The following is a 576716-nucleotide window of genomic DNA, read 5'->3' as shown; positions in this document are numbered from 1 at the left end:
GCCTAGTCTGTGGTATTCTGTATGGTAGCCTGAATGGTCTAAGACTACCGATTAGAATAGCTAAAATCCAGAACACCAAATGAGGTGTTGTCACCTTGCCTCCACCTGGTGAGAATGTGGAGCAATAGGAGCTCTTATTCATTGCCAAGGGGGATGCAAAATGATACAGTTCTTTGGAAGATAGCTTAGCATTTTCTTACAAAACTAAACACACTCTTAACATAAAAATCAGCAATCATGCTCCTTGGTACCTACCCAAATGATCTGAAAAGTTAGGTCCACAGGAAAACCTGCACATAGATGTTTATAGCAGCTTTATTCATAACTGCCAAAACTTCACAGCATGCAAGATATCCTTCAGTAGATGAGTGGATAAACAAACTGGTGCATCCAGACGATGGAATATTATTCAGCTAAGAAATGATCTATCAAGCCATGAAATGACATGGAAGAAACTTAAATGCATACGACTAAATGAAAAAAACTCAATTTAAAAAAGCCATATACTGTATGATTCCAATTATTTGACACTCTGGGAAAGGCAAAACTATGCAGACAGTAAAAAGACCAGTGGTTGCCAAGGGGTTGAGAGAAGGGATAAATTAGTGAAGCACAGGAGATTTTTAGGACAGTGATAGCTATTCTGAGTGATACTGTAATGATGGATACATGTCATTATACATTTGTCAAAACTCATAGAATGGACAACACAAGGAGTGAGCCCTAATGTAAATTATTAACTTCAATTAATAATAATTTGTCAATATTGACTCATCAGATGTAAGATACATACTACATCAAAACAAAATATTAGTAACAGGGGAAACAGGACTTTCAGTTTCTAGTTCCACATGTAAGGAGCTTGAGAATTACCTCTCTGTACTAGCAATAAAGAGAAGGCAGTGGCACCCCACTCCAGTACTCTTGCCTGGAAAATCCCATGGATGGAGGAGCCTGGTAGGCTGTAGTCCATGCTAAGGGTCGGACACGACTGAGCAACTTCCCTTTCACTTTTCACTTTCATGCATTGGAGAAGGAAATGGCAACCCAGTCCAGTGTTCTTGCCTGGAGAATCCCAGGGACGGGGGAGCCTGGTGGGCTGCCATCTATGGGGTCGCACAGAGTCGGACACGACTGAAGTGACTTAGCAGCAACTAGCAATAAGCAAAAAAGATGAACAGCCTGAAAATTTAGCAACTCTACTTGGATCTGTAAGAGAAGGGAAGACACCAGGCAACTGCTGGCTTCAAGACTGTGGAGACAGACAGGCAAACATAGGGAGTCGTGGCTTTGCTGGAGCAGAGACTCTGGAGTGGAAACCACCAGAGGAACCTGAGCTGAGGTAGGAAAGCCAGAACTGCAATGGATGAATTACTGGAGGCTCAGTGTAGACAGCTCTGAGCGTAAAAACTCTAGAAGGACGCGGTCAGGGTGGGCCCTCCACAATTTCGTGAGGTTTACCTCCAGGAGCTTGACCAGGTTCCTACAGTAAACACTGGAGAAAAATCCCCCATGCTTTCATGGGGAAAGGGAAAAGAGACTATTCTGAAATATGCCAGAATATTCTCTCCTTCTTTAAAAAGCTACCATATGACCCAGCAATCCCACTACTGGGCATATACTCTGAGAAAACCATAATTCAAAAGCACACACGTATCCCAGTGTTCATTGCAGCACTATTTACAGTAGCCTGGACAAGGAAGCAACCTAAATGTCCAACAACAGATGAACGGATAAAGATGTGGTGTACACATACAATGAAGGATTACGCAACCATAAAAGGAACAAAACTGGGGCATCTGTACAGATGTGGATGGACCTGGGGTCTGTCATACAGAGTGAAATCCAAAGTGAAAAACAAATATCATGTATTAATGCAAATGCATGGAATCTAGAAAAATGGTACAGAGGAACCTATTTCCAGGGCAGGAGTAAAGACAGAGATGTAGAGAATAGGAGTGTGGACATGGGATTGGGGGGAGGGGAGGGTGGGACAAACTGAGAGATTAAGATTGACATATATACTCATGTGTAAAATAGAGAGCTAGTAGGAACCTGCTGTAAAGCACACGGAGCTCAGGTTGGTGCTCCGTAATGACCTAGATGGGTGAGACAGGGGGTAGGGTGGGAGGAAAGTTCAAGAGGGAGGGGATATATGCGGTGTCTGTGTGTGTGTGTGTGGTGTGTCTTTGTGTGTGTGTGTGTGTGTTAGCTGACTCACTTCTTACTACAGCAGAAGCTAACACAACATTGTAAAGCAATTATACTCCAGTTCAGTTCAGTTGCTCAGTCGTGTCTGACTCTTTGCGACCCCACGAATCGCAGCACACCAGGCCTCCCTGTCCATCTCCAACTCCCGGAGTTTACCCAAACTCATGTCCATTAAATCGGTGATGCCATCCAACCATCTCATCCTCTGTCGTCCCCTTCTCCTCCGGCCTTCCATCTTTCCCAGCATATATAAAATAAAATAAAAATTGAAACTAAAGCTTGCCTTTGGGAGAAACTAGTTAATCAGAGCCTAGGCTTTCAGGGTTTCTTAACAGCCTAACTGCCCTGGGAAAGAAAAATAACTCCAGTCAACTCTAGCCTTTCATGTGGGAGTAGGGAAGTAACCAGTCCTTAGGTGGGAAGGATGTCTTGATTACTGTAGCCTTATAGTAAGTTTTGAAGTCAATTACTGACAATCCTCCAACTTTGTTTTTCTCCTTCAACATTATGTTGGCTATTCTAGATCTTCTGTCTCCAGGTAAACTTCAGAATCAGTTCATCAATAACAACAAAATTACTTTCTCAACTTTTGATTCGGATTTCATTAAATCTGTGAATCAGACTGAGAACTGACATCTTGACAGTGTTGAGTCCACTTATCCATCAACATGGAATAATATCTCTCCATTTATTCAGTTCTTTGATTTCTTTCATCAGAGTTTCATAGTTTTCCTCATATAGATCTTGTACATATTTTCTTAGATACACTATTAAGTATTTCATTTTAGGGGTACTAATTGTAAATGATATTGTGTTTTTAATTTCAAATTCTACTTATTCATTTCTGATATAGGAAAACAGTTGAGTTTTGCATATTAACATTGTATTCTACAACTTTGCTTTAATCACTTATTAGTTTCAGGAGATTTTTAAAAATACTTTCAGATTTTCTGCATAGACAGTTATGTCATCTGCAAATAAAGACAGCTTTAGTTTTTGCTTTCAACCTGTATTACTTTTATATCCTTTTCTTGTCTTATTGCATTAAACAGGACTTCCAGTACAATGTTGAAAAGTGGTGGTATTAGGGGAAATCCTTGCCTTATTTCTGATTTTAGCGGGAAGGCTTCAAGTTTCTCACCATAAAGTATGAGGTTAGCTGTAGATTTTGTATATATTCTTTATCAAGCTGAGGAAATTTTCCTCTATTCCTAGTTTATGGAAGGCTTTTTTAAAATCATAAATTCATAATGTATTCTGTCAAATTATATTTCTGCATCTATTGATGTGATCATGTGATTTTTCTTTTTTGACCTGTTGGTGTGATAGATTACATTAATTTGATTCCATCACATAATTGATTTTCAAATGTTGAACCATTATTGCATACTTGGGGTTAATCCCCCCTCAATTGTGATGTGATCTATATTCTTTTCATGCATTGTTGGATTTGATTTGGTAATAAGTTGTTGGTGATTTTTGCGTAAGAGATATCAGTCTATAGTTTTCTGATAATATCTTTATTTGGGTTTAGTGTTAGGATAGTGCTGGTCCCATAGAATGAGTTGGGTGTGTACTCTCTCTGCTTCTATCTTCTGAAAGAGATTATATAATTGGTATAATTTCCTCCTTAAACTTTTGGTAGAATTTATTAATGAATTTATCTGGGCCTGATGCTTTCTGTTTTGGAAGGTTATTAATTATCCACTAAAAAAATTTGGTTCCTCCCTTTTTTATTATAGGTTAAAACAAAGATCACGGCACCCAGTCCCATCACTTCATGGCACATAGATGGGGAAGCAATGGAAACAGTGACAGTCTTTATTTTCTTGGGCTCCAAATTCACTGCAGATGGTGACTGCAGCTGTGAAATTAAAAGACACTTGCTCCTTGGAAGAAAAGCTGTGACCAACCTAAAGCATTTACTAGAGACAAGACTTTGCCAACAAAGGTCTATCTAGTCAAAGCTATGGTTTTTCCAGTAGTCATGTATGGATGTGAGGGTTGGACCATAAAGAAAGCTGAGCACTGAACTAATGCCTTTGAACTATGTGTTGGAGAAGACTCTTGAGAGTCCCTTGGATTGCAAGGAGATCCAACCAATCAATCCTAAAGGAAATGAATATTCATTTCCTAAAGGTTGTGAATATTCATTGGAAGGACTGATGTTGAAACTGAAACTCCAGGACTTTGGCCAACTAAAGAAGAGCTGGATCTTTGGGAAAGACCCTGATACTGGGAAAGATTGAAGGCAGGAGGAGAAGGAGAAGGTAAACAATGAGATGGTTGGATGGCATTACCAACTTGAGGGACACGAGTTTAAGCACTCTCTGGGAGTTGGTGTTGGACAGGGAAACCTGGCATACTGCAGTCCATGGGGTCACAATGAGTCAGACACGACTGAGTGACTGAACTGAATGGAACGGATGTTATACAGTAGGTCCCTGTTGTTTATCCATTTTTTATATAGTAGTGTGTATATGCCAAACTCTTAATTTATCTCTTTCCCACCCTCTGCTATGTTCCCTTTGATAACCATAAGTGAGTCTACTTCTGTTTTGTGAATAAGTTTATTTGTGTCAGTTTTTTTTTTTAGACTCCACATATAAGTGATATTCCAGTTGAGCTATTTCAAATCTTCAAAGATAGACATCTCGACTGAGAGACTGAACTGAACTGATAAGTGATATCATATGGTATTTCTCGTCCTGTGTCTAACTTACTTAGTGTGCTAAGCTTTAGGTTATCACACTTTAGGTTCATCCATGTTGCTGCAAATGGCATTTCTTCATTCCTTTTTATGGCTGAGTAATATTCTACTGTCCTTTATCCATTCACTTGTCAATGACCTTGAGGTTGCTTCAATGTCTTGGCTATTCTAAGTAGGGCTGCTACAAACATTGGGGTGCATATATCTTTTTGAGTTGGAGTTTTCCCCAGAGCCCTCCATTCTTCTTTTTTCCTGCAGATAGTTCTCAGCCCAAAGACAAGCTAGAGCAGAATTTCTTGGGTTGAGATGAAGGGTAATGGTAGCCTGGTACTGCCATCCATGTTCTCAGGTACCTGCCACATGTTATCTGAGGCTTGTAGTATCTCATCAGTGTCCTCCAGGTGTGCCCCTCTCACACTGCCTAGATACCTGTCTTTCCCTACTTTGTTTTAAGATTTGTAGGAGATGGGTTCTCAACTTTTTCACTGTTCCTCTCAAGCTCCTAGCCCATCATAAATAAACAGCAAATGTGGATTAAGTGGATGGATGAACTAAGGTTTCTGGAAGCCTCTCTTTGCAAATGTTTTGCTTAGGGTCCTTGCCTTTGAGAACTCCACTGTATTTGATGTCATCCAGACCACCAGCACTGAATAGATGGGAAATCAGCTCAATCAGTAAAAAAAGGTAAAAAAGATTCAATAAATGTGGAATATTTCTTTCCTAAGGGCTGTGCTACTCCCTCTGTGTGTGGGTGGGTTATTCAGTGAAAGTTGTAATGTTTTGCGTAAACACCTGGCCCTCCTCACAAATCCATTTCTTTCAAAAAAAAATAATAAATTAGGTTTTGCTTTTCTTTGTGGCCACACTGGGTCTTTGATGTGGCAACAGAGGGCTAATCTTCACTGCTGTGCGTGGGCATCTCTTTGCAGTGGTTTCTCTCGTGGAGCATGGGCTGTAGGCATGCACAGGCTTCAGTAGGGCAGCTCATGGGCTCTAGAGCACTGGCTCAGTAGCTGTGGGGCAATGTGGCACGTGGGATCTTCCCATCAGGGATCGAACCCATGTCCCCTGCCTTGGCACTTAACCACTGAACCAATAGGGAAGCCCACAAATACATTTCTTTTGCCAGCTAATTCCCACTCCACTTCCAGGTTCAATTTAAGTGTCACTTCTGAGAAGCCTCCTCTGTCCAACTCAACCCTCGCTGCTGCTTTTCTGCTGCACATCACCATTTTCCATATTTTTAAAATTTAAAATTTATTTTTTAACTGAAGGATAATTGCTTAGAATTTTGTTGGTTTCTGCCAAACATCAACATGAATCAGCCATAGGTATACATATATTCCCTCCCTCTTGAACCTCCCTCCCATCTCTCTCCCCATCCCACCTCTAGGTTGTTACAGAGCCCCAGTTTGAGTTCCCTGAGTCACACAGCAAATTCCCATTGGCTATCTATTTTACATACTGTAATGTAAGTTTCCATGTTACTCTCTTGATACATCCCCCTTCTCCTCTTCCCCACCTCTCATGTCCATACGTCTATTCACTATGTCTGTGTCTCCATTGCAGCCCTGAAAATAATTTCTTTGGTACCATCTAGGATAATTTCTAGATTCCATATATATGTGTTAATACATGATATTTGTTTTTCTCTTTCTGACTTACTTCACTCTGTATAATAGGCTATAGATTCATCCACCTCATTAGAACTGACTCAAAGGCGTTCTGTTTTATGGCTGAGTAATGCAGCCATGAAATTAAAAGATGCTTACTCCTTGGAAGAAAAGTTATGACCAACCTAGATAGCATATTCAAAAGCAGAGACATTACTCTGCTGACTAAGGTCCGCCTAGTCAAGGCTATGGTTTTTCCTGTGGTCATGTATGGATGTGAGAGTTGGACTGTGAAGGCTGAGTGCTGAAGAATTGATGCTTTTGAACTGTGGTGTTGGAGAAGACTCTTGAGAGTCCCTTGGACTGCAAGGAGATCCAACCAGTCCATTCTGAAGGAGATCAGCCCTGGGATTTCTTTGGAAGGAATGATGCTAAAGCTGAAACTCCAGTACTTTGGCCACCTCATGCGAAGAGTTGACTCATTGGAAAAGACTCTGATGCTGGGAGGGATTGGGGGCAGGAGGAGAAGGGGAAGACAGAGGATGAGATGGCTGGATGGCATGACAGACTCGATGGACGTGAGTCTGAGTGAACTCCAGGAGTTGGTGATGGACAGGGAGGCCTGGCTTGCTGCGATTCATGGGGTCGCAAAGAGTCGGACATGGCTGAGTGACTGAACTGAACTGAATATTCCATTGTGTATATGTATCACAGCTTCTTTATCCATTCATCTGTCAATGGACACCTAGGTTGCTTCCACGTTCTAGCTATTGTAAATAGTGCTGCAAGGAACATTGGGGTACATGTGTCTTTTTAAATGTTGTTTCTTTCTATATTTTGGTTTCTTCTAAATTTTGGTATTTTCTATGTTGAACTTATCACAACTTATAATCATATATTTATTTGTGAATTCATTCTTTCCAGTGTCTCACTGCCCCAGGAGACTGTAAATGTCAAGACATTGAGAATCATCCTTGCTTTGTTAACACCTTGTCTCTAGGACCTGGCACAGAGCCTGCAACATAGTAAGAGCTCATTTGTCATAATGGGATGAATCTTGTGGCTTAGCTGAAAGATGTGCTACTGGGGTTTCCAAAAAAAGGGGGTTTTGACATCAGAACTCTTTTCATTAAATGAAGTTGTTTAGACATCTTTATATAAACCAACTTATTTCTGTGGTTAAATTGGGGGGGGGATTAACTAGGGGATATCTGCTTGCCTTGTCCTTCCTGCTCCAACAGGATCTCTGAGGCATCTTGCAGACTGCCCCTTGGCAAGCTTTCCTGAGCTGTCCCTTCCAAAATGCCAGAAGGTTCTCTTCACCAAGGAGGTTCCTCTTTGTAGGATAAAAGGCTTAATGATGCTGCCTCTTCTCCTAGCTCCCTGCCTAAGCCCCATGGAGCACTTTTTCAATAGAGCCATAAATGCCCCTCTAAATAAGCATCCTGATTTGATTTGCTCTTCAGATGACCTCTTCCTGGGGAAAATGCTATGCCTTCCCTGAGTTACAGCAAAGACTCCAGAGTTCTGTCCTACCTCTGCCATCTAATAGTCTCATTCCTCTCCAATTTATGTCTTGTCAGGTCTTCAGGCAGCTCCCACTTCGGCATAGCTAAACCAGTAGCAATATTTACTTGTAGCATCTTGCTCAGACACACACAGGCTTCCTTGCTGAGGAGGCAGCCATCTCAGCCCTGTCATCTCCATTAGCATCATCAGGGCGGGAAGGACAAAGCATCAGAAGGCACAGCAGGTGTGGCTCCCACAGCCAATGATGCTCTCCTTCTTGGCCTGAGCATGACTGTTTCCCTGCTGAGAAGTCTCAGGATAATTCCTGCCGCCTGCCCTTGGCCACTGCTTCCTGCAGGGTCTCTGATGTCCCTAAACTCTCCTTCTGGAATGCTGGCTTGTTCATTCCACGGCAGGTCAGTTGTAAACTCCTTGCTTTGAATTTGACTCCAAGAGTGGCAAAAATGGAACTGGGTGTACTTTTCCTGGCCTCTGTAATGGACACAGTTGCATTCTCACACCACATTCTGTCTTATTACCTTGGGCAGAAAGAGAAAACACACACACACGCACATTTTGCTTGTCATGTCAAGGAACTGACAGAAGCTGTGACGTCCACCCTCTAGCCCCGTGTTAAAATGTGATGGGCTAGACGAAACTTGAAAATAACCTACAAGTCCATCAACTGGCAAATAGACAGATGTGCTAAATCCGTATGATGGAATACTGTTCAGCACTAAAAAGGAACCATCTATAGACAATGCCATGAAGTAGACGAACCTCATAAATATTACGCTCAGGAAAAGAAGCCATAAGCAAGAGACCATACATTGTATGTTCTGTCTGTAGGAAGTATTCAGAAAAGGCAAAACTCTGAAGACAGATAGTAGATAAGTGGGTGCATGGGGCGGGATAGGAACGACCAGTAAGTGTGCATGGGGGATCATGTTGGAGTGATGAAATGCTATAAAACTGATTTATGGCGACGGTTGTGTAACTTGGTAAAAATACAGGCATATCTTGGAGATATTTTGCACTGGGTTCCTGGAGATATTTTGTGTTGGGTTCCAGACGGCCACAATAAAGTGAATATCACAATAAAGTGAGTCATACAGATTTTTTGGTTTCTCAGTATGTGTAAAGTTTGTGTTTATACTCTACTGTGGTCTATTAAATGTGCCATAGCACTATATCTAAAAAAATAATGTACATTACATACCTTAATTTAAAAGGACTTTAATGCTTTTATTATTCAGTGGGGAGTGTATGATTGTCCTAGGGGTTGGAGGCATAATGGGCTTTCAGATGGAGTGGGTGGCGGAGTTAGAAGTCCCAAAACCTACAAGGAGTTGCAAAAATATAAGTATTTCAGGTTATTGGGTCAATATTCTCTCTCATGCATACTTCATGCTGCTAATGCTGTGCAGAAACATTGTAGGGCGTCCCTGCCCCCAACACCTTTATTTTAAAAGAAATACGTCATTGTTACAACATGCTAACCATCAATGGAGCCTGCAGGCAAGTCTTAGCAGTGACATCAAAGATCACTGACCATAGATCACCATCATACAATAACAATGAGAAAGTTTGAAATATTATGCAAACCCAAAATGTGACACAGAGACATGAAGTCTCTTTGGAAAAAATGGCTCTAAATAGACTTGCTCAACACAGACTTGCCACAAAACTTCAGTTTATAAAGAACACAGTATGTGTGAAGTGCAGTAAAGCAAGATGTGCCTATATGTACATGTCTCTCATGGGCTCTGAGAGGGCAGTATGAGATGCAGGCATGAAGGATTGAGGAGTGAAGGGTCATGAGGGCAAGCACTTTCAAATTGTTCAGCCTATGCTAACAGCTCGGTCAATATCTATGTGTGTCTGTGTGTGTGTGCGTGTGCACACACACATGTGAAGTTGCTTCAGTTGTGTCCCACTCTATGCAACCCTATGGACTGTAGCCCACCAGGCTCCTCTGTCCATGACATTCTCCAGGCAAGAATACTGGAGTGGGTAGCCATTCCTTTCTCCAGGGGATCTTCCCCATCCAGATATCAAACCCAGGTCTCTTATGTCTCTGGGATCCGCAGGCAGGTTCTTTACCACTAGGGTCACCTGGGAAGCCCTGTCAATATCTGTATCTATATTTAAAGCTGTGTTAGTTTCCTGTCAAGGCTGCAACAAATTGCCACAAACTAGAGTTGGAAAAAACAGCAGAAATCTACTTTCTCATGGTGCTGGGGACCAGAATTCTGAAATCAAGATGTTGACTTCAGATGTTAGCAGAACCTTGATCCATCCATAGGCCCTAGAGGAGACTCCTTCCTTGCTTTTTCCAATTCTGACGTCCTTTGCTCTCCTTGGCTTGTGGCCACATCATCCTAATCTCTGCCTTCACTTTTCCCTAATAGCTCAGTTGGTAAAGAATCTGCCTGCAATGCAGGAGACCCTGATTGGATTCCTGGGTCTGGAAGATCCATTGGAGAAGGGATAGGCTACCCACTCCAGTATTCTTGGGCTTCCCTTTGGCTCAGCTGGTAAAGAATCTGCCTGTAATGCAGAGACCTGGGTTCGATCCCTGAGTTGGGAAGGGAAAGGCGACCCACTCCAATATTCTAGCCTGGAGAATTCCAAGGACTGTATAGTCCATGGGGTTGCAGAGTTGGATGCGACTGAGTGACTTTCACTGCTGCTGCTTCCCCAATGCACCCTCTCTTCTGTCTCTGGGTCCCTTTTAAGGACACTTCTCATTGGATTTAGGGCCCCCTGGATAGTTCAGGATGATCTATGTACCTTCAGATCCTTAAGTAAATCTGCAAAGAACTTTTCTGAATAAGGTAACATTCACAGCTTCTAGGGATTTGATATGGTTCTATTTGGGGGGAAGGGTTTACAATGGGCTTTCCTGGTGTCTCAGATGGTAAAGAATCTGCCGGCAGTGCAGGAGATGTGGTTCCATCCCTTGGTCAGGAAGATCCCCTGGGGAAGGGAATGGCTACCCACTCCAGAATTCTTGCCTGGAGAAGTCCATGGACAGAGGAGCCTGGCAGGCTACAGTCCACAGCATCTCAAAGAGTCAGCATGACTGAGTGACTAACAGAGGGCCAAAACGGTATCTACATCTGTAATTGATATTATCTACATCGACTTCCCTGGTGGCTCAGACAGTGAAAGCGGCTGTCTACAAAGCAGGAGACCCAGGTTCTATCCCTGGGTCAGGAAGATCCTCTGGAGAAGGAAATGGCAACCCACTCCAGTATTCTTGCCTGGAAAATCCCATGGACGGCGGAGCCTGGCTGGCTACAGTCTGTGGGGTTGCAAAGAGTTGGACACGACTGAGCAACTTCACAACCAACCAACCAATATCTATATCTGTATCATTTATGTCTTTATTATCTACATCTATAGACTGATGGAAAAGTAAAGATATCAAAATGCTAACAGTTTCTAAATCTAAGTTGCAGGTATATAGGTACTCATTGTAGATGTATAGAATTCCTTATCCAAATCTTGTTTTTGAAGTCTGATGTTTCCAGATTTTAGAAAGGCATTCACGTACATGCACTGTATATTACTTCATCACACCCTTAATGGGGACCTAGACAGTACCTTATAATAAAATATATTAATATGTCTGCAGCGATATTTTTGAATAGTCACACAAAGTGAATTAAATAAAGACATGGGTAATTGCATTCTTATTTGAGTCAGGTTTTTGCTACCAGGTGAGTTTTAGCATCAAATGTATGATAAACTTCTGGATTTCAAAGCTTTTTGAATTTTAAAATAAGGGAGAGTGGGGGGCCTATGTTATTCTCTCTCCTTTTTCATATGTTAGAAAATTTTCATAATAAAACATTTTGGAAAATGCAACTGTGCATGCAGCATGCTCAGCCCAGTGCCTGGCACATAGCAAAAACTCAAAAATGTATAACCATTAAAATTAATTGTATTCTTAATGGCAGTGTTATAAGTCAGGCAGTTACGAGCTGTTGAAGATTTTTATGCAGGGGATTGACTTGCTCAGGGGAAAGAGAATCCAGAAGAATCTGTAGACTTGCGGTGCAGGAGTGGATTGGATGGGGCAGGGATGGGAGGGAGAATGGTTAGGAAGCTCTTGTATGGTCCAGACAGGAGATGATGAATGAAAGAGAGGAGAAAAGCTTGAATCAACCTGGTAGAGCCTGGTGAACCTTCTGCAAGAGCAGGAAGGATTCTTGTCAGCATCCCTGATAGGCTCTGAGTGACAGCAGAAGAGAGACATACAGGGTGTTCTGTGCATTTAGGAGGGAAAATACGCATCAGTCAATTCAAGAACAAGTCATGGTGGGACTTCAGAGCTGAATCAGCCTCCCCTTCTGGATGATAACCGCAGGAAATAAGAGCAACATTTTCAATTGTAAGGGTTAATTTGAGGGAGTGGACTTGATTATCAGGTCCACTTGGACACAAAGCACCCAAGGCCAGCGCTTCTCTACAGAGGAAATGGTACCTTAGACTTTCCTTCTTTTAGCCCTGCAGATGATGCCACGTGGGTTATAGAGGCTAAGGCAGGGCTTCACGATGCACACTCTGCATTAGAATCACTTGAAAGACTTTCAAACACTCTCCACTATAGGAATTCCACTAATGTTATTAACTATACCATTTGTATTTTGCTTGTTTCGCAAGATTATTATTTCTTGTATTACCAAGTATATGACTGAGCCTTCAACGGAAATGATGACTAGACTTGAAGCAGTTGATCAAATGTATAGTTCGATATATGATCAATGATTGTAATAGTGTAACTCTAGAAGGCAATGGCACCCCACTCCAGTACTCTTGCCTGGAAAATCCCATGGACGAAGGGGCCTGGTAGGTTGCAGTCCATGGGGTCTTGAAGAGTCGGACATGACTGAGCGTCTTCACTTTCACTTTTCACTTTCATGCATTGGAGAAGGAAATGGCAACCCACTCCAGTGTTCTTGCTTGGAGAATCCCAGGGATGGGGGAGCCTCGTGGGCTTCTGTCTATGGAGTTGCACAGAGTTGGACACGACTGAAGTGACTTAGCAATAGCAGCAGCCACTGTAGACAAAATAGAGTCTTTGGGAAGGGGGTCTTGGTATCATATTTTTAAGAAACTCTTCCATGTGATTCCAAGATGCAGCAAGGATGGAGACCACCAGGTTTCAGTTTCAGAAGGAATGATGCTGCCACCCTGAGTGTCTTTGGTCAGTATGGAAACAGTGACCAACTGGGAAATGATTTGAAAAGTGACGGGGGGCAGGAGGGAGAGAAGGCTAGCTGAAATTGGATGATTCATTAAACAAGCAGGAAAGCAACACTGTCAATGGTTCCTATGGTGAGCATTATGAAGTATCCCAAAGACACAACTGTAGCCTTGGGGGTGATGGAGACCAGAGGAGGACGGAAAGGACAAAGAGTGAGATGGTCTAAACAGTGAGAGCGACTCTTCCTCAGCATGCATGGAGTGAGTGTATGCTGGAGCTGGGATTAAGATGTTAGGTGCATGACAAGGGGTGGGAAATACGCTGCTGTTGTAAGAACTATGGTTCCTGGGAAATTACTTTGCAGCCTCTACAGCATCTCTGGAGCATCCCTGAGGGCTCCCGTGTGGAGAGCTGTGAAAAAGCAGGTTCCGTGTCTTCACATTTCTCACAAAACTCAAAAACAGCTTCCAGTTATTTTCTTTAAAATGGTTTGGTTATTTAAGAAAGCCATATTTTCCCTAGAAGAACTTGAGACATACAGATAAGCAAAACAAGACCAAAGCTACATTCAATGGTCACTCAGAAGACCATCACAGCAATTTCTTTCCTGTCATCTTTCTTCTCCTTCGAGCATATATTTTTTGCTTTTTAGACAAAAAGATCATACTAGATCTAGTGTTATAATTTTTGAAATTTAACAATAGCTTGGCAACATTTTCCCTATGTTTAAAAAAATCTACACTGTCCTTTTTAAGCATAATGTTTCAACACTACTCCGTTCTCTCTTAGTAAGCATATAGGCAATTTCCAGTTTTTCACTTATAATCACCATTGCAGTAAAATCCTAGAACATCCATCTTTATGCTGATTTTTTGCTTTAGGATAAATTGCTCAAAGTGGAATTGCTGTGACAAAATGCATGTACATTTTTAAGTTTTTTGATAAATAGCACTTAAACCACCTGCGATGGGCCCTTCCTTTGACCAATCAATTCAAACTACTTTATATATCTTAACGTCTTACCACCTTCAGGCATATTGTCCAAACAGCAAATTCACAAAAGCAGCTATTCCATCAGCTCAAAGAAAATAAGACTCCTTTCATGTGAATAGTCTTCCCTGCCAATGCACAGTTTAAATCATCACTTTCAGACAGTTTGTCTTGTAATCACGAGACCTAATAAAAGAAATTTCCTAGAAATTAATCAGCTGAGGGAAAACTGCAAAGGTTTGGTTTGGTTTTGAGTGTCCCATGGCATGCAGACTCTTAGTTCCCTTACTAGGGATTGAATCTGCGCTCCCTGAAGTGGAAGCATGTAGTCTTAACCACTGGACGTTCTTAAAAAGTTCTTAAAAATGTACCCATTTTAAGTGTGTAGTTTAATAAGATTCAACAGTGAGAATATAAACCGTTTCTATCTCCCCAAAGATTCCCTTGTACTTCTTTCCAGCTAATCCTTAACCCCCTCTTTCTTTTTTAAAAATTAAATTTCCAGACCTTTCACAAGCCCTAGTGAATTTCACATCCTTTGACCCTTGTTTTATACCAACCAGAGGCTGAGCTCAGGGCTGCAATCTACCTAACAAACCTCACTCCCCTGCCCTCTAAGTCTTGGCTTACAGGGGGCCTTTCCTCACCTGCGATTTCCTTCAGGTAGGGTTGCTAGATTTAGCAAATAAAAATACAGAATACCAGTTCCATTTGAGTTTCAAGTAAATAGCAAATGTTTCTAGGGATTCTGCCAGTGAGTATTCTATTCCAGTTATGCACTCAGCACTGGGGAAATAACCACAGCATGGATTCAGGGGCTTGCTGGACCCACTGTGAAATGGACCTGAGCTAAACCTTTTGACTGAGAGCCTGACCTCCATAAGCCCCTGCTCTGACTGATGGACCAGAGTGGTGCCTTGGAACTAGTCTCAGTTCAGAACCAGTCTCCAGTGCCCCACAAAGGGGACACAAATTTTTTCCTTTTTCTGATACACAGTCACCTTGATAAAAGCCCGTAAATCCCTTTGGGGAAGGCTGGGAGGAAGGTTAACCATATAAATTTTTGGCAGTGTAGCATGGTCCTTCCTCAAGGGGACCCAGCCTCAAGTGTTCTGGACCTATTAACCGACTCAAGTCTGGAAGTAGCAGTTGCTTAGTGGGCCATGACTCTGTTTCAGTGATTCAAGTTAGACCCCTGTAGTAGATTGCCCATCTGTTTATTTACTAGTTACACTGTGATCAGCTGGCCAACACCATACATCTCTGTGAGCCAGACTATTCTGATTTCTGTTTTGACTTTCCTGTCCATTACTGTAACCATGCCCACCTGGCCTTTGGTGATTAAGTGCTGCCACATGGCCCTGATATCCAAGATCCAATTATCCCCATCGCATCTAGGGATCACAGCTTGATAGCTGTGGTTCCCACTGTGATTTCTGACACAGAGAAGGGTGACTGCAGAACTCAAGGATACTTGGCGCCCTCCTCACAGATTTATTTCTCACAGCTGTGGTGACCCTCCCAGGGAGGATGAGAAAGCCTTACGTGATCAGTCAATCTGTCTGATGTTCCAATCTCCTGAAGCCTTTGAATGCTGTCCTCTACCATCTTCTGCAGTATACCAAAGCAGACTCAACATTTCAACTTCATTTACTGTAGGCCACCTTTTGCTCTGTGTTTCAACCAACCAACCAAGCAGCCAACCAGTCAGCCAGGCAACCAGCCCTCTAACCAACCAGTGAACAAGCCAACTTGCCAACCAACCAACCAACCAACCAACCAACTAACCAATCAAAGAACTAGACCCCTTCCTAACCAACCACCCCGAGCTGCAACATTAAATCCAGATGCTCTACTTAGCAGACTCCTATAAATAAACTTGGTCTGATCCCCAATTTCATATTCCTTCTACTATTATCCCACCCCTCAATATCCATTCTTACACACATCTCCCAGATTTCGGTCTATTCATTGTAAAAGGCATAATTCTTTGTAGGTCACATTTTGTACCTTACTCTTTGTAACCTGCTGGCACTTGAATCTACTTAGAGGTCTAAAAGCAAAGATGAAGGCAGGTCTTGAGGAGAATCAACAGTACTTTGCAAAGTGACTACCTCAGGGGAGATGGTTACAGGTTCTTCTAGCAAAGAAGGGTTAACCTGCTCAGACAGGATGCGGTGCAGCAGGTGGTTGTTGCTGTGGGGGAGTGGGTAGGAAAAGGGGAAAGGACTGTATCACTGGTAAAGAAGACTTTGCACATGTCCTCAGATGCATTGGGATCTGCTCACATGTCCCCATTCCAATTTCCGGGATTCCCTTCCTTTCTAATCAATGCCTCACTCTAATAACAAATGCCCATCAGGCTGTGAGTTAAATTTGTGTTGCAATTCAGCAACTCTCCAGACAAGACTCTGCTTGGTTTTGAGCAGCCTCAGCCCTATAGGAGAGATAGATAAGTGTTTCTTTTAGGGCAGATGCAGAAGCTTGCAGGTCGTTTATGGAGAGACTGAGCTGGGACCTTGGTGTCCTGAGCTCATCCTTTTCTTTCCCCACTTTCTCCAGCTCAGTTGGGAGAAACCAATCTCATTTTACTCATCAGTTTGACTAAAATGTTCTGAAGTATCAAATACATGGTCCCAAGACCTTGCCTTTTTTAAGTATTTGATTAGGCATGTCCAATATTTGGGAGAAGGCAATGGCAACCCACTCCATTACTCTTGCCTGGAAAATCCCATGGATGGAAGAGCCTGGTAGGCTGCAGTCCATGGGGTTGCTAAGAGTCAGACACGACTGAGGGACTTCACTTTCACTTTTTACTTTCATGCATTGGGGAAGGAAATGGCAACCCACTCCAGTATTCTTGTCTGGAGAATCCCAGGGACAGAGGAGCCTGGTGGGCTGCCATCTATGGGGTCACACAGAGTCAGACACAACTGAAGCGACTTAGCAGCAGCAGCAGCAGCAGTCCAATATTTGGACATACCAAACAACTATTAGTTGTTTATTTGAAATCTAAATTGAACAAGGCATCCTGTATTCGATATGGCAACCCTACCTAAGGAAACCATCTTGTGCTCCAAAATGGAAATAAAATGCCACATTCTCCACAGGTTGCCCTGGAGAGCAGTTGTTTGGTTTCACGTATTTATTCACACCATTTATTGATGCACCATGCACTGCTCTAAGTGCTTTACATGGACGGTTTCATTTAAAGGTGATCATAACTCAGAGGTAGATACTATTATTCTTCCCATTTTACAGATGAAAGCACTGAGCCTCAGAGAGGAAGGATAATTTGTGCAGTAGCTCACAGCTAAACGGCAGTGAAGTTTGGGATTATGCTCCACACAGTCAGGGCTCACAAGGATGACCACAGATGACACGATACAACTCTGTGATCTCTTCTGCTGGAAGCTTCCATGGGGCTGTGTGTGTGCGGCTTCTGGGACCCTTACCTCGTTGTGGTGTGCTGGTACTACGAGGCTGTATAGACTGTTGGCTGACAACAGAAATTTATGTTTTCTGTTGTTATCATCAGGGTTATGTTATCATCACCCTCCCAGTGTCAGGACACTTTAATTTATAAAGTTATTCTTATTATTCAGCCTTAAAAAGAAATGAAATTCTGAAACATGCTACAACATGGCTGAACCTTGAAGAAAATTAACACAGACCAGAAAGAATACTGTATGACTCCACTAATATGAGATTCTTGTATTAGTCAAATTCATAGAGACAGAAAGTTAAGTGGTGATTTCCAGGAGCTGATGGGAGAGAGGAATGAGGAATTATTGTTCAAAGGATATACAGAGTTTTAGTTTGGGGTGATGAAAGTTCTAGAGATGGTTGGTGGTGAGAGTTGCACAATAATGTAGGAGGACTTAGTGCCACAGGACTTAATGAACTGTATGTTTAAAATGGTCACTTTTATTCTGTGTATGCCTGCGTGCTATGTTACTTTAGTTGTGTTTGACTCTTTATGAGCCTATAGACTGTAGCCCACCAGGCTCCTCTGTTCATGGGATTCTCCAGGCAAGAACCCACTGGAATGAGTTGCCATGCCCTCCTCCAGGGGATATTCCTGACTCAGAGATGGAACCCAAATCTCATTATGTTTCCTGAATTGGCAGGTGGTTTCTTTACCACTAGTGCCACCTGGGAAGCCCGTGCTATGTATATTTTACCACAGAGAAGTTTCAGACATTATGGAGAACAGCAGCCTCAAAAGACTACATAAAGAACAACCATATGATCCAGCAATCCCACTTCTGGGATATATCCAAAGGAAACGATGGAATCAGGATCTCGATGAGATGTCTGCACCCCCAAGCTCTTTGCAGCAGTATTTCACAGTAACCAAGCTATAGAAACAGCTCAAGTGTCTATTGATGAACAAATGTATGAAGAAAATATATTACATACATACAGTGGAATGTTACTTAACCATAAAAAATAAAGAAATCCTGCCATTTTCGATGATGTGGATGAACCTGAATAGCATATGCTAAGTGAACAAAGCTAGACACAGAAGGACAAATACTGCATCATCTCAATTATATGTGGAATCCACTAAAGTCAAACCGATAGAAACAGAGAGTAGAATGGTTGTTACAAAACTGGGAGGTAGATGAAGTGGGCAGATGTTGGTCAAGAGTACAAAGCTTCAATTACACAAGATGAATAATCCTATACACTAATGATGAGAAAGTAGAAAAAGAAATTAAGGAAACAATTCCATTCACCATTGCAACGAAAAGAATAAAATACTTAGGAATATATCTACCTAAAGAAACTAAAGACCTATATATAGAAAACTATAAAACACTGATGAAAGAAATCAAAGAGGACACTAATAGATGGAGAAATATACCATGTTCATGGATCAGAAGAATCAATATAGTGAAAATGAGTATACTACCCAAAGCAATTTACAAATTCAATGCAATCCCTATCAAGCTACCAGCCACATTTTTCACAGAACTAGAACAAATAATCTCAAGATTTGTATGGAAATACAAAAAACCTCAAATAGCCAAAGCAATCTTGAGAAAGAAGAATGGAACTGGAAGAATCAACTTGCCTGACTTCAGGCTCTACTACAAAGCCACAGTCATCAAGACAGTATGGTACTGGCACAAAGACAGAAATATAGATCAATGGAAAAAATAGAAAGCCCAGAGCTAAATCCACACACATATGGACACCTTATCTTTGACAAAGGAGGCAAGAATATACAATGGAGTAAAGACAATCTCTTTAACAAGTGGTGCTGGGAAAACTGGTCAACCACTTGTAAAAGAATGAAACTAGATCACTTTCTAACACCGCACACAAAAATAAACTCAAAATGGATTAAAGATCTAAATGTAAGATCAGAAACTATAAAACTCCTAGAGGAGAACATAGGCAAAACACTCTCTGACATAAATCACAGCAGGATCCTCTATGATCCACCTCCCAGAATTCTGGAAATAAAAGCAAAAATAAACAAATGGGATCTAATTAAAATTAAAAGCTTCTGCACAACAAAGGAAAATATAAGCAAGGTGAAAAGACAGCCTTCTGAATGGGAGAAAATAATAGCAAATGAAGCAACTGACAAACAACTAATCTCAAAAATATACAAGCAACTTACGCAGCTCAATTCCAGAAAAATAAACGACCCAATCAAAAAATGGGCCAAAGAACTAAATAGACATTTCTCCAAAGAAGACGTACGGATGGCTAACAAACACATGAAAAGATGCTCAACATCACTCATTATCAGAGAAATGCAAATCAAAACCACAATGAGGTACCACTTCACACCAGTCAGAATGGCTGCGATCCAAAAATCTGCAAGCAATAAATGCTGGAGAGGGTGTGGAGAAAAGGGAACCCTCCTACACTGTTGGTGGGAATGCAAACTAGTACAGCCACTATGGAGAACAGTGTGGAGATTCCTTAAAAAATTGCAAATAGAACTACCCTATGACCCAGCAATCCCACTGCTGGGCATACACACCAAGGAAACCAGAATTGAAAGAGACACATGTACTCCAATGTTCATCACAGCACTGTTTATAATAGCCAGGACATGGAAACAACCTAGATGTCCATCAGCAGATGAATGGATAAGAAAGCTGTGGTACATATACACAATGGAGTATTACTCAGCCATTAAAAATAATACATTTGAATCAGTTCTGATGAGATGGATGAAACTGGAGCCGATTATACAGAGTGAAGTAAGCCAGAAAGAAAAACACCAATACAGTATACTAACACATATATATGGAATTTAGAAAGATGGCAATGACAACGCTGTATGCAAGACAGCAAAAAAGACACAGATGTGTATAACGGACTTTTGGACTCAGAGGGAGAGGGAGCGGATGGGATAATTTGGGAGAATGGCATTGTAACATGTATACTATCATGTAAGAATCGAATCGCCAGTCTATGTCTGACGCAAGATACAGCATGCTTGGGGCTGGTGCATGGGGATGACCCAGAGAGATGTTATGGGGAGGGAGATGGGAGGGGGGTTCATGTTTGGGAAAGCATGTACACCCGTGGTGGATTCATGTCATTGTATGGCAAAACCAATACAGTATTGTAAAGTAAAATGAAGTAAAAAAAAAAAGAGTACAAAGCTTCAATTACACAAGATGAATAAGTCCCAGAAACCCTTACCATGGTTAATGATACCTAACTATATACTTTAAATATGCTAAGAGAGTAGATTGTAGTTATAACTATGTGGGGTGGCGGATGTATCCATTAGCTGGGTTGTGGTGAAGTTTTCACAATGCGTATGTATGTCAAACATCACATTGCACACCTTAAGTGTAGACAATTTTTGTTTTCAATTATATTCCAAGGCTAAAAAATTTATATTTAACCTAACACTAGAAGCTAAGAGCCCAGGCTTAGAGTTCAGGTCAACCTGGGTTAAAATGTGGCTCAACCAAGTGAGGTAATTTTTGTCACTTCAATTCAGTTTCATCAATAAGATAGGGATGGGTATTAGGTTAGTTGTGAGGACTGAATGAGATAAATTCTGCAGAGCCTCCACCCAGTGGTTTGCATACCTGATTGCACAGTACAATCAGCTAGGGAAGGTTTCTCAGTCTATCGATGCCTAGATTCTCACAGGCCAATTAAATCAGAATATCTGGCATCATAACTTTGAAACTTCCTATTATGAAATATTTCAAATGTGCACCAAGTAGTACAATTCCATACATCCATCATACTGATTCAATATGTATCATTATTTTATCACTGGGCTAAAACTTTTTTAAAGATCAAAGAATATTGGGATCACATGATGCTTGGCACATGGTATTACTTGTCCAACAAATTTAGCTATTACTATTACTTTTATCTTCCTTCTGATTATTGAATTTTGTTGTTCAAGTAACTTGATTTTGTAAAGGGTGCTCTGAATGGGAGAAGCGTCTACTGATTTCACTGGCAGTGTATGACCTCTACTTGAATTTTACTGAATTTTCTTCTGTGCATCGCCCTTGAAGCTTTATTGGAAAGAAATCAACTGAAGTAACAGTTAATTTTATTTTTGAGCTTCCATGCAGCAGTGGATCAGATAGGAAAGTAAGATGGAGAGAAACAAATAGCATGCGGAATATGGAGAGGAGGTAGAGATTTCCAGCCTCTGGAAAAAGGTTTTTTCCTCCAGAGACATTCAGTTCTGACCCTCCCCACCCACATACCCAGGGCAGACATTACTAATCAGTCAACACTCTCTTCCCACCAAACAAAAAGCTGCATCAGAATCCTTCTTAAGTTGATGCTCCAGGCACCCACCAACAATCAATAAGAGGTGACATAAGAGAAGAGATCTGGTTATTATTCCTTTTATACCCTCTTACTGTGCCTCAGGTAAGCAATACTACAAACTGAGAAAGAAGAAAGAAATTTCTGAGACAGAGAAAAAAACAGCTGTCTCTGACTTCCTCAAAATCTACCATAAAAGACAATGAATTTCCCAGGAGATTATGTTAGGGCCACAGGTCATTCTAAGATGTGAATTCTTAGAAGCCATCTGCACGCAGCAAAAGGAAAACTGTGAAGCTCCAGGTCGGCCTGGCTTGCTGCTCTACATTGGCAATTGGTTTGAAATAAAGTGTTCCAACACTCTTATGGTTACAAAAAATTAGTTTTGACTCATGCTGCCAAGTAGCTCTGAGTCTCGAATGTGTGTTTTTCCAACTTTAAGTTGAAGCAATATTAAAAAAAAAAAAAAAGAAGAGAGCCAGCTCACAGAAGAGAGTAAGAACAAACAGGGTACATGGACTTAGGTCAGGGAGGGTCTGAAGACGGTAATAGTAACACCAATGAAAATTTACTACGTATTTTCTATTTGCCATGCCTTTGTGCCAAGGTGAACTGTGTCTGTTTCTTCATTTTCTCATTACAACCTTTCAGGTGGTACTATTATTATGCCTTTTACAGGTAAAAAGCCTGGAAGCCCAGAGAAGTTAAGTAACTTGTTTATGGTCACAGAGTTTGCAAGTTGTGAGGCTGTGGGATTTGAACCCAAGTACGTCCAATGTAATAAACCGTACTCTTGAATGAATTCATTTGCATTTCAGATCAACAAAGTCTTTTCTCTCAGAGTGAAAAGAGGGTCATTTCAAGTTTTAATGATCTCTCCTACCACCTCATTTTTTAATAGCTTCTTTTTTTGAATCTCAGTCAAATATAAGGAATCATGGACACATGAGATAAGAGATAAGACACAAATGAAAACTGAACTGGCAGAGGGCCTATTCATCTTTGTATTTCCTATTGCAGAGCACAATGCCTGGCACATGGTCCGTTCACATTTGGCTGAGTTAATATTTGGTTCAATTTGAGGCTCTCCCGTTCAGCAGCTGAACTCTGCAGAACAATCACGGGTTCTCCCAAATCTTCTATTGCTTGTTCCAGAGCTGGGATGGGTTTTGTTACAGTGGCCGTGTCGCTTGTACCATTGATGCATGCATGCAACACATAGTTTTTGAGCACCTACTGTGTGGTAGGCAGTATGATAGCAGGACTGCCGTGAAGAAGACAGACCCTGTCTCAGCCTTTAGACCTGTAGACTGCAGGGAGAGACAGACTTAAGCTAAGAAAATTCAAACCCAGAAATGTTAGGCAATGTCCTCAAGTAATTGGCAGAGCTGGACTCAAAGCCAGCCTGTGACTGCAATTCAGCCTCTCTCTTGATCTACTGCTTGGTCTTTTTTTCCAGTGAGAGCTGGAAAATGAGGTGGAGATAGCTGGAAAAATAGGGAGAGAGGACTGTTCAAGCAAGAGGGAGTGGCAGCTGTGAAACCCAGACTGGACAGGAAGGGAGGAGAGAGAGGTGAGCAGAAGTCAGAGCTGAAGGCTTTGTAAGGCCCTGCCAGGGAGTCTAGCTTTTATCTTGAGGGTGTGGTGAACTGTCAGAAGATGGGCAGAATAATGATTCTGGCTATTGAAGAGGCTAATGAGAAGAGAGGTTGGATGCTGGAGATGGAGGGAGGAACCATTTGGGCTGGGACTGCAATGAGCAAGTTGGGTGCCCAGGGCAACTATACAACCCCAAGAGTCAGGGTTCCTTCCTTTAGATTTTTGTGTCCCGGGTCCCTCGTTGTCTCACCCTAATTTCTGTCCCTGATACTTAGGCAGCTGCTGTGAGAATTGAGGCCAAGGTCGCATAAACCAGACCTACAAAGGATATCAGGGAAGTTGCAAACTCCTAAAAATGGAAAAATCTCTATTCCCTCTTGGGTATTTATATTCACTTTTGACTGTTAGCTCTTATCATTGCCCAGTTCATTTTTGCTTTGACATTAAAAAGGGTGGAAAGTTGTACAGGGTGGAAATCTTTTCCAGTTTCAATTGTTCTTCTTCTTCTTTTTTTTAAAATTGATAGTAGAGTGAGAGGAGGCAGGGGAGAGAGGGGAGAACAGTGGATAGGGAGGGGGTGGAAAGTATGACACAGGATTAAATTTTAAAAAAAACAAAACAAAATGCCTTCTTTGTAAGAGTGGAACCAAAGGATAAATAATAAAAGCAAATTCCAGCAGAGTGGAAAGAAAGCAAAAACGCTACCTTGAAATGAATGACCTGTTCTAAATGTGTTAACTGCACTTTCTCAACATTATTACAGTGTGTTTGAGGTCCTTTTGTGAAAGACACAGTTCACTAACTAGGCTTTAATCTTTAGCCACATTTAATCCAAAGGCCTTAGGAACCTGTGGGGTTTGCTGGGACTCAACCAACTTCGATGCACTTTTAACAGAAAGGACGATTGACGTGGCATGCTGTAAGCCCCAGGAAGTCCCTAAAAATCATAAAGATTAAAGTGCTTTTGAAGCTGATTTTAAATACACACATCAGGAGAGGTAGGAGCGTGTACAATAGAATGTAAATAAACTACTCTTTGGAGCTGCTGAAGTGTGTGGGTCTGTAATCTGGGATTCTGAACTGTGGAAGCTTCCAGACCATGAGTTTCTTAGAAAAATCTATACACTCTGTGTGTGTGTGTGTGTGTATGTGTGTGTAATACTATGTGTAAAATAGTTCGTGGGAAGCTGCTGCATAGCAAAAGGGAGCTCAGCTTGGTGCTGTGTGATAACCTACAGGGATGAGCTGAAGGGGTGGGAGGAAGGCTCAAGAGGGAGGAGATGTATGCCCACACGTAGCTGATTCACAGTTTTCCTTGGTAGCTCAGACGGTAAAAAATCTCCTGCATTGTATGAGACCTGGGTTCAACGCCTGGGTCAGGAAGGTCCCCTGGAGGAGCTCATGGCAACGCATTCCAGTATTCTTGCCTGGAGAATCCCCATGGACAGAGGAGCCTGGCGGGCTACAGTCCCTAAGGTCTCAAAGAGTTGGACACGACTCAGCAACTAAGCACACAGATGTTTCACTTTGTTGTCCAGCAGAAACTAACACAACATTGTAAAGCAATTGGGTGCTGATCTTGCCCCTAGTTTACTTTTGTTCTTCTGAGCTGGGTCCTGAGATTGACCACATACCTGACTGAACTAAGGCTCAGTCAACTGTCTCAACACACACCTGTATTTTCAAAAGCAGCTCTTGCCTGGGTCTGCAGTAACACTGATCTGGGTTTGAATCCAGCTCCATCCATCACGTTGCATCTCTGAGAACCTGAACAAGTTTCTCAATGTCAGTGATGTGAAAGGGGGATAATTTGATAATGAGTTCCTGGGCTGCTGTAACAATTCATTTATCCATGAGACGGTGCACGCTGAATGCTTAGAACCTGTCCTGGCATGTGCGAAAGGCTCAGTGAATGCCAGGTTTTAGTGTCATTAACTGTTGGCCAAATTTAAAAAAAACCATAACGTGGAGGCTTCGCTTTTATAAATTAAATGATTAAATATTATGTGGTACAAAATAATAACTTTTATTAATGCATAATAAATGATTAAATGATATTAATCTATTAAAGTTGATCAATGTAAACAATTAGATTCATTGTCATAAATTCATCATTATAAATTTATCTCTGATGTTCAAGAATTAGATACTAAATGATTAAATGGGTTAAATGAAATTAAATGAGAAAATACACATAAAGCAGTTAGTGCCCAACACATGGTGAATACTCCATATACTAGGTATTAGTTTTGAAGTTCTGAAACATTTGACTTACTTGGGGTGACTCCTTTAAAATCAAACCATTTTAGGATGATTTGCATTTCTTTATTTTAACAATTAGTCCTCAATCCATATTCTGTCTATATTCTCAATCCAGTTTTTTCTGTTTTTCTCTACTCTTCCTCCATTGGTGTTGGTCCTAAAGAGGGAGAAAGAACCCAGAGGTTAGCCGAGGTTACACCTGACGGTATAAGTGCTTATCATGCCTTATTTTTTGTATAACTTTTAATTTAGCTGTAATTTCAAGTTTGCAAAACAGTTGCAAGAATAACACAAAGAACTTTGATTGTAGCCTGTATCCTGACTCACCTATTGTTCAATTTCGCTTCATTGGCCTTTTCATTCTCTCTCTTCATGCATATGTACACGTGTGTATTTTTGAAGTGTTTGAGAGTATCTTTTTATCCCCTGAATACCTAAGAACAAGGTCATTCTTTATTGTAGCCTTTGTTCAAGTTATCATGTTCAGGAACATTGATTATAATACTATTGTCTATAGCACAGATTATATTAAAATTTCACCAAATATCAAATGTCTTTCTTCACTTTACTCTCAGTCCAATATTCAACCTACAATCACAGATTCTATTTACATGTGTTGTCTCTTTAATCTCCAATAATCTGGAAAAGTTCCTGGTTCTTTGTGTTTCTTGGCCTCAACATTTTTAAAGAGCACAACCAGTTATCTTGTAGGATAATTCTAATTTTGAGTTTGTCTAATGTTTCTTTGTGGTTAGATACAGGCCATCCATTTTGGGCAGAATTACTACTGAAACCTTGTCTATTGCTTTTATAAAGCATCTTAGAGCTTGTATCAATAGGGATTGCATTTGGCTGCAAGTCAAAGTGAAAGTGAAAGTCGCTTAGTTGTGTCCGACTCTTTGCGACCCCATGGACTATTCAGTCCATGGAATTCTCCAGGCCAGAATAATGGACAGGGTAGCATTTCCCTTCTCCAGGGGATCTTCCCAACCCAGGGATCAAACCCAGGTCTCCCACATTGTAGGCAGATTCTTTACCAGCAGAGCCGCAAGTTTTATATATACATACATATATATAGTAAAAGCTGTGGTTTTTTCAGTAATCATATATGGATGTAAGAGTTGGACCATAAAGAAGGCTGAGCACTGAAGGATTGATGCTTTTGAACTGTGGTGCTGGAGAAGACTCTTGAGAGTCCCTTGGACAGCAAGGAAATCAAACCAGTCAATCCTAAAGGAAATCAGTCCTGAATATTCACTGGAAGGACTGATGCTGAAACTCCAATACTTTGGCCGCCTGGTGTGAAGAGCCAACTCACTGGAAAAGACCTCGATGCTGGGAAAGATTGAGGGCAGGAGGAGAAGGGGCTGTCACAGGATGAGGTGGTTGGATGGCATCATTGACACAATGGACTTGAATTTGGGCAAACTCAGAGAGACAGTGAAGGACAGGGAAACCTGGTGTGCTGCAGAGAGTTGGACACGACTAAGTGAATGAACAGCAACAGCAACAAAAGACTCAGTAAATAGTGGTTAAAGAGCAAGTCTGAGCCAAGCAGATCCAGGTTGGACCTGGGTTCTTTCTATTTTCTACTCTGCTGTCCTCTGCCCGTTGCTGTCTATGGCAATATGCTAACTGAAAATGACAAGAGGCTTAAAGAAAAATGGAAGAATAAAATTATTCTTATGTTCATCTTAACAAGGTCAACTTGTTTATTAGAATGAGAATGAATCTGTAATTAATATGCCAATATATTTTACTCCTACACGTAACTGATAAGCTGATGGTTTTGAGCTTGCCCCCCACCCTTAGAAGCAGAACCTGAGACAAGGTTTTGGGTGCAAGAAGATTATTTGGGAAGGAACCCAAAGCAGCACTAATAAGGAAGAGGGCAGTGAAGCAAGGAAGCTTCAGGAGCCCGTACATGATGTGTAGCTGAACTGATTCCTCATGTGAGCATGAGGGCCCAGTCCCACTGCGACCCTCGAGGAGCCACTTAGAGACATGGCTCAGCATCACACAACCAGAAGGTCAGAATCCAGTCTCTGCCAGCCATTGGCCTAGGCTGCTCTGGGCACAAGCTCAGGTTGAGCACAGCTGGGGAAATCTTCAGATACAGAGTCAGTGCTGGGACTTCAGCTTCTGACTGCCTATGGGAAGAGGAAAGAATGCGGGCAGTGGGTGGAGACATGTCTGCTCTTCCTCCAGCTCAAATGGACACTCTTTAATTAAAAAAAAAAAAAAAACTTTTTAAATTGAAGTATAGCTGATTTACAATGTTGTGCTAATTTCTGCTATATAGCAAAATGATTCAGTTATATATATATATACACACACACACACATAATATGTAGTCTTTTAAAAGTTTTTTTCACTATGGTTTACAGGATATTGAGTACAGTTCCCTGTGCTATACAGGTCCTTGCTGTTTATCCATTCTATAGTCAATGTTCTGCATCTGCTAATCCCGAACTTCTACTCGGTCCCTTCCCATCTCCCCTTCCGCTCAGTAACCACAGTCTGTTCCCTGTTAGGCCTCTCTGGTACAGTGGGAACACATGGCTGCCCTTTGGAAATTAGCCGGTTTTTCCTGAGGGCTGCCGCTTCTGTGGCCACAAGTCTGAACCACGTCTGTTCTCTTTGTCTATGGGTCTGTTTCTCTTTCGTAGATGAGTTCATCTGTGCCGTGTTTTAGGTACCACCTCTAAGTGATATCATATGGTACTTGTCTTTCTCTTCCTGGCTTACTTACTATGATAATCTCTGGGCCCATCCATGGTGCTGCAAACAATACTATTCCATTCTTTTTCAGGGCTGGGTAGTATTCCGTTGTATATATTTACCACATTTTTGTTACCAAATGGACACTCTTTACATGAGCACAGAGCTCCATCTCTTGCTTCCTTGTTCATACCCAGCTTCCATGAGGCGACTGTTTATCACTGTACATGTTGAGCCCTTGTTTTTTTCCCTTCATGATTTCATTCAGACTCTGTTTCAACACTGTCACTTAAAAGATGTTTGTTCACACTCACCTGCCGTTTTGGTGTTTCTGCTGTGAAGGCAGCACTGCTTAGTGGCCAGTGTGTGGCCGGTGTGAACACGATCAGGCTACCACCACCTTTCTAAGCCTCAGTTTCCTCATACACACGTTTATAAATGACCATGAAAATACCACTTTTATTTTGGGGTTCCAAATATATTTTAGTGAGTAGGAAAATTCACAAACACAGAATCCATGAATAATGAGGGTTGGCTGCACAACCTTGACTCAGATGAGTAAGTCAAACATTTGTGGAGCATTTGCAGTGGAGTATGGAAATATAAGGCTCATCTCTTGTGGGCTTTGCTTGAAATATTACTCTTTGTTTCATCTTACTTTCCTCCATTTTTAATTTTTAATGTAATTAGTCAAGTAACTTCATGAATATATGTTCAATGCAAAAAGCATTAAAATGACACACAGCTCCAAAGAATTAAAAAATAATAAAATATATTTTTCAATTTATGTTTTTCACTAGATTCTGTTTCTTTCTCCAGAGGTAACCATGATTAAGAGTTGGTATGATACTTTTGAGATTTAAACACACATGTACACATGTGCAAAAGCACACTATTTTCAAAAGTAAGTGAGCCATGTGAAAAACAGGATGTTTATAGCAGCTTTATTCACAACTGCCAAAAATTGGAAGCAACCAAGATATCCTTCAGTAGATGAATGGGTAATAAATTGCTGTATACCAGACCCTGGAATATTATTTAACACTAAAAGGAAACAAACTAACAAGTCATGAAAAGACCATGGAGAAAATTTACATGCATATCACTAAGTGAAAGAAGCCAGTCTAAAAAGGCCACATGCTATATGGTCCCAACTACATGACATCCTAGAATAGGCAAGATTATGGAGACAGTAAAAAGATCCATGATTGCCAGGGGTTAGAGAGGAGGAAAGCATAAATGGGCAGAGTATGGAGGATTTTTAGGGCAATGACACTACTCTATGTGACGCCATAACAGTGGATACACGTCATTATACACTTGTCCAAGCCCAAAGCATGTACACCTAAGGATAAACCTAAGACAGATTTTAGACTCAGGTGATAGTGATGTGTCAATGTGGGTTCATCATTTGCAACACGTGTACCACTCTGGTAGGGGATGTTGATAACAAGGGAGGCTGTGCATGTATGAGGGTGGGCCTATATGAGAAATCTCTATATCTTCTGCTCAATTTTGTGTGAACCTAAATCTAATCAAAACTAAAGCTTATTGTTAAAAAGTAAATGGGATTACAGTATACATATAACTTGCCTGTTTTTCCTTAACATGTCTTGAAGTTCTTTCCATTTCAAAACATGAAGACCTATATTGTTCTTTACTACAGCTGCATAGAATTTCACAGCATGGCCAAACGTGATCCCTTGTTGATGGATTTTTAGGTGGTCCCCTGTGTAACAGGGGGACTTCTCGCAAGCCATTCAGTGATGGACAACTTCGTGTGCACACCTTCGTGGCACTCTGGTGAAAGGTAGCACTGGGCAGGGGTGGAGAACTGACCCTCGGTCATCCCGCAGTCTGGGCTGGAGTTCTAGTTCACCTACTTGCCGAGTCAGTAATTTTGTGTCAATTAGTTATCCTGTCTACATGTCCTCTTTCTCATCTGCAAAATGGGGAAGTTAATAGTCCTTATGCCTGGAGGAGGGCATGGCAACCCACTCCAGTATTCTTGCCTGGAAAATCCCATGGACAGAGGAGCCTGATGCAGTACAGTCCATGGGGCTGCAAAGAGTCAGACACGACTGAAGTGACTTAGCATGCAATAGTCCTTATAGGATTTTAAGATGTGAGCAAGCTTCAGGATTTGGTGATGGACAGGGAAGCCTGGCATGCTGCAGTCCATGGGGTCGCAAAGAGCTGGACACGACCGAGTGACTGAAATGAACTGAACTGAATCCTTATGGGGAGTTCCCTGATGGTCCTGTGGCTAAGACTCCACACTCCCAATGTAGGGAGCCCAGGTTCTGTCTCTAGTCAGGGAAATAGATCCTACATGCCACAACTAAGACCCAGTACAACCAAATAATTTAAAAATGTAGTCTTTCCAGCGATATAAGCATTTGTGAGAAAATCCACCCCTTAGCACTGTGCCTATGCATAGAATGTCCTCAGCGTTGGATAACATGCATAATTTTCAGGGTACAGTCCAAGGGACAGGTTAGTATAATAATGAGAATATAGACTCCATAAACTGCTTAGAACAGTGCCTTGCCACCTCCTAATCACTATGTAAGAATTTTCTATTATTACTAGTATCATAGGGGTAGAATTGCTGCTGCTGTTGCTAAGTCGCTTCAGTCGTGTCTGATTCTGTGCGACCCCATAGACAGCAGTCCACCAGGCTCCTCCATCCATGGTATTCTCTAGGCAAGAGCATTAGAGTGGGTTGCCATTGCCTTCTCCAATGCATGAAAGTAAAAAGCGAAAATGAAGTCGCTCAGTCATGTCCGACTCTTCGCAACCCCATGGATTGCAGCCTTCCAGGCTCCTCCATCCATGGGATTTTTCCAGGCAAGAATACTGGAGTGGGTTGCCATTGGTCAAAGCATATATGCATTGAATATGTTAGTACCTACTGCCAAGTCACAAACCCCTCATCCCACCCTTCAAAACTCTCCAGAGGAAAGGCTGTACCAATTTCCATCCCCACCAACACATGGAGACCGTTTCCCCACAACCTTGCCAGTACTGGGTACTACAGACTGGTTTACTTTTTGCCAAGTTGTTGGCCTCATTTTCCTTTGCTGAAATGCTAAAAACTGGATCCTGTCATAAAATCAGGGTATATAGGCCTGCAAGAAGGCTGTTGGTGAATGCAAGCAAGAGGAAGCCTCCCTCTAACTTGTTACAAGCTCATTTAGGCTCTTTGGAGTATTCACAAATGGTTATCAGGGTAATTTTGCAAAGAAGTGGGGGCAGAGATCTTCCAACAGAACCTCATGGTTTCTAGGGGGGCTTTGATTTGGTTGGCTGCAGGACCCCTTCTGCCAGATGTCAGCAAATCACTGACATTCATCAAGCTGAAAGCCAACTCATTCAGCCTTTCTGGGTAACATATTCAGACTGAATCCAGCAAGTTTAACTCAGGGTGGTGAAATAAATAGGACTTAATTTATATTTTAAAGTCTTTTATCTCTCTTTAAGCCCCTGTGCCTTGCTGAAATAAAATTTGATGGAGATGGAGAGAGGGAAGAATGCAGCTTTAATAATGCATGATCTGCAATCTTGGCCCTTTCTTTCTTCACCTTAACATTTTGTTGGAGGCTTGCCATTTCCCTGCACTTTCCCTGCATGATTCTTGAGTGACAGTCTTGTCCCTCTTCTAAACCATATTGCCTCAGTGTTCAGATGGTTTCAGGTGGGACTGGCAGGTTTGATATCTGCTTTGCCCAATGAGAAACACTGGGGGCAAACTGGGGTCCTTACCCTTCTCTCCACGAGCCACTATCTGCCAGTCAGCCGCCATATTGATAAGATTAGCTGGTAATTAACAGCCCAGCCTAGCCAAGCAGAGGAGATGACTCAATTAGCAGAATGTCACTGCATCTAATTTACTTTGCTTATCAGAGATTTATTCTCTAATGACTACAGGAAGAAGAGCAGGGCATCTTCAGTAGAGGGATCTGAGGGGTTTAAAAGCTTAAATGTTGTCTAACCTCTCTCTGTCTACTGGTTTGCCTGGCAGTAAGGAGGCTTCTAATGCCAGTGCAGAAAAGTGACTGCACTGATATATGTGCCTGGAGCTTGAGATAAAACAGACTGAATGACTCTCAGCATGAAAGTTGGTGCTTAGTTTACAAAGTCTTTCTTCCTTGTTTGTTGTTTAAATCCCTTCTCTGTTTTTAAAGTTAAACTTGTTTATCATGTTTATTTTATTAAAAAACCTCTTTCCATGGCTTGTTAGCTTTGGTTATAGTTAATATTAGATAGCAGTAGCAAAAAAATTACTTATGATAATAATAGAAAAGATATTTATCAAATTCTTCAGCTATACCAGCATTGTACTCAACCCACCACATTGGATGGATTGCATTTCACCTTCTGAACCAGCGGGACTGGCAAATCTTTTCTTAAAGGGTCAGTGAAGTGAAGTCTCTCGGTTGTGTCTGACTCATTGCAACCCCTTGGACTGCAGCCTACCAGAGTCCTCTGTCCATGTGATTTTCCAGGCAAGAATACTGGAGTGGGTTGCCATTTCCTTCTCCAGGGGATCTTCCCAACCCAGGGATAGAACCCAGGTCTCCCGCATTACGGGCAGCCGCTTTACCAAGGGCCAGAGGGTAACTATTTTAGCTTTGCAGATGAAGATCTCTGTGATGACTCCTCAAATTTCCCATCGTATTAATATCAAGAAAGCAGTCACAGAATATATGTAAATAAACGAACACAGCTGTATTCCAATAAAGCTTTCTTTACAAAAAACAGGCCCAGTTTGAACCACTGGCCACAGTTTGCCAACACTTCTTCCAAAGCAGTGTTTCTCAGACTTCAGGTTGTGACCCATTAGTGAAAGAATCAATCTGCTGCTGCTAAGTCACTTCAGTTGTGTCCGACTCTGACTGTTTAAAAGCATGAAACAAACCAAAATAGAACAAAAACTATGTGAATGTATCATATCAAATATGGATGAGCCTCTATTCGGAAATTTAAATTTCATATATGTGCATATATATGCACCCATGTGTGAGTATGTGGAGCTTCCCAGGTGGAGGGCAGAGTATTAGGGGAAGAGCAAAATGCACAGGCTAGTCTAACAGGTATTTTATTCTAAGATAACAGCCTTTGAGATAAGCTTTTTCCCTTGCTCATTTTGGAAATGTTAGTAAACAGTCAAATGGTTAAAATTCTTCCCAGTGGAAGAAAAAGAAAAGAAAACAAGGGCCGGGCATACTCCACATATAGAACGATTTCCTGCTGAAATGAACTGAATGTCTTTTTTTCCTTCCTGGTATTTGCACTGCAATTGCTCTTTATCACAATGTATTTTTCCCCTAACATATTTTAGAAAGTCAGTTGGAATTGATTTGAGACTCTAAACAGTCTTGTGGATGAAAAAAAGGCAAAGTGTAACCCATTCAAACAGCCCCTCTTCCTTAATCTAGTAACGTGTGAGATGCAATTTAAATGATAATGTTAACCAAAATGGGAGAAAAGCAAGGCTACAGTAGAAGAGTTTTGTTTTTTGTTTTTTTTTTTTAACCCCCACTGAAAAGACAAATGGCTGAGACATTTATATCTACAACACTTATTAGGTAGGAAATGCTCAACCCATTAATTTTATTGCTGTGGTGCTGAATATGGAGTGAGAATGAAGTTCAGAGCTGTTATAAGACTCCAGTGGCTCATGCAAGATGGAGACGGGCAGAGAGGGAAGCTCCAGAAGAATCCAAGGATTTTTCAGAACGTTCTCCCCTAACTTCCATCCTCGTGTTGCAAAACGAGTGATTCTCTAAGTGTGACTCCTTGGAAAATTTTCTCTTAAATTGAGACTTTAGAGCCACTTTGTAAGTTTTTGTTTTTAAGGCAACCTTCCATAAGATGTTTGCTGATTAATTTAAAGATAGGTCTCCCTAGCAACCATGTTTTACTCGGGTGGATTATGCAAGCAGAAAATAGAACTCAGAGTTATCACAAATAATGTAAGTAAACGCTAGTTTCAGCAAGGAAAAAAAAATAAAAGCAAAGGAAAGCAAACATACTAGAATTTTGTTTTTAAAAAAGTATTCCTAAGTTTGAAGACATATGTAGGAAATAAGGAGGAAAATGAATTACGTGCTGCAATGCTACCTTACAAGGCTGCCATTACTATTTTGTAATGGCTTTTTTCCCCCAGACTTTTATTCCTATATAACTTGGTTAAGAAAGTTCACAACTCCCCATAGTTACCATCTTACTAAGTAAAACAAAAATATAAGATGAAAAATGTAGCTATTTGCACTCGATTTTACCTTGTGCCCTTGTGCTCCAGAGTCTGCTACTTGGGTTCAACAACTAGGGATCCCTAGAAGAGGGTGTCCTAACTGCCTCCACCCCAAAGCTTCCTCCAGAGCTTTTGGGGTATCAATACCACACTGTCAGCCTCTTACATGTGCTTTGCAGGCTTTTGCATACCAAGGTTTTCTTGGCAATAACTCCCAAACTAAGAGACCCCCACTTAGTGTATTATTCCCAGGGCTATCCCTTCAAGTGTCAAGCTTTGCTATCAACAACTTCTCATTATCCAACAAACTCAGTTTCTCCCACGGCTCGGGGAAATTTAAAACTCCCTGTACTATGCATGCCTGTTGATGGATTTTTATATATACATATACACATGCACATGGCTATTCACATACACACATATTAACTTGTATATGTATATATCATCATATATATAAACATACACACGTGTATGATGAAAGTTTTATGTGTTTTCATTTAAGGAATTGATAGGCAGGAAGTTAACTGAGAGCACTAAGTGGTGACCTGTTCAGCTAAAGGTCCAACAGCAGCCTAATCCCACCAAGCAATTTACCAGCCCTGCCCCTAATACACCCCCACCAGGACTCCAGAAATAGGGGCCTGGAAAAATCCACCACCAGTCCAGATGGGTGGGACTGTCCCTACTCTAGCAGATGCACACACCTCAAACTAACCTTTGGGGGGGCCATTGAATGCATTAACTACTCATAAATATTCCACAAATACACACATTTTATTATAACAGACTGAATTATGGGAAGGACATGCCCAATAGAGCATATTGTTATATAACCTGCATCTGTCAATCAAGGCTTTCAATCAATGATCCCACCCCTGGATTATGCAAATGACCCTGCCTTAAAAACTCTGTACCCCAGTCCTCCAGGGCCATTTGCCTCCCTTGGCATGGCCCACCTCTCTCTCGAGATAGTCTCTCTTTTCTTTCTTTGTGTGTGCTCAGTTGCTGAGTCATGTCCAACTCTTGGCAACATATTCTTTCCTTTCTTATTGCTCATAAACTTTCTTGCAATGGGTAAGACTTTAGAGTCTTCTTTGCATCCTTACCAAGAACTGAGGCCCATAGAAGGAAGGGTCTCCAGACTCTCCTTTCACCAACAGAAACATTGATGTTGTTCAGTCGCTAAATAACGTCCGACTCTTTGTGATCCCATGGACTGCACCACGCCAGGCTTCTCTGTCCTTCACTACCTCCCTGAATTTGAGCTAACTCATGTCCATTGAATCAATGATGCCATCCAACTATCTTATCCTCTGTCACCCCCTTCTCCTCTTGCCCTCAGTCTTTCCCAACATCAGGGTCTTTTCCAGGTGGCCAAAGTATTGGAGCTTTAGCTTTAGCAGCAGTGTTTCCAATGAATAGTCAGTGTTGAGTTCCTTTAGGATTGATTGGTTTGATCTCCTTGCTGTTCAAGGGACTCTCAAGCATCTTCTCCAGCACCACAATTCAAAAGCATCAGTTCTTTGATATTCAGCCTTATGATCCAACTAGCAGCTCACACTAGTCAGAATGGTTATTACTAAACAGTCTACAAATAATAAATGCTGAAGAGGGTGTGGCAAAAAAGGAACTCTCCTACATTGTTGGTGGGAATGTAAATTGGTGCAGCCACTATGGAGAACAATATGGAGGTTCCTTAAAAAACTAAAAATAGAGTTTCCGATCTGGGTAAAAAGCTCTCTATCTGTTTTCCCAAATATCCTGATGTTCTTGGGTCTTCCGAAAGAGAACCTTTTCCAATGAATCGTAATGCATGGAACATTTTATTTTTCAACGTTTATCTCAAATAAAGATAATTTTTAAAAATTAAAAAAAAATAGAGTTTCCATATGACCCAGCAATCCCTCTTCTGGCTTTGTATCCAGACAGAACTATAATTTGAACAGATATCTTTACCCCAATGTTCATAGCAGTGCTATTTACAGTAGCCAGGAACATGGACACAATCTAAGTGTTCACTGACAGATGAATGGATAAAGAAAATGTGGCACATACATACAACGGAATATTATTCAGCCGCAAAAGAGAATGAAATCGTGATACTTGCAACAGCACGGATGGACCTAGAGACTGTCATATTAAGTGAAGTAAGACAGAGGAAGACACATATTATGATATCATTGAATCTAAAAAAATGATACAAATGAACCTATTTACAAAACAGAAACTGACTCACAGACATAGAAAACAAATTTATGGTTACCAGAGGGGATAGCAGGGGTGGGGGGTGGAGAGAAATCAGAAGTTCTGGATTAACATACATATACTACTATATGAAAAATAGGTAAACAACAGGGCCTATTGTATAGAACAGGGAAATATATTCAGTATCTTGTAATAATCTATAAGGGAAAAAAATCTGAAAAAGAATATATCATGCTCAGTTGTGTCTGACTCCAGGCTCCCCTGTCCATGGGGTTTCTTAGGAAGAATATTGAAGTGGGTTGCTATTTCTTACTCCAAGGGATCTTCTCGACCCAAGGATTGAACCACATCTCCTGCATTGGCAGGCTGATTCATTACTACTGAGTCACCTGGGAAGCTTCCCTGGGGGCTCAGCACTAAAGAATCTGCCTGCAATGCAGGAGACGCAGAAGATGTAGGTTCAGTCCTTGGGTCTGGAAGATCCCCTGGAGCAGGGCATGGTAACAGCCTCCAGTATTCTAGTCTGGAGAGTCCCACGGACAGAGGAGCCTGGCAGGCTGTGGTCCATAGGGTCACAAAGTCGGACATGACTGAAGTGACTTAGCACATAAACATGCACACCTGGGAAGCTGCTGTTGTTATTTAGTCACTGAATCATATCTGACTCTTTTGTGGCCCCATGGACTGTAGCCCCCAGGCTCCTCTGTCCATGGCATTTCTTAGGCAAGAATACTGGAGGTGGGTTGCCATTTCATTCTTGCAGGGACCTTCCCAACACAGGGGTTGCACTCAAGTCTCTTGCACTGCAGGTGGATTCTGTACCGCTGAGCCACCAGGAAGCCCACATATATACCTATATACACAGACACACAGACACACACAGACACACACACACACACATAACTGAATCACTTTGCTGTACACCCAAAGCTAACACAACATTGTAAATTTACTGCATTTCAGTAAACAAAACAAAAACAAAGGTATTCTGCTGCTAGTTTAAAAAAAAGGCAGAAACTTGCTTCCCTTCATTCACGTCTTCCCATTTCCTTCCTTTCAGAGGTAACCTCTATTGACTCTTCCTGTTGATTGTTTTGGGACCTCCAGATACCTAAATAATCTGCTTATATTGTTACATACTGATTTGTCATATTTAGGCATATTGGTTATTTCCTTCAAACAAAATGAGAATTTAGCTCTCTGGTTACCGCCCCCCCCCCCCCCCGCTTTCACCACCACACACACTATACACACGTCCTGTCTCTGAATTTCTCAATGATTTTTGATAGTTTAATATGTTTTTTTTTTTGCAACATCATGACCATGTCAGTTAGCTTCCACAGTTGAATATAATATGTATTCTATGACTTTTTCCTTACTACATAAGTTCTTATTTTTCTTGAAGTTAATACTTGTTTTTTAAAAGCTTGTGCAGTCTGGATCCCTTTTATTTCTTTTTCTTTTCTGATTGCTGTGGCTAGGACTTCCAAAACTATATTAAATAGTAGTGGTGAGAGTGGGCACCCTGTCTTGTTCCTGATTTTAGAGGAAGTGCTTTCAATTTTTCACCATTGAGGATAATGTTGGTTATTGAGGAGGAGGGCAGGATAGGGGGAGGGATAGTTATGGAGTTTGGGATTGACATGTACACACTGTTATATTAAAAGTGGACAACCACCAAGGACCTACTGTATAGGACATGAAACTCTGCTCAATGTTATGTGGCAGCCTGGATTGGAGGGGAGTTTGGGGGAGAATGGGTACATGTATATATATGGCTGAGTCCCTTTACTGTCCATGTGAAACTAATACAACACTGCCAATATACTCCAATATAAAATAAGTTTTAAAACAACCAAAATAGCTGACTATTATCTAAAGTTGGATATATGCTTTCATGTTTTATGAAGCTTCTAAAAGATGACTATCATTGACCCTTTGTTATTTTAATAAATGTCAATTAATTTCAAGGCTGTGAATTTAGCCTGAAATTTCCAAAATAGGCAGGTTTTTTTTTTAAATCATTTATTATTTTTTCTTTTCTTTTACTTTACAATACTGTATTGGTTTTGGCATACATTGACATGAATCCACCACGGGTGTACATGAGCTCCCAAACATGAACCCCCCTCCCATCCCCCACCCCACACCATCTCCCCTGCCTAAGCCCCAAGCATCCTGCATCCTGCATCGAACATAGACTGGCGATTCGTTTCTTACATGACAGTATACATGTTTCAATGCCATTCTCCCAAATCATCTCACCCTCTCCCTCTCCCTCAGAGTCCAAAAGTCCGCTCTACGCATCTGTGTCTCTTTTGCTGTCTTTCATACAGAGTCATCATTACCATCTTTCTAAATTCCATATATATGTGTTAGTATACTCTGTTGGTATTCCCATCTCTTTCAGGATTTTCCACAGTTTATTGTGATCCACACAGTCAAAGGCTTTGGCATAGTCAATAAAGCAGAAATAGATGTTTTTCTGGAACTCTCTTGCTTTTTCCATGATCCAGCAGATGTTGGCAATTTGATCTCTGGTTCCTCTGCTTTTTCTAAATCCAGCTTGAACATCAGGAAGTTCACAGTTCACGTATTGCTGAAGCCTGGCTTGGAGAATTTTGAGCATTACTTCACTAGCATGTGAGATGAGTGCAATTGTGCAGTAGTTTGAGCATTCTTTGGCATTGCCTTTCTTTGGGATTGGAGTGAAAACTGACCTTTTCCAGTCCTGTGGCCACTGCTGAGTTTTCCAAATTTGCTGGCATATTGAGTGCAGCACTTTCACAGCATCATCTTTCAGGATTTGAAACAGCTCAACTGGAATTCCATCACCTCCACTAGCTTTGTTCGTAGTGATGCTTTCTAAGGCCCACTTGACTTCACATTCCAGGATGTCTGGCTCTAGATTAGTGATCACATCATCATGATTATCTGGGTCATGAAGATCTTTTTTGTACAGTTCTTCCGTGTATTCTTGCCAGCATATTCAAAAGCAGGTACATTACTTTGCTGACTAGGGTCCGTCTAGTCAAGGCTATGGTTTTTCCTGTGGTCATGTATGGATGTGAGAGTTGGACTGTGAAGAAGGCTGAGAGCCGAAGAATTGATGCTTTTGAACTGTGGTGTTGGAGAAGACTCTTGAGAGTCCGTTGGACTACAAGGAGATCCAACCAGTCCATTCTGAAGGAGATCAACCCTGGGATTTCTTTGGAGGGAATGATGCTAAAGCTGAAACTCCAGTACTTTGGCCCCCTGTGTGAAGAGTTGACTCACTGGAAAAGACTCTGATGCTGGGAGGGATTGGGGGCAGGAGGAGAAGGGGACGACAGAAGATGAGATGGCTGGATGGCATCACGGACTCAATGGACATGAGTCTGAGTGAACTCCGGGAGATGGTGATGGACAGGGAGGCCTGGCATGCTGTGATTCATGGGGTCGCAAAGAGTCGGACACGACTGAGCGACTGAACTGAACTGAACTGATACTGTATTGGTGTTTTTCTTTCTGGCTTACTTCACTCTGTACAATCGGCTCCAGTTTCATCCATCTCATTAGAACTGATTCAAATGTATTCTTTTTAGGTTGGGGCGTTCAACCCATTTACGTTTAAGGTAATTATTGATAAGTATGATCCCATTACCATTTACTTTATTGTTTTGGGTTCGGGTTTATACACACTTTTCGTGTTTCCTGTCTAGAGGATATCCTTTAGAATTTGTTGGAGAGCTGGTTTGGTGGTGCTGAATTCTCTCAGCTTTTGCTTGTCTGTAAAGCTTTTGATTTCTCCTTCGTATTTGAATGAGATTCTTGCTGGGTACAGTAATCTGGGCTGTAGGTTATTGTCTTTCATCACTTTAAGTATGTCTTGCCATTCCCTCCTGGCCTGAAGAGTTTCTATTGAAAGATCAGCTGTTATCCTTATGGGAATCCCCTTGTGTGTTATTTGTTGTTTTTCCCTTGCTGCTTTTAGTATTTGTTCTTTGTGTTTGATCTTTGTTAATTTGATTAATATGTGTCTTGGGGTGTTTCGCCTTGGGTTTATCCTATTTGGAACTCTTTGTGTTTCTTGGACTTGGGTGATTATTTCCTTCCCCAATTTAGGGAAGTTTTCAACTATTATCTCCTCAAGGATTTTCTCATGATCTTTCTTTCTGTCTTCTTCTTCTGGGACTCCTACAATTCGAATGTTGGAGCGTTTCATATTGTCCTGGAGGTCTCTGAGATTGTCCTCGTTTCTTTTAATTCGTTTTTCTTGTTTCCTCTCTGATTCATTTATTTCTACCATTCTATCTTCTGCTTCACTAATCCTATCTTCTGCCTCCGTTATTCTACTATTTGTTGCCTCCAGAGTGTTTCTGATCTCATTTATTGCGTTATTCATTATATTTTGACTCTTTTTTATTTCTTCTAGGTCCTTGTTAAACCTTTCTTGCATCTTCTCAATCCTTGTCTCTAGGCTATTTATCTGTGATTCCATTTTGATTTCAAGATTTTGGATCATTTTCACTATTAATATTCGTAATTCCTTCTCAGGTAGATTCCCTACTTCTTCCTCTTTTGTTTGGTTTGGTGGGCAACTCTCCTGTTTCTTTACCTGCTGAGTATTCCTCTGTCTCTTCATCTTGGTTATATTGTTGCGTTTGGGGTGGCCTTTTTATATTCTGGTAATTTGTGGAGTTCTCTTTATTATGGAGCTTCCTTACTTTGGGTGGGGTTCTATCAGTGGCTTGTCAAGGTTTCCTGGTTAGGGAGGCTTGTGTTGGAGTTCTGGTGGGTGGAGCTGGGTTTCTTCTCTCTGGAGTGCAGTGGAGTGACCAGTAATGGGTTATTAGACATCAAAGGTTTTGGAATAATTTTGAGCTGCCTGTATATTGAAGCTCAGAGGAGTGTTCCTGTGTTGCTGGAGAATTTGAGTGGTATGTCTTGTTTTGGAACTTGTTGGCCCTTGGGTGGAGCTTGGTTTCAGTGTAGGTATGAAGGCATTTGATGAGCTCCTATTGCTTAATGTTCACTGAATTCAAGAGTTCTCTAAGGTTTTCAGGCTTTGGATTTAAGCCTCCTGCTTCTGGTTTTCAGTTTTATTTTTACAGTAGCCTCTAGACTTCTCCATCTATACAGCACCAATGATAAAACATCTAGGTTAAAGATGAAAAGTTTCTCCACATTGAGGGACACTCAGAGAGGTTCACTGAGTTACAAGGACAAGAGAAGATGGAGGGGATAGTTAGAGGTAACTGGAATGAGATGCGGTGAGATCAAAAGAGGAGAGAGCAAGCTAGCCAGTAGTCACTTCCTTATGTGCGCTCTATGGTCTGGACCGCTCAGAGGTATTTACGGAGTTATACGGGGAAGAGGAGAGGGAGGAAGTAGACAGAGGTGACCAGGAGGATAACAGAGAGGAATGAGAAGGAGAGAGACAAATCCTGCCAGTAACCAGTTCCTTGGGTGTTGTCCACCGTCTGGAACACACAGAGATTCACAGAGTTGGATAGAGAAGAGATGGGGGAGAAAAGAGACAGAGGCCACCTGGTGGAGAAAAAGGAGAGTCCAAAGGAGGAGAGAGTGGTCAAGCCAGTAATCTCACTCTCAGGTAAACTTGGGTAGTGAAGTTTGGGTTTTTAAATGTACAAAATTGACAACAAAAACTTAAGAGCAAAGATTAAAAATCTAGAGTAGAGGTTGGATTTTCAAAAATACAATATTAAAGAAAAGAAGCAGAAGGAAAAAGGAAGAAAGAAAAAAAATAACAAGAATTATTGAAACAACAACAACAACAAAACAAAAACAAAAAAAAAACACAAAAAACCACCAACAACCATCCAAAGACTATATATGGTGTTTGCCTTAAAAAAAAAAAAGTCTTTTTTTAAAAATAGTAATAGTAGGTTATAGAAATAAAAATTAGAGGAGAAATAGAAGACTTAACAATTTAAAAAAAAGTTAAAAAAAAGAAAAAACCAAAAAAAAAAAAAGGAATGATTTTAAAAATAGTAAAAATGTTTCTGGCCCTTCTCTGATGTTGTGGGCCGTGTGGGATCACTTCCAAGGTGGTTCCCTCTGTTTAACTTCTTCTGTTTGCTGGTTTTTTAGGCGTACTAGTTCAGTCGCACTGTGGGGAGGGGGGATGCTGCAAACAAATAGCACTGTCGTGTGCACACAGTATCTCTGCCCCGCTTGACCTGTCCCTTCTCGCGGCGCACAAACCGCTCCGGCTCTACGATGCTCAGCCAGGAACCATCTGGGGCCGGCCCTAGGCTGCGTGCACTTCCCCGGTCCAAGCCGCTCAGGTTCGGTGCTCAGGCAGCCCTCAGAGGCACAGATTCGGCTGGGACTGCGCTTTGTGCCCTTCCCAGATCCGAGTAGCTCAGGAGTTTGGCGAGCGCGATCGCCGTGGCTTGTCACCTTTTCTGCCGCTGCTGCTCAGCTTTCTGGGTGGACCTCTGGCACACCCCGTGAGGCAGATGGTGACTGTCCAGCACCCCCAGAAGTCTTAGCAAAGGAGCCTGCTTGCAGTTAGGTAAGTAAAGTCTCTCCGGGTCTGCAATTGCCCCTTTCCAGTCCTTACGGCTCTGGCTGCCTGTCCCCGGTGGGGGATGGTCTGCAGCCGGCTTTTTCCGTTCCGTCCTTTGTTCTGTGCTCGGTCCTGGCGGTGTCTTATGTTTGTGCTTTTCGCGTGGTAGCTATCCCACAGTCTGGTTTGCTAGCCCAAGTTAGGTCGTTCTGGTTGCTCGTGGGGCGTTCCTGCCCGATTCTTACAAAGCACTGCAGCCCGCGCCTCCCGCGCGTCCCTGCCCTGCCCCCACTTCCCACTGGCGGATGCAGGCGTCTGTGCTGCTTTTCCGCTGGGGGAGTTACTGGTGGGCTTGTAATCTCTTGGTTTTAATTATTTATCTATTTTTCCTTCCTGTTATGTTGCCCTCTGTGTTTCCAAGGCTCGCCACAGACTCGGCAGGGAGAGTGTTTCCTGGTGTTTGGAAACCTCTCTTCTTAAAATTCCCTTCCCGGGACAGGCTTCCCTTCCCGGGACGGAGCTCACTCCCCACCTCCTTTGTCTCCCTTTTTGTCTTTTATATTTTTTCCTACCTGTTTTTGAAGACAATGGTCTGCTTTTCTGGTTGCCTGATGTCCTCGGCCAGCCTACAGAAGTTGTTTTGTGGAGTTTGCTCGGCGTTGAAATGTTCTTTTGAGGAATTTGTGAGGGAGAAAGTGGTCTTCCCGTCCTATTCCTCCACCATCTTTTTCTGAATCCCAAATGTATTCTTTTTAATAGCTGAGTAATACTCCATTGTGTATATGTACCACAGCTTTCTTATCCATTCATCTGCTGATGGACATCTAGGTTGTTTCCATGTCCTGGCTATTATAAACAGTGCTGTGATGAACATTGGGGTACATGTGTCTCTTTCTATTCTGGTTTCCTCGGTGTGTATGCCCAGCAGTGGGATTGCTGGGTCATAAGGCAGTTCTATTTGCAATTTTTTAAGGAATCTCCACACTGTTCTCCATAGTGGCTGTACTAGTTTGCATTCCCACCAACAGTGTAAGAGGGTTCCCTTTTCTCCACACCCTCTCCAGCATTTATTGCTTGCAGACTTTTGGATCGCAGCCATTCTGACTGGTGTGAAGTGGTACCTCATTGTGGTCTAGATCATACACCATGACCAAGTGGGCTTTATCCCAGGGATGCAAGGTTTCTTCAATATCTGCAAATCAATCAAAATAGGCAGTTTTATAGTATAATTTTTCATGATATTGTATATCATATTTTGCTCTCTATAATATAACTGGACTGACAGAATCATGCTTCTGAGAGAATTTCGATGTCAGAGGACCAGAATCTGTTCATTGGTTACTTCCTTGGTTCTACACAAGTGGTTTTTTTTTTTTTCCTATATTCCATTATGGATTTGTTTTTATTTCCTCAAAAGAGCAACTTTTCTGTGTGTGTTTGTTCTCGCTCTTTCTGTTGTTACTTTTGATGCCAAGGGTTTTCCTTTTTTACCAGTTTGTATAAAATAATTACTTACATTTTTATAAAGAGTTCACTTTATTCCATTAAAAAGAAGCTTGCTCAACTTTCCACATTCTCGTCATTAATTCAACCTCCAATGTTTGGCTGGTAATCTATTCTCATCAGATATGCTATCAGTTTTACCTTCCAGGAGTTCAAAGTCTTCAAACCTGCACCTCTGGTCCTGATGGGGTCACTGGCTCTTACTCTGCATCTCCCCCCACCCACCCCTACCCCTACTGCCCACGGCCATCCCCCTTGTCATCCCCTTTGTCCTCTAAAGTGGCTGTTCTATTGCTCATAGCCCATGTAGTCAACTTTCCTTAATTATTCTTTCAGCTTAGTTGAGCACTTCTTTCAACAGGTTTCTGAAAAAGGAATTATTGTTATTATTTTGGAGATGTTACACACAAATGTAGGCTATAGAATCTGAGCTTGGAAATCACTTCCGTCAGAATTTTAAAAACATTACCATCTTCTAGATTTTAGAGTTGCTACTGAAAAGCCACCCTATTCTGACTCTTGGTATAGAATCCACTCTTTTTCCTGGCAATCTTGTGAAACTTCATTGAGTCACCCTTTTAAGATTCAATGACAGTGTTTCTTGGCCATTGTTCAGGGCCTTTGGAGCTGGAAACACAAACTCTTTAGTTCTGGATAATTTTCTTGAATTATTTAATGAGTTATTTCTTCCTCCCCATTTTTTTTCTTTTTTTCCCCCTTTCTTTCTAAAACTCATGTTAGTTACATGTAGATTCTCTATTCAAAAACTAGTACAGCCACTTTGGAGAACAGTGTGGAGATTCCTTAAAAAACTGGAAATAGAACTGCCATGTGACCCAGCAATCCCCCTGCTGGGCATACACACTGAGGAAACTAGAACTGGAAGAGACATATACCCCAATGTTCATCGCAGCACTGTTTGCAATAGCTAGGACATGGAAGCAACCTAGATGTCCACTGACAGATAAATGGATAAGAAAGCTGTGGTACATATACACAATGGAATATTACTCAGCTATTAAAAAGAACGCATTTGAGTCAGTTCTAATGAGGCGGATGAAACTGGAGCTTATTATACAGAATGAAGTAAGTCAGAAAGAAAAACACCAATACAGTATATTAATGCATATATATGGAATTTAGAAAGATGGTAACGATGACCCTACGTGTGAGACAGCAAAGGGGATACAGATATAAAGAATAGACTTTTGGACTCTGTGGGAGAAGGCGAGGGTGGGGATTTGAGAAAATAGCATTGAAACGTGTATATTACCATATGTGAAATAGACGACTAGTCCAAGTTAGATGCATGAAACAGGGCACTCAAAGCCGGTGAACTGGGACAATGCAGAGGGATGGAATGGGGGAGGGAGGTGGGAGGGAGGTTTTGGATGGGGGGGACACATGTACACCCGTGGCTGGTCCATGTCAATGAATGGCAAAACCCACCACAATATTGTAAAGTAATTAGCCTCCAATTATAATAAATAAATTACTTTAAAAAAGAATGTAATTGGTAATAATACCTCATCACTATGAGGTCTCCCAAGGAAATGACGGTGTGTCAGAGAAACACCAAAAAAACATGGATTATGACAAACTCCCTGAGGTCCAATCCTACCTTTGATGTGCTCTCAAGGTGTGAACCTTTTAATAAATATCTCAATGCTGTGTACATTGGTTTCCTCATCTAATAAAAAAGGAGATTAATTTTAAAAAGTTTCTTTCTTTTCTCCTATTTTACATTTCTTTGTCTTTTTACTCTGTTCTGGAAATATTTATCAATCTAATCTACTAACCCTTTCATACTTTCCAAAGTATTTCTTTGTGCTATCGCATCTTTTACTTCTGAGGGACCTTTTTTGCTCTCTGAAGGCTCATGTTTTAATAGCAGGTGGAACAGTCAGTGCAGCACCCTAAACATGTTAGTATAACAGCAAACAGGGTGTGCTGCCTAGAATACAATGGAAAAGGGTGAGTTCAGAAAAGTTATGGAGATAAAAGAAGCTCTTTTGCCCCTTTCCTGTTTGCCCATGTCTATTTCCCTCTAACCTTGAAAGGAGTAATCTCATTGGAATGAGATCACTAGGCAATTTAAGCTCCTGGCTTACGTGCTTCTGAATGCATGCCATGCTTTGCCTAACCTGTTGATTCCTTCCCTAGCTTAAAAGAAGGAAAAGTGAAGAATTAAGTAGTCGAAGAATGACTAGCTCTCTACCCCAACAGCCCACTTAGTAATCCTGAAGGCAGATCATATGGGCAAGATAACATCTGAAGAGAGTGTCAGTCAGTCTTCATGCAGTTGAGAAGGCTATAGATCCTGCCTCCATGATCCACTGAGATTCTTCCTTGCCACCCTTTTCCCTTTAAACATTGTCATGACTGAGCAGAGTCTTTGTCGTTGGTCTCAGGACACCAGTCCACCTTCTCCCCAGATTGCTGGCTTTTCTGGTTAAAGCGACATTCCTTTCTACTGACACTTGCCTCTCGAATTTTTGTCCTTTGAGTGATGAGCAGACAAATCTGAGTTTGGTGACAGAGAGGCTAGTACTAGGTTAGTCATTCAGTTGTGTCTGCCTTTTTGGGACCCCATGGACTGGAGCCCGCCAGGCTTCTCTGTCCATAGGGTTTTCTAGGCACGAATACCGGAGTGGGTTGCCATTTCCTTCTCCAGGGGATCTTTCTGACTCAGGGATCAAACCAGGGTCTCCCACATTGCAGGCAGGTTCTTTGACTGTCTGAGCCACCCAGAACTCCTCGACAGAGAGGAGGGGGACACATCACGTGGGGGCTCATGGAACCCTGACTGAAAGTCACAGAAGCGGGCATCTGAGCCTAGCTTTGTCCTTTATTTGGAAAACTCCACTAGTCTCTCTGAGCCTTCATTTCACCATCTGTAAACTGAAAGATTTAAATCTCTGAGGAGCCTTACAACTCTAGTGTTCTCATGGGTCTTTAACTACATCAATATTTTTTCCCCAAGGGAGAAGAATCATAGTACTTACATTTGCGTATATATACTTTATGCTTTTCAAAATGCCCATGTATATCTGATTTTCATCTCACCCAAGAATAGAACTTTGACCCCTGAGGCAACTATGGATTTATATTTAAGTTACTTGCCTGGAGTTCAGTTCAGTGGCTCAATCGTGTCTGACTCTTTGCAACACCATGGACTGCAGCATGCCAGGCTTCCCTGTGCATCACCAACTCCCGGAGCTTGCTCAAACTCATGATGCCATCCAATCATTTCATCCTCTGTCATCCACTTCTCCTCCTGTCTTCAATCTTTCCCAGCATCAGGGTCTTTTCTAATGAATCAGTTCTTTGCATCAGATGGCCAAAGTATTGGAGCTTCAGCTTCAACATCAGTCCTTCCAATGAATATTCAGGATTGATTTCCTTTAGGATTGACTGTTTTGATCTCCTTGCAGGCAAGGGACTCTCAAAAGTCTTCTCCAACACCACAGTTCAAAAGCATCCATTCTTTGGTGTTCAGCTTTCTTTATGGTCCAAATCTCCATCCATACATCCTACTGGAAAAACCCTGGTTTTGACTAGATGGACCTTTGTCGGCAAAGTAATGTCTCTGCTTTTAAATATGCTGTCTAGCTTTGTCATAGCTTTTCTTTCAAGGAGCAAGCCTCTCTTAATTTCAAGGCTGCAGTCACCATCTGCACTGATTTTGGAGCCCAAGAAAATAAATTCTTTCATTGTTTACCCATCTATTTGCCATGAAGTGATAGGACCAGATGCCATGATCTTAGTTTTTTGAATGTTGAATTTTAAGCCAGCTTTTTCACGCTCCTCTTTCACTTTTATCAAAAGGCTCTTTAGTTCCTCTTTGCTTTCTGCCATAATGGAGGTGTCATCTGCATATCTGAGGTTATTGATATTTCTCCCAGCAATCTTGACTCCAGCTTGTGCTTCATTCAGCTTGGCATTTTGCATGACGTACCCTATATATAAGCTAAAGAAGCAGGGTGACAATATACAGCCTTGTCATACCCCTTTCCCAACTTGGAACCAGTCCATTGTTCCATGTCTGGTTCTAACTGCTGCTTTTTGACCTGCATACAGGTTTCTCAGGAGGCAGGTAAGGTGGTCTGATATTTCCATTTCTTTAAGAATTTTTCATAGTTTGTTGTGATCAAGTCAAAGGCTTTGGCATAGTCAACAAAGTAGAAGCAGATGTTTTTCTGGAATTCTCTTGCTTTTTCTGTGATCCAAAGCATATTGGCAATTTGATCTCTGGTTCCTCTGGCATTTCTAAATGCACCTTGAACAACTGGAAGTTATTGGTTCACAAGTTGTTGAAGCCTGGCTTGGAGAATTTTGAACATTACTTTGACAGTGTGAAATGAGTGCGATTGTGTGGTAGTTTGAGCATTCTTTGGCATTGCCTTTCTTAGGGATAGGAATGAAAACAGACCTTTTCCAGTTCCATGGCCACTGCTGAGTTTTCCAAATTTGCTGGCATATTGAGTGCAGCACTTTCACAGCATCATCTTTTATGATTTGAAATAACACAGCTGGAATTCCACCACCTCCATTAGCTTTATTCGTAGTGATGCTTCCTAAGGCCCACTTGACTTAGCATTCCAGGATATCTGGCTCTAGGTGAGTGATCACACCATCATGGTTATCTGGGTCATGAAGATATTTTCTGTACAGTTCTTCCGTGTATTGTTACCACCTCTTCTTAATATCTTCTGCTTCTGTTAGGTCCATACCATTTCTGTCCTTTATTGTACCCATCTGTGCATGAAATATTCCCTTGGTATCTCTAATTTTCTTGAAGAGATCTCTAGTCTTTCCCATTCTCTTTATATTGATCACTTAGGAAGGCTTTCTTATCTCTTCTTGGTATTTTTTGGAACTCTGCATTCAGATGGGTGTGGCTTTCCTTTTCTGCTTTGCCTTTTGCCTCTCTTCTTTTCTCAGCTATTTGTAAGGCCTCCTCAGGCAACCACTTAACTTTTTGCATTCCTTTTTCATGGGAATGGCTTTGATCACAGCCTCCTGTACAATGTCTTGAACTTCCGTCCATAGTTTTTCAGACACTGCCTATCAAATCTAATCCATGAATCTATTTGTCACTTCCATTGTATAATCATAAGGGACTTGATTTAGGTCATACCTGAATGGTCTAGTGGATTTCCCTAGTTTCTTCAATTTAAGTGAGAATTTTGCAATAAGGAGGTCATGACCTGAGCAACAGTCAGATACCAGTCTTGTATTTGCTGACTGTATAGAGCTTCTCTATCTTTGACTGCAAAGAATATAATCAATCTGATTTCAGTATTGACCATCTGACAATGTCCACGTGTAGAGTCCTCTCATGTGTTTTTGGGAAAGGGTGATTTCTATGACCAGTGCGTTTTCTTGACAAAACTCTGTTAGCCTTTGTCCTGATTCATTTTGTACTCCAAGGCCAAACTTGCCTGTTACTCCAGGTATCTCTTGACTTCCTACTTTTGCATTCCAGTCCCCTGTGATGAAAAGGACATCTTTTTTGGTGTTAGTTCTAGAATATCTTGTAGGTCTTTATAGAACTGTTCAACTTTAGCTTCTTCGGCATTAATAGTTGGCGTATAGATTTGTATTACTGTCATATTGAATGGTTTGGCGTGGAAACAAACAGAGATCATTCTGTCATTTTGAGATTGCACCCAAGAACTGCACTTAGGACTCTTTTGTTAACTATGAGGGCTACTCCATTTCTTCTAAGGGATTCTTGCCCACAGTAGTAGATATAATGGTCATCTGAATTAAATTCTATTCCTCTCTGTTTTAGTTCACTGATTCCCGAAATGTCGATGTTCACCCTTGCCATCTTCTGTTTGACCACTTCCAATTTACTTTGATTCACAGACCTAACATTCCAGATTCCTATACACTATTGTTCTTTACAGCATCAGACTTTACCTCCATCACCAATCACATCCACAACTGGGCACTGTTTTTGCTTTGGCTTCATCTCTTCATTCTTTCTGGAGCTATTTTTCCACTCTTCTCCAGTAGCATATTGGGCAGCTACTGACCTGGGGAGTTCATCTTTTTGCCTTTTCATACTGTTCGTGGAGCTCTCAAAGCAAGAATACTGAAGTGGTTGGCCATTCCCTTCTCCAGTGGAACATGTTTTGCCCAGAGTTACACAGGTGTTAATGGCCAAGTCAGATTGGAATGAGGATCTTTGGTCTCCCAAACTGAACTCAGATGCAGAAACCATGAGTAAGTCAATCCTCTCAGCATGACCAAGTAGAAACTAATTCATCAGAAGGAAAATGTTGAGTCTGTCTTCTGAGTCCCTCCAAGTAAGCCTGCTATATCCTTAGCTGAGGCTTCCCAGGTGCCTCAGTGGGTAAAGAAAGTGCCTGCAATGCAGGAGACACAACAGATACGAGTTCGATTTCTGGGTCAGGAAGATCCCCTGGAGGAGGACATGGCAACCCACTCCAGTATTCTTGCCTGGAGGATCCCATGGACAGAGGTATCTGGCGGCTACAGTCCATAGGATGCAAAGAGTTGGTCATGACTGAAGCAATTGAGCCCACATGCATGCACCCTTAGCTGAAGGAAAGGGCAGAGATGGGAGTTACACACCAGAAATACAGCATTCCTCAGCCAGGGGCTGACATTATATGAATGTCATACATGCACAGTTACTGGAGTGGATCTCATGAAGGACAACTTCTCAACCAGTGTGGGTTTTACAGCCACGTGAATGTGGAGGGCTAGACACTTGGCAGTTCAGCTTTTCTGCCTTTTAAGGTGGATTTGTTGTACCAGGAACTAACCACTGCAGGATCCTCTCCTTTGAAGGACTGTCCTCTCTAAATTTATCTAGTTGATAATGGGCTTCTCTGGTAATTCAGCTGTTAAATAATCTGCTTGCATGCAGGACACCCCAGTTTGATTCCTGTTTTGGGAAGATCCACTGGAGAAGGGACAGGCTACCCACTCCAATATTCTTGGCCTTCTCTGGTGGCTCAGATGGTAAAGCATTCACTGGCACTGTGGGAGACATGGGTTCGACCCCTTGGTTAGGAAGATCCCCTGTAGAAGGGAAGGACTACCCACTCCAGTATTCTTGTCTGGAGAATACCATGGACGGAGGAGCCTGGCAGGTTACAGTCCATGGGGTTGCAAAGAGTCCTACTTGACTGAGTGACTTTCAGTTTCACAATGAGAGCAAAGAGGACCAAATTGTTAGCACACAAGTCTATTGGACAGAGATCAGAAAGTTACAGGAACACTATAATTTGCATAATTAGAAACTATTGTTTTAAGGGAACAAGGATCAGGGTTTTTCAGAGTTGAAAATGTACCTGATTAATTTCCTGCAGCCTATTCTTTAATGATATGAAAAGTAATCAATAGAAGTAATCAAAGTATCCTAAGTACTTTAATGTAATGTTGACAGTAACACCAAATGACAGCAATAACCAGAATTATATTTCACTTGTGCTTTTTAAAGCTATGTGTCAGACACTGAGTTAAGTATGTCAAAGCCTATCTTATTTCACACCCGTAAAGCATTGTGAGGTGGGGACCAATATTCTCTGCGTTTTACAGGCGATTTCAGGCGAGTTGCTTGGAGCTTAGCTCGATGTCCAGAGTCACATTGCATGGAAGGGCAGAGTCAGAATTTGAACTCAGACTATCAAAATGCAAATTCCAACACTCTTAACTGTTCTGCTATATTGCCTCTTAAAGAAAGCCTTCTTAACTATTGTCAACTTTGAATGTCATCTCGAGTACAGGAGAAGAAGTTTATCTTTTCTTTCCAGTCAGCAGGAAAAGTAATTTATTTTGCAATTTTTAAAATGTGGTAAAATACACATGACATAAAAATTTACCATTTTAACTGTTCTTAAGTGTGTGTCCAGTACATCCACAATGATGTGCAAACATCACCATCATCCACTTCCAGATCTTTGTCATCATCCTAAACAGAAGTTCCTATTCATTAAACACAAACTCTCCATTCCCAGAGGGGGCCCCAGACCCTGGAAACCTCCATTCTGCTTCCTATGTCTATGAATTTGCCTGTTTTAGGTAAATCTTGTCCGTGGAGTCATATAATATTTGTCCTTTTGCATCTGGTTCCTTTCACCTAGCAACTATTTCCAAGGTTTGCCCATGGCATAGCATGTATCAGAATTCCATTCCTTTTCATGCTGAATAATATTCCATTGCATGTATAGATTACATTTTGTTCATCCATTCATCTATTGATCCGTGTTTGGATTGTTTCAGCCTTTTGACTACTGTGAATAATCGGTGCTATGAACAGTATTGTAAAAGTATTTGAGTCCCTGCTTTCAATTCTTTTGGATATTTATGCAGAAGTAGAATTACTAGATCATATGGTAATTCTAGTTTAAGTTTTTGAGGAGCCACTAAATTGTCTTCCATAGTGACTACACCTTTTTTCATTTCTACCAGCTAGTAGCTCAGACGGTAAAGCATACGTCTGCAATGCAGGAGACCTAGGTTTGATTCTCCATGCAAAGAGCCCCTGGAGAAAGAAATGGCAATCCATTCCAGTATTCTTGCCTGGAGAATCCCATGGACAGAGGAGCTTGGCGGGTTACAGTCCATGGGGTTGCAAAGAGTCGGACACAACTGAGCAACTAACGCATACACACCAAGCACCAGGGTTCCAATTTCTCCACATTCTCTCCAACATTAGCTATTTTCAGTTTTTTAATAATAGACACACTAATAGGTGTGAAGTGGTATCTTGTATTTTCATTTGAATTTTCCTCGTGAAAAACATCTATTTCTGCTTTATTGACTATGCCAAAGCCTTTGACTGTGTGGATCACAATAAGCTGTGGAAAATTCTGAAAGAGATGGGAATACCGGGCCACCTGACCTGCCTCTTGAGAAATCTGTATGCAGGTCAGGAAGCAGCAGTTAGAACTGGACATGAAACAACAGACTGCTTCCAAATAGGAAAAGGAGTATGTCAAGGCTGTATATTGTCACCCTGCTTATTTAACTTATATGCAGAGTACATCATGAGAAACCCTGGACTAGAAGAAGCACAAGCTGGAATCAAGATTGCCGGCAGAAATATCAATAACTTCAGATATGCAGATGACACCACCCTTATGGCAGAAAGTGAAGAGGAACTCAAAAGCCTCTTGATGACAGTGAAAGTGGAGAGTGAAAAAGTTGGCTTAAAGCTCAACATTCAGAAAATGAAGATCATGACATCCGGTCCCATCACTTCATGGGAAATAGATGGGGAAACAGTGGAAACAGTGTCAGATTTTATTTTTTGGGCTCCAAAATCACTGCAGATGGTGACTGCAGCCATGAAATTAAAAGACGCTTACTCCTTGGAAGAAAAGTGATGACCAACCTAGACAGCATATTGAAAAGCAGAGACATTACTCTGCTGACTAAGGTCCATCTAGTCAAGGCTATGGTTTTTCCTGTGGTCATGTATGGATGTGAGAGTTGGACTGTGAAGAAGGCTGAGCGCTGAAGAATTGATGCTTTTGAACTGTGGTGTTGGAGAAGACTCTTGAGAGTCCCTTGGACTGCAAGGAGATCCAACCAGTCCATTCTGAAGGAGATCAGCCCTGGGTGTTCTTTGGAAGGAATGATGCTAAAGGTGAAACTCCAGTACTTTGGCCACCTCATGCGAAGAGTTGACTCATTGGAAAAGACTCTGATGCTGGGAGGGATTGGGGGCAGGAGGAGAAGGGGACAACAGAGGATGAGATGGCTGGATAGCATCACTGACTCGAAGGACGTGAGTCTGAGTGAACTCCGGGAGTTGGTGAGGGACAGGGAGGCCTGGCGTGCTGTGATTCATGGGATCGCAAAGAGTCAGACACGACTGAGCGACTGAACTGAACTGAACTGAACGATGGTGAGCATCTCTTCATATGCTTAGTGGTCATTTGAGTATATTTTTTAGAATAATGTCTACTCAGGTTGTAAACTCTGCTCAATGTTATGTGGCAGCCTGGATGGGAGGGAGATTTGGGGGAGAATGGATACATATATATGTATGGCTGAGTCCCTTTGCTGTCCACCTGAAACTGTAACAACATGGTTAATTGGCTATACTCCAAAATAAAATAAAAAGTTACAAAGGAAAGGAAAAGTGTCTACTTAAGACTTTTGTCCATTTCTGAATTGGGTTGCTTTTTTGTTGTTTTTGAGCTGTAGGAGTTTATGTTGTTGCTGTTTGTTTGTTTGTTTTTTTTGTATATTCTTGACTTTAATCCCTAATCAGATATATGATTAACAAACAGTTTCTCTCATTCTATGGGTTATCTTTTAATTCTCTTGATAGTGTCCTCTGATGCACAAACATTTTTAATTTGATGAAGTCCAATTCATGTGTTTTTTCCTTTCGTTGCCTGTACCTTAGGTGTCATAAGTAAGAAATTATTACCAAATACAATGTCAAAAGATTTCTCGCTTTGTTTTCTTATAAGCATTTAAAAAGTTTTTAGCTTTGAAATCTAGGTCTTTAATTCATTTTGAGTTAATTTCTGTATATGGTATAACATTAAAAGCCCCACTGTATTCTTTTTTTAACGTTTGCTTATTTATTAAATTTTAACTGTGCTGGGTCTTCGTTGCTGTGCTGGCTTCTCATTGTGGTGGCTTTTCTTCTTGTGGAACATGGTCTTCAGCGTTGAGGCACGTGGGCTCAGTAATTGTGAATCCCTGGCACTAGAGAACAAGCTCACTAGTTGTGACACAGAGGCTTAGCTGCACCATGGGATGTGGAATCTTCCCAGACCAGGGATCAAACCATATCTCCTACATTGTTAGGTGGATTTTTTTTTTTTTTTTTTTACCACTGATCCATCAGAGAGAGGCCTATACTTTTTTCTTTTGCCTGTGGATATACAGTTTTCCCAGGACCATTTGTTGAAAAAAACCCTGTTTTCCCATTAAATAGACTTGGCATCCTGGTTGAAAATCATTTGAACATATAAGTGAGGGTTTATTTCTGCACTCTTGGTTCTATCCTATTGGACTATGTCTATTCTTATGCCTGTAACCCACTATTTTGATTATTGTTTGTAGGACAGATGAGCCTGGAGGTCTATAGTCCAGGGAGTTGGAAAGACTTGGATGCAACTTAGCAACAGCAACAACAAGAGCTTTGTAGAAAGTTTTGAAATCAGGAAATTTGAAACCTCTAGGAAAAGTCACTTTAATTCACATGAGATGAAAATTAAAATGCGGACTAGCCTAAGATCAGATAATGCAAAGGAGATGGCAATCAAACTAGTCTGAAGACCCACATTTCTGCTGGCATTATGCAAACTTTAAACTTCCTCAGAGGCTGTGCCTACCATTTTTTAGTCTTCTTAATGGAGGAAGGGAGTAGGGGTGAAGACCAAGGATGGTGCCGGCAGGGCTGTGAATTAACCCAAATGTTTTGAGGAGCATTTGGAAATAAGAATCATAATCCTTGGAAATGGGCTACCATAAGCCAGGAACAGGGTTTTCGGTAGATTAATAGTAAATGGACTTAACACAGAAATTTGCCTGCAAAACTATTCAACCCAGCATTGTTACCATAGTGATAACCAACAACAAAAAATTGAGTGGAGCTGGTTAAATTATGGCACCACCATACAATGGGATGCCAGGTGGCTGTTAGAAACATCTTGTTGAATCATATTTGTAGACATGAAAAGACGGTAATGATAACAATTTAAATGAAAAACAAATTATATGTACCATGCAATTTCACAGTTGTCAGATTTGGAGATCATAAAGCATCCAAACACACACACACTCACACACATATAATGGAAGGATAGATGCCATTATTCATTGTCCTTTTGTTAGGTCTGGCTCTCCAGAAGCAGATCCTGAGAAGAATTTGTGTGCAATAGATTTACTAAGGAAATGCCTCAGGATAAACTGGTAAGGGAATGGGGGAAGAAAGACAGAAAAGGGGAGAAAGTCAAGCAAGGATGCTACTTTGGGCCAAACCCCACGGAGGATAATTCCAGCCTGATCCTCCAGAGAAACTCTGGGGTGTAAATTACACTTCAGGCTTGTTCTAACCTAAGAGCTTTCAAATTCCCTCAGCCAGCAATCACTGGTCAAAGACCACCCTAGGGACTCTGGATAAAGCCACTTCGTAGGAGAGTCCCCTTGAGACAGAGCCACATGCATGCTTGCTAAGTCACTTCAGTCGTGTCCGACTCTTTGCAACCCTACGGACTGTAGCCCACCAGGATCCTCTGTCCATGGGACTCTCCAGGCAAGAATACTGGAGTGGGTTGTCATTTCCTCCTCCAGGGGATCTTCCCAACCCAGGGATTGAAACCTTGTCTCTGACATCTCCTACATTGACAGGCAGGTTCTTTACCTCTAGTGCCACCTGGGAAGCCTAGAGCCACAGGGTACCAAAATTGAAGAAGTCTGCAGAAACACGAAAAGGGATTCTGGGGTACATAAGTAGAGCAGGCCATTTAATATTCTCTATACTTTTCTGGGCAGAGAAAAGGCAGTATTTTTGTAATATCATTTTTGTAATAATGTTATTAAATATATATGTAGAAACAAATAGCTTTCAAATTCCTTTGCAATTTCACATCTTTTTCATAGAATTAGGGTTACTACAGTGAGCCTCCTATGCACTAACCTTCAAGTTGAGAACTTTCAAAGGTGGAACATGTGTGCACATGTCCAATCACATGGTTCGCTCACATGTCTGGTGTACATTGTCATGTGCATGCGTCCTCTACAAGTGGGTGTGCTTTTGTGTACTTTACTGGACAGTGTAGGGTGCAGAGTGCAGTGTCTTTATTTCAAGCCCAGGATGTCTGGAAGCAAGTGTAAAGGCAGTGGTGATGTAGCTGATAGAGTACTATCCAGACATCCCCGGATCATTTTTTCAAGAGGGTAGATAGAGCTGAATCCATGCAGAAACCAGAACCTGCGCCATCAATATCAGCCCTAAGTGGAATTGCAGCTTGCCCTCAGGCTCCCATTGCTGACGGTCCTTCAGTTCTACCATCCCCCGCATCCTCTCCCGCCCCTAGTCAGTAACTCCTCTTGCCTATCCACTTGGTGCCAGCCCCTATCCGCCAGCTGTTGTAGTACTGCTGGTGTTCAGTCACTAAGCTGTGTGTGATTCTTTGTGACCCCATGCACTATAACATGCTGGGCTCCTCTGTCCTCCACCATCTCCTGGAGTTTGCTCAAATTCATACCCATTGAAGCAGTGATGCTATCTAACCATCTCATCTTCTGCCACCCCCTCCTGCTTTTGCCTTCAATCTTGCCAGCTTCAGGGTCTTTTTCCAATGAGTCGGCTCTTTGCATCAGGTGGCCAAAGTGTTGGAGCTTCAGCTTCAGCAACAGTCTTTCCAATGAATATTCAGGGTTGATTTCTTTTACAATTGACTGGTTTCATCATTGACTTTTACAATTGACTGCTATCATTATTGTACTGTACTACTATACTTTCCAAGGTACTGTACTATAAGATTAAAAGTTTTCTTTATTTTTTGTTTGTTTTTATTTATTATTTATGTGAAAAATATTATAAGCCTACTGCTACTGCTGCTGCTAAGTCGCTTCAGTCGTGTCCGACTCTGTGCGACCCCATAGACGGCAGCCTACTAGGCTCCCCCGTCCCTGGGATTCTCCAGGCAAGAACACTGGAGTGGGTTGCCATTTCCTTCTCCAATGCATGGAAGCGAAAAGTGAAAGTGAAGTCGCTCAGTTGTGTCCAACTCTTAGTGACCCCATGGACTGCGGCCCACCAGGCTCCTCCATCCATGGGATTTTCCAGGCAAGAGTACTGGAGTGGGGTGCCATTGCCTTCTACAGAGCAGTAATACATAGCCAACTGTGTTAGTTGGGTACCTAGGCTAACTCTGTTGGACTTACAAATAAATATGACATACAAATGTGCTCTTAGAATGGAACTCATTTTATGTAGGGGACTTACTGTATTCAGTGACAAAAGACTCTAGTGCCCACCCTGCACTAGCTGTTCTGGCAATATTTTAATTAAGCTTTAAGTCTTTAGAATCCTCATTCCAGGGACAAAATATTTGCAAACCATATACTTGACAAAGGGTTAATATTTAGAAAATACAAGGAACTTGTATAACTGAATAGCAAAAAACTCAAATAATCTGATTTTTAAATGGACAAAGGACCAGGATAGACATCCCCCCCAAAAAAAAAAGACATATTAATATAACTGGCCACATCTACATGAAAATGTACTCAGTATTACTAATCATCATGGAAATGCAAGTCAAAACTACAGTGAAATATCACCTCATATCTGTCAGAGCAGTCATCATCCAAAACACAAGAAAAAACTCATATTTAAGATGATATGGAGGAAAGGGAACACTTGTACATTGTTGGTGGAAATGAAAGTTGGTGCAGCCACTATGGAAAACAGTATAGTGTTTTCTCAAAAATTGAAAATAGAGCTACTATACAATTCAGCAATCCCACTTCTGGGCATATAGCTAAAGGAAATGAAATCACTATCTCAAAGAGCTATCTGCACTCCTATGTTTACTGAAGCATTATTCACAATAGCCAAGATGTGTAAACACATGTCCATCAACAGATAACAGATAAAGAAGATGTGGTAAATATATGCACACACACACACGCACGCATGCACGCACGCACATGCACACACATACACACAAACACACGCACACACACGCACACACGGATGCATGCACACACACACACGCGCGCGTGCACACACACACACACAGGCCCTGGTAGCTCAGGTGGTAAACAACCTGCCTGCAATGCAGAAGACCCCGGTTCGATTCCTGGGTCAGGAAGATCCTCTGCAAAATGGATAGGCTACCCACTCCAGTATTCTTGGGCTTCCCTGGTGGCTCAGACAGTAAAGAATCCCCTCCCATGCAGGAAACCTGGGTTTGATCCCGAGGTTGGGAAGATCCCCTGGAGGGAGGGCATGGCAACCCACTCCAGTTTTCTTGCCTGAAGAATCCCATGGACAGAGGAGACTGGCAGACTACAATCCTGATATTTGGGACAACAGAGATGGTCCTTGAGGACATTATGCCAAGTGATATAAGTCAGACAAAGACAAATGCTGAATGAGTTCACTGATATGTGGAATCTAAAAAAAAGCTGAAGTCATAGAAAGAAATGGTAGATTAGTGGTGGTTGAGGGAAATGTTACGTGTTGGTCAAAAGGCATGAAGTTCCGGTTATAAGATGAATAAGCTTTGAGTTGTAATGTACACCATGGTAACCATAGGTCACAATACTGTGTTGTATTCTTGGAAGCTGCTATGTGAGCAGATCTTCAATGTTCTTGCCACCACCACTGCAACAAAGTGACAATTATGTGAAGTGAAGGATGTGTTAACTAAATTTATCTTGGTAAATATGTTATAATAAACATGTATCAAATCATGTTGTACATCTTACACTTATATAGTGTTATATCTCAATAAAACTGGGGAAAAATCCTCAATTCAGGGACCAACATATAACATTAATTGCAGTGAAGATAATGATAACCACAGTAATGACTTTTGGAACCATCCTGTACAATAATGTTAGTGATAATATCGAAGCTCACTATGGACTGGGTCCTGATGAAATATTTCATTCATTAGCTCATTGATTCTTCATAATGATCCTATGGGTTAGGTACAACTGTTATCCCTATTTCCCAAATGGGAAAACTAAGGCCAAGAGAAGTTAAAGAATTCTCTTCAATAAAAATAGTAAAAGACAGAGCCTGGACTCAACCCAGGTTTGTCTGGTGCCAAAACTCACATTCAGAATCATTGCAGTGTGCTAAATCCATGTATTTCTCCTCGTATTTTAAGAAACATGCCTTGAATTCTGATCATGGGCCCGTTCTTCTGCTGTTATATTGTGTTCCTTTTAATACACAATCCTGAGAATATTTCTCTGTTCGTTTTCCCAGCCTCTTTGGACAAGCCATTTTAGCTTCTTTCTGTTCGTAATCTCTTGGGAGAAGGGCTGATGTATTTGTAAAATTATGAGCAAACCCATCATTATCCATGGAAAATACCTGCCCCAGTGCATGCTGAGTTGAGCATTTTATAATATTCAAATTTCAGTCATTGCATTTACTAAATGATAGCTTTCTCTGATCTAAGGGGAAACCTTACCTTTTTGTCTGCTGCAAATATACATGGTAAAAATGGATAGAGGCCAAGAGGCATATTATAACATCAGAAAAGCATTTTTCTAGGACAGTAGAAAAAGACTGATAAGTTTAGAAATTGCCAAATAGGATAAGTGGGTGGCTTCCTTCTTTTCCGTAACAGTTTTCCTTTCATCATCAGCTTAAGTCTAAATTCTGGCGTAAACTCTGCATGACACAGGCTGAAAGAAACAGGTTAAAAGAAATAGAAACAGATAATTCAAAAGAAACGGAGAGGATTTCGCTGACTCTTGCAAGTTAAATTTCTATCCAAAGATCATTTGCTTGTACCATACTTGTAATTTTCCAGATTTTTGTTTACTTATGTATGGGGGCGGGGTGGGGGTGGGGAGGAACAACCAGCTCAGCTAGGCTGAATCTAGCGATTAGTTAAATTACTCAGACATCCATTATTGAGAAACCTCGATTCCACTTGGGTTTGTTTAGTGCCGCCTGATAATAACTTTCTGCTTGACTGATGGCTACTAATTCTGATAGCAGTACAGGAATGTCAATCACAATGGAAATAGACATGCAAACTCCCTAGTATCCATTAAGCCAGTCGCCATGATCGCATTCCCAAACGTGTGTTGATTCAAAATCTAGGCTAAAGAGATTTAGCTGCATTCTGGATGGGAAACATTTATGCTTTGAGCTTGCTGTTTGAGGCATGCAAAAGATAGGGGAGGAGGAAGGGAAGTGGAGGGGCCTCGGGGGATCAGGAGAGCTTCATGCCCTGCTGACAGGTGCAGAGAACAGACCCAACATCTGTGGAAGGAAAGCTGAGGACTTAGAAACAAAGTGGTAGGAAATTAAAGCACTAGAGATGGTTAAGATGCTCAGGGAAATAGGCTGGGAAACTGATTGTATTGGTCTCAGTCGGGAGCTGGCTGCATCTCAAAATAAAGCTTGGAGCCCACCAGTCTTCACTTTCTCCCTTTTCTCTGAGTCCATTGGTACTGGTTTGGTCTTAAAGTATGGAAGGAGTCCTCACAGAGCCCAGCTACACGTCGCGCAGTGAAAATGAGCACTTAAAATGTAAACAGTTCTCCCAACCGCATGTGCTTCAGGCAAATGGGTTTGAAAAAATTACACCCACTGTTCTCATGGAGTGCCTGCTCTGTAGGGTACCTCTGGGACCAGCTAGGCTGGGGTTTTCACTATCTTTTTTTTTTCCAGAGAACCAAACTGAGGTTTAGAGAGGGCAAAGAATTTGGGTAACAGTCTAATGTTATCAAGCAAATGGGTTCAAAACCTGGATCTGCCACTTGGCATATCACTGAGTGATTTGAGCCAGTTTACATCTCTGTAAGCCCCTGCTTGTTTTTCTGTAAATTAGGGATGAAGACAGGAATATTGATGCCATAGCATGTACTCTTAGGACTTACTGGGAGAATGCATGTAAAATGCATTCTATTTATTTCATGTAGATTTATTGAGCACCTTGTATGTCCCAGATACTGTTCTAGGTGCAATATAACTTTGCTTTTTGCCCTTGGGTAGCAAACATAGCTAATAGGGGTAGAGGGTGACTTTTCTCCAAAATCTACTGGGTGCCAAGGTCCCATACTTATCTCTTAAACACGTTTCATTTGATTGGACAGCAATCCTGAGAGGCAGGTACTATTTTTATCTCCATTTTGTAGATGAGGAAACTGAGATTAATGAAAGGAATCATATAACATGCCCAAGGTCACATATATAGTGGGGGGAGGGGCTGAATTGGGATTCATTCAACCGACCCTTTCAATAAATATTTGTTGAGCACCTACCATTGTGTTAGAGGCAGGAAACGCAACAATGGACAAACAGAACAAGTCCTAATGGTGCTTATATTCTAGTTGAGAGGCAGCTAGCAGCTAATTGCTCAATGATTTAGTTCTGACTGATGGCTTTGAGGAAGGAGATATGTGAAGGCAAAGAGTGGGATCTGACCTGGTTTTAGGGGGTGACATTTAAGCTGAGATCTGAAGGGCAAGCAGGATCCCTGAGCAAAATGGGGAAATGTAAAGAACATTGCAAGCTAGAGGCCATTTTCATGGTATCGTTGCTTCTCATGCTCAACCTCAGTCTATTAAAAAAACAGTACTATATATAAAGTATTAGATAACCAACGAGAACCTACAGTAGAGCCCAAGAAACTATACTCAGTATCTTGTAATAATCTATAATGGAAGAGAATGTAAAAAGGAATATATGTATAACTGAATCATTCTGCTATATATCCAAAAGTAACACAACTTTGTAAGTCAACTATATTTCAGTAAAATTAAAAAAAGAATAGTGTTAGCTCCGACTGCAGTTGTGGGAGACTCCCGTTCCATGTTTTCCCAGCTCACTTGACAGCCCTGAGTCCTGGCAGATGAGTCGTCTCTGTAAGAGGGGTTGACATCATTTCTCAGAATGAATCTTTTCCCTGAGTGAAGGTTTGTGATTGGCCCTTGGCAAATTGCAAGACGAAAGCCAGTGTATGTGTGTGTGTCTTGTAGCTATAAAAAATGCCGTCTTCAATTGTATCTCTTAACCATCCCAATTCTAGCCCTTTTTCAGTGGGCAAGAAGTAAAGATGGCTGTTTTGAGTGACAGAGAATCTGAAGAGCTCTTGGCAGTGAAACCTGAATGACCCCTCTACCTTCTTGACCACAAACAGAGGAACCCACAATGGAGGCATCAGGGCTGAGGAACAACGAGTTGTCAAACCTGCCTGGGAGACTGACAGGCCACTTTCATGATTTCTCTTTGAGGAGGAGGTGAGGACAGGCAGTAAACTCAGACCCAGAGGATTCTGAATTAAAAACAAGGATGTGAGAATTCTTCTCACATTTTTTCCCCCATTTAATTCTATTTAAACATTTTGTGACTCTTGGCTCAGAACTAGAGACTCAGTAATTTAAAAGGTTTCTCCTCCCCATCCTCCCAGCCCTCTAGGAGCTCTTCATCTAATGCAGGAATCAGCTGTGTTTAAACAAACAATTTTAATATGAACTAAACTGCTCAGTGTCCGCCGCAGTGCCTGCCCCGCAATGGTACCTAAAAAGGTTTTGCTGAATGATTGCGTGTCTGCCTCCGTGAATGAATGAATGAATGAATGCATGTGAAAAAGCGCAGTGTGCAAAAGCAAAGTGCATTGTTGAAATGTGCACCGAGAATGGGGGTTGATGTCTGTAGGATTTGACTGGATGAAGAAGAAAAGGAAAAGGAATGATATATAGAGTCGTGGGAACACCTTGATGTTCAGGTTCAGGGATCTGATGTTAAGTTTGACTGTGTCTCTGTCTTAGAATATTGTGGTGGTCATATTGTATTCTGCAGTGCTGCTCAAACTTGAGTGTGGATTGGACCCGCCTGGAAAGTTTGTTGCAGCCTGGATTTGGGGACCCAGCCACAGTTTCTGGCATAGTAGTTCTGGGGTGGAGCCTGTTTACTGAAAAAAAAAAAAACCTCTCTATCTAAATGTCATGTTTTATTTGGGGAACTTAGTGAGGACTTAGAGCCTGGGAGGCACCCTCTCAGAAAGCTCTGAGGAGCTGTTCCAAAGAGATAAGGGAGAAGCCAAGACATATAGGGGTTTTTGCGGAAAAAATATATATATTAAACAGCACTGCTAATCACAAAAAATAGACATCTCAAGTTAATGAGTTTAGCATTTTTCTATGTGTGGGAAGATGCAAGAATCTTAGCTCATTGAAATTATTCCTTAGATATGCATTTTATCTACAGCCAGTATCCAAAGCATGTGTGTGCATGCGTGCAAGCTCAGTCATGTCCAACTTTTTGTGACTCCATGGACCTCCTCTGTCCATGAGGTTATCCAGCCAAGAATACTGGAGTGGGTTGCCATTTCCTCCTCCAGGGAATTTTCTCAACCCAAGGATCAAACCCGTGCCTCCTGCCTCTCCTGCATTGGCAGGCAGAGTCTTTACCACTGAGCCAGCTAGGAAGCTGCCATCCAAAGCATATGTCCCTGTTTTTCTACATTTTGGAATGGGGGGTTGGGAGGGTGGAAGGGGGACAGCTGCAGTGGCTGATGGCTTGATGGCATTCCTTGTTTACTGGAATGGCAGGAGACATATTTTGTTTACTGGAGTAGCAGGCATTTTTTTTGTCCACAGCACCTCCTCTTTGTCATAAATTTGACCGAGACTTGGGAGGCCTCTCTTGCCCAATTTGTCCTACAGCACTATGAATTCTCTTTCTTAGTAAAGCCAAGAACTTCCCATTTCTAGGCATTTCCCACGTGATAATGATGATGCTGGTCCTGGGACCACACTTTAATAACCACAGGCAGAAGCCTTAGAATAAGAGCTCTGGATTCAAACCAGCCAAGTTTAGGATTGCCAGATGAGAAACAAGATGCTCAGTTAAATTTGAATTTCACATAAACAACAAATGGTTTTTGAATATACGCGTGTCTCATGCAAGAGACATTCTGTATTTTTATAGGCTACATCTGCAACCCCATTGGGTTTAACTCCCAGCATTTCGGCTCTGGAGCCTTGTTATTTAGGGAAAGTCATTATGGGATTTGTGCTTCAGTTATCTCCTTCTACAAAATGGGGTGGTAAGGATGCCACCTGTCTCCTAGAATGCATGAGATGATGAAATGATCATGTAAGGACTTACTGCCGAGCCATGCCTGTAGCAAGCCCTCAGTAAATGTCAGCTGTTATTATTCACCATTAACCTCCGGCGAGTAACTTTTTAAAGGAAAAGAAAACTTGTGCAGAGAGTGCTTTGCAAAAGGATTCTATGATTCAGCCTTTTACATTTTAAATGAAAAAATATTTCTGTTCTTTGAAAAGGTCCTTTGAGCTGCCCCCCCCCCCCCAGTTCTGTTAGATTATAAAAAATGGATTGACTGATTACATCTAGAAGCTCTCCTTCCAACAACTCCTACTCTGGCTCAGGGCAGGATTTGGCTGTCCTTTCTGTTGTGCATGAGTGGTAAATGTCTCAGGAGCTGGCAAAAGAGGACTTCAGGGGCAGGGTTAATTCCTGCCTCTGGGGGATAGATACAGTGCCTGGCAATGTGCTGCTTGCTAGGGAGAGAGGGAAAGAGAGAGGAGAAATATGAAGATGCGTTAAATGTAGATTAAATTTGAATGTGACTCAATCCCCTGGAATTAAACTTTTCCCCTCAATTATTCCAAATTAATATCTATCTGGTTAAGAACATAGTCTTAGCATCACCAAAAAGCAAAATTAGAAGTGGTCTTAGCTGTTACCCACTCCTATGGCTTCCATGAAAAAATGTGTGTGTTTATTATGCATATACATGTTAATCAAAAGCTATGAAAAGCCTGAGATGCTGATTGCCCCTGTGCTGCATGGAATCCTGGTCCATTCTGGAAGCAGCAAACCTGGTGAGCCTGAAAAGCCTGAAATGGTCATGGGTAGAGTGAGTGATGCAGGAGGCCCAGTGTGGGACTAAAACGTCTGGAGATTTCACTGGTCTTTGGTAAAATAAAGTCAACTAGATCGGCAGTTACAAACCTTCGGGTTGTAACCTGTAAGTTTGTTAGCTACTCAGTTATGTCTTGGAGAAGGAAATGGCAACCCACTCCAGTACTCTAGCCTGGAAAACTCCGTGAACTGAGGAGCCTGGCGGGCTACAGCCCATGTGGTTGCAAAGAGTCGGACATGACTGAGCACTTTCTTTCTTTCTTTTCAGTTATGTCTGACTCTTGTGATCCCATGGACTGTAGCCTGCCAGGCTCCTCTGTCCATGGGATTCTCCACGCAAGAATACTGGAGTGGGTTGCCACGCTCTCCTCCAAGGGATTTTCCTGATCAGGGATCAAACCCACATCTCTACTGTCTCCTGCATTGGCAGGCAGAGTTCTTTACCACTAGCGCCCCCTGGGGAGCCTCTTGTTATATATACTTGCTAGCATTTACTGAGCATTTAATATAGGCAGGCATGCTTCAAAGTACGTCCATTAATGAGCTCTTTTAACTCCTACAACATGTGGGAGATAAAATTATGTTCTCATCCCCATTTTCAGATAAGGAAATGGAACAGAACAATGTGATGGGCTTCTTGAGTTTACATGGCCTACAGAATTAGGATTCAAATCCAGAAATTCTGGTTCCAGATTCCTTGAGTCAGCACATCACAGTTTCCAAAGTCTGGTTTTGATGGTAAAGTATACACAATGTAAAACTTGCCCTTTCAGCCCTGTAAGTGTAAAACTTGGCGGCATTAGAGATATTCACATACGCACAAGCATCACTACTATCACTTTCCACAGGCTTGACTACATCTTTCCACCTCTCCTCCACCCACCATGAACCTTTCATTTCTTTCCTGTCTCTATGAATTTGCCTCTCGTATATAGATATTTCATATAAATGGAGTGATATAATGTGTGGTCTTTTGTGTCTGGCTTCTTTCACTTGTGTGCGTGCTCAGTTGCTTCACTCATGTCTGACTCTGTGTGACCCAATGGACTGTAGCCCGTCAGGGATTCTCCAGGCAAGAAAACTGGAGAGGGTTGCCATGCCCTCCTCCAGGGAATCTTCCTGACCCAGAGATTGAACCCACGTCTCTTACATCTCCTGCATTGGCAGGCAGGTTCTTTACCACTAGCATCACCTGGTAAGAAGTCCCTTCTTTTACCTGGTATATTTTTATGCTTGTCTATGTTGTAGCATGTACCACTATTTCATTCATTTCAGCCTATGATTGGACCACATCCTGTTTATCCATTTCTGTTGATGGACACTTAGGGTGTTTCCACATTTTGACTCTTGTGAACTATGCGACTAAGGATCCCAAGTTTCTTCACACAGATGGTGGAGAAGGTCACCGAGAACAGAAAACTAAGATTGTTCTGGTTTCAGATACTGAGCCCTGTCATCTCATGGATTATTATATCACTTGACCATCATGACAACCTATGATGCTCGCCCATTTTTATACATATGAAGAAGAGAGAAAGTAAGTCATCTGCACAGGGCCATACAGCCAATCAAAGCACATCCTCCTCTGTCCCAAAGGAGAAAGTTGTATTTATCCAACGCAGCAGAACTCTGAACACTGGCTGCTTGCTGGAGTAGGAGCTGAACTTCATTCCCATCTGCACAAAATTTGTACTAAATTATGGTGGGGAAAATTCCCTCACTACTCATATTGCACTGATTCCAGGTGCTAAAGCATTTGTGAAGAAGAATATGGGAATAAAGAGTTTTCATTGTCAAAGAAGAAAGCTATTTTTTATCCCTAAACCGCAGTATCATAATTTCCATTCCTTCTCTGTTTGGTGAGGCTTCCTTCAGTTTATTCATTCCTTCAGTGTGGCTGAGGGCCTACTATGTGCCAAACACTGCTCCAGGCATGGGATATGGCCGTGAATAGGACAGATGAAGTACCCCCGGAAACCCCTGGGAGAGTCCAGGTAGTGAACAAATGAGCCAACACAGGAGCATATCAGACACTGATAAGAGCAAAGAGTTACATTTTGCTCTTTATTTATTTTGATTTTACTTCACTTTTAAATTGAAGTATAGTTACTGAGCAACATTATATGTTATAGATATACAATAAAGTGATTCACAATTTTTAAAGGTTATCCTCCATTTATAATTATTATATGGCTTCCTTGGTGGCTCAGGTGGTGAAGAATCTGCTGGTAATTCAGGAGACCTGGGTTTGATCCCTGGGTTGGGGAGATCCCCTGAAGAACAGAATGGCAACCCACTGTCCATCGACAATTCCATGGACAGAGGAGCCTGGCGGGTTACAGTCCATGGAGTTGCAAAGAGTTGAACAAGACTGAGGGACTAACTTATTGACTATGCCAAAGCCTTTGACTGTGTGGATCACAATAAGCTGTGGAAAATTCTGAAAGAGATGGGAATACCAGACCACCTGACCTGCCTCTTGAGAAATCTATATGCAGGTCAGGAAGCAACAGTTAGAACTGGACATGGAACAACAGACTGCTTCCAAATAGGAAAAGGAGTACATCAAGGCTGTATATTGTCACCCTGCTTATTTAACTTATATGCAGAGCACATCATGAGAAATGCTGGGCTGGAAGAAGCACAAGCTGGAATCAAGATTTCTGGGAGAAATATCAATAACCTCAGATATGTAGATGACACCACTCTTATGGCAGAAAGTGAAGAGGAACTAAAAAGCCTCTTGATGAAAGTGAAAGAGGAGAGTGAAAAAGTTGCCTTATAGCTCAACATTCAGAAAACTAAGATGACAGCATCCGGCCCCATCACTTTGTGGCAAATAGATGGGGAAACAGTGGAAACAGTGGCAGACTTTATTTTGGGGGGGGCTCCAAAATCACTGCAGATGGTGATTACAGCCATGAAATTAAAAGATGCTTACTCCTTGGAAGAAAAGTTATGACCAACCTAGGCAGCATATTAAAAAGCAGAGACATTACTTGCCTATGAAGGTCCATCTAGTCAAAGCTATGGTTTTTCCTGTGGTCATGTATGGATGTGAGAGTTGGACTGTGAAGAAGGCTGAGCACTGAAGAATTGATGCTTTTGAACTGTGGTGTTGGAGAAGACTCTTGAGAGTCCCTTGGACTGCAAGGAGATCCAACCAGTCCATCCTAAAGGAAATCACTCCTGAATATTCATTGGAAGGACTAATGTTGAAGCTGAAACTTCAATGCTTTGGCCACTTGATGTGAAGAGCTGGCTCATTTGAAAAGACCCTGATGTTGGGAATGATTGAAGGCAGCAGAAAGGCACAACAGAGGATGAGATGGTTAGATGGCATCACCAACTCAATGGACATAAGTTTGGGTAAACTCTGGGAGCTGGTGATGGACAGAGAGGCCCGGCGTGCTGCGGTTCATGGGGTTGCAAAGAGTTGGACACGACTGAGCGCCTGAGCTGAACTGAACCGAGGGACTAACACTTTCACTTTTCATAGTTATTATAAAATATTGGCCATATTACCTGCATACACATTGTAGCTTATTTTATACCTAATCCTTTGTACCTCCTTATCCTCTACCCTGCTATTACCCTCTACTTCCTTCTCCCCACCTGTAACCACTAGTGTGTTCTCTGTTTTTGTGTCTGTTCTTTATGTTATAATCGCTAGTTTGTTGTATTGTTTAGATTCCACATGTAAGTAATATCATGGAGCATTTGTCCTTCTCTGTCTGACTTATTTCACTGAGCATAATGTCCTTCAAGTCCAACCATGTTGCTGCAAATGGCAAAATTTTATTTTCTTTAATGGCTGAGAAGTGTCCCATGGTATATGTACGACATCTTCTTTATTCACTCGTCTTCTGATGGATGCTTAGGTTGATTCCATATCTTTACTGTTGTAAATAATGCTGTGAATATTGGGGTTCATGTATCTTTTTGAATTAGTGTTTTTGTTTTTCTCAGAATAGGAGTGGAGTTGCTAGGTCACATGTACACCTTGCTCTTTAAACGTCTGTATAGAATTTGATGATAAAAATCTGTGCATAAAAGAGGGTGCTGAGCTCAAAGGCTGGTGAGAAAGCCTAACTTCCTCAACTTTCAAACTCACCATGTTTCCTGAAATGACAATGAATTTACTGAAAGGAATTGAAAATAGCATCTTCCTTGATCCTTAGGGTCCCTTTGGTGGGAGGAATAGAGACTAAAGTGGACCTGTTCACGCCCTGCTTTTTCCATTCACTTTTCTGGAGTGCTGCTGGTTTAGGAAAACACTTTCAGGGTTCAAGGTTATCTCCTAAATCAAGAATTAGCAGACATTCTTTCTAAAGGGTCAGATAGTAAGTGGATTAGTCTTTGCAGGTCATACAATCCCCACTGCCGTCATAACATGAAAGAAGCCAGCGGCAATACACAAATGCATGGACATGCCTGTGTTGTAATGAAATTTTACTTATAGGCCTTAAAATTAAATTTCACATAATTTTCATGTGTCAGAAAATTGTTGAAAAAGCTTTACCAATCATGTAAAAATGTAAAAACCATTCTTAGCTTGTGGGTGGAGGGCTGGATTTGGCCCAGGGGCCGTAGATCATTGAGCCCTGCTCTGTAGCATCCCTCATGAAGGATCCACCAGCCTCTGAACATCCCCTGTTCTACTCCAGTCAACTGACTACATCTTCGGGAAAATGAGTCCATTTTCAGAAAGGTGTTGTTTCTAGAAAATATCAGTCTTGTTTTGAGTGGACATATGCTTTCTTGTATCATTCATTCAACAAAAATTAAAAAAAAAAAAAGTAGGGAATTCCCTGGTGGGCCAGTAGTTAGGACTCCAGGCTTTCACTGCTAAGGGCTCAGGTCTGATCCCTGATAGGGAGGGAACAATGTTCCCACAAGCTGCACAGCATGCCCCCCAACCAAAAAAAGTTGACTCAGTCTGATGGAAGTTTAGAATATACATGAAGCTAGAGAGAATAGTAGGATGAATTTCCTCACACCCACCCCCCTCCCAGCTGTGCAATTATTAACATGTGTCTAATCTTGCATCTTCCAGCCTCACTCACTCCACTGTCTTCCATGAGCCTTGCAAAGAAAATCCCAGAAATCACACCACTCCATCAGCTACTCATTCAGTATATACCTCTGAGAGAAAAAGACTGAAAAATCTTACCAAGGGGCCATGATAAGAATTCAAAAATTAACCCTTGTTTCTTAATATCATTTATATCTGGTCAGTGCCCAAGTTTCTCCTACTTGTTTTCCTTCTGGTTGATTTGTTTAAATCCAGATAAAAATAAAGTCCATGTCTTGCATCTGGTAAATCTCTTAAGTCTCCTTTTTAAAAAGCAGGCTTATTGAAGCATAATTGGCACACAATATACTACACATACTTAAAGTGTACACTTTAATCAGCTTTGACATATGTATGTAACCATGAAACTATCACCACAGTCTAGACTATGACTGCTCCTCTCATCCTTTGAATTCCTTTGTTCCTCTTTCTAATCTCCCCTTGGCTTGTCCCCACCCCAGCCACCACCCTCCATTGAAGTGCAACTGCTAATTTTCTGTCTGTCGTTATAGATTAGTTTATATTATCTAGAGATTTATATAAATGGAATCATAGAGCATGTACACTTTTTTGTGCAGTTTCTTTCACACTCATGATGAGCTTGAGATTAATCCATGTTGTCGGGAGTATCAATAGTTTATTCCTCTGTTGTTGTTAACTAGCATTCTATTGGTTGAGGGGTGCCATGATTTATTTACCCACTCACCTATTGATGAACATTTGAATTGTTTCCAGTATTTGTCTATTTCAAGTAAAGTTGTGAAAAGAATGAAAGATGAGCCATAGAGAGAGTGAGAAAATATTTGCAAAGCATGTATTCAGCAAAGGACTTGTACCACAGAAGTGAAAGTGAAAGTATTAGCCACTTAGTCATGTCCCACTCTTTGCAACTCCATGAACTTATAGCCCACCAGGCATCTCTGATCATGGAATTCTCCAGGCAAGAATACTGGAGTGGATTGCCGTTCCCCTCTCCAGGGGATCTTCCTGTCCCTGGGACTGAACACAGATCTCCTGCATTGCAGGCAGATTCTTTACCATCTGAGCCACCAGGGAAGTCCAAGATTGGCACTTTCTGGGCCCACAGAAAAGACCCTCATATTTGAATAATAAGAAAACAACCAGGAAGGGGAGGGAAAGATGGCGGAGGAATAGGACGGGAAGATCACTTTCTCCCTCACAAATTCCTCAAAAGAACATTTCAACGCTGAGCAAACTCCACAAAACAACTTCTGTAGGCTGGCCGAGGACATCAGGCAACCAGAAAAGCAGACCATTGTCTTCAAAAACAGGTAGGAAAAAATATAAAAGATGAAAAAGGAGACAAAGGAGGTGGGGAGGGAGCTCCGTCCCAGGAAGGGAATTTTAAGAAGAGAGGTTTCCAAACACCAGGAAACACTCTCCCTGCCGAGTCTGTGGCGAGCCTTGGAAACACAGAGGGCAACATAACAGGAAGGAAAAATAGATAAATAATTGAAACCAACAGATTACAAGCCCACCAGTAACTCCCCCAGCGGAAAAGCAGCACAGACACCTGCATCCGCCATTGGGAAGTGGGGGCAGGGCAGGGACGTGCGGGAGGTGCGGGCTGCAGTGCTTTGCAAGAATCTGGCAGGAACGCCCCACACGCAACCAGAACGATCTAACTTGGGCTAGCAAACCAGACTGTGGGATAGCTACCACGCGAAAAGCACAAACATAAGACACCGCCAGGACCGAGCACAGAACAAAGGACAGAAAGGAAAAAGCCGGCTGCAGACCATCCCCCGCCAGGGACAGGCAGCCAGAGCCGTAAGGACTGGAAAGGGGCAATTGCAGACCCGGAGAGACTTTACTTACCTAACTGCAAGCAGGCTCCTTTGCTAAGACTTCTGGGGGTGCTGGACAGTCACCATCTGCCTCACGGGGGGTGCCAGTGGTCCACCCAGAAAGCTGAGCAGCAGCGGCAGAAAAGGTGACAAGCCGCTGCGATCGCGCTCGCCAAACTCCTGAGCTACTCGGACCTGGGAAGGGCACAAAGCGCAGTCCCAGCCGAATCTGTGCCTCTGAGGGCTGCCTGAGCGCCGAACCTGAGCGGCTTGGACCGGGGAAGTGCACGCAGCCTAGGGCCGGCCCCAGACGGTTCCCGGCTGAGCATCGTAGAGCCGGAGCGGTTTGTGCGCCGCGAGAAAGGACAGGTCAAGCGGGGCAGAGATACTGTGTGCACACGACAGTGCTATTTGTTTGCAGCATCCCCCCTCCCCACAGCGCGACTGAACTAGTGAGCCTAAAAAACGAGCAAACAGAAGAAGTTAAACAGAGGGAACAACCTTGGAAGTGAGCCCACACGGCCCATAACATCAGAAAAGGGCCAGATATATTTTTAATATTTTTAAAATCATTCCTTTTTTCTTTTTTCTTTTTTTTGCTTTTTGCTTTTTTGTTTTTTTTTTCTTTTTTTTCTAGCTTTTTTTTTAATTGTTAACTCTTCTATTTCTCCTCTAATTTTTATTTCTATAACCTATTATTACTATTTAAAAATAAAAAGACTTTTTTTTTTTTTTAAGGCAAACACCATATATACTCTTTGGATGGTTGTTGGTGTTTTTTTTTTTTAATAATTCTTTTTTTTCTTTTCTTTCTTCCTTTTTCCTTCTGCTTTTCTTTAATATTGTATCTTTGAAAATCCAACCTCTACTCTAGATTTTTAATCTTTGCTCTTAGGTTTTTGTTGTCAATTTTGTACATTTAAAAACCCAAACTTCACTACCCAAGTTTACCTGAGAGCGAGATTACTGGCTTGACCACTCTCTCCTCCTCTGGACTCTCCTTTTTCTCCACCAGGTGGCCTCTGTCTCTTTTCTCCCCCATCTCTTCTCTATCCAACTCTGTGAATCTCTGTGTGTTCCAGACGGTGGAGAACACCTAAGGAACTGGTTACTGGCAGGATTTGTCTCTTTCATACTCATTCCTCTCTCTTATCCTCCTGGTCACCTCTGTCTACTTCCTCCCTCTCCTCTTCCCCGTATACTCTGTAAATACCTCTGAGCGGTCCAGACTATAGAGCGCACATAAGGAAGTGACTACTGGCTAGCTTGCTCTCTCCTCTCTTGATCTCACCGCATCTCATTCCAGTTACCTCTAACTACCCCCTCCATCTTCTCTTCTCCTTGCAACTCAGTGAACCTCTCTGAGTGTCCCTCAACGTGGAGAAACTTTTCATCTTTAACCTAGATGTTTTATCATTGGTGCTGTATAGATGGAGAAGTCTAGAGGCTACTGTAAAAATAAAACTGAAAACCAGAAGCAGGAAGCTTAAATCTAAAGCCTGAAAACCTTAGAGAACTCTTGAATTCAGGGAACATTAAGCAATAGGAGCTCATCAAATGCCTTCATACCTACACCAAAACCAAGCTCCACCCAAGGGCCAACAAGTTCCAAAACAAGACATACCACGCAAAGTCTCCAGCAACACAGGAACACTCCCCTGAGCTTCAATATACAGGCAGCTCAAAATTATCCCAAAACCTTTGATGTCTCATAACCCATTACAGGTCATCCCACTGCACTCCAGAGAGAAGAAACCCAGCTCCACCCACCAAAACTCCAACACAAGCCTCCCTAACCAGGAAACCTTGACAAGCCACTGATAGAACCCCACCCAAAGTAAGGAAGCTCCATAATAAAGAGAACTCCACAAATTACCAGAATATAAAAACGCCACCCCAAACGCAGCAATATAACCAAGATGAAGAGACAGAGGAATACTCAGCAGGTAAAGGAACTGGAGAGTTGCCCACCAAACCAAACAAAAGAGGAAGAAGTAGGGAATCTACCGGAGAAGGAATTCCGAATATTGATAGTGAAAATGATCCAAAATCTTGAAATCAAAATGGAAACACAGATAAATAGCCTAGAGACAAGGATTGAGAAGATGCAAGAAAGGTTTAACAAGGACCTAGAAGAAATAAAAAAGAGTCAAAATATAATGAATAACGCAATAAATGAGATCAGAAACACTCTGGAGGCAACAAATAGTAGAATAACGGAGGCAGAAGATAGGATTAGTGAAATAGAAGATAGAATGGTAGAAATAAATGAATCAGAGAGGAAACAAGAAAAATGAATTAAAAGAAACGAGGACAATCTCAGAGACCTCCAGGACAATATGAAACGCTCCAACATTCGAATTGTAGGAGTCCCAGAAGAAGAAGACAGAAAGAAAGATCATGAGAAAATCCTTGAGGAGATAATAGTTGAAAACTTCCCTAAAATGGGGAAGGAAATAATCACCCAAGTCCAAGAAACACAGAGAGTTCCAAATAGGATAAACCCAAGGCGAAACACCCCAAGACACATATTAATCAAATTAACAAAGATCAAACACAAAGAACAAATATTAAAAGCAGCAAGGGAAAAACAACAAATAACACACAAGGGGATTCCCATAAGGATAACAGCTGATCTTTCAATAGAAACTCTTCAGGCCAGGAGGGAATGGCAAGACATACTTAAAGTGATGAAAGACAATAACCTACAGCCCAGATTACTGTACCCAGCAAGGATCTCATTCAAATACGAAGGAGAAATCAAAAGCTTTACAGACAAGCAAAAGCTGAGAGAATTCAGCACCACCAAACCAGCTCTCCAACAAATTCTAAAGGATATCCTCTAGACAGGAAACACGAAAAGGGTGTATAAACCCGAACCCAAAACAATAAAGTAAATGGCAACGGGATCGTACTTATCAATGATTACCTTAAACGTAAATGGGTTGAACGCCCCAACCAAAAGACAAAGACTGGCCGAATGGATACAAAAACAAGACCCCTCTATATGCTGCTTACAAGAGACCCACCTCAAAACAAGGGACACATACAGACTGAAAGTGAAGGGCTGGAAAAAGATATACCACGCAAATAGAGACCAAAAGAAAGCAGGAGTGGCAATACTCATATCCGATAAAATAGACTTTAAAACAAAGGCTGTGAAAAGAGACAAAGAAGGCCACTACATAATGATCAAAGGAACAATCCAAGAAGAAGATATAACAATTATAAATATATATGCACCCAATATAGGAGCACCACAATATGTAAGACAAATGCTAACAAGTATGAAAGGGGAAATCAACAATAACACAATAATAGTGGGAGACTTTAATACCCCACTCACACCTATGGACAGATCAACTAAACAGAAAATTAACAAAGAAACGCAAACTTTAAATGATACATTAGATCAGTTAGACCTAATTGATATCAATAGGACATTTCACCCCAAAACAATGAATTTCACCTTTTTTTCAAGTGCTCATGGAACCTTCTCCAGGATAGATCACATCCTGGGCCATAAATCTAAACTTGATAAATTCAAAAAAATCGAAATCATTCCAAGCATCTTTTCTGACCATAATGCATTAAGATTAGATCTCAATTACAGGAGAAAAACTATTAAAAATTCCAACATATGGAGGATGAACAACACACTTCTGAATAACCAACAAATCACAGAAGAAATCAAAAAAGAAATCAAAATATGCATAGAAACGAATGAAAATGAAAACACAACAACCCAAAACCTGTGGGACACTATAAAAGCAGTGCTAAGAGGAAAGTTCATAGCAATACAGGCATACCTCAAGAAACAAGAAAAAAGTCAAATAAATAACCTAACTCTACAACTAAAGCAACTAGAAAAGGAAGAGTTGGAGAACCCCAGAGTTAGTAGAAGGAAAGAAATCTTAAAAATTAGGGCAGAAATAAATGCAAAAGAAACAAAAGAGACCATAGCAAAAATCAACAAAGCCAAAAGCTGGTTCTTTGAAAGGATAAATAAAATTGACAAACCATTAGCCAGACTCATCAAGAAGCAAAGAGAGAAAAATCAAATCAATAAAATTAGAAATGAAAATGGAGAGATCACAACAGACAACACAGAAATACAAAGGATCATAAGAGACTACTATCAGCAGTTGTAGGCCAATAAAATGGACAACGTGGAAGAAATGGACCAATTCTTAGAAAAGTACAATTTTCCAAAACTGAACCAGGAAGAAATAGAAAATCTTAACAGACCCATCACAAGCACGGAAATTGAAACTGTAATCAGAAATCTTCCAGCAAACAAAAGCCCAGGTCCAGACGGCTTCACAGCTGAATTCTACCAAAAATTTCGAGAAGAGCTAACACCTATCCTCCTCAAACTCTTCCAGAAAATTGCAGAGGAAGGTAAACTTCCAAACTCATTCTATGAGGCCACCATAACCCTAATACCAAAACCTGACATAGATGTCACAAAAAAAGAAAACTACAGGCCAATATCACTGATGAACATAGATGCAAAAATCCTCAACAAAATTCTAGCAATCAGAATCCAACAACACATTAAAAAGATCATACACCATGACCAAGTGGGCTTTATCCCAGGGATGCAAGGATTCTTCAATATCCACAAATCAATCAATGTAATTCACCACATTAACAAATTGAAAAATAAAAACCATATGATCATCTCAATAGACGCAGAGAAGGCCTTTGACAAAATTCAGCATCCATTTATGATAAAAGCTCTCCAGAAAGCAGGAATAGAAGGAACATACCTCAACATAATAAAAGCTATCTATGACAAACCCACAGCAAACATTATCCTCAATGGTGAAAAATTGAAAGCATTTCCCCTAAAGTCAGGAACAAGACAAGGGTGTCCACTTTCACCGCTACTATTCAACATAGTTCTGGAAGTTTTGGCCACAGCAATCAGAGCAGAAAAAGAAATAAAAGGAATCCAAATTGGAAAAGAAGAAGTAAAACTATCACTGTTTGCAGATGACATGATCCTCTACATGGAAAACCCTAAAGACTCCACCAGAAAATTACTAGAGCTAATCAATGAATATAGTAAAGTTGCAGGATATAAAATCAACATACAGAAATCCCTTGCATTCCTATACACGAATAATGAGAAAGTAGAAAAAGAAATTAAGGAAACAATTTCATTCACCATTGCAATGAAAAGAATAAAATACTTAGGAATATATCTACCTAAAGAAACTAAAGACCTATATATAGAAAACTATAAAACACTGATGAAAGAAATCAAAGAGGACACTAATAGATGGAGAAATATACCATGTTCATGGATCGGAAGAATCAATATAGTGAAAATGAGTATACTACCCAAAGCAATTTACAAATTCAATGCAATCCCTATCAAGCTACCAGCCGCATTTTTCACAGAACTAGAACAAATAATTTCAAGATTTGTATGGAAATACAAAAAACCTCGAATAGCCAAAGCAATCTTGAGAAAGAAGAATGGAACTGGAGGAATCAACTTGCCTGACTTCAGGCTCTACTACAAAGCCACAGTCATCAAGACAGTATGGTACTGGCACAAAGACAGACATATAGATCAATGGAACAAAATAGAAAGCCCAGAGATAAATCCACACACATATGGACACCTTATCTTTGACAAAGGAGGCAAGAATATACAATGGAGTAAAGACAATCTCTTTAACAAGTGGTGCTGGGAAAACTGGTCAACCACTTGTAAAAGAATGAAACTAGATCACTTTCTAACACCGCACACAAAAATAAACTCAAAATGGATTAAAGATCTAAATGTAAGATCAGAAACTATAAAACTCCTAGAGGAGAACATAGGCAAAACACTCTCTGACATAAATCACAGCAGGATCCTCTATGATCCACCTCCCAGAATTCTGGAAATAAAAGCAAAAATAAACAAATGGGATCTAATTAAAATTAAAAGCTTCTGCACAACAAAGGAAAATATAAGCAAGGTGAAAAGACAGCCTTCTGAATGGGAGAAAATAATAGCAAATGAAGCAACTGACAAACAACTAATCTCAAAAATATACAAGCAACTTACGCAGCTCAATTCCAGAAAAATAAACGACCCAATCAAAAAATGGGCCAAAGAACTAAATAGACATTTCTCCAAAGAAGACGTACGGATGGCTAACAAACACATGAAAAGATGCTCAACATCACTCATTATCAGAGAAATGCAAATCAAAACCACAATGAGGTACCACTTCACACCAGTCAGAATGGCTGTGATCCAAAAATCTGCAAGCAATAAATGCTGGAGAGGGTGTGGAGAAAAGGGAACCCTCCTACACTGTTGGTGGGAATGCAAACTAGTACAGCCACTATGGAGAACAGTGTGGAGATTCCTTAAAAAATTGCAAATAGAACTACCCTATGACCCAGCAATCCCACTGCTGGGCATACACACCAAGGAAACCAGAATTGAAAGAGACATATGTACCCCAATGTTCATCGCAGCACTGTTTATAATAGCCAGGACATGGAAACAACCTAGATGTCCATCAGCAGATGAATGGATAAGAAAGCTGTGGTACATATACACAATGGAGTATTACTCAGCCGTAAAAAAGAATTCATTTGAATCAGTTCTGATGAGATGGATGAAACTGGAGCCGATTATACAGAGTGAAGTAAGCCAGAAAGAAAAACACCAATACAGTATACTAACACATATATATGGAATTTAGGAAGATGGCAATGATGACCCTGTATGCAAGACAGGGAAAGAGACACAGATGTGTATAACGGACTTTTGGACTCAGAGGGAGAGGGAGAGGGAGAGGGTGGGATGATTTGGGAGAATGACATTCTAACATGTATACTATCATGTAAGAATTGAATCGCTAGTCTATGTCTGACGCAGGATGCAGCATGCTTGGGGCTGGTGCATGGGGATGACCCAGAGAGATGTTATGGGGAGGGAGGGGGGGCGGGGGTTCATGTTTGGGAACGCATGTAAGAATTAAAGATTTTAAAATTTAAAAAATAAAAAAAAAGAAAGAAAACAACCAAAGTAAAAAAGGAAAATAAATTTACACAGCCATTTCATCAAAGAAGATATACAAATGACAAACAAGCACATGAAAAGATATTCAGTATCGTTATTTGGAGAAAATGCAAATTAAAACCAGAAATGAGGTATCTCTGCATACATATTAGAATGGCTAAAGTAAAAAGGTCTGACCAAGTATGGGCAAGGATGGGGAAGAATTAGAACCCTCATATATTATCTGTTGGTGTAGCTACATTTGAAAACACTGGGCTGTTTCTTAAAAAGTTAAATATATGCTATTGTAGGCAACATAGTTCCCTCCCCACACTCCACCAGATGACCTCATGCTAATTCCTGGAACCTGTCAGTTACCTTAGGTAGGAAAAGGAACTTTGCATATATGCTTAAGAATCTTGAGATGGGGAAAATTATCCTGGATTATCTGGGAAGCCCAAGGGTCCTTATAAGAGAGAGGACAGTGGGTCAGAGAGAAATGTAAAGATGCTACAGTGTTGGCTTTGAAGAGGAGACAGGAATACAAGTAGCTTCTAGAAGCTGGAAAAAGCAAGAGAGTGCATTCTTTCCTAGGACCTACAAACTCAGATCTGCTGACACTTTAATGTTATCCCAGGAAAATTCATTCCATACTTCTGATCTCCAAAACTGTAAGATAATAACTTCAGATTGTTTTAAGCCACTAAGTGTGTGGTAATTTGTTACAACAGCCATGGCAAGCTAATTCATACAAACTAACATAATCTGGCCATTCCATTTCAGGTTATTTACCCAAGAGAAAAGAAAACATATCTACATGTGTATACACAGGTTCTTAAATTTTTCTCATTCTGTGAGAGTTGCTTCTCCCTCTTTGGCTTCTGCCATTTATAACAAACATTGAGGGCCTACTGCTTCCCTGATCCCACTCTTTAGGAATAAAGGGTAAATAACACTTATATCTTTCTTTATGGGGTACCTGATAGGTGTTTCCAGGCCTTGGAGTTCTCTCACTGGCTTCTGGTTTAAACAAATTCTGTTCTCTTTATCTCTTTCTCTCCCACTTTTTAAAAATTAAAGAATAGTTGATTTACTATATTATACTAATTTCAGGTGTACAGCATAGCAGTTTAGTAATTTTACAGATTATACCCTATTAAAAGTTACTACGAAATAGTGCCTATGTTTCCCTGTGTGTGCTAAGTTGCTTCAGTCATGTCTGACTTTTTGCGACACCATGGACTATAGCCCCTAGGCTCCTCTGTCCATGGGATTTCCCAGGCAAGAATACTGGAATGGGTTGCCATGCCCTCCTCCAGGGTATCTTCCCGACCCAGGGATTGAACTCGCGCCTCTTTCGTCTCCTACACTGGCAGGCAGGTTCTTTACCACTAGCACCATCTGGGAAGCCCATGTTTTAAAATAGGTGAGCAGCGTTTCCCTGTGGCTTATCTGTTTTATTCATAGTAGTTTGTAACTCGTAATCCTATACACCTACTCCTCCCACCACCTCCTTCTCCCCACTGGTAACCACTAGTTTGTTCTCTACATCTGTGGGTCTGTTTCTATTTTGCTATATACAATTGTTTGTTTTATTTTACAGCTTCCACATGTAAGTGATATCATATGGTATTTGTCTTTCTCTGACTTATTTCACTAAGCATAATAATCTCTAGGCCCGTCCGTGTTACTGCAGATAGCATTCTTTTTATGACTGAGTAACATACCATTGTACATACATCACATCTTCTTTACCCAGCCATCTGTTAATGGGCACTTGGGTTGCTTCCAGCCTTGACTCTTGTAATCAGTGCCGTTGTGGACATTGGGATCTATTATCTTTAGATCCATTTTTCCACGCAGTCTTCATCTGATTGTGTGGAAGCCTCTCATGAAGTGCTGTGATCCTGAGACTCATATTCAGAACCCTGGGGTGGTTTCTTGGGGTGTGCAGGGTAATTCAGGATAGGATGTGTAGTGAACATCTGTTATTTTTCCTTCTCAGGATCCTTCAACTTCTTTGGGTAAAGATACCTCAGTTTTCATTAAGGGCACCATCCCCTCTCTCTTTCTAGATCATGTGGCTTTGTTGGGACTTGACTGACCTTACTCTTTGGTAACAGGGAAGCATGTGTCCCGGGCTTGTCCCTCACCTGGACAGAGGACTGTTCAGGAATGGGCACTTGGCCTAAGCTGGTCCTAAGCTGGGTCACCGTGGAAACACTTAAGCTGTCAAATCACTCGTCTATTGGTTTCTGGTGAACATGAAATCAAGGAAAAGGGAATCAGGTTATCTTCAAGGATGTTAACTCATGCCGGGAGGATGAGATGGCAGGGAATCAATCTCGAGAGATGCCGATGATGTGTTTCTCACTTGAGGACATTTTTGAAGACATCTGGGAAGAGCCTGGCAACGTTGGTGGCTTCATTCATGTATTTGGTCAGTGCACAGAGACACGTCGACCTCAGTGTATTACTTAGCTGGGCTACTGGTGATGGTTGGAATTGGCTTTCAGCTCTGCTTAGATTTCCAAGCTGTTTGATCCTGATCCAACTTTACCTGTACTTCTATCCTTTTTCTCCCTTGAAAGGAGATCTTCCTGCCTAATTCAGACCACCGTCCAAGCCCTGCTCAGCTTCTCATTTTCCACTGAGAGTCTTCTGACTTTTCCACCTCCCGTGGCTTCCTCAGTCTTCCAGCCAAACTACAGCTAAAGACAAAATTATGGCAAATGCTTATTTCTGACTATTCCTGATCTTTCTAACCACATTTCAGGAACTTTAAGATTAGATGTACCTCTTGTTTGTGTAGAGATCCTGACAGTCCTTTCATAAATATTCACCATGTACTGAAGATTACAGATAGACAAGGTCCCTGTCTTCACAGAGGTGTGATACAGTGGCTGGAAAAAAATAATCAATAGGCAAATAAATAAGAATATGTCTTATAATGATGAAAATCAAACAAGGTAGTGGAATAACGAGTGATGGGAGGAGGGACCACTAATATATTGTGAAGACGGCTGCTTTGAAAAGGTGGCATTTGAATGGACACTTAACCAATAGATTTACTCCTTTCCCTTTTTTTTTTGGTCTTAGCTTGGTGGTTTGTGGCAAAAACAGTGGCTAGCAGAATCTCTAACTTCCTTTCTTCTTGTGCTTTTGCCAAATTCCTTCTAAATATCCTGAAATGACCCAACAGAGTTTGGCAGACAGCCTGGAAAGGGGCCCCTCAAGACCACCGCATCTTGGTCTTCATGCCCTGGTGTAGTTCGCACCCCTTGAGTGTTGGCTGGACATGCTGATTTTCTTCTGACAAATCGAGTATAGCAGAAATGGTAGGATGTCATTTCCAAGTCTGGTTTATACAATGACTGTAGCTTCCATCTTGGTCCCTCTCTCTCTCATCGCTCACTCCAGGTGAAGCCAACTTCCCTCTCAGGGGTCAGCTCTACATAGAAATCCACACAGCAAGCACTGTGGGCCGTGATCCGGGGAACATGGATCCCCCAGAAGCTGACTCTTCAAGTGAAACTGCTGCCCTGGCAGAGAGCTTGAGTCAGACGTGCTCAGCCAGGATACTATTCAGGTTTCTGAGAAACAGAAAGCACGAGGTGACAAATATCTGCTGTTTCAAGCCGTTTAGATTTAGGTAGTTTGTGATGCAGTGATAGATAATAAATAGTCAAACAGGTGTGATCATCTATGTGTCAGTCTGAATTTGCCTCTGTCTACTGGTGAGTGGGGCAGATACCATTGTATCCAGGCAAATATTCTTCATTAGACTAAGTAGCCATTCTGAGGAACCCCTACGATGGCCTTTCAATCCTTTTCACACTGCATTTATAATTGTTTACTTAGGGTACTATTTATATTACTTTAATAGAAGCATCACAATAAATTTGAATGTTTTCTTTTCTTTCATTATCGTAGTTAACATGCTGAGAATTGAGAATGCTAACTTTTTAAAATTTTATGACAACCCTATGAGAAAAAGTATTATTTCATCATTTTGTAGATGGAAAACCAAGACAGAAAATAGTTAAGTTGTCTAAATTGACAGCTACATGTAATTGGAGGAGGCAGGATTTGAACCCAGGCAATGGGCTTCAGTGCATGCATGCTCAGTAGCTTCAGTCGTGTCCAACTCTTTGAGACGCTATGGATTGTAGCCCGCCAGGCTCCTCTCTCCATGGGGATTTTCCAGGGATGAATACTGGAGTGAGTTGCCATGCCCTCCTTCAGGGGATCTTCTCGACGCAGGGATCTAACTCGAGTCTCTTACATCTCTTGCATTGACTGGAGAGTTCTTTATCACTAGCGCCACCTGGGAAGTCCCCATGGCTTCAGAGTTCTTAACAACCATTTGTGTTTAAGTAAGGAAAGGAAACTGACCTGTGACTTCTGAGTACTGTCCCTGGGAGCTAGATACCTTCATTTATTTTTTTGTTGGTGTCTATAGCCCCTTGAGTATTATTTATTGTCAATATGCATGCATGCTAAGTCACTTCAGTTGTGTCCAACTCTGTGAACCTATGGACTGTACCCTACCAGGCTTCTCTCTCCATAGGATTCTCCAGGGAAGAATACTGGAGTGCATTGCCGTTTCCTCCTACAGGGGATCTTCCTGACCCAGGGATCAAAGCCATGTCTCTTATGTCTTCAGCCTTGGAAGGTGGGTTCTTCACTACTAGCACCATCTGGGAAGCCCTGTTATCAACATCATACAGTCCAATTTTGTTGGGCCATTAGTATTTATTCTAGAAGCATCCTATGCCCCTTTTCATCTTTCTGTTCATTTTGCTAAGCTCTTCACAGAAGGCTAGGCTTTCCTCTATCTTTCAGAGTTGTTTATATTTTAAGATACTCTCTTCACCAGGCATGTCAATATGTGAATTGCAAGCAAAGCCTCTCAGAGGCAAATTTTTGAACAATTATCACTTTAAGGTATCAGGTAACAGCAAACTTCTCTGTAAACAAGTCAGAAGGTCTCATAGCAAAAATCTTTAAGCTCATCATTTTATTGAAGACTCTCATGGGGCGTCTCTGGCTCTGGGTTGCCAAACTGAGATATTTCAAACACAGAGTCTCATCACTTTGGTTGCTGAGGCCCAGACTTCAGAACAGATAATGTGGCTTCATGCCAGTTCTGTAGGAATGTGCCTGGAAAAGGATGATTACATAAAAAAAAGAAAAAAAAGAAAGAAAGAAATGGCATCTCTCACCCTACTGTGGCTTAATTTGGGTTGTGATGTAAAAGAGAAGCATGGAAGAAAATTTTCAATAAAAAAATTTGACTCACTCTCTATAATGTCATCTGGGCTTGGTTTGGCCTTGATGAATTCAGCACTCTAAAGGGTATGTCAACACAGTAAATTTTATGCCCTCAATAAAACTTGTGAGTGAGCTCTGTGAGAAATTCCAAGGTCTGGGAAGGCAATTAATGTTTGAAATATATATTGAGTTGTTTACAGCAACATTTTATGTGGCTACAGAGCTGTACCCTGGGATATCATGAGGGAAGAATTTCCCTAGGAAATGCGAGGTTTGCTTTTCAAATAACATTGACATGTCAGATTGCTCCCTGAATATAGAGGAATGTAACCACATCATGCCATTCTCCTTGTTTTTCATCCCACTGGCCTTAATCTCCTGGAGGGTGCTTGTTGTTAATGTCTTAGCAACGTAATTTCATTGGACCTTTTGTACCACTGCTGCCGTTCTGTACGTGTGGGGACTGTTTTCTTAACTGACTTGAGTTCAAGCCCCAGCCCTATCTCTTACTCAATGTGAGAGTCATATTACCTCTCAACTTCACTTTCTGCTGTGAGAACTAAATAAAACAGTATAATATATATGTAAATTATAAGATGCCCTGTTAATTATAACATGATTTATGATTTAGGAAATTACTATTCTTTGAGTAGGATCAACAAGCTCTTTCTGAGGATGGCATGTGGAGTGAGGGAGGTCCTAAAAATAAAAGTTGTATGGATTAGGTGTGTTAGCGCTATGTGACAAACACCCTCAGAATCTCATTGGTTTACAAGAGCATTTTAAAATTATATATTATTTTATTTTATACATTTATGTATTTTTATTTATTCCTTTGGCCCGTTGGTCTGCGGCTTGGCTGAGACAGCTCTGCTTTACAATGCAAACTGAGTTTAGGTCTACTCTACATGGATGATGATGATAGCAGTGCAAGAAGAGTGATCAGAAACACAGGATGCCTCTAAGTCCCAGGTCCTAAACTTGTACATATTCGCTCACATTCCACTGGCCAAAGCTAGTCATATTAGCAGTCTACCTTCAACGCAGCTAGGAAATATACTCCATTGACAGTGACCCATTTCAAGACAGAAGGGAGGCTTGGGCAAATAGAATATCATCTACCAATGGAGAAGAAGTGGAAACAGTGAAAGGTTTTTATTTTCTTGGGCTCCAAAATCATTGCTGATAGTGACTGCAGCCATGAGATTAAAAGATACTTGCTCCTTGGAAGAAAAGCTATGACAAACCTAGACAGCGTTTTAAAAAGCAGAGACATCACTTTGCTGACAAATGTCCCATGGTCAAGGCTATGGTATTTCCAGTAGTCACGTATGGGTGTGAGAGTTGGACCGTAAAGAAGGCTGAGCACTGAAGAATTGATGCTTTCGAATTGTGGTGCTGGAGAAGATTCGTGAGCATCCCTTGCACAGCAAGGAGATCAAACCAGTCAGTCCTAAAGGAAATCAACACTGAACATTCACTGGAAGGACTGATACTGAAGCTGAGGTTCCAATACTTTGGCCAGCTGACGTAAAGAGCCAACTCATTGGAAAAGACCCTGACTGGGAAATATTGAGGACAGGAGGAGAAAGCGGTGACAGAGGATGAGATGGTTGGATGGCATCACTGACTCAGTGGACATGAGTTTGAGCAATCTCCAGGAGATAGCCTGGCGTGCTATCCATGGGGTCGCAATGAGTCAGACAGGACTTAGTGACTGAAAACAGCAACAAAGAAGTAAGAATCTGAGGTCATTAATATAAACAAAAGACACCTAAGAAATGTTTTGTTTTCTCTCTTTTATGTTAGAGCCTCAAATAATTTGAATTTACCTTCTATATTACAATCCAAATAAGAAGTGAGTTCCTCCCTTTCCTTGCATTTGATGAAATTATAGATTCTGTTTCCATCAATGACTTATTTTTTCTTTCAGGAAGTCATGTGTTTATTATTCAAGTTCTCTGAAAACTCTTCGGCTAACTGTGAAACATCGATTTCATCAGTTTCATCTTTAAATGTCATGACCAGTCAAGAGAGTGAAGACTTAAATGTTCACTCAGTGATTTGAATCAAGGGGCTCTACACTGTGCGTGAGACCAGGCATCAGGACAAAATCCAAAGTTCAGGTTCCAGCTCTGCCACCAAATCTGGACAAGTCTGTGATGTTCTCTCAGGATAAGCTAGGAGAAAAGGAGTGGGGAGGCTCCAGGGCAGATCATTTTATGATGCTGGCTCTTTTCAGTCATCTCTCCATGCAGAAGTCGTTGTCTAAATAAGCATTCTTTTCCAACTGCAATCTAACCAACCATTTTGCCTGAAAGTTGGCAGATGTGACTTGCCCCAGGGTGTGAACATCTTAAGGAGGATCTTCTAAATGTAGTGTTTAAAAAACCTATAACAATTATGCAGGGGTTTTTTAAAGTTCATATAACAATTTTGCTGCTTTTTGCTCATTAAATATTTCTGTCTTTCTCATTGTTGATCCAGTAATTTCACTTCTGAGGAAATAATCAGAGATAAGGAAAGAGGTTTATGTACCAAAATGTTCACTGGGACGCTTAAAAAAAAATTAAAGTGAAAAATTGGGCAGAACCTAAATGTGTAATAATAAGGGACTGATTGGGTAAATTATTGTAAATCTACTTAATGGACTATAATGCAGATGTTAAAGTAATGTTTTAAACAATTTTAATGACTTGAGAACATTCTCATGATATAATATTAGATGAAATATGTAAAATAAGAAAACCATAATATTGTATAACCATCAATTCTTCAAAAATGCACACAATAAGATTATAAGGAAATTCAGAAAAATGTGAATATGGTTTCTCAAGATTGTGAGATTGTTAGCATTCTTCATTCACTTCATTATATTTTCCCATGTGTTCTGGTTTGGGCAATACACATTATATCTTTTTTTTTTTCATTTTTATCAAAGTAATACATGTACATGTTTAAAAAGCAAAAAATCTTAAAAGGCCAAGAGTGAAATAGATCAAGTCTAGCTTCTCAGAAATTACTGTTAAATCATTTTCAGCTATTTTTTGGGTATTACCTTCCATATGTTTATTTAATATGTTTCTCTTTCTATTACTGAAATAATGAGTTTTAGAAATTCCCTATTGGCTTCTGATTATGTTGGTTGAAGGTTTAGCTCTTTTCAGTAAACTTCACCACTTTCTCTCCCCACACTTCATTGTCTCAATTTACTATGTTTCAATTTAATCATATAAAAATATTTGGTTAAATCAATAATAATATTTTTGTCATTATGTTGTTGGTCAGTTGCTCGGTCGTGTCCGACTCTTTGTGACTCTATGGACTGCAGCACATGAAGTTTCCCTGTCCTTCACTGTCTCCTGGAGTTTGCCCTAACTCATGTCCACTGAGTCAATGATGCCATCCAACCATCTCATCCTCTGTCTTTCCCTTCTCCTTCTGTCTTCAATCTTTCCCAGCATCAGGGTCTTTTCCAATGAGTTGTTCTTTGCATCAGGTGGTCAAAGTATGGGAGCTTCAGCTTCAGCACCAGTTCTTTCCATGAATATTTAGGATTGGTTTTCTTTAGGATTGACTCATTTGATCTCTTTACCATCCAAGGGACTCTCAAGCGTCTTCTCCAGCAACACAATTCAAAAGCATCAATTCTTGGGTGCTCAACCTTCTTTATGGTCCAACTCTCACATCTGTACATGACTACTGGAAAAACCATGGCTTTGATTATAGGACATTTGTCAGCAAAGTGATGTCTCTGCTTTTTAATACACTATCTAGGTTTGTAATAGGTTTTCTTCCAAGGAGCAAGTGTCTTTTAATTTCATGGCTGCAGTCACCATCCACAGTGACTTTGGAGCCCGAAAAAATCAAGTCTGTCAGTGTTTCCATTTTTTTCCCCATCTATTTGCTGGAAGTAATGGGACCAGATGCCATGATCTTTGTTTTTTGAATGTTGAGTTTTAAGCCAGCTTTTTCCCTCTCCTCTTTCACCTTCATCAAGAGGCTCTTTAGTTCCTCTTCACTTTCTGCCATTAAGGAGGTGTCATCTGCATATCTGAGGTTATTGATATATCTCCCAGCAATCTTGATTCCAGCTTGAGCCTCATCCAGCCCATTTGTCATTATGACTATGTAAATTTTGTTTATGACATATAAATTTAGTTTCCTCTGAATGCATTTCTCTTTTATTCTAAATTTCCCCACTACTCGGTTAATAGCAGTCAATGATTTTCCAAATATACAGACACAGTTGTCCACATTCTAAAGGTTCTGTCTTTTTTCCGTGATGATCAGCATGTTCCTGATCACTCTCATTGGATGACTCCTTAAGTCCACAGCTCAAGGTTCTGGGACTTACTATCCCTGGTCTGTCACGTTGGATTCCTCAGATCCTGTTTCTTCCTCTTCCTTTATTTACTCTCTCCTTTTGGTGGAGTACATCCATCCAGTAGCTTCCCAAGAAAGAGAGCATTTTGGGTTCATCTATGTCTAAAAATGTCTCTTGCAGCATTTTCTCTCAGACATTTGAAGAACTTCCCATCTCCTAGTACTCACTGTTGCTGTTTAGAAGTGATGAGCTTATAGGTCCTGAGTCATCAGGATGCAGGCTCAGTGGGACAGAGAGGAACAGAAGGACCCTGGGGCAAGAGTCTAGCTGGAAGGAAGATGATGACTACACACAGAAGAACCACAGAAACTCAGCAAATCGCAGAGGTCAGACTCCAGTGTTAAGGATGAAAGAAACAGGCAGGGACTGCTATGAAGCAGGCAAGGAGTGTAGCTCAGAGAAGCCAGCTCAGGGATGCTCCACAGTCCCTGCAGCCTAGGTTCAGAGTTCAAACTGTCGCAGAAGCAGAAACTTCTACGTGGCCGGACAGCTGAGGTGAACTCTGATCTGAAGAGCAGCTCTGGGCTCAGGTTTTTATTCTTTGCTGGACACGGGCCTGTCTTCAGCTGGTCACTCCCAGAGGGAATTCAGAAGACTTTGGTGAAACTACATCTGATGCAGACAGAGACAGGTAGAGCTCCTGGGAGCCAGGTAGAGGCTCGGAAATTGATCTTGATATTACAAAAGTACTCTACATCCCTCGCTCTTTCCAGCAACATTTCCTTGAATTCCATTTGGAGGAAAAAAAAAACAAAAAACAAAAACACTGGCTTTAGACACAAGGCCTCCTGCAACTTTCAGATCAGAGCCATCAGTGTCTGTAGGGAATAGTCAGCTCTGCAGGGTTGCTGATGGCAAGGGTTATACACACCCAGAAATCACCACTGTGATCTCCATTGAAACAGCAGTGCCCCCAGAACCTGTCCGTCTGGCCTAATTCTCACAGTGACATACAGGGGAGACAAACTTATAAATAGGTTTGGGTCTGAGGTCACATGTGGTTTTCATGCTGAAAGTGATTTTGGTGGAAAGGAAACAGCTTAAAACCTCCTGATGTTCTTTATTGTCTTCAAACAGCCTAAACCAGACATGCAGGAAATACAAGCCCCCTTTTTAGAGCACTGACCTTCTTTCAAATGAGTTTCCCCAGAAGTTTAAATAAGGAATCAATGGGAAAAGAAAATGATTTGGGATCACCATTGAATGGTGGGCAGTTTTTCAAAGCGTTTTATTGTCTTGCAAGAGTGGATACGCTTGACTGGAGCTGGCGGCTGTCTGCCAGGGAGGATTTCAAGCTCTAGAACTAAGCACTTCTCTCTTTCTAAGGTTTCATCCACACTAACGTATGTGTATATATATATATATATATATATATATATATATATATATATATATATATATATTTTTTTTTTTTTTTTGCCACAGTCATTGCCACGCTTTATAAGATGATGTGATGATATAGTGTGACTTGCAAATAAGTTATTGGCCCACAGAAGAGACTTTTTGTTAACCAGTTCCAGCTTCTTTTGAGGATAAACCCAGGTACCAAGATAAAATGAAGGTAAATGAAGCAGCATTTCTTTGTTTCCTTAATGTGCTGCTCAGGTTTAATGAGAGACTTTAGGAATAGATTTTAATTTTATTGAGTCCTGTTATGTGCTAAATTATTGAGAAGATTATCAAGGATTCTGAAGATGGTCTTAGACACTAGAAACTTATGAGAGAGAGAATAAAGCTAGAAGAAGAGTCTAGAAAATATTACCATTAGTACTACTACCACCACCATTAATCCTACTGCTTTACTACTATGAGTACCATGACCAGCATGACTGAGTTATTACTGCTGCCATTACTATTTTACTACTCTTACTACTGTTGCTGCTGCTATTGCTATTACTACTATTGATACTATCATCACTACTACTCTACTATTATGACGGCCACCACCACGATTACTATATTACTATTATTATGACTATTTTACCACTCTTACTACTGCTGCTGCTACTATTACTACTACCACTACTATTCATACCACTATTACTACTTCTAGTATTACTACTTCTATTATTACTACTTTACTACTACAAGTACTAGAAGCACCACCACCCTCGTGACTGCTATTATCGCTGCTATTACTATTATATTACTTGCTCCTGCAGCTATTACTGCTATGACCACTAGCAACTGCCTTTCTACCTTCAGGACCTTCAATGTGCATACCACTGGATATATCTGATGAAACTTAATACTCACAAAAACCTACCAAGGCAAGGAATGTTGACTCCACCTTACATAGGAAGATCCTGAGGCTCTAAGAGATTAAGGTAAATTGTTCAAGATCACCCAGAGTGAGTGGCAAAACTGGGGTTTGAAGCCAGATCTCTGACTCTATTTATTAACCACAATGCCCTGCTGAAAACACACACACACATAACACACACACACAGTTAACCAACAGAAAAGTCTTCTGCCTGTTATTTGTATTCTCACGAAACAGTGTGAAATCCCAGAAGGAGGTTCTTGGTTTACGGTCCTGGCACAGGGAAACCCATCCCTTCAGAGCTCCCTAGCTGAGTCTCTCTCTTTCTTTCTCTCACACACACTCACACCCAGAAACGTGCATAGAGCATCTTTGACTGAGAACACAATTTGACTTAGCCAACCTGTTTTATTGTAAAAAGAAAATGAGCGAATGCCCTAGATTTCGGAGAAGACTGACAAGTCTCCGTTTATCTTTCCACTCACTGCTCTCATGCTAAACCTCAAACTCAAGTGGATAGTTTTTCTTCTTAATAGGCTTGGGGAAAGGAAACCTGGGGGCTCCCATCTGCTGTCCCCCTCCTCCTTTCCCATCCTGCTCTCAACATTTGCACACAGTACATTTGCTGCCAAGCAGAGTCCACAAAGGGAGGTCTGTTAATGATTCCATTTGATAAACATGCTGATTGAGCACCTAGGAACAATAGCTAATACCTACTGTGCTCTTACTGTAAACCCTTTACACACCTAACCTGTCCATACCACAGTCTCAGAAGATCAGCACTCTGACAAAGGGAGGACAGTGAAAGCTCAGACGAACTTCTCCAAGGTCACTCAGTCTGAGCAGTAGAATGATGACTTCACCATAGTGTGTGTGTGTGTGTGTGTGTGTGTGTGTGTGTGTGTGTGATTGTGAGCCCCCATTCATTCAGTCATCTCTGACTCTTTGTGACCCCATGGACGGTAGCCTGCCAGGTTCCTCTGTCCATGGAATTTTCCAGGCAAGATACTGGAGCGGATGGCCATTTCCTTCTTCAAGGGATCTTCCAGACCCAGGGATCAAACTCATGTCCCTTTTGTCTACTGTATTGGCAGGTGGGTTCTTTATCAGCTGAGTCATTAGGGAAGCCTTCACCATATTATGCAAAATAATTATATTTTGGTGGGAATAGTTTTGTGAATGTATGGGAAAGGATATACAGATAAATGAAGTTCAACTCCTCACTTTAAAGTTTCTTAAAACCTGATTATGGTAAAAGATGGGGACCTAGATAAATAAAAGCTTGATCAGAGGACAAGAGTGGGCTAGTCAGGGAAGAATATGAACCTGGGCCACTGAGTCTGGGCTGAATATGAAAGTAACCAACTTCTAGGCCCCAACACATGGGTCTAGGACTCAACAGTGGGTCATAGTGTTGAGAGACCACTGGGTTGAATCTGACCTGGGAGGTAGAGGCAGGCAGGCTAGAGGGTTAACTGACTGATTGCATGGAAGCTGCTGCAGACAGAGTCTCAGGAGTCCATCGTCACACTTCACCCTAGGAGCTGTTTCTCTTCTGTGTGAAAGAAGTGTTTCCCATGCTCCTCTAGTGAGGAGAAGTCACGGGCAACACTCTTTGTCCCAGTGCCAAGGTCTTGGGGTCTCAGCCCTGGGAAGAGGCAGTCCTTGGGAAGAAGGCATTCACATGGGTCCAATGTGACACTCGTTCTGTGCTTGCCTTTTTCTAAAAAAAAAACCAGAAACAAAAACAAAACACTTATAAGATGATTCAGCAGATTTACTGTACAATGTAAGGCTGACACATAACATTCTTTTTTAAAGTAAATTATTATTATTATTATTTTACTGATGTATAGTTGATTTGCTGGGGCTTCCCATTAGTGTATATATATATATATATATATATATATATGTTTGATTTTGCATTTTTTCCCTTATAGGTTATTATGAAGTGTTGAGTGTAGTCCCCCGTGCTATATAGTAGGTCCTTGTTGGTTAACTGTTTCTATATGCTAATGTGTATGTGTTAATCCCAAGCTCCTAACTTATCCCTACTCCTTCCCCCTTTCCCCTTTGGGAACTGTAAGTGTGTTTTCTATGTCTGTGGCTCTATTTCTGTTTTGCATAAAAGTTCGTTTGTAAGACTTGGCAATCTTGTCGCTGTTTTTCAGTCACTAAGTCGTGTCCGACTCTTTGCAACTCCATGGACTGCGGCATGATAGGCTTTCCTGTCCTTCACTGTCTCCCAGCGTTTGCTCAGATTCATGTCCATGGAGTTGATGATGTCGTACTCTTCACTTAAAAATTTGCTAAGAAGGTAGATCTTATGTTCTATGGTTGTACTGCTGCTGCTGCTAAGTCACTTCAGTCATGTCCGACTCTGTGCGACCCCATAGATGGCAGCCCACCAGGCTCCACCATCCCTGGGATTCTCCAGGCAAGAACACTGGAGTGGGTTGCCATTTCCTTCTCCAATGCATGAAAATGAGAAGTGAAAGTGAGGTCGCTCAGTCATGTCCAACTCTTCGCGGCCCCATAGACTGTAGGCTACCAGGCTTTTCCGTCCATGGGATTTTCCAGGCAAGAGTACTGGAGTGGGATGCCATCGCCTTCTCCGATGGTTGTACTACCAAAGAAAAAAATGTTTAATTGAATAGATAACTAGAAATAAGAGATAGGAGGAAACTTTTGGAGGTGATAGATGTCTGTGCTCTTTCGAGGTTTGAGTAAGAGTTAATCCAGTCAAAAGGGAGAGTTGCATCCGACCGCAGAAACAGAAAGGATAACTCTCGTCTCTCATTATTTCCCCTATTTAGGGAATGGCACCTTCCCCTTCCTCTCTTATTTCGCCTACCTCCAGTCCCTCCACACCTACCTGCCCTGCCTTCTCTCTGCTTCAGGGCTCTTTGTGGGCATGGAATGCTGACTGCATCCATCAGAGCAGGAGATCCTGTTTACTCAGGGGTGGGGACACTGTCTTTAAAACTCACACCTAAACTAAGTCAAATCAAACTCTTTCTTGCAGCCTGGTCACAGAAGGGCTGAGAGTTTAGGTCATTGAATGTGAGGGCATCTTACAGCCATGCAGAAGGGCTGAAAATCTGCGTACTAGCTTCAGGCTTAGCTGGGAGGTGGGGGCTCCCAGCATATGCATCCTCAGCCTCAGCCTCACGGGAGCCCTGCATGCAGGTCACCTGGCTGAGCCATTGATAACGTGGGGGTGGTGCTTCGACACATCTGCAAAGCTTCCATCTCTGGCTCCTCCAGGAACATTCTAGGGGTGGTGAAGCTCGTTGCTTGGCTGGCAGGGATTACTGTCCACAGCATGTTAAAGTCTCACCTTCATTTCCAGCCGTCCACCTGTTCTCAGCCCTATACCTTCACTTACTGTTTCTTCCTCTGAACTGTCATTCTCTGCAACCTGTGAGTCTAAATTCAATGTAACCTTCAAGGTTTAGCTCCTCTACCGTTTCCTATTTTCCTGACTAAAAAAAAGTTAGCAAGTACCCTCTTTAATGGCACTCTTTTGTAACTTCCTCTGTTCTTGTCAGCTCCTTGACTGGTCTGCGGGTTTTCGAGAATGGGTCGTATGCATCTGATTCATCTGTTTGTGTCCAGTGCTTAGTGAACTAACAGGTAGTAATTACTTAAGTAAGTAAATAAAGATTTCAGGGTGCCTTCTGTGTACCACAGGCTGTGTTAGATTCTGGGACTACATTGCCATAATCCCTGTCATAAGAAATGTATAGTCTAGTGGGAAAGACAGAATCAGACCAAGTGGAACTGACAGTGAAAGTACTCAAGCCTTTGAAGCTGTTAATTAGGGGAGGGATAATGTTGGTGTAAAGAAACAGGACCCTTCCCTTCCCCTCACGTCCTCTGCCTGCTTTTTGTCTGCATAAAAGCTTAAGTCAAGGAATAAATTTAATGAGGAAAGTGAGAAAATGTGAAAAGAAAGGAAAACAGTCAAGCAAGACAAAACAATAATAGTTTAACTATTAAACAAAGTCAAGGACACTTTAGTTCCTTCTCAAGGGCTATAGATAATATTTTAAGCCATATCCCTGAACTGTTTGGCAGATACTGAAACCCACACCAGTGGGAAAAAGTTAATCACATGCTTCCCACAAGCACATAGACCCCAAACCAGTTAGAGCCAGAAGGTTGGTGATGCTGACTCCTGGTTACCTCACCACCAACCAATCAGAAGAACATCCATGACCTGACCATACCCTGCTCCTTGAACACTGTAAGACTCCTCACTACTCCCTCCAGGGTGGACACACAGTCCTAAGGGTATTATATTAGCCCACTGTGGCACCCTTTGCCTGGCAAAGCAATAAAGTTATTTATATTTCACCCAAAACTCTCTCTTTGAGGTTTAATCCGGCTCTGGTTTACAGAGGCTGAATTTCAGCAATGTTGGGAGGGTTGGTGAATGCTGAGGATGACGTGATGTTAGAGCTGAGGTCTGCAGGTAGAGTGGCCTCGCCCAGGTGGCCACAGAAGGTAGAGGAAACAGTGTGCAAAGGTTCAGAGCAGCGGGATGTTAGTACAGCATGTTGAAGGAAATGAAAGTAAATAAAGACCAGTGTGGCCAGAACAGACTGTGTTAGAGCCAGAGAGAGAAAGGGGAGGCTGGAGTAGACAGGGGCTGGAATTTGTGGGCCAGGGTCAAGAGGTTGGTCTATATCCCATGTGTTTGGGAAAGACATTAGGAGCTCCTCCATTCGGGCAGGATGGAGAATTTGGTCCTCTGCACAGGAAACCTGACCCTTGTCATCTGACAAGAGTGTGTGCTGATGAAGTGGGTATCCTTCACAAGTAAGGGATCCCTCTGTAATATAAGGATGATATGGTATAAACAGAAAATTCAGTGACAATGTCTTTCATCTATAGCCCGCCTTGAGGGAGGGAAAGGAAATGGAGTCTAGAATTGGAATGTCTTCATTTCCATAAGCAAATATAGAGGAACTTCAGCGGGTCAGGACATCTTCAATATTGTGCCCATTTTTATGATAATGAAGACAGTCTCAGCTGATTGGATCCTTGTCAATGAGTACAAGGTGTTCCGTCTGGCAGAAAAGGGAACTCACTTGCAGGACCCTCTTATGGACTAATATTTCCAGACCAGCCATCCAGACATTTTATGAAGAATTTTTTGGTCTCGCTTCTGATCTCTGATCAGTGGGGCAAGAAGAGGCTAAGAGAAAGGGTGGAACTGAGGGTGACCTTCCTGATTGGTGTTAGGTGACAAGTGTCGCAGACACAGGAAGAGGGGATGTGGAGACTAAATGGGTAAATTCAGTGTCTGACTTATTTGGTTTGTCTGAAGGACACTTGGCTGGACACCAGAAGGTAGTTGGAAATATGGCCCTGAGCTTAAGAAAGCAGAAGATCAAGAAAAGTGGAAGCAATGTCTTCTACGAAGCCTTCTTGTGTAAACTGTGCCCTTGCCCCCTCTTGCCCACACTCTCCCAGCTCCACCCCTCAGACAGCTCCAAGTGAGACTTGCCAGCATTGTTTCCCTATGATCCTGAAGAGAGAGTCAAGCAATCTAAACAAGAGTAATCCCAGCTGCTTCCACACGATGCTTTCCCCTCTTCCCTGACTATGTCATCAAGTGAAGCAGGGAATGATTTTTTCCACCAATAGGGTTCTGGTCTTCAATTCCAGTGTGTGTGTGTGTGTGTGTGTGTGTGTGTGCACGTGTGTGCGCGCTCATGTGCCTCATGTTGATAAACAATTCTCAGACACCAGCTGGGTGTCCTACAATTTAAGTCGATTCTGACACTATCTGTATCAGATCCTATAAAACTACCCCCCCCAAGTCCGTGTCCCTCCTTCTGCTGGCAGGCAGAAGCCCAAGACCGTCAACTTGTGCTTCTGATCAACTGGCTTGAGACTGGGGCTTCCAATGGTTCCCTCGTTGGGTTTGTTTAATTTTCCAGAGTGACTCACAGAACTCAGGAAAGTATTTTCCTTATTAGACCACCAACTAATTATGAAAGGTTATAACTCAGAAACAGCCAGAGGGAAGAGATGCACAGGGCAAGGCATGGAGCAAGGGCACAGACTCTGCCCTCCTCAGGAGTATCACCCTATGTGTTCACCAACCTGGAAGCTCTTTGAACCTGGTCCTTTTCACTTCTCAGGGAGGCTTAATTACTTAGGCTCTGTTGAGTCACTGAAAACCTGGCTCTACAGGAAACCAGCCTCCATCTTCAAGTAGTTTCCATAAGTCACCTAATTAACATAATAAAAGACATCTTGATTACTCTATGTATGTATGTATCTGAAAGTCACCCAGTCGTGTCCAACTCTTTGTGATCCCATGGACTATACAGTCCATGGAATTCTCCAGGCCAGAATTTCCCTTCTCCAGGGGATCTTCTCAACCCAGGGATAGAACCCAGGGGTCTCCCGCATTGCAGGTGGGTTCTTCACCAACTGAGCCACAAGGGAAGCCCTTGATTACTCTGCTCAACCACATTTAGGATTTCAGGAGCTCTATGCTTAAAACATGGAGAAGGTGATGGCTCCCCACTCCAGTCCTCTTGCCTGGCAAATCCCATGGACAGAGGAGCCTGGTGGGCTGCAGTCCATGGGGTCGCAAAGAGTCAGACACGACTGAGTGACATCACTTTCACTTTTCACTTTCATGCACTGGAGAAGGAAATGGCAACCCACTCCAGTGTTCTTGCCTGGAGACTCCCAGGGACGGGGGAGCCTGGTGGGCTGCCATCTATGGGGTCGCACAGAGTTGGACATGACTGAAGTGACTTAGCAGCAGCAGCAGCAGCAGCATGCTTAAAACGGGCTTCCCAGGTGGTACTAGTGGTAAAGAACTTTCCTGCTAATGCAGGAGATGTAAAAGATGTAGGTTCGATCCCTGCGTCAGGAAGATCCCCTGGAAAAGGACCTGGCAACCCACTCCAGTATTCTTGTCTGGGGAATCCCATGGACAGAAGAGTCTGGTGGGCTATACGGTTCATGGGGTCACTAAGAGTTGGACGCAACTGAAGTGACTTGGCACTCATGCACCTGTCTGAAACAGGGATGAAGGCCAAATATATGTATTTCTTAGTATAAATCACAATATCATGCTCCCTGATTCATTGTTGATTTCAGTTTTCATAACTTCTTAAAAGTTTCTGGTTGTTAACAGTTCATGAGACCTCCAACTGTTTCATTCATTCAATATTGTGTGCAAGTCACTGATGAATAAGACATACAAAATCTTAACTTAGATCTTAAGGAGAGGGAGACACACAATTAAACTAATAATAATAGACAAATAATCATTCACATTTGGATTTTTCATAAATATCATAACAAAGAAGTATGTCTCCCAGTCTGGAGGACATAGCCATCTGTTATGGACCTCCAGTGGCCTTGGCCTGCAGTGGCTTGAAGCACGGTTTCAGTTCCCGGCCAGACATTGAAGTCTAGGTCACAGTGAGAGGGCTGAATCCTAGCCACTAGACCACCAGGGACTCATGATCAGTGACAAGGCCCTGGCCTGTCAGCTGTGTGGAAATGAATTTCCACATAGAGATGGAAAGTAAAGTGTTTATTAGGAGAAAAAAGAGTACATGTAGATTGGCACATGGGTATGCTGAGAGAGAGGAGCACCCTTGTGGCAGTTTGAATTATATATATATAATTATATATAATTATATATATATAATATATATATATATATATATATATATATATATATATATATATATATATATATGGTGTTTCTTCCAGGTTTCCTCTGGCCAATCAATTTGCTTTGCCTGGTTCTGAGTCCATATTTGGTTTATCTTGGGGTCCTCCCTTGTGCACGTGTGCATCTCTTAGCCAAGTGGATTCTAGCAGAGAAGCCTATGGGTAGTTGACGTCACTTACTATGGGGTGGCACTCCTCCTGTTTTGACCTCCAAGGAGCTCTTCTGTGCATGTGTAGTTGGGGAGGTCTCCTTCAAAGAAGGAGGAATATGTGGTCTTTTACCTCTTATCTGGGCAGGGCCCAGCTTCCTCCATTATCCTGCTATTATGGAGTTTCTGTCCACAGAGCTGGAACTGTTCAGCCTGGGATCCATTTATCTCCTGCCTCAGTCTCAGTGCCTGGGTGGAGAGTGATGCCATTTTCTGAGAAGGGAAACTCAGGAGGAAGATCAAGCTTGGGTAGGGCTTTGGGGAGGCGAATAAAACTCAAAGGCATATGAAGCTCACCTTGGACTGAACACTGTTCTAAGCAGGTTACAAACGTTCACCTCCAGCAACCTCTGAAGGAAGGGGCATCATTACCCCCACTGTACAGATGGAAGCCCAAGGCAAGGAGGGTTGAGTGACTTTTCTAAGGCCACACAACTTGTGAATGGTAGAGCCAGAGTTTCAGACCCAGACTGGCTGGCTCCAGAATCCACACTCTACCATTTCAGACAATGCGGACTCTCATCAAACTTTATTTAGACATGTTCAGCCTAAGATTCTGGTAGGACAAGTGAGTGGCAAATTGTTAAATAATTTCTTTAACATGTAAACCAATCTGAGTTGGAATTTCTGTTACTGTTGGCAAAAGCATCCTAACACATAGAGACATGAATGATGATCTGAAATTGCGAAATTCAGGAGAGAGGGCTGGGCTGGATGTTGAGTCTGGTGATACCTTTAAGTTCTACTTCTGGCAGTGCATTTTGGGCTCTCCCCTCCTCTCTAGCATACATGCCCAGTCACCAGTCGTGTCTGACTCTGCAACCCCATGGACCATAGCCCGCCAGGCTCTTCTGTCCATGGGGTTTTCCCAGGCAAGAATATTGGAGTGGGTTGCTGTCCCCTCCACCAGGGGATCTTCCCAACCCAGAGATCGAATACACATCGCATCTCCTGCATTGCAGGTGGATCCTTTAATATTGAGCCACCAGGTAAGCACCCCTACTTTCTCAGGGGTTCCTAATCCTTATAGGACTTGCATGGACTGTAATGTCTTCTGGGAGATAAGGACACATAATGGATATTTTTTCTTTCTAAAATTAAATCCAGAAAGAGTGTCTGCCTGCCATGTGGATAGCAGTATCCACTCACATGTTCTGCCTTCATGTTCCCACCTGCACAGATACACATAAGCCCTAAGACCCTCAGAAATGACTTTGTTGCATGTAAGCCAAGTTGGACATGGTGATGGCTGTGAAAACTGGCAAGTCTGAAGGGCGGAAAAAGCAAGTAGAGCGGAAACAGCTCTCTGAGAATTGGAGGCAGGGTGCTCAGGTTGCCTGCCTTGGGCATCTCACCCCACTTGTCTTGTTGCAAACATTGCACCTCTACCTTGTTTGAGAATGACGAAGCCTGATTAAAACCCTTTAAATGGCTCTTGTTGACAAGATTTGCTAAAGAACATTTTAATGACTAAACAAAATTATGGTGCAATTTCACTTGATTAAAGACAAAACCCAAACCTGTGCAATTTCCAGTGCATGATGTTAAGGCAGCAACTGAAAAACATCTTTAAAGAATTCAGAGCCTGGATTCCACAGGAGAGAAGCATGACAGGGGTGTGGAAGCGTTGTGTGTGGATTTGTTTCTCTTTACCATGGCCTCCTGGGTGGTTCTCTTTCCTTTGTCCTACTGGCTTTGCATGTTCACAGTTGTCTAGATAGCTTGAAGGTGAGCAAGAAAACCAGATTCTATCTGCAAGTAGCATGCTATTTTGAGATGCTTTCTGAACTTCACTCAATGCCAGACTTGTGACATGTGTTTGTCACTTTCTCGTTGAAATTCTTTCCATGGCTCCAGTCTGAAACTTCCTCCTCGTATTGTTAACCGAATCAGGTCTGGCTGCTCTTCACTCAAAAATTAGTACTTGAGTGAGACAGATGTTGGTAAAAAGGAAAATTGCTTCTAATCAGAATGCCGATAATCTGGGGAGATGGCGGATTCAGTGTCACCCCAAAACCATCTCTGAAGATTCTGCTTAGCCAGAAAAGTTTTTAAAGGGAAATAATCACTGTTAATCATTGAGATGGAAGGGGTCGGAGTCATCACATTTGTTGACATCTCCCACGGTGTGCAGGCTTGTGGAAAGGCTTGTCGACTTCTGCCATTTTTCTTTAGATGCTAGGTTTTAATTTTAACTTTTTATTTTGTATTGAGGTATAGCTGATTAACACTGTTGTGATAGTTTCAAGTGAACAGGAAAGGGACTCAGCCATACATCTACATGTACCCATTCTCTCCCAAACTCCCCTTCCCTCCAAGCTGCCACGTAACACTCAGCAGAGTTGCCTGTGTTATACAATAGGTCCTTGTTGGTTACCCATTTTAAATAGAGCAGTGTGTACATGTCCATTCCAAACTCCCTAATTATCTGTTCCTCCAAACCTCCCCCTCACTCCACAACCATAAGTTTGTTCTCTAAGTTTCTGAGTCTCTTCCTGTTTTATGTTCATTTGTATAATTTCTTTTCAGATTCCCCATATAAGAGATGTCATATAATATTTTTCCTTCTCTGTCTCACTTCGTTTTCTCAGTGTGACAATCTCTAGGTCCAAACATGGTGCCAATGGCATTATTTCATTCTTTTTAATGGCTCAGTAATATTCCATTGTATATACGTATCACATTTAGATGCAGTTTTGGTCACAGTTTGTTTGGGACCTTTTTGAAGGGGAAGCTAGGGAAGAGATCTGGTCATCTGTTCATTAAATGATTCTCCATTTCTCCTTCTTTTATTTGTGGAAACAACCAACAGATTAAGCAAGGTATTGTGAGGTTGATATTTCTCCTGGCTATCTTGATCCAGTTTGTGACTCATCCAGCCCAGCATTTCACAAATAAGCAGGGTGACAATATACAGCCTTGACATATTCCTTTCCCAGTCTGGAAGCAGTCCATTGTTTAATGTCCAGTTCTAACTGTTGCTTCGTCCTACATACATATTTCTCAGGAGGCAGGTAATGTGGTCTGGTATTCCCATCTCATTAAGAATATTCCACAGTTTGTTGTGATCCACACAAAGTCTTTAGCATAGGCAATGAAGCAGAAGTAGATGGTTTTTTGGGGATCCCCTTGCCTTTTCTATGATCCAGCATATATTGGCAATTTGCTCTCTGGTTCCTCTGCCTTTTCTAAATCCAGCTTATACATCTGGAAGTTACTGGTTAGCATATTGCAAAAGCTAACTTGAAGGATTTTGAGCATAATCTTTCTGGCATGTGAAAAGAGTGCAATTGTATGGTAATTTGAACATTCTTTGGCATTGTCTTTCTTTGGGATTGGAATGAAAACTGACATTTTCCAGTCTTGCAGCCACTAAGTTTTCCACATTTGCTGGCATAGTGAGTGCAACACTTTTATAGCCAGCCCCATCTTTTAGGATTTGAAATAGCTCATCTGGAATTCCATCACTTTCACTAGCTTAGTTCGTAGTAATGCTTCCTAAGGCCCACTTGATTCCAGGATGCCTGGCTCTAGGTGACTGATCACATCATCATGGTTATCTGGGCCATTAAGAACTTTTTGTACATTTCTTCTGAGTATTCTTGCCACCTTTTCTTAATCTCTTCTTTTTCTGTTAGGTCCTTGCTGTTTTTGTCCTTTACTGTGCCTATCTTTGCATGAAATGTTCCCTCGGTATCTTCAATTCTCTTTACGTGATCTCTAGTCTTTTCCATTCTATGATTTTCCTCTTATTTCTTTGCACTGTTCACTAAAGAAGTCTTTCTTATCTCTCCTTGCTATTCTCTGGAACTCTGCTTTCAGTTGAGTATATCTTTCCCTTTATCCTTTGCCTTTTGCTTCTTTTCTTTTCTCAGCTATTTGTAAGGCCTCCTCAGATAACCACTTTGCCTTTTTGCATTTCTTTTTCCTGGGGATGGTTTTGGTCACCACAATGTTACAAACCTCCACCCACAGTTCTTCAGGCATTCTGTCTACCAGATTTAGTCTCTTGAATCTATTTGTCATCTCCACCGTATAATCATAAGGGATTTGATTTAGGTCATATCTGAATGGCCTAGTGGTTTTCCCTACTGTCATCAATTTGAGCCTGAATTTTTCAGCAAAGTGCTGTTGATCTGAGCCACAGTCAGCTCCTAGTCTTGTTTTTGCTGACTGTATAGAGCTTCTCCCTTTGGCTGCAAAGAATATAATCAATCTGATTTTGGTACTAACCATCTGGTGATGTCAATGTATAGAGTTGTCTCTTGTGTTGTTGAAAAAGAGTGTTTGCTATGACCAGTGCATTCTCTTGGCAAAACTCTGTTAGCCTTTGTACTGCTTCATTTTGTGCTCCAAGGCCAAACTTGACTGTTATTCCATGTATCTCTTGACTTCCTACTTATGCATTCTAGTCCCCTATGATGAGACTACTCAATATTGGAAAAGGAGTACATCAAGGCTGTATATTGTCATTCCTGCTTATTTAACTTATATGCAGAGTGCATCATGTTAAATGCCAGGCTGGATGAATCACAAGCTGGAATCAAGATTTCCAGGATAAATATTAGCAACCTTAGATATGCAGATGATAATATTTTAATGGCAGAAAATGAAGAGTTACTAAAGAGCCTCTTCATGAAGGTGAAAAAGAAGGGTGAAAAAGCTGGCTTAAATCTCAACATTCAAAAAATGAAGATCATGGCACCCAGTCCTATCACTTCATGGCAAATAGATGGGGAAAAAGTGGAAACAGTGTCAGATTTCATTTTCTTGGGCTCCAGAATTCCTGTGGATGGTGACTCCAGCCATGAAATTAAAAGACACTTTCTCCTTGGAAAAATAGCTATGACAAACCTAGACAAAGTATTGAAAAGCAGACATCATTTTGCCAACAAAGGTCTGTCTAATTAAAGCTATAGTTTAAAAAAAAAAAGCTATAGTTTTTCCAGTAGTCATGTATGGATGTGAAAGTTGGGACATAAAGAAGGCTTAGCACTGAAGAATTGATAGTTTCAAACTGTGGTGCTGGAGAAGATTCTTGAGAGTTCCTTGAACAGCAAGGAGATCAAACCAGGCAATCCTAAAGGAAATCAGTCCTGAATATTCATTGGAAGGACTGATGCTATAGCTGAAGCTCCAAAACTTTGGCCACTTAATGAGAAGAACTGACTCATTGGAAAAGACCCAGATGCTAGGAAAGATTGAAGGCAGGAGAAGGCGGCAGCAGAGGATGAGATGGTTGGATGCCCTCACTGACTCAATGGACATGAGTTTGAGCAAACTCCAAGAGACAGTGAAGGTCAGGTAAGCCTGATGTGCTGCAGTCTGTGGAGTTAGAAAGGGTTGGACAAAACTTAGCAACTGAACAATTGTGAGGTCAAAAGATTTGAAAGGTTTGTTAGGGCCAGAAATGAGTAGAACATGGGGCTGCCTAGTTTAAGGTTAATAACAAGACAACGAGGCCTCCTGCAGAGAGCTTTTTCCTTCCAAAAGCTGCTTATAATATCACCAATAGAACCAGTTGAGAAGACAAAGTGAGTTTATTGCTTATGGCTCTAATGAAGAACACCACCTTGCAAAGTGATAGCAAAGTCCCTTCAGGGAAGGGAAAGTCACAATTTAATGGGAACTGGAGGTTTGATTTAAGATGGAATCTCTCAAAGAAGTGGCTTTGTTAGGATTGGTAAGGATCATGATGCAACACTTCAGGGTTTGTGAACACACAAAGGTGTGGATTTTGAGGAAAAGGATTAAAAATCTCTGGAGTATAAACTGTCCATGTTTTCCACTGAAGAGCTGATGAATCTTTTTTCTCAAGTTCTTGTCATGAATGTCAGGTCATTTGCCTGAGTGGGAAACTCCCAGAAACAAAGAAAGTCATGCTAATGAACTCAGAAGAAAAAGCCAAAATCATGTTCATGTAGATAGGAAGTGGTTTTGGTTACCAGAGTTCTCATCTGTGGGTAGATGATGTCCCTTCTCACTTTGCAAGGTTGGAATTCAGGATACTTAACATGTTCTCAGGGTCCCATGTGACCCACCCTTTTCTTACCTTTTCAATCTCCATCATATCTCACACTCGGCTTACACTATGCAGTTCAGCTCTACTGGCCTGCTACTTGTTCCTTGTTCTCCCTCACCTCAGGGCCTTTGCACATACTATATTCTCTGCCTGCAATACTCCTTTCCCTTGTATGTTTGGTTAGCTTCTCCTTATGGGCTAAAACATCACCTCTTCAGGGGAGCTCTGTCAATTCTGAGTCCAAGTTATGCTCCTCCAACTTTTTTGACATTCCTTACAATTTGGAAATTGAAAATACATTTATACACCTAACCTACCAAACATCATAGCTGAGCCTAGACTACCTGAAACATATTCAGAACACTTACTATGTTAGCCTACAGTTGGGCAGAGTCACCTAACACAAAGGTTGTTTTAAAACAAAGTGCTGAATATCTCATATAATTTTTTGAATACTGTTACTGTTGATTAGTTGTTAAGTTGTGTCTGACCCTTTCGCATCTCTAGGGAATGTAGCCTGCCAGGCTCCTCTGTTCGTGGGATTCTCCAGGAAATAATACTGGAGTGGGCTGCCATGTCTTCCAGGGGATCTTCCCAATCCAGGGATCAAACCTCTGTCTCCTGCACTGGCAGATGGATTCTTTACCATCTGAGCCACTTGGAAAGTCCACTAAACACTGTTCAAAAGCAACATACCAGAATCACTCTCTGCATGCAGAATGGCTTTAGGTATGGGTTGTTCACCCTCGGGATCTTGCAACTGACAGGAGCATATCCACAACTCATCTTCACGAGAGAGGACTGCATCATATATTGGTGGCCTGGGGAAAGATCAGAATTAAAAGTTTGAAGTAGTTTTTACTGAAGGTGTACCATCACTTTTACACCATCATAATACTGAAAACTCCTAAGTTGAAGCATCACAACTTAGGGACCATCTGTACGGAGGAGGAGTTGATGAGGTCAGGAGTACAGGAGGTGGATTAGAGGGGTACCAAGGCCAAGACAGGGCTTCCCAGGTGGCTCAGTGGTAAAGAATCCACCTGGCAGTGTAGGAGATGCCAGAGACTTCGGCTCTATCCCTGGGTCAGAAAGATCCCCTGGAGAAGGAAATGGCAACCCACTCCACTATGCCTGCCTGGAAAATTCCATGGACAGAGGAGCCTGGCAGGCTGCAGACCATGGGGTCACAAAGAGTTGGACATGACTGAGTGACTGAACGTGAGCATGAGAGGCAAAGACAGAGAAAGAATAGGCACAGAGAGACCAGAAATCAGGATTTAAAGTGAGATTCCTTGATTTTTAAAGATAACCTAGTAATTTAAAGAAATATTAATAAATACTTAATTTAAATATTAATAAATACTTAATACAGTTAAAAGCAGTGGTTCACTACTGGCAGCCTCCCAGGGGATGATGGCAATGTCTCAAGACATTTGCACTTTCATATCTGGGGAGAGGGGTATTAGGGGCATCTAGTAGATAAAAGCCAAGGATGTGGCTAAAATCCTTCAGTGTATGGGACAGTCCCCTAAAGAGAGCATTATCCAGTCCCAAATGTCAGTGATGCCCAAGTTGGGAAACCCTGAACCAAGGAGAAGGAGGCTTATGCCCACGGATGGGGTCTGTTGATGTGGTCAGCAAATTTCTAAAAAGGAACAGATGGGCCAGAAGCTCAAGGATGATCCTCTTCCCTTCAGGTCTCCCCAGATGCCTTCCTATTTCCTGTATGCTTCAGCAGAAGTGATTTTCCACCACTTGGTTAACACTCCTCATTAAGTAATCACCACCCACAGGCCCTCATTTTCATGTCTGTAATCACCCCAAGTACAAAAGATGCTCTGTTCACCAGAGGCAGATGGAGATCAGTCATTACAAGGCTATTAGACTAAACTCAGGTGTCTTCCTTAGCTCATCTCTACGGGCCACCTACTTCAGCTTGGTAGGCACTGAAGCCGCCTGTTCAGCCCTACAGTCCAATGACTTCCCAGCCTGGTTCTCTAATTACTGCTGGTAGAGCACAATTTCCAATTCTAACCCTAAATGTTTCCACTGATATTTTTTAAGCAGCAGCAAAATCCACTCTTTTGCATACTGTATTCATAGCTGATTATATGAATCTCATTGCAATACAATGAGATGAAAGATAAGTAATTTTGGATAGACCTTTGTTGTTAGGCAAGAGTACGTTTAGAGCAACTGCTTTTGGTTAGATAAATCAGACGTTGCAAACTCAAAGACGCCCAGGGAGGTATTGAGAAGGCAGGAAGCAAGTCATGAAAACAGAGACTGGTGGAACTGGAGGGCGTCACCCAGGTTGGAAGGGACATTTGTCCCTCATGTCCAGCCAATGCTGCAGAATGGCAGTTGGGTCCAGTGTGGCAAGATCTTTTGATGCTTCAACAGAGCTAGAAATCAGAGTTTTAAAATGACTTTGTCTTAAGAGACTCTGTAGGATTTCTCCGAAACCATTTATGTTGCCTAGATGTGGCTTGTGAGTTATCAGACAGTGATTGCTACTGAGATTCTTAGGAGCCATTTGCTTTCTGCATATAAGAGCAAATCTGTTCAGAAAGTTATTAACGGGCCACGTTAAGAAGGAGGGGATGGTGGATTCTAGACTTGGAGGAGGAAATGGTTTTCCTACCCCTAAAGCAAAGCCTCATCAACCTCATCAGCATCATAACGGTCACTTGTGTGCTGGGCGTCCTACTAAGATAGGACCTTATCAGGGTGACCTCACTTATTTTTTAGCCTTTAACTTTATATCGCAGTATAGCCAGTTAACAATGTCGTGATGGTTTCAGGTGGGCAACAAAGGGACTCAGCCATACATGTACATGTGTCCATTCTCCCCCAAACTCACCTCACATCCAGGCTGCCATATAACATCGAGAAGAGCTGGATGTGTATATAGTAGGTCCCTGTTGTTTATCCACTTTAAATATAGCATTATGTGCCTGTCAATCCTCGTATTTGTTTTACCGCAGCCTAGGAAATATTACCTCTGATTTGAAGGTGAGACGCCCAGGTCTCAAGAGAAGTAACTGCTCATGATCACACGATAATAATGACTGCTTACTTGACAGTATTTGAGCCTGGGTCTATGTGAGCTTTTTAATCCATTACTGTCTATTTGATCATAGATGTTTGGAATTGAGGATGAGGGTTTTTGAACTTCAGAAGGCATTTTTGTAGTTTTTGACCATATCCACTACAGTCCATGGGGTCACAGAGAGTCGGACAAGACTGAGCGACTTTCACGTCCATTCATTTCTGCAGGTAGAATGGAACAAAGTTAATTGGATGATCAAGTGAGAATTCTAGGTTCCTGAAATACAAGATGACAACAAAGACAGAGTTGACCAATTCATCATTTTCCTGTGGTGGTGTGTTACTTGCTCAGTCGTGTCCAACTCTTGCGACCCCATGACTGCAGCCTGCCAGGCTCCTCTGTTCATGGAATTCTCCAGGCAAGAATACTGGGGTGGGTAGCCATTCCCTTCTCAAGGGATCAGACTGGGTGTCCTGCATTGCAGGCAGATTCTTTACCATCTGAGCCACCAGGGAAACCTTATCATTTTCCTGAGCAGCACTCCATATATGCCTGAAGGAAATTGGTGTATAAATACCTCAGTTCCCTCACCGTTGTCAGGTACCTATTTCTACACCATCATCCAGGCTTCCCAGCAGGACTGGGCTTTGGGTGTCAGTAGGGGGAACTTGGTTTATACCTTGTGTTGGCTTATTTCCCTTTCCAATCTCACTACTTTCCTTGCTTTTATCTCTCAAATCAGCTATGCATATATGAATCTTTGTCTTGAGATCTGCTTCTGGGAGCACCTCAAGTTCCTTTGATTTTGCAAAACTCAGATTATTTTTTTTTTTTTATTAATCTTTTGGATATTAACCCAGCCCCAAGTTTTTGTTTTTTTTTTTTTTAATTTTAAAATCTTTAATTCTTACATGCGTTCCCAAACATGACCCCCCCTCCCACCTCCCTCCCCACAACATCTCTCTGGGTCATCCCCATGTACCAGCCCCAAGCATGCTTCACCCTACGTCAGACATGGACTGGCGATTCAATTCTTACATGATAGTATACATGTTAGAATTCCCATTCTCCCAAATCATCCCACCCTCTCCCTCTCCCTCTGAGACCAAAAGTCCGTTATACCCATCTGTGTCTTTTTTCCTGACTTGCATACAGGGTCGTCATTGCCATCTTCCTAAATTCCATATATATGTGTTAGTATACTGTATTGGTGTTTTTCTTTCTGGCTTACTTCACTCTGTATAATCGGCTCCAGTTTCATCCATCTCATCAGAACTGATTCAAATGAATTCTTTTTAACGGCTGAGTAATACTCCATTGTGTATATGTACCACAGCTTTCTTATCCATTCATCTGCTGATGGACATCTAGGTTGTTTCCATGTCCTGGCTATTATAAACAGTGCTGCGATGAACATTGGGGTACATGTGTCTCTTTCAATTCTGGTTTCCTCGGTGTGTATGCCCAGAAGTGGGATTGCTGGGTCATAAGGGAGTTCTATTTGCAATTTTTTAAGGAATCTCCACACTGTTCTCCATAGTGGCTGTACTAGTTTGCATTCCCACCAACAGTGTAGGAGGGTTCCCTTTTCTCCACACCCTCTCCAGCATTTATTGCTTGCAGATTTTTGGATCGCAGCCATTCTGACTGGTGTGAAGTGGTACCTCATTGTGGTTTTGATTTGCATTTCTCTAATAATGAGTGATGCAAAACTCAGATTATATTTCCTTCTGTTGGAACTAGGCATGTCACCAAGCGTTAGCTATTTGTATTTATTATATGAAGTCTCATGTGATCATCAGTTCAGTTCAGTTCAGTTCAGTTGCTCAGTTGTGTCCGACTCTTTGAGACCTCATGAATCGCCGCACGCCAGGCCTCCCTGTTCATCACCATCTCCCAGCGTTCACTCAAACTCAACGTCCATTGAGTTGGTGATGCCATCCAGCCATTTCATCCTCTGTCGTCCCCTTCTCCTCCTGCCCCCAATCTCTCCCAGCATCAGGGTCTTTTCCAATGAGTCAACTCTTCCCATCAGGTGGCCAAAGTACTGGAGCTTCACCTTTAGCATCATTCCTTCCAAAGAACACCCAGGGCTGATCTCCTTTAGAATGGACTGGTTGGATCTCCTTGCAGTCCAAGGGACTCTCAAGAGTCTTCTCCAACACCACAGTTCAAAAGCATCAATTCTTCGGTGCTCAGCTTTCTTCACAGTCCAATTCTCACATCCATACATGACCACTGGGAAAACCATAGCCTTGACTAGACAGACCTTTTTTGGCAAAGTAATGTCTCTGCTTTTGAATATGCTATCTAGGTTGGTCATAAGTTTCCTTCCAAGGAGTAAGTGTCATGGCTGCAGTCACCATCTGTAGTGATTTTGGAAACAGTCTGACACTGTTTCCACTATTTCCTCATCTATTTGCCATGAAGTAATGGGACCAGATGCCATAATCTTCATTTTCTGAATGTTGAGCTTTAAGCCAACCTTTTCACTCTCCTTTTTTCACTTTCATCAAGAGGCTTTTTAGTTCCTCTTCACTTTCTGCCATAAGGGTGATGTCATCTGCATATCTGAGGTTATTGATATTTCTCCTGGCAATCTTGATTCCAGCTTGTGCTTCTTCCAGCCCAGCATTTCTCATGATGTATTCTGCATAGAAGTTAAATAAGCAGGGTAACGATATACAGCCTTGACGTACTCCTTTTCCTATTTGGAACCAGTCTGTTGTTCCATGTCCAGTTCTAACTGTTGCTTCCTGACCTGCATACAGATTTCTCAGGAGGCAGGTCAGGTGGTCTGGTATTCCCATCTCTTTTAGAATTTTCCACTGTTTATTGTGATCCACAGTCAAAGGCTTTGGCATAGTCAATAAAGCAGAAATAGATGTTGTTCTGGAACTCTCTTGCTTTTTCCATGATCCAGCGGATGTTGGCAATTTGATCTCTGGTTCCTCTGCCTTTTCTAAAACCAGCTTGAACATTTGAAAGTTCATAGTTCATGTATTGCTGAAGCCTGGCTTGGAGAATTTTGAGCATTACTTTATTAGCATGTGAGATGAGTGCAATTGTGCAGTAGTTTGAGCATTCTTTGGCATTGGAATGAAAACTGACCTTTTCCTGTGGCCACTGCTGAGTTTTCCAAATTTGCTGGCATATTGAGTGCAGCACTTTCACAGCATCATCTTTCAGGATTTGAAACAGCTCAATTGGAATTCCATCACCTCCACTAACTTTGTTCGTAGTGATGCTTTCTAAGGCCCCCTTGACTTCACATTCCAGGATATCTGGCTCTAGGTGAGAGAGTGTGATTATCTTGGCCGTGAAGATCTTTTTTGTACAGTTCTTCCGTGTATTCTTGCCACCTCTTCTTAATATCTTCTGCTTCTGTTAGGTCCATACCATTTCTGTCCTTTATCGAGCCCATCTTTTCATGAAATGTTCCCTTGGTATCTCTAATTTTCTTGAAGAGATCTCTAGTCTTTCCCATTCTGTTGTTTTCCTCTGTTTCTTTGCATTGATCACTGAGGAAGGCTTTCTTATCTCTCCTTGCTATTCTTTGGAACTCTGCATTCAGATGCTTATATCTTTCCTTTTCTCCTTTGCTTTTTGCTTCTCTTCTTTTCACAGCTATTTGGAAGACCTCCCCAGACAGCCATTTTGCTTTTTTGCCTTTTTTTTCCATGGGGATGGTCTTGATCCCTGTCTCCTGTACAATGTCACGAACCTCATTCCAGAGTTCATCAGGCACTCTATCAGATCTAGTCCCTTAAATCTATTTGTAAATTCTACTGTATAATTGTAAGGGATTTGATTTAGGTCATACCTGAATGGTCTAGTGGTTTTCCCTACTTTCTTCAATTTAAGTCTGAATTTGGTAGTAAGGAGTTAATGATCTGAGCCACAGTCAGCTTCCAGTCTTGGTTTTGCTGACCGTATAGAGCTTCTCCATCTTTGGCTGCAAACAATATAATCAATCTGATATCAGTGTTGACCATCTGGTGATGTCCATGTGTAGAGTCTTCTCTTGTGTTGTTGGAAGAGGGTGTTTGCTATGAGCAGTGCGTTCTCTTGGCAAAACTCTTAGCCTTTGCCCTGCTTCATTCCGTATTCCAAGGCCAAATTTGCCTGTTATGCCAGGTGTTTCTTGACTTTCTACTTTTGCATTCCAGTCCTCTAAAATGAAAAAGACATCTTATTTTGGGATGTTAGTTCATAGGGTGGAAGATAACAGAATTTAGCATTAGTTTTAACTCAAACTTACTAGTAGAACAATCAAAGAAATGGGAGGGGAGGGAAGATATAAATCAAAAGGATTTGGCCACAAAGAAGATTTTTGATTGCTGTGATCTCTGCCATGTTCCCATGGTTTTCAGTGTGATTGATTGTCTACAGTGCACCATTTCCAATGATAAGAGGCCCTTTTCTTTATCTTTCTGTTTAATCTTCTAATGATTTAAAGGAAGAACTCTTTGGCACTGAAAATTACTTTGGATTGTAACAAGAAAGATGCAGAACATTTTTTCTCTTTCTTTTAATGGTCATTCAGGGACACAGTGTAATTGAATTAAGACACTTCCAGGAGGTGAATCATAGGATAATAATTCAGACCTTTCCATTTAATAGGAGCTGGCCTGTGGCCGTGAGTCCACTAGATCTGAAGGGGTGAATTACTGCTCCGTAACTCACAAGGTCCCACTTAAAGAGACCCTGGTTAAAGAGAATTAACATCAAGAATCAAATCTGGCAAAGGCAACACAAGATCTAAGAGTGAGGAATGTGAGGAACACAGAAATGAGTTTGGAAACTTGGCTTCTTACTTCAAAGAAGTCAGACAGCAGAGAATAACAGCAGGCCCTTCATAAAAATGAAGGCCACTCAGCCCAGCGGAGTTCTGGCTATTTTTCGCCAAAGCCCTGACACACACGTGTGAACGTTTTGAGCACCCCAACTTTGCAGAACTGATAAAGTAACTAGCTTTATACTGGGCTTCCCAGGAGGCGCTAGTGGTGAAGAATCTGTCTGCCAGTCAGGAGACATGGGAGACGTGGATTTGATCTCTGGGTGGAGAACCCCTGGTGCAGGAAATGGCAATCCACTCTCGTATTCTAGCCTGGTAAATTCTGCAGCCAGAGTAGCCTGGCAGGCTCCATGGGGTCTCAAAGAGTCAGAGCTGACTGAGTGACTAAGCACACAAATTCAGTCTACAGGCGCATGAGGAGAAAGTAACTAACTGGGCTTTAAACCTAGCTAGGGCACAGGCCAGGTGTCGTCCAGCAGGTATGTGCATCCTGAAGGCAGAATGGACAGCTACATCCTAGCATACCCAACGTATCTCTTCTGGGAGTCACCACAAGCCTTTTTCTCACTGATGCCTGAAATTTCTTCATTCACAATTCGTTTGGGCTCAACATTTATACCTTTCTGTTTTCTCTTTTTTAAAAGCAGTTGGCGTTGTTCGTAAATAAATGTGTGGCACTTAACTCACAGACAGATGTGAGCTCGTATCTAAACTCCACAACTTACAATCTGTCAAATCTTGGGGAAACTGCTCGCCCTCTCTCTCTTTCAAGTTTCTGATCTGTAAAATGAGGCTTGTAACAATACCACCTTCTTAGGACTGTCAGGAAGATTAGATAAAAGAGTGAACACAATAATGCTTAGCAAAATGTCTGACATAGACATTTTGATAAAGAATAAACATTATTGAAAAATATCCTTCAGAGAGCAATGTGCATGCCAAGAATCACTTAACTGTGTTCTCCTTTTAAAGTCTGGAATGTGAATATTGTTTCATATAAGAAAAAAAGAAGGATCACTAATTCAGTAAAGTTCATAAATACTTTTTTTTTTCTGATATGATACTAATTGGTAGTTAGCCACATCTAAGGTAAATCTAAGTTTTGGAAATTTCTAGAAACCTGGAGGAAAACCATCTCAACTCCAAAATTTCCATCCAGTTTAGGAGGTCAGTACCAGATGACAGAACCTGCGCCATCTTCACTCCCTCCAAGACCTCTTGCCTATCATTGGCCAACCGTCTGCTATCTGTCCCAAACTTTTACCTACAGATAAGAAGAAAAAGCTTATAATTCACTACAGCTCATTAAAATGAAAATAAAAATTTATTTTGCATCAAAATGAAAAATGACTCATTTATTCTTAGCATATAAATAGCATTTTTAAATGTCACTCTGCCTCAAAATCACTTTCATTTTCAGTGATCATAGCACACAAAATTAATCTTTGATAGCCTTTTGTGATTTGGCTGAAAATTCTTATTTCTTTTTGTGCTTTAAACAGCAAACTGTATCCACTGCTATTCATAGCAAATTTTAGATAATGGAGCAATTAAAAATACATGGATTTAAGATCTTATCTCATTTTTCCTTTGGCCTATTTCTGCTTCATTATTCATGAAGGGATATGTTTAATTCAGAGTTAGTAATTGCAGATATATCTGGTATAAATTGTGCCTCATATTCTTTACCCATTTCAATTTATTTTAGCAAATAGATCTCTATTTGAAAAAAAGTAGTTGAGAGCAGGGAGCGTATGATAAAAAGCAGAAAGCTATACGTGTGTGTGTGTGTGTGTGTGTGTGTGTGTGTGTTGACTGGCATGTCCAAACAAGATTTCAGAAATGTTAATAATCACATTACCTGAGGATTTACCTGTGCTGAACAATTATGTATGGCATTTCATTCAATCCTAAGAGTAATCTTATCAGGGAGGTGCTGTTAGTGCTTCCATTTCTTAGATATGGAAACTGAGGCTCAGAGAGGTTATAAAACTGAATAAGAGGTCATTAAAAATGACAGAGAAGCAAGATTAGGACCTAGTTTATCTGCCTCTAGAGCTTGTGTGTCTAACCATCCATTACACAGTTTCCTGTGTCCTGGGGCTACACAGTTCTGAACCACAGATAATTTGTTAGAAGCTTGAAATCATCTTGCTGCTCCATGTAGGAGCATCCTTACTCCATAAAGTTGCTGGTCTGAGGAGCTTGTCACTTATTTTGTTTTCATGAACCTTAAATATGTTTCAGGAATTTATCCTAGGGAAGTAATAGAAATGGTACGTGTAGTTCTTGCAATGTAACTTGTTCCAGGGTTTTATGTACCAATAAAAAAGAGAAGAAGAAAAAAAGAAAAGAAATGAAAAAGAGAGAGCAGAGGAGAAAATGAAACAAAATAAGAAAATAGTCTTAAAATGTTCAATTACAGTTTAAATAAACTCCAATGCATTTACTCAGTATTTTTTATTATTACTCTGGAGCCATTGACAATGATGATGAAAGTTTTAGGTTACTGAAATCCAAGAATTTTCATGGTATAAAAGTAATAGGCTTATAAAACAATATGTATAATGCACTCCTTTTTAATGAAAACAATACATATGTATATATGAATGTGTGTGGGCATAAGAGGAGAGAATCTAGACAGTACTGTCCAGTAGAAATATAATGTGTCACAGATGTAATTAAAAATTTTCTAATAAGCACATTAAAAACTAAAGCCAAAGGGTAGCATTAATTTTAATAATACTTTATTTATCCCCCAATACTCAAAATGTTATTATTTCATTCTTTAACCAATCTAAAATTATTACTGTGATATTTTACATTTTTTTGTTAAGTGTTTGTAATCAGGTAAGCCTCTCATACTTATGTGCGTGTGTGCTAAATGGCTTCACTGGAGTCCAGCTCTTTGTGACCCTATGGACTATAGCCCACCAGACTCTTCTGTCCATGAGAGTCTCCAGGCAAGAGTATAGGAATGGGTTGCCGTGCTCTCCTCCAGGGGATCTTCCTGACCCAGGGATCAAACCTGAGTCTCCTATGTCTCCTGAATTGCAGGCAGATTCTTTATGCACTGAGTCACCTGGGAAGCCCAAAGGAAAACTCACATTGGCCAAGAATTGAACCCGAGTCAACTGCTTGGAAGGCAGCTATCCTCACCACCATACCACCAACGCAAAAGGTGAAAGCTGCGTCATTCGGTTGTGTCCAACTCTTTGTGACCCCACGGACTGTAGCCTGCTAGGCTTCTCTGTCTAGGCAGAACGCTGGAGTGGGTTGCTATCCTCTTCTCCGGGGGAACCTTCCCAACCCAGGGATTGACTCCAGGTGTCCTGCATGGCAGGCAGATTCTTTAACATCTGAGCCACCAGCGAAACCCAATTGTAATGTGCTTTCAGGGAAACTGAATTGAAATGTGCTTATACTTACAGCATATTTCAATTCAGACTTGCTCCATTTCCACCACAGTGACTGCCGCATAGCCCAGGACAAGTCTAGAAGGATATGCACAAACTTATATACAACTTCTGGGTCTTGGGGTAGTATCATTATGAAGTATTTTTCCTCTGTTCAGTATGCTTCTCTGAATTATTTTTTTTAAGACAAAACAGATCATTAATAAAGCAATACAGTTATTCTCAATCTGGGAAAGAAGGGTCTCTCTGGAACACGTAAATAATTTGTCCAATGTCAGCTAAGATTTTGTGGCTTAAAGATCCCAGTCTGCAGTCCAGTTTCAGAGGCCAAGTTCTTTGGCACCATCTATGCTACTTTCCAAGAGGAGCGTGTGTCTTGGGAATGTCCCTGGCTTTAGCCTTTCTTGCCGATTCAGGTCCCTTAGGCATTCACACCACATCGTCTGCTCTAACTGCCAAATCACAGCATCCTGGTCCCTCCCTCCGCAGGACTGATCCCAGCTCCTTCTCAATCCACTGCGGATTTTTGCCCACACCATGAGTTTTCCTCAGCTGTAATGCAATCCATGCCTTGCCTTCTCTGTAATGGCAAAATAGCATCCTAAATACTTAATTACATTGTAAAGTGGTCATGTTGCCATTGCTACTGGAAAGAAAACTTGAATTCAGTGGAAAGTGTCTTCAAGGATTTTTTTTTTATTCTAACACATTGCATTGATTTCTGCTATGTATTCCTCCATTCCAGATTCTAGGGATACATGCGAGAACAATTAGGCAAGATCACCACGAATTTCATGGAGCTTGAGTTTCCAGCATGAGAGACAGCAAAAAAACAAAACAAAACATGCAAGCAAGTAATTATGCAACATGGCAGGTGTTGTTGAGAGCTACAGAGGCAGATAAAGGAGGAAAGGGGAGACTGAGGTGTTATTATGTTGGATGATTGACAAGGTAACACTAAGCAGAGACATGACAGAAGTGACTGAGGGATTCATGAAGCTGTGTGAGAGAAAACCATCTAGCAAGCGCAAACGTCCTGAGGCAGGAGCAAACTTGGTCTGACTGAGGAAACACGAGGGGCCACAGTGGCTGGCACTGAAGCTTACTTTGCCAGGTTCAAGGTATGAAGTAGAGGCTGAGAGACAGGAGTCCAATACACTTGAGCTATTTGGCATACAATTTTAAGATGTTGGCATTACTGTGCTAGAAATCCTCTTAATCACCCCAAAGTGAGGATGAGGACAAGGTCAAATATATTGGACAGTTTGAGAAGCATCAGCAAAAGAGGCTGTTACTCTCTGGGTCCATGCTGTACAGACAGAATAGCCTTGAGAGAGAAAATGTGACCCACAGGAGAGGAGGAGGGGAGCAAGGACTTGGAGGCACAAGTAATCAAGAGGAACACAGACGCTGGAGAATTCACAAAAGTCTCGGGAGAATGTTAGGCTCACAGGACTTGGGATTGGAGCTCAGGTCAAATTTATTCAGAACTCAAGGAAGGGGTCAGGACCCTGTTTACATCTGGGTTGAATATATTTAGGATACAAAATATTTGGAGAATCATATAATCTTAATTTGGTTTATTCTTAGGAATACACCCAATGATTTAAACCTGATTTTCAAATTGTTTTAAAATTTTTATTTCTTTGTGACTGCTCTGGGTCTTTATTGCTGTGCATGGACTTTCTCTAGTTGCAGTGAGTGGGGCACACTCTCTTATTAGGGTGCACGGGCTTCTCACTGGGATGGTCTCTCTTGTTGCAGAGCACGGATTCTAGGTACACGGACTTCAGTAGTTGTGGCATGAGAGTTTAGTCGCCCCTAAGCATGTGAAACCTTCCTGAACCAGGGATCAAACCCATGTCCCCTACACTGGCAGGCAGTATCTTAACCACTGAGCCACCAGCGAAGTCCTCAAAAAAATGTTTAACGTCTACATTTAATATTAAATAGATTAACAGGTGAAACACAAAAGGATTTCTCACTAGTGGGCTTTTTCAAAGAGTATGTTTCCTTGGCACACAGAAAATGTTATGTGGGGTGGAAAAAAGTCCCATTTATGAAAATCCTGTTTATGCCACAGTGATGCAGAATGAAGGGCTGTTGGCACTGCCGTCCTGGCATGCAAATGACCATTTCTAGTAATTCTTTAGAGTGCATGTTTCTAGGCTGCAGAGAGCATTGTGTCCAAAAAATAGGTAGGATTCACTCTGCATGCCAACTGTTACCCTGCCAGAAAGCCATGCCATCTGGATGTCATCCTAATATACTCCCTCCTTCACCCAGAGTAAACCTCTGTCATGATGAGTAAGCATTATAACATAATCTCTGGGCTCCAGTCCCGTCTGGCCACTGGCTAGCTTGGGACGGTGGCCATAAATCCTGAGTCTCAGTTTCCCTGAATGGAAAGGGAAAATTATTATTAGAGTGAGGATAAATTTGTTTGGGGATCAAGAAAGAGAAGGCTTAGTAGAGAACCTGACCAATGACAAACTCTGAATAAGGTTAGTATGAAATAAGCGAAAACATCTAGACGATCAACAGACAGCTACCTGTATTTTGTTTTTCCCCCACCCCCCGCTTTTGGAGAAAAATGACAAGGACTCACTTTCCAAGAAATTACACTATGTTTGATGCCTTCCCATCAAGAGCAGGCAACGTTCCATATCTGGCCATTGGTAAGTATCGAATGGGCTCATGTCAGACAAGGCATGGCTTTTAATCTCCCTTTATTTGCCGTGTCACCTGTCAGTGACCTTGACTGTTGCAGAACTGCCTCGCGTTCTGCAGGTTACTGATAACTGTGTTTACCGCTTTTGAAGTCATGTCTGCTGAAAACCACATCTGGTTCACCGCCGCCTCAACAGACACAATGATGTAGAAAGGCTAATTCTGAGGTGTACACAATCCGTGTCTGTTTTCCCAGAGGATTCCTGATGGAGTGAACTCATCAGAGGCAGTTCCTTGAAGGCTGGCGATCCCGGGGAGCGGCGAGGACAGGGTGGGACTTGAAATCCTCAGTGAACTGCCAGGGCACTGTGACCTCAGACACAGGGATGAGAGAGGGTGCTCTTGCCCCAAGGAGGGTTGCAGTGCTTTTCAGAGTCCTTTCCCTGTTAGTCTAGCAGCCACCTTTGGTGTAGACCAGATTGAGATTTCTCAAATGAAGGAACATTTCCCAGCTTAGTTGGAAAACATTAACACGAATATTGATCTTGGGAGAAAGTCTAGGGCCATAAGCGGGAGAGATGTTTTATATTTTATTAGGGGGCTTTCCTGGTGGCTCAGACTGTAACGAATCTTCCTGCAAAGCATACACCTGGTGCTGGAAGATTCCCTGGAGAAGGAAATGGCAACCTACTCCAGTACTTTTGCCTGGGAAATTCTATGGACAAAAGAGCCTGACGGGCTACAGTCCATATGGTCGCAAGAGTCATACATGTCTGAATGACTAATACTTTCATTCAGGGTATGAAAAGCTATGGTTTTTTCCAATAGTCATGTACAGATGTGAGTAAGTAAGTAAGAAAGTGAAGTTACTCAGTCATGTCTGACTCTTTGCGACTCCATGGACTGTAGCCTACCAGGCTTCTCCATCCATGGGATTCTCCAGGCAAGAATACTGGAGTGGGTTACTATTTCCTTCCCCAGGGGATCTTCCCAACCTAGGGATCGAACCCAGGTCTCTCATGTTGGAGGCAGACCCTTTAACCTCTGAGCCACCAGGGAAGATGAGAGTTGGACCATAAAGAAAGCTTAGCACCAAAGAATTGATGCTTTCAAACCTTGGTGCTGGAGAAGACTCTGGAGAGTCCCTTGGACAGCTATCAAACTAGTCAGTCTGAAAGAAAATCAACCCTGGGTACTCACTGGAAGGACTGACACTGAAGCAGAGGCCTCCTGATGTGAAGAGCCAACTCAATAGAAAAGACCCTGATGCTCGGAAAGATTGAGGGCAGGAGGAGAAGGGGACGACACAGGACAAGATGGTTGGATGGCATTGCCAACTCAATAGACGTGAGTTTGAACAAACTCCAGGAGATAGTGAAGGACAGAGAAACCTGGCATGCTGCAGTCCATGGGGTTGCAAAGAGCTGGACACGACTTAGCGACCATCTTTATTTAAAAGCCTAGTAAAAGTATCAGCCACTGTTTACTGAATGTCTACGATATGCCAGGTGCTGGTCTTAGATACTGTTCTTGCCTGGACACAGTTCTGTGAAGTAGCTATATGCGTTTTCATGTCCATTTACAGATGTGGAAATTAAAATTCAAAGAGGTATCGTAATTGACTCAACGATGGTCAGTCCTTTCGCACTTGAGTTGTTTTGTGTTTTTGATCACTTGCCTGTATCTCACTGATGTTGAGTATATGCCTGGCAGTTTAATTCCTGTCACAGGCTATGCAAATGTTCACTTCTAGACCATTTTACAAAGTCATTATATCAATCCAAGGAGCAGAGCCAAGTCTGAAAGGGAGCCTAGCTGATTTCTGCCCTAATACTTTTAGATACAGCCATCTAGCCTATCAAAGTGCCAGGTGCAAATAATAGAAACTTTCCATGAACCTTTGCTCCTGGCAAGTGGAGAGTTTTTATTGTGGTGGTGCTTTGCTTTATAAACATTGTAATTAACATGTAACCATAACATACAAACAATGTGGATAAGTCTCAAGCAAAGAGCATGCTGAATTTTTTAAAATTTTATTTATTTTTCATTGGAGGATAATTGCTTTACAATGTTGTGTTAGTTTCTGCTATACAACAAAGTGAAAAAGCTGTACAGTTCAGTCATTCAGTCATGTCCGTCTCTTTGCCACCCTATCGACTGCAGCACGCCAGGCTGTCCTTCACTATCTCCTGGAGCTTGCTCAAACTCGTGAATCAGCTATATGTATACATGTATCTCCCTTCTCTTGAGCCTCCCTCCCCTACCTTCACCCCACCCTTCTAGGTCATCACAGAGCACCAGGCTGGGCTCCCTGTGTTATATAGCAGATTCTTACCAACTGTCTATTTTACACATGATAGGGTAATGAACGGACTTGTGGTTCATTGAATTTTTACAAAGTGATGACGCCCATGAGACCAAGGTACAGGCTATACTAACCCCCTGAACAAGGTACAGGATATACTAACCATCCTGTCAGCTCACCTCCAACTTTATTCTTGTTCAAGATGGTCTTTATCACCCCTTTGCACTTCCATATATATTTTGGAGTCATTGTCCATAACAAAAACTCCAGCTGGAATTTTGAATGAGATTGTATTAAATTGAAACATTAATTGAAAAGTTTTTAGATTGGTGTTTCTTTCTATCCTTAATACTCCGAAGAATTCACTGGTCAAGTTATTTGAGCCAGGAGTTGGGCTGTTTGGGGGGGGGGGGGTGGGGGGCAGGAGGGATGGAATTGCAAATGCAATTCATTTATTAGCTGTGGAAGTATTCAGATTTTCTGATGTTTCTTGTGTCCGTTTTGCTAAACTGTTTTTAAAGAAAAATTCCCATTTCATCTAAATTTTCCAGTCTGTTGGCTTATTACCTTTCTACAATACATGAAGGGATTATTTTGTGTGATAGAAATGTTATATGTCTTGATTATGACATGTCAAATATTTACTTGGGGGTATACACTTGTCAAGATTTATTTAACTGTACACCTAAGGTGAATACATTTTATTCTTTCACTTACAATTTTGGAAAAATTTAAAAGTCCATGAAAGTTCATTAAAATAAAGTGTTGGTGAAACAGGATACACTACAGGAAAACATGTACATTGATACAACTACTTGAGAAAACAATTTGGAAACATTTTTAAAAATTGACAATGTAGGGACTTCTCTGGCATTCCACTGGTTAAGACTCCATGCTCCCAGTGCCGGGAGTCAGGGTCAGGGTGTGAGTTCAATCCCTAGTCAGGGAACTAGTATTCCATATGACAGGCAGCCAAAAAAATAAATGAATAAAATAAAATTAAAATTTTGAAAATGAAAATGTGTATATGCTCTCACTTAGAAATTTCACCTATAGGTACATGCTTTAGCGAAATACTCCCATATACATTAGAAGAGATAGTGCAACATTTATTGCAACTCTGTAAAAGAAAAAGTGAAAAAAAAATGTTATTATCACTCAGAAGGTAAATGGTGGTGAATATGCATAGTAGACTAGTATATTACTCTTAAATATAGTGATTTATAACTACATGGTTCAACCTAGATAAATACCTTAAAGAAATGAGTGGGGGAAAAAAAGTTACAACGGAACACTATAGTTAATGTCATTTATGTACCTTTTAAAGACTGCTGTTCTTCCATTGTTTTCCCCATTGTGATAAAAACCTGAGCTGGGCACAGGGAAAATCAGAATAAAGATTTCCTTACAGGGAGGTGAGCCCATGCCTCACTGTGTCCCACGGAATGTGAGCACTGTTATTCGGCAGCTTCCAGGAAACTTCCTGAAGTGTAGCTGCTGCTGCTGCTACTGCTAAGTCGCTTCAGTCGTGTCCGACTCTGTGCGACCCCATAGACGGCAGCCCATGAGGCTCCCCTAAGAGCCTTTAAACTTTTCTCCTCTCCTGTCTCTTCCTCTTCTACCCCTTGGCTCTCTGTGTTGCCTTCCTACCACTGTTATAACAAAGGAACCTAACCTAAATAACTCTAAATGACAGAAGTCTATTCTCTCCTGACTCTGGAGGCCGGCATTACTACCAGCATATCTGTGCTCTCTTGGTGGTTCTAGGGGAGAATCTGTTCCGTGTCTTCTTCCAGCGTCTAGTGTTGCTGGAAATCCTTGGCATTCCTTGGCCTGCAGACACATCATTCCAATATCTGCCTCTGCCTTCACATGTGTATTTGTCCCTGTGTCTCCCCTTTTTCTTTCACAGGGACACTAGTCTGATTAGGGCACATTCTAATTCAGTATGAACCTCATCTTGACTTGATTGCATTTGCAAAACTCCATTTCCCAATAAGCTCACATTTGCAGATACTGAGGCTTAGGACCTCACCATATCTTCTGGGGGACACAATTCAAAACATGGCACCTCCTCTGCTTCCTTCTCATTAGAATGTGGATATGATGGCAGGGGCTTGAACAGCTCTCTTGGACCAAGGACCAAGTTTTAGAATCGAACTCATGCATGGAGGCGCTATAAGATTAAAAAAAAAAAAAATTGAGTTCTTGAAATCTAAAGAAGGCACATCAGATCTCTTGCACTTTTACATGCAAGAGAAATAAATATTTATCTCTTAAAACTGCTCTTCCATTTACTTGGGGAGTTTCTTTTACTTGCAGCCAAAGCTAATCTTGTACACATTCATAGGATAATTTATTGGAACAAAAGTGGAAACATACCAAGCACGTGAACACAAGACAAGCTAGAGGAATGGGAAATGTTGATCAGAGGGAACCTTGTTTTCCTTCATATGTCTCATTTCTTTAATTAAAAGACGATAAAGCAAATATAGCAAAAGTTTAATAGTTATAATAGAAGGGGGCACTTTGTCACAAGTCAGGAGGATGCTCATCTTTGAATTCTGAAGTTTTAAAATGTATCCCTCCCCCAAATCCCCTCAGAATTTGAAAGGAATCTCTCCACCTTGCCCTCCAGTCGCTTGGACTGACCTGGAATTCCCTGAACGCACTGGCTGTGCTCTAGCCTCTTTGAACAGAGTGCTTCCCCTCACTGAAAACGAGCTTTTCACCTTCCTCGCCTGGTTAACTCCTTCTGGGCATCTGTGGAACCTTTTAGAAAACCAACAAAAATTATATTTCTATATATCAGCTTTCAAATGAAGAGCCCAATGGTGATACATTTTTCATAATTGGAAGAGTCTTCTCTTTTTTTTGGCTGTACCATGTGGCTTGTGGAGTTTTAGTTTCCCCAACCAGGGATTGAACCAGAGCCCTCAGCAGCGAGAGCTTGGAGTCCTAACCATCGGACAGCCCGGGAATTCCTTCATTTTTATAATTGCTTAAACTATGGAAGTAGCGCTTGCTCATTATTTAAAAAAAAAAAAATCCTGAGACCAGTATGACTAAAGTACACAAAAGTGAACATTGAAACCTGACCTTCATCATCTCTATGGTATCCCAGAGGCAAATCACCTGAGCAAAGATTTAAACACTTCAAAACCAAGCTATTAAGCATTAGGATAAACAATTTGAGACTATTTTAAGAATCTTATGGTAAGGAAGGAATTTCTTATGTGGAACAGAAGATGGAAACTTTAAATAACCAGACTAATTTTTCTGGGAGGAAAGTAGCTCAAAAAATCTTACATGAATGAAAACCTGGGAAGATATTTGTAACATAATAGACCAGAATGTCAATGTCCTTAATATATAAAGAGATTTTTCAAATTAATGTGAAAGGAAAACACAAATAGGCAGTTTCAAAAGGCCAAATTCTGATACATAAAGTTAAACAATAATATCCATTGATGGAGAAAATGTGAGAGAAATTGGCACATTCATGGAGTTCTGGTGATATTAAAAATTAACAAAATCTCCTGAGAGAAACTCTGGCTGCATCTATCCAAAGCCTTAAAAAGATATGTGGTTTTGACTCAATAATTTCACGGAGAGGAATTCATTCTGAGAAAATAAAGGAAGATGTGCGCAAAAAATTAGCTGCAAACACAGTCATCACAAAGTTGCTTATAGTAGCAGAGAAAATTGTAAATAACCCAAGTGTCCAAATTTAGAGTCTTCATTAAACAAATTATGTTACAATCACTTAATAGGATAATATGAAATTATTAAAATGAATTCAGGTTTTAGGAAGATGTTCATAATATATTAAGGGAAAAATGAGCTAACTTTTAAAAATAGCATCTATTGCATGATCCAGCCTTTTAAAAAGGAGTTTGCATGTATGTATATCACACAGACAAAAGTCTGGAAGGATATGCATCAGGGTGGATGTGTGTGGTTGTGTGTTTGTTTGTGGGGGTTACTTCCGAGTAGTGGGATTAGAGGTGAGGTTTATTTTCTTTTCACTGAACTATATGTTCACAAGGAGGAAAAGTTAAAGCAGATCTCAGTTGAAGCATCCTGTCCTTAGGGAAGTTCCCCTGCCCCGAGTCTTTGTAAATCCCTGTCTGCCCCTGCCTGCTCTCATGCTTTCTCATCTCACCAGATGAGTGGGCTGAACTGAGACCAGGATGTAATTTGTGGTTCCACCCTAGGCTCTAATTTCCTTGGGGAAAAAAAAGCAAGTCTTTCTCCATCATTGTAAACTCAATTTTTAGTTCTAAAATTATTTAGTGAGTGGTGAATTAAGAATATCCCCTAATTTTGTCTTCTAAGTAACTTCCATGTGCCAGGTTTTCACTGCTTCATTAATAATTTCCAAAATTGAAAATAGCAAAATTAAAATTATCGGATTAATTTCTTTACACTTTGATTATACAGATGGAGAAAATGGTGTCAAGAGACTTGAAGTGACTTAATAGCATCACATGGCATGTAAGGGGCAGACCAGGACTGGACCCAGACCCATGATTTCCTCCTCTCCCTTTCTACTGTACCAGTTTACTCAGTATGCCTCTTGATTCTCTTTTGTTATCTAACCCACAGGGATTTTCAGAAGAGCATGAATGTCTCTGGGTTGGGCTGGAATGGGGCAATGAGAAAGGAAGAGATTTGGGTGGCAATGAGAAACAAGGTTCAAACTACATTTTATGATGTCCCATTCTGTCTCTGAGCCCTGAATCCAGTGTGTGTGTGCGTGTGCGTGTGCGTGTGCGTGTGCGTGTGCATGTGTGTGTGTGTGTGTGTGTTTACTTTGTGGGGAAGAAGATGTGAAAAAACATTGTTTCAGGCAGCATGATGAATTCAGCCTCCAATACCACCATCCTCTGAAGTCAGCCCCAGCCTGTTGATTTCTCTTCTCTTATGTGCTTTGATGCTCACCTTCCCAGCTCTAGAATTTGCTGGGTCATCACACCTCTATTTCCACACCACTTCATCTGAATAGCCACCGTTGTCAATGAGTGATTCAGGCTCCCAGCTGGGGACCCTGGCGAGTCCATTTCTGATAAAGGGACTGTCTTCACATAGAATGTCTCCTCCACGCAGCCTCTGAGCAGAAAGCTGGCAAGGGAGTTGACTCAACCAAGTGGCTGATGTGTAAGGGTTTCCTATATGACATATTTTCTCATTTCATCATAACAACTCCGAGGGAGGAGGAGGAGCTGCTATCCCCATTTTACAGATGAGAACACTGAGTCTCAGAGAGGAGCACTGACAAGCCCAGGGTTATACAGCAGCAAGCAGCTGAAACTGATTTAGTGCTGAGTGTTCTGGTTCCAAGGAAGTGACATTCGGTTCCACTTGGTGCCATTCATTGCAAATTTCAGGGTGGTTGACTTTGAAAAATGTGACTCTAGAGTTTCCATGACACTTAAGAATGAGTAACTAGAGTTGACTCTGGCTCTCAGCCTTAGTCCACAAGTTTTGATGAGAAATTTGATAGTCATTCTTAGGGGACTCCTGCCCCCTCTTGGGGTTATACAAGTATCTTGGGACTTGTGAAGTGTTAGGAAAGTGAAATAAGGCTTGGTTTTTAGTTTCCTAGGGATGTAGTTGTTAGCGGTGGTTCTTCAGCTGTGCCATGATGCCTTGGAGAGCTAGCCCTGGGCCATTTGTTCTTAGTGATGCAGAGATGCTCCTGAGAGGATCATGTCTGTGCACCACAGACTCAGCCACATATATTCACTCTACACTCTTGAGTCATTCATTACATTCATGAGCAGTCACCACCAGGCCTTCTGTCCCTTACAGAATCCCCATTCCTAGTCTTACGCTCAGGCCATCCCAGCGGTGGTTCACTTCTGCTCTGTTCAAATTCCACAGCCATTCTGTGGTGCTGAGTGGGGGCACCCAGGCCTCCAGGACCCAAAAGCCATGCTTTCTCTCTTAAGAGGCGGATACAATTTTTATCATCCTCTCTTAAGTTTTATTATTTTATGTTGAGGCATAGCATACATACAGTATACAGCTCAGTGGATTCATGCACGTGTGTATGTCTTCTGCACCACCGTCTGGATCTGGTTGCAGAACATTTTCATCATCTCAGTAAAATCCCTCATGACCTTTTCCAGCCAGTGCCCCCACCTTGGATGTAACCACTGTCTGACGTTAATCATTATAGATTACATTTCCTTGTTTTTGTTATTCATAAATTGGATCATTCAGTAGGTACTTTCTACCTAACTTCTTTTGCTCAACACAATGTTTTTGAAAACCATCCATGTTATTATGTTTTTCTATATTCATACCTTTAAACTGATGATTAGTGTTATATGAACGTGGGCTTTCCGGGTAGCATGGTGGTAAAGAAGCCTCCTGCCAGTGCAGGAGACACAAGAGACTCGGGTTCGATCCCTCGGTTATGAAGATTCCCTTGGAGTAGGAAATGAAAACCTACTCCGGTATTCTTGCCTGGAGAATCCCATGGACAGTGGAGCCTGGTGGGCTATAGCCCATGGGGTCGCAAAGAGTCTGACATGACTGAGTACTGCACACAGGCACATTATATGAATATACCTCAACTACTGATTTTCTTCTCAAAGACCCTTGCATTTTTCCACTTTGGAACTATTATGAATTAAACTTCTATGAACATTCTTGTACAAATTATTTTGTGAACATATGTACTAATTTATATTGAGTATAATTCTAGAAATTAAACTGCAAGGTCATTGGGTAGAAGTGTATTTAATTTTGTTCAGTTCAGTTCAGTTGCTTAGTCGTGTCCGACTCTTTGAGACTCCATGAATCGCAGCATGCCAGGCCTCCCTGTCCATCACCAACTCCCGGAGTTCACTCAGACTCATGTCCATCGAGTCAGTAATGCCATCCAGCCACCTCATCCTCTGTTGTCCCCTTTTCCTCCTGCCCCCAATCCCTCCCAGCATCAGAGTCTTTCCCAATAAGTCAACTCTTCGCATGAGGTGGCCAGTGTACTGGAGTTTCAGCTTCAGCATCAGTCCTTCCAGTGAACATCCAGGACTGATCTCCTTTAGAACGGACTGGTTGGATCTCCTTGTGGTCCAAGGGACTCTCAAGAGTCTTCTCCAACACCACAGTTCAAAAGCATCAATTCTTCAGCACTCAGCTTTCTTCACAGTTCAACTCTCATATCCATACATGACCACAGGAAAAACCATAGCCTTGACTAGAAGGACCTTTGTTGGCAAACTAATGTCTCTGCTTTTGAATATGCTGTCTATATTGGTCATAACTTTCCTTCCAAGGAGTAAGCGTCTTGTAATTTCATGGCTGCAGTCACCATCTGCAGTGATTTTGGAGCCCCCAAAATAAAGTCTGACATTGTTTCCACTGTTTCCCCATCTATTTCCCATGAAGTGATGGGACCAGATGCCATGACCTTCGTTTTGCAAATATTGAGCTTTAAGCCAACCTTTTCACTTTCCTCTTTCACTTTCATCAAGAGACTTTTTAGTTCCTCTTCACTTTCTTCCATAAGGGTGGTGTCATCTGCACATCTGAGGTTATTGCGATTTCTCCTGGCAATCTTGATTCCAGCTTGTGCTTCTTCCAGCCCAGCATTTCTCATGATGTACTCTGCATAGAAGTTAAATAAGCAGGGTGACAATATACAGCCTTGACATACTCCTTTTCCTATTTGGACCCAGTCTGTTGTTCCATGTCCAGTTCTAACTGTTGTTTCCTGACCTGCATATAGGTTTCTCAAGAGGCAGGTCAGGTGGTCTGGCATTCCCATCTCTTTCAGAATTTTCCACAGTTTATTGTGATCCACACAGTCAAAGGCTTTGGCATGGTCAATAAAGCAGAAGTAGATGTTTTTCTGGAACTCTCTTGCTTTTTCCATGATCCAGCAGATGTTGGCAATTTGATCTCTGGTTCTTCTGCCTTTTCTAAATCCAGCTTGAACATCTGGAAGTTCATGGTTCACGTATTGCTGAAGCCTGGCTTAGAGAATTTTGAGCATTACTTTACTAGCATGTGAGATGAATGCAATTGTGCAGTAGTTTGAGTAGTTCTTTGGCGCTGCCTTTCTTTGGGATTGGAATGAAAACTGACCTTTTCCAGTCCTGTGCCTACTGCTGAATCTTCCAAATTTGCTACCATATTGAGTGCAGCACTTTCGCAGCATCATCTTTCAGGATTTGAAACAGCTCGACTGGAATTCCATCACCTCCACTAGCTTTGTTCCTAGTGATGCTTTCTAAGGCCCCCTTGACTTCACATTCCAGGATATCTGGCTCTAGGTGAGAAAGCGTGATTATCTTGGCTGTGAAGCTCTTTTTTGTACAGTTCTTCTGTGTATTCTTGCCACCTCTTCTTAATATCTTCTGCTTCTGTTAGGTCCATACCATTTCTGTCCTTTATCGAGCCCATCTTTGCATATTAATTTTGTTAGAAACAGCCAAATTGTTTTCCAGAGTAATTGAAGTAGTCTACATTTCCACCAGCAACATGTGAGGGTTCTGGTTGTTCCCCATCTTTGCCAATATTTATATCATTCTTTTTTATTCTCTTCTAACCTACAGGAAAACAGGACAGTTCATCTCTCCACCAGAGTTTTCTGCCACATTATAGTGACTGCTCCTACTGGTGACATATACCCCAAATGTTACAGCAACACATTTTCATTTCTACTTGGCATTTCTCTAAATTGTCATCTAGCATTCCTTGTACCCAATCCCAAACATTACTTACTTTAGGACTGCTTGGAGAAGTTGAAAGGAATATAAATCAAATAGCTATATCACTAAAATTCTAAGTAAAATGCATAGTTGAAAAGTAGCTACAAAAAGGGGTTAATTTGGGGACAGTCTGGTATAATGGAAAATCCTAGGGTTCTGGACTTGGATGGTCCTGTCCTTTACTAACTGTGTGGTCTTAGACAAATCATTTAATATAATTGACTTGTATATTCATTGACTGTAAAATGCAGATAGTAAAAATTAAATTCATAAAAGAAGTAACAGGGCATGTCACAGACTAGGTACTTTCTTTTGAATACGTTTCACATTTTAGTTTGTATCAGGATGAGCTGAGTTGTGCTGTGATAACAAGCAACCCCCAAACTCAGTAGCTCAGCACAGCAGAAGTTTAATTCTCACTCATGCTCTAGACCTAACACTGACTGATGGAGTTCTGTCGTCACTCACTCAGGAAACTGCACAGTGAAGGTGCTACCTGGACCCTGGGTTTTACAAATGATAGCACTGATTTTAGTCAACCAATGCGTACTGAAGAAATTCTGTAATGACCCTTGCAGACACAGAAGCAGAAGATACTATGCTTGCTTCCAGGAGTTCAGAGTACAGCAATAGTAACCTTAATAGTAACAGTAGTCACACAGCCAAGAGTTATTAAGCCTGACACTGTATTAGGAGCTTATTTTATGCAGCAGGTATTTTCCTAGTAACAAAACTCAGATCGGTGAAAGTGGAACTTTATTTTCCTTTAACTGAATTTAATTTCACTCTCAAGCACTCATTTCCACTATGCACTAGAAAATTGAATTAGAGGAAATGAAATCACTTGTGGCTTATAAGTCAGTCTGTTTTGGATACTACCCATTTGACCCAAGTTTCTCTCTTGAATTCCCTTCTGTCCTTCTCACCGGGAATGCTTGTAGATCCTGGTGTGAAGTGAAGACTTGGTTTTGCGGCATGTGGAATCATAGGGAGAAGTATCAACCCTTGCTCTCTCCACCTCATGCCCTTTACTTGTACTGCTGCTGACCATGGTTTGACATTGGCCTCTGGTGTTGAAGTCAAAGCTTCCACAACCCCCAACCCCCAACCATGAGGACGTTGTTTGGTCTCCTTGTTCTCGCAGCCACTTCTGTGGCTTTCTCAGGAAATCGAGAGCTCTCAACTGCTTTCCCCACACCACACCAATGTGGTCAGTATTTACAGGGCTTCCCTCACCCCTAACCACCCAGACAGTCCCCTCAGCCTCTCCTACTCTATGGCTTGGACGCCATGTTGGATAAGGATCTTCCATGTAATCTTACAGAGTCCTGGAGAATGAGATAGTGGCTACTCTGCTCTAGGATTCCTCTAAACTCATCTATGGTTCCATTCATCATCCTAGATCGTATTTATTCTGTTTATCAGCATATACAATCCTAGCGGTTTCAAATGACCTTCAAAAAATCTCCTCAAAAGATTCATGCTTCAGCTGAAGATGGAAAACAATCAATACTGCTTTGTAATATGGATAATAACCATGTAAGTACAGGACTGAAATAAGAGCGAAGGCCTGAAGCTAGAATCAATATGAATTAGGATTCTGTGTCCATTCATCTTTAAGGCTAATCAGTTGTTATGTTTGAACAGAAGACTTAGACCTTGATTAGAGCTGTCAGTGGTAAGGAGTCAATTAAAATGTTTGGCTCCACTAGTGTGTTTGAAGTTCAAATCATTTGAAATTCTGGTGTGGCCAAAATGGCAAGTTTTCTCATGTGCAAAAGGAGGGAGTGGGAAAAGATAGCCAGTCTCAAAGTTCCCTTCCAGCTATGAAGGATTCTCTTTGATAAAAGGAAGATAAACAAAATCTTAACTCATTCCTTTTTGGCTTGGTATTTAGTTTGTATCTGGGAGGAAAAACAGCCTGCATTTGATACTTAAGGAAAACATGCATTTATAATTCACCTATCTGCAGTCATATACATTATAACTGTGAGGCCAAAAGACACGTCCCTTAACAAGCAAGTGAGAATTTATAAGCCTGCTCTCACTCACCTTACTACCATTATTTATCTTATATTAATGGCCTCTCTACCCAGTAGGCTGCTCTAAGTCTATTAACTTTTGGTTTTAATGGCCTTTTTGAATTTGGGGCAAGTTATTGGGCTCTCAGCTCATTTGCAATTTCTCTGTTGTTTATGAAAGCCCTGATTTATGTCAAGAGGTGTGGTGGTTTATTTTGAGCCTAATTTTTGCTTTTGCCTGGATTCAAGTTATCTAAGGATGTCTTATGGGCCCATCAAGCATCTATCCGAATGAGCTAATTTTATGGTGGTGATAGAAATATAAGGGGCAATTGAGAAGGTGGTTTGTACACAGGATACCTCAGGAGAACAAGGTCATGATGACTGTGGCTTTGGGGACAGACATTCTTGGTCCCAGTTCTTACATCTATGATACTGGTCCAGTTGCTTAAACTTTTGAGCTTTGTTTGCATATCTGCAAAATGAGGACAATTACTATGAACCACCTATGGTCATTTTGAAGGTTTGGCAATGCATGCTTTTTGAAGTATGGCAGTGCATGCTTGGGACTCAGCCTGCTCTCTTGCATAGAGATATGTGTTCAGTAAACTTTAGCTTCTATTTTAATGTCTGCCCCTTATCTAGGAGAAGGCAATGGCAACCCACTCCAGTACTCTTGCCTGGAAAATCCCACCGGTGGAGGAGCCTGGTAGGCTACAGTCCATGGGGTTGTGAAGAGTCAAACACAACTGAGTGACTTCACTTTCATTTTTCACTTCCATGCATTGGAGAAGGAAATGGCAACCCATTCCAGTATTCTCGTCTGGAGAATCCAAGGGACAGAGGAGCTTGGTGGGCTGCCATCTATGGGGTCGCACAGAGTCGGACACGACTGACGTGACTTAGCAGCAGCATCAAGAGCAGCCCCCTACCTGGCCCCATTAACTTATTTCTGCATCTTCCATCATGGTAGGACTGGAGAAGGTGCTGTAGGGAGAAGCCAAAAAAGCTGTTTTCACAAGGGACCATGTGAAATGTGAATGTGGGTCCAGAAGTCCTGGATTTTACATTTGAAGTCAAAAGTCATGGAAATATGAATTGTTATTCATGACCTCATTTGTCCCTCAAATTGTTGAGGCAATGGGAAGTCTGAGTACATTTATATCTGTTTTCCTCTACCCATATGGGCTTCCCAGATGACTCAGTAATAAAGTATCTGCCTACTGATACAGAAGACATGAATTTTATCCCTGGGCTGGGAAGATCTCCGGAGGAGGAAATGGCAACTCACTCCAGTATTCTTGCCTGGAAAATCCCATGGACAGAGGAGCCTGGCGGGCTACAGTCCAAGGGAGTCACAAAGAGTTGGACATGACTGAGCACAGCACCCATATACCCATACATTTGTCTTGGTGCTTTTCCTATCGACAGAGCCACAAACTGCCTGGAAGGCACCCTTCAGAAAATGATTTCTCTACTCACAAGACACTTATGACGTCTGTGTGTCAAGATTTTCCCCAAACCCACCAACTCTCCAATTTTCCAGACAATACCTGGGCCTCATCACTCGTTTCTGACATGAGCTCCCCAGAGTTGGCGTGGATCCTACAGACTGGCTCAGTACCACAGGATTGCCCACCTCCATCCCCCAATTTAAATGCCAATTGCAAGTCCCAGGTTGTGAGCTATACTTCTGACCAACTGGCCGTAAATTGGAGGTTCTCACACCCCACTCACAAAGCTCAGAGAGACACTTCATTTATGTTGAGTGGTTTATTATAAAGAATATTACAGAGGATATAAAATGTATAGCCAGATGAAAAGGTACGTAGGGTGGGGATCTAGAAAGGTCCGGAGCACAGGAGCTTGTTCCTATGGAGTTGGGGTGTGCCACCCTCCGAACACGTGGCTGTGTTCACCAACTTGGAAGGTCTTCAAAACCCATTGTTTATGGATTTTCACAGAGGCTTCCTCACCTGAGCATGACCCATCATTAACTCATCCTCCCTGGAGGACGGGGGAATGGGACACAGACCTTGGTCTTTCTGGTGACTCACCTCCATTCTGAAATTATCCAGGAGCCCATCGAGAGTCATCTCATTAGAACAAAAGATGTTTTCTTCACCCAGGAAGTTCTGAGGGTTCAGGAGCTCCATGTCAGGCACTGGGGGATGAGACCAAATATACACTTCTCACAGTGTCTCTCTCCTCTACACCTTCCTCTGTGAGGACAACGGCTATCATTTGTGAGCAAGCTCTGTGTGTGGGGCACAGAGCCATGAACTTTGACATGAATATCTCACTGAACCCTCACAATAATCTTTCGAGAGTCCGTGTGCATGCTCACTTGTGTCTGACTCTTTGTGACCCCATGGGCTGTAGCCCGCCAGTCTCCTCTGTCTGTGGGATTTTTCAGGCAAGAATACTGGAGTGGGCTGCTATTTCCATCTGCAGAGGATCTTCCTGACCAGGTATTGAGCCTGCATCTCTTGTGTCTCCTGCCTGTGTCTCTTATGTCTCCTGCATTGAGAGGAAGATTCTTTATCATTGCGCCACCTGGAAAGCCAATCTTTTGAGAGAAGCCATCACTTTATAGATGAAGGAATGGGAGGTTCAGGGAGGTGATGTCATTTACCCAAAGTCATGGAGCCAATACATAAGGGATCAGGGATTTAAATCTTGCCTGCCTAGGACACCCAAACTTAACCTCCCTTTTGTCAACATAGTCCCACAGCCCTCAGAGCCCTCAGTCAGCAACCAGTCCTGTTCGATGAGTTGAACCCTTATGTGGGTGCCTCTGCAATATCAGCACTCCACGTTGTCTCTCCAAAGATGAGCTGCTTACATCACCCTCACAAATGCATCCAGCCAAAAACACCAGCAAAATGCTGCCTTGTGGCTCCAAGTCCGTTCATTTCTCCCGTTCTACACAAAGTCTTCACGTGAGAGAGGATTTGCAAATGTGTCCATCAGTTCAGCTCAGTTCAGTCGCTCAGTCGTGTCTGACTCTTTGCGACCTCATGAATCGCAGCACACCAGGCCTCCCTGTCTATCACCAACTCCCGGAGTTCACTCAGACTCACGTCCATCGAGTCAGTGATGCCATCCAGCCATCTCCTCCTCTGTCGTCCCCTTTTCCTCCTGCCCCCAATCCCTCCCAACATCAGAGTCTTTTCCAATGAGTCAACTCTTTGCATGAGGTGACCAAAGTACTGGCGTTTCAGCTTCAGCATCATTCCTTCCAAAAAATCCCAGGGCTGATCTCCGTCAGAATGGACTGGTTGGATCTCCTTGCAGTCTAAGGGACTCTCAAGAGTCTTCTACAACACCACAGTTCAAAAGCATCAATTCTTCGGTGCTCAGCCTTCTTCACAGTCCAATTCTCACATCCATACATGACCACAGGAAAAACCATAGCCTTGACTAGACGGACCTTAGTTGGCAAAGTAATGTCTCTGCTTTTGAATATGCTGTTTAGGTTGGTCATAACTTTTCTTCCAAGGAGTAAGTGTCTTTTAATTTCATGACTGCAGTCACCATCTGTAGTGATTTTGGAGCCCCCCCAAATAAAGTCTGATACTGCTTCCACTGTTTCCCCATCTATTTCCCGTGAAGTGATGGGACCAGATGTCATGATCTTGTTTTCTGAATGTTGAGCTTTAAGCCAACTTTTTCACTCTCCACTTTCACTGTCATCAAGAGGCTTTTTAGCTCCTCTTCACTTTCTGCCATAAGGGTGGTGTCATCTGCATATCTAAGGTTATTGATATTTCTCCCAGCAATCTTGATTCCAGCTTGTGTTTCTTCCAGTCCAGCGTTTCTCATGATGTACTCTGCATAGAAGTTAAAAAAGCAGCCTTGACATACTCCTTTTCCTATTTGGAACCAGTCTGTTGTTCCATGTCCAGTTCTAACTGTTGCTTCCTGACCTGCATATAGGTTTCTCAAGAGGCAGGTCAGGTGGTCTGGTATTCCCATCTCTTTCAGAATTTTCCACAGTTTATTGTGATCCACATAGTCAAAGGCTTTGGCATAGTCGATAAAGGAGAAGTAGATGTTTTTCTGGAACTCTCTTGCTTTTTCCATGATCCAGTGGATGTTGGCAATTTGATCTCTGGTTCCTCTGCCTTTTCTAAAACCAGCTTGAACATCAGGAAGTTCATATACACCTGCTAATACTTGTTATTTTTAATCAAGATATCTTCTCCTGCTACCCAGCTTTGACACTCTGCTTACACAGTCCTGTCTGGTATCCAGACAACAGCCATTTTCTCTGTTAGCCAATTACCCTTCACTGAATATTCCAGTATCTTCGTGCCTGCAGAAAAATTTTCTGGGAAAGGAGGCACTTTTCCTGGAGCCCAGACAGTAATGAATGGCCAGCATGATGCTGTGTGTTCACCTACACTGGGTAGATTTCCCTCTCCTGCTGAAAGAAGGGATCTCATTCTGCAAATGCACTAATGATGTGTAATTATCATCACCGCAAGCCTTCTGTACATCTGGGCCAGTGACTCCAGCTTCCATGATGATTCTCATTTTTTTCCCCAGTTCTGTACTTGAATAGTTCTGTTGCTGCTTCTGGTAGTGGGAACAGTTGGCTTGCAGGTAAATTTAAATATCCTGGCATGATACACCTGGTTTATAACATGTGATGATAATAGCATCACCACACAAGTTTCAATTGTATCTTTGCTCACAGGAGGGAGATCCTCTTGGTTGAATATTTAATTCAGTTTTGTTAAGACTCAAAGTCATCTTAAAGCAGCCCTGCCTGACAGACATACTAACGTCGGGAATTCATGACCAATGGGACCCCAAGGTCAAGAGGAAGGAATGTGCAGTCAAATCCAGGCTTGCTTGTCACAGCAGAGTGGGGCTTGGGGAATTATTAAGCAGCCGCCAGAAAAAGCTGAGGAGATAACCTTATTTCCATGCAAGTGATTTTTTTTTTTCTCAATGCAAAATGCTCTTTAGAGTCTACATGGACTAGTTTTCACTCATTTCATGTGGAGGAGATATGCATCTAAATCTTTAAACTCAAGTGTAAAAGAATACCACTCCTTACAGTCCTTATTTTAATTCAGTTTCACCCCAAATCCTCAAACTTTAAGGTTTGTAAAAAAAATAATAATTTCAGTCAGTACTGAGCTTCCTCATCCTTAGAGTTCATTTAATTTTTGTTGAGTTGAATACTTATTTGTGGGCTTACTTACTTACCCAGGTGGCCCTGCGGTAAAGAACCCGACTGCTAGTGAAAGAGACAAAAGAGATGCAGGTTCGATCCCTGGATTGGGAAGATCCCCTGGAGGAGGGCATGGCAACTCACTCCAGTATTCTTGCCTGGAGAACCCCAAAGATGGAGAAGTCTGGTAGGCTATAGTCCATAGGGTCGCACAGAGTTGGACACGACTGAAATGACTTAGCACGCTCGTACTCACTTATTTGTAGGAGACCCACTGCCTAAGAGGCATGTGGTCTGTGGACCTTCCCCTTCTATTTTAAGCCTGAAACCCAAGACCCTTGGGTAAGGCTGAGGGTACCTGTACCTGGGGTCCAGCTTCTACAGGGGCTTCTTATAGCCTGTCCTGATTTTCCAGGCACTGCTCCTACACAGGCCAGAACTTCCGCTCTTCAAGGGACCCCTTTTCTCCATCTTCACCCTCTTCCTATCCCTGACACCCTCTGGCCATTTGCTAGTCCCCTGAATCTGGTAAAGCTACCTCATCCCTTTCTTCATGTGAAACTTTAACAGAATATAGTAAATTTTACTGACTGTAAAAACTTTGTAGTCTGCTCAGCAAAGACCCGTGAGCTCAACTTGGGATGGAAAACCAAACATATACGCAGTGAAAAGCTGCAGATTAATAATTCAAAAAATGTATCTGCCACAGGTAGAAGAAAACAAACTCAAAACATCAGTATCCTCCTACACTTTCTCTTGCAGCAGTGAACATACAGGCCAGATTCTATGGTAATTGGAACAAGGATCACAGAACTGCATTCCGTTTTTTAATTGGGTCATTAGCACTTCTTCAACCATCTCATCTCATGGGTATCCACCCTGCCTTTTATGGTTGGGGTGTTTTTTTTCCCCTCCTCCTCTTAGATCTTAATTTTGCAAATAAGGGCTGAGAAGTGGCATTAAGATCAGTCTCATTATCACGTTTCAGTTTGGCACTGTGTTCCTCTCTCCATCTTTATTAGCAGAGTCTGATTCTTTAAGTTCATTTGCATAATGCCTAACATCCTGGGTTTATTCAGGAGGCCCTTTGATGAAGGAATGAAGAAGATCCTCTCTGCAACAAAGGGCTCTTCATTAAAACACAGTGGAATGTAGCATCTAGGAACTGCAGACTCTGTAGGTAGCTGAACCCCCTGAGTTGAGTTCTGATCAATGGCACCCCACTCCAGTACTCTTGCCTGGAAAATCCCATGGGTGGAGGAGCGTGGTAGACTGCAGTCCATGGGGTCGCTAAGAGTCAGACATGACTGAGAGACTTCACTTTCACTTTTCGCTTTCATGTACTGGAGAAGGAAATGGCAACCCACTCCAGTGTTCTTGCCTGGAGAATCTCAGGGGCGGTGGAGCCTGGTGGGCTGACGTCTATGGGGTTGCACAGAGTCGGACAGGACTGAAGTGACTTAGCAGCAGCAGCAGCCATGTCTTGGCTGTGTGACCCTCAGCAAGTTGCTTAACCACTCTGGGCCTCAGTTTCTCCATTTTCAAAAATGACAGACGTGTGGCAATACTGCCCCCTAATAGCACACAGTTCATGACTTGTGAATTTGAAGAAACAAGAACTGTTCCAGAAATCCATGGAAAACAGTTAAACAGTTCCTGGTATGTACTCTAAGGCATTTTTATCATCCTTAAAAAACAATGTTAACATTTTGTTGAACAGTGACATACATACAGAAAAGTGCCCAGTCATTAAGGTAAAACTCAATGAGTTTCCAAAAGGGACGCAACTAAGGAATCAGCATCCAGATCATTAAACAAAGCATTAGAAGAATGCTTTACCCACAAGGGGTAACCACTATCCTGGCTTCTAAAAATTGCAAGTTTGTTTTTTATGTTTTTGAATTTGATATAAATGTATAGAAGATGCACTACTTTGATTTATTTTGCTTAATATTTTTATGAATTTCTTTCTCCTAGTTGTTAGAAATAATTCATTTTGCATTGCTGTGTAGGTTCCATTTAGGGGATATGCAATGATGTCTATCTATGTAGTGTGCATGTGAGTTGTTTCTATTTTTTGGCAATGAAGTACAGCCAAGCTATAGATTATTCTAATGCATATTTTTGGCAGAATTTGCTTATAGGTGCGTTTAAAAATATTTATTGATTTTATTTGGCTGTGCTGGGTCTTTGTTGTTGAGCAGACTTTAAAAAAAACATTTGTATTGGGATATAGCCAATGAATAAATAATGTTGTGATAGTTTCAGGTGAACAGCCAAGGGACTCAGCCATACATATACATATATCCATTCTCCTTCAAACTCCCCTCCCATCCAAGCTGCCATACAACATTGAGCAGAGTTCCATGTGCTATACAATAGGCTCTTGTTGATTATCCATTTTAAATATAGCCATGGGTACATGTCTATCCCAAACTCCCTAACTATCCCTTCCCACAGTCCTTCCCCTGGCAACGATAAATTCATTCTCTAAATTTGTGAGTCTGTTTCAGACTTGTAAGCTCATTTGTATCATTTCTTTTTAGATTCAACATAAAAAAGATATCACACAATATTTCTTCTTCTTTGTCTGACTTTACTTCACTCAATATGACAATCTCTAGGTCCATCCATGTTACTGCAAATGGCATTATTTCATTCTTTTTAATGGCTGAGTAAGAAACTTATGATCAACCTAGACAGCATATTCAAAAGCAGAGACATTGCTTTACCGACTAAGGTCCACCTAGTTAAGGTCATGTATGGATGCGAGAATTGGACTGTGAAGAAGGCTGAGCGCTGAGGAATTGATGCTTTTGATCCGTGGTATTGGAGAAGACTCTTGAGAGTCCCTTGGACTGCAAGGAGATCTCACCAGTCCATTCTGAAGGAGATCAGCCCTGGGATTTCTTTGGAAGGAAAGATGCTAAAGCTGAAACTCCAGTACTTTGTCCACCTCATGTAAAGAGTTGACTCATTGGAAAAGACCCTGATGCTGGGAGGGATTGGGGGCAGGAGGAAAAGGGGACGACAGAGGATGAGGTGGCTGGATGGCATCACTGACTCGATGGACATGAGTTTGAGTGAACTCCAGGAGATGGTGATGGACAGGGATGCCTGGCATGCTGCAATTCATAAGGTCCCAAAGAGCCGGACACGACTGAGTGACTGAACTGAACTGAACTGAATATTCCATTGTATATATGTACCACATCTTTATCCATTCTTCTGTTGATGGACATTTAGTTTGCTTCCATGTCTTGGTTATTGTAAACAGTGCTGCAATGAACATTGGGGTGCATGTATCATATTGGATCATGTTTTTCTTTGGATATTTGCCCGGGAGTGGGATTGCAGGGTCATATGATAGCTTGATTTTTAGTTTTTAAGGAACCTCCATATTGTTCTCCATAGTGGCTATACCAATTAACATTCCCACCAACAGTGTAGGAGGGTTCCCTTGTCTCCACACCCTCTCCAGCATTTATTGTTTGTGAATTTTTTGATGATAGTCATTTTGGCTAGTGTGAGGTGATATCTCATTGTAGTTTTGATTTGCATTAATCTAATAATTAGTGATTATTGACTATGCCAAAGCCTTTGACTGTGTGGATCACAATAAATTGCGGAAAATTCTTCAAGAGATGGGAATACCAGACCACCTGACCTGCCTCTTGAGAAACCTATCTGCAGGTCAGGAAGCAGCAGTTAGAACTGGACATGGAACAACAGACTGGTTCCAAATAGGAAAAGGAGTGGGTCAAGGCTGTATATTGTCACCCTGCTTTTTTAACTTCTATGCAGAGTACATCATGAGAAATGCTGGGCTGGAAGAAGTACAAGCTGGAATCAAGATTGCCAGGGGAAATCACAATAACCCTTATGGCAGAAAGTGAAGAGGAACTAAAAAGCCTCTTGATGACAGTGAAAGAAGAGAGTGAAAAAGTTGGCTTAAAGCTCAACATTCAAAAAGCTAAGATCATGGCATTTGGTCCCATCACTTCATGGGAAATAGATGGGGAAACAGTGGAAACAGTGTCAGACTTTATTTTTTTGGGCTCCAAAATCACTGCAGATGGTGATTGCAGCCATGAAATTAAAAGACTCTTACTCCTTGGAAGAAAAGTTATGACCAACCTAGACAGCATATTCAAAAGCAGAGACATTACTTTGCCAACAAAGGTCCATCTAGTCAAGGCTATGGTTTTTCCAGTGGTCATGTATAGATGTGAGAATTGGACTGTGAATAAAGCTGAGCACTGAAGAATTGATGCTCTTGAGAGTCCCTTGGACTGCAAGGAGATCCAACCAGTCTATTCTAAAGGAGATTAGTCCTGGGTGTTCATTGGAAGGACCAGTGCTGAGGCTGAAACTCCAATACTTTGGCCACCTCATGCAAAGAGTTGACTCATTGGAAAAGACTCTGATGCTGGGAGGGACTCGGGGCAGGAGGAGAAGGGGACGACAGAGGATGAGATGGCTGGATGGCATCCCCGACTCGATGGATGTGAGTCTGAGTGAACTCCGGGAGTTGGTGATGGACAGGGAGGCCTGGCATGCTGCAATTCATGGGGTCGCAAAGAGTCGGACACGACTGAGCGACTGAACTGAACTGAACTGAATAATTAGTGATGTTGAATATCTTTTTATGTGCCTACTAGCCATCTGTATGTCTTCTTTGGAGAAGTGTGTATTTATGTCCTCTGAGCAGGCTCTTCTGTAGTTGCACTGAGCAAGGGACTACTCTCTAGTTCCAGTACATGGGCTTCTCATGTGGTGGCTTCTCTTGTTGCAGAGCACAGGCTCTAGAAAGTTCGGGTTTCAGCAGTTGTGACATGTGGACTCAGCAGTTGCAGCTCCCACGCTCCAGAGCACAGGCTCCATAGTTGTGGCACAGGGGCGTAGTTGCCCTGCAGCATGTGGTATCTTCACAGACCAGGGATCAATCCTGTGTCTTCTGTGTTGGCAAGTGGATTCTTTACCACTGAGACACCAGGGAAGCCTATGTGCATTTTTATAGACCTATCTTTCAGCATGAAACTGTTGAGTCATGGTATGGCTATTTTAAATTTCAGCTGCTGCTACTGCTGCTGCTAAGTCGCTTCAGTTGTGTCCGACTCTGTGGGACCCCATAGATGGCAGCCCACCAGGTTCCCCCATCCATGAGATTCTCTAGGCAGGAATACTGGAGTGGGTTGCCATTGCCAATCAAATAGTTTTCTGAAGTGGTTGTAACAATTTGCACTCCATTCCAATAACATAAGCAAGTTGCAGTAGCTCAATATCCTTCAGTTCAGTTCAGTTCATTTGCTCAGTCGTGTCTGGCTCTTTGCAACCCCATGGACTGCAGCGCACCAGGCTTCCCTGTCCATCACCAACTCCTGGAGTTCACTCAAACTCAAGTCCATCAAGTCGGGGATGCCATCCAGCTATATTATACTCTGTCATCCCCTTCTCCTCCTGCTCCCAATCCCTCCCAGCATCAGGGTCTTTTCCAATGAGTCAATTCTTCTCATGAGGTGGCCAAAGTATTGGAGTTTCAGCCTCAGCATCAGTCCTTCCAATGAACACCCAGGACTGATCTCCTTCAGAATGGACTGGTTGGATCTCCTTGCAGTCCAAGGGACTCTCAAGAGTCTTCTACAACACCACAGTTCAAAAGCATCAATTCTTCGGCACTCAGCCTTCTTCACAGTCCAATTCTCACATCCATACATGACCACTGGAAAAACCATAGCCTTGACTAGACAGACCTTTGTTGGCAAAGTAACGTCTCTGCTTTTGAATATGCTATCTAGGTTGGTCATAACTTTTCTTCCAAGGAGTAAGAGCCTTTTAATTTCATGGCTGCAGTCACCATCTGCAGTGATTTTGGAGCCCGAAAAATAAAGTCTGACCCTGACCCTGTTTCCACTGTTTCTCCATCTATTTCCCATGAAGTGATGGGACCAGATGCCATGGTCTTAGCTTTTTGAATGTTGAGCTTTAAGCCAACTTTTTCACTCTCTTCCTTCACTGTCATCAAGAGGCTTTTTAGTTCCTCTTCACTTTCTGCCATAAGGGTTATTGTGATTTCCCCTGGCAATCTTGATTCCAGCTTGTGCTTCTTCCAGCCCAGCATTTCTCATGATGTACTCTGCATAGAAGTTAAATAATCAGAGTGACAATATACAGCCTTGACGTACTCCTTTTCCAACTTGGAACTAGTCTGTTGTTCCATGTCCAGTTCTAACTGTTGCTTCCTGACCTGCATATAGGTTTCTCAAGAGGCAGGTCAGGTGGTCTGGTATTCCCATCTCTTGAAGAATTTTCCGCAATTTATTGTGATCCACACAGTCAAAGGCTTTGGCATAGTCAATAAAGCAGAAATAGATTTTTTCTGGAACTTTCTTGCTTTTTCAATGAATGTTGGCAATTTGATCTCTGGTTCCTCTGCCTTTTCTAAAACCAGCTTGAACATCAGGGAGTTCACAGTTCACGTATTGCTGAAGCCTGGCTTGGAGAATTTTGAGCATTACTTTGCTAGTGTGTGAGATGAATGCAATTGAGTGGTAGTCTGAACATTCTTTGGCATTGCCTTTCTTTGGGATTGGAATGAAAATTGACCTTTTCCAGTCCTGTGGCCGCTGCTGAGTTTTCCAAATTTGCTGGCATATTGATTGTAGCACTTTCAACAGCATCATCTTTCAGGATTTGAAACAGCTCGACTGGAATTCCATCACCTCCACTAGCTTTGTTCATCATGATGCTTTCTAAGGCTCCCTTGACTTCACATTCCAGGATGTCTGGCTCTAGGTGAGTGATCACACCATTGTGATTATCTTGGTGGTGAAGCTCTTTTTTGTACAATTCTTCTGTGTATTCTTGCCACCTCTTCTTAATATCTTCTGCTTCTGTTGGGTCCATACCATTTCTGTCCTTTATAGAGCTCATCTTTGCCTGAAATGTTCCCTTGGTATCTCTAATTTTCTTGAAGAGATCTCTAGTCTTGCCCATTCTGTTGTTTTCCTCTATTTTTTTGCCTTGAACGCTGAGGAAGCCTTTCTTAGCTCTCCATCCTATTCTTTGGAACTCTGGATTCAAATGGGAATATCTTTCCATTTTTCCTTTGCTTTTTGCTTCTCCTTTTCACAGCTATTTGTAAGGCCTCCCCAGACAGCCATTTTGCTTTTTTGCATTTCTTTTCCATTTGGATGTTCTTGAGCCCTGTCTCCTGTACAATGTCATGAACCTCTGTCCATAGTTCATCAGGCACTCTGTCTATCAGATCTAGTTCCTTACATCTATTTCTCACTTCCACTGTATAATCATAAGGGATTTGATTTAGGCCATACTTGAATGGTCTAGTGGTTTTCCCTACTTTCTTCAATTTAAGTCTGAATTTGGCAATAAAGAGTTCATTACTGACAGTTCATTATAAAACAGTCAGCTCCTGGTCTTGTTTTTGCTGACTGTATAGAGCTTCTCCATCTTTGGCTGCAAAGAATAGAATCAATCTGATTTCGGTGTTGACCATCTGGTGATGTCCATATGTAGAGTCTTCTCTCGTGTTGCTGGAAGAGGGTGTTTGCTATGACCAGTGCGTTCTCTTGGCAAAACTCTATTAGCCTTTGCCCTGCTTCATTCTGCATTCCAAGGCCAAATTTGCCTGTTACTCCAGGTGTTTCTTGACTTCCTGCTTTTGCATTCCAGTCCCCCGTAATGAAAAGGACATCTTTTTGGGGGTGTTAGTTCTAAAAGGTCTTGTAGGTCTTCATAGAGCTGTTCAACTTCAGCTTCTTCAGCATTACTGGTTGGGGCATAGGATCATTCTGATATTGAATGGTTTGCCTTGGAGACGAACAGCGATCATTCTGTCGTTTTTGAGATTGCATCCAAATACTGCATTTTGGACTCTTGTTGACCATGATGGCTGCTCCACTTCTTCTAAGGGATTCCTGCCCACAGTAGTAGATATAATGGTCATCTGAGTTAAATTCACCCATTCCAATCCATTTTAGTTCGCTGATTCCTAGAATGTCGACGTTCACTCTTGCCATCTCTTGTTTGACCACTTCCAATTTGCCTTGATTCATGGACCTGACATTCCAGGTTCCTATGCAACATTGCTCTTTACAGCATTGGACCTTGCTTCTATCACCAGTCGTATCCACAGCTGGGTATTGTTTTTGATTTGGCTCCATCCCTTCATTCTTTCTGGAGTTATTTCTCCACTGATCTCCAGTAGCATATCGGGCACCTACTGACCTGGGGAGTTCCTCTTTCGGCATCCTATCATTTTGCCTTTTCATACTGTTCATGGGGTTCTCAAGGCAAGAATACTGAAGTGGTTTGCCATTCCCTTCTCCAGTGGACCACATTCTGTCAGACCTCTCCACCATGACCCATCCGTCTTGGGTGGCCCCACAGGGCATGGCTTAGTTTCATTGAGTTAGACACGGCTGTGATCAGTGTGATCAGATTGGCTAGTTTTCTGTGATTATGGTTTCAGTGTGTCTGCTCTCTGATGCCCTCTTGCAGCACCTACCATCTTACTTGAGTTTCTCTTGCCTTATCCTTACCAACTCTTAATTTTGTCCGTCTTCTCCATTTTAGCCAATTTGGTGGCCATGTAGTGTCTGATATTGTATTTTATCCACCAAATATCTGATATTATATTTTATTTTTCCAATGCTTCTGTTTGAAATAATTTTAAACTTATAGATAAGTTACAAAACTAGTACAAACTATGTATACTCTTCACTTGTTTTTATCAACTGTTAATTTTCCACATTTGCTTCATTGTTTTCTCTCTACGTGTGCATATATATATATATATATATATATAGTGCTTTTTAAACATTTTGTTTAATATATCATGCCCCATTTACCATGAAATGCTTTTTTATTTTTGTCAAAAACCATCTTTTAAGTCGCAGTACAGTAATCAAAATAAGGAAAAATTCAGTATTTACACAATATAATTATCTAATCTATTAACTTTATTCCAGTTTCAGCAAATGTTCCTATAGTGCCCTTCAGAGCATATTTCTTCAGGCTCAGGATTCAATCCAGGATCATGCATTGCAGTTGGTTTTCATGACTCTGTCTTTACTCTGGAATGTTACTTCAGTCTTTCTTTGTCTTTAGAATATTAGTATGTTTTGAAAAGTGTTAAAAATGTCCATAAAGTTTGGTCTATCAGCTGTCTCCTGATTAGATTCAGGTTATGCATTTTTGTCAGGTATACATTTTGTTATACATTTTGCCACATCTGGCAAAATACTGAGGATATTGTATCCTCAGTAATCGTTCAGTAAGTGTATGACATTGGTTTAACTTTGATCACTTGATTAAAAGTTTCTCCATTATAGCATTACTTTTATGCCTTTGTAATTAATAAAGAACTTTTAGGGTATATACTCAGGCTATGCAAGTATCCTGTACCTGATCAGTTATCACAGTGATGGTTGCCAATGATAATTCTCTAATTCTTTTATTCCTTCCTCATCAATTAGTTTGCATTCTACAGAAAACACTTTCCCTTCTCTCAATTAATGAATGATCTTGTGAAAAAATAAGGTCATTAGTCTGACAAGAGCAACACTGTGATACATGTTGGACTTGTGGACACAGCAAAAGAAGGCTAACCTAAAGAAACAACATTTAAGGCCTAAGGTGGGGCTGTAAAATGACTAGAAATAGTGAAGCAGTGTGAAGAGCAGGTGCAAAGGCTGGGAGTTGAGAGAAAGCCTGAGGGCAGTCAGCCTGCTTGGAGAGTCACAGATGGGAAGCTGTGGGTTGAGAAGCTGAAATGTAAGCCTGGATCAGTCATTGCTATGTGCTGGGCTTAGTTGCTCAGTTGTGTTCAACTCTCTGCTATGAACTGTAGCTCACCAGGCTCCTCTGTCCATGAAATTTCCCAGGCAAGAATACTGGAGAAGTTTGCCATTTTCTACTCCAGGGGCTCTTTCTGACTCAGGGATCGAACCTACTTCTCTTGTATCTCCTGCATGGGCAGATGGATTCTTTACCACCAGTGCCACCAGGGGAGCCTGGAGCAATCATTAGATTAATCCAAACAGTACACTGAGTTTCTCTATTTTTAAAGCCTTCTCACTATGCCCTCTCCTTCATGTCAGGCCTATGTACATTCAAATTCCCACCTCTTTCTTTTATCTATTGCTTTCCAACAAACAGTCCCCAAATTTAGTGGTTTAAATCAATAATAGCTTATTATTAGTCATGCCTCTATGAATTTGGAGTTGAGATAAGGTTCAGCAGGGTGGTTCTTATACTCCGTTGGTGTTGGTTGGTGTCTTTCACTCAGATACCCTCTTGGCTGCTTGGGCCAGGATCAAATGTTCAAGAAACTTCCCTCACATTTCTGGGTACTTCAGTTCTCCTTCACACGAATCTCTCTGTCTGTGTTATTTCTCATAATTCAGTAGTCCTGCTCAAGAACTTCGTATCATGGTGGCTGATTCCAGGAAAAAAGTGGAAGCTGCCAGGCCTCATCAGAGAAGGCAAAGGCAATCCACTCCAGTACTCTTGCCTGGAAAATCCCATGGACGGAGGAGCCTGGTGGGCTGCAGTCCATGGGGTCGCTAAGAGTCGGACACGACTGAGCGACTTCACTTTCACTTTTCACTTTTCACTTTCATGCATTGGAGAAGGAAATGGCAGCCCACTCCAGTGTTCCTGCCTGGAGAATCCCAGGGATGGAGGAGCCTGGTGGGCTGCCGTCTATGGGATCACACAGAGCCAGACATGACTGAAGCGACTTAGCAGCAGCAGCAGCAGCAGCCAGGCCTCATAAGAGTTAGTTCCATTTTCATTCTAAGTCACTAGGGAGCCTAGATTTCACTGGGAGTAGAAATGGTTTCATGTCTTGGTGCATAGAGCAGCGTGTAAAAACAAGCAGGGAAGGAATCGGTGGTGGCCATCTTTGAAGGCTATTTATCATGCCACCTCTTCCAGGAAGTATTTCCTGACTTTTCCAGACCAGCTTTCTACCACTATGTAACAACTATTGTTTTGGGCCTTAATGAGGTTTATATTATGCAATTTCCATACTTTTGCAGAAAGTACAAAATTTATACTCTTTAAAAGTATAAAATTTATACTATTTCCAAGTTGTTTCAAGTATCGATATTTTAGCTTCCTTAATTCCCTAGAGTATTAGTATATTCTAATTTACTTGAATACAGTAATTAGCAAATGAATTTGGGTAGGAATAATATCATACCATTATTGAAAGATAACCATGTGTAGGCCTATGCTAGATATCTTATGTTAATTATCTACTATATCCTCTAAGGAATATTTAACAATCTCTATTTCTTAAGAGAGAAAAAAAAAAACAGGGTTCAGAATGTAATAATAAATTCCTTAAGATTATCCAGCAAATTTGGGGCAGTGTTAGTATTGATTCCCAGGTCTGTGTGATTCTAGAATTGTGTTGTTATCTTCCTACATGTAAAGTATTGAGTAGTCACTATGTGCTTGGCCCATTACTTAGTGCTAAGCATCCAGAAATGCAGATTCCTGCCCTTGGTCTAATAGAGAAGGAGGATGTGTAGACAAATAATGATGACTCAGTGTTTAAAGGACACCATGTCAAATGCTGCAGTAGAGATTTGAGACTCCAGACCTGGTATCATCAACTCTGCCAGAGATAGTGGGGGTGATGTGACTGTGTCACAGACATTTGAACTGTGAAAGGAAGTGAAATTCTTTTAGTCACATCTGACTCTTTGTGACCCCATGGACTATAGAGTCCATGGAATTCTTCAGGCCAGAATACTGGAGTGGGTAGCCATTCCCTTCTCCAGGGGATCTTCCCAACCCAGGAATTGAACCACAGTCTCCTGCATTGCAGGCGGATTCTTTACCAACTGAGCTATCAGGGAAGCCCACTTTGAACCATGAGTTTTTTGAATTGTGACCTTTTGAACAAGTTTTTTGAGCTGTGATTTGAGGGACAAATAGGAACTCACAAAGAAGAGGAGAATAAGTGTGGAGACTGACTAGAGATGAAGCTGAAGAAGTAGATTGGGTTCAGATTACATCTGAATAATGCAGAAAGGAAAGGCAATCAACATTATTGAGTATCCTTTATAAGTGATCACCTATCTTGTCCCACTGAATCTTAAAATATTTCTGAAAAGGTTATTTTCTTTTCCCCATTCTTATAGATGGGAAACTGAAGTTCAGAGGGATCAAAAAATTACCCAGGGTCACATTAAACAGTTTGGACTTTGTCTTCTAGGTACTAGGGAGTCAACACACATTTTCAAAACTAGAGCATGACCTGAGCTGATGGAGATGTGAACGCTGGTGCCATATAGAAGTGATAAAGAGTGCGTAGAGGCTGGCAGTGTAGAGGCCAGATTCAGGAGGCTCTTCCCAGTACCAGCTGTGAATTGATGACAACCCTGTTGAATTTGATGGCAACAGGAAGGAGAGGAGGAGCTGAGTATAAGCAGCATTATGAGGTCTAATTAATGGGATCGAAGGGTTGATAGGACCCAGAAAGGAAGGAAGAGTCAAGAATGATTATTCAAAGCTTCCGGTTTGAGAAATAGAATCACAGATGTAGATAGCAAAGTCATGGTTACCAGTGGGGAAAAGGTAGGGGGGGAATAAATTGGGAGATTGGGACTGACGTATACACACTACTCTATGTAAAATAGATAACCACTAAGGACTTACTCTATAGCATAGGGACTGTTCTCAATGCTCTGTTATGACCTATATGGGAACAGAATCTACGAAAGAGTGGGTATATGCATATGTGTAACTGATTCACTTTGCTGTACAGCAGAAATTAACACAGCATTGTGAATCAACTACATTCCAATAAAAATTAAAAAACAAAACGAAAGTCTTCAGCTTGGAAGATTGTATGGTTGCTATTTTCATCAATGGAGACAGGAAGGCAATAGAGCCCAGCAGTTAAGCAAACTCAGAGATTTGTATTCTGGTTCTGATCCTTATTTGCTTCATGACTTGACCTCTCTGAATCCTTCTTTTCTACACCTGAAAGTGGGAATAACAATATTACCGATCTCATTATCTGCATTAAAATAAGCTAACACACGAGCAGCACTTAGCACAGAGCTCAGCTCACAGTAGGCATTTAAAGAACATCAGCTACCCTTTGTTCATTCAGGGGATATCTGTCATATAGTTTCCACTTTTCTAGGTTCTGGGAGTTCAGACTATAAATAAAATAGTCAGTTCTTTCATTCTTGGAGATGACATTCTTGAGGGCAACATGAGAACATATAAAAATACAAAAGCTAACTGCAGCGAATGTGAAATATATGGGTGGGTGGGTGGGCGGGGAAGCCAAAAGGGCTAAGAGATAAAACACAGCTGTCAGGGAAACTCTAGATGGGAAATGGTTCTTAACAGTAGATGACTTGTTTCATCCCCTCCCCAGGGTACATTTGGCAATAACTTGAGATATTTTTGGTAGTCATGACTTGGAGGGAGGTGCTAAGGGCAGCTGGAGGGTTGAAGCCAGGGATATTGCTAAGCCTCCCACCATGCACAAGACAGTCCCCACAACAGACGGTGACCCGGCCCCCAGATGACAACAGAACTGAGGTTGAGAAAGTCTGGGGAAGGGTGACGAGAGAAGGTCTTTCCAAGGAGAGTGTATTTGACCTGGGAGCTGAAGGATAAACAGGAGGAACCAGTCTTGAAAATAGCTGATCCTAGAGTGCCCTGGTGGCTCAGATGGTAAAGAATCCACCTGCAATGCGGGAGACCGGGGTTGGATCCCTGGGTTGGAAAGATCCCCTGGAGAAGGGAACAGCTACCCACCCCAGTGTTCTGGCCTGGAGAATTCCGTGGACAGAGGAGCTTGGCAGGCTACAGTCCATGGGGTCACAAAGAGTCGAGTGACTTTCACTTTCAGAGCATTTTAGGCAGAGGAAACAACATCTGTATAGCCCATAGGAGGGAAAGGACTTTGTTCATCAAAGGATCAGGAAAGAGGCCAGGTGGCTGGTAAACTGTGATAAATAGGACATAATCTCTGTATTAGCAGAGATTAGAGAATAAATTAGCTGCCAGATCACACAAGATCTTAAAGAATTTGTCTTTTATTCTAGGAATAATGGGAAGCCACTGAACACTCTGAAAAACCTGTTCAGGTTTACATTTATGTTGTAAAAAGCTAACGCTGGCTCTGTGTGGATTGGAGAGGGCAGGGCTAGGAGCTGTGGCCGAAACTCATGCTCAAGATGGTGACGCCCAGAATATTATCAGTGGGGTGGAGAGAATGGAAAGGTAGAGACATATTCTGCAAGCGAAACAGCAAGTGCTTAAGAGACACTGGGTCTTAGAGGTGAGGAGGAGAAGAGAGAGAGAAGTCAAGGACTCCTGCTCAGTTTTTGCTCAAGGCACTGAGTGGTTGGGGGTGTGCTAACTGACTTGGAAAGATCAGAAGGCACAGTTGGGGTGGTGGGAACTGGGGGCTCGTTTGGGGCTTACAGGTTCGAAATGCTGATTTTCTATCCAAGTGGAGAGGCAGGTCTACAGCTCAATACACAAGTTTAGAGCTACAGGGGGAGGTCAGGTCTGGAGCAGTACATTTCACCACCTTTATACATAATAACACGTTGGATGATACTGTTCTGTCTTGCTGAAGTCTCCCTCCATATCATCCTGTGTGCAGATGTCTGAAGTCTCGGGGAGGCATTTCTCAGAATCACTGCCAAGCCCAACACTGTGATATTTTTAAAGCATCACATCCTCTGTGCCCCTCTGAATCAAGTCACACTTTTAATTACCTTTCCACTTACAACCTCAAGTAAAGGGGGAAAATACCCTAAGGGATTGATCCCTGCTGGCAAAACACTGAAATTTTCAGTGGCTACTCTTCTCCGCTTCTCTCTCTCTTTCTTTTTTTGGTTTTTGGATCTGCCAAGAACATTTTTAATTCTCAATTCCTAATTGGCTCTAGAAGTGAGGGCCTGGTGGTGGGGAACATTTAGGAAGCGCTGTTTTCAAGAAGTGGGAGTCTTTACAGACAACACAATTTATTGACTGAAATGCAGCGGGAGAATTACTGGATTGGGGAAAATACTCAAAAGAATTGATTTGAGACCTGTGTCCTCGATTTGGTCTGACCATGTTTCAGGTGTGTGCTCTTGGTCAGGTGCTCAGCTTCTTGTTCTTTGTAAAAATGGGCAGTGATCATCACTAACTCATTCAAATTGTGTGAAAATTGGATGAGATGGTGTGTCTAAGGTCTGGAAAGCGTTATGCATATTTTACAAAATCTATCACTTCTCACCACCTGCATAGACATCACCCTAGCCCACGCCCCCATCATATATTACTCCCATCACTTCAGTGGCCTCCTGACTGTCTCACTGTTTCTGCCCCTGCCCCCTCAGCCTATTCTTAACACACAACCAGAGTTCAGTTCAGTCAGTTCAGTCACTCAGTCATGGCCAACTCTGCAACACCCGGGCTGCAGCACGCCAGGCCACCCTGTCCATCACCAACTCCCAGGGCTTGCTCAAAATCATGTCCATCGAGTCGGTGATGCCATCCAAGCATCTCTCCTCTGTCATCCCCTTCTCCTCCTGTCTTTAATCTTTCCCAACACCAGGGTCTTTTCCAATGAGTCAGTTGTTTGCATCAGGTGGCCAGAGTACTGGAGCTTCAACTTCAGCATCAGTCCTTCCAATGAATATTCAGGACTGATTTTCTTTAGGATTGACTGGTTTGACCTCCTTGCAGTCTAAGGGACTCTCAAGAGTCTTCTCCAACACCACAGTTCAAAAGCATCACTTCTTCAGCACTCAGATTTCTTTATGGTCCAATTCTCATATCCATACATGGCTACTGGAAAAACCATAGCTTTGACTAGATGGACCTTTGATGGCAAAGCAGTGTCTCTGCTTTTTAATATGCTGTCTGGGTTTATTATAGCTTTTCTTCCAAGGAACAAGCGTCTTTCAATTTCAAGGCTGTAGTCACCATCTGCAGTGATTTTGGAGCCCAAGAAAATAAAGTCTCTCACTGTTTCCATTGTTTCCCCATCTATTTGCCATGGAATGATGGGACTGGATGCCATGATTGTTTTTTGAAAATTGAGTTTCAAGCCAGCTTTTTCATGCTCCTCTTTCACTTTCATCAAGAGGTTCTTCAGTTCCTCTTTGCTTTCAGCCATATGGGTGGTGTCATCCGCATCTGAGGTGCCATCTGAGGTTACTGATATTTCACATAGCCAGAGTAATGGTACAAAAATATGCCACAGCACATCGCTTCTCTGCTCCCAACTCTCCTATGGCTTCACATCCCACTCAAAGTGAAATCCCAAGTCCTCAGTGTTCCACTCCCCACCTTTCCTGCCTGATTCCATCACCTATTCACATCCCCCCATCCCACTCAATCCACTTCATCACACAGCCCTCCTGATATTCCTGGACACACTGGTGAGATTCCACCCCGGGGCCTTTGCATTTGCTGTGTTCGTCTGGCTGGAAAGCCCTTCTGTCAGGTAGCCACATGCTTCCTCCTCCATCCCTGTCAGATCTTGATGCAAACGCCTCCTTCCCAGGAAGGCTCTAACCAATAATCATCCTGATGCTGAATGCCCCTCCTCACTCCCCTCACCCCACACATCTATATCTCCCTTCCATCCTTTAATCCACAGTCTCTTACACTGTCTTCATTTCTTACGTGTATTGTCTGTCTTCACCCTGTGGCAAGTCAGGTGAGTGAGAGTGGTGATTTTGGGGGGGAGGGGTTCTGTTTTGTTCACTACAGTATTCCTCATACCTGGAATGAGGCCTGACACATAGAGATAGACAGTTATTGCACAGTAGATATGTCTTGTTGGAAGAATGGACAGATGAGGAAGTGGAAATGGAGAATGTTAAAATAATTTCCCCAAGGTTATAGAGCGAGTGTGTGGGAAAGCAGAATTAGGAGCCTGGTAGTTTAACATGAGAGAAGGTTGTGTTTTCCTTTGTGTGTGTGGTTAGTTGCACAGTTGTGTCCAGCTCTTTGCAATCCCATGGACTATAGCCTGCCAGGCTCTTCTGTTCATGGGGATTCTCCAGGCAAGAATACTGGAGTGGGTTGCCATGCCCTCCTCCAGGGGATCTTCCCAACCCAGGGATTGTACCCCAATCTCCTGCATTGCAGATGGATTCTTTACCACCTGAGCCTCCAGGGAACCCCACATATTCATCCAGATTCCTTTATTTTGGCAGCTGAATAGTTTAGGTGATAACATCTTGCTTGTCTTCCTCCCAGGTCAAGTGAGAAGCAACAGAAATGTGTGTACCCATCTTAGTCCTTTTGAGTGAGGGAGTGAAAGTTGCTCAGTCGTGTCCGACTCTTTGTGACCCCATGAATTATACAGTCCATGGAATTTTCCAGGCCAGAATACTGGAGTGGGTAGCCTTTCCTTTCTCCAGGGGACCTTCCCAACCCAGGGATCAAACCAGGTCTCCCACATTGCAGGCAGATTCTTTACCAGCTGAGCCACAAGGGAAGTCCAAGAATACTGGAGTGGGTAGCCTATACTTTCTCCAGGGTATCTTCCTGACCCAAGAATCAAACCAGGGTCTCCTGTGTTGCAGGCAGATTCTTTACCAACTGAGCTATAAGGAAGTCATTTTGGGTCCTTTTGGGTCAGTGTAACAAGGCTACAGATTTTGAGGGGCTTAAAAATGACAAGGATTCATATTTCACTGTTCTGGAGGCTGGGAAGTGAAAACTGGGCTCAGGATCAAGGCACCTGGGCTTCCCAGGTGGCGCTAATGGTAAAGAAGCTGCCAGCCATTGCAGGAGACATAAGAGACCTGAGTTCAGTTCCTGGGTCAGGAAGATTCTCTGGAGAAGGAAATGGCAATCCACTCCAGTATTCTTGCCTAGAGAACCCCATGGACAGAGGAGCCTGGTGAGCTGCAGTCCCTGGGGTCACACAGAGTCGTACACAACTTAAGTGACTTAGCATGCATGCATCCAGGCAGCTGGCGGATTCACTGTCTGCTGAGAGCTCACTTTCTGGTTCAAGGACAGCTGTTTTCTCTCTGTGTCCTCACGTGGCAAGGGAGTTCTCTGGGGTCCCTTTCATAAGGGCACTAATCCCATTCGTGAGGGTTCCACCCTCATGACCTCATCACCACCCATAGGGCCCCATCTCCTAATATGATGCTGGAAATTAGGCTTCAGCATATGAATTTTGAGTGTATACATTCAACCTATAGCAGCCCCTTCCCCTAAAAAAGCACAAACTCCCATCCAGACATATCCAGGAATCTGAGTCTGTGTGAGGCGGTACTGTTTATGGACACCTTTGGTGCCCGGAGAGGCACCCCTTTGGCTCACCTGATTTCACATGTGGCCAGCTGTGTGCATGCTCCAAGTTTCTCACCTCAGGTACAAACTGCAGGTTATCTCTCCCCTCTCCCAGCCTCTGGCTTTTTAGGACCAGGGAGCTCAGTGCATATGCAGAAGTTACCTGGCTGCATGCGGCAGGTAGTGTCCCTGGACACCCACCCTCAACCAATGGGCATCGGGAGAGAAATGCCCCAGGTCCACACTTGCTGGAGTGAGGCTGAGCAGCAGTCTCCACGGGTTCTTGGAAGGTCCTTGCAGGATTGTGAGCTGCTTGCTCACCATGGTAGCAGCTCCACTGACACTCTGCTGCCCCTCCATCCTTCTCCATCACACTCTGTCCTCTCGCTTCTCCTGGCCCCCAAGTCACCTCCCAAGCATATTTCCTGCATCCGTGCCCATGTCTTAGGCTCTGCTTTCAGAGGGTGCCTGCTAAGGGGAGCGCAGGAGCTGAAATCAGACAGTGTGTTGGTCGCCCAGTCGTGTCTGACTCTTTGCAACCCATGGACTGTAGAACCGCGTTCAAATTCCAGCTCCACCCCTGTGCCCCTGTGTATCATTCTTAGCTTCCTTGTGCTTCTCCAGTGAGTGGAGATACTAATGTGCACCCTGCCTGCTTGTCAGGAGGAGGAAGGCATGCATGTAATTGCCTATCTGAATGCTTGGCACAGCATAGGCTATTAAAAAATGGAAACTGTTATTATGATGTGACTGACATCTTTTTATTACCCATCTTTGTCATTCAAGGCAAGAGATGAGAACAAGCAAAGGGCAGGAAGGGGGGTATGTCCTGAGTGGGGAGGATGAAGCACCCTTGAGTCCTCCCATTCTGAAGCTGCTGTGGTAGAGGGGAGTGTCCTGTTGCGTCCCCTGGAGACATAAGGTCTCATCAATCCTTCAATATCTACACGTTAGACATAGTCCACCAACCTGATGTGTTAATGTGCTTCATATTCATAGCTAACATTCACATGGCAGAAACTAGTGTCAGTTCTCAACATTGTAGTAAGTTCTTTATCCCTACGTTACAGATGAGAACATGAAGCCAAGAGAGGTTGATCAACCTTCCAAGGTTACACAGCTAGGAGGAAAGAGCAAAGCTGGATTTGGATCTAGCTGGTCTGCTATTAATATATTGTCTCTTTGCACAAGATCAGCAGAGCCTAAGAAGCAATTGGCTGCCATCCCAGCATACCAGGTAAAAAGAGACATCATCATTTCCTTATTTGGTGAGCTAATAAAGGATGCGTTTAGAATGAAGCAGCAGTCCAGAAGCTCCAACCTCTTCTCTCTACAAATTCTCACCCAAGATTTCTGCCTCTGCTCAAGACACTTGAACCTCCAACTTCTTCCCCTGGCCAGCTGAATCTCCCTGCAACTAATAAAGCTGTGATATTTCAGTTGAGGAGAAGATGGTAGTTTTGCAGGGACTGAATGGCAGGAACCATGGAGCTGAAATGGGCAGGCTGTGATGGCCCCTGCTGTCAGGCAGGTGGAGAAAGAGCCTCAGACGGAAGAGACCCGCTTCCAGGAGCTCCTGTGCTTGCTTTTTGTTAACATCGACTTACATGATAGATTTGAAGTGGAAAATGGGAATCTGAAAATTATAGACGAAGAATGGCAGTTAATTGAATTAAAGCAAAAAGATGGGATTAAAAAAAAATAACCCTAATGTTTTGCTAAGTAAGTCAGCGCTGGGAACAATTTTACTAGGAAGTAAAAATAAACTCTAGTTTATAGGCATCATGGAATATGTTATGTCTTTTTTATCCTGCGTGTTTATAGCTGTGTTAGGGCAAGAGCTGTACTGAGACCTGCTGGAGGCTCTGTGTGGGGATGAGGGATGTAGGATGTGGAGTCAGATGGCCTGAGTTCAAATGCTGACTCTCACCAGCTGTGCAGTCTTAAGCACATTTGGAATCCTCTCTAGACCTCAGTTTCTGCATCTTATAATTAGCCTTTTGCAGAGGATTATACTGAGGAGTGGGCTTCCCTGGTGGCTCAGATGGTAAAAAATCTGCCTGCAAGGAGGGAGACCAGGGTTTGATCCCTGGGTCAGGAAGATCCTCCGGGGAAGGAAATGGCAACCCACTCCAGTATTCTTGCCTGGGAAATGACACAGACAGAGGAGCCTGGTGGGCTACAGTCCATAGTGTTGCAGAGAGTCAGACATGACTGAAGCAACTTAGCACGCACACATGAATACTGAGGGATAGACGAGGCTATTGTCTAATTAGCATTGTACCAGGCACATGGCTAATTCTCAGTAAGCCGTTAACTATTATGATGACAGATTTATAAAATGGGTGAAATCTTATACCTGGTTTCAAAGATGTAGACACACAGAAGGAATGGCTAGATCTGGTTCTTTGAGGCAACTTTTAAAAATTGATGGCAAAATGAAGAAACGATTAACAACGATGATAAGAACCACCTCAGAAATAATTTGAACAGGAGAACATTGAATTTATTAATTGTTTTTCCTGCTGAAGACTTCCATCCACTGTAGCATAATTGTTCACTGCATTTATCTTGACTTCAGACAAACAAGACTTTAATTTCCACTTTATTTACTGACCTGGGCAGCTACCAAATCACGAAACTTAGTTTTCTTATCTGTAAATTGGGGGTAATTGTGGTACCAAACTCATGAGTTTTTTCTTTTTAATTAATTAATTTTCATTGGAGGATAATTACTTTACAATATTGTGATGGTTTCTGCCATACATCAGCATGAATCAGCCATGGCACATGTGTGCCCCCATCTTGAACCCCACCCCCCCAAACACATGAGGTTTTTCTGAGAATTAACTGAGATAATGTATGGAAAGCACTTTGTACAACAACGAATAGCTTTTATCAGTAATTATTTTAAACATGTATGTTGCATATGTTCATAAATGCTTCAGTTCAGTTCAGTTTAGTCACTCAGTCGTGTCCAACTCTTTGCAACCCCATGAATCGCAGCACGCCAGGCCTCCCTGTCTATCACCATCTCCTGGAGTTCACTCAGACTCGCGTCCATCGAGTCAGTGATGCCATCCAGCCATCTCATCCTCTGTCATCCCCTTCTCCTCCTGCCCCCAATCCCTCCCAGCATCAGAGTCTTTTCCAATGAGTCAACTCTCTGCATGAGGTGGCCAAAGTACTGGCGTTTCATAAAGGCTTACTGCATGCAAAAAATTTTTACTCAACAGAACCAACTTTGCTAGTTCTTTTGAATGTGTGGGTGATGGCAATCAAGAAGCTAACTCCAGTCGATTGTCAGTGTCTGTTTGGGTTACAATTATATTGGGAAAGATTCTGAGGTCACATCTGGGCTCAGTGGGAGAGCACCCTGATTGATTAGAGATGTCTGCCACTGGCATGGAGATGGAGAGTGGTAATGCTTATTTAAATTACATATTGGTCTTATGGAATCTAGATTGTGGCCTTCTACTCATTTGCACTAAGGAAAATTCTACTATCTTTGAGGCTGTGATATTATTTTCTTTCAATATCTCTCAGAAAGAATAAAATTATTCTACCAACACTTTTTTATTGTTGTTCAGTCGCTCAGTCGTGTCCCACTCTCTGTGACCCCATGGACTGGTGCACACCAGGCTTCCCTGTCCTTCACCATCCCCAGAGTTTGCTCAAACTCATGTCCACTGAGTAGGTGATGCCATCCATCCATCTCATCCTCTGTCATCCCCTTCTCCTCCTGCCTTCAATCTTTCTCAGCATCAGCATCTTTTCTAATGAGTCAGTTTTTCGCATCAGATGGCCAAAGTGTTGGAGCTTCAGCTTCAGCATCAATCCTTCCAATGAATATTCAAGACTGATCTCCAACCCTTATTGAGTACCAATTCTGACAAAGGCTATGGTAGTTCAAAGCATATGGCAGACGGGGTTATATAACTGAATAAGACATCGTCCCTTGTACTTGAGGAGCCCAAGGTCTGCTTGAGGAGACACATGCAGATAAGAACGTTTGCTGGGGAGAAATGAGGTCCCATAAAGGAACTGATGAGTGGAATCGCTGTGAGGAGGAAAGGATGGAACAGTTCATTCTGTGTGAAGCCAGCTGGACCAGGAACAGCTGCTGGAATTGGGACTGAAATTCGGTCTTGAAGAGCACTTGAGAGTTCCCCTGGATAAGGCAGGAGTGCTCGGGAGTGTGAGTGCGCCAAGTGCATCTGGGAGAGACGCCTGCTGCTTGGGGCGCTGGCTGCAGCTGGAAAGGGGGTGCAGACCTCTTGCAAAGGGAGTTGGGGCCCCTTACAGAGCACCCCAGGCTCTGGACAAGGGCAGCTTCTCGCTGTGTCATGACCTGATAGACTCCAGCAAGCGGAGCTGGTCCAACAAGTTCTTTTGGTGATTTTCTTCTTCCTCTCCACCTCTGATTTCCAATTTCACTTGAACCCTCTCTCTCCTCTCATTTTCCCCTCCTCTTTCTCCAGCCTAACATCTCTGTCTTTCTTTCCTCCTCTCTCCTTTCTCCTCTCTCACTCCTATCTCTTTCCCTCGTTCATCTCCTCCTGATCACGTCTCTCTCCCAAGCACATCCAACTCTTCTCCATCTTCCTCCTCCCGCCCTCCTCTCTCCCCCATCTCTCTACCCCCTCAGCTCTTTCCATCTATTTCTTGCCCAACCTTCTTTTCCCACCCTGCTCCCTGGGCTTGCTCTCTCCCTCCATGACCTCCTCCTGTCCCATTTCTCTCCCTCCTGTTCCTCCTTCCCGGAAGCTGCTTCTCACCATGCCTCACGCTGTCTCTCTCGCTCTCTTTGTCTTGAGACGTGCGTTTGGATCTCTTTCTCCCTCTGACAAGTTCTTCTTTGGCTCCATGTTGTATAATTTTCCTTAGCAGGTGGGATTCTCTGGCATTTCTAACTCTATTTTAAACACTTTGTAAGGCTTGATTTAAAGGAAAATCTGATTTCCACAGTTTGTGCACTGGTGCCTCAGGGGACTCTCAGTTTGATTATGTCCTGGAAAGTTTGTGACACAGCTCAGGCTCTGGGAACCCAGAGAGGGGTAGGTGTGTGGGCTGTCAGCTGCTTCCTGCCAGACCATGAAGGGCTTTAGAGAGTCTCCAGGCTCCTCACAATAGAGTGTCAACCTTATGTTTTCCCCAACTTTAACATGCATGTGAATCCCCCAGGATCTTGTTAAAACGCAGTCTTTCTTTAAAAAAAATTATTGATTTTTAATTGGAGGATAATTGCTTTACAATATTGTGTTGGTTTCTGCTATTTGCCAACATGAGTTGGCCATAGGTATACATATGTCTCCTCCCTCTTGAAGCCCCCTCCCACCTCCCACTCCATCCCACCCTTCTGCATTGTCACAGAGCACTGAATGCAGATTCTGAATTAGCAGGACTGGGGCAGGACCTGGGGGCTGCATTTCTCCCTAGCGCCCAGTGAATGCTGCTGGTGGCCCCCACTTGGAGTAGCCAGGATGCAGTGCGTGTGCCATTAAGAATGTTCCTTCCGCCATGAAATGCTCGAATTTTCACTTGGCAGCAAGAGCTTCCCCTCCTCTCTGCTCCCACAGAGCCCACAGAGCTTTCTGTCATATTTCAAATGGGCCACGTCCCATGTCAGAGTCTAACAATCTTTGTCCTTGTCACTCCTTCATGAGACCAAATGCCACTCCAGGGCTTGCCGTGGAGAAACGAGTAAGCAAAAAGAACATTCCAGGATATCAAGTACAGTAAGAGGACGGCAGGACAAACACGCACGAATGCTCCCTTCCCCAGCTGGGCATTGCCTGCTGCTGTGAAAAGCGGTGGCTTTGCATCAGTGGCTCATGATTCTGGCCTTGCCCATCAGGTGCTGCTCTGAGATCCCCTGGGACCCTGGACCAGCCTTGCATGCAGGAGATTTAACATTTTCTCTCTAGACTTCAGATGACTGAGGGATCGGTGTAGAGTCTTCCTTTTTTTTTTTTGTAACTGATCTCATCGCACTCAATATTTCCACCCCTGGAATGCCTAGGACAGGAGTTCAAGAGATACTGGTTTTACAGCCCTTTCCCAGTTAACTCAGTCTTGACCAACAGTCACAGTCGAAGCCTTCAGAGGGTGGTTTTCTCCTCTCTCCAGGGCTCTTTCTCCTCCACTTCTTGGAGGTGGTGTCCGACCTCATGGAGAGGTCAGGTGTTTCAAAGCCAAGGAGAGGCGGTCTCTGTCCATGTGATGTCCACTGTCTTTTCTGGCCACCACGGTGGGATTCTGGGTCTTGGCTTGCTCTGCATGTCCTGTGCTGGTGGCCACTGCAGGGTGGCCAGGGTGGGGATTAACTTGATGCGTCAACTTGACGGAGTAAGTGATGCCCAGAGAGCTAGTCAAAGATTATGCCTGGGTGTGTCTGCGAGGGTCTTCCTAGAAGTCAGCATTTTAAAACATGTTATTGAAGTATACTTGATTTAAAATGTATTAATTTGACTGAGTAATACTCCAGTGTGTATATGTACCACAGCTTTCTTATCCATTCATCTGCTGATGGACATCTAGGTTGTATCCATGTCCTGGCTATTATAAACAGTGCTGCCATGAACATTGGGGTACACATGCCTCCACAATGGAGTATTACTCAGCCATTAAAAAGAATACATTTGAGTCAGTTCTAATGAGGTGGATGAAACTGGAGCCGATTATACAGAGTGAAGTAAGTCAGAAAGAAAAACACCAATAATACTAACGCATATATATGGAATTTAGAAAGATGGTAATGATGTGAGACAGCAAAAGAGACACAGATGTATAGAACAGTCTTTTGGACTCTGGGAGAGGGAGAGGGTGGGATGATTTGGGAGAATGGCATTGAAACATGCATAATATCATAGAAGAAACGAATCGCCAGTCTAGGTTAAATGCAGGGTACAGGATGCTTGGGGCTGGTGCACTGGGATGACCCAAAGGGATGGTACGGGGAGGGAGGTGGGAGGGGGGTTCAGGATGGGGAACACGTGTACACCCGTTGCGGATTCATGTTGATGTATGGCAAAACCAATACAATATTGTAAAGTAATTAGCCTCCAATTAAAATAAATAAATTTAAATTTTAAAAATAAAAATAAATAAAATAAAATGTATTAATTTTCTTTTGTGGCCCATGGACTATGGTCAGCCAGGCTCCTCTGTCCATTGGATTAACTTCCCAGGCAAGAATATTGAGTAGGTTGCCATTTCATCCTCCAGGGACTCTTCCCGACCTAGGGATCAAACCCACATCTCCTGCGTTGGCAGGCAGATTCTTCACCACTGAGCCACCAGGGAAGCCCATATGTATATTCATATATACATATACACACACGTATGTATATTTTCATATCTTTTCTATTATGAAAAGAATATAAATATATATTTATATATTTTCATATTCTTCTCCATTACTGTTGTCACAGGATATTGAATATAGTTCCTTGTGCTATAACAGTAGGACTTGTTGTATATCCATCCCATATATAATAATTTGCTTCTGTTAATCCCAGACTCCTGATCATTTCCTCCCCTACTACTCCTAACCCCTTGGCAATTACAAGTCTATTCTCCATATCTGTGAGTCTATTTTTGCTTTGTAGATATGTTGATTTGTATTATATTTTAGATTCCACATATAAATGATACGGCATTTGTGTCTTTCTGATTTCGCTTAGTATGATAGATAATCTCTAGGTCCCTCCATGTTCCTGTAAGAAGCTAGCATTTGAATTGGTACACTGGATGAAGAGGCCTACCCTCACCAATACAAATGAGCATCAGTCAATCTATTGAGAGCCTGAATAGAAAAAAAAAGAAAAAGGCAGAGGAAGTAGAGATATACTCCCTCTGTCTGAGCTGGGATGTCCAACTTCTTCTACCCTTGGACCTTGGTTCTTGAGCCTTCAGACCTAGACCAAGACTTTCACCATCAACATTCTTGGTGCTCAGGCCTTTGGACTCAGATTGAGATACACCACCAGCTCTCTTGGGCTTCAGCTTGCAAACAGCAGACTGTGGGACTTCTTAGCCTCTGTCATCACATGGGTCAATTCCTTTAATAAATCAATCTGTCAGTCTTTCTCCATACTGGAAAGAGAGACTATTGGCTCATGGTGAGCAATGAGAGCCTCTTTAGGGAGTCAAACGCTGGACATTGCTCCCTTCTTTTTGTGTTTCTGCCGTAACTATCCCAAGCCTTCCTTTCCGGGGCAGTGGGTGCTCTCAAGGAGAAAAGAGGACATTGATATACACGATTTCAAAAATGACTGTAGTTCTATCTGGGGCAGTGCCTAGAACAGAGAAACTGATCCATAAACATGATCCCTTCCAATCAAGCTGGAGGATACGACAGAGAGCTTCAGCATAAAGAAAATTTGATCGGATGAGAAATCCATAGAAATGGCAGGATGTGTTCTGAAGAACTGCCTCTTCTGGGGCAGGAAATGAGCTCTGTCTTAGAGACTGAAGCCTAGATTTTGAGAAAAGGACCTGAAACCATGACACCATGCAGATGTGGCCAAGCAGCTACGGGACTCCCGGGCAGCTGTTTCTCACCGATGCATCTCCCTCTCTCGCCTTTGTTTGACATTCAGCTGCTCACTTGGGAAGAGCCTCCTTTTTCTCATCATGGCTCTAGCCAGCAGACAGCATTTGTCTGTTGTTGATAATCACTCTTTAGACTCCTGTTTCTAATTCCTGCTTCCTAGGGGCAGAGCCAGCAGGCATCCCTCGTGGTCTCTCGACTCTCCAGCTGGCATTTCTGAAGGACACTCTGAGCCCACTTCCGCTTCTGCTGCCTTCTGACCCTCCGCTAAGTTCATGGCTCATGAATGAATGAGCAGCAGCGTTTTCCTGACCATGTGGGCTCCCCACTGTCACCGGGCGCTCACCATCACCAGAGAGCAGGTGTTTTGAGAAGCCTGAACGAGCTGTGGGTGGTGAGACAGACGCTGGGCTTGGCTCTGGAAGCTTCAGCTCAGAACATTGAGCTGAACCATCTGAGGCTCCTCCAGGAAACAGGTTGTGCAAATCTCACAGCCCCCCTCTCTGGGCTCATGCATATTCATTAGTAGAACAACTCCAGGCCAAAGATAATGATTCATGCAGGCAGCACCATTCTGAGCATTATTATTTGGGAGTGACAACTGAATTTCTGATTCAACATGTGTATTGGACAAATGGATCATAAGAACTTTAAAGTCAGAAACAGCCTTTGGGGTCATGCAACTTCTGTTGTAATGTGGCATGAAATGATGGAGGAAGAGATCGCCTCTCTGGTGGGCTGCGTATAGCTGTTCCCTTCAAAGGCGAGGAGAAATGAAGGGGGCTGAGATTTCAGACACTGCTTGAGTCTCCAACAGAAGCTAATAATAATGGCTGGTAAGGAGACAACTATGGTGACAACAGAGAGCCAGCCCCTGGCATGAGCTCACCATTGTTTTGAGTTATTCCGTGGGCATGAACAGAATCCTCCTTTTTTTGCTCTGGCTGGCAATAAGAATGGAGCAGAGACTGGTGGGGCTCACTGGCTGCTCAATAAGAATCAGAGGGCAATAAATGCAAGGCAAGACTGGAGAGGGAGTGGGGGAATCGATTTGAGCAGCATTTCAACACCCAGCATGACACTGTGAGAGCTACACTATCTGCCCCTCTGCAGAGATCGGCCACTTCCCGCTTGTCACAGCTGACAGTCAGGCATAAAATGGCTCCTGTCAAGGAGTGGCAGCGCTTTGAAGACTAAGTCTTAAACCATTCCTTGAAGTTTTATATTCCAGTCCTCATGGCCACCCCCCTCCCCAAAGTCTTTTCTTTCTAAGGGATAGAATAAACTGACTGCCTATTCCCCTACCTACTGAGAGAGACCATGGAAAATTCAAAGTCTTCTAGAGCCTGGATAGCTACTCTTGTTGTTTTTTTTTTTTTTTTTTCCTTTTGAGCTAATAGTGATTATTTTAGAATATTTGCTAAAAACCAAGTACTGTGATAAAGTACACACTTCTACGACTTCCTTAAATTCTCACAACAATCAAGGACAAAAGTGCTAATATCCCTAATCTACTGATGAGGAAACTGAGGCTTTGAGAGGCCAAGTGACTTGGCCCCTGACTCATGCAGCCCATGATTGGTGGGAGCAGGAATGGAGACCACTCCCTTTACTATTAAACGATGCTGATCTAATGATGGGGAGGGGTGTCTTTTTAAGGATGAGCACACAGATCTTGAGCAAATGGAACCCTGGTGAAGGATGTACTTGAGACCAGGACACTCTGGTCCCCTGACCCCTTCCAGCTGCCTTTCATCTGTGGGATGAGGTGTGAATGGAGGCCAAGAAGGTGTGCTGGTCTGAGACCTATATTCCCTCTATATCACGCTCTGGAGACAATCAGGCTTGCAGTCTCACACCTCAAGCTCAGTAGAAAAACTTCTGCTTCTTCAAGCTCTGATTAGGCCACCTACTTCCAATTAACCAGTCACCAAGGATCGAGGATATGGTGGGCTCTGGTTGGCCAGCCTGAGTCACATACTTCTGGCTGGAGCCAAGAATGAAGTCACCATCCCCTGAGTGATGTGGTCTGAGAGCAGGAGGAAGGTGTGACCCCTCTCAGGACAATGGGGTTGTTGTACCCAGAAGAGGAAGAAAGAAACGCTGATCAGACAAAACCAAAAAATGCCCACCACACTTGTCAAGCCTCATTGCCTCCAGTCTTCTGTGGGTTCTGAAGGTTATGGGGGAGGTGGATATTTGAGGAGAGACAGAGGGAATGAAGATAAGGGGGAAAGATAGAATGAGCTTACAGAGAGGTTTGCTCAGAAATGGAAACACAGAACTGGAGAAGAACCAGAAAGATTTCCCTCAACTCCTCAAGAGAGAGAATACATAGGAAAAAAATGTTTTAAAAGTCCAGCCCTGATTCCCGTATGCATCCTACATAGGTCAGTGCCCTTCAGTTTTTGTGCTAGAAGTTCCTAGAGGTCTGGGAGAATTCCTTACCATCCTTTGGAATGAATTGGGAAGTAAGATTCAGGAGGAAGTTTAGTGGGTTGAGCTCAGACCCCTCCTGGCTTCAGTTATAGCTTTCTCACTTTTATTTCTCTTTTCAGTTCCTTTTGCATAAGATCTTATTTGGAAAAAATAAGCGTTCCTCTCTGCTAAACACTGCTCTGCACTGAGATATTCTCAACAAGGAAGACCTTTGGTTTATATCTATCTCTCGTGTGGTCAGTGCAGTGCCAGGCATACAGTTATTACTAAGCTGTCAAATGGATGGTTGAATGGCCACAAGGGAAATTATGAGTGGAAAGCCTTAAATTGTGGAAAGGAAACTCGGGGTTCTGGGATCACACATAGAACTGATGATCCCTTCATGAGGGTGTGACCACAGACAGAGCCTTGGGTGGAAGAAAGACAGGTCCCCTCTTGACTTAGACACAGCTCTAACCAAACAGGTGAAATGTTTGTGAAGGGCCACTGCTTATAATAACATTACACTTTCAATAGTTATCAAGAGCCAGATATTTGTCAGTTACTTCTTACTTCTCAAACTCAGGACCAAACTCCAGTTCCCTGGATGCCAGAAAAGTCTTATCTCCAAGAAGTGAGACATTACCCACTCTGACTTAATTAAGATCATGGTGGCTCTGTAGGTTATGGTGTCAGATAATCCCAGATGTGATCTCCTGGATAAGAACTGGGGACTGTTTCAAAGATTCCTTGGACCAGCCTCATTCTACTTCAAACCTCCAATCCAACACATGTGTGTATTCACATGTACACACACACATGCACAGAGATTTTTTATTAAAGACTATTTGTCACACACACACTCAGAAAATCTCCAGAGAACCTGGCTTAGAAGCCATGGATTTAGAAGCATAACTGAAACTGCACTACAGCCTTGTGCAAGGGGCTTACCCATCCAGACATTCTGGTCCATCTGTTGGCACCCTGCAAGTGATGCTATTGCAAGAATCTCTATCTTTCTTGCCTCTGGAAGCTGAGCATTCCTGCTGCCCTTCTTCCCAGAGTAGATTTCTGGGGGCAACCAGCTTCCCCTCAAAGTCTTGCACAGATATGGCTGATTAGAGGAGTTTATTCCACATGCCTATGTCCTTGCTACAAGAGCTCCTGGGAAAGAAAATTTTAAGCTTCTACCACAAAGTGGAGACGTCTCCCAACAAAAAGAAAGGGTATGCAAAGGAGCAGAGTGGTCAGAGTCACAAAGAGTTGGACACAACTCAGACTGAACAGCAACAAGACCTCCTGAGACAGCTGTTGGGCATTAGGTTCACTGCACTAGGGGTTCAATCCGAGGTTTCTTCCACTTCTCCCCTCTTCCCAGATTAACTTCACTTCCCACCCATATCCTCTACATTATTTAGCCCTCAAAGCATGTGCTATATTATCAGCTCTAAGCCCCTAGACCCTCAGGAAGCGCTTACTTCTCCTAAGAATGGAACCTGTGTTCTTAGCAGTGCAACATTTGTTTTCTCCTTTCCTGAAGAGGAGAGTGTTTCCGTTTTTGAAAAGCACATGGCAGGAAGCAGGAAAAAAAAAACAAGAGAGAGAGTATGAGTTAAGCAGTTCACATTATAACAGGTCAAGTCCAGCTCGTTGAAGAATCTAAATTGAAAGCAAATTGGTTTAAATTGAGATAAGACAGTTTTCTGATGTTCAGACTTGTGGCAACATGGAATTCCTTTCCTGGAGGTCTCTGGGGAATTGACCAGCTCCACCAAGTTGGCTAGCATAATTGGGACACAGTTGGGTGTGGAGATAGAGAAATAGATCGAACAGCTTTCACATGTCCCTGCTAGTCTGGCTTGCATGCTGTTACTATGTGGTACCAGCCTATATGGGATGATGGTGCAAAGCTAGACATTCTAGCGAGGCCAGGCGTATGAATGTACGAGGGCCTGGTGGGGCAGGCAAGGTGCAGGCAGTGGGGGCCAAGTCAGTTGGAACCAGGAACAAAAGTCTGATTCTTTATGTGGGTTAACTGCTGCGATTAACCCCTCTCCAACCCAAATAAGTTTTGTGGCTGCTAGAGAAATTGAAATTGCCAAAGAGCGAAGTTGGAGGTGCTTGAATATTTTCTCTGACTCTTACTTAAACATTGGCAACTTTCCTGAGACTATAAATATGATTGGGACTCAGCCATTTCTTTCTTTGTAGTCTATGAAAATTAACTTGGTCCGCAGGGGCTGCAATCACTGCCAAACCCCCCCAAGTGTGGGCTCTTCATCCACACTGACAAAAATAACAGTTAATTAGGCTGCAACACCCATAGGAAAGTGAACTTGCACCACCAATCATGGGGGGGGGGGCATGCAAAATGTTGCCATGACAACAGGCATTTACTGGCTCTTCATTTTAATGTATCAAAGGCTAGGGATAATTTCCCAGTGAGAATACATGTGGGTAGATTTTTTTTTTCCCTCCTCCTCATTCTTTCTGCCAGTCTTTTGCCAGTATGAGAGCAGTATTCCTGTGGCAACGGGTTTAAAAGGTAGAGAGGCCTTATGAGAGCATTAAACACCAGGCAAGCTACTCCTGGAGATGCTGTCTGTCTTGGGAGGCCCAGGGAGGGTGGTGCAACATCCTTCTCAGTATCTAGGCTGGATGGAAAGAATTTGGAGGCAGGTGAAATGTGAACTGTGAATCTTTGCCCTCATTTCCAGGTGAACTTTCTGTTTTCATGAACTTTCCTTCCTTATTCCTCTCTCCTTCCCTCTCCCTGCCTTCCTTCCCTCCCTCCCTTCCCTCTCTTTCTTCTTGTTTTGTTGTGTGCTTACTCTGTACCACGCTCTTACTAGGCATCATCTGATTGATTCTGCATGACTACACAGTAAGAAAAATATGATTCTTCTTTTACAGATGAGGGCACTGAGATTAACAGGGGCTGAAGGCTCTAATTACATTCTAACTTGCAGAACCTGGATTTGAATCAGGTCAGATCTCACAACCCAGGCCCTCGTCCACTCTATAAATAGAAGCAAACTTGTTTATCAGTTTTAGTTTATTTGTTAACTGGAGGAAAATTCCTTGGAATTTGTTTATTATTATCATCATTGCCCTCACCACCATGTATTAGCTGGCTACTGCTGCATAACAAACATCTACAGAATCTTAACGGCACATGATTATAAGTATCTATTTCACTCTATAGGGTGGCTCTGACCCTCATGTGTTTTTTCTGGGGCTTGGGCTGAAAGGGAGGCAACTACCCAGGGAAAGCTCTTCTCACAGTGATGGTAGAGTCAAAAAGAGTCTGCTCAACCACACAAGTTTATTTTAGATCCCTCCTGTGCTTCCCTGGTGGCTCAGAGATTAAAGCGTCTGCCTGCAATGCAGGAGACCTAGGTTCGATCCCTGGGTTGGGAAGATCCCCTGGAGAAGGAAATGGCAACCCACTCCAGTATTCTTGCCTGGGGTATCCCATGGATGGAGGAGCCTGGTGGGCTACAGTCCATGGGGTCGCAAAGAGTGGACATGACTGAGCGACTTCACTTTCTTTGTGTCATGTCTGCTAATATCCCATTTACCAAAGCAAGGCATGTGGTTGAGCCCAAAGTCAGAGTAGGAAATACACCCCCTCCCTTTTGTGAAAGGAACTGCAAAGTTTTATGGCAAGGATGTGGATACAGAGAGGGATGAAGAACCGGGGCCCGAAAGGTTGTACAGTTATCATTATCGTCATCCTTGTCATCATCACCTCTATGGACCAGGCCTCTCTTTGATCTGGCTCAATGGTCAAGAGTTTGCCTGCAATGTGAGAGATCCGAGTTCGATCCCTGGGTTGGGAAGATCCCCTGGAGAAGGAAATAGCAACCCACTCCAGTATTCTTGCCTGGAGAATCCCATGGATGGGGTTGCCTGGCAGTCTATAGTCCATGGGGTCTAAAAGAGTTGAACATGACTGAGCAACTAACACTTTCATGTTTAAATAATAACTGATTTCTTTACAAAGCTCTTTAAGAGCACCCATCATTACTGGAGCATCTAGTCATTTAACTGGATTAAGTTTTCCATTAAATATTTTTAGGTAGTCACAAACCTGGCATTTTGTGACTCCTTGGAATCATGGGATGGAGTAGCAGGTGGGAGGGAGGCTCAACAGGGAGGGGACATTTTTATACTTATGGCTGATTCATGTTGATGTATGCCAGATGTATGTATGTAACCAACACAATATTGTGAAGCAATTATCCTCCAATTAAAAATAAATGTTTAAAATTAAAAAAAATAACCTCATATATTGGTTTATCACAATTAAAAAAAATATTGCGGTGATTATAGTTCAATATAATGTTTCTTTTGAATTACTATGTAATTTACTTTATATATCTAAAAACCTAAATTTTCTGAGATGGAGTTCATAGACCTCACCCGGCAGCTAAAGATTTCTTCTGCAAAAGAGGATTTCTTAAATACTTAAATTAAGAGTATTTCTAAATACTCTTAACTCTTGGTCTTCATCATGTTTTCCCCTAGCACACACATCAACTTGATTTGTAACCATAGCTCTACATATTTGTAGCAAGTTTCGCAGTTGGCAAAGTCTCTTCCCCCTTATTTACATGTCATCTGCATGGCCTCTGGGACCTCTGGGACCATTCCCCTGGTAAATGAGCCATTTACCAGAAATCGCAAGAATTTCAGTATCTGGACCTGATGAGTGAGGCGTGGTCAATTTTCCTTTGAGAAAAAATGAAAATATAAGAAAGTAGATTCATTTTTTTAGAGAAATAAAATCTATTTAAATTTTGTGTGTCTACTACAAATTTCTACATTTGTAAAGCTTAGAATGCTCAAAACACCTTACTTTTTCAGAAACAAATCAAGATAATGTTGAACTATGAAATATAATGAAAATACAGGATTATTTCTAATAGGTTCAGCCAGGCACAAGATGCTCTTAAAAAGTCTGCTTAAATATATCTTTGCAATTTGTTTCTATGTTACTGTAACCTGAAGAAAATATTTGGTTGTCTTTTGTCCAAAGAGTCTTACTAGCCATTCCATCTCCAGTATTTAGCATAATGCCTGGTACACGTATAAGCTCAATAAATATTAACTTAATGCATGAACGATCGGGTGGGAATTTTGGGAGTGCAAATCCCAATTCTGAAACAGTTCACGTGGCTCATAGAATCTAAATTTGTGAGCTTTCTCTGTAGGTAATTCTGCAGAGAGGTGGGGCAGATCTGCAGTAAACAGCAGGTGAACAAGGCCATTCTTGTTGCAGTGACACGTTGGTACCAAACGATTATTTGTTTTCTCTAACACAATGTAAAAAGTGCTAATAGGATTAGCCTTTTGTGATGAATACTAATATGATACGAAAACAAATGCTAATATGCAATGTGAAATTGCTAACAAAGGAGAAAATTGCTAATAAAATTCAATGGACCTCAGTGACAAATGCTTCACATATCCCTCTGGTCGGGCCAAGACTATCCTCTTAGCATGGGAACGGCATAGACTGGGGGAAATCTTGGCATATGAGCTGCTTGCTGATGGCTGGATTTCAGTTGGTTCCTCTGTGTGGGTGGGGCTGTGAGAGAAGGCACACATAGGATCCTCACAAACATACCCACTTGGGGCACCAAGGATCCAGCAGGGAGGCCCCCACAGGAAGCTAGAGCATGGCCCTTTCCGCTTCAGTGTCAGACCTTTAAACTTTTCCAGCCTTCTCTCTCATCTGTGGTGCTGGTTGGCCTTTCTGCAACCTTGTGCAATTACAAGACAGACCTGTAAATGGAAAAGCAGACACAGAGAGAAGTGACTGGCCTGTGGTCACAGATAGCAGAGCTCAATGCTACTTCAGGGGCTTCCACTAGCTCCTCCATCTTCCCACCCCCACCTCTCCTTCCTCTTCCTCCTCCCTTGCTACTCCCCTCCCCTCCAGCTCCTCTCCTCTGCATCTCCTCTTTCCCCATCTCTTTCCCTTCCTACCAGAATCTGATCTTCTCTTTCTTTGCTATGGCAGCAGATGGCTTAAATAAACAACTTGGATTGGTGTAAATAAATCAGTCTGTGCTAACACAGGAAGTGACCAGGTTCTGTGATGGCAGCACAGGGTATTTCACTCAAATGGGTGATGCAAAGTTCTCTTGGAAAGTGAAAACTTTAGATGAAAGCCTTCAGGCAAAGGTACCATGGAAAGAACCAGAGGAGAAAGCAGAGATAAAATCCTTAAACAAATTCTGATGACTTAGGTGCAAAATGTGATTCCCTTGAGGAGGGGAAGCTGAGGGACCACTCGTGGCCAGAGCAGAGAAGGGAGGGGTACTTTGGAAGAGAGGATCCTGTGGAAGACAGAAGAGAGGACCACGATTCTTTGGCTATCAAATCCCCTGAGAATATATTGAAAAGAAAAAGCTCATCATAGGAAAGACAAAAAGAGAAAGGTAGGCATCACAGCCATTCAGAAGAAGGTGGGATGCTTGCCAGGGAGAAAGAAATCTGAGAACAAGATAAAGTCCGCTGAGAAAGACAAAGCAGGTGGGAGATGGCAAGAGAACATTTCAGGAGAGAAGGGGCCACCTTGGGCAGTTAGAAAGGAACAGCAGGAGGAGGCAGAGCGCAGGCAGCATGAGGCTGGAGGGTAGTTGCGCATCCACTACTGGACCTTGAGACAGGAGCATGGCATTAAATGAAGTTGCCGCTGGACACAGCTGCACACTCTGGGATCCTGCGGGGAGCCAGTAAATGAGCAGAAAGTGAAAGAGAGACCTGCTGTCTGACTCACAGGAGATCAGGGACACTGGAAGGAAAACCAGCTGAGTCCTTGTCAGTGGACTCCAGCCCAAGTTCATCAAAGGAAGACGAGGGGGTGGGGGAGGAAAGGAGAAGGAGGGGAGTAGGGGAGACTGAGCAGGGGGCCCGCCAGGAGGCAGGGAGCAGCTCCAAGAACCCTCTGGACGGTTGGCTGAAGCAATGAATGAGGATGAAGAGCTGGAGAGTGAAGTCATCTGACAGTTGTTCCAGAGTATGATTTGACCAAGTTCTGGGGACACCGAAGAAGGGGAGGGAGGCGTTTGGTGGGCGAGGACTCCCCGCAGAGCAGTGCTGGATCTAAGGAGATCTGTGAAGCCCAACCTGGGAGCCCACTGAGCTCAAACAGGAGCCGCCCGGCAGCCCTGTGCCTCCAGCGCTGTCAGAGCGCGGAGGATGGAAGGAGGCACTGAGGGGCGGAGCAAGGAGCAGGGACAGGAAACAGATGGATTGTGGCTATGAAGGGGCTGCAAGCAGAGAAGAGGGCTTCTGATCATGCTCCTGGGGGAGAGTCACCATCATCCTCAAGGCCCAGCACCCCAGCATTGTCACCATCAGAGGAATGGTTGTTGGGGGACACGGACAGGTCTACAGTGTAAAGATCTGCATGGACCTGCATGGACGATCTCAAGAGCCTGATGGAGACTGTGAAGCAGTCTTTTTTGTTGAGGAGGTGAAGACCTTGATGCTCCTTCCAGCTTCTGCAGGAAAAATTGGATCCAGAACAGCTGGCCAAACTGCTGCTGAGCCAGGTGGTCATCCTCCAAGTGGGAGTCAGGCCACGCCCTTACTGAAGGTCACACTGTGGTTGGCGTGACCCCGTGGTCCTCTACCCCAGAACAGCTGCTTTGTGTGGAGGAACAGGACATCTGTGGACCTGTAGCTGGTGGGTTGCGTCTTGGGGGGTGATGCTGACTCAGAAGCCACTGTTACCTGGGAAGGTGGAAATTGATCAGATCAATTAGATATTTATGGAACTGAAGACCGCCAGTGAGAAAATGGAGGCTGGCTGCAAAAAGACGTCCTTGAAGTCCAGAAGATGACCTCCACAAGCACCCCTGTGACATCCTCCATGCTGACTCGGGCTTCCACCTGTGATCTGCTTCCCAGGGTGCAGGGTCAACTCAGAGGATTGCTCCAAGCCGAGTATTTCCATGAGATGCTCCCACCCCATCCCACTGGCTCTCTGATGTTCCCGTATGGCCCGCCAACCGCAAGCAGCAGAGTGAAGGTTGGCACCAGCCTGAAGCCCCCTGAGGAAGGCTGGGACTGCACATAGCTGGGTGACAGCCACCACAAACCAGGGGGCCTCAGCTGCAGGTCTCAGCTTCACCCTCAAGTTCTGAGGCTCAGCGTGGACCCCACGCAGACCCCAGGAGTACCAGCTGATGAGGCCCAGACACCACCAGAGGCTGGTGCTGAAAACAGACCCAGATCCTGTCCTGAACGAACACGCCCGATGCCTGTCGGTGCTGCTGCGGGTTGGAATTATAGACGCTTGGGCTGCTGGCCTTGTTTGATTTCCCACATTTCATTTTTATTTCATCTTGGCTTGTAAATCTGTCAATTAAATCTTGTTTTCCTTCTTGTGGATAAAACAACTCACTGGATGAATACTTCTGTATCCTCCTCTTGCTCTCTCTCTTCCCTTCTGTCCATACCATTTCCACCTGCCTTAGCCATCAGCCTCCCCACCACCTTTTCTTCCTCCACTTTCTAACCCTCCATTGTCTCTTTCTTTTCGTCTCCTTCCAGTCTTCTTCTCCTGCACCCTTGGCCTCTACTACTTGTATCCAAGAATCATTTGCACCAGCAAAACTGAAAGTGTAAATTGCTCAGTAGTGTCTGACTCTTTGTGACCCCATGGACTGTAGCCTACCAGGCTCCTCTGTCCCTGGGATTCTCCAGGCAAGAATACTGGAGTGCGTTGCCATTCTCCTCCTCCAGGGGATCTTCCCAACCCAGAGATCGAGCCCAGTTCTCCTGTACTGCAGGCAGATTCTTTACCATCTGAGCCACAAACGGCACCAGCAAAAGCTAACATTTATCATGAAAACAGACTTTGGTTTGGGAGCAGCCCATTCTGAAGTCAAAGTTGGAGTGAAAACTTGGCTCAGGTGCTCATAAATGTTGTAAATATGCAGAAATTCTCTGAGCCTCAGATTTCAGATCCATCATATGGATTTCCTCACAGGGTGGCTGCAAATAGCCAAATTTTAATTGCAAGTATAACTGTAACTTGGACTGTATGGTTATGTGAACTGTAATTGCAACTCTTCAAAAGGGAACAAGTGTGAGGAAGAGGACTGGGAAGGAATGGCTGAGAATCACCAACCAGGGTGATTTTCTTTGTCTTCAAACTTTTCTTTGATAATGTAATTTCATTGTGTTTCTATGGTTCTCTACCCTGTCAGATCCAATGCCCCTTTTTTATAACTAATATTTTGTGACATCCCCTTAACTATCCTGAAATGAAATTCATAGGTTATATAACTCACACATAATTTCATAAAATTTAATAGAATGTCCTACCTATATTATACAGGAGAGTAAGAGAAAGTAGTTTGTATAAAATAATTTGTCTTTTAATATGTAACTGCTTGGTTGTGACGATAGAAGAGATGATGAAGACAGATTCTTGCATCTCTATCTAAAATCATCATGAATGGCATGCTGACAGAAGCCCGCTGATACAGATGTGTGTTACTGGGGACTCTCCTACTTTGAATGGCTTTGCTACCAGTAATGGGGGTTCCTGAAATAGTGAACAAATTTCTGGTAAAGTTCTGAATAAAACAAAGCAAGATTTACAATTTAGTTTGCAGACATTTCAGTGTAAATTAAGACTGTGAAAAAATAACTTTGTGTTTCTAGGGAAAGCAGACTTTATAAATAACTTTTTCAGTGACTGAGTGTCCAGAGGGACATTAGAAAGTCGCCTGGGATGTGGGGCAATTCTGCAGGGCCTGAAGTGCCCCTCTCTGTGGCATGGACTCCACCCTGTCAATACCCGCGGTGCCCCACCCCCACAATTAGGGCAGCTCAAAGCTTCCGCTGGTGGCTCAGCTGGTAAAGAATCCATTCAAGCTGGGAGACCCCAGCTTGAATCCTGCATCTGGGAGATCCCCTGGAGATGGATAGACTACCCACTCCAGTATTCTTGGGCTTCCCTGGTGGCTCAGCTGGTAAAGAAGCCGCCTACAATGAGGAAGACCTGGGTCCGATCCCTGGGTTGGGAAGATCCCCTGGAGAAGGGAATAGCTACCCACTCCAGTATTCTGGCTTGGAGAATTCCATGGACTCTATAGTCCATGGGGTCACAAAGAGTTGGACATGACTAAGTGACTTTCATGTCAAAACTTCCACACATTTCCAAAATGCGTCCTGGGAGGTAGAATCTCCCATTCTGAGGCCACAGCTATGTTTTCATTAAAATGAACTAAAAATCAAATAATCCTGCTCTGTGAGGGCTTTGACAGCCCCTGGGCTGGCATCACTCTCTCACTAAGGCTAAAAGCAGCAAAAATAGTGGCACAGATTCTGCATCTAGAAAATTGAAAATGAACTGACTTTCTATCATTCAACCTGACAAGTTCAGCATATTTATACTGTCACATTCCTGTCTATCCTCAGAGTTGTTGAGCAGAATCTTTCCATGGATCCATGTTATTGCTAATAGGATTTGTTTGAAACTAAGTGTTCAACCTCCTCTTGTTTCCTGAGACCATGGTGGATTCTCTCCTCTCCTCCCTGAGCCCAGCCTTCACTGTATTTCAGCAAAATAATTCCCTGCCAGATGGTGGGGGAAATGTAGCCCTTGGGAGGAATGATGATACTGTCACCAAAGGCAAGACTGGTCAGGACCAGTTTGGATTAAAGCCAGACCCTCCCAAGGTGAGACTAACTGGGATTTGCAACAGACAGTCCCATCTGGACAAAGCAGACTTCCAGGATGCTGGGACTCTCAAACATGCATTGGTCTGTGCAATGGGCCTCTGGAAATCTCCTCTGACATCAGTGTTCTGTCTACTTCAGAGCTGGGGGAATCTTACTGGGGCTTGGGATTTCAAAAGGAATAACTTTGGCTCATGTCGAGAATTGAAGATTCGTGGGAAAAAAAAAAAAAAAAACCCTCTCTATTTATCCTGGTGGTTGAATCCTTCATTCCAAGACTTTTTCCTGGACTGTACTGTTGTTAAAAACAAAACACAAACCCCAAATGCAGTCGCTTATGCTAAGCCCCACATCACCAAACTGAGACTCAATTTAACCACTGTTTCAGCCCTCTCAGAAATGGAATCTTGACAGTTAGGAGGCACCTGCTCAGCACCACTGAGGTCACCTGCTGACAGACCCCCACCAGCCCCTGAAGGAAAGTGACCTTGCCATGACCAACCCTAGACCGTCCAGCATAATCTTCTTGTTCTGTTTCCTTCTGCCTTTAAAAGTCTTTCATTCTGCATAGCTTCTCAGAGCTCGTTTCTAGGTGTTAGATGCTTCGTAACTCAGGAATCATTGAATAAAGCCAAGGAAATGTTTAGAACTTACTCTATGGGATTTTTTTTTTAACTTATCTTGGGAGGTTCTTTCAATTGCTTGTTCGAGACTTTGGACTATGTTTCTTATTCTTTAGAGTCTGAAAAGAAGCTACAGCCTTGCCCTGGATATTTCCCCCTCCTCACCTCCCTCCAAAGTATTACCTTGTAACATTTCCCTAGGATAAGTTCCAACCAATTCAATCCAATTTTTATTATCTAAAGATTACTTCAAAGTAAAAATCCTAGATCTGGCAAAATGGGGATCAGTCTCTGTGTGTGTATGTGAAATTCTGCCGGATTTCCTGTAGGGTGTGATGTTACATGAATTCTAGTGCACATCTTTGAAGCACAGCTTAGTCACTTGTGCAAATCATGTATCATCTCTGAGGATGTTTTCTTTCATCTGTGTTGTAGGGGTGGAAAAGTAATTTTCTTTATATCCTTCTAGGTTCTTGGCTGAGACCCCCTCAGTCAGAGAGTGACAGTCACTCAGTCGTGTCCTACTCTTTACGACCCCATAGACTATAGCCTGCTAGCCTCCTCTGTCCACGGGATTCTCCAGGCGAGAATACTGGAGTGGGTTATCATTGCCTTCTCCAACCCCATAATTAAAGATAGATTAGCAGGAGAAAAACAAACAGAAGTTTAATATAATCAACACCTTCTAGTGGCTCAGCTGGTGAAGAATCCACCTGCAATGCAGGAGACCTAGCTTTAATCTCTGGGTCGGGAAGACTCCCTGGAGAAGGGAATGGCTACCCACTCCAGTTTTCCTGCCTGGAGAATCCCATGAACAGAGGATCCTGGCAGGGTACGGTTCATAGGGTCGCAGAGTCAGACATGACCGAGAGACTAAGTACACGTGCATGCCTTCCGCATACACGCGAGATGCCCAGGAAAACTGAGTAACGCCCCAGGCGGCTGAAGCCATTACCTTTAGTTCCGCATCCAGCTAAAGACGAAAGATATTGGGGTGTCAGTTACAGGAGGTTATCAGGCAGAGCATCGTAAACAAGGCTGTGGTTGATACACAGATTTAGGTCAAGCCTTCTCCACAGATAAGAGTTTCCTGTGATTTAGAACCATCCTGCACTTCCTGGTACTGAGAGAAAGACACCCTTGCAGATGAATATTTCCCCATAAATATAATGTCTCTTACAAAAGGATAATTTCTACTCTGTTTTCAGAACTTTTCCTGCATCTGCTGTTTCTTAAAAATAATCAGCTTAACGTAATCTTTATGCTAAAGAGACATATTTTGGGGCAGCGAATCCTGCTCCCATTCATAATATTGCCCTTATGGGGCCGTTGTGAGGCTTGGCAAGATTCAGATGTGCAGAAATCATTACAGTGCCTGGACCATGGGGGTCCCTCCTTAGATCGCCCCACTCAGCTCAGTTCAGTCGCTCAGTCGTGTCTGACTCTTTGCAACCCCATGAATCGGAGCACGCCAGGCCTCCCTGTCCATCACCAACTCCCGGAGTTCACTCAGACTCACGTCCATCGAGTTGGTGATGCCATCCAGCCATCTCATCCTCTGTCGTCCCCTTTTCCTCCTGCCCGCAATCCCTCCCAGCATCGGAGTCTTTTCCAATGAGTCAACTCTTCACATGAGGTGGCCAAAGTACTGGAGTTTCAGCTTTAGCATCATTCCTTCCAAAGAAATCCCAGGGCTGATCTCCTTCAGAATGGACTGGTTGGATCTCCTTGCAGTCCAAGGGACTCTCAAGAGTCTTCTCCAACACCACAGTTCAAAGGCATCAATTCTTCGGCACTCAGCCTTCTTCACAGTCCAAATCTCACATCCATACTTGACCACAGAAAAAACCATAGCCTTGACTAGATGGACCTTAGTCGGCAAAGTAATGTCTCTGCTTTTGAATATACTATCTAGGTTGGTCATCACTTTTCTTCCAAGGAGTGAGCGTCTTTTATTTTCATGGCTGCATTCACCATCTGTAGTGATTTTGGAGCCCCCCAAAATAAAGTCTGACACTGTTTCCACTGTTTCCCCATCTATTTCCCATGAAGTGATGGGACCGGATGCCATGATCTTCGTTTTCTGAATATTCTCCACTTTCACTTTCATCAAGAGGCTTTTTAGTTCCTCTTCACTTTCTGCCATAAGGGTGGTGTCATCTGCATATCTGAGGTTATTGATATTTCTCCCGGCAATCTTGATTCCAGCTTGTGTTTCTTTCAGCCCAGCGTTTCTCATGATGTACTCTGCATATAAGTTAAATAAGCAGGGTGACAATATACAGCCTTGACACACTCCTTTCCCTATTTGGAACCAGTCTGTTGTTCCATGTCCAGTTCTAACTGCCGCTTCCTGACCTGCATACAGATTTCTCAAGAGGCAGGTCAGGTGGTCTGGTATTCCCATCTCTTTCAAAATTTTCCACAGTTTATTGGGATCCACACAGTCAAAGGCTTTGGCATAGTCAATAAAGCAGAAATAGATGTTTTTCTGGAGCTCTCTTGCTTTTTCCATGATCCAGCGGATGTTGGCAATTTGATCTCTGGTTCCTCTGCCTTTTCTAAATCCAGCTTGAACATCTGGAAGTTCACGGTTCACGTATTGCTGAGGCCTAGCTTGGAGAATTTTGAGCATTACTTTACTGGCGTGTGAGACGAGTGCAAGTGTGCGGTAGTTTGAGCATCCTTTGGCGTCGCCCCACTAGCTTAGTGCTTAGTCTGTCCATGGAGTCTCATCTCCACTCAACTCTTGGGCCCCACTGCATCCTAGTCCCAAGGTCATTCCCATCAAAACTGAGGATTATTCCCCTTCTCTGATGCACTGTGCATTTTAACCCATTGGTAAGTCCAGTGAGGTCTCCCTCAAAAACACACCTGAGTCCATTCCTCTTTCTTCAACTCCACCACCTCTGTCTTCTTACAGGCTGCCAACTTCCATCACCTTGGCTGTGGCAGTGCCATCCTAAGTAATCCTTCTATTTGACCTGTGGTCTTTTATTTTTTTATTTTTAATTAATTTATTTTTATTTTTGCAATATGTATTGGCTTCTGCTGTACAACAAGGTAAATTAGCCACACCTATCCCCTCCCTCTAATGTCTCCCTCCCACCCCTCAGTGGGGGAAGGAGAGGGTGAGAAAAACTGAACAAGTGGCATTGACATCTTATAGCCCACCATGTGCAAAGCAGGTAGCTGGTGGAAGCTGCTGTGTAACACAGGGAACCCAGCCTGGCACTCTGTGATGACCCACGGTCTTTTAAAATCCATTCTCCTTGTGCCAGTTAGAATCGTCTTTTAAAATCTCGACTCACGTCTCCCCTCTGCTTAAAACTACCAACGGGCCCCCATACTACTTAGAATTAAAGATCTGGGCACAGCTGTTCATGGCTCCCCGTGATCAGACCCCTGCTAATCTCTCCAGTCTCAGCTTGCACCCTCCCCTTCTGCTCATCATGGTTCTGCTGCGCTGTCCTCTCTGTTCCTCCAGAAAGTCAGACTCATTCCTCCCTTCAGACTTCATACTTCTGGTTCTTTCAGCCCAGGATGCCCTTTCCAGGATGGCTTATTTTCATTTTCAGGTCGCAGCAGAATTGTCACCTCCTCAGAGAGGCTTTCCCTGACTACCTTGTCTAATGTAGCTTATCACTGAAGGATCACTAATAAGGTGATCATACAATTTATGGTCAAATCTAGAGGACTTATTTGACTAGTGAAAGGGGCTCTATAGCAATTAAGCCAGGACAATAGTCCTGGTTTAGTGAAGTTGTGTGGTTACCCTTCTCCTTATTTACGCCTTCTCTACTGTATCACTGGGCTTTAAAATCTTCGCTGTTGTTGTTCAATCGCTAAGTCGTGTCTGACTCTTAGCAACCCCATGGATGGCAGCATGCCAGGCTCCCTTGTCCTTCACTATCTCCTGAAATTGGCTGAAATTCATGTCCATTGAGTCTGTGATGGTACCTAACCACCTCATCCTCTGCTGCCCGCTTCTCCTTTTGCCTTCAGTCTTTCCCAGCATCAGGGTCTTTTCCAATGAGTTGACTCTTCACGTGAGGTAAACAAAGTACTAGAGCTTCAGCTTTTGATCAGTCCTTCCAATGAGCATTCAGGGTTGATTCACTTTAGGATGACTGGTTTGATCTCCTTGCTGTCCATAGTACTTGTCAATAACTGATACTCTTTATTTACATACGTATTACCTCTCTGCCCTGCTGCTGCCTCAGTCGTGTCTGACTCTGTGTGACGCCATCAACAGCAGCCCACCAGGCTCCCCTGTCCCTGGGATTCTCCAGGCAAGAGCACTGGAGTGGGTTGCCATTTTCTTCTCCAATGCGTGAAGGTGAAAAGTGAAAGTGAATTCGCTCAGTTGTTTCCGACTCTTAGCGACCCCACAGACTGCAGCCCACCAGGCTCCTCCATCCATGGGATTTTCCAGGCTCTCTCCCCTATTACAATGTAAACTCCAAGAGGATGGGGCTGCTGTCTCTCTGGTTCACTGTGGTACCCTCATCCCCTTGAAAACTAAACTATGTGTTCGGAACGTAGGACATGAGTTTGAGTGAACTCCGGGAGTTGGTGATGGACAGGGATGCCTGGTGTGCTGCGATTCATGTGGTCACAAAGAGTCAGACATGACTGAGCAACTGAACTGAACTGAGATGCTCTGTGAATACGTGTGGAATAAAGTATATTTAATGTAAGGCACTGTAATTGCCATGGGTTAGGTAGTTGTGGGTGAGTTATCCTGGCTACGTATTTCTTGTTATTTAAAACAATGAATCACAAAACCTGCCTTCCTATGCTGACCAGGAATCACATTCATCTCCATATCAGGAGATCCCAAGTAAAGCTAACTTTGGGTACACAAGCGCACACAGAGATTACCTGGTTATTCTTTGTTACCCCTTGTTTGAATTAGATTTGATAAGTATGGATCAGGAAACAGTTTCAAGAGCGAGAAGTACTTATACTTGATGAGAAAATGTCATTTTTGCAACATTTGGGGTCATAAAATGACTTTCCCTGCTTGTTGATTGGAAATTCCAGAAAAAAATGCTAGAAATAACACAATAGGATCATTGAATTAATTAATGTGCATACCGATCGTATAAAATCCGGTTATTGTGGAGTAGGGATTGGATCTCATGTTAATTAATATTTAAGTCCTTTTGGAAGTGGCACTCCTCCCGGATCCTTTGGTTCCTCCACAGCCCATCCCCCTTGAGAGGGGGTTTCTTTGGGGCCCCAAACAGAAATCCCCTTATCACAGGCAGCACAGATTGCCGGCTGGTCTTGGACGTGTATTATTTGCATTTCTATAAAGGAAGGGCCTGGTATTATGTAACTGTGTGTGGGTTCTGAGGGCTTCTAATGGGCCTCCCTTTGTACAGTCTCTTAGCAACCAATTGAAGTTTGTAAGCTGAAACAAAGAGACTTGAGTCCAGCACTCCCTGAGCACATTCCTCTGAGTCTTGCCTGCCTCTAGGAGTGCTAGGTTGGGGGATATGCCCCTTGTCTTCTCTGCCAGGGCCCTGCAATCCTCATTCAATCATGGTTCCACCTGGGAAGGAAAAAGATTGCTTAGGGACCAGCTGCGTTGTTATCAGAAATTCAGCTGAAGCCAGGAAACTCTTTAGAAGAGTTGACCTGCATTCATTCATTCTAAAATGCGGTAATACTGCTCGATAGTGTTAAAGAAAAATTCAACCGAGTAAATCCTGAAGGTCTAATTGGCTTTATTGAACAATTCATGAACTGGGCAGGATCCCATCCAGCAAGTAGAAAGGCGCTCTGAGGAGGTGTACAGAATGGAAGGCTTTTATGGGCAGAAACAGGAAGGGACAAGGAGCGGGCTGATTAACCTCATCTTTCTCCGGGGGATGGGAAGGGTCTGTGTGGCAGATTACCTCATTGAAGCTATCCAGAAAGTTCCAAATTGACTGGCTAAGACTACATTCCTGGAAGAGGTTGAAAGAGTAGTTACATTAGGTATGAAGACCTGGTTTGGCGATGTGAGCTTAGCACAAGTGATTCCATTTGGGTCTGTTGTTCCTTTTTGACAAAAGTCAAGAGTGCTCTTTAGGTTTAGTAAGAATCTGTGCTCTGTCACTAATTAACCGTATGTCCTTAGACAAATTACATTTTTGGGCTTCAGTGTTTTCATTAGTCACACAAGAACAAAAATTGTACCTTCCACATTGGTTGGCTGAGAGCATCAAGGTACATTGTACCTTTAACAAGTATTTATCCAGGGTTGCGTGCATGCGTGCTAAGTCACTTCAGTCATGTCTGACTCTTCATGACCTCATGGACTGTAGCCCACCAGGCTCCTCTGTCCATGGGATTCTCTAGGCAAGAATCCTGGAGTGGGTTGCCATGTCCTTCTCCAAATCCAGGGTTAGGTTTTCCTATTTGTTAGACACTATGCTTGGTGCTGAAGGCACCAAAGTAAACAAAATTGGCAAAAATCCCTGCCTTCTTGGAGATTACATTCTAGTAGGAGGAGACAGGCAATAAAAATATAAAAGTCATATATATATATATAAAACATAAAAATATCATGGAAAATATTGGGAATGTGATAATTGAGCAGACCTGAAATATAGTCTGAGTAAGGGCCTTTATATAGTACAAAGAGGTTGTATATTCATTAATTCCTTAGTTTTGTTAGCCACTCATCCATTTGCCTCCCCATTCATGCAGTAATTCAATGACTGATTCTCAGTCATCCATCCATCTATTCACCCTTCAGAAAATGTCAGATGAAGGTTTGTATGCATCATGGATTTAATGCCCATCTTATTATCTGAGCTGAGGTTCATTCAGGAGGAATTAGGGAAGTGAAGGCTTGGGATGATTATTGATCAGAACACGGTATATTGAAGTTTTTCACAAAACGTAGAATAGAGCCTGCATGGTTTCTTTTTAAGCTAACATTTATTGAGAAAATACTTTTTGCTGGGCTCTGTGATAAATGTTTTATATGTGTTATCTTATTTAGCACTGGGAAGTCAATTTGTAGTTGCTACTTAATTTGCAGATGAGAGAACTGAGGCTTAGAAATCAATAGACAGCCTAAGGTCAGAGAGAGATCGCCGAAGTTAGTACTCAAACTTGGGGATGAGTTCAAAATTCACAGGCTTGGCTATTTTACTGCAGGACTCCTTTACTGATTCTGGGCCCATAAGTGAGTCATAATCTGATCCCCTTTGCCTTCATGTTCTCACTCATCAAATGGAAGATTCCATTCTTCCTCAAATCTCAAGGTTGGATGAGAGGACGTATCTGTACAGACAGGCACCAGGAATTACCAGCCAGAAAGGGTGCTGTGATTGATTCACTATGCTCCAGTTCCAACGAGACCGAAAGGGCTTCTATTACAAGACCTTTCATTTCTCAAGCCTCGGATGATGGTAAGGCAGCAATCTGCATGCAAGGTGACCTTGAACTGTACCTGCTTGCCAATTCCCACTGGAAAGGCCCTTTACATCTTAGCAGGCTTCTAAGCCAGAAGAGGTATTTCACTCTGATTTCCAGTAATTTGTTCTGCAGTGTGAACTTTTGGGTCTGCTTGTCCAATTTCATGAAAATTAGATTAATGAGTGTTAATTGGTACTGACTTAGCTGGTTTAAAAGGGATAATGTCAAATGGAGGAGGAGCATCCTGGTGTGATGCTGGTTGGATCTGGGGCCTCCTGGGAATCAGGGTTCTGCATGATACCAGTGGCACAGGTTATTGGGGAAACCTCCTCCAGGTACTCTTATGGAAGACAGTGTCACCCCAGAGACCTTTGCAAGGAGGAAGGACACTTATTTCGTTAGAACAAGGAGAAGATTTCCTTCAGAGACTGGTAGGCTTGGTCAAGATGTTTATTCTTTCATTCATTCATCAAATCTTTTCCAAGCATCTGCTGTGTGTCAGGCTCTGTTTAGGACTCTGGAGAACCACTGGTGAGTGAAACAAAGCTTCTGTCCTCATGAAGCTTATGTTCTGAGGTCAGTAAGCAATAATCAAATGAACACATGATTTAATGTCAAGCAGCATTTCCATCTGATGCTTCTATATTCTCCATTGCTGTTGTTGTTTAGTTATGAAGTCTTGTCCAACTCTTTTGTGACCCCATGGACCGTAGCCTATCAGGCTCCTCTGTCCATGGGATTTCCTAGGCAATAATATTGGAGTGGATTGCCATTTCCTTCTCTGGGAATTTCCTGACCCAAGGATCAAAGCAGTGTCTCCTGCATTGCAGGCAGATTCTTTACTGCTGAGCCACATGGGAAGCCCAAGCCACCTGGGAAGCACCCCTCTGTATTCTCTACTAATAGGAAAAAAGTTCATCTTTAAAAAAGAAACAGCTTGAGATATAAGTGATAGTGAAAGCTGCTCAATCGTGTCTGACTCTTCACGATCCCATGGACTGTATAGTCCATGGAATTCTCCAGGCCAGAATACTGGAGTGGGTAACCATTCCCTTCTCTAGGGGATCTTCCCGACCCATGGATCGAACCCAGGTCTTCTGCATTACAGGCAGATTCTTTACCAGCTAAGCTAGATATAAGTCACACACTACAGAACTCAACCATTCAGTGGCTTTAGTGTATTCACTCATGTGTAAAAATCCTCACCACAGTCCCTTTTAGAACATTTCTATCACCTCAGAAAGAAACGGTAACCTTTAGCTATTACCATCTTCTAACCCAGCCCATACGTCCAGCCCTGGGCAGCAACTAATATACTTCCTGTCTCCCTAGATTTGAATATTCTGGACAGAAGAGAAAGTCATCTTTTGAGAGTGAGGGGGACATGGAAGGGTCTCTTATTATCTCCACCTCCTAAAGTGAGGCTTCTTGGATCTCTTCCTCTTGGAAAGTTTGCCTTGCAACTTTCTCCAGGATCCAAATTTCCATTGCTTTCCATTGCTGGGGGATGGTATGGGGTGCTGGCCTGACAGAGGCATGCCTCAGAGATATGCAGGTTCAGCTCCAAGCTACTGCAATAAAGTGAATATTATAATAAATGAGTCATACAAACTTTTGGTTTCTCAGTGCATAAAAAGTTATGTTTATATTATCCTATAGTCTATTGGAGAAGGCAATGGCAACCCACTCCAGTAGTCTTGCCTGGCAAATCCCATGGACGGAGGAGCCTGGTAGGCTGCAGTCCATGGGGTCGCTAGGAGTTGGACACGACTGAGCGACTTCACTTTCACTTTTCACTTTCATGCCCTGGAGAAGGAAATGGCAACCCACTCCAATGTTCTTGCCTGGAGAATCCCAGGGACAGGGGAGCCTGGTGGGCTGCTGTCTATGGGGTCACAGAGTCGGACATGACTGAAGCAACTTAGCAGAAGCAGCAGCAGTAGTCTATTAAATGAGCAATAATAGCATTATGCTTAAAAAATAATGTGCATACCCTAATTAAAATATATTTTATTGCTAAAAAGGCCTAATATTATCTGAGCCTTCAGTGAGTTGTACTAGTAACATCAAAGATCACTGATCACAGGTCATCATCACAAATATAATAATAATGAAAAATCTTGAAATATCATGAGAATTACCAAGATGTGACACAAAGACATGAAGCGAGCAAATGCTGTTGGGAAAATGATTCCGTAGCCTTGTTTGATGGAGGGTTGCGTTAAACTTTAAATTTTAAAAATATTCAATATCTGTGAAGTGCAATAAAGCAAAGCAGAATAAAATAAGGTATCAGTTCAGTTCAGTTGCTCAGTCGTGTCCAACTCTTTGTGGCCCCATGAACCGCAGCATGCCAGGCCTCCCTGTCCATCACCAACTCCTGGAGTTTACCCAAACTCATGTCCATTGAGTCCATGATGCCATCTAACCATCTCATCCTCTGTCGTCCCCTTCTCCTCCTGCCTTTAATCTTTCCCAACATCAGGGTCTTTTCCAATGAGTCAGCTCTTTGCATCAGGTGGCCAAAATATTGGAGTTTCAGCTTCAACATCAGTCTTCCAATGAACACCTAGGACTGATTTCCTTTAGGATTGCTTCTCGGCCTTTTGGCTAAGATCAAGTGTAGTTAATACCTTAAACCTCACTTTTATCCTTATGGCTCTAATTTGAACAACGTGGGGCACTGGTATATACATGTAAAGTCTCAAAACGGGAGATTTCTTCTTACTACATGAAGGGCTGACATAAGCATAGGGTGATAATGATAATTCCCAACATTTGGGGAAATGTTTCACAGATTTAATCTAGCGGTTCTCAACCCTGACTGCACATTAGAATCACCAGGAAGCTTTACTGATTACTGATGCATGGGTCCCATCTCCTGATTTAATGTGCCCGAGCAGCATTAAAAAACCCTCCCCAGGTAATTCCATTGTGTGGCCATTGTTGAGAGGCACTGAACTAACCTTACGTGAAAGCTTAACTAATAGGTGAGGCAGATAAGATTATCCTCTTCTCCTTTTCTCTCTCTCACTTTCCCCCCTCTCTCTTTTTCTCTACCTCTGTTTTCTTTTCTTCCTCCCCTTCTTTCCCATCCTTTCTTCCTTTCTTTGGATTGGGAAGATCCCCTAGAAAAGGGAAAGACCATCTTTTCTACTGCAGTATTCTGGCCTGTAGAATTCCATGGACTGTATAACCCATGGGGTTGCAAAGAGTCGGACTCGACTGAGCGACTTTCGCTTCACTTTTCCTTTCTTTCTTGAAATTAAAAGGCTCTATCACAAAGTCAAGTGACTAGCTCAAAGTCGCACAACCGATAAGTGAGAGGGTCAGAACTCAAACCCATGTTAGCCATTTGTGCTTTTTCAATTTGCAACAGTGTTGTCTCCAGGTGGCCAGTATTATGCCCGTTACAATGAAAGAGAAGCTGAGTGTGATGGTTGATTTCGTTTCCCCTTGACAGAGCCAAGGGGTCTTGGTTACATGGTTAAACATTGTTCTGAGTGTATCTTGAATAAGATCAATATTTCAATTGAGTGAATAAAGCACTCACCCTAATGTGGGTGGACCTCATTCAATCAGTTGAAGGTCTGACTAGAATAAAAAGATAGACCCTCCTGCCCATATGGGGGAAAGCCTCCTGCCTGAATCCTTTAAGCTGGGACATTGGTCTCTTCCTTTCTTCAGTCCAGTACTGAGACATTAGCTCTTCTAGGGTTTCAAGTCACCAGCCTGCGGACCTGCAGCTGCACCATCGACTCTCCTGCTTCTCAGGCCTTTGGATATGGACTGCAACTTACGTTATTAGTTCTCCTGGGTTTTCGGCTGGCTGACTACTGATCTGCGGACTTAGCCTCTATAGTCATGGGAGCCAACTCCGTATAATAATAAATCTTATTTATAATAGTAAATCTTATATTCTAATAATATCTCCTATTGGAAAACACTGACACTGAGGGACGGAACAATTAGGTTTTGGGATAAAGATCAGACTTTGAGTTAGGGGGTGGTTAGTGAGGGTTCCATGTCCCTTACATCCCTGATGTTCCTCCCGCTTCTGCCAGTCTTTGAAGCTAAGTTTGGGCCAATACCCATGTTAGATGAACAAACCCTAGAGTCCTTGATGGCAAGCTCAATGTCAGAATCTGTGGATGTAGGCCATGAATAGTCTAGGTCAGAAAATAAAAGTTGGTAGGAAGGACTATACTTTACTGGAACCAAACCAAGAACATCAGTGTTCGTAGTTTGGAGTGAGTCTTGATCCTGGAGTTCATCCAAGTTCTCCTTTGGCCCCTTGCATCTTACCTGCCCACCATCCAACCCCAGTGAAATCAGCAGATGGTCATGACGTGATCTAGGCATGCTGAAAAGATTACCGTGATGGTGAGGGAGATCCCAAAGGTTTTACAAAAAGAAAAAGAAAAAGCATTAGCTAAAGAATGGAGCCAAAGTGCTCAGACACCATTTGGCAGCCAGGGAGTGTGTTAAATCAGAACAACCGGGAGAGAAAGGTGCTTTGGAGTAATTGGTGTTGAAGCTGCTTCCAGAGCTCATTCCTTTTAGGAGAAAACTGTCTGTCTAGAAACAAGGAGAGTCTTACCTTTAGAGCTTTCTGTAGATGTGGAGTGTGAGGCCCTGAGAGACTGGTCTGCAAAGAGGCGGAGGGACAAGAGATAATAGAGCATTTATGGGAGGGTTGCCTGAGGGCAGTCAGAGGAAGAGAAGGAGGCCCGCACATGCCTGGATGCTGGAGGTTGTGTGGGCAGGTGGCTGATCAGGGATTTGGGGCTTCTGTGAATGGGAGTATCTGATATTAAATTCTAACTCATTTGAAATATTCTCAGGCAATTTCTTACCTGAAAGCTTTGGCAAATCTTCTGTTTACATAGCCTGGCAGTAGTATTTTGGGGGAGTGATGGCTTGGGGTGTTTATTAGGGGGTGATATAGTGGAGAAGGAAATGGCAACCCACTCCAGTGTTCTTGCCTGGAGAATCTCAGGGACAGGGGAGCCTGGTGGGCTGCCGTCTATGGCGTCGCACAGAGTCGGACATGACTGAAGTGATTTAGCAGTAGTAGCATAGTGCAGAGACAAGAAAATGTATGTCTGGTAGTTTTGCTGTAAGCTTTTTAGCCACAAACATTTTTGCTGTGTAACTAATTGACCATAAGGGAATTTTGTTGTAAAAGAGAAAATAAGGAAAAATAAAAGAAGGGCATTAAAAAGGACATAATGAAACATGAAAAATGAGTAAGAAATTAAAGAGGCTTTATTGAAATATATTTGAATACATTTGAAATGTGTTTAGATTCATGGCAATACTGTGCAAATAACTGATTTTATTTTGCCTGTTATATCTAAGCACTTGTCTTCCAAGTTTTTCATTCATAGAATTTTATACAATTTTTTGGCTTGTTGATGTGTCTCCTCACTTGGCATCACACTTTCCTATTTTGATAAAATTCTTCATTAACAGAGGCACCAGCTTCCAAATTCTAGGATGCACGTTTGCATCCGAGCTTTGAATCGTGTTGAGAAAGCTCTTTGTTCTTGGCAGATTGTCACATGTCCACTGATAGACGTTCCAAAGTTCTATGGAAGGTGTGGATTCAACTCTGCACCTTTAAATCACTGGAGGATTTGCAAAGGACATTATCATTTTCTAGTACAGCCTTTGCCCTGACTTTATATTGTCTCAGTCACACGTCCAGTAAGTTTTATCATAGTATTTTCTATCAAGCCCATAGACATAGTTATTGTCCACTATTTTAAGAGCACCAGATCTGCTCATCACTGTACAGACTTTTATGAGGGCTAAGATTGATGGAATGCAAAAATGGGAGTTCTATGTCAATGGAGAAATGGAGCTGAAACTGTCAACCACTTAGAACCAAACTGCCAACCAGTTATCTTTCACAGCAAGATTGCCTTATGGCCGGTTAGGTGTGAGGCAAAAATGTTCTGCAGCAAAGATGTTTATGGCAACAGTGCTTACAGGAGAAGTACCTAGAACTGAAATAAAGAACCTACAGAACAGAGAGGTGATTTGTCAAATGAACCAGTTCAGTGGAAGTAGAACCTAGGTGGTAGCTGAACTTGAGGATCCCCAAGAATCTCCAAAGAGATTGGGGGCAATGCTGTGTTTCCCTTGTTCAGGGCATTTGAAAAATATCATTTGAATCTTCAAAGTCAAGGTGACACCATCTTATCATGAATAGAAGACATTAAGTCTCAAATAGAGAACAATTGTTCTGACAGACAAAATGAAATGCCCCTAAAGAGATTATGGAAATAGCAGCAGTCCTGTTCATTTATTCTTTCATCAAACACTGGGACATCATTTTATGTGTCAAGCCCCTCAATGCGTGCTGAAAATATAGACATCATCCCTTGCCCTCAAGGAGCTTTACCTTTCGGTTGTGAAGGCAAGAGGAGCTGAGAGTTTTTGAGCTCCTCCTATGTGTAGACAGCGGGCTTTGTATTTCACATGCACTGTCTTTCTAAAATTCTCCCAACAGCTTTATGAGTAAGTAACAATTATCCCCATATAGATAGGTAAACTGAAGCTCAGACATGTTAGGGACCTTGACCCAAATCTGACTCAGCTAATCCACAAGGAAATCTGTGTTTGGACACAGGATTATCTGACTCCAAATTTGGAAGAAGGGTCCTTATTTTGGTCAGGGCCATGGGAAAATTGGTAGGCATTCAGGCTCGGTAGTGTGATTTGAAAAGTACTCCCCATATTTGTCCTGAGTCCTACCCAGTCTGCCATAATGCCCATCAGTCTATCTGCTTTAGTGCTTTTCACTGGGTGAACCACTGCTGTCCACCTCATCCCCATTTTTAGAATACTGACACCAGTTCAGCAAGGCTCCATCACCTCCTTTATGGATGAGTTTGCTAGCACCCAGGATCTGGGTGCCTGCTGCAGGGGCAAAGGAGAGACTGGGATCCCAGGAGGTCAATGTTACACAAACTTGGAGAAGATATTGTTCTTCTTTGCAGGCACAGACTCTGCTTTTTGATGCAAGTAAGAATCACCCACCATAATTAGTAAAGGGCAGTTACTTGGGTCTTTTAAATGAGTCCTGTGCCCAGGCTACAAGGAGAAAAGGAGAGTCATGTTGTCTCATGACTAATTAAGTGAGGATGAAATCTGAACCATCTATATGATATTTATTTAAAATGATTTGCTCAAGACCTACCCAGAATCCTTCTCCTTGGGGAGATAGCTAGGAGCTGGGTGGAGACAATGTGGGCATTTGAAGAGCAGGAATGAACTGGACTGGCAAGCTGACAATGCACCTGAGCCTGGAGTTGGCTGTGGCCGGTGGATGGACATCTTTTGTTTGTTCAGCACATCGGAAATGCTCCTCTTCCATTCTGACCATGTGATTGGGATGGGGCTGCCAATCACAGTTTCTTATCCAATCACCTGGCCGCAGGGGTAGATACATGATCCAGACTCAGCCAATGATAGTGCCTTGTTTGCCTGGCCCCAGTGATTTGTTGGAGCCACTTCCTTTGGCAATGAGAACAAAGGACATAGATGTTTTTCTGCTGTGCTGCCTGAAGGCTAAGGAGTGACTTCTAGGGCCTCCTGTCTCTATCACATGGCACTGGCTGTCTGCAGAGGGGAAAAGAATCAAACTGGGAGCTGCAGAAATGGAGCAAAAGGGGACAAAGAGTGTCAGCATTCTAGTTCCCAGTCTTGAGTCTCCTGGAGAATCTCTCATCCTTGTCCTTTGCATTTGAACTGTTTTCTTCTGCAATTTCAGGAGCCAATAGTTTCCCCATCTGATTAACCTTGAGTTAGGCTACTGTTGGTTCCAAGTGAAAGAACTCTCACTTACACAGATAGGAACATCAAAAGTCATATTTGAGAGCATTTTCTTGTAAGAAGCTGGGCAGCATGCGGTTTCCCAGCAGACCAAATCAACTAAGTATGGAGGCACAGGCTCAAGAGTCTCCAACACTTGACCTACCTCCTTTGGGTACCAACTCTAATTTTATACTCTTTCAATTCCACCTTAGGTAAGGGATGAATTATTCTCAGTTTGGTCTCATTCTCAGCGACTCAGCCTAGAATACAACTCTCAGCACCTGGCAGCCAGGCCTCCAGTCAGTTTCACCAAAGGCCCAGCTGCTTCCCTGAGAGCTAAGAGTTTTAAGGCCTGTTGGCTACATAGCCCCCTTGGAGCCACTAAAGGGATTGACTGAGTGGGAGGGAGGGAGACATTGCAAAGGCTATTTCTGCTCCCACTTCAGCTGGAGCAGCCCTCCAAGCACCCAGTTACTTTCACTTTATTCTATTGTTTTAAATTGAAATTGAGTTGATGTATGTTACTTTCAGGTGTTCTACAGAAGGATTTGACATTTGCATACATTATGAAGAAGTGACCGCCATGCTAACTCTACGAACCATCTGTCCCCATCAAAAGTGGGTACATTATTAACTGCATTCCTTGTGATTCAGGGCTTCCCTGGTGGCTGAAATGGTAAAGAATCTGCCTGCAATGTGGGAGACCTGGGTTTGATCCTTGGGTCAGAAAGATCTCCTGGAGAAGGGAATCTTCTCTAGTATTCCACTCTAGAATACCCACTCTAGTATTCTTGCCTGGAAAATGCCATGCATAGAGGAGCCTGGCGGGCTACAGTCCATGGGATCAAAGAGTCAGACACGACTGAGCAATCACTCTCACTTTCTTATGCTGTGTATTACATCCTTGTGACTTATTTATTATATAACTGGAGGTTTATATCTCTTAGTCCCCTTCACCTATTTCACCCACCCCCTACCCCCTTCCTTCTGGCAACCAGTGTTCTCCTCTGCTGGCCCCAATGTTCCCCTTTTTTGGGGCACGTGGCACACAGGATTCTTGTTCCTGACCAGGGATGGAAGCTGGGTCCCCTGCAGTGGAAGCATGGAGTCCTAACTGCTGGACCCCAAGTCTTTTTATATAATGGGTTTGACGCACAATTTTGGGGGGAAATGTAGTCTAGCTGTGTAGAGAAGAGGAAAGGAAAACAGGCTTGCTACACAACCGGCCAGTTGGCTATAGAAAACATTTGCCCCTTTAGATGGCAGTCTTCCTCATTGTCATCTACGTTGAGAGGTGACAGCAGGCTTGATCAGGGAGTGTGTGCACACATCAGGATTTCCCAGGAGAGGTGGTCTCAGCCTGAGGACAGTGCAGAGGAGCGGGGAGAACATAGGAGGACATGAAGATGCAAGATACCATTGAAAAGTCACACACCTACTGTTCCATAAAGACAGCATTTTTTTTAATTTTAAAATTCTGCATCTGAAAACACAGTATGACAGAAAGCATCTATATACACCTGCAGTGTTTTTGGTATGATACAGTATTCAATACATCCACTGTTTTCTGCAAAAGATTTTGCTTTGTCAGACAGAAACAAACTCCCCTAGACAAAAAAATACAGCTAAGGCACAATTTTGTTATTTTTCTGCTAAATGAAAAGACAGAAAAGGTGCAAAAATGGGCGGGTAGTGCAATTGTTTCCGAGAATCACATTCTACCGTGAGGAAAAGCATTCGGATGATTGGAATTTGATTACTGGTCAATTTCAGATAGTTCAATATCTCTTAAAATACTCCTTTAAATAAATAGCAAAATATCTACATCTTTCAGTGTGTGCCATTTGAATTCTCTCTTTTTTTAAAACTTTATTTACAGAGTCTCTCTTTTTTTAAAATCAATACATTACAAAATATTTCTGTACAGTTTTATGCATATTATGATCTATAACAAAATAGTTATTTTTAAAAACTATATCACCACATGTCTTTGAAAAACAATGAAAGGGACGGTAATAACTTATTGTGAGGCCTCTAAAAAAATACCCAAATGCTATTGACAATATAGTAATGCCAAAAAAAGAGACAAAGGACGACAAAGACGATTGAGCTCAATTCCAGTGAATTTCCTATGAAAACCCTGGGGTTGTCTTTGGCCTCCATCAGCCCTGGAGCGATGGCAGGGAAAAGGAGGGACTCTGAAAGCAGGGAGAGTGTGATCCCTTTGAGAACATGACCATCCACCGGGAATATTAAATTCTATCACTTTCCAGGAAGGAAGGACGAAGAGATAAATTGAGAAACTCTGCTGATTTACCCTTGAATGAAGTACATAAAGTCACCAAGTCTTCGGGGTGGGGGGGGAGGATTGGAAAGCCCACGTTGGCATCCTGCCGGTAATTAAACCAGCCTATCGACAGCGGCATTATGCTCCAAGAGAGTGCTTCGGGAGTCGGCTGAGGTTTAGACGAGCACCCAAGCCTTCATTTTACCCATAGGAAAAATAGAAGGATATTTTTCTTCAAGACGACACATAGAAGCCATTTCTACCACATCTGCAAGCTACAGATTGGCAGCCCCTGGCTTAGAAGGTTGCTCCGAAAGCTTCAAGATGCTCTTTTCTCTTGGATGTTGGTAGAAATGGGAGAGAGAGTGTGGTCAGCTTTCCAAAAATAATTTTAAGGCCACATTTAAAAACAGAGAAACCTAAGGCTTTTGAAGGGGGGAGGTGGCGTGGAGGAAGGAGAGGAGAAGGGAGGCAAATGAGGAATGGAGAGGATGGAGTTAGCAACGGAGGTGGCAAGACGCAGAACCTGCTTTCCCGTGGGGCCTGTAGGCAGAGGTGGATGGAGTATTCCCAGCCAAGGGGAAGGGGAAGAGAGAGGGCTTCCATCTCCCTGCCTGGGGCTTGGCAAGGACAGAACCAACGACAACATGAGGGGTAGACACAGGTGGCATGCGGAAGCCCTCCTCAGTCTTAAGAGGGGTCTGTACAGTATCGTTTGCCAGGTTAAAAAAAAATAATAATACTTCTGAGAGAGAGACACAGACAGAGAGAGGGAGAGACGCAGAGAGAGAATTTGCATAGATTATACATTCAGCTCCAGCAGATTTGGACACCTTTATTCTTCTCCCTCCTCCCCCAAGGTAAACTTCTCAGCAGACACATGAGGTAGCGCCTGTGGTTGGCCCATGGGCAAAGTAAGGTAGGTGAGGCAAAAAGCACAGAGGACCTCCCGTGAGCACGGCTTCCAAAGACGCTTCTAGACACATGGCAAGGTGGCCGCTACAACCCAGGATCTGGAGCGAGCAGGGCTGACACGCCAACCTCTCCCATGAACAATCTCCTGGACATGTCCACCTGCTGTGATGGAATTCTGGAAGGTGGGGACTGGGCCAGTGTGGACCTCCTTGATGTCCGAGGGGCAGCTCTTGAGGTCAGTAAATCCTGTTTCCTCTCCCCTTCAGTATAAACTGTCTTGAGATCAGGAGAGCTGAACAAGCCAGTTCTCAAGGGACACTTTTCTGAGGGACTATTTCTTCAGGATGGGAATGACTAGTAAGAGGCCCTCATTCCCTTCAGAGTTCCACATAAGCTGTTATTTTTGCCCCTTCCCAATGCTGGCTTTTCCCCCTTCACCAGGACAACACCTAACCTCCATAGAGCCGGCCGTGCACAGGCGGAACTGTGGACCGAACCCTTTGCCTACACTCTGGTAACAACAAAACCTGCCAATGTTTGAAAATCAGATTTCCTGTAAAAATATGGATTTTTGGCTTCTCTTACCAAATTAGATGATTCTGCTGTACCGTGCCTGTATTTTCACTCGCAACTGCAGACTGGAGCTGAGAGGCAGCCGTATTTTTTGTCTGTGTCAGGCGCACACTCGCAGACCACAGTCCCCGCCACTGCCTCTTGTCTGACACCAGCCGCTTCATTCATCTGTGTTAGCGTCCTGGACTGCATAGCCGTGGGTGACCCCTGCCAGAGGGTGTGGCTTTGACCTGGCAGGCCTTTGCCAACAGCTGTTTCTAGTATATCCCCCTTGGGTGCTGTGGAGGGAGCTTGGGTCCTGCAACCCCAGTGAACTGGACTATGAAAGGGGTCTTTGCTCAGGCCCCCACACCCAGCTGCTACCGCTCTCCTCTCTTATGGACCCTCTTGGCAAAGAGATCAAGGTTCCAGCCAGGGTCCTCCTTGCACCTGCAACCTGGAGAACTAGAAGGAAGCACAGCCCCCCCAGTCCTGGCCTGTGCCCAGAGCAGCGGTCATCTGCTCTTTTGGGGGAACTGACTCAAACCTCAGCTCCACTGGCATTCTGAAAGTTCAACAATGGCAAACGAAGGCAGAGTGACTCCCGGCCAGATGAGAAGGGCCTTTTTCCAAAGGGAGGAGCACGCACACTTCTTAGAATGCGAGGGTCCTAGCAACCGCTCTGCCCTCCTTGGAGACAGACTGCTTTGTGCTGGGGCTGGGAAGCAGGGCTCAGAGTTGTCTGCCTCCTGGGTGTGGCTTCTGCCTGACATCACAGGGGTGAGTGGGAAACTGGACAAAGTATCACAGCTTACTGGATGCATCCTTCTCCCCCAAACCCACATCCCACCTCTCAGCCCCCCTAAAGTCCAGGGACCCAGTCAGAGACTCAGCCACACTCTTCTAAATTCTAAAAGGATTTCTAGGGGACCACGTTCTCAGGTTTTGAAACCCTCAGGCAGCCACAGCTCAAGGCTGCCTGACCAATGGCCTTGAATTAATAAATCATTCTCAGATAGACAATAGAAATGAGTTAAACTATTTCCCCTGGGAAAACATCACCTTGGCTCAAATCATCCTGGGCTTTGCTTGAAATTCTCCCTTTTCCCCTTGAAGCCAAATATAACATCTTCAGAGTGATTCTCTGGTTCAAGAACAGAAGATGTTGAGGAACATCCGGTGTGACTGCTCAGCTTCCCAGTTTCCTGGTAGTCAGCAGGGAGTGAGGCCTGGGCTGGGGACAGGAGGGGATCATCCCCAGAGTAATAAGCCATCTCTGCCATTTTGCCACGTCTTCCCAATAGAACAGGAGTCAGCAATGTCAGGGTGCAGGAGGGGCCTCCCTGAGGAGTCTGTGGGCTCATGCTGCGTGCAGGGATGTACCAGGGCAGGGCTCCCATAGCCACCATAAATGACCATAGTGAGTCCTAGTGGCCTGGCCAGGAAGTGCAAGGCTGGCTTCCTGGGCAGCTTCCACAGGCTCAAAGAGTCCTTGGACAGAAGCAGAGGCTGAGGGCAGAGAGAGGATGTGCCATGGGCCTCTGGGCTCCCCATGAGCTTGTAGAATCACGTGGCCATTATGTGGGCTTTCTGAGAAAGCCATGCCAGGCCCCTGCCCTTGGGTTCTCCTGGCCTGTCTGGCCACCCCCACCACCCTTTTCCTAAAATAGATCTCTTCTGCTCCTGGGCATGGAAGGAGCTTGCTTTCCCTCTGTCCTCTGGTCACAGAGAGGCCCATGGTTAGACTGGCTGTGGGAGGACGGTGATGGAGACGCATGGACGGCCCAAGCTCTGCAGCTAGGTGTCTACCTCCACAAGTAGCAGTCCTGTTGGGTCCCTGTGCTGGGGGCCGGTGCTGGGGACCGCTCAGGAATTCCAACACCCCAGCTAACTGGGCAGTCCTCCACCCTGTGTGAAGAAAAGTGAGGCACCGATGTTCCCAAGGGCACCCCACTTTCAGCCCATGGACATTGCTGGTTGAAGCATTTCCCTCATGGTGTCCAACTCTCTTGCTTTCCACTGAGGACATGGAGGATGGAAGGCAGACACAGAGAGGCAGACATAGGTAGATGGATAGATGGATACATAGAGAAAGCAGGAGGGAGACAGACAGGAGGGGCTGGGGGAACTAGAAGGGCAGGAGGAGGGGGCCTTTTGTGAATAAAGGCAGCTTCAGTTAGTAAGATAACATAATTGACAAGCTGCAAAAACAGCACCTACTAATTAGTCATTGACTAAAACATATAAATAATAAATATCTAAAGTGTCCCTTCTCTGTATCCTCCATGGCCCACAGGACATCCTGCCTTGCAGGGGTGGGGTGGGGTGAGTAGGAGGCGACAGCTAACAGTTCACTGGGAGCAATCGGCAGTACCTTCAAAGCCACACTGGAGAGAAACCCAACGAGGACCGGCTCTCCTGGGAAAGGACAATGTACCCAGGGCTGGGACTTTTCTGAGGGAACCTTTGGGGGAGGGTGGGATCAGTGTAGGAGGGGGTTCTCAGGGAGGGACTGCTGGATGAGCGGAGCAACCCTCCAATGGGCACATGGCAAGGAAACCCTTTGGGTTTCTAGTAACTCAAGCAATTTGAATAATACTACTCTCTAGGTTTTAAACAACCAGATACTCAAAGCTTCCCACTTTCATACTGCATGTCAGGCAGGGCCGGTTGGCACTTCAGACAAGAAAGTCCATGAATTTAAAAACCGAATCTGAAATGCTTTTTCCTCGCTATGTAAATTCTGTTCCACGTGGTTTGGTTGCTCCCAGCAGCACCGAAGACACATTTCACAAAGTTCCGAGTGCCCGACTTCAGAATGAAGGGCTCAGGCAGGTGAGGGGTATTGCTGTGCTGACCAGCTCAGGAGTTTTGCTCCCAGCGATCTCTGAGGTTCACGGCCATAGTCCCCCAAAGTTCCCACTGTCAAAGACCAGAAGGGTCATGGTCTTGGTCTCCTGACCCATGAATGGCTGGGGGGTTTGATGCTAGCCTCAGACTCATGAACATCACCCCATTTCTACCTCAAGAGAGGGTGGCCTGGAGCCCAGGATGTCTGGCAGTGACACTTTGGTTGGACTTTGGCCAAGTCATGTCACAAGGCTCTCCTGCTCATCTAGTTACTAAGGAGGATGGCTGAACCCAAGAAGAGCTGGGGGGAGGCTCAAAGCCACCCCCCCCAACCCCCGCCAAGACTACTACCTCCCTGGGAATGAGCCCAAGAATGTGACTTTCATGTCCTGTCACTTCAAGGCTGGCTCAAGGGTTTCCTGGCCCAGAGGAGCAGGAAGATGAGCTGAAGGGCAGGGCTGGAGATCAAACCCACCCTCTGGGTACTGCTTTCCAAACTAGCTTCTGCAGAGCCCTTGGGTTCTGAAGAGGTACCTTAGGAGATGCCCTTGGCAAAGGGACTGCCCGATGGGCTGAGCTTTGACATAGAACCTCACATTCTCAGCTTCCACCCAAGCAGCCTGGATTTCATCTGTAGCTTGAACCTGCACCTATGACTCGGTAAAACAAATACTCTGCTGCTCAAAAGAAAAGTTTGGGAATCACTTGTCTGGGGGTGGGGTCATGTCATTGAGGGGGAAGACAAGGAACCTGTAGAACTCGAGGATCAACCAGAAGAGGTAAGACCACCACGGTGCTGGGACCAAGCCATTGCTGTCCCCAGTAGCCAGCCTGCAGGGTGCAGGTGGTTGGCAGAACCTGCTTTGGCCTCCAAACCTTCCTTCTTCATCATCCCATGGCCAGGAGAGCCCCTCTCACAAAAGGCAGCCCCAGGGGTAGGAGGTCAGGGTCTGGGTCCCACTGGCCATCTGGCTGCTTTCCCTTTGAGATCCGCTGGGGTCCCCATGTGCCCAGTGCTACCTGAGCCGGCCGTCGGGTTTGACCGCCCCCAGCTCTGACTTGGGGTCGGGGCTAAAGGAGCTCCAGGCTGTCTGGCTGCAGGTCTGCATGACCGGGCAGGCGCTGGGGCCTGTGGCACAGATGTCCATGGCAGTCCACATCCCGCCCACCAGCGAGTCCAGCCAGCGCTCCAGCGTGGCGCCGGCGGAGGCCGCGTTCCTCCGAGCCTGCTCCACCTGGGCGGGGTTGATGGGCAGGCTGAGGACGGGGTTCAGGCTCTGGAAGCTCTGCTCCATGTAGGCGCTGCGGAGGGGCCCATTGTGCAGCCTCAATGCCTCCTCTGAAAGCCAAAGGGAACAATGACATCAGTAGACAAGCCACAGACTGGTCACCTACTACTGCGTGCCTGGCACCATGCTGGGCACTGCATAGCACTGTCCAGTCCATGGGACAATCTCATTAGGAAGTCTTTTTAGAAATCCCATTGTACAGACAAAGAAATTGAGCTCACGAGGACATTCCTTCAAGAGGTGTGAGCCCACTTTGTGTAGGGCATGGTCCATTCATTTATCCATTCAGCATGTATTTATGGAGCCCCTACTAGAGTCCCTGGTGGCTCAGATGGTAAAGTGCCTGCCTGCAATGCAGAAGACCCGGGTTCAATTCCTGGGCCAGGAAGATCCCCTGGAGAAGGAAATGGCAAACCACTCCAGTACTTTTGCTTGGAAAATCCCATGGGCGGAGGAACCCGGTAGGCTACAGGCCATGGGGTCGCAAAGAGTCGGACACAACTAAGCGATTTCGCTTTCTTTCTACTATAGCCCAGACAGTAATTCATTCAACACATATTTACCGAACATCTGCTATCTGCAAGGCATTCATTTATTCATTTATTTGATGCAGATGTATTAAGTGCCAGGCTCTATTCTGTGGTAGAGCAAACCAGACAATGAAGGAAGAATGATGTCGATAAAGAAACAAACAAATAAATAAGGTCATTCCCCAAACTGATAAGTGTCATGAAAGGAATTAATGGGGTGTGTTGAGTCAGAGCAGCGGCTTGATAAACTAAGGCCCTTGGGCCAAATTTGGCCCACCACCTGTTGTTGCAAATAAATTTTACTGGAACATGGCTATGCCCATTTGGACACATATTGTCTATGACTGTTACCACAGTACAGCTGAGTAGTTGTGACAGAAATTGTACATGGCCCACAAAGCTGAAAAATTTACTATCTAGCCCTTTACAGTAAAAACTTGCTGATTTCTGGGTTAAAGAGTGACAAAGTGTTTATCTTAGATGAGATGGGCAGGGAAGACCTCTCCGAGGTGGTGACATCTGATCTGAGTGCTGATTCACGTGAAGGAAGAATCTATACACAAATCCTGGAGAAGAGAACTCTAGGTTTTGGGAACAGAAAGTATTCAGCCTCACTGAGTACCTTTCCCCAAATCACACAGGTAATGAGAGTTGGAGCCAGGGTTTGAACTGGGGTCTGTGGATCTCACAGCCTGGACAGGAGTCCTGCGCTTGGCTGCTGGATGCCCACCGTGAGCTTTCTATAAGACAGGGATTTCTCCTTTGGTCCAAGGTGTAGTGCATGAATGGATCACAGCAAGGAGTCTTGGAGAGTCGGTTCCCCGACTGCAAAATGGGGATACTTACCCTTCCAGCAATTACACTCACAAGACTGGTATGAGGCTCGGGGAAAAGCCCATGTGCTTTGTAAAGTAACATATGAACAAGAGAGACACTGACTATTTCCCAGGGCTTAAAGATGGGGAAGCAGAAATTATAGACATTTGGGCTGACAAAAAGAAGCTAGACATCTCTGTTTTGAGGAAGCTCCCACTCATGGCTTATTTCATTGCTAATTGTAAGAATATATTTTAAAGGAAGACTAGATCATGATTCTGGTAAGTCATGTTTTACCAAATCAGGTTTTGCTATAGCTGAGCTCACTGAGATTAGAAGGAACCTCTTTCGAAGACAATGCAGCATTCAGATGACAATGCTTCCTCTTTACTTGAAAGTGGCTGTCACTCTTGGAGACAATCAGGACAACCTGGATAATCAGAAGGTTATTTTCTAATATGTGCGATCCTGAGTGAGGAAGAAAGACAGGGTATATATATCTGCACTTCAAAAAGCAACGAGAAACCTAGTTGATTTAAAAATATGCCTTTCCCTGAGGAAACCATAATTGATAAAGACTCATGGACCCCAGAGTTCATTGTAGCACAACTTACAATAAATGGCACCCCACTCCAGTATCCTTGCCTGGAGAATCCCATGGACGGAGGAACCTGGTGGGTCAGAGTCCACGGGGTCGCAAAGAGTTGGACACGACTGAGTGACTTCACTTTCACTTCACTCACTTAAGACATGGAAGCAACCTAGATGTCCATCGACAGATGAATGGATAAAGAAGCTGTGGTATACACATACAATGGGATATTAGCCATAAAAAGGGACACATCTGAGTTAGTTCTAATGAGGTGGATGAACCTTGGAGCTGATCATACAGAGTGAAGTAAGTCAATGGGGAAGAACAAATAACGTATATTAAGGCAAAAGTATGGACTCTAGAAACGTGATCCTGATGGGCTTGTTTGCAGGGCAGCAGTAGAGGTGCAGACATACAGAACCGACTTCTGGACACAGAGGGTGGGACGAACGGAGAGAGCAGCGTGGATACATGCACACTACCGTTTGGAAAACACAGAGCCAGCGGGGATCTGCTGTATGACTCGGGGGCTCCAGCCAGGGCTCTGTGCCAACCCAGAGGGGTGGGACAGCGTGGGAGGCGGGAGGGAGGCCCCAGAGGGAGGGGTTGCATGCAAACCCATGGCTGATTCATGTTGATGTATGGCAGAAACCCACACCGTATTGTAAAGCAGTTATCCTTCAATTCAAAGTACATTTTGAAAAAAGAAAGGCAAAACAATATGGTTGACATATCCCCTGAGAAAACTATAATTCAAAAGGTTACACGTATCCAGTGTTTATTGCGGCACCATTCACAATAGGCAGAACGTGGGAACAACCTAAATGTCCAACAACAGATGAATGGATAAAGAAGATGTGGTGTGTATATATATATAGAACTCAGCTACAAAAGGAAAATAAAAGGGTCATTTGTAAAGATGTAGATGGACCTAGAGTCTGTTATACAGAGCAAAGTAAGTCAGAAAGAGAAAAATAAATACTGTATATTAATGCATATATGTGGAGTCTAGAAAAAGGGTACAGATGAACCTATCTCCAGGGCAGGAATAGAGATGCAGGCATAGAGAATATGCAGACACCAGGCGGGTGGGAAAGATAAAGTGAAAGGAAAAGTGAAAGTGGAGTCGCTCAGTTCTGTCCAACTCTTCGACCCCAAGGACTGTAGCCTACCACACTCTTCCGTCCGTGGCATTTAAAGGTGGGACTAATTGGGAGATGATGATTGACACACATACATTACCACATGTAAAACAGATGGCTAGTAGGAACCTGCTATAAAGCACAGGGCGTTCAGGTTGGTCCTTTGTGATGACCTAGAGAGGCGGGATGTGGGGGTGGTGGGTGGGAGGGAGGTCCAAGACGGAGGGGATGTAGGTATACTTATAGCTGATTCACTTCACTGTGCAGCAGAAACTAACACAACATCGAAAGCAATTATACTCCAGTAAAAAAACCAACTATACAAGAAAGTCATTCCTTCAGTTCCCAATGCCCCAGGAAGCTGGGGGGCTGGACTCTGCAGTTTGGAGGCAGACAGGTGGGAGAAAGCAGCAAAGCATGCACAGAGAGCATGCCCTGTCTTGCTATGTTTAGCAGAGCCTCTCTTTTTCAAGTTCATTACTAAGTCTGGCTCTCGCCCATTTCTCCCTGATACCCACCACAGGGTGGGCAGCTCCTGCCCCCATCTTAGCAGAGATTGCGGAGAAGAGAAGCTGGAGATCGGGGAGACACCCAAACTGAGAAAAGGCAGGACTTGCAAAGTGGAAAGAGCAATTAACAAACATTTGAACACTGGGAATCAAATATTGTGGTTGGTGCAGAAAACTCTTATGAAAAATGAGGTTAACGTGGGAAATGCTATTACAGCATCAGCCCGCGCTGCTCGCCTCTCTAATTAAATCTCCCTCAATTCCACCTCATCAGATTTCTTGAGATTACCAGGGGCGCATCAATAGCAAATTACTCTTGATGAATCATTTTACAAATTGCGTTGCTCCCACCTTCTTGTTCCCTGACACTGGAACATCATTAACAGATACAATTACCAATAACAGGGGGGCTGCTCCCAGTGCGATAAAATGACCCCTGGCTCATCCTGGGCATGGGCGGGAAGAGCCTTGTTGTCTTTAGAAACCCCAGGAGAAAAAGACAGGAGAAATCGGGACCCTGTGCATGGCCCTGGGCCATTTTACTGAGGTAGGATGGCTTCAGGGCTATTCTTGTTCTGGGTGTGTTGAAAGCAGAGAGGAGATGGTCACTTTCATGCCTCTCCTCTACGTCTGGCTTTAGGAACCCTTAGTGATGCTAAAAATGTGAGCCTCTTCAGGGTGACACTCGAGGACCCTAAAGTGGGTGGGCTCTGGCTTCCAAAAGTGGTGGACTGTCTTTTGCCTGTTTCATGGGGCAGAGGAGAAGCAGACGTCCCTCTCCTAAAAACATGAGGTCCAGATCTTTCCGCCTGTTAGCACAGAAACTTGGCAGAAATTGACAGACTTCACATCAATTCTCCCTTCTTAGGACTCCAAGTGCCCTCCCCCATGTCTATGTCCCTCTTTCCTTGGGTCACTAGCTAAATAACACCCAGCCTAGAGCTCTTTTTAGCTAACAGAGACTATGAAGCGTTCCTTGCTTCTGGGTTTGTGATCTGTTAGATGGAGATTGAGAATTTCAAACACCCGGAGAACTAGAAATCCTGTTTCTAGGAATCTGTGTTATGGAAGAATTTTCATGGGCATATACTGTTCAAGAATCTTCTTTACAGTGTTATCTGTAACAACAACAATAAAAGAAGGTACGTGTCCACCAAGATGGGGGACAGACTGTGGATCCTAAGCTCAAAGGAATACTAGGCAGCTGGTAGTTTTATATACATTGACTTGAAAGTGAAAAAAAGCAAGTTTCACTACAAAGTGTATCATTCTACTTTTCAAAAATGATAATATCTTTGTGATTTATTTTGTATTTGAAAGTGAAAGCTGCTCAGTCATGTCTGACTTTTTGTGACCCCATGGACTACACAGTCCATGGAATTCTCCAGGCCAGAATACTGGAGTGGGTAGCCTTTCCCTTCTCCAGGGGATCTTCCCGACCCAGGAATTGAACCGGGGTCTCCTGCATTGCAGGCGGATTCTTTACCAGCTGAGTTATCAGCACTGAGAAACGTCTAGAAGGATGCACACTGGACTCTTGGCAGTGGCCACTCCAGGGGGTGGAACTGAACAGGGAGGAAGACATTGTGAGTGCCTCCGTGCATGCTAAGTTGCTTCAGTCATGTCCAACTCTGTGCGACTGTAGCCCACCAAGCTCCTCTGTCCAGGGGATTCTCTAGGCAAGAATACTGGAGTGGGTTGCCGTGCCCTCTTCCCGACCCAGGGGTTGAACCCTTGTCTCCTACACTACAGGTGAATTCTTTACTGTTGGGTCACCAGGGGATTGAGGAAGATGGTCCCTATGATGAAAGAGGAAAGGTGGGGAAATAGGAAAATAAAAGAAACATTTTGGGGAAAAAAAGAAAAAAGGCAGATACACTAGGAGTCTGATATCCCTTCTCCCGGACCTACTCATCCTGAATTTCCTGTTAATAATTCCCATCATTTCTTCATAGCTTTCTACTGATACATGAATACTGAAATAACATATTGTTGGCTTGGCCAGTTTTTGAACTTTAAATACATGCACTGTAATTATTATATTCAACCCCCCGACAAAGTTATGTTCTAGACGCTTGTCCAGATCAGCATGTGGAGTGGTTCCCTGCTGCGTAGACTTTTGCTGTCAGGACAGACCACGCTGATGGCCCATCAGATGGCGGACATCTGGATAAGTTCTGGCTTGCTGCTATTATGAACAATTCTGCTGTATTTCTGCACAAGCCTCTACCTCGGGTGGAATGTCTGTGTGGTATATATCTATGTTCAACTTTACCAGCAAATGCTAAAGCATTTTCCAAACTCATTTTATTATGTGGCTCTCCCACCAGGACATACATCATTCTTCATTGTGTGTGAGCTCAGTTGTGCCCAACGCTTTGTGAGCCCCTCTGTCCATGGAATTTTCCAGGCAAGAATATTGGAGTGGGTTGCCATTTACTCCTCCAGGGGGATCTTCCTGACCCAAGGATCGAACCCACATCTCTTGTGTCTCCTGCCTTGGCAGGTGGGTTCTTTACCAACTGCATCACCTGGGAAGCTGGTGGCTTCCAGGACATGCATGGACGGTTATTATTCTCCAACTTGACCGTCAAATAATGTTGTCTCAACTTCAAACAGGTCCTAACATGGTGGATGTGAAGTAGAATCTCTTTTTGATTTGAATTTGCATTTCTCTCATTACTCATGAGGCTGAACACCTTTTTATATGTGTGCATATATATTTTCTCACTCTTTTTTATTTCTTTTATATCAGAGATTGGCCCTTTAATATCAGAGATGGGCCCTTTAATATCAGAGATGGCAAATACTTTTGGCTCTGTGGGCAACCACGCAATGATGGCACTGTGGCCTCAAAGCAATCATAGTCAGCAGGTAAATGAGTGTGACTCTGTTCCAATAAAACTTTATTTACAAAAACAGGGAGTCGGCTGGATTTGGCCTGTGGCTTATAGTTTGCTCTGACTCAGAGAATTTCTGAATTTGAGTTCTTTTTGTATATTCAAATATGAGCACTTTTTTAAATGTGTGGCAAATATTTTCCTCTAGTATGTGATATGTCTCTTCACCCAGTGTATCATGTTTTTGATGAACAGAAATTCCTCTTTTAATTATTTTTATTTTAAACAGTGAACAAGATATGCTGAAACTCAATATCAGCCTGGATTTATTTCCCATCTGTTTCAAATATGATTAGGGCCTTCTGGAAGTCCAACGGGACAGCATCTAATAAATAGGTGTCTAATACAGACAGACGACATCACCTCCGTGTGCAGAGACAGGCAGAAAATTAGAAGGTTTGGTATGACAAATGAGCAGGAAAAAATCCTGAGAGGCAAGCACTGCTCTGAAAGGCGGCCCACATGCCCCACATCTGAGCAGGACTGCCTGCCCAGCTGGAGGACCTGGGAGGGCCTTTGCATTGGAATACTTACCCACAGACATACTGGAAGCACTCACCTGGTTTGATGGGCTGCCTGTTTGAGAAGGTCAGAGGTGCAACGAGGAATTTGGTTTCTGCAACTGGCACCCAGTGGTGGAGAATTTTCACCGTCCAGACCCCAGGCCTCAGGGGCAAGTTCAAAGGGGGCTTGTAGTGGGTGAACTCGGCAGTGGACTCAATCAGGATGTCGTAGGTAGCTGCGATGATGTTGACGGGATCCACCCAGATGACAGTCACAGTCACGTTGGGGCCCTTCCCCCATTTCTGCATGCCTACTGGCTCGTCCATGGGCCCCAGGAGACCCCCAAAGTTGCGGAAGAGCCGCTCCTTGGCATCCCAGTCAGTGCCGACCTGAAACACAAGAGCGAATCTTGAAATCATTGGGCCTGAATGTGGGTGCTCCATCCCAGAAAGGCCTAGGATCCTGGTTTGGTTGTTGTTGTTTAGGCACTAAGTTGTGTCCAGCTCTTTTGTGAACCTATGGACCATAGCCCATTAGGCTCCTCTGTCCGTGGAATTTCCCAGGCAATAATATTGGAGTGGGTTGCCATTTCTCCTCCAGGGATCTTCCCAAACTAGGGATCAAACCCATGTTTCTTACACTGGCATGTGGATTCTCTACCAGAGAGCCACCAGGGAAGCCCAGGATCCTGCTTACTGGGCTTCATTTACCCATTTTACAGATGAGGAAACTGAGGCTACAGTTAAGTTACTTGCTCAGTAACTTAAGGCTGGACAGGCAGTTGGCAGGAGATCTGGGATTTGGATCTAGTCTGAAGGATTATGGGGCCTATGGTCCATTTACTTTGGGCCTCCTGTGTCTGGTTCATGGCGTGCAAGTGGAATGAATGAATGCCCACTTGCAGGCCATCCCAAGGAAACATAACTCCTGCCACTCAGCAAGTGCAGCTGATTTCCACTTTGGTCATTGGCTTTCCAGATCACGTGCCTCTTTTTAGAGCAATCACTTTGAACAAGAGTGGAGCTCAGGATTTGGAACTGCCCTGTCATAAGCTAGGAAAAAGGGGGGTCCCTCAGCATCGCTTATCATATGCAGGAGTTCAGATGGCTTTCCAAGGAAGAGACAGTTCTGGCTTCCCCAAAGCCTTCTGAGCTGGACCCTATGGGGAGTGATGGTTGTATGATCCATCCTTCTTGCCAGTCAGTGGGGTGTGTGTGTATGGCTCTGACCCCAGAAATCTGCTCTTGGCTTCCATCGTTCCCCTTTTGGGGACTCCAATTTACTCTCCACCCAGTATCCAGAACAACCTAGTGAACGGCCTCTCACTGCTCAGATCCCTGTGACTGCCCCCCTGCTGAATTCTGGTGTCCAGCCCTGCTTGGTACAGAGTCAATGCTCCATCAATCACCTGGTGAATGCATGCATGAATAACTTGGCAAAAAAATGAACTAACGACATAGATCCCTGAGCTCTGTTACTATTTCAAGTCAGATGAAATCAGGGGGTCTTCTCTCCCCCAGGAGGTTTAGTATAATGTTCTGAAGACGCAGCGTGTGGCCACGTGGCAGCAGGCGATGAGCACTCTACGAGGCCTGTACTGCTTCTGTGGTCCTTCCACGAGCAGCGGAGGTGGTGCAGGTGTGAGTAAACATGTCTACACCTTGAGCAGACTTCACACGTGCAGTGCAAACACGAGCTGGTTTATGTTTTCATTGTTCCTGCCATGAGTTACTATACCCATCCCTAAGACACAGGGCTCCATGGCTAATATTTATCCAGAGTTTCTGGTGTTCCAGGCCTACTGCTAAGGGCATAGGGGCATTGATTCAGCTAACATTCCCTCCTCCATCGAGGGAGCACCCTTGATCTTATGGTCACTTCCCACAGGAGGAAATGCTCTGAGGTTCAGAGCAGTCGGGTGAGTTGCTCTGGTCAGTAAGAGGGACCCGGGGAGTCTGGGCCCAGGGGCTGGGTTCTTATTCACTCTTCTGTGGATTGCCTCCTCTTCACTCACGCACCCACTCGCTCATTCATTCATTCATTTATCCAACACAGATGTGTCGGGCAACTACCACCTACCAGGGGTGGTTGTAATACACAATCACAGGCCCACAGCAAGTTTCCGTCTTTGGGCGAAGACTGACCTTGAGGCGCTGTCCTCAGGGCAGCAGAGGGAGCCACGGATAGTAACAACCGATCCCTCAGAGGACGAGCGGGGACTGCTCCTCCTGAGGACCCCTGGAGCCAGCACAGTGGCTGGAACACAGGAGGAGTGAGAACAACGCTGCCTACTGAGGGAATAAATGAATGAGCGAGCAGGATGCAAGCCAGGCCCCAACGTCACGGAGATTTTTCTAGAGATGTCCCATTCTGCGACTTCCCTCCATACAATCCTTTCCAGTTCCTTCCTGTTGTTCATTAGTCCAGTCTCTCCTCCTGTCCTGACCTGCAAGGCCTGGTCCTTCCTGATCCAGCTCCAGCCTCATCTACATCCCTCTCTCCTCCTCCACTCTCCCCCATCCAGGACACCCTGGAAACTCTCAGCACGTCTGCCAGAAGGGCTTTCTCAGCCCCAGATCTTGTGCCTGTGCCTGGCTCTCTCTTGGGCTGGGTCTTCTCTCCTTCTTCACTCTCCTTCTGGCCAGCTCATTATCCAGCTCTCAGCCCAGGTGTCACCACTGCCATTTACCATCAAGTGATCAATTACTCAAATTTAAGTATGTATTGAGGATCAAGCTCAATATATTGCTCCCCAGCTTCAAGCCCACCAAGACTTCTTTCCCACTGCACCTAAAATGCAATTCAAACTTCTTTCCAGGGCCTGTGAAACCCCTCATGATCTGTCCCCTGTCCTCCCGAGACCTTCCTCCTGCTCACTGGACATGCCAAGCTCCTTCCTGGGGCCTCAGGGCCTTTGCATATGCTCTTCTCTTGGACGATCTCAGAGTGTTCCAGGTCTCCCCACCGCTGACTCCTTTACAGGTTTCAACTCTGAAGTTATCTCATTAGAAATGCTTTCCTGAATGACTCGCTCCATCAACGTGTAACCCAGCAAGACCCTTTGGGGCCTCCTCAGGACAGATCCCTTAGGTCCTTCACCTGCCTCTTGTCTGTAATAAAAACTTTAGCCTCCAAGGCCTTCTTCAAGCTCTAAAGAATGAATTTAATCAGAGGTGTGAGAAAATGCAGAAAGAAAGGAAAACAGTCAAGTGAGACAAAATAATAATCGTTTAGCCATTAAACGAAGTCGAGGATCTTTTAGTTCCTCCTCAAGGACAATAGATAATATTCTGAGCCATAACCTCGAGCCTTTTCGCAGACACGGAAATCCCCAGCAGGTGGAAGAAGTTAACTGTATGCTGCCCACAAGCACAGAGAGCCCAGAACCGTTGGAACCAGAAGGTTGATGATGTTGACTCCTAATACCTCACCACCAACCAATCAGAAGAACATCCATGAGCCGGTCATGCACCCCACAAGTGCCCTCCCTCACCCTGTCTTTAAAAACTTTCCCTGAAAGCTATCAGGGAGTTTGGACCTTTTGAACACTAGCTGCCTGGTCTCCTTGCTTGGCGTCTGCAATAAACACCGCGCTTTTCCTTCACCACAACCCTATGTCAATAGACTAAGCTTTACTGAGTCCGGGCGAGAGGATCCAAGTTTGTTTTGGTAACAGAAAGCTGTCCCACCAGCCTGTCAAGCCCTCAGAAAACATGGATGGAGTCTTATTTTCTTTATAATCCTTGTCATTAACTGGAATACTCTGGCTCACTTATTTGCTCAATTGCTGGCTGGCTGCCCCAGTAAACAGCAATGGCACGACCACAAGGATCTGGTCTGTTCAGTTAACCACTGCCCCTCCCACCCTCGCACATCAGAGGCACTTGGGGGCTGCCTGCTGAAGGGAGGAGCAGCCTTCCTCTGTGCCATGAGCATGGGACTCCCAGGGATGGAGTGTGCGAACCAGGCCCTATGCAAAGCCCCAGGACCGTGTGACCCTATGGAGATTCTCAACAGCCCACAAAGTGGCCCTGTACTTCATTCCCTCCTTCTAGCCCAATTTTACAGCATTTACCTTAAAACCAAGAAAAAAAATTCATGACACAAGTTTCAAGGCTCCCTGCACCCCACGCTGTTCCTCTGCCAGAAATCCGGGTGGTTCCCACACCCAGGGTACCAGAGCTATAGCACAAGCCCTAACTAATCACTAGTCATGGAGTGGCCAACATCTGTCACTGCCAGGAGTGCCCAGCTACCCACCAGCAGGCTGATAAACAGGGAGAGCCCAGTGACCAGGCATCCGTCTCCTTAATGGGACATTAATGTCTTCAATCGGCTGCTTGGGCCCCCAGCACAGAATCCAACTGGGGCAGCATCTAATTGCTCCTTGACACCAGTAATTTATGAAGTGGGCTCCCACGGAGCTCGGACCCAGCCAATCCATTTGGAGCCTTCATTGAAAATGGTGGCTTGGGGTTTCCCTGGTGGTCCAGTGGTTAAGAACCTGCCTTGCAATGCAAGGGGCACCTGTTTGATATCTTGTCCGGGAAGATCCCACATTGCAATGGAACAACTAAGCCTGTGAGCCTCAACTACTGAGCTGGTGCTCTAGAGCCCCTGAGCCTCAGCTACTGAAGCCCGTATGCCCTAGAGCCCCTGCTCTGCAACAGGACAAGCCACCGCAATGAGAAGCCTGAACACTGCAACAAAAAGACCTGCTACAGCTAAATAAATACATGAACCTTTTAAAAGAAAGAAAATGGTGACTTAATAAGAAATTTCCACCCCTGCCTGTGTGGTGCCCATCCAGTCAGGCCTAGGTTGGCCAGGCAGGGCCACAGGGGCTGGAAAATGTAAGCAGGTCAGATGCTTCCTCCCATCCCACTCCTGGCCCCCAAGATTCTCCATATCCTATGGTCAGACTCTTGACCCCTAACCCAGCAGCCAAATTCACTGGGAATGCTGAACTCCAGGGATGGACCACCTCTTTAGCTACTTGCTGACATGCAGAAGGCAGAAATCAGGTGCTGGAGTTTTGTGTGGGCAACACTCACCAAGCTTGGTCATGCCTCCCCTTCCCACCAGCATCACTACCCAAGCACACACACTCACTCATTCAGAAATCCTATTCACATCTACAAAGGCTGTGTCCTCTTCTGTGTGCTGAGGATATAGCAGTGAGCAAGTGCTATAGTCTCTGCTCTCTTGCAGACAATCACCAGGTGATTAGAGAAATCAACAAGGTCATTTGAGATGATAAACGCTAAGAAACATAAAATAGGGACATACTGGGTGAAAAATTGTGACCGAAGTGGGTGAGCATGGAAGGCTTCTCTGAAAGTGCACCATTTAAAATCAGAATGACCACAGGAAAAAGGTGAAAACCTGGGGGAAAGTATTCTGGGCAGGAGGATCCGCATGTGACGAGCTTGAGGCAGGAAAGAACTTGGAATGTGGGTAAAGATGCAAGAAGTGTGAGTGGGAAAAAGAGTGGGTCCTGGGTGAGACTGGAGAAGCAGACAGAGGCCAGATTATGTAGCGCCTTTCAGGTTTCAAGATGGTGTTGATATTACAAGGGAGGTGCTATATGAATCCATCTCCCAAGGCAGAAAAATAACTAAAAGCCGATGCAGTCCTGGGAGGTAGAAACTGTGTTCCATGGATCCATGCATCCATGCATCAGACCATCTGTCCATCTATTGACACCTCTGTCTAATCCTCTGCGCATGCATGCATCCAACACTCATCCATTCAATGACTGATCTGGTGATTACTCTGCGTTAAACCCTATTCTAGGAACTGGGGAGACAAAAGCACAATTAAGTATAGGATTTGTGGCCTACGCGATCTAGATTCAGTGTTGAGCTCTTCTGCTTCCTAGCTATGATCCAGAAAGTTATTGGCTCTCTATAGGCCTCAGTTCTCCAATATGTAAGATGGGTCTAATGCCGCAACTTCATTAGGAAACCGGCTTGTTATTGGTTTATTACTAAGACAGGATTAGAAGGAATCAACTAATTAGGGTAAAAAATGAAAAGGAATAGAAGTTCTACTATAAAGATATACCTAAGGCTCCAGGTTGGTTGGTGCACTGATACGCACCACCATGGACCTTCTCCAGGCACAGGGCGAGCTTATCTTTGGGGTCCTTCAAGGCACCTTCTCCTCCATTCCCAACTACAAGTGTCAGAGCAGGAATAGAACCCAGCAACGGTGCAGCCAGAGGCAATGTTGTGAGAGAGTCTTTGGCCTCCTACCTCGGAAAACTGAAGCCTCCCAAAGTCGCTGGGTGGGCTGGCAATCTTGAAGACTTTCTTCGGCATCACCCACGTCTCCAGGGTCTCGAGTTTGCTCACGGCCAGATTTGTAGCATGATGCTTGATCAGAAAGCCCTGGAAACGGTCAGCAAGGAAGTAGAGGTGGACAGAGGCTGGGTGGCCCATCGGATAGTACCTGAAAAACACACACAGGCTCACGCGAGCTCGTGGGCCAGGACTGGATGTGTGTCGGTCACAACGGGGCTCCTCACCATCATGCCGATCCTGTTCCCACGATGACCCCCACTTTATACAAAGCTCACCGAATTCCTGAAGGCTGTTCCCGTGTTTCTAGGATCTCAATAACTAGTAACAATAACTTTCCTGCTGATCATAAGTGTAAAACATACTTGACTGTATGAAAGCACAATTATGAAAATAAAAATGGCTACTTTGGAGGCTTCTTCCAAGTTGCTGTCGTTCAGTTGCTAACAACAACTAACTAACAAGTTGTGTCCAACTCTTTGCGACCCCATGGACTGCAGCATGCCAGGCTTCCCTGTCCTCCACTATCTCCCAGAGTTTGCTCAGGTTCATGTCCATCGGGTCAGTGATGCTATCTAACTATCTCATCCCCTGCTGCCCCATTGTCCTTTTGCCTTCAATCTTTCCCAGCATCAGGGATAGAAGATGTCAATTCACAGGTATATTCAGTGATCCTCTGGTGCTGGGTACTGAGAAGGGACAATGGTGTGCAAACAATGTCATCATGACATATTTCCTTTCAGCCTTATTTTCTATGCACATATTTACATAAACTCTCCATTCTCTGGGATCATAATATACACACTGGCTCTATCCTGGTTTTACTTCATAGTATATTTCCTGATCATTATCATGTTTTTGAATAGTCTCTGAAAACATGATTTTTTTTGTGTGTGTATACATTATTCCAGTGGATGTAATACCGCGACATGGAACTATAATACCAAAATATGGTTTTATAAACAGAGAAAGTTCCCCATCATTGAGTGTTCAACTTGTTTCTAATTTTTTTTTTTTGCCATTCTAAACAATGCTGCGGTAAGCATCCTTGAGCAAAAGTGTTTTGGGAAACATCTTTCTCCCTCTCTAATCTCCAAGAGGCTCCTGATGTCTGCTGTATAAGTTTATCAGAAAGGTTGTTCCGATTTACACTCTCACCGTCCTTTTCACCAATGCACTGGGTATGATGCTTAAAAAGTATTGCCAATCGCAAATACATAGACAAATGGCATGTTTTAAGATGCAGGTCTTTGATCCACAAAGGGGCTGAAAGGGGCAGGGAAGCTAAACAGATGCCCAGAGGAGGGCGGAGAGCAGACAGAGAAGGAAGGATGAACGTGGACAAGCCTAGGTCTTTGTCCTTCCTGGCTGTAAAATGAAAAGCTGCCGGCTTCTGCACTGTGTGAGGCGCAGGGCACTTACAGGATGCTTGTGGTTCCAACATTCCACAAATCACTGTCCCGCTCACTGCTTTCCCTCTGCTCCTGCCCTGGAGTTTAAGTCTTTACATCTGATTATAAAGGGGAAGCTGCCTTTCTGTGTTATGCGTCTCCTGAAATCACTTGTTATCAGGTGCCTCTGGGGCTCTGAGCGAAAAAACCTGCCCCGTCTTCAGACTGCTCACTGCACATTCCCGGCCGTCGCAGGTCCACTTGGGTCTGGACTTTGGAAGCAGAAAACTCTCCCTGTGCTGCAGAACTTGCTGCCAGGATGGAATATTCTACAGCTGCACCACCCAGCCCAGTAACCCTAACCACTGCTGATGACGGAGCTCTTGACATACGGCTGGTGTGGTTGAGGGAACGCATTTTAGATTTGAGTTAATTTAAACTTAAATGTCTCCTTGTGGAGACAGCATAGATGGTGCTGTGAAAGTGTCCTGGGGTTGCCTGCATTGATGTCCCCAAATTGTCACTTCTTCTGTCTCTTTCCCAGGTGACTTGGTGGGTTTCCTTGCACCAGTGAGGTGAGTCTATTTCCCCTTCTCAAATCTGCTTCGGCCAGCAGGAGATGAGGTATCGTGCCAGTTCTGAGCCAGGATCCCAGGTAGCCTTGTACATTTTCCATCCCCTCTCTTGCCCCTCTGTGATCACTGTGAGAGCACAGGTGGGCTAACGCATGAGATGTTTGGAGCAGAGCTGAGCCACCCCAGGTATCCGAGCTGAAGCCATCCTAGACCCACCAACAACTCCCAGCCAAGAGCAACAGAGCCTCCCTCCTGACCCGCTCCTGGCTACAGAAGCGGAAGAGATGCCAGCAGAGCCCAGGAACACCACTCAGCTCACCTGCAGGCTTGAAGGCTCTGTAAATGTTTATCGTTTCAAAACCCCGACTTGAGGCTAGACTGTTATGTGACATTATTGCCATGGATAAATAATACACTGTCAGGGCTCGTTCTGTAAGCTGGGTGGACTAGTGAAAGTTGAAGAAAAGCAGGATAAATTACCATGGAAATCAAAAGAAGCAAGTGTTTCCAGAAGGGGGCAGTCAGTTGTATGGGATGCTGCTAAGGGGTCAGGTAAATAAGCGATGGTCAAGAAATCCAGGAGTTAACCTTGCATTGCTCGTGTTCCTTCTTCCAAGAAGTCCTGTTTTCTCCACCCGAATCCATTCTCCACTGTCCTATGCATGGCCAGCATCCTGGTCCAACCCACCATCATGTCTTACCTGGACCTTTGCTGGAGCTGCCTTACTTTTCCTCCTTCTTTTGTCTGCTGTAACGGATTCTCAGAGTAGCCATATCTGTCATCCCTTCCTTAAACACCACAAGGGGCTCTGCTTATGCTTGGATAAAACCCAACCTCCTTACCTGGTCTCCAAGTTCTGCCTCTTTCTCTAGCCTCATTTTGTTTCACTTTGTCCCAATTCACCACCTTCTAGCTATGTGGACCTTATTTTCGAGTCTTGAACACCCTAAGCTCATTTCTAGCCCAGGGCCTTTGCACAGGACATTCTCTCTGCTGGGGATGCTCTTTTCCTCTACTGATCATATGGTGGGCTCTGTCTTATCTTTTTGGCTAAATGTTGCCATCTCAGAGAGATCTTCCTTGACTGCTGACTCTTAAGTCACCAACTCACTGCTGTTTCTTGAGCTTATCCTCACTCTCTGCAGAACATTTATCTTTAGAGACTTTTGTTCCTGTTGCTATGAGCTGGGGTACTGCCTGTCTTCACATTAGAATGGGAGGACCTTGAGCTTGGGGCCTGGTCTGTCTGGGTCATGGCTGAGTACCCAGTGCCTAACACAGAGCCTGCCACATGACGCCAGCTCAATCGATACTTAAGGTTTGAGTGAAGATTCTAGAAGGATATTCTCTTGAACCCTTTGCTTCTAAGATACATCTAGGGAACCTGCAACCAGAACTGAACACAAAGTCCATTGGTTCCTCCTCTAGACTGTATATGGTAATTAAGTAACTAAAACTGAGAGGAGAGTTGTAACTAGACGCAGCAGAAGATGCCAGATGCAACACAACTGAACCTAAACGATGCCTCTGGTGCATCTGCTTGGCCCAAAGGTGTTTTCATTTTTTTATTTAAATGAGGTGGGCATTAAAAAATTGGGGAAGCTCACACAAAAATGTGGATTTATAATTTGTCTGAAAAAATCAGGAGATGTGATTGGTAGCTCCAAGTGTACATTCCCACAGGGCAAGGATGTAATGGAATTCAGTACCGGGACCCCGGGGGCCCCTGGTCCATAGGATCCGTCCATCCTTAGCTAAGGACACATGCTTCCTTCCTGGCCCTAGACCACAATTGAATTTGAGGACCCGTAATGAAACATTGACATCCTTATCTCTGAAAGGGATTCTCAAAAAACCTTCATTTTCTTGTTCTTTCCATCTGCCATTTTGAAATTTTCTGCAATGAATAAATGTTATCTTCTAGTGAGAAAAAAAAATCGATAAACATTTTTTTATGAAAGTGTATACTATAGACTAGAAAGCCACAATCTGCATGAAATGTCCAGAGAAAATGAGATTTTTGAAATAAAGTTTCTACTTTTTTCCCCAGATAGCTCTAGGGTAGGAATTTACTCTCTTTTGCCTTTTGGGATAAGGGTCCTTTGTCCTGATTTATTTTTAGGCTTGTATTAATAAATGTATTGGCTTTGCCCACAGCAAGGCACAAGGGTTCCATTATAATAAAAAATGAAGTAGAAGCCACAGGATTCCAGGCCTGAGGCAACTTGATGGCTTGCTTAATCCCAAAACAAATAGCAGAAGAAAATTTCAGCAATCATAAATCACTTGGAGGTGTCTTTCAAAATTTCATCTAAGATTATTTACCTTACAAATGCTATGAAACCTGGGATTAAAACTACTCTTGAAACGATATTTGCCTTCCAAGCATCAGGCACTGTGTCATCTACTGGGGCCATATACTGTGGCTCCTGGGACAGGGGTTCTGCCCCTGGACTAGCAGGGAGAAAAGGCATTCACTGATGACCTTGACCTGAGGCACTGCTGTTACTAGCAATGGGAGTGTTAAAGGAAAATCTGCTTTCAAATAAGGAAAGGTGGGGGGTGGGCTATTGGGGAAGCTTTTAGCCAGCTTCACAGAGGAAATGGCACCTGAGATGACCCTGGAAGCCTCTGAAAAGGTAGATTGAGTGGGGAGTCAAGGACAGCACAGAGGAACTGATAGACAGTTCATATGACCAGTGATGGAGCAAGTAGCTCACACAGCTGCAGCTTAAGAATACTGGCAACTAAGATACCAGCAATGGCATAAACATTTACTAAAGCACTTCATATATAAAATACTGTTAAAATGGGGATAATGATAATAATAATACATGACTAATAACGTAGTTTTAGAGGATTATCCCCTTTAAACCTAACAACACCTTATGCTGTAAGGCTTATTATTATTCCCATTGTACAGATGAGGAAACTGAGGCTCAGGGAGGTTCAAGACTTGTCCAAGGTCAATAGCTAGTAAGAGTGGAGTTCAAACAGCAGTTTTTGGGTTTCTAACCCATTCTGGTCTTCTTTTAAACTAAATCAGGACCTGTAGGTAGAGGAGAGAGAAGGCTGAGGGGAAAATTGTTGCAGGCATGTGGAAACCCAGCTGATCTGCATGGGGTCCCAGTCAGGAAAACCTTCCATGTTTTCAGAGTTTTGTAGAACAAAATAGTCCCTTTCCTGTCCCCCTTCTGTTCTTGAGAGGAAGGAAGAGCAGGGCAAGGAGGGACACATAGAAGGCTCAGAGGAGAAAGACTGATGCTAATAATTTTTTCTTTGTTGTTTAAAGAGGAAGGTGGGAGGAGGAGGCAGAGGCAGAACAAGAAAAAGAAGGAGAGAGATTGGAGGCACTTCTGGGAGTCCATCCTCAGGAAATAATCAGAAAGAAGAATGCAAAAAAAAGGCTTTCTGCAAAAAGATATTCATCAGAACAATGGCAACAGGAAAGGGCTGGATTAAGCAAACTCTGGAATTTCTACTCAATGGAATACCAGCGGCATTAAAAAGGGTCATTATCATTATGGAAAGCTGCAGAGAAGCAAGGAGAGGAGGGGCTAATATCACAATGCTGAGCGAAAGAAACAGGGCACGTAATCCTTGCAATTATGAAATATCTGCAATGCATATTGCTGAGGAGGAAGAGAAGCAGCCCCAAATTAAAAGGGTTTGGTAGGCTTAGGGAAAGGCAGGGCAGGTGGGGGTGATGTTGACTCCTTTCCCCACCTTCCCTCTTCTTTCCAAATATTCTAGAACGTTCTTTCCTGAAGTATCAACTAGTACCACCAGTGGTAGATGAGATGATTCTAAAGGTTATGTGAGCGTTTTAAATAATGGTTCTGCCTTCCATGATGTTATTGGTTATGTTCTCAGGTCTGACAAAGATAGTACGGTCGTGTTTTAAGAAGGAGTCAATTTTCAGAGACACAGGAAATGTTTATGGGATTTGCTTCAATCAAACTGATCTGGGAGGAGGGGGAAGGGGGGTGAAGGCAGAGATGAAACTGCACTGGCTGGGAGTCGGTAATCACTAGAGCTGGCGATGGGAGATGGGATTTCATTTTTCTCTCCATTTAGTATATATCTGACATTTTCTAAAACAAAAAGTAAAAAAAAAAAGTTCTGTATTTTCATGATTACTTCCCATTTAAAACAAACAGAACTATCTAACATGGTGCATAAAGCTTTCTTCTAAAATATGTATATTTAGCCTAAAGAGTAAGTCCACAGAAAGACAGGACTTCCTGGTGGTCCAGTGGTTAAGATTCCATGCTCCCAATGCAGGGGGCTTGGGTTTGATCCCTGGTGGAACTAGATCCTGCGTGTGTGTGGCGCTCAGTCGTGTCCAACTCTTTGTGACCCCATGTACTGTACCCCACCAGGCTCCTCTATCCATGGAATTCTCCAGGCAAGAATACTGGAGTGGGTAGCCATTCCCTCTTCCAGGGGATCTTCCTGACCCAGGGAGCGAATCTGCATTGAAGGCAAGATTCTTTACTGTCTGAGCCACCAGGGAAGCCCAGATCCCACTTGCTACAATTGAAAGATAATGCATGCCGCAACTAACACCTGGTAGAGCCAAATAAATATTTTTTTTTTTTTAAAGAATGAGTCCACAGAAAGGAAATAAGTAGGTAAATATTAGATCTGCTATTCTGAGAAGGTAGAAGGGTGACGATGGTTTAGACAGGAAAGGCTCTGAAGGCTGGGACGTCGCGTGGCTGATTTTTAGGGAGATGCACGGCGTGCAGCCGCAGCCCCCGCAGAGGAGGGCTGTCCCGCGTCCCTGGTCACCGCGCCCCTCCCGGCTCACCTGCAGCTGCTCTCCCCGGGGGCGCGCAGCGACGCCTCGGCCCGGCGGAGGCCCAGGCGCGAGAAGGAGTGGTACAAAGTCAGCGCGACGTCACTCAAGCTGTGGACGCCGTCCGGCTCGTCGAAGACGTTCTCCCAGTAGGAGCGGAGGCCCGGGGTGCCCGCGGGGTAGTTCCCATACAGGTAATAGTCCAGCTGCCCGATGATTTCCTGATTCACCACAGCTTCAAACTTGCGGGCAAAGAAGGTGGGCCGGGCTGTCTGCTGTGCTCGTGGGATAAAGAGAGCAGAGTCAGCCAGTGGGATGGGGGAGGTGGGGATGGAGGAGGCGAGCTCTGCGGTCCCAGCCTGTCTGGATCCACATCACCGTTCAGACACCCACCGCCTTCTCTATCCTCAGTTTCCTCATCTGTCAAAAGGGTTTTAGGATTGAACGAGTTAATATTTGTGAAGCATTGAAAGCAGTGAGGGACCGGAAGTTAGCTTCATTTAAATATTTGTGAAATAATTACATCTTAGATGGTTATAGTTGGGAGGGATCTTGGAAATCATTTAGCTGGAGGTCTAGGGCAAATACCGCCTATGGAAGTATTTCAGTCATCTGGAAGAATGTTTTAAAATTGAATTAACTGGCGACATTTTGTAAGTGGAAGAGTTCATGGAAACTTTTGTCTTCCCTTGAAAAAGAAATGGTCTGGCAACGGTAGGCCTAGGTTCCTGCATCTTAACACACAGTTAAAGCTGAATCGCGGCTGTCCCTTTAGACGGGTACGGGCCTTGTGTCTCACCACAGTCCGTACCGCTCCCTACTGTCTCCTGGGCATTATAATCGACTTATGGACTCACAGGGAACACCCTGGATTTACTGGTCAGAATCCCTGGAAGTGAGGCTTAGAAATCTGTACTCTTAACAGGCTTCCAGGGCGATTCGTTTGCTCACTAGGGTGTGAGGACAAGGCAAATGGCATCTGAGCTGGCTGCAGATCAGTCACCTAAACAGCTTTAAAATATTCAGATTCTGGAGTCCTTCCCCAGACTGACTGAGTCAGCATCTCTGAAGATGAGGTTTAGGAATCTGTATAGAAAAAAAAAAGCTCCCAGGTGATATGCTACGTGTTTGAGGGCTACTTATGTAAACCAAATTTTCAAAGGGGCTGAATGCGTAAGAGGAAAAGGGACTTATCTAAGGTCACACAGTAAGGTAAGGTAATGGGAGAGCCAGGATTCAGATCCAGGGTCACGGGTTAGCGAAGTGAAGTTCTGAGCACTTGTTATCTACCAGGTCTTAAACCATGGTCTGGGGCAAGATCAATGAACCTTTTCAGCAAAATGGCAGATAATAAATATTTCCAGCTTTGCAACTACTCAGCTCTGCTGTCAGAGTCTGAAAGCAGCCGAAGACAAACTGGAAAATGAATGGGTTTGTGGCCGTGCTCCACAAACAAGCCATTTACACAAACAGGGAGCGGGCTGGATCAGCCCACGGGCTGCAGCTTGCTGACCTCTGGTCTAGGGCTATGGAAACAACCAAACCACAAACCCTTCCTTTGAGCGGCCCATGATCTTGTGTAAATTTTGACCTTCATTGAGGTCTAGCATTGTTCTCACTTCAGTGCATTAACAGCAACAATAATGACAATAAAAACTGAGCATATACTATAGGCAGAGCATTGCATTTTGTCATTATGTCTAATCCTCCCAATAACTCTGCGAAGTGGGTGCTCTGAGTCCTATTTTACAGATGAGGAAACTCAACTTAGAGAACGGAAGGGATAATGTACAAACACAGTCATAAGATTCAAACCCAGATGACTCTAAAATCCAAATTCTATCGACTATATCATCTTAGGATCACACTGCTAGTCAAGTGAATCTGAAGCCCCAATAACAAAAACTCTTGTTAATGTTTTAGAATATCCCATCTGCTCTCTGCTTCACAGACATCTGGGACACCCACCCCCTACCCTTTCTCTGCAGTCGAGGGGTTAGCTCAATTCCCTTATAGGAGCATTAAAAAGAGCCAGATCATGTGGGTTCAAATTCTCGCTCTATGTCTTTCGAGCTATATATGTCTTTGGGGAAGTCATCCAGGGCCTCAGTTTTTCCAGTCCTTAAAATGGGTACAATAATAATATGGGTACTTAGCATAGAATCTGACACACAGTGTTAGCAGCTGTTATGAGACTGTTTCCCTACGTCTTTAAGTCTGCTACAGGGACTTCTAAGTCTTCACTTTCTGGAGGCAGAGCACCAGAGTCAGTGGCAGGGCAGCCTCCTTTCTCCTCCTAAGATTCTCTGATAATACCTGGAGCTCCTAAAAAGCATGTTTCTATGTTTATAGTTCTCGTCCTTGGAGTTCTTTCCATAAGAACTCAGAGTTTCTTATAGGCAGCAGTTTCTTGAGTCTAGATGTTGAGAAATATTCTTGATTTTGTTTGCTGTGAAGAGCTGTGAGCATGTGACTTGGTCGCTATGTTAGCTCATCTTTATCAGGGACCACAACGTCCCCAGGATGCTGGGACTGGAATGCAAACGCTGCTGCCCTGGAATAGCCCAAGAAGGGCAGTGCACTCAAGAATTGCCCTATCTCCTTGCTCGAAACGATGAAGGTCCTTTGCAATGAGGGTGAAAGCTGATCCTCTACAAACGTGGGAATTGTTGTGTTTCTTTTGTCCCCCTTTGAACAGGTCAAACATTCCCCTTGCCATCCCTTTCTGCTCAGCAGACCCTTTATGCACAGACAATGGAGCTAAAATGTCACCCAAATTCACCCAACCTCAATTAACATGGGTTTGAGGAGGCCCCTGGGTAGCTTTCAGTCTTCCACCAAAAACAGGCCTCAAGAATACTCATTGCAGCAACTGCTTACACAGGCGAAAGGCGTTAGGTGGGAACCTTGAGGGAATACGAACGATGGGACAAAACCCGCTGTGTATTCCGCATTCCACCAGGTGTGGAATCAGGCTGGCAGCAGGGTCTGGTGGAAAAAGCTCTGTCTGGACCTGGAAACACCCGTGTGGGACCTCCCACCCTACCACTCCACTACTGCATGTCCATGGACAAGTAAGTCCCCGCTCTGTGCCTTGGTTCCCCCACCTGCACAATGGAGCTGATTTCTACCCAGTGAAGCCAACACCTGCAGAGAACCTGGCACACAGCCTGGGACACAGAAGACCCCAACCCCATGCTTCTCAAACAGAACAGCCCCCCTGTTGCCTGGAGATCTTGTTGAAATGCAGATTCTGACTCAGCAGGCCAGAGATTCTGCATCTCTAACAAGCTCCCTGGTGATGCTGATGCTGCTGTTCTACAGACCACACTCTGAGGAGCCGGGCTAAGAGGCTGGAAGCTCCATGGGGGCAGTTTGGGTCCTCCCGTGGATGGTTCAGTTATGTGCCAGAGCGAGGCAGGAGGGACACTTTGGATTGGGTTATCAGCCTGGCACTCTTGTCCCTGCCCTCAACACCCTCCATCACTGCAAGTTAGTGGTTTGGAGAGCAGCATGTCATCTCCACGTGGTAGCTCTAGTGAGCTCAGAGTGGCCTGTGAATGTGTGCTCTGGGCAGCTGAGGCTGGGCATGGTGAGGAGGAGAAGAGGAAGAATTCAGGGTGCTGGCCTGGAGGGAGCAGGAGGCGTGCTCACGTGGGATGGAAAGAGGTTGCCATCCTGAATAGGTCTGGGTCCAAGGCACCCTTGGGGCTCATGGGAAGCAGATGGACACTGGCCACCCTTCTGCCTCTCCTTTCCCCAGAGCATGAACTGCTGGGCCCTGCAGAGATACCTGTGATGGTAAGCACCTTTCTTCTTGTTACTCCTTTAAGTTCACAGAGCACGATGCTTTACAAACCTGGCTTCTCATCAGAACTTCCCTAAGTCTGTTACATTAAAAATAACAATTCCTGAGCCTCACTGGAGATCAGAAGCTCTCGACTGGGGATGTGTTTGCACCCAGTGGATATCTGGTGATATCTGAAGACATTCCTGGTTGTCATGTCTGCAAGGTGCTACTGGATCCCCACGGGGACATTAAACAGTGACATCCTGGTTGTCACAGTGGAGGGGAGTGGGCTGCTTCTGCAATCTAGCGGGCGGAGGCCAGGGATGCTGTTTAAACATCCTGCATCCCTCCACCCTAACACAGAATTATCCAGCCACGATGTTAAGAGTGCTGAGGTTGAGAAACTCTGCACTCTAACCAAGTTTGTACCCAAAAATATATTTTAAACAAATATTTCAGGAGATTCTGATCAAAAAGCAGCATAGAGAAATGGATGCAAGTACAGCCTTTGCAAACAGATATGTTGGGCTATGTGACCTTGCATAAAGGTTTTGATCTCTCTCTACCACAGTTTCCCTATCTCTAAAATAATCTACCTCTGCTGTGGGGTTAATGAGTCGACACAGGCCAAGCGGTTAGATGGTCCCTTGCATGGTGTTAGTGATCAGTAAGTGTTGGCTGTTGTGGAGGTTGTTATGATTGTCATCAACAGCTGGGGCTGGAGCGTGTGGGATGTGATGGCCTGCGGGGCTGCCTGGGCCACCTGCAGATGCTGGCTGGAAGGCGCGGCAGGCGGGCTGGGCGGCGGCTCACCTGGAAGCGGTGGAAGTCCTGCGGCTTGAAGTCGTTGGGGGAGCAGCCGCACCAGTCCACGATGTGCTTGTACTGGCACTTGCAGCCCAGCTTGCGGTTCCAGTTGGTGACGCGCAGGTTGTTGTCCACCACGGTGTCGCAGTGGGGGCTGTTCTCCAGGACCGTGTGGAAGAAGGACTGTGCGGGAGAGAAGGGCCTGGCTCGAGACCTCGCCCAGTCTCCTTCGACTGGGCTGGGCTGGGGTCCTTCCCAGGGACCCCCTGACAGTGAAGGGACTCTCTTGCAGACTCAGCTGTTCTCTCTGCAAATGGAGTTAGTTCCGTGCAGGCCTAGCCAGAGCACCCTGGAAGTTTTGTCCAGAGTGGCATTCTGCTTAGCAGTTACTGCTCTGTTTTTCTAAGAAGTCTCTTCCCAGCAGCCTAGAAGCTGATTTCAAGACATCTCTCATGACCCAGTACATCCGTTCAGCAGGGAGAAAAAGTCCCTTAAGGGCTTCCTTGGCAGCTCAGCTGGTAGAGAATCCACCTGCAATGCAGGAGACCTGGCTCAATTTCTGGGTTGGGAAGATCCACTGGAGAAGGGATAGGCTACCTACTCCAGTATTACTCCAGTATTCTTGGGCTTCCCTGGTGGCTCAGATGGTAAAGAATCTGCCTGCAATGCAGGAGACCTGAGTTCCATCCCTGGGTTGGGAAGATCCCCTGGAGGAGGGCATGGCAACCTACTCCAGTATTCTTCCCTGGAGAATCCCCATGGACAGAGGGGCCTGGCAGGCTACAGGCTGCAGGGTCACAAAGAGTCAGACATGACTGAGTGACTAAGCACAGCACAAGGTATGTCAACACCTGAGGACCAGAGGAAAACTTTGGGGCAATTTTCTAGAAAACCCTGGGCCAAAGGACTCTTGATTTTACAAACAGCTAGACCTGAAACCAAAGGGATTCAGTCTGAGATATTTTGGAACAAAGACTGAAGCCCTGGAATTTCATTCCTGGGAGAGGGAGGCCAGAATCATGGACGCCCTCCTGCCCCAGTCACAGGAGGAGGGACTGCAACACAGAGAGGAAAGGAGGTGGGGGTGTGCTGAGGCCTCCCGCTGTCCGTGGTGCTGAACCAGACACCATCATTTCCCCCTATTCCTGAGACTCTTGGCCAACCTCTCCTAGGAATCTGAGAAAAATGCAATGTTGAGAGTGAAAAGAGAGGCCAGAGCAGAGACACACTGTTGGAGCTGCTGAAAGAGAGAGAGATGGGGAAAGAAACACACACACACACACACACACTGAATTCTATTTGGACACTGTTTTATAACAACCTCAGATACCAGGGTTTCCCCTGCTGTCTGCTTCCTAGGGGAAGCTATTGGGGAATACGTGTCCACCTGTTGCAAACTCATGGCACAGCCTTCAGATTTCTCCTAAGTTCATCCCTTAGAGGAGGGTTGGGAAAAGTGCAGGGCAGAAATGCTGGGATGCAGGGGGTGGGATCTAAAGAGACATTGGAATGTAAAGTGCCTGGGTGCGCTGTGGGGTAGGGGGTGGGGTGGGTGGGACAGAAAGAGCCAGCATTGGGATGCACACCTTGTCAAACAAAGTCCCAAATAGTCTCTTCTCAATGGCTGAGTGGATGAAATGAGGCTCTATCCACACCACCCAGCTGACCTTCTTGTGATGCTAAATGACACGTCTGTGAACCTGCATTTTAAGGTTGAATTGTCTAAAAGCCCATATTCTCCAGGCACATATTCTCCATCAAGCAGTGGGGTAGGTACCCTATTATCAATTGTCCTGTGTCCTTTTGTAATGATACAGAAAAGATAATGGACGAGGAGGTTATTGGAATTGAGAAAGTGATTTTTGCTGAAACATGATTAAAAGCTGATGACTTAACATGTATACAGAATAGCAAAACCTGACCCAGTGATGACAAGCCCATCATCCCTTAGGAGTTATGTCCGCAGTCAGCCCTACTCAGAGCTTGGCCCTGCCCCAGATGTTGGTGAGGGATGTAGAAACCATCAAGTGAGATTCATTGCCTTGTTTGGCCTAGAAACACAGAACCTGAGTGGCCCTGAGATGCGGCACAGCCAGGAATGGTGGGCCATTCATGGGAGGTGTCACAGGCTCAATGGAAACAGAGCCAGCACTGGAGTTTTCTGAAGTTAGAGATTAGGGTGAAAGTGAACTAGAGGTCAGGGAACTAATCTAGAATCTCTCTGCCCAGGTCTGCTGGCTGTTGTCAGGAGCAACACTGTAGCACTGAGTCCCTACCCATTTCCAGACAGGGCTGGGGCTGTTTCAGAATAGCCTGCAATCTTACACACAGCACTTTCTGAAATGGACTGAATGTTTGCATCCCCGCAAAATTTATAGGTTGAAACCCTAACCCCCAAGTGATGGTGTTAGGAGGTAGGGCCTTTGGAAAGTGATTGTAATGAGGGTAGGGTCCACACAAATAGGATTAGTGTCCTTCCCTCACCCCTTATGCCATGTGAGAAGACAGTGGGAACTGTCAGCAGGCAGTCTGCAACCAAAAAGAGAGAAGGCACCTGACCACACTGGCACGTTGACCTATAACTTCTAGCCCCTGGAACTACAAGAAGCACCTTCATTCTTCTGTATCTTGTTTTGGTACCCTGAACTAAGACAGGTTCCCACCCTGAGGTCTGAGACGTGGTCACAGACTTCTGAGAGCTTTTCAAATAGCTGCAAAAGCTAACAAGAAATAGCGGGTCCTAAGCATTCGGCCACAATGGCTGCCAATGCAGGAGGTAGAGCAAACCCAAGAGTAGCCCTGGTGCGGCGATCACCAGAACTTCTGATGGGACTGATGAGGCCAAAACTACTGGAAAAGCTTTTACAGGACTGGGGACTGGAGCATCTGTCAAAAGTTGATACAGGTGTCTCTAAAGAAGCCGGCATATACAGTTGTGGAAGTTATGCACTGCACAACCCTGTGGGTACCATCGACATTGTAGGTATGAGAGCTTTGTATTTTTTTTCAATAGCAATTTTCTAAAAAATGGCAATAAAGTTGTTCTAACAAAATTAGTGTATTGTGATGATTTTATGACCGATGGGAGCCAAGTGTCTTGAGGAAGAACTGCCTTTTTTACTTTACACTTTTAAAGACACTGTATAGATGGCTGGTGGCAGCCTTGTGCATCTCCTCCATACAGTGACCTCCCTCCAGACTGGACTGGACCAGGGGTCGTACGGTGAGAGTAAGGTCTCTGGTAGCTCGCACAGTTCCCCATCTTCCTCTGGATGTGTGGAGGACAATGTACTAATCCCCATGTAGCTTCACCAAAAATTCAGCATCCACTTTGCTCCAAAGGCTAGAGCCAGCCCCTACCTTTCTCAGGGACGTTTCCCCAGATACTCACCTCGGCAGGAAGCAGAGTATAGGAGTAGAATTGCTTCATTTTGGTCACCAGATCATCAGTGGAGAATGTCACATACTCCACAAACTTCCGGTTTAGCAGGAACCAGTCTGAGCCCCCATCCACAGCAATGCCCTCTGGGATCCGCCGGTCCCCCAGGCGCCACATGTGGGCGTCACACTCCAGGAAGAGCCGGTCCAGGCCCTGTTTCCGGATGAACCTGGATAAGACAAAGTCATGCTTAGCCATGAAAGAGCTCAACCCAGAGTCCAAAACAAGTGGTGAAAACTACTGTCTGTCTGGGAAGGTCTTGGCCATAAAGCCATTTTTTGAGCACTACTCATGCTCAGTGCTGAGCTAGAGGGTCTGTGTGTAGTTTCTCATTTGATCTTCACAAGTGAAGCTGGTCTCTGTAACACTGTGAGGTGGGTACTATTATTATGCCCATTTTACAGATGAAGACACTGAGGCTCAGAGCGCTTAGGACACTTGCCTGTCCAGCACAGTTAGATGGCAACGACCATCTGCTACATCTGCTTCCACTTTAGAGAACTTCTGAAATCACCTTTTCACGCCACAGATGCACTGGAATTTGGTGAATACAGCTATAGACCCTCATCTCAGAATAATGCTTTTATTTTTAAATTTATTTTTTAAAATTAATCAGTAACCTAAGTATATTCATTTCGAATACAGTGTTAGTTTCAGGTGTATAGCAAAGTGATTTAGTTTTATACACACACACACACACACACACACACACACGCACATATACATACATTTCAGATTCTTTTCCTTTACAGGCTACTGAAAGATATTGAATATAGTTTCCTGTGCTATTGTTGATCATCTATTTTACTTATAATCATCTGTTAATCCTATACTCCTAAATTTATCCCATTGCAGAATAATGCTTTTAAATGCAACAAAAATACACAGTTACAAAAATATTTCCATAAATACCAAAGTGATGGCATAGTAATTCACATGATTCTTGATTCACACACTATATAGAGGATTGCAAAATATTTTTTAAAACACCAAATTTATGGTAATTACATGTGTTTTCTTTTTAACACACTTAATAACAAGATCTTGCAGTAGGTCTAAACACTATTATAATTTTGAAGAAAAGGTGAGCATAAATGATATTTAGACATGGATGCATCAACTATAATATGATTCAAAAATACGTGATTCCTGGGACTTCTCTGCAGTCCAGTAGTTAAGACTCTGAACTTACAACGCAAGGGTCACGAGTTCAATCACTTGTTGGGGACACGACAGGAAGAATGGACCAAAAAAGGAAATATGTGATTCCAACAGCAACTGCTAATACTGTAGTGGTTTGTTATCCTATATTTAGCTGGATTTCAATTAGCGTTTAGTGAAAATTAAGATCATTTTCTTCCTAGGCTTCTCTGATGGTCCAGCGGTAAAGAATCTGCCTGCCCATACAGGAGACACAGGTTCAGTCCCTGATCTGGGAAGATCCCACATGTCGTGGAGCAACTAAGACTCTGCACCACAGCTGTTGAGCTTGTGCTCTAGAGCCTGGGAGCCACAACTACTGAAGCCTGTGCACCGCAAACGAGAGAGGAGCCTCCACTCACTGAAACTAGAGAAGAGCCCATAGAGCAACAAAGACCCAGGGCAGTTTAAAAAAATCACTCTCTTCTCATCAAAGTCACAGACCCCTAAATTCTATCCATGAACCTCAGATTAGTAACTCCTCCTCTAGGACACACACACACGTGCACACACACAGAGGATTCTGTGAGGCGGGCAAGGCAAAATCGGCATTCCCTAATTTACAGACACAGAAATCAAAGGTCAAAGAGCTTGTAAGGTGGATGGAGCCGCTGGAGGGTGGACGGAGCTAGGGCCAAGACTTCTGGCCCAAACTCTCAGCTCATTTTCACTTAGCATTAATTTCACACCTACTATGTGCCAGGCATGGGCTGGCCCTGGTGGAAAGCAAGGAGAAGCAAAGATGATCCCTGCCCCTCAGGAGCTGGTTGTCTCCTTAAGAGTTTATAATTTACAAGTTTTCTGATCTGGCTGCTCTTCTAGCTCATACAACGTAAAATCAACCATTTAAAAACATACATTTCAACAGAATTAGTTCATCTACAATCGTCATCTTTACCTAGCTTCAAAATAGTTCATCACCCTCAAAGGGAACCCCCATCCTCATCAGCAGTTACTTCTTATTCCCCTTCCCTCCAGATCCTGGCCATCCATCCATGGATTTACCTAGTCTGGATATTTCATAGAGATGGAATCACACAAGGTGGGGCCTCTTCCCGCTATCATCGTGTTTTCAAGGTTCCTCCACACTGAAGCACATATTGGTACTTCATTTCCTTCTCTCTGTCTGCCCGGCATCCGTTCCTTGCTTTTGTGGGAACCGCACCCTGATTTTATTTTGGACATCCACCCTCAACTCTCACAGCACCAGGGTTGGGAACACGGCTCGGCTTGATCAACCAGAGTATACCACCTGCTTGGCTGCCACAATTGCTTCAGGGACGGGAAAACAACTCAAGCTGAGTCTGAGACTGGGTTCTGGATTTTTGCTGAAAAAACGAGGAAGGAAGGCCTTTCTTGGGGATTTTTGTCTGGAAGAATGCGAGCGGAGGGTTGCAGGCAGCCATCTTGTCACCATGTGTATAGAGGTTGTCTGACCATGAAGGTATCACAAAAACAAAGAGAGAAAAGAGAGAGAGAGAGGAGATAGACACAGACAAGGCTTCAATGACTTTGCTTGAGACCCTGGAGCTTGCTGTCCCTGACTCACCCCCAGACTTGTCAGTAATGTGCTTAACGCATTTTGGAATAGGGTTCTGTCATTTGCAAAGGAAAATGTCCGGACTAATACATTCCTTGACAATTTCACCTGTATCACTACTGTGATGGATGCAAATGTTCTTAGCCTCCAGGTAAAGTAGGTAGCCATGGCTGTGGCGCATTAGTGCCACTTTTCCACTAGGCCAGGCTGCATCCCCCATTGTGTGTCTACAGGGTTTTGTGGCTTCATGACAGATCTCACCTCTGTCTTCACATTGGAGTTGCCTGTCTCCTCCAAGACAGATGCTGCACTCACTAGAACTGACCCAAGCTTCCTCCTTTTTGCCTACCTTACAGGTACTGGAACACTGCAAGGCAGCTGCAGAGTACAGCAGCTGAAGATGGTCCCACCCTGCTGGCCACGCTCAATTCTAGAAAGAATCTCTCCCACTGAGCCTCCCACAAATTCACTAGAGGGAACTGCCTGAGACCTCACTAATAAACCCACACCCATAACACTTTCTTCTGCACAAATAGAGGACCTGCCTCCAGACACTGGTCATTCACTGAGCACAATGGTGTAATAGATTTAATTCTTAGAAAAACTTGATGCTGCTGCTGCTGCTGCTGCTAAGTCGCTTCAGTCATGTCCGACTCTGTGCGACCCCATAGATGGCAGCCCACCAGGCTCTCCTGTCCCTGGGATTCTCCAGGCAAGAACACTGGAGTGGGTTGCCATTTCCTTCTCCAATGCATGAAAATGCAAAGTGAAAGTGAAGTCACTCAGTCTTGTCCTACTCTTAGCGGCCCCATGGACTGCAGCCTACCAGGTTCCTCTGTCCATGGGATTTTCCAGGCAAGAGTGCTGGAGTGGGTTGCCATTGCCTTCTCCCAAAATTGATGCTAGTGTAATAAAAATGGTGATTACAATGATGCTATTGGTGAAGAGACTTAATTCTATGAAAATGTGCTTCTCATCTCATCACAACGTGACCCTACCAGTAACCAGCTAGGTGAGTTTGGAAAATAATGACCTTGACTAATTTTCCCCATGGGAAGCTGACAAAGTTGGGCTAGGTCTAGGTTGTAAAATTAAATGCCTACAGGGATCAGACAAATAATGTAAGTGTGTGAGGTAGGCTGAGTAAAAGATAACAGTGTGGGTAGAATCAGCAACAATGTAGAGAATGCATTTTCTAAAAGAACTGCAAATCCCTTAAAAAAATCTGACAAATAAGACACACCCTAGGTTGAATCCAGCCCACAGACCACCAGTTTAATGATGCGTGAGGTAGTCTCTAAGGTACTGTTTGGGGTGGATGATTCGCAAGCTAGAATCAAGATTGCCAGGAGAAATATGAACAACCTCAGTTATACAGATGATACCACCCTCATGGCACAAAATGAAGAGGAACTAAAGGGCTTCTTGTTGAAGGTGAAAGAAGAGAGTGAAGAAGCTGGCTTAAAATTCAACATTCAAAAAACTAAGATCATGGTGTCTAGTCCCATCACTTCATGACAAACAGATTGGGAAAAAGTGGAAACAGTGACAGATTTTATTTTCTTGAGCTCCAAAATCATTGCTGACTCTTGCTCCTTGGAAGGAAAGCTATGACAAACCTACAAAGCATATTAAAAAGCAGAGACATCACTTGCTGATAAAGGTCCCTACAGTCAAAGCTATGGTTTTTCCAGTAGTCATCTACAGATGAGAGAGTTGGACCATAAGGAAAGCTGAGTGCTGAAGAATTAATACTTTCAATGTGGCACTGGAGAAGACTCTTGAGAGTCCCTTGGATAGCAGGGAGATCAAACCAATCAATCCTAAAGGAAATCAACCCTGAATACTCATTGGAAGGACTGATGCCGAAGCTCTACTACTTTGGCCACCTGATGTGAAGAGCAGACTCATTGGAAAAGGCCCTGATGCTGGAAAAGATTGAGGGCAATAGAAGAAGGGGATGACAGAGGATGAGATGATTCGATGGCATAACTGACTTGATGGACATGAGTTTGAGCAAGCCTCGGGAGTTGGTGATGGACAGGGAAGCCTGGCGTGCTGCAGTTCACGGGACTGCAAAGAGTCGGACACAACTTAGCGACTGAACAACAAGGGACTTAGCTGTGACATTCTTAAGTCACTTTTATACCGAGGAAGAGGCTGTGGGGCAAGCACTAGAGGGATGCATGGGGTCCCAGAAGAAGCTGAGAACTTTTCTGAAGACACACAGGGCAGAAGCCAACCAGAAGACCCAGGTTTCCAATGTCCCTGGTCCTGACCTTTCCCTAACATTTTCTTTCCAAGTGTAAAATTCACTATCCTTAGCAAAGCCACGTTCTCTCTGGGGAGCGACTTGGTGAAAGGTTTTCAATACACTCACAATGGCACTTACTGACACCAAACTTGGCTGTAACTGATTCACTGAAGGAAGACACAGAGGCAAGGAAAAGAAAATCCTATCTCGACTCTGGCTGGTGCCAATTAGATGATAATGTCCGGGGGGTACACTAAACTGTGCTTAAACCTTTTAAATTTTAGATACTTTATCAAAACTTTCATGGTAATCAAGACAACTGAGGGAGAGAGAGAGAAGAAATACAGGTGGGATGACATGCAAAATTTTTCTTTCCATGGACCAGCTTTTTAATTTCATGTTCCATTAAATTGGATAACAGCATCATCTTGCAATTTTAATGTGATGTCCCAGACTGCAATATCCAAATACAATATTTATGCAGTAATCTCCAAAATAAAATATTTACAGCGTTTGGGAGATTGACTGCTGTACTTACTGGCTTACTCCCTTCAAAACCGATAAGCTGCAAAAGCATGCTTTAGTTAATTATGAGCAAATAGAGATCACATATTGCCCAGGTCTCAGAAAAGTTCCTGGGTTGAAAGGGGCTACCAGGAACTTAGGTCTGGACTGAGAGAAGGTGGAAGAGGCCCAGAGTGTGGGAATCTATCAGGCAAAAACAATCAAGCTGTTTAGGCAGTGATTTTGCTTTTTATTCCCCTGTGCGGATTTACCGTAATTTGAAAAGGTAAAGGCTGGAAACCAAAGTAAGTTTGTGAACATCTGGGTGAGTCTTTCATCAATGCTGGCTCACCAGGAAAAGGCACACGGCTCTCCCACCTGAGGCATGGAGGGAAGGTGTGCAGCAAGAGGCCGGTTACACAGAAGATGGCCAGTGACGCTGTCCCCTCTTTAGTTTTGTTTCCAGGTGACCTAGTTACCTGGGAAACCTAGGGTCAACGTGAGATATCCTAGAAGAACAGACACGAAGAGGGTCTGGTGCCAATGCTGTCTCTGCACTCACTGAGGTGTGGGGCTGATTCACCCTCTCTGAATGCCAGTTGCCTCACCTGTAGGATGAGCCCACGACACCTGTTCTGACAAGCTCCCAAATCAGCTGCAAAAGCGTGATGGGTGATATTTACAAAATTCCTTGCAAAGTGTTTAGTAAGACTCAACCCAAACAATGGGCTGACCCAACCATCAGTTCCTTTTTCATAGACATGACAACCCTCCCCAAGCCTCCTTTGGTGTTTTATTTTTTTCCATAGCACTTTTCCCTTTCTAATACAATGCACAAGGTATCTATTTCATTTATTGCCTTTTCTACTACTGGACATAAGCCCCAAGAGGGCAGAAATATTTGTCTTTTTTTCTGAACTTTTTATTTTCTTTGGGGGTATAGCTTATTAACAATGTTGTGAAGTTTCCGGTGGACAGTGAAAAGGTTCATCCACATACATGTATGTACCCATTATCCCCCAAGCTCCCCTTCCATCTGACACATAACACTAAGCAGTGTGTACATGTCCATCTCAAACTCCCTAACTATCCTTTCCCCATTTTTGTCTCTTTTTGATCACTGTGGTATCCCTAGTGCCTAGAGCAGTGTCTAGCACAGTGCCTAGCATACAACGTGTGCCCAGTAAATATTTGTTGAGTGAATGAAAAAAGGGAAGAATAACATCCATATCTGTCAGGCAATAAGGACATAGCTGCTGTTGGTTAACCAGGTATCAAAATTTTCTTTTTTTTTTCCTTTGTTGGTTATCCATTTTATTTATTTATTTTTAATTTTACTTTATTTTACTCTACAATACTGTATTGGTTTTGCCATACATCAACACGTGTTCCCAATCCTGAGCCTCCCTCCCATCTACCTCCACACATTTGACAAGTGAAGGAACTGAATCACAGGAAAGTTAAGTAATTTCTCCAAAGTCACATAGTGATCAGGTTGGGACTTGAATTCAGGTCTGAATGAATCCAGTGCAAGAGCTTAACTACTTTCCCATTCTTCATCCCAACTTGCTGGGGTCCCTCCAAAAGGACTCAAACGAAGGATCTGAGAACTTACTCTTCCTCAAAAAGACAGTGCCCAGAAATGAATGTACCAAGAGAAAACGGCTCATTGCTGGTTGGAAGAGGCTTCTTGCCAAACCTCACAAGGAACTTCTGTCTTCAGAACAGGTTACTTGAGGGCAAACATGGGATAGTTTGCATTTGATTTTATCTCCTGGGCTCTCAGGAATTGTCTGTCTTCCTGAGATTTGTCTCTACTGCCACAATATGGGACAGTGTCATAGCTAAATATGATTCTACTTGGGACATCACAAGGACCAGGTGAGCATCAGAGTTAATCAGATGGAGGGTGGCGAGGGGTTCTGAATCTCCCCCATGGGAGAAAAAGTTAGCTAAGAAAGTAATCTGTAGCCTTTGAAAATGGCCCCAGAAAAGACAGACACTAAAGAAATCTCTCAATTCAGTTAATTCTCTGGCTACAATCTCGGCATATTCATCAAGTGTGGAATTATTCCAGAACTGTCTTGTCGTATAATGAATTCTGAAAGGAAGAACTCTGCCCCTCAGATTTTACAGCATGTTTGAGCAAGAAGAAATCTCAGCAATTAGTTAATATAACTATTCTATAGATAAAAATCCCCAACACACTGAGGCCCAGAGAGGATGTATGAGCCAAGGTCATCCAAAGTCACACAGCCTGTAAAAATACTTCTTCTCTTTTTCTGTCCAGTGATATGTCACCAAACCCAGATTACTCTTTAGTATAAGTACAACCTAAGCATTTCAGTTTAAACACAAAATCATGCAGCAAAGCATGAAAACACATTGTAAGAAGTCAGCCAGCTAGTGAAGGGCCCACACAAAATAGCCACGTGACACGGGGGCCAAACGTGAGGCTCTGGGGCTAGACTGTTTGGTACAAGTCCTGGATCTGCCATTAACCTTGGGCAACCTGAACACAAGACACCTCAGCTTCTTATGTGAAACAGTGATCATCACAATACCTGTCTCACAGAGTTTAAAGCGATTATATTTTATATGGAGAGGGCTTAGCGTAGTGCTCAGCACTTAGCAAGTGCTTGGTCCATCCAGTCAAAGCTATGGCTTTTCCAGTAGTCATGTATGGATGTGAGAGTTGAACTATAGAAAAAGTTGAGCACTAAAGAACTGATGCTTCTGAACTGTGGTGTTGAAGAAGACTCTTGAGAGTCCCTTGGACTGCAAGGAGATCCAACTAGTCAATCCTAAAGGAAATCAGTCCTGAATATTCATTGGAAGGACTGATGGTGAAGCTGAAGCTCCAATAATTTGGCCACCTGATGCAAAGAACTGACTCATTGGAAAAGACCCTGATGCTGGAAAAGCTTGAAGGAAGGAGGAGAAGGGGACGAGAGAGGATGAGATGTTTGGATGGCATCACCAACTCAATGGGCATGAGCCTGAGTAAGCTCCAGGAGTTGGTGATGGACAAGGAAGCCTGGCATGCTGCAGTCCATGGGGTCACAAAGAGTTGGACATGACTGAATGAAGGTTCACCAAGATACCTAACATTTTCCATCATCAAGGTGGAAAATTAAAATTTCAATTGCTCCTCTTCTCTATTCTAGGACTTTGTAGACAGGCATGTGTAGGGCACGTCAGGGCTAAGGAGAAACCCTTTATGGTCTGAAAAGCAATGTCATTTCAGCACCAAGGACAGAAACCCAGTGCCTGCATAGTGAGTCTCCTGTGATGCCCTTGGTTGTGGTGGCAGATGTGACAAGCTTCATGTGCGCCCTGATTCTGTCTGAGAACCACAAAAATGAAACCCTCCCATCTTTCCAAGGCCCAAGTCAGTGAGGATTCAGGTCATTAAGTTCCTAAACTGGCAGCTCCATAAGGGATCCACTGGCCATTTCTCACATGTCAGTATGGGTTATGCCCTTTCCTGACCTGGGCTGGAGTCATCTGTTGGTCCTTACTCCGCAGTAGTTGGAAGAGCCAAAGAGCTTGGGTCATTTGCTCATTCAGCAGCTCTCCAAGTCTATGTGCTGAGAATATGGTTGTAAAGGAGATGGACATGAGCCCTGTCCTTCTGTCTCTTCTAGAATGAGAGGTAAATCTATAATATTTATCATTTATTGAGCACGTACTACTTTCTAAGTCCCATTCCTTGCACTTAACGTATATTCTCTCATTTAGTCTTCATCACAGTCCTACGAGAGTTCGTTTTACAAGTGAAGGAACAAAGATGCAGAGAGGTTAAGTAATTTTCCCAAGGCTACACACCTGGTCAGTGGTAGGGGAGGGATTCAAACCTAGCAGTCAGGCTCTGGATCCCACACTCTTCACCACAGGCTGTAAAACTGCTCTAATAAATAAGTAAGTAGTCATAAAGAGCTACAAAATACAGGAACATATAATTAGACATTTGTGATAAGTGTAATACAGGAAAACAGAGTGCCATGACAGAAAATAAAGAGACAGGGACTTAATTAGTCAAGATTGTTGGGGAAGATTTTGCTGAGGAGGCGACACTGACAAGAGGGATGAGAAGGAATCACTCATCTGAAGAGCTGCGGGGAAGAGCTTTATAGGAGACAGAAATAGCATGTGCAGGAGCCCGAATGAGTGAAGAGAAGCTAAAGCGGTGGGAGTGAGAGCTACAGGGAAAGAGGAGACCAGCCGCAGGAGAGGCAGGTCTGACCTGACTGGTGGAAGGAACATGTCCTCCATAAGAACCTGTGGCTTGAACGTGGCAGGAAACTCCACGATGGACATACTTAGGGAATCAGTGTAGCACAGTGGCTCGGAGTCTAGACCCTGGAACCAGACCACCTGCGTTCAAGTCTGTTTCCCCATTCCCAAGCTGTGTGTTGTTTAATCTCTCTAGCCTCAGTTTTCCCATTTAGAAAATGGGCATGATAATAACTGTATCATGGGACTATTGTGAGAATTGAAAGAATTAATATCTATAAGGCATTTAGGACAGTCTCTGGCACACAGTAAACGCTATATTACATACACTCTGGGTGAAGAAAGTTGACTTGAGTTTCACATTCAGGAATGAAAGAAAAACCAGCCTAAGCAGAAATGCAGTCAGGGCCCAAATCCTGGAACCAAGGACCCCAGGATGGGTGACCCATGCTCTTTATAGTACTCAGGGCCTGAATCAGCTTGTGCCTCTGAGAGTTTAAAGGCTCATTGAGGACTAATTGATTTTGCCTATTTTAAATTTCACACAAATTTGAAAACAATATCTACTGCATTACGTTCTAATTATAAAAGTAATGTAGGCCTCCCTAGGCATGGAACACAAAAATAGAGCAAAAAAGAAAATGAAAAAACATACTCTTTATCTCAGAGACAACACTGCACAAACCTTCCTTCTAGTCTTTGCTCTAGCTTTGACATGTATTGTTTCAATAAAAGAAAAATTCTAAAGTTGACCTCAAAACTCAGGAGGAGGCCCACAGAGCTGTGTACACAGCTTCACGTGGGTGCCTGTGTGATGCTAAGCTTTATTTTGACATGGCTGCCATAACTGGATTAAATAAAGAGAACACGCAAACAGTGATAAACTCGCCAGTTGGGTTTAAGAAAAGAGAGAGGGGAATGCAATCTGCTTTCCCCATTGGAGACGAGATATTAATTATCTCCTCCCATCAATCATGGTGCTATAAGACAGATGGGGAGAGAGTTCTTCTCCTGATAAGCAAGTTGGCACCAACAGGCCTCCTGAAAGCAGATTTGCTTGGAGGAGGTTCCTGGCCAGGCTCTCGATGGATTTGCCAACTTTTGGTTAAACAGTTGCCTGTTTATACATCAAGGGAACTTTGGGCCTGAAGATTAGTTCAATGTCAGAGAGAAGAGCTGGCGAATCTGCTTAGCTGCCATTCTGATGCCAGCGGGGGACCACCACTTCTAGCAGGTGGATCCTAGACCTGGGAATAGGAAGAAACTTGTTTATGCCACTTGAGACCTGAGAGCTGGGATCCCTCCTAGCTTCCTTCTGGTCTAGGCTTCCTACATGTGAAATGCTAGTTCTTTCTCTAAGAATTGTAAAAAGTGTTTCTAAAAGTTGATCATGTGGACACATACCATCTTCAAGGTTTTTTCAGCTCTGTCCCCATAGCCACCACCATCATCACCACCGTCATCAACTTAACATGCATAATTAACTATTCCAAGAGCTTATCCACATATCCCTTCAGTTAATTCTTGCAGTAGTTCTAGGTGGGTGGCTTTATTATCTTCCCATTTTGCAGATAAAGAATCTGAAGCACAAGTGATTGATTTAACTTACCCAGGGCCACACACCTGATGAGTGCTTAGCATGTGAACTCTGGCAGTCTGGCTCCAGAACCTGGATTCTTAACAGCTATGCTATAGGCTTTATGAAGTCTGTATGGGACTGCCCGCAATTTTTTTTTTTTTTCTAAACCAACTTTAGATAGCTTCAACTGTTATTATTTTTTTAACTTAATCTTATTCTAAGCATAATAGCTGTGAAGTACTGGATTAATTATATAAATTTTTGTTGATGCACATAAGCTAAATACAAATTCTCCCATGATACTCCTTCATGAACTCCCCCAAATAATCTCACATTTCACTGGTGTGTCAGGAACACAATTTAGGAGAGGCTGACTCTAGAAAGTAGGGGATGGGCTGATTTTCCTCCTTTGTTCATTTAAAAAATAATTCTGCTTAACATCAGTAGAATTTTGCTCTTTCAGCTGCATACCCTAAGAACTCAAAGCAACAGGTCCTCTCAGATGTAGTCACTAAAATGGGGTGATAACAGTCAGACCAAACCAGGCTCCAATATCAGCTGTGTGGAACCTGGAGCAAGTTAAAGCAACTTTGCAGGCCTCAGTTGTACTCATCTCTGAAATGGGATAACACACTCAAAAGCACCTGGCTAGATGCTTCCTATGGTCTGTGAGGTTACTTAGTCCTCCACAATCCCCACATCACTGGATCTTATGCGATCCAGACAATCCCCCCATGTCTGGATATTATAAAGACGAGGACATGGAGGCATGGAGAATCGAAGCCATTTGTCAGAGGGCCCTGGCTATCACACACTGAGCTGGCATTTTGACACAGGTGTCTGGACTGCAGGGCCAAGCTCTTACCAATACTCCACACTATGCCCCAAGACTGAGCACTGGGACCCTAGAGACCTTGAATTATTTGAGCACTGAGACCAACCAAGTCCAGAAAGTCCCAGAAACTCTATTCTGGCTGAGGGAAATAATTTTTTCTTTCCATCTCCCTGTAAGGGGCCCCATACTCTTGAGACTTGATCAGTCTACCAAGATCTGGGGGAACTTCTCTGATGCTCTCTGAGCAGAAACCAGGAGTTCCTGAGGATGTTTGCCAAGACCTGCCAATTCAGGGCACCTGCTTTTGCTAGCCCTGCAGAGATTATCTGGGAAAATGATAACTGCACTAACATGTCTTTCAATATATCTAGCTACTTGATATTTGGAGGAAAACAAGGAAATAAAGTGAACACTACACTCTCCTTCATTTAATTATAGGAACAGTCAGGACCAATTGGGTAGCTATTAAAATACTAGTTTGCCTTTATGCCATCTCTTAGCAGCAGGAGCTGGAAGTCCACATTGACTGCTAAAGACTGGAGTTAGGGACAGAAGGTCGAAACTGCTATTAGAAACCACGTGGAATTAGAGACTGAGGCACCCTGTGGCCTATTTTTTATCTCACCGCTTGCTTTTGTCCCTCTCCATCTTTCTGTCTTTTAAACTCTCTGCCTCCATCACGTTGTCTTTCGCAAGAGCTGGTCCTGAAGCATGGAACATCAGAATGGGAGGGCATTTGGAGATCATCTCATTCAACCACTGTGTTTGTCCAACACAGCGAAGCCCAGAGAAGCAGAGTGGCTGCTCCGAAGCCACCCAGAATATTGGAAGAAAGCAGGAGCTGAACATAGACAGGCTGGATCATGCAGGATTCTGAGTCTGGGCTCTGGGGACACATTCCTCTAGGCCTGAGTTCTAGCCCTGCCCTCGCTGCGTGAGCTTAAGCAAGTCACTTCACTTCTCTGAGTCTGTTTCCTCATCAGTAAAACGAGGCTAATATGTTGAGAAGGGTCACCATCTGAAGCCAGAAAATTAAACCAGCACAAAGGGAAAGAGAACTGATGGAAGTTAAGTTAAAGGGTTCAGTTCAGTTCAGTTCAGTCGCACAGTCGTGTCGGACTCGTTACGACCCCATGAGTCGCAGCACACCAGGCCTCCCTGTCCATCACCAACTCCTGGAGTTCACTCAGACTCACGTCCATCGAGTCAGTGATGCCATCCAGCCATCTCATCCTCTAAGGGTGATCAAAAGGAACAAACTTCCGGTTACAAAATAAATATGGTCGAGGGCTGTAATGTATAACACGGTGACCACAGTTAATAATGCCATATTGCATATTTGAAAGTTGCTATGATCTCCAAAGTTCTTAAAAACTGTAACTATGGGTGGTGGTGGATATTAATTAGACATATTGTGGTGGTGATTTTATAATATATACATATATTGAATGCTATGGCTCAGACAATAAAGAATCTGCCTGCAATGCAGGAGACCCAGTTTCAATCCCTGGGTTGGGAAGCTCCCCTGGAGAAGGAAATGGCAACCCAGTTCAGTATTCTTGCCTGGAGAATTCCATGGACAGAGGAGCCTGGTGGGCTACAGTCCATGGGGTCAGAAAGAGTTGGATAAAACTGAGCAACAAACACATTGACTTTCATACCTGAAAGCAATATGTCAGTTATTCCTCAATTAAAAACAATATTTCTGCTAGTGAACTACCTGACTACTTGATGTGCTGTGTTTATTTTAACCCTCCCCAGACCAATAAGAAATAATTTTTACAAGAACTAACAGAGTCTGGGCTTGACGATATCATTTGAACTGCTTGATTCAGCTATGTCCAAAGTCAGACATTAATGTTTTGAATCATCCAATAAGTTCCTTTACCCTTTAATCAAGTTTAAGCTGAGTTTCTGTCATTTCCCACCAAAAAAAAAAAAGAGTTTTTCCTAACACACAATCAGTGCAGAACCAGAGCCAAGGCTCGCCCAGGGTGCCCCTGTGGGTGAGACAAGGGAAGATGCGCGTGGCTAGGCTTGTTCCCACAGCAGAGAGGCCCCAGCTGCCAAAGTGGTGGCTGATGGCTCATTTTACTATTAAATCCTTAACTCATCTAAGTGAGTGAATCCTGGCTGAGGACTCATGCATGAATGTTGGAACTTGTGAGCTCTTCTGTCCAGAGAGCCTTGGGTTTTAGGGTTTTAGAGGGAGATGCAAGCAATATCTCCTGAGCCTGAGTCTTTATCCTGCCCTGTATCCTGCTGTGCCATTTGGGTACCACCTGTCAACTCCGGAGGCACATCAACTGGACAAGACATACTCACAAAACCCAAAGGCACAACCCTGGCCTGTACATCATCTATTTCTCCCGCCTGCAGTATTCCAGTCTGATGTTTATCATCAATGACACCACCACCACCATCACCATCACCACCACCATCACCATCACCACAACCATCACCATCATAGGGCATTTATGATGTGCCAAATGCTTTATACACAGCATCTCATTCAGTCCTTCCAATGATCTCATGAGTATAAGTCCATTAATATTTCCATCGTACAGATAAGGGAATAGGCTCAGAGACGTTAGGTCACCAGTCCATTGCAACACAGCCAGGACATGGTAGATAGGGACTTCAACCCCCTATGACTCCCAAAATTCACAGTCTTAACCTCTGTGCCATACCCAGTTCTTAGCACAGTGCCTGGAAAGAGCAGACAGAGAATAAATACTGAGTAGGCTAAAACAACAATACTAGGGTGGATGTAATTTACACACAAGTTTATCAACTTACAGCGGATTTTTTTTTCCTCATGATGTAACTTTGCACAAACCATGTATTATAAGTTATCTGGAAGGGAATAAGGGTCTTCATTATCTATCTAAGGGTGGGGAACCAAAATCTGGGCTAGTTCTGATAACTTACCACCTCCATGGAATCTGAGAGACTATAAAAATAAAGTTGGATCCTGTGTGAAAAGGGGCCAGTGGAGTGATAGGCACTTATCAGGAACACAAAACGCTATGTGGCTATACTGTATTACAGTGTATATCTTCTTTATCCGCCCAGGTTTGTCCAGCTTAGTGGCCAAAACATGCTATACTAATCTGTGCTAATTTACAGAGCATCTTCAAGTCTGGGGGTTGCTATTAAATGTAAAGAACGCAGACTGTCAGTTGGACAAGACGAATCCAACAGACAGTTGGATGAAGTCAAAATCAAAATTAAGGAAAGTGATGCAACCCAAGGATTTGGGGATTACTTCTTGGAAACTCGGGAAATGGAGCCCATTGCTTGCCTCTGTCTCTCCCTGCTGTGAATATCTGGGCAAAGTGGATCACAGAGCCAGCCAAAATGACACCTCCAGCAGCAGCGGTGGATACCGACAGCAGAGATGAGCAAACTGAAGGGCCAATGGGGCCAGGTAGGGGAGAGGGCAGCAAGGACTGCAGGGTCCTGTAGAACACGGGCTTTGTCTAAGACAAAAACACAACCTTCATGAGAAAATTCAGGCACAGAGTAAGTGGACATATAAGTGGATCTTTTCAGATGAGCTGGAAATATTGCTATTTTTTAAATGGGGCTATTAATTTTCAAATGAAGCACTGAATTAAACAGAACAAAACCAGCACCAAGGCCAAACAGAACACATTAACATGCTAAAATTATCCTGTGAACCGTCAGATTAAGTTCTGAGTTCAACGCTAGAAAAAGGTTCTAAGATGGCAGAGCCCTATGGTTGATTCATGTCGATGTATGTCAGAAACAAACATAACATTGTAATGCAATTATCCTCCAATTAAAAATAAATAAGCCTTTTAAAAAAGCTGGCACAGTGATCCTGAGTGGGTTTGTAATGTTTTTTCTGTGTAGATGGTGAAGCCGATCATGTGATCTCTCCTACAGAGGGCGCTCAAGACTGTAGCCCTTCTAGCAGACCTCTGGCCACAGAGATGCATTGGAGAAGGAAATGGCAACCCACTCCAGTGTTCTTGCCTGGAGAATCCCAGGGACGGGGGAGCCTCGTGGGCTGCCGTCTGGGGGGTCACACAGAGTCGGACACGACTGAAGCGACTTAGCAGCAGCAGCAGCGAAGGGAAATCAACCCTGAATGTTCATTGAAAGGACTGGTGCTGAAGCTGACCCTCCAATACTTCCGCCACCTGATGCGAAGAACTGACTCACTAGAAAAGACCCTGATGCTGGCAAGGTTGAAGGCAGGAGGAGAAGGGGAAGACAAAGGATGAGATGGTTGGATGCCATCACCGACTCGATGGACATGAGTTTGAGCAAGCTCTGGGAGCTGGTGATGGACAGGGAAGCCTGGCGTGCTGCAGTCCATGGGGTTGCAAAGAGTCGGACAGGCCTGAGCGACTGAACAACAACAATAACGAGGGGGGACTGTAGTGATGCTGTTCGGCTTTGCTCAGTTTAAGTGAGAGAGGCACAAAGGATTTTGCTGCCTCAAATCCCTGCCCACAACTTAGGCAGCAAGCATGAGGCAACGGTGAAGGCACAGGGCTGGAAGTTGGTTTCCTTGACTCCAACTCCCTTCTGGTGTGAGACTCTCTCCTGCTTGAAAGTAAATTCCATGAGAGTGAGGATTTTGTCTCATTCACCTCTAGAAGGGTGCCTGGCACACACTTGGCCCCATGTGAATACTTGCCGAATGACTGGCAAACCGAATGTATGATCTGGGGACATCATGAACTTGAACTCTGGGCCTCAGTCTTCTTCCCAATAAAATGAGTATAAAATGATTACCCTGCTTTCCTCAGAGGGCTGCCATAATGAGAACACGGGCTCATGAAAATGCTGATATGACATGATGAGACACATGTCTCGCTGTTTTCTCTGTTTCTGACTGTCGGGAGAGACCACTTCAGATTCTGCACAGGAAGGGCCAAGGCCCAGCTGTGCCATGCCTCACTCCCGTCCTCAACGTATTTCTGGTTGCATCAAACGAGCCTAGAAGGAAGCCCCCAAATGAAGACTCAGATTTCATTTATCTTTTGCACAAGGGTAGAGGGAAGATCTACTACCTTGCATTGTCCCGGCCATGCGACTTCAAGAAATTCATGTCTCGGTATCGGGAGAGAAATGCCACCAGCTGGTCATTTGTCCTGTGGAAGCAAATCAAGAGGAAAGTCAGAGCCCTCCAGAGACCATGGACACTTGTGACTGGCTCCCTTCTTTGTCACAGCAACCACATCCCCTCCTTCTTTTATACCTCGCAGGTGCATGAGGCATCTTCTTTCATGGACCTCCATCACCGAGTTTACCAAAGTATGCTAAAATGGACTGTTTGTATGTTTGTCTCCTACACATCCCCATATTCTGTGAACTCCTTGAGAATTAGCATAATGTCTTACTTGTTTTGGAATCCCCAGGACCCAACACTGGGATTGGCAAACAGTAAGACATCAGTGAATACCTCGGTGGCAGGTACAAAGTAACCTCAGGGCCTTTGTACTCACTGTGCCTGGCTATGGTTTTTCCAGTAGTTACATATGGATGTGAGAGCTGGGCTATAAAGAAAGCTGAGCACCAAAGAAATGATGCTTTTGAACCATGCTGTTGGAGAAGACTCATGAGAGTCTCCTGGACTATAAGGAGATCCAAACAGTCCATCCTAAAGGAAATCAACCCTGAATATTCATTGGAAGGACTGATGCTGAAGCTGAAACTCCAACATTTTGGCCACCTGATGCGAAGAGCTGACTCACTGGAAAAGACTCTGATGCTGGGAAAGATTGAAGGTGGGAGGAGAAGGGAATGACAGAGGATGAGATGGTTGGATGGCATCACCGACTCAATGGACATGTGTTTGAGTAAACTCCAGGAGTTGGTGATGATCAGGGAGGCCTGGCATGCTGCAGTCCATGGGGTTGCACAGAGTCAGACACGACTAAGCGATTGAACTGAACTGAACTTTGCCTGGGAAATTCTGCCCCATATTTTTCTATGTCTGCTCTTGTCATCCAGATTTCTTTTCAAATGTCACCTCATCAGAAAGGCCCCCCAACCTAAAGCAGCACCCGCTCCCCTTCACTTAACATATCACTCTATTTACATATGATCTCATCACCATCTGAAAGGGCTAAATTTGCTTACATTAGGATGTAAGCTCCATGAGGACAGAACCTAATCAAACTCGCTCATCACTGGCACATAGTAGGAGGTACAGTCATCATAGTAGGAAGTACAGCAATGCTTGCTGGATGAGGGATGACTAAAGGTGAGATGAGTTTAAAGTGATGCTTTCAAATGCACTTTGAGAAACGAATGCATCAATGAATGAATGAATGCTAAATCCTCCCTAACCCCTGGGCTACTGATTGAGAGAGCTTTAAGAAATATGAAGTGCAATACAAACAGGTGACATCGTTCCCAGCATTGTTATCCCAAATTTATCGCCATCAATCTCAGCACTAGCAGTGTAGTCACAGCTAATCAGCTTGTGCATACAGCTGTGACAGTATTTTAAAAGGCAGTCACACGGGTCTCCATCTGCCAGAAACGCAGTCGCCTCTTACGCTGAATAAACCCAAACAGGTAAATGGTGCTGAAGTGACAGCTCCTTTATCATCAGCTTCTCTGCTGGGGGTGGTTTACTTAGAAGGAAAGGGTTAACCATCGTTTCAAATTGGGAGAACAGGTGAAGGTGCATCTCTGGGAAGAGCAGGTGGGTGCCCCAGAAAGCAATGCCTGCACTCTGGAAGCAGAACGGGCTGGAGATAGGTCTCAGCTCCACTCCTGATCCTGTTGTATGTCCTAGGGTAAGTCATTCAACCTCTGAGTGACAGCCTTCACCTGGCTGCCCTGCACAAAGTAGATATACATGCTGATGTATACTGGGTGCATGAAGGGCATACAGTAGGTGCACAATAAATGAAAGGTGCTCTGCTCTTGGCCTCTCACCAGCCTGTCCGGGCTGCCCCCAGCCATCCCTCCCTCTCTCGTTTCCCTGCATCACCCGAAGTCGCGCCACGCCAAGCCCCTGCTCTCTGATTGGCCAACTCTTGTTGACCAACTCATAATTCCAGCGGAGGGGGACAGAGCAGTTAAGAGACGCTGCAGCAGAACCCAGCACTGCCGACAGTCGATCCTGGTGTGGAAATCAGCCACTTCAAAACCGGCCGTTCTAGTGGCTGGCGGACGCCAGAAAAACCCCGCGTGTCTGCAACAAGGTAAATCCACACGGGCGCAAACGCAGACAGCTTAGCCCTGCGGATACGCACAGGGGTGAAGCCTGGGGACGCAGACAAAAGGCCAAGCCCACGTGTCCGTGCCCACGTGGAGCATCTCCGCAGATGGGCAGGGTGAAGCCCAGGCGTGCCTCACGCCCAGTGATGGAGAGTGGTGGGCAGAGGGCTTCTTGAAGGTCCTGGAGAGGTGGAAACTAAACCAGCCTGGAAAGGAAATTAAGCAACCTCTCTTTCCAAATCACAGAGGCCCGTTCCAGCTCCGTGGCTTAGCGGTGCCTATTTACCAACCCCCTCGCCACTCTCCGCGACAGTTCATTATTGTCCTCCCGATGAATACAGGGACAAGTTAACCTCTGAATGGGTCCCTGGCAGCAGGAATAATAAACAGGGGCCTCTCAGAGGCCTTGGTGGGAGGATTGGAGGGGCCGGGCCGGGGATCCTACGCCCCCTCTCGCGAAGCCTCAGGCCTCCCAGGGTCAGCGGCTGCGGCTCCATTTGGCAGCCCCAGAAAGCGCCTTTCAGAGCCCCCGAGCTGGGGCCATTTTCACATTTACCGCTTCACCGCATCCCCATCTGACAGGGATGAATAGGCATTTAGCGAATTTACTTAGCGATGCTTCCACATGAAATCGTCTCAAAAGATGACATCTTCGGGGAGGGAAGGCGGATGGGGAGGGGGCTGCGGATTCCAGGTCCAGAGCTTGTGGGTAAAGCCGATTTTCAAAGCACAGCGCCGGGTCCTGGCTTGGCTGGACATGAAGGTTACCGGGCCACCGCCCTCTCCTTGGGTGAAGAGCCAACCCTGCATGCCAAATAAAGCCCGTGGCCGAGCCCTGCTGCAGGGACCAGGCTGGGGACCAGGTTTCCCTATTGTGGCTTTCAGACGCCTGTTGATAATTGCCTACGTAATATTTATTTCCCTCTGGATAATCAACAGCTTGGGATTGGCTGTCATTTCACCCAGTCTCTGGCTCTCTCCCCTTCACAAGCAGTTCTCACTCCTCCTTTCTGGTGGAGTCGTTTGCCGAGTGGTCTGTGCAGCTCATCAACGTGCGGCTGTCTCCTCCCCAATTTCTTTCCACCTTTCGGCAGACCAGTCTTGCACTCATGGTGGGGACCCTGGGGCCCATCACTATAGCTTTTGGAGCTACTGGGACATCTTTATGGAAATATGTAAGTAAATATATATGACAATTTATTTTAATAAATACATTTGTTTTAGTGTAAACAAATCTATTAGAACCATCTAGAAACCTAGCTTGAAAGGAATAAATAAACACATGAGTAGTAAAATAAGCTCCTGAAGCATCACCATTTATGGAATGTCCACCATGACCTGGGCCCCCAAGGCAGACTTTTGCTACCATTTATTATGTTTAATAAATTTTCTTTCACTTTCACTACATTTAATGGTCACAAAAGAGTCTCTAAAATGTGTTTCATTCCCATTTATAGATGGGCAATTGAGGCCCAAAGAAAACGCCCATTGACTGAACAGTGCAGAACTGGGATTAGAACCCGGTTCCAAATGCAAAGCTCCAGTTCTTTGCTACTAGATGGCATCTACAAATGAATGGACGGATGAATGAATGCATTAGTGCATGGATGAGGGAATGAATCCCATCTCAGGCACAAGAGAAAACTCAAGTGTTCCAAAGCCTCCTCATTCAGAGCCTGGTCTTGGGACCAGCAGCATCGGCCCACTGCTGTTAGACATGCCCTACCTCAGCTCCACCCAAGACCTATTGAGTTAAAATGTGCCTTTTAACAAGACTCCCAGGTGATGTGTGTGTCCTTTAAAGTTTAGGAAGCGCTGCTTTAAGCCGAGCATGAATATTGGTAGTTAATTCTCTTCCTCTTTCCTTCATCTTCTCCCCATGGTCTCTTCTTGAGAGCCCAGACTTCAGGCAAGTTACTTTCATCTCCATAAGCCTCAGGTGTTGGGAGTATTAAATAAAATAAAGCATGTAAGATGCGTGAAGTAGCATCCAGCCCATATAAGCCTTTTGATAAAGGTTAACTGCTGTTTAATAGTATTATTACTGCCATTGTGAACATCAGAAGCTTAAGACATTTTGAACTGGGGATAGCAGTAGAAGATTCAACCTGAATTGAACCTGGAAGGCTTTCTGAGCGTCATACCCATCAATGTTCTGCAGAGCATGGTTTGGGAAATGCCCCACAGGAGGGAACCTGTCTACAGTCTTCCAGCTGGTGGCAGAGTTAGGAACTGGCTCCCAGAGGTCACCACACTGTCCCCTGTCTCTGATGTGCATATGGTTCTGGGCGTGAAGACACACAGGAGGGAGGGGTATAGCTCTCAGGTCCACGGGTGCCCAGCCCAGTCCCAGGCCAGCCTGTCTGCTGGCAGCCTGTGGCAGGGTGAGGATGGTGGGCCTGCCCTGCCTCACTTGGAAGGAGCACAACACCGAGCTAACTGCCCTCCTCCGGGTCCCTCCTACCCACCGCGCTGTGCCCGGCACCGCTCTCCTGGTAACAGACGCTAAGCCCCGGCTACCAGGTACCCGTGGCTGCTGGTGAGGCTGACAGTGCTAAGGCCAAGCTTAGCGCAGAGTATCGTGAATGTCAGGATTCAGGATTTCAAACCACTGATGCTGCCAGGCATGCCCAGACCCCAGAGGACACTGGATTTAGCCCTCCTGTTTGCAGTGGGTGGGCCATTTGTGGAGCAGAAATGTGGCTGGGGGCAGTGGATGGAGGCCTGTGGAAGAGCGCAAGCTGAGGACTCAGGCGCCTTCAGTCTGAGCTCAGAATATACATTATTTCCCCAATTTCTCCCACGAGGGTATCATCTGTGCAGTTATTTCCGATGGCTGTTCAATTTAAATACCACCTTAGCACTACGGCATGCAACCATATTTGTGGTAGTGGATGCACCTTTTTATTTTAATACTTAAAATATTTAAAATTTATTTTATATTTTAGATGTTAAATTGTGGCAAAACACACGTAACATAAAATTTGCCATCTTATCCATTTTCAGTTGGTTCAGTTTGGTTGTCTTAAGAACTTTCATGCTGCTGTGCAAACATCGCCACGATGCATCTCCAGAACTCTCTTCATCTTGCAGAACTGAAACTGAATCCATTAAACAACTCCCACTTCCCCCTCTGCCCCTGGCTACCATCCCTCTTTCTGTCTCTGTGAATATTCAGAGCAGTCAGACTCTAAGACCTCATGTAAATGGGATCATACAGTATTTATCTTTTCGTGACTGATTTCTTTCACACAGTCCTCAAGCTTCATCCATGTGGTTACATGGGTCAGAATTTCCATCCTTTATAAGGTTAAATAATATTCCATTCATATGTATTATTTTTATGTTTTCTCCTAATATATGAAAAGCAATAATGATGCCTTGTCTGTATTCTTCCTAAAGCAACTGGGCCCCCAAAGGGATATGGAGAGTGGTCATATGCTCCCAGAACTGAGGGGGTGCCCAGGACACAGAATTTTTCATTTTAAAATCAGACAGTTCTGGGAAAATCAAGACAAGTTGTGACCCCAGGCACATGGATCTGCCAAGGGCTGTGTGACCCTAGGAGAAATGTCATCTTCCATCCTTCTATGAGGAGCCCAAGAGTACAGAAAACCACAGTAGTGGGAAGGTTAATTGTAACCATTTCCTGTGCTTTTAAAATTATAACTGAGCAAGATAGAGTATGAAATAAGAGCGGAGGTAAAAATAGTATCTAACACTTGTGCTTAGTCACTCAGTCGTGTCTGACCCTTTTGCAATCCCATGGACTGTGGCCCGCCAGGCTCCTCTGTCCCTGGGATTCTCTAAGGCAAGAATACTGCAGTGGGTTGCCATGCCCTCCTCCAGGATCTAACACTTGAGTGCCTACTGTGTGGATCAGACACTGTTCTAAGCACTTAGCACCTATTAACCCACTTATGGCTCCTGATGACCCTAGGAAGTAGATGCTGTAGTGTTTACATGTATTTTTAATTACAGAGATGGGAACGTGCATGCACGTGACTTTTTGATGTAATGATGCGTCATGTTCTGTCTAATCAGCACACATAGGAAGATTTCATTCTCTCAGTGGCTGCACAGACGCCTATGGAATGGGCATGGCCAATCCCCTAGTGATGGACACTTAGCTTGCTTTCTCACCCACCTCCCCCCATACAGGTATTGCTCTTATGAACGTCATCACACATTTATCTTTTCACTTGTGGGTAAGATTCTGTAGGATTAAATTCCCAGATGTGGAACTGTTCATGAGGGCATGGCTGGCGCTCACATCATTACATGGGAACTGAGCCAGCTGCCACCAGCGATGCGGAGGAAGAAGGAAACTGAAGGGAATGGAGCAGGGGAGGCTGGCGGGCTTCTTCAGCAGGCCGGCCAGGCTTCCCCAAGGTACCAACAACCAGTGCGATCCAAATGAACCTTTGTCAAGCAGCAAGGGGTGGGGGTGGGGGGTGGGGAGGGTGCAGAAAATTCCATGCCTGCCATTTTCAACTGGGCACAACTGGGCTTTTCAGGAGGCTGGCTAGAGTCATGAGGCCAGCAGGCACTGGGTCTAATTCTGTTCTGTTACTCCAGGATCTGACACACAGTAGGTACTCAACAGTTATTCACTGGCATGTTTAACAAGCACCCGAGGGGAGCACCAGCCAATACGGCTCACAGATGCAGCTGCCGAGACCAGCAGAGTGCCTGCCCCCCAGGCAGGGCTTTGCCCATGGAGGCAGACAGCACGACGTCCACTTTGTGCCTTTGCCTGGTCTGTTCCCTCTGCCAGGAATGCTGTTCCCTATGTCTCTGATCTGCAGGAGATGCTGGGCAGTGAGAAAACGCTTCATAAAAACAGTGCAGAGAACGTGCCTTTTGTTGCCTGCAACGTGCTAAGTGCTCTTCCTCCTCCTTTCCACAGTAACCCTATCAAGCGGGCACTAGCTTATATGTGAATGAAGCGGGACACCCAGATTTAACAGTTTGGCCAACGTCTTAAAAGAGGTGAAGCGGAGGTTCAGACCGTATCACCCAAGTTCAGAGGGCAGACTCTTTTCAATCCCATTTTCCTGCGGTAAATAGGCTGCAGAAATGTGCTCCGTTTCTTTATAAAGAGCCAGGAAACCACAGCCACCTTCTGAAGCCCCCTGCTTCATTCCAAGGGGACCTCTGCCACACATACCCATACTCTGTTGCCCATCAGCCTTCTGTCCAGGGTGTGGGCCTTTCTGAGGCTCTTGTCTACAATCTGAGCCCAGCCACCTGATCCTTCTCACTGCACTCTGTCTCAAGAATGGATTTAGACCCTTTTATCCATAAGGCTTATTTCTTTGGGGGTGGAGGAGAGATACCGCCATCACTCTCCTTGACTTTCCAGATGGTTCACTCTTGAACCTTCGTGAAGTTTTCTTGCCTGCTAGGAAATCTCTCAGGAAGGCTAGAACTCTAGAACAATGAAAGGAAAGGCCAAGTTCAGGGTTCTCTGAAGAGGCAAGGGCAAAGGAAGCTGGAGATAAGAGAAGGCAACGCTCGATTTGATTGCAGTGGATTTCCACTGCAAAGACACGAGTGCTGGCATTCCCTGGGGGTACTGTTGGTAAGAATCCACCTGCCCCTGTAAGGGACACAGGTTCAGTCCTTGGTCAGAGAAGATCCCACATGGTGCAGAACAACTAAGCCTGTGTGCCACAAGTACTAAGCCCATGCTTTAGAGCCGCGATCCAACACTATGAAGCCAACACTACTGTACCCAGACCCTGTGCCCCGCGACAAGGGCAGCCACCACAACAAGTAGCCCACACACTGCAACTATAGAGGAGCCCTGCTCTCTGTAACTAGAAAGCCCGAGTGTAGCAACAAAGACCCAGTGCAAACAAAAATAAATAAATTTCAAATATTAAAGAAAAAATTTTTGAAAAAGACCCAAGGATACAGGGAAAGCTAGATGCTGGAATCTTTCTGGATCCCATGGGTATAATTACAGCCACAGTTGGGCACCTGAAGACAAGTGAACTGGATAAAATGCCGCCCCAGCTTCCAAACTGCTCTCTAATCCATCCTTGGGAAAGGAGTTGTAAGATGTAAAACATAAGCCTATCGCACCCCTTCTTTGACTTAATATCCTCCGTGATGCTCCATCTCCTGCAGGACAGTGTCCCAGCTCCTCAGCGAGGCTGCAAAGTGGGTCATGGGCTGGCCCTGTCCTTTCAGTCTTCGGGATAACTTGAAGTTCTAGAATCATTCGGTGCTCTTGCGTGACTCCAAAACTTTGCAAGTTCTGTTTGCTCTCCTGGGAAACACAACGCCCCACTTTGGCAGGTCAGATGCCAGACCCCCGGAACTGCAATGGGTCAGATGGCCACAGTCCCTGTCGTCTAGTAGGGACAGCAGGGGAGGTCGACAAACAGGGAGACTCTTGGGATGGGGGAAGACACCAGGTGGACTAAAGCACAAAGGCACCAGGGGACAACTCTTCTCCTCCACACAGGCAGACAGCAAGCTAGATAACCTCCTGGATATAAAACCCAATTGCCTTTAATTGGATTTATCTTTGTGACTGGCGAAAACCATGCAGAATTAAAACATGCTCATTGCATTTGCAGGAACTGGCAAGCCATTTCTTAAACACTTTCACAGAACATTTCTAAGACACACATTTTTCATTTTAAGCACACATCAGCCATTCTAACTGGCAGTTTATCTGACATTCTATCAGTGGGAACTCTTAACACATCAACTCTTTCTCCAGATGGCTGTAATGGAAAGGTAACTGACAAGAATCAGCACCCAGAGGCCAAGCCTGATCCAAGAACACTGCTGGAATCACAAATGAAGAAGTGAATCACCATTCAGCTGTGTGTGTGTGTGTGTGTGTGTGAGAGAGAGAGAGAGAAGTCTATTTGTATCTCAACTCTCTGAAATCTGGTTTTCCTCATAGGTCACAAGACCTCTCAAATGAGCAGAATATTTGCTTAACTAAATTCTGCATCCCTTTATAATGACTGATTACAGCCAGTTATTTGATTTCATTTTGAGGGGGAAGATACAAGGCCTCCTTGGGAGGACATCAAAAGATTGATTCTTAAAAATAAAGGTCATGTAAGTGGGAAAGCCAAAACTTGGCTGCAATGAGATCTGTTTTTGGAAAAGCATTGGTAGAAATTTCTCTCTGATGTTTGCCACTTTCTTGCCATTGGATTTTAAGTAGGTTCCCTGAGTCTTAGTTTTCTAATCTGCAAAATGGGCATGACAATGGTCTCTGAGTTGCCTATGTGTTAGGGGTATGACGTCCCTAGTGCCTGGCCCACAGGAATGTTCAATGAATGGAAGTTTTCAGAAGGAAGTCACTATATCCTTGGCTTAGAAATACGGGAGGAAAGACATTCCCACTCCTTATCAATCTTCCACCAAAATGTGACCTTTTAAAACTTACCTGCTTTTATTCCTATCAGTAATGTAAGTGATGTGTGTTCTAGTTCCTTGACAGTATGCTAGCTGAGGACATGAACCTTGTCTGATTCATCTCTATTTCATCAGTGTCTAGCACAGACCTGAAACAGGGCAGGTTCTAGCAGCCACATGCTTCTTTCTCTTTGGATCCTCATGCCTGTCTCAGAGTGGACGATAGAACCTGCTCCACACACGTGCTGCATTCCAGAATGAGGGCCCATCCACACTGTCCCTATGCTAGGGACACCCTTCTTACATCTTTGCCTGGTCAACTCATGCCTACTTTTGCAAGAATCAGCTCAGTGTTAGTTCAAGCGGCAAGGACTAGAGTATAAATTGAAGGGTTTGGTGGTGCAGTGGTAAAGAATCCGCCTTTGAATGTAGGAGATGCAGGTTGGATCCCTGGGTCAGGAAGATCCCTAGGAGTTGGAAATGGCAACCTACTCCACTGTCCTTGCCGGGAGAATCCCATGGACAGAGGAGCCTGGTGAGCTACAGTCCACAGGGTTGCAAAGAGTCAGACACGACTGAACATGCAAGTATAAGATAAAGATAAGAGAGCATTAATTAGTGTGAAACCAAATTAAACTCAATTTGGACTTAGCTCCCTGTGTATTAGCTGATCAGTAGTGTCCAACTTTTTGCAACCCCACAGACTGTGGCCTGCCAGGCTCCTCTGTCTATGGGATTTTCCAGGCAAGAATACTACAGTGGATTGCCATTTCCTCTAGCCAGGGGATCTTCCAGACCCAGGGATCAAACCCTGGTCTTCTGCATTGCAGCCAGATTCTTTACCATTTGAGCTACAGGGAAGTCTAATTAAACTCTATTGGTAAGTTCAACTTTCCCTCTGTGTGTATGGCTAAAAACAGGTATTTTATACCATTTCACATTCTCCTGGGTGCAAATGATGGTAAATGACCTATGGTAGTAATTGATCTATTTCAATTCAGCGGAGAGGTGTCCTCAGGGCACCAAGACTAACACATCAGTATTTGAAGTGGTTAAAATAATGCAGACAGGTGTAGGTTTAAGCTCTGGTTACACCAGTTATGAGCTGTGTGGCCTTTGGCAGGTCATTTCATCTATTTCAAGTTCAGTTTCCTTATCTTTAAAAGAGGATGATAACAATGCCTACATTGTACAATGTACAATGTATGTAATTATATGTACAATGCATGTAATTATATGTACAATGTATGTCCATTGTTTTACACAGGGTGTCTATGACGAGTAAATGAAATCAGAGGGCATACACTGTTGCTAGCCACTGAACAATCCTGGATGATACAGAAACTGGTTTCAGAAGTGGGGTGATGGCTGGTGGACAGGGGAAAGCAACAGGGATCCCTTTAGGCTGGGTAGCTTAGTCCCCAGAAGGCTAAAATGTTAGCTATCATTATTGTTGTTGTTATTATTATTACTTCTCTAGGACTAAAGTCTGTTCTGCTGGGGGTGGAATACAAAAAGCATCTCCACCTCTCAGAATTTTAGGGCTCGGTCAGTTCAGATTTCAGTACTGGGGTGAGACTTAGCTCAGAGGACAGACGACTGTCCCCTGAGCACGTTGGAAGCCTGCCAGGCTCACTAGACTGTCTGTATTGGAGCAAAGTCAAGATGCAACAGAGAAGAGAAGCTACGTACTCCTCCGCGGAAAGACAAATGCTGTAGTCGCTCCTGCAAATTTTAAGCAGACACAGATTCTTGGCTCATGAAAGATTCTGAAGGATCAGGAAATGCTGTACCCAGTGTATTTGTTTTTTTTTCCTCTTCTCAAAGTTTAATTTAAATAAGAAATATAAAGCAAAGTAAAATCACAAAATATACTTAAATATCCTTACTGAACTTTACCAAAATATGCATTTCAAAGTTTATATCTGATAATTCTCCCATCTAAAAAACAACAACTCATTTCTGAGAAACGACTCTAATTTGTTTTCATTTAATCCTTTAAAAGGTTGGTTATGTGGAGCCTGCTATGTGCCAGCTACCCAAGCAAATGGGTGACTTGTTCTGGTCAATGAACTATGCACGCACGCATCAATCACATCCTATCATATCACGCTCCTATAGGCCGGCATTGAAAGACCATTATTTAACCAGTGAGCAGATGTGAATTCCACGCCCCGCACTATCTGTTCCGCTTCCATCCTTGAAGTTGATTTAAATAAACCTCTAATCCTCTAATGACTCTGCACCCACATCTTCAGACTCGTGAACATGACCTGGCCCAAGAGTCATACACATCACTCCTACCCAGTGTATTCTTTACCCACGGACTTCCAAGGCTGTCTGCGTTATTTCAGGGGGCTGATGAGAATGTAAGAAAGAAATCAGGCTGTCTGAACAGAGGAGATGGGCTCTGTGTAGGCATTTGGCAATTCTTGGAGACAGAAAACTTCGGAAATGTTTTAAAAGAGATGTCATCGTATAGATCAGTGGTTCTCAAGCTGCATCTGTCAGCCCTGGGCTCTGCTGGGCCGATGGGGCCTCACTCGAGGTTCTTCAGCAAGGAGGCACTGCCAGCTGTGTTAGGGTTTTGAGTGAAGTTTAGTTGAGAAAAGAAGATATAGTAGCTTAAAAAGAAATGTTCAAACATCATTAAGGAACACAGCCAGCTCGGATTGTATTTGTTTTTTTGGTGGGAAGGAGGTGGGCAGGTTAGAGGATCTGACTAAACCTCAGTAGCAGGACCGACTGGACTCTGCCCTCACTGACCGTCAGACCTCGTGCAGATACAGTGCTCTGAGCTGCTCTGTTGTCTTCTGAACAACAGACTCACCGTAGGACGTGTTTCCTAGAGTTGCTCTGAGAATAAAAGGGCTGACGCATTTAGGCTAAGTGCTTAGCCTGGGTGCGCGGTACACAGGAAACACTTCATAAGTATTAGCTGGGTTACTACTGGGAATGTAATTACGTTTCCTTTTTCCTTCCCTCATTTTGTCTCTCCCTCCCTCCTTTCCTTCCTTTCTCCTTTTCCTTCAACATTTGCTGAGCATTTCCTCTGTACTCGGAACTGTGTTGAGTTCTAACTGTAGCCATGAATTTAGCTTTTTCAAACCACTGGTATCACTTTGAGTCGTATGGTTCCATTTCAATGGGGATAACGTAAGCCCCGGTTTTATTTAACTATTTGTGAACTCATGCATTCCACTTGTTGGGTAAAACTTATTCATTTACAGCTACCCCGACATGTTTACTAGGGGTTAATGCCTTAGTCCCACTTCCCTTTGCTTCTTATAGTGACTGATACAGTGTGACTTAAAAAATTAATAGATCCGGGAATGTTCCAAAGATCTGTTCACACATGGCTATGCTGGAAATGTCTAGCACAAGTTCACTGATCATTGATGAACTATTTTCAGTGCTAGGTTCTTGAATATTGAAATGGTTTGGATTATAGAAAAGGACCAAACTGTAAATTGTAAGACAGGAGTGTGTGCTCCATGAGAGGAGGTCTCGCGTCTATTTCGTTCACATCACTATATCCCTACTCATCCATTCAGCAGGTATTTCTGTTAGACCTGCTATGTGTTGGGTACTGTTCCAGATCCTGGAGACACACAGTGATGGTCTGAGACCACATCCTTGTAAGAACTGATCCCTGGTACCCAGGGTATCCACTGTATGTCCTGGATTAGCTTCCCTCTGTGCATCAGGAATGGTTCTAGTTATGTTCCAGCCTTGTAAGAACCGAGAACATAGTCACTCTGATCAACTTCCGTGTTCTGAGGTTCAGACCAGGAAGCCCAGCTGAGAAAGGCTGGGTTGACACAGTGTCTAGCACCCACGAGTCACTTAATTTACACGGGGCCAAAGGCTGAATGAAATCCCCGAGGCTGTGCCAGGCCTCTGCAATGGGATCGCCAAGCTCGTGATGGCAGACACCTGGCAGGCTTCCAGCTGGGATGAGTCCAGCCGAGTGGCAGCCTGGTACGCCACGGTCCTGCAGGGACGTCACTCTGTCGAGTGACTGGTTTAAAGCTTGCCTCTTTGCCTCCTTGCTGTGTGACCTTGTAAGTTACTTTATCTCTCTACACCTCAGTTTCCTTGTCTGACTTGGGCAAAGACTTCATGAGATCACCTGTGTAAAAGGCCCAGCCCAGTGCCTGGCACACAGTAGGTGTTTGGTTGTCTCAGAGCTCCTGTTGCTTATTCCCTCTGAGGGAGGGGAAGGATGGCTGGCTGGCTTCCCCAGGCACACCAGTTAACAATCATCAGGGCTTTCCCCAGGGGGACACATGGCCCTTGGGCTATTTACAAGACCCATGAGTTCAATAACAAAGTGGCAACAAAGCTCTTTGTGGTTGGTTCCCAAAGAACTGAGGTTAGTTGAAAAAGGAAACCCAGATGCAGAAGCTGAAATCTCTCTTTTCCTACTTTACCTTCTTGCTGTTTCTTCCTTTTCTCTCTTAGTAATTGAACCACATATGTTAAAAGTCACAATGATACCCAGAAGAATTGAGAATAGGTGTTCAAACAAAACCTGTACATGAATATTCATAGCATCACTAGTCACAGTAGGTAAAAAGAGAAAATAACTCAAATGTCCACTGATAGAAGAATGGGTAAAGCAAATGTGGTCTCTTCACACAGTGGAATATTACTCAGCCATAAAATAGAGCAAGACACTGACACGTGCTCTGACATGGATGGGCCTTGTAATCATGATGGTCATGAAAGAAACCAGACACAAAAGGTCACATGTTGTACAATCCCATTTATGCTAAATGTCCAGAATAGGTAAATCTATAGACCGAGCAGATTGGTAATTGCCAGAACTGAGGAGAAGGGGAAATGGAGAGTGACGGCTTAGTGGGACAGAGTTTTCTTTGGGGATGATTAAAATGTTTGCAGCTAGGCAGCAATGGTGGCTGCAAGACACTGAATGTGCTAAACTCCATTAACCGTAAGTTTTATGATAGATGTATTTTATGACAATAAAAAAGGACCAGGGAAAGGGCCAAACTTCAAACTAAAAAAACAAGTCATTATAACATAGCTACAATAAGAATTGTGCTTGGTATGTTATATTATAAATATCTAATATACACTACTCACTTGATCCTTGAACCATTCTGAAAGGTAGGCAGCAAGAGCTGTATTGTACGATGGAGCAAACTGAGCTTCTCAAAGCTTGTGTGTGTGTGTGTGTGTGTGTCCAGTCGGTCAGTTGTGTCTGACTCTTTGTTACCCCTTGGACTGTGGCCTACCTGGCTCCTCTGTCCATGGGATTTTCCCAACAAGAATACTGAAATGGTTTGCCATTTTCTTCTCTGGGGGATCTTCCCAACCCAGGGATTGAACCTGTGATTCCTGCATTGCAGGTGAATTCTTGACTGCTGAGCTACCAGGTCTTCCCCAAACCTTGGGCAAACTTATCTAATAACAGTGATGATGATGATAATGAGGATGACGACTCTTGAGGATATAAATCCTGTATTCTAGGTGACTGATATAGATTGACTCTTTATTTTGTCCTCCCAACAACTGCTTACAGTGGGTGCTGTTATCATCACATATTTTGCAGATGAGGTACAGAGAGGTTAAATTATTCATGCAGATTACACAGCCCTCATTTAACAGGAGAAGGAACTTGTAACTGGCCACCTGACCTCAGTCTCCAAAGGCTTCACCAAAGGGGTCTGGAGGATACAGGCCTTGGTCACGGAAACTGGAGGGAAAGTGGCCAGCTGCAGTATCTGTCTCCCAGTCCCGTCTTGTGGAGGTGGGGACAGCTTAGATACCCGCCTTACGACATCAGGGGATCACATAGGACATTCAGTCCTCTCCTGGCTGCAAGGGAGCTGGCATGTGGCTGGACAGGTGTGACATGCTGGCCTGCTGAGCCCCCAGGTGGGACTCCTCTGTATCCGTGCTGGCCACCCCCCGTCCCCGCCCAGTTAAGGGGAGAAGTGGCTAAGCCAACTTCAGGACTTAAAAGAACCCACCACAGCTCATTCTTCTGAAATTGACTCTCTGACACTGGAATGTTTTCCATTTTCAAGGTGGAACGATCTGAAAATGCCCTTAGCCAAAAGAAATAAGTAAAGACAAAAACCTTTCCACTGATCATCAATCCAGGAGAAAACCCAGAGATGCTTGTAATAACCATGGAAGTGAAAAACAAGCAACAAAGAATCAGTGATTCTTTCATCACTTGGGAATAAACAGCAACAGGCGCTGCGTCCAGTGGTGTTACATGTCACCACCCATTTGCTCCTTGATGTCTTACTTCAGCAAGGACTTATTGAGCTCCTGCTTTGTGCCAGGCAGGGCACCTGGACCTGAAGACCCGATCTAGTGGAAATAGATGTTGTTTCTGCACTTTGCAAAACTGTCAAACTAGTGGGTTTATACTACTGTCATCCTATCATCACATTTACAGGCTGAGCACTTTCTCTGTGCCAGACAAGGCACTTTGCAGTTCACAGCTTCATCCTCAAGGCGGAGGCTGTGACTGCGATGTGAGGTAGATGACCGTGATGGTCCCCACTTGACAGATGAGGAAAGGAGAGGATAGGCAACTTGTCACAACCAGTAAACGGGACAGACTGGATTCAGAGTCAGCTGACTTCCCCAATGCACCCTCTAATCCTTCCATGGCCTCAGTCCCAGAAAATTTCTGCTAAATAGAGAAGAGGAGGAGGATTTTTGGGGTCCAACTCCAGGTTACAGTGTCTCTCTAGGAAACCCAGTGGCCTGGAGACTAAGAAAATCATTGTGGGGTGGAAAAGCACAGCAGAGAGAGAAAATAACTGTAATGAAGCCATAGGGGGGGACCAGCCTGATGGAAAGTAATTACCTGAGTTGTCATGTACATATCCACTAGCAGAAAAGTTAGCTACTGTATCTCCCCTCCTCCAGCAGTTTGGTATAGCTCTTGACTTTTATTCCTTCTTTTTTTCCCCACTGCCAAGCAATTGATTAGGAGCTAAAGCAATCCCATCATGGCACTTTCCAATAAAAAACTTTTCACAGGTAACCTGTTGCTTTTAGTATAAACTAGGAGCTTTCCTAGTAGCTCAGGTGGTAAAGAACCTGCCTGCAATCAAGGAGACCCCGGTTCAATTCCTGGGTTGGGAAGAGCTGCTGGAGAAGGCATAAGCTCCCCACTCCAGTATTCTTGGACTTCCCTGGTGGCTCAGCTGGTAAAGAATCTGCCTGCAATAAAGGAGACCTCAGTTCAATTCCTGGGTTGGTAAGATCCCCTGGAGAAGGGAAAGGCTACCTACTCCAGTATTCTAGTCTGGAGAATTCCATGTATTATATAGTTCATGGGGTCACAAAGAGTCAGACACAACTGAGCAACTTTCCCTTTCACTTTCAGGGCTTTTTGGTCCCACAGCATCTGGGCCAGCCTGCTTCTCCAACCTTATTCTGTTTCTTAATCCCCTTAACCACACCCTGTCCACCTAATGCTCTCTTGACTTACTGCATGAACCATGTTCCCTCATGCCTCAGGGCCTTTGCACATGCAGCCCTCTCTGCCTAAAACACTTGTCCCTTATTTTTTTTTTCACCCAGTTGGTTCCTTCTCTTCTTCTAACTCTCAGTCCAAGGACACTTCTCTAGAGGAGCTTTCCCTGATTTCCTTGAAGAGAAAAGGCTGAATGTTGGTTGCCTGTATTACATGCATATGAACTTCTGGCCTAACAATGTCATAAGGATGTAATTATTAAATGGCTTAATCTATGAGGACAGGAGTGTTAACTAGCTTATTGGTGGCTGTAACTGTATATCCTTGCAAATGTCTGGCATATTCTACGTGTCCACTAAGCATGTGCTGACTAGTCAGTCAACAGATTGACTATATGAGTGGATCAATAAATTGTGAGGGACCCATATATATGTGTGCATGTGTGTGTGTGTGTGTATGTATGTATGTGTGTGTATGTATGTATGTGTGTGTGTATAACTGAAACCATTTTACTGTATACCTGAAACTAATACAACGTTGTAAATCAACTATACTTCAATAAAGAGTGAGGAACTAAAACTGATATTTCATCAGAAAGGATTTTGTGGTCATTGTATTGGTTGAAAATTTCTCTCTCTCTTCCCAAATCAACAGTGCAACCTGTGGCAGTCTCGTGGGACAAATTATAGACAGGGAGCCCAGACACATCTAGGCAGAAAGATGATGGGTAACCAGACACACAAGATTAACCAGATTTACAGAAGGTATAACAGGAACACGTGTCCAGACACTCTGGGAAATCTTCGAGAATTAGCTGGCATTAGGGCATTAGTCAGCAGTTTGCCTGGTCAGCCAAGGAAAGATAAACGAGTCTTGTGCTTTGAGGGGGAGAAGGAAGCTGGGGTAAGTACTGAAATCAGAGAGTCTCAGGGCTCAAGGTCATTAACCTGTTTGATTCAGATTGAAGAAGGTGGCACAGGGTGAATTACAGTGCTAAGGGGCATCAGGCATTTCTGATGGGTTTATGCAGAGAAGGCTGAGTGATAAGAACATGCAGTCTGCTCTCATTGATACATACTAGGGGGCCAGATAGACCTACAGTAATGGAAGCCCCTCTGTGAACAAATTGCCATGTCTCTGGCTGGCCCTGGTCTGGCAATACTGATGGGGGAGATGCATTTCACGTGTTGCTTCCTAGCTCAAGTTCAGGATTGGTAAAGCCAGGCAGGTTGGAGAAAAATAAAGTAAAGGAGACTGTTGTTTTATGTCAAATTCAGCTATCCATGGCTGGGTTGGAGTCCAGGCCAGGCTCCAGATGAGGTTGACCAGAAGGCCTTGGGAATCTCGCCCACTCTTTCTCTATCCAGGGTCCTGAAAGCTGAAGCAAAAAGTCCATCACAGCTGGCACCTGGGTGACAGACTCCTCTGAGACAATGCAGGAAAGGTTGTGCCTGGGAAGACGGGTAGGTGCATGGGGAACTAAATTTGCAAAGGCTGAGACAGGTCTGGGCAAGGCCATTATCTGAAATGTGGGAGATCCAGGAGAATGGCCTAGTGCAGGGATCTGTGAACTATGGCTCAACACATGTTTTTATAAATAAAGTTTTATTGGAATACCACCATGCTCATTTGTTTACATACTGCCTATGCCTGCCTTATTGCTACAGTAGCAGAACTGCGCTACTGTGATGGAGACCATCTGGCTTGCAAAACCTAACCTAAAATTAATAAATATTGTATTTTATATTTGGCCTTTTATAAAATGGTTTTGTCAACGCCTACCATTATGCTGGTTTTTTTTGGTCATTCATACATTTTCCTGTCAACTGTTTTCCATATCTCCCTTATCAAAGTATCTTCCTGGCCCACCCTTCTCCTTCCAACGCTGTAGTTTTCCTCAGATACATTTCCAACTCACACATTACCCATTTGCTTATCTATCATTTCTTTCTCTCATCAGCACGGGGGTGGGGCACACCAGGAATATTCTTTACTTACTGCTATATCCCAGAACCCAGAAAAGTGCCCGCTGTGTATAGCAGACGTGCAAGTGTGTGTGCTCAGTCACTAAGTTGTGTCTGACTCTTCATGACCTCCACGGGAGGAAATGCCATTCCTTCCCGACCCAGAGGTTGAACTCGCGTCTCTTGCATCGGCAGGTGGATTCTTTACCACTGAACCACCTGGGAAGCCCTGTATAGTAGACACTCAATAAATATTTTTGAATGATTGAAGAGCCACTTGCTCCTTGTATTTTGTTTTGCTAACATTTTCTTATTTAGATCAACTTTTTTTTTTAAAAAAAGAAAACATCGACTTTGGAGATCTGGGGTATGTTACTTTTTCCTTATATGTACTATTACAGATAAATATTGCCATTTCAAAACCTTGTCTGCATACTACTGTAAACCATCTGGCTCACTGTGGTTCCGACTTGGGAAGCCCTGGCTTGTGGTCAAGGACAGGAAGGTCTACGTCTGAGCTCCATCTCTCAGTAGATGAGTGACCTTGGAAGAGTCCTCACATCCCTTGTCTCTCAAATGGGGAGGATGAGGTCCTACCTCACCAGATGGCTGGCGAGACTACATGAGACCACCGAAGCACTTAGCACAGCACCCTGTGCATGCTCGGGGCTGGATGAACAGAGGCAGGGACACGTGGGGGGAGTGGGCATCACCTGGCAGATCGGTTCATGACAAGCAGCCACCGCTTGGTTTTGCAGTCATCCCTCTCAATGAAGCCAGTCTCGGACACTGCCCTGTTGCTGAATGGCTGCACCGAATCCGGCAAAGCAATTTGGATTAATGGGACCATTTAGCTGTAGGTGTCCAGAGAATGCATTGTTTAGAGTAACTTGTTAGAAACTTTCCCAGGGCGGCAAACTTTTAAACAAAGATTGACTCTGTAATCAAAAACTGCTTGGCCTTAAACCACATTCCCGCATCTCAAAGAGCACAATTACACTCAGAAAGGGGTGGCGATGTTTGTGTCCCTGGCTGGGCTTGCCAAGTAATGTTGACTGATGAACACAATTAAATGGCACCAAGGAGACACTTTCTCTGGAGGACACAGGAGACAGCCGGAGGCTCTTGGGGACACAATTTCCATTCCTCCTCTACAAGGGAACAGCACACTGATGTGGGATCCCACTGAGGCTCTGTCCCAGGAAGGCTGGCTGGCACCACCCAATGGACTCCTCTTTCCCATTCTTCTCTTTCTAACTAAGCAGGGTTATGGGCACTGGGTCAAGGCCAGAATGTGGGCTCCAGATGCTCAGTCTGGAACTGATAGGGATGCTTCACTTCAGATGGACAGGAGTAAGCAGAAGGAGGGAGGGGACTTTGCTCTCGGCCTTGGCTTCTACTCTGTGACAACCCCCCAAGCTGTGAACCCATTTAGATGTCATAGCTGGCATCTGACAGCTTTGGACCCTGCCTGGGAGGCTTGTAGTGGCCACGAGGTTGGTCAAGGCAGACTACTTGAGCCTGGGGATGGGATGGGAGAGATGAGGTTGAAGAGGAGATCCACGGGTAGAACTTTGGAGGGAGTTTCCACCTTGAACCTTCAGGAGACTGCAGCTACAGTGACTCAAGAGTGTTACTTGAGCCCACTGTGGTTGAGAAGGCTGATCAACACCCAACCTCTTTTCAAAAGAGCCGTGCAGCAGGGAGGGATGATGGGGGCCAGGGCTGCTCACCTTCCCGTGCATCCAGAGATGTTTCAGCGCCAGCGAAGAGCTCTCGGCTCTTGACTCTATAGAGATCAGTTTGCCTTGAAGGTGTGTGTGTGCCTGCTCTCTTGTGGGCCACATTTCTATTTAGTATAAGGGTACAGAAGCCACCAGGGTCTTCCCTGGTGGCTCAGACAGTAAAGAATATACCTACAGTGCTGGAGACCTGGATTTGCTCTTTGGGCCAGGAAGACCCCCTGGAGAAGGCAATGGCAACGCACTCTAGTATTCCTGCCTGGAGAATGCCATGGACAGAGGAGCCTGGCAGGCTATAGTCCACGGGGTCATAAGAGACTCAGACATGACTGAGTGACTAACACTGTGGAGTCATAAATTATAGGAGAGAAGGAAGGAGAGAAGGAAGTGACCAGGTTTTTGGTCCAGAATTAATAACTGCCCAGGAATTAATTAAAACGAGACCCATTTTCTGGTCATGTGTAACAAGTGCCCAGGTCTGCATCAGGCTCTGGGTTTTATTATCCCTTATTATAATGATCCTAGGAGGAAAGTTCTGCGGGGAGAGGGCTCCGGCCTTGTTTCCCGTATCAGGCCTCCTTCTGCCCATCTCCTTCGGTTCACCCAAAGGGAAGAAGGATTGAGAGTATGATTACTCAGTGCTGGGGCATGATTATTAGTGGGCTGGCTTACTGTCTGGTGAAACCCCGCAGCTGGATTCCACTATACATATGTGTGTATGTGTGTGTGTGTGTGTGTGTGTATTTTATTGATTGACTGATTGATGGCTCTGCTGGGTCTTTGCTGTTGCGCTGCCTTTTCCGCAGTTGTGGTGACTGGTGGCTACTCTCTAGTTGCAGTGGGACGCTTCTCATCGCGGTGGCATCTCTTGTTGGGGAGTATGGGCTCTAGGGCGCTTGAACTTCAGTAGTTGTGGCATGTGGGCTCAGTACTTGCACTTCCCAGCCTCTAGAGCACCAGTTCAGTAGCTGTGGCACACAGGCTTAGCTGCTCCGCGGCCTGCGGGATCTTCCTCAATCAGGGATTGAACCCACGTCTCTTGCATTGGCAGGCGGATGCTTTACCACTCAGCCACCGGGGAAGCCCTCCACTACTTTCTTCTCATGTTTCTTGCTTCAAATCCAGGCTGCACCTGACCACCTGGGGCCAGAATCCATCATATCTTTTCTTGTCTCTTCCATTCGTGCAACTAGGTGGATGCAGGAAGCTAAGGGCTCCCTGGCAGACCTGACCACCTCTCTCTTCTCTATGCCATCACCACGGCTGAGCATCTTGGGCCCAACGTTTAGATGGTGGGAGGGATGAACGTGAGGATGAACGTGGATGCCAGGCTTGAGCCTCTGTGTCCACACGCAGCTGGGTATCAGCCTGCAGAGCTGGACCTCAGGCGGAGCTTGGATTCTCACCCGGCTGCTAGCAATGTTATCGTCTCCCTCTTACACATGAGAAAATCAAGACTCAGGATAGTCAGATCCACCTGTCCTGGGATCATGCAGCTAGTGGAGGACGCAGAAAGGATTCAAACCCAGGTCAGGACGATGTGGCGTGATTGCTCACGTGCCCTTATGGAGAGAGCAATGGCTCAGAACACGGCAGCATCATTTCCGTTCTGCAGTGGAACAACTGTGCACATTTGGAGGGATGGCAGACATTCAGTCTTAATTATGCTGCTTGAGGCTAAGGTTTAAATGAGTGAGAATTCCATTAGCACCTCAGTTTGGCAGTTTGGGGGAGGGGTTTGGAGAATCTGAAATCCAAAGGGAAAGGACTATAAAGGAATTTGAAAGCAAGGCGTTGCCAGCTAAGGAAGGACAGCTGGTTCCTCCCTCCACGCTCAGAGCAAACACGACTGGTAAAGCCCAGTCTTCCATCAGCCAGAGGGGAAAGCCCATCTGGAAATGGGACCACGCTTACTGTCACGGTCGCATGGCAGGGCTGTGCTCTGTGATTGGCGTTTTCCCTGGGTGGGGCGGGTCCACTGCCAGCCAGCCTCTGGGTGAGGAGGTTGGGCAGAGTAGAAAGACGTTGCACTTGGGAGTCAGCTGCACCTGCCTTCAAACACAGGTTTGGCCCCTGTCAAGCTGTGTGACTTTGGTTGGGCAAGTCACTCACACCCACTCAGCCTCAGGGCCCTTCTCGATGCCAACCCTCTGAGGACGCTTTGAGGACCAAAGCAGAAAGTGATGACCTCTCAGCAGCTCGTAAATGCCAGTGGTTCTGGAGTCAGGTACTGATGTGCACCACGCCTCGCTTGGTTATTGGGCACTTCTGCCTCCTGGCTTCTCTTGCAGATGAAGAGGAAGAGGATTTAGAAGGGGGAAGAATGAGTGGAACAGCTTCGGTCCAGAACTGCCAGTGGGTGCAATACAACCTGCAGGTGAAGAATTCAGGTTTCTTTTTCCTCTAATGATGAAAGAAGCATGGATGTCAATCCCAGCTCTGATCCATACTGGTTGTGAGACGCAGAGTAAATTCCTTAACTTCTCTCAGCCTCAGTTTCCACATCTGTAAAATGGGATGCAGCCATACCATCTACATTCTGGGGTTTCTGTGACTTTAGATAACATAAGGAAATCATTTGGCCCAGGATCTTGAACACAGTAAATACAGCCGCCCCTCGGGATCTGTACCTCTGCAGATCTAGAATCCACTGCACATGTACCAAAATCCGAGGGTGCCCAGGTATGTTACAGTCAGCCCTCCACACCTGTGGGTTCCAGAGCCAGCCGACGTGGATGTGAACTATGGATACAAAGACCAACAGGACTCATGAAATTCTAGCTAATATCATCTACGGGAGTCTGGAGAATCTTGAAGGGCTTCCTCAAGCATCTCCTTTGAGAGTCCACTACTGACCATTTTCTGGGTTGGTCAATGACTCAGATGATAGCAAGTGGAAGGAAGAAAATGAATGATGATGATGAATAATGAAGATAACAAAACACACAGAGTTTCCACCTAGCCACCCCAAAACTGGACCTTAACCCTGTCTGTTGGGGCCATGCTCATCTATAAAAGGGGTAGAAACTCCCCTCCTTTATCCTATTTAACTTATAAGACATGCTGTTTCTAGAAAGCCCTTGAGAATAATCTCTACCTGTAGTTACATGTGAGAGGGAGGCAGGGGAAGATAAGAAGCTCTGCAGGGCTGATCACCCACACTGTGGGCCACGTGGACTCACATTCAAATTCCCAGGATACACCTGGATGTGCTCTAGCATCCCAGAGGGCACAGCATCCCTGCTCTTGGCTTCTGGTGGACAAACCACATCAATGATGCTTTCCTGAGAAGCAAACATGCTCAATGCACTGGATAGGAAGATGCCCATGGCTGGAAATATCCTGTCTATGGACGTGTAGACAGCTTCTGCCAAGAGGAAGAACTATGAGATCTGAGGAGGGAGGCATTAGGAAGAAAATAAATACCTTACCAAATTCAATGCATGGTCAATGTGGGATGCATGAGACAATTAAACTGGCAGAGGCTGGAGATCCTATTTGTCTCTGAACTGGCAGCATCCACGCTCTTATTTTGCTCAGAGCAGTGTAATTCTCTCAGTGGAAGCATTCCTGCCCCACGACAAGGTCCACCAGAACAGGAGTTTTCTTTTAATCATTGTGTTCACTACTTCAACTTGAACAACAAGGATCATGCTGCTTAATATACTATTTGCTTACATTTAAATTAAAATCAAACCACATTTACAACTTGGTTCCTTGGTTCCATAAAGCACATTTCAAGCTCTCAACAGCCACATGTGTCTGGTGTCTGCTGAGCTAGACATCAGCACAGTAAGTTCTACTGGACAGTGTGGGCCTCCAGCATTGCCTGGAATCCAATAGGATCCCAATAAGTATGTGACAGATGAAAGAATGACTGAAGGGTTGGCCAAAGCCAGGGCACATGACTCAAGATAAAACCATCCACCTCCTTTCCCCAGCACTCAGCATTTTTCAGTAATGAAAGAAGAGAAAACAGCCAGCCAGTGAACAGACATTATGACTGAAAAGTATTTAAGCCACAGGGCATCCCCTGAGTGAGAAGAGTCATGTCATTCTTGCCTTGAGTTTTGCCACCTTCTGCACTGATTATGTGAACTCCCTACATTCTCCCAGGGATGCCCTTCCTTATCTACTTGAGCCAACACAGTGAGTGTTCCACCCCAACTTTCTGAGGAGTTGGTGCTTCTCATCTGTGTCCTATAAGAACTCCAGCCTTGCTCTGTCCAGGGGATGCTCTGGGTTGGTCCTCGCCTCCAGAAAGCTTGTAGAGCTGTCCAGCCAAAAATACAGCTCGGGAAACCCAGGACAGCCAGCAAGGGGAAAGCAAACTGTGTTTCCGGAGGCAGGAGTGAGCTGTGTCAGGCTAAAAAATAACAGGGCTAGGGAAATTATTATTTTGCTATTAGATGCAAACACAACTGTTAACTGCGTAATTACAGGCCTGTTTTTCCAGTTGCCTCATGACCAACTGTGACAGCAGATACACTCTTCCAATTTGCACGTTATCTGGGTGGAGCTTTCCCTGGATGGTGTCCACCTGGGCTTTGGGGTCTCAGGAAAGAGGGTGTGCATCTCTGAACATCCAAAGAACAAAAGCGGCTGGATGTTGAGAACGTGGTCAGTGGGAGAGATGGTTGAACCCAAAGACCTGGTGTTTGGCTCCCAAATATGACCTCCCATGTAGTACTGAGGCTAACACATTTTCCACCCAACACTCACCTTGCTATTGATTACTGTAATTAGGGGATGAATATCTGTGTCTCCCCCAGATCAGTGACCTGCTGTTCCACTCTGCCGTACCTCCACCCCCTCTTTTGCACAGTAGGCCTCATTTCAGGACTTGGTTTTAAACCTCAGTCTTTAAAAGCACCTCATCTAGGTTGATACAGAGCCCCTGTTTGAGTTTCCTGAGCCATACAGCAAATTCCTGTTGGCTATCTATTTTACATATGGTAATGTAAGTTTCCATATTATTCTTTCCACACATCTCACCCTCTCCTCACCTCCGTAAGTCTATTCTCTGTGTCTAGAGGGGTGGGATGGGGCGGGAGGTGGGACGGAGGTTCCAAAGGGAGGGGATATATGTATACCTACGGCTGATTCATGTTGAGGTTTGATAGAAAACAGCAAAATTTTGTAAAGCAATTATCCCTCAATTAAAAAAAACAATCATAAAGCACCTCATCTCCCTGACCAGGCTCCTTAAGGTGGGACCTCCTCCTTTCCTCCCATCACGGCACCCTGACATTATTTGATCAACATGCTCTCCATTTCTCTCATAGACTAAAAACGCCCTCAGTGAACGTGGCAGATCCATTCCTCTGCCGCATCTCCCAGCCCCTGGCATTCAGCCTGGCTCAGCACCCAGTCAGGAAGTGAACTGCACACCTGTTTGAATAGATGATTATATTTTGCAAGCTGCTCCCAGAGAAGGTGGTGGCTTCTGGCCTTTCTGTATGGCCCTGGAGAGGCTATAGCTTGTTTTCAGAGTCTGGCTCAGACTGTGTCCTCTTGGGGGACTCTGAAGACCCAGGTGTGAAGCAATGATGATCTGACTTGGGCCGAGATGGAGGAATCACAGTGAGAATGCACATGGGAACGGTGTCAGGGTTAGAATGAGAATACGCAGGCCTCCTTGGAACAGTGAGACGGAGGCCACACAGGTTTCCAGCTGCTGGTGAACAGGTGGTCCTATTCAGAGGATGGGGAATTAGAAGGGGGAGCTGATATGGATTGGGAAGCAGTTCTCGAAGAATCATTTGAGGGCCATGATCCTATGGGGAGATAATTTCCTGGAGCTAACCGCATGGGTCTACTGAGAGCTATGTCTGCTACTCAAAACTTCCAAGGGTTCCAGGGCCCTTGTTTTTGGGAACTTACACTCCTTAAAAAGAATAAGAAATACCTGCACTACTATCAAAAAGAAAAATGCATGAGCAAGGATATAAGGAAGTCAAAACCCTTGTGCACTGCTGGTGGGGATGTAGATTGGTATAGTCACTATGAAAAACAGTACGGAGGTTCCTCAAAAACTAAAAATAGAATTACCATATGATCAGTAATTCTACTTCTGGGCATAACTAAAAGAACTGAAAACAGGGAGGTGATGAGATATTCATACCCATGTTCTTAGCAGCATTATTTACCATAGCTGTAAGGTAGAAGCCACCCAAGTGTCCATCAGTGATGGATGAGTGGACAAGCAAAACATAGTCTCTCCAGACAAGGGAGATTTATTCCCTCCCAGAAAGGAAGGGAATTGTGACACCTGCTACGACATCAATGAACCTTGAGGACATTCTGCTAAATGAAATAAACCAGTCACAAAAAGAAAAAATACTGTCTAATTCCACTTCCAGGAGGTTCCTAAAGTGGTCAAATTCATAGACACAGAAAATAGAATGCTGGTTGCCAGGGCCTGGGTGAGGGGAGATGGGGAGTTTAGTGGGTGTGGAGTTTCAGTTTTGAAAATGAAAAGAGTTCTGGAGCTTCGTGGTATACCAATGTGAATGTGCTTCAGTTCAGTTCAGTTGCTCAGTCGTGTCCGACTCTTTGCGACCCCATGAATTGCAGCACGCCAGGCCTCCCTGTCCATCACCAACTCCCGGAGTTCACTCAGACTCACGAATGTGCTTAACCACTTAAAAATGGTTAAGATGGTAGGTTTTAAGTTATGCACATTTTATCACAGTTAATGCCAAAAGTACAAAGAGGAGTTTCTCGCACTTTCTTTCACAGTCCTTAGCTGTCCCCTCCTGTCTCATGATCAGTCCTCTTCTAAAACTGTGGCCTCAGGCCCCTGGACGTTCTGGGTCCTTTGCGCCAACTGTGTTCTGCTCTCATTCTGAGAATGAGGCTGTTTTGTGCAGATGGGGGGCCTGGGCCCTACACATGAGCAGCTGCCTGGCTCTGTGCCTAAAAGGCTAAGACACTGCTTGGATTCAGGAAGCTCACGATGGCTTCTGAGACCCCTGCCTCTGCCTGAGGTTTGGGGAGGAGGGCTCCCCGAATGTGGTTCTACACCAGCAACGGCAGCGGCAGCAATCACCTCCTTCCTCACGGGCCTCCCCCACCGGCCCAGTCCCCTCCCCACTGTTATCTCACAGTAGCTAAAGTGATCTCTCCAGGTTGCAAATAATGCTGAAGCTTTGAAGTGTTAGTCACTCAGTCGTGTCTGACTCTGCGAGCCCATGAACTGTAGCCTGTCAGGCTCCTCTGTCCATGGAATTCTCCAGGCAAGGATACTGGAGTGGGTTGCCATTCCCTTCTCCAGGGACTTCTCATTAAAACTGCAACCACTGGACAAGTGATCAGAAATCCCTGCAGGAACTGGCTGGACCGTCCTCCCTGGTGGTAAGGCACTCTGGCTGGTTGTGTTCCATCCACATCAGCCTTATTTTAACTCCTCAAGCCTGTCAGGGGTCCTCTTATACCGTGGTCTTTGCTTATGCCATCCCCTTACCTGGAACACACTGCTAGCTAGCCCTACCCATCTCACACATCTCAGTTCACGTGCTGCCTCCTAAGAGAGGCCGCCCCAGGCTCCAAGGTGCAGGTGAGCTTCACTTGCTAAATGCTCTTTCATCTGTCCTTCCTTTCAGAATACTTGCCTTACTTTGTGATCATGTGTTCATTCATGTGATCTTTCTGGTTAGTTTCCAACTCCTTCTATCAATAACGAGGGCTGTTGCACAGACAGTGCCTGCTGGGTGCTAAGCACGTTCCATACATTAATTCATTTTTCTCTCTAAGCAACCGTATGGGGCGGTGTCATTGTTGTACCCATTCTACAGATGAGGCAGCCGAGGCCCAGAGACATTAAGCGATATTTTCAAGTCCATGTTCACACAGCTAGTAAACAGAAGATCTGGGATTCAAACCCAGGTGATTCAAACCACTAGGATGAGGGCAGAGACTGAGCATGTTTCTCTTTCCCTTTGAACACTTGGTAGCCAGCATAGTGTCTGGCACATAGTAGGTGGTCAGTAAGTATCTGCTGCATGAATGAGTGAAGTCAGAGAAGCCCCATCTTTCTATCTTACCTGTGGGACCATTTTCAGCTGGCCTCTCAGGCAAGCCTGAGCTCTTTCCTCCCCAAAACACCCTTGGGTTGCTTTCAGAGGGGCTTGGATGGTGAAAGAAGGAAGGAGGGGAAACGGGAAACTGAGACCTCCATCCCTAAGCCGTCATCTTTCCATCTTCAACCCCAAATCGGTCTCAACCAGCCAGAATCACTGCAAACTTCTCTAATGGAACCAGGCGGAGGAGGGCCAGGCTGAACGGGGAAGGTCACCAGGCTTCTGTGGACCAGGGTGCACAGATCAGCACCCCTACCCTGACCCTGGCATCATCAGAGCTCAGGCAGTAAATGTCCTGGTACCAACGCTGTGCAGAGGCCCACGTGATGGAGTTGCATCTTCTTAAACCAGATGAGGTCCTCACCTTAGGTTGTAAGACACAAGCCAAGCTGGTCAAGAGACGGGGCTTTTGGGGAGCTCTTAGGAATCCCGGTTCTACCACCTGATGAGTGGGTAGACAAATTATGGCACAGCCACACAATGGAATGGTATACAGCCATAAAAGGATGAAGTACTGGCACAGGCCACAATGTGGGTAGAGCATGAACATGTTATCCTAAGTGAAAGAAGCCAGTCACGAAACATCACACACGGTATGATTCCATACATATGAAGCATCCAAAGCAGGCAAATCCATGGAGACAGATTAGTGGCTGACAGGGGCTCATGGTGGGATGTGAATGGGGCGGACAGGGCTTCCTCTTGGGGTAATGAACGTGCTGTGCAAGTAGAGAAAGGTTCTGGCTGCACAACATTGTGTGTGTGTGTGCACTTAGTCATGTCCAGCTCTTTGTGACCCCGTGGACTGTAGCCCTCCAGACTCCTCCGTCCATGGGGTTTTCCAGGCAAGAATACTGAAGTGGGTTGCCATTTCCTTCTCTAGGGGATCTTCCTGACCCAGGGATTGAACCTGCATCTCCTGCACTGGCAAGAGGATTCTTTGTCATTAGCACCACCTGGAAAGCCCACAACATTGGGCATGTACTGAACGCCACTGGATAGAACCCTTCAAAATGGTTAATTTAATGTTAAGTGAATTTAACCTCAATTTTTTTAAAAAAAAGGAAAAAGAGACCACTGGCTGTATCCTTGTGGTCAAGTTCCTCAACATTTCTGTGCCTCACTTTTTTCATCTGAAAAATGGCCTCTCCGAAGTATGTGTGGAGGACCATGTCCGGACAATGGACAGCACATAAAAAACCATGCCAGGGGTATCCTGGGTTCTGTAAGTGCATTTTGCTGTGGTTGTGATTTGCTATTAACAACAGGAATTCCTTGACCCAGTCGAGAATCAGTGGCCTGGCTAGAGGAATGAAAAGTAGGGGACTGACTACGCACAGATGCACAGTCCTATGCCAGGTCCCAGGGTGACTAGACTCTGTGCCTAGGTATTATCAAGGGGTTAACTTCCCTGCACAATTCACCAGAAGTTCTAATACTAACCTCTTTAAACTTTCTTACACACCAGAAGCTATGTTTTAAGGGATGAGGATTAAGACAGCACACATTAAAGGCCCCGGCAGAGGGCCTGACACACAGTAGGTACACAGGAAACGTCTGCTGGATCTGGGCGTTTGTCTTGCTTGATCAGTGCCGTGGAGACACTGATCTTGGGAATGTTGCAGAGAAGCCCAGACACCTGCTTCCTGTCTGTTTGAGCTGGTCTTTCTGGATGAGGAGCTGCAGAAAAGCTCTTATGCTCCTGCCCTGGGTCCCTGGTGGTATCTCAAGAGAGAGGTTTGGGTCGATGGTTAAGGGTAGCTTAAATGTCCACATGGTGGGCCCCACTGGGTTAGACCTTGTTGCTGTGAATCCCTAAGAGGCAGAATTAGTACATTCTGGGTTTTGCTTGAGGCTTGCACACACACGACATGCACGCACACACACACCACAGACAGAATGTGAGCCCTGGAGGGGCCATGGACACTTTCAGCCTTTGCATCTGGTTTGCTCCAGGACACAGGACCCAGTGGCAGATGGTGTAGGGTCTGTTACCACTGGCCCAAACCTCGCAAACCAACTGCATAATGCTTTTGGTTTCACCCCTGTCTGCGGTCCATCCGACTGAGGAATGCTAGCGCAGTTTCCAGCCTTACTCAGTAAACAGAATATATTAAATAAAAGCATCATGTTCTTTGATGATTCCAAACCTAGCAGGGTTTCGATAGTTGAAAATTTCCATTTTCATTCACACACTGGATGCATAAACAGCTCCAACCAGAGCTTACGTGGGCCAGGCGGTCACGTCAACAGTGAAGTGGGAAGGCCTAGATTCTTTAAACATAACTTCGCTTGCATATTCCAAACACAAGAATGTCTTCCTGTTCACAGACGAGTTGGTTCTCGCCTGTTTCTCTTGAAACATTCAGTCTTTGAGTCTTACTTTGCATTTGCCACTTTTGAAAGAGATGTGAGTTCAAGAAATATTTTTCTGGTCTTTTCATGAGTGAAGGGATAAAGGAAAGCAACTCAGCTGATGATGAAGTCCAGCCTGTGGGGCCAGCACTATTATAACTATGATAACTACTGCCTGCTTTTGGGGAGCACTTTCTGTGTCAGGCACTGTGTTAAGGCCTTGACTTGCAATGTTTCCTCTAATCCTCCTAACTGCCCTATGAAATAGGTACCAATACTGGGTCCCTTTTAGGTGCAGACACTGAGATGCAGAAAGCTGAGGCAACACATGCCGATTCAAATGGCCCATCGGTGGTGGCAGAATCTGCAGCCAGGCTGTCTGCATCCAGGGTCTCATGGAGGCTACTGGGCAGTAGAGACCAATGAATCCGGCTGGCAGTTAGAGCCAGACAGCTGAACTGGACCGGTGATGACAAATCACAGACAGCTCAGAGCAGCCAGGATGGGTGAACGCTGCCCTTGGATGTCCACCCAGGTTTTCAGAGTCTCACAGAAGCTTCTGACTTGGGCACTCCGCCCCTTCGAGAAGGTTCCTAAGTTTGCTCATCCTTCCTGGGAGGGGAGAAGTCGTGGTTTTGGAAGCTACAGATGGAGTGGCAGATGGGAAGTGAAAGCCTATCAGAGTTGCCCAGGATAAAACCATTCATCTGCAAAATTCATATGTTTTTGTATGGGGCGACTTCATGAAAACAACAGCAAGAGGAACCAGCAGTGCCTGACGCGTGAAGCGCCTCTGGCCGTGATGCTGGCAACGCGAGTGGGTGGGAGAACTGGCAGGGGGTGGACACGGAAATGAGGGCCGTGGGAGGCGGAGGAGAGACAGACCGGCAGGCGTGGCCAGACAACCGGCCCATCAAAGCTAAGAACACGATGACTCCCTTCTCCGAACCCCCAAATGGGTGGGGCACATGGTCTGAGAAAGCATTTCTGGACCTTTCTCAGAGATCAGGAGGCTCAGCCTTGGATCCAGCCTGAGGATTCAGAGCTGATAGGTACTGAGCTAAGTGCCCAAACTCTCTAGGTTCCATGACTACAATCTGATTTCACAGAAATTGTGTTTACTTGCCAAGGGTCACCTGCGAGTGAGGTGGCAGAACTCAGAGTCTAGCCTTAAGCCATCATATGGGAGTCTGAGGACTCATCTTCTTGGATACTGAAATGCTAGAAATGCTGATCTCCTGGACCAGCTGACCTGGCTAAGTGACCAGTGCTGTTACAACTGCAACTACGGGGCCTATAGGGGGCAGCGTTGAGACTTGATGCAATTCTTCTGGGAAAGGTCATAGGCTGGCCCACCTGCCCTTGAGAGGTCCTGGTCAAATGTCACCTCCTGACTGAGGCTGACATGACCTCTGAGGCCTCCATGGGAGGTCTGGAGCTGGGGCAGTGGGAATCTTGACCTTTGAAGGGAGTGTCTGCCACACCAGCAACTGTGCTTGGCATTCTGGGGTATTTCTGAACACACTCCTTCTTTGGAAGGGAGAGGGAGAAGGCTCCAGCTCACCCTCACCTTGTACATCCCTATACTCATCTCTCCCCCTTGTTTTGTTTATTAGGTTCCAGCCATGTTTAAATGTCTCAAAGGCAAGTAGTTCATCTCCGACCCAAGTCCAGGCTGTTCTCTTTCTCAGGAACTGGAGAGTTCTCAGCTGGAGGCAGTTTTGCTCCTCCAGAAACACAGCACCTGGAGATATTTGTGGTTGCCACAAGTGGTTGGGAGTGGGAACCACTACTGGCATCTAATGGGTAGAGGCCAGGGGTGCTTCCAAATACCAGCAGTGAGCAGGGCAGCCTTACGGCAGAGAATGATCCAGCCCCAGGTCATACTGATGGGCTTCCCAGGGGGCGCGAGTGGTAAAGAACCCACTTGCCAATGCAGGAGACAGAACAGATGCGGGATCGATCCCTGGGTTGGGAAGATCCCCTGGAGGAGGGCATGGCGACTCACTGCAGTATTCTTGCCTGGAGAATCCCCATGGACCACAGAGGAGCTGGTGGGCTATGGTCCATAGTGTTACAGAATTGGACACCACTGAAGTGACTTAGCACTCATGCAATCATACTGACATTAAATTGCAAGAGAGGCTTTATCTTTTAGATATGTTTACTGAGATATTTGGGGCTTCCCAGGTGGCTCAGTGGTAAAGAACCCGCCTGCCGATGCAGGCGTTGCAGGAGACGTGGGTTCAATCCCTGAGTTGGGAAGACTCCCTGGAGAAGGACATGGCAACCCACTCCAGTATTCTTCCCTGAAGGGTCCAGTGGACAGAGGAGCCTGGTAGGCCATAGTCCATAGGGTCGCAAAGAGTTGGACATGACTGAGCATGCACGCACACACTGAAATATTTACAGATATAATCATCTGACCTCTTAGAAATGCTTCACCAGGGCTGGTGGAAGAGGATCAAGGTCTTTATTGGTATAGATACAAGATGAACTGATTATAGTTGAAACTGGGTGATGCAGGGGTCATTATACTAGTCTTGTATTCTTGTGCATGTTTGAGAATTGCCTGGATAAAACACCTTTTACAAGACTCCTTCATCTAGCTCTTCTGGAAATTCTGTGCCCAGCGCTATCATAGAAAGGAAGGCCCTCTCCTTCACCCCATCCACTTCTCCTTTTAGGCCTTTCAATAAGCGAGACGGAAAACACAGTCAAGCAAAGAGCCGCCTTCTTGATAGGAGATATAGTTCACTTTGTTGCCTTTTTTCCTCCCTTTAAAGAGATCTCCAGGGGTTTTCTTTGCTTACACCTCTTGTAAAGAGTAGATCAATGTTTGTGCAAAGGGACAGAGTGGCATCTGAATTTCTCACCGCCCCAGGGCTGCTGGTTGCTCCACCACCCGCACATAATTGTGGCTGAGTAGCCTACAGGCCCTGGGGAGGGCCCCGAGAGAAACTAGAGACCTGCAGTTTCCGTAGAAATCTACCAGTCGTAGAATGTGGGCAACCAATCATGTGTTAAAATTGGATAGGAGCCAAACAAACCCACCCATGGGATTCCAACAGCCCAGAGACGCCTGTCTGATTCTGCACAGGCTGTCACCCCACTCCCTCCCTTCTTCCACTTTGTCCTTTTCAGTTTAACACCTAGGTCAGGCCTTGGCCTTCCTCTGCTCCAAGCACGACGTGTGGTTCCCATCTTCCCTTGAGTAATGGCCAAATTCTAGACCCTCCATGATCTCACCTCAGTTTTCTCTCTGGCTTCTGTTTCTTATGACTTCACCCCCTATTCCAGCCACACTGAGCCCTGCTGTTCCTGGAACACATCAGGCATCCTCAGGGCTCAGCCCCTGTCCTGCCCTTCACTGGACCATTTTCCCTGTCTGGGCAGCTCACTCCATCACCATCTTCCATTCTTCTCTGGAAGGATGCTCCTGGCCACTCTCATTACATTTCCAGCTCCCCCCTGCTCCTGCTGCTCTCTGCCTTATTTTTCTGATGTACCATTTTAAATACTTAGTTTGCAAGTTGTCTGTTTCCCTGAATTGAATGGAAGCACCTCATGGCCAGGGGTTTCAGCCTCTGAAGCATGTTCTCAAACAGAGCTGGGAAAACCATGTACTCAAGAAATCTCTGTTGAATGAAAGAATGAGTGAATGCCCACATGATTCTCAAGCACAACGTGACCCTCATGTCGAGAGAGCTTACAGAGACAGGGAGTAAGCATCTCGGAGGCAGGAAGGCTTCTCCAGACGGGAGGCAGGTTGCTTCTGCCTCTGGCTTCCCAGACATGACAGGGGAAGCAGGACCTCAAAGCAGGCTGGCCAGGGCCGCCTTACCTGATGGGGTAGTCAGCTGCGCTGAGGTTGATGAAGAAGTCCCAGGGCCAGTCGGTCATCTCCAGGAGGTCCCGCATGCTCTGCAGGTATGTGGACAGGAGGCTGGCTCCCCCCCAGATGGTGGCCATCCTCCAGGGCGTGACACGGACGTTGCTGTACTGCCTGGCGAACTGAAGCACTTGGCGATGCAGGTAATTGGAGCGCTTTCCCAGGAGAGGAAGGGCGACATTCAGCAGTGCGGAAAACACCCCAGCCCTGCCCCTTACTCCCTCTCTGTCCCTTCCCTTCTAGGCGACAGGGCTTCTGAACTTTGCCAAGTAACTGATTCAGACCCGGGGTGTCTTTCTGCATCGTTATACAAACTTCATTATTTTTAAAGTATTACTTTAGCAATCTGAGATGCAGATTCCCTGGTCCTGACTCTGCATTACTGGTTCCCCAGGTGTAGGCTGAGGCCTGGGAGTCTGCATTTTTCTCTAAGACTGATACATATGGTCTGAGGATAACAAGCTAAGTAATATGGTTGTATCTAATATGGTTGCATCCCTGGTTCAGGAAGATCCCCTGGAGAAGAGAATGGCAACCCACTCCAGCATCCTTGCCTGGAGAATTCCATGGACAGAGAGGAGTCTGGCAGGCTGAAGTCCATGGGTCACAAAGAGTTGGATACGACAGAGTGACTAACGCTTGCGTTTAAGCCTGATGAGTATTTTGAAGGTAGACTTTCTCTACTACCCTCTGGCAGGCCTGCTAGAATCAGACTTTCGAATAGGCATCCCCTTTGCCTTCTTGACCAAAGACACAATCATGTCACATCAGCAGACCAGCAGGAACCTCTGGAACAAGATGCTCAGGGGTCAACAAGCTGGCTGCATGATTTTTTTGGAAAATAAAGTTTTATTGAAACAGTCACACACATTCATTTGTGTATGTTTTTATGGCTGCTTTCAGGCTACAGTGCCAGAGCTGATTAGCTGTGACCGAGTGTATAGCCCACAAAGCCTGAAATACTTGCCCTCTGGCCCTTGATGGGAAAAGTGGGCCCACCCCTGGGTTAGCTATCCTTATAGAGTGGCAGGCGTTGCATTGGGCAGGACCATGAGCAAAAGAGGTATGACTGACAATGTTCATTGTCATTGAAGGAAGTCTAAAGTCACAGCTGGGAGCTTTGAAACCGACACCCATGCGTGTGCGCACGCATGCGCACACACACACACACACACACACACACACCTACACAGCACTTCAAGGCCAATGGTCTGGGGGAGGCAGCTGCTCAGCCTGCAAGGCTCCCCTGAAAGGGAGGGGCAGACACACCCCCAGAGAAGTGCCGGCATGCGGCGATCAGAGGGCGGGCCTCACCTTGTCCACGTGGATGTAGTAAAAGTGGTCCTTGTGGTAGATGGCCTTGAACATGCGCTGCAGCTGCCGGGAGGCGCGGCCGTGGACCACCAGGACGAAGGCGATTCTGACTGGGTTGGCCAGCATATACTCCACTGAATCCTCATCCCACTGAATGTTCTTGTTGGCTTTGCCTGGGAAAACCAGGGAGATCACAGAGGTGGGGTGAGTTCAGCTGTCCTCAGCAGGTGTTTCTCTGATGCTTCTTCCCGGGACTATTTGAGGGGCACAATAGTCATTTTGGTCCCTGAAACTGGTTTCAACTTAACTAAGAAAGTCTTGGACCCTTACTCTGTCCTGGTAAACAGGAGTGGGGGCCCCTGAGGAGCTAAAGACATGGTTTCCATCCTCAGGGAGCCGAAGTGTACGCATCCTCCATGTGTACACTGATGGAGACACATGTACACATATTAAAGCCGGAGGAGATGAGCCACATAAGAGGTACATTTCTGAACCACAGAGGAAGGAGCAGTTAACTTCAATTTGTGAAATGTTAAGATATACATGCTGTTTTTGTTTGTCCAGAATCCACTCTCATTTCTCCTCCGAACAGCATCTATTTTGTTTTGTTTTGTTTTGAAATTGTGGAAAGAACAGATAACCTGAGAGCTACCCTCTTAACACATTTTTAAGTGTTCAGGATAGTAGTGTGGATTATAAGTGATAGCTTAGGGTGAACGGTATCGGATTCATGATCTCCGAAGAAAATTTAGCCTTGGGACCAGGGACCAGGCTTGATCACTCAAGAGCTTTCGTGCAGCAGAGTTTTATCAAAGTGAACAAAGGGCAGAGAAAGCTTCTGACATAGACATCAGAAGGCGGACAGAGAGTGGCCCCCACGCTAGTCTTGGCAAGGCCTTATATACTTTCATCAGACTCACTCCCACAACATACATCTGAAATTAACAAGATGAGAGCTAACAATAGAAAGGTCTTACCAGACCCTGGCCCATAGTATACAAATTTTAAGGTAACAAGATTAGTCAGAAGGTTAAGGAGAAACGTGTCCTTGAGCAAGATACACTGTTATATCACTAAGACAAAGCAATGTAGAAAAAAAAAATTGTCTTTTTCTCTTGAGAGCCTCAGACACCTCTCTCTCCTTGAAAGCCCCAGACCTCTTTCTCCTCCTCGGGGACCCCAGACTTCTTATCAACCTACTAGGGAATTGACTCCCTCATAAGCACAATGTTGCATAGAAGATCTCTAGAATTGATCCACCGCGCCTGGGAGAAATTTATCACCCAATATTTTCAGGGGCCTCAACCTCCCCCATTCTCTGTGTGGAAGGAGAGGGTTTCAGGGGTGGTCACAGGACTTAGGCTTGGCCAGTCAGGACACAGTAAGTAAGGTTCAGAGTTTAACCAAGCTTTTTAGCCAAGAAGACAGAATTCCAGACTGTTGTTGGAACTAGATAAGAGTCTCAAAGTCCATGAAACTTGAAGATCCTAAGAGCCATTTTATCCCCCCATGGAGAGGAAAGGCAACAGGGAGGGAAACGCTGCTGAGCGAGGGGGAGGGATAGATCCTGGTGACCCCGCTTGAGCTCCCATATCAGCCTGGGAGGAGATCAGCCACCCGTCACTGCTTATTTTTCTTTAAAAGCCCAGATCCTACACCAGATGCTCCTAGATAAGTGGTTCCAGACGTTTATCCTGGTGTGTGCATGCTTAGTCGCTTCAGTCGTGTCCAACTCTTTGCAATCCGATGGACTGCAGCCTGCCAGGCTCCTCTGTCCATGGGGTTCTCCAGGCAAGAATACTGGAGTGGGCTGCCATGCCCTTCTCCAGGGGATCTTCCCCACTCAGGGATGGAACCCGTATCTCTTGCATTGCAGGCAAATTCTTTACTACTGAGCCATTGGAGAAGCCCCCTTTATCCTGGAAGCAGCCTCAAAGATGCCTTTTATCCTTCTTTCCCTTGTAAATGCCCCAGGGGCAAGGTTTCAGGGAGGAACACGGCTTACTGGTTCAGTTCATTATAATCCCAACCAGAAATCTCCTGGCTTTCCTGAGCTGAATTTCCTTTGGGTGTAACCTGATTTCTTGCAGGTTTTAGGTCTATGAGACTCAGCACACAGCAGCTGCAGGTGTCTCTGAATACCAACTGGGAAAGCTGAGAACTCGTACTGTTCAGCCTGGAGGTCAGGAGACGGGGAGCCTGTTGGCTGTCACTGGGAAGCTGAACGGCCACCACATGAGTGTGGCTCCTTTTGTGTTGTCCCAGAGGACGGGATGGGGATGAGATGAGCGTGGGCTGTGTCCTCATCACATGATACAGACTCTACGGCCCGCGGCCCTGCCTCCCGCAGTTACGACTGCAGATCCCTGCGCCCTGACTCCCCCACCATCGACCTTGACCCTTGACTTTTGTCTTTTCCTTGAGCAAGCCTGTCTTTGCCTCAGAACCTTTCCATGGCCATTCCTGCCCCCAGGGACACCCTCTCCCTAGATCTTTGTATATTTCTTCTTGACACTAGTTCACAGGTCACAATCAGGCCACCTGCCCCCTACCAACCACATCACTCTCTTTTATCTCTACCTATTTCAATTTTGTGCATTGCATTTAACACTGTCTGGAATTACATATATATGTTTTATTGTGTGGATCCGCAACTGGAACTAAACTCCAAAAGATGAGGGACTATTTCAGAATATTTGTCACTGAATACACAACATTATTAACAATATCTGGAACATAGCTGGTTTTTGGTGAAAACAAAAGTTACAGGGGGATACATTTTAGTATGGTAACAATTACCTCTTCTTGAGCATTGAGCAGTCCTTATCATTAATTATTTCATTTAATCCTCGTAACAACCCCACAAGATAGGGCCATTACCTCTGTTTTGCAAATGAGGAAACCATAGCTTAGAGAGGCCAAGGGATTTATTTGTTCAAGGTCCCACTGCTTTAATTAAGCTGAGATTCAAACCCAGGTCTGTTTCCAAAGCTTATGCCCTTAACCAGTAATATACACTACATTACCATGCCCAGAATTTATAAACATTAATAACAATTCTGCTTAATGAAATAGCCTGTAAATTAGTTATTGCAGGTAGATAGGCTTGCACTTGAAGACTGTCAGACGTATTGCAGAGAGGGTTCCTGTGTCATGTGGGAGGTGGACTTTAGGTAGCCAATAAGGTGACATCTTTTAATTCAACCATCCATCCGTCCATTCATTCACCCATCCATTCAAATTCAACCACTCATCCAACAAACCAGTTAACTATCCACCTAGCAAAATGTTCAATGCCTATCATCCCCTCAAAACACCATCCATCCATCCATCCATCCATGCATCCACTCACCCATCATCCTCCAAGCAAACCATCCATGCATGCCCTCTTCTAACCATCTAATGATCAACTCTCTGATCCACGCAATATTAACTTAGCCTATACTGCATTAATATTGCGTGGATCAGAGAGTTGATCATTAGATGGTTGGAAGAGTGCAAACATGGATGATTTGCTTGGAGGATGATGGGTGAGTGGATGGATGGATAGATGAGAAGGTGTATCTTTATTGGCCACTTAAAGTAAGCCTCCCACATGATACAGGAATCTTCTCTGCAATGCCTCTGACAGTTCTCCAGTGCACACCTATCTACCTACAACAACTAATTCACAAGGTATCTCATTAACTAAGCAGAATTGTTATAAACATTCCCAAATGGAAGACAGAATGGCAACCCACTCCAGTATTCTTGCCTGGGGAATCCCATGGACAGAGGAGTTTGGTAGGCTGCAGTCCATAGGGTCACACAGAGTTGGACCTGACTGAAGCAGCTAAGTACACATACATTCCCATACTACGTGCCACATACTATGCTAGGTACTAGAAAAATAAAATTGGAGGAAAAACTCTTCCCTTGAGGAGCTCTCAGCCAACTAGGACACATGGAAGACACTGCTCAGTTGCTTTATGAAAGATGTGTGCCCTTCGAGGGTGGGGAAGTAGTGAACAATACGCCTGCAGAGACCGAGGAGATCTCAGAGAATTTAGCCCAAAGCTTCTGAGCCCATTTCCCCATGCTCTCCTGATGTCCTACCCTCTTTGGCTCCTGACTGTTCAATCAGGAAATTCGATCCTGGGGATAATTACCATCTTGGCTCTGGTTGAAGACAAGCTAGGCAGCAACCACAAGGTTATCCTAACCTCCCTCTAATTTTCTTTCTAAACCACTCACAAATACACTTAGGCTTTCCTGGTGGTTGTACAGAAGTGTACCTGGAAGAATCATGTCCCTTTAAACACTCACACAATAACCCATCCATTCATTCACCCATCCACCCATCCATCCAACCACCCAGAACCCTTCAACCCTCCCACTTGCCAGTTGAGGACAAAACTTTGAGCACAAAAGCATATGGGACCTGAGCCTGCTTTCACACATGGATTATGAATGGGCTAAGGAATGTGAGAATCCAAAGTAAAAAGATAAGAACATAAGAGAAAAGCTTATATTCTCTCTCCTGCAACGGCAGCCCAAAGGCAGTGCACAGGTCATGGCAGGGCCGGCTGTAACCTCTCTTCACCTCCCTCAGAGACTCTTTATCAAACAAAGGGAGGGAGGTTAAAAACAATGGCTACTCATGTCACTTTTTTCTACCTGGATTTCTTTGGGTGATGTTTCAAAGGTTTAAATGTGGTCTAGACACTGTTTCATAGGAATTCCACTCTGTAGGGGTTCCTGCTGGCCTTGATAATACTGCTCATCTCTGCCCCAGGGTTTCTGGGTAACAATGACCTGGAGCTCCTAGCAAGGGAGGCTCCTGGGGCCTTTGGGAACAGCCATGCTCTCCAGCCAGGGACGTCTCTTGCCCTGTTGTTGAATGAGTGAGCGAGTGAATCCATTCTGGAGGCAGGCGGCTCTGGGCAAGAGGAGCTGATGTCTCCTGAGTGCTGGTGCCAGGGGCTATGTGTGGGTCATTACTTGGCTCTGGGAAGAAAACACTGTCATACTCGAGACTCAGAGAGGTCAGTGTGTTTCTCAGGCCACACGGTAAGGGAGGACAGAGGCGGGAGTGTGACCCCAAATCCATCCCTGCTCCTTCCACCCACCCTCTGCTCTACTGATGAGCAGGTTATGGGAGGAAGAGTGTGAAGATGGCTGATCTCTGAAGGGACTTGAGTGTTGATGTTGAGAAAAGCCTTTTGTAATCTTTCTTTGGGAGTTTTAGAAAGCAGAGCAGATTCACAGACAGACAGACATGATCAAAGGTGCTTCCTTTCTGGAGAAGGGGAAGAAGACCCGGGGAAGCAAACACTGGCTGCAGAGCCTCCTGGGCATAAACAGTCTAAAGTCATTCTTGGGTCAGACAGTCTGGGGAGGACCGAAGAGAAGGGGGAACAAAACCCCAGAGCTCTGCATGCGTGCATGCTAAGTCACTTCAGTTGTGTCCGACTTCTTGAGACCCCATGGACTGTAGCCTGCCAGGCTCCTCTGTCCATGGAGTTCTCCAGCAAGAATATTGGAGTGGGTTGCCGTGCCCTCCTCCAGGGGATCTTCCTGAACCAGGAACCTGGGTCTCCCAAATTGCAGGCAGATTCTTTATCATCTGAGGCACCAGGAAAGCCAGCTATTCTGGGCATTAAGGGTGGGTGAGAAAGACAAAAATATCCAAAGAAAAGAGACAGAGAGATGGCATTGGGGATGAGAGGTGGAGGTGGGCACACACAAATCCAGGGAAAAGCAGAGAGAGACAGGAGGACCTCCTCCTCCCCCATATACGGGAAAGAAATATACAGAGAGACCCATGAAGAATCACGGGCACAGACAGAGACACACGGACAAAAACGGAGACAAACACACCCAGCTAGACATACACACGGAGGCAGGGGCAAGGGGGAAGCTTCTCCACCGGAAAAGCTGGATCCACTTGACCCCAGAGTGATGCAGCTAGCCTTGAAAGCAAAGGCCAACGAAAGTTCCAGAATTTCAGAATCAAAATATGCCCCCAGGCTGGAGACACTGCCTGGTCCCTTCCCCCCAGACTACTTCCATTCTTTACACACTCTCCCCTCGCCGGTCCCCTGGCCAGCCCTGTACTCTCGTGAGCCCAGAGATGAAAGAAGAGGGTGAGGCCCAGGCCTCACCCTGAGACATTCACAGGCTGGCTCCGTGACCACAATGGCAATGATCCCCACGTTGGCACATGGGAGAACCCTGAGGCATTTTGTCAAATAAACAAGAGAGCGTGAATGGGCGAGTTTTCTGCCCTGTGTTGCAACGGGGCGGGGCGGAGGGGGGGCAAGGGAGGGCAGTCAAAGGGGCCGAGGTTCATGGCACTCTGGGCCAGCTGCCAGTCACCAGCTTCTTATTTTTGCTCCACAGCCCCGGCTCCTGCATCGACCTTTCCAGCAAGCTGCTCGGACACGGGGTTGCTGAGGAGACAGGAAACCACCCCAGAGACCAGGCAGCGTGGGCCTCCTCAAGCCTGGTCACCGTTTCCGGGACTGCGGTCCTGGAAAGCTGCCGGCCTCCACCACCAGGAGTGGGATCGTCAGCGGGCTGTGGTGAGCTTCCCAGAAGGGCAGGAACGGGGAGGGGCTCTCTCCCACCCGCTAGAGGGAGTAGGGGCTGGCAGAGCCTGGCCAGAGGTGATGTGGCAACAAGTATTATAGTGTTACACATGCAGGTCCCTCGACCCAGTAATTTCACTCCTAAGAATCTATCCTGGGGGAAGAAGGCAAATATGCATGTCTCCATGTATATGGCAACCCACTCCAGTACTCTTGCCTGGAAAATCCCATGGACAGAGGATCCTGGTAGGTTACAGTCCATGGGGTCGCAAAGAGTCAGACATGACTGAGTGACTTCACGTTCTTTCTTTCTTTCCATGTATAGAGGGTTTCCCAGGTGGCGCTTGTGGTAACGAATCTGCCTGCTGATGCAGGAGACGCAGGAGACTCAGGTTCCATTCCTGGATTGGGAAACTCCTGGAGAAGGAAATAGCAATCCACTCCAGTATTCCTGCTTGGGGGCTACAGATCATGGGGTCACAAAGAGTCAAGCATGGCTGAGCACGCACACACGTCCGTGAATAGGGTGCTCTTTGTTCATCTAGCCAACTATTCAGCATCTCCTCTGGGCACACTGGACACGACAGAGTCCTCTCCTGAATCCTGCTTAGGTAAGTGGAGTAGAAAGCCAATACAAAAGTAAGCAAATACACAGAGTGAAGTAAGTCAGAAAGAGAAAAACAAATATCATATATTAACGCATATATGTGGAATCTAGAAAAACGGTGCAGGTGAACTAGCTGCAGCCTGGGAATAGAGACACAGACAGAATGGGCATGTGGACACAGCAGGGAGAAGGAAGGTGGGATGAACCGAGAGGGTGGCACTGGCGTTTATACACCACCACGGGTGAGATAGACAGCCAGCGGGAACGCACAGCACAGCACGGGGAGCCCAGCTCTGTGCTGCCCCGGATGGTGGATGGGGGAGATCCAGGAGGGAGGGGATATATGTATGCTTATAGCTGGTTTACTTTATTGTACAGCAGAAGCCAACACAACATTGTAAAGCAACTACGTGAGTGTGTGCTAAGGCACTTAAGCCATGTCCTACTCTGTGCAATCTACGGACTACAGCCCGCCAGGCTCCTCTGTCCAGGGGATTCTCTAGACAAGAATACTGGAGTGGGTTGCCTTGCCCTCCTCCAGGGGTTCTTCCCAACCCAGGGATGGAACCTGCATTTCTTATATCTCCTGCATGAGCAAGTGGGTTCTTTATCACTAGTACCACCCAGGAAACCTGTAAAGCAATGATACCCTAATTTTTAAAAAAGCAAGTAAACAGAGAATACAATTGCAAACATAGTGATATAGACTATGAAGAAAAAAATTTAAGCATGTTAAAGGGGGGCAGATTATTTGACTATGGTGGCCAAACGTAGGCTGATGTGAAGTGGATACACTTGAACAAGCTCAGAGTGAACTGAGGGGGTGAGTCATTTAATTATCACAGATGGAGGAGGATTCTGGGCAGCTGTCATAGCAAGTGCAAAGGTCCTGAGGCCTCCATCTCCATGGTGTTTATAATGGTCCCAAATAGGAATCGACCCAAAGGTCATACTTGTTGATACAGAACATTATCTATAACATATTAAGCAAAGCAGAAGTCCTTCAATGCAATCCATAACAATTAAAAGACCTGCCCCCAAACATTAACAGAAGATCCATGGTGGCATGACAGTTTTCATTTCTTCCTTATACTTTTCCGTGTTAACTACATTTTGTAAGACGGATAACTTTTATCAGCCAACCTAACAATAAAGGCGATGCTTGCTGCTGCTGCTGCTGCTAAGTCACTTCAGTTGTGTCTGACTCTGTGTGACCCCACAGACGGCAGCCCGCCAGGCTCCCCTGTTCCTCGGATTCTCCAGGCAAGAACACTGGAGTGGGTTGCCATTTCCTTCTCCAATTCATGAACGTGAAGTCACTCAGTCATGTCTGACTCTTCGCAACCCCATGGACTGCAGCCTACCAGGCTCCTCCACCCATGGGATTTTCCAGGCAAGAGTACTGGAGTGGGTTGCCATTGCCTTCTCCTAAAAGGCGATGCTTACTGATACTTCTAATACTTCTACTGTTTACTGAACATGCCAGCTATGTATTAAGCCATTTCTGTGCACGATTTTTTTTTTTACTTCCATCCAAACTTCTATGAGAAAAGGGTTATTATCTTCCTCTGATATGGCGAAGGAAGCTGAAGTTCAGAGACGTCCCGGTTAGGAGTTCGTTGAGCTGGAAATGGAGCTGGTCTGTTTTACGCAAGCCCTATTATTGCCACTATGCTCCATCAAATTGTCCTCATTTCCAAAAGATGAAAATCTCTTCCTAGAAGCCTATCAGTTGGCTTTTTTTCAGCTGCAGGACAGATAACAATGACATGTGGTCAGAGCTATGTGTGTCTTTACAGACTGAGATCCAAACGTTGCCCGGTTCCTAAAAAAAGCTATGAATTTAACAGTGTAATCAGATTCCTGTGGCATAAAACAGAAAATAAGTGGAAGAATCAGAGTGATTAGAGGCAGCAGGAGAAGCTGACTTCAGACAAATGTTAAAAAGCCACAGTTGTGGGCAGGCATATAAAGTATATTTTTGCCATGCAGGTGGGAAGGCCAAGGACAAGTGCTCACGGAGGGCTCTGCCCAGCAACTAGCTGTGCCAGCTTCAGCCTATTACCCAATTTATTGCCATGGGTCAAATAAGGGCTATGCAACCCTTGGGCTCTAAAGAGCTGCTGAAGACGAAGGTACTCTGCAAGGACCAATGCGCTGTGCAAATGTCGACATGTTGGCAATGACTATGCTTGTGGTTCCCTTTAGGGATACGATCTGGGAGGAGACAGTGAGCTACAGTGGTTAAGAGCATAGCCTCTGGTCAGGCAGATCTGTGTGACTTTGGAGCAGTTAAACCACCTCTCCAGGCCTCAGTTCTCTCATCTGTAAAATGGGTACATTATCACCACAGAGTCTGTCTCACGTGGATGTCTGTGTCCGTTAGAATAGCTATCAACACTGCCAGCATTACTGCCACCATTTCGATTTGGCTATTCAGGATCAAGTTTGTTGTAACCACTGGGCTCAGCTCCAGCACTCTACCTCAAGGCCACGTGGCCTCTCGGGGCTGTGTATACCTGGGAGCTCACTGCTGCAAATAAACACCCACACCCGGAGTCTCCCTCTGTGGCATCTGCCTCTGATCACAACTAATAACAAATGCAAAACGAAGGAGCCTCTTGACTGGAATAGTTATTCCACCAACAAAGCCCGCAATTCTATTTATGCTCTGAAGGGGCCTCTTTGAGCTGTTGCAAGGGGAGCTTTCTGACTTGGTTCCAAATTATAGGGGTGGCTGGATCTTGGGGAGAAGTGGAGATAAGACTGTGTTACAAATAGGATTGGGGTCAGGGGCGCACCCAGGCCCGTGCCCTAGGCTTGGGGCGGGCTCCACGGCTCAGAACCACTGCCAGCTCGGCCTCTTCAGAGCAAGGACTATGAAAAGACACCTCTCTGATCGTCAGTTCTTTCTCTACAAAGCGGGTTAGTCACAGGTAGCTCTATTTTTAATTTTTTGAGGAGCCTCCACACTGCTTTCCATTGTGGCTACACCATTTTGCACTCCCACCAGGCTGAATGTTGAGGACACGCACTGAGCTGAATAAACCGGTCCCAGAAAGACAAATCCAGCGTGATTCCACTCTTATGAGTGACCTCACGTGTCTAACTCATAGGATCAAAGAGGGGAAATGTGGTGGCCAGGGGCTGAGGGTTCGGGGAGTAGGGAATTACCACCCATGGGCACAGAGTTCCAGATGAACCCAATGAACTGGTGCTAGAGATCTGAGCACAATGCTGCACCTATAGCCAACAATACTGGATTGTGCGCCTAAACTGTGTTAAGAGGGTAGATCTCACGTTAAGTGTTCTAACCAAAACACGACACATTTCTTAAAAACAGAGAGGATGCCCAATCTGCCCCTGACCCCACTGGGTGGTGCTCGTGGGCGGGGCACGTTGGCACACCAGGCTGCTGCGCTGAGCAGGAGTCAGGGCTTCGGAGGAGAAAGCCTGGCAGGTTCTAGGTGCTTCCTCAGACTTGGGCCAAGGGCTTTTTTTTTCTCACTGGGAAGTTTCAATGCTGAGTTCTGGTGATTAGAACTTGAGAGAAGCCCTCTGCTCTCAAGGGATTTCGAAAAGGCCGCGGGGCCACGTGTCTGGATCCAAATCTTGCTACTGCTGTGAACCAGCCATGGCGCCGTGAGCCAGTCATTTCCCTTCCTTGGTCCCCAAGACTCTTCCAGAACAATAATGACGTCTGAGGCATACTGAGCCCTAAGCACTATGCACACATGATCTCATTACTTAATTTCCCTGAGGTCTAGGAGGCAGATACCATGATTATTACCCCCATCTCACCATGGGGGCTGGTTCTGAGGCTGCAAGGCAGTGAATAACTGATGACAAGTTACCCTCTCTGCAGAGGGCTGGATCGGAGACAAACCCATGCTTTATTCTAGCAGATGAGGAGGTAACATTTCAATAGTCTAGAACTTTAGCCTGACCACGGAATTAGCATCACTGGATACAAAACAAAGTGACAAACTTTACTTTCTTGGGCTCCAAAATCACTGCAGACAGCGGCCACAGCCATGAAATTAAAAGATGCTTGCTCTTTGGAAGCAAAGCTATGACAAACTTAGAGAGAGTATTAAAAAGCAGAGACGACACTTTGCCAACAAAGGTCTGTCTAGTCAAAACTATGGTTTTTCTGTTAGTAATGTATGGATGTGAGAGTTGGCTGAATGCTGAAGAACTGATGATTTCGAACTGTGGTGCTGGAGAAGACTCATGAGAGTCCCTTGGACATCAAGGAGATCAAACCAATCCTAAAGGCAATCAACCCTGAATATACATTGGAAGGACTGATGTTGAAGCTGAAGCTCTAGTACTTTGGCCACCTGAGGCGAACATGCAACTCACTGGAAAAGACCCTGGTGCTGGGAAAGATTGAGGGCAGGAGAAGAAGGGAGAGACAGAGGATGAGATGGTTGGATGGCATCACCATGTCCGTGACTCAATGGACATGAATTTGAGCAAACTCTGGGAGATAGTGAGGGACAGGAACGGTGAGGTCACAAAGAGTTGGACATGACTGAGTGACTGAACAACAACAACTCTCTTGAGACAGGGCTGGTTGTTGGTCCTTTCTCCCAATCTTCCTTCATTGTTCAGCTTTATCGAAGCATAATTGACATAGAAAATTTTAAGATATTTAAAGTGTACACTGGGGTGATCTGATATACATATACATTGTGAAATGATTCCCCCATCCAGTTAATTAGCATATCATCACCTCATTTATTTAGAGGGTGGAAACATTTACATTCTACTCTCTGTGACTTTCCCTCGTACAATACAGTGTTATCAGCTTAGTCTCAGATCTTATTCATCTTATTGCTACAAGGGTGTATCCTTTGACAATCTGTTCTCTTCCCTCTACCCCCAGTCCCCGGTGACCACTTTCCTACTCTCTGTTTCCAAAAGTTTAACTTTCATGAAATGATTCCATGTATAAGTGGTATCATGCAATGTTTGTGCTAGTCTGGTTTGTTTCACTCAGCACAAGGTCCTCAAGTTCCAACCATGCTGTCCCAGTGGCAAGGTGTCCTTCTCTCTTGAGGCTGAATCATCTCCCCTGTATACACCACATCAAGTTGGCTTTCTTGATAGCTGGCAGTTCCCCATGAGCCAAAGCCAAGGTTTTATATCTCCTAGCCTCCTTGTCCTGGCACAGAGCTAAGCTCAGGGGAGAAGCCCTCTGTGAATGAATGATTTAGACTGATGGATTAAACTGGACAGCTCCATCCGTTCAGGGCCTGGGGGGAGCTGAAGTGGAAGACTCATGCTTGAGCTGTTGCCCATGAGGGTCTCCACTCAAGTGAACTGGCTGGGGGCTGGGCTCTACTTCTCCTGGCTCAGGAGCCCCAAGCCTCCCTGGGAGGAGCTGGGCAAGTACCTGACCATCCCTCCAACATTGGGGCTGCCTGACCTGATGGGAAGTGAGGGAGGAGATACTGAGCAGGGACTGTAGAGTTGGGAAGCTGAAAGCACCAGTCCAAGGATAAAGCTGGCCAGGCCACGCCCTCTGGAGATCAGGAGAAGCCATCCCTGACCCGTCCCCCCATCCGGTCTTCACACCCCCTTCCACAGGCCCGCCAAGCACCCTGCATTTCTTCTTTTTATTAAAAAAAAACATGGTAAAATACACATAACATAAAATTCACCGTTTTAACCATTTTTGAGCATACAGTCCTAGTGTTGAGTACCTTTACATTACTGTACAACCAGCACCACCCCATTTTCCATCCCGTAACACTGAAACTCTACACCCATGAACACTAACTTCCCATTCCCCTCTGTTAGCCTCTAGTAGGGCTTCCCAGGTGCTGCAAGGGGTAAAAAACCTGTCTGCCAGTGCAGGAGGCATAAGAAATGTGGGTTCAGTCCCTGGGTTGGGAGGATCCCCTGGAGGAGGGCATGGCAACCCACTTCCATATTCATGCCTGGAGACGCCCATGGACAGAGCAGCCTGGCAGGTTACAGTCCATGGGGTCACAAAAGGTCAGACACGACCGGAGCGACTGTGCACAGCACGACCTCCAGTACCCACCATTCTACTTCCTGTCTCTATGAATCTGACACCTCCAGGTGCCTCATCTCAGGGGAATCTTATATTTGTTCTTTTTACAGTTGGCTTCTTTCATGGAGCAAAATGTTGTAGCATGCGGCAGAATTTCCTCCCTCTTTAAGGCTGAGTGATACTCCACTGTGTGTGTGTTCCACATTTTGCTCATTCATTCATCAGTAGACAGCTGGGTTGCTTCCAATTTTCGGCTCTTGCGAATAAAGCTGCTATGAACACAGGTGTGTAGTTACCTCTCTGAGACCTTGTTTTCAATTCTTTGGGGTACAGACCCAGAAGTGGAATTGCTGGATCATATCGTAACTTCATTTTTCAAAATTAACTTATTTTTTGGCCACACCATGCAGCAAGTAGGATCTTTAGTCCCTCAACCAGAGACTGAACCTGTGCATCTTGAATTGGGAGAGCATAGTCTTAACCACTGGACTGCCAGGGAAGTCCCATGGTAGCTTTAATTTTCTTTTTTTCAGTTTAATTTTGTCCAAATTCCCATGACCCCATGGTTTAATAAAAGTGTTTTCTGCTTGGGCTCAGATGGTAAATAATCTGCCTGCAATGTGGGAGACCTGGGTTCGATCCCTGGGTTGGGAAGATCCCCTGGAGGAAGGCAAGGCAACCCACTCCAGTACTCTCGCCTAGAGAATCCCCAAGGGCAGAGGAGCCTGGGGGCCTGTTGCAGTCCATGGGCCGCGAAGAGCAGGGCAGAACTGAGGGACGAAGCATACCTGGCGCAGCGAATGAGCTGCCGGGCATTTTGGACACATGGTCACCGAATGTAATTTGGCGGGTAGCTTTGTTTCTCAAGTCCTGCTACTCCTCAAGACCCACCTTTTGAGCCTAGGCTTTTCTCTTTGCTTGCTTCCTCCTCATTCCTATTTCTTTGCCTTATTATTAAAGAACTGGTTACACACTCAGCTTGGGCTGGCTTGATTTCTCTCCCAAATAGTTGAGCGAGCTCCTTTTCCCACTGGCCACTGAGAATTCCAAGTCAGCTGCACTCTAATGATAACCTTATTTTTAGGAACTTATTTTTTTGAGTAACTCATCCTGCAGGACTGAACCCAGGCATTCCATGCAAGGGCTCTCCGCCTGGTTCTGCATCCTGAACCAACAGGATGAACTTACAGGTCATCTGGCTGCTCCCTGCCTCTGTTTCCTCATCTGTCAATGAGTGCTCACCTCCGAGGGATGCTGAAAGGACTAAAAGCTACAACTCAGGCAAAAGATGGTCATGCAGCTTGACAGTGGAGAAGTCAGGTGCACATGTGTGGGGTGACTCTGGAGCCCTGCCTGATGCACTGAAGCCTGCAATTGTTCACGCGACGGGGGTGCGGGTGGAGGGAATCTGTGGAGGAGGGGCAGGACCTGACCTTCACCTGACATTGAGGACTTTGGCGCTGGAGTTCCTCCCAAGGGAAGGCTGACATGGTCCCCACACAGGACACCAAATGACACTAAGTCAGAGTGGGTAAGGGATTCCCTTTTCAATTTTCATCCAGCCCTTCTGATTATAGCCAGCCCACCAAGGGAGTCTCAGATCAATGCAAACATTTCCTTAACAGTAAGGGGAGTGATGCAAATTAAAAGATGCTTGCTCCTTGGAAGAAAAGCTATGACCAAACTAGGCAGCATATTAAGAAGCAGAGACATTACTTTGCCAACAAAGGTCCGTCTAGTCAAAGCTATGGTTTTTCCAGCAGTCACGTATGAATATGAGAGTTGGACCATAAAGAAAGCTAAGCACCGAAGAATTGCTGCTTTTGAACTGTGGTGTTGGAGAAGACTCTTGAGAGTCCCTTGGAATGCAAGGAGATTCAACAAGTCAATCCTGCAGGAAACCAGTCCTGAATATTCATTGGAAGGACTTATGCTGAAGCTGAAACTCCAATACTTTGGCCACCTGATGTGAAGAACTGACTCACTGGAAAAGACCCTGATGCTGGGAAAGATTGAAGGTGGGAGGAGAAGGGGACGACAGAGGATGAAATGGTTGGATGGCATCACCGACTCGATGCGCGTGAGTTTTAGTAAACTCCGGGAGTTGGTGATGGACAGGGAAGCCTGGTGTGCTGCAGTCCATGGGGTCGCAAAGAGTTGGACACGACTGAGTGACTGAACAGAACTGAAGGGGAGTGAGCTTCCTCTCTCAACAAAGAGAGATCTGCCCGTAGGGCTGGCATCTCTGGCAGGAAAGAGAAGCAACCTCTGGTACTGAAGACCACTGCTGTGATTTTGGGGGCTTCCCGGGTGGCACTAGTGGTAAAGAGCCCGCCTGCCAAGGCAGGAGACACAAGAGACCCAGATTCAATCCCTGCTTCAGGAAGATCCCCTGGAGGAGGGCATGGCAACCTACTCCAGTATTCTTGCCTGGATAATCCCATGGCCAGAGGAGCCTCACAGGCTAAGTCCATGGGGTCGCAAAGAGTCGGACACGACTGAAGTGACTGAGCACGCACGCATGTTGCACGCTGTGACTTCACCGATTCCTCTGCATGGCTGCTGTCTCTACGGAAAGGAGAGCAAGATTTCCACTTTTGGCAGCGATGCAAAATGACTTTCAAAATAAAATTGACTTAAGTAAAACTGAAAGCGAGTCTATTGCAGTGAAAAAACTATGGGAGGAAAAGGACAGGTGGAAGGTGGATGTGGCAAAATCATATAGAAGGGAGTGTGAAGGAAGCTTAGAGAATATTAATTAGACTCCACAAGCTCGCTGCCTGACTCGGAGGTGCTGAGCTTGTTAAACAAATGAGGGTGAAGGCCAGGTACAGACTAATGTCCAAGCAGCCTCATATCTCATGGAAGGACTTGTGGGTCCAGGGAATATTTACTTCCGGGCTTCAGGGGCTCAGGAGGATTTTGTTGGGAGTTTTCTGGTGTCATCTCTGGGAGACCACCTTCCTACCACAGAGAGAGACAGACAGAGACACAGGGGTCTATTGAGAAATGCTGTCCTTTTGATTTGCACTTTAGTTTGTTGAGTATCTAATATTTATATAGTTGTTTTTTTTTTTTTTTTTTGCATAGACTTCTTACCTCTCACAGCAATGCTGTATTTGGAGATTATCCTCATTTATAGATAATTGGCCCAGGCTCAGAGAGGGTAGGGAACTTGCCCAAGGTCACAGAGCCAGAAGGTAGACAAGAGATTAAGAAAGAGAAACAAACTGACCTGACTTCAGACACCATGCACCATGCATGCTCTTAGCAAGATCTGGGCACGTCCGTCTCCATCCAAGCTCCCAATGCCAAGTTCATCTGGGCCCAAAGCATCATATTCCCAGTGTGCATACTAAGCCGCTTTTGTGTCCAACTCTTTGTGACCTATAGATTGTAGCCCACCAGGCTCTTCTGTCCATGGGATTCTCCAGGCAAGAAGACTGGAGTGGGTTGCCATTTTCTTCTCCAGGGGATCTTCACGACCCAGGGACTGAACCCTGGTCTCTTACATCTCCTGCATTGGCAGGTGGGGGCTTTACCATTAGCACCACCTGCCCAAAGGAGTGAGTGGCTTCTAAATTACTGTCTAATTTAGACTGGGGCTCTGCAGCTTGGGCATGATTGCTATTTGGTGCCAGATAATTCTTTGCTGTGGGAGATGAGTGTCATGCTATGCACTGTAAGATGCTTAAGTCACATCCCTGGCATTTACCCACTAGATACCAGCAGTATCCTCCCATCTGTGCAAAAGCGAAAATGGCTCCATTCATTGACTACAGTCCCCAGGGAGGAGGGGCAAAATCACTCTTGGTTGAAAGTACTGCTCTAGAACAGAAGTTCTCAGAACGTGGTCTCTGACCAGCAGCATCAGCAGCATCTGGGATCTTGCTAGAAATGCAGAATCTCAGGCCCACCCTACTCCCTGTGAATCAGGAACTCTTGGGGTGGGGACCAGCAACCTGTTTTAACAAGCTCTCCTGGCGATACTGATGCAAGCTGGTGTTTGAAACCACCAGCCCAGGCTAGTGATGTCCACCTCTGGTTGCACGTTAGAGTTACCTGAACGTCCTTACGAAACAAAACAGAAAACGAAACCCATGCCTTGGCCCCACCCTAAGAAAGAATCATTTAATTACTTTGGTGGGTACCAGTATTGGCAGGTTTTTGGAGCTCCCCAAATGATCCCACATGCTGTTAGGGTTGAGGGTCACCTTCTGTACCTTCTTTTCCTTTCACACTCCTTATTTATTTATATTTGGCTGTGCTGGGTCTTTGCTGTGTGTGGGCTTTTCTCTAGTTGCAGCAAGTGGGGGCTACTCTCTAGTTGCAGGGTGTAGGCTGCTCACTGCGGTGGCTTCTCTTGTTGTGGAACTCGGGTCCTAGGACGCATGGGCTCAGGAGCTGTGGTGCCCAGCTGTAGAGGACAGGCTCAATAGTTGTGGCTCACGGGCTTAGATGCTCTGATGCATGTGAGACTCTTCCCAGACCAGGAATCAAACTCCTGTCTCCTGCATTGGCAGGTGGATTCTTTACCACTGAGTTACTAGGGAAGCCCTCAACCACCTTTTAAAAATTATATCTCTTGGATTTCCCTGATGATCCAGGGGCTAAGACTCTGAGTTCCCAATATAGGGGGTCTGGGATTAATCCCTGGTTGGGAAGCTAGATCCTACACGCTGCTACTAAGAGTTCACATGCCACAGCTAAGACCTGGCACAGCCAAATACAGAAATAAATATTAAAACCTGCATCTCTCAAGGTGGAAAGAATTTTTACCCACATATACCTCTGGATGCCACCTCACATGCTCATGGCCTCCTGCTCTGCTGGAGACCCAAGGCTGGCTCACTTGTTATTTCTCTCCTGCTCTGAGAAATGTCCCCCTCCACCCCTGATCAAGCATTCAGGAAATTTTCCTGCTCACTGATTTTTTTTTCTCCCCTCATTCAAGTCTGGAGTTATTAAACCACAGCCCATGGCTGAACCGTCTTATTGATTTTATTGTCATGAGCCCTGGGATATTCTAATGATGGACTGCTCAATAAATGGAAACTGGTGGGATGGATATTGATGGTGGATGATGCATTCAGCTGCAATTCACTGGGCCTCAGTCGCTCTGTCTGTTCCCCAGCACCTGTGAAAGTGCTCTGCTGAGGCCCGCAAGCTCCTGTCCATTCTGCACATGTTACTTTTCCCACACAACAAGGACGAGGGTGCTGTGATAAACAGCCTGTGTGCCAGGCCCATTAAACAGACAATATCTCTTTACTTCTTACAGCAGACTTATGAAGGCAGTTACTCCCATTTTACAGATAAGAAAGTTAAGGCTCAGAGTGGTTACCTGACCTGGAGCCAGCTAATACACTGTGGAACTGGGATTCAAATCTCCATTTGTTGGCCACTAAAATGAGAGCTTTTAACCTCTGTGATGGTGTGAATGTTTGTGTGTCCCCCAGAATCATATGCTGAAAATTTAATCCCCAAGGTGATGGTAATTAGAAGGTGGAACCTTTGAAAGGTGATCAGGTCCTGAGGGCGCAGCTCTTATGGATGAGGTTAATGACCTTATAACAGAGACCCCAGAAAGCTCCTGTATGTGTCTGCCAAGTGAAGACACAGGGAGAAGACAGATGTCTGTGAACCAGAAATAGTCCTCACCAGACACCAGATCTGCTCGCACTTGGACTTCACAGCCTCCAGAAGCATAAGAAACAAATTTCTGTTGGTTGTGAGCCACTCAGTCTGCAGTACTTTGTTACAGAAGCCCCTAAGGGACTAAGGTTATTTCCAGGTGGCACAGTGGTAAAGAATCCGCCTGCCAATGCAGGAGACTCAAGAGACGCGTGTTCGATCTCCGGTTCAGGAAGATGCCCAGGAGGAGGAAATGGCAACCTACTCCAGTATTCTAACCTGGAATATGCCACAGATGGAGGAGCCTGGTGGGCTACAGTCCATGGGGTCACAAAGAGTTGGACACGACTTAGCGATTAAGGGACTTTGTGCACAAGGGACTAAGACAGCTCCTAAACTAAATCATGCAAGGAAACAACAGCCTCTGCTGCAGTCAAACAACATTTCGGATGGCTTTGATACAGATTAATTTCTCATACGTCCCCTCGCCTCTTGTACCTTCTCAAGCAGTTTCTCAACTAAGACTAATGGCGTTTGGGGACAGACAATTCTTTGTTGGGTTGGACTTGTCCCATGCATTCAGTTCAGTTCAGTTCAGTCACTCAGTTGTGTCCAACTCTTTGCGACCCGATGAACTGCAGCACGCCAGGCCTCCCTGTCCATCACCAACTCCCGGAGTTCACTCAGACTCACGTATGTCAAGTCGGTGATGCCATCCAGCCATCTCATCCTCTGTCGTCCCCTTCTCCTCCTGCCCCCAATCCCTCCCAGCATCAGAGTCTTTTCCAATGAGTCAGCTCTTCGCATGAGGTGGCCAAAGTACTGGAGTTTCAGCTTCAGCATCAGTCCTTCTTCCAAAGAACACCCAGGACTGATCTCCTTTAGGATTGACTGGTTTAATCTCCTTGCAGTCCAAGGGACTCTCAAGAGTCTTCTCCAACACCACAGTTCAAAAGCATCAATTCTTCGGCACTCAGCTTTCTTCAAGTCCAACTCTCACATCCATACATGACTACTGGAAAAACCATAGCCTTGACTAGACGGACCTTTGTTGGCAAAGTAATGTCTCTGCTTTTGAATATGCTATCTAGGTTGGTCATAACTTTCCTTCCAAAGAGTAAGTGTCTTTTAATTTCATGGCTGCAATCACCATCTGCAGTGATTTTGGAGCCCCCCAAAATTAAGTCTGACACTATTTCTACTGTTTTCCCATCTATTTCCCATGAAGTGATGGTACCAGATGCCATGATCTTCGTTTTCTGAATGTTGAGCTTCAAGCCAACTTTTTCACTCTCCTCTTGCACTTTCATCAAGAGGCGTTTTAGTTCCTCTTCACTTTCTGCCATAAGCTTGGTGTCATATGCATATCTGAGGTTATTGATATTTCTCCTGGCAATCTTGATTCCAGCTTGTGCTTCTTCCAGCCCAGAGTTTCTCATGATGTACTCTGCATAGAAGTTAAATAAGCAGGGTGACAATATACAGCCTTGATGTACTCCTTTTCCTACTTGGAACCAGTCTGTTGTTCCATGTCCAGTTCTAACTGCTGCTTCCTGACCTGCATATAAGTTTCTCAAAGGCAGGTCAGGTGGTCTGGTAGTCCCATCTCTTTCAGAATTTTCCACAGTTTATTAGATCCACACAGTCAAAGGCTTTGGCATAGTCAATAAAGCAGAAGTAGATGTTTTTCTGGAACTCTCTTGCTTTTTCCATGAGCCAGCGGATGTTGGCAATTTGATCTCTGGTTCCTCTGCCTTTTCTAAAACAAGCTTGAACAGTTCTGGAAGTTCACAGTTCACGTATTGCTGAAGCCTGGCTTGGAGAATTTTGAGCATTACTTTACTAGCCTGTGAGATGAGTGCAACTGTGTGGTAGTTTGAGCATTCTTTGGCATTGCCTTTCTTAGGGATTGGAATGAAAACTGACCTTTTGCAGTCCTGTGGCCACTGCTGAGTTTTCCAAATTTGCTGGCATATTGAGTGCAACACTTTCACAGCATCATCTTTCAGGATTTGGAATAGCTTAACTGGAATTCCATCACCTCCACTAGCTTTGTTCGTAGTGATGCTTTCTAAGGCCCACTTGACTTCACATTCCAGGATGTCTGGCTCTAGGTGAGTGATCACACCATCGTGATTATCTGGGTCGTGAAGATCTTTTTTGTACAGTTCTTCTGTGTATTCTTGCCCTCTCTTCTTAATATCTTCTGCTTCTGTTAGGTCCATACCACTTCTCTCCTTTATCAAGTCCATCTTTGCATGAAATGTTCCCCTGGTATCTCTAATTCTCTTGAAGAGGTCTCTAGTCTTTCCCACTCTGTTATTTTCCTGTATTTCTTTGCATTGATCGCTGAAGAAGGCTTTCTTATCTCTTCTTGCTATTCTTTGGAACTCTGCATTCAGATGCTTATAGCTTTCCTTTTCTTCTTGGCTTTTCGCTTCTCTCCTTTTCACAGCTATTTGTAAGGCCTCCCCAGACAGCCATTTTGCTTTTTTGCATTTCTTTTCCATGGGGATGGTCTTGATCCCTGTCTTCTGTGCAATGTCATGAACCTCTGTCCATAGTTCATCAGGCACTCTATCTACCAGATCTAGTCCCTTAAACCTATTTCTCACTTCCATTGTATAATCATAAGAGATTTTATTTAGGTCATACCTGAATGGTCTAGTGGTTTTCCCTACTTTCTTCAATTTAAGTCTGAATTTTGCAATAAGGAGTTCATGATCTGAGCCACAGTCAGCTCCCAGTCTTGTTTTTGCTGACTGTATAGAGCTTCTCCATCTTTGGCTGCAAAGAATATAATCAGTCTGATTTCGGTGTTGACCATCTGGTGATGTCCACGTGTAGAGTCTTCTCTTGTGTTACAGGACACTTAATATCCCATCTCCAAACAGCCCCTCCCCCTTTATGTCTCCCAAAGACCCCAGGGGTCAATATGGTTGTTGCTTGAGAACTGCTCATCTTATGGGAGGTAGAAGTGTCCCTGCCAAGATGGCCTACTGCATTTTTGGAAACATGGGCGGTCTCTCTGGAAAGGCAGGGTGGCAGGTGAAAAGAAGTTTGGCTTTGCAATCAGAAAGATCTGGATTCAAACCACAGCTCTTTACTCACTGGCTCTGTGAGGCTGGGCAAGTTATATCTCCTCTAGGATTCCAGTCCATCCTCAGTACAAAAAGGGTATAAATACTGACTCCTGCCTCATAGCAGGGACCCACGGAGTCGTAAGCTCAGAGAACTGTCTCATACAGCGTAGTGGTTCTTAACCTGGGCAATTTTGTCCACGCCACCACCCACCTCCTGGGTACTCTTCCCAAATTCCAGATTCACAGAATGTATGAGCAGTGTTCTATTCCACTAAGTTTGGGGTGGTTTTTCACTCAGAAAAAGTAAGTGCAACAGGCACCAATGACACGCCAGGCAGTCAGCATTCTAGGAGAGGAGCAGAGCGAAGCACATGCCTCAGAGAGCCTGGCCTTCCGAGAAGCAGACCTTTCTGAAGGGAAGACAGATTAAATACATCAATATTTCCCAGATAATTTCCAAGGCATGAAGAAAATTAAGCGGTAGCTGTCATGACTATTACTTTGAATAGTGACATGCAAATGACCGCATACTATTCCCTTTCTCCCTTTTCCGGCTCATGTTCAGCTGCACTCACCCAGGTTCCCTTTCGGGGAAGTTGCGATGCAGTTGAACATTATCAGACCAGCTTCTGTTCCTAACTGTTCTGTGCCTTTTTTAAAGAAATGACTTGCTATGAACTGAATTGTGTCTTGCACCAAAATTCCTATGTTGAAGGCTCAGCCTCCTTGTGATTGTGTTGGAGATGGGCCTTTTAGGAGGTGATGAAAGTTAAATGAGGTCAGCAGGGGACAGCCCTGATCTGATGGGATTAGTACCCTTAGCAGAAGAGATATCAGACAGCTTGCTGCCTCTGTGCTACTCCAGGGCACAGGGAGAAGGCAGCCTGCCAGCTAGGAAGACAGCTCTCACCAGAACCCAAGCAGTTGGCACCCTGACCTTGGACATCTAGGCTCTAAAATTGTGAAAAGTAGGATTCTGTTGCTGTAGGCATTCAGTCTGTGGTATTTGGTTATGGCAGCCCAGCCCACACAGACTAATATGTTACTTTAAGGAGGTCAAGGGATGCATTCCTTGGACTAAGATCTACAGGTTGAGTAAGAAGATATTAGGTAAAAGAGGGGAGGGGAAAGTGTCCCCAGGCATAGGGAAGAGCATATGCAAAGGCCCTGGGGTGAGAGAGAGCGCGGTAAACGAGGGACATGCAGGAGGGCCAGTGTGGCTGGTTCACAGAGGCTGCAACTGATCACAGGGTGAGGTGGGGATGGGAAGACAGCAGGGGCCCCACGCAGGGCACCATTTTAAGGGTTGCATTGGAGGACAGGGCGAAAGCATCACAACCGGCTTGCTATGCGCGCCTACGGAGTGCGTGGAAGCTGGAAGCGCAGGTGGGCTTCAGGGTGCAGCATGGAGCCCCCGGGCCCTCCTGCAGGCTTGGGCTGATGAGATGACCTGCTCCCTCCCCGCTCCCTGCCTTCGGGGCCTGAGCTGCCTTTTGCAGGTTCTCCTAAGAGCCTCCCTGTCGCCTGACACTTTCATCTCTGTCCTCCTTTCTCCTCTCCTGAAGGTTCTCCTAGGCTCCATAAATCCTGCCCCGGAAAAGCACAGGGACTCATCTATTTTTATTACAAATGGAGCTGCTGGAGGAGGGAACAACTCTTATTTACTTCTCAGGAAAGGGTTTGAGAAAATAACAGGTTTATTTTCTCCAACTCTCCAAAGACCAGAAGAGTAACACTCTAAAGTAACAGTACATTAATTAATGCCGAATTGGTTGGAATTTTCCTAATAAAAATCCGTATAGTAATCACATTAAGGGCCATTAACGCTGCCTCCTGATCATAAAGCATAAATATGTTCTGCAGGTGCCTTCTATTTAAAAAGGGACATTTCCTCCAATTGTTACCCATTTGTCACGTTAATGCTCTCACGTCACGGAATGCAGATGGGAGTAATTATCTGGTTCACGTTTGTGCACCGTTTACTCCTTGCTGGTCTTTGGGTCAAGGCTTGTCCCTGCATTATGTTATTTAGCCATTGAGGTAAACTTTGAGGTGAGTGCCACTCCTATCCCCATTTCCCAGATGAGGAAACTGGGCCACAGAGGGGATGAGAAAAAGTGAAAGTTACTTGCACAGTCGTGCCCGACTCTTTGTGACCCCGTGGGCTGCAGCCTGCAGGCTCCTCTGTCCATGGAATTCTTCAGGCAAGAGTATTGGAGTGGGTTGCCATTTCCATCTCCAGGGGATCTTCTTGACCCAAGGATTGAACCTGAGTCTCCTGCATTGCAGGCAGATTCTTTACCAACTGAGCCATCAGGGAAGCCTAGAGGGGATTGCCCAGGGTCAAACAGCTAGGAAATAATGGAGCTGATTCTAGAATCCTCCGCCATCCTGCTTCCTGAGAAATAAGCACCAGGGGTGTCCTCTTAGCCACTCCCCGTGCTAATGGGCTTTCTAGTCGATCTCAGTAGCAGCAAACTCACAGTCAGGCCAATACAACATTAGGTTTTGCTCCTACAGGGCAGGGATTATGTATTTTTCTGCCTCCCTGGGACCCAATCAAATGTCCAGTGACAATTCTAGAAGCATCGGGGACACCTGAATACATTCCTGGGGAAGGAAGAAATAGATATCAAAACACACATGCAAAAGGGCTCGTGGCAATGGGGAACAGAGCATCCCAGGTGAACTTGGGACGATGACATATTCATTTCCGTGCACCTCTGAGACCCAGGCACAGGGACAGATGCTCAGGGCAGAGAGCATGGCACTTGGGAGCTGCAGATCCAGGATTAAACCAACGAGGAGTCTGTCTGCACTCCTTTGTCAGTTCTGGATGGTTTCTTTGGTTTCTCTATGCAGATAATATGTATTCATTGTAGGAAATTCAAGCATACAGAACATATAAAGAAAGGGGGGGAAAACTTGAATAGTAGAGCATCTGGATATCAGTATTGGTAACATTTCAGAGAACATTTTCCAAATATTTTTATGCATACACATTATATATCATCACGTACATTCTGCTGTGTCATATTTATTCTCTTTTCAGCAATATGCCCTTGGCATATTCAGCAGAGAAGCCCAGATCTGAAACACGAGGAAGAGGGAACTGGGAAACGAGGTGTCATTTCAGGCAAATGAAAGGCCTTGTGTCAAGGTCTCGAAGAGGCAGAAACTGTAGTTTGAAGAATTTTTAAGAAGGACGGGGCTTTGTTTCCTTTTTTGTCTTTACCATCTTTTTCTGTGTCTTTGAAATTTTTGTAGTGTAATGACAAAGGAAATCAGCCCTAAATACTCATTGGAAGGACTGATGCTGAAGCTGAAGGTCCAATACTTTGGCCACCTGATGCAAAGAACTGACTCATTGGTAAAGAACCTGCTACTGGGAAAGACTGAGGGCAAGAAGAGAAGGGGGTAACAGAGGATGAGGTGGTTGGATGGCATCACTGACTCAACGGACATAAGTTTGAGAAAACTTCAGGAGGTGGTGAAGGACAGGGAAGCCTGGCGTGCTGTGGTTCATGGGTTCAAAATGAGCTGGACACAATGTAGGCACTGAACAACAACAACAAAAACATTGTGAAAATATAACTAAAGGGCAATCAGTTCTTTCCTGAATGCTTCCAAAGACGGGAACATCATTGCCTTACACAGCAGCCAGTCGCACTTGTGGACAGTGCTGATCATAAGCTGTTTTTTTCTTTTTTCCAAAATACACATGACAGAAGGTTTCAGCCATTGGTCCTGATTTCACCTTCAAAGATAGCACGGTGGCTCCTGCTGTAGACCAGCCTCTCTAGCACTGGAAAATTATTCTGCAATTGCCCCGCCCGCCTCCCCCGCCCTTCACCTCCAGGCCAAGTGTGCACCCGAGCTGACTTCCGTTTGCGCCAGGTATGCACTCTTAGGTGCTTGTTCCCTTTGTCACGATCCTTTCTGAGAGTGAATAGATGCCATCAGCCTATGGCTGACATCTCAGCACGAGCACAGCCTAAGATTCACTGTTAAAAAAAAAATCTTTTCAAAGTCTCCTAAGCTTGTGACAACAATTCATTCATTCATCTGATACATGATTATAAACGCCTGTGAGAGCTACGGCCTGGGGTGGGGGGCCGCGCACAGCAGGACGGTACAGACACACCTTGTTTTATGGCTCTTTGCAGACCTCCTGTTCTTACAAACTGCAGGTTGGTGGTAACCCTGCCTTAGGCAAGGCTGTTGGTGCCATTTCCCCAACAGCATTTGTTCAGTTTGTGTCTCTGTGTCATATATTAGTAATTCCCTCAATATTTCAAACTGTTTCATTATTATTATACTTTTTATGGAGATTTGTTATCAGTGATCCTTGATATCACTGCTACGACTCACTAAAGGCTGAGATGCTAGTTAGCAATTTTTTAGCAGTAAAGGATTTTTAAATTAAGGCACGTGCATTGTTTTTTTCAGATATAATGCTATTGCACACTTAATACACAACAGTATAGTGTAAACATAAATTTAACATGCTTTGGGAAGCCAAAAAAATTTGTGTGACTTGCTTTATTGCAGTGGTCTGGAATCACACCCAGAATACCTCCAAGGTATGACTGCAGATCACTTATTTGAGAAAAAATCATCAGATACTTGGGGCTTCTTTGGTAGCTCAGCCGGTAAAGAATCCGCTTACAATGCAGGAGACGCGGGAACCTCAGATTCGATCCCTGGGTCGGGAAGATCCCCTGGAGGAGGGCATGACCTCCCAATCCAGTATTCTTGCCTGGAGAATCCCATGGACACAGCAGCCTGAGCAAGGGCTACAGTCCATAGGGTCGCAGAGGGTCGGACACGACTCAAGCATCTGAGCACACACACGTGCATCAGATCCTTGCTACAGGTGACACACTGAGGGGTCTGGCCTAGAGCAGATGGGCACAGTCTCGCTCCTAGTGAGTCTCTAGATGAATGTGGAATGAACAAACGCTACATCTTGTCTTTTACCATTAGAGGATCATGGTGGGATAACCATTGCCTGCCACCACTGTATTCGTATTAATCAAGTCCCTTAACATTTTGGTTTGGGACTTCTTATCTCAGTTGACTGTCCATCCTTCCTTGATGAGCTTTAGTTCAGTTCAGTCGCTCAGTCGAGTAAGACTCTTTGCGACCCCATGGACTGCAGCATGCCAGGCTTCCCTGTCCATCATCAACTCCCGGAGCTTACTCAAACTCATGTCCATCGAGTCAGGGATGCCATCCAACCATCCCATCCTCTGCCACCCCTTCTCGTGCCTGCAATCTTTCCCAGAATCAGGGTCTTTTCCAGTGAGTCAGTTCTTCACATCAGGTGGCCAAAGGATTGGAGCTTCAGCTTTAGCATCAGTCCTTCCAGTGAATATTCAGGTCTGATTTCTTTTAGGATTGACTGGTTGGATCTCCTTGCAGTCCAAGGGACTCTCAAGAGTCTTCTCCAACACCACAGTTCAAAAGCATCAATTCTTCGGCACTCAGCTTTCTTTATGGTCCAACTCTCACATCCATACATGACTACAGGAAAAACCATAGATTTGACTATACACATCTTTGTTGGCAAAATAACATCTCTGCTTTTTAATATGCTATTTAAGTTTGTCATGGGATTCCCTGGTGGCTCAGACGGTAAAGGGTCTGCCTGCAATGTGGGAGACCTGGGTTTGATCCCTGGGTCAGGAAGATCCCCTGGAGAAGGAAATGGCAACCCACTCCAGTACTCTTGCCTAGAAAATTCCATGGATGGAGGAGCCTGGTGGGCTACAGTCCATGGGGTCACAAAAAGTCGAACACGACTTCACTTTCACATTAAGTTTGTCATAGCTTTTCTTACAAGGAACAAGTATCTTTTAATTTCATGGCTGTAGTCACCATCTGCACTGATTTTGGAGCCCAAGAAGATAAAGTCTCTCACTGTTTCCATTGTTTCCCCATCTATTTGTCATGAAGTGATGCCATAATCTTAGTTTTTTGACTGTTGAGTTTTAAGCCAGCTTTTTCACTCTCCTCTTTCACCTTCATCAAGAGCTCTTTAGTTCCCTTCACTTTCTGCCATAAAGGTGGTGTCATCTGCATATCTGAGGTTATTGATATTTCTCCCGGCAATCTTGATTCCAACTTGTGCTTCATCCAGCCTGGCATTTCACATGATGTACTCTGCATATAAGTTAAATAATCAGGGTGACAATATATAGCCTTGACATATTCCTTTCCCAATTTGGAAGCAGTCTGTTGTTCCATGTCTTGTTCTACCACTTGCTTCTTTACCTGCATACAAGATTCACAGGAGGCAGGTAAGGACGTCTGGTATTCCTCTCTCTTTAGGAGTTTTCCACAGTTTGTTGTGATTCACACAGTCAAGGGCTTCAATGTAGTCAATGAAGCAAAGTAGATGTTTTTCTGGAATTCTCTTGCTTTTCCTATGATCCAACAGTTTGATTTCTGGTTTGTCTCCCTTTTCTAAATCCAGCTTGAACATCAGGAAGTTCACGGTTCATGTACTGTTGAAGCTTGGCTTGGAGAATTTTGAGCATTACTTTGCTAGAGTGTGAGATGAGTGCAATTGTGCAGTAGTTTGAACATTGTTTGGCATTACATTTATTTGGGATTGGAATGAAAACTGACCTTTTCCAGTCCTGTGGCCACTGCTGAGTTTTCCAAATTTGCTGGCATATTGAGTGCAGCACTTTCACAGCATCATATTTTAGGATTTGAAACAGCTCAGCTGAAATTCCATCACCTCCACTAGCTTTGTCTATAGTGATGCTTCCTAAGGCCCACTTGACTTTGCAATCCAGGATGTCTGGCTAGCCTAGAAGACTCAAAAGATCCTGATTTCTCAACCTTGGTTTGGAAGCTTTGTTTAAGCCACGGGGCTTCTGAGGATATCTTTCTGTAAATAAGAACTCTTATAAATGAACTGGTAGACTAAGGTCGTCTTATGTGTAGACTTACATTAGACCAGAGAGCTCCAGGGGAAAGCATGGTTGTAGCTTTTGAGATAGGCTGGGGTTAAGATAAGCCTTTGAGGGGGCAGGATCCACACTACTGCAATTTTGGAAGGCTATTGACAGTGACAACAATTTAAATTAAATGAAATTCAGTCAGCTCCAAAAGGAAACACGTGTAATGTTAATTTCATGGGTGTACCAATGTGTAAACCTAACAGATGATGCTTAAATGAGAATGGCAGAGAAATGACAGTTGGTTAAATAATGCATCAGTGGGTAGGATTTGTTGAAACTGTCATTAAAAAAAATATATGAGCAAAACTGAAAGTTGAGCAAGCTGTCACCCAAGCCAGGGCACCTAAGCTTTCTTAGTGCAATATGCTCAGGAGAAGCAGAGGCAGCTCACACTGGATAAATTAAGGATATTGCAGCCAATGTCCCTGTTAATTCTTTTTTAAAAATTGAAGTATAGTTGATTTATTACATTGTGTTATTAAGGTGTACAGCAAATTGAACTAATTATATATAATATATGTATGTGTATATATATATTATTTTTCAGATTTTTCCCCATATAGGTTATTACAAAATACTGAGCATAGTTTCCTATGCTTATATACAGTGGGTCCTTGTTCTTTATCTATTTTGTTTTACTAAAATTTTTTTGTTGAAGTATACTGGGTTTATAGCATTGTATTAATACCTGCTGTACAGCAAAGTGAATCAGTTATACACAATTCTTCTTCATATTCTTTTCGGTTATGGTTTATGCCAGGATACTAATTACAATTCCCTGTGCTATATCGTAGGACCTTGTTGTTTATCCATTCTAGACACACTAGTTTGCATCTGCTAATCCCAAACTTCCAGTCCACCCCTCTTCACCCCCTCTCTGTTTGCAACCACCTGTTTGTTCTCTATGTCCGTCATTTGGTTTGTTTTAAAGACAGGTTCATTCCTGCCGGTTTAGATTTCACATGCAAAAGTGATTTTGTTGTTGTTCAGTCACTAAGTCATGTCTGATTCTTTGCGACCCCATGGACTGAAGCATGTCAGGCTTCCCTGTCCTTCACTGTCTCCTGGAGTTTGCTCAAATTCATGTCCATTGAGTTGGTAATGCCATCCAACCATCTCATCCTCTGCTGCCCCCTTCTCTTTTTGCTTTTCATCTTTCCCAGCATCAAGGTCTTTTCTAATGAGTCACTTCTTTGCATCAGGTGGCCAAAGTATTGGAGCTTCAGCTCTAGCAACAGTCCTTCCAATAAACAGTCAGGGTTGATTTCCTTTAGGGTTTGATCTGCTTTCAGTCCAAGGGATTTTCAAGAGTTTTCTCCAGCACCGTATGGTATTTGTCTTTTTCTGACTTACTTCATTTAGTATGATAATTTGTAATTGCACCTGTTGACTTTTGATGCCCTCCTGTTTGCTTCTGGGCAGACACAATCTTCTGCTTCTCCTTTCGGCTATGACTGGAATCTCCCCCAGGGCAGGAAATGTGCCTTTGCTTGTTGACTGCCTTTCCTTTCTTTAAAGTCGCAGATGACACAAGAGTTAAGGCATGTGAAAAAGTGGGCTTTCCTTCATATCTCTGTCTCCTGGCACATAGCAGGCAATCAGGCAATAAACAAACATTCCTCTGCCTGACTCCCACCATGACAGCTTTGCACTGGGTGTCATCATTGCTCCATTGGCAATAATCACCTCCAATCCCACTATTCTTCTGACATATATATTGGTTTGGGGGACATTGTCCTCATCCACTTGCCATCACTCCTTTTCGATATTCACAGAGACTCTTCCTTTGGTTGGAGAAGGAAATGGCAACCCACTCCTGTATTCTTGCCTGGAGAATTCTATGGACAGAGGAGCTTCATGGGGTCCCAAAGAGTTGGACATGACTGAAGGACTAACAATACTTCCTTTGGTTAATAAACCTATGGGGAACTCATCAATTGGAAAGACACAGGACTCTGCCAAAGATGCCGACCCAAGAAACAGCTCACATTTTATTGAGCACTCACAATATGCCAGGCACAGTGTCAAGTGTGTTTCTGGTTTTCTGTTTGTTCTCTTAAACTTTTCTCCAATTGAATCCTCAGAAAACTGTGAGGCAGATACAATCATTATCCTAACTCTACAGAGGAGGGAAAAACCAAGACTGAGAGAGGCCAAGGTCACAGGGCTCGTGGCAGAGCTGGGATCTGAACCAAGGCTAATCTGATTTCAGAGCTACTGCCTGCGTCTGCTTTAAATGTGTTGTGAACCCGTTTCAGGTGGCAAGGGAGGGAAAGAAGGGGACAGGTCCTCACTCGGGAGCCTCTGAGCATGGGAACCTGTGTTAGTCAGGGCTACACAAGGCTCTGCTGCAGTAATGTGGCTGCCCTCATATCTCAGCCGCTGGACACAACCAAGGTTTATTTCTCACTCACGTGTAGCTCTGGCAGTTCCCCCAGTGTCCGTCCTCCAAGAGGTGACTTGAGGACCCACTCTGTTTCCACTTCAACTCCACCATCTGACTCCAGAGTCCTCTTGCTGCATACAGAGGGGTCAGGGGTCAAGGGTCAGGGTGGGGTTCACACCCATTCTTAACTGCCGTGGTCAGGAAGTGAGCCGTCACTTCCACTCACGTCCCTATTAGGGAGACCCAGCCCTGGGATCCCAGCCAGAAGTATGGGAGTGGGCAGCAGAGAGGAGAACATGGGTCCCTTGGGGGAACATTCACAGTTTATGGCACAGACACGTGGTGAGTCATGCTCTAAGCCAACCAGGGGCAATTCTGCACCCCCATCCCTGGGAACAATTAGCAATTTTTCAGAAGACATTTTTAGTTATCGCCCTTGCGGCAGAGGGTGCTGCTTGGATCAAGAGGGTAGAGGCCAGGGATGCTGCTAAACATCCTAACATGACCAAGGGTTCATCGGATTCCAAGTATCAAGTGCTGAGCCTGAGAAACTGCGTGAAACCACTGATCTGCAAAAGATCCACTGGGCCACTTATTAAAAATGCAGATTCCTGGGTTCCTCCCCGGAGCTCACTTTCCAGGCAGTTTTCACAGGGCCCTCTGGTGATTGCAATGACCTCTACATGTGGACCCCAGGCAAGGGAACCTTGCTGAAACAACGAGATGAGAACACCAAGAGTGAGGCGAGGAGGCGCTGATTGAACAATGCCGAGACACTCCCTCCCTGAACATGTCAGGGTCAGTGTGAGACAGCCGTGGTGCCAGGGGAAAAAAGCTGACATTTGTTAAGTGCCTCGCACTGTCTCTCTCTCTCTCTCTTGCAAGCCTTGAATTGCAGGGAACATATTCTAAGACTACCCTGTCAGCAGATGACAACTAAATTACTAACCTTGCCTTCCCCCTGTGCCCCGTATCCCTGTCAGACTTGCAGCCACATTAACACGAAATGCTTCCTGGAGATGCGTCTCTAGCATCAGGGAAGGTGACCCCTGTGCTGGAAAAGGGCCACGTGGTCACAGATCTCAGAGGAGGCCAGGGGACCTGGCTTTGGCTAGAAATAACCCAAAGCGGAGGGAAGCAAGACCAGAGCAGTGGAGTAAGCAGAGGGGTGGAGGCTCTTCAGCAAACCTCTGTCTGCCTTTTCCTTACCCCTCATTAGTCCTGACTTCCTGCCATCCTCTGCAGTTACGTCTGCCCAAATGGCTGCACTCTAGCTGATAAAATGCCAGTGCAAGTGACGAGCACGTGTTTCTGGCTTGACCCACAAGAACGTCCCTGCACCCTCCTCCACACTTTCCCCTCTGCACTTCTGGACAGAGAAGAGTGCAGTGATCTGGACATGAAGGCTGGTGGAGCCACAGGACTGAAGGGGCCTGGGTCTCTGGTTCACCACTTGGAGGGGAGCCGATTCAGGAACATCTATTTTGGACGGCACAGGGTGGAGAGCAGAGCCTCCTTCATGTTTGAGGCATCGCATGTTACAGGGCGGCTTCCCTGCCTGGTGGCTCAGTTAGTAGAGAATTCGCCAGCAATGAGGGAGACCGCCTGCAATGCAGGAGATGCAGGTTTGACCCCTGGGTCAGGAAGATCCCCTGGAGAAGGAAACGGCAATCCACTCCAGTATCCTTGCCTGAGAAGTCCCATGGACAGAGGAGCCTGCAGTCCCTGGGGCCGCAAGAGTCCGACACACAAGTGACTACACCACCACCACCACGTTACTGGGTGTGTCTCCTACGGCAGCAGATGTTGCCCTAAGAAATGTACCAACTGCACATTTGGGCTCTGAAAGTAGAAAAGTCTAGAGCCAGAACCTACTAGCAGTGTGATTTGGAGAAGTTCCAAGCACCTCTCTGAGCCTAATTTCCTCAGATGTAATGGAAATAATATACTTGGGAGATTAACCTATGTGTTTTAATTAACGGGTGTGACACAGAGTAGCTGTCTAGCACCTGGAAGCTCTTACATAGACCCACAGTGTCAGTCTGTGGGCAACCCGTCAGGGGCATGAGAGGAGGGCAGGAGCTAGGCACAGGTGTAGGCGTTTAGTTAGCCTAAGCTTTCTGTACATTGCTTGAATGAACAAATACCTTTAGCAACATCACCTTCTATGTGATGATCAAGTGTGTTCATGCTTCATCTTGCTTCCAGGGCAAGCTCTACTGTGACTCAGCTAGTTTTCCTTCTCTCTCCCTCTCTTTTTAAAAAATATTTATTTGATTTGTTTCAATATTGCTCCTGTTTTGTATTTTGGTTCTTTGGCCCATAGTCATGAGGGATCTTAGCTCTCCAATCAGGGAGTGGAAGTCTTGGAAGTCTACATTCCCTGCGTTAGAAGGCAAAGTCTTAACCATTAGACTACTAGGGAAGTCCCTCAGCTACTTTCCTTTCCCCGTCTGAGCGGAGCGCCCTATTCATGTCTGCTTGTGACCTGACACAGGTAAGTTACTACAATTTAGAAAACACGGACCTTTATTACTGATGCCTAGACAACTTATTCAATATTGTGTCCCAAGGACTTAGCCCACGGCCTGGCACATAGTACTCTGGTTCAGTATTTATAGAATAAATTTGTAATCCCTTTTTGACACAAGCAGACTTCATTTCTTATTCTACATCCCTCAAAAACCATGGTGTCAGCTCCTGGAATAAGACTGACAAAAGAGAAACTATGCATATTTGTTTACTGAAGAGAGGAAAAGACAAGGATGTTGGAGAAATGGGGAAGCGACAGGTACACGTCTTTATATCAGCTTAAAAAAAAAAAAAGAACATGCACTTTAATACTTTCAAGGCGGGCAGGCCTCTCTCTGTAAGCAAACAGCTTGATCTCTTGAAGTCACCTCTGCTTCTGAATCTGTAAAGTAGGTTGTGTGGCAGAGACAGCTAAACACTCAGCAAAATCTATCCTCCCCTCTCTTCTACAGACGGGAACGTGGCTGCCTGACCATGACCTCTGGGTCCCCTGTGCAGCCAGGTGGATGAAGCTCCCCCCATGGTTTAGATAGGGCTCAGTAAACTTCTTTTGTAGGGAGCCAGAGAGGGCTTCCCTGGTGGCTCAGATGCTAAAGAATCTGCCTGTAATGTGGGAGACCTGGGTTTGATCCCTGGGTTAGGAAGATCCCTTGGAGAAGGGCATGGCAACCCACTCTAGTATTCCTGCCTGGAGAATCCCAGGGACAGAGGAGCCTGGAGGGCTACAACCCATGGGGTCGCAAAGAATTGGACACAACTGAGCGACTAACAGTTGCAATTTCAGAGAGTAAACATGCTGGGCTTTGTGGGTTATATGGTCTCTACCGCAATTGCTCAACTCTGTCCTTGTATGAGAGCAGCCCCAGACAACGCCTAACAGAATACATGTAGCCGCATCCCAGCAAAACCTGACAACAGGAGTGGGCTGTGTGCTATATCTGACCAAGCCTGGGTTTAGGAGAAGCTCAACCACCCAAATATAGTCACCTGCCTTCCAGAAAGAGCCATCTGATCAGTCTGCCCTGCCTGACCTCACAAGCCACCAATTCTTATAACACATAAACACACACATACGGATACACATGTATTTTCTAGTTTATAACTGGTCTGTGCCCCAGAAATTCTTACATTTCCTTTCACAGCAACTCTCACCTCACCTTTGACCATATCTCCATGGGTCATATCACTGCCCTGTTCCTTCACCTTTTGCAGATTGGGCTCCATCATTTTCACAGCCCAGCACACATGAAACATGTGGGTCCTTGTTCAAAAATGATGAAAAGTTTCAAGACAGTGAAAGCAGAGCTTTAAGTCAAATGTGCTCAACTGCCCAGCTGGCACGTCTTTCCACGAAACCAGCTCTACTCATCTGTATCACGATCACCCAGCCCTGAAAGTTTTCTTTCTTGACAAGTAAAGAAAGCTTCTACCTGCTTGCTGCCTGAAGGGTCTTGGTAATGGTTTTACACATCACAGGAAGAAGAGGGGGGAAAAAAAAAGAAACCCAATTTTCTTTTAGTATATTACTTGTCAGACAGCGAAATGGGATATAATTACGGTGTGACATTTCCAACAGCAAATATGTTCCAGTGTAAGCAATTAACACCAGTTCTTTTGGCAGGCTTAAAAAGATTACTCAGAGACTGTGGTAAGTTACAATGCCCCATGAATAATAAATAATGTAGCATTTGCAGCTAAGTTGCATACTGGGACCAAAGTTCAAATTTCTTGATGAAAATGGATTGGGTTCCCTTAACCCTCTGCTGACTTCATAGGGCATAAGCAGATTTGGATCATGGGTTTTCTGGATTTATCTAAATTACTTATTTACCTTGCTCTTAAGAGCATCTGCTCCCTCCCCACCAAATCTGCAAGGATTTATTTCAGCTGCTGGAAATCTGCATAAGGCGGTGGGTTTGGAGGTGACCCAATGGAGATGGACCGACTGCGGAGGAGACGGTTTATGCTGAGACTTCTCATCCTGGGGAGTTGTCACAGTTTAAGGTCTTTTCTGAAGTCCCAAGATCTAGAACGCACACCTGGATGTGTGCCCCCACCCAATCTTGATGTAAACAAAGAGAAGGCAGCTCCTTCTAAAAATATTTATGTAATTTGTGAGCCCTAGCAACCAAAACCAATAAAAATGCTAAGTCAAACACACACGAGAGGGAGGCTATGATTATGTGCAAAGAGTTATGGGCAGGGTTTCCCACCCTTGGCATATTGACACTGGGGCTGGACAATCCTCTGTTACTGGGGGCCTGTCCTGGGCATTGTGGGATGTTCAGCAGCATCTCTGGACTCCACCCACTAGATGCCAGAAAGCACCCCCCACTCAGGTGTAACAACCAACTATGTGTCCAGACATAGCCAAACCCTGGGCGCACAGCAGTTTGCACAGAACTGGGTCCTTCACAGTGTGGCCTTGAGCCTGTAAGTGCCTTCATCTCTCTGAGCCTGTTTTTGCTCATGCAAAATGGAAAAACAAACCAAAAACCACTAACTACCTCACAGAAGAATGGAGAAGGAGGATGCATGTGGAGTGCTTAGCTTAGAGTCTGACAGGAAGCATTCAATAAAAGATCTACTTAAGCATTCACTTCCTGTGGTCAGCTATTGGCCACAGTGAAGCCATGATAGGCGCTGGGGATGCAGTGATGCATAAGCCATTGTCCCTGTCCCCTCTGTGACAGTGGAGAAAAACTAGTGGGTGGCCGGACATGAAACCAACCACTTCTGTGCAATGGGACACTTGCTGAAAAGGAGGCACAGGCAACGGGGGCTTAAAGAAAAATGCCCACATCTTGGGGATTCGTCGAGATGACATCTGAGTGAAGGAGTTTTCCAGGCAGACATTTGAAGCAGAAGAAACTGCACATGCAAAGGCCTGTAATAGTGTAACTACCCAGAGCTCAGGACTGTAGGGAGGCAAATCCCACAGCAAAGGTGGGGAGAGAGAGGGCATAGCAAGAGACAAACAAGGCAGGAAGGCAGAAGGCAGATGATGAAGAACTCTGAAACTTCAGTGCCAATAAGCTCATCAGTTCAGTTGAGTTCAGTTGCTCAGTCATGTCTAACTCTTTGCGACCCCATGGACTGCAGCACGCCAGGCCTCCCTGTCCATCACCAACTCCTGGAGTTTACTCAAACTCATCCCATTGAGTCGGTGATGCCATCCAACCATCTCATCCTCTGTCATCCCCTTCTCCTCCTGCCCTCAATCTTTCCTCAATCAGGGTCTTTTCAAATGAGTCAGCTCTTCCCATCAGATGGCCAAAGTATTGGAGTTTCAGCTTCAACATCAGTCCTTCCAATGAATATTCAAGACTGATTTCCTTTAGGATGGACTGGCTGGACCTCTCTGCAGTCCAAGGGACTCTCAAGAGTTTTCTCCAACACCACAGTTCAAAAGCATCAGTTCTTCAGTGCTCAGCCTTCTTTATGTCCAACTCTCACATCCATTCATGACTACTGGAAAAACCATAGCCTTGACTAGATGGACCTTTGTTGGCATAATAATAATTATAACAATAATCTCATAGCAAAGCTCCATTCAATTCCTGCTAAGCAGGAAACAGTGATTGATTAGTAACGTCTGCCTGGGCCCTGGTGGGAAGGGGAGACCCAAACATGCAATGTATTTATCGGTTTTGTGATGGAAGCATGTTCACCAGGGGAGTGAATACGAACAGGAAGACATTTTTATTTATTATTAATATTTTTTAACCACACCGCATAGCATGTGGGACCTTAGTTCCCTGAACAGGGATGGAACCTATGTCCCCCCTGCATTAGAAGGTAGAATCTTAACCACCTGACTGCCAGAGAAGTCCCACAAAAGGATGTTTTTAAAAGCTCAATCTGGAAGCCATGATTTTTGTTCTTTTTGTTGTTGTTGCTCTTTTAACTGAAGAGGCACAGAGGCAAGAGAAAGAGTGGGGAAGTCACACGAATACCATGAGAAAGAGCTCATATAGGCCTAATGAGAAGAACGTGGCTGCAGAGGAGATGGACACAAAAGATGTTTAGGGCTTTACATCGAGAGTGACCTCACCGACTTAAGGGAATAAAAGTAAACACAGACACTCCTGGGCTTCTGGGGAGATCCCAGAGTAGAAATACCCATTGACTGCTGGGCGGTTGGATCAGGAATCCTGATGCATGATAATGACCAGGGTCGGGGGCTTACACATGGCAGCCGTCATCACTGGACAATCAATTACCTACAATCGCTCTGCTCTGTCCACATACAGGGACGCACAACTGTAAATGAGGAAGACAGCTCTCCTTCCACTGGGACTCTGACCTAATCTAAAGCTATTCCCGATTGACAGGATTAGTGAAGGACGACAGAAAAAAGTCATTACTGAATAATCCCCTGCACATTTCATAGTCAACACGACATTCCCATGATCCTTGTAATCCAATTAGGCATTGCAGGAAGCTATATCTTAATTCCTGTCTTCATTGTGACTTGCTGGGTCACAGGCAGACCTTGTTTAATAAGGTGTCACCTTAACACTGGATGGTGCATATGAAACGAGCACAAAACACAGGCAGAGGTGGGGAAAAGAGATGCCTGGTTGCTGCTTATAAGACTTCGTGTTTCAAACAGCCAGTGGGTGACTTAGAATCCTGCCATCCTCCTTACTGAAGCTTGTGACTGGGGGAGGCTTTGTCTTCCTTCCTCTCTATCCACTTTGCTCTCATTGACCTGTGAATGCAACGTGCCTGCCATCTGTCTGGTGACTTGGAACTCATCCAACAATAAGACTTGTAATCATTTTTCATGGTTGCATTTATTGAGTGACCAATTCAAACCTGGGACCATCTGAGTCACTTTATATACATTATTTCCTGTTCTCACAAAATCCTCAGGCTGAGCAGACGGTATGCTCGTTTTAAAGCTATTTAGCTACTTGGACCTGAAGCTAGAACCTGGCAGCTCAGCTGGTAAAGAATTCACCTGCAATGCAGGAGACCCCAGTTCGATTCCTGAGTTGGGAAGATCCACTGGAGAAAGGATAGACTACCCACTCCAGTATTCTTGGACTTCCCTGGTGACTCAGCTGGTAAAGAATCTTCCTGCAATGTGGAAGACCTGGGTTGGATCCCTGAGTTGGGAAGATCCCCTGAAGAAGGGAATGGCTATCCACTCCAGTATTCTGGCCTGGAGAATTCCATGGACTGCATAGTCCACGGAGCTGCAAAGAGTTGAACACGGCTGAGTGACTTTCACTTTCATAGCTACCTGGAACTGAAGCTAGAACTCAAAGGCAGAACTGATTGAGTTCTAAAGCAGGCACCATGCCTTTCAAAAGTGGGAGTCCAGAAGCACCACCATGGACAATGGGCTTCCTGAACTTTAACCAGAGAAACACTAGCAGACCTAGCCAGTGCTGGTCCAACACCCCAGGAGAGCTGAATGGGGGGTTCTGCCTGTGTAATCCCAGCTGTGTGCTTTACGCTGGATGGCTGAACATGACTGTGGTTAAACCCAGGACCAGAAAGCACATCAGGGAAAGTGACAGCTGATCTCCATCAGACCATCAGGAGCTTAGAAAGTGGGGCGTCTGCTCCCAGCACTGAGCTAGGCCTAGGGAGCAAGGGCTTTTGCCAGGCAGCTCAAACTCCAGCCCATTCAGGTCTACCCAGGTCAGGCCAATGAGGGAAGCTTCTGGGTGCAGGTTGTGGCAGATTAGAATGAGCCTGCTTGCCCTGTCCTGGGCTAGTACTCGTCAGCACCAACTGTTCTTACCATCCGGGATACTGTCTAGTGTTGCTAAAGCTTCTGGCTTTTCAGAAGATTCCAGAAGTGCTGATTCTTATGCTCCATATTCCAATTTTTAAAAAATGGTTATGAAGTCAAATTTGTTAAAAAAAAAATCTGTATGTCAGTGAAAAAAATTGCTAAGTGCATCCATCTCTTTGTGACCCTGTGGACTGTAGCCCGCCAGGCTCCTCTGTCCATGGAATTCTCCAGGCAAGAATACTGGAGTGGGTAGCCATTCCCTTCTCCAGGGGATCTTCTTGATCCACCAGCTGGAACAGCTGTCTCCTCCAAATTCATGTCCATTTTGACTGTATTTGGAACCAGGGTCTTTGTAGATGTCATTAGCTAGATTAAAGTGAGGTCAGCTGGGGACCCCTCTGCTAAACTCTAGCCCTGTTCCCCTACATAAGTCAGATGTTCGGCCTCTGGGTCTGGGAAGATGAAACTCTGCCATGGCGAGAAAGTTCAAGCCCTGGAGTTGAGTACTGGCTTTGTTAGCCAGCTTTTGTGGGAACTGTCTTTGATTGAACCACTAAAGAAACAAAGGGGCATGAGGTCCCAGCTACCCAAGACAGACCAGCAGACCAGATGTCCCTCAAAAACAGCTTTGGTTCTGAGCTACTGACCATAGGAAGGGGAATCAAACCTTTCTTCGCAGTGGTTATTCTTTTTAAATTCGCTTTTAAGAGCTATAAACTCTGGCTATTGTATTCTGTGTTCTCAGGGACCCTGGGTAGACAGACAAAGCTTAATGATTTCAGAGCAGACACAGGCCGAGAAACCATGGCATTGAGTGTGCTAAGTCTAGACAAATGATATTTATACACACATCCAAATTTGAAGAGAAAATGTATTTCTTTGGGTTTCAAACACTGTAATAGAAATAAAGCAAAAATAAAAGCCTGTTACAAAGGAAAAAAAAATGAGGTCAGCTGGATTAGTTGTTCTTGTTCAGTCACTATGCTGTGTCCAACTCTTTGTGACCCCGTGAACTGTAGCCCACCAGGCTTCTCTGTCCGTGGGATTATATACATACAACCTCTGCTAACCTCAAATTCCTGATTTATCTCCCCCCCTCCCTTCCCTTTTGGTAACTATACGTTCATTTTCTAGGCCTGTGAGTCCATTTCTGTTTTGTTAATAAGTTCATTTTATCATATTTCAGATTCCACATATAAGTGATACTATATATTTGCTTTTCCTCTGTCTGGTTTACTTCATTTAGGATGATAATCTCTTGTTGCTGTTCAGTCGCTCATTCATGTCTGACTCTTTGCAACCGCATGGACGGCAGCACGCCAGACTTCCCTGTCCTTCACTATCTCCTGGAGTTTGCTTTCAAATTCATGTCCATTGAGTCGGTGATCCCACCCAACCATCTCATCCTCCGTCATCCCCTTCTCCTCCTGCCTTCAGTCTTTCCCAGCATCAGGATCTTTTTCAGTGAGTCAGTTTTTCACATCAGGTGGCTAAAGTATTGGAGCTTCAGCTTCAGCATCAGTCCTTTCAATGAATATTCGGGGTTAATCTTCTTTAGGATTGACTGGTTCGATCTCCTTGCAGTCCAAGGGACTCTCAACAGTCTTCTCCAACACCACAGTTCAAAAGCATCACTTCTTTGGCACTTAGTCTTCTCTATAGGGTCTCTAGGTAATCTAGGTCCATCCATGTTGTGCAAATGGCATTACTTCATTCTATCTTTATGACTGAGTAGTATTCCAGAGATACAGGATATATCACATCTATATCCATTCATCTTTCAGGGACATTTGATTGTTTACATGCCCTGACTTTTGTAAATAGTGCTGCTATGAACAATTCTTTTCAAACTAGAGTTTTCTCTGAGTATATGCCCAGGAGTGGGATTGCTGAGTCATTGCAGTGACTCATTGGAAAAGACCCTGAGGCTGGGAAAGACTGAAGGCAAAAAGGAAAGGGGGCCGGCAGAGGATGAGATCATTGGATAGTATCACTGACCCAATGGACATGAATTTGAGCAAACTCTGGGAGATAGTGGAAGACAGAGGAGCTTGGCGTCCTACAGTCCATGGGGTCACAAAGCGTTGGACATGATTAAGCAACTGAACAACAACAATAACAGTTCTGCTTTTAATTTTTTAAGGAACCGCTGTACTGTTTTCCATAGTGGTTGTGTCAATTTGCATTCCCACCAACAGTGTAGGAGGGAAGGAAACCTTATCTTGAATATACTCTCAGGAGGGAAAGTTTCCTGCGTTGGAGACTGTCAATGTGTATTCACACTTGGAAGGCTCTGATGAGTCTGCTGCTGCTGCTGCTAAGTCGGTTCAGTCGTGTCCGACTCTGTGCGACCCCATAGACGGCAGCCCACCAGGCTCTGCCATCCCTGGGATTCTCCAGGCAAGAGTACTGGAGTGGGTTGCCATTGCCTTCTCCATCTGATGACTATAGCAGCCAAATAAAAACTTGTTTTACTTTGATCTGCTGCTGCTGCTAACTCACATCAGTCGTGTCTGACTCTGTGCAACCCCATGGACTGCAGCCCACCAGGCTCCTCTGTCCACGGGATTTCCCAGGCAAGAGTACTGGAGTGGGTCACCATTGCCTTCTCCGCACTTTGATCTACTACTTCCTAAATATATATGACTATAGAAGCCCTTTGATTAGACAATAGCCATGAATGTTCTTCTGCAAGAATATATAGTATCTATCACTTATTGAGGGCAAGAGGAGAAGGGGGCAACAAAGGATGAAATGGTTGGATGGCATCACTGACTCAATGGACATGAATTTAGGCAAAGTCCAGGAGACAGTTCTTGGGGTCACAAAGAGTTGGACACGACTTAGCAACTCAACAGCACTTACTGAGCATTTACTATGCACCAGCAGCATCCTAAGCCCTCTGCATGCACTCTGAGGCCTTTGTCGCCTTCAGGCACTGGCATGTGACTGGCAATGAGGTGAAGGGGTTGAGTGCAGGCTCTGGAGAAGTCAAGGTGTTGGCTTGAATCTAGAGTCACACTAATGAGCTGTGGGGAGGTAAGTCCCCTCATTTCTCTAAGCCTCAATTTCTTCGTCTTTAAATGAGACTATGTTTAGCACCCATGTCACAGGGTTGCGAGGCTCAAATTAGGTAAAACACAGAAACAGCTTTATTGTAAGCTCTCAGTAATGTTGACTATTGATGCACTGGTGATGGTGAAGATGGCGGTGGTGACGGTGATGATGATCACGTGGTGGTGATATTTAGCGGTTGATGATGGTATTGAATGATGGTGGTGCTGGTGAGGGTGGTGGTATTCTCTCTGACTGAACTGTCCTTCCTCTTCTCTCCTGAACTGGTGAATTATATCCACACTTACAGTGTAGCTCAAAGACTATAACACTTTTCACTGATTGCGTCCCTTGGGCATAATTCTTCCTCGTGTGTGTTCTGTAGCATTTTTGTTAAGACTTTGACCATACCCGCCTTATGCAACTGGGATTCCAACACAACATGTCTTTCCTGCTGTGCAGGGTACCCCTCCCCTCAACTGACCCTTGCAAAGAATGACTATTTAATAAACATGGGCTAACACTGAACAGAGTGGATTACTAAGGTACCCGAGCTTTCCAATTTGTCTCTCCCAACCCAAGGAAACAATGAGAACAGAAACAACTCAGGGGAATCTTGCACCCCTGCCCCCAAGGCAGGCCCATCCCCAGCTTCATTCAAATCACTCAGAGTAGGGGCAGCCCCAGAAGACAAGCTTCCATACAGGATGGACCCTGACAGTCCTTGAGAACAGTGAATCATGGGTGCTGGGGCTGAGCCCAGCAGAAAGAAGCGCTGGAAAAGAAGCAGTTGGGCACCCTGCTGCCAGCCTGTGCCAGAGATTTCTCACTGCCCAGAGCCTAGCCAGGGTCCTCCAAGCAGAGACTGACGTAGGGAGGAGAGTGCAGGAGGCTTTTAGGGCACCAAGTGGCCTGCAGAAAGGTCTTCCTTCAAAGCAGAGCTTGCAGGCTGGCAGCCCCCAGGCCTGCCCAGCCCACACACAGGTTGTGTTGGGCTCACACTCTGTTTAAAAATTAAAATAATTGTCAGTTAAATCAAGAGATTGTGGACAAAAAATCAGGTTTCTTATTTTCAGAAAACATTAGAAGAGTGAGCAAGTCTGAGCCTGTAACCCACAAGGCAAGAATGATCTGGGGCTTTAGATGAACCTGTGATATTATTCAGTCCGTCACATCCCTGCCTGCCTGCTCCGGGCATTCACATCCTGCCTGGCCCCTCAGGGTATTCTGTGACCCTGCAATAAACAACATGGATGTATGAAAATGCTCACTTCATACTGGTTAGGAGCATGTGTTTGGGAGGATAGGAGATTTGCCTTCCTATCCTGGTTCAGCCTCTGGCTGGCTTAGTGACCTCAGGCAAGGTGCTTACTCTCTCTAAAAGCTAAGTTTCTTCATGGGTAAATCAAGAATGCCATGGCCGTGGTTCCTCCATAATGAAGTATTCACAAGGTGATACACAGGGAATGCAAAGTGTTCCTTCGCAGACTGAAACAATGGTGGGGGGAGTCCTGTTATCACCCATATCTTGCAGAGAAGAAACTCAGGACTGGAGGGGTAAGAGATTGGCCCAGGAACTCCTAGCATGTGAGGGATGGAGTCTGGGTTCAAATGCAGACAAGCTACTTGGCTCTTGCATCCAAGCTCATCATCGTGGCTGCTCTAGGGGCTATACTTCTGAGGCTGCCTGCATGTAGTGGTAAAGTCATCTCTTTGGTTTTGCTGTGAGTAATCTCTGTGCATAGGGCTTTCCAGGTGACTCAGGGGTAAAGAATCTGCCTGCCAATGCAGGAGATGTGGGTTTGATCCCTGGGTTGGGAAGATTCCCTGGAGAAGGAAATGGAAACCCACTCCAGTATTCTTGTCTATGGAAATCCCACGGACAGGGGAGCCTGGTGGGCTACAGTTCGTAGGGGTCACAAAAGAGTTGAACATGACCTAGCAACTAAACAACAACAACAATCTCTGTGCCTACCTCTATCCCTCCCTCTCTGCTCAGCTGCACCCCTGCCTCTCCCACTAGGCTGTGAGCAACTGGAAGTCTTGTGATACTGATCTCTACATGGCCAAGGCGGGCACTCAGCCATGCCCTATCACGTATTTGCCTAATGAATAATGAATCAATGCTTAATGAGTAAATAAGCTTAATGAATAAATAAGCACATGAGAAATCAGTCACATCTACTATGGGGTACAGAGCAGATAAAAACAATAAAAAAGTACTAAAATCAGTTCGTTCACTATCTTTTTCTGAAATTTCTGAAATCTCTCTTGGATCATTACAGATTTCACAGCAATACTCCAAGTGCCCTCCACCTGTGAATCTGCAAACTGAGCTATGTGATAGATACAAAGAAAATAAACCATCTTCTCCCAGATGAAACTTGAAGGCTCCCTTCCCAAATTGAAGGCTCCATTCCACCATGAACAAAATGAACCCAGAGTTCTTTGGTGCAGATTCATTGTAAATGACTACTTAGCCCACAGAGAAATGTCTGTCTGCAAGACTGTGTTAGTTATTATCCTATCATAATAAAATAGATTACACTCTGGTAATGAAAACGACCATAATGGTTTGCTTGCAGCTTAATCAATGTATTCCTCAACTGCAATTGAGCAAAAATAGGTAACAGAGGATCATTTGATCTACATTTTTATTAATCTGGTGCCATTTGTCTTCTAGTTAATTTAATGATCTCTCATTATGAGAAAATAGGGAAACTCCCTGAAAGAAAAAGTAGAATCGCATTGCTTCATTTTGTTCATCACTTATAGTGTGGAAATAGAGCTCACGCCAATTCAGTTTGAAAATAAAGGTTCTTGATGCTTAATTAAATGAAGTTCTGGATTTCAGAAAGAAAAACTTCCTGATTCCAGAAATATCAAGACAAAGCCATTCAAATTGCAGATTGTGTGTTGAAAGTGGCCTGCAGTTGAGAGGCAAGTCTCTATCCTTAGTATCATGTGGTTTTGTTTTGTTTTGAGGACCTACTATGTGCTGAGGGTTTCCCTGGTGGCTCAGACAATAAGGAATCTGCTTGCATTGTGGGAGACCCAGATTCAACCCCTGGATCAGGAAGATTCCCTGGAGAAGGGCATGGCAACCCACTCCAGTATTCTGGCCTGGAGAATTCCACAGACAGAGGAGCCTGGTGGGCTACAGTCTATGGGGTTGCAAAAAGTGGGACACGCCTGAGCGACTAACACTTTCACTTTGACTACTAAGCACTAAGCACAGTCAGAGCGGTCTGTAGGCCTTCTTCCTGGTCCTCCCACAGAATCTGCAAAGGAAAGTACCAGTATCCTCATTTACAAAGGGCTCAGAGAGGTCAGTGGCCTATTGAAAGTCATACAGCTAGAAAGTGGCAGCAGTAGGCTTGGAATTCTCAATGTCCTGATACACATGAGAAGAACTGTTTACTTCTCAGTCCCCAAAGATGCACTGAGTCAGGGTAGAAATTATGCATTTGAGATAGAGTGCTTTCAGAGCAGTTCCTTTAAGGACTGTGTCTCTCTTGCTCATGGAGCTTTCAGGCTGGAAACACGTTTGCCTGGTGCCTACAGCTATTTACAGAAAACCCGAGGTGTTGGTAAACGCACCTTGAGCATCCTTCGAGAAACAGCTTCTGTCCAAAGCTAGTTCCTAGGTGTCATCATCCCTGTATTTTTAACCACATACTTCATACTCCATTAGAGGCTTCCCAGGTGGCTCAGTGGGAAAGGATCCACCTGCCAATGTAGGAGATACAGGTTCGATCCCTGGGTTGGCAGATCCCTTGAAGTGGGAAATGGCAACCCACTCCAGTATTGTTGCCTGGAAAATTCCATGGACAGAAGAGCCTGGAGGGCTATAGTCCATGGGATTGCAAAAAGTTGGACCTGACTGAGCACATACATGCACGCATATCATTTCATCCGAGGCTAAACTGATGGGGAGAAAGAAGGACCAAAATCACTAAGAGGTGGGAGAGATTCAGCAGAAACTGGGATCTCACTGGCTGATGGGATGATTTAATTTCTCCTCACACTGGAAATTCTGAAAGCTTATCCTCTCTTACCCGCTGTGCTGGAACTGGTCCCCTGTCATCCTGCTGTAGCCAGGAGCCAGGCAGGCAACCTGATGAGGGAGGGGGGCCTAGCAGGGAGACCAGACTGAGTAGTGCGGGCTGCAAAGCAGAGAATCTGTTCCGCCAAAAGATGTTACTTCTCAGAAACAGACAAATATTGGGACATGGGGCACTGCAGGCTTGGGGCTGCGAGAACTTCCCATTAATTTCAATGCATAGCTGGAAATTTAAATGAGGATCTTCAATTTCAATTATTAGCAATTGATTCAGAAAATTTAACATCTAGCCCAGTACTGCTAGTTGACCAGCCCTAGCACCAAGGCTGAGCAACAGTCAGAGGGTGTGGGGTCTAAATGTCTCTGTTTTGAGCTTAAACAGCTATTAAGAAGCAAAGAAAATATCTGGGTCATTTGCTAGACTGACTGAAACAGAATACAAGAAGGCTAGATGTGGTGGAGGGGGCAGGGTTGATCAACTGATATGAGTTTGAGATGTCAGCAGGACCTCTGTGTGGTGACATCTACTCTGTTACTTTCCTGGGGTTGGTACCAGAGTACCATGGATGGGGGCTGTAAACAACAGACAGACTGTCTCAGTTTTGGAGGCTGGAAGTGGAGATTTGAGGACTGCGAGGGAGATACTGCATCCCTCTCTCCCGGCTTCTGATGGTTTATTGGCAACCCTTTGTATTCCCTGGTGATGCAGAAGGTAAAGAATCTGCCTGGAATGCAGGAGACCTGGGTTCGATCCCTGGGTTGGGAAGGAGGGCATGGCAACCCACTCCAGTACTCTTGCATGGAGAATCCCCAGGGACAGAGAAGCCTGGCGGGCTACAGTCCATGGCATCACAAAGAGTCAGCCATGACTGAGCGACTAAGCCCTTGGTATTCCTTGGCTTCACCAAGGCATAACCAAAACCTCCGCTTTTACATTTCACATCACTTTCCCTATTTATGTCCATCTCTATGTCCAAATTCCTCCTCTTATAGGGACCCCAGTCATATTAATATTAGATTAGGGGCCCACCACAATGGCCTCATCCTAATTCAATCATCTGCAAAGATCCTATTTCAAAATAAGGTTACATCACAGGTTCCAGGGGTTAGGACCTCAGCATCTTTTTGGGGAAACAATGCAACCATAATATCTGCCTAGCAATTGAGTGTAGGATTCTGTAACTGAGAAGAGGCCTGATTTGGGACTCACCAAGATAGAATGCTCACTGTTCAATAAGTAAGCAAGCAGGATGTTCAATAAGCAAGTAAGATAAAGAGCAACCTTCAGGTGAATCTCATTCAGGGATTTAAAAAATTAAAGGTATAAGCATGTTATAACTGTTTGGTAGTAAAGCTTTGGTACTTCTCAGACTTCAATGTCTAGAAGTAGAAGTAATGGTAATCAATAAACAATATTATTATTATTACCATCACCATCATTGTTACTACTACTGCTATTTAAAAGGTCTCCAGAGTCAGATCTGTGTTTATCAGTATTTTTGCCCCATTCTCAGTTTGGAAAGAAGCTCAATGAAATATTGGAGAGATTAGTCACTGTTTTTTTCCAATTGGAATTTTCTCCCCCACAAGCTGGTGTGCCTCAGAGTAGCTCCTGCCCTCACCTTCCCTGCTGGGCACAGCACTATGTCTTGACTGAAGATGCTGGTGATGTTTAAGATTTAAGATCAATGGCCTTTGTCCTGGCAGGCAGTGAATTCATTTGTCAGGACCTTTCTCACGGTTTCAGGAAGCACACGTGTAATTAACCAGAGCCCACGATGGGTTTCAGACGAGCTGCAAGTGTGCCTGTGGCAAAAGGTCTCTTCCTTCCTGAGAGATGCAGCGGTGTAATTAGAATCCGGAGACGGTAATCATCAGCATTTCTCACCAGCATTCAAAAATGATGATCCCATTATTCATCTGGGCCCAGTTCTGCTCCCAGTGAGGCCACTGCGGTATCCACGCTCTCTGCTGGCCACATTCAGGGGCTCCTCTGTTACCACTGGGGTGAACACTGGGTCTTTAGCTTGTGCTGAAAAGTTAGCTGGTAAACCAGGTAAAAGGCAGCAGCGGGCTGGTAAGTCTTGGACCTAGTCCAAGTCAGTATTAAAACACTCCAGGTGAGAGGCCAGCTCCAAACCCCTCTGAAAGTCATTATACATCCATTAGTCATTCAACAAACATCTGTTGAGCATCTGTTGTGTGTCAGGCACCCAACCTTCCTGCAGCATCTCTCCAATGACTGTAGGTGTATCTGGGACACAGGATGGAGGGTTTTTGTTTTTTTTTTTTAATAATGAACTGGAATCAAAGCATTTTTCCTTTGACTTTTCCATCCATCCATCCCTGAAAACCAACTGAAACTCCGCTGAAAAGTTTTAGTCATCGCTTGTTAAATTTGTAATTTATTCCCATAAATCAGTTTTGAAGGCAACAGCAAGTCTGTGAAATGTTGGAATAGACACAGGACATAGCAAGAGGGAGATTTTATCTAAACAGGGACCGGCAAACTTTTTCTGTAAAGCAGAAACTGTGAAGAGTTTAGGCTCCGGGAGCCATTTAGTCTCTGATGCAATTATTTCATTCTGTGCTTGAGTCTGGGAACCAACTACAGACAATATGTGCACGAATGGGTGTGTTCGGGATTTTACAGAAGCAGGTTGCCCGCCCATGCCAGGACTGACTCTGTCTTTAAGAAATCAGGTGTGTTTTTTCTGATGCCATTGGACCTCACTAAAGAAAAATTCCAAATCCCTTGTCATGGCCTACAAGGCCCTGCCTAACCAGACCCCTGCCTTCTTCTTTATCTTCATGATCCACTGGACACCCCGTCCCTTACTGATCTTCACCCACCCCACCCACCGCAAGCCTATTCTCAATCCTGCCAAACGCTTGGCTGTTTTAAGGTTTTGCACACCTGTACTTATTTCAAAAGTTTAACCTGAACTAGACTCCAGTTTAGTCCAGAAACCTGGAAAAATGTTCCCATTTCCATCAGCTTTTGCAAAATAGCCAAGGAGTTTACGTTATCTTATTTACTTTCACAACAGTGACGTGTGTGCTATCATCAGCTTCCTTTTCCAGACACAGTAAATGTGAATTCTCCATCTCAGCTGGTTTTCCCAACACCAGCTGGTCACTCTATGAACAACCCAGGTGTTTCTTTGATTCCTCTGCATCCTTCGTCTTTTTAGCCAACCAACGGACACGTTATAACAAATTTGCCTTCTGAATTGTTCTCAAATCCAACCTCTCCTCTTTCTTAATTGGACTCATGGTCATTTCTCACCTGAACTATCCCCAAAGCATGCCTATTGGACTCTGCCAGTGGATTCTGACTCCTCTAATCCACCCACCCACCTATTCATTCATCTGTCTGTCCATTCATCCATTTAATCCACTCATCTTTTCAGCCATCCATTCACACAGCCACTCATCTTCTGATCTATCAACACATCCATCCATCCATCCACTCATCCATCCTTCCTGGGTACTTATTTTGTACCAGGTAGGGTAAGTAGTGAATAAAAATGTAGAACCGACCTTCCTGGATATGTGAGTCTAATTAAAACAAATCACCACAAAAATACATGTAGGCGACAAGCCAAAATAAGTACTATAAAAGAAAAGGTTCCCTTGAGAAAGCATGACTTGATTTAAGCTCAGATCCGAGGACTGATCATATCAGGAGGGACACGTGAACAGGGGTCTGCACGGAGAGACCAGCATGTAGGAAAGGCTTAGGCTGAAGTCTGCTTTCTCTGGGAAATACAGGATTCTAGTGGGCCATGGAGTTGGGGGAAAGAGGGGTGAGAATGATGGGAGATGAAGCTGGAGAGAGAGATGCAGTGATCACATGGGGTTCCGAAGACCACCCTAAGGAGACCTGCCCTAGGTGCCGTAGGCAGCCTTCGGCAGACAAGCAACAATGTCCACCTTAAGAACACTCTGGATGCAAACTGGAGAGTCATTTGGCATGGGGCTGGGAGGGTGGGGGCGCAGCAGAGTAGATATAAAAAGATGAGTTCGGAAGGGATTGGCACAAGTCACACATTGGCAACATGTCCAGAGAGGATGCGGAGGAAACAGAGAGACATGGACCACTGAGTAACATTCAAGAGGCAGAAATGAACATTCTCGGTGCTGAGTGATACGTGAAAATAAAAACTGACTTTGTAAATCTTGTCAGAAACAAGCCTGAGCCAGCCTCAGTACCTGAGCTCTTCAGAAGGGAATACTGATCCAAATGAGAGTGATGGAAATAAGAGAGTTCTTACGGAAAGAGCACCTGCTCGGAATGTGCCAGGTACCGTGATCTGTGCTTTACACCCATCATCTCATTTAACGGAAGCTACAACAAAGGTCCGTCTAGTCAAGGCTATAGTTTTTCCAGTGGTCATGATGGATGTGAGAGTTGGACTGTGAAGAAAGCTGAGAGCCAAAGAGTTGATGCTTTTGAACTGTGGTGCTGGGGAAGACTCTTGAGAGTCCCCTGGACTGCAAGGAGATCCAACCAGTCCATTCTAAAGGAGATTAGCCCTGGGTGTTCTTTGGAAGGGATGATGCTAAAGCTGAAACTCCAGTACTTTGGCCACCTCGTGTGAAGAGTTGACTCATTGGAAAAGACTCTGATGCTGGGAGGGATTGGGGGCAGGAGGAGAAGGGGACGACAGAGGATGAGATGGCTGGATGGCATCACTGACTCGATGGACACGAGTTTGAGTGAACTCTGGGAGTTGGTGATGGACAGGGAGGCCTGGCGTGCTGCAGTTCATGGGATCACAAAGAGTCGGACACGACTAAGCAACTGAAATGAACTGAACTGAACTGAAGAAGTTAGATACGCTCTTTAGTCCCATTTTACAGATGGGAAAAATGAGGCACAGAGATGTTTAAACAACCCACCCAAGGTTCTATAGCTAGCCCTGGCTCTCCAGGGTTCACTTCCAGAATCCCAAGTATTGAACCCCAAGTCCTTGTCCACCATTTCGGGGGTTCCGTTCTTGCAACTTTTCTGCAAGGGTCTGGCCCAGTGTAAGTGAGCCAGGAAACCCCAGTGTAGACAACTCCCAGGAGAGGGCGCTCATAGGATTCCAGCTGCATAAATGAAGTCTGGAGGCTGAGCTCCACTGATCTGCTGGAGTTTTTATTGCTCTGCAAATGTATTATTAATCAGCCACTGGGGTCCTCCCCAAGGAGCCTTTTAAATTATAGTTAAATTCCTTGATAGCGTTTCATGCACCTTTCAGTGCATTTCCAGTGTTCACAGCAACAAACAAGGGGAGGAGGGAGGCCTGGATAACCAGGTTAATTGCCCCTTAAGGCCTAGGCTGAGAAAGCGATGGCAACAACACCTCTAAATTCTCTGGGTCCCTGGCTGCAATGCTAATAAAGTCTTGAAAAAAACAACACTGTCAAGCCAGCTTCTGGGGTGCAGACTACAGGGCTTTCATGCCTGGCCTGGCTGCTGTGGCTTCACAGGGCCTCTATGACATCTTCTCAGGGTCCTCCCTCTCAGGGGCTTTCAATACAATTAGGGGGAGTGAAGGCTGCATCTAGGCTGGGACCTATGGGCCACCAATGAGGGCTTACTGCTTTCTTGGGAGGCTCCTAAACAAGTTCCATGTGATGACATGGGGGACTCTCTTGGGAGTATGGTTGGAAAGAGGCAAAGAAGAATCATGCCTCCTGCAACTCTCTTCCCAACCCAACACAGCTGAGAGGGTAGAGGGGTCAGTTCAGAATGAAGCAGGGGTCTGTAATCCTTGGGTCAGATCCAGCCTGTTTTGATTTCCATACTGTTTGCATACTGAGTGGAGAAGTTAAGACAGAGACTTTTCTATGTCCTGCAAAGACCTTGTTTATGCCCTACATGACTATCTGGTCTTTGGTGGAAAGTTTGCCAATTCATGCTATAAAGCATAAATCAGATCATGCTACTGTTCCTGTGAAAACCGATCGATGGCTCCTCACTACCTAAGGTAGAGGGGAAAGGCCTTGCCCAGAACTCAGCAGCCTTCTGATTGAGGCCCAATCTAACGTCCCGTCCTCTCTCCACGACATGGCTCTGTGTGTAGACAAAGCACCCGGCCTCGCTTAGTCTCAGGATCCTTGTCTGTAAAGTGAAGAGGATGAAGCTTGCCTTGGTGAGTCCGAATGAGGCTGATGTGAGGCAATGTCTGAAGAAGAACTAACTTTATTTTTAATTGTGGCAAAATACACAGGGGCTTCCCGGGTGGCACAGTGGTAAAGAACCCACCTGCCAATGCAGGAGATGCAAGAGATGTGGGTTCAATCCCTGGATCAGGAAGGTCCTTGACAGGAGGAAACGGCAACCCGCTCCAGTATCCTTGCCTGGAAAATCCCATGGACAGAGGAACCTGGTGGGCTGCAGTCTATGCGCACGCAGAGTCGGACACGACCGAGCAACTGAGCACAGAATACACAGAATGTAAGATTCACCATCTTAACCACTTTAAGGTTTTGAGTTTAAGTACAGTTTGGTAGCATTACGTGCATTCACACTGTCGTACAACAATCTAGAACTCTCTGGATCTTACAAAATGGAAGCTATCCGTTAACAAACAACTCTCCACTTTCCCCTCCCCCAGCCCCTGGCAACCAACCACCATGCTATTTTCTATTTCTATGAATTTGACTACTCTAGGGACCTCATATAAGTGAAAACACACGGTATTTGTCTTTTTTATGTCTATCTGACTTTACTTAGCATAATGTCTGCCAGGTTGATCCATGTTATAGCATGTGCCAGAACTGCCTTCTATTTTAAGGCTGAATAATACTCCATTGTATGGACAGACCACATTTTGTTTCTCATTCATCTGTTGATGGACACTTGGGCTGTTTCCATCTTTAGGCTCTTGTGACTAATGTATCTATGAACACGGGTGTTCAGATCTCTTTTTGAGGCCCTGCTTTCAATTCTTTTGTGTACAGACCCAGAAGAGAAGAGCAGATTTACCAAGCAATTTCTAGAGCACCCTCTGCATGAACACTCCACACAGATCACCTCACTCAACCTCACAACAGCCTTGCAAGGTGAGACTCTTACTATCATGAGAGGGACCATAGAATTCATTGCCCACACTGGAAAATTCTTGAGAGGGGGAAGAGGCACTAGTAACAATTGTCCTGGGACAACAGGCACAAATCAAGACTGTGTGGGAATAAATTAGAAAGTCAGTCATCATCCCCATTTTACAGGTGAAAAATTGAGGCACAGAGAGGTGAAGTTCACGGTCACACAGCCAGTGAGTGGCATAGTCAGAATTCAAACCCAGGCTGAGTGACTAAAGCTCTCACTGTTAACCACAATTTCACATACACAGCACACAGCCTGGCAAAAGTCAGCCATCAATCCATGGTGTCTAATTGTTAGTGGTTCTTCAGACTAGGAAGGGGGGACGTCTTCGGGGGAAAGGAGCAGCAAGGGCTGAGAAGGATGGTGGGAGAGATAGAGGTATTTCATGCCAGGAAAGAGGCTGGGATGCAACACATCCATGCCGAATGTGAATTAGTCATCGGAGGAGATGAAGGCTCCCGGAGGGAGGAAGATGGCCCTGTCTCAGACACACCATCCCAATAGGACCACAACCAGCCTCCTCGACCAAGGCACTGTTGACATTTTGGGACAGAAAATTATTGTGGGGGCTGTTCTGCGTACCGTAGGAGGTTTGTTGGCACCCCTGGTCTCCACCTAGCAGCTGCAAGTAGCACCATGCCGCCCATCAGGTTGTGACACCAAAAATGTTTCCAGATATGGCCAGATGCCCCTTGGGGGCCCAACTGCCCCATCAGGAACTGGGAGGAAGGGCAGAACTGGAGGGGACAGATCATTTTTCCAGGTCAGTGCTTCTCCATGTGTGGTTCTGGAGTAGCAGCTGTTAGAAATGTAATTTCTTAGGTTCATTCTAGATCTGGAACAGCATCTCTGGGGTGGGGGCGGTGGGTACGGGAGCCCATGTATTAAGGAGCTCAACGTACAAACCACTATCTGTGGGGCATACAAGAGACTTGCCGGGATCTCAGAAGGTTGGGATGTAGGGCCTTTAGTAATCTGAAACCTGACTCGGGCTCTTGTGAAGAGAGCAGATCCCTTTAGGAGGATGAGGATGTTCTAGAAGTTTCCAACATCTGTACATGACTAACACCGCATAGAATGGGCTGCCACATCTAGTACAGCATGTTTGAAGGATAGTCTGATGGCATCTATCGAAATTGAAAACAGAGAAGCCTTTGGACCCGCCAATTCCATTTCTCAGATGTTCCGAGCGGTCAATCCCCAAGAGAATTAAGCTCTCGTGTCTTAAGGCATCCATCATAAGCAGCTGCTGCTGCTGCTGCTGCTAAATCGCTTCAGTCGTGTCCGACTCCGTGCGACCCCATAGACGGCTGCCCATCAGGCTCCGCCGTCCCTGGGATTCTCCAGGCAAGAACACTGGAGTAGGTTGCCACTTCCTTCTCCAATGCATGAAAGTGAAAAGTGAAAGTAAAGTCACTCAGCAACCCCATGGACTGCAGCCCACCAGGCTCCTCTGTCCACAGGATTTTCCAGGCAAGAGTACTGGAGTGGGGTGCCATTGCCTTCTCCTCATAAGCAGCAAGTTAGCTTTTCTCCCATGTACCTAGAATGGTACAGGTTATGCACTATATTTGGGAGAGTTCAGAAAAGACCCACCCAGTAAAGCAAAAACCTGGCAACAGCCTAAATGCCCATCAGTAGGGGAATGGTTAAACTGCAGTGAAGCCATACTCCAGTCACAGTCAGCCATGACAAAGAACTATACAGACAATAAAAGAGACTGGGTAAATAAACATTATATTGGGAAAAGATGGGGGCAAGAGGAGAAGGGGGTGACAGAGGATAAGATGGTTGCATGGTATCACTGACTCAATGGACCTGACTTTGAGCAAACTCAGGGAGATAGTGGAGGACAGGGGAATCTGGCGTGCTGCAGTTCGTGGGGTCACAGAGTCAGATGTGACTTACCATCGGAACAACAACCATCTCCTAAGATGAATACAGGTCTCAGACCAGATACGTGTTCAAATGAAAAAAGCAAAAAGCAAGTTCCAGAACCAGATATCAACTGCATATGATTTTTGAATTTTCCCATGTCCCAAACCAGGTTCTATATTTTTGTAGGCTCCAGATTCTTATCATTTATGAACTCTTCATTCCAAAACCAACATTTTTGCAACTGTTGATTTTAAAAATCTAAACAAAACCGAAAATGTATTTGCAGTGGTTCCCTGTCCCATGTTCTTAAAGATTTTCCAGGTATTTGCTGTGTTTTCCAGGTTTTTGAAATAATGAGGATGCATATGGTCCCGCCTGAATAAATGTATTATAACAAGCTTGCTTTCTGTAGTATTTGAGCAAGCTTTAAAAATTAAAAAAAAAAAACAACTTTCTGCTTCCCTTCTTGCTGCCCTGTATTCTCCCCATCCTTTCACTCTGGCCGCTGGAAACATCCTTTCACTGGCCGGGCTCCTGGCAGCCTCCCTGTTACTCAGCCAGGGCTTCCCGTTCGAACCGTGCCACGCTCCGAGGTAAGCTATTAACTTGCACTTTGTGCCTCATCCTCCATTCTGATTTAGGGCAACATAAACCCTCCTCAAAATTCCGAGGAATAAATTAATTTACTAATTTCGCCATTAGGAGTTTATCAAAGCGAGCCCTATTTCAACTGTCCTTTAATCAATCACCATTTTCCATGTTTATCTCCTATTCAATTTTTACCATGGGGTTCTCTATACATCAATTTGCCTGATGCTCTTCCTACATATGTTTTAAATTACTTTATCATTGTATAAATTTCACAGCCATTAAAAGGCTCTAATACCGGAATGGCTGACATGGTGTTAAAAATTGGATTCAATTCCATGGGGTAATAAATTGTGACCTAAATCCAATCTCTCATGGGTGACTGAAGGATACAATGAAAAATTATTGCTTTGTCATTTTTACACTAACACAAATATACCATGGCAACTAGAAACCGGCAGAAAAAAATGGAAAGCCACTACAGCTGGCTGTTTTTCACTCACACAGCTTTGCAGGTGAGTCCTGAGGGTCTCAGATGGGATGAGCTCCCCTCCAGCCCCAGGTGAATGACCTGACTGCATGGATCTCTTTGCAACAGACGGATAGAGCTCCAGGAGGAAGTTAAACTGCAGCTTCAAGGCAGCCACTGCTGCAGGCAGAGAAGCACAGAGGTTCAACATTTCTCCTCTGGCACCAAAGCCTCTGAGCTCAGAGCCTCGCTCTGCCACTGAGCAAATGTGTGATTTTAGGTAAGTTTCCTCCCTCTCTGTGTGTCAGTTTCCTGGAATACAGAGTCGTTAGAAGAATAAATGATCTATTAAATCATGCAGCTAAAACACTTAGGACATGGTCCCCGGCATTCAGCAATTCCCAGGTCAAGACATAGTCCCTGCCATTTAGCAATTCCCAGGTCAAGACAGTCCCTGGCATTCAGCAATTCCCAGGTCAAAGTTAAGCATTATTATGTAAGCATAGGTTCTCGCACAGAGACCTCAGCGCCCTGCTCTTTTTGACTGTAGGGAAGGAGAGTAATGAACAGCTAGGTGTTAACAGTGCCTCTGCGTTTCCCTTTTGTCTTTGGAGAAACTGGATTAGTCATTCGACACATTTCGAAGGCGGGTTTGTTAAAGGCACCGCTGAGCAGAGAGGCTGAAAACCTGGGTTTTGAAGTCAGGCAGACAGAACGGAATCTGAAGTTGTAAAGTTCTCCCCACACGCAAGGGTGACTTTGGGCAAGCTACTCAACCTCACCGAGGCTCAGTTTCCCCATGTGTAACATGGGTTAGTGAACACACTTTGCTTAGCAGGGTCTGGTGATACGACCTGGAACACAGACAGGTGAGACTTGGCCTCATGGCTACGTGGGGGCTGCAGATGACTCTGGCCACTCCAGGATAATGTGATGTGTGTTCCAGCGGGGAGCAGGTATGCTGATTTGGTGGGTACACAGTCTGGGTTCCTCATGGAGATGTGGGGAGAGAGTCCCAGACTTCCAGAAGGAAGTGATGTTAAAATGAATTGCGACAAACGAGTGAGGAGAAAACGCAAGCTGGTTTTGTTGCTTTGTCAGGTGGCTCAGAGGCAAAAAAAAAAAAAAACAAAAAACAACAAAAAACCAAAAAAAACTATGTCCCGATGCAGGAGATGCAGATTCCATCTCTGGGTCAGGAAGGTCTCTTGGAAAAGGAAATGGCAACCCACTCCAGTATTCTTGCGTGGAGAATCCCATGGCCTGGCGGGCTACACTCCATGGGGTCACGAAGAGTCAGACACGATTTAGCAACTCCTGGTTTGTGCAAAGAGGAAGGACAAGCTTGGACTGACTGTCATCCACAGGCCACAAAGAGGGCCAGGCCTGGGCTCTTTCTGCACGAGGTCTCTGATTTCCCAGCCCTAAGTGGCTAACATATCACCAGCTGCTCCCAAAGGAATGGCTCAGAGCAAAAGAAACTGTCCTGGTGGCTCGCCATTGTCTGCCTGGTCTTAGAGCAGGTTCTGGGTGAGACACACGGAAGCTGAGAAAAGCATTATAACCTGCCCGGCTGGGGAAGCAGGCCCACGTGCCCATGTGGAGGCTGGCTTCCAAACCATAATAATCTACTGCTGATTTTTAACAGGTGCTTGTAAATATTCGCTGGCTGAGTAGAGGGAAAAAGTTAAATATTCTCAAACATAGTAATTCAGGCAGCAAGCTGAGGAGGTGGGAGGGGCATTGGACATTTCATAGGTAAGAAGTGAGGCTCAGAGAAAACAAGGGCCTTGTCTGAGGATCTGGGAGCTCGCTCAGTGGCAGAGGGGACCTCTAGGCTTCTGCCCAGGGCCTAGCGCCTGCATGATTCTGCTTCATCCCTGGAGGCGTTGAGGGTTTCCCTCTGCTGCTTGAAGGTCCTGGGCAACACAGGTGTCACAGGAGGCGAGGCCTCCAGGAGTGGGCAGCTCGAGCCCAGGCTGGGGTGGGGGTCCAAAGGCATCAGGGCCCAAAGGTGTAAGCAGCATGGTTCACTGGAGGGGAGCTGTCCTCAGGTCCAGTCTGCCAGAACCTTGCCCATCTTTGGGGTTGCTCTTCCCTTGACTCTCTGGAGACTTCAGTTTGGTCCCTGCCAAACTGATGCTACCAGATGCCTACCAGATTCCTCTGCTCCATTCTTCTCACTCAAGACAAAGACGTAGATCATTTAAATCCACTGGAATTAAAATCCGGCTGGGAAGATGTTGGATCGACCCTCCTGCTCACACTCAGAGGTCCCCTAGTGGTCTTGTTAATTCTTCTACTTCCCCACACAGTCCTACCACCCCAGGGCCTTTGCACATGATGCAGCCTTGTCTGAGAATATCACCCCCGCCACCTGCCCTTTTCCTAGTTAATTCCTCCCACTCTTCATCTCTCAGTCCCACTAAAACTCCACCGCACGTCTCCGCAGAATTGGTGGTGCTGTGGCAATCTTGCACTTACGTTTGTGCTCACTGGACTCCTGCGTCTCCCCTCCCACGTTTAACAGGCTGCCAACTCCACAGGGATGGGGATTCTGTCTGTTTTCCTCCCAAACAAAGCCCCCAAATCTGGGGCCCAGCATAGAGGGCGGATGCTCACTGGATAACTGCCGCATGAGCAGATGCTAAAGGGAGCTGAAGACGAGCATTCTGAGTCCCCAGTTGGTGGCTGTGCCATTCACGGACTTCTAACCGTTCCATTCACTTCACTTCGTCCTGTGCACACAGGTCTCTGCAGAGCTCCTGGGAGGGGCAGGTTGAGCCATGGAAACTCAAAACAACTGTATTGTGTTCTTACCCAGGGAGGATAAGACTGCAGCCTGTGATGTGCCACGCAGTGGCTGTTCACAGACGAGTAAGACAAGAGTCCCTGACATGTGGAGGGCGGGTCTGAGGCAGAGACAGGTAGACAGTAGGGGGCGCTTTCTAAGAGCAAATGCTGTTGGCTCTGCGGACATCAGATCTGCCTGCTCACTTCTGCCTTTGTTATCTATTCTATTTAAGTCGCTCAGTTGTGTCCGGCTCTTTGTGACCCCATGGACTGTAGCCTACCAGGCTTCTCCGTCCATGGAATTTTCCAGGCAAGAATACTGGAGTGGGTTACCATTTCCTTCTCCAGGGGATCATCCCAACCCAGGGATTGAACCCAGGTCTCCCGCATTGGAGGCAGGCGCTTTAACCTCTGAGCCACCAGGGAAGCCAGCCTGAAATATACCAGCCAACTCCCAACAGCTCTCCCAGCTTCCAACTAGCCCCTACAGTCTACTGTCAACACCCAGCCAGGGGATCGTGTTAAACATATCGGGCCAGCACCCCCACTCCCCAGTCCTGCTCAGATCCTTCTAGCAGTTCCCCCAAGTCACTCAGATAAGGACAAAATTCCTACTGGCCTGCAAAGCCCCAGATTAGCCGGGGTCTCTACCAAGCTGCTCTAAGCAGCAGTCCACAAATGCAGGGTAATCAGTGAGCTCCCAGTCCCCTAGACTCTAGGTGTCATTGTGAGCACATGAGAAGGGGGAAAAAGAAATCCATCTAACCATGATCCCCTTGTCTCAGATGCACTATGAAAGGCTTGGGAAATGTATGCCTGAAGTTTCTGAATGAGTGTGCCCAGATGAGGCCAGGAAGGGCATCAACCCCACTCTTTCAGGAGCTGCTGTTTTGATCTTCTTTCCCTGCCTAAACCTTTCAGCTCTGCCTTTCAGGCATGGCAGTTAGGGAACAAACACAGCCTAAAGACAAGTTTCAGAGTGAAGGACAGAGCCACGCAGCTGGCAGGCCATTCCTGGAGGAGGAAGGGGAGGTGGAGGCGGGGGGAGGTGCAGGGGCGCATTTATGGTATTTCCCATAACTGCATATTTAGCTTTCTCAAAAGCCACATGGCTGGCAGCTGAATTTCTTCACTATTCCAAGACGAGGAGTGGGGAAAACACCACGATGTTCCTCTGTCCATGGGATTTTCCAGGCAAGCATAATGGAGTGGGTTGCCATTCCCTTCTCCAGGGGATCTTCCTGACCCAGGGGTCGAACCTGGGTCTCCTGCATTGCGGGCAGAATCTTTACCACCTGAGCCACCAGGGAAGCCCCATTTAGAAGGTGAAGGCAACCTGAGTTGGTTTACAGGGAACCCCCTTCCAATGCGGGGCCTTGGAGGACTGTTTGCCACGTGACCTGGCACACAGCAGAACTCAATAAATGTTTGCCCAAGGTTAGGCTTAAGTGGTCTTTGTGCCCCAAAGAAACCCCTGAGCCCAGACCACCAACTGTGGTCAACCATCCAGTCCATCAGACAATCCCAACAGCATTTTCCTCTCTACCATATCCTCTCACGGGGGCTGTTGCAAGGACCTTCCCACGACTTCCCTGTTTCCAGTCTCTTTAAAACTAAATCAGGTCTGCAGTGGGATTGGTGGATCATATGGTAGTTCTATCTTTAATTTTTTCAGGAACCGCCAAGCTATTTTCCACAGCGCCTGCACCATTCTGCATTACCACCAACAGTACACCAAAATGTAAATTTCTTATCCTCACCAACAGTTGTGCTTTTTTGATAACAGTCACTCTAACTGTATGAGGTGATATCTCATTAGGTATTTATCCAAAAGAATTAAAATCAGCATCTCAAAGAGATATGAGCATGTCCACGTTCACTATAGCATTTTTTTTTAATGAAAGCCAAGATGTGGAAACAATGTAAATGACCACTGACAAATAAAAGGATTAAAAATTTTGGTATACACTCGCAATGGAATATTACTCACCTTTAGAAAAGGACTCCTGAAACTTGTAACAGCATGGAGGAGTCTGGAGGACATTATGCTGAGTGAAATAAGTCAGACACAGAAGGATAACTGCTGAATGATTCTTCTTATATAAGGAATGTATAACAGTCAGACTCAGAAGCAAAGAGCAGAATGGTGACTGCCAGAAGTGGGGAAAGGGGAATGGGGTTCAGCGGGTACAAGGTTTCAGCTGAGTAAGATGCGTAAGTTCAAGCAATTACAATATTGTGTCTAAGTGAAAAGGCGCTACTGGGCCCTTAAAATCGGTTCAGAGAGCAGATCTGATGTTAAGTGTTCTTATCAAAGTAAAATAAGACTAAAAATTTAAAAGCAGCATGAAGTTTTAAAAATATCGAAATCAGATCATGTTTAAACTGTTCAGTTCCTCCAGCTCACATATCATTGATATCAATATCAGAACACCTGGCCACAGCCTGGCTGTCCCCCTAGAATGTGAACCTTCCTCTTCCTACTCCCCTCACTGCTCCCTTAACTTCAGCCACACTCACCTTGTGGATGCTTCCAGAACATGCCAAGCTGTTTGCTAGGACTGTCTCCTCTTCCCAGTGACATGACATCAAGGATCCTCGGAGAGGCCTTCTGTGGCCACCTAACCTACAGTGTCCACTGCACCCCCATCTTCTCACCTGCTACGCTTGTCTATGAGTTCTCATCACACCAGGCAGTAGACTGTAGGTCTATTGGTTTGCCTGCCTCCTCTGGCCTCTCCTATTAGGGCAGAAGCTCCACGAAGGTGGGGCCATCGGGTTGCACGTCTCCCAGAGTCACCTTCCAGCTTATGTCGGCAGACCCTGTGCCCTGAGCAGATGCCCTGCAGAGACAAGGCATCCTTTGCTTTTGTCCACTGTTCTGTCCCCAGATCCTAGAGCAAGGGTCAGCAAAGGGCAGCCTACTGCTGCCTGTTTTGGTGTGGCCTGCGAGCTAAGAGCAGTTTTCACATTTTTAAATAATTGGAAAAAAGTCTCAAATGGGTAACCTTTCATAACACATGAAAATTATGTGAAGTTCACATTCTGCTGACTGTAAATAAAGCTTTATTGGAACACAAACACAGCCACGCTGGTTGTTTATTTATGTACTTCTTGTGGCTGCTTTCTTGTCAGGTGGAGTAGTTACGACAGAGACCACACAGCCTGCAAGGCCCAGACTTACTATCTAGCCTTTCACAGAACACATTTGGGGAGCGCTGGCCTGGGACGTCACCTGGCACTTACCGGGTGCCCAGTGAATGGGGTTTGATGATTTTTTTCTAGACTCACCATGGTCAGAGTCCCACCCTTTCCTTAAAAGCCCAAGGAAGACCTTTGGGATTTTATTTCAACCACAATGAACTGTGACTGGAAACCTCCTTGTTACTGGGTTTGCACCCTGCTCAGCATGAGATGAAAATGGGTCCTTTATGAGCCTTGCCTTTTGGCAAGTTGGCCCCATCCAGTTGGCCAGGCTGCAGGAGGGTCATCTGACTGCTGTCCATGAGCTGTCCATGGCTGTTCCCTCCTTGTCTCATCCGAGCCCTGCAGCCAAGATCTTTAGGAGAAAGCAGTATCCCTGCCCGACAGATGGGGACACTGAGGCAGCAGCCCCACCCAGGGCCCTGGTGCAGTGGAGCTGACATCCATGTCTCCTTTCTCCTCCCTGCCAGGCTGCTAGCCGTCATTCCACACTGTTCGTGTGTGTAGCCACCCCACTGCCCCCAGGGTGTGGAGATGTCCGGGAGCCAGCCCTACTGCAGCTGGCGGTGCCATGTGCCCGTCTCTTTCTGTCACAGACAACAGCCTCCTCACACCTTGCCACCTCTGGCCAGAAGCACTTTTGTCGGGAGACTCTGGTGTCCTGCAAAGCCTGATGGGTAGATGGGTTGTGCAGCCAGGGACAGCTGCCTTGTCATCAGAAACCTCCTTCCTGTCCATCCTCACCCCAGTACTGGAGCTGCTGCCCCAGCCATGTACACATGCTTGTAACTTTGCAGCCGGTCGGCTGACTCAAAAGAGAGAGTCCTCGCTCATCACTCATCAGAGAACCATCAGCCACTTGGGTCCAGAGTCGCCATAAAGCCCACCCCGCTCCCAGTGACTGCTTTCCCTGGAACTTGTGTTTTTATTTCTCATTCTTCACCTGGACACTGGCTTTACCTGGTAGAGCAAAGGGTGAGGAGGTGCCAGAGGAACTGGGGTAATGGGTGGGGTCTCTCTTGAAATTTTTTTTTCTCTTTGAGGCATTTTAACTCAAGGTAGAAGGAGGCTGGTCGCCCATGAGGGCTATTGGAGACAGCATCTCAACATTTGAAAGTGAAAAGTGAAGATCGTTCAGTCGTGTCTGACTCTTTGTGACCCTGTAGACTATACAGTCCATAGAACTCTCCAGGCCAGAATACTGGAGTGGGTAGCCTTTCCCTTCTCTAGGGGATCTTCCCAACCCAGGGATCAAACCCAGGTCTCTTGAATTGCAGGCAGATTCTTTATCAGCTGAGGCACCAGGGAAGCCCAAGAATACTAGAGTAGGTAGCCTATCCCTTCTCTGAGGAACTTCCCAACCCAGGAATTGAACTGAGGTCTCCTGCTTTGCAGGCAGATTTTTTTTTTTTTTTTTTACCAGCTGAGCTATGAAATTAGAAGATGCTTACTCCTTGGAAGGAAAGTTATGACCAACCAGACAGCATATTAAACAGCAGAGACATTACTTTGACAACAAAGGTCCATCTAGTTAAGTCTGTGGTTTTTCCAGTGGTCATGTATGGATGTGAGAACTGGACTATAAAGAAAGCTGAGCGCTGAAGAACTGATGCTTTTGAACTGTGGTGTTGGAGAAGACTTTTGAGAGTCCCTTGGACTGCAAGGAGATCCAACCAGTCCATCCTAAAGGAGATCAGTCCTGAGTGTTCATTGGAAGGACTGATGTTGAAGCTGAAACTCCAATACTTTCGCCACCTGATGGGAAGAGCTGACTCATTAGAAAAGACCCTGATGCTGGGAAAGATTGAGGGCAGTAGGAGAAGGGGACGACAGAGGATGACAGGGGATGACAGGGGATGACAGAGGTTGGTTGGCATCACCGACTCGATGGACATGGGTTTGGGTGGACTCTGGGAATTGGTGATGGGCAGGGAGGCCTGGAGTGCTGCGATTCATGGGGTCGCAGAGTCGGGCATGACTGAGCAACTGAACTGAACTGAACTGAGCTACCAGGTAAGGCGACATTTAATTGTTCCAAATATAATGAGGCATTTCCTGACTAGAATGCCTCTTTCAGGTCAAATGGTCTTCACTGGGAAAGACATGTCTGCCCCTCACCAGGGTTGGTGTGTCCCTTGTGGCCAGGGTTCCCCAGGGAAGGTGTGATCCAGGAAGGCTTCCCCAAGGAGGCGGCATTTAGGCTAAGATCTGGAGAGGGAAGAGGTGAGAGCCACAGAAGATGGGGGGTAGTGGGCAGTAGGGGCAACAATGGAGGTGGCGTGGACGAGCATGAGAGAATAACTGAAGCACACAGGGCCTTGTCTGAAGATCAGAACGAGAGAACTGCAGCTGGGCAAGGGGCAGTCACCATGCAGCGGGCCCTCCACTCTTCAATACCCTCTTCACTTATTCCACCACACTGCGACGCTGCAGCTGACAGCCAAACACATTCTCTGTACCTTACCTGCCTGTGCACCAGGCATTTCACACACATGATCCCATTTCAGCCAACAGCCCTATGAGGACAGGGCACAATGATCTGTGCCCATTTTACAGATGAGAAAGCTGAGGCACAGGAAGTCAGAGTCACGTGGCTATCAAGAACAGAACCAGGATGCAAAACCCAATGTCTGCAGATCTTTGGATGGAAAACCGTTTTTCCAATCCATGCAGCCCTGGGCCCTCCATACAACATAGTTCAATTTCCATGAAACGAGGAAATCCTGTTGGGAGTGCCTGGAGGCCCTGTGGTGATTCTGGAGCCCAAGGAAGGAATCTGAGGCCTAGGCAACTGCAGGGGTGAGGTGAGGGCAGTGGGGTCAGGGCCACTGGGGCCAGGAATATGGGAGGGGGTAGGGACTGGTGACATGGAGCACAGGGGCTCTGGGAGCAATGAGGGGCCGCTGCGGGATTAGAAATAAGTCTCTCTGAGGCCAGGCTTGGGGTCCGATGGGACACGTGGCATCTCACTCCTTGTGGCTCTGAGTGGATGGTCTATAGATTGGTCCTTTCTTTGTGAAAATGTGTCAGCGTCCTAGCTGCTTCCTCTAGGAGGCAGAGAGTGGAGCTGGTGGGTCACAAAGGCAAGGAAGGTGTCCGCACAGAGCACACCACTCCGAGGTTCTAGATGCTCCTTTTCCCCCGAATGCTGCTGGGGTACAGGGACTGGAGGCATGGGGGTGGGATCAACGGCAGCCCTTAACACCAGCTGACACTTAACACCTATTCCCTGTCTCGGAATTTTTCAGACTTCCAGCCATGAGGAAGTGTTTCCTTAATTATATGCAACTTCCGGCATCCTGTCGGATGATGCTGAGCTTGGCAAGGTGACAAACGGTGCCCACGTCTGCGTGTGGACATGGATGTCTGCAGATGTTTACACACATGCTGACTTCCCCTCTCCTCCGCAATGGCTTCCTCACTGAACAGGACAGAAAAGGACCACGGAGCTGGAGCTCAAATCCCTCCTGAGCGGAGGGAAATCCGGGTGCCATGGTTTCCAGAAAGGGAACACCATCTCCGTATGGGGTGTAATTACATCTTAGCTTTCTGCAGAAGAATAGTTTATGGCTTAAATGCTATTAATTGTAAGCCGTTTTGTTCCACGGGAAGTTGTTCATTGATAACTACCCAATTAGGGTTATTTTGCAATTAGTCTATTCACAGTAAATTTATTGCAAAAGGGGGAGGCTGCGGTGCAATGAATGAAGTCCCTGTTGGGGCTGGGTGTGCCAAGGCCCTTACACGCCAATCTTATCAACCAGCTCCCAGGCCCCCAAAGGGTATGACACCTTGGCCGACGCAGCTGAGATCACAGGGGATGCCCTGTGCTGCACAGCTTCACTGGGGGTGTCTCAGAGGGACCCCAGTAAGTGTGGGGACCCCTTCCTCCACTGGCCACAACAGCCCTCTTGCTCCCTACAACTACAGATGGTGGAGAGAGATAGCCAGCAGGTTCAGAACATCCCCGAGGTCTGAGAATTTGGACTAAGGTGAAACTGCCTGCCTCTTGAGAAGGGAAAGGATCTGGGGTGCTTGCAGGCTCTGGCGCCTGAGAGCTAACACCAGCCCCACCGCCTGCTAGTTGTGCACCTCTGCCCACGGACTAAACCTCTTTGAGCCTCCATTTCCTCATCCATTAAATGGGTTGATAAAGAAACCGACCTCACAGGGCTGGTATGAGGGTTCAATGGGGTGGAAGGCAAGTGTTGGAGGTACTACTACACAGACTTGGTACCTAGCAGGGATCAGCAAACTATGGCCCCATGGGCCACGTGCTACCCACCGCCTGCTTTCATAAATTGAGTTTTTTTCAGAATAACCAAGTGCACTTGTGTATGTACCATCCTGGCTGCTTTTGTGATACAACAGCAGAGTTGAGGTGGTGTAATGGAGACTGCAAGGCCCATGAAGCCTCAAATATTTACTCTCTGCCCCTTTATAGAAAAAGTGCGACAACCCTTGGTACCCAGCGAGTGCCCCCTGCTATTCTCAAGGAAAGACAGGCAGCTCAGGCCTCTGCCAGGCCACGCGCTAGGTCAGGGAAAGATTTTGGAAACATCTCTGCTTATTAAGTTAAACATCTGCCAAGTCAACAACATAATGGGAACCCTGGGACCACTTAGACAAGAGTCCCTGTGCAAGGGAGACACGAACCTTTTCTTTTTAAACCTTTCTATTGGAGAGTATAGTGGAGATACACATTTCCATCTGAACACTTTAAAATACAGATGAATTTGAGGTAAGGGTTGAAGCTGTCCCCACTGCACCCCACCCAGAGGGGGCCCCATGAAGGGTTTGCCATGGACCCTTCCAGGTCTCTCTGCCCACTCACCCACATGGCCACCCCCGACCTGATCCATACTCTCCATCCTGTGACTGGAGGTCAACAGAGAAGCACGTGTGAGGGATGAGGAGCTGAATTTCAGCTCAAGTTCAGTCTCTGATTGGCTGACCTTAACCATAAGCCTCCTCCTCTCTGGGCCTTGTTTCTTATCTGTCCAATGGAGAGAAGGAATCAGGATTTCTCTAGAGGTGACCCAGTCCTCTTTTCCTTGGGAGCCATTCTCACCTCGCACCTCCTGCATCAATAGGGATGCAGGATTGATGAGACATCGGGCATCTACTTGCCTGGCCTCCAAACCCTCTGACGCTGGGGGAACCAAGAGCCCTCTGCTCCCACCCCGCCACCCAGCCCAGCTCTGCAGTCAGCTTTCCTGAGGCTCTGACCTTCTGTCTGGACACCAAGACTCACCCAGCACCTCGTGGGCCCTCTTCTCTTCCACTCATGGACCCCTGCCCCACCCAGGTCTCCCCATGTGTCCTCCACACAATGAGCATTCGTTGGTATTTGAATTTAGAAACAACAAGGAGGTATTAATATTTGGAGCCCTTGGTCGCTTAGTGAGGGACAGCGGGGTACCCCTGGCATTGACTATGGCCAATGAGAATGAGGGATGACCAAGAGCAAATTGTGAGTGGACCCCCAGGGAGGGCTAAGTGGGAAGACCCTTCGAGTACTTAATGCAGGTTGCTCCCTGAACAGATAAGGAAGCTGGAACCAGAGAGCCGAAGGCACTTTCCCTGTGAGTTCCTGGGGAAACTTGAACTAGAACACACATCGCTCCATTTCCAATGCATTGCTCTCTGTTTGCTCCCAGTGATATCGGCGCTTTCTTCTTTTTAGAGAAGTCTTTGGGACACCGTCTGCATGGAGAAACCCATGGAGCAGACTAATTCACAAACTATTTGGGATGTAAGGTCTTCTATAAGAAAAAGAATATCTGCTGACCTGCAGTGAGCTTGTGTATGTGGCCGCGGGAGGCAGGGCAGGCGTGTGGATGTGGGTGAAACAGCACTGACCCCCACGAGTTCTCTGTAGCTGGACGGTGGGAGCATGAAGGGTCTCCCTTCTCCAAGGTGGGTTTGAAACTTTCTGCCATAACATGTATTTATTTATTTATTTATTTATTTATTTTGATGTTGAGAAAATATGACCTCACCCAGGATGGTGGGATCTCTATCTCAGGATGTCTCTACCTGTAGGCTTGTGAGGCCTCCTACAAGCCGTAAGACCTGGGGGAAGTTATTTTATGTCACTCAAATGAAAAGTGACATGCTCCTGACGACAGTGCCAACCTCACTGGGCCACAGATGAGAAGAGCTGATGTAATGCAAATTGCCTGTGCTGTACCCAGGACACAGCGAGCGCTCAGTACCTGTTATTACTCCCCTTCTGCAGGCACTGGAAAAGGTGAAATGAACCAGCAAGGAACGCGTGTCAGTGGTGAGAGGCGAGATGCAGAGATGCACACACCGTGATACTTCACCTGTGCAGAGCCATCGCCCAGGCCCCCAGTTTCTGAGGACCCTCCCCTGCACTTATGAACATCACTTTTACAGCTTTGACCTCGTACCGCATGGCAGTGAGAGATCTGATTTATCATCAGAGGTCATCAGCAAGGAGAAGGGGGCCCAGTGTGGGGCAGGAGGGAGGCTGGTGGAGGGTGGGTGGGGGGGGCGGGCGGAAGGGGAAGGCAACAACACGGAAGGAAGAAATTGTAGATGGAGGATGTTTTTTCAGAGCTCCCAATGTCAATGCAACCAACAGATCCTTTCAGATCCTATTCAATTACAGTAATATTCATGTCAATTTTAATCCCCATATTCTGCTGAGAGAGGAAACAATCCGTATCAATACTATTGCCACCTACACCTTCCACATTAGCCCTGATTGCACTGCATTTTATCCTTTGTCATAAAGGCAACTGGTTAACGCTGCAACAAAAGGTAATTTGATTTGGGGAAACTTCCCATGCAAGATTTTGGAATTCGCAGGAAGGTCCAAAACAAATGATCTCGTGTCTTGACTTGGGGTTTGAAAATTAAGGGCAGTCGCTGGGAGAAGGTCTGAGGACGTGAGCAGAGCGGGGCTGGGGCTTACCTTCTAGCGGGCAGAGCCGAGTCACCTTCTCGGGCATCAGCAGCCCGAGCCTGTGGCGGCAGTAGGTCTCTCCGATCTCCTGGCGGCAGTGCTTGGACTTGGAGCGGGACAGCGCGGAGATGGCCTCCTTGCCCGAGATGTCACACCTGAGGGGCTGGTCGGGTTTGGCCTCGGGGGAGCTGCCCCCGCTCTTGCGGGCGTGGGGCAGTCGAGGGGCGTCCTTGCCGCGGCTGCCGTTCACCGCGACCCTCTCTCCGGGAGGCAGCACCTCGTTGGGACCTTTCTCCGGGGACGGACGCCCCCGCCCTTTCTCCTCCTGCTCCCGCTTCCTCTTCAGAAGCTCCTTCTGTCCTCTCGGGGGCTTCTTCGTCAGCTCGGGCTGGTGCTTCTGCTTTTGAGTTCTGGGTGCAAAGTTGCTGTTGTCTACGTTCTCAAAATCCTTGGGCACTGAGTTCTCATTGTTGCTGTCTGTTCGCACTTTCTCTCTGGGCCGGTGAGAGAAGTAGCCGTCCTAAAGAAGACAGAGACAAAACACAGAAGAGAATCTTGACTGAGCCATCAGGCTAAGCAGGTGGGCTCTGGAGGATGGGGCTCGTAGGTTTGGAGGTTTGAGCCCTGGTGTCACACGCCCTGCGTTTGCTATGAGCTTCACCTTAGACTTCATGTTAGATCTTTCTCTTTGAACTCCGTTTCTCAACCTGGAAATACAAGACGTTTCAACTAGAAAATAAAACTTTGCAACCTCTAACATGCTTGGACTATGATCCTCAATGCTTGTTATTAACCACACTCCCTTTTCACGTAAGCCTCCTTGAGTGTTTCTGCCACTGGAATCTAGACAGTTTGTTCTGAATTTCCTGTTTAAATTCCAGCAGAGAGCGCTGTGATGGTTAATGGCTAGCAAAGCCATAATAAAGCTATAAGGGGAGAAAACACTGGTAGGATAATATTTACTTTCCGTTGCCTTTAAGACATGCTCCTAGATCTATGTCCATAAGAGAAATGAGACCATGTCATAGTTAATTCTGGAGGGGAGACATCACCAGCTATCTCAGCAAGAATGTGTCCTTTATAGGACAATCCTTACAGTGAACCCAAGACTTGGTGACAGTTTTGTGTTTGAGCTTTGACTCTTGATGCTCGTATCTGGAGCAGAACTGATTAAGTCATCCGGCCGGCACGGGGTGGGTCAAGAGAAAAGCCAAGAGTCATTTTTGAGACAGTAAGTCTTTCCAGGAAGAGGGGCACCTGGAACTCAGCTTCTCCATGGTATGTGGGCCCTGGCCATTTTGAGCTTGGATCAAATGCACTGGTCAACTAACGTCCTGCATCATTTCCAAAATACAGCACTTCTGTTTAGAGCCCATTATGAAGACCTTAACCTGAAAGAGAATCCACTGGGCCAAAGCTAGTCAGTCAGAGGGGACACAGAGGCCACGGAGAACTGAGGCTAATTGACTCTTTAAATCCACTGCTATAGTAACACACTGGCAATGAGTAGCAATCCTGAGGGCAGACATCCTCATTCATTTTCCTAAATGTGACCACTGAAGGTTCTCAAGGAGGGCGCTGGAGGAACAGAGCTGTGGAGGCAGTGCTGGTGCCCAGGAGGGGCTCCCGTGCAGCGGACACTAAGTGCTTCTCCTCCTTTAGCAGTCCTACAAGCTATTGCCTGCCCTGAGCCAAATCCTCCATGCCATTTGTTTTTGTAAATAAAGTTTTATTGAAACATAGCCATGCCTATTCATTTATGGGTTGTCTATGGCCACTTTCCTGCTACAACAGCAGAGGTGAGTGGTTGCCATAGAGACTATCTATCTGGCCTGCAAAGCTTAAAATACTTCTATCTGGCCCTTTAAAAAACACTGCAGACCCTAGCTCTCCAGGATTGTGAGTTTAGAAGGTTCCCCTTCTCTGGGCTTGGTTTGCTTGCCCTTGTCTCCAATGTCCCCATTTGGTCCAGCAATGTGTCTACCCAATTCTTACCTTTGTTTCATCTCCCCTAGCATCAACTACCAATTTCAGAGTCCATAGGAATGAAAGCAACACTAAGACACCTCATGCCCATTCTGTAAGTTGATGTTACTTTTATTCTCATTTTGCAGGTACTGCATTGGCATGAGTGACCCATCAAGGTAACCCAGGCAGTTGGTCGTGAAGCTGGGATTCAAACCAGATAGGTGGCTGACTTCTGCCCTGGGCCATGAGATCCACCAGCCACTTCCAGGGAGCTGCAGAGCCCTTGTGATCCCCCTCACTCTGTCCCCTTAAGCCCGGGCATTCCCTCCCATTCACTCTCACCCAGCTAAACGGATCTGGGACAGGCATGTCATCTCCAAAGAGCCGTCTCTAGGCTGGCCAGTGGCCATCAGGTGTCAGGAAGTCACAGGAGAGGGAGAGGACAGTAAGGAGGGGCCACATAGCGCCAGGGTGGCAGCGGCTGGAGGCCATGGATAGAAGCCTGAAATAAGGAGACACCGAGAGACAGTGCAGTCTGTGTTCTGCCACAGGAAGCTGCTGGTCATCCATGGGAGCCAACCTTACATGCTGGTCCGTAAAGGGGAACTTCCAGTTCTAGCACCTATTTCCGGCTTTTCTCACCTCCCACGTGCGTCTTGTAGGAAATCCCCCTCAAGTGGGGGCCATGCCTCTTGTTGAAACCTACACAAACTTCACTGCTATTCCTCTTTTCTTTCTTTCTGTCCAGAGACCCTTGAAAACTCCCAAGCAGCCTCTCAGATGAATTCTCTGAGCTGTCCCTGTGAGCCAGTCGCCATATGCCGCTGATTCACAGATATTACTTACTGCATGCTGAAAATCACTCCCTAAGGGGTATCCCCTCACTATTTTACAGAAAGAGGAGCCAAGGCTTGCTTGTTGCTTTCACCCCCTTGGGCATGTTATCAGGTGCCAGGCAGTGTGCTAAGCCCATCCATGTGGTAAATCATTTAACCTTCAGAAGTAAATTCTGAATAACAGAGGAAGATACTACCATTCCCTCATCTTACAAAAGAGGGGAAAAAAGCTTGGGGATATTCAGTGATTTGTGTGATGTTATTTAGCGAAGGCTGTGAACTTGCACCTGACTAATTCTAAAACTTGTGGTAGTTTTGTGCCTCTTCTGTTCAGTTGAAAAGTCAAGGGCGGAGCATTTAGTGTCCCTTCTCTGTGACAGAGTGGATGGGGTCTTTGCATACATTAGCCTAGGTTGGAATGGACTGGATGGGGGGATGCTATTCAGTAAAGCTCTTGACAAATATTCCAGTTCTCTTCCTTCCTGGCACATGATACAATTGCACTTCCCATCCCCTGCAAATGAGGCACAGCCAAGCAACTTGCTGTGGCCAAGACAAGTGACCGGGGCCAGGCACATGCTGCCTTGTCCCTTCCTCCCCGGTAGCATCCAGCCACACTCCCGATGGTGAAGGCCCTGTAACTCCACCAGCCCTCCATGGGCAGAATAAACCTCTGTGGATTTCTGTCCCTGAGGCTTGGGGATCTTCGTGACTACAGCACGCTCTAACTCATCCTGATTAATACAGGAGACAACTATCTGCTTTCTTCCTCTTAGCTGACCTCAGATACAAGACCCAATTTCATATTACTTTTTGCCTCTAACAGCCAAAAAATAAGTTTGATGACACTTGCTGTCCAAGGATGTGAGTTTAAATTCTGTCCCTAAGCCCATTCTCTAGAAGTTAACAAGAAGGCAGAGAGTAAGCAGAAACCCCCATAGCCACATGTATCCACTCTTATCAGAAACGTCCTAAGTGCAGTGCCTGGGTTGTTCTCTTTCCTTGTTAACTGATGATCACCAGTTTATCCCCTGAGCAGAAAACCTCCATAAAAATTTCAAAAGCTCACATTCTCCACTACTTTCTGGCAGAACTTCTTTAAGCAACACCAGACACAGGAAACACTGTAATCAATGAAACTAATCTGACCGTCAGAAAACGGCTGGTTCCTCTGGTTAATTTGTGACATCAGGCCCAGGGGCCACCATCAGTTCTAATAGGACTCGAGATTAATAAGGGTTGCCCACTCAGAGACACCCACACAACAGGGACTGTCAGCTCTGCGTGACCCCATGGCCTTCCCCCTGGCCCCACCTGCTACTCAGCTGTCAAGGGAAACCAAAAGATTTGAGTGTGAGAGGAAAGGGAAATATTTTGTCTTCTGGCACGAAGAGCTCACAGGTATTCGACAGCTTCCAGAAAAGTCACTGAGGCATAGTCAGTGAGAATCAGGCATCACTCAGGAGCCTAAGATCTCGGTCACGCTGAGTCAGGGCTGTTTTCTACAGCAGTTGAGTTCTCCAACACCTTCCCCCAGGGGTTTTCTTTCTTTTTTGTGCACTTTATTTTACTGTGGTGAGAACACGTAACAGGAGATCTACCCTCTCGGCAAACATTTTCAGTGCCCCATACAGTCTGCTACCTACAGACACAAGGCCATACAGCAGATCTCTAGAATGTATTCACCCTACACCACCAAGACTTTATGCCAGCCACTGGCCACTACCATCCTACTCTCTGATTCTCTGAGTTGGATTGTTTTATTTATTTATGTAAAGTTGAAGGCAGACTCTTTTTTTGGTGGGGGGCATGCCACACAGCATATGAAATCGTACTCAGTTCCCCCACCAGGGATTGAATTTTCACCCTCTGATTTGGAAGCACAGAGTCTTAACCACTGGACCACCAGGGAAGCCCTGAATTTGACCATTTTAGATTCTCATGTAAGTGGATCAAGCAGCATTCGTCTTTCTGCGTCCAGCTTATTTCATTCAGTATTAACATCCTCTGGGCTTCCCTGGTGGTTCAGATGATAAATAATCCACCTGCAATGCAGAAGACCTGAGTTCAATCCCTAGGTCAGAAAGTTCCCTTGGAGAAGTGAATGGCTACCCACTCCAGTATTCTTGCCGGGAGAATTCCATGGACAGAGGAGCCTGGTGGGCTACAGTCCATGGGGACACAACTGAGCAGCTTTCATTTTCATCCCTCTTTCATACCAGCATCCTTGAGCTTCATCCATGCTGTCACATACGGCAGGATTTCCTTCTTTTTCTAGACCGAATAATATTCCATTGTACGAATACACTACATTTGCTCTATCCATTTATCCCTCAACCCTTCTATACCTTGGAGAAGTATCACTCACTTTACCCTTAACTCTTCACCTGCTCGCCAAGAGGCTAATGGGCCTCAGTTCTTCTCTCCTCCCCCAGGAGATTCAAGATCCAGACATCCAAGCCCAGGTTCCCTTCCCTGTACAAACCAACTGTGGGAGGTTTCCAGGCAAACACATGTGAGACAATCATCACACCTTTGGCACCCATGTCCCCTTAAACTCTGGCCCTTCACGCACCCTGTGTCCCTAATCCCCTCGAGCACCCAGTGAAGCCACAGCATGAGTCCTAAAGAAGGGGAGGAAACTGAGGCATAGGGAAGTGGAGTAACCTGACCAAGAAAAGAAAGTGATGCCGGAAGTGTGATCCGAACTCTGCCTGCCTCAGTGTCCTCATCTGGAAAACAGGGATTCGAAAATAAGGCGTCATGGGTGTTTGGTGATGATGAATGTATATAAAACTTCTGGAGTGTGTCTGCCACACCCAAAGCAGGAAGAAGAAAAAGCAAAGAAGCGTCCCCACCAATTAATACTGGACCTCCACTGTCTCACCCATTATGGTCTCCACCTGGAAGACAGATGGATTATTATTTCTTCACGATGATCTACTAGCTGCGTCCCTTTTATTCTTAAGCAATCCAACACTCTCACCTTGGGTTATTTATGTAAATGCAACCCTTTGACTTATTTTATTTCAATGCACTTATTGCAATGATTGCCCTTTCAAATGTTCACACGCGAGCTCCAAAACTCTTAATTGCTCTGCTGTTGCCTTACCTCTCAGCTGCTGCTAGAATCCATTTTTATTCCGGAGAAATAATTAAATGCAATAACGTCCTCCACTCCCATTCAACCTTGGGCATGTTTAGAGCCCATTTCAATCAGGTAGAAATATGCCAAGTGCAAGATGGCTTTGAGAGGTGGGTTACATGGCCCAGGCTGCTATGCTGGAGACACCTGGGTCTGCTTCTGTCCTTCCTGGTTCTTAACTGTTCAGACTTCAGGATGGATTTTTCCTTGCGTGATCAACTGAATCTGCTTGATCAACTGAATCCCCCCTCCCGCCACACCCCAGTCCTGTTTTGGAGTGGAGGTGGGTTCTACATGCTCCACTCATTGATAAACATTTGCTCTTATTTTTGTGTAGAAAGGACACCAAACAGGAAAGGAGGAGACCCAGGGGTCTGTCTTGCTTTAGCGATTGTCAGATTTTCTCATCTATACGATAACAGGTTCTGTGTGATGCTGCTGAACATTCTCTGAATCGACCATTAATCAATACGACTGACTAACAAAGTTCTGCCATTTCAAATCGTTGAGGAATAGCTGATGGATTTTAAGAGACCAGGGATGGAGGGGTAGATGGGTGCTCCTAAGCGCATGGCCTCCTCCCTGCTTCATCCTGTGATCGTCTTCTCCAGTAGCGCTTTGACCTGGGATAGACGATTTCATCTTCAAATCCCTCATCCATCCCAGGGGCTGCGGCTGGCACCTCTCTCCCCATAACTGAGAACCGCTGAAGCACAGTGACTGGCGCATACAAGGTGCTAACGCAACATGCACCTGTTAGAAAATACGTGCACAGTGCTGACTCCGCCCCAGGCTCTGTTTCCAAGCCTTCTCTACCGACTCACTCATCTGATTCTCACGAGGATCCTATGAAAGAAATGCTATTATTCTTCCCATGTTTTGGATGGGAGTTCGGAGGTTCCAAGAAGTTAAGGGACTAAATCCAGCTCTAGGAAGTGGAGGAGCCAGCATTGGAACCCAGGCAGTTGAGGTCTAGAGGCCACACCCACCAACACTGCCCGCCTCTCGGCTGCTCTGAGGACCAGGGAGGGTGCCAGAAGGGAGCCCCGGGCAGGTGCACCGTACAGGCATGAGGGCACCCATCCCACCCGCTCACTCATCACCACCCACTTACAGCTTCCTTTCATGCCATGTGGATGCACGGCCAGCTGAGTAGCTGTCCGCTGGTGAACTCAGTGTCTGAGGCTTCAGTCCCATCACCAAGGTGACCAGGGTCATTGAGAGGGACACTTGGGGGAGAAGCCTGCACCTGCTTCCAAAAGGACGGCTGTGCCAGGGCAGTTGCAGTGTGCCTAGCTGCACCCAATTAGGACATGCAATTACCCCAGCTGCCAATGCAAACAGACCTCACAGAGGCCCCTCGCTGGCTCATTCGTATGCACAGAGAATGGCAGGGCTGGCCAGCACTCAGAAACTCGGGGCCTCGCCGGGCACGGGCAGGCCAGGCTTTCATAAAACCCTCAATAATAAGCCTGGTGTAATTTAGCAGATTTAGTCATGTTAACGGGATGCGCAGCTTTGGGTGAGGAGGGAGGGAACTGCATGGGTACCACTGGCTTGACTTGGAATCTAGCCTCTGCCCCTTAACTCTGAGATACGGGGAAAGGAGCTTTGCCTCTCAGGGCCTCAATTTTCTCATCTACCAAAAAAGACGGGGTCGGAAGACCTACTTTGCAAAGGTGAGGGAGAGATTAAATAATAGGGCGCACCCATATTTAATTCTAGCTAACAACAGAACATTTAGCACGAGGCTTGATACATACTCAGCACTCAGTTGACATTTTTAGCTGGTGCTCCATCACCCAGTGAGTAGACTTAAGCCATTTGGAAGGGCAGGGTGGGGAGGTGAAGTGCAATCAAGTCTATCAGGCCTCTGCCACTTGCTCACTGTGTGACCCAGGCACAGTATCTAACATTGAGAGCCTCAGTCTTCCTCTCTGTAAAATGGGCATAATAACTAGTACCTGCCTACCGGCACTTTTATGAGAGTTCAGAGAGTTAACACATGTAAAGCACTCAGGATAAAGCCTAGACCTGAATAAATGTTAGCTACAATGGATTAAACTGGAATTAATGCTTACAGTGATGATCTAATGAAGTGGTTCTCAAAGTGTGCTCTGAGAACCCCTAGGGGGACCCTTAAAGGTCACTACTTTCATCATAATTTGAAGATGTTATTTTCCTTTATTCACCCATCCTCTCACACAAGCACACAGTGGAGTTTTGCAGAGGACCCATGATGTGTGAAATCGCAACAGATTGAAAGCAGAAGAGAATGTGAGAATCCAGCTGTCTTCTATTAAGCCAGATATTACAAAGATTTGCAAAAATGCAAAACAATGCCTCTTCTCACGAAATTTGTTTTGGTTGTGTAAAACATTCGTATTTTTCATAAAAGTTTTTACTTATACAGACACATAATGAGTTATGATTATTTTAAGTAAATCAATAAATAACCATTGTTGAGAATGCCCTAGTTTAAACTTCAACATATAACAAATAATTGATAGATATAACCTACATAAAGAAAAGCTCCTTGGGGGTCCAAAACAATATTTGAAAATAGAAGGGGGTCCATGGAGACCAACAAGTTTAAGAATTGCCAACATAATACAGACTTATCCGAAATACCTACTCATTGAGGAAATAAAAAGTTGAGGACTTTTTTACGTTGGGTTTTTCTCTGTACAGGAGGCCTGTGGGTTTGTATTTTACTTGCATACACGATAAATACACACACAGGTGGAAATCTAGGTCAACTGGAAATGCAGTGATGATAAATAGTTTTATAGAGAGAGGCAGAACCCTAAAGGCCTGGGACACCCTCTGGGAGGAAGACCGACTTGCTGGCAAAGATGCTCCCTTTGACCAAACTCTAGCCAAGCCCCTCTGAGCCCTTTCTCAACATGGCCTCAACCTTGGCCTGTAAAGACTAGAGCAAACATTAACATCATTTCTGACAGCTCAAGGACACAGCCCTTGGGTGATTCTAGTCCCCTTCTAGCGCCTGCCTGAGAACACAGAAGGCTGCCCACAGAATCGAGTTTGCTCCAGCTAACCCCCTAAGACAGGGCCCCAGCATCCCTCCCAGCCCCTGTGCAAGGGAGAGGACTAGCTTGGAGAAGCGCCAGCCGGCAAACCTAGATGAGTTTCATGGGGACAGGGCCCCCCACCCGCTTCCTGCTTTCTGTCCTTTCTCACTGCCCTGACGCTGCTCAAGCCCTGCTCATGCCCTCACTATGCCCTCACACTCCCTTTAAGAGACCAGTCTCTCCGTACAAGTCTCAGTGGCGTTCAGTTCACACTGGACCCATTCCCCCAGTGCAACAAGATCTCACCCGTTGAAATCTGTCCTTATGGCCTTGTTTATCCCTGGCATTGCCCAAGGCCACGTGGCCTGGACCTCAACTCCGTATTGCTGTGTCCACACAGGAGTCCAGACTGGACCCACAATGTCCTTCTAGCCCCACCAGGAGGGTGTGACAGTCACAATGAACAAGCCAGTCTAGCTTCAGTAACAAAGCCTTCTGGATTTCTCCAAGACAGACTTTCTCAACTGTGATGTTAGGGACATCTGGGGGCAAGTCACGTCTCTTTGTGGAGGCTGTCCCGTGCATTCTAGAGTGTTTAGCAGCACCTGTGATCTCTCCCTATTAGACGACAGTAACACTCATGTGAAAACCAAAAATGTCTCTAGACACTGCCAGACATACCCTCGGGGCCAAAAATCACCCCTGGTGGAGAAGCACGGCTCCACAGGCATGTGCTCCAGAGACCCCTGTTGCAGCCTCAGTGGCTCAAGCCCTGCTCCCATGTGGCAACAACAGCCCCAAGTGACCAGTCCAAGTGGACAGAACAGAAGAGCTAGGCCAGGGAGAAAGAGATGGCCACAGAAAGGGCCCAAGTTAACTAAGGAAAGGCATACTGGAGGGAGCAGGGAGGATCTGGAGGAGGTGGGGAGAAACTGCGCCTGCAAGGGGGGAAGTGGGAGGAGGGTTAGACTCCCCAGCTGGAAATGGGGTCACCCTGAGGAGGGGAGACATTCATTCAAGCAAGTGGCTAGACCCCAAGCTGCTGGCACATCCCTAATTTAAGCTGTTGGTGTTTAGTCTCTAAGTCGTGTTCATCTCTTTGCAACCCCATGGACTATATAGCCTGCCAGGCTCCTCTGTTCATGGGATTTTTCAGGCAAGAATACTGGAGTGGGTGGCCATTTCCTTCTCCAGGGGATCTTCCTGACCCAGGGATCGAACCTGTGTCTCCTATAATGGCAGATGGATTCTTTACCACTGAGACACCAGGGAAGCTCCCCAATTTAAATCAGAGGTGATAACTGGGACTTCATGGTTGTATCAAGGGGTTGGTTTGCTTCATACGGGGTACTCATGTCTCGGTTTATAGTCCCAGCCAACATTTCAAGGTCTAGAGATTCCATCTTAAAATTTGGATTTCCACCCCTCTTGAAGCACCAGGAGGCCTGGCAGCAGTGGGCTGGGATTCTGCATGTGATGCCCGTCTGGGACTGAGCAGTGGCTGGTAGTATTGAGAAGGGGTGGCTGCTCTACAGATCATCACGCTCTTGTCCAACGTGGCGCAGGTCCCCTCACCCACTGCACGTTGTGAGCCTGCTTAAAACCAAGGACCCAGGATTCTCAAGCAACTCAACTTCAGAGCCTTGCCTCAAAGATCTCAAGAGTCCTTAAGGAATCCTTTTATTCCAGGGTTTTCCATAGACGTGGGACTGCCCCTCGAGGGGTGTTCTGAAAACACGTTGCCCATTTTGGTTGCCACAAGGACTGTGGGATGTTCCTGGCAGAGAGTGATGGGGGCCGCCAGATCCCTAGCAAGCATATTTCCAAAGCACTGAAGAACCATCCCACATCCGGCAGGACTTCTGGATGTCTCTACCTGTCATGCGGGCGAACAGCTGGTTTTTAATTATGCAGTTCAGGAACCTCATACAAATTTACATATGACAGAGTACTTTTGAGTGATTTTAGTAGAACTGAATTTTCCAGGAAAGTAACTATCTTTAACTCAAGGGGAGATCTTGCATCATTCAGAATTTTAGCATGATTTTTAAAAAATCCTGTCATCAACAGCCACACAAGCTATGTCTGTAGGTTACCAACAAACACACCTGTTCTCCACCTGCATTTGTGATTGTAATTCTTGGTGAGTCAACATCCGGCACCTGACCTTCTCATATGTCTTCTAGCCCCTTGACACAAAGGGAGGCCCGACAGCTGGCAATATCAGCATCCCTGGGAGTCTGTTAGAAATGGAGGTTCTCGGGCTCCCGCCTGGACCAGTAAATCTGCATTTGAACAAGATGCCCTGGGGGTTTGTCCGCACATTACAGTTTGGGAAGTGCTTGTCTGGAGGTGTTATGCCTGATCACTTACAGAACAAAATACACATTATTTTTATTTCAAATTACTTTGAACACATTTGTTATATTATTATCAAGGCAGTGTATTGATCTGTTTCAGAGCTGTGAGTGTAAGCAGGTTGTAACAAGTATGGATTTCACTTCACAATAGATAAAAGGAATTATTTTAAAAGATTTATTGCATGAAGAGGGGCTGGGTGCGACAGGGTTGAGAATCACTGGTTCATTCACCCTACATACTTTAACTGGGTGCCTACTCCCTGCCAGGCATGGAGGAGGCAGAGGAGAGGAAAGGGACTTAAGACACGCTTCCTGTTGTTGGTGGAGTTCTGACACGCGAGAGGGAAGCGGGAGTGGACACACGGGGTTTCAGGACGAGAGCGAAGGGAGGCAGAGTGGCGGATGAATGTGTGCCAAGGGTTTCATCAAGAATCCAGGTCCAAGGAGAGCAGAGGAGGTTTTCACAAAGAAAGCAGTTTTCCTGCCCGAACTTCAGAGGAAAGAGCATGTTTAACAGGCAGACAGGGAATCACGGGCAAGCAAGCCCAGCGGAACTCAAACTTAGTAATAACAACGATAGTAGCTAACACTTATAGAACCTTAAGTCTAAGCACTGCACTAACACTTGACACTTGATTATCCTTAAAAATTCCAGAACAATGTGCTAATGAACTCAGTGGGGGGAAATGTATCTCTATATCAAATCTGCACATTGAACACTTTAAATATCTTACAATTTTGCCAATTAGACCTGAATATACATACCTAATTAAAAGATGCTTTTTAATTATACCTAATTAAAAGACACATGCTCCTTGAAGAAAAGCAATGGCAAACCTAGACAGCATACTAAAAAGCAGAGACTTAACTTTGCCGACAAAGGTCTATCTAGTCAAAGCTACAGTTTTTCCAGTAGTCATGTATGGATGTGAGAGTTGGACTATAAAGAAAGCTGAGCACCGAAGAATTGATGCTTCTGAACTGTGGTGTTGGAGAAGACTCTTGAGAGTCCCTTGGACTGTTAAGAGATCCAACTAGTCAATCCTAAAGGAAATCAGTCCTGAATATTCATTGGAAGGACTGATGCTGAAGCTGAAGCTCCAATACTTTGGCCACCTGACGCAAATAACTGACTCATTAGAAAAGATCCTGATGCGGGGAAATTTTGAAGGCAGGAGGAGAAGGGGACGACCGAGGATGAGATGGTTGGATGGGCATCATCGACTCAACGGACAGGAGTTTGAGCAAACTCCGGCAGACAGTGAAGGATAGGAACTCCTGGCATGCTGCAGTTCATGGGGTTGCAAAGAGTCAGACACGACTTGGCAACTGAACAACACCACAGCTGACAAAAAATCCCAGAACAACTCTTTTGGGTAGGTACTATTAGCGTCCTTGTCATGGTGAAGGGGCTTGCTATGAAGCTTGCAATGAAGCTATGAGCCACCCTGCAGAGCCACCCAAGATGAACAGGTCATAATGAAGATGTCTCACAAAAGGTGGTTAGGTAGCATTGCAGAAGAAACGGACATGAATTTGAGCAAACTGTTGGAGACAGTGGAGGACAGAGGAGCCTGGCGTGCTGCAGTCCGTGGGGTCACAAAGAGTCAGAGACAACTTAGCGGCTGAACAACAACAACTAACATTTGACAGGTGAATGTATGGAGGCACAGAGAGGTTAAGTAACATGCTCCAAATCACACAACATGGGTATAAAACCTACACTCTACTCCCTAGGGCTGTTAACAACCAGCCTTGGTGGAGTGTTCCATGGGTACCCAAAACAACCCCTAGGGGGTGACTCCACCTCCAGCAAAGACCCTAACAGAAAGCAATCACTAAGTGGGCTGAGACCTTTAAAGAAGAGAGGGGGTCAGCAGGCAGACAGTTACTTGAATAACTTGGGTCCCTGGTGTGAGGTCCTCCTGCCTTTCTGCTTTGTCTCTCTTGTTGTTCAGTCACTCAGTTTTTGTGACCCCATGGACTGCAGCACACCAGGCTGCCCAGTCCTTCACCATCTCCTGGAGCTTGCTCAAATGCATGTCCATTGAGTTGGTGGTGCCATCTAATCATCTCATCCTGTCATCCCCTTCTCCTCCTGCCTTCAATCTTTGCCAACATCGGGATTTTTTCCAGTGAGTCAACTCTTTGCATCAGGTGGCCAAAGTACTGGAGTTTCAGCTTCAGCATCAGTCCTTCCAATGAATATTCAGGACTGATCTCCTTTAGGATTGACTGGTTGGATCTCCTTGCAGTCCAAGGGACTCTTAAGAGTCTTCTCCAACACCACAGTTCAAAAGCATCAATTCTTTGCTTCCATAACTTGAGGCTAACTCAGTTCTCTACTCCCCCAACCCACCAAGCTACTTGTCATGGTTTTGTTTCCCTACACACCTTCCCTGAGTCTCTTGTCCCAGCTCCTGGGAAGCACTCCTTGTTTCGGCATCTCCTGTTTGTGCTCTTCTCCCATCTTGGTCCTCTGGGGAAGGGGCCCTTGAGGAGACAAATGGGCCTCCTGCTGATGAATCCCCATGCCCTCCCCCCGCCTCCTGCCACAAGTGGGTAATGAATGACCCACTTGTAAGCTCATTACTACAGAGTCTCTGAAGAAATGTAAATGCTCACGGAGCCAGTGAGATAAATAAGGAAAGATGCCTGTAAATAAATAAATATATATGCACTTATACACACACACAAACCCAATTAATTTACACCATCTGAAAGTCAGAGCCATTTGGGGTGGGGAGAGGGAGCAAGGGAAAGACACCTAATATTGCCATCCATGTGATTTCAGGGCTGAGCGTCCCAGCAGCTGCCAATAAATTATCTTTACTAGGCAGAGGCACAAATGAATATGCTGCTGTCGTCTCCCTAAATCTCCGTTATGAGCCTGTGCTTGCCTTGGCCCACCCTCCCAGGGACGGGGCCTCCATGCAAAGTTTTACAGGCTAAGTTCCTGAAGAAGGTTGCCTGTTTATGGGCCTGCTGCGCTGCTGCTGCTAAGTCGCGTCAGTCGTGTCCGACTCTGTGCGATCCCACAGACAACAGCCAACCAGACTCCACCGTCCCCGGGATTCTCCAGGCAGGAACACTGAAGTGGGTTGCCATTTCCTTCTCTAATGCATGAAAGAGGAAAGTGAAAGTGAAGTCGCTCAGTCGTGCCCAACTCTTTGCAACCCCATGGACTGCAGCCCACCAGGCTCCTTCATTCATGGGATTCTCCAGGCAAGAGTACTGGAGTGGGGTGCCCTTGCCTTCTCCGGTTTATGGGCCTAACCCTCGGCAAATTGGAGAAGCCGCACTGACACTTCCTGTTCATGTGAGGGTTCGGCATGCTGTGCAGAATGGCCCAGGTGGATCAGCTGTAAAGAATCCACCTGCAATGCAGGAGACATGGGTTCGATCCCTGGGTCAGGAAGGTCCCCTGGGTCAGGAAGGTCCCCTGGATGGAGGCATGGCAATCCACTTCAGTATTCTTACCTGGAGAATCACATGAACAGAGGAGCCTGGTGGGCTATAGTTCTTGAGGTCATAAAGAGTCAGACACGACTGAGTGACTGAGCACGTGGGCAGACAAAGAATGGCCACCTCCGCTGGGGGCTGTGGATGGAGGTGAGCCCACTTTAACACCTTTGGAAAATGACCTCTGCCTCCTGGCCTGAGGGGGCTGTGCTTCATGGGTGGCATGTGCTGTCGTAACCATGCTTCTTACAAGCCCCTGACATTCTCTGTCGGGCTTCAGGACAGAAAACCTCCTCACAACCAACTTTTGAGTGTCCTGCTCTCCCCGAAAGGAGCGTTCTGGTGTCTCCCTTCAGAGGGGATGTGGCTGCTGTTCATCTCTCACATTGTGCTGAGCCAAAAGGGGGCAATGGGCAATCATGGCCCCCGGGACATGCTGACGGGTTACAGGAGTGTGCTCTGAGGTCACTCTTCAGAGTTTGAAACTTGGCCCTGCCACTTGCTAGCTGTGTGACCTTGGGAAAGTTAGCAAACCTCTCTGAGCCTTGGTCCTTCCTATGTAAAACAGGTATAATAATATCTAAACCTCATAAAGTCAATGAGAAGATATATCAACTTAGTGCAAAGGCACAGGTCAAAGCACAGAGAATGGAAGGTAAATATCACCAGCATCATTTCATCCCAACTTCTATAATAACCTTCTGTGGGGCATCCATTCATGTGTATTTACTGAGTGCCGAGTATGTACCAGCCACTGTCCCTGGCAGAAGTACCTGTCTATCACTAAGATCTGGAGACACCTGCTCTTATGAAACGCACATTCTAATAGAATGAAATAGACAAGCAACTTACCAACGACTCAAGCAAAACAGATAAGATGTGTCGCAGATATAATGCCAAGTATCTAATGTTTTATCCATCCATTTTATTTAATTTTTGATTCGAAATTTTATTATGTTTAAGTCTTTAATTTTATAATGGAGTTTAGTTGATTTACAATGTTGTGTTAGTTTTAGGTGTACCGCAAAGGGATTCAGTTACACATAGTCGCCCATTTCACAGATGAGGGAACTGAAGCTGGAAGAGGTTCTTTAAGTAGGCTGAAGGGCCAGGCCAGGCCAGCCCCAGAGAGTTGGGAAAGTGAGAAGGGGAACTGGAGCAGGGCTGGGTGCCCGGGTGACAGGGGAGAGGGCTGTTTCTGCCTCCTCCTGCCCCTCCTGTTTTAGAGATGACCCTCCTCCCCAGAACACCTGCCATCCAGGTAGGAAAGGGTCTGCTACCGGACAAATTCCTTATTCAAGGGGCTGCTCAGTGGACCTTCCCTGGCAGATGAGTCCTGACTTCTAGACAAAGGAGCTCCCCTTTATCCTCAAACGACCCATGAAACAGAACCAGCAGAAGGTGGTTCTGGGAGACCCGACGGACCACAGTAGTTCAGGCCACTAGATGGCTCTTTCTGTGAACTTTACAGAGTGCAAACTGCTAGCTGCACCAAGGTTCTGAAGACAGGCTGCCTTCTCTCTGGATGGGTCTCTAAGAAGTTTTTCTCAGTCCTCAGCCTCTTGGGGGCCCTCCAGGGTCTGCCCCAGCCTCCTGGCTCCTTATTGCCCCAGGGCAGGTCACTTTCCTTTCCCTCAGGCACTATACCCATTAAGATTTTTTCACACAAGATGAGTCTGAGGCAGCAAGACAGGGAGGGACTTCCATGCTGACTACTAAATCCCAGCTAGATGCCCAAGTCATTGCAAATCCCCCAATAAAGCAGGCCCTGCTCGCCTCCCAGTGTCCTGCTCTGTTCTACCGCCTGCCTCGTCCCCTCCCAGCTGTCACTCGCTACCTGGGAGATCACCTACACCTTACCCCTCAGCTAACTTTCACACTGATTTTTTTTTTTCTTTTTTGCTTGCACCTCGTGGCATGGGGGATTAAGATCCCCGACCAGGGTTTAAATCCATGCCCCCCGCAGTGGAAGCTAACCACCAGACCCCCAGGGCAGTCCCTACACTGGTCTCTGAGACATTAGCATCCACACGTGACCTAAGAGCAAACTGAGGCCCAGAGAGGAGGTCACATGACTCAGTGCCACACGGGCAGGAAGGGATCAAACCCAGGTTGGTCTGATTCCAATGCTTGTGCTCTTAACCTCCCAACCTTATCTCTCAAGCATCCTAAGTGCCCGAACTTGGACCAGGCCAACTGTGAACTCCAACCGTGGCTGGATCTCGAGAAGAGAACAGAATATTGTCTGTTGAACCCTCACTCCCACAGTTGACAGCGGGAGAATCCAAGCTGACACAGGGTGTTCAGGGTTTCACGATGCAGTCCCTTCCCCCGCAATGCACCTTTCATCACTGCTGCTTGGGCAGCATTTTTCATGCCGTCTCCTATTGAATGTTCCCAACAGCCTTACATGGAGAAGGGAATGGCAACCCACTCCAGTATTCTTGTCTGGAGAATCCCATGGACAGAGGAGCCTGAGGCTATAGTCTATGGGGTCACAAAGTGTTGGACACGACTGAGCGGCTAAACAACGACAACAGCAACAGCCTTACAGCAGGCAGTGCTGCCCAGCTGTACTCAAGGCCAGGGCCTCAGGTACTGAAGCAGAATACCTGGGTCTCTGCATCATTTCAAAATGCTGTGCTTCGGGGCAGGCTTCCCAGCTGTGACCACTCACAGAATCAGTACGAGGATGAAACAAGTCACTGCTGGGAAAGTACATAGGATGGAGCTGAAAACACAGATCATCACTGGGAATGACACTCCTGTTAGTCGGAGGATATCCTTTTTGACAAACGAGTAAACAGGCTCCGAGAGGTAAAGGCACTTGTTCATGGCCACAGAGACTGGGGAGTTAAACCACAGTGCCTGCCACCGGGTGGCTTCCTAGATGAACCCAGCTACCAAAGCGGGTTCGATCCCTGGGTCAGGAAGACCCCCTGGAGGAGGGCGTGGCAACTCACTCCAGTATTCTTGCCTGGAGAATCCCGTGGACAGAGGAGCCTGGCGGGCTACAGTCCACAGGGTCACAGAGAGTCGGACACAACTGAGCGACTAAGCAGAGCACAGCACATACAGGAAAAGAGCTGGCAGTTTCTCCCCGGACTGCCACGCCTGCAATTTCAGATCCACCCCAGGCTCACTCTCCGTGCAGAAAATGGCTCAAGGGGTCACTTCCTGGCAGTGTCCAGTTTCATCCACCAGGGAGATACTGACTGAGTTGGTATGAGCTGAAGCCAGAGGACCAGAACTTTTCAAATATCCCAAGTGATCCCGATGTGTAGCCAGAGGTGCTGACGCCCAACTCAGTCCTCTCCAGCTTCAGGTCATGTTGTGAATCAGGTGCCCTGGCACTCTCTGGACCCTGTTCACCATCACTCTGCAAACTGGGGGTGCTGGGCTAGGACAGTATGTTCTAACACCTTCCCCATTTACTTATTGATTTTAATTGGCTACTATTTAAATGTCTACACGTATACTGTGAAAAGTTGATCACAAGAAAAAGTGAAAGTGAACACTCAGTCCATCTCTTTGGGACCTCATGGACTATACATGGACTATTCCAGGCTAGAATACTGGAGTGGGTAGCCTTTCCCTTCTCCAGGGGTTCTTCCCAACCTGGGGATCAAACCCAGGTCTCCCACACTGCAGGCAGATTCCTTACCAGCTGAGCCACAGGGAAGCCCAAGAATACTGGAGGGGGTAGCCTCTCCCTTCTCCAGCCGATCTTCCAGACCCAGGAATTGAACCAGGGTTTCCTGCATTGCAGGCGGATTCTTTACCAACTGAGCTATGAGGGAGTTCCTAAAAATCTGAACACAAGGAAAAGAAAACAATGGTATGCCATCCTGGGGTAGATCAAGTCGACTGCTTAAGGCTAGGAGCCCAGGGCTCACTCTGTTGTAAAGGGAGGTGTGCAAGGGTTAGGTGCTAAAATCACGCTATCACCAAGCTGAGACGTTCTCCTTGGTGTCATCACACAGACTTAAGGACTGTGGAAAAGGCATTCACTTTCTCCCTGGATGAATCAAGTTTGTTTAAGCCCATGGAGTATCCCAAATCATCCTGGAAGGACACACCTATCTTGGAAACACATGGGACCAGTCGGTTCCTTAGGGTTTCCTAGGCGGCGCTAATGGTAAAGAATCCACCTGCCAATGCAGGCAAGGTAAGAGATGTGGATTGGATTCCTGGGTCGAGAAGACCCCTCTGGAGAAAGGAATGGCAACCCACTGCAGTATTCTTGCCTGGAGAACCCCCGTGGACAGAGGAGCCTACAGCCCATAGGGTTGCAAAGAGTTGGACACGACTGAAACAATTTATCCCACAGTCAGTTCCTTATCACACGGACGCTCTAGGATTCTAGGGTCTATGGGCCCTACCAGAAATCTTAGGAAAGGGAGTGAAGTTCCCCCCACCGCCCCCTGCCAAGTTCCCAAGTGTAGGGATGGATCAGGACTGGCTTCAGTAACTCCTCCTCCCTAATCAGGCTGTCCCCCTGCCCACAGCTGTTTGAGGTCACTTTCTGCTTCCCAGGAACAACAGCAGCAATGAGCCGCACTTAACATGCCAGGAGTCCTTCTAAGCACCTTGCATGGACTAACTTGCTTGAACCTCACAGCAGCCCTTGGAGGCCAGCAGAGTTGGCATTCCCATTTTCTAGGCCATGAAACTGAGGCACAGGGAGGTGAAGTGGCTTGCTGAAGACTCACCCCAGCCTGTAAGGAGCAACTGATCACCACACTGCAGCCCCTCCCCTAAGGGCCAGGGGCTACCCACTGTCCTGTCTTAATCCCTCTACAGCTGTGGCTGCTTCACGGGAGCCAGGGGAGAAAAAGAGGAAAAACGTTTTTAGAAATTATTTCCGACAGGCGACCAGATACTAAAATAACAACATTTGGTTTGTCTTGCTAGCTGGAGGCAAGAATCAGCTCAGGTGGGAGGAGGCAGCTGCAGGCGAAGCACAGGAGAGGCTGCCTGGCCCTGAGTGGGCCCAGCTCTGCGAGGGGCACGGGCACCTCTCATTCCCCCCATGGAACGATGCTCTGGGAGCCTCCAGCTTGGAGCTCTCCAAGGAGGATGGCGAGTGATAAGGCACTGCATCCTTAAGGGTGTCCGTGGCACAGTGGAAACTCCCAGGGGGCTGAAAGACCATGCTGTAGGCGACCCTTTTTAAGTCAAGTTGTAAAACTGCAGAAAAAGGGATGAGTAACACAGGTGGGGGTGGGCATAAACATTCTTACTGAAAGCAAGAATTAGGATTTACTGCACACTTTACTGTGGGGCTTCCCAGGTGGCTCAGTGGTGAAGAATCCACCTGTCAATGCAGGAGACTTGGGTTCAATCCCTGGGTCAGGAAGATCCCCTGGAGAAGGAAATGGCAACCCACTCCCGTATTCCTGCCTGGAAAGTTCCGTGGACAGAGAAGACTGGCAGGCTGCAGTCCATGGGGTCGCAAAGAGCTGGACACGACTGGGCGCCTGGGCATGCACCCACTTACTCTATGCCCCTACCCTCTGCTCCATTGCAAGGGATTTAGGTCATGATGTCATTTCACCCTCACAATGATCCTCACATGTAGCTACCACTATTGCTAAACCCATCTAACAGGTATAGACATGGCATGTCACCCGCCCAGGGCCACACAGCTAATAAGCAGCTGATCTACAGTATGAACTCCAGAGCCCATTGTCTCCCAACTTCTTGCCTTCCATGCATTTCTCCACGTTTCCAAAACACCCAGGATGTGCCTGGTCCTGTGTGAGTGAATCGAAGTGAACGGGCATGATCTCCCATCCTGACCTGGAAGGAAAAAGGAGCGGCCGTGGAGAGCTGACAGGCTGGCACGTCTGGAGGCGAAGCCAAGCCAACGGGAGCAGATGGAACCCGGGCGGCAGATGTTAATGCAGTTTGCTTTTTCCATATGCTTTTCTGTTTAGCTGTAATAAGTGAATTGTTCTTTAATACCTGTCAAGAGCTTAAACTCTGAAGACCAGTGGCAGACACAGTCACTCAGAAGGACACAAAGGAAGGTGGGGGGCCGTCCCCTCACATCAGAGAAGAAGGACGCAGAGCATCAGGGAAGAGGCCACATGCTGTGTGGTCCAGGCTGTGTATTCCCACACGCACACACACACACACACACACACATGCACGCTGCTGGCTTTCCCTGACAGCCAGGTTCTCAGTGGACATTCTAGTCTTTCAAAGTCCATGTCAATGTCCTTCATACTCAGCAGTGAGAGTCAAGTTCAGTTTCAGATTTTCCCTTTGGGAAAAAAAAAAAAAGGTTCCAGTTTGAAAAGATGTAAATGGCTCAAGCCACATATCCACATGGGACTTTCAAAGCAACCACAGCTCATCTTCTGGATAAAGGAAAGCAAGGAAAGTCTGGCTTCTGGGCTTTCTCAGGGTCAGACACACAGCCCCAGCACCACCATCCCAAGGTGGGTGCGGTTCGATGGTGGTGCCTGTGGCCAGTATTTTTCCACTGATGTTTCCATTTGAAAATCACTTTAACTTTCAGACAGAGTCTCACCAACTTCACTGTCTTTGAAGGAGCCGGCTGTGATTCTGTCAACAGCAAGAAGACTCCCTGCACTCTTCAGCCAAAGAAGGAGTATAGAGGGAATGGCCTCCTGTCTTTGCAATTCCAGATCAACACAGAGCAGGGGTTAATCTCAGCATCACCCATTACGTGATGGCGATCTTAGGTGAGTTACTTCTAACATCTCCAAGTCTCAGTTTCCTCATCTGTAAAATGGGAGGAAACAGCACTGACCTCAATAGGCTTGTTGTGAAGATCAGATGAGAAAATGTAGGTGAAGCGCTTAACCTGGCGACAGGCACATGGCATGCACTCAACGAGTCAGTTCAGTTCAGTTGCTCAGTCGTGTCCGACTCTTTGTGACCCCATGAATCGCAGCATGCCAGGCCTCCCTGTCCATCACCAACTCCCAGAGTTCACTCAGATTCACGTCCATCGAGTCAGTGATGCCATCCAGCCATCTCATCCTCGCTCGTCCCCTTCTCCTCCTGCCCCCAATCCCTCCCAGCATCAGAGTCTTTCCCAATGAGTCAACTCTTCGCATGAGATGGCCAAGGTACTGGAGTTTCAGCTTTAGCATCATTCCTTCCAAAGAAATCCCAGGGTTGATCTCCTTCAGAATGGACTGGTTGGATCTCCTTGCAGTCCAAGGGACTCTCAAGAGTCTTCTCCAACACCACAGTTCAAAAGCATCAATTCTTTGGTGCTCAGCCTTCTTCACAGTCCAACTCTCACATCCATACATGACCACAAGAAAAACCATAGCCTTGACTAGATGGACCTTAGTCGGTAAAGTAATGTCTCTGCTTTTGAATATACTGTCTAGGTTGGTCATGACTTTTCTTCCAAGGAGTAAGCGTCTTTTAATTTCATGGCTGCAATCACCATCTGCAGTGATTTTGGAGACCCAAAAAATAAAGTCTGACACTGTTTCCGCTGTTTCCCCATCTATTTCCTATTTATTATTCCTATTATTAGTGTTTTTATTCTATCCATTGTTACTGCTACTTTTTATTCATTCATCCATCCCTCCAATACAGGAGCACCTTCCAGGCAAAACCTATTGTCCTGGGTGCTGGGTAGTGAATGAAATAGATCCATGGAACTTATGTTCTACAGTCAGAGAGGCAACAGAGCAACAAACGGTTGTGAAATGTGACATAATATGGGGCCGAGTCCTTTAAAGGAAGACAGAGCAGGAGAGAGGCGGGGGGAGGCAGAGATGCAGGCAGAGAATGGGGGAGTGGGGACAGAGGTACCCTTCACCAAGTCCAGGATGATGAGAACACATTTCCTGGGCGCTGCTCGGGCCTCTCCCTGACTCCATTATGTTGTCAGGGATGGCTGGGGATAGGTACAAGTAAATCCAGAAGTGATGGGAATTTATTTAATAGTGTTCAGCTGCAAGGTTGGGTGACCATAATCACCCAGCACCCCAGTGTGATCTCCTGCCAGTAAATGGGTCTAAATATCAATTTTAGTGAGCCTCAGGTACCAGGGTAGAGCTGATTAACTCGAAGCCCTCCAGAAGCCCTGACTACCTGTCCTGGACCGAGTGCATCTGACTGACCTGCTCTCAGGAGGTCCCTGGAGACATCCTTCCGGCGACTCAGCGGCAGAATTAATAACTTAGGTGTTTCCCCCCAGTTCTGGGGCTCTGATCCCTGGTAACCTCGGGCAGCCCCTGCCCACAGCGGTCTCAGAGTAGGAGGCGCCCACCTGTTGGAATGCAGTGCGCACTGCGTGTTCATGCCCAGAGTAAGAGTCAGCATTCAAGTCCGGCTGCGCGTTTCCCCACTGCCTGGAAGGGCTGCTCTCCGCAGCTGCCTGGGCTGAGAATGCGGTTCACCCACAAGCTGCCATTCCAAGGACTCCTGCTTCCCGTCTCCCTTCTGTTTTACAGCCGTGCGCGCCCAGATGTGCTCCTTTCCCTCTGCGCCTACAGAACTCTGTTCTTACCTCCACACTGCACTGGGGTTACTGCTTAGCAAGGATGTGCGTGCGTGCTCAGTTGCTTCAGGCACGTCCAGCTCTTTGTGACCCCATGGACTGTAGCTTGCCAGGCTCCTCGGTCCGTAGTAGGCTCCAGGCAAGAATACTGGAGTGGGTTGTCATGCCCTCCTCCAGGAGATCTTCCTGACCCAGGGATCGAACCTGCATCTCTTACATCTCCAGTATTGGCAGGTGGATTCTTTACCACTAAGCCACCTGGGAAGCCCAGCACAGGTATAGCCTCTATCCAAATACATCCTTCTGAGGAGTAGAACTCACTCATGTTTGTAACTCCCAAGAGTCTAGCTGCAAATCTGGTGTGTGTGTGTGTGTGTGTGTGTGTGTGTGTGCCTGCACACATGTATACCAGTTATGCCAAGAATAACACCAGCAGCAGCTAATGTTTGAAGCTGTAGCGGGCCTCTTCATGCACGCTAGACACCCGACTAACAGTAAACCTGCAACTTCTTATTATTCCCGTTTTATAGACAAAGAAACTGAGGCTTAAGATGGCTAAGAAACTTGCCAAAGATCACACAGCTAGTATTTGGTAGGACTGGGGAAATGAGCCAGGCTCGCCGAAGCCTGTAAATTGAGCCCCTTCAGCTCCACCCTTACTTGAAACGGTGGACAGAGAGCGGGTTATAAGTGCGTAGTAGTGGGTGGTACTGCCTAGATCACTAGGAAAGAGGATGGCAAGCGGAAAGACAGAACTACTATTTCAAAGAATCTCTTCCTAGTCTTGGCGGAACAGTGGAAATGCACATCGGCTTGCCAACATACAAACCACTCACCCTCGATATCCACGGCTGCTTATTCATGGCAAATTCACCAGCTCAGACTGATCTGTCATCCACATGGACCCTCGGTCATAACACCATTAAAACGGCTTATCAGGCTGATACGTATGTGTGTATCGAACCAGCACTTTAAATATATTAACTCATTTAATCCTCAGCATGACCCATGGGAAGGTATTATTATTCTTATCACCTCATTTTAAAAGATGAATAAACTGAGACTGTTTAAATAACTTGCCCAAGGTCGTATAGTTAGCAAGTGACAGAACAGAATTTGAACTCGGGTCATCTGTCCTTTGAGCCACTAGGGGTAACCATTATTGATTGGGCCTTTCTACTATTCTAAGTCTTTTACAAACATTTGTGTAAAAAACAAACTAATAATTCTGGCACTATTGTCACCTCTGTTTTATAGATTAGGGAACTGAGATTCAGAGAGGTTGAACTCTTCCAGTGCTACCCAGCCCACGTCACTGCATGCTCAAACTGCAGCTTTTTGAAAATTACGAACTGGACTTGTCTCTTACTTGGGGCAACTGGAGCGCTGAGTTTACGAGCATGCCTTGCTGACTAAAGAGCAATCTGAATTTTAGCTCCGACTCGCTCCCTTGCGCAGTGTACCCCGTGGACAACTATACACAGAAGCCCTGACCCAGCAGGTAAAAGGAAGACCTGAGATTCCAACCCAGGCCCAACGTGCGTTTGGCTTTTAACCACTATAGATGCGCCATCATCCACCTCAGACATTACACCCTTCTTTTCTAACCCAGTTCTACATTCAATTTCATCTAAGGCTTCTCAGAAAATGCCCAGTTCAGTACCCCTAAATGGGCAAAAGCTCAGTCAAGGTGTAGTGGTCGGGACAGGTCCTTCCAGAACAGATCCCTTTCACCCCCAAGGGTTGTGATCCTTCATCACAGCCTCGGAGAGACTCTGGGCTCACAAATGGTGACGTTCCGCTGTGAGACAACTGTTGAGAATCTTCGCAGCACCATGGTGGCACTCTCTCCCCATCCCAATCAGGCAGCCTCTCTGCACAGTGACCCTTCCTGATCTACACTGTCAGGCTGCAATTTAGCCATTCCCAGAACTCCGCTATGCTCAAGGCTCCTGCAGCCAAAGGCACTCGCTGCTGGGGAGCACCCCCAGGGCCCTCGACTCCGAGCAGATGTCACTTTGCATTAAAGGCTCACTGGGCTGGACTCTCTGCTAAATGTCCCTGAGAGAGAAGCCAAGTGAGGAAGAGGAAGAGGGTAAGAGAGAGAAAAAGAGGAATAAGAGGGGGAGGGGGAAAAAGGGTGGGGAGAGAGGCACTGGGCATCTGAAGAAGAAAAACAGACACCAGCTCTGTCTAGAGGGGGAGGCTCGTGGTAGACACAATAGCAAGAGCTCGTGTTTATCAGCCAGAGTAACGAATTTGGCCTTGGAATACGGAATGAAGCAGGGCGAAGACTAATAGAGTTTTGCCAAGATAATGCACTGGTCATAGCAAACACCCTCTTCCAGCAACACAAGAGAAGACTCTACACATGGACATCACCAGATGGTTAACACTGAAGTCAGACTGATTATATTCTCTGCAGCAAAAGATGGGGGAGCTCTATACAGTCAACAAAAACAAGACTGGGAGCTGTTTGTGGCTCAGATCATGAACTCCTTATTACCAAATTCAGACTCAAATTGAAGAAAGCAGGGAAAACGGCTAGACCATTCAGGTATGACCTAAATCAAATCCCTTATGATTATACAGTGGAAGTGAGAAATAGGTTTAAGGGCCTAGATCTGATAGATAGAGTGCTTGATGAACTATGGAATGAGGTTCGTGACATTGTACAGGAGACAGGGATCAAGACCATCCCCATGGAAAAGAAATGCAAAAAAGCAAAATGGCTGTCTGGGGAGGCCTTACAAATAGCTGTGAAAAGAAGAGAAGCGAAAAGCAAAGGAGAAAAGGAAAGATATAAGCATCTGAATGCAGAGTTCCAAAGAATAGTAAGAAGAGATAAGAAAGCCTTCTTCAGAGATCAATGCAAAGAAATAGAGGAAAATAACAGAGTGGGAAAGACTAGAGATCTCTTCAAGAAAATTAGAGATATCAAGGGAACGTTTCATGCAAAGATGGGCTCAGTAAAGGACAGAAATGGTATGGACCCAACAGAAGCAGAAGATATTAAGAAGATATGGCAAGAATACACAGAAGAACTGTACAAAAAGGATCCTCGCGACCTGGATAATCATGATGGTGTGATCACTCATCTAGAAGCAGACATCCTGGAATGTGAAGTCAAGGGGGCCTTAGGAAGCATCACTATGAACAAAGCTAGTAGAGGTGATGGAATTCCAGGTGAGTTATTTCAAATCCTGAAAGATGATGCTGTGAAAGTGCTGCACTCAATATGCCAGCAAATTTGGAAAACTCAGCAGTGGCCACAGGACTGCAAAAGGTCAGTTTTCATTCCAATCTCAAAGAAAGGCAATGCCAAAGAATGCTCAAACTGCCGCACAATTGCACTCATCTCACATGCTAGTAAAGTAATGCTCAAAATTCTCCAAGCCAGGCTTCAGCAATACGTGAACCGTGAACTCCCTGATGTTCAAGCTGGTTTTCGAAAAGGCAGAGGAACCAGAGATCAAATTGCTAACATCCGCTGGATCATGGAAAAAGCAAGAGAGTTCCAGAAAAACATCTACTTCTGCTTTATTGACTATGCCAAAGCCTTTGACTGTGTGGATCACAATCAACCGTAGAAAATTCTGAGAGATGGGAATACCAGACCACCTGACCTGCCTCTTGAGAAATCTGTATGCAGGTCAGGAAGCAACAGTTCAAACTGGACATGGAAAACCAGACTGGTTCCAAATCAGAAAAGGAGTACATCAAGGCTGTATATTGTCACCCTGCTTATTTAACTTCTATGCAGAGTACATCATGAGAAACGCTGGACTGGAAAAAACACAAGCTGGAATCAAGATTGCTGGGAGACATATCAATAACCTCGGATAATGCAGATGACACCACCCTTACGGCAGAAAGTGAAGAGGAACTAAAAAGCCTCTTGATGAAAGTGAAAGAGGAAAGCGAAAAAGTTGGCTTAAAGCTCAACATTCAGAAAACGAAGATCATGGCATCCGGTACCATCACTTCATGGGAAATAGATGGAGAAACAGTGGAAACAGTGTCAGACTTTATTTTGGGGGGCTCAAAAATCACTGCAGATGGTGATTACAGCCATGAAATTAAAAGACGCTTACTCCTTGGAAGAAAAGTTATGACCAACATAGATAGCATATTGAAAAGCAGAGATATTACTTTGCCGACTAAGGTCCGTCTAGTCAAGGCTATGGTTTTTCCAGTAGTCATGTATGGATGTGAGAGTTGGACTGTGAAGAAGGCTGAGTGCCGAAGAATTGATGCTTTTGAACTCTGGTGTTGGAGAAGACTCTTGAGAGTCCCTTGGACTGCAAGGAGATCCAACCAGTTCATTCTGAAGGAGATCAACCCTGGGATTTCTTTGGAAGGAATGATGCTAAAGCTGAAACTCCAGTACTTTGGCCACCTCATGCGAAGAGTTGACTCATTGGAAAAGACTCTGATGCTGGGAGGGATTGGGGGCAGGAGAAGAAGGGGATGAGCAAGGATGAGATGGCTGGATGACATCACTGACTCGATGGACATGAGTCTGAGTGAACTCCGGGAGTTGGTGATGGACAGGGAGGCCTGGCGTGCTGCGATTCATGGGGTCGCAAAGAGTTGGACGACTGAGCGACTGAACTGAACTGAACTGAATAAAGATGAACACGGAGTGAGACTTTAACAGGTGCTGAGCGCTGTATTCAGAACACTTGTTCAATAGTGGTCCTGCAGTAGTTACCTGCCCCTCCTCAACATAAGCTGATGCTCTGCCCAAGCAGAGGGGCCACGAGATACACTGATCACAACCACATTCCTCGGAGTACAACCCTGGGGTGCAGGCTCACTTATGCAGCAGCTGGGATTTCCTACCTGCCTCCTACATGCCAGTCATGGTCAGGATTCTTTCGTTCCCAACGGGGCTTGTCTGACTAGGTGTAGACCCACTGAGCCGGCGGCCCCGAGCCACGGTCTGCCATATCCCCACCCTGGGCAATGTGATTTCTCATCTCTTCTGTCACAGGTGGACTCAGCTTCCCCACATATTGAATATGGGCTGCCTGGTAATGTGATGTGCTTTGGCCAAATGAATGTGGAAGTGACCGCAATGTGGTTGTAAGTCTGGCTTCAGGAAGCCCTGCATACTTCCACTCTCTCTCTTGGAACCCTGTAACTGCCACGTGGACAGGCTCCTCTGCTGCGGGATGAGAGACCACGTGGAGTAGAGTCCACATGTGGCTGCTGAGTCAGTCATAAAGCAGTCCCTGGCCAGCTGATCCCTAGACCTGAGAGCCCACCAAGATCACAGGAGCCACAGCTGAGACCAGAAGAACCACCCCACTGACCCAAAGACCTGGAAGCAAAACTAATAACAAAAACACTGCTTTACAGTACTGAGTTTGGGTCGCTTTGTTAAATCACCCCAATGGTATAATAAGTGTTATACACAGAAACAGACTTGGAGACATGTTGTTACTTTCTAAAGTCACACTGCTAATAAAGTGAGTGAAATGAAGTGAAGTTGCTCAGTCGTGTTCAACTCTTTGTGACCCCATGGATCACAACTTACCAGGCTTCTCTGTCCAAGGGATTTTCCAGGCAAGAGTACTGGAGTCGGTTGCCATTTCCTTCTCCGGGGGATCTTCCTGACCCAGGGATTGAACCCGGGTCTCCTGCATTGCAGGCAGACGCTTTACCGTCTGAGCCACTGGGGAAGACTTAATAAGTGAGGGAGCAGGGATTCTGCCCGATTGCCAGCATTTTCATCCATGATGACCTAAACAAGGAGTCAACAATCTATTTCTGTAAAGGGCCAGCTAATAACTATTTTAGGCTTTGTAGGCCATATAGCTTCTGTGGCAGCTATTCAACTCTGCCCTTGTAGAGCCAAAGTAATCACAGTCTATACGTAAACAACTGGGCGTGACTGTGTTCCAACAGAACTTTATTCACAAAAAAAAAAAAACAGGGGGCCAGATTTGGGCCATGAGCTGTAGATCACTTTCCTAAACCATCACTGTCTGCACCAGCCTTTCTTCCCTTCCCTTTCTCTATGATCTCACTTTTTTCTTTCTCTAGCATTTCCATGTAAAACCTCTCATTACATTCCGCCATCTTGATATTCTGCTCCACGACATGTGACAACTAACTCTAAACTCTGTGGCTTTGTTTTCCCAGCATGTGTGTAACTCCACTCCCTAATTTTGCAAATCTCTGTCATTTCCAAAAATCAGTTTGACTGATATGTTTTCCTAATGTTAGGTTGATAGCTCTCTGGATTCCCCAGGTATGGGAACTTTAAAAAGTTATGATTATATTCTAAATCCAAGACCCAACATCATCGCTGTGACAGTTGGGAATGCAAATTACTCCTGTTCAGAACATTTAAAGAAAAAGTTTCAGTTCTGTAGCTGTAGAAATTTGACTCACTCCAAAGGAAAAAAAAAAAAAAGCCATTCTCCCGCTCCCTGCAAAAAAATCCAGAGTGATACAGAAGTAATTCTGAGAGCTTTTTCATCACTCCACATACCCGGTCTCTGGGGCAATCTCTCTCTAAGAAGCAGGCAAGGCATGTGATGATGACTTTTTGCAGAGATTGAAAATTGAGGTTGGAACAAATGAAACCCTGGTGATTTTCAGTTTTATGAATGTACATCTCATCCAGAAAATAAAATGTTATAATAGATTTCAGCTTTTCCACTTCTTTCTTGCCCTTTTCACTTCTTACTTGCCCTACTTAGAATACAGAATCTTGTTGGCAATTAAACTGAACTCCAAGCTTGGCTTTTCCCCCACATTAGGAAGAAAAAAAAAAAAAAGCAGACTTGAGAGTTTAACAAAGGAGCTCATCCAATTTAGAAGCTAAGAGCCACGTCTTGAAAATTTCATCCAAGGTTAGTCAGGGTTAGTGTCAAACTTTCCATAATTTTTAACAACCTTCTAAGTAGAAATAAAGATGTCTATCTGGACTGACTTAAGTTTTAAAGTCTTAAAGCTAGGAAGGCAGAGGAAAACCCTTCTCACTTTTCATTATGGTTAAATTCCGTTTTCAAGAACAGCGGGCCTTAGTGCCAGGACCTGGCAATGAGTGAGCTGTTTCTGCAGCCACCATTACCACGATGGCCAAGAGCAAAGAGGAAAGCTGTGCTTCCCAGGACAGAGTCCTTGACTGCGTGGAGCCGTGCATGCACTCCATGTCCAGAGCCCCCTTCTGTAATTGGAACACCCCAATCAGCCTGATCCACCTAATGAAGAGCCCAGATCTGGCCACAAGCACACACTTGTCAATGGCTCCTGACGACATATGCTTGATCCCTGAGAGAAGCTGTGTTAACCACTTCTAACATAATTATCTCCATTATACAGATAGAGAAACGAAGACCAATGCCCAAGGTCCACTGCTAGCAAGCGACAGAGCTGAGATTCACGGCCAGCTTGTTTCAGTTCAGAGTCTTCTCTTAATCGAGAGGAAACGACTGACCTAGCGATGGTCATATTTGTGTGGGTGGTGACAATGTCCAGGTATTTGTCAACACCTCTGGATCTGCCACTAAATCCCAACCATCCTTGGGCCACCTGCCAACTGCCTTGTTTTAAAAAGGAGTTTCATTTGATGTATGGCATGTAAGACATGGGATCTATGAGGTCAGCAGGTAGGAGTAATTGTTTGCCATTATATTATAGAGACGTGGAAACTGAGGCCCAGGGAAGGGAAAAGCCCTGCCCACAGTCCCCAGTCCCTTAGTGACATTTTCAAGAAAGGACCACACATCCTGGACTTTCTGCCCAGAGTCGATAAATGGGTGCAGATCTGGCTTGGGGTTGGGGTTTCAGTGCCCACCTTGCACAATGTCTACATATTCCAAGGCCAGTGAGACCTCTGAGTGGTGCTTTCCTAGAGTTCTGAAGACCAAAATAAGCTTTGAGTCCTCACATTTGGAGTACACTGCGAAGAGGCGCAGAGGACAAAACATGCTTAAATAGAAGGCAAGTACACACAAAAGACAGAGCCGCACACTGTATTTTAATCTCAATAGCTACTTACCCCTGCTCTTTCATGGTACAAAAAGCTTAAGCAAAACACACTGTTCCACTGACCAAAAATTACACAGACAAAGCACAGGAGGCAGGGGGAAGTAAGGAAGGGAATCAAGAAATAGGAAATTTAACTTGCCAACAGGAACTTGGTAAGCAACCAGAAAATTACCACAAGTCCTGGGCACTTGTGAGAGGTATGAATTCTGTCTCTGAGCTTCCTAGCAGACACTGCAAAGAGGGAAACAAAGCTAGTTATTTGCTTCTGTGTCAAACATGGGGTTCCTCATTTTTGCAAAAATGGAAGACTGCCACCCCTCATTTTTCAGTGTTATCGACTCTGATTGTGTTGTGTTTTCCGTGTGTTAGTTTTGTCTTCACATCTGCTGAGCTGATTTGGAATGACTTGCTGCAGGGCTCTGCAGAAAAGCTTCTGAAATCAGACGAGTTGGCTGGTTTGCATGCCTGCATCCCTGGTACAGTCAAGTGTTTATTTACCGAGCATCACATGAGCAGACTGGAGATGAAGGAGAAGTCTAAAATCTCTTCGGGAGGAGACTGTGCCACCAGAATAGCAATCAGAAGTGAAGCAGAGAAATCGCTGACTTTAAAGTGGAAGCGAATGAGAAAACGCGTGTCTGGGCTGATATCATCTCCACTGGGCCACACAAATTTTCTAAAACCCTTTTCTGTACAAAGTGAGGCAGCTGGGGATAACGTAACCCACTCTCCACTTCTCTCTATGCCCTATCCCGTTCCTCTGGGGAGAGGATATAAGGCGTGTCCAACTGCCCTTAGCCCCATGCACTGAGAGGGCCACGCGGGGCACTGCGTGTGAGAGGCAGGGACCAGCCTCTGGCACTCACTGCTCTGCTGGCTCCATGCGATGGAGCTGTAAACTGAGTCGGGCTCCTGGACCACAAGGGAGCATTCCAGGGCCAAGTTTCAGATCTGCAGCTGTGTGCAAAGGGGAACAGAGAGTGCATGTCTGCCCCCAAGCCCTTAGTGGCAGAGCAGCCCTTTTAGGAGAACGCTGCCCTAGGACATGGGGAACCGGATTCCCTGTCTGCTCTCTAGCTGATGTCCGGAGATCCTGGGAAACAAGGAGGGAGGAGGGGTGGGCAGGACAGGGATCTGCCATCCCAATTTGAATGCCTTCAGACAGCTCCAGAAACCTCTGTTTAATGCTCAACAACTGCTCTTTAATCTCTCGTTCCCCTGACCTTAGAGCATCTCCCTAATGTAACCACCACTTAGCAAAGCCACCGTGGTCCCCTTAGGATAGTTGTACCAATTAAGTAATGCGACACTCGAGAGGTGGAAAGCTATGTATTTACTCCCAAATCAGAGGCTGGAGGGTTCTTACTTAAAGATTTTAAGTGCAAAAAGAATCTCTCTCTTAAGAGTAAACATTAGTGACCACTGTTTGCTATTCAGGAAGGCCATTATAAAGCAGCTGCAGGCAAGACACCCTGGAGACCTCAGCGTGGGTGGGAGGAGATGTCAGGACAGCTCCAACATGAGGGGCTTGGGACCCTGGCTCCACCTCCTACTGCTCAAGCCTAGGGTGATCTTGAGCTGGTCACTTCATCTCTCTGCACCTCACCTCATCTGCAACATGGGAACAAAGATAGCCACCAACTGATGGAGAAAATTAACAGAAAGCAAATGTTCCAGCCAATGTCATTAGGAGTCCCCAAAGGAGTCTTGCGGTTGGATGCAAAAGCCTCTACCAGGGTCAGGGTGGTCCCCGAGCATGGGTTCCTCTGCCTGACGCAGCCTCTACACTTGCTTCTGTCCCATTCTTTATGGGTTGCTGACAAAGATAGGGGACAGAAGGGGAGGTTTCTGGAAAGGGGAGGTGGCTGGGCTTGGCCAGCCTGGCTGGTGTCCCTGACAGCTGAAGGTGCCGGTCGGATGACATGCACCTCAGAGGAGGCTGTCTCAAGGCCATGCTACGCTGGGGAGAAATGATGAGCTTGCTGGTCGACCTGACATGTCAGAAGACGTGTTACTGCTGGAAAGTACAAAATAAGCAGAGTGCAGGTAACTAAACACTATTTTTATCGCCTTTCTGACACTCTCAGGCCACAGACAAAAGCTGCTGCCTAAGGGAAGATGGCAGGGAAATGTTTATTCAGAGCGAGGGGCAGCCTGAATATCAATGAGGCCCACAGGAGGTTGGCTGCGGGGCCTTCCAGGGGACACGGCCTGGCCACAGCCACAGTCACGTGGGGAGGCCTGGGGAAGGGGGCAGGGAGAAAAGCCCCAAACTCAGCGCTGTCTCCTGCGGCCCTGGGGGAGGGCCCCGACTTCTATCTGCCCAGCCCACGTTCCATATTTCTGTGGCACTGGGGAACATGACCCTCTAGCTCTGGGCAAGTCCAATCTTCATGATGCCAGTTCTGAGTTCCTTTAGGGCAGGACCCTGATCTACATGTTCACCCTTCTCTTCCTGGTGTCCACATAATGCCTGATGTGTGTATACAGTAGGCACAGGAGAGCTATGTCACAAAAGAAGGACTTATCCAGGGGCTTGGGAGGCATCTGTGAAGAAAGCAGACAAAACTCTCGCCTTCATGGAACTTGATTCGAACATCAAGAGAACAGTAAATAATAACAGTAATAGTAATAATGAGTGGGGAGACAGCAGGAGAACAAGAGAGAGAGGAACTTCTTGGAAAGCTGGCTACAGTGACATGGAGGTGGCTAGGAGCTTCCCAAGTGAAAAAAGCAAAAATCAACGACAAAAGAACATGCTTAAAGGGGCATTAGGAGGCTGAGCAGTGGGCAACTTTTAAAAGAATGTTCAAGGCAGACTTTCAACAGAGAGGGTAGGATTTATTCAGAGGCTTAAAGGAGGTGAGTGAGCAGGCTGTATGGATATTTTGGGGAAAAACATTTCAGGAAGATGGAGCTGCAGTGCAAAGGCCCTGAGGTGACAGTGTGCCTGGTGTGGCTCACCTTGCCAGTGGGGACCAACAAGGAGGCCAGTGTGGATGGAACGGAGGAAGTAAAAGAATGAGAAGTAGAAGACTCTCTCAGAGCAAGGGGTGGGGGTTAGACCCCAAAATGCCTTCAAGAACCCTGGTTCTCAATGGGGCAGTGTCAGCCCTCAAGGGATATCCAGCATGTCTAGAGGTATCTTCAGTTGACACAGCTGGGAGTGGCGGGTCCTGGCATCTAGTGGGTAGAGGCCAGGGAAGTTGCTAACCTCCTACATTGCCCAGGAAAAACAAGTGGAAGTGTTAGTCATTCAGAAGTGTCCAACTCTGCGATCCCATGGACTGTAGCCCACCAAGCTCCTCTGTCCATGCTGTCCAGGCTAAGAATACGGAAGTGGGCAGCCATTCCTTCCTCCAGGGGATCTTCCCAACCCAGAGATCAAACTCCGGGTCTCTCTCATTGAAGGCAGATTCTTCACTGTCGTAGCCACCAGGGAAGACCCCCCCGCCCCCGACTCTGCACAGGACGGCTCAGCAGATACTATCCAGCCAGTACGTCACCCAGTGCAAATCTAGATCAGTGGAAGGACTTTGGTTTTAGTCCTGAGTGACTTGAGATTATTTGTTAAATGAATGAGCAACCCTACACCTGCACTGATGATAACACAAATCGTAAGTCGGAAGGTGTTTCATCTCCTTTAGAACCCTTTCTCCCATAAATAGAGTCAGAATGAAAGAAAGGGGACCTTTCTTCCTGCCAAAAGCACACAGTGGAACTCCTGGCTAGGAAATGTCCTACTTTATGTACAACCTAAAAGGAGGCCAGCTGTCTCTGGCCTGGTGACAACAGAAGGAACTTCTTGGAAAGCTGGCTGCAGTGACATGGAGGTGGCCAGGATCTTCCCAAGTGAAAAAAAGGCAAAAATTAAAAACATGCTTGCCAGGACCCGGGGCTATGATGGGGGAGCCAGAGGAGAGCAGCTCAGCATTTGCTTTTCCCCACGAGAAGACTGAGGGCAGGGGCCTCACTAGTGATCTCTTGAATGTTTTCATCTCTGATTTTCAAATCCTGGCCAAACCACTTCCAAAAACTGACAGTCTTGCCTGGGTTTCATGTGAGTGATTAAAGCACGGAAGACTCAAGGCCCCATTCCTGCCTCTGTGTTTGTGAATAATCAAAGGCTAATTAGCCACGGCCCCATGGGAAGAGGAATTAGACGTGCAAGACATCTAAGAGGCTCTGAAAATAAAACTGTGCAGTGGATCTGACATGAATGTCAGCGGGGATCACTGGGGATGAGGTCAGCTGGGGCCAGGAGCCCAGAGCCCGGGGCCAAATGGGGGTGGATTTTTCCAGGGCTGGGCTGACTCTTTAGCTCACACCAAAGATGGAGAAGGACAGATTAGTGGCTGCGGTCTGGCCTTCCTCGGTCAGCTCATGGATTAATCCCATCAAGGCAGTAAAAATCCAGAGGGGGCTTTGAGATGGGGAAGGGCAGAGGAAGGCTCTCCAGGCTAGAGTCAAACCACCAGGGTTCAAACCCTGGCTCCTTCATTTCTTGACTGTGTTAAATAGTCTAACCTCTTTGAGACTCAGTTTCCTCATCTGTGAAATGGAACTGAACAGCAATAACTGGGAATTACTCTTGGAAATCACTTTGACCGGGAAGGGAAAGAATGGAGAAGACAGAATCATATTTACTGATTCCAGGGTGCTGGATGCTGAACTAAATATTTAGACTTACTATCTTCTTGAATTCTCATAACAACCCAATGTGGTATAGGGTGTCCCATTAAAAATATTTATTTGGCTGTGCTAGGTCTTTTTTTTTTTTTTTTGAAATTTTAATTGGAAGATAATTACTTTACAGTACTGTGATGGTTTTTGCTATACATCAACGTGAACTGGCCATAGGTATGCCGGTCTCAGTTGAGGCATGCTGGATCTTTTTAGTTGTGACATGCAAACTCTTAGTCACAGCATGTGGGATCAAGTTCCCTGACCAGGAATCAAACCCGGGCCCCCTGCACTGGGAGCTCAGAGTCTTAGTCACTGGACCACCAGGGAAGTCTCCGGTGTCTCATTTTAATAAGAGGATGCTGCAGTTTAGAGGGATGAAACCACCTCTTAGCCAGGGAGTGGAATCCTCTTTTTCTCCATGTGTGAGTGACACCACCACATACAGAGCACATGGAACTTCCCATGTGTGCTCCCAGGCCAGGTCCTTGGAACACACCTGGCTCTCAGGTGTGAGCCTTGCTGCCAGCTATGAGCCTTGCTGCCAGCTATGTGCCTTACTGCCAGCTATGAGCCTCACTGCTCTGTTTTACCGAGGAGGAAGCAGAAGCATGTCCATCCCTGCCGCACTTGCCAAAAATCTCCATCAGGGAAACAGAGCCCCCGAAGAAAAATGCAAACAAACACAAAACGTGTTTTGGGTCACACGACAGCCTCCTAAGGAAGGATGGCGTCTTACCTGGGGGTGAGGGAGTGGGCGGGGGTGCACTGTGTCCAGGTCAATACCAAGAAGTCTGGGGCCCTGAGGTTCACTAGAGACTAAGCCACTGCACGTCACACATTGAGTCCGTGTGTTACTTAAGCCTCACAGTGAGTCTGAAAGTAAGTGATCTCATTATTCCCATTTCACAGATGAGGCAGCTGAGGTTCAGGGAGATAAAAGTAATTTAAGCCATACAGCTGGTAAATGGAGATGTTAGAAGTTGAACCAGCTTGACTGACATGACCCTGGAGGCCCCTCAAAGCGTGAAGACAGGAGTCAATTGTCCTGAAAAATTATTCTGTGAGCAATTGTCTGATTTGGGAGTTAGCTCCCCCTGCTCTGGCCTCAGTCTTCATCCTATAGGGTAGAGGCTTGACTGAATATCCCTCAGCTCTGACCCCCTGTGATGCCCTTTGCAGACCTTAAAGTGGTGCTTCTCAAGGTAAATGCTATAACTGACCTCAGGGCCTTTGCACTTGCTGCTCTCAACACCTGGAAACAATCTCCCCCTAGATATCCTCATGGTTTACTCTTCAGGAAACTGCTCAGAAGACATCTCCAAGAAGCTCCCCTCAGTCGACAACAGGCATTTCCTATCCCTATTATTATGTTCCTTCCTGGGCCACTTATATCCCGGATGCTGTGTATCTGCTTACTAGCTGTGTCCTCCAACCAGAATGCAGGCTACTTTATTGCTTATGTTCTATAAACACTCCCTAGTACCTCACAGGAATCAGGTAAACATTTGTTGCCTCTACACCTCATGTGCTCCAGACAGAGTGAGAAAGCATGGTTAACCCCACCAGCACGGTGGAATCCAGGGACACGCAATTGTCAGCCTGGCCGCCATGAACCCAAGTGAGTTGGAGAAGACAGTAGACAGCGCGGGAGTGGGGCCGCAGAACAGCTACAGCCAGGCTGCACAACCAAATAGGCTGGAGGGTTCTATTTGCACCAGACCCCATTCATGCCTTCCACCCTGCGCACCAGCTCTTCCTCGAGGAACGTAGAGAACAAACTGCTGCCCAACACCACTGGGTTCAATTAGCCCGATGATTTTAACAGCACAGCAGACTTTAACCACAGCCCACACTGCTGCAGAGGGAGGCTGAAGGCAACTTCCAGGAGCTTCCAGTCCCCTTCCCATGGTTTTCTAACTTGAGATCATGGTAGCTAAGTTCAATTTAGTCTTGACTCAGCCACGGCAACTCGACCACTAAGGTCTAGGAGAAGTAGCTGTAATTTGCCCCCTGCAGACATGGAAGCAGGACCATTCTTGCTAGATCTCCCTGACTGCCAAAGCACAGCCCCATCCCTTACAAACGCAGACCAAGGGAGATGCAGCTCTTAGAGAAAGCTTCAAAAGGACCAGCAGCATGGCAAGGATGCTACTCTCCCCACAACCCGTGAGGCACCAAGACCCGGGAGAAGCTATGTGTCGCCTCCTTCCAAGCCCTCTTCAAAGCATGTACCCAGGCAGCAGGAATGAAAGCTGGCTGCCCAGGCTTTCTTTTAATGAGATGAGAGGTGAAGTTCAAAAATAACCGTGCAAAGCCTCGTTGGGAAATACCAGATGACACGAGGACAATCCGGTGACCAAATGCATAGAAGGTGGCAGGGGTGGAGGGGTGGGGAGCCCACGTCTAAATCAATAACCAGGTCAGGCAGGACATGGGGGTCAAAACAGTAGCTTAGAAGCTAAGAAAGTGGTCCAATTGACCTTGGATGGCTCGGTAAGAATTTCAGTGGAGCTGTTTCCACACTCCCAACCAAAATGCTATCTTTGCGTAAGTGTGCAGTGATTCCGTGTCTAGGAATTTAACCTTCAGGGTTGCTTGCACTTAAGTAAAATGTCACACATGCAGGGAGGATTGTTACAGCCGAGTTTGTAATTGCAAGAGGCTGGAAATAACCCCAGCCCTCATCAGCTGTGGCCTGGATAAGTAACTTGGGCTATGCTGATGCAAATGGAACACCACGTGGCAATAGGAAGAATGAGGTGAGTCTACAGGAACTGAAACAGGGGAGTGACGAGGTACACAGATCAGTGAAAAAAGCAAGACACAGAACAGAGCTGCAATTACTTGGTACATGGCTCAAGGCACTCTAGCTATGGCTTGGGCCTGGCTGACTCTCTAAGACTGAATTCCAATTCTCTCTCTCCGGCTGTGGGACTTGGGGCAGGTTACTGTACCTCTCTGGGCCTCAGTTTCTTCCTCTGTCACTTGGCCTTGTTGAGAAGCAGCGGTATGTCTAAAACACGCATGCTCAATGGGTGATATTATTCCCCCCACCCTGCCAACGGGCAAACACTGACTCAAAGGATGAGGTGGTGAAAAAAATCTTAGCTATTACAATGGTGTGTGGTCCTCCAAGGCTCAGCTCTACCTGATCAATCTTATCCCTTATTATTTAATTGCTCTCACTAGGGAGAATTTAAATTAAATTAAATTTTTCTTCCTGGGAGGGTGCTAATGAAAAAAAAAAGGTTGAGGAGCCCTGATCTAAAGCACTCAGCAGCATGAGGCAAATGGAAATGACATTTACCTTGCAATGTTGCTGTGAGGCTTGAACAAAGTGTGAGCTGCAGAAGCCACGCCAGGCTGTCTTTTCATCCAGATGCTGAATACTAATATCAATGCCCATTTCTTAGATGACAAGCGTGAGATCCAAAGAAGTGACAGGAGTAGGCCAAAGGTCAAGAGCAGAGCCAGAGGTGTTTACCTGGTCTCCCTGACTCAGAGCTTCCACTCAGTGCCTTAGGGGTGCACAGAGACCACAGGGCTCAGGTGTTCATGAAGCTGCCCTGAAATCTCAGTCTGGGGTTGCCTGGTCCACCCACACCCAGATACCCAGATGTGTTCCCTCCATCGAGCATCAGTGCAAGATGGCGAGTCCAGTCCAGGGATCGGGGTAGCAGACGGCCAGGAACTCCCAGCATGTCCACCATGAGGAAGCCTTAGAGCTGCTGTTCCTTTGCCCACACACTGGCCTCTTGTGAGTCCCAGCAGACACTTCCTACCAACCTGAGCACTGAGAACAGCTCCGCCTGCCATGAGCCACGATCTGCACCAGTTGTTTGGACACAGAGTGGTAGAAGGGAGTAGGTTTGCTTTCCCTGCCGGCTGATAGAAAGCCTGGAACCAAATCTTCAGTTCCGCTATAAGGGAGGTCTTCATGGCCTGCGTTTCACGGTCAGTTCTGACTCCACGTTAAGGCCCCAACCTCGTGTTTCCTTCCTTTGGCGTCATTTTAATCTACGCAATCTTCCTTTGTTTTAGCGACTGCCATACACCCTTCCCTAGAAAGGGAGCGGTGTGAAGAGATCAGTCAGTACACATAGAACTCCAAGAGGTTCCAGAAGAAGCCACTGCTGGCAGAAGAACTCATGGGACCATGTCGCCCAACTCCCTGGAGCCTTCTGAGGGAGGCTGGGAAGACGGGGGGCTGGTCCTTGAGCTTGGAGGGGTAAGGAGGAGAGGCAGGGTGGAGAGAAGGTCAAGGGAAGAGCAGAGAAGCATATGTATGGACAGGAAAAGGGAGCATTAGCCATGGGGTCTCAACAGACTGACAGCCCACAGCACCCTGGGTTCTTCATTCATTCATTCAAGACCTACCATTGCAAAGCGCTGTGTCCCCCGCACAGGATCCAGTGGTGAACTAAAAAAATGACAGGGTCCTTTGCCCTCATGAAGATTCCACTTCACTCAGAAATCAGCAGACTCTACCTGCTGGGCCCAGTCTGGCCTGCCAGCTGCTTTGTGTGAAGTTTTATTGGAACCCAGGGGCACCTGGTCGTTTACACGTCGTCCACGACTGCTGGAGAGCGGCACAGCAGCACTGCGTAGTTGTGACAGCGGCCATCTGGCCCACAAAGCCCCCGATGTTGACTATCTGGCTCCTTACAGAGAGTCTGCCCAGCCCACATTTCATTTGTGAGTACTTAAAAATGCTTAAACCAACGAAAATGAAATTCTGATGCCCTCTTGAGACCCCAGTATTCTCTTCTATTAAATTGGCACAGTAAGCATGCCATTGCAGGGATTCCACGGGAGAATGCATAGAAGCCCTCAGAAATAAGCCTAGAACACAGGCGCCCACCATACTGGTTTATTCTCCTTACTACTGATCACTACAAAGGCTGGGAGTAAGAAGAGGAACAATTTCACTCCAGCACGTCTTTAAAGTACGTTCAGCCTCTTCATGCTGATTCCAGGAATCAGTATGACTAGTTGGTCTAAGTAATAGAGGCATTTTTCCAGGATATTTCACTCTATTCTCTTGATTTTAAGATGAACATATTTTGTTCTCATTATTTTAACATTTCTGAAATTGAGGTTTATCTTGAAGTCACTGTGTACATATGATTTGTTAACTCATATTTGTTGAGGATCAGTGATGTAGCAGGCCTCAGGATATAAGAACAAACCATCTGTGTGAGCTACACATGTATATAAATATATGTGTATAAATGCTTTGGCCACCTGACGCAGAAAGCCGACTCATTGGAAAAGACCCTGATGCTTGGAAAGATTGAGGGCAGGAGGGGATGCAGGTGACAGAGAATGAGATGGTTGGATGGCATCACTGACCCAATGGACATGAGTTTGAACAAACTCTGGGAGATAGTGAAAGACAGGGAAGCCTGGTGTGCTGCAGTCCATGGGGTCACAAAGAGTTGGACACAACTTAGCAACCGAACAACAACAACAACGTGTATAAATGTGTGTTGTGCTTTGTTGCTCAGTTTTGTCCAACTCTTTGCAACCCTATGGACTGTGCCTACCAGGCTCCTCTCTTCATGGGATTCGCCAGGCAAGAATACTAAAGTGGGTAGCCATGCCCTCCTCCAGGGGATGTCCCCAATCCTGGGATCGAACTCAGGTCTCCTGCATTGTGGGGTATGCCTATATATATATATAGTCCATAAGACATAATGTCAGGTTTGCATGAAGTTTACATGGGAATGGGGGAAGCAGGCAGCATCAGCACATAGTAGGTCAGTTGCTAATAACAGCTACACAGAAAAACAAAGCAGAGAGGAGGGACAGAGGACAGTGGAAGTTTGTAGTTTACAAGTGGTGCTGTGGGGATGGGTTCCCTGAGAAGGTGATCTGAGCCAGGGGAGGGAGTGAGCCTACCGGAACTTGGTGCAGGGCTCCAGGCAGAGGAAATGGCAGATGTAGGCTCAGATGCAGAGACGCACATCCTTAGCCGTATATCTTTTTCCCCTCTCCCCCCCACTAAAGCTGTTACTAAGGGCTTGTTCTCCGTGGATGGGTTACGGAAGCCCCGTGTGGGTAGCACAGGTGCGGTGTGAAATAATGGACCCCGGATTTGGACCGGGAAGGAGAAAGCGCTCAGAGACTGTAACACGTTTCATTTCAGCTGACTCCTGCTCTCAGCTCCTTTGAAACAGCTGACATGTGCTCTTGGCCCTAAACCTGCTGTAAATCTACATCCAAATGCATCACCTGCCAAAACCTAGTAAATCCGCAGGTTGAGGTTTGTTGTTTTTTTTTTTCCTCTCCCAAAAGTCCTGGGAACTGGATGGGTTGTCACTGAAGTTGTAGGACCAGTTAAGCGAGTCCCAGTTCCTTCTCTGCACCTGGCCAGTAAAACTGGGTGAGGAAGTGTCTGTTTCCACAGAGCACGCAGAGAGAAGTAAACCGATGTGTGTACACGTTCCCCAACTTTGCAGCGGAGAGGAGAGGTGAGGTCGTGGCTCTGACCTTCTTCCGCAAGGATTCCTGGCAAACTCACCCAGGACAGAGCCACAAACCCAGAAAAGGCAGGGTCACGGCGTCTGGGTGGCTACGAGGTCCTGATCCCAAGCCCACGTGCACTTCCAGAGCCACACTTTCCAGTGTCAGCGGCAGGCACACCCAGTCACCCTGCGTGCTCCCCCATCGCACACGACTGACTCCGAAGTTCATCCAGTTCCTGGCATCAGGACCACCTGGTCATTTCTCAGACTGGGGTTCAAGCTCACATGTCCAATGTGAGTATAAATCTATGGTCGCTAATCTATTCCCTTTCTCTGATTCCTGAAAACAATGTCCTTCTGGATTCTTGATGACGGCAGATGAGAATGTGCATGCGTGCGTGAATGAGAGGACAGGAGAGGAAGGCTGGTATGGGGGGAGATGAATAAAGTATACTGAGAAGCATACTTCTCAGAAGAAAGTATACTGAGAAGGATGCTAACAGGAAGCGATGAGAGAGCGGAATCAAGGTGCAGAGGGAGGGGGCCACTCAGTGGATGGGCAAGGGGCTCTGTCACACCTTGTTAACTCCTTCAGGCATCAGAACCAGAACCACAGCACAGCACAACAATGAATGATGACAACGATGATGCCAGTGAGGACACTTTCCATGTTGTTCTTCAGACCACGTTTGACAAAGCCTAGAAGACATGACACATTTTCCAGGAAGACAACTCAACTAACTTGTGTGTTTGTGTGTCTGTGTCTTACAGGGGTCAGCTTTTGTTTTCTGGGACGTTTATTTATAAAGCAGAATACCTTTTTTGCTGAACAGGTGAAGTGTTGCTCTACTAAAGCATTCATAACGATAACACGATAGGCTCTGGCTTCCTGAGAACTTTTATTTCCAGATGAAAATAGCCAGATCTGGAAACCACACATGTGAGAAACAGTCGGTCCTGTGTGCCGACCCTCTTCCTACAGATACTCGGGCAGCCATGGGGAGCCAGGTAGGCGTGCTTACTCATTGCTTCGACCTGGCTGTGCTCACCCGTCACTCCTCGGGCCTTGGATAAGGCTAGCTGTGGTGGTGGAGGGCAGGGGGTGTGCCTCTCCAGCCAGGGAAAACTGTGTTAAGCCCCTTCCCCGACACACAAAGACGGAAGTACACTTGAGACAGGGGACAATTATAAAGTCAGTCCAGAGGGGTTTTGAGAGCCAAAGGGCAAATGAAAGCTCTTCCTTTCCCTTCCATGCAGGTGTCTCTCCAGAGAACTTACCAAGTGCATCCTCCTGTTAGGAGATAATAGGTGGTGGTTTTAGGGGCTGAACATTTGTTTCCCACCTAAATTCATGTTACAATCTTAATCCCCACAATGGGAAGGCATTGGGAGGTGATTAGGTCATGAGGGTGGGGCCCCCATGAACAGCATTAGTGCCTTTTATACAAGGGACCTCAGGGAGCTCCTGCCTTCTTCCTGGCATGTGAGGACACAATGCAAATTCTGAGGCCAAAGACAGGGGAACTGATTATGTTGCCTCCTGAACTCGGACCTCCAGACTTCACAACTGTGAGAGATAAAAGGTCTGCTGTTCATAAGCCATTCAGTCTCTGGAATTCTGTTGGAACAAGCCCAAGCTCAGACAGGTGGGGGGTATACCATAGGTGCATTTGAATGAAGAGAATTCAAATGGAGGTCATTGGGGAGGGGACAAGAGTGAAAGAATGGGGGGAAAAAGTGAGAAGTGGAGAGGAAGAATGTGGGAGGAGAGAGAACACACAAGAGAACAAACATTCAGACCACACAGGACTTTTGCTGACCTTTAAAGCTGAATTCCAAGCAGGATACAATGCCACCAGACGTGTGTGTTTCACTTTATGCAGTACAGGCACTTCTGAAACACTGGCTATGAACAGAACTTTTTAAAAGTCCCCTTTGTATACACCTCTGAAAGCTCACAACTTGCAGGAATCCCTCTGCCTTGGACCATTTGTGCTGCTGTAACAAAATACCACTGGGTGTCTTCACTTATTTCCCGGTTGCGGAGGTAGGTGAGCCTGAGATCAGGGTGCCAGCCTGGCAGTGCTGGTGAGAGCCCCCTCCTGGCTTGCAGACGGCTGCCTTCTTGCTGCGTCCTCACACCGTGAACAGAGAGCTTCCTTTACTTACAAGGACACTAACCCCAACACAAGGAATCCACTCTCGCGACTTTGCTGAACCATAATCACCACCCCAATACTCCATCTCCAAATACCATCACATTGCACGTTAGGGCTTCAACGTATGAATTTGCAAGGAGGCAGGGGTTACAAACGTTTAGTCTACGACAATATCTCCAAACCATTCGCAAGGACAGCGATCCTTTGGGGAACATCAGTCCCCAGTCTTCCGTCTATGGGGTCACACGGAGTCGGACACGACTGAAGCGACTTAGCAGCAGCAGCACGCTTGAGTTTCCAACTCATAAATGTTCTTACTTTCATGAAGCCAAAGGATATTAGAGGCATGTATTCCAGCCTCCTCATTATACAGAGGAAGAGTCTAAGGCACAGAGAGGCAATGATTGGCCGAGGTCACACAGATGAAGTGAGTCACAGCTGAGTCTTGAAGCTGAGAGTCTGATCTCTTTGGTGGTACACGTCCGGATGGTTACTCGCTTGTGCTGCCTGAAATAAGTGGGCCAGTGCCTGGGGCCTGAGAACCCGTTAGTTATATGAACCTGTAGTTTTAACGTCCTATTTTTGAATGTCAAAACTACATCACTGGGGTGTTTCTCTTTTTCATTACAGCAGTCATCTCTATTTTATTTATGTTTTGCAGTGAAATGATTTAAATCAAATGTGCTTGGGCACAGAGGAAATTTGACCTGAAAGAGGGTTTCTGTGGCAGAATGAGAGCCAGCAGATACTTATTTCCTGCCTTTCTGAGACCAGTAACATCCTGGTACAAGGGGATCCATCAATACACCTTTCATAAGGGTTTCTCTGCACAGTGAGGTGGAAAATCTTTCCAATGACTCTGGCCCATTTGTAACTCTGCCCTGAATAAAAGAAGTGATTGATCGGGGCTTGGATGGCTTCCATGCCCAGGGGCCTTCCTGCACCCTAGGAGGTTGAGTCTGTAAGTGGGATTCAATTGGGCAGTTGTTCCTGGAGGGAGTGCCCAGCAGGGGTGAGGATGGCTTCTGAAAAGTGGGCAGTGATGGGCCGATAGTGCTCAGCCTTCGTCTGCTGGGTCTACAGAGGGGTTGATGCCCGGATGTCTCTAAAATAAAGATGCTCACAAGGGATAACAGGGAAGGCTTGCCATTGGGCGTTAGACACAGCAGATGCACTGCCCCTCTGGGTAATATCCAACGCAGGGTCGGTGTAATGGAGCCTCAGCACGTCCATCAGCCCGTCTGTTGGCATCACTAAAGAGTCCACAGTGGGCCGTGAGGAGTAGGAGAGCATGAAGGCTCTGTAACAGGGTGACGGGGTGTTGGGGGTTGAAAAGGGTGGCCCATTTCTTCAGACACGTCCACGACCCCAACCTCCCAAAATGGCTGCCCACATCCTGGGCGCTCCGTTGGCTGGGAGACCAGGGGGCCAGAGTTCAGTCTTAGATGCCACTACTCACTATCATCCTTTGAGTCATCAACCTCTCCCTCTGGGCCATGCTTTTGTTTCCTACCAAACTGGGGCTGCTTATTTCAGGGGAGTGGTCTTTGACTTGGGGGAGCAGGGCAATTTTGCCTCCTAGGGGACATTTGGAAATACCAGGAGACATTTTTGATTTTCACAACTCAGGGAGGAAGGGTCGGGTGCTGCTGCCTTCTATTAGAAAGAGGCCAGGTTGCTAAACATCCTAAAATGCACACAGCCCTCTTGCCCCACACAACGAAGATCCAGATCAGTATGTCAGCAGTGTGTCGGAGTTGACAAAACATGCCTTAAAAGTTGCTATGTGACATCCCTGTACTATGAAACGTGGGGCACAGCCCAGAAGGGCAGGCCCTTCTCCCCACAGAGCTCCTCCCCTTGACCTGCTCCCCACTCCCCCGTTAGGAGTGAGGGAGGACTGCTCCCCTGGCCCGTCTAAGGTGGCCAGGGTGCAGAGAAGAATGAAACTCCGTCCGCCTCCTCACAGGCTGGTTTAGTCTTTAGACACCTGCCCATGTTCCCGCAAACCAACCCAAAGATGCCCTCAATCGTTAGCTTCCTTCCCACTTCCCAGGCACGTGGACTTGACCGAGACCCTTCTCTCATTCAAGCACCAACTTTGCGATAAATGGGATTATAGAACCTAATTCAAGCCTGAGGTGCTGTGAGCTGTAGAAATCAGTATCTCCCCCAGTGCCTGGCACACAAGAGAGGCTCAGTAAATGGAATTCATTATTTTCCGTGGGGAAAATAATGCCTATTTCCTCTAACAGCCGTGAGGATTATAGGTAAAATAGGAAATGTGGTTAGCTCGGTGCCTCCTGCCACGGCTGGTGCCGAGTGAATCTGGGTGGATGGGGACAGAGGGATGCAAACGTGAATGACAAGAAATGAAGGTTCATGGAAAACCAAAGGCCCACTCAGAGCCTAGCATGAAGGAGAGCTCTAAAGGTATTTGCCCAGTGGAGGCTCAGGGAGGCTCAGGGAAGCACAAGGGGTCTACACCAGGGTTTCTCAGCCTCAGTCTTACTGGCGTTTGGGGGCAGATGGTTGGGGAGCAGTCTACGCACTGTAGGATGTTGAACAGCATCCCTGGCCTCCAGCCACCCTATGTCAGGACCATCTCTCACTCTGCATCCCAGCTATGACAGCCAAAACTGCCTCTGGACTCTGCCAAGCATCCTCTGGGGGCACCATGGCCCCTGGTTGAGAAGTGCCTGACACACAATGGGCCCTCACTCAACAACTACCTGCTGGCAAGGGCTGAAGCTCGAGGGCACGGGAGTGAGCCACCCCCGCCTGCCTTCGCTGCTGCAGCCCAGCTTACTCATGATGAATGAGTGGAGAGAGGTTGTCCAGGGCAGACACTAGCTCAGTTTCTCTGAAACCGTCGGACAGTGCTTCATTTGTGCTCTGCCTTGTGAAGATGGCGGCTTTTCTGAGAAACTATTTTTCCAGCCCTGAAGATTTCATGTAAAGATCGCAGTAAATACTCGCCCCCTCAACTTGCCTCTTGTCCCTCTCCTTCCAAAGGCATCCTTCTCATTCCAAATGGTTTAATCTCCCTATTTTGTGGATGAGCCACTGCAGTTGAGAAGATGAAGAGGTATGGAGTTAAGCTGTGGGTTTGTGGTTTGGGCTTAGAGTTGGCAAAACCCACGCTTCTCTTTAGCATCTGCACACAACCCTTAGAGGATTGCTTAGGGAGGTTATGGAGAGAGAAAGCAAAATGCATAGGTTCACAGGTATATGGGTGGAGGGACCCCAGGGAAAAAGGAGAAGCAGAGGAGAAATGTGATGTGAGCTCAAAGGCAGCTGGGTTGGAGGCTGGTGGCAGGAACTTATCACCTCTATGAGGATAGGATTAGATTAAAACTGCCAGGTTCTACCATTAGGAATGAGCTGCAACCGAACTGGATTACTGGATACTTCGCCCTCCTCTTGTCCCAATTCCAATCCCCTACCCAGTTCTAGGTCTCCCTTGGCTGCATCCACTTCTCTCCAGCTCCTCCATTACTTGCAACGGGACGAGAGCTGCTGATGTCTGACTAGGCCCCGTCACAAGCTTTACCTGCCCATCCATCCCTTCTCCCGCTGGCAGCCAGAGAGATCCTTGGAAAAGACAAATCAGATGCTACTCCTTCACTTAAAATCATTCCAATTCTCCCAATTTTTCTGAAGATAAAGACAGAATTCTGACTGCAGCCTGCAGAGCCCTGTAAGACACGGCCCCTGCCCTCCTCCTCGGCCCCTCTCTACTCTCCCCTGTTTCTTGGCTTTCTCTCCAGTCATTATGAGTGGCAATGAATTCCTACTGAGCCCAGGATGTTTGCACATGCTGCTTCTAGTCTCCACGTCCTTGCTTTAGCTTAAATGTCACTTCCCCAGGGACACTCTGCTGCCCCTCCCTGGTCAGGCTTCATAGTGGAAACCCTCAGGACGCTCAGCCTTCACTTCACCACACTTATCAGTGCCTCGTTTAATGACTGACATCTGTCTCCAAATCAGACGGTGACACTGTCTGAGGCAGAGAGGCAATCTGTTTTGCCCACTAACATGTCTTTGCTCTACTCAATTTCAGCGCACATTTAGAGAATAAATAAACGTTTAAACATGGGGAGGAAGAGAGAGGCTTGCTCCAAGTGTGGACAGAGTGTCCCTTCCAGGGGTCACATCCCGTGGCTCCACTCCCAAACACCATTAGGGGAGAAACGGGGCCAGGCAGAGCGTGGTATCTGCCTGCCTGCACAGACTCTAGCTGACCCGTCCCTCCCCACCTTACAAGCTTTCCCTCCTCCAGCTGTGGCCACATGAAGACGGATCCTGGCTTCCGGCCCCTAGCCCTCCATGAGGAGAACCACCCCTCAGTCTGGGATAACCAGCCCCTCAAATCCACCCACTGTTTCATCAACAACAGCAAACTGTCAGGTCCCTACTGCCTGGGCAGTGGAAAGGCGATGTGGACTGTGACCTCCAGGAGCCCAGCGGCATCTGCGTCACCTGGGCTGGCTGGAAACGCGGACTCCCAGGCCCCACCCTGTCTGCACCTGAACAAGCGCCTGGGGGGATAGGGTGGGGTGGGGACTGGTGTTAAAGTCCAAGAAGGCCTGGGCTCCCAGGAATTCCCATGGACAGAGGAGCCTGGTGGGCTACAGTCCATGGGATCGCACAGAGTCGGACAGGACAGAGCCACTGAGCAACAACAGAGCGGGATCCTCAGAGCCACAGGGGGTGGGGGCTGTTAGACGGTGGCTCTCCCACCCGCACCCCCACTTTCTGATGCAGGAGGCCAGGGGCGTGGCAGGAAAACCTGCATTTTCTCAGGCTCCCACTGGTACTGATGCTGTCCATGCAGGACCATGTTTTTGAGAAAAATGGCTCTGCAGCCTTGTGAGGGTCCAGGAAGAGGTCGGGGTGGGGCGGGGCGGGGGGGTCCCAGGAAGGCAAGTGTGAGCTGAAGCTCACCAGACAAGGTCTGAGGGGCAATCCAGACAGAGGGTGCTGCAGGGGCAATACTCAGGAGCATGAAAAAGCAAGGTGTGCTCAGGGAATGCCCTTCATCAGCTGGCTGGGGGGAGATGGGGGAGGCAAGGGGAGGGCAGAGAAGCAGAGGGGACCTGGAGGCCGCAGAAACCCTGCTTCCCCTCGGTCTGCAGGGTCTGCCATGGGCCGAAGCATCCTCAGTGATCACCCGTGTCGCCACCAGCTCACCCAGCACTCGAGGTTCTAGCCATGCCCCAAGCCTGGTCCTGAGGCCTTACATGCCTTAACACATTTTTCTTTCTTTTTCAACTTTTAAAAGTAAATACTTATTTATTTTTAAAGAAACAAAGATCTATTTAGGGCTTCCCTGGTGACTCCATGGTAAAGAATCTGCCAGTCAAGTCAGGAGACACAGGTTTGATTCCTGATTTGGGAAGATCCCACATGCATGGAGCAACTAAGCTCGAGAGCCCAGTTGCTGGGCCTGTGAGCGAGACCCCAAGAGCCACCGCTGCTGGGCCTGGGATCTAGACCCCGAAAGCCACAATGACTGAAGCCCGTGCGCCCCAGAGTCCATGTTCCATAAAAGCAGCCACCACACTGAGAAGCTCGTGCCCTGCAACTAGAGAGTAGTCCCTGCTCGCCACAACTAGAGGAAAGCCTGCACAGCAACAAAGACCCAGCACAGCCAAAAACAAATAAAAATTTAAAAAAGTTACAAACTCACAGAAAGTCACCAAGACATTCCAGGGAGGGCCGTGTTCCTTGGCCCAGCATCCCCCAAAGTGACATCATATGTAACCGCAGCGCTGTGTCAGAGTCTGACAATGAACATCAGCCTAGTACTGCTAACCAGACCACAGACCTTAGTTAGGTTTCAAATTTTCCTTGCACTAATTTGTGTGTGTGTGTGCGCGTGTGTGCGTGTTGTTTACTATTGATTCCTCACCACAAGCCTATCGGATCTCATTTTGCAGATGAGGAAACAGAGGTACAGAGAGCCTCAAACTTGCACGAGGAGGGCAGGACACAGAAATAAATTCCTGAAGTCTAAAGCTGACGCTCCTATTGCTTCTCTGGCAAGTTCTGGTATTTATGCAAGTTCTCACGGATCAGGGCTGTTCCCAGGGGTATTCATATCTGAGAAGGACTGCTGGGTGCCACATGGAGACTCCAGGCCTGTCCTAAGGGACCAGGTCTTTTGGGAAAGGGCCCACTGGCAGAAGTCGAGCAGAGAAGCTGAAGGAGAGGGCCGTGGCCACAGATGGCCTGCCCCGGCGGGTCTGAAGCGGTCCCGCTCTGGCTCAAACGTGTTCCTGTCTGCCAGTCTGCCCCCAGTACCTGGTCTGATGTTCGCAAGGCTGCCCTGGGCTGTCTGCCAGCATCAGGACCAGACAGAAATCTGCTGTTCCACATCTCAGCCCCTTCCCTGGCGCCTGGCAACCCCACAGAGGCCTGCTTGTGAGGGCAGGAAGCCGGAGCCTGGCCTGCTTGGCCAAAATCTTGGCCTCTGGCTGCTGGGGCTAGGGTGGGGGTGGGCAGGGGCGGGGAAAGGGGGCACACAGTGAGGCCTTACAGCACAGAACAAGGCCTCCCTCTCCAGCAGGGCCTCCAGACGCCGCCTCGTGGGCAGCCACCCACCAGACAAGGCTCCTCTTTGCCGCTACTTTTATGGCATGTGGGGCTCCTTGGAAGGGAACGTTCCTTGTGCTTATAACTCTGTAAGGATGATCTGTGTGTGCAGATAGGGACTACCCAGACCCACGGACGCTGCTTGATTTCTAGCCAGAGAGGTGGAGCTGTGGGTAAATTCTTTCCTTCTTCAACGTGGCACTCTGTTCATATTGCTATAATGCTGCTGGTATAGTTAGGTAAAAAAGGTTTCCTTTCATTAAGGGAAAAACAATTCAAACCATAGAGGGAAACATGTTTTAAAAAATCCGCTATGTTATTGGGAACAATTCTGCCTCCATGTGGAGCAACTATTGTCAGGGCTGCATCAGTAAGCTCGTCTCTTAACCTCTCTAAGCCTCAGTTTCCCCAACTGGAAAGTGAAAATTAGGCTGGAAGGATCCACCCCAGATGGCTAACCCACAGAGCTCTGTATGGGAAAGGGTGAGATTGAAGCGTTAAGCGGGGGTCTCTTACTTCTATTCTGTCCAGAGATTCCAAACGCAGCCCCAGCAGGGCGAGTCACTGAGTCACGGTCGTTGCTCCGGGAGCGCTGGACAGGGCTTCTCCAGCCCAGAGAAGATGAAAACCCAATTGTCTAAAAATGTTCTACAGGCCAGAGCAAACTGGTTCATTTACTACTTGCTAGTTTTGACTTCTAAGCAGACTTTGTCCAGGAGTCATTTCAGGAGCTCTCTGTAGTCCTTGGATCAGGAGACAGAAAGCTCTGTAGCGACAGGCCCCGAGGTAATGAACCATGGTCCTCGAGTGTCCACCAGCTCCCCACTCCCTGGCAAGGAGCCTGATGGGGCTCTGACTGAGCCTCCCACCCATCGCCCACACACCAGCACCTTCGGGGCTGCAGAGGACGGAGTGTGCAGTCAGCCCACCCTAGTTGCACACTGGCTGAGTCAAAGTCACTTTTAAAGCCCCCCAGAAACTACTAGACTCTACATCCCAGAAAATGCGTTGCAGGTTTCCCTCAGAGCATCAGAGGTTCCTCTCTCAACACCACCCCCAATCCCCACCACTATGAACTATTTCTCCACAAATGGCATTAATGTGTCTGCTCTTACTTTAGGTTAGAGAAGACAGACACACAAATTAGTTTAGAGCAGCATGTGAAACCAAACTGCACTTTATACCTGCCCCCACCTATCCCATAAAAGGTAAGCCTGCCACGAAAGACAAAAAAAGCCAGAAAACCGCTGACCTAGAGCTAGAGGATCAATACCTACTGTGAGGGAGGGAAAGCTTTATCAACCAAAGCTAACAGAATGGCTACAATTGATAAGAGACAAGGCTCTGTGCTTCCTGGTGGCCTAAGCAAAAAGGGATGCCTTCTGTTATATGACTCACAATCCGATACCTAGAAGCTCAGTCAAAGAAACAAGAAAAACTCAGTCCTGGGGTGATATGCCTGAAAGGGTCAGGGAGAGAGGAGGCAGTGGGTGATCAAGTCCAGAGGTCAGTGGGAGCTTTGCCAAGGCCGGGCCTTTGGCTCACACTTCAAGTGGCATGAGAGCCAGTGGAAGGCTGAGTGCAGAGACATGACCTCATCCAACTCGTGATTTAAAAGAACAGCTCTCCGGAAGTTGAGCTGAGAATATCTGCTGAGGGGTGGCAGTCAGAGAAGGGGAGGGAGGAGAAGCAAGCAGATGCAGAGGCTAAAGCAAAGTGCCAGGCCAGAGATGGTGCACAGCCTTAGAATGAAACCAGAGTGCTACCTACCAGGCTTGGCACACTCTGAACTCATCCCTCCATTCAGTCCCAGCTCAGGCCTCTTTCCTTCCACCTTTTCCCTTCAGCTACGTTGATCTCCATCCATTTCTTGCCCTGTGTGCCCTGTGTGTCTGTCACTCTGGGCATCTGCACCCCCTCGTCCTTTAAGCGTTCTCTTCTTTCCCCGTATCCAGTCATAGTGGGTCATTGTTGCAGTGTTGGTCCATGGTTCAGTGGGTTGATTTTGGCCCATCTCTCCACCATCTTGGTCATCTCATGAAGACCAAGACATGCCTTCCACTGCATCTCCTCCGGCACCACAGCCCAGGACCGGACACATAACAGGCGCTTAATAAATTCTGAACCCTCTGAGGCAGACACAGAACAATTCCTAGGTTAGGAGATGGAAGCTCACAAGGCCACCAACCTGTTGGGTGGATCCCTAGTCTGCCTCTGAGGCCAGTGCCCTTGACCTTTATATCCAATTGCTCTAAACTCAAATCAGAATATCTAGCCTGGATCTTTCTTTGCAAGATTCTTTTTTTTTTTAATTTTAAACTTTTTATTTTGTATTGGGGCATATCTGATTAAAAATATTGTGATAGTTTCAGGTGAACAGTGAAGGGGGACTCAGCCACACATATACATGGATCCCTTCTCCTCGAAGCTCCCATCCAGGCTTCCACATAACATTGAGGAGAGTTCCATGTACTATACAGTCCTTGCTGGCTATTTATTTTAATTTTTTTTAACATCAAAAACATCTTATATTGGGGTATGGCTGATTAACAATGTTGTGGTAGTTTCAGGTGAAGAGCGAAGGGACTCAACCAAACTTATGCATGAGGTTATTCATTTTAAACACAGCAGATTACTCTGCAAGATTCTTACCACTGAATTAAATCAAGATCTCTGGGCTTTGATATGGGGCCAACAAGAATGTGATGACAACCTGCAAAACTCAGAGAAGAGGGTTAGGAAGCTGCACCCAGACGCTATGGGATCCGCTGACTTCCTACCTCCATCAGCTCCTGCCCATCTCACTCAGCCCCAGCAGAGTGCGAGAGCAAAGTGGGATTAAGCAGGATCCCACCTGGCTGGCTGGCCTTCCTGCCGCCGTCTTCCATGACTCACAACACAAACTGTCCTCCCTTCAGTATACAGCCTTTATCTGATCAATTTTCTAGGTTGTAGCAACCAACAGCGGAATCCACAGGAAATTAAGCATGTTGACTCCATCTTTGGATACCACATGGAGAAGAGATATTTACACATGTCTTCTGGGCCTGGGGGACTGGAGGATTTTGGCAGCCAGTATTTACTGAGTTTTGAATGACAGTTGAGGGTTGGGGGAGGGAGCACAGTTATCTTGCTTCCCAACTCCATGCAGATTTCTGAGTTAGGGGGCCCCTTCTCCTGAGGCTCTCTTTTACCTCTACTTGGCTGACTTAGAGAGTGGAGGGATTTGGGATTAAAGCTAATCTTTCACAGAACCTGGTATCCGAAAGAACTGACTTTTAAGCTCCAGCCAGATTTAAGGGGCCTCTCGTCATCGGCAGCAATGAATTGTGATGGGAATCCATTTCTAGGTGCTTGCCTCGTGCCATCTCTTCGTGGTTCCTTGAGCTGTAACTTCTCCTCAGGTCATTTATGAGGGGAGAAAAAAGGCAACCTTTGAGATTCATGGCAGACATACCAGAGGTCTGGGGAATGAATGTCCAAATACAAAGTAACCATAAATACATAATAACACCAACAGCTAACATTTGAGGGACTAGCACACTGTGCCAGGCACTGTACAGATATTTACATGCAGTGTCCCATGACCCTCACGTATTCTTTTGCAATTGAAATAAAATTCAGGGACTTTCCTGACAGCCCAGTAGTTAAGACTTCACGCTTTCAATGCAGGGTGATGCAGGTTTGATTTCTGGTTGGAGAAATGAGATCCCACACACCATCAAAAGTTAAGATGTGGGGGAAAAAAAAAAAACCAATAAACTATGACACGATGCATCGTCACATAGGATCTTTTAAAATAAATAAATAAAATAATAAAAACCCAAGCTCCTTCTCATGGCCTGTGAGACGCTATGGGATCCACTGACTGCCCCCCTCCATCATCTCCTTCCTCCTCCCCTCATTCATCACCATGTTTCAAGCACCAAGCCAGGCTCATTCCCGCCTCAGGACATTTACACACCGACTCCTCTGCCTGGAGTTCTCCCCTGCAGCTCTGAATGTCTGTCTGACTGACTCTGATCATTCAAAGTTGGGCTCCAAGACCACTTACCCCAACACAAACCCTGAGTCCATCTCATCACCCTGTTTAATTTTTCTATAGCAGCTTTCCATGTCCTTGAAGCTTCTTATTTATGTATTTCTTTAGGTGTTCATAGTCTGTTTCTGCTTACTGAGCTCCATGAGGTCAGGGACCTTGGACTCCTCAGTGTCTGGAGTAATACCGGTACACAGTAGGTCCTGCATAAATACTCGAAGAAGAAATAAGAGGGAAACTGGAACCGGGGTTTGCCTGACATCAGTCCAAAACCTGGGTTCGTAACCGCTAATCCACACTGCCTCAGCACAGGACATCCCTAATGTACAGGGTCAGGTGACCTGGCCTGCTTCTCTCACTAGCTAAAGGTCTGTTTCCTGCATGCTAGTTGGAGCCTCAGCAAAATCCAATGTTAGGCATCAATGATGCAGATTCCCAACAGCAACTGTAGCTCAGAACCTGGCCCTTGAATTCAACAACTGATGCTGCCAATGTATATAATGAACACCCAGGTGTCACAGACAACACAGAGACAAGTCAGAAAAACACTGGGGAGGAAAGCACGGCTGGCTGTCAAGTAGGCTGGGCTAAAAGCTGCCTCCACTTTCTAGGCCTTGGTTTTCACATCTATAAAATGGGGACAATGACTGTCCATCTATTGTAAAGGGCCTACTTTCAATACCATGTCCAGAAATACATGGAAAATATCTGTTACAGAGCCTGGCACTTCAGAAGCAGCTAATAAGTGGTCACGAAAGAGGTATAAAATGCCTGCCCTATTCAAGTCAACTGGGAACCTGCAGGAGTCCCTCTCTGCCTCTTAGATCCTAGAAGAACAACAGGAAGAACGCTGTCTCCATTGCTTTTCCCAAACCCCATCTCAGAACACACGGGGTGACAGAGGGCAGAGCAGGAAACAGGAGCCATTCTGGGCCATGTCGCGTCCAGGTCACGGAGCTTGGGTTTGGAATCGGCTCTGACAGCAGCTCTGTGACCTTGGTGAAAGGAAGCAGCTCCACCCCCCTTTCCTCAGTCATTGGCTGGGATAACGGCCGTGTCACTAGCTGCTGCCCACCTCTCTAACCTCATGTCCTAACCTCCTGCCAAGCCCACTCATCACACCCCCTCCCCACCAGACTTCTTCATATCTTCCGTCTGAGTCTTTGGGAGTCTGTGCCTGCTCTTCCCTCTGCCTGGAACAGCCTTCCTTCTGGCTCTGTCTTGGCCTAAGTGGCCCCTTTATAAGATCTGGCACTTCCCAGGTGGCATCACCTGCCAATGCAGGAGATGTAAGAGACATGGGTTCGATTCCTGGGTAGGAAAGATCCTCTGGAGAAGAAACTGGCAACCCACTATAGTATTCTTGCCTAGAGAACCCCATGGACAGAGGAACCCAGCAGGCAATCCGTGGTGTCGCAAAGAGTCAGACACAACTGAAGTTACTTAGCACATTGTAAGCTCTGCCTTAGTGTCCTTACCATTAAAACAGGGGGGCTTCCCTGGTGGCTCAGATGGTAAAGAATCTGCCTGCAATGCAGAAGACCTGGGTTCAAGCTGTGGGTATGGAAGATCCCCTGGAGAAGGGAATGGTAACCCACTCCAGTATTCTTGCCTGGAGAATCCCATGGACAGAGGAGCCTGGTGGGCCACAGTCCATGAGTCACAAAGAGTCAGACACAACTGGGCAACTAACACTTTCACTTTTTTCACTGATAACAGTACCTACCTTACAGACTTGTTTTCAGCATTAAATGAGTTAACGTATGTAATGCACTGAGAATTAGGCCTGGTATGTGAATAAACATACCAGATGAGACGGTTTGATGGCATCATCGACTCAGTGGACATGAGTTTGAGCCAAACTCCGGGAGATGGGGAAGGACAGGGAAGCCTGGCATGCTGCAGTCCATGGGGGCACAAAGAGTCAGACACAGCTGAGCGACTGAACAACGATGTGAATAAGCGGCGTCCAGTAGTGGCAGCAGCAGCAGTAATAATACTCCAGTCACTACTCTTCTGTGGCACAAAAACCCAAGGTCCACCCAGGTATCTTACCTTTCACAGGTCTGTACGCTCTGCAACCAGACAGTGGTTCTCAACCCAGGCAGCCCATCAGAATCACCTGGGAAGCTCAACATTCAGCTCAATTAGAGTTGACTCTCAAGTAACATGGGTTTGAATTTCAAGGGTCCACATAAATGCAGATTTTTTTCAATAGTAAATACTGTCATACTACACTCCAAAGATGGTTGAATCTGAGGATAAGGAACCTTGCGCACCAGGAATTGTGGATACCAGGCAGCACAGATACCTAGGGTCGACTCTAAATTATATGCAGATTTTCAATTGTGAGCAGGGAGGCACCTCTAAGCCTCGGGTGGTTCAAGGGTCACCTGTACATCAGCCGCTATGGTAGGGAACACAGGCATCAGCTTTATCCTCCCTAGGTAATTCCAGGGCAGCACTGAAATCGAGACCCACTGTAAGGACCCAGGCTCAAAGGGCCTCAAAGCTATCTGCTGTACTCCCCCTTGCCAGTAGATTTTTACGTTTTCAGCCTACTCTCCTATGATCATTCCTAACGAAACAGCTGGCCTATCTGTTCTATTTCTCCCTAGAGCAGTGGTCCTCAACAGGGGGCAATTTTGTCCCACATGGGTACTTGGCAATGTCTGGAGTCACTCTGGATATCACCACGTGGGGGAGAGAATGCTACTGGCATCTTGTGGGTAGGCTCCAGGGATGCTCAGCCCCCTACCGTCACAGGACACCACTACAGAAAAGACTTATCCAGCTTCAGATAGCAACAGCATCGAGGTTGGAAAAACCTTGCCACAGAGACATCTTTTCTGTGGGTGTGGGGAGGACAATAGAAAATGAGAAGAAAGCATAAAAAATCAGGGGAATTTGTCATTTCTGAATATCAACCTCTAGCCATGTGCCAAGCAGATTCTCATGAATAATGACAATAGCTGCTAGTCTCTGACTATCTTCAACGGACTACAAGAAGACTGATGTATCTTACTTAAGCACAAGGCAATATCCCCACTTCACCCATAAGAAAGCAGGGACAGCAAGGGTAAGTAACCAGGCTAAGGTCACAAAGTTTGCACACTCCAGATCTAGATTTTAGCTCCTTTTTTTGATCCCAAAGTCAAGGCTGCCCCAGCTCACATTTCCTGACCCTCGCCATATGCCAGGCAATGTTCTGAATGCTTACCGTGTAGGAACTTCATCTTCCCAACAAATCTGTGAACTAGATACCACTATGGTTACCATCATCATCCCCATTTTGCAGCCTGAAAACACTGAGGCAGAGTAGGGCGAAGCCACTTGAAGAATTTCACACAGCTCGTAAATAGCAGAGGGGGAATTTGCACCCTGGGAGCCTGTATCCAGAAATCGGATCATGCCCATCACACTCTACTGCCTCTAAGAAAATGATGAAAAGGAAGGATTGAATTTCTCCCTGCCATAGGATATTTGCACAAGTGGTTCCCTCTGCCTGGAACTCTCTTTGTCTGGCTTCTCTGTCCAGCCAACTTTTTTCCCCCACTGGCTCTCAGCTTATACACTTCACTTCTCTGGGACACCCACTCTGACCTTCAGATCAGGCAAGTTACCTCTGTTAAACCCAGTCTCCTTCACAGCATTTCACAGTTTACAATGAACTCATGCAAGTGTTCCATTAATGTCAGTTTCCTCCTCTAAACTACAGATTTGTGCAGACAGGGACTGTGCCTGCCTTGATCCAAGCTATAGCCCAGACGCCTGGCCTGATGCCTGGCACAAAAGAGATGCTTAAGAAAAGCTTGTGGTTGAATGCATGAAGCAAAGGACCAGAAGCCAAAACAAGAGCTGGTGCCTGACCAGTCCATTTCCCCAGCCCCAGAGAGGAACAGAGACATCCAATGGGGCTTGTCCAAATGCCTCCAGGACAGGGCAGGGCAGCAGAACACGCCAGGCCAGTTGGCAGTGGGACCATAAACCCATGTCCTAGAGCCATTTCTTCTTCATGGTGGCTGGTCTTGTCATTTTCCAATCAACCCTGGTTGAGTTCTAATTGATTCTCTCTGATATCCCTCTCCAGAAGGGAGAAAGGCTCTGTTTACTGGGGCAGTGCATAGAGGACAGGCCTTTTCTTCCTGCTGTATTTAATGCTGCTGCTAATCACGGAGATTAGACTAAAACAATTACAACAGCTAATTAAAGAACAATGCAGTTTTTGGCATCTTCACGCAGACGGCACCATCGGGAATTCCTAACTCGGGCAAAGCAGGGATAATTAAAACCCCGGCTCGACTCTTCCCCACTCCAGCAGCTGGATCACGCTGATTAAACTGCAAATAAAACACATGAAACCAACACTTTGTAGTCTATCCAATTTCACTTAAAAGGGCTTTTAACTGATTCATAAACAGAGAAGCTGTAAACAGCGAATTATTTAACTAAAGCCAGTTATTTCGTCATCACGGTTTTCTTTATCGCCAGCACTGGACTTGTGCATGTCGCCCAGGGGACATCAGGCTGATGGACTCTGAGGACCCACACTTCAAAGAACGATGCCACTCGCTCCTGCTCGCTGGCAACAGGACACCACCAACGTGCAGCTGTATTCTCTGGGCTTTGGATCCCACCGGGAAAAAGATCAGGTACTACCCGTGTCCCCCAAAATGCCCAGTTAGCTCTCGACTCTCCATCAAGGAAGGCAGAGAGTGAGACAGAGAAGGCAACAAAGTGTGGCTAACGTGGAAAAATGTTTAACTGTAGAACATAGCGAAGTTATTCAAAGTCCGGCCAACTTCGGACCTAAAACGCAACCAGTACTGTTGCAAGTAAGGAAAAGCCTTATTCTCTGGCTGCAGGAAGGCATTTAACAACATCTGGATTCGAAAGCATGTTTAATTTAGATGGAGCCACTCTGAGACCCCAGTTCAGACATACTTCCCAACTCATCCTATATCTGGGGCTTGCTAGCTTTCTCCTCCCTTGTTTCCAGGAGATAAGAGGGAGAAGAAATGAGAAGAAAAAGGGAAAGGAAGAGGAAAAGGCAGGAACAGAGAAAGTGAAAGATGCTCATTGCAAGCAGCAAAAGAAGACAGAAAAAAACTAAAAAGACAGCAAGAGAGCTGCCCCAGGAATTTTAAAAGCCCCGCAGCGCATGTGTGGGTAGATCAGAGAGGGGCACCCACCCTCCCGGCATGGGAGCCCAGGCCATGAGCTGGGATCTGTAGCAGTGCCTTTCCATCCCGCTGGGATGAAAAGCCTTCTTCCTCCTCTCTATCTCAGACTGATAGATTTGTAAAATAAAACAAAAATTGAAGTATCAAAAAAAAGAAAAAACTTGAGATGCTTGTCCATGCTTGGGTGCCAAGCAATGGCCAATTACTATAAAAGTTTCTAAAAGCTTGCTCTCAATTTCTGAAGCTGTCTCAGTGCAGACGGTGACAAACAAATGCTTTGTGACTGGCTGCGATCCATGGACCTCACTTTGAGGAGTTCCTTTCCCACAGTCACTGGGAATACACTTAATCAGATTCATAATATCCCATGTAATGTGCACCACATGTTGTTCGGTGACAAAAAAATGCAGGCTTTCAAATGCATATAAATGTAGGAAACCAAGACCAGAAAGAAGTGCCCCGAAGATTATATTTCAGGATGATGATTTTACTTCTCATTTTATTTCCATCTTTCTCAAACTTTTTAAATAAAATACCACTTTTTGGCATAAAAAAGAAATCAAAGTGATTTTTAAAAGAATATTCCATCTATGAAAGCAAAGGAGCAAGATGCTTTATCATAAGAAGACATGCAGTTATTTGTATATAATTATTTACATATGATGCTATAATAAGTATGCTCATTATTATATACTCAATAAAGTTATATAACTGCATGCAGACACGTGATGGAATTTTATACAGCCAATAAATATGACATTTACAAAAAATACTCTATGATTTAAGGAAATGCTTTTGCACTTTGGTTGAACATCAGTTGTCAATATTCAACATTTTTTGATCTACAAAAACAGCAATTTCACATGTGTGACATTTGTGAAATGGAAAGAAAATGACATTCAAATTTTTAATTCAGGGAAATTGCTAGCATTTTTCAGTTTTGTCCTAATTTTTATAACATCAATAAGAATTCTGTTATAGTAAATACCACTTTCAAACGTTACCGACAAAACAGGTTACTTGCTCTTTGTGTACGTGTGTTGGGAAAAGGGGGATAAATGGTAAATTTAAATTCATCAGTATTAACCGCTAGATTATGGTTAAATTCGTTCATCATTCCATTCAAGATCATGATCGTGAACTGGGCAGGAAGTGCTGTCTCTGTGTAGGTGGAAGAGGCTGTAATCACGAGGGACCTGAAGATCGGGGGTCCCACGGGTCTGAGGCTGCCATCCTTTGTCCTGTTTCCTTAGGCAAGTCATTTCTATTTTTGCTTTGACCTCAGTTTCTCCCTTTTTTAAGATGAGGGGTTTTATATGGTATCTCTTATACGTGGAATCTAAAATGTAACATAAATGAACCTATCCAGGAAACAGAAACAGACTCAGATAGAAAACAGACTTGTGATTGACAAGGGGGAGGGGGTAAGGGAGGGATGGATGAGAGTCTGGGGTTAGTAGATGTGACCTATTATATACAGGACGGATAAACAACAAGGTCCTACTGTGTAGCATGGGAAACTGTACTCAATATCCTGTGATAAATCAGACTGGAAAAGAATATTTTATATATATATATACACACACACACAACTGAATCACTTGCTGTATAACAGAAATGAAAAAAACACTGTAAATCAACTATACTTCAATAAAAATTAATTTAAAAAATAATAAAATGAGGGGTTTTAAGAGTCTGATCTTGAAGTTCCTTCCAGCTTTGATATTCCATGATCCTACTCACAATGGCCAGAACCCACTACATAAATTGTGAGACCAAGTGCAAAATAAAAATTCAGGGCCTCTTATTAAAAACTTCCTAAGAATTTCAAGGTAGTAACAACAGAGCATTCAACCAAGTGCATGGTCCTACTAAGCACAGGACACATGCCCCGTCTAACCCTGCCCTCATCTCTAGCTATTTCTATTTACCAACCACCAGCCACCAAAACAAAAGCAGATTTATCAGTAAGTGTTTGGCAGACCAAGTGTGTCCATTCCAATAAGAACAACTCACAATTCTTATTTTCAATCAGCATCACTCACACCTGTCAACAAAAATAAGTAACCACACTTGGGGCTGGGTGATTAAAAATGAACAATTGCCTTTTCATACTTGATTATAATTTCTATTTTAAAGACACATCTCTAACTATGAAATTGTGCTTGGATTTCAAAGGCCGCTCTGAGTTTTCCCAAGTCTTAAATTCCACCGCGTTGAGCCTTATTCCTGCTAACATCTGTGATGAAGATGAAAGTAACTCTCGGTCAGCCCTGGTCATTGAAGCTCAAAGCAGAGGATAAGATTTGGTATTTTGTGAAGTGTGAGGCGCCAGACACACTCACATCTGTTTCCGGGGCTTGCTGTTTCCTTGGCTAGTGTCAATCTGAACCCGGGGACACCAGGGCCATCATAGAGAGGCAACTCAGACCACTTCCTGCCTTTGGATGCCAGGAGGAAACCAACACATACGGCACTGCCTTGCTTCCACGGAGCTCAGCCACACAGAGCAGCCAAGGACAGGACGGATACACAGGTGCCTGGTTCTCAAATGCAACCAATTCACTCTGCACCTTTCTAATGAGTGTGATGATTTCTGGAGCTGAGAAGCACAGCCAGTCAAGGGTTACAATCAGCCACATTGAAAGCAGTGAGAAATACCGGTGGACAAGAAATGTAAGAGCAGGAAAAATGACTGAAAAGGAGACACAGAGATCTTTTTTAAAAAGGACTCTGGAACCACTAAGTGAAGAGCTACATCCTTCTCCTTGCCACTGGGAGTCATCAGTGCTTCTAGCAGAATCCAAAACCTACTGCTTGAAATGATGGTGAGATTTCTTCAAAGAAGTTTAACCCAGGTCCAGTATCCTCCGCCTCAGAAAGTAGGAGACTGGGAGATAAAATGCAGAAATATTCCCTCTTGAGAAAATCAGGACTGTCTTTATGTCCCGAAGGCTTCAGACTGCTGGAGTTTTTTCTGAACACGTGCAGTATATACAGTATATATGCATTTTCACATTGCTTAGCATTTCTTTTTACCTAGTTAAAAAAAAGCATCTGTAACACAGGTCTTACGTTAGAGTCTAGAACAGGAGTTTGCAGACTTTTTCAGTAAAAGCTCAGAGAGCAAAGACTTCCAGCTCCGCAGGCCATGTGGTCTCTGTCACAGTGGCTCAGCTCTGCTGTTGTAGCTCAAAGCAGCCAGGGACAGTATGTGTGGAACGGGCGTGGCTGTGTTCCTAATAAAACTCCACTGACTGAAATAGACAGCTGGCCGTATTGAGCCCATGAGCCATAGTTTACCAACCGCTGGTCTAGAGCAAAGAACACAGGCTACAGACAAGGCCAGACCCAGACTTGAATTCTGTCTCCATCATTTCATTACCCCAGATTCCATATTCCACTTTCACAATATGGGGGATAATAATACCCTCTCTGCTGAGCATCAAATGGAAAACTGGTAGAGAACTGATAAAAACCAATTTTCTTCACCCAATAGCCATTCTTTCTGTGAGACACTTTCCTTAGTTCTTTATCCAGACCATTATTTTAGACAAATGGCTTTTCTTGAACATTATCTCACCCTCCTCCTGCTCATATTCTGCAAGGCTGATAGAAAGACACCATCCACTGATTCCTTGATAAGGAAACAGGGCTCATGGCCAGAAGGATAAAGCATACTTTAGCCAGAGAGATAAAGTATACTGTCAAACCCAGTAACCCCTGGCTTTGGATCTGCTGGTCATACAAACATGGAAACACATGAATCTGTAGACATACCCACTGAGAAATCTATCCATGGATAGAGAAGAAACACGATGGTTAGGAGCATGACATATGAAATCCAGCTTGCCCACTTACTGGATGTGTAACCCCAAGTGTGTGAAAGTTGCTCAGTCATGTCCAACTCTTTGCAACCCCATGGACTGTAGCCTGCCAGGGTCCTCTGTCCATGGAATTCTCCAGGCAAGAATACTGGAGTGGGTAGCTGTTCCCTTCTCCAGGGGATCTTTCCAACCCAGGGAGTGAATCCAGGTCTCCCGCATTCCAGGCAGATTTTTACCATCTGAGCCACAAGGGAAGCCCAAGAATACTGGAATGGGTAGCCTGTCCCTTCTCTAGGGGATCTTCCTGACCCAGGAATTGAACTGGGGTCTGCTATATTGCAGGTGGATTCTTTACCAGGTTAAGGCACTTGACTATTCAGCTTGGGTCTCTTTATTTGTGAAACAGGGCTAATAATAGGGTAGGTTGTAGAAGGTTCTACCTTGAAATGCTAAGCTTAGTGTAATGCCTCACACACAGTAAACATTTAACCTCTGTTGAATGAGGTTGTGAGGATTAAATGAAAATAGTATTCTCAGCCCCAGTTCCTGACATTCAGGGAACTTGCTATCAATGATCATTGCTTTATTAGTGACAGGTCTAGACACACTTACACACCTAGGGAAACAAACGCACACACGGCTGTGAACTCCACTAGGACAAGAACTATATCTGGCACAAAGCACAGGCTTGTTGAAGAACTGTCTGTTTGCTCGCTTATGAACAAACCCTCATGAATGTAAACAGATAATTGTAAACAGCTGATGGCTGGGTTAGGCTACCCAAGGTGCATCCATATCCATTCATCCCCTGGAAGGAGCTAAGGAATGGGCTGGCCCAGGCATGTGATTATGAAATTTTGCTGGCCGTGTGCAGGTCCCCAAAACACCACCAGCCACACTGCTCAAAGAACCAGGCTAGCGCAGTCCCCTGAGCTGCTCAGCCCAGACGTGACTCTAGGATCCCAGGCGGTGACTGAGGAGAAGGTGAGGGATGAACAAGGAGCAGTAAAATCCCCTACACACAAGTCAGCTGGAGCAGGAACAGCCAAGGAGGCTCGCGAGGGTGGTCCCTTGAACTGCTGGGATGAGGTTCTGTCTTTGAAAAAAGACAGCGTGTGTATCTGGAGGGAAGAAGCCAACAGACACCGCACTGCTCTGCACGCAGGGAGTGTTTCTGCTCAACCAGGTCCCAGCCAGTCCCCTGGGTGCCTGTGGAGGCGAGGCTGCCTCTAAGCCAAGAAGACAATGGCTCACCTCTGGAGGGGCCGCATCACACAGGGCGGTCGTGCCGCGGGGCGCCTGGCTCCCAGGCAGCTGCCTTCGCTACGCCAAGGAAAGCCCATGGAACTTGGACTTCCTTGTCTCCACCAGGGTGGAGGCTCTGTCCTCTTAGCATTACATAAACGAACAGCTTGGCTCCTTGGCCGGGAATCAGAATGAGCCAATGTCTGCCTCTGGCTATGACAAAACCAAATCCTCAGTAAGTCAGTGGAAACAGTTCATGGAGGGCCAGATGCAGCCTTCGGATGGAAGAACTCGGTCTGCTCAACTGACACATCTGCTTTTCATTAAACGATGTTTTTGATTTGGCTACGGTTATGCTGTTGGTGTTTAAAGGTGGTGGTGGAGAGAAAACTACCCTTCTGTTAAGTAGAAGTATGTGTGTGCGTGTATATATGTACTGATGGATGAATAGGTAGTGTCCAGATGAGCAGATTCACACCCACGGAAGATGCTAACATCCCCATTCTACCGATGGGCACACTGAGGACCCATGAGCTGAAATGCTAACAAGTAACACAGCCAAGATTCAAACCCAGCTATGACGATTCCACCATCCAGTTCCTCCACCCCACCACGTTGGGGCGCAAGGGCTACAATTAATATTATGTGTTCCCATGACATCTGGGGAAAACCAGGAGGGCCTCAAATGGCCTGAGTAATTCCCCTGCCCTCTCTGCTCCCCAGGATAAGGTCCCCGAGCCAAACAACCCTCCTTATTACAGGAACCAGGCATAGTTCCTGCTCACCTTTGTTTCAGTTCCCTGTCAGTTCTCACAATTACTCACAACAAGACAATCACATCCTCATGTGGGAGCCAGAGGTCACCTCACCCTCTTGGGGCACCAGGTACAAAGTCTGCCTCCCACGGGCCCTGGACGGTCACTCTGTCCTTGAGCACAAGTTCCAGTGTGGCCCTTTGCGACATGTGGCATCCTCCTCTCCGGGGCTGTGAGTATCTGGGATTAATAAACTGCTGCGCATCTCACCTGTCGGCAGGTGTGTTCAGCCATTCCCAGGACCCTGGGAAGGAATCTCTGCTGCACACACTGAACAGCTTCCTGAAAAGGGAGGCCTGTCAAGACACTGATAAAATATATTGTTGCTCAGCCCCCTCAAGAGGTCACCTTGCCAAGTGCCTCCTGGCAGGTGTCAGCAGAGAGGGGGCCGAGGGCTCTGGCATTCAGATAACTGGAGCTTGATTCATCCTCAGACTGAGCAGGGACAGAGCCCAGAAGTCCTTCTTTCAACATTCCACCGTCACGCTACTACGTGTCTGCGGGCAGGACCCTGACTTTTGTAACCGGCAGCTTTCCACGTGGAGCCCAGGCAGGAGCCAGGAGAACTCAGGAGCAATTGATAACAAGTGGTGTGCCATATACCCGGGGAGACATGACAGTGAACGCAATTAGAGGCAAAGCCCTGATTAAGTGAACTCAACTAACCAGAACCATCAATTAGCTGAAATCTTTTTGCCTCCTCTCAGGAGACCCTGAGCTTAGGAACATCACAATTTAAAAAGTGGGGAAGTCCCTGGAAGTCCCGTGTTTAAGACTTGGCACTCTCACTTCTGGGGCTCTGGGTTTGATCTCTGATCGGGAACTAAGATCCCACAAGTCACATGGTCAAAAAAAAACTTTTTTAATTTAGAAAAATAAAAGTGGTTTTCTAAGGTTTGGCTCTGATCCAGCCCAATTCCCTTCATCATTGTGTGTACCACAGATGTAACTTAAAATTGTCCACAGGTTTTAAAAAGAAAAAGAAATGGGAGAGATTGATTTGAACCATCTATTTTACTTAATGTATCCAAATATTATCATTTTCACTGTGCAATCAAGATGAAAAAGTATGGATGTGATACTCTGATACTGGTTCAGTTAGAGCACAGCTCACCTTGAACCAGGCTTCTGGCAAGTGCTTGGCAGCCCCCATACTCGTGGCCACCATCCTGGACAGGGCAGCTCTGGAGTTGACGTCTGAAGTGACAGCTGAGAATGCTGCTTCTGGGTGTTTAAGACTATTTGAGCATCAGTCAACAATCGCTTCTAAGTATCTCCTCCCAGTGGTGTGTCATAATAGACAAGTAGTATTTGAGCTCTAGTGGGTCTCCTAGGGGACTTCCCAGGAAGCACGAGTGGTAAAGAACCCGCCTGTCAATGCAGGAGACATAAGAGATGCATGTCCAATCCCTGGGTGGGGAAGATCCCCTGGAGGAGGGCATGGCAACCCACTCCAGTATTCTTGCCTGGAGAATCCCATGGACTGAGGAGCCTGGTGGGCTACAGTCATGGGGTCGCAAAGAGTTGGACATGAATGAAGCAACTGAGCATGCACACACGGGTCTCCTAGGACCTGTAGGAGGGGCCGCCAAGGACTTTCTCTACAGCTAGGGCTCTTCCCAGCAGAATGGCGGCTTTGGGAGATGCTGCTGATGATCACCTCCACTGAACCATCTGCCTCTTTCTCAGACTCGGACTGTGAGAGTATTTGCCCTACCTTTCTCTTTAAACGGACTCACACTTCAGAGCCAAAAAAAGTAAGTGCTTCTCTAAAGAGGCCTTTATCCTACTGACCACCTAGGAATGTGCAGAGTTTGATGGTGCTTACAAAACTTTCCCCAAAGGAGCCTGCAGTCTAGCAGGGCAGTGACAAATCACACATGAGAAAAAATCACTTAATCATGGATCCAATAAAAACTGGCTGCTGGCCGCCTGAAATGAGGGCTGGCCAACATGTAAGACAGGGACCATGACGACAAAACCGAGATCAGAAAAATGAAAGAATTACCCACTGTCTCCACTGGGAATCCCAGGAGGCGAGGACAGCAAGGAACAGTCACCCCCGCCCAAATTTTAATCGTTCATCTGCTAACATTTAGGATTTTGACTGATCCACGTAGTGTCTTTTGTTTTCTTTATTTACCAGTGCTCTTTAAATCAGCTCATCTATCTGCTTCTTTAATGAATTAATTTAAGAAGGAAATGTTACCCACGAACCAAAGGGAAAACACTATAATTTTTGCCATAAATAGAATGTAACTAGAAATATCAACAGACAGCAATTAATTTCTTTAAAGTTTGTTCATGCACTGCTGGGAACGATCTTGTGCTCCGCTCATTTACATGACACTTTGGAAAAGCCTGCTATCAGAAGTTGAAACCTGGCTTTGCCTGGCTGGCTGGCTGGGAAGGCTTTGCATAGGAGGAGGGGGAGGAAAGTCACCCCAGCCACTCACAAGGCCTAGAGAAAGGTACGAAGGTGGACGCACATGGAGCGTAGGGGCATGCGATGCAGAGGAGAACCTGACACCTGTGTAATTAAATCACCTCAAACACGTTCAGTTACCGCACTGGGAATACGGACTGACACTCTGGAAATACTTCAAAAGTAAGGGTTGAAACGAGTGCTCTCGTAACTCCCAGTTACCCAGAAAACAATTCAGCCAGGGCCCCACTGCTGCCCCTCTGTGCTTCTAGAAACTGCTGTCTGATCGCACCTCTCTGGCAGGGAGAAATCCTGACTTCTGAAGGATGGCGATTTCTGAATGCAGATGCCCAAGGCCAGGGTGAGGGGCCTGGGAACAGAGGAAAAGAGGAGGGCAGTCAAAGGTCAATGAGATGATGCTGACACTGGAACCCCATTCCCCACCAGTGTGTGTGTGTGTCTGTGTGTGTCTGTGTGTATGTCTGTCTGTGAGTCTGTCTGTGGGTATGTCTGTCTCTGTGTGTGTGTCTCCGTGTGTATCTGTGTGTCTCCGTGTGTGTCTATGTGTGTCTCCGTGTGTGTCTGTGTGTGTCTGTGTGTATGTTTGTCTGTGTGTGTCTCTGTGTCTGTGTGTATGTCTGTGTGTGTCTGTGTGTGTCTCTGTGTGTATGTCTGTATGTCTATGTCTGTGTGTGTGTGTGTGTGTGTATGTGTGTGTGTATATGTGAATTCTCCCAGGGCCTCTCCAGACCATCAAAAAGACACTCATACCTCGTGAAAGGTCAACTTCTAAGTTGGTCAGAGCAAGTCTAGCCAGACTGAGTGCCCTGGGGAAGGGCCAGTCTGACCTTTGGTCCAGTTGAGTCAGCATCCCCCAAAGAGGGGGCTTCTGCACGCGCGTCAGATCAGTCCCCCTCCCTGCCAGTGGCTGTCTCCTCGGGGCCTGGAAGCCTTGACAGTGACAAGCAGTCCAGGGAAGATGCTCGCTGCCCCCTCGCGTGAAATGCACTGGGGATTTTCTGCCTGCCCAAGCCAGAGATGGTGCTTTAAAAAGCCCTTGGAAAAGGAAATCGTATCTTCTGCAATACAATATTCGTTAGACGCTATCATGGCATTTTATAAGGTCATATATAACGCCAGCTATAGCTGTAAAAAAATTTATTATTCAGCCCCAGAAAGGCATATAAATCCCTGCAAAGTGCAGGTTTTTCTTTTAAAACGTGGTTTAGTTCTTCCTACCCTTTGCCTCGCTTCACTCCTGGAAGACAGTGGCTTGTGTTAAACCTGCAACACTGCAATTCCACCCAAAATAGGTCCTGGGTGCAAGTTTCCATATTTCCAAGTCCTGGGAAGGCCCCTTCCCAAGGTCTGGCCTTCTGGACAAACAGGGATAGGAGGCTCCTTAAGATCTTTTCCATTCCACTTGCTCCTTGACGACCTCACACGGTTTTGCACAAACTCCTGTGTCCAAAGATTTCTTCTCCCCTCCAAATTGGTCCTTTATTCACACATTCTTACCTGAATTCTTTTCTGCACCCTTCCCGACACGCCCTCTACTTGCCAAAATCCTGCCCCATCTATTCTACGTATTCAGGACCCTGAAATCTGACCCCTCCACTCTTTCCCTGCCCATTTCACGCATTCCTCATTGCCCTTCTGGACTGAATGCCCCTTTTCTGGCGCCCCTGCCTCCAGGCTCCCCTTTCCGATCTATTCCCCAAGCGGCAGTCAGAATGATCTTCTCACACAGGTCTTAGACCATGTTAGTCTGCTGCTCACTTTTGATAGCTCCCCATTGCCCACCTGATAAATCGCACGCTCCCTGAATGGTCTGTACCATTCAGGCCTGCGCCCACCTCATCAGGCCCATCTCTCGCCATGCTCTGCTGCTCTTCCTGATCACCATTAATATCATTATGTCTTGTGATTTCCTGATAGAAGCCATCCTTTCGCCTCTGTTCTCTCTGTTGGGAATGGCCTGCATGCCCCTGATCCCTGATGCTCCTGGCCACCCTCACTTACCTTATGGTGTGGGCAACAGCTCCTCCAGGGAGCCTTCCAGGAGTGCTCTGGGTTGCACTGGGTGCTCCCAGACTATCACAGACCTGACAGCACTTCCACACTTGGCCACCTGATGCGAAGGGCTGACTCACTGGAAAAGACCTTGATGCTGGGAAAGGCTGAAGGCGGGAGGAGGAGGGGACGGCAGAGGATGAGACGGCTGGATGGCATCACTGACTCGACAGACGTGAGTCTGAGTGAACTCTGGGAGTTGGTGATGGACAGGGAGGCCTGGTGTGCTGCAATCCATGGGGTCGCAAAGAGTCGCACACGACAGAGACTGAACTGAGCTGGCAGGACGCCACGAGGGGGGGAATATCAAAGTTCATTTATCCTACAACAATTTCAGTTGTAAATGGTTGGGGAAAACACAAATGGACAGAGAAAAAGAGAGAGTAAGACAACGTATTTAAATAACACACGTGACCCTGACCACCACTGCACTTGTAAAATGAGTATACACCGTCTCCTGATGACTCATCTCTCCATCTAGCCCAGGGGTCCTTGTCCACAGACACGGGGTTCTGTGGAGAGAATTCTGGGGGCCTTGAAGGTATACATATTTATTTTCTTCATTACTGTCACTAACTCTAACTGAATTTAGCATGCCCTTCAGTTATGAATGTAGGCACCAGACAGCAGAGGTATTAGCGAGACCTGAGACTGACTCCAACAGAAATTACAGAGTTTTTCATATCACACTGCTTTAGTAGCAGATGTCTCAAAATATTATTCACACTTGTCACTACTTCATAATTACGGTAGTTATTAGACCTGCTGCCAAATCTAGTTACTTAATGTGTTAATAAAGATGCAAATGTGTTATAACTCCACAACCACATGTATTTGTTATTTTTATACATATTTTGATAGTTGTATGTCAATATAACTGCTTTCCTTTGTAATCCTATGCATTCTCTTTTTTTTTGCATTTAAGAAGATTCAGAGAAGGAGGACGTATGTTTGGCAGATGCCAAAGAAGTCCATGACACAAAAGGTTTAAATGCCCTGCTGTGGATGTGAGCTCCCTGGGCGCAGGGTGCTGGGTCTGTAATCTTCCAATCCCTGGTACAGGAAGCAGTGGTCAGTGGACAGCTCTTGTTGTGGTTGTCACTGTTTAGGAGCTAAGTCGTATCTGACTCTTTTGCGACCCCATGGACTGTAGCCCATCATGCTCCTATGTCCATGGGATTTCCCCAGGCAAGAACACTGGCGTGGGTTGCCATTTCCTTCTCCAGGGGATCTTACCAACCCAGGGATTAAACTTGTGTCTCCTACATTGGAGATGCAATGAACCACCAGGAAAGCCTCTGAACCACTAGGGAACCCCCAGGGTACAGTAGGAATTTTTTAATATGAACCAAGATTTTATTTCTGTCTATTAATCTATCCTTCCCTCTTCCCGTTCTCCTCCTTCCCCTCCTTCCACCCTTCCTTCTTTCCATCAGTCTGTCATCTTCTCTCCATCTTTCCACCTACCTGATCTGAGCTACAGTTGTAACTACAGACACTTCTGCAGTCAGCCCCCAGATCCAGTTCCAGGAGGAGATGTGTTCAGTGGGGAAAGGTGGCCCGGACTCTGGTGTGGCCTTGGGCAAAGTATGGCTGGCTCAGAGCTGCGTCTCCAGGTCTCACACCACAGGCTGGGCCCCAGGTCTACGTGCAGCCACATTCCACATCTGGTCCATTTACTCCCTCAAGCCAGGACATGCTCCGGCTTGTTTTCCAAATATCAGGTCAAGTCTTAAAGGAGGTGGGAGTGGGGGGATCATGGCCATTACCAAATCCAACAACCTGTCTGGCACAGTGGGTAAGAATTTTGCCCAGTTCCAACGCAGACACACCTCGGAGATATTGTGGGCTTGATTCTAGACCAGACAGTAAAGCAACTATTACAATAAAACATGTCACATGATTTTTTGTTTTCCAAGCGCATGTAAAACTTGTTTGCACCACCCTGTTGCCTGTTAAGTGTGCAAAAACATGTCTAAGAAAACGAGGTAGGTATCTTAATTTAAAAATTTTATTGCTAAAATATACCCAAACAATTACAATAGTAATATCAAAGATCACAGGTTGAAGCTTACCATAACAAAATGAAAAATCTGAAATATGGTTAAGGATTACCAACATATGACACAGACAAGAAGTGAGTGAATGTTGTTGGGAAAATGATGCCAACAGATTTGCTCAAAGCATGGTTGCCCCAAGACTTTAACTTGCAAATAAAAAAAAAAAACCAGTACAGTAAGTCCCCACATATAAACCTTCCAGTTGGGAGCTATCAAAGATATGAATATGTGTGCCAGCCCCTGCATGCCAGGTGTTGTACTGTGCCACTGTACTTTTCAAGACACTAGTGTAAGATTAAAAATGTTTTCTTCATTTTTTGTGTTTGTTTTTTATGTATTATTTGTATGAAAAGTATTATAAACCTATTACAGTACAGTATTATATAGCCAATTGTGTTCATTGGGTACCTAGGTTAACTTCGTTGGACTTACAAACAAATTGGACTTAGGAACATGCTCTCAGAATGGAACTTGCTCTTATGCAGAGGACTTAACCATATCTGCAAAGTGCAATAAGACAAGGTCTGCAAGCTCCCCACGTACATTTCACATGACAGGTGACCTCTGCTGCTGCTGCTGCTGCTAAGTCACTTCATTGTGTCCGACTCTGTGAGACCCCATAGATGGCAGCCCACCAGGCTCTCCCGTCCCTGGGATTCTCCAGGCAAGAACACTGCAGTGGGTTGCCATTTCCTTCTTCAATGCATGAAAGTGAAAAGTGAAAGTGAAGTTGCTCAGTCATGTCCAACCCTCAGCAACCCCATGGACTGCAGCCTTCCAGGCTCCTCCATCCACGGGATTTTCCAGGCAGGAGTACTGGAGTGGGGTGCCACTGCCTTCTCTAGGTGACCTCTAAAGACTTACTTAACTCCTCCCTGAGCCTCAGTTTCATTATCTAAGAGTGAGGACACTGACCACACCTCTTCCCAGTGTTCCTGGATGGTGCATCAGCATGTGAGTTAGCACACATGTAGCAGTGGGCACCGTGCTGGCACTGTAAGTGCCTGGCAAGTCTCGGGTATCACCCAGCACATCTCAAGGAGGCCAAGGATGAGAGCTCTGCCATCCGGCATCCAGGAAAATGGAGCTAACAGATTCACCAACAGATACAACTTTTTTAAAATGCTCCAACCCACTCATATCTAAAATGCAAATCAAAACAGTAAGTACTGTTTTTACTCTTTGTTTTGACACAGATTATACAGATTGATAATCACCAGTGCTTTTGAGGGAAGAAACAGGAAATCACTTCCATCGGTGTTTTGAAGGAACCTCTGCATAAGACAGTTCCACTAGGCCTGCCAAAACCTAAATACCTACACACCCTTTGAACCAGCCACCCCAGATACAGGCATTCACCCTACAGATGTACACACTCAATTGTGGAGAGGTGTGTGTACAAGAACGGCAGCATGAAGACAGGAAAAGGAGAGAGAGAGAAACAATCTAAATGTCCACCAATAAGAAATCAGTTAAGTAGATGATGGGATGTTTCATTCATTCAACTAATATTTACTGAACAGTTTCTACATACCAGACACCATGCTAGATGCTGGGGATAACTGGAGAAAATAGAAAGCAGCTAAAAACAATGAAGACGAGTGATGGATGCTATTATAAACGGACATCAAGGATATAGAGAGAAAAACAGAGTTATTATAAAATATCTTTCTTTAGATTCTGTTTCAAGGAAACAAAAATTCCTGCCTATGCAACCCCGTCACCATACCCAGACTAACATGCAAAGGAAATACCTGGAAGGAGAAATAAGAAAATAATAGCAGTTACCGCTGAAGACCGGAAAAAAGGGGGTATAAGGATTCACTTCACACTCTTTTGTATTATTTGATTGTATTTATTTATTAGTGTGTGATTGTACTGCTTTATATGCGTTCAACCCACAGTAGGTCCAGTGTCCAGAATGAAACCGCTTCTCATGGCCTCCACTGGGAGCTGGTCCACACGATCACTGCACGGCTCTGGATATTCAACAGCCTCCTCCCTCGCCAGTCTCCCTGGGCCTGCTCTTGACTGACGACCATGTGTTTTCAGCAGGGCGTAACTAATCCCGTTTTTAAAAGTCAGGCCATGTCACTCCTCTGCTCAAATTCCTCCTGGGGCTCCCCAGGGTGGAACATAAGCAAAGTCCTTTCTAAGTTCAACAAGATTTTAAAGACCTGGCCCCACCTCCTCCCCTCTCTCCCTTGCTCATTCTTGCTTTAGCCACGCTGGCTTCTATGGCGCAACAACAATGCCAAGCACAACCCACCTCAGGGCCTTTGCACTGGCCGCTCTCTGTTCCTCACCCACTACGCTCTTCAGGTCTCTGTTCAAACACTGCCTCATTTCCATGCTGCCCACCCCAGTTCCACCAAAGTCAAAGGCCTCAACTGATTTGGCCTGGCCCGTCCCTCCTCTACCCAAGTGTCCTCCTTAGCAACTGTAACCATCTGACGTAACATCAAAACACACACCATCCACCTAGAATGAGAACATGGGAGAGCACAGACTTCTGTCTTGTTCACTGTTGTCTCTCTAGCCCCTAAAGCAGTGTCTGGCACAAAGCAGGCACTTAATAAATATTCTATGAATGAACTAACTGATAATATAATAAGAAAGGAGAATATAATACATTATTGATCATGTGTACATGTGTACCAAGTCCCTCCAGTCATGTCTGACTCCTTGCGACCCCACGGACTGTAACCCACCAGGCTCCTCTGTCCATGGGATTCTCCAGGCAAGAATATTGGAGTGGGTTGCCATGCGCTCCTCTAGGGATCTTCCCAACCAAGGGACTGAACCCACATCTCATGTCTCCTGCATCGGTAGGTGGGTTCTTTACCACTAGCACCACCTGGGAAGTCCATTATTGAGCATAGCAACAGTTAAAAAAACAGAACCAGAAAAAGATCTCAAGTCCCAAAAGGAAAATTTAAAAATAAATAAATGAATAAAGATTAAAAGCAAACACGTTTCTAGCCACAGAGAACAGGGTGGAGAAACGCTCAAGGACAAACTGACACGTAAACAAGTAACTCCTGGCATGGCACACAGGGGTCTGGTTGTTCTAAATCGATGCTCCGCACATAGGACCCTTTCACAGAGTCCGGGCGTAAAGACCTGCTTGTATGAATGCAGTACAGTGAGAGCCTAGTAACCAGGGAGTAAAACCAACCAGTTTGAACATGTTACAGAGTCGGTCCCAAAGCCGCAGACTATTTCCGGGTGTCAGGCAAGCCCACACCCTCCTGCGAGAACCAAACCACAGCAAATCTGCCAACCCTGACGCCTGCAGGTTTCAGAAGCCCCGCCTGGAACTCAGCCCTCACCTCACCAGGTACTCGGTCTAAAAACGACTAGACTGGGGTTCAGAGATGGGGTTAGGGTTTCCAGACCCCAGGAGTACACTAGGGCCCTTTAACCTTTTGCTGGAACATTTGCGTTTTCCTTTGAATCTCATCTCACCAGCCCCGAAAGGCTGGGCATGTGCTGATTTGTATAAACTCTACCCTCTCGCTCCACCCCCATAAAGTCACTTTAGAGTGAAGACTTAAAATCCAGTGACATTTATACGGGGGTGTCCAACCCCGTGGACTTCACCTAACCCTTCCCAGCACTGTTTTATGACATAGTCACTGCGAAAACCATACTCAGGCCAGTGGTTCTCAGCTGGGGTCAACTTGGCCCCTAGGGGACATTTGGCCGTGTCTGGAGATATTGTGGGTTGCAGCAACGGAGGAGGGGGTGCCACTGGCACCTAGTGGGTAGGTCCCAGCTCTGCTGCCCAGGACAGTGCCCACGATGAAGAGCCATCCAGTCCAAAAGGCCAGGAGTGCCTCAGCTGAGCAAGCTTGGTGTATGAGCAGGGGGAACAGTGAGGCAGCCCTGGGGAAGGGGGACCCTTAAGTGATGGGCAGGTCAGAGGCAAAAGAGTTGATCAGACTCGGCCCATCCTCTGCCTGGGGGTTACTGAGATGGTCGACGGCCGGCTGGCTAAGGAAGCTGTGGGGCTCTTGACCAGGGGCAGCTCCACTGCCCGGGCTAGGGGAACCTCTCACCTCACCTCACCTCACCTCACCTCACGGCAAGAAGATGCTCTTTCATTAGAAGAACTGTGCCTGCCTGTGTTGTTCAGTGGACTGCTCAGAGTCCAGGCAGACCCGGGCTTTTCTTACACGGTGACAATACAGCCTGCCCCCACCCTGTGCACAGGCAAACGTCCCAGCTCATTCATAGGACACAAGTACCTGGCTCAGCAATCAGAAACATCCCACTATTTTAACGAATGCTATTCCCCTCTCTACAAAGAGGGAACCAGCCATCCAAATAAAGAAGGAAGAAAAAAAATCCCGGCAAGGAGAGAGTGCCAGTGTCCTCATCCTGGCCAGGGCACAGGCTGGGGAGACAAGCAAGGAGGCCGAAGAGCCTTACTCTGGGCGCCTGCTCCTTACACAGGAGAGAAAGCGGGGTGGGGTCAGTGTTTATAAGTGATAATGGGGCACACTCACCCCACCCTCTAAAGAGCCCAGGGAGGTAGGTGTCATGGCTGCTTTATCCAGTAGGGAAACTGAGACTCAGGAAGTTGAAAACCTTCTGGAAGGCGATGCATTCAATAAGGGAAGAGGCCAGGATTTGAAGCCAGGACTGTAAGAGGGATCCTAAATGTGTACTTCCTGCCAGGCATGGTTCTCATTGTAGCTGATTAGTTGCTAAGTCATGTCCGACTCTTCGAGACCCCATGAACTTCAGCACACCAGGCCTCCCTGTCTGGCTTCACTCTCTCCTCGAGCTTGCTCAAACTCATGTCCATTGAGTTAGTGATGCCATCCAGCCATCTCACCCTCTGTCAACCCCTTCTCCTCTTGCCTTCAATCCTTCCCAGAATCGTGGTTTCCTTTCCAGTCAATCGGCTCTTTGCATCAGGTGGTCAAAGTATTGGAGCTTCAGCTTCAACATCATTCCTTCCAATGAATATTCAGGGTGGATTTCCTTTAGGATTGACTGGGTTGATTTCCTTGCTGCTGTTCAAAGGACTCTTAAGAGTCTTCTTCATCACCACAGTTTGAAAGCATCAATTCTTTGGTGCTCAGCTTTCTGTGCGGTCCAACTCTCACATTCACACCTGACTACTGGAAAAACCGTAGCTTTGATTATACGGACTTTTGTTGGCAAAGTGATGTCTCTGCTTTTTAATACACTGTCTAGGTTTGTCATAGCTTTTCTTCCAAGGTGCAAGTGTCTTTTAATTTCGTGGCTGCAGTCACTGTCTGCATTTGAAGCCCGAGAAAATGAAATCTGACACTGGTTCCACTTTTTCCCCCTCTATTTGCCATGAAGTGATGGGACCGGATACCACGATCTTTATTTTTTTGAACGTTGAATTTTAAGCCAGCTTTTTCATTCTCCTCTTTCACCTTCTGCTTCATACATATTAGCCCATTTGACCATCCCAACTGCCCAGGATGCAGCTACTGCTGGTACCTTCTAATTTTCTAAAGAAATTGAGGTACAGCATCAGCTGGTATATGGAACGTCTCACGGCAGGTCAGCAGTGAGCCAGGCGGTCTGCTGCAAAGTCTACAAGGCCCTTTCCTGCCCCACCAAGGGGCTGTGTGGCGTGGCCGGGCTGCCCTGAACTACTCTGCACCTGAACCCCGGTGGGATGCAGAATCCTGTCTGCACAGAGGACCACACACACAGCGCTCCAGGAGCCTGCCAGCGAGGAGAATGAGTGGAACAGATCACGAGGGTGACCCTGGGCCCCATCCAAAGGGGGCAGCTGGTCCTTGCCACTAGCTGATGTCTCAAGGTTCAATGTGGTTTTTACCTTCCAATTTACCACAAACCCTCCAAACCCCCGCTCCACACCAAACAAATAAAAACCCTGTGTGTCAGTTGGAGATGCCACCAGAAAGCCTGTGTATGACTCTGGGTCTAGGATGTCCTGAGAAAGTTAGCTCCTGCCCCCCTACAACTGTACCAGCTATAATTGGGGCAGGCGAGCCACTGGCAAAGAAGTCGCTTAAGCCTCTTGTGTAGCTGGAGTTTCTTTCTTCTAAGCATTGAGCTGGCTGGGCTTTTCCTTCTCAGGACAATAAAGCTGCCCCACAGTCCTCAGCCCCACCCATCTGGCGGCTGCACCACAGTTAACTTGAGTTTTTCCATTCAGTCCCTTTCCTTTCTGTGGAAAAATAAGAGCTGCAGTTCCCAGAAGAAAATTAGAAGGGGTTATTAACAAGACGTTCCTTTTCAGAAAGGCACTGGAACCCAGCAGGGAGGTAGCACTGAGGTTGGACCCAGGGCCCTACCTCTCTGTCCTGCTGGGAGATGACTTCCCAGTCCCCCAGCCAGGACCACTGGGGTTGGAGTACTGGCCACGTGCTAGACCTCCCAGGGGTGCTCAGAGGCAGAGGAGACGGGGTGGCACTTCTGAGAAATCAGATTCAAACACTAAGACGGTTATATTTCCTGGAGGAGTGACAGAATGAGAAAAGGAGAGTATGCCAAGGCCTTGCTTGCTGGTAGAAATACCCTGACGTCTCTCTGTGTCTGTCTGTCTGCTCTGGGCTAACAGGGAGGAGTCGAAGCCCTGCCTTCCCCACCTCGCCAGCCTAGATCTTGGTCCCTTCCAGGTGAAGGCGCCCTTCACTGCCTTGGAGCCAAGACGGGCACAAGGGTGTGAGTGACAAGACTCAGAGCAGCCTGGTCCCTGCCTGGGGCATCCTTCCTACACACGTGGGTTCCTCTCTGGCTTTATTTAGTACAGCAATGCTGAGACTGTTTGCTCCTCAGTTTGGTTGAGGGGGTGGGGAGGGGGTGGAGACTGTCCCAAATAGAATTAACAGCTCTGATCTTCCGCCCCGAAAAATGCTCAGACACCCACAAGAGAGTCACTGTTCCCTCCCACTCATCCTGGGGCCTTCCTCTGGTTTGAGGACCCCCTACTCTACCACACAGCAGGGCCGAAAACGACAGTGATTCACGCTGGGAAGCCCCACTGGGAGTGCTATGTTCGGAAGGGGCAAGAGGCCAGCTCAATGTCCATGCCCCAAGGAAACAGATACCACTCTCCTGGGGGACAGCTGAGGACACTTTACAAAGGGACATTTTCTATAAGGGAAATTGACAGAGCGGTGCTGGCCACAGCGGGCAGCTGTCACTTCCGGGAGTCCGTGCGATCAGGTTCTAGGGCGAGTCGCTGTAGCTATGGGACAGGTCAGCCCTACGGGAGCTGAGCCCCGCTCAGGCGACTCAGCCAACCCATAGCAAATGACCCCATCCATGGCCCCCCTCTCCTCATGTCTCCTGCCAGCGCCTCCCCTTGGCCAGAGCAAGGAGAAGCCCACACCGATGAAACCCATCAAGGTCAACCTCTAGGACCCAGAGAAGCACAGATGGATGGGGAATGGACATGATGGGGCTGGGGATGGGAGACGCCCAACACATTTCAGGGTGTTGAGACCTAGTGCCCGTGGTAGGGTCAGCAAGAGCGTGCGTGAGGGAGGCGTGGGGCTGTTGACTGTCCAGCGTGAGTGTGAACGTCCCGTAGCCAGGCGCCATGCGTGGCTTACCTGACTGGCAACAGCAAAGTATCACCTGAACGCAAGTCTAAAACTAGCATGCTGGGTGACCACAAAAGCTGAGGCCACTCCAGGTTTTCCCAGATTTAATGCACAAAGATGGACCCTGGTGAGCCCCGAGGGGCAGGGGGCACAGCCAATGCTGCAGGAAATGGAGGCCCGGCCCTGGTCCTTCCTCTGCCACTTAGGAGGCTGTGGTCTGGGACCAAGGACTCAACCTGTCAGTGTCTCAGTGTCTTCACTTGCAAGGGAGGGGACCTGGCCCTTCCCCGGGTCACGATTACATAAGGTGACACGTAAAGAGCACTTAGCAAAGTCCTAGAGTGGAGAAAACATGAGAGTGATGTTGCAGGAACAGCATTCGGATGCTCTGCGTCCCTAAATCCTCCAAGTCTGGGCCCTGGGAGTTGAATGTCCGTCCTCCTCCAGGACCCACGTCATGCTGCTGTTTTATGCGAAAGCAGTTTTCTTGGCCAAATTACCTCGATAACTAGAATCTTCAAACCCAGCCTGAACATTCTAGCCCTGGAACCTTCTCTTCTTCAAGCTCCCGGGATCACATCGCCTTACCCAAAGACCCCATGGAGAAGACAGACTAAGCCTCAAAACTCGTGGTATAGGCTTCCCAGGTGACACTGGTGGTTAAAAAAAAAAAAAAAAAACCTGCCTGCCAGTGCAGGAGCCACAGGAGACATGGGTTTGATCCTTGGGTCTGGAAGATCCTCTGGAGGAGGGCATGGCAACCCACTCCAGTATTCTGGCCTGGAGAATCCCATGGACAGAGGAGCCTGGAGGGCTCCAGTCCATGGGGTCATAAAGGGTCAGACATGACTGAAGTGACTGAGCGTGCACACGTGTGCTCCGTGTGCCAAACAGCAGCAGCCCCTCCTCATCAAACCTCCAGCGTGTAATTCAACGCAAATCTGGCGGTGCTCCTTGCTGCTCAGCTGGGGGCACTGTGGGCTTCCCTTCTGAGCTGGAAGTTGGGGGCTCCTTGAGATGATGTATCTGCTGGATGGGAAATGTGTTTCCTCCTCACGGGGTGACCACTCTGCTCGCTCTCTGCAAGGGGACCTCCCACTGCACGGAGCCTCGGCTGTGCACCTGGAATTCACTCTGTACAGCCAGGTATTTCCAAACCTGACTGTTGGGGACTGCCAAGGGAGAGATCACTACGTCTTTCTCCATCTCTAGTTAAACTGTATCTATAACTATACATATAACCCAGGTCTCCTGCATTGCAGACAGGTCCGTTACCATCTGGGCCGCCAGGGAAGCCCCTCCTATAACTCCATCTGTCGTTACAGCTGTATCTCCTCTAGGTCTATACCTACATTTATGGCTATCCCATGCTGTGCTGCGCTGAGTCGCCCAGTCGTGTCTTCTACTTTTTACTTAGTGTCAACCTTACCCTATACTGTCCATGAAGTTGAGGTATTAACGAGGCCTGTTTACTTTTAGAATGTGCTGTGTACTTAGTCGCTCAGTCATGTCCGACTCTTTGCTACCCCATGGACTATAGCTCGTGAGGCTCCTCTGTCCATGGGGATTCTCGAGGCAAGAATAGTGGAGTAGGTTACCATGCCCTCCTCCAGGGGATCTTCCCAACCCAGGGACTGAACTCAGATCTCCCACACTGCAGGTGGGTTCTTTACCATCTGAGCCACTAGGTAAGTCCAAGAATGCTGCAGTGGCTAGCCGATCCATTCTCCAGGGGATTTTCCTGACCCAGGAATGGAACTGGGGTCTTCTGCATTGCAGGCAGATTCTTTACCAGCTGAGCTACCAAGGGAAGCCCACAGCTGTACCATATTTGTTAATACATGTATTCTATATCTAATCTGTATCTCCCTGCCTGATTTCTACAGCTATCTAATCTATATGGAACATATGAATGTTATATTGTACACATTACACACGTGCATTATAATGTATGCAATATAATGCTCATATGCGTTAGATATAGATACATGCGACATAATGATTCGATAGATATAAATTAGATATAGAAACAGAATTATATTTTTTAATATATAACATATGACATCTAATGTGTAACATATTATTACTATAATGTAACCCATGGACAGAGGAGCCTGGTGGGCTATGGTCGCAAAGAGTCAGACATGCCTGAACTGACTTAACGTGCACACACACCTATATGAATTCTGTGTATACAATCTTCCCTCAGTATCTCTGGGGGAACTGGTCCCAGGCCTCCCTACAGAGACCAAAATCCACAGCGTCTCAAGTCCCTTATATAAAATGGCACAGTGTTTGCATATAACTTACACACATCCTCCCTCTCTATACCTTAAATCACCTTTAGATTCCTTATAATACCTAATACAATGTAAACGCTATACAAATAGCTGTCAGCATGTGGCAAATTCAAGTTTTGCTTTTTAGAACTTTCTGGGATTTTTTTTTTTTTCAGATAGTTTTGATCCACGGTTGGCTGGATCTGAAGATGGAGAATTCAGACAGTGCTGCCTGTGTGCACTGATATAGGTACATCACGTATGCGTGTTATGCGCTGAGTCGCTTCAGCCATGCCCGACTCTGTGCAAAGCCATGCAGTATAGCTTGTCAGGCTCCTCTGTCCATGGGATTCTCCAGGCAAAAATAACTGGAGAGGGTTGCCATGCCCTCCTCCAGGGGATCTTCCCAATCCAGGGATTGAACCCTCATCTCTCATGTCTCCTGCACGGGTAGGTGGGTTCTTTACCACAAGCGCCACCTATTTCCTGATAAATGAAGGTCAGACTGGCAGGTCCAAATCCCGGCTGCTCCATGCACTAGCTATTGGACAAGCAGCCTGACTGGTTATGCCTCAGTTTTTCGTCTGTAAAATGGGGATGACAGTAGTATCTCCCACAGGAGACAGCTGTGAAATCTGAGTGAATCCATGCAAAGAGCTTACTTAGAAAACTGCCCAGCCCATGTTCACAGTGCTCACAGGACGCGGGCTGAAAGTACTAAGTGTACAATTCTATGGGTTGTTCTCAGCTCAGAGTGAACATACAGTTGCTGTGTCAATACACTGGACATTATTGACAAGAGCTACAGTTTGAAGTGTTCTCAGTCAAGGGCTAAAATTCAAACTTCCAACGTCTTGGAAGAAGTCATCTCCCACCAAGAACAGAGCAATAATGACCTCAACACAATCTATTTTTCAAAATCGTGCATGTGGCTACCCTTTGGGGAACTTGCTGGCTATTTGTGGAATGTTGCATCAATGCATGGGCCCTGAGTCATGCAGACTAGGGCAGCACCATGGCTGTGGGACCGCAAACCCTCTCTGAGAACGTTTCTCCCACCCAGTCCAGCCTCCCTGCCTGGCGAGCCAAGTCCCAGCCCGGGCAGGGGCCCAACTAGTCACCTCCCTGTCCCACCCCTCCCACCAAGGCTAATTAAAGACCCGGCAAATCAGAACCAGAGGCAAAGACTGTGGTGGAGGGATCTGGCTGGTCCCAAAACCAGCCCTGTCTGCTCCAGAGAGGTCCTGCTCCCCCAAGGAGGCTGGCAGGAGGAAAGCAGATGGGCTGCGAAGCAATTTGCTCTCACTGTCTTCTCAACAGATGCTGGGCACCATAAGAATTAATGGGCTGGAGATTCAGGTAAGAGCCATTCAGAGGCTCCTGATTACTCCCCAAGCCACTCTCCACGGAGGGAAAGGTTAATCGAAGCCCAGAGCTGGAAGCCAGGCGAGGAGACAGCAATTGCTTTAATCCTGGGAGTCGGGGAACAGCTTCGGGAGAAAGAAGTTTGCACAGAGGAGGCTGTGGTCTGCCTCTGAAAGAGGAACTGGGCCTTAAAGCTGAGTTTTTCACAAGTCTTGCTCCATTGGTCCAAAAGCCTTGGCCCAGCCCTCTCCAAATTCAGCCAAATAGCTAGGCATTTTAACTCAAAAAAAAAAAAAAAAAAAGCTGTATATTTTCTGCACTGCTGGGCCCTCGGATCTCTCAGGAAACCATCTCTGAGAGGTGTTTTCCCTTTTCCACTCATGGGGCACACGCTCATAAGCACCGTGAGTCATTCCCGTGCATGCAATCACTCTCTGGCAACTCAGACCTAGAGGCTTTGCGGCGTGGATGTGTCACGGCCAAGAGCCTGGAGGCGGAGGTCTGATATTAACCAGAGAGGGTGATGTTTGAACACAAACAAAGAGAACACCAAGGAAGGAATGAATTATGCCCTCTACACGGTCACAATTACGTGGCCGGGGCTGTCTTTGTCAACTAAGCTGTCCACCCAGCAACTGAGGTTACACCAGCCCTTCTCACGCTTGGGACTACTGACACTGGTGACTGCATGCTTGGTGGGGTGTTTACCACCATCCCTGGCCTCTACCCACAAGATGCCAGCAGCTCTCCCCAGCCCCCACGTTATAACAATCAAACATGTCTCCAGACATCAACAAATGTCCCCAGGCGTGAAGGTAGTGAAACTGCCCCCAAGTTGTGAACCACTAGTTTAGACTCAAACTTCAGTTCAGCTGAACTCAAGCCAGCTAATTAGCTGATGATGACGATTAGCTGATATTTCATGAAAGTCCCATGATCAGCACTGCTCGGATCAGGAGTTCCCTGTCAAAATGCTCGCTCCAGATATTAGTCTGACCTGACAGCCCTCAATTTAAGCCCCTCTCCCTGGGTTCCACCTCAGCTCTTGCCCATCACCCTTGCCTGAGAAAGGTAATTCCTCATTCATCCTGACGTTCTAATGCCACAAAGGCATCGAAAGAGCTCCAAGGAGCTAACACTTGATTCTAAGGAAAACTGGCACCATTTTTACAGGAACCCAGATGTAATGGGAAAGAATCCGCCTGCAATGCGGGAGACCTGGGTTCGATCCCTGGGTTGGGAAGATCCCCTGGAGAAGGGAAAGGCTATATCTCCAGTATTCTGACCTGGAGAATTGCATGGACTATATAGGCCATGGGGGCCACAAAGAGTTGAATATGACTGAGCAACTTTCACTTCACTTCAGATGTAATATGGAAAACTCTCCAAACAGGATTAGGGCCACCTTTTTACCTGGTTAACTCTAACCACTGTAAGCTCTCAGCTCAACAGTCACCTCCTGAGCTTGAAACTCACCTCTAGAAAGTGACCTCCCTGCGCACCCTCCCCCTTGTGGTGTCCGGTCACTCCCGCTTACAGACACACTGGTGGTGTTTTTGTTTACTCAACACTCGAAAGTATGGGTGTATTTACTTGTTCCTAAATTCACTGACCCCCCAGGCAGAATGGGGGCTCCACGGGCAAGGCTCCTTTTGTCCTGTTCACTGCTGTATCTTTAGCATCAAGGCCGGGCCTCCTCTTGGACCCCGAACTATTTGCTGGGTAACCACCTGGATAAATGGATGAACTTCTCCTGGACTGATTTCCTTCCACCCACTGCTCGTTTTCTTCGGGAGCTTTGATCACATCCTCAGTGACCCCAGCACTATCTTTAAATAATGTGAATGCAACTCCTGGCCCTTGTACCTTCTGTTGGCTGACCAAAGAAATTCAAGGACCGGGTAGATTGTTGAAGGCTGAGCAGTCAGGAGCTTTCCTCCTGATGCCCTTGATCTTCAGACCCGGAGAGGAATCTCAGAGTAAAGGAAGGTTTGCTCCCCTCCAAGCAAGGTTTGCTCTCCGTCCTCTCACAGAGACACAGACTGATGGATCTTCACTCTACTGAAGAGTTCCTTTATTGGATCTCAGTGTTGGAGCTGAGGCCATGAACTAATTGACAGTGATGATGCTGGGCAGGGCGGGTGATAGGATGGGAAGCAGAGATGCTAAAATTAAATGGCGAGCGACCTTGCCAACAGGAGTGGGCTCAGAAATGATGAACTATCTTGGGGACCAATGAGAAAGAGAGAATCAAACAATGAGCATTCATTTCCTACTCCAGGGGATCTTCCCAACCCAGGGATTGAACCCATGTCTCCTGCATTAGCAGGCAGATTCTTTACCACTGCACCACCTGGGAAAAGTAAATAATAAGCATTCAAATTCACCAAAACACTATTGCTGCACAGGAAGATGTTTCATTTTTGTTGTTTTTAAAATAAATTTTCTGTTGGGTCCATTGCTTAAACCCTTTGACTCACAAGCCTAGTGGCAACCTGTTGAAGAATTAGGCATCACAGAAAGCATTATCTCTATTTATTTATACAACCACCCACCTACCATCTATCTGTCATTCCTCTACCTACTTACCTCAGTACCTCTGCAGAAAATTGTACAAAGCACTATCTATCTATACTGACCTTGGGGCGCATACATCAAGCTCATCCCTCCAGCTTTTCTGAGCATTAGCAAGTCTTTCTACTGGTTCAGTTCAGTTCAATCGCTCAGTCGTGCCCAACTCTTTGCGACCCCATGGACTGCAGCACACCAGGCTTCCCTGTCCATCACCAACTCCCAGAGCTTGCTCAAACTCATGTCCATTGAGTCAGTGATGGCATCCAATGACGCCAAAGCAATTTTTTTTAATTTTTTGTGGAAAAATAGGAGAGAGGTTGAGAAAATAAGATTCCGATGTCATATGGCCCCAAGTCTGACACTCACCAATGCTAGGTCCTGTGTGTCTTTGTGCGAGTTACTTAACCTCTCTGACCCTTAGGGTCCTCATCTGGAAGTTGGATATCATGAAAAGACCCATGGAATAATGGCATTTGAGGATTCAGTGGGGAAGATCAGTTCTCGGCAAATGGTAAAGGTCAGTAAGAGTGGGGATCACACCAGCGCTGCTAACCAAATTCACACTCCTTTCAGGCATTCTTTTTGCATCTCTAGATCACTTGGTTCCTGGGTAACCACCATCTGGAGACCAGAAATGCATTCACATCCGCAAGTCAGGGAGTCCTCCGTACCCCCAGGGACAGCCTGCTGAGAGAAAACTGACCCAAGGGATTATTCGACTTCCTCATTCATTAATCTGGCTGTTAAGCAGAGAAAGTCCTGCTGATGCCAACAGATGCGAAGTTTGGCTGTGCTGACTGCAGAGAGAAGAGGCCTCGGCAGCCGATCAAAGCATCTCCCCCAACTGGGTACAGCTGCCTGGGAACACTGGGGGGAGGCCGAGGCAGTGAGTACCAGGGAGACAGAGGATGCGTGGAGGGACGGGCCCCCAGCTGGCCCAACGTCCCGATGCAGGCTGAGCCCCGGGCAAGCCATGCTGCTGTGGCCTGATGTATGGACAGAGCTCACAATGAAATCTCGAAGTCAGGCACACCTGTGGCACCTGTGTTCCAGGACGGAGCAGGTGATGCCTTTCTTGGGAGCAAAGGGGACTGGGGCGGGGAGAGGTGGGAGCGGGCAGGGGCCGCTGACCCAGGGCTCAGAAGATATCCTCCACTCACTTCTGCCTGGCTGGCTCTTCCATACTCAGCCACATCTGCCATCTTTCTCAGGCCATATGGGCGATATTTGGGGCACCACGTTCTGCCAGAAAACCTCTCCTCTGCCCCTCTCGTCTGCCCTGCCTGCAGACAGCTGAAGAAGATCCCCTCGTGAGTCCCACGATGGGCTGAGGCCCAGCACAGAGTCAAAGCTGGCCACGGGCTTGGGCCAACAGTTACAAAGAACACATCTGCACTTTGGTTGGGTTCCAACATCTCTTTAACATCAGAGATCAGAACTCAGGGAAAGACAACAGTATGCTATGGCTCCCCAAAGCCCGAGCGCCAGATGAGACTGATGCACTGTTGTCTGGAGACAAACTGAGTCATTTCCCCAGCAGCATGGCACCAGTGCAGAAAGCCAGCCATGTGCCACAGCTGGCTCACCGGCCAAACCAGGGCTCAGGTATCTGGGACCCATGGACGTAATTGTGGGAGAGGTCACTGTGTAGGTGGGGGAACTGTCAGGCACAACGTACTAGCCAGAGCCAGGGCATGCAAACTGTTCTTGCCCATGAAGGTTTTGCAGAACTGGTGGGGCAATTTCCATAGTAAAAGATGCAGCTGGGGCAAGAACAGAACCATCCAGAACCATCTAGAACCATCTAGGCTACTGTATCCCAGATTGGCTTCCAGAATTCTGGGTGCAGACTATGTGCCCAGGGATTTTCTGAGTCATAAATTTTCTCTCTGGGGAAAGACTGATAGAGAAGGGCCAGCATCTCATAATCCATGGGGTAGACCGGGGAGAGACACATTTCCCAAAGTGCAATGCACATAAATCTGAGAGGATGCTGTGATGAGTTTAAAGGGCACCCAAAGGAGCTTTTTAATTCTATTAATTCAATATTAAAAGTTTTGCAAAAAAATAAAAAACATAACTGGCTCATCAAACTTGTAATTTCACCAATATTATTCCCTGAGATAGCATTTCTCAACCTCGGCCCTACCAACGTTTCAGGCAAGATAATTTTTCCTGTGGGGGTGTCTTGTGCCTTGTAGAATATTTAGCAGCCTCTCTGGTCGCTCCTGCCTGGAAAATCCCATGGACAGAGGAGCCTGGAAGGCTGCAGTCCATAGGGTCGCTGAGGGTCGGACACGACTGAGCAACTTCACTTTCACTTTTCACTTTCATGCATTGGAGAAGGAAATGGCAACCCACTCCAGTGTTCTTGCCTGGAGAATCTCAGGGACGGGGGAGCCTAGTGGGCTGCCGTCTATGGAGTCACACAGGGTCGGACACAACTGAAGCGACTCAGCAGCAGCAGCAGTTGGTCACTACCCACTAGATGCCAGTAGCGAGCCCCCTCCAAGGTGAGATAACCAAAAATGTCTTCAGACATTGTCAAACATCCTCTGAAGGTCAAAGACACTCCTGATTGGGAATCATCAGTTTAGGGTAAGTCTATTTCCAAAAGTAAAACAAGTTAATGTCAGGGAAAATGTATTGTAGGTGACTTAGGATAAACAAAATATACAATTCACATATGGCAAATGTGGCTGAGGTGACAGCCACATCACCTCCTGGCTGGCAGGAGTTTGGGAAAAAGCAGACGAGAGGATGGCCAAACAGGAGCTAAAATTGGGTGTTTATCCCCTTAAAATCCCACCACTGCTCCTTCGTGTTGGCTCTGTTTTCTGGCTATCCCTGAAGTTGACTGGGCTTCCCTGGCAGCTCAGATGGTGAAGAATCTGCCTTCAATGAGGGAGACCCGGGTTTGATCCCTGGTTTGGGAAGATCCTCTGGAGAAAGGAATGGTAACCCACTCCAGTATTCTTGCCTGGAGAAGTCCATGGACAGAGGAGCCTGGTGGGCTACAGTCCATGGGGTTGTAAAGAGTCTGACATGACTGAGCAACTAATATTTCTGAAGCCAAATAAGTAAATGGAGGTGGGGAGAGGACAAAAGAACCCAAAGGAACCCTTAGAATCCACTTTCCTCACAACTTCTGGCCTTCCATGAAGGAAGGAGGAGTAGGGTGGGCGTACCTCTCACTCCCCTGGGGAAGACAGGGCAGAGATGCTCGTGATGAGGGTAAAGAGTGGGAGGCAGGTGGTCCCTGGAGCTGCAGGAGTCACTGAAAAGCCTTGAGAAGTTCAGCTACGTGTGTTCGCCTGTCTCACACTCTGTTAGCTGTGGGGTGCTGGCTGGGATGCACCCTGTCTTCTCTCTTTGGTATCTGACCAGCCCACAGAGCTAAGGAAATGATCAACCCGAAGATACACCTCCTTAGCTTCACAGACTTAGAAAATGAACTTGCGGTTGCCAGGTCTGATTCTTCCCATGGAGCTTTCAGAACTGGGTTCACACACAACGTCTGAACAGGGCAGCGAGACAGCCGTTATGTGTCTGTCCCGTTTTTCTGAGTCCTGGAGCCAAGAGGATGTTGATAAACGCTCCCTGGAGAAGTGGTTCCAGAGCATCAGGACAGAGAAGGTGACAGAGACCATGGGGACGTACTCACCTGGGTCTCCAGGGTGATCACTGGGCTTGGCTGTGGGTCCTGTGGGGAAAAAGGAGAAAATGCCTGTGAGTGGTGGGGCAATGTAACCTACTACCCCGGCACCACTTTAAAACGAGGCTGTACCTCTGAGGTGCTCAAGCAACCGCAGGGGAAGGGTGGCCCCATTCGGTCGCCCCCATTCCGTGCGACATTCTCCACCTCCTTCCACACCCACATGAGGAAGGAGGATAAAACCTTTCACTAGGAGGCTGCAGGGACACCCGCAGGAGATCACGCAAGAAGATGAAGTGCAAGCGTAAAGAAAGAACAAACAAAGCCCCCTTGCAGAGCCTCTCAAAGTGTGTTCAAAGCATCGACGGGAAGGAGAAGATGGGTCCGCATGAGGATTAGAAATGAACCTGAAAGAATATAAAGTCCCGATGAGGGGCAAGGCCACCACTTTGTGTCTGATCTGGGAACGAATGAGGGAAGCAATGAGACAGGGGGACAAGAACGAGCTTAATTCCCGGGCTGTGTGGCACATTCCAATGGGCTGGGGAGGATTCCTTTCAGGAGAGAGAAGGCCAGAGAAAGTCCCATTCATTCACTTGCGACAAAAGCCAATTGACTGGAAATGCTCGGTGGTAAATTCTCTCGGGTCATTAAACGTGAACTCCGGGGTGGGGGCAGGGTGGGTACAGAGGAGGAAGGGAGGCCTGGAGAGGAGGTAACAGTTTTCAGCAAGTGGATTCCAAAGAAAACAGGAAGCTCAGCACATAAAGGCTATTTTTGTCTGGACTATGTTGGCCCTGCACTTAATCATCTTGGATTCATGATTCTGGGAAAGTAACCTCAAGCTGCCTCTGACTGAGAATGGGCATGATTTTAGAGCCCCGAAGGGCAAACTCAATTGGAAGCTTTGCTTTATCTAAGCAGATTTTCCAACACAGGCTTCCAGAAGGCATGCAAATTCGCCCCAGCCCCCTGGCCTCTGCTGTGAACAAGAAGGAAATGTAGAAATCATGCCTTATTCGTCTTTCTGTGATGGGCTTATTTTACTTAGCACAACGTCCTCGAGGTTCACCCGTGTTGTTCCAAATGGCAGGATTTCCTTCTTATTTGAAGGCTGAATGATATCCCACTGTGTATATATATGGGGCTTCCCAGGTGACTCAGTGGTAAAGAATCTGCCTGCCATTGCAGGAGCCACAAGAGACTTAGGTTTGATACATCCCTGGGTCGGAAGATCCCCTGGAGGGGGAAATGGCAACCCATTCCAGTATTCTTGCCTGGAAAATCCCACGGGCAGAGGGGCCTGGCAGGCCACAGTCCATGGGGACACAACTGAGTGAGCGAGCACGCAGGCAGTGCACATATATATATATATATATATATACACACCATATTTTCTTTATTCACCAGTCAGTGGACATACTGGTTGTTTCCCTGTTTTGGCTATTAAGAATTTGGCTTCCAGGATCATGGGGGTACAGACCTCATAATTCCACTTTTATGAGGCAACTAAAATAAACTCTCAGAGAAGTAGAGAGTAGAAGGGTGGTTGGCAGGGGCTGGAAGGAGCAGGAAAGTGGGGAGATGCTATGTATCTGGTATGAAGTTTCAGTCCCACTAGCCAAATAAGCTCCAGAGACCTGCTGTATGACACGGAGCCTAGAGTTAGCAACATGGCACTGTACACTGAGAATTTCAGTCAGAGGACAGACCTCATGTTAAGTGTTCTTTCCATAATTTAAAAAAAAGTGCGGAGAGGCTGGAACATCCAAACCCTGCACCATCCTAAGTAACGGTCACCCACGTTCTTGATCACTGCTCCTCCGTGGCATCTTTATAATGATGCCTGGTTCTGATGAGCATCAGACACCTGACCCCAGGAACGCTTTGCTTTCTGGTCTGTTCTGACCTTGTTTCCTTCAAGACAAGGGACTCTTCTCTCCCAATTCCAGTTCTAATTCCCAGCGTCTCTTCAATGGTGCAGCTCAGAGGTTGATGGCAAGAGGACATTTCACCCTCATTTTCACACTCCACCCTGGCCCTGAACATTCCTCATCCCCAAGAAGATACTGAGGGGTGTTTCTCCCCCTCTCCCCACACTGCAGCTTTGGCCCACAAAGAAACTTGGAAAAAGACTTCCCTGATGGTCCAGTGGTTAAGAATCCACCTTGCAACGCAGGGGGACGAGAGTGCGATCCCTGCTGGGGGAACCAAGATCAACACTAGAGAGTCCATGTCCTAAAGAGCCTGCATGATGCAAGGAAGATCCCACGTGCCCCAACTAAGACCCAGCACAGCCACACAAATAAATATTAAAACAACCACCACAACCTCGAAGAAGTCTTGTAAGAAATACTGCAGCCCTCTGTCTTCAAACCCTTACCAGCTCCTTCTCAAGGGGAAAGAGGTAGCCACTACAACGGGGGAGAACCTTCCCTGAACCACTCTTTATTCAAGTGAGGCTCATTATTGTAGCATCCTTCATGGAGCCCCCCAGCCAGCTCCAATATCACTTGTCTGCAGAGAGAGTGAACCTTGTGCTCCCAGGCTCCCAGGGTCAGGCCAAATACACTGCACAGGGCCCATTCTAGTCCAGGAGGCAAGGCCATGGTCCTGGTCCATGTTAGGCAGCATGGGTCAGATCCACGCTATTTAGTGAGAGACAGCACGCAAGTCAGTGCTTCAGCTCAAGTCAGTCTCTGTGTGTCTGTCTGTCCCTCTCTTTATTCTGATCCCAGCATCCAGATTTTGACTGGAAAATAAGAAGCTGCTTCTCAGACATTAGCTTCATTTTTTAAGGCCAGGTCCTTGCAAAGCATTGGATGGGGTGTTGGGTGCATGCCCAGATTAATTAAGCTGTACTTCACAGCGCATTTGGCTGTTGTTTGGGGCTTACGCTTCACTGCTCAGAATCCCACGGGGGAGGCGGGGGAGAGGGGAGAATGCCATCCTGAACCCCATGAACAACTTCACTGGAAAAGACCTTCCCGGGAAGCCACAGGAAACCTCTGACATCTGTGTTGACAAAACCCAGAGCCTGATCTGTGGGTACAATGCTGCACCAACTATCTGGTGTTCCATGATCAGAGATCCTCTGGGTGCAGGGTCAGAGGATTAATATTCATTGAAAAGCTTCTAGAAAAACAAAAGCAAAAATCTACCTATTTAGCATGTTAATTACTTAGCCAAGAAGACAGACAAAGTAACTCACAAACGGCCATGTCATTAACACTTAAGATTCACTGGGCAACAAATTCATGCTCCCCTCCCTCTGTGCACATTTGAGATATAAGACTCTCCCTGCTGCTGCGGCTGCTAAGTCGCTTCAGTCGTGTCCGACTCTGTGTGACCCCATAGACTCTCCCTACAGAGGCTCAGACCAGAGGATTCAAGGTATGACGGTATCTCTGTGAGGTCTCACTTTCAGTAACATCCTCCTTAATTGGAAAGGCTAACGAAGTGGAACCGGGTCAATGATGCTGTCTGCCTAATCCATCGCGTCTGTCTAAACTGGGACTCTTTGGTTTACAGTAGAGTAAATTCCTGTCTGTCAGAGGAAAGGCTCTTGGAGACCAACGGGGAATTCGCAACGTGCTCGGATGCTACAGTGGAGAGCTTTTAGAATCTTAATGTGGGGACCGAGAACCAGGGAACCACCTAAAGCAAGGAAAGCCCTTTCGTATCATCTACTGCAATGACTAAAGTGGGGAAGCCAAGTGGGGAACTGGGTAGACAGCATTAGTGGCCCTCATTTTCACCACTCCCTCGATCCACACCCTCTGGTCACATGATCGTGCATTTCTTTGCAGAGCAAGCTTCCTCCTCCCTGAACTCGGGCTTGCCCATTAGCAGTTAAGACATCGTAGAAGCTTGAAATGTGTGTGCATGATTGAGCATGACCTCTTGTGCTTTTGCTGGTCAGTGCAGGAGAATACACCCCAGGTAGCCTGCTGGTCCAAGGGAGATGAGAGGCACTCGGGGCAGACCCAATCCAATCTGCAGCTTGAAGCTAAGTCCAGCCTCAATTAGCCAACCCCGAGCCAACCTTCACTCACAGACAGAATATGTGCCTGTTGTCTCAAGCCATTGAGTTTCAGGTTGACTTGTTACACAGTGCCGTTGTGGTGAATATACTCTCTAAGGTAGACCTTGATAGAACTAAAATGTATTGTATAAACAGTCCAGCCTTGGAAATGAAAAGATACATATTCTCCCTAAGTCTGCAAATACATCCCAGGAACCTGCAATAACTACAGCTAATAGCTATCACTTACTGAGACCCTACTATGTACCAGGCTCCATTCGAGATGTTCCTTACGCCAAGCAAAGAAACACTCACCATCAGTATCTGGTACTACCTCTGAGTCAGCCTTCAGCCCTCTTCACTAAATATACCAGTTCTTCTGAATTTGTTTAGGTGCCATTACAACATATTGAGGCTTCCCTGGTGGCTCAGATGGTAAAGAATCCACTTGCAATGCAGGAGACCCAGGTTTGATCCCTGGGTCAGGAAGATCCCCTGGAGAAGGGGGTGGCTACCCACTCCAGTATTCTAACCTGGAGAATTACATGGAAGAGGAGCCTGGCGGGCTACACTCCAAGGGGTCACAAAGAGTCAGACATGACTAAACAACCAACACTTTCAGCTGCACAGCAACATTACAGGGGATCATCACTCAGAACCTCCTTGCTCTGAGATAAAGACATTTCTCATTCCTTTGGTTTATTCTAAACTTTATTCCATGGGGATATTATTTGACCAAGATTCAGAACAGTCATGAATACTAGTAGTAACTTACTAAGCTACTTGTTAAGTAATGGCTAATAATTTGTTAACTTCACACCATGTTTCAGGCAGTGGCTTAACCTCTATACACACATCATTCCATTTATCCTTGTAACAACTTTATGGTAGGCACTACTATTATTCCCTCTATAGAGATGGGGAAACTGATGACCACAGAGATTGAATAACTTGTCCAAGTTTACACAGATATTGTTGAAGCCTGGATTCAATCCCAACACCCTGTATTCAAGAAACCTGTGCTATTTTACAGTAGCTCTATCAGACAATACAGTCCTACCTTAGACAAAGTAATCCTGCAACCTAGATAATGTTTATCAAAAGGAAGAATACAGGAAGTAAAAGGTTAAATACCACCTTAACTACTGGCATCCTTTTTGAGCATCTGTATTTTTTAGAAAAGGTAGTGGACACGGTTGATAGAAATTAGCACACATGTCAAGACTAAAAACAAAAGGCTGTCACTGTGCCACAGCATGAACCACGCAGAGTTAGCCAAACTCGTTCACACACGTTTACTATGCTCCAACTCAGCAGCCAGCACTCTGCCTGGCGGGCACCATGAGGGAGACAGAACTGAGTTTGAAGGCACTCTGCGCGCCCTTCTATCCCAAAGCTAACTGTTTAAATGAGGTGGGAGCCTGATTACAGGTCCTGGAGAAATTGAAACTTGTTTGCACCTCAAGAGTCTTGCTTGTAAGACCAGGGAAACCAGGCTCAGATACTTCTGAGCCCATCAGGGCCACGGGCCTAATTTTAACAAGCAATTAAGCTTTCATAAAGAATGCAGAGAGAAGAGGAGGAATTTGTTCATTTTCATTCCAGGCCTGCATGAAATGTTTCTGGCGTTCCTGGTCATGCTGAGCCCCGGGTAAGCCTCAGTGGTTGGAAGGGGCATTTTTCCTCCCTGTCTTTGATAAGACATCATATCTATGTCTTATATGATATGAGATATCATAAGATAGTGCTTGTTCTTAGGCATTAAGCAAAGACTTTGGGATATAGGTGACAAACCTGTGACTCAGGCTTCCTGAGTCAGTTCCCCACCCCCCCGAGGCCCATCAAGTCAGCAGATAGACAATGGGTTCCTAGTAAGACTCAGCACAGACACACCCAGGACGACGCTGCAGAAGGCTGGATGGCCCTCTCTCAGGGAGTCCTCTGATTCATTTTGAAAGCTGACTTGTGTCAAGCACATGAACTCCTTGTAATCCTGCCAAGGGAAGTCTCAAACTGATCATTTTACAGATCCAAGAACTAATGCTCCAGTAGGACAATTTGCTCGAGAACATAGATTTGATAAGGGATGGGGCCAGGTCTGGTGCTCAGGTTTGTACACTGCCAGAAACTGGTCCTTAAACCAATATCCTGGTGTTTCCAATAGTGTGAACTTACTGAATCAGGCTCTCTGGGCAAGGATCCAAAGAATCTGCATTTTTATTAGACATTCTTGGGCAAGTTAGGCAGACTGAAGCCTGAGAACCCTTGTATTATATTCCAAATAATACAAGACTAAAGGCATCCGAGGTGAGAAGGACACACCCTGTGAAAAACCAAAAATCTCACTTAGGACTCCAACCTCTGACACCAGCTAGCCACCAAGTGTCTGACGCACGCTTGGGACTCTGGTGCTCAGGCTTTGTGCCTCCAAGAAATTTCATGATGGGTGTGTCCCGGCCTCTCCTGGATACTCTAAGAGAATAGTACAGACTGAGTGGGTTATAAACAGCAGAAATTTATTTCTCACAGTTCTGGAGTCTATGAGCCCAAGGTCAAGGTGCTGGCAGACTCAGTGTCTGGCGAGAGCATCCTGATTCATAGACAGCTGTCTTTTTGCTGTGACCACACATGGAAGAAGATTCAAGGGAGTTTTTCAGGGTCTCTTTTATAAGGGCACTAATCTCATTCATGGGGGCTCCTCTCTCTGATGACCTAATCACCTCCCAAAGGCCCCAAGTCCTAACGCCATCCCGCAGGGTGTTAGAATTTCACCATATGAATTTTTAGAGGGACACGCATATTCCGTCTGGGCTTCCCTGGTGGCTCAGTGGTAAAGAATCTGCCTGCAGTGCAGGAGACTTGGGTTCAATCCCCAGGTTGGCATGGCAACTTACTCCAGTATTCTTGCCTAGAGAATTCCATGGACAGAGGAGCCTGGCAGGCAACAGTCCATAGAGTCATAAAGAGTCAGATACGACTTAGTGGCTAAAACCACCACCATACAGTCAGTCTTCAGCAAGGTGCAGGGTGGTTTCTGCCCCTTCTTTTCTCCCCATGTAAATGGTGAAGGTATCCCTCTTGCCCCAGAAACCTGGTCAGCACTCCCCTCCCTTCAGCATTCCCCCCAGGGGCGTGTGACCCCTTCTCAATTCTTTCTCAAGGTCTGGTCACAGCCATCAGGGTGCTCACACAATGGCGCTTTCTGTGGGATTCCACGGCGTGCTTATCTTACACGGCAGGGGCTCCAGAGATGAAGGCGGGACACGTGCCGGCCAGGCGGCCCCGGGCGACGAGGGAGGCACACCAAGGACACAGAACACCCTTGTTCTCTGAGAAAGGCTGCCCTTGGAACATGAGCACAAGCCGGCACCACACAGACTCACCTTGTTGGAAAACGCGAAGTCACCTTCAAAGAGGACTCAGGGGAGAAAGCAGAAACCCCGTGGAGAAGGTAAGGGGCCTCTCCCTGCTTCAGAGAGACGGTGACAGATGTGACTGGGCCCTGAAAACGGGGTGGAATTCCCTTGCTCTGTCTGTCTCTTTTTGGTCTTGAAAGTTCTAAAAGTTCAGAGACCTTTTAGGTCTTCTTCTGCATTCCCTCCACATATTTAAGTCCAGACCTCAGAAGGGAGCAACAGAACCTCAAAGAACTGCAAAAGGAAGCTCGAAGCTCTTGGATCAGTAGTTGACTATCCCCAGCCTGGAAAGAGAGAAGAAACCACAGATGCATGGAAGCTCGGCAATGGCTCTGGTGTTTCTCAGTTCCGTGTGTGTATCTTTGAGCACAAAGAGTCACTAAAAATCTAAACCGTTATACGGAACACTTTGTGCTGTGTGGGCCTCCAGAGGTTTTGTAATCCTTTACAAAGTGCACAGAACTACAATTCTCAGAACTATGTTTTGAATACACCTGCCTGAGGCCCTGGATGCGCATTTCTGCCAGAAAGTACAGCTTCCAGCTGTGTGGCTGCTGCCTGGTTACTTACTGCTCATAACTGTCACCTCCCTCTTATTCATGCAGTGATCCTGGGTCATGTGGCTGATCAATACTGATGACAATCAGAAAATTAGCCAACACTGGGCTCATAGTGAAGCAAGACATTATAATAAGTGGGCTGTAAGAACAGCTCAGATTATTCATAGGTATTATTAATATTAACAGCTCCATTTTACAGGATGGTATAACCGAGGCTCAAAGGCATTCATTACTAAATCGCAGAGACAAGGTTTGGATCAGGACAGCCCAACTCCTGAGGGCTTCCCTGGTGAGTCAGATGTAAAGAATCTGCCTGCAACGCAGGAGACCCAGGTTCAATCCCTGGGTCGGGAAGATCCCTTGGAGGAGGGCAAGGCCACCACTCCAGTATTCTTGCAGGGAGAACTACATGGAGAGAGGAGCCCAGAAGCTACAGGCCATGGCGTCGCAGAGTCAAACACAGCTGAGTGACTAACACACACACACACACACACACACACACACACACACAGCCCAAGCCCTGAAGCTGTACTTTTGACCACTAGACTATGCTGTTTCCCAGGGGTACGACCACACTGTAAATCAGAATCCCTTAAGCACGGTTCGTGGGTCTGGGAGTTGTTGGCGCTAGGAAGCCTTATGAACCAGGGAACTGGATCACATGGTATTAGGAAATACCAAATCGTCCCATTTGGTTGCTATGGATCTTTGGCTAATTACTTAACTTATAATAATATTAATAACAACAGCAAGAGTAATAATAATAACTATCTCAGTGGTTACTGTAAAGACTGACAGAGATGGAGTATCAGAACCTGGCTCAGTCCTGGTGGCGAGTAAGCAAGCCACAAATATTAGTTCTTCTTGGAGGACAATTACTGTCACTTTATAGAATGTGTTTTTCATGGCTAGAAGGCATTTCAGACCAGAAACAAGACATGCCTGCTGCATGCCAAGAGAAAACTGAGCAACGCAACCTCCACCCGACACAGCCAGACAAGATGCGCTGGTAGACTGTCCGGGCTCACAGTCCTTCTGAAGCTGGCCCCCGGACTCTGCTGGGACACAAGTCTTCCTAAGCTCAGAATACAAGCCGCATCTCCAGCCCAGCCCAATAATTAGCTTTTCCCAGGCACAGGCCAGGCGACACCTACCAATTTGACACCCATCTGCTGTGGTCACCAAGATGGCAGGTGGCCCAAGTGGAAACAATGCTGCCAAGTTGTCCCAGAGACACTGTCCAGAGACACACACAGTGCTCTGTTTCACCACTTCTAGGACTGCAAGGTAGGTTTTCTGTTCCATAAGGATCTAGTTTAAAGATTTGAGCCCAAGAATGCCAAACTGTGAATACCAGAGAGACACTGAAGAGATACAGCAGCTTCCCTATGGGATGTCCAAGGTGGATACTACCAGGCAATTACTTGGCCTCAAATTCTCAGCACAGCTTGTGAACAGACACTATTGGTACATTCCTATTTTCCAGTGAGATGAAATGAATTTCCTGCCCTGACCTAGATCAAATCCATCAATTTCTATTATGGAATATGAGATCCGGGGCCTCTCAGGAGGCTCAGTGGTAAAGAATCCATCTGCCAAGCAGGAGACCCAGGTTCGATCCCTGGGTGGGCAAGATACCTTGGAGAAGGAAATGGGAACTCCTGGCATTCTTGCCTGGAGAATTCTCTGGACAGAAGAGCCTGGCAGGCTACAGTCCATGGGGTTGCAAAGTGTTGGACACGACTTAGTGATTAAATAGCAACAGCAGCATATGCAATCCAGAATGGAAAGTAGTTTCCTAAGGGCACACACCGTTTAGAGCAAAACCCAGCCTAGAATCCAAGCTTCTTGATACAAAATCCTAGCTTCATCCCTATTATTTGCGAAAACCAGTGTCTATGTGAGTCCTTCCCACACTCCTTTTCTTCATTTCCTCTTCTTCAGATCCTTACCAGGGCCTCTAGCCAGGACAACTTCTGTCCAAAAGACAGCATATCCCAGCTCTGGAGAAACTATGATTCAGCAGTGCTGCAAGTCTGGAATGTCTCCAAGAGGCCACACACAGAACTGCTGATTCAAGCCACGGGGGAACCGGATCCCAGGACGCGTACACATGGCAGTGGAGCGGAGAGCTTCACCTGGGAACAGGGAAGCCGCCTTCCTAGGCTAGAAGAGAGACGGATGGCAGGTGGGTCTGCAGGAGACAGGTACGCAGAGGCCTCGTACAAAGAGTCAGGGTCACGGTCATGAGGTTTCAAAGGGCTGGGTCCCGGGGAGACTCAGTGCTCCTTCCTGCCTCCCTGGCCTTCTCCTATATGTCTTAATGCTAATGAGGGTGACGAGGATGAAGGTAACTGAGCGAGCCAACGGACAATGGCCATTACGATACCTTTCATTTAAGTGCTTATGAAACACTCTGTTCATTTCTGTGCATTTCAGTAAATGCTCATTCCATCCTCCTGGGGCAGCTACTACAAGATGGCCATAAAGTCTGGAAACATACATGATTTTATTTTTTTCTCTTCTCATTGGGCAATGCTCCTGATGACATTATTTATATATTCGCCTGTTTCCAGACTATGGATCTCCTACAGTATTCCTAATTTACAGAGTAGGAAACAGAATCTCAGAAAGACTTGCCCAAAAAGCAGAGCCAGGCTCATTTAACCTTCATATCTCTTAAGAAGTTTTAAAAAACTAACCAAAGTGTGCGGAGGTGGTATGGTCTGACGTACATAGTGCACAATATATTTTTTTTTAAAGCCAGTTGCCAACATTTAAAAAGTGGGTGATTTCACCATACACAGATTTCTGGCTTTTCTTAAATGTCAGATCCGGCCAAATGGGGATGTGGGCTGGCATGGCTACAGCTGGAGCTGAGTAGCTGCCACCTACTTAAGATGGGTACACATCCTCCTCTTGGCCACAGCCCCCACCCCACCTGCAGGGCTGGGGAGTTTGTGACCTCCCATCTCTTTTTAAAAATATTTATTTACTTACTAGGCTACATCATTGCTGTATGGGGCAATCTTCATTGTGTCATGAGCGATCTCTTGTTGAGACAGTCAGATTCTCCAGCTGTGGCTCAGTAGTTGCGGTGCACAGGCTTACCTGCCTCATGGCATGTGGGATATTAGTTCCCGGACTAAGACTGAACCCTGCATTGAGGGTTCAGGAGGAGACTGAGTCTCCTGAATTGCAAGGCAGATTTTTAACCACTGGACCACCAGGGAAGTCCCCATGATCTCCCGTCTCTCAATGACCATATTTTACTGCTCCTCACAAGGGACAGTACCATTTTACCCGCCAGATGATTTATTTAATCAACATGATTCCATGGTCAGCCCTGGTCCCAAGGAAGAAAAGCTCAGGATGCTAGGACTTGAGGGAAGAAAGAAAAGCTCTAATAAAGCACAGGGAAGCGGAGCTCTGCAGTTCACTCAGTGACAAGCCTCTACCTGGAGCCCAGTGGTCCTGACTTTTCGGGGGGTGGGGCAGGTGGCAGCGCTGGTCATCAGGCTGGGGGGTGCCCGGTGGGAAGGCTTCGTTGCAGAGTGTGGCACAGGAAGAGGTTGTTAGCACCCACTGTTCTCTTGCTTCCTGCACGTCCACCGCGTGCAGCTGCCTGTGAACTGGCTGTTTGTTCCTAGCCCTCCCGGAAGGAAGCGCTCTCATCACCCACGACGACAGAGTTGGCCCAAAGAGCCGAGAGCGTGTGCAGGGGCTGCGAGCCCAACTCTCCTTCTGTACAGGGCAGTCCCAAAGCTGCTGAGACAGGAAAAGGGGGAAGAAAGCGCAGCCCGGGAGAAAGCAGCATGCAGGGCTCGCGGACAAAGCCCCAGCTGGGGAAAAGGGAGGAGGAGGAAGCCAGAGGCAAGGGGTCCTGCCGGGCCCACCGAGTCTGTACAATGAGCTCCTTTCACCAGTGAATAGAGTTCTCTCCTCGACTCGGTCTCAATGGCTTTGCTTCTGAAACAACCCATTCTCCACCCAGAAAGCCAACCTCGCCAGACCCTGTGCCAAGGTCAGGCAAGAGCCTGAGATCCTCAAGCAAGCTGATAATCAGCCCTCAGGAGACGACCACGGTGCCCAGGGCGGCTCGGCTGACCCATGTTTACAATGATCCCCTTTGATTTCTAGGCTTTCCTGCCCGGGGGGGGGGGGCGGGGGCAGGGGACCCAGACTCACACGCGTGACATGTTTGGCATAACTGTAGGATCTATTCAGGATAGTAAGTGTTCTTTTCCCACGAACTTCATTGAGACATCTGTGCAAACAGAGGGGGCGGGAGGAGGCAGGATGAGAAACGATGAGCCCAGAGAAGCAGGATGCAAGTTCAAGTCTTCCGTCTCAAACCGACCAAATCCATGAGGCGGTGGGGCTCATCGCGGACCACCCAGCAGCAATACCTGTTTTACAGGCTCCTTGAGAACAGCATCTTGGGGAGTTTACTGCCCACAGAGCAAACAGCAAAGTGGGGCCTACAGGCAGTAATCAGCTCAGATGGGTTTTGTTCAGCCCGTGCCGTGTTTCCAAAAGAAAAATGCTACACGTGAGGCCAGCACTTACAGTTCAGGAGGCTTCATGCAAAACTACAAAGCTCTGGCATTTCTTGGAAAATGAGGAGACCTGGAAACAGGAATCCATCAATTTCATAAGGCCCTGACTGCTGATCTGGGAAAAGGCTGTCTCTCTTAGATGGGGCATGTGCCCGCCCTCCAGCTAAGGGCACGTGCCTGACCCCCTCACTAAGGCCGCCATGTAGCTACGGTGGGCACTGGGGTTTGTAGCCTCTTGTATATCAAGTCCCAAAGCTCTCCGCAGAGGCCCTGGGATGGGAGAGAAGGCTGGGATATGGATTTATTGTCGAGCAAACTTGGCTACAAAATTCAATTGGCTACAAAATCCAAAACTGGACTCAAAAAATGTATATAAACACACACCCAGGAACACGTGGTCAGGAGCAGAGTCCACAAGTTTGGGGGGGTGGTTCTCTGCTCTCCTCCCTCCCTGCTATTTGAACAGCTCTTTTAGCTACTGGGCCCATTTTCCAAGATGATCTTCTTTATGCTTATATTTACCAAAATTCTGGGCCTGCCACACAAACAGCACTGGGCAAATTCTTGTTGAACCAAAATCAACCGAAGCTCAAGCGATGTTGGGATGGACCCTGAGAGACCCATGCTCAGAACCCAGCCCACTTAATAGTTGCAGGATGTCTTCCCAACTGCAAGTCAAGACAAGTCCCTTGGGAATGAAAGACGGAGCAGAAGTAGATGAGCTCAGCCTACGGGTTGGCTGAGGTCTGAGAAGAGGAAGCAGAGAGGGTCAACTTTATAGGCAACGCCCAACTTTATCGGTGACACAGCATATTTGAGATTCATGCTATGTAGCATGAGGTCTGTTGGGAAGACATGACATCATGCTGACATTGTAAAATAAAAGTACGTTGCCAATGTATCCAAGGACCAAAAACTCATAAGAGTAGCCTTCAGAGTCCAGGCAGGTACAGTATAGTCTCTTGAAGCTCTTCTAGGTCTAAAAAGGCACATTGAGGTTTACTGCCTCAGCTTCTGTTGTATGTAGCTGAGACCATTCTCCAGCTTTGTATATGAGTGTGTGTGTGTGCGCATGTATGTTTGTGCACATACGTGAACATCTGAGAACATTCACATGAACATATATGTGGCATTTCCTATCCAAAGCCTTGCTAAAAAGCTGCAGGGGGATCTGCGGATTTCATCTGCCTAGCATCCCTCATTTTGGGGAATTTCCCTGAGACACCCTACTCTTGGTTCTAATTTCAAATGGACGCTGGGGGCGGGGAAGCAGCAACAGGAGAGATTCCACTGAGCAGACTTTTAGTTCAGAACTGTGACATGAACGAGAAAGAATAAAAGCATGCAGAATTTCATTCCTGCACTTTGCATTTAGTTATAATTATTTATGCAAGAGCATCTTTAAACACCAAATGGGGAAAATATTACAGTTGTTCTGATTTCACACGCTAACTGTGTTTACATGCTAACAGCATTTCTCAGGGACAATTATCTTATTACTAGTGCACTAATCTTTTCAATCTTTTCAACACAGTTTACAGCTGCCGACTTCAAAAATTAAGGCTAATTAAGACCCTGCTTTCAGCAGGTAGGGTAAACTACTCACACATTTTAACTGATTCAAGGAAAAACAGTTTCAGGAGAGGGCATGAAGGGAGGGTGGGCAGAGTGTCAAAGGTACAGAGAAGAAATTATAGAGCTTTCATTGATGTGAGCACTAACGTTCTCCCAATGCTAATATTCCAGAATCCACTAGACAAGTTGCATCAATGGAAAGGCCTGGATATCAGGACCAAGGACAGCTGGTCTGTCCCATGCAAGGAGAAAGTGGGTATTTTGCATCCAATTATCTACTTCCAGGGGCTTTCCTGGTAGCTCAGACGGTAAAGTGTCTGCCTACAATGCGGGAGACCCAAGTTTGATCCCTGGGTAGGAAAGATCCCACTTCCAGTCATCATATCCTTCCACGTGCTTCAGCAGAGAACACAGACTCTTATGTCAGATGACCTCTGCCCAGATGCTGGGTCCATCAATTGCTCTGTTCCACCTTGAACAAGTTACTCACTTTTTGGTCCCTCAGTTTCCTCATATGTGAAACAGGGATATTAATAATGCCTACCGCCTAGGCCCCGTTGTCAGGAGTAATTGAATCAACACCTATAAAGCACTCAATTTTAAATGGATAACCAACAAGGGTCTACTGTAGAGCACAAGGAACTCTGCTCAATGTTATGTAGCAACTTGAGGGGGGATGTTGTTCGGGGGAAAATGGATACATGTATCTGTATGGCTGAGTCCTTTGGCTGTTCATCTGAAAGTATCACAACATTGTTAATTGGCTATACCCGAAACAAACTAAACAGTTTTGAAAAATTTTGTAAAGCACATTGATGATGTCTGGTTCATAATAATCATCCAATAACTATTTCTTTTACAAAGCACAGGTTCTATCATAAAGCTGTAACACACTTAAGCATCTGTTTTCGAACGCCTTCTTGACCTCACACATACTCACCGCATTACGAGCCATTTGCGAACTGCTAATATGTAATCGCAGCTATATTTCCTGTATCTGTTAGCAATACCTTCTCCAATTACTTGCTCTACTATCTCGTTAGCTGCCATATACAACCAGCACCTTGGATCATCCGTCATTATTTTTTGTTTTAAATCACCAAGAAGGCCTGTTGCATGGAGCCTGGATTTACAGTCCGGCTCCTGGAGCCCAAGCACAGCTCAGGCATCCCCAGCTGCGGCATCTGCGGAGCCGTGAATGAGTTTCTCACGGTGCCTGGACCACTAAGTGTCACCAAGCACCTGCTGCGTGCCTGGGCTCACTTGTCCGACGAATCTTTCTGAATGCACACTAACCCTGTGAGTAGGTCACGCTGAGTAGGTTGCACCGATCCCATTTACAGATGAGGAGACTGAGGCTTTAAACAACTCTTCTATGATGACACAGCTTGCCAGTTAAACGAAGTCATCATGTGGCACAAACAACCACCATCCTCTCCTTTCCACATTTTCCTAAGTTACATTTCTCAAGACAGTTACTGCTACTAGCAGTAGAACTAACGGTGACATCAGCCCCCAGCCAACACGTACAAGGTGCCAGGCATTATTCTAAGCCACTTTATGTATTAACTCACTCAGTCCTCACAACTACCCCGTAAGGGCGGGGCTGGTACTAGCCCCCATTTTATAGAAGAGGGAACTGGGCTCAGAGGAGCTATGCAACACGCCCAAAGTCACACAGCTGCAAAGTGTTGTGGTCAGAATTAGACCAAATCCAGGAGACCTGGCTCCAGACCCCTTGTTCTTGGGCACCCTGCTCTAGTTTCTCAGGCGTACATGTGCGCTGCTGTGTCAGTCGTGTCTGACTATGTGCAACTCTACGGACTGTAGCCCACCAGGCTCCCTGTCCATGGGATTCTCCAAGCAAGAATATCGGAGTGGGTTGCCATGCCCTTCTCCAGGGGATCTTCTCAACGCAAGGATAGAACCTGTGCCTCTTATATCTCCTGCATCGGCAGGCAGGTTCTTTACCACTAGAGCCACCTGGGGATCCCCCATAGCTTCTCATTATCGTTGTAAAATTCAACAACTGTCACCTTGTCGATAAATACATAAAGAAACAGAGTAGGGGTTGATTGAGTCAATTATCATTTATCAAACAACTGATGACCACATTGACGGTCTAGTTAAGTTTGTGATAAGTGCTGCCAAAGAAGATGATGTAGGAAGGCCACAAAACAGAGGAACTTCAACCAGGGTGGGGGACAGGAAGATTCTTTTAGGAAGTGAAACTTAAACTGGGCTTCAGAGAAACAGCAACTGGTCTGAGATGGGAGAAAGGATAAGCATTTTAGGCAGAGGGAACAGCATTAACAAAGGCTCTGAGGTAGGAAAGAACACATACCCTTTTTTTTTTCTTTTGAACTTTTAATTTTGTATTGGGGTATAGCTGATTAACCATGTTGTGATAGTTTCAGATGAACAGCAAAGAGACTCGGCCATAAATATACATGTTTCCATTCTCCCCTAAACTCCCCTCTCACCCAAGCTGCCACATAACATTGAGCAGAGCCCCATATGCTGTACAATACATCCTTGTTGGCTATTCATTTTAAATACAGCAATGTGTACGCGTCCATTCCAAAGTCCCTAACTATCCCTTCCCCCTGGCAACCTAAGTTCCTTCTATAACTCTGAGAACACATAACTTTTAAGAAACAAAGAAAGGAGGGCTGAGCCTAGAATGGGGGGAAAGGGTGGCAAGCAGCAAGGTAGGAAGCCTGGTGTAGGGCCCGGGTGGTGGGGTCTCCCAGGAAGAGGTCTGGGTCTCAGGAGTCACTGACAAGGCTAGTGTGGTGTGACGTGTGTCTTTATTAGAAACTTGCTTCAGTGCTACCCTCGACTATATCTACTTGGCTTTCCATATTGGATCCACAGGTACTTCTAAAAACCAACTCAGTGAACCAGTATGCTGAAGATTCAAGATGAGTTTCAAGTGATTTCTATTTCTCATTTTTAGCGATTATAACACAGCCCACAGGTTAAGCCACAGGTGGCTAGGACCTACTAACTTTGCAAGTTAATCAATTCTCATTCTTGCTATAGACAATGAAGAAAGTGGTGTCACTTTGTCACAGTATACAGAATATCTTTCTTCTGTCTACAACAAAGAAAGACAAAAGAAATCGATCTAGGTTATACAAATGTCAATTTGCAACTCAGAGTTCTGTGGCTTAGGAAAATGCCAGAGGCATTTACAGGCTAAAAGAAATGAATAGCAAAAACTTCCCCCTAACATACACACAAAACCAGGCTGTACATACTAATTCCTGGGGCTTCCCTGGTGGCTCAGACAGTAAAGAATCCACCTGCCAGGCAGGAGACCTGGGTTCGATCCCTGGGTTATGAAGACCCTCTGGAGAAGGGAATGGTTACCTGCTCCAGTATGCTGGCCTGGAGAATTTCATGGGCAGAGGAGCCTGGTGGGCTAAAGTCCATGGGGTCGCAAAGAGTCAGACACGACTGAACAACTTTGATGTTTCTATTTCCTAACATCCGCTATGTGCCCTGTGCTCTGGCTTATTTCAACCTTGCAACTAACGTGGTCACCATCCCAGTTTATCTGGGTGTTCAATACTCAAATCATGAAAGTCTCAAACTAGGATAAATTGGTCGCTCAATCCACAATAACCACAGGTATTAATACAAGGAAAACACAGGCTCAGAGAGGTAAAGACAGTTACTAACATCACACAGCAGGTAATGAGTGAGGCCAAGGCTTAAATCCGGTGTGCAAGACAGCCAGCAAACTATCTCCTGAGGAAGGACTTTGAAAACCATTCAGTTGGCTCACTGTTCCCTCACCACATCCTTAAAGATCCCACTGACACACACATCCTAATCAAGAAAGCTGAACGACCGTGCCTTCTGTGGGATGGCAGCTAAGATTACAGCAATCAATCCACTCTCCATACCTCCCTTTCGAAAGATAACCAGAATGATCAGGAAGTCCTCAAAGCCCAGACACAACTGACTTTCTACCTTTGGCTTGGCCATGTGATGACTGAAAGCTTTGAGCATTTGAACCACCTCACCTAGAAAAGGGAGGCTGAACCTGCAGTTCTGAATCAGCCTGTTGGGGTGCAGATCAAGGAAAATAAATTCCTGACCTTGACCAAGTTCTAGAAGCAAAGAGCTACAAAGAATCTAGAGATGGTTATCTCCCGCTGTGGGACAATATGTCTGAGTGTGGGTGTGTGTGTGGGTGTGTGTGTGGGTGTGTGTGTGTGTGTATGAAAGAGAGAGACAGAGATACTGCAGTCCCCATACCAAATGGGTGTTCACTTGCTCCAAGACATTATTTTTCTTTTACTAAAAAAATCATTTCATTATAACCACCTTGTAAACAATATGCAATTTTGATTATGTCTACTACATTTGCTCAAAGAAGCCAGGCCCTTGCAGGAAATTCTGATGGAAATTTCCATCTACCAGATAACTGGTAATGGCCATTTTCCAAAAGATGACCCTCTAAATACATGCCTGTGTAATTTAACCTAAAATCTTTGCTAATATTCTATCAAAGATGTCACCCTTTTAGTTGAAGTAATTTTTCAGAAGATAACACTAAAACCTTGCTTCTCTTTTGATAAAAGTAATAATAACTATTCTTTATTAAGCATCTATTATGTGCCAGATACACTATGGGCCTTCACTCCTTTGGATTCTCATTTTCATGATGACACTCTAAGGAGACATCCCCAGTTCACAGCTGAGAAAACTGAGGCTAAAAGATAATAAAATAATCACTCCCGTGTCACAGAGCTGGGAAAAGGCTGACTGAACCAGAGTTTTACTCTGAAGTCCCAGCTCTTTATACAAGTTCCTATCAACCTCAGATTAAAGCCCATTCCACCCTCTACTTTCTCCTCAGTATTTTTCCATGCACAGAACACCCCAAGGAACTTAATTTGTACCAAAAGGATATGATACAAGGAGCTGGAAAACCTCTGTCCCATCTCAGCTCTATTATAACCACTTTGCGATCATTGGTACTTGACAAAGTCACTGAGTCTCAACTGCTTCACCTGTTAAGTGGGTGCAGCTCTCAACGGCCCCTCAGAACTGTTGCCAGCCACCGAGGTGAGGGCAGCTAAAAGCGCATCTTCTTCTCTCCCAGAACTGTCAGAGCCCACATCCTCCATGTCAGTCTTTGCAATCTTTCAAACGCTCCCTGGGCGAGCAGCCCAATCCACCATGCCTGCTCCAAGGAGTTACCTCCTAAAATAAACTGTGCTCACTTCAGTCAGCTCACCAGAAAGGCTAAATATAGAAGGAAGCACTCCAGAGTTCCCATCTGGCAGCCTCTTCTCCAAAATTCAGCCCAAACAGCTTATTTCTACCGTAATCTCAGCATCTGACAGGCAGCTTTAAATCAGAAAGGCCGGCTGAGACAGAAACCCCCTGTGGGTTAGCACAGTCTGTCCCAGCAGTGATGCCCCAGGGCTTCTAAGCAAACTATTACCGCAAGAAAATGAAAGCTTATCCCATGGAGGGCTCTGGAGTGAAATCAGACTGGCTGCAGTGGGTGGGGGCTGGAGGGAGCCACACCAGGGCTGTGGATGTGCAGGTCTTCGGGTAACTGGCTGGGGGTAGGGGAGGCAGAGGGCAGGCAAGTAATCCATGCGCCAGGGGCTTGCAGTGATCTCCAAGCCTTCTCTGAAGCTCATGTCATCCTCAGGACTGGCGAGAAGCCAAGTGAGGCCTCTCGGTTTCCCCCTCCTTGAAACAATGGCTATGACTCAGTTACACACACACACACTCTCTCTCTCTCTCTCAAGACACACTTGAAAATGTTGGTATTCCCCCAAGAAGGATACACAATAATTTGTTAGCAATGATGTCTTTTAAGAGAGACTGGAAGAAATGAGGGAGAGACAATTCTACTTTATTTGCATCTTTCTCTCATGGGTGTTATTTATTTTTTTGTCACATGCTTGTAACTCCTTTTATTTAAAAAGCATATGCCACTTAAAGCTGAAGGATAATATGGTGGTTCCTCAAAAAAAAAAAATAAACACAGAACTACCATAGAGCCTAACAATTCCACTTCTGGGTATGTATCCAAAAGAATTAAAAGCAGAGACTCAAGCAGATGCCCTTGTCTAAATGGCATTATTTACAATAGCCAAATCTGGAAACAACCGAAGTATCCACAGAGGGATGAATGGATAAACAAAACGTGGTATATACATGAAAAGGACTCTTACTCAGCCTTAAGAAGGAAGGAAATTCTGACACATGCTGTAACATGGATGAGCCTTGAGGACATTTCGTGAAGAGAAATGTCAGGCACAAAAGGACAAATACTGTATGATTCCACGGCTACGAGGTTTTGAGTACAGTCAAGTTCATAGAGACACAAAATGGAAAAGTGGATGCCAGGGGCTGGAGAGGGCAGAATGCAGACTCATTGATTGGTGCTTATGGAGTTTCAGTTGGGTTTGCAGAAGATGAAAAATGTTCTGGAGATGGATGGTGGTGATGGCTTGCAGAGCATATGGATGAACATAATAAATATAACATAATGAATATATGAATGGCCCCTCAGGACTGTTGCCTAACAATAATAATAAATGAACATAATGTCACTGAACTGTACACTTAAAACGGTTAAGCTGAAAAAAAATGGTTAAGCTAGTAAGGTTTATATTATATATATTATACCAGTAAAAATACATGAAGACAAAAAAATTAAAGGATAAGATAAAAACTAATAAAAATTGGTACTTAGTGGTAAAAAGAAGGACTTTTCCAAATATTTCATGTTTTGCAGATGTGAGCTTTGGAATCAGGTAGAGGTTTTATCTGGAGGAGGGCATGGCAACCCACTCCAGTTCATGCCTGGAGAACGCTATGGACAGAGAAGCCTGGCAGGCTACAGTCCATGGGGTCACAAAGAGTCAGACATAACTGAAGTGACTTAGCACGCATGCAGAGGCTTTTATCCAGATTTAAAAAAAAATTGTTAAAAAGCAAATCCATTAGGGATTATTCATACTGAGGAATTATAAATAACTTTTTTTTTCTCCTGTAAACTTTCTACGTTAAGTCACTCAGTCAGTCAGTTCAGTCGCTCAATCGTGTCTGACTCTTTGAGACCCCATGAATCGCAGCACAACAGGCCTCCCTGTCTATCACCAACTCCCAGAGTTCACTCAGACTCACGTCCATCGAGTCCGTGATGCCATCCGGCCATCTCATCTTCTGTCGTCCCCTTCTCCTCCTGCCCCCAATCCCTCCCAGCATCAGAGTCTTTTCCAATGAGTCAACTCTTCTCATGAGGTGGCCAAAGTACTGGAGTTTCAGCTTCAGCATCATTCCTTCCAGAGAAATCCCAGGGCTGATCTTCAGAATGGACTGGTTGGATCTCCTTGCAATCCAAGGGACTCTCAAGAGTCTTCTCCAACATCACAGTTCAAAAGCATCAATTCTTCGGCACTCAGATTTCTTCACAGTCCAACTCTCACATCCATACATGACCACAGGAAAAACCATAGCCTTGACTAGATGGACCTTTGTTGGCAAGGCAATGTCTCTGCTTTTGAATATGCTATCTAGGTTGGTCATAACTTTTCTTCCAAGGAGTAAGCGTCTTTTAATTTCATGGCTGCAGACACCATCTGCAGTGATTTTGGAGCCCCAAAAAATAAAGTCTGACACTGTTTCCACTGTTTCCCCATCTATTTCTCATGAAGTGATGGGACCAGATGTCATGATCTTCGTTTTCTGAATGTTGAGCTTTAAGCCAACTTTTTCACTCTCCTCTTTCACTTTCATCAAGAGGCTTTTTAGTTCCTCTTCACTTTCTGCCATAAGGGTGGTGTCATCTGCATATCTGAGGTTATTGATATTGCCCCCAGCCATCTTGATTCCAGCTTGTGCTTCTTGCAGCCCAGTGTTTCTCATGATGTACTCTGCATATAAGTTAAATAAGCAGGGTGACAATATACAGCCTTGACATACTCCTTTTCCTATTTGGAACCAGCCTATTTGTTCCATGTCCAGTTCTAACTGTTGCTTCCTGACCTGTATATAGGTTTCTCAAGAGGCAGATCAGGTGGTCTGGTATTCCCATCTCTGGAAGAATTTTCCACAGCTTATTGTGATCCACACAGACAAAGGCTTTGGCATAGTCAATCAAGCAGAAATAGATGTTTTTCTGGAATTCTCTTGCTTTTTCCATGATCCAGCAGATGTTGGCAATTTGATCTCTGGTTCCTCTGCCTTTTCTAAAACAAGCTTGAACATCAGGAAGTTCACGGTTCACGTATTGCTGAAGCCTGGCTTGGAGAATTTTGAGCATTACTTTACTAGCCTGTGAGATGAGTGCAAGTGTGCAGTACTTTGAGCATTCTTTGGCATTGCCTTTCTTTGGAATTGGAATGAAAACTGACCCTTTCCAGTCCTGTGGCTGCTGCTGAGTTTTCCAAATTTGCTGGCATATTGAGTGCAGCACTTTCACAGCCTCATCTTTCAGGATTTGAAATAGCTCAACTGGAATTCCATCACCTCCACTAGCTTTGTTCGTAGTGATGCTTCCTAAGGCCCACTTGACTTCACATTCCAGGACATCTGGCTCTAGGTGAGTGATCATGCCATCATGATTATCTGGGTCATGAAGATCTTTTTTGTACTGTTCTTCTGTGTATTCTTGCCATCTCTTCTTAATATCTTCTGCTTCTGGTAGGTCCATACCATTTCTGTCCTTTATTCAGCCCATCTTTGGATGAAACGTTCCCTTGGTATCTCTAATTTTCTTGAAGAGATCTCTAGTCTTTCCCATTCTGTTGTTTTCCTCTATTTCTTTGCATTGATCACTGAGGAAGGCTTTCTCATCTCTTCTTGCTATTCTGTGGAACTCTGCATTCAGATGCTTATATCTTTCTTTTTCTCCTTTGCTTTTCCCTTCTCTTCTTTTCACAGCTATTTGTAAGGCCTCCCCAGACAGCCATTTTGCTTTTTTGCATTTCTTTTCCATGGGGATGGTCTTGATCCCTGTCTCCTGTACAATGTCACGAACCTCCATCCATAGTGCATCAGGCGCTCTATCTATCCGATCTAGTCCCTTAAATCTGTTTCTCACTTCCACTGTATAATCATAAGGGATTTGATTTAGGTCATACCTGAATGGTCTAATGGTTTTCCCTACTTCTTCAATTTAAGTCTGAATTTGGCAATAAGGAGTTAAGTTCTATGTTAAGTAACCACCCAAATTTCCAAATATGAAAGGATAAGAAAATTGCAGTACATCTACAGAGTGGAATCCTACTTGGCAATAAAAAGAAATGAACTATTGATATGAATGAATCTCAAAATAATCATGTTGAGTAAAAGGCGGCAGACAAAAAAAGAGTACATATTCTATCGTTCCATTTATACAAAACTCTAGAAAAGGAAACTAATCTATAGTGACAGAAAGCAGACCAGTGGTCACCTTGGAATGGGTTAAGGGTGGGGGATGGGGATTACAAAGCATCACAAGCAAATTTCAGGCCATGATGTTCATCATCCAGTTGCAGGGACAGCATCACAGGTGAGCACATGCATCCAAACTCATCAAACGGCACCCTTTAAACATGTGCCAAGCAGGAGACACAGGCTCACTCCCTGGGTCGGGAAGATCCCCTAAAGCAGAGAATGGCAACCCACTCCAGAGTGTTCTTGCCAGGGAAACCCGACAGACAGAGGAGCCTGGAGGGTTACAGTCCATGGAGCCACAAAGAGTTGGGTAGAGCAGAGTACGCATGCATCCATGCAATCTCCCAGAGGAAAAGAGGCTGCCTGATATATGGTCCCTGCACAGCAAATGTTGACTCTGAATGGCAATGATTAGATGAATGGCTTTAACAAAAGGAAGACTTCAGTTGTAGAAGTTGAATTAAGAAGTGGCTTATGTCAAAGAGAGAGTTGTGTGTTTCAACATCTCAGGCCCTGGAGATGGACCAAGGTGAGTTTTCCAGCTCAGCTGCATTCTAGCCATGTGATCCTAAGCAAAGGGTCTTAGCTTCCAGAAGCCCCACACTTTCCATTCATAAGTGGGATGCCATGAGGACCCAGCTGCAGGGGATAGTGTGAGCTGACACTGTATGGAAAGCACTTGGCATGGAGCCTCAGCTCAGACAAGGTGCTCCGTAAATGTCCTGGATCATTGGCAAGTCACCTAAAAAATGGCTTAGGCATCGAAGCTCATTCAGGGGAACCCCAAAAGCCAGCCAGCCCTGGGCCCAGCATCTCAGAATGAAAGCAGATAAGACGGAAGGAACTAGACTAGACAGTCAGTCCCAGGAAAACAGGTGATTTGCCAATGTCTTCCTCAAGTCTTGGAATACTACACCCAGCTGGCTTTCTCAGCTGCTTTTTTGAGGGTCCCTCAGACAAAAGGCACTAAGTAGCCAGATATATTTTCAGTCTCAGATCGATTTTGGTTTTGGCCTATGAAGCCTTTAAAAAATTTTTCAGTTGGCTGCCCATATCCAAATTTTAGCAAGACAGTGCATTTAAATTCTGGGTGTCCAAACTTGCTTGAAAAATCAGAAAATCTGGTCCTGTTTGGTCTCCATTCCCAACCAGCTGGAGCTAAGAAGTAACCTCCGATGGCATGTGGGCGCTCTCAGCCCCCTTGTGAACACCACCCTGGTTCTTACCACCTGCCCTGCTCAGAAGGCATCCCACTTAGTCCTGCCAAGAGGCGAGATCGGGCTAGAAATAGGCCTCCTGCTGCTGATGGAGCTGGAGGCAGGGAGCAGCTCTGAGTCTGCGTACAACTCATATTCCAAACCCACCTGACTTCTCTTTGACATCACCAATATGTAAAGACACAGACGAATAAATGGTTCTGTTTAATAATAAACTAACCATGCCTTCGCTGCCTCTCTCAAGAGGAAGCTAAAAATAAATCACCCGTGGCACAGTGTATCAATCTCCACCTGATGGCAGGGTGTCGGGTGGTGGCGTCCTTTTCCAACCTCAGGACTGGAAGAACTCCTGGTTGCAGATGACTGCAGAGTCCTTGAGGGCCGCGGGAGCCACCAAGAGACCCGGGCCTGAAAGTTCTCTGCATTTATTCCCAGTTCAGAGAGGCAATGAGGGGACAGGAGATACAAGCAGATGAAGAGACAAACGTGTTCATGTCATTTTCCTGTCCACCTTCCTAGAGGTGACAGACAGATGATCCTGGTAAAGGTAGGCCCCTGCTTTCTGCCCCTATCTGCGTAACACAACAGAACTAATAAGCCTCCACCAACCGGAAGAGTTCGGGAAAGGTCAAAATGAGACACCACATGTCTGACCACCTCCAAGAATCCTTCTCTCTGGCATCCATCTTGGCTGAACAAGGCGTGCACCACCAGGATAGACTCTTGAGTCAGAATGATTGGCTAAAGACAACCTGGAAACTAATCCCATCACCATAAAACCCGAGACTGCAAGCCATGTGGCAGAGCAGTTCTCCTGGGTTCCCTTACCCTGTTGCTCTCCGCCTGGGCACCCTTTCCCAATAAAATCTCTTGCTTTGTCAGCACATGTGTCTCCTCGGACAATTCACTTCCGAGTGTTAGACAGGAGCGCCCAGTTTCGGGCCCCAGAAAGGGTCCGCCTTCCTACTACAATACTACCCCCTCCAAGCTTCCAATCTGAACACACACACACACACACACACACACGCACACACGCGCACACACACACACGCACACCTCTGTCTGATTTTCCCCAGAACTGTAATCTGTAATACTACCCCCTCCAAGCTGCACTATCTTACTTGTCTTGCGCATTTTCTCTCATCCACTAGATTTTATGCTCCATGACGGCAGGAAACAGACTTGGTCCGTTTCCAAACAGCTGTGTTTCTGGAGCCTCCTGCTCTACTTGGCACCAAACACAATTCCCTGCTGAAAACCTGCTAAGGGGCTGTCTGACACCATGGATGGCGCCTGTAAACAAGTCCACACTTCCAAAGCCGACACAACTGTTTCACGATTCTCTAGCCTCTCGTACGACTGAATATTTTCTTCCACGAAGTCTCATTTCTTATTGAAGTACATCTATTTTAGAAATAAAACTTTCTGGCAGTATAGTTGGATAACCAAGTTGATGAGCTTGATTGAGAGCTGACCATCACTTTGTTAACTGTGTGACCTTAGAAAAGGGAGTTAATCTCTTTCCTCAACTTGCCCATCTGTAAAACATATGTTAGGGGTAAATGAACTAAAACATGCAATGTTAATTCGCAGCAAGTGCTTAGAAAATTGCTTGGCACACAGTAAGCACATTGATTACTATTTGTATTAGCATCTTTATAGGGAAAAAAAAACAGTATCATTTGCCATGTTAAAATAATTAATGATAATTGAAAAAAAATGTCACTGATGTAGCAATTAAAAAATACTTATGGAGACACAGGCTGAGCCTCTGCTTTGCCAATATCCAGATGGGTAAAGCCCTCATTCCCCAGGCCCCCACCCTCCCATGTTTTAAATGAGAATTCTGGGTTAGCCATTCTTAAAATTCCATCCACCCTCCAGCTCAGAATTTCAAACGCTCAATCCATGAATGATCCTACCTTAAAAGAAATAAAATTGGAAAACCTGACTCCACACAATGAGAGCCAAAGGGAGGAGCTGGGGGGCGGGGGGAGAGAAGGTTATTCACATTCCAAAAGGATTTGCTCTTACAAAAGGATTAACAGCAGAGTTGCTTTAAATAGCAGCTTAAGCCTTGTTTATGGATTACTAAATACTTGATGGAGAGGTAGAGGGGCCCAGGAATTTGGAGCAAAAGCGTGATTAGTTAGGCCCAACCAGAAATTTAAAAAGGTGCATGCTTTCTTTAAAATCATAATGGATTTCAACAGCAGAAAACTATTCCATTTCAAAGGATCCTATTCCTACCCAATATTTTGGTGGCACATCAATTGCATTAAAGAACATCCACCTGTACCCATGAGCCAGTTTAGAGCAGTGATCCAGCATGTTTATTTTAAGCCCCTACCATAAAAACATGGATAACTGACTGAATGTCATAAGCACTCACAATGTACCAGGTGCTGTGGACCACATAGCATGCATTCTTTCATCTAACTAGCAAAGTGATCCAGTGCAGACGGTGTCATTGCTACCTTCATTGTGTGATCGAGGAAACTGAGGCTAAGAGAGGGGACACAGTTCTTCCAGTGCCACACAGAGCCAGTGGACGGGCTGAGTGGATACTCAAGACAAAGTCCAGGAACCAAGCATTGAGGTTAGATTATCAAAGGTAGGATCCTCGCCTCCAAGAGGACACAGAAGATCAGCCAAGGAGGTCAGCAAATACACAGAAAGATGATAAACACCCTATAAGAGACTTTTGCGGGAACAGAGGAAGGAGACGCCAGGGCCCCCGGTGTGCCCAAAGCCACCTGTCACCCCCCGATTACCCACACTCCAGCACGCCTAAACACTCAATGCCCAGACCCCTCTCCTCCATCCTTAATGGCAGGGGATTCTGTCACTAGAACCTCTCTGAGCACAAACCAGTCTCTCGTGGGGGCCTCGACTCCCCAAAGGTGGGCAGGGGTCCTGGGGGGGGGCGGTGAAGGGAGCATGAAGAACTCGTGGCAGGGGCCCCCCCAGGGCTGGCACCGCCTCATGAGGCTACCTGAGGGCTGCTCATGCCTCGTCTTCCTCCCTTGAAAAATGGGGACATGAGCTCCCCCCAGCCTCCCCCGGCAGGGAAGTGCTGGTGATTAATTAGATAACATCTGTGAAGCACGCCCCACTTGGTGGAGAAGGGCACCTTGGGAGAGCAGCTATAAAAACTCGGAGGAACAGGCTATCATCAGCACGATCACTGTTACTCTCATTTTCATCACGACACTCACCTGCTTAAAGGCCTGCCGTGGCTCCCCGCTGTCCCGAGAAGGTGCGGTTGGCAGCCTGGCAGGCGAGGCCGCCCATCCCGCCGCTGCCCTGCTCCTCATCCTCTTTCTCATCCTCACACATGCATGTCCAATAATCCGGGAGAGTCTGGACACCCACATCACCACGTCGTACCCGTCCTCCAGGGCCATGTACCTCCCCAAGACCCACGCTCCACAGCCAGAGTGCCTGTGTCTGTTGCTGATCCCACTATTTCCCTTCGCTGGTATCAGTACAGGTATATGAGATGTACAGATATTTGGGATGGGAGACGCATAAAGTCAGGATCATGCATGAGTTTCTCTCTTCCCAGAGCCACAAAATGAAGATGCTACGTGAACTCAGTGTGTTAATTTCCCAACTATAATAATAATTTTCACGTTGAGAACCAGATGGAGTTCAGATAAAGTCCAAAATCCATCAAACAGAGTCTCAATATGGCAACCCACTCCAGTATTCTTGCCTGGAGAATCCCATGACCCTGGCGGGCTATATAGTCCACGGGATCGCAAAGAGTCAGACACAGCTTAGCGACTAAGTGGCAATGAAGGCATTAATGCCAGAGGCAACGAATCGGGGTTCAGAGAGACCAGAGCTCCCATTCTGCCTCTTACCACCTTCCTGAACCCCAATGTCCTCCTCGGCAAAATGGGAATCTTCAAAATAGATGTTGTCTAAAAGAAAACAAATCTGGACTTGGTAAGGACAGACTTTATTTGAAAGGTTTATTGCAATGCTTAGAGCTTCTGGAAAAAGGGGACGGGGATGCTTGCTTAAGGAGACTGCTTTGACCATAAGATCTGCAAGCATCTCAAAGGTCAGGGGTTTTCCTTTACAGACGGGAATAAAAGAGACCAGAAAGAATTGGGTGTGGGAAAGTCAGATGATAGGGTAGAGGGATCTCACAGATCAGAGAATGCTTTACCCTGAAGCCAACCTGTTCTCAGGAGGGGCCATCTGCTGGCTCAGGCTGAGGTTGGTGGAAGGAGAGAAGCTTAAGCAAAGTTTGGTTAACAAGTATTTTGTTCTAGGTGATCAGAGGTGGCAAGCATTTCAGTTTAATCATTTATGAGGGAAAGAACGGGAATGCAGAGGGTATGCCTGACTTTCTCATCGGTGAACAAGGGGGCATTTGTGCATTGTACACATCAAACAGAGAAGAATGGCTCTTGCAGTCAGCGATTTTCCAAAACACAAGAAGCTAGGGAGATGACTCTGCTCTTTTCCAGGAGCACAGGGCTCAGGTAAAATTCAACCCTGTCAACACTCAGGAGGACTGTTGTGTGCATTCAATGTGACAACACCAGAAAGTGTTTAAAACAAATCCCATCAGCACTAGCTGCTCTCATATCGGTTCAGTTCAGTTCAGCTGCTCAGTCGCGTCTGATTCTTTCATACTGGTTAGTGATGGTTTACTTCCAAGATAATCTAGAAGGAAGACTACTAGACCCAGAGGGTAGAAAATGGGGTGGAGACATTCTAGAGCTGTCCTGCAGATAAGTATGTAGCCTGAGAGCTTTTACCCAGCGAGGCATCCGTGACTGATTTACACTGAATTTCCCCTGGACTCAGCCCCAGGACATTTGCATCTCATCTTCTCTTAAGCAAGTTGGAACTTAAGCTGAAAATACATTCAGTGGAGTCCCTGGGCATCAAGAAGTGAAAAGGAGAAAAAAAAAAAGTAATGCACACAACCTGCCATCCCAAATCCCCGGAGAATCAGAGTGGATCAGACACAAGACAGGATGGAGAAGCAGGAGTTAAAATGTGCAGCCGACAATCTCTCCTAACTTTTTATGTTCCGCTAAAATCAGTGGCATGTAAACCTGTTTTAAATTTACCAACAGCTTTTTAAGCTGCCACCTAGCTCTTGAGGTATTTTTAGTCAAGTAGAAACTCATTTAGACCCTAAAGTCAGGAAATGGGATTGTGTCAGGTTGCTCTTGCAGATTTCCTGCCGTGCTCTTTGTCTGCCTTCCTCACTGCTTCTCATTTGCACACAATTAAATAATCACTTCACCCCCCACTTCTCTGGCATCTTTAGCATCTCCCCACAGAGGGAAAAACACCCGGAATGTCAACGCCAGGTTCAAGAGGTCTCTTCTTAGTACCCACGTCTTAGTACCCACGTACTTCCATCAGCAGGAACAGACTTAGAAAGGGGCGGGGGGAAGCAGAGCCCTGAACCAAGCCAAGTCCAGCTTTCTCCATTCATAAGAGATGTATCTCAAAAGGTTGAGGCTATATATATACATTGATCAGTTGCCAGAAAGACCTCACCATATAGAGCAGGAAGGAAATCAAAACAATACTGTGGGCTGGAAGCAACATGAAGGACCCTAGGTGGATGGGTGAACCACCAACCCTGGCATTCAGGCTAGAAAGTCACCTTGATTCCTCCTTCCTTCATGCCCCCATCACCAATCCATCTCTAATCCACTGGCAAGTCCATAGAACCTAGCACCAAAATGTGTCCAGAGCTGTCCACAGCTGGTCTGAGCTAGCACCATGCCAGTCCAAGTCCAGGTCATTGCAGATCAACACTTGTTCCCGGCCTGGGGTCCCATCTCCACCCAGCCACTGGATGGACCTTTGTAAAATTATAAACTAGATGACATACAAAATAGCGACTCATCCATCCAACATTCCCATCTCCCTGGGAATAAAGTCTAACCCGCTCACTCTGGCCTGCAGAGCCCTGCGGGAGCTTCGTCCTGCCTGTTTCTCAGGCTTGTCTCACACCACTCACCCTCGTCCTGTGCCCCAGTGCTGACGGTGTGCTGACGGTCTGCTGTCTGCTCCCAAAACATTCCATTTTCTCTGACACCCAAAGGTCTCTTCCCTCTGCCCTGAAACGTCACCTCCTCAAAGGGCCCTCTGGTGACCAGCCTCTCCCTCATATCATCCCGGTTTAATTCCATGTACAACACTTATCGCTTGATTTTTTTATTCTTTTTTGATCCCTGGTTTTGTTCACTGCTACACCCTCTGCATGCACAGAAAATGTGTCCATAGCTGATGCCCAAGAAATAGCTGTCCGATGACTAAACATCCACTGGAAGAAAACACGGCTGAACCACATCAGGAGAAGAAATTGGTGAATTTGGAGGGCGTGGTGTGTTTCACATTATAGTATATCTCAACCGAAATGCTAAATTTTCATTAGAAATACAGGCTCCATTTTTGGTTCGTAAAAGTGTCAGAGGGAAAAAATAAATTCTCAGGCTCAAGTTGTTCCAGACATTTAGAAGGTTTCCAATAACTGTATTGGGTTTTTAATTTAAATTAATTAAAATCAACTAAAATTAAATTTCTCATCACACTACCTGTACTTCAAGGGCTCGTAGCCACACAACGCTGGGTGACAGAGGTGGTGACAACCGCAGAAGTAACCATCGCTCCATCAGGGAGGCAGGTGTTGGGGAGACCAGCCCTGGGGCAGGAGGCGACAGCGCCAGCTCACCGGCTTCTGCCATGACCTTGGCCTGCGTGTGCCAGGCCTGAGCCTCCATGTCTGACCACGGAGAAGGGCATCATTTTTGGAAGTAAATAAGGCTGCGCGCAGGGAACAGCACAGCAGGCGGTAAAGAGCCCAGGCCCTGCAGCTGGTCTGTTTGGGCTCACATCCCAGCGTTTACCAATTGCATGTGCCCTTGGGCATGTTATTTAACCCCCGTGCCTCAGTTTACCCACATGTAAAAGGCCAGCACATAACCTAGAGAGAAGGGTCACATGAGCAGCTGGCACGGTGCCTGACCAGTAGAAGGTCTCAATAAAAATCATCGCAATCATTATCATTACTCCTTAGGACACTCTGAGCTCTGCTAACAGGAATACAGGACAATAGAGGTGCCCCCGCTAAACCAAAGCCAAACTCCCAAAGCAGGGAAACTACCAGGAGAGCATTCATAGCCCAGAGGATTCGCATGGAAGACTTATTCGAATATAGTGACATATCTGAAGAGCTTTTCAAATAGAATCAATTTGTCACATTGACATGGAATTCTTCAGGGACACACCCAGACCTCGTATGTCTTCTCTGTCACACTCATCCGCTGGTTGGTTAGCGGACATTCCACTCACGAGTCCCTCCAATCAGCTCTGAGAGGCTGTGAAAGTTCTGAAGGCAATGAAGCAGAGAGATCAATGTTGTCATGGGTCTGCCTGATTTTAGGGCCGTTCAGAGAACCAGATGTTCACGATCAGGCCCATGCAAGCCCAAACCAGGGTTTCCACCCCCAGCAGTCGCTACCACATTCCTGGTGCTAGGGAGGCAAAGAGGCCTGCTTGGAAAAGTCTGGGGGCAGGTTCCTGCTGCAGTCTATCTGGAAACGACTGCAAAGTAGCATTTTTATTCCCCTCCTGGACCAGCCTGCAAAACCAGAAACAATGCCTGCCATTCCCTCGTGAGTGACATCCTTGGAGCTGGGCTCTGTGCTAGGCACCAAAGAGACCCAAAGAAGAAGAGAAACAGTCCTCTGGGTGAGCCAGAGACACAGAGTTCACTTTAATACACTGTGAAAGCTCTTTCTGAGCTGGGTGACTCTGGGCAATTTGCTAAACCTCTCGAAAACTCAGTCTCCTCATCTGTAAAATGGGCATAGCAGTCAAGCCTTCCACAAAGACTTGTGAGAACTGACTCATTGCAAATGACAGACTGAGAACAGCTCCTGGCACACAGTAAGTGCTCAATTAAAGTTTTTATTCTTAAGTGTAATAGTAGACTGCTTGTAAGGGGCTAAGCTCACAGCATTAGGACAATGTATAAAAGAACTCAGGGGTCAGCAAGCTACTACAGTCCACGTGCCAAATCCAGTCAATAGCTTGTTTTTATAAATAAAGTTTTATTGGAACAAAGCCATGCCCATTCATTTATGTATGGCTGCTTTCACAGTGCAGAGTCAGAGTTGACTAGTCACCAAGGAGGCTGAATGGTCCTCAGTGTCTATAACATTTATTATCTGGTCCTTTCTCATCCAATTCAAATTGGTGGGAATGAGATCCAAGAAGGCTTCCTGGAGGAGGTGACAGCCTACCTTTTCCTTGGCCAGTATTAATTTTTCTTTTTCACAGAGTTTGGGTAAAAGAAAGGAAGTAAGCCCTGCCCACCAACTGCTACCTATATTAAATTCTACCGTGCATGGGACCAGAACCTGTTCCGTATGACTTTAAAAGACTGGAGACGGTGCCGGAAGACTGGACTACCTCATGATAACATGGTTTTCTGGCTTATCCTGTGAAATTCTGAGCATCTGTCACACGGGGCCTGCCCTCCCACAGTCCTCTCCAGCACTCCGTGGTCTCCACCAGACCGGCTTCCTGCCCCCATTTTATCCTGATCTGTGTCTATGGCCTCCTCTCCACTGCTGTCAAGGGGCTTCCATACAAACTCTTTAGTTCCCTACTAATCCAGGAGGTAAACAAGGCAATAATTGCCACTTTACAGATGGGAAAATTGAGCTTCAGAGAGGTTAAATGCCTCCCTTAAGGACACCCGACTGGGAAACGCTAAAGTGGGACAGAAGTCAGGACCTCTGACTCAGGCTCACTACCCCTCTTCAGGCATTCCAACAAAAGAATCGGTCATCGCTGTGATTTTTCTAGGGCACTTTACAGTTTGGGCTTCCCTGGTGGATCAGATGGTGAAGAATCTGCCAGCAATGTGGGAGCCCTGGGTTCAATCCCTGGGTCAAGAAGATCCCCTGGAGAAGGGAATGGCTACCCACTCCAGTATTCTTGCCTGGGAAATCCCATGAACAGAGAAGCCTGGTGGGCTACAGTCCATGGGGTTGCAAAGAGTCAGACACGACTGAACAACTAACACTTAAGTTTACAGTGCTCTTTCACATACTCAAGGCCTTGAAGATAAGAGTGTCTTGAATTCACATAGTTTGCATGAAGATTCAGGAGCATATGCTCACCAAGGGATTACTGAGGCAAGAGTTAACAACTATAGAAAAATAAGGACAAGTGTACAGGTCTCAGAGGTCAGAGTCAACAGTCTAATGAATCTGAGCAGCACTGATTAGGCACCTGCTGGAAGCAGATCAGAGAGAGGCTGGCTTGGCTTCTGGGGCTCACAAACCCACAGGGAGGCCTGGACCTGCCCAGGAACCATACAAGGCGGACTGTGTTTCTGGAAAGGGCAAAGGGCATCCTGGGCTGAAATCTAGGTAGACAAGAAGTAGTTAAGGGCCTCCCCCCAGGGAACAGCGCGGAGACATAGATTTGAGTGGATATGAGTGGTTTTTAGGTGGTGGGTGATAGGTCAGCAGAGCCTGGATGATATCTTCACTTCTATGGAAACAGTCACAGAGAGCCGCAGATCGGCAGCTTAAACAATGGAAATGTACGGTCGCACAGTTCTGGAGGCTGGAGGTCTGTGGTCACAGCGTCAGCAGGGTTGGTTCCTTCCATCTGCAATGAGGAAAATCTGTTCCATGTCTCCCTCTGAGCTCAGGATTCCGTGGCTTATAAAAGCATCATCCCGATATCTGCCTTCACATTCATCTGAGCCGCCTGGTGTGCATGTCCGTGTCCTGATTTCCTCTTTCGATAAGGGCACCAATCATATTGGATTAGGACACCAATCACATGGGATCAGCGGACCACCCTACTCCAGAATGACCTCATCTTTACTAACTACATCTGCAATGGCCCTCTTTGCAATAAGGTCACATTCCAAGGTACCCCGGGTTAGAATTTCAACATGCATTTTGGGGAGGGACTCAATTCAACCCATGAGAGGTGATTCCCTCACGGTGGCAGAAAAGCATGGGGTCAGGAGCTGAGAGTTTCAGAACCCTTTCTATACCCCCTCCTTGTGAAGAACAAGGACCTGGGTTCCCTCGGGTCTTTCTGAGCAGAACCAGGGTTGCTTGAGGTTCCGATGCTGCTGGAAGGACCCTCAGATTTGAGGGAGGGGATGGACAACTCTGGCCCTGGCACGGAAAGCAACCAGGTTAGCTCTTCTCTTCCTTCATTACAGGGTGGGAAAATGAAAACTCCATTCATTTAAGAACAGACAGGCGTTAACCCGAAGTTCATTCTCCCGCTCGGCAACTTCTCAGCATCTACATGCAAGAGCAGCAGCAGCAGCCCGACCTGCCACATGCTCCCAGGGCCCTAGATTGGGAAAATAATGGCATTTTCTCAACAAATTATCCCACAGCTAAAGTAATAACTTCTTTATAGATATGCCAATTCAGATTTTCATCCCCTTAACCTACCTTTAAAAGAAAAGCACTGTGTCCCCACAGCAAAATGGCAGGACTTTAATCCACACCTCCCTGCCCCCCTTTTTGTCCCCACCACCCACTGCTGAGCCTTTATTAATTTTAAGCCATTGACAGAGTCTCTTTGGAAGCTATGTTTTCATGTTGCAGGTCGACATCCTCCTGCTGTATTCCAATAAAATACACACTGTCAGAGATAAAGCAAATATTTCTCTGAGAAGGAAAAAAAAAAAAAAACAAACCAGAACCACCGTATTCTAAATATAAGCACCAAGGACCTAGCCGACAAATTTCCCCAGTGGCTGCCATTGAATTAACTGGTCCTCTCTGGGGTTCATATTCATTATGCAACAAGGAAACCAAACTCTCTCCTAATGCTCACTAAGATAGTCGTCTTAGTCTACGGCCACGTGGATGGTAAGGACAGGTGCCAGGAGTTACATCAAGCATTCAGTCAACTAACAGTGAGTACATCTCATTGTGTCAGGGACCTCGGAGAATAACACAGCTCTGGTGCCTACTGCGCTCTTCAAGTCTACAGTCTAGGAGGGGAGACAACCAACCAACCTATCCATCTCAGACGAACAGCCAGGAAGGCTGCTCACAGCCAGAGGACGCGAGAGGCCCCTCTTCTGGAGGCCCAGCCCAGAATAGCTCAGCCTCGTCTCTATTTCAGACACAAGGTCTTGATTGAGAGCTGGCCTCCCAGACCTCAAGCTCTGAGGGCAGACGGGCTGCCCGAAACACCAGGGCTGCCCTTAGGAGCCAGAGTCTGGGTAAGACAAGTCCACCCTATGCATCAGGACAAACGCATTATCTCTGCAGTGCAGAATTATTTAAGGGCCCCTAGGAATCGCAGTGATGTCAAAAAGATCGTGTGTGTGTGTGTGTGTGTGTGTGTGTGTGTGTGTGTGTCTCACAGGGAGGGTGGCAAGCATGAGTGAGCTGAGCGGCACACCAGGCACTGAAGGACGGACACCTCTCCCCAACCCAGTGAGGCAGAACAGACTGGGCAGGTCCAGTGAGACCCCAAGTCTCTGAGGCTGGCACCTCCCCTTCAGAACTCAAAGTGCTGTATCTTTAGCTCAGAAAGCAAGAGACAAAGCTGACACAATTCCTATCAAAACTGATGATGTGAAACACGCCACACACACACACATACACGGTCAAGACACAGGAAGAGCAGTAGGAAGTGACATTAATTTATCAGTTCCGCGGGGCTGCCTCATCTACCCTCCGCAACCGTCCTGAGAGGTGAGAACAATCATCGCCTTCTTCGCAAAGGTGAGAAAAGCCAGGGTCACTGGCTTTTAAGTTGCCCTGTCAAGGGGCTGTGTCGTGATTTGAATCCAGGCAGCCACGCTCGTGCACACAGCACTGTGCATACACACAAGATCCAGACTTGTGTCCACACACGAGACAGGCATAAACACAGGCTTCTTCAGCGAAACTTCAGGCTCAGCTCCAGATCATCACGATGACGGCAAAATTACAATAAAGCGAGTCACATTAATCTGTTTGGCTTTCCAGTGTGTATTAAAAGTTGTATGTACACTATACTTTCGTCTAGTAAGTGTGTAATAGCATTATGTCCAGAAAGCCATGCACGTGCCTTAATTTAAACAGACTTCAGGGAGCTTGAAACTGGTGCTGGTGGCAACCTAGAAGGGTGGAATGGGATGGGAGGTGGGCGGGAGATTCAACAGGGAGGGCACATATGCACACCTATGGCTGGTTCATGATGCTATATGGCAGAAAGCAACACAACATTGTATGGCGATTATCCTCCAATTAAAAATACATAGACGTAAATTAACAAAATAAAAAGACTCTATTGTTAAAACTGGTAACCATCACCTGAGCCTCCAGTGAGTCAGAGCAGTAACATCACAGATCACTGACCACAGACCACATTAACAAATGTAATAATCCTGAAAAATTTGAAATATTACCAAAATGTGACACAGAGACATAAACTGAGCAAACGCTGTCGGGAAAGTGATACGGACAGACTTGCTTGCGTCAAAAAGGTTGCCACAAACCTTCAATTTATTGAAAGAAAAAAAAAAAGAAAAGAAAAAAATTGCACAATGCCTGCGAAGGCAATAATGGAGAAAGCCATAAAGTTAGGTGCGCCTGTGTGAACATCTGCACCCCCATCTCCACACCAGGGCCATCCCTCTGCACACCTCCAGGGGGTGCCATTCACACAAAGCACAAAGTCAATATGAGCACAGAGCTTTCTGGAGGATGACTCAGACGAGAAACCAGGGTCGAGGGTTCCTGGCGGCCCCGCCACCTTTCGCACGGTGACATTGCTGGCCCCACGGCGACTGTGCAGGGGACAGCACCCAGGGAGGGCCTCCTGTCCAGGAACGAACGTGCTGCCTGTCGCCTCTGCCTCAGTCGGCGGCACAACGGTACCGTTTCCCCTGGAATCGGAGCCCCGCGTCCGTTCCAGCCTGCATTTTCACGTCTTTCTTCCCAACAGACACAAGGCCCGCTCAGTTCTGCAGAGTCGGCCTGGCTGCCAAGGCCCGGTGGAAGGACACGGCCTTGAAAAGTCACTTTATGAGGCATCCCTGCTCGCAGAGGCCAAGCCACGCGGCCCGAGCGGCTGACTTTCCATTCAGCGCGCGCCCCACCCAAAGACAGGGGTCTCAGGCACAGCAGGCCCTTGTTCTCACCCGCTGGGAGCCCCAGGGAGTCGGAATTCCCGGGGATGGCATCAGAGAGTGCTTTGGCAGTAGACCCTGCTTCTGGCATCTTCCTCGGGGGCCACAGCTTGCTGTGGTCACAGCCAAGACAGGCTGATAAAAAGACTGAAAGCCCATTCATCCACCCTGAGGCCTTGGGGAGCCTGGAGACACTCCAGCAGGGACTAAGGGCAGCAAGCCATGCATTACCTGGGGGCTGAGACAGACTCAAGGCAGAGAGAGAACCTGGGGCTGGGAGCCAGCAGAAGCCAGCGGCGGGGCCCCCTGTGATGAGAGGAGGCAGCAGAGGGGCTAGAAAAGGCCCTTCTGACTCTCCTCCCTGATCTCAGTTACCCCCACCTCCCACCCACCATGGGGAGGTGTGAAGTATACTCAGTTGTGTCCGACTCTGCAAACCTCACGGACTCTAGCCCACCAGGCTCCTCTGTCCATGGGATTTTCCAGGCAAGAATACAGGAGTGGGTTGCCATTTCCTCTTTCAGGGATCTTCCCAACCCAGGGATTGAACTGGAATCTCTTGCATCTCCTGTGTTGGCAGGCAGATTCTTTACCACTGAGCCATCTGGGAAGGTATCCCATGGGGAGGAGGGCAGTTCCAAGACTAAGACTTCATCTGTCCACATATTCATTCACTCTGTCATCCCATCGACAGTACTTACTGAGCAGTACTCTGTGCTGGGTGTTACTGTTCTAAGCACACACAGCGGTGAATAAAACAGTCTCCACCCTTATGCAGTTTATTCTCAAAATCCTCAAGCTCTCCCCAGGCTTCCCTCCAGTTAATAGCTGTGTGACCTGGAGCACACCACTGCCCCTCTCTGTGCTTCGGTGAAATCTCTCCTAGGGTTCTGTGAACCACCATCTGGGAGATCCCCTGGGGTCTGAACAACACTGAGCTGGTTTCCGTCACTTGCGGCCAAAAGAGTTGTGCTCAGGAGACTAGGAAAGAGAGGGGAAAAGACAGAAAGCAGGTCTGGGAAGGCTGCAGGGAGCTGATGAGTCATTTGCTCATCTGGAAAGCAGATGGGGAAAAGGAGGCCCTGAGGAAGAGAAGCTGTGTTCATGCCAACCTTCTCCAACAGCCCTTAGAAGGTGGGGGTCAAAAGGGACCCCCAAGGCCCTTTAGAATAAGGAGGAAGATGCTGAACAGCTAAATCATTAATTCAAGGGAAAAGAAAAAAAAAAGTGGACTTTTCTGTTCCTGGTGAATTCAGCGTTCATTTAACAAATTATTTGGTGTGTTTAGAATATGCTAGACACTGGGCTGGGTGTGGGAATGCAAGAGGAAAAGGAAACAAAAGAACAGAGAGTGTCCTTCTTGCAAGTGTCACACAGTCTTCCAAAGTCACCCTCTTTATCTGAACTCCTCTGCCTCATTCATTCACTCATTCATTCATTCGTCTGCTCACCACCCGTCTGTGGGACTCCTGCTATGGAAGGTCAGTTCCCACGGCCCTGGGGATCAGGGAGATCTGCATTCTAATCCTGTCATTTACAGGCTGTGTGACCCTGAGCAAGTCACTTAGCCTCTCAGGGCCTCAGTTACCACTCCTGCAAAACAAAATCATACAGATTTCTTTTTCAGGAAGAAAGGGGATCTTGCTTTTAAAAGTTTTTATTGGGTCCAGTGGCATGTGCTTGGTAAGCACTTACTAAACGGTGTGCTATGCTTAGCTGCTCAGTCGTGTCCGACTTTTTGCAACCCCATGGACAGAGGAGCCTGGCAGGTTACAGTCAATGGGGATTCTCCAGGGAAGAATACTGGAGTGGATTGCCATGCCCTCCTCCAGGGGATCTTCCCAACCCAGGAATCGAACCAGGGTCTCCTGCATTGCAGGCAGATTCTTTAACCAGCTAAGCTACCAGGGAAGCCCAACTAAAAGGTATACACAAATATATCACAAATTCTTGTGAAGTCTTCAGAACCAAAGCCTCGGGAAGGTCACAGCACTGCTCTAGTGGAGCCAGTCTCAGCTGTAGTTTCCACTCACTCCTGTGTTCACATCTGAGTGATTATAACAGGTGACCCAGAAATTTCCTGACCAGGTATCCAACTGCTAGCCTCAAACAGAAATGTTCCTCCAGTTTATTCAAAACTCAGTAGATGGGACCATAATAGCCTTACTTGATACGTTTCTAGCTGCTGAAAGAATAACGTGCCAGATGTTTTGGGGGAGGGACACTGGACACCCTCCAGCGACATCCCCCAGCCTGTTCTGGGTTCAGATGCCAGATTTAGACAGAACTCAGGACACAAATTGGGCTCTAGAAACTGGGCCAAAGGACCTGCCCATAATGACACATATTAAAATTGGAGAAAGCCTTAGTCTAGGAGAAAAAAAGATGAAAATTACAAAGACCTTCTTCCGAACCACCTACTAAAAGTGAATGGAAAGAGCAAGAAGCTGCCAAAGTGAACCCAGATCTCCTCCTTCAGAGCTAGAAAGAGTAACAGGTCAAGTTCCAACTTGCAATTTAATTCTATTTTGAAGTTTACTGGAAAGCAGAAAATAAGAATGGGATTTGCAAGAGGCCGTAGTTTGAAGACAAGGAGGAAACTGAAACACGCATATTAGGACTGAAGAATTAAAAAATCCCAACAGCTTGTGTTCCCCATCTCACAACAGCCCCTCAAAGCCACCCTCGTGCACAGCCCATGAGCAATGATGTGCACGGCCTTCACTCTGAATCACAGTTATGGTCCTGGCTCCTCTAGCAAGCAGGTGAGATGGGTTGTCAGGGATTGAGAAAGAATCCTTGCTAAAGTTACTCAACTGTTTTTGCAGTATTGATATATGAAGGGTGTGTGTAAGATAAAGTTTGAGTTGAAAACAACAAACTCAAAAGGAATGCACTAAATGATATCAGGTGGCCTGCAAGGCCTTTGGGATAACAGGAGTCAAGCTTGGAGGTTCTGCCGGGGCAGATGATGACCCAACCACACAGGGACTGACTCGTACAGACCCTGTCATGGCTATTCCCAGGTTTACATCGCCTGTGATGGGCGCAGAACACAAACCTCGACAGGCTGGCTGCCACAGAGCCAACACCTGCATTGCTGCCCTTCATACCAAAAAGCTAGCCTCGCTTCCTCATTCCATCGGCTTCCACATGAAATCCAGAAATGCTGATACAAAATGTGCACTACAGCCTTAAGTGTGTAGGGAGAAAACCTGAACATTCCCAGGCCGCTGGGTCCACTCCACTTTGGTTCTCTGTTGCTGACCATCATCACCGTGCATAAGGCTTCTTGCATATTCCAAACACTGATGTAAACATTCTAATAAAGATGGCAGGTTACCGCTCGGCAGTAAAGCACCTGTGAGCTGGAACCGATCTGTCTGGGTCTGAACCCTACAATCCAGCCCTTATGACCTAGAGGACTTCGGGCAATGTCTCAACCTCCAGTGCAGAATGCAAATCACAATAGCACATCTGTCACAGCCTAGCTGTGAGGCTTAGTAGAAGGGTTAGTTGCTCAGTCATGTCCAGCTGTTTGCAACTCTATGGACTGTAGCCCACCAGGCCCCTCTGTCCATGGGATTCTCCAGGCAAGAATACTAGCGTGGGTAGCCATTCCCTTGTCCAGGGGATCTTCCCAACCCAGGGATCAAACTCGGGTTGCCTGCATTGCAGGTGGATTCTTTACTGTCTGAGTCACCAGATCCAAGCTAATTTAAGCCAAGAACTCAACATGGTGCCTGAACATAAATTTGTGCAAAAGTATTAGTTGGAGTTGCTATTATTGATACTGATAATAAAAATTAAAATAATAAAATTACAACCCCCTTCGTGGTGCGGTGCTAGTTTCTTGAGTACCATTAAAGCCAAGAGCTATCTACTTAATGCAATTAATTAATTATAATATATCCAAATTGAATTATATTGTCTCACTCTCAGAGGAATGCTGGCAGTATCACCTCGGGCTATTAAAAATGCCCCACCACCATGAAACTGCTTAGAAGGCATCCCTGTCATTTCATTTGATGAAAGGAAAGTTTATTGATTTTTGAAGAAGTCTTTTGGCCACAAGGCCTCATGACACTGAATTGAGAAAAACTGCAAATGAAAACACTGACTAGTTGGCTCTGGGTTGGAGGGTCACTGCTCAAGGGGGTGACTTTTCCGAGACCCCCTATCTCTAACAGCTCTGGGTCAAACAGTGTAACTAAGGTGCATCCTGCTTCAGCTTTGTCCTGTGAGAAGGACCAGCTGCTTACCTGGCTGTAAGACATAGGCAGGGACTCCATAAACTGTCCAAGAAGAGAACCCTGCTGTTCTCTTGTCCAAACAGCTGGACATGACTGAGCAACTAAAGGCCTCTCTCTGGTTTGTGCTGTGCTGTGCTTAGTCGCTCAGTCGTGTACGACCCTTTGCGACCCCATGGACTGTAGCCCACCAGGCTCCTCTGTCCATGGGGATTCTCCAGGCAAGAATACTGGAGTGGGTTGCCATGCCCTCCTCCAGGGGATCTTCCCAACCCAGGGACTGAACCCAGGTCTCCCGCACTGCAGGCTTAGATGGACACAATTGATCCAGCTGTTTAAATCATGGAATCTACTCTGACACTCAGCCTGGCTCTCGACAGTAGGTAGCAAAGAGGCTTTCGGGAAAAGGATGCTTTCTTTCTACTGCTGCATAATTTTTAGAAAATCCTTCCAACTTCTTGGTGGAGGGAGATACAAGAAGGGGAATAAAAGTTGCCCCCACTGTAATATAATCACATTTTTAATGCACAGCAACCAGAGCGTCTTAGCTCACACCAACTTGGCTTGAAGGGCATGTGTGAGAAATACATGCAAGATTGCTTCTCTGGGTCCCCAAATGCCCCCACAATGCTATGCACAGATCCTGGAGGTGAGGGTCCATATGCTGATGAGGTAGAATTTGCATTCTCATGGCTACAGTTTGACCTGAGTCTAAGGGAATCACTCTCACGAGAAACTGTGTGAATAGCACCTTATGTGGAGGGCATAACTGTCACGCCCATGTGAGGTGCTCCTAGCACACATGCGTGAGCACTCACGCACATACACCCCCCCCCCAAGGATTCCAGAACGCCAGGCTTAACCCTGCCTGGACTCAACCACACTACCCACAGTGTACTTAGGGGGCAGAATAAAACCCATGTCAACAGATTAAATGTCATGACAACCAAATTCCAGCTTCACAAATACCAAGGACTGGGGGAGAAAAAGACTCACGTGGAGATTAGCAATTCCCAGGGGAATGGGGAAAGGACAAGGCAGAAAGGATCTCAGGAATCTAAACAATCAAAGTCTCTTTCCGACCCTGATGGAAATGGGGTGGTCTCAAACTTTGGATCTCCCAGTCAAGTACCATCGACCATTTTGGAAGCTGACCCAAGTGATGGAGCTCCAAGGAGATCTAATCATATTTGCTTTCCCAGACAAGAAACACCTGGACGGGGTGTGTCTACAGATGTAATGTGGCTTTTCCTGATGCTTCCACTGTCGGGAGAAGCAAGGAGGGGTATGTGTGCGTGCCACGTGTGCGTGTGTGCTAAGTCACTTCAGTGGTGTCCGATTCTTTGTGACCCTATAGACTGTAGTCACCAGGCTCCTCTGTCCAAGGGATTCTCCAGGCAAGAATACTGGAGTGGGTTGCCATGCCCTCCTCCAGGGAATCTTCCCAACCTGGGGATCGAACATGCATCCCTTATATCTCCTGCATTGTCAGACGGGTTCTTTACCACTAGCACCACCTGGGAAGCCCAAGGAGGGGTATGTGCATGCTAAATCACTTCTGTCTGTCCGACTCTTTGCAACCCTATGATCTGCAGCCTGCCAGGCTCCTCTGTCCATGGGATTCTCCAGACAAGAATATTGGAGTGGATTGCCATGCCCTCCTCCAGCGGAGCTTCCCGACCCAGGGATGGAACCTGGGTGTCCTGCGTTGTAGGTGGATTCTTTATCACTGAGCCATGAAGAAAGCCCCAAGGAGGGGTATATAACTTGTCAAATCCTACCCCTGATCTGCAATCCAGCCCATATTTAATATTAATATCTGTTCAGTCACTTACTCCAGTAACTATACAGGCTGAGTGTGGCTAGAAGGTGAATACAGAGTGACACCTCCCATCTTCCCTGCAACTCATTATCGCATAAGCCATGAGGCAAAGCACCTCACAAAGCAATCCCACCTTCACAAAAGATCAGATTTGAACCCCTAAAGGAGGTACTGGGCCTGGTTTTTGGCACAGATGTTCACAGTCCCTTCAATGCTGGAAGAAAAGTGTATTTTGGGCTTACTACATCCCATTTTCTCCTCCCAGCTCCTACCAAACATTCTCAAAACACCTTTCCAAACTCAGCTACAATGTCACTTCCTCCAAGAAGACTTCCATGATCTCCAGGACTGACCTCCCTACTGCCCCGTTTCACTCACCTCAGTCTCGTCCACTAGACTGGAAGTGTCAGGAGATCAGGGAATGAGCCTAACTGCTCACCATTGTACCGCAGTGCCTTGCCCCGAGCCTGACACTCGGATACTCAATGCACGCAGCCTGCAGAGGCAAGGCAACAGCTGGCCTACCTGTGCCTCTGGGAGCGGATACTTTATTCAGAAAAGAAGTGGCATTTCTGATGACAAGACGAATCAACACTGCACTTCGGGGGGCTCAGGTCGGACTCCCCAGCAGTCACTCCTGGTGCCCACACTTTAGCAAGGAAGGAGATGCTCTGTGTTCTATCCCCATCACAGAGCCAGTTACATTAACTGTATTTTCCTGTTTTCTGGATTCTTGATGCTCTGGCATGTGAGGACCATATAGACCCAAGGGGAAATAGACCCCTGTCCCCCACCCCAGGGTGAGCCAGCTCTGGGAGACAGCACTGGGTCCATATACAAGCCAACCGATCCCTAGTCGGCAACCCCCTAATGACCACCTTGATGAGCCAACAGCCCTGCTAGGGCTCGGTTTCAGGCAACCAGAGGCTACCCCTAGAGCCTAGAGCCCCTCAGAGTGATCAGACCAGCCAACCCTAAGCTGTTCACTCTGCCTTACCCTGCCTGCCTGCCCTCAGAAACCTCAATAAGGGCTCTGGCCCAGACAGTCCCCTCCCTCCCGTCTTCCACTTCCTGCATCTCATTTCCAGGGAAACCGTGAGTCACATTAATTTTTTCTCTCCATGGCCCTGGCCTCTCCAGGTCATCACTCAGTCACCTTAATGAACTAAGACCAGAGCACAGCATGGGGTGGCTCATGGGTGGGTCTCCTTGTGAGTGTCCTGTCCTCCCCACCTCCAGCCTCAACTCCACTTGACTAATCAGTGTGTCTCGACTGCAACCACAGGAAGCCTTGACACATACAACGAGAAATGAGAAAAAGAACATTTCTGCAAACGGAGGTGAAAAACAAATCCCAGATGGGTTGCTGAGAGTCCTGGTTAAGACTCTGGAGCCAGACAGCCTAGGTGTGTGTGAATCCTTCCTCTGTCACTACTCACCTGGCTCAGCTGTTCCCACCCTGAACTGCCCTTCCTCAGCGGGACCTGTGACACCGGAAGTGAGGTGAGGATGAAGCGCAGTAATAAGGGGGAGTGCCCGGCACAGACGATGCCATCTGGGTGTTAACTGCTACCATTTCAGATCAGGCACCCAGAGCAGCCAGCCCTGTGGGAGGAAAGATCATCCCAGTGCTCTTGGTTCAGCACTTAACACACAGCTGGCACAAACACTGAAAACCATCTTCACACTGCAAGCCAACCGGGTGGGGATGATTAGCATCCCCATTATACAGATGAGAAAACTGAGGCTCAGGAGGTTGGTAAATAGTCCCCAAAGCACCAAGCTAGGAATTGATGCATGCAACCAGGATTTCTGATTCTCAAAGCTCTCCTCTCCTCTCTGCACTTTCAACCTCCCTCATTTCTTGTCCCCCAACTTCAACGAATATATCCTGAGCTCGGTGCCAGGCTCCAGGCCGGGAGCTGAGGCCACCAAGTCTTTATGACTCTTACAGGATCGTTTGGGGGAAGGTCAGAGAGGCTGGTGGCAGCAGTAAGTGAGGCCATGCAGATGAAGACCAGAGCTGTGAAGGGGCAGCAGAGGTTGCTGTGGGGCTGAAAGAAACCTAGAGACCGGGAAAAGCCTCTTTGGTGAAGAACGTTCTAGGCAAAAGAAAGGCAGGCATGAGGGCCCTGAACTAAGAAATGTTTATGGAACTATCTGGAATCCAGAGTGATGGCCACTTAGTAACAGAAGGAAAGCCATACATGGTGGGAGTAGAGGGAGTCTCTCAGACTCAGCACACCTCACATTTTGAACCAGAGCATTCTTTTTCGTCAGGGCCTTTCCTATGTGCTATAAGTGAACTCGTGTTAATGTCAGCTGGTCAGGTGGGGTGGGGTGGTGATGGTTGGCGGAAAAGTCATGCAAATCAGCACTGAGGGCAGGCAAAGAAATGTAACCCTTGTGTAACAGCCACACGTGCTACAGTTTGGGGTTGGTGTCGCTTCAAAACAATAGCCAGGCAGTGATTTAAGTTCACTGGGACTCTTCACAAGTCCCAGGACAGCACTTCACAGTTTAGGCAAGACTTTATGGAGAGCTTGCAACTCTAAAGCCATGTGCTGCAAGCTCACTTCTACCCTGGAGAGTGGTCTGATGAGTGAGAAGGGGACACAGAAGAGGGGCCAAGTGGATGCTTTTTTCATTTGCTAATAACCATTTCTAACAAGAAAGAAAATTTCACTGGGCAAGGCTTTACTGACTCATTCTTAATTTATCCTCACAACAGACTCATGTGGTAAATATTACCCCATTTTCAAAGCTTAGAGAGATAAAGAACCAATACCATCATCACCAAGCCAATAAACTTAACTCTTACCACAATCCCCTTATACTCTCAGCTCTAGCTACACCAGCCTTCTTGCAGTCCTGCCCCAGGACATTTGCACAGGTCTGTCCTCCTTTCTCCATTCTGGTTAACTCCACTTGACCTTCACATCTCAGTTTATCCACCTCCCAAGAAGCCTTCTCTGTTTTTTTTCCAGACCAAACCACCCTATTAAAAGCTCTCTTATCAACAGGGCTTCGTTTTCTGCATCAGAACTTGTTAATGTTGCAGTTTAACAAAAGAGCCATTGTGTGCAGGCTCCCCACTGTAGGCCTATGTGTCAGATTCAAGAGGCCACAAACTCTCTAATGCTACCCTGAAGGAAAGGTGGGGTTAGGTTCCCTTCGAAACTGGGTTAGACTTAGTGACTTGTCTGACCAATAGAATGTGGTGGAAGTAATATTCTGGGAGCTCTGAGCTTAGGCTATTAAGCAGCTCCTGCTGGGACTCCTGGAACATTTACTCTTGAGAAGTCTCTTCCTGGAACCCAGCCACTATGCTTGAAGGAGCCCAAGACACATGTGCTCCAGTCGACAGCTCCAGCTGAGCTCCCGGCCAACAGCCAGCCCTGTGAACGAGACGCACTGGGCCAAACCAGTAAAGGCAGTACCAGCCCATATCTGACGGTAAAAGTGAAAATTGCTCAGTTGTGTCTGACTCTTTGTGACCCCATGGACTATACAGTCCATGGAATTCTCCAAGCCAGAATACTGGAGCGGGTAGCTGTTTCCTTCTTCAGGGGATCTTCCTAACCCAGAGATCGAACCCAAATCTCCCATAGCAGGCGGATTTTTTACAAGCTGAGCTGTCAGGGAAGCCCGAGAATATTGGAGTGGGTAGCCTATCCTTTCTCCATAGGATCTTCCCAACCCAGGAATCAAACCGGGGTCTCCTGCATTGCAGGCGGATTCTTTACCAGCTGGGCTACCGGGGAGGCCCTATATCTGACTGTAACACATTGGAAAACCCAAAGGAGAAGCATCCTGCTAAAAGCCCAGTTAACCCACAAAACTTGAAGAGATAATAGTAAATAACTGTTTAAACCACTAAGTTTGGCAGCAGTTTGTTACACAGCAATAGATAGCCAGGTACCTACAGGATCCAGGATAACGTACATCCTAGGTGTACATTCTTGAGGCAGCAACTGTGACTAGGTGCCTAGTAAACATGTTGTTTAAGTGTTAGTTGCTCAGCCCTGTCCATCTCTTCGTGACCCCATGGACTGTAGCTGGTCAGTCTCTCCGTGAAATTCTCCAGGCAAGAATACTGGAGTGGTTTGCCATTTCCTTCTCCAACATATTATCTGTGGATTAAATGAAGAATTTACTATGTGAATTAATTAATGGTGAAGGCTAGATTTGAACCCGGAGAAGGCAATGGCAACCCACTCCAGTACTCTTGCCTGGAGAATCCCAGGGACGGGGGAGCCTGGTGGGCTGCCATCTATGGGGTCGCACAGAGTCGGACATGACTGAAGCGACTTAGCAGCAGCAGCAGCAGATTTGAACCAGTTTGCACGCTTGCATGATAACTCCCTTCAGTCGTGTCCTACTCTTTGCAACCTTATGGACTATAGCCCGTCAGGCTTCTCTGTCCATGGATTCTTCAGGCAAGAATACTGGAGTGGGTTGCCATGCCCTCCTTCAGGGGATCTTTCCTGACCCAGGTATCGAACCCAGGTCTCCTGCATTGCAGGCAGATTCTTTACTGCTGACCCACTGGGGAAGCCCCTAAATCAGTTTATAGCTCTCCAAATTCCTCTTCCTTTTCTTTTTAACCATAATAACCTCATGTTCCCTTAAAAGGAAAACATCTTTTTTTTTTTTTTTTCCCTGCCTATTATATTTGCTACATGCTTGGGAGGAAGTCGAGTCTTGTCACAACACAATGGTAGCCCCAGCAGCTGTCTATTCCAGGGGAAGTTCAGGGTTAAAGACAGCTTGATCTTGTGTTGTTAGTCCTCACCATGGTACTGCATAGTAGCTGACACACTTTTTCTGTAAAATGCCACACAGTAAATATTTTCAGCTTTGCAGACCATAAGGCCTCTTGCTGCAACTATTCAATTCTACCCTAGGGTGAAAGCTGCCGTGATGACATGTAATGAATGACTGCAGCTGTGTTCCAATAAAACTTTATTTACAAAACTGACAGCAGGCCAGATTTGTCCATCCCTGATACAGAGCGTAATCCAATCATCTTTAAATTTGGGAGTGACCATGTTTGGAGAACCCATGAAACAGACAATGCCTGTGATGGAAATGACTTTCAGTACTCAGTACTGCATTGTAAATGACAACTTGTACTGTATTTGAGCATGGACAAGTAGGTTCAGGTGCCAAAGATGTAAGAAAGAGATACAGTAAAAGAAATTAATGTAAAAAAATTTAATGTTGAGCAAAATATAATCCACTGACCTCTTTTCTTTGTCTATAAATTGGAGTGGGCGGCTTCCCAGGTGGTTCAGTGGTAAATAATCCATCCACCAAGCAGGAGACGTGGGTTTGATCCCTGGGTCAGAAAGATCCCCTGGGGAAGTAAATGGCAACCCACTCTAGTATTCTTGCCTAGAAAATCCCACGGACAGAGGAGACTGACAGGTTACAGCCCATGGAGTCTCAAAGAGTCAGACACAGCTAACATTTGGGAGGATCAGGAGAGCAACATTCCACAAAAGGGATATTTGGAAAGTACTGAGGCAGCTCACAGCAAAGAGAACTTCCCCTCATAAGCCCTCAATAAATTATTATTTTTTTTTTAGTTTATTTATTTTAATTGGAGGTTAATTACTTTACAATATTGTATTGGTTTTGCCATATATCAACATGAATCTGCCACAGGTATACACATGTTCCCCATCCTGAACCCCTCTCCCTCCTCCCTCCCCGTACCATCCCTCTGGGTCATCTCAGTGCACCAGCCCCAAGCATCCAGTATCATGTATCGAACCTGGACTGGCGATTCGTTTCATATATGATATTATACATGTTTCAATGCCATTTTGACAAATAACTGAATCTGTGTCTATTAGAATGAGAGTAATCCACTTATTACTATTAGCCCATTCAACAATAAAGCTCAACTACTATGTGAAGTTTATTCAAAGCAGCAAAACCTTGTCAAATGGCTTCCTTACTCTTCTGTCATTATGGAAGCCTTCACTTTCGGAAAGTACGATCTAGGTTAGCCAAAACTGGCAAAATAACTGAACTGATGTATATAGAAGGCATAGTGCACAAATTATGAGTTGCACCCAAACTCTAGATGTCAGAGTTATATGGTTAATTTCTTAATCTATGTATTTTAAAATAATTATAGGCTCGATATATTAATTTTTAAATGAGTCACAAAGGCATGTTTGTGTTCATTCTCAGGTAACAGAAACTTGCTATGCTAATTGTTATCAGCAATAATGGCTCAATAGACAAAGGATTTCTAAACTCACAAAGCAGTTTAAAAAAAAAAAACAGTATGGCATCATTTTATTCTTAATCAGACCCAGGAGTGGATGGAGTAGGTATAATTGTTTTCATTTTATAGGTAGAGAAAGTGAAGTTCACGACAAATGCTAGTGACAGGCCCGAGGTCACAATTCATAAGCGGTAGAGAAGTGGCTGCAACCCACCCCTTTCAGCCCCAGCCCCTTGCACATGAAACAGCTCGAGAGAACAGGATAACTCCTCTCCAGTTATAATTAATATGCCAATATCTCTTTCCATTGTTCTCTGCAAAGTTTAGCAACATCCAAAAAAATGTTCTTGACTAATTATCAGATTATTTCTTTTTTTTGGCCAAGGGTCCAAATGTTCAATTGAATGGGCGTGCATATTATTTGTCACTTCATATCTTTAAAGGGAGGCAAATGTCCAATAATGACCCAAGGGCTTGGCTTGTAAGCAAGTTTCAACTGAAAACATCAATTTACTGTCTGAATTTGCCTCCATTTCAACAACTGAATCTTTCTTAATTGACTCAATAAATAAAATGCACTTTGAATTTAAACACCAGGGCAGATGGTGAGTTGGTCCAAGCCAGATGGCCCCACCTTTGGGACCTCAGCAAACCTAAGCAAGTGGCTTCTGCCGTGGGGCTCTTGAACCACCAGAGGCAAGCACCGGTGTCCCTTTCCTACACCTATGCTCATGCTGAGATTCTCTTTGCTTTGCAAGTTGGTTCACCTTATTAGCATCACCGTTCAGATCACCTGGACTCTGTTAACAAAATTAATAGTTTGACATATATTTTGATCTTAAAAAAATACGCCAGGGCTTTGCTCATTGTTCTTTTTATGGGAGGCTGAGGTAAGTCCAAGATAGAAGAATCATTGTGAAGTCCCTGAAAAATCTGTGCCAATTAAGGAGTGGCGAACTGTATTTCCAAAAATGGCTGCAATTATGTCGCCCATCCCATACAGTTTTCTGCAAGGTGACCTTGCCACGCATATTCCCTCTCCGCATCCCAACATGAGGTGGGTCTATTTTCCTAACCCTAGAATCTGGGTGGGCCCTTGGACTGCTCTGAGCCACAGAACTGGCCAGGGTGATGCTGTGCTTTTTTCCCCTGCCTCCTGGAGGCCAGCGGCCACAGAAGTAGCCTCACTCCTCTGAGACCATCACACTGTGAGCAAGTCAAGTTACACAAGAGGCTCTGGCAGACAAGATGCCACATGGACAGAGAGGGAGCTGAGGCGGAACAAGACACCAGACATATGAATGAAAAGGTCATCCTAGAACTGGGTCCTCCAGCCCCCACTGCAGAAACAAACCGCCCGACAGAGCCCTTCCTGCATCCCTCACCCACAAAACCATGAAGAAGACAAGACTGTTCTTTCAATCCACTAGGTTTTCAAAGAGCTTGTTGTATACGAGAGAGCTAGTACATGCAGTATTTTTAATATTTAGTTTTTTATAGTTATTTACAATGTTGAGTTAGTTTCAAGTACACAGCAAAGTGATTCTACTACAGATTTTATATATAAAATCAATATATAAAGATATACAGATTTTCAGGTTTTCAGGTTCTTTCCCATTATACATTATTATAAGATATTGAGTGGGCTTCCTAGGTGGTACTAATGGCAAATAACCCACCTGTCAATTCAGGAGAAGTAAGAGATGCAGGTTCAATCCCTGGGTCAGGAAGATCCCCTAAAGGAGGGCATGGCAACCCACTCCAGTATTCTTGCCTGGAGAATCCCATGGACAGAGGAGCCTGGCAAGCTACGGTCTATGGGGTTGCAAAGAGTTGGACACAACTGAAGCAACTTAGCATGCACGCATGGAAGATATTGAATATATAGTTCCCTGTTCTATACAGTAGGACAGGGAACTATATATTAACCCCAGACTCCTAATTTATCTCCCCCCATCCCCCGCTATCCCCTTTGGTAACCATAAGTTTGTTTTCTATGTCTGTGAGTCTATTTCTGTTTTGTAAATAAGTTCATTCAAGGCCACTGTGAATGGACATCTAGTGTGCAGACTGCAAACGTGGGGCTGAAACCCAGCCAATGCCCCTCACCAAGCTGTGCCCAGCGAGAATGGCCCTCGCCCAGCTGGACACTCTCCCTAGTCCTCCACCAAAAAAGTGCCTTCATCCTCCCAGCAAAGGCCCCTTATAGACCAGCACTGCCTCCAAGCCCAGATGTCCAGAATGGAGACCTTGACCCCCGGGCACTTACGAGTTTTAAGGAACAACGTGATGACGGTGGCTGACTGTGGTTACTCTTCCTGCTGCCCTCCTGGCCACCTCGTTGGGTTTGCCAGTGGAATTGGAATCCAGGCCTGCTTCCTTCTATCCCTAAGCTGCAAACTCCATATGTGGCTGAAGCCCCCCCTGCCCAGTGGGTCTGCTCCTTCAGCGGTGTTACCTGCTCACTGATGCCACGTGAAATGGCAGTCACTGCCTGGCCTCAAGGGCAAGGGTGGCCATCCAGGAACAGCTGCCAGTTGGACTCGTTCAGAGCCCATTAAGATGATTTTTTCCCCTGCGAGGCTCCTCCATGAGGACTAAATACTAATGAGCCTCTGGTACAAAGGAGGCCTCCCGTTGCCCTGGGGGCTTGGCAGTGGGGTTGAGGGGCCATACTGTGCACCATTCCTCCCCCAACTCACCCTCCTGTGCAGGAGTCAGTACTCATCAATGTTATTTGAGGAGATGCTTAAAGGCTCACCGTGCCATGATGGCAGTGCCCCAAGAACAAGTCTTAGTCTAAGCACATCCTGTAGCCAAAACCCATGGGAACAGAGATGTCAGAGGCCGAAGATGTCTTGGCCTCCTAAGAAGGAGCAGGAAGTCTGACCAGCCCTGTCTTACCCTCTGAGCCTGTCCTGAGAGCTTTGTCCGTCCAATGGGGGGTGTGGACATCCTTTCCCATTTCCTCCCTCTGAGAAGATGGTGCATATTGCCTGGACTTTAGAGCCAGAAAGATCTGTGTTCAAATCCAGACACTTCCTAGCTCTGTGAGTTTGGGCTGCACTCCTAAATCTCTCTGGATCTCTATTTCCTCAGCTATAAAATGGAAGCACCAGAGTTAGCATAATACTAGAAACAGCAGCACACAAGTTATCCTATGCAGTTTGTGAACAAACCTTTCTGAAAAATTTCAGTAGTTATGTATTTACACTGATGTATCCTATATGAAGGGTTTGCCTGGTAGCTCAGCTGGTAAAGAATCTGCCTGCAATACAGACACTTCGATTCCTGGGTAAGGAAATTCCCCTGAGAAGGGATAGGCTATCCACTCTAGTATTCTTGGGCTTCCCTGGTGGCTCAGGTGGTAAAGAATCCACCTGCCATGTGGGAGACCTGGGTTCAATCCCTGGGTTGGGAAGATCCCCTGGAGGAGGGCATGGCAACCCACTCCAGTATTCTTGCCTGGAAAATCCCCATGGGCAGACGAGCCTGGCAGGCTACAGTCCAGGGGGTAGTGCAGCGTAGGACATGACTGAGCAACTAAGTACACAGCACATTCTATAATTAAACAGGCCTTGTTAACACCATGACTTTATGGACAGTATAGGGTAAGTTTGACAATAAGTGAAAAGTGAGTAGATTATATATATATATAAATGAAAGTGTTTATATATATATGAAAGTGTTAATCGCTCAGTGGTGTCCAACTCTTTGTGACCCGATGGACTTACAGCCTGCCAGGCCCCTCTGTCCATGGAATACTCCAGGCAAGAATACTGGAATGGGTTGCTATGCCCTTCTCTCTTTCTCTCTCTCTCTCTCCCCATATATATATATATATATATATATATATAATTACTATTGCTGGGGAAAGTGTCATGGAGACCCTGATGAACATGGACACCCTCCCCGTCCCTGCACATGCTCATTAGGTATGGTATAGATGCCGCCTCGCACACAGTAGGTGCTGGATCACTGTCTGCCTCCCTTTCCCATGGGCCTCCTGTCAGTGCAGCCCCAAGGCTTGTGACAGCATCAGCCTCCACCCCCGACCTTGGCTCCAGGCTCATTAGGGCTTGGCCAAGGCTTAGAAAGTTGGAGGCAGAATCTTGGGGATTTTTCCAGGCCACCAGGGTGACGAGGAGGAACAGCCCTCAGCTTTGCAGGTCATGATTTCCCTTTAAGCGCCTCATAAACAGCAGGGCTGGCCCACCTCCATAAAATTTTATTTGGGGCTTGCAATTCTCCACTCTTTCACACCATATGCTGCCCTTTCTCTGTGTGTTTAACTCCCTGCTGACAACTGATGAGACTTAGACGCGTGGATAGGGCAGGGTGAGAGCCAGGGAAGGCAGCTCATTAGCACTGTCTATAGATTTTAAAAGCCAAAAACCTATTTTTTTTGGACCAATTATATAGGATGTCGAGTAGCTCCCCTCCCAATGGCCACCTTTAGATAGCTGTTGCTGCTGCTGCTAAGTCACTTCCGTCGTGTCCGACTCCGTGCGACCCCATAGATGGCAGCCCACCAGGCTCCCCCGTCCCTGGGATTCTCCAGGCAAGAATACTGGAGTTGGTTGCCATTTTCTTCTCCAATGTGTGAAAAGTGAAAGTGAAGTCACTCAGTAGTGTCCGACCCTCAGTGACCTCATGGACTGCAGCCTTCCAGGCTCCCCCGTCCATGGGATTTTCCAGGCAAGAGTACTGGAGTGGGGTGCCATTGCCTTCTCCGTTAGATAGCTGAGGCTAAATAAACTGAGAAGGTGTATCAGCATTAATCAGGTCCATGGACTAAGAATTCTTAAATGTCTATGGAGTGATACAACCTTTCAGTTTGTAGAAATCCCACATTGAATGTGCAGGACCCAAGTCCACATTTCAGGAAAGGCGCTTTGTTAACTGTTCCAAGAACTCACCCAACTTTCATCGGCTGCTGTTCATGGCACCTGTGGCTACACGTGGCCTGTATTTACTTCATTCACCTGAGCTTCTTTTCCTTGCTATGACATAGCTGGTCCCTGCGGCCATGCCCCTGCTTCAGGCTGTTCCTTGAGTGTGGATGCCCTTCTAGTATCTGCCTAGGGAGCTCAAAGACACCCTTCAGACTCAGCTCAGATGCCACTCCCTCCAAGAAGCCACCTCTGACTTCCTCAGAGTCAATGCCCTGCTGTGCTGAGCTGCTTCTGAACCTCCATGGTTGAACTTTGTGTGGCACCATAGCCTGCTTCCAAAGCTGTGCATATATTGGTCCGTGAGCTCTGCCTCCAAGGTCCCATATGAGGCAAGCAGCAAAGTAAGTGAGCCATGTGTGCTCAGAGAATGAATGAACACAGGAATCTGATGAGGGACAGTGTCCATTCATCTAACAAATCTTCATTGAGCACGCACCACGTGTGGGGAGCTAAGCATCAGGATATCTCACTAAACAAGGTAGGACACACTCCTGCCAGCATGGGGCTCACACTCTAGATACAAGGAGACAAAGCTAAAAACAAACAAGTGTAATTCAGATAGTGATAAACATTATGGCAACAATAAAATAACAGTACAGAGCAGGGATGGGCATCTACAGCCAGTGGTTTGCCTGGCCCTGCTCTAGGCTATTATTTTATAAACCCAGCCTGCTGCTGTTTCTATAAATAAAGTGACTGAAACACAGCAATATCCATTTAGCTACATCTTGTTTCCGACTTCTTTCTCACAGCAATGGCAGAGTTGAATAGGTACACCACGGACCATATGGCCCACAAGCCCAAAACATCCCTATCTGGTCTTTTACAGAAGAGATCCCTGACATAGAAAGTGACTGCAGGAAGAGGGGGACTTAAAGTGGGTGGACAGGGGAGTTCAAAGACCAGAAGGATAAGAAGGCATCTGCCATTCAAATGTCTAGGGGAAAGGGTTCCAGGCAGAAAGAACAGCAAGTGCAAAGGCCCTGGGGTAGGTTTCAGTTCAGTCCAGTTCAGTCACTCAGTCGTGTCCAACACTTTGTGACCCCATGAAGTGCAGCACGCCAGGCCTCCCTGTCCATCACCAACTCCTGGAGTTCACTCAAACTCATATCCATTGAGTCAGTGATGCCATCCAGCCATCTCATCCTCTGTCATCCCCTTCTTCTCCTGCCCCCAATCCCTCCCATAATCAAAGTCTTCTCCAATGAGTCAACTCTTCGCATGAGGTGGCCAAAGTACTGGAGTTTCAGCTTTAGCATCATTCCTTCCACAGAACACCCAGGACTGATCTCCTTTAGAAAGGACTGGTTGGATCTCCTTGCAGTCCAAGGGACTCTCAAGAGTCTTCTCCAACACCATAGTTCAAAAGCATCAATTCTTCGGCGCTCAGCTTTCTTCACAGTCCAACTTTCACATCAACACATGACCACTGGGAAAACCATAGCCTTGACTAGACGGACCTTAGTTGGCAAAGTAATGTCTCTGCTTTTGAATATGCTATCTAGGTTGGTCATAACTTTTCTTCCAAGGAGTAAGCATCTTTTAATTTCATGGCTGCAATCATCATCTGCAGTGATTTTGGAGCCCCAAAAAATAAAGTCTGACACTGTTTCCAGTGTATCCCCATCTATTTCCCATGGAGTGATGGGACCAGATGCCATGATCTTTGTTTTCTGAATGTTGAGCTTTAAGCCAACTTTTTCACTCTCCTCTTTCACTTTCATCAAGAGGGTTTTGAGTTCCTCTTTGCTTTCTGCCATAAGGGTGGTGTCATCTGCATATCTGAGGTTATTGATATTTCTCCTGGCAATCTTGATTCCAGCTTGTGCTTCTTCCAGCCCAGAGTTTCTCATGATGTACTCTGCATAGAAGTTAAATAAGCAGACAATATACAGCCTTGACATACTCCTTTTCCTATTTGGAACCATTCTGTTGTGCCATGACCAGTTCTAACTGTTGCTTCCTGACCTGCATATAGGTTTCTCAAGAGGCAGGTCAGGTGGTCTGGTATTCCCATCTCTTTCAGAATTTTCCACAGTAGGTTTAGGCTTGTCTTATTCTAGAGACAGAAAGGAAGCCAGTGTGGCTAATGTGGTGGAGAATGGCACAAGACCAGACCACAGCAGGTAAAACTCAGGGGATGTGGAACCTCCCAGGCCATGGTAAGAGCTCATGTTAATATTCGTGAATAATTTCAAAAGACAGTGCAGTCAGTTCTCTGGTTTCTGAGCAAGTGGTGAGATTGTCACCACGGAAGAGGAGGAGGTGATGGCCATCAGCATGGATTAAAAAAGCCTAAAATGATGACAACTTTGCTCCAGACATTTTTCCCCCCAAGAACAAAGTTTCCCTGTCTAGGCACCCAGCTCTGCCTGATCACGCTCCCCACCCCTCACCCACTGACACTGCCTCCAAGGTTGTCTGATTGCTCAGGTAAGAAGCTTCTAGTATGGCTGAACCAGCGGGCTATATGTGTATCTCACGGATACTAATTTTATTTAAAAGACTGTTTCTTTACTTACATTCATGTTTTAAAAGGAACTGTTCACTCTATAAATCACAGGTTTAATATACCAGTAAAAATATACTTTTTCCTTAAAATATAATAAATTGTATTTTAAGGAAAAATGTTCACCTGTCTACCACCTAAATTCACCTGAGCTACACTTTGGGAAAAAATAGCTGACATTTAGATGTGCCAGAACCCCACTTAGTGCAACCCATGACCAACCAGCTCCTGACATGATTTTGGGGAGGGACTGCTGTAGGGGTATCGGAGGGAGTGGTGAGGTCAGAAGGCAGCTTAGGGAAAGCGGCCCATGCTGCGGAGTCAGACAGAGCTTAAATCTGATCCTATCACTGACCAGCTGTGTGCTCTGGGCCAAGTCAAACCTTGAGAGCCTCAGAATTCTCATCTGTAAGAGACAGCTGGGCTGTACACAGGGCAAGAATTAAGAGACATGCATGAGTTGGCGCAGGCCGTGACAGACACTAGATGTCCCATAAATGACCAACCTGGGATGACTAATCCATAATCTCCTAGGGTTATCATTATGATCATCAAATGCCCTTTAGTCTCTCAGAAAGTGTTAACAGCATCTTGTCACCAGCATGTCTAAGTTTCTGCAACATCCCTAGTGCCTGGCTCACTCACCGCCCTTTGGGGACGTCTTGGTAGAACAGTAATTTTCCATTGGGTTCACCAAACTAGGTCTCCTGTTTCTTGCTTTCCTTTCATTTTTCTGTTTCCACAAGACTCCTGATGAACAATCGTTCGGGGTGGGGGGTGGGGGAGGAAAGCGATTACAGCAATGTTCCTTGCTCTGGTCCCTGCTGGGTTGGGAAGCTGCTATTTCAGCCTCAATCAGCTACCTACAGGATCACTGGATGCAACTCCTCCCCACAGGGACCAAGAGGAAGTGGCACCCTTGGGAGTCTTCCACCAGTGACCTGTGGCCTGAAGTTCCGACTGTTAAGATGTCCCCACAGACCTCAACCTAAGCCAGGTGGGATCCCAGTTTCTTTAAGGAGCACCCCTGTCGGAAAAGCGGCATCCCTCACTGACTGTGCAGGGAAAAGTGCAACATACAAGCTCTGAAAGCAATCACATCAGAGTTGTGAGGCTCAAATACCGACCTTGACTGGGGATAATCTGAACTTCACTTGGAGATACCTCTGCACGAGCAGATTCACCTAATGGCTTAATTTAAGAAACCATTCAAAGTGTTGTTTCTTCTCATGGCACACAGGAAGGCAGAGGAAGTCAGCCAGACACACGAAGGGTGGGTGGGGACACACGGCTGCAATACCATCACTGGCCCTGGAGAACACAGCCGCTGGCTAACGGGATGTCCCGCACCCAGCTCTCAGTTAGCTCCCCCAGGAACGGGCACCAGGTGGGTCTTCTGACCCCATCACTGGCTACCAGTATTGGCTACCTACATTGCAGGGCCTGATGCAAAAAAAAAGTGAGGGCATCTGTTTTTAAAGTTATTAAGAATTCCAAGGTGGTAACAACTGAGCATGAAATGAGCACAGGGTGTGTCCTCCTGAGCAGGGAACCCAGGGCACCAGGCGCACCCAGGAAGCCAATTCTGCTCGCTTCCCCCTCTGGGTGCCTCCTGTGGTTACTCTCATGAGATTTTCTCACTCTAACCCCACCCTGTGATTTGACAAGGAATTCTTTTCTGCTTTCTTCTACTTGTGAATGTCTCTATATTACGCCTTTACAAATAATAACAAATATGGCCTTCCAGTTTCACAAATAATGAATATCCTCTCTTGCAAAGAATAAAATGACATAAAACAATGCTCACCCAGGGCACTCTTCAAGTAGAATCGGGTGGCATCTAAGAAATCAGGGGTCCTTTGAGTTTTTCAGTTTGTGGCTAAGAAACCCAAACCCTAAACTTCATCAAAGTTCAGTCACTTTATCCTAACAGGCAGGCTCCAAAGAGAATCTGGGAATGGATGGCATTCATAACACAGAGGTGGGATGGCGGGATGGGAGGGAGGGGGCATATGTACACATGTGGCTGATTCGTGTTGATGTATGGCAGAAACCAACAGAATTATCCTCCAATTTTAAAGAAATCAAAAAGGGAAAAAGAAGTGTCATGACCCAAAGCTTATAATAATTGGAAGATGAAAAAGTCAAATAAGAAAAGTTAACACATTTTATTAAGTAAATAAAAATAAGTAAGTTACAACTAATCAAAGTTATATAATAAAAAACAAGTAAGAATATAACCATCTCCAGATCAAATGTTACCAACTTTTTCTGCAAAGGTTTGGAAAGTAAACATTTTCAGTTCTGCCAGCCATAAGGCAGCTCTTACTTCTGCAGTCTGAGTCCCAAGGAGCCACAGAAAATACAGAAAGAATGGGCGTGGCTATGTTCTAACAACAACAAAAATTTTTTTTTCTTAATGAAAACAAGCATCTGGCCAGATTTGCTCCAAGGGCCTATTTTGCTGATTCCAGATTTAGAGCAGCACTTGGCAAGCTTCAAAGTGCATGAACAGGACCTGTGGATCGGTTAAAAAGAGATTCTGATTCTGGGAATTGCAGGTGGGGTCGGAGGCTCTGCATTTCTAACAGGATCCCAGAGGATGCCAGTGCTGGTAGTCCACGACGGCACTTTGAGTAGCGAAGGGAGTAGACCCCCCCCCACCCCCACCCCGCCAAAGAAAAAGAGAAACACCTACCAAAGAACCCAAATTTATGAAATGCTTAGCAGAACACAGCATCAAAAAGTAATTTATTTTCTCATCATCGAGGAACAGAGCTATGCGATTTAAGTCCATCTCCAAGAGAGGACTACCATGTCATTGGCGATCAAGGACGGAGTTAACTATCATTATCAGAAGCAAACGCTACACAGTTTTTAAGGACTGCTGTGATTTTCTGGTGACAGTTAACAGCGGCATATACCAATCAATGCAGGTAAATGAATCCATTCGAAGGCGGCCATGGATGGTAAATCACACTGTCCAATAAAGTCGCTAAATTAGCACCAGTGTGATGCAGAACTTTTTATAAGAGCGAGTCCTCTCTGGAATGAGAAGGGTTACAGGGAGCTGGAGCTAGCAAAGCTGGAGTCGGGGAGGGCAGTGGGAGTGAAGGACAGGGGCCCCTCTGGGCTGGAAGCTCTGACATCTGCTGGGGACGCACATGTGGAAATTGGGGTCGAGACCCTTCTGGTGTGTTGTCGAGATCCCACTGAGGGCCTGCTCTCCACACGCAGGGGGCAATTTTTGTATTTCACCTACAATGGTCTCTAGTAAACAATGCCACTGTCCAGCTCACAGTAAGAGCAGAAATGAATGGTTCTGATCATCCATTGTCGGTGAGAATGTAGAATGATGCAGCTTGGGAAACCTTTGGAAAACAGTCTGGCAATTTCTGAAAAAAGTTAAATATAAATTTGTCACATGACCCAGAAATTCCACTCCTGGGAGTCTACCCAAGAGAAATGAAAAAGCATGTTCACATGCAGACTTGGGCAGAAATGCTCACAGCAGCCCCATTCACAGCAGCCTAAGCAGCCATCGACTGGTGAATGGATAAAGAAAATGGCCATGATCCAGCGGAACACCACTCAGCAGCATGCCCCAAGTTCAGGCCTCAATGACATTATGCAAAGGCAGAAAAGCCAGATACAAAAGACCACATATGGTATTAGCCCCTTTCTGTGAAAGGCCCAGAACGAGCAAATCTATAGAGGCAGAAAGGAGAAGAGCAGCTGCCTGGGGAGTGACTACAGACTGGCCTGAAGAATTTAATATTGGCACAATGGAAATGTTTTAAAACTAGACTATGGTGATGGCTGGGCTTCCCGGGTGGCACTAGTGGTAAAGAACCTGCCTGGCAATGCAGGAAACAAAAGAGATGCAGGTTCGATCCCTAGGTCGGGAAGATCCCCTGGAGACGCGTATGACAACCCACTCCAGTATTCTTGCCTGGAGAATTTCATGGACAGAGAAACCTGCAGGAGTACAGTCCATAGGGCTACACAGAATCGGACACGACTGAAGTGACTTAGCCCACATGCATGCATGGTGATGGTTACACAGCTTGGTGAATTTACTAAAAAAAAATCACTGGAGAGACATTACATTAAAATCACTGGGTACACATTAAAATGTGTAAATTTTATGGTACATAAATTGTACTTCCAATGAAGTTGTTTTAAAAATTAAATGTTCCCATCGTGTCCTTTCCTGTCACTCTCTAGTTCTTAAAATACTTGGGAATCCCATACACTGCAACAGACCCAGAAGACCTTTTGCTTATTCCAGCTGAGGCTGAAGTGTTAGTCGCTCAGTCGTGTCCGACTCTTTGTGATCTCAAGGACTAGCCCATCAGGCTCCTCTGTCCATGGAATTTTTCAAGGACTATAGCCCACGAGGCTCCTCTGTCCATGGAATTTTCCAGGCAAGAATACTGGAGTTGGTAGCCATTCCCTTCTCCCGGGGATCATCCCGACCCAGGCATTTCACCTGGGTCTCCCACGTTGCAGGCAGATTCTACCGTTTGAGCCACCAGGGAAGCCAGGACTTTGACTCAGGCAAACACCCTGAAGGTGTTGACTCGCCAAAGGAGGGAAATAAACAGGCATGGAACAGTCCTTGGTGTGCCAGCAAGCACGGAATTCACCTGTGGTTGGAGCATCGTCACTTAGCCCATCAGGATGGTGCCTCTGGAGATGGCTCCTCCACTCACAGCTTTGAGTCTCCAACCCAACCCCAGCCCATCAGGCTCACAAAGACCTCAGTCCAAGAGGAGTCAGAAGTGATGGCAGCTATGGTGAAGACCTAGTCCATTAGCTGGAAACAGAAGAGAAAAAGGGAAGCTTGGTATGCTGAGAGCCAATTCACCAACCCTCCAAATGCACCCACAAACTCACTCACCTACCAAGACAGCATGTTCTTTGACACACACTATCACCCTGAAAGTGACTCTCTGGGGTCACATTCCAATGCCAGAAGCAACTTCTATGCTTGGAAGAAAGTAAAAATAACGTCTCCCTGGCGGTATAGCTTTGGCTTGCCCTCAAATGGTACCAAAAACATCTTATGAAATTTCAAGCTATTATGCTATCTCCTGGGCTTCCAGGTGGCTCAGCAGTAAAAAAAATCCGCCTGCAATGCAGGAGCTGCAGGAGACTTGGGTTCAATCCGTGGGTTGGGATGATCTCCTGGAGAAGGAAATGACAACCCACTCCGGTATTCTTGCCTGGAGAACCCCATGAACAGGGGAGCCTGGCGGGCTACAGTCTACAGGGTCACAGAGTCGGACACGACTGAAACGACTGAGCAAGCACACATGCATGCTATCTCCTTCTCGGGGCGGGCGGGGGGACAGAACAATCCAAATCACTTGCAGGAGATGGTATAGTCCTAGCTGATGGAAAATCATGGAACAGAAGAGGGAGGAAGCCAGGAGGAAGTGTGTAGGATGATCCCCAGTGTCTACTACAGCTTTCCTCTCCTAACTCACTTCATCACTCACAAACACACTGGACGGCAGCAGCCAAAGTCAAAGGCGGAGCCTGGGGATGGGAACTGGGACTCGAGCTGACCCACATGCCAGCCGTGACCTCGGTCACCTGGGGGCCGGACCCAGGTAGCTGAGCTAACCAGGTACCGGAGGAGTCCTGTACAGGAGGCTTCGGGGCTGGGAGGATTGAACTGGGCCTCCAGTTCGTGAATTAACAGCTCTCTCTCTGTAGCCCAGAAGTTGAATCAGGAACACTGGTTTCACAGCCAGAGGTCTGATAATCTCTCTCTCCCTTCCCATTGAAAAAGAAAGTATCTAAGATACTGGAGAATGCAGTAAAATCCGTAACTCCATTTCCTCTCTTTCTCTCTCTTTTTCTTTCCCAGTGGCAAGGCTGGATAAGCTTATCAAGTGCAGGCAAACTACATCTTAGCTCTGATCCTTTCAAGAAATCCATTTGGCGCCTTTAACATTTCATTTAGCAGATTGAATTTCGGACATGTATTTATGGGGCTGGGTTTGCCCTTAACAGAGTATTGCATAAATCCCATTACAGTATCCACTTTAGCGTGTTTGGGGTTTTCTAAGCCAGGGCTTTATTTAAGTGGACAGCCCCAGAATGAGCCACTCTGGCTCAGAAACTCTCTCCTCTCCCTCTGGATCCAATCTTTGCAGATTATCTCCATCATCATCAATGTCAAGCGATGTTTTAGGAGCAGTCCTTCTGGCACAGCCCGGAACGAGCCACGTCTCAGCCTCGCTGACCGAGCATCCTCACCCTCCAGTGATTTACATACAGGGTTCCCATCCAGGAATCACCTCACCCCACATCCCTCTTTCTTCTGGCCATAGCCAGTGAAGGTTTGTTAACAATACAATGTTTATTCTGTATGTCTTCAGTTTCCGACGAGAAAAGTGCATTATCTGTAATTTGGGGGAAAAAAAATTATAAAGAAAAGTGAGCTACAGGAAAAACTGGGGAAGCAAAAGATCTGGGTTAGGAAGCGTTAGCAAGCCAGCTCCTCTCTTTAACCCTGAGATTAGCCATGGAAATAAATGGATTAGTGGCCCCAACCACAAGTGTGCCTGTAGTCATAGAGATGGAAGGAGGGATGCGTGAGAAGGTAATGAGAGCACAGGTAACCTGGCTGCCTGGTCCCTGCATTCGCCACACTCATCTCAGTTTTCCATTTCTCACTCATTCTCTCAGCAGGGAGGATGGATGGGCCATTTACATTGCAGGCGGCCGGGCAGGAATGCGGCTAAAGAAAAAAAAAAATAAAATATAGAAGACTACCAAAAAGAAAAAAAAAAAAGATGCCCCTGGGGTAAGTAGCTCAGGCGTCCACCGTAGCCAGTGCCACACTGGAGAGGCAGGGAGTCACCAGGCTGGAAGTTTCCATCCTACTGGGACGTGTCCTGGAAGGTCACACAGAACTCTCCAATCATCAACTTTTCACATGGCTGACTCAAGAGCAGAAAGACAAGCAACCAGCAGCGGTCCACCTCAGAAAGCCAGGTAAAACCGGAGGGCTGCCACCAAGCCCTCTGGGACACTGTCTGGCAAAGAGAGGCAACCCAGCATCTAGCCACTTTGTCCTAGCGCACAAGCGAGCTTTTCAAAAAAAGCCCCAACAGCTGCAGTAGTGAAGAAACACACATGACGAGGGGCTCCAGGACTATTTCAGGCTGTCTCTGGCGGATGGCAGCTGCGGCTTTGGTTACATCTAAGTTTGGCCTCAGAGCTTGTGGGGGTACACTGTGCCTGACGAGAAAAAGAATGTCTGGCGATGTCATCGACTCCTTCAGCCAAGGTTTACAAAGCTCCTGCCACGTGCCAGGCTCCAGGCAAGGGGCTGGCATCCAGTGGGGCCTGCCCGCAGGAGATGACAGTCCAGGGAGGGACATGCAGGGAGCAGCAGATGTGGGGCCAGCGACACAGCTGAGACAGCATGGCTCCTCCCGACAAGACCAACAGGATCGTGAGCACTGAAAACCCAGTACCCTCTCTCCAAGGCTTAGTCTTCTTTTCTTAAATATTTATTCTGATTTATTTATTTGGCTGCACTAGGTCTTGCAGCATGCGGGATCTACTCCAGGGACTGAACCCGGGCGCCCTGTATTGGAAGCGTGGAGTCTCAGCCACCAGGGAAGTCCCCTTAATCTTCTAAAGAGTCTCATCTGCTTTATTTTCTTCCTGTCCCACTTGCCTGAGCGTGGCTGGGGACAGATGCTGTGCACAATGCTTGGGTACTACAGGAGGCGTGAAACATATGACTTCATTTCAGTTTAGTTCAGTTCAGTTCAGTTGCTCAGTCGTGTCCGACTCTTTGCGACCCCATGGACTGCAGCACGCCAGGCCTCCCTGTCCATCACCAATTCCCAGAGTTTACCCAAACTTATGTCCACTGAGTTGGTGATACCTTCCAACCATCTCATCTTCTGTCGTCCCCTTCTCCTCCTGCCCTCAATCTTTCCCAGCATCAGGGGCTTTTCAAGTCAGTCAGCTCTTCGCATCAGGTGGCCAAAGTATTGGAGTTTCAGCTTTAGCATCAGTCCTTCCAAAGAACACCCAGGACTGATCTCCTTTAGAATGGACTGGTTGGATCTCTTTGCAGTCCCAGGGACTCTCAAGAGTCTTCTCCAACACCACAGTTCAAAAGCATCAATTCCTCAGCGCTCAGCTTTCTTTATAGTTATAGTCCAACTCTCACATCCATACGTGACTACTGGCTCACTTATGTCCAACTAAATTAGATGCCTAGGTACTATTATGTCTCCATCTTAGAGATGAGGAAATCGAGGCTCAGAGAGATGAAGTGATTTCCCTAAAGTCACACAGACAGGAGGTGGAGGGATGTGACTGAAGGCTGCCTGGGTTGAGTCCCTGCTTGCAAGCATGATGCCCCCTCATTTTTCAAGGAAGTTTGCTGTGGCTCCAGACATGGTGGGTGGCACATAGTAGGGACTCAGCCAATGTCTGATAAATTGAATTTGATCATCTTATTTAAAGCAACTGCAGTCACTCTCAGCTTTGAAGCTATGGGCCAGGAATGAGGTCATTTTATAAAAATGGAAAGCAGACGTTTACCCTAAGGAATTTCTTGGAGTTAAAGGTAGGAATCCAGAAAGGAATCTATTCAAATGACCACAGAGCTAAGACATGGCCTCAATATAGGATGATTAAATGAGATGTGCTGAAGAATTACATAACAGCTCAGAAAAACAATTTAAGTCTCCACTGGCACTTTCCTTTTTGTAAAATTAGCATTTCTGTTAAGCTCATAATATAGGAGCAGAGGGTTTTATATAACTGCGTGGGTCACACAGGGAAATAAAGACTTATTCCACTCACTTTCAACACTTGTGCTTCCCAGAGAGAACAGTGCAGAAGGCCATCCAGATGAGGTGGCCGATCATGGTAAAAACAACAAAAATAATGATCAATCCTCCTTGTGTACTTCCTGGTTGCTAGACCCATGCTAAATGACCTAAATGCACCATTCCATTTAATCCTCGTGAAGACCCTTCTGCAACAGGCAAACATCACGGCTCCCCTTTTACAGAAAGGTAACTGACTGAAGCCAGGCTCAGAACACAGGTCATGGGACTGAGAGTCACGTGACTCAGTCTTTTAGCTCACATTCGCAACACTGCTGCAAATAACACTGAAGATTATGTCAAGGGAAAAAAAAGGCTTGCCAAACTCCCAACATCTCAGACAGGAAGGCAAGAAGGCCAGGGCCATCTGGGCCTGTGTCGGATGCAAGCTGCCTGCTCCCCACTTTACTGGCACTTCCCTGGACTAAACTCCCACACGTGGCCACAGAAGAGCACTTTCCAAGCCCAGCATCCTCTGCCTCCACTCATTTTTGGCTCCACTGCAACCAAGAAGGCATCTGGGGACAAGTGATCTTTATCTGTACCAAATGTTTACTGGGCTCACTCCAGGAAATGGTCCCATGTTAAGCCAATGTGCACAATGTCACCCACATCTGCTGGGCATGCACTTGTGTCCACATTGTAGCCCTTGGAATGATGTCTCTCTTGGAGGGTCGCCCTGGAAAAGTGTCACCAGGTCCAACAAGATCAACAGCCTACTTTTTATGGAGCAGTTCTCTAGATAAAGAGAGCAGAGGGAAAGTGGGATCCGAGCACTCCTTCGAAATACCTCTCTTCATGCACCAGTTTACAGAAAATTGTTCTTGGGGGCGGGGGACCTTTTAGAAGTATAAAGAAACATAAATCTGGCTAGTTTTTAAAAGAGAGTGAGATTCACTTTCCTGGATTCCAGTACCATTTCCCAGAGCCAAATCGTGTTTCACAATACTTGCAGCAAAGAGGTTGAATCCTGGATGCCGCTTGGTGTACACAGCCATTCTGGGCAGACCATTCTGCAGATCCCTCCCGTAGAAGGAGAGCTGAGGTTTAGTGCCTCGTGTTTCATGAACAGAATACGGCAGAAGCGATTGTATTTCATGTCCAAGGTTCAGTTATACAAGAACTGCAGCTCTCTTTCCTATGGTTCTCTTCTTGGATCACTAGCTCTGGGGGAATCCACCTGCTCTGCTGTGAGCTGCCCTATGGCAAAGAGCTGAGAAAGACATCCAGATAACCACCAGCAATGAACCGAAGGCCCCAGTCCACCATGAGGCGTTGAGAAGCCATGGCCTGCTGACAGCCGTGTGAGTGAGCTGGGAAGTGGATCTCCCTGCCTCCCCGGTTGAGCCTTCAGATGAGACCACAGCTGTAGCCACCAGCTCAAATGCAGAATGAATGAATAACTTTAGTTATCTTTTCTAATGAAAATAGTATGTGTTCATTGAGAAAAATTAAGAAAATGAGATTCAGATTCAAGACAGATCGTGAACAAGAACTCTCAGCTAAGCTGTTTATATAAAAGATCCCTGACCCACAGAGACTGAGATGATTAATGTCTGCTGTTTAAAACCACTAAGCTTTAGGTATAATTTGTGCATGATAGGTAATTAATACAGTGCCACATACGATCAATTTGAATACTACTGATGAAACACATCTCATGCTATGGGACATAAGGGGCTAAAAGTATAAATGGTAAATTTCTTTGTACTATAAAGACAAAGGTGAGTGACAGAACCTTTGGAGATTCTACAGCAAAAACTAGGGCACCAATCAGAAGGCTTTAGATGAATCTGCACTTATTTTGTGAAGATAGAAATGTACAGACGCCGTCACTGGACAAATGAAAAGGCAGAGGACAAAAACTTTCCTGAGAGCCATTTTCAACACAGAAACACAAATGGATGTCAAACTTTTACTATTTTATCAATTTATGGAGATGTGCTCGCTCACACAGGTAAGCAAAAAGAATAAATCAGAATGACTGTCTGAACAAGGATCCATATCCATACTCATATCTAGCTATAGTCAGTGCAACTATATTCTTGGTCAGTGACTTGTACCAGCTCTTTTTCAATTCTTTGACCTTGATTATACAGGAGAGTAGCAAGACCATGGGCCTTGGGGTGTAATGATCTGGGTTCCAGGCCCACCTCTGCCCTCACTAGCTATGTGACCTCGGGAAGACAGAAACAGAGTTTTATTTTCTCATCTGCAATAAGGGGAAAAAATCCACATCACTGCGGCAATGCAAAGGTTTGTTGTGTTTATATTTGAAAGTGCTTAGTGTGGTCTACAGCACAGTTGCCCAATAAAATATGAGCTTCCTAGTGTAAGCTCCTCCTGGGCTCTCTGCTGTGGTCTGCGATAACCCAGGCTGAAAATCTCCAGTGGATGTGGGAGTCATCATCATCCAGGAATCTAAAGCAAAGGCAGCTGATCTAGAAACATCAAATTCCAACACTTACTAACAGTGTGTCTGTGAACACCTCACTCTGCCCCGTCTGTAAAATGAGCATAACATCAGCACCCACCTCTGTTCTGATGACTGAGGCGAACAAGGTAGTGAAGGGCTTGGAGTAGTGCTAGGCGTGGAAGGGACGTTAAGTAGACGGTAGCTGTCTTGTTAAAATCATTTATTAGTCTTAGTCTCACTCTGATGATTTAAGTCATAATTTAATTCAATTGGTTACACAGAGGTGTACGGGACAAATCCAGTCCACAAAATGTTTTGTTTGCGTCACACAAGATATTACTAAAATAGATAAATTTAAAAATCTGAATTAGTTGCCAATACATATGAGATCACACTGAAAAATCTAAAGTTCTGGTTACTCATAAAACTCAAAAGAGCAGATAACCTTGGGCCTGATTCTCTCAAAGTTATAGGCAGCTACAGCCAAGAAGCCACCAACCACGGAAGGCGGTACTTGGTCTTCTGTTCACCACTGTCCCCATCACTCCCTATCGCCCCACACACACCCCATACAACTGCCTAGCCTTAAGGACATTTGGGGTTTTGACCCTTGCTTTAATTCCTTAAAGATTTGCCTCCACTAAGACTTTATTTTTAATATCAAGTACTCTAAGTAGCAATGGCAAGAATAGATAATGAATAAGATTAAGTCTTCCCTAAGGAAATCCTCAGCAACAGTAAGTGCCAGATAATGGCTGAGGATAAAGATAGAGTCAGATCAGAAGGATAAAGATCCAGCTCTCTGCAACAACCTTCTGCGCATGACCCAAAAACGAGCTGCCAGAGCTTAAGTATCAAAATTCCACCCAACCCCCACTCCCAATCCAGTGATGGTTACTTTTATGTCCATTTGACTGGGTCACCAGATGCCCAGACCTTTAGTCAAATATTATTCTGGGTGTGTCTGTGCGGGTGTTTCTGGAGGGGATTCACGTTTGGATTGGTAGGCTGTTTAAAGCAGACTGTCCTCCTTGACACGGGTAGTTCTGTAATTTAGTTGCTAAGTTGTGGCCGACTCTTGAGGCCCCATGGACAGTAGCCTGCCAGGCTCCTCTGTCTGTGAGATTCTCCAGGCAAGAATACTGGAGTGGGTTGCCCTTTCCTTCTCCAGGGTGACACGGGTAGGCCTCACCCAATCAGTCAAAAGTCTGAACAGAAGAGAAAGGCTGAGCCTCTTCCAAGTAAGGAGAACCCCTCCTGACTGACAGCCTTCAAATGGGGAGGAGGTTTTTTGTTTCCTGCCTTTAGGTACAAACTGAAACAGCCTGCCTGGCCTTCAAGCTGAAACTTGTATCGGTCCTCCTGGGCTCTTAGGCCTTGGGACTTGGACTGAAATCACACTCTCGGCTCTCTTGTACCTGCCAAGTGCAGATCACAGACTTCGCCGCCTCCACCAGAGTATGAGCCAATTCCTTATAATAAATCTATTTCTCCCCTCATACACATCCTGTTGGTTCTGTTACTCTGGGGAAACCTAATACAATCCCCTTCTCAAAAAGAAAAAAAAAAACAAAAACCGTTATCAAACCAATGGTACAAAGCTTGCAACTGATGGAGAATCAGAAGCAAAGAACCATGGGAAACTCTGTCTCTTCCCTTGAACCATTGTTTAAGCTGAAGAAGCTCAACTACCTAGGGGATTATCAGCTGCCACGGGTTGACTGCAGTATCTTTTTAGCTTCAGAAAGTCCCTTGACTCTGGGTCTCAGTGAGCTTGATGGATTCTCCTGCCGAGGAATGGGACAGGGACAACCCCAGGGAATGCTGGGAAGATGTGCAAAGCATGCTCCCATAAGTCTTTGCAGCTCTCTTCCCGCTTCCCCCATTTCCTCCTGAGCCCAACTCTCCACATCCTTTCTCGCTCTCAGGAGAAAAGAAAACACAACCACTTACTCCCACCCTCCAGGAGTAAACCGAGAGTGGTGGTGTGGGAAATTCGGATTTTCTTCTTCACACATTCATCTTGGTTTCCTAAACTTTTCTCAAAGAATTATGTGTCTCTTTAATCAGCAAAGATAATAAAAGTTACCAATTCATTCTGTATTCATTCTACAGTAGGTATGGAGCTCAATGCTTAGAGACTGCGGGCACCGGAACCAGACTGCCTGGATGCAAATCCTGGCCCTGCTCTTCGACCTTGAGCAACAATCTGAAACCCTTTTGTAAAATGAGCACACAAACAGTCGTTACCTCATGGGGCTGCATGGATTAAAATTCAAGTGAAGGGCTTAGCATGTGCTTGGCAAACAGCAAATGCTAACTAATTGCTTACTGTCACTGTCGCTGTTTTATAATATTTACATATTCACTCTATGCACATATAATAACATGTTTATATAACTATAGTATTTACTGAGTGCTATATACCAGTAATAACATTCACCCCCACTCCATGTGTCTTAGCCTTTGTCAGGCATCACACACACATACACACAGAATCTCAGTCACTCTCAGTGTCTCTCTCTATCGCTGTTTCTCTCTTTCTCCTTCTCACTAACCTCAAATCACTACCAAAGGTGATCTGGTAATTTCCAACAAGAGAATGAGGCAGGTAGAAATCAGAGGCCATACTGACCAGGAGCGGAGTGAGGACTAACTCTGATCCCCAGAATGGCACTCAGCACCTAGAACATTCTCAAAAAAGCACTAGCTGAATTGGAGGTAGAACCCACCTGTCAATGCAGGAGACATAAGAAACGCATGTTCGATCCCTGGATGGGGAAGATGCCCTGGAGGAGGGCATGGCAACCTACTCTTGCCTGGAGAATCCCCAGGGATAGACGAGCCTGGTGGGCTATGGTCCATGGGGTCACAAAGGGTCAGACACAACAGAAGTGACTTAGCACGCACACACGGGCTGACTTAGATCAGTGACAGAAAGCTCTTCAGACCCACCACTCACCTAAGGAGGCCGCCTCTCCTAGTTCAGAATCCCCACTGCGATTTTCCTGCTATGATTTTCCTCCCATCTGGCTGACCTCAAAAGCCCCCTAGCTGTTCTCCCCGCCTCCTCCCTCACCTTTTTTCAGTGTTTCCCCTAATACCAGTTACCCAGAGGGATCTTTAACGTCATGCTTTTATTCTCAGATAACTTTAGGTTTGTAGAGACAAAAATCGCAAAGACACTGCAGAGGGTTGCTGTGTACCCTTCTCCCAGCTTCCCCTAATATCCACATCTTGCCCTGCCCATGGTTCATTCATCAAAACCAAGAAATCTACATTGGTGCAACACTATTCATTACAACACAAAATTGCAGACTTCATACAGATTTCACCAATTTTTCCACTAATGACCTTTTCTTTTTCTGTTCCAGGATCCAATCCAGAAAACCACATTGCATTTTGTCATCATGTCTAGACCAGAAGGATTTCTTTTAAAAGCTCAACGCAGATCATTTTCCTGCTTTAAACTCAATGAGTTCCAAGGTTTGAATAAAACTGGAGCTCCTGGCTCTAGTCTCCAAGACCCACATACTTTAGCCCTGCAGACACCCCACCTGTCTCACCCACATGACCCTCACTCACAGTGGTGCCTGAGCCCAGGAGCCTCTGGTCACTTCTTTGAATCCCAAACTCAGTCCAGGCTCTGCCTTTGCTGAGCCTCCTGCCTGGAAAGCTGTATGTCCTTTTTGTCGCTGTCACCTGCTAAATCGCCTCCCCTTGTCACCCCAACTAAGCTAGCCTCACCCCGTCACAACCACCCTCTCTCCCCATCATGAACACACTCACTGTCACCTGGACTGATCCTGTTTATATATTTGAGGTTGATGGTCTATTCCCCGGTTGGATTCTAGGTGCAATGCCTATCTCGTTAATCATTTCATAGTAAGTACCTAGAACAGTACCTGGCACAGAGTAGGTACTCAGTAAATATCTGTTGACATGCGGTTGAAGGAATGAATAGATGAAGAGGGGGTATCTGTTTTCAAACATTCACACATGTCCCAAGAAATTAGTACAACATCTATGTATAGTAGGTGCTCAATAAATACCTCTTGAACTCAATATTGGTCACTGATTTATCCCAAGAAGCTAGCACGGTACCTAGTATGCAGCAGGTGCTCAATATGTGTTGGATGACTGGTATTTGAGTGAATGCCATCTATTTTCAAAGAAAGAGGTGACCAGGTGGAGTAAGGCAGCTGGGGCCACTTTTCTAATCAAGGCTCTCTCTCAAGAAGCTGCCAGTGAGGAACGCTGGGTGCCTCGCACCAGCTGCCCGGACATCTGTTTGGGAAGAGCAGCAGGCCCCACAGCTGCACGGAGGTGGCGGCCGTCACCTGGCTTGCATGCGATGACAGCCCCCTGCTCATTCAGGAAGTCCCAGCCACCGCCACCCCAGCATGCAGGCTCCTCACAGCCTGCGATGCAAAGTTGCCATAGAAAAGGCAGCTGATTAATACCCTCAGACGGTCTACTGTCTGAATACTGTCACCAGAGAAAAAACAGCTGTTTACAGTTTGTTTGTCTTCCTTTGGAGCCTTTTTGAGGAAACACAAACTCTTGTTCTCCAGGGCACAACTCAGCAGCTGAAGGGAGTGAAGAAAACGGTGTTTATTTTTAACAGGATAAAGAGTGGGGAGGGGGGGGCCTCAGGAAGTCTGGACACAAGCGGAAGACACCTCACTGGGAGGCTACAGGCCTTATGGCAACATCTTAGACAACATCAGCCTCTCGAGGGAAAGCTGAGAATCCAACTCCCAGTGGAAAATTTAGGCACGGGACATGGGGGCCTGCCAAACAGTGGACTTGGGTGAGCACCAGCAGATATGAAGCCTGGAATAGCTCTTTAGGTTTGGAATTGAGAAAATAAGGAGCCCTGGGAAAATAACCACCTGCTACTAAATACAGTGGCATTCGACACAGAGCCGCCATGTACTGCTGTGCAGGTTGGGCACTGCACACAGGGCCCGATGAGGGGGAAATCTAGCCACATTCCACTGTCCAAGACGGCAGTGCTCATAGGAAGGGGCATCTTTTCTCTGCACAAGCACTGCTTTCTGGCCAAGCCATGTCCCCTCCCTAGCGCGGCCACTTCTCTCTAACTCCATCATGGCATCAGGCACCAGCCTACAAGCACCCAGTGTTCACCAGCTCAGGTTGAAAACCCACAGGAAGAAAGAACGAAGGCCCCCTTTCCTTCCCCACCCAGGGCTTCTCCTGGCCCAGAACCTCTTTTCTCCTTCTTTCATCAGGTTCATCCCCTATCACCCACCTGACAGGAAAGCTAAAAAGCACCAACTTCCTCTGCATTCAAGCTTTCCCACAGGTTCAGCTACAATGTAGAGTTAAGCAAAGCCCTCTCACAAGTCAGAGAAAGAAGAAAAGGTGTCAGAAACTCTCTATGGGGTCTTAGATCATCTGACTGTGGGGGTGTGAGCCTCTGATTCCCTCAACAATGGCTCACAAGGAAAAAGTTCATATACGGATAAGACACATGGGGTCAGGGACCCAGAGGCACCTCAGGCAGGCTGAGGTAAGTAAGTGGGAGAAAGAAGGAAAAGTTTATGGAGGTACAAGGGTAAAAAAGATCTGGTCCAAGGTTGGTACTAAGTGCACAAGTTCAAACACACCCCAGAAAGTAGTTTTCACCTCTGAGCTCTGGAGTTGCAAGAAAAACATCTCCCTGTTCCAGACAGAGGCCACAATGGATAGGTAGGTTCCTGGTGAGACATGTTGACGGCCACCATGCTTGCTAGACCGGCAAACAGAGGCCACTTCTGAGCATCTCTCACGATGCTAACGACCACCAGTGACTAATCTCACCCTGGTGGGAGTTGGAGGGTGGGATCTGGGTCCCATCAGTCTCCCTTCTGTGCCCAGCAGGGTGTCAGAGGGAAAGGATGGGCCCTGAGACACAGCTCCATCTATGGTGTGTCACCAAGCTCGCTCCACTCCCTGTTGAGAGAGCACCTTGTAGCCGGCCCTGAACCCTCCAGTCCTGAGAAGCCTCACTAGGCTACACGTGTCTGCCTGTGTTCAAACTCCAACACGCACTATCCCTCCCACCTGCATATCTGACTCATCCTGGAGTAGGCTTTTTTTTTTTTTCTTTCTTAGACCACTTAAGACCTTCTGATTCTCTTTTCTAGAACAGGGGTTGGCAAATGATAACCCGTGGGTTGAATCCAGTGCACTGCCTACGTTTGTAAATAAAGTTTTATTACAACACAGCCACACCCCTTCATTCATACTGTCCAGGGTTGCCTTAACTCTTTTTTTTCCCTTAATTTAAACTTTTTATTTCCTGTTGGGGTATAGCCAATTAACAATATTGTGATAGTTTCAGGTGAACAGCGAAGGGACTCAGCCATACATATATGTGTATCCATTCTCTCCCAGACTTCCAGGCTGAGCTGAGTAGTCATAACAGGGATCTTGGGGCTTGCCCAGTGGCTCAGATGGGAAAGAATCTGCCTGCAATGAAGGAGACCCAGACTCAATCCCTAGGTCAGGAAGATCCCCTGCAGAAGGAAATGGCAACCCACTCCAGTATTCTTGCCTGGAAAATTCCATGGACAGAGAAGCCTGGAGGGCTATACAGTCAGTCCATGGGGTCACAAAGAGTCGGACACGACTGAGCCAATTGCACTAACAGGGACCTTATGGCCCATGAAGCCTAAAATATTTGGTCTCTGGTCCTTTGCAACGTTAGCCAATCCCTTTTCTAAAATTTTATTGTATTTATTAAATAGCATTGGCATTTATACACTACCATGTGCAAAACAGACAGCTGGTGAGGAGCTGCCGTATAACACAGGGACCACAGCCTGGGGCTCTGTGATGACCTAGAGGGGTGGGATGGGGAGGGGAGGGAGGCTCAAAAGGAAGGGGATGTATGTATAATTATGGCTGATTTGTGTTGTTATACAGCAGAAACCAATACAACATTGAAAAGGTATTTTCCTCCAATTATAAAAATGTTTATTATTTATTATCTGCCTTCCCCCTCTAGGGCTTCCCTGGTGGCTAAGAGGGTAACGAATCTGCCTGCAGTGCAGGAGACCTGGGTTTGATCCCTGGGTCAGGAAGACCCCCTGGAGAAGGGAACGGCTACCCACTCTAGTATTCTCGACTGGAGAATTCCATGGACAGAGGAGCCTGGTGGGCTACAGTCCACGGGGTCACAAAGAGTCAGACACGACTGAGTGACTAACACTAACTGCCTTCTTCCTCTAGAACGGTAACTCCACAAGGCAGGGGCCACAGCTTGGTTCATAAATAGAGTTCAAACTTTTTGGAGGTGACTGGCAGGTACTAAGCACTCAGTAAGTGTTTACTGGGTGGATGAATGAGCGGCCATCTGTGCACACATCACCCCACAAGTGAAAGTGAAAGTCACCCAGTCGTGTCCAGCTCTTTGCAACCCCATGGACCATAGACTGCCAGGCTCCTCTGTCCATGGAATTCTCCAGGCAAGAATATTGGAGTGCATAGCCATTCCCTTCTCTAGGGGATCTTCCCAACCCAGGGATCGAACCCAGGTCTCCCTCATTGCAGGTGGATTCTTTACCATCTGAGCCACCAAGGGAAGCCCAAGAATACTGGAGTGGGTAGCCCATCCCTTCTCCAGCAGGATCTTCCCGACCCAGGAATTGAACCAGGGTCTCCTGCATTGCAGGTGGATTCTTTACCACCTGAGCTACCAGGGAAGCCCTCACCCCACAGGGAAGGTGATATTATCACCCCATTTTGCACGTGATCCAGTGAGGTTCTAAAGGGCCCAGCAACACAAAGCAGGGTTTCACAGCTCGTCCTTGGTGGCACTCGGTTTTGAACTCAGACTGGAATCTTCACAACTCAGTTAGCAGCAGTCAGTTATTCTCAACCTTGCTTCCGACAAACCCAGAGGCTGTCTGCCCTCCTTAAACCAGCGGTGCGGCTTTCACACGGGGCCTCTTCTGCCTCCGCTGCTCCCCATGTCATCTCCTCTGCCCGTCCTTTCTCACCCTGCCTTCCTCACAGGCTCTTAAGAGGACCAAATGACGTAACCACTGCAGCGTCACTTTACGTGCACTTGTATTTATCTATCTTTGTGTTTAAATATCAACTTAACTGTCACAACAATCTTTTAAAGTAGGGAGCCCCACCAGCCCCATTTTACAGGTGGAACACTGAGGCACAGAACAGTAATGTGACTGGTCCGAACTCAGACCAATAGAGAGGGGTGGCTCCAGGATCTGAGCCCAGGCCCTCAGCTTCTGACAATGAGGCGATGCTTCTCTTCTACAAACAAAGCGGGCTGAACGAGCCCCAAAGCATCCTGGGGCCCGCATTGCAGTGTCCCCCGTCTGTGGATGTGGGGAGCCACTCTGCATTTGAGACAACCTGGGGCCCCCCTCAGGGCGGAGGCCCAGCCCACCCTCGGGGGAGAGAGAAGGGCCCACCCAGCAGAACCAAGGCCACCCCTCCTCCTGACCTGAAGCTGGTCCCCGCAGAGGGCACAGGGCAACCAGAACCACCTCCCACCTCCAAGTCCAGGGCCCATGGCCAAGCTCGCTGGGTAGACAAGGGGGAGCCTCAGAAGGTCCCCTGGGCTCAAGAGAGGAGGAAGCCCTCATCCTGTCTACCCCCTCATCAGCCTGTTGATTGGAATCTCTGAAAATGGTTTTCACAATTCAGTTAGCAGCAATCAATTATTCAGGACCCCACTTCCCACAGACTCAGACTGCCACTGTTAGCAAGATAATTTCTGGACTCTGCCCAAAAGCCCTGCTCCAGGCTGCCAGGCAGCCCCGTTTATCTTCTCCCTTCCCCAGAGACCCCCAAAGCCCAGCAAATACTACCCACCCTGACCCTGGGCACACAGATGGGTGGGCAAGGCCCCTCACTGCCCAGAGCCTGGGAGGGGGTCAGACTGCCAAGGGCTGCTCCCAGCCTGCATGACTCACTTCAGGCTTTGGGGCAGAAAGTCTGACCTCAGTTTAATCCAACTGGAAAACAGGACTCAGGATTTCCAGACCCTCTGCCAGGCTCTGGGATGAATCCCATGTTATTTTCTAAAATGCTTCAGGCTCAGAAAACACTGTGTTCTACAGAAAGCGCGACCTGTGAGGGTCTCGCAGGCATGCTATCACCCTTTCAAGCTCATGGTCAAGAACTTTTGGGGCTTGGCAGGGGCGTATGAGCCATTAAGACCATTAACATTTTTCCTCTAAAAACGTGAGGCTCTCTTCAGGAGCAAGTTCTCACATCCCTGAGCGGCCAGAAGGAAAGCGATGTTAGCAGACACCCCTGGGAAAGACTTGCAGGTTCTGGCATCAGACTCATCAGTGGTCGAGCACTAGTTCTGCTGCTTAAACAGGCATGACCTTGCCTGCAAGCTACTTTTTCTCTGAGCCTCAGTTCCCACATCTGTTAAATGGGAGAGTAATGGCACCTACCCTCGCCTAGGGCTGTAGTTTGTAATAAATAAAACAGCTCATGTGAAAGCACTCAGGTACCATCTTGTTTGGTACCTCACAGACACCATAGCCTCTTAATTCTAAGACCCTGTTGCTTCTGAGATGCACTGTTGATTTGTTCCAGGGCAAGAGGCTGCATGAGGAAGCATAAAAGAAAGACACACATCAATCGTAAAACTCATGCCAGATGTTAGAAATGCTATTTGTTAAGTGTAAAACTATGCATCTTAAAATGAATTCAATTATTACCATCATTACAATCACTGTATTAATTTTAGGTGAGAAAGCAGGTACAGAGAGAACACATGACCGGCTGAAGGGCACACAGTCATTCACAGCTGAGCTGGGAACAGGATCCAGTCTTCCTATCTCTCTGGAGGGAGGAAGGAGAGGAGGAGCCGAGTTATCCAGGCAACCCCTCCCTGCTTCCAATTCTTCCTCCTCCTCCTCTTCTCCCCCCTTTGCTAGTCTCCTCCCCCTCCTCCTCTTCCTGCAAAGATGAACAGTAATAGAACGGTTCCTCGAACCTGGAGAGCCCATCCCTCTTTCCCTCTTGGGAAAGACCTGGCCAAGCCTGTGCCTCTCCTCCCAGCTCTCCTGCGTCTGCATGGGGCCAGCCGAGCATGGCAATGGAGAGAGGACCACGAGTGCTGCCCCATCCCCGGTGAAGATGCCGCAGTGACCAGCCTCTCACTCGCCCTGCCTGTGGTCCTGGAAAACGGGGGTCCCTGAAGAGGTGAGAGGCAGCGGAGGTCTGCCAGGCCCGTGGGCAGGAAGGAAGGGGCGGGGCCAGGGCTGGCAGAGGGGACCTGCCCTGGTCCAACCAGGTTCAGCCAGTTCTCAGTCACACGAAGAGGACTTAGCAGTAGGTGCCACGGTGGTTAAGAGCGTGGGCTCCACACCAGCCTGCCTGGGTGAAACCAGATCTGTCTCCTACCAGCTGTGCCACCTTGGGGAGTCACTTCCCCTCTCTTGCCGTACTTCCTCAGTCCACAAAACCGTGACTTCCACAATGCTCACATCCCAGGGCGCTGGAAGCATTAAGAGTGAAATGCTTGGCATGTGTAGTGCTTAATAAATAGCACCTGCTATTATTATTATCATTTAATTACTATAATTCAGCAACATCATGAATGTCTTCATCCACAGGCCCCTGCACCAGGTACTAAAACCACACAGTAAACCCTAAGGTGCTGTCAGTAGGGTTGGGGAGCCAAAGAGAAACCAACGAAACTACACACAATTCACGTTCTAGAAAAACTTTGCCTCCGGATGGTAAAATGTCATTTGGAAACAGGGCCCTCTAGCTCTTTCTTTTAGAAAATCTGATCTTTCACGCAATGACTGAAGGAAACAAACAAAAACACCTACTGAGCATCTACTGTGTGCCATTCACTGTTCTAGCCCTGGGGAGGCCCTGATTGGGGCAGGGGAGCGACAGAGATCAGCTGCGCTGGTGATGGGGACTCCTGATACGGTTTCTCATGACACTGGAGTTTATCATTAAGCAGAGGGGTCGATCTGGGAGGTGGAGGGGCCGGGAGGAATAAGATGCATTTCTGCACAGGAGCTGCTTCCCAGGTGGTGCTAGTGGTAAAGAATCCGCCTGCCAATGTGGGATACATGGGTTTGATCCCTGGGTCAGGAAGATCCCCTGGAGGAGGGCATGGCAACCCACTCTAGTATTCTTGCCTGGGGAATCCCACGGACAGAGGATCTGGTCTTCCGGGAGTCAGACACCAGATCCACTTGGTGAAATGCAGAAGCGACCCCAGCACAGCACAGCGCCCACCACCGCCATAGCCAGACACAGCTGCCAGGCCCCTCGCTGCCACTTCTCTGGGACAACGCTACTAAGTGGGAGTTGGTATGGGATGCCAGTACCAAACAAGCCCCTTGAGAACGGGACCATGGATGGGTGAGTCTGGATATGAGATGAAGGCAGAGGAAATTGCTGAGTTGGGGACATCATTCCAGAGGGGCAGGTGGGAATATGAGAGGGCCCTGAGAAGGCAGGAACATCTCCTCTTGGAGACAGAGTGGTTAGAAAGGCAGAGAAGCGCTGAAAAGACCATCAGAGACAGCATGGTTTTGGACAACCAACAGTAAATCTTTCGATCTGTTCGAATTGTTGTTATTCACTGGCTAAGTTGTGTCCACCTCTTTACGACCCCATGGACTGCAGCATGCCAGGTTTCCTTGTCCTTCACCCTCTCCCAGAGCTTGCTCAAACTCATGTCCATTGGGTCAGTGATGCCATCCAACCATCGCATCCTCTGTCACCCCCTTCTCTTCCTGCCCTCAATCTTTCCCAGCTTCAAGGTCCTTTCCAATGAGTTGGCTCTTCGCATCAGGTGGCCAAAGTACTGGAGTTTCAGCTTCAGCCTCAGTCCTTCCAATGAATACTCAGGATTGATTTCCTTAAGGATTGACTAGTCTGATCTCCTCGCAGCCCAAGGGACTCGCAAGAGTCTTCTCCAGCACCACAACTTGAAAGCATCAATTCTTTGGCACTCAGCCTTCTTCTGTTCAAGGACCACTTCCAAATCACATGTCTAAACCAGTCAACAATTTTGAGGTTTCAGGACAATGGGGCTGATGGATACACTGACAAGGCTAAGAGGAACCTTACATCAGAGAGCGCAGCACAGTGGCCCCGAAGCCCCTGCAGGCCCTCTTCCTGCTGTTTATGCCCTTGCTCGTGAAGCTCACTCTGTCCCCGTCTTCCCCCAATCGCTGCCTGACCACCTTCTATTTATTTCACTCTAAATGTCATCTTGCCAGGGAAGCCTGCCCTGATGACTCTTCATCACTCACTGTCCCTGCTTCCAGGATGTGTACTCCAAGGGGGCTGGAACCCTGTTTTGCCCACTGCTCCCAGCATGTGTCAGCACGTGCCTGGTAATACTGCTAATGAATGAATGATTCAGGGCGTGTGACTACCCTGGGGAAATCTAGACACATGATCATTATATGCGAGATAAGGTACATAAAATGTGTAGCACATGATACATAGTAGACCATCAATGGATGCTGCCTGGAAGATATCAAAACGGAAGCCCAGCCCACAAGGTTGGTCTCCCATTCCTCCCAGAAAGTAGCCAGACAGAAGCCTCTTGCCTGGCTCCCCAGGTTCCATTCCCCAGGCCCCACCCAACCTCAACAGTAACCGCAGGACAAGAAGAATGCTGGCTTTACAAGACCAGGACGGCATCAGACCTGGGGGCAAAGCTCTCCGGGAACCTGCAGGAGTGTCGGCGTATTCTACAAAACAACAAAACGCCTTGCCAGCCTTCTTACTCTTAAAGGCAAGAGGAAGTTGGTCAATAGGAACGCAGTGCAGAAGGCTGGCTCTGCCTTGATGTGGGCCGGCTAAGCGATAACTTCCCCTAACCCACCCCGCCCAAATAACACGGAACTTCAGAGACTTCTGCTACCCACCGCTTCCTTTACTCAGCAGCCAGAACAGAAGCACAGAGCAGACAACATGAGTCAGGAACACTCAGCCCATTCACAGGTTCTAACCCTAAGAGGAACGAGATCAATATTCTGTGCTTCCTAGCTAGAGGATCTTGTAGAAAAACGCTACCATGTTTGGGTCCTGTTTCATGAATGCCTGTTTATATTTCTATTTAGCCCCTTTCCTATATTCTTTCAGGTTCTCAATGATGATTTTTAAATAAAAACTGGAAACCATCATTTTCATCTCTTGCATTTAACGTCGAAATCCAGTACAATATTGTAAAGTAACTAGCCTCCAATTAAAATAAATAAATTTATATTAAAAATAAATAAAGTGCTTTTATAATAGGCTATTAATTTTCCTCTGGGCACAGTTTTAGCCTCACCCCACAGGTTTTGATATGAAGTATTCTCATTTTCATCCATCACCCTAGAATCTAAAATTCCAAGTCTGATTTCTCCTTAAAGAGTTATATAGAAGAGTTTTGTTGTTTTGTTTAAATTTTCTAAGTGATAGCCTTTTAGAAGGCTAATTTTTAATATGTCTTATTGTTTTATAAGTCAAGCCTGGATGATTTCTACTTTTGAAATCTATTACATTTCTTTTGAGACAAATTATCCATTTTAATTAAGGCATCATAGAACATCTAGAAAAGAATCTTTAGAAAGAAAAGGCTTCTCCTAGAACACAAACACACATATACCTTTGTAAACAGTTTCATAGAATACTTACCAAAAAAGCTTATCTTTTCAAAAGTAATCCAAAGAAAGAAAGTAAACAAACTATTAAGGAGGGGGAAAATCTATCAGAATCTAAAGATTAAAGTTCTCCTATCTAGAAATTCAACACCTAGGAACTTTACCTGTAATGGCACCGCTCTACAAACCCATTTTAAAGGCAAACACTGAGGCTGTCTGAGACTGAGCCAGCTGTACCATTACATTTTAGCTGAGACTGCATTTCAGTTCCACTAACTCCTTCACCACAGAACCAGCTGTCTTCCAAAAGAAATACTAAAACATCCTCTGAGCACCTTCTCTGGTGACATCTTCTCTGGTGACATTTCTGAATTCTGTTAATTGCACAAGGCACAAACAGAAGGCAAGATTAAAACAAACAAGACTTTACCCCCTGTAAAGTGGGCAGGTCTGAAAAAGGAAGCTGCTACGACTTTTTGAGGAGCCCCAGAAAGAGTATTAAGCCATCTGTCAGCCAGTGCCAAGCAAACCTGAAAGACAAGTGGATCCCAGGGAATCCTGACATTCTTCTCTCCACTCTGTCAGGGCCTCTGCCTACAAAAGTAGGACAGCAAATGGAAAAGGACCAGCGGTGCAGGTACTGACGCAGGACTGACGCTGCTAAACGATACTGACAACGCACAGCAAGGCAGCTCCTTAGGGGGAATCTCTGAGCTCCACTGCTGTGGCCACATACAACGTCTGCAGCCCCTGAAGGGACATTTCAGCTCGCTGTTTCAACGCAAAATGACATATGCTACTGAAGGCTAGAGATCTTATTGGGGACGCAGAGCTGTATTCATCTACTGCCCAGCAAGAAAACCAGAACAGCCAGAGATAAACAGAAGTCAATCAAAGCAGAAAGTGACATCAGAAAAACTCTCCTAATTCTGGCAGACCTGTTTTGCTGCATAAAGATAAGCAGCCTTTGGACAATACGGCTTCGGTATAAGAAATTCAATGATGGTACCATTCCCAGAACCAACTAAAGCAGTTAACATCAGGCATGTTCCCAATATCCTTGAAGGTACCGAGGTGGAAGAACAGTAATCCACTAATGAATTGCGGCTCTATGGATGCTCAATTTTGCAAGACTAATTACCTTTTTTAAAGTAAGCCTGGTTTCAGAGCTTCCATACATGAAAATATCACCGAGCCTTACTCCCTAGTAGGGAAAGTAAGACTTCCAATTTTAAATACACTTGTCAAGTCAACCCATTAAAAAAACAAACAAACAAATAATGAAGAGCAGTTAAATCAATTCCTCTCCTACATAAATACCCATAGAAATGCTTATGAAACATGTTTTTTTTTTTTTTTTACCTAAAGGCCTGCCCAAGAATGTACGTAGCAGTGCTCTTTGTAATGACCAAAAACTGTGATCTTCCCAATAAACAGAACAGATATGCAAATTGTGGTATGCTCCACAATGAGATATTATAGAGCCATGTAAACAGACAATTACAAATACATAAAACAATGCTGCGGAGAAGGCAATGGCACCCCACTTCAGTACTCTTGCCTGGCAAATCCCATGGACGGAGGAGCCTGGTAGGCTGCAGTCCACGGAGTCGCTAAGAGTTGGACACGACTGAGTGTCCTCCCTTTCGCTTTTCACTTTCACGCAAAGGAGCAGGAAATGGCAACCCACTCCAGTGCTCTTGCCTGGAGAATCCCAGGGACGGGAGAGCCTAGTGGGCTGCCATCTATGGGGTCACACAGAGAGTTGGACACGACTGAAGCGACTTAGCAGCAGCAAAACAATGCAGATAGAGAGTCAGAAACTTTTTTGTAAAATGCCAGATAGTAAATCTTCTGGCCTTTGTTTAGTCTATTCAACTCTGCCATTTTAGGGGGCAAAAGCAGCCAGAGTTGGTATGTAATAAATGGACATGATCAGGTTCCAATAAAGCTTTATTGATACACACTGACATTTAAATTTCAGTGCTTTTCTCATATCACAAAGTATCTTTCTTTTGATTTTTTTCCCCCACGAATTTCAAAATGTGAAATCCATTCTTAGCTCATAAGCCTATGAAAACAGACAACAAACGGGCTGCATTTGGCCTATGGGCTATAGTCTGCCAACCACTGATGTGATCTCATAAAATGTAATCACAAATGATGTTCAGTAAAACAAACCAGGCAAAAGGGAGTGCAGACCACGTGATTCTATTTCTAAAAAGAAGCAAAAATAACTTATGGGGTCAGAAGTCATGACAAAGGTTACCTTTGGAGACATAGGGATTAGAAGTGGAAATAAGAAGGACCCTGGGGAGGAGGGAGCCGTAACGCTCTGGGCTCTGATCGGAGTCCTTGTTACTCAAATGTGGGCCCTTGGTTGAGCTGTACATTCACAATTTCTGCCCTTTTCTGTACGTATGTTCTATTTTAAGCGAAATTTAGCAAGTTGTTAAAATCAAGGCAGGACCTTTTAACCAGCTTCAAAACCAGACATTTAAAGAGACCCACAGCCATCCAGTTAAATTAGCTACACATCTATCACCATGGTCAGATAGTGGCCAATGCTTGAGTATTAAAAAACATTTATTAAAAGCAGAATTAGATCACTTTCCCTCTAGCTGTTTCTGCATTTGCTTCCAGGGTGAGGTGCATTTCATGAGTTAAAGGATGGTGCGCCCATGGATCCCCGTCAGGTCACTTTTGTCTGTATCTATGGGAAGCTATGATGCTAGCCCGATGACCAGCTCCTCCTAGTGTGGAGATCTGCCATCCATACTGTGAATGTAAATAGCATCTGGCAAAACAAGTGGCCTTCAACCTGCAAAAGACCCCGCACTGGACCCACACAAAGGAAAAAGGCCAGGCCTGGCTTCCATGTGCTTCTGAGAGAATACGCAGTTAATTATTTTCCCTCGCGGTCAGCAGCTGAGTCTCACCAAAATCCATGCTTGTAATTATTGCTGTAATTATTATTTTAATACAGCTCAGCAACTTATCAAAATGTTACCCTGTAGGTGCTACCTCGCTGCCACAAGGATACAGGGTAGAGGCCACTACCCCACCCTGCTCTGCGTGAGAGGATGGCGGGGACCCTGGCAGGGGTCCTTCTACCACGGCCAGACTGCCAGCTTCACCAGTGCTCAAGTCCACGGTCATTTTAATGCCCATGCTCTCTTTAGAGACAGTAAGTCACGATCTGCATTTTACATCATGGTTTGAACTTGATGGGTCTCAGCGGTTCCATTCACGCAATGGGTAAACAGTGCCACCTTTTTGCAGAGGTATAGTGAAGAATTCCTCGCCAGAACTGCTTTCTTAAAACATTTTGTGCAGTTCAAGCATGTGATCTGATACACAGACTTCCCAGCTACACTGCCTGAGTTAAGATTCCAAGTCTACTGTCTACGACTCTGAGCAGTTCTGTGCCTCAGTTTCCTCATCTGTGAATGGGGATAATATCGAAAGGCTGTTGGAATGATTAGATGAGATAATTCATGACATGCTGTTTAGCACAGTGCCTCGCACATAGTATTTAATAGATAATAGTAGTAGTAGTAGTATTTTGAGAGTAATAAACAAATGCTAACAGCGGTCCTGCAAGAAACACACGTAAGTCAGGTAGACTGGTGGGAGCCGTGGCAAAATGGAAAGCAGGGTAACCCCACTCCCCTGCCCCCTAAAATTATTATCTCTTCGGGAAGAAAGGCCAGAATTTCAAAAATTTTAATAGCAACTTCAAATCAGATGTCTATTTGAAATCACTGATTTTAAAACGATGGAGAGTAATTTAACTTAAAAAAAAAAGAGAAAGCAAAAAGAGGAAAGCCAGCTCTATGCTGCTTCTGTTATTCCACCTGTAACTCAGATCCAACGCATAGGCCCTGGCTCTCTTCACCTGTTTTTACCAGCAGCCACTTTTGTTGGGGTTTCTACCACCTGCTCGCTCTAATAAAGCATTTGTTTGTGCCCCATGATCTTTTTTTTTTTCACTCTAAAAGAAAGTCAAACAGCAGTCACCACTTGTCCTAAGAGGAGTTAATAATCATCCATGCCCATTTGCAAACAGGCCAGCTTTTATTTCATAAGAGCCACCCTGAGGTCATCTCCACCCTGTCCTCTGTCATCACCTCTTCTTCTAAACAAGAGGGAATCAGATATAGCAATTTGAAAACTATTCTTCAGCAGGACGATGAGAAAAAGCAGGTAAGGGGAGTATTTTACATGGGGGAATGGAATCCTCTATAGCCTGATGACAAGCAAACAGGGCTCTCTGTTTGTGCCTTTCCTAACAGCTGCCCCTTCCGAGCTGGGGATAAAAGAGAGAGAGGAAGAGAGACAATGAATAGGCTTTTATTTCAAAGAGAACATCTGCAAAGCATGGCCCTACATTAAAAAATAAATAGAAAACAGCCACCAGTCTGGGAAGAAAAAAAAAAAAAAGATGTCCCATTACATTTCTAATTAATAAAGCACCATTTCACAAGGAAAGAAGGAAAAGAGACAAGTTTTCCAGATCCCCAAAGAAAGGAGGCTTAATGAGGTAACCACTGTATGACTTGATCTATCTAATCTGGTTTTAATACTCCCCTTAAATAATGTATACATTAGCTCTCCATTACCAAAAACATTTGTTTATTTTATTAACGTTGAGTCTGGTTGAGTGCTAAGACTTTGGGAAATTACCATGCTGTCCTTGGGCTCTCTCTTTATTGCTTCCTCTCTTGCTCTTTATAAAATGATTAGTTGTCTCCATTGCCCTTTTGAATTGCTGTTCTAGTGCTGCGGTTCTGTTATCCTGGTTCTGAAGTCAGAGTCTTGGTTCAGGGCTAAGTTAATGTACTCATTATGGGCCCGATTGGGGACCCATTCATCATGCCTAATTCATGTCCAACACACAGGGGACCAGAGTACAAAGAGTCAGTGTGAAGCAGAGGCCCAGCGCGAAGCCAAGAGACACCAGGAAGGGTCCAGACTCGAGTCCAGAAGACAGGCCTGGGATGTTCCATAACTACAGGAGCGCTGCAGACAGCGACCCAGAACATCAGAGAGGGCCCACGACAGGGACGTCCACCGGAACAGACCCAGAGCACAGTTCCTCGTGACATCTAGCTTAAATCCTCTCCACTTGGACTTGAGAACAAAACAACACAGCTGTTTACCAGAAGTGCGGGGTATCTTCAAACTGGTTAAGCCAATGTTTACCAAACCTTAGTCATTCCATCGCCCCCATCAATCATACCTCTAAATTGGGGTCAGGATTAGCATTAGCACAATATGCTTAGGTACTATAATTTAGGTATTTTCAACATGTCAGCCAACATTTTTACTTAAATGTCACTTGACCTGCATGCTAGGCAGTAAGGGCCCTGACATGACCAAGGCTTGACTGGCTCTAGTTCCCTATTTTCCCTAATATACATTTAAAGATATATACAGCCATGTCAAGTGTCAAAAACCCTCACCAAGAAGCAAGGGCTGAGTGCATCTGGGAGGTCACAGGTGCCCTGTTTCTTGGTCTGGGTGGGGGCTGTTGTTGTTGTTATTGTTGTTCTATCCCTTAGTCGTGTCTGACTCTGTGTCATCCCATGGACTGTAGCACTCCAGGCTTCCCTGTCCATCACCACCTCCCAGAGCTTGCTCAAACTCATGTCCATTGAGTTGGTGATGGTTGCCATCCAACCATCTCATCCTCTGTCGTCCCCTTCTCCTGCCTTCTATCTTTCCCAGCATCAGGGTCTTTTCCAATGAGTTGGCTCTTTGCATTAGATGGCCAAGGGATTGGAGCTTCAGTTTCAGCCTTGGTCCTTCCAGTGAATATTCAGGGTTGATTTCCTTTAGGACTGACTGGTTGGATCTCCCTGCTGTCCAAGGGACTGTAAAGAGTCTTTCCCAGCACCACAGTTCAAAAGCATCAGTTCTTTGGCGCTCAGCCTTTACAGTCCAACTCTCACATCCATACATGACTACTGGAAAAACCAGTTTTGACTAGATGAACCTTTGTCGGCGAAGTGATATCTCTGCTTTAACTGGTGAAGGTTACTGAGTGTATTCACTACATGAAAATTCATCAAGCTGTACATTTAGAATAATGTGTACTTTTGTGTATATATATTTTGGTTAAAAAACATTTAAAAATATAGGCAAAAGTTAGGAAATAAACTTTGCACACCTATGAATACAAACTCTTTATTAAAAGCTACTATAATAGAGACTGTGTGCCCACAAAGCACCTTCAATCATACATGAATCAGAATCCACGTGCATACTACATTTGGGATTCCTGGGGTCAGTCTAGAGCTATTGTAGCAAAAGATATCCATCCAAAATAAGTCCTCATGTGAAACTAATTAAAATGAATCAACTGCATCGTGAATAAATCTTCACACATGGCCTCTTATCTTCTCTCAGCACTCGAACTGTAAGCCACTGTATTTGGAACAACTTGATATTTTTAAAGATGCGTGTGTTTGGGGGTCATTCTGCCTCTAGACCGTAAACCCCATGAGAGCAGGCACAGCTCACTCTCCCCTCATACTTTGTAGAGTGCACACAGCAGGCGCCAAGCACTACCTGTTGAATTAATGGACAGAAGGGAAACCTCTGATGGATTTTACTCGCTCATTCTCTCTTGCTCCACCAGGGATTACACAGTGATAGCCAACTAGTCTGACTGCTCACAACGTTCTTCTGTTCAAGGCTGAAGACAGGAGCACCGCCTTACATTCATGCAGGGTTTCTGAGCCTCAATACACTTTCTCATCTATTTATCAAATCGCATCCTCAAAACCCAGTCTAGGGAAGGGCAGGGTTTATTAGCATCATCTGGCAGAAATGCCAAAAAAGACACAAAGAGGTGAAAGTCAGGGTTTGCCCCTTGACAGAGTCGGCACTTGAGCTAAGACGCTCCAGAATATTACACTCTTCTACCCCCTCGTCCAGCCCCCAGGCCAGCTCTCTGACAACTCACAACATCCCAACACGTGTTGTTGGGGGAGGAGGGCACAAGGCGGTGAGGAGCACAGAGAAGGGAAGGCAGATGATTCAAAACAGGGCATGACCTACACCCCCGGCAAAAGGGAAGCCGGCTGACCAAACGGTAGAATGCATGGCTCTATTCCTGTGGCGGACACTTCTTTCACCATGTCTTAATGCCTAACGCGCATAAGAATTTGCATATTCTGGGAGTACACTAATGGCAGGGAGAGAAGGAAGGAAACCTCCATCACACAGGGGAAGGTAAACGCAGTCGAGATGAAGTGCTATGAATAAACCACATGGGGATCACTGAAAAGAACCACAGACACTTATTTTTAGCTCGGCACAGTGAACACAGACATCTTCCAGGCAGAGGCTGCAAACTTCTCAGCCAAAAGGGCCGAGTCAGGTGTCACAGGTGAAGGAAGAGATCTTGGGTGGGGGGTGTCTCAGGAACCTGGAGGATCCCAGGAAGCCCCTTCCGACTTGGCCAGTGAACAACAGGAAAGAATGTGGCCCTGGGCTGTCAGATCTCGACTTTTTAAGGCATTCCAAACGACCGCATCGTCCTCTATCCTAACCCTTACACTTTGGTGCATTTTTTATTTTAAGACAGTGGGGGTTAAATAAAACCTACCCACGGGCTACAAGCATGAGGGCCCATCTTGCAAGCATCCCTCGTGGTGAGGCTACATCGGGGACGGTGGGAGCAGGGACCACGAGCCGGGAGGCGGTGCCCTATCAGCAGGCCTTTCCAGCTAGGAAAGTCCCTGCATCATAGACAAGGAAACCCTGCCCCAGAGAGGCGAAGGGACGTGTGCATGACACACTGACCCTCTGTCCTAACACTGCATGACACGCCTCCCAGGCCCTGCAACTTGCAGCAACCTGCACTCCCCACAAACCTTACCTCTGCATTCATCTCTGGGCTCCCTGTTCAACCAGAAGAAAATGAGCTTAAACTCCACAGATGGGACAGGCCAGCCTCAAGTCTGGCAGTTTTGGGGCGGGTATTAGGAGACTTGAGGGCTTTCAGGCTCCTGAAACACACTATTCCTGGCTCCCATCTAATGGAGGACACCTTTCTCTTGTGTCCAAAAGAAGCCACTGTACAGTGAACTGGGCTAGGACCAGAGGGGAACCTCTCTGTTGACAGGCCGTGGTCCCAACCCTCGCCAGCTGGACTGGCCCTCCGGGAGGGCAGGGGCACAACTGCCCTATTTCACAAAGGCAGTCGCGGTGCTGGGCATTGTTGGAGCGGAGGGTGGGTGGAAGGGTGGGCTTGTCGATGGATGCGCGCATGCATGCATGCAAATAGGGATAGGAGAGAAGTGAGAGAGGGCAGGTGTGAAGAACAAGGGACTTACTGACTCTGAACTGGGTAGAGACCTTTGGAACAAAGGAACTCAACCTTTGGAGTCACCACCAACCTTCAATTCCTAGTCTGGCTGCCTCTCAGCTCTTTAACTTTCATACAACTCGTTGCTTTGCTTTCCTTATTTGTAATCAGGGATGAAACAGAGATGAGACTAGTAGTCCATAACTTGCAGGACAGGGATTCAATAAGATCATGTCTTCTCAGTATCTCCACAGCGTCAAGAGCAAGGCAAACATTCAATAAACAGAAGTCCTCCTCGTCATCAGGATCACAGTTACGATGTCTATACCCCTTGGGTAGGGGACATCTGCATTAATTTTTCTACCCCATGAGCTCAACTTGTTTGGGCTTAAACCACGTGATACGTGGCCAAGGATTACAGCAAAGGATCCCCTGGGGGGAGAAACGCTTGTCATTAACATCCCTGGACACATCAGCCTGGATTAGACGCTCAGATAAGCCAGCAGTCACCTGCCTGGGACAAACCAGGGCTGAGACAGAACAAATCCATTTTGTTGCCCTCAGAGGCCCCTGGAGGGGGAGATTTCCCCCTTCCCCAAAGGCTGGAGATGCCTGTAGGGTCCTGCTCCTTGCCCATCAGGCCGGGTGTCTGGACTCCTGGACTCTGATAGTAATCACACCAGCTCCCTATTCACGATAGCACTGACGGGGTTAAGGGACACACACACACACACACACACACACACACATATACACACACACCCCTGCCCTGTCCCTGCCACCTTCGTCAAGGGGCTGGCTTTCGATGGGGGAAGGGGCAACCCTAACCCCAGGGATCAGAATGACAGAACTCGATCAGTATCTGCGGGCAAACGGACAGTTCCTGTTGCAGGCGGAAGGAAGGAAGTGCCCAAAAGACAGTCGGACTGCGTGTTCCTGGTGACACCTCCAGCTTCGTCCAGGCTCCTGGGGGCAAGTCATGGGTGAGCAGAGCGGCAGGAGGCCCGCTGACCACGAATGAAAGGCTGTCCCTCTGGCCAAAGAAGCCTGTGTAGCGCCCTCTTCCCCTCCTCCCCGGGCAGAGGGAGCTGAATTCAAAACACCTTCTTCCACCAACTCCACTTCCAGCAGTTCAGGTTCAATTATTCCCTAGTGTGCACGATGCATATTTCACTAACAGGTGATACCTTCTTTTTCTGGACCATAAAAGCCTGTCCTTGGGACTGGGCAAATTGTGACCGCATCAATTACCTATGTGCCTCCTTAAATGAAGTTTGCAGTTCCAAGGTTGGGGACCTTCACAAGATGCTTAGAAGAGGGAGGCTGTGGAAGAGAATGATTGAGAGTACAGACTGCCGGGGTTCAGATCCCAGCTCTGCCATTGGTACTGTGACCCTTGGGAAAACTGTTTTAAGCTCCCCACATCTCAGTTTCCTCACTGTAGTGTGAGGTTTAAATGAGCTAATATTTGTGAAACACCTCAAACAGGGCCTGGTTCTATTAAGTATCATGACTGTTGGCTGTTGAAATGTAATAGTACCTTCCTTGAAGAAATAAAATACATGAGGACTAAAACAATTGCTGGTAAGCTGTAACTGCTACAGAAGCATCACTGCTATTATTATGATTACCCTCCTGAAAGTGAAAGTGGCAGTCACCCAGCTGTGTCCCATTCTTTGCCACCCCATGGACTGTAGCTCGCCATGTTCCTCTGGCCATGGGATTTCCCAGGCAAGAATACTGGAGTGAGTTGCCATTCCCTTCTCCAGGGGATCTCCCTGACCCAGGGATCGAACCTCAGCCTCCTGCTCTGCAGGCAGATTCTTTACTGTCTGAGCCACCAGGGAAGCCCTTCTACCTGATCTCATTATTCAGGGGCCTGATTCAAGAAAAGCTGCGTATCTCCTCGTTTTCTAGGGCTGGCACATTTTTATGAATCTGCAACAAGTAAGGAAGGTGACATGAAGGTTTTCAGCAATGACCCAGCTGCATATAGGGTTTTTCAAAGACCTCTACAGACAAGGCACTCTGAAATCTGGACATTGAGTGGAAAGAGGCAGTCCTAGGTCTGGATTCCAGTTCCGCTGCTCCTCAGCACAATCTTAGCAAGCAAGCTGCTTTTCCACTCTGAGCCCCATCTTTCCTATCAAGTAGGGGTCACAAAGAGTCAGACACAACTGAGCGACTGAACTGAACTGAGGGACAGTAACAGTTCTATCCCACAGAGTTGAGATGATTCATTGAGACAGTGAGATAACACCTGCAGAGCCCTCATATCCCCACCATGTAACTGGTACCCAGTTCAGTTCAGTAGCTCAGTTGTGTCTGACTCTTTGCAACCCCATGGACTGCAGCATGCCAGGCTTCCCTGTCAATCACCAACACCTGGAGCTTGCTCAAACTCACGACCAGCATGTTGGTGATGCCATCCAACCATCTCATCCTCTGTCGTCCCCTTCTCCTCCTGCCTTCAATCTTTCCCTGCATCAGGATCTCTTCTGAGTCAGTTCTTCACATCAAATGGCCAAAGTATTGGAGTTTCAGCTTCAGCATCAGTCCTTCCAATGAATATTCAGAACTGATTTCCTTTAGGATTGACTGGTTGGATCTCCTTGCAGTCCAAGGGCCTCTCAAGAGTCTTCTCCAACACCACAGTTCAAAAGCACCAATTCTTCAGCACTCAGCTTTTCTTTTAGTCCAACTCTCACACACAAACGTGACTACTGGAAAACCATAGCTTTGACTAGACAGACTTTTGTTGGCAAAGTAATGTCTCTGCTTCTTAATATGCTGCCTAGGTTGGTCATAGCTTTTCTTCCAATGAGCAAGTGTCTTTTAATTTCATGGGTGCAGTCACCATCTGCAGTGATTTCAGAGCCCAAGAAAATAAAGTCTCTCACTATTTCCATTGTTTCCCCATCTAGTTGGCATGAAGTGATGGGACCATATGCCACGATCTTAGTTTTCTGAATGTTGAGCTTTAAGCCAACTCTTTTACTTTCTTCTTTCCCTTTCATCAAGAGGCTCTTTAGTTCTTCTTCACTTTCTGCCATAAGGGTGGTGTCATCTGCATATCTGAGGTTACTGATATTTCTCCCAGCAATCTTGATTCCAGTTAGTGCTTCATCCAGCCTGGCATTTTGCATGATGTACTCTGCATATAAGTTAAATTAGCAGGGTGACAATATATAGCCTTGACGTCCTCCTTTCCCAATTTGGAACCAGTCTGTTGTTCCATGTCTGGTTCTAACTATAGCTTCTTAACCTGCATACAGGTTTCTCAGTAGGCAGGTCAGGTGGTCTGGTATTCCCATCTCTTTCAGAATTTTCAACAGTTTGTTGTGATCCACACTGTCAAACGCTTTGGCGTAGTCAATAAAGTAGAAGTAGATGTTTTTCTGGAACTCTCTTGCTTTTTCTATGATCCAATGGATGTTGGCAATTTGACCTCTGGTTCCTCTGCCTTTTCTAAATCCAGCTTGAACATCTGGAAGCTCTCTGTTCACATACTGTTGAAGACTGTACCCAGAAAACTGGTGATTTCTAGCCAGGAGACCGTAGTCTCAATTTTGTATGCAACCCTTTCTTTCATCCTGAATTACTGTGCGTGTCTGAGCAATTAACAACATCATGTATGTGAAACACCTAAAGGACGCCTGGCATACAGTTGTCACTCCATAAATGTTAGTACTCCTCTCTCCCCCACATTCCATCCTGCTCCAAGGCTGACACACAGAGGAGTTGGACGCATTCTACTGCCTTGGATTACACTCAAACCCTACTTGGCTTGGAAAAATGAGTAATTGCAAAAATTTGCTTATTTTCAAACATATGAAGAGTTTCTTTTTAAGAATAATGGCTCACATTTGAGCATTTATTATGTGCCAGGCACAAACTGGCTCACACGTCTTATTACATTTCATCCTCACATAACCCCATGAGATGGCCCCGATTTTCAGAGGAATGAAGTTAGAATAACTTGCCCAAGATCCCAGGGATGGCCCAGAACCAAGCCAGGATCTGAACCTGGCAGGAGTGGACCCAAGGGTAATTAACAGAGGCCTTTGTCCCCTGAGTATCCCTCCCTGTGGCTCAAATGGGAAAGAATCTGCCTGCAATGCTGGAGACCTGGGTTCAGTCCCTGGGTTGGGAAGATCCCGTGGAGAAGGGAATGGCAGCCCACTCCAGTATTCTTACCTGGAGAATCCCAAGGACAGAGAAGTCTGGCAGGCTACAGTCCATGGGGTCACAAAGAGTCAGACACGACTTAGCAACCAATGCCTTTCTGTCTCTCGTACCAGGGCCTGGCACAGGTTTCCTGTGACTTTTCGCCTGCTCCCACAGCCCTTCCTTTGAGCTTGGGTTTTATGAGGTTGAGTTTGTATTTACTTTTTGATTTTCCTCAAAGCATTTTCTCTTTGGTTCTGGTAGATAGGGATTGCAAGCAATAGAAGTGGGAGATGCAAATGAAAAAAACGGAGGATTTATCATAAGTGACAAGTCTTAGGGCGGTGTTGACCAAACTAGAGACCAGGCAGTCCAATTATGACGGCACCGTGCATTTTCCTCTTTTTGCATGTAGATTTATGGCCCCATTGATCATAAATAGCTCTGGGTGGGAGGACAGACACTTGCTTAAGGATATGTTGTTTCTGGGGAAATACACACACACACACACACACACACATACACAATGATGTCAGATATCTGCTCGAGATCAAAATAATTTCCTTTTCTATTAACAGGATGGATCAAAGTTGGACAATCCCCAGCAAAAAGGAACTTACAGTTTGGCTTCCTATTTGCAAAACAGCAAGCATCTGTCACTCAGCCTTCTGGAAGGTTAAAATAAAAAGGGTTGATGAACTAGAGAGAATGCCTAAAGTGTAAAAAGACTGGAAGGAAAGTGAGTGTAAATATTACATATATGTGCATATAATAATTTCTACCTTTATTTGTCTATTTTATTTAACATTTTTCAGGATATGATTAAGCAGATGGCAGCATTTGCATCAAGATAAATATTGTTCAGTGATGCATATTTCTGTATACAAAGTGTAATGCACTGCTCAAGCAAAAGAAAACTCCATTGAGAGAGTGAGAAAAACGAACCATCAATAAACTGCCCTCTGTTCTCTCTGGTCTCAAAACATTTGGATAGAAAGAAAAGCTACGCCTCTGAGGCTGTTGGAACCAGAGGCGATCTGGATATAGTGAACCAATTTTTCAAAGTCACTGCCAATGTCTGAAAAAGTCCTGAGTTATCTGAGTAATGTGAAGTATGAGGAATTTCTGCCGAAAAATCAACATTTCAAAGGGGTCAGACAACACAGAAAGACCATTCTACTTTAAGTGTATGGACGTGTGTGTGCCTGTGTGTGTGTGTGTGTGTGTCAGGACAATAAAAAAGTAGGTTTCTTAAATGAAACTTACTGAGTAGTAGTTTATCTAAGGACTCAAGCAATAATGTGAGGACTTCAGAGGATCACTGGAGGCAAGGGGAAAGAAAATAAACATTCATTACATTAACACACAGCTTCTTTCATTCTCCCCCAAATTGATTCAGAACCTGTAGTGTGATCTTTCTGACACTGCCCTCGACGTTTTCCCTCCCTTTATAAGTGAGCCCATCTGTTTCTTACATTCTGAGATGACAGTAAAACCCAGAGTGTACTGGAGACCCGGTGAAGGAAAGAGTGCCACAGCCAGGGAACTCAGCTGTCATCCGCCCAACAACTCTAATCTGTAAGAGCTTTGGGAGAGGCTGAGAGGCAAAGCCTGCAAATCTTTCAGGGAAATGCCCGTCTCGCCACCATCCGCAAGCTCTCTGGCTCTGTCTGCTTGAGAAACTGGGTGTTTCTTCTTGGCTTCTCAAAATGCACCAAAATGACAATCAGGCCCTTCTCCAAACAGAAAAAGTACAAATGCAGAAGCTCTGGAAAGGTGAGCACAAGGAAGCAGCGAAGTCTGGTTTAGAAAATAACCTGAACACAGTGTCGGCTTGACACTCTTTGAGACATACCCACCACCACCACCACCACCAGTGCTGAGTCTCTCTGCACCCAAAAGCACAACTGCCCACCCCACCCTCTTCAGAGCACAGAGCTGAAACATCATCTCCCGAGCATGCGCCTCACCAGCTCTGTAAAGTCACGGGGATTTTTTTTAAGTCTCACTCCCCAATCTCCCTCCGAGGCATCATGCACCAGCAGCCTCCGCGGGGTCTGCAAGCAGACCGCACGTTCTGAGGGCCTCAGCGGCCTGCCCAAACGGCCTGGTCCTTTCCTCCTAGGCTGCAATCTAAGCTCAGGCAAAGCCGGACTTTGGGAACAGCCTGCCCCCTTCTGGTCTCCTTGAGCTCCGTGGAAGGGCAGGGGCTGGGTGGGCACAGCTACAGGAGGATGGGCCCCCCGCTCCACCCTGCAGGTCTGCGCTGTGATTACAGGATCTGATAGGGCACGGGGGTAGACATCATCGGGGAAGGGAAGAGCAAGGACACGGACGAACAGACTAAATATCCAGTACAAATCCAGGCGAGACGGCAGTGAACAACTGCATGGTAGACAGCCACAAACAAGGGGGGAGGACAGAAAAAAGGGGGACAACAAATACAGGTGTGTCTATATCGGAATGAACTGAGACCCTGGGAGGTGTGTGCAGGGGGACAGTCACTGAACTTGCAGATGAGAGCAGAGTTGCAGAAAAGCAAAGCACCTCAGCTGCTGGAACCGGCATCCCAACAGGAACAGAAGAGGAAAAGAGGCATGCTCCTTCCTACCTTCCCAACTGCTAACCTCAGCGCCGCCCAGCTGGAGGATGAGAGAGGAGGACACAGAACTGAACACCCAGAGAGCAGGTGTGGATGTAGGACCCCAAATGTCAGAGACCCAGGGAGGAATCAGCCAACCAGGCTTGCTTCCCTCCCTCTACTTGTTTCAACAGGTGGTATGTGCATGGGGAAAAGCGCCTCCTGAAGCGCATCTGGACCCCAGATGCAAAGGATACAGTTAGCCCCACACTTCCATGGCTATCCTACATGTTCCCACACTGGGCTAGCAGTGCCTGTCCTGAACCTCCTCTCACCCCACCTCCCCGTAGGGCTCCGACTCCAGAAAGAACTTCTAATTGCATTTCTGCCCAAACACATCACTATCCACTCCTGGAGTTCAAAGGCAGTGTCTGAGAGTACCCTTTGCTACAAATAAGAGGCATTCTGAACATTCTGGTTCCCCACCGGGACTCTCACTCCATCCTCCTCCCCCAGAATGAGGAAAAGACTTCTCCCTGCTACCCACACAGACCAGCCAGCAACGTGAAATGCCATCGCATCACGCCTTGGGCTGGCTCAGCCCACAGACACAAAGAACTGCACTCTGGCAAAGAAGGTTGCCTCTCTGCCTCCAAAGTTTGGCAGATCAAAGGGTATCATGCTGTGTCTGAAGGCAGCCTTCAGTGAAGGCTCCCAAAGCGACAGGTGACAGAGACATGCATTCAGTGCCTAAGAGCCTGAAATTACCCCCTGGTGTCTAATGTCCCCGAGGGTTGGGAGAAGCTCCGTGGGTAAGCGGCAGGGATGAAGATACAGACACATCACGAAGATACAGACACATCCGTAAGCTTGAAGACAGACACGCCCACAGGGTGCCGAGACCCTGGCTCAAAGGTGGGGACTCTGACCTCTCCTGTGTGCTCTGAGTTCAGAGGGCTAAGCAAGGTGGGCCAAAGAAGGTGCAAAAGGCCTCCCGGGAGAGGTCGGGGGCAGGGTAGAAGACACCCAGATGGCCCCAGAAGATCTGCGGAAGGAACAGTTTCAGAGCCTGGATTGTTCACACCCAAGGAGGGCAAAGTAAACCCACAGAAGCCTAAGTTGAGGTGCTGTGATCTGATACACAGCTGGCGACAGGAATGAGCCACACACGAAGACAGAGAGCTGGACACAAACGCCTAGGAGAAGGGGCCATGCCCTGATACTGGAGACAGGGCACCAGGAGAGAGCAAGGTTAGACATGGACAAGAGAGAGAGGAGTCTCAAGCATCCAGGGACGCAAAACAGGAGACTCAAAGTAAGACCGGGCACTGGAGACAGAGTCTTGACTCCGGGGCACGGGTGAGGACCTGGGACACTGATCCCAGACCCCTCTCAGGCCAGGCAAAGACAACGAGGCAGCAGACGGAGGACTGAGTGGTGTGCACCCAGCTGGGCAAAAACCAGAGATGCGCTGAGCACCTCCGCCGAAACAGCGGCTGCGGATCCCGGCACGGTCTAGGCGCTCAGACCCGGGGCGAGGCAGCAACACCCACAAGCACAGAGCAAGTCGGGGCGCCCAGCTAGAGTGACCGGGACAGGCACCCAGCCAGGCTCCGGTAACCCCCCAAAGCGCCTCCTCTGGAGATAACTTCCCCAGACCCCCAGGGGGCAGTCCTCAGACTAGGGATGGGGCAGGGACCCAGCCCCGGCTTCCAGGGGAAAGAGATGTGGGGTCAGCAGGCTTGGGGAGTCCCGATCTGAGGAGCGGGGTTCAAGGGCTGGGGGCGGGGAGCGCGGGGTCCGGCCGCCAGCCCTCCGGTTTCCCTCCCTCCATTGCTCCCTCCAGGACGCGAGCCGAAAGGGCATCTTACCAGCGCCCGCGCGGCCAGTGACCCTCGGCTGGCCGGCTGCTGCGCGCGGGGTGCTCCGGGGCCGCCTCCCCGCGCGCGCGCTGGGGGCCCCCGTCCTCCTCCGCCGCCGCCACCGTCTCCTCCTCGGGCTGCAGCCGGCTCGGCGGGCAGGTCCCGGCGCTCGCGGCGCGGGGCCGGGGCCGGGGGCGGCTGCTCCGCACCGCCGGCCGCTGCGCCCCCGCGGCGCTCCCCTGCCCCGGAGTCGAGGCTGCTGAAATTCCACACGACCAGCGTCTGCAGCAGCAGCACGGTGAGCGCCGCGAGCAGCGCCGAGTGCGAGCGCCGGGCCAGCCTCCGGGCGCACGGCGCCGCCACCATCTTCGGAGCGCGGCGGGCGAGCGGGGCGCGGGGACCCGGGGCGCTCCGGGCCGCCCCCGCGCTCCCCGCGGCTCCCGCGGCCGCCGCCGCCGCCGCCTGGGCTCCCGCTCGGGCCGCCGCCGCCGCCTCGGCTCGCCGCTGCTCCTCCTCCGCCGCCGCCGCCGCCGCTGCCGCCGCCGCCGCCTCCACCGCCGCGGCGCGGAGTTTTCAGACGGGCAGGGACCCGGACGTCACCAGGAGGAGGGGAAGGCGGGGAGGCGGGGAGCCGGAGGCCGCGGAGGGGGGCGGCGGGTGCGCGCGCTCGGGCGGGGCGCGCCGGGAGGGCGGGGGCCTCGGCCGCGGGGCTCGCCCGCCCCGCAGCCCCTGCCCCGGGCCCGGGGGCGCGGGGGCTGGGGGCGCGGGGCCGGGGGCGACCTGGGCCTGGGCGGAGAGGGGCGGGCCTGGGGGCGGGGCGAGGGAGGGAAAAGCAGGAGGGAGAGGAAGGGGGCGGCGGCGAGCAGAGAGGGCCCCGGGTCCCGCTGACCCCGGCGGGAGAGGGTGGGGGGAAGGGGGACAGCCCCCGCCCGCGGCCGAGGAGACGAGGCCGGAGGCATGAAAGGAAGAGGGAGCTTGGGGTGAGGGCGGGCCCGCTCAGAATCTAGGGGAGGTCGGGAGGCTCGGGGGTCCTGAGATCCAGCCTTCCATGTGGGAAGCAAGCACGAAACAGCTGAGTGGAGCGAGCTCCCCGCCCGGAGTTTGCGGTCCAGGCGTCTTCTCTGGGCAGAGACGGCTTGGCAGGTGGAGACGCGAAAAACGTGTCAGGAGTGTCTGAGCCAGGGAATGGGCTCACGCGGCCGATCCCTGGATCCCTAGCTTGAAGGGGAGGGGAGGAGGCTACACCGGAGTGTGCGTGACTCCTGAATCACACCCCGTCCCCTAGTGCCAAAGATGTGCTAAGTGCTTCACTGAGTCACTCCTCTGATCCTTAAGGACCAACAAGCCAGGAGACTTCCAAGCCCAGCTGGCAAACAAGTGCTTTCCTGGGGAGAGAGTGACTCCATGGAGTTCCTCAACCCTTAGGCTGCAAGCCCCAAAGGCTGGTCCCTGCCTTCCACCAGGTCCTTCTCATCCACCCTGAAGCTCGCCTTCCTGACTGCCCAAAGCTCACCTCCTGAGAGAACAAGTGGGTGTTACCTCGCAAAGTCAAGTTCTTTCCCATCAAGGCTGAACTGTCCCGTTGACCTTGAGCCAAGAACTCCTCCCTGGGCCTGAGCGTCCTCCTCTGTCAATGAGGGTTTAGGCTCACAGATCCCAGTGGACTCAAGTTTCATCGTCAGCCATCTCTGACTCAGTCTTTCCAGTCTTTCCCTCCGGTGTCCTCTTGCCCAGCAGCCCTGAGCACGTGGTGAGTTCATAGTAGGAGTGGGTGTCCCAGATAAGGCTCAGCACTATCCAAAAACCATAGCAGATCAAACCCCCAGCTTGTGAATTGGGGACTCAGGGTGAAGGCTTTGCATCTTATCCACTGTGTTCTTCGACCTGATCCTAACTTTAAAGGGAAGAAAGTGAAAGAATAATGAGAAGGAGGCAGGGGAGAGATTTGTTTCACTTGCTCAACCACAGTCTGTGAACATCAAGGCAAAGTGCAGGAATCCAAAGGTGAGCGAGGCTTAACGTCCCCTTCCGCAAGCCTGGAGTCTCGAGGAGCCAGTTGTGCATGTTGGTCACTAACTAACAGTGAGGTCAGTGTTGCTTTGGAGACGTGCACGAAGTGCTCTGGGTTCATGAGCATGCAGTGGGGGTGGCCACTGAGAAGGTGCTTTCTGGATCCATGTAACAAGCAAACCCATTTCCCTGAACTGGCAGTGTAAAATGCCAACTAGGGAGATCTAAACTCCAGACGAGGCTCAGCTTTCAGACTATCCAAGCCTGGCTGGGCATGTGGCCAAGCATAGAGGCCGCCCCCCTTGGGCTCAGCCCATCTAACCAGGAGTGAGATAGAACGGAGGCAAGCTTCTATAGTCACACAAGTCTTGGCCATCTATTTATCACCTGGGACTATTTTGGTTACAAGTAATACAACATTTATTATGTCTTTAAAAATAGAGTTTACTGCATCATATAACCAAATGTTCCAGAGAAAAGGCATCAGGTGAGGTTTGATCCAGCAACTCAGAACTATGTCCTGGGACTGCTTTTCTTTCCGTCTCTCCTCTCTGCCTTTCATGAGGCCAGCTTCATCCTGAGTTTCTCTCTTCGTGTCACAGCCTGGCATCAGTCGCTCAGACTAGTTGTATCTTTTGTTCATTTCTAGCCCAAGAGAAGGAAGGTCAGGATTTCCCAGCATTCTCCTCAAACGTCCAGATATTCTTTCTGATTGAGCCAGCTTCGGGTCACAGGTCACCCCTAAACCAAGCACTGTGGCCAGAAAGATAGAATGTGCTCATCAGCTTGGCCAAGGTCCCATACACCTCCTCTGGCACTGGGGCAAAGCCAGCTTCCCTCCAACCACCCTGTAGAATCTATAGGGATCAAGGTCTTACAGGAAGGTGGGAATAGGTGCAGGGAAGGTTGCTTCTACTCTATGAAGTCACTGTGATGCTTACCTGACTTGGACAGGCCACTCCTTTCCCAGGACTTCAGTTTCTTTAAAGCCAAATGAAGAATTCAATGAGATGGTCCCCAAGATCATCATGTCATGTCCCCAGAACTCCTGCTTAGTGTCTAAAGAGAGCTTCCCAACCCAGCCGGGACTGCCCTGGAGACACTTGACATCCCTGCCCTCTAGCCCATCTTTGCTTCAGTGGTTCTGCTGCGTTTCTCCTCTAGGCAGCAGTGATGTTATCTGCTTCCTCCACATGGCACAGTTTAACCAAAGGACTGTTTAACCACAGTCCTTTGGGGCCCACACTCTTGTTCAGCTCCCTCGAGAGCCACAGGCTGGAGTGAGGTTAAGGATCCAGCCCCCTGGGTCCCTGGAGAAAGAGAGAGTTGTTTGTTTATCTCAACTCATAAAATGCCGCCCCAAAAAGAGGTTTAAAAGCTCCGGCAGGTTATGGATGCCATAAACAGCTTATGTGAGGTTTTTAGGATGAAAAATCACCTGAGATAGAGGGAATGGGAAAGCGAGATCCTAGGGACTATTTTCCTGTCCTGAGACAGATCAAGACAGCAGTACCTCAAGCATCTTTGTGGGGCCCAGGTAATGCCTAAGCGTCTGGCAGCAGCAGACTTTCACAACAGCAGCAAGTTTCTTGAGAATTTTAAAAGCTCATTCAGTCATTCAACACAGATGTATTGGACCCTGTTATGTGCTAGGCATCATGCTAGGCAAGTGTGATATAGAAATGCAGAAGATTCCCTAAGAAATTTTTCTTTTTAAGTGTGCTTCCTACGCTTGCATTAACTGAGAGCCAGAGCTCTGAAGAAGTTCTAGCTGATTTGTGGGATACCTTTCCCTACCCCATCCCTGAATCTTGTTTTATCACCACTTTTCAGTGAGGGGAGAGTAAATCAGTGAATCAGTAGTTCTGAGATCCTGGTTTTCCCAGCACGAGGCTAGGGGATGAGATGGAAACCGGCGGGGCAGAGTCGGGGGAGTCTTTACCCTCAAGGAGCTGTCAAACAGATTGCCAGCTGTGCCGCTTTTCAACTGAGACTTTCGGCATCAGTTGTTTTGCTTCTTTATGCCTCAGTTTTTCATCTGTAAAATGGGTGCATCTGTGTTCAGTCAGTCCTGTCCAACTCTTTGCGATCACATGGACTGTAATCTACCAGGTTCCTCTGTCCATTGAATTTTCCAGGCAAGAATGCTGGAGTGGGTTGCCATGTCCTACTCCAGGGGATCTTCCCAACCCAGGGATCAAATGTGAGTCTCCCCTGCATTGGCAGGTGGATTCTTTGCCACTACACTACCTGGGAAGCTCTGTGAAATGGATGGGGTGGGATGATAATAGGGCTTTGCTCATAGATTTCTTATAAGGATTAAATGAGATAACGCATATAAAGTTTTTTTTTTCTATAGAGATTGGCACACAGTAAGTGCTCATTAAAGGTAAGATATTATTCATTTCATTTGTAACAGTAGGGCAGTGTCTAAAGATATCAGAGGGAAAAAAGAGTAGTCAGGGAAAACAGCCTGGAAGAAGTGGCACTCAACCTAGTCCTTGATTTGCATGGAGGATTGCCAAGCACCCCAAGGTTAGGGAACTGGTCTCATTCATCTCTGCTGTTTCTGGTACTTTCCATAATGCAGGGTAGAGTCAACTTTGGTTGAACAATGAACGCCAATAACAGACATGCTGCTGGAATGAGCCTGGAATGTTCCTCCAGCAGCAAGACAGCTGCTGAGTGGAGCCTGATACCTGAAGTTCACAGACCCCATCACAGCAACTTTTTAGCTGTATGAGTTTAAACAAGTTGTTTAGTGTTACCAAGCCTCAGCATTTCCATTTGTAAAAGGTGAAGAAGACTAATACCCATGTCTTAAGGCTACTGGGTGGCGCAGTGGTAAAGAATCTGGCTGGACTGCGGGAGACACAAGAGACTCGGGTTTCATCCCTAGGTCAGGAAGATCCCCTGGAGAAGGAAATGGAAACCCACTCCAGTATTGTTGCCTGGGAAATCCTATGGACAGAGAAGCCTGGCGCCCTATGGTCCAAGTGTTGCAAAGAGTTGGACATGACTAAGCACACACACACAGAAAGGCTACTAGAGGGCAGAGGCAGGGGAGTGGCATAATACATTCCCTATAAGATATTGGCACTGACCACTGGCAGAACTGAAGGAATGTTAGCAGGCTGGTCTATAAAGGAGATGCCCTCCCTTTCTCTCCAGTAGTTCTGACGGAAGGTACCTGAGACTAGGGATTGACATGCCTTCTTCTAAATCTAAATAAAGTTCAGCTGAATAATAAATAAAGTCAAATACATAATTTTTATTTTTTTGAAATCTTAATCATGTCCCTGTTTCTTTTTGGTTTATTGCAGAGTTTATTTTGTTTACCCAAACTCTATAAATTGACTCTGACTTTACTCTTAAAAAATTTAAAACCTCCCCTTAGGTTTCACTTCTGCTTCAGACAGAAATCATAAACAAGGGTCACCTGTTCTTGAATGTCAGTTAGAGAGTTATGCATGAAACATCCACCCATCGTCCTGCCCCCAAGAATTCCTGACTCTCCAACAAGCACGTGCAAGCGCCAGAGTTCCTGGGCACGTAGAGGTCAGAAGAGCCAGGATGCTGAAATCCCCTGCCCCAGGGCTCCCCAAAACACATGAGGACATGGACACCCATCACCCTCAACCCCATCCAAGAGAAGGAAACGGCCTCTGATCAGACCACAGGCTGACGCAGGTGACATGCCCCGCTAGACGCCCAGCTGTGTTTCTGAAACCTGCGGCTTTTCCGGAGAACCGTCTGCCCACTGTATCAGCAGAGGGAGCTCTAGGTAGCAAATAACATTCCTCTGACAGTGTGTAATACTTGCCTGCAGATAAGATTTGCAGGAGACAACTAGAATAAGTGGGGGTCCTAACTGGGTCTGGCATCTGTCCCGTGTAGAAGAAAACCCCACCGATTTGCCAGGGTAGCATGGGGGTCGGGGTGGGGGGGGTTGGTCAGGATTGGAGAGTGGTCTGAGAGAGGAAGAGACACCAGCTAAGGAAAGGATGCGTGACAATCAGCCACCACCACCACTGCTTAGGGGATTATCTGACCTTGTTCTGTACCAGCCCTTTTCTCCACCCCCAGTCTTCTCATAGCCTTTGTTCAGTTCTATGCTGGGAGGGATTGGGGGCAGGAGGAGAAGGGGACGACAGAGGATGAGATGGCTGGATGGCATCACCGACTCGATGGACTTGAGTCTGAGTGAACTCCGGGAGTTGGTGATGGACAGGGAGGCCTGGGGTGCTGAGATTCTTGGGGTCGCAAAGAGTCGGACACGACTGAGCGACTGAACTGAACTGAACTGAGCCTCTCATTTATGTGATGGTTGAAAAGGGTCTAAGTCTCAAACTAGCTTGGCGGACTTTTTCTCTTCAGAATAAGCGTATACTATGTGTATTGCATGCGTGCTAAGTTGCTTCAGTTACATCTGCTTCTTTGCGACCCCTCAGACTATAACCCTCCAGGCTCCTCTGTCCATGGATTCTCCAGACAACAGTACTGAAGTGGGTTTCCTTTTCCTCTCCATTATTGTGTGTATTAGTGGTGCACGATCTGGTCCCTGGGGCTATAGGCTTAGAACTGTGGGAGGACAGCAGTGATGACAGTGGATGATGATATGATGACTGTGATGGTGAGAATTAGACGTTTATGGAGCACTTATCATGTGCCAAGCCCTGTACGGAGAGTGTTAACAGAAGTAATCACCAAATATTTATCAAGAACCTATGATACCCAGGATGGTGCTCATGCAGGGGGCGTTCAGTGATGAATAAAACATGGAAGGTCCCTGCCCTCCTGGAGACTGCATTCTAAATTCTATGATTATGCATGCAACCAAGATGAGCAAATAAATATGTGAACAAGTACTATCAGAGAGTAAAGAGTGAAGTGTAAGGGGCTATCTATTAGAATGACCAGGATAGGGCAAGTTTCAACAGGCTGGTCAAGAGGACCTCACTGACAGGGTTCCACCGGAGTGTTTCAAGAACGGTCTCATGAAATCCAGCTTTTAGGGAATCTGATTTCTTTAAAGCTCCCTCATCTGTCGACTGAATAAATAAAGGTTAGCTCTGTTTTTCTCAAATGTGTATATATGCTCTTGTAACGTATAAGTGAAAAATGCTACCTAATTCATGGAAGTTCTTTTGTCGTTTTGGATTTTTTCAAACAATGATTAGTGAAAACTCGACAATTTTCCTGGGTGTGATGAGAATATAGAATGAGTTAGCGAAAAGGCCATTAATAAAGTAAAAAGTTAAAGGGATACCATCTTACAAAAAAAAAAAAAAAGGTTAGAAAACAACTCATTTGAAAAGACCCTGATGCTGGGAAAGATTGAAGGCAGGAGGAGAAAGGGACAACCGAGGATGAGATAGTTGGGTGGCATCACCGACTCGATGGACATGAGTTTGAATAAGCTCTGGGAGCTGGTGATGGACAGGGAGGCCTGGCGTGCTGCAGTCCACACGGTTGCAAAGAGTCAGACATGACTGAGCGACTGAACTGAACTGGTGTATTTTATCTCAAACATTTTCTTGTCCAAATTCGCTTTTGTTTTGTCAAATTTACCCCTCTCAGAAGTTCAGTGTGTTGCCAGTGTTTCTGTCTAGTCCGTGCGTCTTTAAGTTGTAGCTTCAGCCTTGTACCCCAAACTCGTTTCCATCTTGTTTGAGCCTCTGTTTTTCACCCTCATCTCAATTCACCTTGTACCTGTTGTTATTCCTTAGTGTAGCTCAAGTCCCCTTTGCTTGTATACCTCAGGAATCCATTTCAAAAAGACTCAAGGGAAAAGTGGATATGCTTCAGTCTGCAAGCTGCCTGACAAATACCTGTTCTTCTCTTCTTGTTTGATAAAAAGTCCTGATTTATTTAGGGTGATGATATGCCCAAGCAGAAAACAATGGTCCCCAACTTTCCTTGTAGTTTGAGGTGATCAAAGAAAGAGCAATAGATGTCTTTGTGGAGCTTCCAAGATATCCTTTGGGAGAGGGTGCTAAATCAGTTAGTGAGTGCCCTCTAGTCCCTTGCTATTTCCATTCTTTCTGGAATGTAGAAACGATAGCTGGAACTCCAGCAGCTATGTTAGGACCGTGAGGATAGAAGTCATTACTCGGAAGTAATGAGCCAGAAGGAGAGAATCAGCCGAGGTCCCTGATGCCTTTGTGATCTACTGCATATGGCCCACCCTTGCTCCTTGTTTCAGACCTGAGAATGAACACTCAGGTGGTTGAAGCCACGCAAACTGGGCTTCTGTTTCTACAGTTGGTACCCTGAGATATGGGATGAAATCGAACAACCTAACTAAAAGAAAGAAGGTTACGGATAAAGCTATGCCTTGGGAAGAGCTGGATCCAGAGATGTGAACACACAGGTCTGTCCGAACATCTGTCTCTGCTCCTCTTTGAAAGCTGGTTAGTTCTCTCTCAGGGCGAAGTGATGCCCTCCATGTTTAAGAAACACAGCTGCCCAGCTCTTGGGTGTTACGTCCCACGGCCGTCATAAAGGGACAGGTTCTTCCTCTATAACCATGCGCCTCAGGTGGGCCCTTGAAGCTGCTCTGTCCCTCCATGTATTGCTAGTCCAGTTACTCTCCCATGCCCTTCAGTCTCTGATACCCCTCTCTCTCCCTCGCCTGCCTGAGGACCTGCTTCGTGGGTCACTGAAGAAGGAGAAAGCAAGCAGAAAAGGGTTCCCACAAGCTCCTTCTGCCTCATTTCCACACTCCCCTGCCTGTGCTTCTACTAAAGGTATTTTTTATTGGGGTATAATTGCTTTATAATGTTGTGTTAGTTTCTGTTATACAATGTTATCAACTATATGTATATATTTAACCCTCCCTCTTGGGTCTCCATTCCGCCCCCCTCATCACTCCCATCTGGGTCATCAGAGCACTGAGCTGACCTCCCGCAGGTCCCCATAGCTGTCTGTTTCACACGTGGCAGTGTATGTATGCCAATCCTAATCTCCCAGTTCATCCCACCTTCCCCTCCCCTCCACGTCCACATGCTATTCTCTACATCTGCATTCCTCTTCCTGCTCTGCAAATAGGTTCATCTGTACCTTTCTTTTTTAAGACTCCACATATATGCATAAATATGCAATGTTTGTTTTTCTCTTTCTGACTCACTGCACTCTGTATGACAGACTCTAGGTCCCTCCACATGTCTACAAATGACCCAATTTCATTGCTCTTTGTGGCTGAGTAATATCCCTTTGCATATATGTGCTGCATCCTCTCTATCCAGTCATCTGTTAATGGACATCTAGGTTGCTCCCACGTCCTGGCTATTGTAAATAGTGCTGCAATGAACACTGGGGTACATAATTCAAAAAGACACATACCGCAGTGTTCATCGCATCCACCATGTTTTGGTGGACATGCTAGCCAGGCTCCTGCATGAAGCCCACTCTCATTTGCCCATGAGACCCCACTGTTTCTCTTGGTTTTTTGGACATCACTCCACCACGTCCCTCTCTCGCCTCCCCACTCTCTACAGTAGCATGCTTTTCAGGATTCAAACTTACTGCTACTTCTCTGGTCAAAACCAAAGTCCTCTCTTGGTCCTGCTTCCTCGTGTTTCTCTTCCCTTTGCAGCAGAAGTCCTCAGAAGAGTTACCCAACTCCCTGTCTCCAGTACGCACTTCCCTACTTTCTCCTAAACAAGGTTCTTGCTCCCTGTCCTCCCCCGGGGCTTCACACACACAATGAAACTGCTCTCAAGCCCATCATGTCTCACCTTGAGCAGCAGCTCCCCTCCCTGTCGCTCACGCTCCTCCGTTACCCTGGCTTCCTTGCTGTCTCTGAAACACACCAGTCAGGCCTTTCTCATGACACTGTCCTGGTTATTCATTCGGTATAGAAAATTCTTCACCAGTTACAACCCTGCAGAGGATCTCTGCACACCTCCCTCCTTCACCCTGTTCAAGCTTGTGCACCCATGTCAGCTCATTTATGCCTTTCTTGACTATCCTAGTGAAACTGCAGTCAATACTCCTAATCACCTTTACTGTAGCACTGATTTCCTTTTGTATAAAAATCATTTATGGAACCTCCCTAGTGGTCCAGTGGCTAAGACTCCAGGCTCCCAGTGCAGGGGGCCCAGGTTCAATCCCTGGTCAGGGAACTAGACCCCACCTGCTACAACTAAGAGTTCAGATACTGCAGTAAGACCAGGGACATCCAAATAAATAAATAACTATTATTTTATAAAAAAGAAAAAATCATTTATTACAGTTTTTGCTTTATGACCATCTCACCCCATAGATTATAAGCCCCGTGAGGGCAAGTATAAGCAGTTTTATTCTCTACTCCACTTCCAGCACTAAATCCTTGGCACATAGTAGGTGTTGAACTATATTTTAGATAGATCAATGAATTAATCACATTTTTAGACATAATCCAAAAACATCTCAACAAGGGTGCTGAGTCCTGGATTGAACCTGACACTAGCTGGGACCCACTGGATTTAGTTACAAGAGTAGTAGTGTAATGAGGAGATCATTTGCAAGAGCGGAAAGTCAACCATGCCACAGATGTCAGATGCAGGGTATTATTTGAGGACAAGACTGTATCCAAACCATCCCAGTTTGGACCCTGAATCTGCTCCTTTTATCTTACCTCTGAAGCTGTGCAAAGTTGTTTCACATCCTTCTTAGCGTCCTCTGAGGGTTGCCTGGAGCTTAAATGAATGAGTTATGGTTAAAACACACTTGAACCCGTGCCAAACACAAAGTAACACCAAGTTCAAAAACTGAAAACTATTAGAAAAATAATCAGAACTTGATGAAAAAAATACATATGTTTTTGAAGAAATCAATGCTCTTGTTTACCATATAAAGAAAAAAATAGAAATAAAAATATATAAGGACAGGAGAAATTGCAACCTAAAAACTCAATAGATATGTACAGAAACACACTAATATTAACGAAAGTATTGTTTTCTAGTACCCATGATATCTGAATATAAAGTCTCAACAAATGAAATAAAGAGATTTTATTCTAGCCAAATTCTCTCTGATAATAATTCAATAATATTAGAAATTCATTTCTTAGAACTTAAAAATTGAGACACACAATCTTAGACAACAGAATTCAATCTTTTTTAAAGCAATAAATAAAGCAACAGTTTATAACAGTCTATGAAATACAATAAAAGCTGTAGTCAGAGAAAAATTAATAAACTTCAATGCTTTACTGTAAAGAATAACTAATAAAACAATAAGAGAACTTGTTATAAACCCCAAGATGTTAGAATAAGAACAAAATACAATAAAACATTCTGAACAGCAAATTAATACTTATAAAATCTGATGTAATAGAACAGAAGGCACGAACAGCATAAAAGAAAACAAGCTCAAAAGCTCATTTTTGAAATACCGTATTGGGTGAAAGGAATCAAAAGGCACGAATTTCCAGTTATAAAATAGATAAGTCTGGGGAATGTATTGTGAAGTATGGTGACTATAATTAATAATACTGTATTATATATTTGAAAACTGTTAAAAAATTCAGATCTTAAAAATCTTCATCCAGAAGAAAAAACAGTTATGACTATGTTTGATGATGGATGGATGTGAGAGTTGGACTTTAAAGAAAGCTGAGCACTGAAGAATTGATGCTTTTGAACTGTAGTGTAAGAGAAGACTCTTGAGAGTCCCTTGGACTACAAGGAGACCCAACCAGTCCATCCTAAAGGAAATAAGTTCTGAATATTCATTGAAAGGACTGATGCTAACGATGAAGCTCCAATACTTTGGCGAGCTCATGCGAAGAGTTGACTCATTGGAAAAGACCCTGATGCTGGGAAAGATTGAAGGCAGGAGGAGAAGGGGACGACAGAGGATGAGATGGTTGGATGGCATCACCAACACGTTGGACGTGAGTTTGAGCAAACTCTGGGAGTTGGTGATGGACAGGGAAGACTGGCATGCTGAAGTCTATGGGGTCGCAAAGAGTCAGACAGGGCTGAGTGACTGCATTGAACTGACTGATTGTGATGGATCATAAATAGACTCATAGTGATCATTTTGCAATATACAAATATCAAATCTGATGTTGTACACCTGAAACTAATGCTATACATATAATGTTATACATCAATTATATATCAATTTAAAAATTTTAATTGGAAAAATGAAAATATCAGATTAAACCCCCACATAAGTCTGACTCAGGAAGACAGTTTGGTCATATGAAATGGCTACTTTTTTGAAAAAAAAATTATATATATATATATATAATGACTCTGGGAAAGGTAGAACATTTGAAGGAACCAATTACTTAAAAGAGATGAAAAGTTTAGCATTCTAAAAGAGCTGCAGATCAGAGAGATTCTTAGCTGAGTTCTATATAATGTCATCTGAAAAGCAAATTGCTCCAATTACCTTCTATTGAAGTATAATTGACTTATAATATTATATTAGTTTCAGGTGTACGAGACAGTGATTTGATGCATTACAGAGTGATCATCATGGTAAATCCAGTTAACATCAGTCACCATACATATTGATTACATTTTTGTGCTGTACGTTCTATCCTGTGACTTATTTATTTGCATGTTTGTTTTCAGTTTATTTTATTTCCTTAATCTAAGTATTGTTGATTTACAGTGTTGTGTTAATTTCAGGTATATAGTAAAATGATTCAACTATGCATACATATATATTAATTGTTTCAGATTCCTTTTCCCAAAATACTGAGTATCGTTCCCTGTGCTATTTAGCAGGTCAGGTCTTTGTTGATTATGTATTTTTTAGTTTTATATGTAGTAGTATGTGTATGTTAATCCCAAACTCCTGATTTCTCTCTCCCTATTCCCTTTTTCCCTTTGGTAACGTTAAATTTGTTTTCTATGTCTGTGAGTCTATTTCTGTTTTGTGTATAAGTTCATTTGTGTCATTTTTTTTAATTCCGCATGTAAATAATATCCTATGATATTCATCTTTCTGTATCTGACTTACTTCACTTAGAATGATAATTTCTAGGAAAGTAATATTCCGTTGTACCAATATATTCACTCATCTGTCAATAGACATTGAAGTTGCTTCCATGTCTTGGCTATTGTAAATCGTGCTGCAGTAAACACTGGGGTGCACGTATCTTTTCAAATTATGATTTTCTCCAGATGCATGCTTAGGAGTTGGGATTGCAGGGTCACAGGGTACCTCTATTTTTAGTTTTTAAAGGAACCCCCAGACTGTTGTCCATAATGGCTATACCAATTTACATTCCCACCAACAGTGTAGGCGTGTTCCTTTTTCTGCAAACCCTTTCCAGCATTTATTATTTGTAAACTTTTGATTAAGGCCATTCTGACTGGTATGAAGTGATATCTTGTTGCAGTTTTGATTTACTTTTCTCTAATAATTACAGATGTGGATCTTTGTGTTTTGACCATCTGTATATCCTATTTGGAGAAATGTCTATTTAGCTCTCCTACCCATTAAAAAAATTTTTTTATATTGAGCTGTATTATCTTTTTATATGTTTTGGAGATTAATCCCCTGTCAGTTACATCATTTGCAAGTATTTTCTCCCATTTTGTAGGTTGTCTTTTCATTTTGTTTATGGTTTCCTTTGCTGTGTAGAAGTTTTCAAGTTTAATTAGGTCCCATTTGTTTATTTTTGCTTATATTTTGTATTTCCATTACTCTAGGAGACAGATCAAAAAGATATTGCTGTGATTTATGTCAGACTGTTCTGCCTGTGTTTTCCTCTAGGAGCCCATAGTATCTGGTCGTCCATTTAGGCCTTTAATCTATTTTGAGTTTACTTTCGTGTATGATGTTAGAGAATGTTCTAATTTCATTATTTTACATGTAGCTTATTTATTTTTTAACTGGAAGTTTGTGACTCTTAATCTTCCTCCTCTATTTTGCTCATCCCCACCACCCCTCGCCCCAGCAGCCAACAATTTGTTCCCTGTATCTGTGAATCTGTTTCTGTTTTGCTCTGCTTGTTTATTTGCTTTGTTTTTAAAATTCCACATATAAGTGAAATCATACAGTATTCATCTTTTTCTGTCTGATTTATTTAACTTAGCACTTTAGCCTCTAGATCTATTTGGGATGTTGCAATTGGCAAGAATTTATTTTTTGCTATGTTAGAATGTTATTCCATTGTGTGTGTGTCTGTGTGTCTATACACACATACACAGGTACAATTTTCCTTCTTTGTCAGTGGTCACTTCTGTTGCTTCCATGTCTTGGATATTGTAAATAAGGCCGTGATAAACATTGGTACGCACACTTCTTTCTGAATCAGTGTTTTCGTTTTCTTCAGATAAATACCCAGATAGGTATTCAGTTCAATTCAGTTCAGTATAGCCCTTGTTTTACTGTTTGGTAAAGGTTACCTGTGAAGACATCTGGTCCTGGTTTTTGTTTTTTGGGAGATTTTTTTTTTTTAATTACTGATTTGATTCTATTCTGAGTAATTGATCTGTTTATATTTTCTATTTCTTCCTGATTTAGTCTAGGGAGATTATATGTTTCCAGGAATTCACCCATTTCTTTTAGGTTGTTCGTTTTACTGGTATATAATTGTTCACGATAATCTCTTGTGATCCTTTGAATTTCTGTGGCATTGGCTATAACTTCTTCTTTTTGATTTCTGATTTTATTTAATTGGGTCCTCTATTTTTTACTTGAATCTGGCTAAACGTTTATCCATTAAAAAAAAATCTTCAAAGAACTACTTCTTAGTTTCATTGTTTTTTTTTCTATTGTATTCTTTTAGCCTCTGTTTCTTTGATTTCTGCTCTTATCTTTATTATATATTTCCTTCAATTAACTTTGGGTTTCGTTTGTTCTTTTTTTCTAGTTCCTTTAGGTGTAAGGTTATATTGTTTATTTGATATTTTGCCTGTTTCCTGAGCTGTTTTAAAGATTTTGGAGTGTTCTGTTTCTATTAACATTTGCCTCCATATATTTTCTGATTTCTTGTTTGATTTCTTCAGTGACCCATTTGTTGTTTAGCAGTATATTGTTTAGCCTCCACATGTTTGTGTATTTTTCTGAGGGTTTTTTCTTGTAGTTGATTTCATCTCATACTGCTGTGGTTGAATAAGATGCATGGTATGATTTCAGTGGTTTTAAATTTATTGAAACTTGTTTTGTGGCTTAGCATATGTTCTTTTCTGGAGAATGTTCCATGTGTACTTGGAAAGAATGTGTATTCTACTGTTTGGGGTTGGAACGCTCTGTATGTAGCTACTAAGTTCACCAGGTATAAGGCGTCATTTGAGGCCAGTGTTTTCCCATTGGTTTCTTGTCTGGATGATCTGTGCGTTAGTGTAAATGGGGTATTAAAGTGCCCTAGTATTACTGTAGTACTGTCAGTTTTTCCTGTTAGGGTTTTGATATTAATATTTTTGATATCTATTTAGATGCGCTTGTGTTGGGTGCATATATATTTGCAACTGTTACATCTTTTGATGGATTTTCTATATCATTATGTAATGCCCTTATTTGTCTGTGTCACAGTCTTTGTTTTAAAGTTTATTTTGCATGATGTAAGTATTATTTGCTACCCCAGCTTTCCTTTTTTCCCATTTACATGGAATACCTTTTTGTATCCCCTCACTTTCAGTTTGTGCCTTTAGATCTGAAGTGAGTCTCTTGAAGACATCATAAATATCTATACATCTATATGATATATATGTACACCTCTTTATAAATCCACTAGGCCAATCTATGTCTTTTGATTGAAGGATTTAGTTCATTTACATTTAAGGAGATTATTGGTACTGGACACATCTCCTAATTGAATGAGTGCATTATTCTACTTAATAAATGTTAGGTAATTTTTGTAAAAATGTAATTATTGGTCAGTATGTTCTTATTGCCATTTTGTTCACTGTTTTCGAGTTGCTTTGTAGCACAATTTTGTTCCTGTCTTCTTTTGTCTCTTCCCTCATGGTTCAATGATTGCCTATATGTGTTATGTTTTGGATTTATTTTTCAGATTTTTGGCTTGTGGTTACCATGAGGTTTATATGTAACTATATGGGGTTTTAAGTTGATGATCTCTTTAAGTTTCAGCATCTTCTAACAACTCTGACTTGTTGTTCCCCCACTCAGTGCTTAATGTTTTTGACATTGTACTTTACATCTTTTTGTTTCGTGTATCCCTTAACTGCTGCTGCTGCTGCTGCTAAGTCACTTCAGTTGTGTCCGACTCTGTGCGACCCCATACAGCAGCCCACCAGGCTCCCCCATCCCTGGGATTCTCCAGGCAAGAACACTGGAGTGGGTTGCCATTTCCTTCTCCAATTGTAAATGTAAATGACTTTACTACTTTTATCTTTTAACCTCTACTATCTTTATAAGTAGTTGGTCCACTAGCTTTACTATATGCTTGCCATTATGACTGAGATTTATCCTTTTGTAATTTTCATATTTCTATTCATGGTCTCTTCCTTTCCTTTTAGAGAAGTCCCTTGAACAATTCTTTAAAGCCAGGTTAGTGGTGCTGAACTGAAAGCTTCTGCTTGTCTGTAACACTCTTTATATCTCCTTCAAATCTGAATGATAGCCTTGCTGGGTAGAGTATTCTTGGTTTTAGTTTTTTTTTTTCCTTTCATCACTTTGAATATCTTGTGCCTCTCTCTTTTACCATGCAAGATTTCTATTAAAAAGTCAACTCATAGTCTTATGGGAGTTCCCTTGTATCTAACTAGTTGCTTTTCTCTTGCTGCCTTTGAGATTCTCCTTTCATTTTTTAAATTTTTGCTAAGTATAATGTATCTTGGTGTAGACCTCTTTGGATTCATCTTGTATGGAATTTTCTGTGCTTCCTGCACCTGAAAGCTTGTTTTTTTTCCCCCCCCCCCAAGTTAGGGAGATTTTTCAGCCTTTATTTCTTCAAATAAATCACCTTCACCCTCTCTATTTTTCTTCTCTTTTTGGTCCCCTTTAATTCAAATGTCAATATGCTTGATGTTATCACAGAGGTCTCTCAATCTGTGCTCATTTTTTCCAAAATTTTTTTCTACTTTTCTATTCAGCTTGGGTTTCAGATTTCCACTACTCTGTCTTCCAATTCATTGATCTATTCTTCTGTACCATCTACTTTATTGTTGATTTTGTCTAGTGCTGTCTTTAAAAAAAAAACATTTTCGTTATTGCATTCCTTAGCTCTGTTTGGGTCTTCCCTATATTTTCTAACTCTTTTAAACTCCTTATTATGTTCATCAGTTCTTTTCCTAAGTTCACTGAGCATCTTTTTAATCATTACCTTGAGCTCTTTATCAGTCTGTTTATTTATACTTCCCTTAGTTCTTCTTCTGGAGTTCTCTCTTTTTTTCCTTATTTGAAACATATGCTTCAGTCTCCTAGTTTTGCCTAATTTACTGTATTTATGTCCACATAGTAGGTAGGGCTTCCCAGATGGCTAAGTGCAGGAGACATAAGAGACGCCAGTTGGATTCCTGGGTTGGGAAGATCCCCTGGAGTAGGGCATAGCAGCCCACTCTGGTATTCTTGCCTGGAGAATGCCACAGACAGAGGAGCCTGGCAGTTGATAGTCCATAGGATTGCAAAGAGTCGGACACAATGGAAGAGATTTAACATGCCACAGGTAGGTTAGTTAAATTTCCAGGTCTTGGAGAAGTGGCCTTATGTAAGATTCATCCTGAATCCCAACAGCATACTTCCCTCTGGACACAAAAGCTATACATTCTAGGGTTGCCCATTACACAGGCGGAATGTTTCCTTTTGCTGTGAGAGTGCTGATTGCTGCTGGCACACTGGTGGGTGGGGCTGGCCCCTGGCCCAGTTGGCAGTCAGATCCTGCCTCATACAGAGGATGCTGACCTGCTGTTGTGTTGTGCTGGGCCCTAGGGTAGCTGCCTTTGGGGTCAACAGCAGCTGGTGCTGGTGCCAGAATTCTCGTGAATAGGGCTGTGTCCAATGGCAGATGGCTACAGGCCCGGGAGGGTCTGGGGCTGGTGTTGACCACTGGTTTGCAAGGCCAGATTCCCAGAGCAGCTAGTTGGTGCCCAGTTGCTGGTGCTCCAATATTATTCAAATAATTGCAAATCACAGACAGTGATTTTGAGACTTGACCAAATGACAGACTCACCTGGCGTATTTTTTTAAACTCAGTTCAGTTCGGTTCAGTTCAGTTGCTCAGTCATGTCCAACTCTTTGCTACCCCATGGACTGCAGCATGCCAGGCTTCCCTGTCCATCACCAACTCCCAAAGTCTTGTTCAAACTCATGTCCATCAAGTCAGCGATACCATCCAATCATCTCATCTTCTGTCGTCCCCTTCTCCTCCTGCCTTCAATCTTTCCCAACATCAGGGTCTTTTCTAAAGAGTCAGTTCTTTGTATCAGGTGGCCAAAGTATTGGAACTTCATCTTCAGTATCAGTCCTTCCAGTGAATATTCAGGACTGATTTCCTTTAGGATGGACTGGTTTGATCTCCTTGCAGTCCAAAGGACTCTTAAGAGTCTTCTCCAACACCACAGTTCAAAAGCTTCAGTTCTTAGGCACTCAGCTTCCTTTATGGTCTAACTCTTATATCTGTACATGACTACTGAAAAAATCATAGCTCTGACTATATAGACCTTTGTCGGCAAAGTGATGTCTCTGACTTTTTAATATGCTGTCTAGGTTGGTCATAGTTTTCCTTCCAAGGAGCAAGTGTCTTTTAATTTCATGACTGCAGTTACCATCTGCAGTGATTCTGGAGCCGAAGAAAATAAGGTCTCTCACTGTTTCATTGTTTCTCCATCTATTTGCTAGGAAGTGATGGGACTGGATGCCATGACCTTAGTTTTTTGCATGTTGAGTTTTAAGTCAGCTTTTTCACTCTCCTCTTTTATTTTCATCAAGACTCTTTAGTTCCTTTTCACTTTCTGCCATAAGGGTGGTGTCATCCGTGTATCTGAGGTTACTGACATTTCTTCCCTGCAATATTGATTCCAGCTTGTGCTTCATCCAGTCCAGCATTTTGTATGATGTATGCTGCATATAATGCAGAGTTCCAAAGAATAGCAAGGAGAGATAAGAAAGCCTTCCTCAGCGATCAATGCAAAGAAATAGAGGAAAACAACAGAATGGGAAAGACTAGAGATCTCTTCAAGAAAATTAGAGATACCAAGGGAACATTTCATGCAAAGATGGGCTCAATAAAGGACAGAACTGGTATGGACCTAACTGAAGCAGAAGATGTTAAGAAGAGATGGCAAGAATACACAGAAGAACTGTACAAAAAAAAATATCTTAATGACCAAGATAATCACAGTGGTGTGATCACTCATCTAGAGCCAGACATCCTGGAATGTGAAGTCAAGTGGGCCTTAGAAAGCATCACTATGAACAAAGCTAGTGGAGGTGATGGAATTCCAGTTGAGCTATTTCAAATCCTAAAAGATGATGCTGTGAAAGTGCTACACTCAACATGCCAGTAAATTTGGAAAACTCAGCAGTGGCCACAGGACTGGAAAAGGTCAGTTTTCATTCCAATTCCAAAGAAAGGCAATGCCAAAGAATGCTCAAACTACCACACAATTGCACTCATCTCACACATTAGGAAAGTAATGCTCAAAATTCTCCAAGCCAGGCTTCAGCAATACGTGAACCATGAACTTCCAGATGTTCAAGCTGGTTTTAGAAAAGGCAGAGGAAGCAGAGATCAAATTGCCAACATCTGCTGGATCATGGAAAAAGCAAGAGAGTTCCAGAAAAACATCTATTTCTGCTTTATCGACTATGCCAAAGCCTTTGACTGTGTGGATCACAATAAACTGTGGAAAATTCGGAAAGAGATGGAAATACCAGACCACCTGACCTGTCTCTTGAGAAGCCCGTATGCAGGTAAGGAAGCAACAGTTAGAATTGGACATGGAACAACAGACTGGTTCCAAGTCGGAAAAGGAGTACGTCAAAGCTGTATATTGTCACCCTGCTTTTTTAACTTCTATGCAGAGTACATCATGAGAAACTCTGGGCTGGAGGAAGCATAAGCTTGGATCAAGATTGCCGGGAGAAATATCAATAACCTTAGATAATGCAGATGACACCACCCTTATGGCAGAAAGTGAAGAACTCAAAAGCCTTTTGATGAAAGTGAAAGAGGAGAGTGAAAAAGTTGGCTTAAAGCTCAACATTCAGAAAATGAAGATCATGGCATCCGGGCCTATCACTTCATGGGAAATAGATGGGGAAACAGTGGAAACAGTGTCAGACTTTATTTGGGGGGGCTCCAAAATCACTGCAGATGGTGATTGCAGCCATGGAATTAAAAGACACTTACTCCTTGGAAGGAAAGTTATGACCAACCTAGATAGCATAAGAGATATTACTTTGCCAACAAAGGTCCGTCTAGTCAAGGCTATGGTTTTTCCTGTGATCATGTATGGATGTGAGAGTTGGACTGTGAAGAAAGCTGAGCACCGAAGAATTGATGCTTTTGAACTGTGGTGTTGGAGAAGACTCTTGTGAGTCCCTTGAACTGCAAGGAGATCCAACCAGTCCATCCTAAAGGAGACCAGTCCTGGGTGTTCATTGGAAGGACTGATGCTGAGGCTGAAACTCCAATACTTTGGTGACCTCATGCAAAGAGTTGACTCATTGGAAAAGACCTTGATGTTGGGAGGGGTTGGGGCAGGAGGAGAAGGGGACAACAGAGGATGAGATGGCTGGATGGCATCACCAACTCGATGGAAGTGAGTTTGAGTGAATTCCGGGAGTTGGTGATGGACAGGGAGGCCTGGTGTGCTGCGATTCATGGGGTCATAAAGAGTTGGACACGACTGAGCGACTGAACTGAACTGAACTGATGCTGCATATAAGTTAAATAAGCAAGGGGACAATACACGGCCTTGACAAACTCCTTTCCCAATTTGGAACCAGTTCAATGTTCCGGATCTGTTTTTAATTGTTGCTTACTACCGATGTTCAAATCCCATCCCCAGAGTTTCCTATTCAATACCTTTGGGTTGTACCAGGCATGAGTATCTAACAATAGCTCTCCAGATGATTCTAATGTGGAGCCAGGGTTGATAACCTTGCCCACAGAAAGTAATTAGAAGTGTTTCAATTCATCAAAACCCAGTTCTAATGGGTAGCACCAAAAAATAAAACTATAAATAAGTTTACTTTTTTTATGAATAAAGGCAAGCATTTTCACTAAACTATTGGCACCAAGGGAATACAGTATTATGGCCAAGGAGGATTTATTCCCGGAATTCAAGGGTGGTTTGGATCAAGGGAGGTATCAGCATAATCTTTTCATTACATCAATATTAGAGGTGAAGCTGAAAAGCCATTTGAATCGGTGGCCATTCCTAAGAAATCAACAAATAAACCACTAATAGAAGGAAATTGCCTAAATATAAGTTAATGAATAAAAAACTATATTCCAAATAGTGAATTATTTAAATAGTTACAAAATTCTTGCAAATGATTTAAAATAAGAAAATAAAATAATCAGTGTAAGCATTGGAAAGAAAATGTTAAACTCTTTATTTTTACTGATGGTTTGCTTGTGTATTAAGGAAACTAGTAAAAATTTGTTGCTGTTCAGTCACGAAGTCATGTCTGACTCTTTGCCACCCCTGGACTGCAGCACACCAGGGTCCCCTGTCCTTCACTGACTCCTGGTGTTTGCTCAGATTCATGTACATTGAGTCAGTGATGCTCTCTAACAATCTCATCCTCTGCCACCTCCTTTCTCCTTTTGCTTAAAATTAAATCTCTGTAAAAATTAAGACAATAATCTTACTAGCATTAGTATTTGCAAGGTGACTAGAAAAAACAGAATTATATAAACATTAATAGCTTTTTTCTGTACTAACAATAATGACTTTGAAATGGATATGGGGAGAATGTAGATGGAAAAATATCCCAATCACAGTAGCACCGACTATAAAATAACCTGGTGTATAGTTAAGAAGAGAAGCTCAGGAATTCTATGAAGAAAACTATTTTAGAAAATTATTGTGATAATCTCATTGAATGTCATAAAATAAGATCCACACAAATGGAAAATAAATGCCATATTTTTTTGAATGGGGAAGTGTGATGTAAAATTTAGTGAAATTAAATTAAAATTCCAGAATCAATTATAATATTAACAATTTGGCTTTAGTAGTGAGGAGGGGGAATATAGGAAACTGGATTAAACAAATGGAAAAGGAGATGCTCTAAAATAGCCAATAAACAAATAAATGGCAAGGATAGATTTGCTTCAACTTACGTCAGAATATAAGTCAAATGTAGCAAATAAATATGTTATTGCTGGTTTGGGAATAGAAAAATGTAGGTAGATTATTTAGCTCTCCTACAGAAAACACTTTATATGACAAAGATGATATCTGAATCCAGTAGGGAATATGGCCTTTGTAAAGTAAGTTCCTGGCCTAACAGATTTTCCTCTGGGAATGTACAAGAAAATTCCAGATGTATTAAGGTCTTGAGTATAAGTAAATCAAACTAAAACAACAAAAATTCAGAAGAGACAAAGAAAGAAAGGAAAAAAAAGGAGTAAGAAACTCTTTAAGAATAAGGTGTGGAGGTCAGGCAGCGCTTGATCTGAGAGAGAAATGCAGTTTTGAACAAATTCAATTTTATATACTGGGAAAGAATGAGAAAGATGTTTAGTGTGGTGAAAATATTGATGACACACTGGACAACTGCTGCATAACATAAAGGGAAGAAGGACTGATTCATGCCACCACATGGACAAGAAGGAAGCCAGACACAGAAGTCCATGTACTGCGTGACTTCAATTTTACGAAATGTCCGGAAGAGGCGAATCCATTGAGACAGGAAACAGCTTAGTAGTTGGCAGAGGCTGGGAAAAGGGGGGTATGGAAAGCAACTTGTGATATGTTCATGATTTCTTTGGGGGATGATCGATATGTTCTAAAATTAGACTGTGGTAGTGACTGCATAACTGTGAATATGCCAAAACGGGTGAATTTTACAGTATGTAAATTAAGCCACAATAAAGCTCCTTTCCACGTTGGTTTACAACCTGTGTAGAACATAGGGAACCTATTTTATCAAGGATACAAAGTGCAGGCTTCCTTGTTTTAGAATTGGCATGTTGTTGTTGTTGTTTCCTTGCTAAACTGTGTCCGACTGTTTGCGACACCGTGGACTGCAGCTGGACAGGCTCCTCTGTCCATGGGATTTCCCCGGCAAGAATATCAGAGTGGGTTGCTGTTTCTTTCTCCAGAGGAATTTCCCAACCCATGGATCGAATTCGCATCTCCTGTTCGGCAGGAGGATTCTTTACAACTGAACTACCTAGGAAGCCCAGAATTGGCATATACCATTGCAAATAGGTAAGTTGTCAGAAATCTAAATGGTAGCTCAGTGAATCACCATTACCTAGAACTTCATGTGTGTGTTACCTCAGCAGAGGTATGGCTTGGTGACTAAATGGGCTAGTCTCAGAGGCAACCACACTGGGTTCAAATGCCAATCTCAATACTTACTTCCTGTGTGGCATATGGCCTCACTTTCCTTATCCATAAAATGAGAATTAAATGTGTATAAATAATTTAGGTAATGTCTGGCACATAGCAGGTATTCAATAAACATGATGGTGATGATGATAATGGGATGGTGGTGATTTAGATCAAGGAAAGAATTAGAGAAATATCTTTGTTTATTTTTCTTCATTCTAATTTTTACTCATTTATTTGTATACATAGATATTTTATTTTGGCATTCATACAATTATCCCTGGTGAGTTATCATCTCACAAATTAATTTTATCAAGTTCCACAACTGCTAGAGAGAAAATCACTGGCTTATTCCAAAGCCATTCATTAAACTGGAGAGAAAATAAGTAGTATCTTAAACTTTCTAAACAACATGCCAAGGACAGATGGAAGGAGGACTAAATGCCATTTGTAGAGTTTGACTAGCATGCCTCTGAGCTCCTTTAAGGATGGTGGAAGCAACCTCTGAGCATCTTTGAGAGGGACCTAGCATACACCGAGGCCCCAGAGTGATGGGAAAGGAAGACATCACTATAATCAAACACAGTGATAGTGAGTCTGACTTTTCTGGGTCAGAAAAGAAACTGTTAATTTTGTAGGACAAAGAAGGAGACGTGTTTCTTTGTAGGGTGCTATGCGCAAATTTTTATTGAAAAATCATGCTATAGAAGGGACTCGTGGGTACTTTTTGGTGTGCTGGAAAAATACTACACCTTGACTGGATAGTGGTACCTGGATACATATGTAAAGAGTAGTTGAGCTCTACACTTAAAATGTGCATACTGTATCATTTTATGTATTCTATACCTCTGAGAGAGAGAGAGAGAGAGAGAGAGAGAGAAGGACAAAGAGCGAGTTGGAATCTAAGTGTTCCAAGGAAACACTCATACATTCATATATACAGAAAAAACCTTATATGCAAATAAGTCATCATAGCATTTTGACAATAGAAATAACATCGGCAATAACCTAATGTTGGACAATATCATCTAAAGGTTAAGTAAATTAGGGCATATTCACTTATTGGAATGGTTATTCAAAAACTAAAATATGTGTGGAGAGTTTGCAAAAACATGGAGAAATGTTAAGTTAAATTGGAAAACAAAAAAGTAGAATGTAAAGTCTTTACATGTAATACACAAACATGCTTATTTATGCATAGAAAAATGACAATGGGGAAATACTCCATATTTTAATTGTATCTATTTTTTAAAATTAATGATGCAGGTCAGCTTTCACAGTTGACTTTTAAATTATGTATTTATTTTATTTTTGGCTGGGCTGGGTTTTCCTTGCTGTGTGCTTCTCTAGTTTCTGTGAGGGGGGCGCCTCCCTAGTTGTGGAACACGGACTTTTCACTGTGATGGTTTCTTTGTTACAGATCACTGTCTTTAGAGCAGGCTCAGTCTCACTGGCATTTGGAATCCTCCCAGACCAGGGATCGAACCCATGTTCCCTGCATTAGCTGGTGGATTCCTATCGACTGCTCCACCAGGGAAGTCCAATACTGACTATCTTTGAATAGTGAATCTATGCATAATTTTGTTTTCTTCTTTCATTTTTTTTGCATTTATAATGAATATGTTTGAATTTCAAAATGGTATAAATATAATTAATGCCTTTAAATTTATAATAGAAAAAAAGCAAACATTGGACCAAGAATTGATCTTGCTGTGACTAATAGCGTGGGATGTTTGGAATTACAGACTTGATGTCAGATGCTGGTCTTTTTGTTTTAAAAGGGCAGTCTTTCCTATGGCTAAAACCAATTTCCTAAGGAGATCACCATCGGCTTCAGCATTTCAGCTCAGTAGTATCCTCCTGACATGCAGTTTTGAGATGTGCCTCCTGGTCAGAAAATAGTTGGCTATGTTCTACCAATTAAGGATTTCTCCTTTGTTGCCAGAATAAGCGCTGCTTCAGAAACTTACACATCTCAGAAGTTTCTGTGCAGCCAGCACTAGATAAAAATGCTGTGACTCAAAGGAGCTTTAATCTCCCAAGATGAGATAATACCAATATATGTGTTTTCATAGGAGGTTCCTTTGAACCTATAGTTATGAGCATTCCAGGTTTCCTCCAAATCCTTCAACCACAAGGAAAGATTCACATTATGGGAGGAGGACATTGGAGGAATTTGGACTTGATCATTGAGTGAGATTGCTAATGAAGACATAGGTGATGGCAGTATTAACTAATCTCACTGCATTTATTCATTAGTCATCTAATTATTAAGTGTTTATTGAGCACAAGACCTTGTGGTAAATGTCAGTATTTTTAAGCTTACGCTAGAGGTTGGCAAATAACTTTCATCTTGCATGCCAAATTTGATCAGTTGGTAGTGGTGGCCTTGAGTGCTCTGCTGGAAAAGATTCTGGAACTGTATCCAAACTCAAATAAAAAGAGGAATGATTGATTAGTAATGTCTGCTGTTATCGTGGACAGGGGAATGGGGGGGTGCGCCACACATTTGCTGGGCCTGCTGGATTATTTCTGTCAATTTAATGATCATCACCTCTGCTTTGACACATGCCCTATTTCCTACAGGTTGAAGAGCCCAACTTCTCTCCAAGTTAACATCACTGGAGAAGCATCACCAGAGAGGACAAGAGGGTAAATGTTGGCTATCTGCTCCATGCTAGACCTTATACACGAGTCTCTTTACATACAATGAGTCGTAACATCTCAGGGTATCCCTTTAAGTTGAGTATTTTTATTGCCTTTTGACAGATGACGACTGAGGCTAAGAGAAAGGAAACCACTTTTCAAAGTAACACAGTCACAGCAGGATTGTTTATTGATCCAATGAACAATTTGGGCTTAACATGGAACCAAATAAAATATGATCCAATAAACAACGTGGGCTCAACATGGAACGAAATAAAATATGATCGTGTCCTCTACTTTTCAGAAGGTCATAAAGCTAATCCTGTTAATTTTTGATAATTACTGTTAGGAAAATGGGTCCTTTTGGAGGAATAGGTAATTCCGTTTAGTCATCAAGACAAAATAAGGCACTGTCTGTTCCATTGTCTGCCCACCCCCAGAGTGGCTGGTGTTATTTGGTGAGGGTGTCATCCAAGCAACAAGCCCAAAGCTTTACGATCTTGGCTACAAACATACCCTCTGTGGCTGAGCTCCAGAAAGACCCACCCCTACCCTCTTTTTCGGTTTGGTTCCAATGTCTGTTATTATTTGGTAGACCAGTCATTGCCTCATAAAATCACACATAATTACATCTTATTAAACATTTACTATGTGCCAGTCCCTCTTCTAAGAGCTCCAGCTGTATCCGTGCACTGCATCCTCACAGCATCCCTGTGACCGAGATGGTATAGTTATCCCGTTTAGACACAGAGGTGATAGGAGATTTTAGAACAGAGAAACTTAAAGTCACATGAGTAGTAAAGTAGGGCTGAGGCTCCAACCTAGGCAATCTGACTCCAAAGTCTAGGGATGGATCAACTCCAGTCTAAATGATTGTTACTTCTTCGCAATTTCCAACCCATCTTCTTTAGTGGGTTACCCTAAAACCAGCCTCTGAGACGAAGATTTAAGTGGAAGTAATTTGGTATGAAATGTCAGTACAGGAGTGGGAAATGGAGGCAAGGGACGGAAGGAAGCCTGTAAAATGTATCTCCTAGAGCAAGTCATTACTGCGGGAAACTGGAATTTCAGGTCCACTTGGAGAACTCTGGAAAATACCATACAAAACATGCCTCTAGGGCAGAGAGCTTTTTACGTTTAAATTGATAAGGTATTTATACACCAATTCTTAGCAGCTATTGGTTGAAGGTTGCTCTCAAAGGACATGGATTCCTTGGCACTTCAGTCTGCCACACATGTGGGCAGAGTGAGTATTGGTGGTCAGAAAAAGCCTTGAGGCCAAGAGATCTTAGCTGGAGGTGGAAGCCAGAGAGACTGCATGGAAACCGACAGGCCTAGAGAATGGGAGCAAACATCAGCAACTCCCTGAGTCCCCTTTCTTCCTCATTTTATTTACAAGCAACTTTATTGAAGTATAAATTATAGACTAATATTCATCCATTTTAATTGTATAATCATTTTTAGCAAACAATGAGTTGCATGACCATCACCATAATCTATCTTTAGAGCATTTTCATCACCGCAAGAAGAATCCACATGCCCATTTACAGTTCATCTCTGTTCCCATTCTCAGCTCCTGTCAAGCACTAATCTACTTTCTGTCTCCATGGATTTACCTTTTGTGAATATTTTACATAAGTGGGATCATACAATACATGACTTTCTGTGTAAACAAGAAAGTCTCTCTCCAAATATTTCAGGGTATAGATAGGAAGTAAAAAAAAAAATGGGCAAGAGCTTAGCAAGTAACTTTTTGGTGTGGGAGAGAGAGAAATTCTAGATGAAGTGATCAATGATTGCATTACAATAGGTGACTAAGAGACACCCCATGCTTGGCCTAGAGTTCCATCTTCCCCAGGATACATTTGCGCCTATGAGCTTTTGAGTCTATGTATTTTCAAGGTATCTTTTCAACACAAAAGACTAGCAGCCAGCAAGCTGTTGGCTGAGACCTTGATGCCCATTAGCCCACTAACCTCAGCATTGAAATAAATGGGACTAACTCAGGGAATCCTATGTTGTTAAATAGATCAAATGACTTCTGCTGGTCTTGGGAGCTGAAGAATTCACTCTTTAGAAGTGACTGATGTATGGAGAGATCTTGTTTCCCTACTGGCCTGCCAATTCCCTCATAGTTTCCTCCCTGTCTTTATAGAAATGAATTACCTAGAAACAAAACTAAACTATACTTGATGAAGGGAAAAATGAGCAGAACTGGCCAACTGATCAACCGCAGTATGCATTCTACAGACCTCCTGCCATCCCCTGTGTCTGTTGGGTAAACTGGTTGCAATTCCCCATGCAGAGGGGCAGAATCAGCCTACAACTAACTGTCTGATAAGCAGAGTGGGTTAGGATGTGGGATGTAGTCCACACCATCTCACCCAAAGCAGACTCTGTCTTCGCTGCTGAGGGTCATTTTCTCTGAGCTGCTCCTACTCGTTAATTCTTGACTAACCCACAAAGTAGAAGTTTGGCTGTTGTCCACTGTCATGTGCAATTTGTAAACATCATGTGTTCACCTTTGCATTATGAACCGAAGGCACAGGAACAAATAACTGTTTTTAAAGTATCAACTTTATTGTTGGTAACACAGGGCTAGAAGTTATGTCTTGGACTTGTGACCCCAGTGTGACTCCCTGGTACCTGTCCCTGCACCTGGATCCTGGGATCCACTAGAGGGGAACAACAGGTGAGTAGAACAGGTGCCCCAGCAGCTTCAGGGGAACTGTTCTGGGGCCCACAGTGGAAACAGAGAGAGAGGGACATCCTTTCCTATCTCCACAAGTGTGAAAGTGAAAGAGTTAGTTGCTCAGTCATGTTTGACTCTTTGCAACCCCATGGACCATAGCCCACCAGGCTCCTCTGTCCCTGGAATATTGGAGTGGGTAACCATTCCCTTCTCCAGGGGATCTTCCTGACCCAAGGACTGAAACTGGATCTCCCACATTGCAGGCAGTCTTTGCCATCTAAGCCACCTGGGAAACCTTGTCTCTACAAGGTCAACCCCAACCTCTGACCCAGGCATGCAGACTCCACGTGGGACACCCTCACTCTTTTTGCCTCCTGTGTTGATGCTTCTCCAGGAGTGTTAAAGTGGATAGAAATTTGGTTCCTTCAAGCTGCAGGATACAGAGGGTGTGTCAAGGCTTAAGTGACCATCATTGAGCTGGCAGAAATAGTCCAGAGATATAGCAAATATATGGCACAGTCGCCCCAGTAATGTGGATGGGCCTCATCCAATCAGTTGAAGGCCTGGATAGAACAGAAAGATTGGGCTCCCCTGAGCAAAAGGGAATTCTCCAGCAGACTGCCTTCACATTGGTACTGTCCCATTGACTCATGGGTCCCTAGCCAGCCAACCCCACTCTAGGTTTGGGCTTACCGGCTTCCGTAACGCCATAATTTTGTAAGCCAATTCCTTACAATAAACCTCTTTCCACACACACACACACACACACACACACACACACACACACACACACACAGAGATCCTGTTGATTCTGTTTCTCTGGCAAACACTGACTGATATGGCAGGCAGATCTTAGCTACCTAGTTGAGAATATGAACTTGGGTGGAAGTGGGGAAAGATTTGGAAGTACCCAGACTAGGAAGCTGGGTGAAGGAAGAGAAGGTAGAAGACCCCAAGTATCCTCTCCCTGGCTTTGCTGAGGTCTGGCTCAGGTCACTATGGCCATCTTTCGATGGAAGAGTTCCTCACTCCAGAGAACTCCTGGACTGATGCAGGCCCAGGACAACATTTGATGTCTGAGTTCTGACGAACCACCCAGGGCGACATCCTGACCCTGGCTGGTGGGATGGCTTCAGTAAATTCAGAAAAGCTCTATTGATGCTGACCCACTCTTAGTCCTGTCCAGGATGGAGAAATAGGAGAACAGGTGGGATTCAGAGGCTGAAGGCTGAAAAGGAAAGGGTTCCCAAATGAGGTGACCCACTCCTCTGGTGTGAAATGGCCAGTCAGCTTTGTAGCGTTGGCTTAAGACCCCAGAATCTTAGCCTGAGACCCTACAGAATTGCCCCACCATTCCTAGCTGCGGCATCCCTTCAGGAATTTTTTTCTTCTCAGCCTTTGATTTATGGATTCTTTCTGTTTCTGTCATTCCTGTGGCTACAATACAGACAAAAGTCTCCTAAACTTCAGTCATTGCAGAAATCCTCCACAGACTATCACTTCTGTGAACCATTCGGACTCTGATTTGCTCTTTAGATGGACTCATTCTTCTTTTAAAAGGTACATTTATTTGGAAAGGAAATGTCATAAAGTTCTTTAAAAGGAAAGGCTGTTTTTCCTGGCCTTGATGAGGAAGTCACTGGAAAAACAAATATATGGAAAATAAGCCAGGCTTTATATTCTAGTTAGTTAGCTTGATAGCTGTCGTTATTAAAAGAATAGACCTGTAAGGTCTGGAGAAGTGTTAAAGTCATCAGCACCTAGCTGAGACAGTCTCCCTAGCTGGTCAGAGTGATTGGAAGACCTCTGGAAAGAGAGTTGCTTCAGTGTCGTTACACCAGCCCAGGTCATATCTGAAACCATGCTACTTTATCAATGACGTGCATTTCAAACTGCGAGGAAACACAGGTTTGGGGAGGAGGGGGTGGTGGTGTTTCTCTGGGCTTTACTGTGTTCCCTGAAATGTCACATATGGGAATCCTAACTCCCAAAATCTCAGGATGCGATATGGAGATACAGTCTTTAAGAGGTAATTGAGTTAAAATCGAGTCATTAGGGTGTGCCTTCATCCAATCTGACGGATTTCCTTATGAGAAGAGGAAATTTGGACACAGACACGGACAGAAGGAACACCCTGGAGAAGATGGCCATCTACCAATTGACAAGAGGGACCTAGGAAGAAACCAACACCCTGGACCGCGAACTTCCAGCCTCCAGAACTGTGAGAAAATAAATGCCCGTCGTGTGAGCATCCAGTCTACATGCTTTGTTATGGCAGCCCTAGCAGAAGTTCACTGGGCCCCATCTGGGTTCCAGCTGCCAAGGTTCAAACTTTTGAATAGCAACATCTGAAACTTGTCATTTTTCTATCACCCATAGAATCTGATCTTTTGATAGTTTCTGGGAAGAAGGGGAGAAAAATGCTAAATATGAGACTTCTTTCGTTATCAGCACTACATACCTCTAAGCAAATAGTTTTCATAGCTTAAAATTCATCGATGAAAAAGCTCTGTTTCCACATGTTCCTTATTAGATAGAAGGTTTTAAGTGTGATTACTGTTTCCTTCTGTTAAGAAATGTATACTGTGAAATATTAACCCAGAAAAATAGCATTTTTACAGTAAAACCTACAGTATTTTACTGTGGAGTTTTTCAAATTTTTTGTTTATCAAATGTCAATAAAAGCCTCATCTTATTGAAAAAAAAGGATAACTGACAAGGATGTATAGGATAGCACAGGGAATTCTGCTCAATATTCTATAACAATCTAAATGAGAAAAGAATTTGAAAAAGAACAGAAATGTGTATATGTGTAACTGAATCACTTTGCTTGAAACTAATACAATGTTGTTAATCAGCTATACTCCAATATAAAATAAAAGCTTAGGATAGAAGATGTAAGGAGCTTGGTGTTCAGGACTAAGGGTTCTGCCTTCAATACTAACCAGCCGGAGTGGGGCATGGAGGGGTGTCAGAAACAAAACAATCACTCCTCTTGCCTCTTCCCCAAAGTTACCCAGATGTGTTTTTTTTTGGTTCAATATATTTTAATTTTTATTTCCAAATTTTCCATTTTCTAATGTGTTCAACTTACTGTTTTTTTGTTCAGTCACTAAATTTTGTCTGACTTTTTATGACCCCATGGGTTGCAGCACGCTAGGCTTCCCCGTCCTTTTTTTTTTCACTTTATTTTACTTTACAATACTGTATTGGTTTTGCCATACATCAACATGAATCCACCATGGCCCAGTTACTACATTCTCCACTCTCTTTTCCCTTACTTCATTTTATTTCATCAGGATGGGTCTGTCTCCCCAGCCTATAGCCCCTTTTCAGTCTTCAGGGCCCCCCTTCCGTATCTTTCTCTCTGCAAATGCCTTAAGCCCCTTACCTGGGTCTTGTCACTTGTAAATTATAGATCTAGGCTTTGAACTGAGGCTTGTGTGATTTATGACACATCCCAGGAATGACAGAGAGATTAAAAGAGGACTCTGATTTACCAATATTAATAATGATTCACCCATTAATTACAATTTCTTATCATTACTTCCAGCAGATAAAGTATAATGTGGAGCTCTTGCTCACCCCAATATTGATGGTTACGGTGTCTGTCTGCTGATCACGTGCGATGTGCCTGTACTTTATTGGTATTGTCCTATGCATTCCCCTCCACAGCATCTGCACACTGATTATCTTTTATGCCTATCTGATATGCAAGAGCCCTGAAAGGCAGGAAGTCTCATGTTTTACACCAACACATCTCAGAGAGACCCAAGGGCAGGGGATGAAAAGGTAAAGCAGTCGAGAGAAGGGTAAAGGGAGGGGGAAATGATTTTCTCATATTCTCATGGACAGCAGGACTCTGTTAAATCCCCTTGCTTTCTGAGACTCTGAGTCCTTCGGCATGGAGCTAGGACAGTTCATAAGGATCACCTAGCCTTCACCTGATCCCATCCATCTGGGTTAGTTTGCTAGGGCTGCCTTAACAAATTTGCAGAAACTGAGGAGCTTAAACAAAGGCTTCACCCCTAAAAACCATCACATTGGGGATGGGGGTTTCAACCTAGAATTTTAGGGTATGAGATAATAGAAACCATATAAATTGGTCTCTCTTCTGGTTACCTGGCCCAGAGCTCCTAAAAGCCTTGTGAGCATCTTTTGTTCTATTGGGGTGACTCTGGATGGGCACCTGGATGGTTCCTGGATGGGAGATTGGTCACCAGAAAGACCAAGCCATGATTTAGAAGCTTGGAATTTTCAGCCCCAGGCCTCCATTATCCAGAGAGGGAAGAGGGGCTGGAAATGGAGTTAATAATGGACCATGGTCACATGAGAAAACCTCCATAAAATTCCAATAGTATGG

At 45.5% G+C, this 576716-nt stretch overlaps 1 protein-coding gene and 1 long non-coding RNA gene across 6 annotated transcripts; one reads left to right on the top strand and one right to left on the bottom strand.

The window, feature by feature from the left end:
- Positions 1–195942: 195942 nt before the first annotated feature.
- Positions 195943–544135, bottom strand: XYLT1 (xylosyltransferase 1). The gene is made up of 12 exons (XM_069570209.1): positions 543590–544135; positions 444036–444074; positions 353715–354225; positions 284059–284231; positions 282697–282899; positions 247690–247770; positions 230446–230662; positions 227061–227237; positions 222470–222732; positions 215645–215840; positions 209443–209776; positions 195943–202444 (listed from the first exon to the last, which is right to left on the bottom strand). Exons 1-12 carry the CDS (start codon positions 543944–543946, stop codon positions 202122–202124), a joined length of 2874 nt encoding a protein of 957 aa, XP_069426310.1. The 5' UTR covers positions 543947–544135; the 3' UTR covers positions 195943–202121.
- Positions 543606–575418, top strand: LOC138429081 (uncharacterized). Of its 5 annotated transcripts, none has more exons than XR_011252671.1 (8): positions 543624–543878; positions 544916–545330; positions 551855–551963; positions 552234–552339; positions 566784–566892; positions 569602–569667; positions 572258–572353; positions 573802–575418. It is a non-coding gene; the product is annotated as an uncharacterized lncRNA (long non-coding RNA). The 5 variants fall into 5 exon arrangements; XR_011252669.1 differs by having other exon boundaries at positions 543715–543878; positions 552258–552339; XR_011252670.1 differs by lacking the exon at positions 544916–545330 and having other exon boundaries at positions 552258–552339.
- The last annotated feature ends 1298 nt before the right edge of the window (positions 575419–576716 follow it).

The sequence above is a fragment of the Ovis canadensis genome, chromosome 24 (assembly GCF_042477335.2).
Source record: "Ovis canadensis isolate MfBH-ARS-UI-01 breed Bighorn chromosome 24, ARS-UI_OviCan_v2, whole genome shotgun sequence".
Lineage (NCBI taxonomy): Eukaryota > Metazoa > Chordata > Mammalia > Artiodactyla > Bovidae > Ovis > Ovis canadensis.
The sequence above is the reverse complement of the archived record's forward strand: the minus strand, read 5'-3'. Positions and strand labels throughout refer to the sequence as shown.

Coding starts and splice junctions, on each gene's coding strand:
- XYLT1 (XM_069570209.1), bottom strand. CDS start 543,946: ATGGTGGCGGCGCCGTGCGCCCGGAGGCTGGCCCGGCGCTCGCACTCG. Junction 227,238..230,445: donor ATACTCTGCTTCCTGCCGAG/GTGAGTATCTGG, acceptor TCTCCCGCACAG/TCCTTCTTCCACACGGTCCT. Junction 202,445..209,442: donor CAGGCAGCCCATCAAACCAG/GTGAGTGCTTCC, acceptor TTTGGCTTTCAG/AGGAGGCATTGAGGCTGCAC.